General features: G+C 42.3%; 4 protein-coding genes, 3 long non-coding RNA genes and 1 pseudogene across 19 annotated transcripts in view; 4 read left to right on the forward strand and 4 right to left on the reverse strand.

Moving 5' to 3' along the window:
* Positions 1-13,028: 13,028 nt before the first annotated feature.
* LOC122474471 lies at positions 13,029-16,147 on the reverse strand. Its single transcript, XR_006294908.1, has 2 exons — positions 15,619-16,147; positions 13,029-14,104 (listed from the first exon to the last, which is right to left on the reverse strand). It is a non-coding gene; the product is annotated as an uncharacterized LOC122474471 (long non-coding RNA).
* Positions 16,148-53,697: 37,550 nt separating this feature from the next.
* Positions 53,698-120,405, forward strand: FAM189A2 (family with sequence similarity 189 member A2). Its single transcript, XM_043567239.1, has 11 exons — positions 53,698-54,165; positions 64,107-64,163; positions 94,263-94,373; positions 103,212-103,340; positions 105,181-105,288; positions 105,377-105,510; positions 111,608-111,737; positions 111,907-111,985; positions 113,611-113,769; positions 116,239-116,531; positions 119,569-120,405. The coding sequence occupies exons 1-11, from the start codon at positions 53,746-53,748 to the stop codon at positions 119,770-119,772; spliced, it is 1,824 nt and encodes a 607-aa protein (XP_043423174.1). The 5' UTR covers positions 53,698-53,745; the 3' UTR covers positions 119,773-120,405.
* On the reverse strand, positions 64,358-67,942 carry LOC122475345 (annotated as a pseudogene).
* Positions 120,406-137,695: 17,290 nt separating the features above from the next.
* LOC122475022 lies at positions 137,696-140,634 on the forward strand. Its single transcript, XR_006295076.1, has 3 exons — positions 137,696-138,344; positions 139,800-139,885; positions 140,246-140,634. It is a non-coding gene; the product is annotated as an uncharacterized LOC122475022 (long non-coding RNA).
* APBA1 (amyloid beta precursor protein binding family A member 1) lies at positions 138,626-344,861 on the reverse strand. 6 transcript variants are annotated; one of them, XM_043566565.1, is made up of 13 exons: positions 344,757-344,861; positions 206,706-207,967; positions 177,699-177,794; positions 173,085-173,124; positions 169,564-169,709; positions 162,157-162,192; positions 161,071-161,157; positions 160,254-160,439; positions 156,208-156,387; positions 153,265-153,477; positions 146,039-146,158; positions 143,061-143,201; positions 138,626-142,277 (listed from the first exon to the last, which is right to left on the reverse strand). In XM_043566565.1, exons 2-13 carry the CDS (start codon positions 207,885-207,887, stop codon positions 142,206-142,208), a joined length of 2,499 nt encoding a protein of 832 aa, XP_043422500.1. In that variant the 5' UTR covers positions 207,888-207,967; positions 344,757-344,861; the 3' UTR covers positions 138,626-142,205. The 6 variants fall into 6 exon arrangements, with proteins under 6 accessions (XP_043422500.1, XP_043422501.1, XP_043422499.1 ...); XM_043566566.1 differs by having other exon boundaries at positions 162,157-162,189; positions 344,656-344,861; XM_043566564.1 differs by having other exon boundaries at positions 344,656-344,861.
* Positions 344,862-345,098: 237 nt separating this feature from the next.
* On the forward strand, positions 345,099-348,520 carry LOC122474756. Its single transcript, XR_006295006.1, has 3 exons — positions 345,099-345,637; positions 346,207-346,279; positions 348,095-348,520. It is a non-coding gene; the product is annotated as an uncharacterized LOC122474756 (long non-coding RNA).
* A 25,492-nt stretch (positions 348,521-374,012) lies between these two features.
* On the reverse strand, positions 374,013-423,868 carry PTAR1 (protein prenyltransferase alpha subunit repeat containing 1). The gene is made up of 7 exons (XM_043565846.1): positions 423,602-423,868; positions 414,664-414,833; positions 404,307-404,373; positions 395,578-395,682; positions 393,310-393,523; positions 385,052-385,356; positions 374,013-383,115 (listed from the first exon to the last, which is right to left on the reverse strand). Exons 1-7 carry the CDS (start codon positions 423,685-423,687, stop codon positions 382,773-382,775), a joined length of 1,290 nt encoding a protein of 429 aa, XP_043421781.1. The 5' UTR covers positions 423,688-423,868; the 3' UTR covers positions 374,013-382,772.
* Positions 423,869-423,871: 3 nt separating this feature from the next.
* The window catches only part of CFAP95 (cilia and flagella associated protein 95), a 229,014-nt gene continuing 76,169 nt past the window's right edge, over positions 423,872-576,716 (forward strand). Inside the window, exons 1-8 of one of the 8 annotated variants that reach the window (XM_043565854.1) lie at positions 423,872-423,985; positions 428,685-428,801; positions 499,751-499,859; positions 501,992-502,067; positions 513,046-513,164; positions 515,736-515,804; positions 536,281-536,338; positions 553,256-553,530. In XM_043565854.1, coding sequence (XP_043421789.1) covers positions 513,073-513,164; positions 515,736-515,804; positions 536,281-536,338; positions 553,256-553,444 — 408 coding nt within the window. In that variant the 5' untranslated portion in view covers positions 423,872-423,985; positions 428,685-428,801; positions 499,751-499,859; positions 501,992-502,067; positions 513,046-513,072 and the 3' untranslated portion in view covers positions 553,445-553,530. Of the gene's footprint in view, positions 423,986-428,684; positions 428,802-468,197; positions 468,395-476,043; positions 476,297-499,750; positions 499,860-501,991; positions 502,068-506,537; positions 507,835-513,030; positions 513,165-515,735; positions 515,805-536,280; positions 536,339-553,255; positions 553,531-576,716 lie in introns of those variants that run through there. The other 7 variants (XM_043565853.1, XM_043565850.1, XM_043565852.1 and 4 more) reach the window with 7 other exon arrangements.

The following is a 576,716-nucleotide window of genomic DNA, read 5'->3' on the forward strand; positions in this document are numbered from 1 at the left end:
TTTTACTTTTTCTGTATAACATTCTATCACGAACCTTTCTCTCAGGGAGTTAAAACTCAGGTATACATCATTGCTAGTAACTGCAGAACAGCATAACCTGTGACTTCATAACTAGACAATTCTGCTATCTGGTAGTTTGTTTCCAGTTTTTGGCCTCTTTTATATGAAATGTACCTCTGTATGTAATCCATTTCTTTATATCAATGATCCGCATTTTCATCCTTTTCTGCCGGTAGTTTCTCAGAAGTGGAATTACTGAGCAAAAGCATAAGGACCATTTTTAAGGCCCTTAATACTTGTTGCCAAATTGCTTCCTAGGAGAGTTGCATCAATTTATACTCCCACATTCACTCTTTAAAGGCTGAATTATGTTTAGAATTTAAACAAGACAGCCTAGGAATTGGGGCTTGTATGAATCCAAAAGTACACTGAAGTCAGGAAAAGCGAAGAGTCCTGATTCCATTAGAGTCTTTTACAATATGAATTGCCATAAAGATGTTTAGCTTTGAGTTAGAAATTTAGCTTACTCAAAAAAGGAGTTGTATTAGAAATACGTCATGGTTATGTCTCTATCAGTCTGGGTGCTGTAATTCATAAACTATTTAGTGCAGTTCCTTGAATTTTTTAGCAATCCTGAAGACAGTGACTCAAATCTCTGTATTTTGTCAATAAAGTCACCTTTTGCGGACAGAAAAAGATACACTGGTTATATGATGATTTAGTTTGCTTGTGTCCTTTTATCTACCCGAACAAGCTTTTTTTACAAAGCCAGGGAGGGGAGAGGAGGCATTTCAGCAGGAGCTGGGCTGCCATCTGGCTTTAGCACTTTTTTTTGTGGTACAATTACTGATGCAGACAAGCAGGACCTCTGTTCCCCATAATGTCCCATAGTATGCCCCATGGACCACAGAGCCTGCCCCACCCCTTTTGCATTTTCATTAACACTCTTTGTTCTGGGAAGGATTTAAGGCTGCCTACAACACATGTGGATTATGATTTAGAAAAGAAATGCGTGCTAGGCAAATGAGGAAAGAAGACAGGAGAATATCAGAATAGAAAAGACAAAGCCATTAGTGAGAGTAGTGTTCACTATACACACTGGGCTCCTCTGCTTTCCAGAGGCCAGTGTGGGGCACGAGACGACTGGTACCTGACTTGACTCAAAGTGTCCATAAGGAGGTGGAGAAACTTCTAGAAGTCAACCCCCTACTCCCATTCTTTTTATTCTGCGTTGTTTTACCTTGTGTCCCACAGCCATGGCCACTTGCAAGGATGACTTTGGAGTTCTGTACCCCCCCCCCCCCACTTTTTAAAAGATTCTATTTTTTTTTTTTTAACGTTTATTTATTTTTGAGACAGAGGGAGACAGAGCATGAACGGGGGAGGGTCAGAGAGAGGGAGACACAGAATCTGAAACAGACTCCAGGCTCTGAGCCATCAGCCCAGAGCCCGACGCGGGGCTCGAACTCACGGACCGCGAGATCGTGACCTGAGCCGAAGTCGGACGCTTAACCGACTGAGCCACCCAGACGCCCCTAAAAAATTCTGTTTTTAAGAAACTTCTCCACCCAACGTGGGGCCGGAACTCACAACCCCGGGATCAAGACTCACACGCCCCATCCACAGCCCCGGAGGTCTGTTTCTTACCGTGTTCTTTCATGTAAGCCAGCAGCACAATTCCAAGGGCCGTTCAGTAAACATTCTGGAGAAGGGCACCCGAAAACTGCAGTATCGAAACCCTACCCCGGAGCGTGAACTAATCCAGACATCCATTCTAGAGGATCTAGGGCCAACGCCTCCCAACTAGCCATACGACAGGCATAAAGCCCCCTCCCCCATACATCGCCTTCTGGAAAATCCATTTTACTCAAAGACTGGGGGGAGCGGGGTGTTCGAACACAGGGGTAGATTCACGTAGCAGAACGCAAACGTCACGCGAAGGCGTAGAAGAAAACCTGGCACTTACCCCAACCACAGCATCCTCAGCAGGTGCCCGGCCTCCGGCCTTGACACCTCACCCAAGACCTCCGGCATCCTCGGCGTGGTCCTGCCCCACAAGCAGCGGGCTCAGTCTCTGCCAGCCAGAAAAGGGCTTCGTAACTCCGCATCCGCCCCCGCGCTTCCTGGTGCTGTCAACCACGACTTGGCTTCACGGGCGGCAGAAGTGGCGGGAAAGGAGGCTGAAGAGAGGTCTTAATTCGGGTAGCCGCTTCGGCACCAGGGGAGGACACAAAGTGCCCGCAGAGTCCGAGGTAATTCCGTGATGGGAGACCCGCGCTTAATCCCGCCAAGAAACGCCGATGAATGGCGTAAAACACTTGCCTCAGAGTTTTCCCACTCCAGGCGGGAGGGAGCTGCGCTACTTGCTCACCAGCGGGTCTCGGATTCTTCAGGGCTGCTCCCCATGCGCCCATGCGCCCGCCCATATGCGCATGCGTGAGTGCGTGTGCGTGTGCGTGCGTCTGCTCTGCGCAGCCTCACTCCTCACCCTCAAGCAAAGGCTTGAGGAGACGCTGCCGAAGAGGGTGAAGCGCCCAGTGGAGCGAGGCACGAGGGCGGAAGAAACCTGACCGCGTGTTTCAGGATGGTGAGTGGGCCGTGAATCTCCTGAGCCTTCCAAGATGGGAGATGTTTTCTGTATGATGTTTTAGGATGGGCTGGGGGAGACAGTAGAAGAATGAGAGCATCGTCTGTAGGGGGAGTGGGGAGGGGAGAGCCTACGTACCTGTATTAGGGTTCCCTAGAGACCCTAGAGAAAGAGGACCAACAGGATGTGTGTGTATATCGGGATTTATTTTAAGGAATTGGCTTATAAAATTAGTACCTCCACAATCTGCGCAGCGTCTGTAGAGGCAGGTGGTGATCTCCTGCGGAGGCAGCTCTTAGAGGTGATAAGCTTAGGTTCTGGAATCAAAGCAGTCTTCCATCAGTCACCAGTTTTGTTCAGTTATTAGCATATAACCTTGAGCAGTTTACCCAACTGGTTAAGCCTCATTCTTTTCATGTATGAAATTAGGATAGAAAACGGTAACACCGTGTCACAGTTTTTTTACTGTGGCTCTTAAATGGGATGGTGTGCATAAAATGTTTGCAGTAGTTGGCACAAAGTAAGTGCTCAATAAAAGTAGCTAGTAGTATTGTGGTCATTTGGTTTCACCATACCAATTTAGAAACATGAGTGTTGTTTTTTATTTTCTTGCTCTTCCTCCAAATGATGACCTACTTTGTTCTACTTAGCTATTTTTTAATTTGTCCCTCTGTTGTCCCTTTTCCCACAGCCACTACCCTAGTTCAGATGGTTGTAAACTCTCTAATCCTCCATCTAGCTAAACAGGCAGAATCATCTTTCTAACATAGATCTGAGAATGTCACCTGCTACTTAAAACACGCGATGACTTCCCCTTGCCTACAGCAAAGTTTAATTCTTTTAATAATAAATTCTTTTAATCTATTGAGCTATAATTGACATATCACGTGTAAGTTTAAGGTATGCAACGTGTTGATTTGATACATTTATGTGTTGCATTGTGATTACCACCTGGGTGTTAGCTAACACCTCTATCATGTTACATAATTTCTTTTCTTGTGGTGAGAACAAGTAAGAGCTAGTCCCTTGGCAACAAATATCATAGCATTCAAGCTTTTCTACTATCTGTACCTATGGTAGACTGCATCATTCGTTCTGATTCTTCATGCCCTTCCTCAGTTTACAGTTCCTTCCACTGAAGGCTTGGAATATATTTTCCCACCTCTTGGCTTTGGATTGACCATGTGTCTTTCTCCCTTGCACCTCTGAGAGGAAGCTCCTCAGGCTAGCTACTGTTCTCTCTCAGGAGGGTGAGAGAGAGCTGTGGAGCAGAGACATTGTACCTGAGCCCAGCCTATATCGGCAGATATATGAGAAATAATAAACAGGTGTTGTTGTTTTTTAATATTTTAAAAAAATATTTATTTTTGAGAGGGAGAGAGAGAGGGAGACACAGAGTTGGAAGCAGGCTCCAGGCTCCGAGCTCTCAGCACAGAGCCCAACGTAGGGCTCAAACTCAATGAACCTGGAGATCATGACCTGAGCCAAAGTCTGACGCTTAACCGACTGAGCCACCCAGGCACCCGGAAACGGGTGTTGTTTTAAACCATTGAATTTTGGAGTACTTTGTTATGCAAATATTTTTTCAGGTAACTTTGTCCTCCAAAGCCCATATATGTTCCAGTTTCAAAGAAGGGCTTGTTCCTGACTGTGATACTGTGATCTGTAAGAAATATATATTTGGTCGTTTAGATAACCAGAATATATTTCTAATGTTTATCTTTGCCCACAGTTCCTGGCTCACAGCTCCCCAAACCCTTGGAATTTCCGAAGTGTTAAGAGTGATAAAGGCATTTTTTGTTGTATTAACGAAGGTGACTTTTGGTCTCCACCCATGGATGGGGGGCAGGTTGCCAGGAAAACCAACCATGTGATTACAGGGTTGGAACCATCAGTGTCCACCCCCTCACCCCTGAAGTTGAACCAGCCAGTGGGCAATGACTTAGTCAATCATGACTATGCACTGAAACCTCCATAAAAACCCAAGAGGACTGGGTTCAAAGAGCTTCCCAATTGGTGAACACACGGAGATGCAGGGAGAATGGCACCCAGGAGAGGGCATGGAAGCTCCACAAACTTACCGCATCCCTGCCCTACGTATCGGACTGTTGATTTGCATCCTTGATCATATCCTTTAATAAGCTGGTAACATCAGTAAGTGTTACTCTGAGTTCTGTGATGAGGAAGTGGTTGGAACCTCTAATCGGTAGCCAGTCAGAAACACAGGCAACAACCTGGAGCTTGTGCCTGGCATCAGAATTGGGTGGAGGGCAGTCTTGTAGCACTGAGTCCTTAACCTGTGGAATCTGATGCTATCGCTGGGTAGGCAGCGTCAGAACTGAATTGAATTCTCTGACACCCAAATGGTGTTTGCGAATTGCTTGGTGTTGTGTGGGGGGAACTTCTCCCCACCCCCACCCCACACCCATTGGAATTGGGTCAGAGGAGCCTAAAGGAGTTGATGTCAGTTGACCAATACGTTTCTTGAATTCTCTGTTGTTCCTTGAGCTAAGAATACCCTTCTCTTTTCTTTACCATCTTTCAAAATCATACTCATTCTTCTAGGTTCAGCTAATATGTCACATTCTCTGTCAGGCTTTCTCTGATGTCTCCAATCGAATTTAACACCAATTCCTTCAGTAATCTCCCATAGCCCTTTAACCGTCTTCTCTGATATTCTAAGTGTCAATGTACGTATATGCTTCCCACTCACCTCTAATCTTCAAAGGGAGTTTGTGTATGACCTACTCATCTTCGTATCCTCTTCAGTGCCCTGCGTATATTCTAGAAATGTTTGTCGGGGAGAAAAAAATGAATGAATGAGGGGGAGATAAATTGAAATGTAATGTCATTCTTCCACAAGAACGTATCGATGACCTGATGGTTTGCTGATGTTAGGCCCAATTTAAACTCCCAACTCATACCACTGATGTAAACTGGAGAACATTAGTAAAACAAGTCAAGAAAAACTGCTAAGGATTTAGTTTGGCTAGGAAAACACACACTGAAGTATAATTTTTAAAAGGATGAAATTATGATTCTCTTACAAATATAAAATGAATACATGTTGAAGACTTGATTCAATCCATTCCCTAATGAAGGTACCAGTAAGGTGTTCATGCTAGTTTAAAGAGCACTTGAGGAACTAGATAGGTATGAGCAATTAATTAAGGAATATTACAGTAAGAATTCTGAATTAAATACAAACCTGGTTAATAGCCTACAGAATAGTAAATAACTTTTGTAGATATCTTTTCCACCAAGTAGAAATTATTGGCCCCTTTAGTAGACAGAAATTTACACATTAACATGTAATTTCTTTAAGTCTGGGAACTTTGATAAATAGTTTTAGTACTAATTAGTCACTATACCAATTATGCTTAATAGCCACACCAACTATTTTGTAGATCGTTAAAAAGGTTAGTTCCCTGAATTTGGATTATAGCAGGAATTTGGGCAAGCTAAGTCAATTATAAATATTTATTGTGTCTGTGTGCAGATACATAGGCACTTATATACTGAATATGATCCGTTTTCTGCTTTCAGAAAGTTTACTGTAAATTATTTGTGTAAGAATTTCCTGAATTGATAGATTTGTTCTTTGCAACAGCCCTCCATAGTGAGAATGGCTGGTATGGCTATGCCAATTTTATACGTAATCCATAACTTAATTATATAACTTGCATGGACTCCTTCAGCTATCAAATCACATATAGAGTTTGGATTCAAAACAAAGTTTTCTGGTTCTGAGTCCAGTCTTCCTGTTTGTCCATCTAAAGGCCCCTTCTATAGGATGTCTTGAAATAGTTTGTTGATCATGCTGTATGGTTTTCAATTTTACACTTAAAAAAACAAAACGAAACAAAAAACACTTTCGATCTGGCCTGAAGATTGGCAGAATCCTCAGAACTCAGGTAGTTCACAAACTTGTTTGGCCTACACAGGGCAATAAAATTTTCTTAAATTTAAAAGTCAGCGGATTTTACACACAAGTCCAGATTGGGGGCTTTTCTTTACAGAATGGTACATCTGTAGATTTGGCAGTATTGGGTTCCCATCTCTGCATGACAGCTGCAGGCTGGAGCTGGGCGTCTGTTGTCCCGTACGGACCACACCCGCCCAGCCTCACTTACTAACATAGCCTTGGTCGTGGCTGAGTGCAGTTTGCCACCCTCGATCGCCTCTTCCCTGCCTCCCTTCCCCCTGCCTGCCCCCAAGCAGTGTGCAGCACCCATGCAGCTGCAAAGGAAGCCAGTGTTCTGAACAAAAAGAAGGAACTCTGCAGCTCCTTGGGATCATTTGCAACTCTCTTGACAAGATTGGGCCAGAAATTTCACCTGGCTATAAAGGGAACTAATGAGTGTATCTATTCAAATCTTGTTCTCTGTGGCTACTACAGCTGAAGTGAGTTGGAACAAGAAAAAGCAATTTGGGGAAGGGTGGCAGATGTATTTGTATGGCTTAGAAAATTAGCTTGGAGTTCTGCCGAATAAGGACCCGATGGGATTTCTGAGGGATGGCTGTCTACCTTTGCTAGCAAGGTGACTGCAGAGGTCATATTTGTGGACCTGGTCGGGGGAAATGCAATCTGGAAAATTCTCTACCGGAGTGGAATGTTATCGAGTGCATAACAGGAATAGTTTTAGGCCCAGCTGGTAGACTTGTCCCTCTGCCTGTATTCCTCTGCAGGCCTAGATTAATTAATATTTCATAAATTAGTCAGTACTTAGAGATATGCATGTGACAGAGGAAAAGGAAGCCAATTCTGCAGTCTTCTGCTTTTGGGCTAACTGGGCTGAAAGGGCGTCTCCTTGAAGGACAGTAGTGCTTGTTCTGTGGGATGGGAAGGGGAGGTGGCACCTTCTCCCTACCTGTCACTTTGTTATTTGCTGCACAGATGACTGAGCTAAGAGAGGAAAAGGGTCCCGGGAGAGGGAGCCTGAGAGCCTGGGGGAGAGCCAGTTCAGATCCCTCAGTTCAGAGATCTGGCTCAGTTACTCACTGGTCCTGTGACTCAGGGTAAGTTAGTTGCCTGAGCCTCAGTCTCCTCATCTACAAAGTGGGATGGGACAGTGATTGTGAGAAATGAAGAATCTATGCAAGTGATTGGCCCACAGTAGGTACTGCAAAAATGTTAGCCAAACCTCCCACCAGTGTACGTTGGCTTCCTTTCCTCTTTGAAAAAGCTTAGGGAGGAGAGTTCCTCTGAAGGCAGTGAATTAACAAAGCACCGTGACCGAGAATGTTGGTCCCTGAGCACACTACTTGTGTGTGAATCCCTCTCTGAAAACTGCTTAATGCCCCTGGGCTAATTGTATAACCTCCGTGTTACAGCATCAGTTTCCTCATCTCTAAGTATAAAAATTGCACCTATCTCAGGGTGCCTGAGTGGCTCAGTTGTTAAACCTCTGACTTCGGCTCAGTTCATGATCTCAAGGTTCATGAGCTTGAGTCCCACATCAGGTGAGCTTGAGCCCCGCTTTGGTTGATCTCTAACCCCGTCCCCGTATCGGGTGAGCCCTGGTTCTCTCTCTCTCTCTCTCTCTCTCTCTCTCTCTCTCTCTCTCGGTCCCTCTGCCCCTCCTAGGATTCTCCCTTTGCCCCTCGCTCACTTGTGTCCTTTCTGTCTCAAAAAAAATTGCACCTATCTCGAAACGATGGTGGTGAAGATTACATACTATAATACAGGTAATTACTTAACTATGTGCCAACATAGTATGTGCTTAACAAATGTAAGCCTTAGAAGAACCAAGATGAATAAGTTCATCTTTATTTTTTATTTGAAATGATCTTCCTTTAAATTCACATGGAAAATTAAGAATACTTCCAATTCAAAGTTCTAAGCACAAAATCCAGGTATGTCATGTCCTGGATTTGCTTGTTTAATTGCAGATGAGTTCGACAGCCAGTGGTTGTAACTTTGTGGGTAGGGGCCCCAGCCCAGTGCTATCAGTGTGCACTGGCTCCGGAACCCCACATATTCCTTCCTTCCTTCCTTCTTCCTTCCTTCCTTCCTTCCTTCCTTCCTTCCTTCCTTCCTTCCTTCCTTCCCTCCCTTCCTCCCTCCCTCCCTCCCTCCCTCCCTCCCTCCCTTCCTTCTCTCTCTTCCTTCATTTCTTTCTTTCAGTTTATTTTTTGAGAGAAAGAGGAAAGTGCAGAGAGAGAGGAAGACGTAGAATCTGAAGCAGGCTCCAAGCTCTGAGCTGTCAGCACAGAGCCTGATGCAGGGCTCAAATTCACAAACCCTTAGATCATGACCTGAGCCAAAGTCGGATGCTCAACAGACTGAACCACCCAGGTGACCCTATTTCTTTAATGTGAAATTCACATAATATGAAATTATCCATTAATCATCTTAAAATGTACAATTCGGTGGCATTACTACATTCGCACTGTTGGGCCAACATCACCTCTATGTGGTTTCACGACATTTTCATCACCCCACAAGGAAACCCTGTTTCCATTAAGCAGTTACTCCCCATGCACCCCTCCCCTGGCCCCTGGCCACCACTGGTCTGCTTTCTCTATAGAGTTTGTCTAATCTGGATGTTTCCTATAAATGGAATCCTATAATATGTGACCTTTTGTGTTTGGCTTCTTTCACTTAGTCTAGTATTTTGGAGGCTCAAACACCATTTTAATTATCACTACCCTTTGAACTGCTGTGGCTAACGTTCCAGAGTTATTAGAATCCTTTTTGAGAGTGATGATAAGATAAAAACCAAAAACATATAATGGTTAAAATGCCTTCTAGGACAAATAGAGCTTCCTTCTCTGCATGTTTGGGTGTCAGATGTTTTGGGGTGGGTGAGAGACAAAGCTGCAGGTCACTGCAGCCCCACAGTGATAGAAGAGTCAGGGCTGAATGTGCCTCCCTGGCTGGTGGGTCATCCCTCACCTGTACCTATTGCTGATGATGCTGGAGAGCAGACAGCCATGTTTAAGAACGAGAATGCTGAGAAGCAGCCTCACGGACTGTGTCCAAACAGACTTCACATTCCCGGGCCTCAGGCAGGTACCGAACATCGAGTTAATAGGCAGAGGGTCAACAGACAGTGCATCAACCCTGGAGAAGAGGAGAGAACCAGGAAGGGCAGCCCAAAGCCCTTGCCCACGGGGAAGGTCTGTTTAAGAGTATCATAAGCAACCAGACAAACCAGTCATGGTTCCTTTTCTGCAACATGCATTTATTGAATGTCTGATCGCCAGGGCCTCAAAAACGAACAAAATGAGGTAGGTTCCTAGGGATCTCTGTGTCGTAAGAAACCAGTGACTAAACCTGTATAAAGGACTTAGACCAGTATTTGATACATAGTACTCTGTAGGAGGTAACTTATTATTGTTATAATGCCTTGTGGGGTTGATATTTTCTGATTATTAGTTATAGTTAGTAGTAGCAGTAGTGGGTAGATGGATAAATAGGTAGGTAGAGCTACAGTCCTTTGGGAATTCTGTCAGTTACTGTATGGATTGAATCCAATTATACATTCTTGAAATGAGGAAATTACTACTGGTGAGTTCAGGGACCCACCAGGGCCACCATGAGATGGACCTGAATCCCATTGATTATCTAACCTCCATGAGTCCTGTCTGACCGGTGGGTAACAGTGGTATTTTGGGTCACAAGAAAGTAGAATCAATTCAAATCAGTAATTCAATTTTAACAGATGATCAGCAATCCCCCAAAAGTCTGATTATTTCTTCATTTTCTAGTCCATAGTCATCTGATAAATAGTCTCAGGTCCCTTGGAGGAAGGAAGGCTGGGAGGCTTAACTTTCTGGTGGTGTAGCGAGTTCTTTCCTCAGTGAGCCCAGCTCCCCCTTCCTTCAAGGGGTATGTGAACTGCTCACAACTAAAAACTGACTGAGGGGCTGTGCCTCTCCCATTAGGATGATTCATGTCTCTTTAGTAAACCTAAAGCTTTTGGCTTATACAAATCAAATAAAATTTCTTTTTTGTTTCTTTTTAAGTTTGTTTATTTTGAGAGAGAGTGAGCACATTCACACATGCAAAATCCAGTGGGGCTGGATCTCTCGCATCACGAGATCATGACCTGAGCTGAAATCAAGAGTCTGATGCTTAACTGACTGAGCCACCCAGGCGCCCCTGAATAAGATTTCTGAAGGTTAGCCATCTATATCACTTCTGGGGACACTAAGATCAACTAGCCCATGCCAAAGACTTCTGCAGGCCAGACTGGTGATTACTGATCCTCTCCGCTGCCCTTTACTGTAGCCACGCCTACCCTGTCTTTGATAATCAAGTGCAGCCACTTGGCCTCCACTACCCTGGGATGCCATCATTTCCCTCTCAGAGAAGCCCAAGGAAAGAACCAGAAATTGCAGCTGGACTTTCTAACTTCTGTGAATGTTTGCAGGTTGCAGGCTCCGATCTAGTTGCCTGCATACGGATATGATACAAATGTGTCGGTTAATCTAGTCTTTTAAAAAAAATTCCTTTATATCAGCAAGGAAAGCTGAAAGCCCAATAGAAAAATGGGCAAAGGATAAAATTTCTTTAAAAAGCAATGCACCTAACTAATGACTATATGGAAAAATATTTAGCTTCACTAATAATGACATGAACATAAGACAACAAAGAGATACTGGTTTTCATCTGTGGGGGGATGTGGAGCCTTAAGAGCCTTACGTTTTGTAGTTGGAGTAAAAACTGGTCCAGGTTTTCTGTAAGACAACATAGCAATATACATCAGAACCCTTGGGTTTGGGTCCACAGTTCCATTTCAATAATTTATATTAAGGAAATAAAGTATGAAGATGTCACAGAGCCGTTTTTATGTGTGAAGTCTTGGAAACAACCTAAATATCCAAAAACAGGAACTTGCTTTACATAAATTATGGTTTACACATGAAACATTCAGACATTCAGTCATTCATTAATAAGCACTTATCAAGCACCTGCTTTGTGAGAATTCTGTTGTAAAATCTGGGGATGCAGATCTCTCTTTTTTTCTTTATGGAGCTTTTAGGACTTGGTGACATAGAGTATATAGAAAAATACATTTTTACTTTTTATTTTTCTATGTTTTATTTAGTTTTGAGAGATAGAGACAGAGCACAAGTGGGGGAGGGGCAAAGAGAGATGGAGACACAGAATCCAAAGCAGGCTCCAGGCTCTGAGCTGTCAGCACAGAGCCTGACGCAGGGCTTGAACCCACGGACTGCGAGGTCATGACCCGAGCCTAAGTCAGATGCTTAACCGACTTAGTCACCCAAGCACCCCCCTTTTTTAAATTTATTTTTATTTTATTATTATTTTTTAAGCTATGATGCAAATTAAAAGGGTCATGTGATAAAGAGTAGGGAGGAGGCTACTTTAGATTAAGTAAGTTAGGAAAAGCCTGACTGAGATGACATTTAAGTAGAGATGTAAATGGCAAGAAGGACACTAGAAATCATTGTTATGTAGGTCTGTATTTTTTGACATGAAAAGATATTACAAGCCCTAGTTTTTCATAAAACTGTATTGGGGGGGTTGTGGGGGGATGTAGTCCAGAAGGAAGCCTGAAGGAACTGATACTGATGAGAACACGTCCCCAGCTGCTGGTAACTGCAGAGATGGCTCAAAGCTGATTGAGCAATAAAGTAAGTGATTGATTCCTGTACCTGAAAAGGCAGGATTTTCAGGGGCTCAGTAATGTCCCAGAGGACCTGGTTGCTCTCTCTCTGTCTCTCTCTCGTACATTCCATGGAGTTGTTTCTTCTCTCAAGATCCCAAGAGAGCTGCCAACAATTCCTGGGTTACATGTTTCCTCATTAAGGTCCGGTAGGACCTAGACAGCATCTTTGCTTCAACGTCCCAGAAAAAGATACGAACTTCACTCTGGTTGAACTGGCTTGGGTCACATGACCACTCTTGAATCAAATATCTCGGCCAGGGGCATGGGCTATAATGGTTAGCTGAAATATTAAAGACCCAGCCATGGTGCCGCAGTGTGTAAATCTCTAAATCATCAGGCTGAGAACTAGCAGGGAGCATATGTCTCAAAAGAAGTTTGGGGAAACTTTTCCTAGAGGAAGGAGAAAAATTTCTGGGTGGCAAATACCAGTTGCATACTGAAAAACACCAAAAAATGAATGTATATCACTAAGCTTTAGATAATGAAATTACCAGTGGTTTTTTACTTTCTTTTTTATATTTTACATCTGAGTTTTTTACAGTGAGACTATATTAATTTTATAGTTACAAGACAACAAAATGATTTCTATTTTTTATAATTTTTTTGTTTATTTTGAGAGAGAGAGAGAATGAGTGTACATGTGCAGGGGAGGGGGAGGGACAGAGAGAGAAGACAGAGAGGGAGAGAGACAGAGAATCCCAAGCAGGGTCTGCACTAGCAACACAGGGCCAGACGGGGGGCTCGAACTCACAAACCATGAGATCATGACCTGAGCTGAAATCAAGAATGGGACACGTAACCAACTGAGCCAACCTGGTGCCTCTCCATTTTTTTTTTTTTTTAATCTGGCAAAATGAATACAAGGCAATAAATGGACAAAGACTCTTTTTCTGGCTTCTGTGTAAGAGCTCTTGCCTTTGAATTTGCTTCTCCTTCCCTAAAGCATTGTTTTTGCCACAAGCCGGCTATTCCAACCTTTTCCCTAGGTAAAAAGCAGGGTCCTGTTATAGGCAGGCTCTTGGACCCACAGAGTCTCCCTCCTACCCGCCCTGTTCCACTTAACAATTTAGCAAGGCCTGCTGGCTTGCATTGCTCAGCTTCGTATGTGCTATTCTGGGCCCCTGTAATTCTTCAGCCAGTTGAGAGTTCTCTTTGGTCACAGCTGAGATACTGCAGACTAAGAATAGGCGCCTGACTGATGAAGGAAGGTGACAGCGATGGGGCCGCGAGGAAATGTGCTCCCTGCCAGGGCTTCTTTAACAGTCCCAAAGCTCAGTTTTGTTCTTTGCTCCTGGGTGTGCCGCTGGTCTGTGGTTCTGTTTTCCATATGTTTCTTGTAATCTTGCCAGCTGCGTAATCACACAAGTAACTTGGGCTGGAGAGGCTTATTAAGGGTCCCAGAGAATGCTCCTTCTCAGCCGGGCTTCCTACTGGAAGTCCTGGATCCGCGTTTGCCACACAATTCTCTATTGTGCACTTGGGGACTTTTTCCTCAGAGGCTTTTGATTGGAGGCCAAAAGGATATTTTTGCATTTTCTGAGAACTGCTGGGAGAAACCAGTGAAATTCTCAGCCTTCTCAGCACAGTGCCTGCTCTTGTAAAGTGGCAAAGGGTTTTACCGTTACAGGGTGAGCTCCTGCCCTGCCCAGGTCGGTAGCCTCGGGGAGTTTACGTGTTTTAAGCCTGTAACCCATGTTTGGGGCCTCAGCTGGAGGTCGTCAGGGCTGGGGGCTGGACTCATCTGAGAGCTCATTCACACACATGTCTAGCAGGTGGATGCTGGCTGTCAGCAGGAGTTTCCACTTTTCCATGTGGTTTCTCTGCAAGTTGGGTTGGACTTCCTCAGAGCACGATGGCTGTGTTCCCCATGCAAGCGCTTCAAAAGAGGGAGCAGGGAAGAAATTCTATCTCCTCTGACCTCGCCTCACAAGTTATAAGTCATTATTTCTACCACATTCTGTCCACGGAAGCAGTCATCAGTCCCACTCAGGTTCAGAGGGAGACTAACTAGAATCTGCTTTTTGATGAAGAGAGACAGGTTCTGGAAGAGGGTGAGACTGGAAATTTTACTGGGGTGACTTTGGGAAAATATAACCTGCCACATTTGCACACAGGTCACTAAGCAAGTTCACCGAGGTGCTTCCAAGACTCAATAATTATACTTTGAGATGGAGAAAGGTGATGATGTCGGGAAGGAGCATGGCTGGCTCCACTGTGATAAACTAGGATAGACGTTTGTTCCAGTTTCCCGGAGCAATTGCTGAGAGAAAGTCCAAGAAAAAGGAAGGCCATAGGAAGGAGCCTAGTTCAAAAATGTTTACTGGTTGGCTGAAACACCCTGGCCTGCTATAGAGACCTTAAGTGTACTATTTACTTAAAAAATTTTTTTAAATTTATTTATATATTTGAGACAGAGACAGTGTGAGTGAGGGGGCAGGTGGGGGGGGGGAGAGAGACAGAGACAGAGAGACAGAGAGAGAGAGAGAGAGAGAGAGAGAGAGAGAGAGAGAGAGAATCCCAAGCAGGCTCCACACTGTCAGCACAGAGCCCGACGTGGGGCTCGAACCTGCAAAACCGTGAGGTCATGACCAAAACCAAGAGTCAGATGGTCAGCCAGCTGAGCCATCCAGGTGCCGCAAGACCTTAAGTTTAAATAGTTGAATCCTCTGGACACCTGGTTGGCTCATTTGCTTGAGCGTCCAACTTCAGCTCAGGTCATGATCTCGAGGTTCGTGAGTTTGAGCCTGCTTTGGATTCTGTGTCTCTGTCTCTCTCTGCCCCTCTCCACTCATGCTGTGTCTCTGTCTCTGTCTCTCTCTCCCTCAAAAATAAATAAAACATTTTAAAAAAAGTTGAATTTTCTTACAAACTTGAAGGACAGAGCTCTACGAAGGCAGAGACCAAGTCTGCCCCATTCTGACGTGTGTTCAACGTGCCTCACGTATACAGCTCCAGTGACACGTGTGGAAAGGGGACCATGGAGAGGGCTGGGCTATTGGCCAAGATCTGAGACTAAAGATGGGTCTCAAGCTTGACCAGTAGGTGACATTCTGTGTGTCCTAGGTGTGTGCTGTGCTGTCAGAGCACTGGCATCCAGAGGGAGCACAAGGGTTGCAAACCTCCAAGGCGCTCTGTGAACAGGAGCCTCGAGCCTTTACACACTTTCTGACCCATTTCTGTTTTCATGCCCATTTGCAAAGGTAGGGGCCCACAGGTTGCAGGCTATGCCATTAGAAATTCAGTCTCCTGTCTGCAAGTGTGTTAATTCACATAGTCCGAGTGGATTTATTGAGTGGTTAGTAGGCACCAGATGTTGAAAACGGGTGAGATGGTGTCTTAGTGACTCCATAGCCTGAGCCGTGGTCTGGAGTGTGGCCGGGAAATGCTCACCCAAGGATGGAGGGACAAAAGGGTCCGGGAGACGTGGTCCGAAGAAGAGAGGAGAGGAGGCTGAGGCGGAAGCTTCTGCTCCCTTTTACTGAGACTTCTGGGCTGCGCCTCAGCCAAGAGTTCACACAGAAGTACCCCCTGGATTCCCCACACGGCGACTCTCAGGTAGCCTTCTGCTGGCACCAGCCCCAGCCTCATAGTAGAGGAGAGTGGATGGCCTGGGCCTGGGTACGTTATCGACTCTTCCTTCAACAAGCATAGCCTCCTCTCGATTCCTGATCAAGCCTTGGGTGCTGGATGTAGAAAATTGCATGGCCAGGGAATAGAGTCTCAGATTGTCAGGGCTGTTGGCGCGTTCTGCGGTTTTCCTCGGGCTTCTTCCAGGTGTTCTCGGTCAGGCCTCTTGCCTCCATCCATCATTCCAATGCCTTCCTCCTCACACCCCCTCTCTCATGCCCAGACCCAGGCTGAGATGTGCACCACACGCACATCTGCAGGCAATGAGGGAATCCTGGACTCTGGGAGTTCCGGAAGCCAAAACTAGAAAGGGGTAGGGAAGCTTCAGGTTTAGAGCATTCTAGGAAGTAGTGTGGAGACGACCAATGCTATACTTGTGGAAATTTCCTCTGTAAAACATTTGTCAAGTAAAAAGTTCTTTTCATCGCCTTCTCGTCAGCAGAAGAGCAACTTCTCCAGTGTTCTAGACTTCTCTGTGTCTCTATCTCTGGCTCTTTCTGTCTTCCCTCAGTTTTCCTTCTTAAACTAAAGGGCTCCTGGTAGCCCCCAGATTTCCACTTCCTCTTTCTTTTACATTAAAAATAATTTTTTTAACATTGTATTTTGTTAGAGACAGAGACAGAGTGTGAGCAGGGGAGGGGCAGAGAGAGAGGGAGACACAATCTGAAGCAGGTTCCAGGCTCTGAGCTGTCAGCACAGAGCCCCATGTGGGACTCGAACCCATGAACTGTGAGATCATGACCTGAGCTGAGGTTAGACGCTCAACTGACTGAGCCACCTAGGCCCCTCCACTTTCTCTTTCAATATAATCAGTCCTCCTCAGGAGCTCAACCACTTTGACTAGTGCTGTTCTTTTTTGCTTTAGGTATTATCTTAAATGTTGCCTCCTCCAGGAATCCTTCCTAGGGCTGGGTTAGGGGCCCTGCTGTGGGTTCCCACAGCAGTTTACCTTTCCCACTAGCAAATCATTTGTCACATTGTAAAAAAATGTTGATTATTGCCTTCTGAATGGTATTTCTCCTCCTCTAGGCTCTAAGCTCTTTGAAAGAAGGTGTGGTTTCTTTTTCTTCCATTTAAGCTCCTGTGGTGAGCATAAGGAGGGATTCAATAAATGTGTGTCGTAACAGGAAAATATACATTACTTCATTTTCTTCCTAGATTTTCCAGGGGCAAAAGAGGATGAGGAGAAAATGTGGAGAACTTGCATAAGGAATAGCACCCCCTGATATAGTTTCTTCCTAATACTTGCACCAATATTGGGACCATTGTGTTGTGGTGAGATGTAGTTAAATCCAAGCCATCTTCAAGGTTTGAGACATCAAGTTTCTGGGAACAGGGAGTGGGTCACCCTTAAATGGTAAATAGCCATTCTGTGTCCTTATGTTAGAGAATAGCCAGGTGCACAGCAAGAACAAAAACAAGAACAAAAGAGGACTGGTGTGGTATTGTGATTTATAATAAGAAATATGTATTTGGTCTTTATCCACTGTTCCTGGCACAGAGCTCCTAAAAGCCTTGGAATTTCCTAAGTAACAAGAGTGATCGATCGATAAAGGTCTTTTGTTAATAAATTGATCACCGATGGGTAATGATTCAATCAAACATGCCTACGTAAGGAATAAAACAGTGACAGCAACCCCCACCCCTCCGAAAATAAAACGAAAACGAAAACAAAAACAGGAAAGGAGGGTTGCAGAGACCTTGCGGGCTGGTGTACCCCTAGAGGTGCTGGGGCGGGGGGCATGCTCAGAGAGAGCCTGGCTGCTCCGTGCCTGTTCTCCCCGCTTTGCCTGGTGCATCTCTTCCATCCGACTGTTTCTGAATTATATCCTTTTATAATAAACCGTCATCTGGTGAGCAAAATGTTTCTCTGAGTTCTCTGAGCTACTCTAGCAGATTAATCCAACCCAACAGTGGAGGTCCATCTACAGCCAGTGGGTCAGAAGCACAGATGACACCTGGGCTTGAGACTGGCCCCTGAGGTGAGCAGGGAGGGGGCTGTCTCTCTGGAGGACTGAGCCTTTAACCTGTGGATGTGATGCCGTCTCCAGGCAGACAGCATCAGAATTGAGTTAGATTGTGGGGCACTCAATTGGTGCCTGAGAATTGCCTGGTGGTGTGGGAACTCCCCCCACCCCCAAACATTAGAATTGGGTGTGGAATCTTAGTTGGTGATCAGAGGTGGGATCAGAGTTAGAATTTTTAGCTGCTGTTAAGTTGGTGAGAGAAAAGGCTCAGAGTTTCTGCCCTAGATGTTGAGCGCTGAGATTCCAAGAACTGCATTCTTAGAGAAATTGTTGTGTGCTGGATTTGCCATTTTTTTTTTAAAGAAGTGAGTTTTGATTGTTATCAAAGTAATACATGCATATAATTTTAAAAAATAAAATATTTTGTTAAAAACCTATAACAAGAGAAAATAGCCCCTGCCTCACCTGCCTCATTCCCCAGTTCTGCTCTCTGAGGCAATGGCTTTCAAACACGTTGAGCTATAGATAGTGTGGTTATGTTGTTATTTCTCAATTTATCTGTTTTTGACAGTATCTGTCTGATGACTTGTTATTGATATTGAGGGTGTGCCTCTCTTAACCACATCCCTACATACATGCCCTCCTGCCATCGTCTCAGTAGAGTTATTAGTAAAGATGAGGTTCAGTTGTATATAACAGAAAATTTGAAATAACTGGGACTTAAACAGAATTTTCTTCCCTCTAGAGTAAAAGAAACTGGGAAGCAGCGCTTCTGGAGATGGTGTAGTGGTTTTACAGGCACCTGGAAGGAGGCGTCACCATCCTTCCTAGCGCTGGCTTCCATTTTCAAGGTCACCGTTGGAGATCCAGCTATTTATGTGCCCGAGTTCTCCAGGGAGGAAGATGGAAGAAGGGGCTGTCTCCATGGATGTGCATATTCTGGACATTTAGAATCATACAATATGTGGTCCTTTGTATCTGGCTGCTTTTACTTAGGATGATGTTTCCAAAGGTCATTCGTGTAGCATGTATCAGTAGTTCATTCCTTTCTGTTACTAAATAACATTCCATTGTACAGATACACTACATTTTATTTCTCTCTTAATCAGCTGATGGGCATTTGGACTGTTTTCACTCTTTGGCGATTATGAACAATGCTGCTATTAGCATTTGCATACAAGTTTTTGCGTGGACGTAGTTTTAATTTCTCTTGGGCATATACCTAGAGGTGGAATTGCTGGGTGCTGTGGTAACGCTATGTTACACATTTTGAAGGACTGTCGGATTTTTTGGAAAGCAGCTGCACCATTTTACACTCCATCAGCAGTGTGTGAGGGTTCCAGTTTCTCTGTATTCTTTCCAACACTTGTTTTTGTCTATCTTTTTAATTCTAGCCATCCTAGTGGATGTGATGTGGGATCTCATTGTAGTTTTGATTTGTGTTTCTCTAACGAGTAATGATACTGAGCGTTTTTATTTTTAATGTGTTTTTAATGTTTATTTTGTAATTATTATTCTATTTTAATTCCAGTATAGTTAACACACAGTGTTGTGTTAGTTTCAGGTGTACAATATAGTGATCCAACAGTTCTTTACATCACCAGTGGATATTGAGCATTTTTGTTTATTTGGCCATTTGTACATCCTCTTTGGAGAAATGTCTATTTTAATCTTTTTCTCATTAAAAAAATTTTTTTTAATGTTTATTTATTTATGAGAGAGACAGAGATAGAGTGTGAGCAGGGTAGGGGCAGAGAGAAAGGGAGACAGAATCTGGAGCAGCCTCCAGGCTCTGAGCTGTCAGCACAGAGCCTGACACAGGGCCCGAACCCACCAACCGTGAGATCGTGACCTGAGCCGAAGTCGGACACCCAACCAACTGAGCCACCCAGGTGCCCCAGTCTTTTTCTCATTTTTAAATTGGGTTATCTTTTTATTGTGGAGTTGTAAAAGTTCTTCTTATATTCTATGTACAAGTCTCTAATCAAATACACAATTTGCACACGTTTCTCCCATTCAGTGGTTATCTTTTTACTTTCTTACTGGTATCTTTTGAAGCACGTTTTTCATTTTTATAATGTCTAGCTGATCTATTTTTTTCCTTCACTATTTGTGTTTTTGGTGCCCTGTGTTGATTTGCCACAGTTTTGAGTGTTGAGATTTTGTTTTCGGTGGTTGCTCTAGGAATTATGATATCCATCTTTAACTTTTAGCCATCTGCTTCCAATTGATTCTGACTTAATTCTGCTAAAATATAGCAACTCTGCTTGAACATAGCCCCACCTCTCCCCTTTGTGCTGTCATTGTCATATATGCTACGTACTTGTATGTCATAAACCCAAGAGCACAGCTGTTTTTTTTGGTTAGATGAAATGGCAAATTTAAGTTCAGGTCAACAGTAACATGAAGGGGTGGGAGATGGGCGAAGAGTTATGTGCAAATTGTGGTGAGGTTTTTTTCCCAAGTCCAGGAGTAGCATAGAAATATCAAGTAACTTTCAATATTTATGGGGAAAAAATTGGGTGGCGTTGACAGTAATGTTAAAAGTATGGGAAGGCAAGTAGAGTGTACAGGCCAGCAGAGGGATACAGAAAGGGAAAATATAGAAAACCTTGTCAATTCATCAGTCTGGAATAGAGGAAAAAGTAGAGAAAGGATACTAAAGAGAAAATATGTAATATAGCAGTAGAAGCAAGTAAAAATGAATCAACAAGTACAGTAAATTTAAATGTATTAAAATTGTCTCATTAAAGATACATAATGAGTTGGGTCTTCAAAGTGTAACTATACTTAAAACAGATACATCTACAACACTACCACTAGAAAAGCTGAAAATAGAAGAATGGAGAAAGATATAGCAAGCAAATACTAACTAAAAGAAAGCTTATAAAGTCAGAAAAAAATTCAAAAATAGAAGCCTTACTGGTAATAAAGAAGAATACTCAATTAAGTACAAAATGTGAAACTGATAGAATCATAAGACATGACCAAATACACAAACTAATGTTCTTTGCGACTAGGAAGAAATGGCTTCCTAGGATTGGCTCTATGACTGTGTTCTGTGCAATGAAATAGAATGAATATTGTGTGGCAGCTTTTAAGAAACTCTCCAGAAAGTCATTTGCACCTGTCCTTTGCTCCCTCTTCATTTCTTCCTCCAATCAGCTAGCTGGAATATGGATGTAATGCCCAGATCTGAAGCAGCTAAATTATACTGTGAGGCAGGAGGCATGTGCAAAAGAGAGCAGAACAGCAAAATAAAACAAAACCATATCCCTGATAACTTTGTGTTACTATCTACCAATCCTGTACAGTCTGTCTCTGGAATTCTTTTATATCTCAGAGAAACTGATTTATAGCTTGTTGAGCCAATCGGATTTTGGATTTTCTGTCAGCTGTCAGGAGCATTGAACATGTAGTCCTTCTTTAAAGGAGTGCTCAACTATTGGTTATACGACTTTTTTGGTCAAGCTTCTGATACCCCTTCTTAGTATGTGATTGGCAGTGGTTTTGCATGCATTTCAGTTAGAAAGTATAACACGGTGTCACCTAGCTTTTTCTCAGGTCTCATAAAAGCACAGCTCTGCAAAGAAATATGTATCTAATCGAGGTCAGTTCTTCAACAATGAAAATTTGTTTCACTGATACCAATTTTATACCCAACTGAACCGTTTCTGCACCTTTCAAGATACACAATAGGTACACAATAACTTCTCATTTTCATGCTGAAATGTAGTATAATCTTCTTGAAGATCACTTAACACATGCATACCACAGTGCACACTATTTAGCTGAAGTGATGTTAAGGTGAATAACCAAATGACCAAGGTCAGTTTTGTAAAGGCAGCAATAAATATGTCCTGACTAATGCCTGGTGAAGAGTAATTACACAGTGCTATAGATTATTAGGTCTGTGCAGCCTAGTTTCAAGGATAATAAAATGTGTCTTAGAATCAATGATATATACTAAGTTTTGATATCCAATAAGGAAAATCCTTCCACCCTGATGGTTGTTGTTTTAAGCCACTAAATTTTGGGGGTTATTTATCCTGCAACGAAAGTTTAGTGATACACTCATTTGTGAAAATAATTGGGAAATGCATCTGTTTCTAAAGTTACACAAATTCCTCATTGAATAAAATGTTAGACACCCTATACAGGATCGGTTCTTGACCACACATATTCTGTGCTTATGATAAAGGGAGAAATAACATCTTAGCCATTGCTTTTATTTAAATGTCAACTTGTTCTTTCTGTAAGTAACCATGTACGTTGGGAAAGCTGAGAGTCACCTAGATTTAGGCCCAGGGGAAGACAAGTAAGCTCAGAAAAACCACAAATCATATTGTGGCTGAGAACTCAGACTGATATTTATGAGCAATTACAGCAAAGATTCAGTCATTTTAAAGTATGTGCTTTTAGGGGTGAGTAATAAACCTTTCCAGAATTGAAAGGACTCTTCTGCTGTCAGTTCTTTTCCAGTCCTTGTTCTCTTCTCCCCAGGAATAAAGTGTCAGAATAGCATCTGTACAATCTAATGCCCACATTTTTAACAGGAGTACCATTTTGCTATCGATAATCATTGAAGGTGGGTGATAGGCACATAGGAGTTCATTGTTCAATTTTCTCTAGTTTGTAGTATGTTTGAAAGATTTTATGATAGGGGCACCTGGGTGGCTCAGTTGGTTAAGCCTCCAACTCTTGATTTTGGCTCAGGTCATGATATCGGGGTCGTGAGATTGAGCCCTGCGTCAGGCTCTGTGCTGACAGCGCAGAGCCCGCTTGGGATTCTCTCTCTCCCCCTCTCCCTCTGCCCCTCCCCAGATCTCTCTCTCTCTCTCTCTCTCTCTCAAAATAAATAAATAGACTTAAAAAAAAAGAAAGTTTTTATGATCAAATTTTTTAAAATTTGTTAACGTTTATTTATTTTTGAGACAGAGACAGAGCATGAACAGGGGAGGGTCGGAGAGAGAGGGAGACACAGAGTCCAAAACAGGCTCCAGGCTCTGAGCTGTCAGCACAGAGCCTGACGTGGGGCTCGAACTCATGGACCACGAGATCATGACCCGAGCCGAAGTCGGACGCTTAACCGACTGAGCCACCCAGGCGCCCCTATGATCAAATATTTATTTAAAAGGCTGCTTCTTTGAGCAGTTCCAAACAATGATTGATATTCAGTGTTTATTTATCCATATTGGTATAATTTAATATTTAATAATTAGGCACTCAGGGGGTGCCTACATGGCTCTGTCAGTTAAGTGTCCGACCTCGGCTCAGGTCATGATCTCATGGTCTGTGAGTTCGAGCCCCGCATCTGGCTCTGTGCTGACAGCTCAGAGTCCGGAGCCTGCTTCAGATTCTGTCTTCCTCTCTCTTTGCCCCTCCCCTGCTCACAGTCTGTCTCTCTCGAAAATAAATAAACATTAAAAAAATTTTTTTTAATTTTTTTTAACGTTTTTATTTATTTTTGGGACAGAGAGAGACAGAGCATGAACGGGGGAGGGGCAGAGAGAGAGGGAGACACAGAATCGGAAGCAGGCTCCAGGCTCTGAGCCGTCATCCCAGAGCCTGACGCGGGGCTCGAACTCCCGGACCGCGAGATCGTGACCTGGCTGAAGTCGGACGCTCAACCGACTGTGCCACCCAGGCGCCCCTAAAAATTTTTTTAAAATAATAATAATTAGGCACACACAATGTACATTTCTTCCTAAGAAATATCTAGATCATTTCTGCTATAAATAGTCTCTAAAACATTTATGAATGTAATGCTATCATGTCTGAGATTTGCTTTAAATTATGCCAGTGGTGAAGGGCGTAGAGAGGATGAATGCAACAAGACTGGCCACAGGTCACTAATGGTTGAAGCCGGGTGAAAGGTGCCTGGGGCTACTTACGCTCTCCTCTCTACTTCTGTGCATATTAGAAATTTTCTGCAATAAAAAAAAAAGATGTATCTGTTGTCCAGCAATTCCGCTTCTAGGTATAGACTCTCAAAGAATTGAAAGCAGAGACTTCAACAAACATTTGGCCACCCGTGTTCACAGCAGCATTATTCTCAAGAACTAAAAGAGGAAGCAACCCAAATATCCACCGATGGAAGGATGGAGAAACAGAATGTATCAGATATGAATACAACAAAGTATTTTTCAGACTTAAAAAGGAAGGAAATTCTGACACATGTTACAACATGGATGAACCTTGAAGACATGATGCTGAGTGAAACAAACCATTTGGAAAAGGACCGACCGTATGATTCTACTTATATGAGGTACCTAGAATAAGCCAAATTCGTACAAGTGGAAAGTACAGTCGTGGTTGCCAGGGCCTGGGGTGGGGGGTGGGGGGCGGGGAAGGAGACTGGAGAGTTGGTGTCTAATGGGTAGAGTTTCAGTTTGGGAAGATGAAAAAAGCTGTGGAGACAGATGGTGGTGATGGTGAATGTACGTGGTGCCACTGAACTGTACATTTACAAAGGGTTAAAATGGCAAACGTTACATATATTTTTTGACCACAGTAAAAGACATTTTAAAGAGATACGTCTGGTTTTTAAAAAATGATACTGGGGAGAGAGACGTAGAGAGAGAAAAACTAAAAGACGTGGACGTGATGAGCACTGCTTGGATCTCTAAAAACTCTGATAATCCTTCTGTCCTCACACATACCCATCAGTTCCTTGTACAGATTCTCTGGTTTACCCCACACACAGCCCCCTCCCTGCCCCACGTGGACTCTGTTCCTCCAATGTCCCCATGCTTCCTAGTCAGCCCTGAAGTGCCACTTAGAGCCGTCAGAGACAAACTTGAGAAGAGGCGTGCTTCTCCGCCATGCCTCTTGGATGTCTGCCTTTGACAGCCTCTCCGGACTTCCCTGTCTCAAAGCCTGCCCTCCCAGATGGTTCTGGGCTCTTCCTTTCCAGATGTCCTCTTAACCGGGTCTAACCGCCTGGCAACACTCCTGACTTCTCTGAGGAGAAACCTGGCGAATGTGCCCTGCTCCCACTTTCTGCACTTCGCACATACTTCCCACTTCTGGGTTCTCCCACTTAGCTGTGTTGCTTTTTGCCGCCGTTCGTGTTTGTTGGTGCCCCCTAAAACTACCTAGGAGTCTGTGTGTCTTGGAAAACACGTCCAGAACGCTCTTGCAGAGCTCATTAGAAACTCTTTATGGCATTGGAAGAAGTCCAATAGTGGGAATAAATCACATCAGAAGTTAAAGATCAGTCGTTTAAAAACATTCTACACTAAGGAAAATGGTGGTTTGTAAACATAGCCACTTAAGGACAGACACAGTAAGATTACAAAAAAAAGTGGAGTAAATGTGTTTTAAGACAAATGACTTCTGTCAATTACCTGTCTGATTTATTTTCACTTGTTTATACCTTATCTCTCCCCCACAGTGTTTATTTTATTTCATTAAAAAATGTTTTTTAATGTTTATTTTTGAGAGAGCGAGAGACAGAGACAGAGTATGAGCAGGGGAGGGGCAGAGAGAGAGGGAGACACAGAATCCGAAGCAGGCTCCAGGCTCCGAGCTGTCCGCACAGAGCCCCACACAGGGCTCGAACCCATGAACCGTGAGATCATGACTTGAGCTGAAGTCAGGCGCTTAACTGGCTGAGCCACCCAGGCGCCCCTCCCCCACAGTGTTTAAAGTGGCTTGCAGAGATGTGTAGAATTAAGCAGGATGAAAAATAGTAACAAAAGGCGATGCCATCATAAATGGCTGTGTAAGAAAAGCAGTTTGTTCCAGGGATGAGCCAGGTGGATACAACTTGTGTGTTCCTTGCTGGTGGCACAACACCAGATGGACTCTGAGCGACTCAGTAGCCAAAACCAAGTGGGAAGTGCTGTGGGTGACAAGAATCATGGCAGTGGTTAAAAAAAACCCTTGGAAGTCCCCAAGTCAAGTTAATGGCGGCTGATGAGTCCTCTCTGGGCCCAGCTATTTCAGATCCAGTGTCAGGATCTGATACTGGATCTCTTGGGAAGATGCTCCACCCACACTATGCCTGGCACCCAGAGAGCATCCTGCTTCTAGAGCCTTCTGGTGACAGACGGCATCTGGCCATTCTCCCTTCCCACCCCCCACCACTCGGAGCCTACATGGGAGGCCCAAGACCAGGCAAGTGTGCAGCACAGAACAAAGTGTTCGAGTCTGGTCCCACATTGAGCTTTTGTTAACGACTACTGATCTATGAAACGCTGATTAAACCAAATTTGAAAACAGTCTATTGTTTTTGTTCTGGATTTTACATGTAAACATCTTTGTTTAAATTGAAGACGGTAGGGGAAAAAGTTGCTACAGTTTTTCACTCACATAGATACATCTACTCCAGTCCCAAAGCAGAATGCTTTTCTTTTATCACTTCCACTGCTGGAGAGATAGCAAAGCAATTTAGAGCCTAGTAGAGGAAGTTGATTTGACCTTGGCACAAAACTTATTGTCACATCAAGAGATACAGAGGCTGAACATTCTCTGGGCAGTGTCTGACTATCTAGTTAACAGAAGATCAAAGCAATACATGAGCTGTCAGCCCCAGGACAGCAGCAGGGACAAGATTTTGGGTTCCAGAAGGTTTACCCCACAGGGTGTGGGTGGGCCTGGGTCAGTACAGTGTGTAAGAAAGAGAATCAGGTCACAAAAGCTGACCTTAAAGCTTTCCATGCCCAGGGGAAGGGTCCAGACAGAGAGCAGATAGCAGTTTCATAGACAAGTTCCTGAGGCAGTCAGATATGTCTCTCTGTTGTCCAGTTTTTGTCAAGAGTGTTGCTATGAGAAATGACAGTCATGGACTGTCACACTACCTGCAATTTACCTGATAGTCTGAAACATTGTCTTTCAGCTATAATTGTCTGGTCATCTGAGAGCCACACACCTGGACGGTACTTTTCCGACCACCTTTGAAGATTCCTTAATGACTTCCGGGTTCCACTTTTCTCAGAGTGAATGACACATTCAGAAGGAGCCCCATCGAAACCGCCTACTGCTTTGTCATTAGGGTGATTATGAGAATACTGTCTCTTACAACACACACAACTCCTGCGAGTTGTAATGAAGGAAATTCCAGAAAAACTTCTGCTTCTCCTGAATAGCTGGTTTATTTTTGTTTTAACCATTTATGATTCTTGTCATCCACAGCATTTCCCACTTTGTTGTTGTTTTATTTCTTTTTGGTGGTGAGAACACTTAAGATCTATCCTCTTAGCAAATCTCAGGTACACCATACGGTATTACTAAGGTCACATTGTGGTACATTAGATCTCTAGAACGTAGTTATCTTGTGTAACTGACACTTTGTACCCCTAGATCAACATTTCCTCACTTTCTCCTCCCACTAGCCCCTGGAAATCACCGTGTTATGCTTGGCCTCTGTGAGTTTGACTATTTTGGATTCCACATATAAGTGATATCATGCAGTATTTTTCTTTTTGTATCTGGCTTATTTCACTTAGCCTCCAGATTCATTCATGCTTAATGTCTTCCAAGTTTACCCGTGTTGTGACAAATAACAGGATTTCCTTCTCTTTTAAGGCTGGAAAATATTCTGTTGTGTTTCTATATAATGCCCATATTATGAATCATAATGCCTGTTGTGTAGATAGATAGATATAATGTATATAAATAATATGCATTCAGTGTTTGTCCATTCATCTGTCAATGGACATTTAGGGTTGTGTCCTGTCTTGGCTATTGTGAATAAAAGGTTCCAATGAATATGGGTGTTCAGATACATGATATCATTTCTCTCAGATACATTCTCAGAAGTGAGACTGCTGGACCATAAGGTAGCTCTATTTTAACACTTTGAGGAACCTCCACACTGATTGCTGTACCAGTTTGCATTCCCACCAGCAGTGCACCAGGGTTCCTTTTTCTCCACATCTTTGTCTATACTTGTTATTTTTGAACTGCTGTCAATTCTCCCTTCAGATGTGCCAATATTTGCTTTATCCATTTTGGTGCTCTAATGTCAGACGCATACGTATTTATAATGGTTGTATCTTCCTATTCATTGGCCCTTTTAAAATTATATAACAACCCTCTTTGTCTCTACAGATAGTTTTTGATTTAAAGTCTATTTTGTGTGATGCAAGTGTAGCCATCTCTGCTTTTTTTTTTTTATTGCCATTAGCATTGAATATATTTTTCCATCTCTTCACTTTCAGCCTACGTGTGTCCTTAGATCTCAAATGTCTTATAGATAGCATATCACTGGATCTCTTAAAAATCCATTCATCCATTCTATGCCTTTTGATTGGGGAGTATAGTCTCTTTACATTTAGAGTAATTATTAATAGAGGAGAACTTACTGTTGTTATTTTGTTAGTTATTTTCCATCTGTTTACAGTTGTTTTGTCCCCTCTTTTGCTGTCTTCCTTTGTTATTTGATGATATTTTATTTTGGTAGTGATTTGCTTTGACTATTTTCTTTTTTTTTAATTTTTTAATGTTTCTTTATTTTTGAGAGAGAGAGAGAGTGAGGGAGGGACAGAGAGAGGGAGACACAGAATCTGAAGCAGGCTTCAGGCCCTGAGCTGTCAGCACAGAGTCCGACGCAGGGGTTGAACTTGTGAACTACGAGATCGTGACCCGAACCGAAGGTTGGATGCTCAAGTGACTGACCCATGTAGGTGCCACAATTCTTTTCGTTTTATTTGTTTATTTTATGTGTATCTATTATTGTTTTTTTTTTCCTTTGTGGTTATCCCGAGACTTGTATAAAATATCTTGTAGTTAAAGCCATCTATTTTAAGTTGATAACAGCTAAGCTTCAATCACATTTAAAATAAAACTTTAAATCATTGTATTTTTCTGGGGGAATGAGGGCTTGGATGGACCTCCTAGTCTGTCACCTTGTTAATGTTACCGTTTTGATGTGTGACATTTATTTCCTAAGATGGCTTAACACTTTCTGTCCAACCTGTCCATTCCTCTGCTGAAAAACATCTTATTGTGGTCATTTTGTCTATTCCTCTCCCTACTGCTTTCCATCCCATTCCTTGAGCCTGGAACTCCTTAAGGTTAAAAAATAGGAAGGAGCTTCCCTGCCTTGGAGCCCATGTGCATTGGATTGCATTGCCTGAACCTGAATTAAATATCTGATACAACATTTTTTGAGGTTGTATGTATGTGTTCTTGCCTGGCTGAGAGATGGGCCACTTTTTCTCTCTCGAATCAGCAGTGGATGCCTGGAGTGCTCTAGAGTGGAAGATAGGGAGGCAGAGAACTGAATGGGGCCAGCTGTCCAGCTTGTGAATTGCCCTTCCTTCCGGTGCAGAGTGATGCTGTTCAGGATGCCAGAGCCAGGGGAGCTGAATGAGGAAATGGAGCTTGGAAAATCTGAATAAGTAAGAACAGAACCACCCATCTAAGGAAGGTGAGGCAGCCTCAGCCCCTGGGCTCTGTGTAAAGTGACATTTCTTACCCTTTCCGAGTGGTTTTCCCGTTTCCTTTTCTCATGGATAGGAAAAAAGTTACCAACTGGTAGTCCTGGTCTCAAGCAAGTAATCTGTAAATGAAATCTAGGGACACCCAGACAGGGTAACTCCCTGCTCCGTTTCATGGGGTGAAGATGGTTCTGGACATTTCTTCCCCTGTTGTTTTCATCCAGTGAGGTCAGTTTTACCTCATAGATTCATGCCTTCCCTTTTCATTAATCTAGGTGTTTCCTTAACCCTAATCCTATGCGTATCAGCCATCATTCGCATAAGCATAAGCAGCCATCATACTCATAAGCTTGCCAAAGCTTTATCTTTTGAGATAATTGAATTCATGTGGAGTTATAAGAAATAGAACAGGGCTGCCTGGGTGTCTCAGTCAGTTAAGCATCCAACTTCAGCTCAGGTCACGATCTTATGGTTCATGGGTTTGAGCCCCACATCGGGCTCTGTGTTGACAGCTCGGAGCCTGGAGCCTGCTTCAGATTCTGTGTTAGCTCTTTCTCTGTCCCTTCCCCACTCAGGCTCGCTTGGTCTCTCTCAAAAATAAATAAACATTAAAAATTTTAAAGAAATAATAAAGAGATCCCATACACCCTTCTGTCAGGTTCTCCCTTTGGTGATATCTTGCATAACTATAGTACAATTTCACAACCAGGGAACTGAAGGGTTACAATTGGTCCACCTTATTGAGATTTCACCAGTTTTGCATGAACTTGTGTGTGTGTGTGTGTGTGTGTGTGTGTGTGTGTGTGTTCTATTCTATGTAGTTTGATCACATGTGTAGATTCTTGACCACTACCCCATTACTACAATGGAATGTTTTTTTAATGTTTCTTTATATTAGACAGAGACAGAGCATGAGCAGAGGAGGGGCAGAGAGAGAGGGAGACAGAGAATCTGATGCAGGCTACAGGCTCTGAGCTGTCAGCACAGGGCCCGATGCGGGGCTTGAACTCACAAACTGCAAGGTCATGACCTGAGCCGAAGTCGGACGCTCAACCGACTGAGCCACCCAGGCGCCCCACAAGGCTCTCTTGCTGCCCTTTTGTGGCTGCATCTACTCCCTTCCCCATCCCTAAACCCTGGCAACCATTAATCTTCCCTCCATCTGTATCATTTCACCATTTCAAGAATGCTACATAAACAGAATCACCCAGTATGCCTTTTCTGAGATTGGCTTGTTCCACGCAGCATCGTTTCCCTGGAGAGTCATCCAACATGTTGCCTGTATCAATAGCTCGTTCCTTTCACTGCTGAGGACTATGCTGTGATATCGATATACCACAGTTTAACTCGAAGGAAATTTGTATTGTTTCTAGTTCGGGCATACACATGAAGCTGTGACAAACATTCACGTCTAGGTTTTTGTGTGAAGATAGGTGTTCCTTTCTGCGGGAAGAAGAACACCATCACCAGGTCGCTTGCTAGTTGTATGTGTGGTTTTTCTACCAACTCCCAAACTATTTTCCAGAGTGGCTGTGCCCTGTTACATTCCCGCCAGTAATGTGTGAGTGATCCAGTTCACCTCATCCTTGCTAGGTTTTGGTGTTGTCCCTCTTTTTTTGTGGTCGTCCTGACAGTTGTGTCATGGGTTTAGTTCACATTTTGCTGATGGCTAATGATGCTGGACTTCCTCTCATGTGTTTGTTGGTCATGTTCATATCCTTTTCAGTGAAATGCCACTCTGCGTCTTTTGCTCATTTCTAATCGGGTTGTTTGTGTTTGTACCGCTGAGTTCCTTATATATTCTAGATACTATCCTCTGTCAGATAAATGGTTTGCAATTTTTTTTCTCAGTCTGAGGCTTGTCTTCTTAACAGATCTTTTGCAGAACAAAGGTTTTTTATTTTGATGAGATCCAGTTTTCAAATTTTTCTTTTAAAGATTGTGTGATTGGTGTCAAAACTCTTTGCCTAGCCCTAGATCCTAACTTACAATTTTCTCCTATTTTTCTAAAGTAGTTAATATTTTTTTTTAATTTTTTTTTTCAACGTTTATTTATTTTTGGGACAGAGAGAGACAGAGCATGAACGGGCGAGGGGCAGAGAGAGAGGGAGACACAGAATCGGAAACAGGCTCCAGGCTCTGAGCCATCAGCCCAGAGCCCGACGCGGGGCTCGAACTCACAGACCACGAGATCGTGACCTGGCTGAAGTCGGACGCTTAACCGACTGCGCCACCCAGGCGCCCCATAAAGTAGTTAATATTTTTAAAATATTTACTTTGAGAGAGAGAAAGAGTAGGGGAGAGACAGAGAGAGAGAATCTCAAGCAGGCTCCATGCTGCAGTGCAGAGCCCTAGTGGAACTCAAACTCACCAACTGTGAGATCATGACCTGAGCCAATATTAAGAGTCAGACACTTGAGGTGCCTGTGGCTCAGTCAGTTAAGTGTCCGGCTTCAGCTCAGGACATGATCTCACAGCTCGTGGGTTCAAGCCCCACGTTGGGCTCTGTGCTGACAGCTCAGAGCCTGGAGCCTGCTTCAGATTCTGTATCTCCCTCTCTCTCTGCCCCCTCCCTACTCACACACTCTCTCTCTGTCTCTCTCTCTCTCTCTCAAAAATAAATAAACATTAAGAAAAATTTTTTTTCAATTTTTTTTCAACGTTTTTATTTATTTTTGGGACAGAGAGAGACAGAGCATGAACGGGGGAGGGGCAGAGAGAGAGGGAGACACAGAATCGGAAACAGGCTCCAGGCTCTGAGCCATCAGCCCAGAGCCCGACGCAGGGCTCGAACTCATGGACCGCAAGATCGTGACCTGGCTGAAGTCGGACGCTTAACCGACTGCGCCACCCAGGCGCCCCAAGAAAATTTTTAAAAAGATACTTAACCGGGGCACCTGGGTGGCTCAGTCGGTTGAGCGTCCGACTTCGGCTCAGGTCATGATCTCACAGCTTGTGAGTTTGAGCCCCGCGTCGGGCTCTGTGCTGACAGCTCAGAGCCTGGAGCCTGCTTCTGCTTCTGTGTCTCCCTCTCTCTCTACCTCTAACACACTCACATTCTGTCTCTGTCTCTCTCAAAAATAAATAAACATTAAAAAAAAAAAGATGCTTAACCAACTGAGCCACACAGGTATCCCTAAAATGTGTAGAATTTTAATATTACATTTAAGTCTCTGATCTATTTTGAATTAATTTTTGTGGAAGGTGTGATGTTTAGGTCAAAGCACTTTTTTGTTGTTGGTTTTTGTTGTTGTTGGTTTTTGTTGTTGTTGTTGTTTTTGCCCATGGATATCTGATTGCTCTAGCACCGTTTGTTGAGTGGGTACTTACTTTTATTTATTTTTCATTTGTAAATGGGAGACAGATAAATTTTAATGACATAATTGGGCTTAAGCTGTGGCAGATGTAGGAACAGTGGGGAAAAATATGGTATTAGGTGAGAGGGAAGGATTGCCCAAGGAGGACTTAACTGAGTCATGTGCTGTTAGAAAGTATAGAAAATAGAGGGGCACGCTCTGGTTATGGGGGGAGAAAGTCCATGGTAGGAAGATGCATGGTGGACGATATGGACCCCCATCTTTGCCGTGAGGTGAGGTGGCACCCTCTCTGCAGTGAGAAGGGTGAGAAGGATGCAGTGAGCATCCAGGTGGGTGTTTGAGGAGGTCGTACGCAGCTGATAGGAATCCAGGGAAGACACCCTTTCCCTCCAGGTAGACTCACAGAAGACACAGGTGGCCACACCACTTGCCGGGCACCCTAACTTCTCGAGGCCGTGAACAAACTTGGTTATCCCCCAGGGGAGGAATGCCAGGCTGTCTCTAACACTCTCCCTGCTGCATTGCCCCCTTCAGCCTCCTTGTGATGTTGGAATGTAACTACTTAAGGACTCAAGAGCCTTCCACAAAAGACAGGAAGGCTTTGCATTCCTATTCTTCGTTCTCTGCCATGTGACTGTCTGCAAAAGTTTTTGTTATTTCTGGAATGGAAAAACCAAACTTGGTATGGTTTCTTTGGAAAAGCAAGGGGATTGCTCTTCGGCTTGTCTTCAGAAAAGAGACTCTGGACGCTTCTCTTCACAGGCACTTAAAATTCAGCAAGAACGAGGCTGCAGGGAAAGAATAATTTTGACACAGTTCTTTCTGTGTATGCGCTTTGTTAGTGGTGGCAGTGGAGTTTGGAGCAGAATATAATCAAACGTTTTGGCATTTATGCGGAAGGGGCATACAGTAGGATGGCTGGTATAATCCACTTTGAAGTTTGTGTGTGTGTGTGTGTGTGTGTGTGTGTGTGTGTGTGTGTTTAAGGGAAGTACCACCTGGCTAACAGATTAGCTCTGGGAATGTTCCAGGGCAAGCTATTAACATAAAAGAGAGGAGGATGGGACTATCTGGATGGTGATGGTTTATTTTCTGTCTTCTTTAAATGCCATACCAGGCGGCACCTGTAACATACAGTCAATCTATGTGCTTCTTAGTGATCCTCACATATACTATAGTGGATTGAATGGTGGCTCCCCCAAAATACATGTGCATTTCGTAACCCCCAGAATCTGAGAATGTGACCTTATTTGGAAAGGGGATTTGCAGATGTAATTAGGTTAAGGACGTTGAGATGAGATCATCTTGGATTTTCTGGGTGGACCATAAATTCAATGACAGCTATCCTTGTAAGACAGAGAAGAACAAAACAGGGGCAGAGATTGAGTGATGCAACCACAACCAAGGACTACCTGGAGCCACCAGAAGCTGGAAGAACCTTCCAGATCTCTACCAACACTTCCAAGATGTTAGTAGTGAATTTAAGTCCAGACTTTACTTTTGGACTGAGGAAGAAAGTCTGTTGCTAACGGAGGGTCTCGAATATACTTGTTGGGAGATGGTTTTTCTCAACATGTTTCTCAAATTATTTCTCACTCATGTGCTCATTCTAATTACTTTCAACCTTTCAGAGGAAAGAACAGTATTTGTTTTCCTGAAATCTTAAGATCCTGGTGTTGGAGAAGATTTACTTTAGAACCTGTGATGCCTGTGGGTATTTAACATAAACTCTAAGGAGAATCACTGTTTCCTTTCTTTTAGAACAGCTTTATTGGGATATGATGTACATTCCATAAAGTTTACCCATTTTAAGTATAGAATTCAGTGGTTTTGGTATATTCACAGAGTTGTGCAACCATGACCAAATATATAATTTCAGAACATTTCCAGTATTCCAAAGAGAAACTTCATATCCATTAGCCACCATATCCCGATCTTAGCCCTCACTACATCCCTACTTCTCCAGCGCCTGACAACAAGATTTGTTTACTCTGAAAATTTTGTATGAATGGAATCATACGATATGTGGTCCTTTGTGACTGGCTTCTTTCAACCCACTTGTTTTTCAGGTTCATCAATATTATAATACGTAACAATACTTCACTCCTTTTTATGGCTGAATAATATTCCATTATATGGATATAACAAATTTTTGTTTAGCTATTTATCCACTAATGAACATTTGGGTTGATTCCCTTTTTAGGATTTTGTGAGTAATGTGTCTTTGAGTATTAGTGTACAAGTTTTTGTTTGGGCATAGGTTTTTATTTCTTGTATATATAATTAGGGTTGAAATTGACGGGTCATATGGTAACTGTATGTTTAACATTTTGAGGAACTGTCTAACTGTTTTCCAATTTGGCCACACCATTTTATTTTGTTTTGTTTTATTTTATTTTATTTTATTTTATTATACTTTTAATTTATTTTTTCCTAGCGTTATTGAGGGATGATTGCCAAATAAAGATTATCTGTATTTAGGTTGTACAACATGATTTTTTAAAGATATAAAACCTGATGGTTTTTAATGTGTGCATACATTCTGAAATGATTACCACAATCAAGTTAATTAATAGATCTATCACCTCACATAACTACCATTTGTGTGTGTGTGTGTGTGTGTGTGTGTGTGTGTGTGTGTGTGTGTGTGGTAAGGATACTTAAGATCTACTGTCTTAACAAATTTCAAGTATATAATATATTATTATTAATTATAATCACCATGCTGTTTATTGGATCTCCAGAATTATTTATTTTGTAACTGAAAGTTTATATACTTTGACCAATATTTTCCCTATACCCACCCCTACCTCCTGGCAACCAACTTCTACTCTCTGGTTCTGTGAGTTTGACATTTTTAGATTCCTCATGTAGGTGAGATCATGTAGTATTTATCTTTCTGTATCTAGCTTATTCCACATGTCCTCTGGACTCATCCATGTTATTGCAAATGGCAGGATTTCCTTTTTATGGTCAAATAATATTCTATCTATCTATCTATCTTATATCTATCTTTCAAGTGAGGGAGAGAGATGGCAATTTCTTTATCCATTCATCTGTCAACAGATAGTTGTTTCCCCCTTTTGGCTATTGTGAATAATGCTTCAATGAGTATTGGAGTGCAAGTATCTCTTTGAGTTATTGACTTCATTTCCTTTGGACATACATCCAGAAGTGGGATTGCTGAATCATACGCTAGTTCTATTTTCTGTTTTCCATAATAGTTTTACCAATTTATGTTCTCACCAGCAATGTTCAAGGATTCCTTTTTCTCTACACCCTTGACAACGCTTATCTTTTGTCTTTTTGGTAACAGCCATTCTAAAAGGCTTTGATTTGTATTTCTCTGGTGATTAGTGATGATGAGCACATTTCATATACCTTTTAGTTATTTGCATGTCTTCATCTTAAAAGTATTCAAGTCCTTTGCCTATTTTAAAATCAGATTGTTTATTTTGCTATTGAGTTGTATGAGTTTCTTACATATTTTGGATATTAATTCCTTATCAAATATTTTTTGCAAATATTTCTCCCATGTAATTGGTTGCCTTTCATTCTGTTTTGTTTCCTTTGCTGCGCAGAACTTTTTAGTTTGATGTAATCTCATTTGTCTGTTTTTGCTTTTGGTGTCATATCCAAAAAAATCATTGCTTAGACCGTAGTCAAAGAGATTTCCCTTAGCAGTTTTATGGTTTCAGGTTTTATATGTAAGTCATTCTACCATTTTGCGTTAATTTTTGTGTATGGTATATCAGGATACAATTTCATTTTTTTGCATATGGATATCCAATTTCAATTTTCATTTGTCTCCTGATGCTTTGTGATCTCCCTTTTGATTTATTCTTTCATCATCAGGAATGTGTTATTTAATTTTGACATACTTGTGAATTTTTCTACTGTTACTGATTTCCAGTTTCATATTGTGGTTAGAATTGATACTTGATATGGTTGATTTCAGGCTTCTTAAACTCGTTAAGATTTGTTTTGTGGCTCAACAAATGATCTCTCCTGGAGAATGTTCCATGGGCTGCTCCATTTTATACTCCTACCACCCATGAGCAAGGGTTCTAATTTCTTCACATTCTCTCCAACACTTGTTATTATCTGTGTGTGTGTGTGTGTGTGTGTGTGTGTGTGTGTGTGTTGTGAGAGAGCACAAGTAGGGGAGGGGGCAGAGGGAGAGAGAGAGAATCTTAAGCAGGCTCCACGCTCAGCACAGAGCCCCACATGGGGCTTGATCCCATGACACTGAGATCCTGACCTGAGCTGAAATCAAGAGTAGGACATTCAACAGACTGAGCCACCCAGGCGCCCCATTTGTCTTTTTTATTCTAGCCATCCTGGTGGGTGTGAAGTGGTATCTCATTATGTTTTTTTTCCCCCTAATGACTAATAATGTTGAGCATCTTTTCTTGTGCTTATTGGCCATTTATATATCCTCTTTGGAGAAATGTCTATTCTAGTTCTTTGCCTGTTTTTAAATTGGGTTAGTTGTATTTTTATTATTGAGTTGCAAGAGTTCTTTAGCATATAAATCCTTTATCAGACATATTATTTGCAATAACTTTCTCTCATTCTGTGAATTGCATTTTCATTTTCTTCATGGTGTCGTTTGAAGCACAAAAGTTTCCAATTCATCTTTTTTTCTTTCATTGCATTTGCTTTTGGTGTCATATCTAAAAAACCATTGCCTAACCCAAGGTCACAAAGATTTACTCCTGTGTTTTCTTCTAGGGATTTTATGGTTTTTGCTCTTACATTTATGCTTCTGAGCTAACGTTTGTGTATTGCAGGCATACCATTCCATAAATGACAAGCAGCTTACATATAAGCTTTTTATGGCAGAATTTCCGTACGTAGTTTATTATTAACAACTTGGTGATATTAACTATGACCCAAGTCTTCCTGTGTGAGCTGGGGTATTCCTGATATATAGCTCTTACCTGAATTTATCAAAGTTCAGTGGAAATATGGAAATGTTTGTGTTGCCAGAGGCAGAAATGCAAATCCAAGTAGTCAGAAAACGAGATTTTGCAGGAAAGATAATGAGGTTATCTCATGTAATTGAAGGAAATGTTGAATAGCCCCAGGGCAGGAAGTGTGAAGTGAAGCTGGACCTGGGAACAGCTGGGACCTGGACTGAAACTTGAGTGCCACCAGGGTACCTTCTCTCTCTCTCTTTCTTTAGGTCTTATTTCTCAATCTCTTTGCCCATAGCTTTCTTTCTCCAAACAGGCTGGGTTCCTCCACATTGCCCAACGCAAGACTACGGGAGTCTCACAAGACCCTGGACTCCAAATCTACACCCCCACGAAGACCCTTGTTTCCAGCTCCAGTTTGAAAAAAAAATTCTAGGGAAGATGTCTGATTGGCCAATTAGGGTCATGTGCCTCTTTGGACAGTTCATGAAGCTTCTAGTTACATTGAGGATAGTTTTTATTTGTAGAAAATAGTCTTTACAAGTTTACTTTTGGTGGAAACAAGTTGCTTTCAGTTTGTGATGGCTCTAGCTTTTACAACACTTTTAATTCTATTTATAAATCTAGCAGTTGTTAACAATAACTTTTCAAGGGATATTTAAATATTACTTTATTATTAAATTAAATTAAATTAATAATTATCATTACTATCTGTTTAAAAAGTCAGTTCATTAAACTGCTTCAAAATTTCAAACATCTTTTATCCACTTAATATTTTATTTTCTTCATAAGTATTTTAATTGCTTAGCCCAACAAACAAATCTTCCTGAAGACTTAAATAACTCCTATAAATGCAATAAATTAATGTTATAAGTAAAGGAAACCTACCTAAACTTCTCTTAGATGTCTCAGTGCTGTACACGAACTTGGTGGGATTTCAATAGAACATCTTGTCTTAGTTACTCAATTGCACATATATATATATATATATATATATATATCCAATTGTTATATATATATATATGTGCAATTGTTTTTTTTTTTTTTAAGAGAGGGAGTATGAGCTGGGGAGAGGGGCAGAGGGAGAGAAAGAGAGAGAATCCCAAGCAGGCTCCACACTCAGCACTGTGGGGCTTGACCCTGTGACCATGGGATCATGACCTGAGCCAAAATCAAGAGTTGGATGCTCAATGAACTGAGCGACCCAGAGGCCCTTAATTGTACATTTTAAACTGGTGTTATGAGGCTGTCACTCTTAGAGATCAAATTCTTTTCAATATTACAAATATACAAGATATCATATATGAATAGAGTTTCTCTAAACATCAAAATACAAATACCATGGTTTTGATCCCCTTAACATTTTTAATGCTTAAATTTTAAACCTTTCCAGACCTGGCACTGACTAAGGAATACTAATAGAATTCCAGAGAGCTCTGAATATGTAATTATAAAATTTCCCAGGGTGAAAGATGTGCACTCACTAAAAAAATTTCATCTAATTAAGATATACTTTTTTTTTTCCCTTCCCATTTTAACATTTCTGAAATTGGGTCTTATAGTCAATGGCACCTTATTTGGCAACAGTTAGTCTTTCTGAGTGATATGTAAAATGATGGTATCTTAAGTCAGATGAGACTTGGTACCATCTCAGTTAATTGAGATTACTTAAAACTAGAAATTGAGACCAGCGTCAGACCTGCTGGTGCAGACACCCAGTACATTTCATCTTGTCGACACCACTGCCATGTTGAGGTTGCCTGTGACATGACCTTAAAACTTAAAAAAAAAAAGAAGCGTGGCTTGTGTAGACCACTAGCTAATTCATTTTATCCAAACACTTGAGTGTCTGCCTGCTCACAAAATTTGCAAGTACCCTACTTGGTCACTTGACCGGATTTGCATCTGTCTGATTTTAGTATAAAGAGTATCTTCCCCCCCGCCCCGCCCTGCCCCCCATCCAACTTTGAAACTGATGGGAGGCTTTGCTATTTAAATACTTTTTAATTGAACTTGAAAGATATTTGCATTTGATGTATTTTTTTAATTCTTTCATGTTCCAGATATTTAGGGTTACCCTGCTTTTTTTCAGGTATAAGTCATTTATTTAAATTATAATTATTATCCTTTCAAACATTTGTCATTCCTTAGCTAGGAAGCTTAGAACAGCCTTTCAAGTGGAGAACACAGACATTCTTTTTTATTTTTAAGTTTATTTTTTTAGAGTGTTATTTTATTTTATTTTATTTTATTTTATTTTATTTTATTTTTTCAATATATGAAGTTTATTGTCAAATTGGTTTCCATACAACACCCAGTGCTCATCCCAAAAGGTGCCCTCCTCAATACCCATCACCCCCCCTCCCCTCACTCCCACCCCCCATCAACCCTCAGTTTGTTCTCAGTTTTTAAGAGTTTCTTATGCTTTGACTCTCTCCCACTCTAACCTCCTTTTTTATTTCTTTTCCTTCCCCTCCCCCATGGGTATCTGTTAAGTTTCTCAGGATCCACCTAAGAGTGAAAACATATGGTATCTGTCTTTCTCTGTATGGCTTATTTAATTTAGCATAACACTCTCCAGTTCCATCCATGTTGCTACAAAGGGCCATATTTCATTCTTTCTCATTGCCACGTAGTACAACTGATGAATGGATAAATAAATTGTGGTTTATATTTTTAAGTTTATTTATTTTCAGAGAGAGGCATCGAGCAAGCAGGGGAGGGACAGAGAGAGAGAGAGAGAGAGAGAGAGAGAGAATCCCAAGCAGGCTCCACACTGCCAGTGAACAGCCAGATGTGGGGCTCAACCTCACAAACTATGAGATCATGACCTGCGCCAAAATCAAGAGTTGGATGCTTAATCACCTGAGCCACTCAGTCACCCTGAGAATGCAGACATTCTTCTTCTTCTTCTTCTTCTTCTTCTTCTTCTTCTTCTTCTTTTGCTTTGGCTGTTGTTGATAGTGCTGCTATAAACATTGGGATACATGAGAACACAGGCATTCTTAACTTGTTTCTCAATTTAATGAAACTTATATGTTCTTGGTGATGACTTGGGATAGATACAATGTTAAGAAATTATGCCATTTATTTTATTAAGAGATTTAAAAAATCAGGAATGGCTTTTTCTAACAGCTTCATTGAGATATAGTTTACATACTGTGTAATTTACCCATTTAATAAAAGTGTATCATTCAGTAGTTTTAGTGTATTCACAGATATGTGAACCATCACCACCAATTTATCATCTCAAAAAGAAACCTCATACCTTTTACCTATGCTCCCATTCCCCCCAGCCCTAAGGAACTACTAGTCTACTTTCTGTCTCTATCAGTTTTCTTTTTCTGAGCATTTCATACAAATGTAATCATAGAATATGTGATTTCTTGTGACTGGCTTCTTTCTCTTAGATGCTGAAGTTGGTTAAACCTCTTTTTAAGGAAATATTACAAAGAATATCCTATTTCTTTTTTTAATGTTTATTTATTTATTTTGTGAGAGAACGAGAGACAGAGACAAAGAGAGCAGGGGAGAGGCAGAGAGAGAGGGCAGGAGAGAATCGCAACAGCGCATGGGACTCAATCCCATGAACCATGAGATCATGACCTGAGCCGAACTCTTAGCCCACTGAGTCACCCAGGCATCCTGATATCCTACTTTTTTATTTGCACAATTCTTATGGATTTGTCTGCTCTGCAGTTACAATGAGGGAATCATTTTATCGAAATGTACCAATGGATTGTTGACCAAAGGGAAAGAGCTAGAGGGACCCACCCATGTCAGGTACCTGTTCTAGACCCAGTCTCCAGGTGAGGGATGGCGTCAGGCAATAATATGGCAGCCCTGTCTGGGACCGTGTGGTTGGAATAGGACAAAGGGTAGTCCTTAGAAATGGGGACAGGCAGGCAGAATTGAAAATGTTGAAGGGAAGGAAAAATTCTTTCTCTACTATTTAAGTTCTTACAGCTGGACCAGGAATTAAATTTTACATGAAACGGATTAACAGGAGAAAAGAAAAAGCTTGGCTGCATGTGCAGTGAGGCCCGATAATGAAATTGAAACCTAAAGAAATGTTCAAGGCAGGTGAGTTTTATATTTTTCAGACAAAGAGACAATAAATCTGTGAAGAATTGACAGGACAAAGAAAGCTTTGGGAGCTTCTATTAGTAAGAAATTATTTTTTTTAATGTTTATTTATCTTTGAGAGAGAGAGAGAGAGAGAGAGAGAGAGAGAGAGAGAGAACAACCAGGGGAGGGGGAGAAAGAGAGAGGAAGACAGAATCTGAAACAGGCTCCAGGCTCTGAGCTATCAGCACAGAGCCTGACACGGGGCTGGAACTCAAGAGCTGTGAGATCATGACCTGAGCCGAAGTCGGATGCCTAACTGACTGAGCCACCCAGGTGCCTCCAATGAGTAAGAAATTCTAAGCAGAGTTTGGGCTGGGATAGTAAATTAGTAAGTAACAAGGGTTATTTGTACAACCCTCTTGGTTCTAAATTTCCTATCTCTTGTGATAAGGAGGTCTCTTTACCTCCTGGTACAGGGAGGGTAACTTCCATGTGGAAGATTTATTTCTTGTTTTCAGAGGAACAGAGGAAGGTCTGAGTGTGCTTCTTGCATAGACTATCTCTTAAATTAATTTCTTTTTAAAATAATCAGTATGCCAGAGTGGCCTGCCCTTGGCCCCTACAATGTCTTGTTTACTTCAGCCATTTGAGGGCCTTCTCCCACACTTTCCTGAATCACGAGTAAAGTTGTGCACAGAATACTGCTGTGGTATACGGGGAAGAAACTGGATCAGAAGTCGGAAGCCCTAGGTCTTTGCTTTGGCTTTGTGGTTTGACTCTAAGGAAGTCACTCTCTGTCTCTGAGCCTCAAGATTTTCATGTCTGAGTAAAACTTAACTGTCTGGCATGGTTTGTTGGTGTGTTATATGAGATGATGTGAGTAGAAGATTTACACAAACGGGAGACATCTGTCTTCTCGTTCTCTCTGACTCTTCGTATGCTGCACCGTGGCTCCACAGCACACTGCTTTCTGGAGCCGTTTCAGATTCACCTCTGGTTAAGTGTACTCAGCATTTCTCCGTGTCCACCCCTCCACTTAATGTTGCCAGTAGGGTCTCCGTTTATAAGGTCCGTAGCTGGTGGCCTCCAAGGTCCTCGAAGGTTTTCGCCAGACCGCATCCATCCACACTTTCAAGAACATTGGAAACCATGAACCACTGTTCCCCACTCCCTGCCCCTGCCCCCACCCCCATTGACCCACCCAATCCCAGCAAAGGTGGTTTGGTTGGTTGTTAGATACGTCAGTCTCCTCAGAGGTCTGTCATAGCCAAGTGCACCCTAGTCATCCCCTCCGGCAAAGAGGGGCACACCTCCTGCTCTCTGGGGCTAACTTCTGAGGCTGACAGATCACATAGCCACATTGAGTGGGACACCTGATATTCAAGTGGCAGGTAGCCTGACACCAGGCCTTCAGGGCCCTGGGTTCTCTTTCAGCTTCATTTATTTACACACACACACACACACACACACACACACACACGCACACGTGTTTCTTTGTACTTTCCCACTGAGGTGATTCATAATCGGATATCACTATTCCAAAGAGATGAACGCTCCTTAAGAAGACAGCATTTAGAATTACATGTTAGAACTGGAGAGAACCATGCATATAATCTGGTCTAAACCCTCCCTTGCCCACCCCTCCCCAACCTCTGTTAATGGAGAAGACTGAAGCCCATTGAGGTGATGTGACTTGTTCAAGATCACACAGTAAGTGAGGGAAAAAGCAAAGACCTTTCATTCATCCATTCATTCATTCATTCATTTAATAAAAGTTTATTGATTCCTCTTTACCAGGCATGTTCTAGGAGATGAAAATATAAACTTATTCAACAAAAAGTTCCCACCCTTGTGTTGCTTATATTTGTCATATGGTCATGGATATGAACAACAACGTAATGTCAGATGGTGCTAAGTGTCAGGAAGAAATCCAGACCACGGGGATAGGGAATGAAGGAGGAGAGGAAGTATTACATTTGATAAGGTGGTGTGGGCTTGTTTCTCTAAGAAGTAAATGAAATGAGGACTCAAGGTATATCTGAGGGAAGAGCATTCCAAATAGAGGGAACAGCAGGTGCAAAGGCCCTGGTGCAGTAAGGAGGCCAATATGATCAGGATGTCTAGATTTGCCATCCACAGCCCCTTCATCAAACTACACTACCTCTAAGTCATCAGGGGTGTCTCAGGGGTCTTTATGTCATATACAGTGTCCAGGTTTGAGAGTGACTCTAAGAACCTAGAAGTCACCATGCTGCTCGGGTTGGAACAGAATTTGTTACCTTCACAGGTACAACAGATGCAGAACCTCAATGTAGCAAAACACAGACAGCTCTGACTGGGAGATCAGGAGACCTGAGGGACAATCTTTGTTCTCCTACTGAATGTGCAATAGTGGTCAAACCCTCTTGGAAGATCAGATTGTTGTTTTTAAATTTTAATTAGAATTTAATTTTTATTAAAAATTTTTTTAAAAAATGTTTATTTACTTTTTGAGCGAAACAGAGCATGAGTGGGGGAGGGGTAGAGAGAGAGAGAGAGAGGGAGGCACAGAATTGGAAGCAGGCTCCAGGCTCCAAGCTGTCAGCACAGAGCCAGACGTGGGACTCGAACTCACGAACCACGAGATCATGACCTGAGCCAAAGTCAGACCCTTAACTGACTGAGCCACCCAGGCGCCCATTAAAAAAATGTTTTTAATGTTGATTTATTTTTTGAGAGCTAGAGAGACAGAGTGTGAGTAGCAGAAGGGCAGAGAGAGAGGGACACAGAATTTGAAGCAGGCTCCAGGCTCTGAGCTGTCAGCACAGAGCCTGACGCAGCGCTCGAACTCAGGCTGGGAGATTGTGACCTGAGCTGAAGTCTGATGCTTAACTGACTGAGCCACCTAGGCGCCCCTAGAGTCTAATTTTTAGTTTTAAATGGGTGAGTTCCCAATTTTTTCATGTATCTTGACTTTTTTGTTGTGGTTATTATAGCTTAGTACAGAAATGTACACAAATCTTACATGCATTGCTTGATAAATTTTTTATGTATGCATGTGAGACTTCATCATCTACATCAGGATATAAAACATTCCAGTGTCTCTGAAGCCTTTTTAAATGATGTGTCTCTCCCTGGGCCAATGCACTGCTCTCAACCTCTGCCAGACAACTATCTGACTTCTACCAGCATCCATTAGGGTTGTCTGTTCCTAAATTCATACAGAAGGAATCACACAGGATGAACTTTTTAATGCCCATCTTCTTTTACTCAAAGTTATGTTTTTGAGGTTATCCACATTGTTGAGAGTCGCAAGAGTTAATTGTTTTTCATCGCAGGGTAGTGTTCCATCACACAAATATCACACTTTATTTCTCTGTTCTCCTCTTGATGGCCATTTGAGTTCTTTCCAGTTTGGAGTTCTTATAGACAAGCTGCTACGATCATTCTTGTGCAGGTCTTTTGTTGGACATAAACACTCACGTTTCTTGGGTTTGTACTCAAGAATTGAATTGTCTGAGCTTCTTTTCAAGTTCAAATATTTCTGACCATTACATGACAGCAGGTGTATTTTAGTTGCTGTTAATTTTAGATAAAGTTAGTAAGGCTTTTAAATGCTTCTTTATCAACTGTGAACATACCTGTGTGCATTTGGAAAAATATCCATATGAGATATTATTTATTTGGTCTTCACCTAGGACATGGTGTCCAAATGGTTCTTGACCTATAGCTGGGGAATCACTGCCTTAGAGAATGACTACAGTGTCCTTGAGGTGTAATCCTCTATGATTCTAGAAGGTAGTGCTCCAAAAGGCATGCGTGTCCCTTGTTTCTTAACGGAACTTTCACCTCTTGAGCTGTCTTTTTTCACTCAGATGATGATGTTCAGATATGGAGCTCTCTTCTGAAACTGTGTGCTGTCTGGCTCACGATGTTATTATAGTATTGAGTGATGGATGTAAGTAGTATCAAATATCTTCCTTTCATCTGGGACCCGCCCTTCTCCAAACTAAAGTCCAGAGTGCCGTGAAATGGTCCAATGAATACAGTATACTAGTTTATTCTTGGGGGTCAGGAGGTACTGGGGGCTCCTGTGACCAGGGGGATGACTCTCAAGGGGGCGGCGTGAAGGTTCTGTTGCAGGCAGGACTGATGGCAAACCAAAGTGACAGACAGATGGGATGCGCCAAGGCGTGGTAGGCAGTGTAGAAGCTCTTTGGTTTTGTTTGTCTAGCATATTCCACTCTCCTTTATTTATTTTCAGTGAAGACTGTACTTCTTAAACACAGAGTAGGACTTCTGAGCCAGCATAGCCAGTTAAAATACTCATTTGCCCTGGCTTCCGGCATTGGTTGAAGAATGAACAAACCAGCCATGCTGCACTAATCACGATCCTTCTAATTTTTTTCAATGTTTATTTTTGAGAGACAGAGAGACAAAGAGTAAGCAGGGGTAGGGCAGAGAGAGAGGGAAACACAGAATCTGAAGCTGGCTCCAGGGTCCCAGCTGTCAGCACAGAGTCCTATGCAGGGCTTGAACTCACGAACCGTGAGATCATGACCTGAGCCGAAGCTGGACGCTCAACCGATTGAGCCAGGAGCCCCTAATCATGATCCTTCTAAGGATCATTGTCGTTGGAGAGATGGAAGGATTCTCCTTTTCTTGGCTGCACGTTGTAAAGATGAGATGCCGGAGTATCTACAGTCCAGTCTGCCATCATGGGGACAAGCCTGGCAGAATGTCATGAGATAGAGAGAAAAGTCCTGGCAGGTTACATCACTGTTTCTTATCTCTGGTGGGCAATATATACCTCTTTCCATTCATTTTTTAATTTAATAATTAAACTAATAATAATAATCATGTGATGTACATATAACTTAATACATTTGTTATTTAAGATAAAGCCAATGCAACAAAAAAAATATAAAAGAGCATATTAAAAACATACTTAAAGTCAGAAATCCTGGCAGGTATAGATACTTAAAAAAAACAATTTTTTAGAGACTGATGTGTCTATGGGGGTAGATCCAAGAATCCTTTTTATTTTTAATGTTCTAAATGTTTTATTTTCTTCTAAAAAATTAAAAAATTTTTTTGCTTAAATCTAAGTGAGTTAACATATAGTGTAATAGTGATTTCAGGAGTAGAATTTAGTGATTCATCACATACATATAACACCCAGTGCTCATCTCTTCCATTCAAACTGACATATATTGGGCTCTTGAGCTTTGGGGGAAAGGGTCTGAACAAACAAACAGCCAACTCCTTCATAACCAAACCTTGCTCTTCAGAGATGGTCTGGACAGACTTAGCTTTTGAGAGGTGGCAAGGAGGACTCATGGCTGCACTTCATTTGGTAGAATGAATTACATGCTCTTATCAGCAGTTGCTGGTAGGGCTGAACAGGAACAGGAACTTCTAGTGTTTCAAAAAAGATCTTGTCTTGACCACGCTCAACAATATGGGTGTGTCCAACATGCAGAGTCTAGACAGGAATCTAGACAAGAAATCAGGCAATCACAATATGGTGTGGGGAAAACTATGAAGGGAAGCAGAAGGTGATACAAAGCACAAAGCAGACTCACCTCCTGTGGTCTCTGGGGTGGCCCATGGGGATGCTGAGGATAATCTCGTGGACAAAGGAGCTCCAACTTGTAGTCTGGGGATGGGCAGAAGTGTCCCAGGAGACGTGTATGATTTTTACTTGGGTACTAAGGGGGGGGGCATGGAACAGTGTTCTTTGTAGAGGGAACAGCACATTTGAAACTCCAAAAGTAGAAATGAGTTTGGCACAAAAGACTGACATTATGTCAGGATGCCAATTTGTTAAATCAGAACTAGGTGTGCTGGTAAGTATGCATAGAACTTTCAAACGCACAGAACTTTCAAATGCACAGACCAACAGAAAGGCAGCTGTTTACTGGCTCAGAAGAGCTAGGAGAGTGATTTAATATCATAACCCTTCATGCAGAGAAACTATTTTTCGGCAATCCTTATGGACTGTTGAAAGGCAAATAGGGACTATGAGTGCAGGAGGCACAAAGATGAATAATGACCCTTCCCTTTCTTCTTCTTTCTGGCCCAGTGAAGCCAAGGATCGACCTGACCTATTCTACGAGGGTTAGAAATAATGTGCGCAAAGCTGGGTCATGGCGGACAGTCAAGCAAAGTGGTGTTCCTCTTCCTGGACCTAAGCTCCACATTTTCTCAGGTCTCGTTTCCTGTCCCGGGAAGGCCCTCCCGCTGGATGGCAGACAGTAGTTGTGCCTTCTCCTTCTGGGGATACCCCACCTCTTGCCCCCGGGGTGACTGTGTGGTCTTCAGTAGGTCAATGGCTAAGACATAGCAGATCCAGTGACTTTGTACATTTTCCAGTTAGGGTGTGTCAGTCTGGAAAAACCCAGTACGTGGGGGCATGTCCAGCTCAGTCTACATGAACCCAGGCCAAGTCCCTTTTATTGTCTCTTCTGCAGCTTGTTGGGCAGTAATGCCCATCCTCTGACTCAATCTTTGGGGGGCCTGAGATTCTCTCTTCCATGAATGGTTGCTGGAAAGAAGAAAGCACACCCACTTATACAGTCACAGAGGTATATTTGAGGGCATCTACAAACTCTGGGGAGCTTTTTACTTAGTATATCTGCATGGGCATTACCCCAGTGCAGAGCTCACAAATAAATATCTCTGCAACTGGGGGCTTACAAATTATGTGTGTGAATTATATGTGTGTGTATACACACACACACATATGTATGTGTATATGTATATGTATATTAATTTTTTAAATGTTTATTTCTGAGAGAGAGAGACAGTGTGAGCAGGGAAGGAGCAGAGAGAGACAGGGAGACACAGAATCCGAAGCAGGCTTCAGGCTCTGAGCTGTCAGCATGGAGCCCCTTGAGGGACTCAAATTCAGAAACCATGAGATCATGACCTGAGCCAAGATCATGACCTAAGTCAGACGCTTAACCGCCTGAGCCACCCAGGCACCCCGAAATTGTATATATTCTCAAAGTTCCCCTGGTGAGTCTGAGAAGCACCCAGACCAAGAGCCCCTTTGTGGAGGAGGCTATGTACCACTGCTCACACTGGCCAGAGGCAGCCTCTCATGCGTGTTATTACATGGCTCTTTCCTAAACATCTTTGTTTCCAAATGGTCTAGGCTTCACATTTGCATCACTGAAAGGCCTGTTGAAGAGATTTCCCCAGAACAGAAGGAATAGTCTCTGCTCAAAGATGAATTGTAGTTTTGACTTCTACTGAAATGTGAATCTTCAGGAACCTTGGCTATTACGAGGTTTCTCTCTCTCTCTCTCTCTCTCTCTCTCTCACACACACACACACACACAAGCACACACACACTCTCACACACTCAGACCCTCACACATGCTCACATACCCACACATTCACACACACACACTCACACACACACTCTATTATGAGACACACTTTATTACATCTCTCTGTGTAGCTTATCTACCCTAGAAATTTATAAGCCATAAATTGTAGGGCAGTGGACTTGAATTGTCTTTTGTGGGATTTGCATCATAGGAAGTTTTCAGTGTTTGCTTCAACAATGCGAACAGTACGGCTGCAGCCCTTTGGCTTAACAAATAAGTCTGTCTCGAGGCCAGTGGCATTAGAAATCTGCTCCATTATTTCAGAAAAATGGGGGGCCCAGCCTGCCAGCACTGCTCAGGGTTGCTTGCTTTCTTCTATTCTTGCTCTCTTAATTAAAAAAAAAAAACCGTTCTGCAGCCCTTTCTCTGTGAAGGGAAACAGTTATCATTGAAGTTGCCTCTCCGTTTCCTTGACACAATTCTCATGCAATCCTGTACCTCATGGAAAAAATATGAGAACATGGAATGCAAGGCCTTAAAGTTCAGGATGAATCTCCGGTTTGGTCCTGGGTATTTTGGGTCTGCAGGTTTAGCCATTCCACACCCCAGTTCATCTGCTTTTCTTGGTCCCGGCTGTCTTGATGGTCAGCTGAGAAATTGGGGAGATAAGAATGGCTGAACTTCAAAAGTGCAAGTCTCAGGGACTCCAGCTGATTGCATGGCCCCGCCTCAGGCTGATGGAGCATCGCAAACTTGCACTTGACAGATGAAGTAACTGAGAGCTAGAGAAGCTTGGAACTGGCTCCAGATCAGAGTGGAGGAGGGCCTGGAGCTCAGGAAGTCTGGCTTCTAATGTGGTACCCTTCCCCTTAGAACACGGTGGTCTCCTTCCTCCCTGTGCATACAAGTCACCTGGGCAGCAGTGTGTGGCTGGGGACCTGCAGAGCCCCTCCCTCCAGCATATTTCCATCTCAGGTTGTTTTCGAGCCAAACCCTCTACCTTCCCTTCCAACTAATTTGCTACCCAAAGTCCCCTCTCCTACAAAAATTCCCATGTAAATATTCTGGAGTCTGAATAGTACCATCCACCAATGTTGTTTTGAATTTGTTAAAATGCAGGTTCCCAGGCCTCTCATCCAGACTGTTGGATTCCATGGGTGTTAGGGAAGCCCACAGACTTGCATATTGACATGGCCCCCCAAATGGTTCTGGGGTCCAAGGACCACACTCTGTGAAGCTGCCCAAGTCAGATGCTTAACTGAGTCATCCAGGTGCCCCTACGTGTATCTTTATTGAGAAACAATTTACCCATTTAAAGCACAATTCAGTGGTTTTTAGTCTCTTCACAGCAGAGTACAATCCTCACCACAATCGATTTGAGAACATTTTATCACCTCAAAAAGTAACCCCAGACCTTTATCTCTCACCCTTCCCCCCATTCAGTCTCTCCCCACACCCCCTGCCACGGATGCAACTGTTAATCTACTTTCTGTCTGTATGGATTCATGTGTTCTGGGAATTTCATACAAATGGAATCATATAATATGTGGTCTGTTGTTAACTGGCTTCTTTTACTTAGCATAATGCTTTCAAGGTTCTTCATGTTGTAGTATTCCTTTTTATGGCCAAAAATATTCCATTTTCATGGATTGACGCATTTTGTTTATCCATGCATCCACAACTCGGTTGTTTCTAACATTCGGTGCAGGTGAATAACACTATTTGTGTACAAGCTTTTATTTTCATTTCTCTTGGGTGTATACTCTATGTTTAACTTTTAGAAGAATTGCCACACTGTGTTTCTAAAGTCTTCACTTTATTATTTTTTTAAGTCCACTTGAAGCCAATGACTCTGAATCACCTTCTATGGTCTCACTTATATACAGCTCAGCTTGGTCAGGTGTCACTAAGGACTTACTGTAAGCGAGTGTTGGAGGAAGCCGAGAATCAAGCTTGGGTTACAACATCCAAAGTCCAAACACTGAAGAGTGTATTTGGTGTAACTTTAAAGGTTGGGGCAATGTCACTTGGATTCACGTTTATGATAAGCAGAAAAAGAAACCCATAGCTTATGAATGTGGCCGAAAAACAAAAAAAGAAAACTACAGGACAAAAACTCGTAATCAGCAGCTTTGGAAAAGGTTTAGTGGCTTGAAACTATGGGTTTTCATGACCCATGCTAGCATCTATTTCCGTATAGTAGTCCCCCCTTTATGTGCAGGAAATATGGTCCAGGCACCCCTAGTGAGCACTGGAAACCATAGACAGTGCCAAACTATAGACAGATAGAGATATAGATGATACAGATAGATAGTACACACACACACACACACACACACACACACACACACACACACACACATATATATATATATATATATATTCCTCTACATATATATCTATGATAAAGTTTTACTTATAAATTCGGCACAGTAAGAGAGCAACAATAGCTAAAAATAAAATAGGACAATTATAACGATATACTGTAGTAAAAGCAAAGCTGTGTGAATGTGGTCTCTCCGTCTTTCAAAATGTCTTAATGTACTATACTCACCCTTCTTGTGATGATGTGAGAAGATAAAATGCCTACAGGATGAGAAGAAGTGAGGTGAGTGACGTCGGCATTGTGACCTGGTGCTAGGCTCCTAGTGACCTTCTGATGCTCTGTCAGGAGGATCATCTGCTTTGGACAGCAGTTGACTGCGGGTAACTGAAACCACAGAAACCGAAACTGTGGATAAGGGAGGACTCCTGTAGAGGGAAATTCACTTTAAAAATTTAAGGGGAAAGTACTTAGAAATACTTTAAAGTATTTAAGTGTAAAATGCAGAGAAGTATGCAAAGTGTGACTACATGAATTTTCTCAAAATGAATCTCACCCTTGTAACCAGCACCCACAGCAAGAAACAGATGGTTATCAGCTTCCCTGGAACTCTTCTCTTTCTAGTCATTAACCATCCGCAGAGAAGGAGGATATCCAAGTTCTAGCACCAACATTCCCAGACCCAAACAATACATTTTTAATAGTACATTTCAGGTGTCAAGGATTGACCATCGGAGTAGACTCATTAAGCTGACAGTTTCTCAAGACTCATTCAGACTTTTTTTTTTTTTATATTGCACGGTGTAATAGAATCTTAAAAATTAAATACCTTCAGGCTTGCATGTAAAATAAAAGGTATAAACTAAACACACAAACTTTTAGCATTACCTGCAATTTAAGAACATGTACTGTAAGATGTTTTTTAAAGTGCATGTAACAACATACTTTCAACATTTATTTTGAAATACAGTTCCTGGGGTGCCTGGGTGGCTCAGTTGGTTGAGTGTGGGACTCTTGGTTTTGGCTCAGGTCATGATCCTAGGGTCCTGGGACCAAGCCCAGAGGCAGGCTCCCCACTGAGCATGAAGCATGCTTAAGAGTCTCTCCCTCTCTCTCTGTTTCTCCCTCTGCCCCTCCCCCGCTCTCTCTCGAAAATAGAATACAATTGAATATAGCTCCCCATTTCTCCAGAAAATGGAGTTTGAAGTTTACTTCCAAGGAGACTTTGTAAAAGAAGTCCTAGGGACTATTAACCACAGATGCTTGAATAATTCAAAAAGTATATATGTAAACACACATGCCCATTGGCAATGCATCACATTGTGGGTTGAAGTAAGTAAGACCAAAATAAATACAGCTTTTGCAAGCAGCGCATAAAAACGGATACACATTTCTCGTGGTTTATTGGGCAGGAGGATAAATACCTTCACTCTGCTTACAAAATGAACTGCTAAATACAGAGACTGACTTGCAGCAAAGCGACACTGCCCTGTTCTTAACCTGGGAAAAAAATCCATTATGATGGTATTATGCATAAGAACACTTTCAATACATATTGGAAAGAAGGGCATGTATTCTTAGAGAAAATCCTTTTGCAAAGGCTAATCATTTTTTTTAAGCTCTAAATATGCCTTATAAATGACCAAAAAACAGATTAGGATTTTATTAGGATATTTCTTCGGGAAGTTTGGCATTCTATGTTCCACCAGATGCTGCCTAATAGAGCGCACAAGTCAAGGAGAGGCGGACACCCTGGAACCTTTGCCCCGCGCGCCAGACCGCCCCCGGTTCGTTCTTTCTGGATGTTGGACACCTCCAAGGTAACCGCACGCTGACGCTGGCTCTTACCCCGGTGCCAGGAACGCACCCCTCCTCGCCCGCCCCTCCCCCCTCCTTCCACGCGCAGTGTCAGCGCCCGGAAGCCTCACGCGAGTGGTGACTTCGCTCTGCCTCGTCCTTCCCCGAAGCCCTGAGGCTTAGACTTTTCCCACCAAGTCACCCACAACCCCTCCTCCTGCCTCCCCCCTCCCCCCCCCCTCAGGAGGGGGAAAAAGTTTAAAGCCGGGCTCCCTTTGCGTTACGCTGGCCAGGGGGTCTCTCTTGGCTGGACTGGAAGGGGCCGAGGGTCCGCGGCGCTTCTTCCGCGCCTCTGCCCAGCCCCAGCTCGGCGCGTGGGGGACAGCGTGTTAGATCGTCCGCCACCGGCTCCTACGCGCCCAGACTGCGAGGTCCCTCCTAGCCCGAGCGACTCCCTTAAAAACTTGGGGCCGGGCGCCTTTCCCGGACGCCGGGGAGCGGGGCGTTCGGCGGTGCCCCGGAGCGGACAGCAGCCGCGCGGCGCGGGCGTGTGTGGGTGAGAGCGAGGGCGCGCCCGCGGCCGGCGGGAGGCGGACGCCCGGGTGGCAGGTGGGTGCGGCCGGCGGGAGCCGGGGCAGCGGCGGCGGCGGCCGCAGCAAGTGGTTGGGCCGTGCTCATTTCCTACCCTCCCCCTCGGCCTCGGGGTCCGCCCGCGGTGCCCAGTGCGCGGCGCCCGCGGCTCCGCGCCGCGTCCCCCCTCGCCGCCGCCGCCGGCCGCTCCCTTCCCCGCCGGTCCATGTCCCTGCCCGTGGTGCTCCCGGGCTCCTGCTGCCCTGTGGCCGGGCTCTCGGGCGGGCCGCAGGCCGGGGGCCCGGGCGCCGGGGCCGCCGCCGCGCAGGAGCCGCCGCTGCCCCCGCTGCGGCCGCGCTGGCCCCGGGCGGCGCTGCAGCCCCCCGCGCGGCCTCGCTGCGCGGGCGCCGCCGCCGCCGCCGGGGTGCTGGCGGCTCCGCCCGCGCTCTCCTCCCGCCGGGCCGCCGCCGCCGCCGCCGCCGCCGCCGCCCCGGGCTCGGCGCTGCTGCCCGCTCGCCCGCTCCTGTCGCTCGGGCTGCTGCAGCTGATCCTGGGCTGTTGCATGGTGGCACTGAGCTTCGGGGCGCTGTCGCTGAGCAGCTCCCCGCAGGTGAAGAACTCGTGTCCGTTCTGGGCCGGCTCCTCGGTGAGTGCTGCGCGTGCCCCGCTCGCCTGGACAGGGCCCACCGGGGGCGGCGGGGGGGGAGGGGGAGCAGGGACCTCCGGCCTGTCCCCTCCGCTGCCCCAGGACTGGCTCCCCACCCCCGAGGGCTGTGGTTGGGGAATACGGTCCTTTGGGCCAATTGAAGTTTTTGGAGGCGTTGAGGCTGGGGGAAAAACAAAGGCTCAAACGGAGAGCAGCTCAAGGGTGACTTGGGATGCACTTGGACAGTGTTCCGTACCTCACAGCTGAAGGATTGTGTTGTTCCTGGCAAGTTACTAGAATACAATAGACTTCCAGCTCCGGGAGAGTGGAAGAATGGGGGTGGAAGATAGGAAAGTAGGAGAAAATGATTCAACTTTGGGCCATTGAGTATTTACTTCACTGACCGTGTCTGCGCAGGGAGGCCAGGCATTTGATCTCTTTTCTCCATTGAGGCATCAACAGTGCCTGGCACATAGTAGGTGTACTTGTGGGGTGATTGAAGTGACAGCTTGACTTGGGGCACGTCATTTATTTTATTCCACTTTAAGACACATGTGAATGTGAAATGTATCTGGTGTAGTATGGCTCCACTCTATTTGGGGACAAGCTCAGGAGGTAATGACAGGGTGTGTGCAAACATACTTGTACCTGGTCATTAAAGGAGGCCCCTACTTGATTTTTGGAGCCAGGCAGGCTGCTGCACAGAATTTAGTTCTCAAGAACCCAAATGGTCATTATGCATGACCAAAGCCCCAGGAGCAGGGGTCATTATGCTCCCCAAAGCCCCAGGAGCAGGGGGCAGCTCACTGGAGATACCTGACCCCCTTCAGTGACCTGGCCCTGTTTCCTCCAATGGGGAAGGCTGATGTAGAGAAAAAGGTGCCCAGCCCCTGGAGAAGGTGCTGCCTCCACTGTGTTTGGACTCCAGGAGGCTCCTCACCCCTGCCTCCTAAAATGTCACAGCTTCTAAGGCGTACGTCCTCCTGAGGCTTGCTGGGGGTTGAGAGACTTGCAAATAGGTCTTTGTGGAATGATTGTAGAAGATGGGTACTTGAAAGTAAACGACCTTTTTTATGGAGCAAGTCAGTCTAAGTCTGGGAGTGCCAATAGTTTGATTAAGATCTGCAAGGAGTGTATGTGCTGATAAAATCGTCCTTCTGCAGTCCCCACACACCCAGATTCAAGGCCAAATTTTAAGACTATAGGGAGAACTAATTGAACCCAAAGTAATTGTTTGAATGAGAACATTAAGAATATTAAGTACCCTGAGCCCTGCCTGACATTTTATACTTAAACCGATGCCAATTTGCTCTCCTTTGGAAATACTTTGACGCTGGATGGTCTTATGTTGGATCAGCCCATGCTGTGGTAGCCAGAGTTCATGCTCTGTGCCTCATGTGAGAAGAATCCCACCCTCCTGGACCTGCTATTGGGCTCTCCCTGTGGCCTTCCTGAGTCTTTTTTAAAACAACAGGGTAGGGATTAGATTCATTATGCTCCCTAGTCCATTCACCAGACTAAAGTCAGCCAAATGGTGGATGCATTTCATTTCTCTAAATACCATGGGCCAGAAGTGAATGTTGCATACATTTTTAGGGATTTCATCTTTATAAAATCATAATCTCTTGTCCTCTCAAAGATAGCTAGTTTGTGCTTAAAAAAAATTTTTTTTAATGTTTATTTTGTTTTTTGAGAGAGAGAGAGAGAGACAGAGCACAAGCAGGACAGAGGCAAAGAGAGAGAGAGGGAGACACAGAATCCGAAGCAGGCTCCAGGCTCCCAGCTGTCCGCACAGAGCCCGATGCAGAGCTCGAACTCACAAACTGCAAGATCATGACCTGGGCTGAAGTCAGATGCTTAACTGACTGAGCCACCCAGGCAGCCCCAGTTTAGGATTATTTAAAGCTATTTTTTCCCTTTGGAAATCAAAACCTCAAATCAGTGTACTATTGTGAATTATTTCAGAGGTGAATGCCTTTAGATGTCAGTCAAGCCACAGTTGGGTTTGATGAAGTATTAAAAAAAAAAAAAAGGCCTTTAGCCAGAAAATGAAAGTCGTTAACCAGGACCTGCTGACTTGCTGACTGGGAGCATAGTAGGTGTACTTGAACCTGGCAAAACAGAGCAGGGAAAGAATTACTAACTTGGAACTAAATTCTCTTCTATAGGGTTGCTTTCCACACCCCACCCCACCCCAGCTCTATATGCAACCCTGCAGTTGTTCATTATTCTTTTTGTGTGTGTGTGGCCTATTTCTGAGGTTGACCACAGAATTCACAAAGTAACAATAGAACCAACAAAAACTGTATGTTCAGAATGACTGGATAGGATTGGAGGATGACATTAGGCACCATGACCATGGTATTATAGGAAGAAGTTTTACCAGTAGCACGTACCTTCTGAATTTATGTACATGAGAGAGGCTTTGTTCTTATTTTTTAATTCTGCATTATGGGAAAATTTAAATTTATTCAAACACTGCCCAGCAAACCCTCCTATCCCTCTTACCCAGCGCCAACAGTTGTTTTGTCTCTGCCTCCTCCTGGCTTTGCGGCTGGCTCTGTGTGTTCTGATAATATCAGAAGGATGAGTGTTTGAGGCAGGGTAGGAACGAGCTCCATCATGCTCCCTGGGCTCTTTGTCAGATTAACTTCCCACATTATTTTGAAGCAAATCTCAGCCATCACATCATTTCATCTGTAAATGGTTCCATGTGTGTATTGTTTTTGAAAGAAAATCTAAACAGAAAATATAAACAGAATAGAGAGACAGCATAGAAGTGACCGGGCAGTCTTAAGACCCCCCTTCCATTTTTAACATTTTACTAGGAAAATTTTAAATCTCTGCAAAAAATGTACAAAGAATACTATAAGGAACCCCTATTTATTTATCATCAAGCTTCAGTAGTGATCAACACATGGCCGTTTTCCGCCCACACCCACTTTGCCTATTGGATTATTTAAAGGCAACTCTCTGGTATCATAATTTTAGCCATTCAGTATTTCAGTATGGATTTCTTAAAAAAGGGGGGTTACTAGATAAAGAGAGGGACTTAATAGCATATAGTAATGTGCTGATTATAAAGATAGCTAAACTAAGATTTTTATGAAAAAAGCTTAAAAATTATGACTCGAGGGCTGCAGGTTTTTTTTTTTTTAAGTAACAGCTTTATTGAGATCTGATTCACACTCCATACATGTCACTTATTTAAGGTGTGCAATTCAGTGGTTTTTAGTGAATTCACGGAGGTACACAACCATCACCACAATCAATCTCAGAAAATTTTCATCATCCCGTAAAGAAACTCTGTTCCCATTAGCGGTCACTCCCCATTTCCCCCGACCCCTTTATCCCTAGGCAACCACTGATTAACCGCCTTTCAGTGTCTGTGGATTATTCTGGACATTTCGTATAGATGGAATCATACAACATGTGGTCCTTTGCAGCTGGCTCCTTTCACTTAGCACAGTGTCCGCAAAGTTCATTCATAATTACGGCATGTCACTACTTCCTTCCTGTTTGTTGCCGAATGAGATTCCACTGTATGGATATGCCACGTTTTATTTTTCACTCGGAAGTTTTGTTGGCATATGGAACTAGGTAGTTGAGAGGCAGTGCCAGTCTGTCGCAGGTTGCTTTGAACCCCCGTAGGAACACAGAAGATAGAAGGAGATCCTCATATTCCAAGCTTTGAATGACCATTATGTGCCTTAGTCTGCTCTAGCCATTAAATTGGCAGATCTTTCTTCAGCTTCAGTAAAAATTCTGCTTCTGTATTTGACACAAAATTAAATTCAAGGTACAGATATATTCATTGAAAGGACTATTAACACAGTATAATTCAAGAATATTTTTCCATATGTACTTCTGTAAGGGCTCTCACCTTGAGCTTGAGATTTGGAAGCTCCCTTCGTTTGTCTGGACCTTGAAGGTATTTTATCTATTTTAATATATGTTTAAGAATTAACAAGTTCTATAAAGGATCTTTTCCCATGCTTTACATGTTTTTAACATATTCATTGTTTTTGAGCATTCTCTGATCATTTTTCTTCCTGGTCTCTTCGGTTAATGACTCAATCTGTTATTATTCCTGAAGGGCATGAAGCTAAGAGATTAGCCACTTTTAAAAGCATCCTCAAGTTTGACTCCAGGTAGGTGACAGATGGAGGGTCTCCCAGACCGTGTTCAAGACATGCTGTCCTGGCTCTTGATTTGGGGGCATATTTAGTTACTACCATACTACACTGGATTAATGATAGAGAGGATTGCATTGGTTTGCATCTCCTCCTTCAGAAAACAAAATATCTGGGGTGCCTGGGTGGCCCAGTAGGTTAAGCGTCTGACTTTGACTCAGGTCATGATTTCGCTGTTTGTGGGTTCAAGCCCCATGTCGGGCTCACAGCTCGGAGCCTGTAACCTGCTTTGGATTCTGTGTTTCCCTCTTTTTTTGACCTTCTCCCTGCTCACACTCTGTCTCTCTCTCAAAAATAAATAAACATTAAAAAAAATAAAAAAGAAAACAAAATACCTTACTCTGATGACATATACGATCCTTGGAAGATATCTGAGGCAAATGGTAGAGAATTGGCTATTATTATTATTATTTTTTGCTCTTCTCTGGGAGCCCTAATACCCTTAATGTTCTGCTTTGAGTCACTGACCTAAACTCATGGTTACCCCTCCCTTGAGTCTGTAATTCTTGGACAAGATTCCAGTTCCTTATAAAGAGACAGACAAGAGCGAATGTTAAGGTAAACCATTTTTTAAAAATTGCAGTGATGAAACAAACTTAAAAAAGAATGAATAGTTCAAAGGAGAAACTAGCTCAAAAATTCTGAAGTCTCTACTAGTTAAACAAACAATAAATACATTTTTTTCTACCGTAGCATCAAATACTTAATATTAATAGGCCATTTAAAATATAATTTTTTGTGATGAATTTTATTGATTTTCTTTGGTCATTTATTTTCCACAGCAGCAGAGTGACATTGATAAATTCTTGAATGAGTCATTGAGCCTCCCAACCTCAGTTACTAATCTGTAAAATGGGTGCAATGATTCTTGCCTCAGAACTGATTTTGTGAGGGTGTAGTTAGAGGACAAACTCTATCAGTGTTTTTTATTAAAGATTTTCTTTTTTTTTAATTTTTTTTATTTTTAATTGTTTTTTTTTTCCAACGTTTATTTATTTTTGGGACAGAGAGAGACAGAGCATGAACGGGGGAGGGGCAGAGAGAGAGGGAGACACAGAATCGGAAACAGGCTCCAGGCTCTGAGCCATCAGCCCAGAGCCCGACGCGGGGCTTGAACTCATGGACCGCGAGATCGTGACCTGGCTGAAGTCGGACGCTTAACCGACTGCGCCACCCAGGCGCCCCTATCAGTGTTTTTTAAACATCAAGGTCATATTTAATCCAAATAAGGTAAAAAGGCCAGTTTTCTGTGGGACATTCTAGTAACCACCATGTATACATTAGAAATATTCAGTTGCCTACTTCCTCAGTTTTTTAATGAATCATGCTGGACATATAAGGAAGAATAATATACGTGAACACATACACACGTGCACACACACACATTTTTTCAAGTTTCCAGTATAAAAGCTATAGGGCAAAGTAAATTTTTGAGAGCTTTGATTATTGTGTGTTTAATTTATAAGGCAAACATGGGACATTTACAGCTTGGCTCTTTTTATCTCTGTGTTTAGATATAGCAACTTTTGGCAAACAATCCAGAACATTTCTGCCCTGAGGCATGTTAATGGATAGCAAAGAAAAATAATAAGGGCAGTAAAATAATAAGCTTTTGATCTTAATGATTTGATTTTCAAGGTGGGAAATTAAGGCACATTAACCATATGTGGTGAGTAACAATGATTCTTGCATGGAGTATCTCAGAATCCTTCTTTGCAATATCAGAAAAAAGAAAGGCCTCTGCTTTTTCCTAAAAGCTACAAGGAATGGGTTACAAGTAAGTGAAGCCAAAATTATAATAAACCTCATTATAATAATATAGAGATAATTTAATGTTAGAAGATAGGTTTTTGCTTGTTCATTCAGGGCAAGCTATATCTTGCACTTGGTGGAAAGAATGCTATGAAGTTGCTTTTTAGTGTTGAGTTTAATTGAGCTTGAAGAATGGGAGAAATTGAGTAGAAGTAGGTATATGCCTTTGTTGCTGCGTTCAGGACTGGATGTAACCACAATTCTCACCTGCCATTGGAGTATAATTTCTTAAAACATCCCTGTAAAGAAGGGTGGTTTACAAAAATCCTGTTGTGATTTAGTGTGAGTGTGTGTTGAGTCTATAAATAATTCAAATGGAAATTTGTTACCTTTAAATATTTTGCCTTACAATCCATGAACATAGTATGTGTCTTCATTTATTTGGGTCTTCATTTAATATTGCTTACTAAGGTTTATATTTCTTCCTACTAGGTCTTAAGTATCTTTGAAGTTATATGTATTTTGAGATTTCTGATATTTATTATTTGTCAAACGCATTTTTTAAAAAGTTTTATTTATTAATTTTTGAGAGAGAGAGAGAGAGAGAGAGAGAGAGAGAGAGAGAGAGAGCAGGAAAATCCTGAGCAGGCTCTGCTGACAACATGGAGCCTGATACAAGGCTCGAACCCATACACTGTGAGATCATGACCTGAGCCAAACCAAGAGTCAGATGCTCAATGATTGAGCCACCCAAGCATCCCTGTACCTATTTTTAAAATTATGTCTGGAGTTTAGTTTGTTGCTTATATATGTAAAATACCCCTCAAAAAATAATAAAGATAGCTTAGTTCCTTAATTCCAGAGACCTTTGATTTTAAATGACAATTGTATCTGCCATGATCTACTGAATATATCTATATTCACCTTGGCTACACTATTCCTGGGACTTTATCCAACAGAAATAAAAAACAATTGTTTTTAAGCATTATATGGCCATGGATATTTACCATAGCATTGATTGTGAGGGCAAAAAGCTGGAAATAGAGTGAATACTAATGAATATGGAAATAATCGAATACAGGAGGTAAGCCATACAAAGAAATATTATGTAGCCATTAAACAGAAATGAATGAGAGCTATTCCAGTGGACATGAAGAGATTTCCTTGAAGTATTTACTGAGAAAGAAAAAGGAGGAAAAGTATCTTTTATGACCCATTTTTAATAAAATATATATGCACATATACATGTTTGTCTAGTAATAAGAATTTAAAGAAAAATATGTCCGTGTGTAATATATGTAAACGTACCAAATTGTTAATGTGGGGAGGGTTGGGTGATGTGGCTGGTGGGGGAGGTGGAAAGCATAGCTGAGGTCTCTTGCTACTTTTATGGGTGTTTATGGTCTGGACTGGACACCTCATTTTAATGATAATGTTGTTTTACTGAAAAACATGTGTTCCAAAAAGCTGAATCACAGAGTTCTCTATTAATGGAGACGGTCTAAATATCAAACACTAACTGATAATTTGCATTATACTTAGATTTTAGTGAAGTGGGCAGGTTGTGTTTCCCTCAAGGGCAGTCAAAATTTTCAGTTTTGTTTTTACAAAAATAGTTGCAATTCTGGGGCGCCTGGGTGGCTCAGTCGGTTAAGCGTCTGCCTTCGGCTCAGGTCATAATCTCACAGTTCATGGGTTTGAGCCCTGTGTCTGGCTCTCTGTTGTCCACACAGAGCCTACTACGGATCCTCTGTCCCCCTTTCTCTCTGCCCCTCCCTGACTCATGCTCTCTCTCTCTCTCTCTCTCTCTCTCATAAATAAATAAATAAAACCTTAAAAAAAATAGTTGTATTACCTCAGCTAAGTCCAGTAAGCCGCTGGTCGGGTGGGCAGGGAACACGTGCCCATGTGGGTGCACACGCACGCACACACGTATACACACACACAGACATAACATGCGCATGTCCACACACAGCCTGCAGGTGGAGCCAGCACTGGATTGCAGGGGATCCTGAGGACTTTCTATCATCACAGCAGGGCAAATTTTTGAGTTAGAAGGGACCCGCAGATGGAGTTTCCTTCACTTAAACCACATTTCTAAGGAAACAAGAGTGAGGACCAGAAAAGCGATAAGACTTGGCCAAGTTCGTATAGTTATTTAAAAGCCAGGTGGGGAACCCACACCCCAAGGTCTCCTGGATTTCAAGTCACAATTTGTAAAGTAGATGCAACCGCATGTAGACACACGCCCTGTGTGTCTCCAGGCAGAAATCATTCAGAACAAAGAAATAGCCTATTGACTTTAAGATGATTGCAAGAATACAGTGCCTGGTGGGCAGGCAGCTGACAGTATGTTTAAACATAAATGGGATATAAGGATCTGTTGCCTGTCTGCCCATACATGGTCTTTAAGTCCTTGATATAAGTGGGTAGACTTGTCCTCTGCTCATTTGACAATGATTTACTCTCAGCCAGTAAATGGAGAATGGAGAGTCTTTAGAAGCAACACTGTAAAATCCCTTCAGACTTGTCGTTGAGAAACCATCATTGTGAACTGGTACATTGGAGGGATTTTGGTAAAAAGCGCACATAAAGGAAAACCCTCATAACCGCATTCTGCGGATGCGTGCACCCTGTTATACAAAGGTAAATGTGCCCCAGTGACATCGGAATGTCCCTGAGCTGAATAATTACTTTGATTGTTCTTTCCCAACTGCTTAGTGAACCGTGTTATCCAAAGGGCTGACATTGATTTCCAGTTTTCATTTTGGCAAAATGCTGATTCTTCTTTACCAAGGGGTTTAATTAGTTGTTTATTGAAGTGTCATTTTACAATATGAGACTTCTCTCACTGTAGTCCCTTCTCCCTTTTGTGGAATAAATGCTCAGGAACAGTTATCAGTTGCCCGTCACGTGACAGGTGCCAGGCTGGGAGCTGAGGATTTGGGAGACAAGAGATCATGGTCAGTGGGCAAGGCAGAGATGCACCTCTCAAGTTATAATGACAGAGAGCGTTTGGGGGGAAAATTGTGTAGAGGGCTTCCAGGAGTGTGGGGTGGTGGGATCAGCGAAGGCTTCTTGGAGGAGGTGAGTGTTAGCCAGGATCTTGCAGGATGTGTAGGAGTTCTCAGATAGCTATGAGGGGAGCTGAGAGGAGAAGATACTGCAACCAAAGAAGTGCAGAGCCCCTCAGTGTTAAAGCCTGGCCAGTCTGGGGTGCCTGGGTAGCTCATTCGGTTAAGCGTCTGACTCTTGGGTTTCAGCTCAGGTCATAATCTCATGGTTTCGTGAATTCGAGCCCCAAATTGGGCTCCATGCTGACAGTGTGGAGCCTACTTGGATTCTCTCTCTCTCTCTCTCTCTCTCTCTCTCTCTCTCTCTGCCCCTCCCCAACTCATGCTGTCTCTGTCTCTCTCAAAATAAATAAGTAAACTTAAAAAAAAAAAGAGCCTGGCCAATCTGATGGGGGACAGGTGTGCCTGGGTGGAAGATGGGCAGGGGGCAGTGGTGCATAGAAACCAGGCTTGAGAAGTGGGCAGAGGAAGGTCCTGAGAAACCTTGTGTACCATTTCAGAGCATTTACTTGGCCCATAAAGGGCGGGTACCCACCTAACGAATGGAGGGTTGTAGCCACACACATGTCTTACGAGGCTGACAATGGTAACAGGTTGGGTGCTCTGGGGCAGGAGCTCGGGTCAGCAATACTGACTCCTTCACTAACTGTAAGGATAGCCTACTCTCTCTATGTTCATAATTGACCTTAAGAAAAAACATACACAGTCAATAAAAAAGCTTTGGGGGCTTTGTAGGAAGGAGAGTCCAAAGTGGTCTACCAGGGCTCAGATAATCAGCAGGAATACCAAATGTTTGAGTTAGGAGACTTTGAAATTTCAGGGTTTTTTTTTTTTTTTTGAAAAAAAGTATACTTTAGAGACTAGGATTAGTTTGTTGGAATTGGTCCCTTTTCTAGATTTATGATACTGTTTATCCTTGTAGGTGATCCTCTCTGGAATCATAGGATTAACAACTTGGAAACGGCCTATGATACTGCTGGTATGTACTGTTCTCATAAATTGTTACCCTTTGTAAAATGTGCTGTGTACGAAGGCTGTGAAATCAGTCACTGAAGAAAAACGCCCAAGCTTTCTTGTTCATGAAAAAAAAGAAGCTAACAACGGACAATGTTAGAAGTCAGATGTTCTCCTAATGACAAAGTGAGATGATAATTTTGCTAGTTTTCCTGTACCACATTGACACAATGCATAACCTTCTAGAAGGGGTGGATGAGCACAACCAAGTTATTTTTCATCAATCAGGAAAAGGCTTCCTTAATTGATATTATCCAAACCCTTTGACACATAGTAACGATTAACTCCAGAGACAAGCCTATCTCTTTGCATCAAACTCCACTGAAAAGGTTAACAGGCAGCCCTTTTTCCCTCGCCTCCCATTACTGCACCTGTGGATGTATGCAGTGGCTATGCTAGGGATGATCAAGCACATGACCATGATGCCGATCCCGGGCAGAATCTCGAACCACATTGCACCGAGGTTGCCAGGACTGAACCCTTCCTTCCTGTCCTCCTAGAGGAAACCCGGCCTCAGTTTTGTCAATTTTCTGATTTATTTTAAGCTTCTTAATGTACCCAGTGCTGTCTATGTGTTTTTAGTTCCAGAATTAGACCTGTTGTAAAGATATAATTTAAAAATGGTTTACTATGGACATTTTTAAACATATACTAAAGCGAAGGGATTAATATAATGAACTCCCTGTACCAATCACCCAGCTTCAACAACTACCAACTCAGCCAATCTTGTTCAACTAGACCTTTACCCATTCCTCGGCTCCCCATATTTTCCCCTGCATGTTCTTTTGAAGTAAATCTCAGGCATGAAATCACGATACATAATTTTTTATTGTTATAATGCTTTGGTTGGACCACCTTACAGTTTCATTGCTTAGACTTTCTATATTCTCTATCACATATATATTTTCATGGTACTATAGGCATATATTGGTAACTTTATCCCTTTTTTTAGTTAAGGTAAAATTCACATAATATAAAGTTAACCATTTTAAAGTTTTCAATTCAGTGGCATTTAGTACATTCCCAATGTTCATTTTTTTGTTTGTTTGTTTTTATTTGCTATGTCCTTTGGATTCAGGGAATACTATATAAAACCAATGATTGCCAACGGAGTTACCAACTTTCAAGATGAAGTAGAGGATCTAAGAAATTTGATTTGAAGTATATATAATGAAAACAAATTTTTTTTCTATAGAGCATTTCTTTTGACTTTTCCCCCGTTCATTTTAATGTAGGGTTAAATAGTTTTCGAAATTCATTTTGTATATACACTTAACAGTTCATCTTAAGCAGGCCACTGTTTGCTGGGCAGCGGGTGATAAATACAAAAGTAGCTAAATTCGTACATGCAAAGAGAAGAAACACACTGCAGAAGACAGAGTAATGGGTCCCAGAACTGTGTTGATGGTTTTGAACAGCTTGAAAGTTTTCAGGCCCACTAGACAATTTAGGCAGCATTTTGGAAGCCCATCAATTATTACATTTCGTGAAACTCTGTAAATATTTCTGGAAGGAGTAAATTATTGGTGCAGCATTTTAATCTCTGAGATAGCAGGGTAGGAGAAAAATGAGGCTTCAGATGAGTTTTTATGGCATGTGTTAGGAGTGGGTGATGTTTATTTTGCAACAATTCTCTAGAAAAATGTTGGATGGTGTTCAATGTTTATACTAATATTTGGCTTTAAGAGTCATTTTTTGCCGTGATTTTTCCATTGGGCCACTATTGAAATGTCAAGTAATACAGCCCTCAGGTGTTTAAATTAAAATCAGAAAATCTCTAATGCTATTTGTATCTTTAAGATTCTAAGTGGGGAGGAGAATATGAGCCTGTGTTCTGGGTAGATATTAAGAAAGCTGACCTTTTAAGACATTTATTTCTCTAACATTGTTTTCTTTTAGAAAGGTGCCTCATAGATTTATTTAGTGAGCTCAAGGTACTGTAAAAGAAAGTGACCTTCATAGAAATGTATCTTTATTTTATGCCTTTAAATTTATTTCTCATCGTTGTTGATAAGTATATGTACAACTTTGTCAAAGTTATAACCAATTTGTACATTCCATGTTGTGCTCTGCTTTTTCTGTTTAATATTGCATTAATTAAGTTCATATCAGTAAATATGATGTTTCCATGTACAAGGGGTCCAAACCTGCCTGAATGGCCTGCTGTCATATTTCTGTATTACCATCAGTTATAAACCTGTTGGACCCATAGGCTTCTATATTTCAATTTGTATGAATTATGTATTTAGAAGATCATGTAGAGATTGTTTCCAAGTGTTAATTAACATCAATTTATAAAGAAGATAGATTAATTGATAGGAATTGTATAAGGACAAACTTTCTGGGTACATCAAGGGATCATTTGAGCCTTGGTCAATATCGTAAGTGAAAAATCCTCAGTTCACATGAATCTTAATATTCTATTATAACTTCTGCCAGATGCTTTTGTTATGTTAAAAAATGGAAATAATCATGGGATGTAATGAAAGGAAATGGATATACCAGTCAGACACTCCTAGTCTGTGTCCTAGCTCATCCCCTGGAGAGCTGTGTAATGTACAAGCCACTTAACTTTTCTGAGTCTAGTTTCTTTTTTGCATGCAGGGGATAATCTAGTGACACCAAGGGGTACCTCTGCCCACCCTCCCCCCACCCGACTTAGTGGATGCTTCAGCTTTTCTTTGGCTTCCTGAATTGAAGGACTGTGCCCCTGGATGATTTTGGGCAGGAGGTCACGTTCCATCAGAGAGCTAGTAGGGCCCTGTAGGTCTCTGTTCCCACAGAGCAGAGTGGACTTCGCTGGTCAGTTCTAGCCCTTCTCCCCTTCACGTCTTATACTCTACCCACAGCTTGTACCTTCTGATTCCGACACAGCCAAACTGTCTTATTCCAACTTGGGACCTTCTTCCCCAACTGTTTGCTTGGCTGGCTCCTTTTCTTCTGGGTCTCAGCTCAGCAGTCCCTTCCTGAGACAGACCTTCCCTGACCACCCTGCTAACAGTGGCCCTGCGTCCCTGCCTCTCGTCATGTCCCAGCACTGACTTTGGGCTTCACGGTCCATAATTCACCTTGTGCTGTTGGCGTACCACTTGCTGTCTGTCTCCCCACCATAGATGGTTGTATGAAGACAGGGGTCCTGTCTGTCCTCTTCACCCTGTTTCCCCAGGGCCAGTGTGCTCCCTACACCTCTGTTGTTGACCGTGAAGTTAATTTGGCAGCCAAAAGGAAATTTAGGTCCCAGGTTCTCGACATTTCTTTTTTACTTTTGTCTTAAATTTCTCGCACTTGTTTTTGTTCTGTAGAATGTTGTATTCTTCCCCTTTTTACTTCAGGGTGGTTAGTATGATGGTGGTGGAGGCTGGAGGGGGCAGGTTGGTCTTTCCAGGGCCCTTTGAGAGGCCAGCTGGCCTCATTTTGAGTTGTTGGGCACACACTAATCTAGAACACTTGGATATTTCCTTTTGAAAACCATTTCTATTTGTGCTCCTTCTTTTGTGATTGTCTCAGCGATTACATTAGGTTTTATACTGGTGTGAACAAAGAAGGCTCAGTCTGACCCAATTCTTTCACACTCAAGTTTTCATGGAAACTCAGAGTTGGAAGCTTTCATTTACTGCATCTTCTTCCTTATGCTGAGAAAATACTCATGTGTCCAGAACAAAAATAATAATGTTGGAACATAGTTTGTAAATACTTATAGTTATTTTTTTAAAGAAATATTTCCTATTTAAAAAAAAGTTTAGAGTAAGAGAGAACAGGGGAGATGGGCAGAGGGGGAGAGAGTGAGAGAGAGAGAGAGAGAGAGAGAGAGAGAGAGAGAGAGAATATCCCTTGGGACTCAATCCCATGACCCTGGGATCACAATCTGAACCAAAATCAAGAGTCAGGCACTCGACCACTGAGCCACCCAGGTGCCCCATATTTATAGCTGTTTTTGACTATGAATAGAATGAAGCCAGGGTGTGTGTGCATGTGCATGCATTTGTATGTGCACATCATTCCAGGTTGTGTATTTTCTATCAAGAAGAAACATTTCCTTTATGTATGTATGTATGTATGTATGTATTTATGTTTATTTATTTTTGAGAAAGAGAGAGAGACAGAGACAGAGTGTGAGTGGGGAAGGGCAGGGAGAAAGGAAGACACAGAATCCCAAGCAGGCTCCAGCCTCTGAGCTGTCAGCACAGAACCCAATGGGGGGCTCAAACTTACGAACTCTGAGATCACTATCTGAGCTGAAGTCAGATGCTTAACCCCAGGCACCCCCAAACATTTCCATTAAAAAAATTTTTTTTAATGTTTATTTATTTTTTGAGAGAGAGAGAGAGACAGAGTGCAAGCAGAGGAAGGGCAGATAGAGAGGGAGACACAGAATCCGAAATAGGCTCCAGGCTCTGAGCTGTCAGCACAGAGCCGATGTGGGGCTCGAACTCACGAACTGTGAGATCATGACCTGAGCTGAAGTCAGATGCTTAACCAACTGAGCCACCCAGGCGCCCCAAACATTTCCATTTTTAAAGAATGTTCTTATTTCTTCTAGGTATCTCCTTTTTCATTCAAATAAAATGTTTTATAAATTTTTAGAAATTATAAACTCACAGCTGGAAATGACCTAAAAGATAGTCTTGTCTCGGCACCTCAGTTAAAAAATGGAATTGCCCTACTAAGATGTTTTTCTTTGGTGGTGCATTGGGTAAGAATTGCTACTGTGAAACTCCAGCCAGAGTTTTGGCCTGTAATTTTGGTTGCTTATGAATTTCGATTTGAACTATTGTTATTTATTTATTTTTTTTAATTAAAAAATTGTTTTATGTTTATTTTTGAGAGAGAGAGACAGAGAGTAAGTGGGATAGGGGCAGAGAGGCAGGGAGACATAGCATCTGAAGCAAGCTCCAGGCTCTGAGCTGTCAGCACAGAGCTCGATGCGGGCCTCGAACCCACAAGACCGCAAGATCATGATTTGAGCTGAAGTCGGATGCTTAACCGAATCAGCCATCCAGGCACTCCATATTGTTTTTTTTTTTCCCATGCAGTTTGGAAGAGATGGGGTGAATATGACCTTAAAGCTGATAAAAAGACAGCTTTATTCTTTAGCATCAAGAATGAAAGTACTTCCCTGGTAATGTTCTTCGGTCACATATGTGGTTTATTCCCAGCTATGAGTCATGTGGATTTGCACCCTAGATGGACAATAGAAGAGGTTAATGAGCTGGCTATTTTAAAAAATGATCCGTCAGTTTCCCTTCTAACTTCAATATTATGGAATTTAGGGTAAAACTTCATTACCCGAAAAGAGACTCAAAACTGGTTTCAGTAAGATATACAGACATTCTGCCCCTCTCATCTAGTGATCCAAATAGGCTCTGCTGGCAAAGTGGTTCTGTTCCACAAAGCCATTTGGGGATCCAGGTTCTTTCCATTTTATTGTGCCTTGAAGGGAGAGTCATGGATCACACAGATCCTTGGTCAAGAGATTGAGAAATTAGCCCACCGGATAGTTAGAAATACTTGTAGGTAGGGGTGCCTGGGTGACTCCATCAGTTAAGCATTTGACTCTTGATTTCAGCTCATCTTGATCTCAGGGTCATGAGTTTAAGCCCCGTGTAGGGCTCTGCACTGGATGTGGGGCCTACATAAAAAAAAAAAAAAGAAAAGAAATACTTGTAGGTATGTTAGCTGCAAGATGGACGGTGGTCCTTTCATTCTGATGACATAGAGACCAGGAGGGGTCAGAATACCTGTGGACACTTTAGGAATCCGTACATTTACAAAATGAGCTCTGAATTTGTACATTCTGGTTCTTTCACATATATTTCCTAGCAGTCAAAAATTTGGAATAAGCCTTGGTTTGAGAGTTCAAGAAACCTGCATTTTAATGCTGACACGTTACCACTAATTATCCGTGACCTTGGGGAAATCTCATGGTTTCTGTGACTGAAAAATGAGGCACTTACATCAGAACGTTCTTTTTAAGAGTCTTTTAACTCTCATTTTGTAGATTTCCAGAATCCTCTTTAGTTACCCGGAGGGCGTTTTAACTTTAGATGGACATTTTCAGCAGGCCATTAGAAGCTCCCTGTGGATAAATGCTATGATTATTTCCCTCTTGTTTTTTTTTTTTTCTAAGGTATAAAATGGATGGCTGTTCTCCCTCTTCGGAATACTTAATAATACTCTGCTGCACATATATAATGCTTAAGAGTTTATATCTTTAGTCATGTGATTTGCATGGCAGGTAGTTTTCCTATTTGATAGATAAGGGACCCGTGGCTCAGGAGTTAACGGGCTTGTCCAGTTCACAAACACAGGAACTATTTTTAGAAAGAACCAGGGACGGTGACTCCTAGTCTAGTGCTCCTCTCATTATACCATTCCATCACCTCCTCCATTAGCACATTGCTGGGTACTTCTCTCTGGCAGAAGTGTGTGTGTGTGTGTGTGTGTGTGTAATTCAAATTAATTATTTTCTTATTTGTGACTGCCCAGTTCTTCTTTAAGTTCCACAGTGGCAGGAGGTTCAGCAAGTTTATCCTTGATTGAAAAGAGCCAGAGGCAGAACTGAACAAGGTAACAGGAGGTCGGCTTGGAGTCTTAGTCCTGCTACAGCCAACCAGTGAGTGGCCAAGGAAATGATCTGATCCATTTTCTCACATGTACAATGGGGATGCACCCACCTCTCAGGCTTGTAGACGGGGATGCATGTTGAATCTGTAACATGTAAAACAAGATCTAAGGCTAGGCAACCACCTTATAAATCATTTTCAGCAGCCACTGAGAAAATCTTCGAGAGGAGATTTGGTCTGTTGGTTGGCTGTGTCGTTAGGGAACCTATGGCGGCAAGGTATGGACTTAGGCATCATGAAAGCCCCCCGGGCTGGCTTTGGGCTTCTCTGTGACCACAGTGGGTTTAGTCTGCTGGCAACCGAGCTCTCATTTTTCTGCTCTGATTGGCTGCTCCCCCAAACTGTGAATTGGGTGAGAACCTGGCATCCTCAAAAACTGGAAGCACTTTGGGTGGCCTGTCTCTGGGCAGAATCAAGGCCCGGGTGACTCCTTGCTTTGCAGAGTGGCCTCAGCCATATGGGTGTGCTCTCATTAGCTGGTTTGGTTTGGCAGAGACAGGTAATCACCAAAGCTTTGGGGGACCTTCCTGCCAAGTCAATTATTACAATGAAAGTGAGCCTCAGGCCAAATTCTGCTGTACACGCAAACACCTTATTAGCCAACAGACAAAACAAGTGTTCACGCACTCTGTTCTGTGAGTGTAAAGGGTAGAGGGCTAAGATTTTTATTGAGCTTACAGAGCAGTGTGAACAATTTTTTACCTCTAATTTTGGTTGCACCCATTCATCTTGAAAACCATTGCTGATTCCCTGAAATCCTGTGGAGCAAGCAGAGCTCAGTTGATTGGATCTGCTGCAGTAAGGGAGGTGTTCTCAGAAGGGGTGAATCAAGAGAGCATGTTTGTAGGGTTGAGGACCCCTGCTGGGGGATTGTAAGGTGAGTTTTTTGAGATAGGGAATTGATAGGGTTTGAGCAGAGCTTATCACATAATAGCTTTGGATTGGTGGGTGAATGGAGGGGAGGGCCTGGAAGCAAGATGTGATGAATAACCTGTTAGTTTTGCTCAACTCTTTTAGTTGGTTCCCAGTCTTACATTTGAGGAACAAGTATATCCTGGGGCAAGTAGCTAAGTTATCTTGCTTGTTTTCAGTGTTGTTTAATATAGAGTCAGAAAAGTATGGCCAATCCCAGAATTGATTAACGTTGGGACAGGAAATATGTTGGTTTTAGATCTCACCACGAATTTCATGGAGAACCCATTTTTATCATCCATTGTGCTAATTAAACAAGCCAACGGTTCCATCCACTGAACAAAACTCATTTCCACAATCACTCTGCTAATTTAACAAAGTCGCTCAGATGCTGTTGAGAGATGAAGGCAAAGGAAGCTTCTGGAGTGCGGCCTTTCTCATAAATGCTAGCTGACTGTCCTGGAATTTGAATTCCTGACTGTCCTTAGGGTGTCGCTTGTTCCAACCGATATGTACATAGTATCCCACTGTCTGTGACGAAGTATTTCGAAGTGCATTGCAGACACACTGTGGTGGTAGCTGAGTGTCTGGGTTACAGACTAACAGACTAGAGGGATCTATTTCTGATATGACTACAAGAGAACTGCAGGAACAAAGAGTGATTTGGGGCAAGAGGGGAGATCGTTTTGAGTTGGCGAGCATCTTAAAACAGATACATTGTCATGGGGAAAGTTATGATGTGTGGAGTGCCACTGTGTGTGTGTGTGTGTGTGTGTGTGTGTGTGTGTGTGTGTTTTTAAGCCTGGGGGATCTATACATATGTGTTTGTTGTCACTTGGGAAATTTTTGAAATGATATGCAAGAAAGCATTTACAGAAGGCACTTCTGTTGAGTGCAGTGGGAAGGGGAATGGGGGAGCCTGACTTTCCACTTTATATTTGGAGAGGACATGCATTATATTGTGCAACCAAGAGGCTGTTTTGGTTTCCTTGTTTTGTTTGGGTTTGGTGGCCAGTACCTCTCTATCAGAGCTCTCTTTTTGGGTTTTGTTTATTTGCCTTTGTATGAATCTCAGTGGGAGGCAGGGCCATGCTTCAAGTGATGGAAGCTTCCGCGGCCAGATGCTAACACTTCTGGACGCCGGCAGCCAGGATGTGAGCTCCTTGACCTCCACTCAGGAAGCTCCTGCCCAGGACTCTGAAGCTAGAGCTGTTGATGCGGAACAGCTCAGGCAGTGTCCAAGGCTGGCAACCGAGGCTCTGGTTTTCCTGGGGCACGACCTTGGTAGAGGTCCCAGTTCCCAGCTTCCCTTGGCTCCTTCCCAGGTTTCTGAGCCTGGTTCCTGGGGATTCTGTGAGCTACCTGATAGCCCTGCAAGAAATTCCTCTTCTGCTTAAATAGCCTGAGTTGGTTTCCATTATTCACAATATAATTAAGAAATCTGCTGTAGGACCGTGATTTTTTTTCTTCTATGAATGTTACTTTTATAACAATTTAAAAAACTAATCAAAAAATAAATTAAAGGGATTCACTTTAAATGTTTGGCCATTTATGGTACTTCCACTGAAGAATAAGGAATGCAGTGGGTAATCAAATTAGATTCATTAATGGTGAGTGCTTGATGTTGGATGTCAGGGCTGGGGTGGTGGCACAACTGGGTCTTACTAAATGTAATTTCTTTTTTTTTTTTAAGATTATTTATTTATTTTGAGAGAGACAGAACACAAGTGGGGGAGGGGCAGAGAGAGAGGAGGGCAGAAGATCCAAAGCAGGTTCCGTGGTGACAGCACAGAGCCCGATGCGGGGCTCCAACTCACGAACCATGAGATCATGACCTGAGGCAAAGTCAGCTGCTTAACCTACTGAGCTGCCCAGGTGCCCCTCTAGCTCCAATTTCTTATTGAGGATAGTAGAGGGTTGCCTTGGGAAGTTCTTACTTATTTATTTAAAAAGATTTTTAAGATTATTTATTTATTTTGAGAGAGAGAGCATGAGCAGGGTAGGGGGAAAAAGAGGTGGGAGAGACAGAGAATCCCAAGCAGGTTCTGCACTGTCAGCACAGGTCCCTGTGGGGGGTTTGATCTCACAAATGGTGAGATCATGACCTGAGCCAAAATCACGAGTTGGACAGTTAACCAACTGAGCCACCGAGGCACCCTGTGAAGTTCTTTAATGAAGAAAACAGAATAATTTATAAACAGGCATTGTCTTTTAGCAAGTATTCTGTAAGTTTTTTTTTTAATGTTTATTTTATTTTTGAGACAGAGAGAAACAGAGCATGAGTGGGAGAGGGGCAGAAAGAGAGGGAGACACAGAATCCGAAGCAGGCTCCAGGCTCTGAGCTGTCAGCGCAGAGCCCGATGTGGGGCTCGGACCCACCAACTGTGAGATCATGACCTGAGCCAAAGTCAGACGCTTAACCAACTGAGCCACCCAGGCGCCCCATTCTGTAAGTTGATGGAGACAAAAGAGTATAGATTTGAGTCAGACCTGGACCTGATTGGGGTCCCCTAATTAGCTGCATAATTTAGGGCATAGTAAATAAATCACCTCTTTCAGACTGTCTCATATTTATTTTATGTCTATATCTACAAAATATATTTATTTATATTTATAAAGTTATAAATTTAAATACATGTAAAATATAAATTTAAATATATGTAAATATATTTATAAATTTATAAATTATATATCTATTAGCCAAACATATATGGCTAAGATAAACACACTGTATATTTATCAAACATATATATGGCATATACAGGCACTACATATATATCAAACACACTACTGTGACATCGTGACATTTGCTACTTTACTAAATGCCTTTTAAGAGGAAGAAAATCTTAAAAAACATCTTTTTAAAAATTTTATCTTAGAGAGAGAGAGTGGGGGAGAGGGGAAGAGGGAGGGAGAGAGAGAGAGAAAGAACCTTAAGCAGGCTCCACACTCAGCACAGAGCCCAGTACAGAGCTCCACCCACGCTCAACTGACTGAGCCACCCAGGCACCCCTAGAGAAGAAAATCTTAATTAATAAATTAATTATTTCATCTCCAATTTTAACTTTACTTAATTTTTTAAAATTTACATTTAAGTTAATTAGCATATAGTGCAACAATGATTTCAGGAGTAGATTCCTTACTGCCCCTTACCCATTGAGCCCATCCCCCCTCCCACAACCCCTCCAGTAACCCTCTGTTTGTTCTCCGTACTTAAGAGTCTCTTATGTTTTGTCCCCCTCCCTGTTTTTCTATCATTTTTGCTTCCCTTCCGTTATGGTCATCTGTTTTGTATCTTAAAGTCTTCATATGAGTGAAGTCATAGGATATTTGTCTTTCTCTGACTAATTTCGCTTAGCATAATACCCTCCAGTTCCATCCATGTAGTTGCAAATGGCAAGATTTCATTCTTTTTGATTGCTGAGTAATACTCCATTGTATATATATACCACACCTTCTTCTTCTTTTTTTTTTTAAATATGAAATTTATTGTCAAATTGGTTTCCATACAACACCCAGTGCTCATCCCAACAGGTGCCCTCCTCAGTACCCATCACCCACCCTCACCTCCCTCCCACCCCCCCATCAACCCTCAGTTTATTCTCAGTTTTTAAGAGTCTCTTATGTTTTGGCTCCCTCCCTCTCTAACCTCTTTTTTTTTTTTCCTTCCCCTCCCCCATGGTCTTCTGTTAAGTTTCTCAGGATCCACATAAGAGAGAAAACAGGGGTGCCTGGGTGGCGCAGTCAGTTAAGCATCCGACTTCAGCCAGGTCACGATCTCGCGGTCCAGGAGTTCGAGCCCCGCGTCGGGCTCTGGGCTGATGGCTCAGAGCCTGGAGCCTGTTTCCGATTCTGTGTCTCCCTCTCTCTCTGCCCCTCCCCCGTTCATGCCCTGTCTCTCTCTGTCCCAAAAATAAATAAACGTTGAAAAAAAAATTAAAAAAAAAAAAAGAGAGAAAACATATGATATCTGTCTTTCTCTGCCTGACTTATTTCACTTAGCATAACACTCTCCAGTTCCATCCACGTTGCTACAAAAGGCCATATTTCATTCTTTCTCATTGCTACGTATTATTCCATTGTGTATATAAACCACAATTTCTTTATCCATTCATCAGGCTCTTTCCATAATTTGGCTATTGTTGAAAGTGCTGCTATAAACATTGGGGTACAAGTGCCCCTATGCATCAGCACTCCTGTATCCCTTGGTTAAATTCCTAGCAGTGCTATTGCTGGGTCATAGGGTAGATGTATTTTTAATTTTTTGAGGAACCTCCACACTGTTTTCCAGAGTGGCTACACCAGTTTGCATTTCCACCTACAGTGCAAGAGGGTTCCCGTTTCTCCACATCCTCTCCAGCATCTATAGTCTCCTGATTTGTTCATTTTGGCCACTCTGACTGGCATGAGGTGTATACCACATCTTCTTTATCCATTCATCCATCGATGGACATTTGGGCCCTTTCCATACTTTGGCTATTGTTGATAGTGCTGCTGTAAACATTGGGGTACATGTGTCCCTTCAAAATAGCACTCCTGTATCCCTTGGATATATATTTATTTATATATAAATACCTAGTAGTACAATTGTTGTGTTGTAGGGTAGTTCTATTTTTACCTTTTTGAGGAACCTCCATACTTTTTCCAGAGTGGCTGCACCAGTTTGCATTCCCACCAGCAGTGCAAAAGAGATCCTCTTTCTCCGCATCCTTGTCAACATCTGTTGTTGCCTGAGTTGTTAACATTAACATTCTGATAGGTATGAGGTGGTATCTCATTGTGGTTTTGATTTGTATTTCCCTGATGATGAGCAATGTTAAGCATTTTTTCATGTGTTGGTTGGCCATCTGGATGTCTTCTTTGAGAAGTGCCTATTCATGTCTTTTGCCCATTTCTTCACTGGACTATTTGTTTTTTGGGTGTTGAGTTTGGTAAGTTCTTCATGGATTGTGGATACTAACCCTTTATCTGATATGTCGTTTGCACATATCTTCTCCAATTCCATCAGTTGCCTTTTAGTTTTGCTGATCATTTCCTTTGCTGTGCAGAAGCTTTTTATTTTGATGAGGTCCCAATAGTTCATTTTTGCTTTTGTTTCCCTTGCCTCCGGAGACGTGTTGAGTAAGAAGTTGCTGCAACCAAGATCAAAGAGGTTTTTGCCTGCTTTCTCTTTGAGGATTTTGTTGGCTTCCTGTCTTACATTTAAGTCTTTCATCCATTTTGAGTTTATTTTTGTGTATGGTGTAAGAAAGTGGTCCAGGTACATCCTTTGGCATGTTGCTGTCCATTTTTCCCAGTACCACTAGCTGAAGAGAGTCTTTATTCCATTGGATATTCTTTCCTGCTTTGTCAAAGATTAGTTGGCCCTAAGTTTGTGGGTCCATTTCTGGGTTCTCTATTCTGTTCCATTGATCTGAGTGTTTTTGTGCCAGAATCTTTTTTATTTATAAAAGGGGGAACTCATGAGCCTTCCTACACTTATTAAAAATAGTCAGTAGACCTCTGTGCATTTCTCTAAGCCCCCAAACGTGATCACACTCCCCAAATTACCCATTATAAATTTTCTGATTTTAGTGCAAACCTGATTACACTCCCCAAATTAGCCATTATAAACTCTTTCTGATTTTAGTGCCCTGGTGGTTTTCTCCATCCTAAAGGTGAGGGATTCATAACATGCTCTCCCATTTATCCTCTCCTATTTTTTTTGAAATTTACTACTCCTCTCAATGACTTTACAATTTTAAATAATATTATAAACTTCTTAATTCATCAACTTTGAATAGTATCTTTTGACTCTTTTTTATAAGATGAAGAAATTAGCCCTTCAATCTAGTTCTATTCTCCTTATGATAGTAAAACCATTACTGTTATATTCTTAGTGTTTTAACATTTATATTTCGCTCTATATTATACAATTCAAATTTTGTCTATAAATTGTTTCTAAAATAGTGAAAACCAACGATAGCATTTGGAGTATTTTCATTATGTGAATGTGATTGTAATAGGTTGTCAGAATTGGATTCTTTTTTTTCAGATTCACCTGGGGCTGCATTACAGCCAACATCTCCCACATTCCAGCGTTAGACTATCTAAGCAGGACTTGTAAAGCTTCTGGGTGAAAACCAGTTTTGCAACCCTTAGCTGATCTTCATCCCCCAGCCTATAAAAAGATTAGGGATTAAAGAGACAAATGTTTTGGAGAATGTGACCGAATTGCTGTGGTATTTTGAGTCCACCTCCGCAGGGGGGAGGGAATGAGTGCTTAAAGATAAGCACTTGGAGAACCTGATATGGGTCCTTTGGTCGACTGGACCGGTGTCAGGCACTTGCCTGGGGAATTTTAAAGGGTTGGTTGGAGTGCCTTGTGGCCTCAGAGTTAAAGACTGCTGGGAAATTCTTGTACTTTCCTATACCAAGCCCAAGCGGGGAGAGGCCTGGCCTGCACCGCTGGGTGCTCGAGTGGAGGGAACAGCAGGCTCAACAATCCGTGTCTCAGAGGAACCAAGAACACCATTTGGGAGAATGTCCTCTGTAAACACTGGCCGAATGTAGACACGAAGAGTCAAGTGAACTTTTGCTGCCCTTATCCTCTTTCCCAACAGGGCCCAGTCTCCACCTTACTCTCTCCTCTTCAAAATGACAGAGCTGTGCCTGGCAGACCTCAGAAGTGGCCACAAGATTTCAGTCACTCCCTGCGATGATCAGCCTGATAAGAGCGAGAGAAGCTTAAATTTAAACATGAATTTCCAAGTTTTGACTGGGACATTTTATGGAAATGAGCAGGGGAGGGACAGAGGCGGGGTGGGGGTGGGGAGGGAGAGAGAGAGAATCTCAAGCAGGTTCCATGCTTAGCACGGAGCCCAATACGGGGCTTGATCGATGACCCTGGCATCATGACCTGAGCCAAAACCAGAGTCGGAGGCTTAACTGACTGCACCGCCAGGGGCGCCCCAGGAAAAGAGACTGTTTGTAACTTAAAGTGAATGGAGAACTTTTTGCACCTGATATTGACCAGAGAAGTCATGGCCCTGACCCCAGATTTCATCTAAGGGGTCTGGACAAACTAGCCCTACAAAGTGGGCTTGAACAACATTGAGGAAGAGACCAAAGTGGTTTTCTATTGGCCCCCATGAACCTTGCTTGCTCGAGGGATGGGTGACATTATTTTTAGTAGCACCACCATGAATGATTGGGTGTAGGGAGACGAAATGTAACCCCATGTCCCTAAAAGGAGGACAGTTTTGGGAAGCCACATCAAATCTATTATTCTTTCTTATTCTCTGTCATTTGCTTAGTATCATGCCACATTTCAGTTTGCTTCAGCTTTAGGCCATGACTTTGGTAGATAGGTTTATATTATTTCTGGAGTTTATTTTTTTTTAAATATTTTTAATGTTTATTTTTGAGAGAAAGAGAGAGAGAGATAGAGCATGAGCCGAGGTGGGGCAGAGAAGAGGGAGACAGAGAGTCCGAAGCAGGCTCCAGGCTCTGAGCTGTCAACACAGAGTGCGATGCAGGGCTTGAACCCACGAACCGCGAGATCATGACCTGAGCCTAACTCGGATGCTCAACCGACTGAGCCACCCAGGCACCCCTATTTCTGGAGTTTCTAAATGCCCTTTTTCTTTTTATTCTGACAAAGAAAGCCCCTAATATTGGAGATGATATAGCTGCTCTTTCTCCTCTTCTTCCTCCTCCTCCTCCTCCTTCTTTTTCTTCTTTATTGAAATATATTTGCCATACTATAAAATTTACCCAGGTAAATTGTACAAATAGTTGTTAGCATGTTCACAGATAGGCACAAACATCTTCAGCAACACTTCTAGAACATTTTCATCATCCCAGAAAAAAATCTAGGACCCATTAGGAGTCCCTCCCATTTCTTTCCAATACCCCCAGCCCTCAGAAACCACTAATGAACTGTCCCCATATATTTGCCTATTCTGGTTATTTCAAATAAATGGAATCATATAAGGGGCGCCTGGGTGGCTTAGTCGGTTAAGTGTCCAATTCTTGATTTTGGCTCAGGTCATGATTTCACAGTTTCCTGAGTTCGAGGTCCACGTTGTCAGTTCAGAGCCTGCTTGGGATTCTTCCTTTTCTCTCTACCCCTCTCCCACTTGTGCTATCTCTGTCTCTGTCAAATAAATAAACTTTAAAAAATGGAATCATATAACATGTGATCCTTTGTAACTGGCTTCTTTCACTTAGCATATTTTTTAGCAGAGTATTTTTAAGGGTCATCCATGTTATAACACGTATTAGCATGTTTTCCCACTTTTATTGTTGGATACTATTCCAGTGATGGATGTTAGTTATTACATTTTATTTGTCTATTCATCACTTGGTGAACATGCCCACTTTCTGGCTATCATGAATAATGCTGCTGTGAACATTAGCTTGCAAGTTTTTTTGTGGCCATGTTTTCATTTCTCTTGCCTATTTGCCTAGGATCGAATGGCTGAGTCATATGGTAACTCTGTGTTTAATATTTTGAGGAACTGTTTTCCAAAGCAGCTGTGTCATTTTACATTCCCATCAGTGGAGTGTCTGGGTTCCAGTTTCTTCGCATGTTTGTCCGCACTTTTACTGCCTTTTTGATTAGAGCCATTTTTATGTGATTAGAGCCACATTTTATGTGATGTGGTTCTCAGAGTGTTTTTGATTTGATGTTGAGAATCTTCCCATGTGCTTATTGACCACTTGAATGTCTTCTTTGGAGAAATGTCTATTTAAAAAATTTTAATTTTTAATGTTTATTTTTGAGACACACACACACACACACACACACACACACACACACCAAGTGAGTGGGGGAGGGGCAGAGTAATGGTGACACAGAATCCAAAGCAGGCTTTAGCTTCTGAGCTGTCAGCACAGAACCTGAGGTGGGGCTTGAACTCACAAACTGTGAGATCATGACCTGAACCGAAGTCGGACACTTAACTGACAGAGCCACCCAGACACCCTGAGAAATGTCTTACTTAGATTCTTTGCCCATTTTTGGATTAGGTTATTTGTCTTTTTATTGCAAGTCCCTTATCAGATATATGATTAGCAGTTTACTTTTTTGATGGTGTCCTTTGAAGCACAAAAATGTTTTCATTGTGATGATGTTCAGTTTACTTTGTCTTTAGTTGCAAAACAGTCGTATTTAAGAAGGCTGATCTAACCCAAGGTCATAAAGATTTACTTCTATATTTTCTTTAATTAATTAATTAATTAATTAATTAAATTTGTGAGACAGAGCACAAGCAGGGGAGTGGCAGAGAGAAGGAGAGACAGAATCCCAAGCAGGTGCCACACTGTCAGCTCAGAGCCGACGTGGGGCTCGAACTCATGAACTGTGAAATCATGACCTGAGCTGAGATCAAGAGTCAGATGCTTAACCGACTGAACCACCCATGGGCCCCACTTGTATATTTTCTTGTAAGAGTTTTATTGTTCTAGCTCATGCTTGGGTCTGTGGTCCATTTTGAATTAATTTTTGCATATGGTGTGAGGCAGCGGTCCAACCAAGTTCATTCTTGTGCATGCGGGTGTCTAGTTGTCCTAACATCATTTATTGAAAAGACTGTTCTTTCCTCACTGAATTGTTTTGGAGCACTTGTTGAAAATCAGCTGAGTCTGACCGTGAGATTTCTTCATCTGGCTTCTTAATCACACTCCCCATTAGTTATGCCCCATTAGTTACTTTTTCCTTTGGACATTTCTAAGACTCCTGACTTCTTGTTCCAGTTTGGACCTAATTGTTTTCTAGGCTTGCTACACAGATGTCATCTGAATATTTCTTTTCTTTGTATTCTTGGATGACAGCCACTGTTGCTGAGACCTCGTGCCTCATGCACTCCCCCCCCTTGAATCCCTTTTTCATTTTACCAGAGAACATGATCAACTAAAACTTTTCAGAAATGATGTGAGGGAAGAGGGGAGCTCTCTTAGGGTTTAAATGTCTTGATGTGTCTTTGTTTTGCCCTCCCACTTGAATGATGGTTTGGCTGGAGAGAGAATTCTAGGGTCAAAAAGTTTTCTATCCAGAATTTCAAGGTATTGCTTAATGAGACCTCTGTCACTGATGAGAAGCTTGATGCTGACTGATTCTTGTTCCTTAGTAAGCAGCCTCTTTTTTTTTTCCTTCTGTCTGGAAGCTTTTAGAATCTTTTTTTTTTTTTTTTTACCTTGGTATTGATAAAACTTAATTTTCAGGAAGATAAAATCACAACTCCTGGGAAATCGTACAGTGTACATGTGTCATTAATGAGGGAAAACCGTTTCAGGGAACATTTGAGAAGTGTTTATAGATGATGCTAGGAGCTGACTGCCAGGATGGACAGGAAACTGGTGGATGTCCAGCAGGGCCCTATACGGCAACTTTAGAGGTTTTGTGTTCCATTGGACAGAATTCATCTCTACTGAAAAAAAAAATCTGCAACGTCAACTGTGCCTTTACAGAATTGTAAAGTAGTCAAACAGGCAGATAACTAAATGGAATACTTAGTAATCTCCTTTGCTTTTTTCCAAGTTTCAGATAATTAAAAAATTTTTTTAAATTTTTTTTAAATTTTTGAGAGAGAGAGAGAGAGAGAGAGAGCACAGGAGGGGCAGAGAGAGAAGGAGACACAGAATCCGAAGCAGGCTCCAGCCTCCAAGCTGGGAGCACAGAGCTTGACATGGGGCTCAAACCCAGAAACCGCAAGATCGTGATCTGAGCTGAAGTCAGATGCTCAACCAACTGAGCCACCCAGGCGGCTCTCAGATAATTTTTTTGACGGTCTTCTGAAATTACATGAGGATGTGTCTAGCTGTGGGTCTCCTCTCCCTTCATCCTTTTTTGAGTACATTTACTCCCTGAGGCTTTGAGGTCTTTTACTGAGAAGACATGTACCTTTCTCCAACACTGAGAAATTTTCTTTATTGTTTCTTTGATTATTTTCTTCCCTCCATTTGCTCTTTCTTCCTAGAATATCTAATAGGCAGATGTTGGACCTCTGGAATTTTTGCTTTTTTGTTTCTTAATTTTTTAAAGCCTTAGATTTCTGGTACTTCACTCCTATGTATGTTATGAGGCATCTCCTAAAAATAAGGCATTCTTCTACCATCCAGTAATAACATTATCACAACTAAGAAAGTTATTGGGAATTTCTTAATGTGATGTGGTATTCAGCCCATTTTAACATTTCCCCCATTACTCCAAAATTTTGTGTAACTTTTTCGGAATCAAAGCTTAACTGAAGTGTGGTGGTGTGTGTATATTTCCGTATGTGTAAGTAAACAGTTTGGTGTGCTATCAAAAAGTAAGCCTGTGTAGACTAGCTCTTCTTTTTAGTTGTTGTAAAATCCAGTACCCAATCAAGGTTCAGTCATTTCATTTGATTATTCTGTCTCTTTAGTCTTTCATGTTCTAGAACACCCTTCCTGCTCCTTTACCCCCCTTTGTCCCCAGGAATCGACTTTGTGAAGACATGAGTCCATTGGTTTATTTCTTCCTTTTCTCTTCCTCCTTTATCTTGCCCCTTCCCCATTTCCTTCATTCTTCTTTTGATATGGGAAATTTCAAATATGCTCCTAATCTGAGAGAAAAACAACAGCTCCCCTAGCACCTACAGCCCAGCTATCATAATCATTGGCTCATGTTCAGACTTGCCTCATCTATACCCCTTACCACTTCTCTTCTCTTTCTCTTGCCATTGGATTGTGTTGAAATCAATAACAGCCTTCAGAACATTTCGTCCTCAAATGTTTCAGTATGTATTTATAAATGATACAGGTAGTAGCTCAGCAAGGACTGTTGGCTAGAGCGTAGACGTGTGGCCTTCCCACATAACAGCTACCCAGCATGGTGCCTGGGTTCTGAGAGGGACTGTCTCAGGTGGGTGTTCCAAGGGCCCAGGGGTTGGGGTGGGGTGCCCAGGCTTCCTAGGATCCAACCTTGGATGTCTGCTACATTCTGTTGGCACACAAGATCCTAAGGCCAGCTTAGAATCAAGAGAAGGGAAATTGGGGGTTGCACTCTACCTCTTTTCCTCTTTTCCTTTTTTCTTTTGCTTCCTCTTTAAGACTGGATAATATTCCTCAGAGTGTATTAAACTCCACTTCTTGTGAGGAACAGCCTGTGGGTAAAGAGGAAGGACTTGATGGCGGCCGTCTGTGGAGACTGTTGATTCTGCAGAGCTTCTCGAGAGCTGAGATCTTCCCTGCTGGGGAGTCAAAAGGTCTGACTCTCCAACTTGCTGAACCTTGAGATGACAGCAGTGGAGAAGCAACTAGAAGCAGGGAAAGACCAAAATCAGAGAAGCACGGTGGAAAGCAGGAAAGAATAATGGAGTAAGGAAGGTGGTGTCTCAAGAATCACAGATCTGCAAGTTCGTTTAAACCTCTCTGTGGCTTCTTGTATCTTCAGATCCAAATTTACTTCTGCCACCTAATTCCCAAGGCCCACAGCAAACCACATTCCTGCTCCTTTCACCTTGTTCAAATAGCCAATGTCATGTGTCATGTCATTTCTCCTGAGACTCTCAGGATATTTTCCTCCTGGTCCTTACCACATTCCCAGTGGGTACATGCTAATTTAGGTTGGTATCTCTAAGTTTTATTGGGGAATAATGGAGCTAAACACACTAAAGGCACCCCCTTCTCTGCTATGCCTGATTTCTAGGGTCATGAGGAAAGAGACTTTTCCGGGCAATGAGGGGTGATGTGTTGAAAAGGAGGCCTAGGAGACTGGGGGGCCAGTGTCTGCCGGGAACAGGGGAAAGGACCCCATGGTAAGGCAGAATTTCTTTTTCACAAGCAAAGAACCTCAAAAGTGCCCCTGAGATTTGTACATTTTCACTAGGAATTAACAGCTCTCAGTTACAAGTGCTTTTAGCTCACCTCGAAGCTGTATCCCGAACTGATGACAATTTGTCTGACTGTGGTGCAGATAGGAGGAAGCCTTTCACTGCTATTGGAAAAGGAATTGGAAATAAATGTTCCTGTATTTTAAACACTTTTTGAAAAGAAAATCTGGGGACAGCCATAACATGAATAAATCTGATACTTAAACATCCTTGAGAGAAAAGGGAGATGGCTGGTTCCATTCACAGCAACAGGCCTGTGTTTGGTTTGTTGGCAAAGAGAACCAGTCTGGATGTTGGTAATATATCTGCCAAGCTTCTGGAAGAAGTTTAAAGAGTGTCAAGGAAGTGAAGGCCTGGAGTAGGTTCTTTGGGGATCTAAAGATTAAAGGCACACACAGGCAAACCAAGTCAGTGCATGTGTGAGCTCCTGAAATAGGTTTAAAGCAAGAGTCTGGGCTTTGTGAGTGGCTGTGATTTGTTATGTTTTCTTGGTTGTCATGGTGCTGGGTGGTCAGTCTTAACATTCATTTTGCTTAAATGGTTCAGAAATGTTTTAGTTTGGTGTCTTCAGTTTTTTTTTTTTTTTCTCCCAGTGCCTGTGTGTTGTGTTCAGATAATTTTGCTCATGATTCCACATCTTTGTATTAAAATCCTTCTCCAGGGGCACCTGGGTGGCTCAGTCAGGTAAACATCTGACATTGGCTCAGATCATGATCTCGCAGTTCATGGGTTTGAGCCTTGTGTCGGACTGTGTGCTGACAGCTCAGAGCCTAGAGCCTGCTTCAGATTCTTTGTCTTCAGCCTCTCTCCCTGTCCCTCCCCTGCTTGTGCTCTGTCTCTGTCTCTCTCAAAAATTAAAAAAAAATGCTCTCCAAACTGAATTAAAATGTTAAATATTAAGAGTTAACTAGTTAACCAACTCCTATGACATTTGTCTTATTAACCAGTGACTAATCCGTGGCTTGGAGCTTGGACTCCCTGTCTCTGAGGACATAAATGTCAAAATGTTGGTTCGATTCCTAGCTAAATCACACAATGTTCTTGTTTCAATTGGAAAATATAACTTAATTCTAAGGACTGGGTTCTTTGTTCTTCTACACACTCACTCACCACCCATATTCCTTCTTTCTTTGAAATAATGGGACAGGAGTCCCAGCTTCTTTCCCCAGAAAGTGATTGTTCCCACCAGGAGCAATGGAGGTAGCCATTTTCACACAAGCAGTGGTAGTAAATCCAGTGTTTGTCTTTCAGAGCCTGTTCTGTATATGTTCCAGAATATTCATAAGAATGCATGATGCCTCCACGTAATATTTATCATAATGAATTGACTTTCTTTCCTTTGTTTATTAATTGATTGATGGATTCCTGCGTCCACTCATTCAGGGTAATTTCAGACCACCTATGTTTTTGTGTCTTTGGTTCAGATTTGGTGCCCCACTGGAGAAAAGTGTATTTTGGTCTTCATTTATCTTGAGCAGTATCAAAAGGCTATATGGGGGGAGCAGGGTGGAAGAAAGTGATTAAACAACTACAAGTGATAGTTTCTTGGGAAATGGAAAGATGAATAAAAGTGTGAATGGAAAGAATTCTGAGGTGATACTAGTATTTTTTAAATTGAAGTTTTTCGAGAACTTTCTCTTCATGAGGAAAGAATTTGGTGAGCTTTTGACATTTAAATAGAAGCATACGTACACCAGTTCACTAATCCCATTCATGAAGCTCCACCATCATGACCTCATCACCTCCCAGAAGCACCACCTCCTGACACCGAACACCTCAGAGTTAGGACAGTTAGCCTGTGTTTTTGGGGGACACAGACATTTAGACACAGCACTTGAGTTTTATTCCATTTGTGAGCTTCCTCTAATTCATTCCTCCATTCTCCTATTCTTGGACATTTGGGTTGTTTCCAGGTTTGGGCTGTTATGAACCAGTGCTGTGGCATTCCTGTACATGTCTTTTGGTGGACATATGCATTAATTTGTCTTGAGCACACACCTCAAAGTGAATTGCTGAGTCGTAGGGCAGTAGATGTTGAATTTTGTTAGAGGTAGTAAATGCCAGTCGTTTCTCATAGTGGTTGTTCCAATGTCTAACTGCTTCGTAGACTCTCGGTCAGTCCTGTTTTCAGCCTCACTTCCTTTCATTGCTGCTGCCTATTTCTTTTTTTTTTTTTTCAACGTTTATTTATTTTTGGGACAGAGAGAGACAGAGCATGAACGGGGGAGGGGCAGAGAGAGAGGGAGACACAGAATTGGAAACAGGCTCCAGGCTCCGAGCCATCAGCCCAGAGCCTGACGCGGGGCTCGAACTCACGGACCGCGAGATCGTGACCTGGCTGAAGTCGGACGCTTAACCGACTGCGCCACCCAGGCGCCCCTCTGCTGCCTATTTCTGAGTACTTGGAGAGTCTAAGGAGTGAATCTTCTGGTTTTGGCTCTCGCTGCTGTCGTAGGATTTCGTTTTCTCAGGACCACTGAGTCCAGTTTGCAGTGGCCCATTGGCTGGCCAGCTTTTAACATTTTCATGCTATTTTCCTGTTCTTTCTGTCCTTATGGATTTCTGCATTTAAGGTTTTTCTTTTACTGCTGTTTTATTGGGTTTATCAGGAATTAGTAGAACTAAATGCTTATGTTCACTCCGCCATATTAAACCTATTCATTTTTAAACTATGCTACCTTCACATGATCACTGGAACTATTTATTTAAACACACGTAGATGGGTTTCAGTTGCATCTTGAGTTTGGAGCAGTAGGAAAGAAGCAGCAAAATGCAAGTCCTTGGACAGTAGGGAAAGGTCAGCCTATTTAGGGAATGAAATCTTCTACCAAAAAAGAGTACTCAATAATACCAAGCTGTGATAGGCATAATTATTTAATGATACTATGTTATGGGGATTATGAGAACTTTTTAGTAGGTAGGAACAGGCAAGTTGAAGGTGATGTTTCTTCTTGGTAGCCTTAGCATTCTTTTATTGGGTCACTTTTTAAAATGTTTATTTTTTAGAGAGAGAGGGGATGGAAGATACAAAGTGGGCTCTGTGCTGACAGCAGAGAGCCTAATGCAGGACTTGAACCCACAAACGGGGAGATCAAGACCTGAGCAGAAGTCAGATGCTCAACTTACTGAGCCATCTAGGTGTGCCTGTTGGGTCATTTAAGTGATACCTGGAATGAGCCGGGGGCACAATTGCAAGAGATCAGAGTGGAGGTGAATTCCAAATACTGAAATGAAAAACATAATGCCTTTGCATCAAACTACTGGTATATAAGTACCATAAAATACTCCTGGTTCAAGTTAGTTCAATAAAACCAAAAGTATAAAAAGTGTCACTCACATGGTCAGTCCCTATGAGAGGACCAGCTTTTTTGGGTCTCGGATTTTGCATCTTACCCTTAAAAGCCACAGGGTGCCCGTCACAGAGGGCAAGTCCACCACTTTTTGGGTCCCACTGTCTTTCATGTCTAAAATACAAATTCTAAAAAGACATGTCTGCATTGACTCTGGGCTTTCCTGTTTTCTTGATGGTACATCCCAATGACGCACTGGTGTCAGTAGAAATTCAGGAACTGTAACCCATGGTGCGCACTTCACTGGGGAGGTGGCAATGAATTTGAGTCGAGAACAATAGGAGCTAAGCTTAAAGATCAGGAAAAAAATGAGGTCAAATGTAAGGAGAGATTTTATAGACACATTGTGTCAGCCAAGGTCCTGGCAGGGCACAGATAACGCAATAAAATTATAACTTGAGAAGAGATTAATGAAGGGCTGTTCACAAAGGAAAGCACAAGGTGGAGGGAACAGTGAAGCCAGGGCTGTCCCTACACCTGACCAGAAAAGAGGTGGCTGGACTCTGGAATCTGGGATCATGTACAGAGAACCCCTTAAAAGAACCCATGGCTTTCCATTAAGGGTCACAGCCAGCCTGAGGTGACAGAGAAGGAACCTGTAGAGTACCCCAACCTCACTCTCTTCCCTCCCTCACATCTTCTGCGAGGGTGCCCCATTGGCTGAACTTAACTAGAGGCAAGGGGGCAAAGGAGCCCCATTGATACCCCATTGATACCCATTGATACTTTGTAGCTCAGCCTCCTTGGGAAGATCACAGGGTAGTGAAAAGTGGAGAAAGGATCTGGAAGGGCAAATAGGAGATACCTGGCACACGTGTCAACGGTCAGCATGGGTGAGTTCTCTTAGGAACTATCTGCAGGCTGCTGGAAGAATTCTTCTTAGAGAAGTTTTGGAAACAGTGTACCTGCAGATTACTCTTTCTCTCTCTCTCTTAATGTTTATTCATTTATTTTGAGAGAGTGTGCAAGTAAGTGAGAGGCAGAGAGAGACTCCCAAGCAGGCTGTAGGCTGTTGGTGCAGAGCCTGACACAGGGCTTGATCTTACGAGCCTGGGATCATGACCTGAGTGAAAACGAGAGTTGGATGTTTAACTGACTGAGCCACCCAGGCGCCCCTACCTGCAGATCTTTCTTACAATTAGAGTACTTCTTCCAGCTGCCATTAATTCAGGTATGTCATAAGTGTTAAGAACAAAGTACAGGTATCAGACCTAGTGAAATTCATTTTGTAATAACAGGCTTCTCCCCTGAAGAGGAAATGCCCATTATTATTAACAATAAAACTGATTGCACAACATTTTGCAGCATACAGGGACTTTTACGTACATCATTTTGTGTGAGTCTGTATTTAATTTTGTGAGGTGGCTAGGAATATGGACCTGGGGATGTGTGGGTGGCGCAGTCAGTTGAGCCTCTGACTCTTGGTTTTAGCTTGGGTCATGATCTCATGGTTCATGAGTTCAAGCTCTGTGTCGGGCTCTGTGCTGCCAGTGTGAAGCCTGCTTGGGATTCTCTCTCTCCTTCTCTCTCTGCCCCTCCCCTGCTTTGCGTGTGCTCTCTCTCTCTCAAAATAAATAAACTTAAAAAAAAAAAAGAATATAGATCTGTTTCACAGATGAGAAAAATGAGTCTCACAGAGGTTGCCTAAAATAAGTGAAAGCCTGATTTTGAATCAGGTGTCCTGATTTCCAAATTCAGGTGCTTTCCACAAAGAGAAACTCAAATCACCTGCAACATTTTTTTTTTAAGCAAGAATGATGACAATATAAGGAATGTAAGAAGTTCTTCCCCTTTCTAGATATAGCTGAGTGGATTTTGTGACTATGATATTCCTCCTTTGCAGCTAATGTTTTCCTGCCTTCTATATGGGAGACACCCTCTGGTGATGATAAAAGGGACCCTCCTAAGTGGGGTCCCTTATAACTCCAGTATTGTGTACCCTTGAACCTGAGCCAACCTCTGAAAGAGATATGCTTGCTATCCTAATAGCCCCCATGTCTGATTATGCTGCAGTGGTCTACACTAGAGTAATTCAGATGACTGAATAGTCAACAAGTTTGGCCAGAGTTTTAATGATCATAATGAAAAAGCCATATGCAGGAATATATTTGGGGAAGAGTGCATGGTGATTTTGTCGACAGCCTATGTGCCTTGGCCCACGTCCTCATTCTGGGGTTTGCAGGGGTGACATTCTGGTAATTTGACTTTGACTTCTCATTGGCAGCCCATCCAGTGCAGGAGAGAAGCTAAGTCTACCAGGCAGTGAATCCCTGGAGCATTCTCTCCTCTTGTTTGTTATTCTGACATTTGAGAAGTAGCCTCATTCATGGTATGATCTCACACTCCTCGCTTGGCAAGTGGATTCAGAATCGTCTTTCTGACTGTCTTTTTAATATAGTAAATATAATTTATATAAATCCCTGATCGTAAGTGTTCGGTTAGCTAAGTTTTGGGAGTTCGATACACCTATGTAGCCAGTATCCAAACCAAGGTATGAGACATTTTTATCATTCCCGAAAATCTTCTTCTCTCTTCCGAGTCTGTCCCTTCATTTCACACCTCCCCTGAAAACAGGCACCACTCTTCTGACTTCTAATAGCCCTAAATCTTCTAAGATTATTTTCTAAATGATCATCAGCATGATTATTTTGTCTATTCTTGAACTTTCATGTCAGTGGAATCATACAGTATCTGGCTTATTTCACTCAACCTAATGCCTTTGAATTTGTTTGTGTTGTTGTGTATCAGTAATGTGTTCCTTTTTATTGCTGGAAGTTTACCACGGTTTGAAAATACCACAATTTGTTTGCTTATTCTCCTGCTGTTGGATATTCGAGTTATTTTCATTTTTGGCCTGATATACATAAAGCTTCTATAAACATTCTTCTATAAGTCTTTCTGTGGGCATCTGCACTTGTTTCTGTGGTCTATTCCTAAGGGTGGAATTGCAGGTCATAGGTAGGTGTATATTCAGATTTTCTTGCAGTTTTCGTATTTTTTTTTAATATCTATTTATTCTTGAGAGCGCACGTGCGAGAGAGAGGCGAGAGAGCAGGCAGAGAGAGAGAGGGAGACACAGAATCTGAAGCAGGCTCCAGGCTCCGAGCTGTCAGTGCAGAGTGCAATGCGGGGCTCGAACCCACGAGATGTGGGATCGTGACCTGAGCTGAAGTCAGACGCTTAACGGACTGAGCCATCCCGGCACGCCTGCAACTTTTAAATACACATTTTGTTGTAGAATAATTTTAGATTTACAGAAGTATTTCGAAGATAATACAGAGAGGTCCTATATATGCCATACCCAGTTTCCCCATTGTTGACATGTTACATTAATATGGTACATTTGTCACAATTAACGAATATATATTGATACATTATTATCAACTAAAATTCATACTCTTCAGATTTCCTTAGTTTCTATCTACTTTTTGTTTCTGTCCATGATCCCATCCTAGACACTACATTACATTTGCTTGTCGTGTCTCCTTAGGCTCCGCTTGTCTGTGGCATTTTCTCAGACTTCCCCTGTTTTTGATGACCTTGACTGTTTTGAGGAGGACCTGTCAGGTATCTGGTAGTGTGGACCTCAGTTGGGATTGGCTGATGTTTTTCTTCTGCATAGACTGGAATTACCATCGGTTTGGCAGAGGAAGAACACAGAGGTAAAATGCCGTTTTCATCACATCATATCAAGGGTACATGCCATGCACATGACTTTTCAGTGATGGTAACCTTGGTTACCTGCTTGAAGTCGTGTTCGTGAGGTTTCTCCCCTGGAAGACTGCCCTCGCTCCCCTTTCTATACTGTGTTCACCGTGTACAAGCCACGCTTAAGGAGTAAGGAGTCGAGGATGGAGGATCTCCATAAATTACAGTTGACCTTTGCACAATGGGGGTTTGAACTGCACGGGTCCCCTTAGATACAAGGTTTTGTTTCCTTGATAAATACAGTCCAGTACTGTAAATGTATTTTATCTTCCTCATGATTTTCTTAGTAACATTTTCTTTCCTTAGCTTCCTTTATCGTAAGAGTACGGTATGTAATACTATAAGATACAACACACGCATTCATTGACTGTTTATGTTATTGGCAAGGCTTCCGTTCAATAGTAGGCTATTAATAGTTAAGTTTACGGGCAGTCAGAAGTCCTACTCGGATTTGGCACTGCATGCAGGGGCTGGGGGTTGGCACCCCTAAACCCTTCATTGTTCAGGGGTCAACTGTATGGAATCGTATTGAATTCTTTGGCATGGGAGATTTATGTTTAGTTTTTAAGAAGTGGCAGTACCTTTTTATCCTTGGACAAGTAATGCCCGAGAGTCTGTGTGTTTCTCATCCTCACCAACACTTGCTGTTGTCATTCTGACTTTGACCGTTCTAGTTGATGTGAAGGGGTGTCTCACTGTGGTTTCAACCTGCATTCGTGATGACTAATGATGTTGAGTAACTTTTCACGTACTTATTGCCCATTCCCGTATCTTCCTTTGTGAAATAACTCTCTGAGTCTTTTGCCCAATTTTTTGTTTGTGTTGTCTGTCTTTTTATTATTGAGTCGAGGAGTTATTTGTATATTCTGGGTAAAGTTTCTTTGTTTCACAAATGCATGACATATTTTCTCCCAGTCTGTGGTTTACCTTTTGGTTTTCTTAATGGTGTCGTTTGATGAGCTGGATTTAAGATTTTAATGAAGAGATTTGGGAACCAGCGTTGGAAGTAATGAGCCTTCACTCATTCTATATCTGATGCTGCGAATTTTTAGTTACAAAGATGTATATGCTGATAGGCATAAGGATTGTAACCATGCTTTCTTTTCAAGGCATCTGATAGGGCATGAAGAGAAAATTAGCAGAGGAAAGTTAGACTTCCCCGTAGTAACAGCAGTTGTATTGCGGAGCGTGAAGATTCCAGATGTATTAGGTCTCTTGAGTAGCAAATGCCAGCGCATAGAAGAAGCCCATGTAAGAAGGTGGCGTTCTGTCCTTGGCCAACTTTGCATTCTTATTTTCTAAAGCATTGGCATCATAGTGGATGACACAGTGCACGAGAGGGCTGTGCTATGTGCTGCTCAAGTTAAGCCCTTGCAGACACTTGAGGAATCATGAGAAACAGTAACACAGCAGCTGCTGCCAGCTTTTCCCCAAGATTTGATGACCGACTGCACAGATTAACAAAACAAGGAGAGAAGCAAGCTCCAGACTCCTCCTCGAGAGGCAGAAAGAATTCCTCTTAGGAGAAGGGGCATCATGTGATATTAAATATTGACTCATTACATGGTTCTGGGGAGATGCTTTCAAGCTTCTTGGAATACCAGCAACAGAGAACAAGCTTTCTGAATTAGCGTTCATGTGCGAACTCACTGACCAGCCAATGCTGACATTAGCTACCTGAAATGATGCTTGGTTCTAATGCTGATCATTGTTAGCTCCTATCTTTTATTATTTGTGATAAGGTTTGATTTTGATAATAATCATAGTTCTCAAGTTGAAAAGCCTTAGTAGTCTCTAATTTACGCTAAGTAAATTCTGGCTTCTTGGTTGGTTTCTGTCAATTCTGAATTATTTAGCATACCGTTTGTAATATTTAACTTTGGAGAAAAGTATGTAGAAGATCATTATAGACTTATTCTTTGATACCTACCCTGTTTGGAACTGAAACAAGACTTATCTTTATTTTTGTTTGTATATTGTGACTTTTGGCTAATAAGGGCTCGAATACCTTCAGTTTTCTTGGGTTCCACCTGTATTCTAGAATTCTCCATTTGTATACTTACCATTGATCCTGCAAAACTCAGAAAAAATAACAACGGCTCACAGAGGAAGTGGCCATGGCTTAATGTAATGAACAGATAAAAGCTGAAGGGGTCAGAACACCCTTAAATGCAAAGAAATAAAAAATTAGGGACTTGACATTATTTAGAAGACTTAAAAATCATGGCATTCCTCAACACAATTTAAAAATTCTAAAATATGAATAAAAAGTTTATACATTAAAAACATTGTTCTGACTTTTTAAATTAAAAAATTTGTTAATTAATTAATTTATTTATTTGAGAGAGGGAGAGTGTGCACAAGAGGGGGAGAGAGACAGAGGGAGAGTGAGAGAGGCTCCACACTCTGCCCAAAGCCTGACGTGGAGCTCGATTCCTTGAGCCTGGCATCATGACCTGAGCTGAAATCAAGAGTCAGATGCTCAACTGATTGAGTCGCTTAGACGCCTTGGTTCTTCTTTTTTTTTAATGTATTCTTTAGGAAGAGAATATGATTTTTTTTCTCTCAGACAAAACTATCTCTGAATTTAGCCATCATCTTGTTCTAACTGCCTCTTTCCTTGCTACTTCAGGTGAACCTCTTTGTGCTGCTGTCTGTGGTGTGTGTCCTCTTAAATCTAGCTGGATTTATTCTCGGCTGCCAAGGGGCCCAGTTTGTGTCCAGCGTGCCCCGGTGTGATCTGGTAAGTAATCCTAGAGCATGGCTGTGCACCTGCATGGACCCTGGCCTGTCTGGCTTTCCAGGGGTGCCAGTGTGTGCCCAGCAGCATCCTAAAGTGAAATCTGAAGTCAGGCAGAGAAAGTGGGAAAACAAAACAAAGAACTGGCCTGCTAGTTATTTTACTCACATTGTCAACTGTTTTTTTCCAAAGCGGGGACCATCTAGCAGAACCCCAGCACCACAGTAATATGCCGCATCGTTAGTTAGTGGATGGATGGATAGGTCAGGTCTCCACAAGCAATAACTGTCTGCTCTCGTCTCAAGAGGGAAAATGGAGATTATCAGAATACAGTTCAGCAGTCCTTTATCTGAAACCTTTGGAGGCCAGGTGTGTTTCAGCATTCAGAATTTTCCAAAGATCAACATGGTGCATACATGATTTCCTCTGTAATGCACTGTGGGACTCTGGGACAGCAGGCTTTAATCAAAACTTTTGGTTTGCAGGGCTTTTTGGATTTCAGAACTGTGGATAAGAGGTTGTGGTCCTGCACAATCTCTGAATTTTTTCCTTTAATTTTTAATGGTGGTAAAATGCATGTAGCAAAAAAATGTACCATCTTAACCATTTTTAAGAGTTAAGTTCAGGGGCGCCTGGGTGGCGCAGTCGGTTAAGCGTCCGACTTCAGCCAGGTCACGATCTCGCGGTCCGTGAGTTGAAGCCCTGCGTCGGGCTCTGGGCTGATGGCTCAGAGCCTGGAGCCTGTTTCCAATTCTGTGTCTCCCTCTCTCTCTGCCCCTCCCCCGTTCATGCTCTGTCTCTCTCTGTCCCAAAAATAAATAAACATTGAAAAAAAAAATTTAAAAAAAAAAAAAAAAGAAAAAAAAAAAAGAGTTAAGTTCAGTAGTTGAAGTTCATTCATATTGTTGTGCAACCAATCTCCAGGACATTTTCTTGTTGCAAAACTGAAATTCTGTATGTATTAAACAATTCCCCTACCTTCTTGGCCCTCCCCCCACTCCACCGCACCCCCCCCCCGACCCTGCTTCCAGCAGCCACTCTTCTGCTTTCTGACTCTATGAATTTAACTGATCTAGGTACCTGATATAAGTGGAACCATACAGCGTGTGTCTTTTTGTGACTGGCTTACTTCACTTATTTCACTTAGCCTAATGTCTTCAACACGCCCACATGTAGCATGTGTCAGATGTCCTTTAAGGCTTGAGTAATATTCCATCGCGTATGTATACCATATATAATTTTTTAACCACAAAAATGCTTAAGTGTCATAAAAATCGGCTTGCAAATATCTCTCTGAGAGCGTGCTTTCAATTCTTGTGGGTCTATACCCAATTGCCGGCCATCTTTGAACTTTTTTTTTTTTAAGTTTTAAAATTTCTTAGAGAGAGAGAATGTGCATGCATGCAAGCAGGGAAGAGGGGCAGAGAGGGAGAGAAAGAGAATCTCAAGCGGGCTCCATGCCTGGCATGGAGCCTGATGCAGGGCTCGTCCCCACGACCCTGGGATCATGATCTGAGCCAAAAGCAAGAGTTGGCTGCTCAATGGACTGAGCCACCCAGGCACCCCCATCTTTGGACTTTTTTTTTTAAGTTTTTATTTATTTTTGAGACAGGGAGAGACAGAGCATGAGCAGGGGAGGGGCAGAGAGAGAGGGAGACACAGAATCTGAAGCAGGCTCTAGGCTCTGAGCTGTCAGCACAGAGCCCGACACAGGGCTCGAACCCATGAACCATGAGATAATCACCTGAGCCAAAGTTGGACGCTTAACTGATGGAGCCACCCAAGTGCCCCCATCTTTGGACTTTTTAAAAGGACTTCTCAGTGACAAATACCTCTGTGTGGCACAAAGCAAAAGAAACAGACTCTTGAGAAGCCGTAGTCAGTGTCACCTAATTTGGAACTTGGTTCCCAGGCAGTGTCGTCCCTTAGAAACCAGGAGGATGTAAGTGGAAGAGTGGCCGCGTGTCTCACAATGGATGTGACGGTAGAAGTCCTGGCCTTACCCAGCAGGAGAGCTCCTCAGGGACTCACCCCAAACCTGTTGCCCTTTCTTAACACCCCTTTACGAGTTTTCTGATTTGTCATTGCATTGTGTAATAACCCTAAGTTACGGGACCCCAGGCTCACAGCCGTTTCTGGTTTTCAAGGTCCCCTGCGATTCGCCATCGCCCTGCCTGCTCCCTAAGGCAGCTCACGCTCCTGGTAACACTGCAAAGCCTGCCCGGCATTGCCCTGCTTTCTGACCTCTAACAACGCTGTCTCCCCACCCCTCAAATTCCTTATCCCTCACTTCCCTGTTCCTTCAAATGGTATCGCTCGTTTAAAGCCCCAAAGATTATTTTGTTCAAGAAACAGTCCCTGAAGCCCCAGGGAAGATCATCTTCCAGAATGTCCTATATGTACATCTCGTAGATATTTATCCTTCTCATTTTTGGGGTCGGAGACATTTTATATACCTGCCTTCTCTGTTCCTCCAAGCTGGGATCAGCCCGAGGGCAGCGCCTGGTTCTCTCTTATTTTGGGCCCAATGGCCCCCTTCACTGCCTTCTATTCCTTCATGTACAGAGTTTCCGGAAAAAAAAAATGTTGAACAAAACTTGGTTTTCCAATTACTAATCACACAGCAAATTAGAAGAGGCTAAGAGACCAGACACAGGCTGGAAGTGAAAAGTCGTAGTATACTGAAAGACAGTTTGGCAAAATTATAGCATCTCTTAGGTGCAAGAGACTGTGTTAGAGGCTGCTGAGAGTAGGAGGGAAAAGTCAGACCTCCTTTCTGACCTGGAAGTTTATCACGTAGCAGGAGGAATGGGATAAGCCTGGCAAACGCTGGATTAGTGTTTGGGCAGGACATGAATATGTGCCCAACTGCAAGCGGCTAGAGCGGGGCTGCCCGTCAGACTGACACACGGTGCTCAGGGCAAGCAGAGAAAGAAGGGCTTGTATCCGGGGGCAGATAGGGAAGGGCTACCTGGAGTCTAGGTGTCTGAGTTGGACCTTGGAGTATGGATAAATAAGGAGAGTGTGTAGAACCCAAGAGAAGACAGGACTCAGAGGACAGTGGGGAGATCAGCCCTGGTGGTGCTGGAAAATTGCAAGGGGTTAAGGGTATATTTAATGGACTTTTCTGAGAAATTCTGTGGTTCAGGGGCACCTGGGTGTCTTGGTTAAGCATCTGACTTCCGCTCAGGTCACGATCTCACAGTTTGTGAAGTATGAGCCCCGCAAAGGGCTCTGTGCTGACGGCTCAGAGCCTGGAGCCTGCTTCGGATTCTGTGTCTCCCTCTCTCTCTGCCCCTCCCCTGCTCACGCTCTGTCTCTCTCTGTCTCTCAAAAATAAATAAATGTTAAAAAATATTAAAAAAAAAAGGAATTCTGTGGTTCTCTACCCTGAGTGCCCATTAGAGTCACCTGAGGGAACTTTTTAAAGAAAAAAAAAAAAGAGATTCTATACTCAGTGATTCTCAGTCGGCCTGGAGTGGGGGCCTTGGCATCAGTATCTTCTTATGTTTTTTTTTGTATTATTCAAAAATAAATAACTGAGAGAGAGAGAATGAAAGGGGGAGGAGCAGAGAGAGAGGGGATAGAGGTTCTGAAGTGGATTCTGTGCTGACAGCAGAGACCCCGATGTGGGGCTTGAGCTTATGAACCACAAGATCATGACCTGAGCAAAAGTCAGATGCCTAACCGACTGAACCACTCAGGTGCCCTGTGTGTCTTCTTATGTTTTTCAGTGTATTTTTAATTAAAGGTTTTTTTTCCCCCACCACAAAACCAACTCTGTGATTGTTTCTGATTATAAAACTAAAAATTTGGACAAGCCCTAAAAGTATAGGACAGAACTTAAAAATCATTTGAAATCACACCCTTCTGGGTTAGCACTGTTAACCACTGATGGATTTTGGGGGCACCTCTTTATGCATAAAAACACACATAATTTTCCATCAGTGGGAACATATAATTGTTGTTTTTCTTCAGGGAGGCTGTTTGACAAATGAAATCTTTTTGGGGATGGGGACACTTTCTGTCCTTCCCTCTCCACCATGTCACCCCAAATCCCTGGTAACAAACTGGGGAGTCTCCATTTGTGTTTCCATGTTATGTTATCCTACATAAATATGTAGGAAGTGGGGGCATTAATGATTTATCTTCCCAAAATGGGACATAGTGTGTCTACTTCCCTACATACTGTTTTTCTCACTTAAAGGTATATTAGATACTCCCCTCTTTTTTATTCTTTTTTTAAAGGTTAGCCCTCTATTTCCTTGTTGTCTATGATGGCTTGGGGTTTGGCCCATAAAAACAATGTTGCCACACATACCATTCTCTCCCTGGGGGCTTTTCGCTCCATGGAGGAAGCTCCCAGGTCAGAGATTGTTGCTGGTGGGGAAGGCGTATTTTTTCTTCTGTTTGTCTCATTTTTTTTTACAAAAATTACACAATCAGGGGCGCCTGGGTGGCTCAGCCGGTTAAGTGTCCAACTTCAGTTCAGGTCATGATCTCATGGTTGGTGAGTTTGAGTCCCGCATCAGGCTCTATATTCCTAGCTCAGAGCCTGGAGCTTGCTTGCTTCAGATTCTGTGTCTCCCTCTCTCTCTTCCCCTCCCCCCTCAAAAATAAATAAACACTAAAAAAATTACACATTCAACCATTTGGTGACCCTGTTTTTTAAAATTGAGGTAAAACTTAAAATGAAATATACAGATCTTAAGGATGCAGTTCATTGAGTTTTGACCAGTGGATACATGCATCTTGGTGAATGTATGCACTGGTGAATACACACCACACGAGATTTAAAACATTAGTTTTGCCCGTTGTTGGACTTCACCTGAATGGGGTCAGGTATGTACCTTTCTGTGTCTGACTTATTTTGCTCAGCGTAACACTTTTGAGATTCATCCGTGATTTTGTGTTGTATCAGTCCCTTCTTTCTTTTGCACATCAGTATTTCATTATATGAAAACATCACAAGTTGTTTAATCCGTTCTCCTGTTGATGGACATTTGTGTTGTTTCCAGCTTGGGGATATTATGAACAGAGCTATTATAAACATTTTTGCATAGCTGTGGTTTTTCTTGTGACCGTTTTCTTTTCTCTCAAGTAAATAAGTGATACGGTATTGCTCGAGGCATGTGGCAAAAGTGTGTGTCACTTTATAAGAAGCTGCTAGACGGTTTCCCAAGGTGGTTGGGGAAGAAGTATTGTTTTCAGTTTAAAAAAAAAAATTTAATGTTTATTTATTGGAGACAGAGACAGAGCACGCGTGGGGGGGGGGCAGAGAGAGAGAGAGAGAGAGAGAGAGAGAGAGAGAAAGACAGAATCTGATGCAGGCTCCTGAGCTATCAGCGCAGACATGGGGCTCGAACTCATAAACCACAAGATCATGACCTGAGCTGAAGTCAGATGCTTAACTGACTGAACCACCCAGGTGCCCCATTTTTAATTTTTAAAAAATGTGTTTATCTATTTTGAGAGAGAGAGAGAGAGGCAGAGCTTGTGTGGGGGAGGGGCAGAGAGAGAGGAGAGAGAATCCCAAGTAGGCTCCCCGCTGTCAGTGCAGAGCCCAAGTTGTGTGTCTATCCTGTGAGATCATGACCTGAGCTGAAATCAAGAGTCGGACGCTTAACTGATTGAGCCATCCAGGTGCCCCAGGAGAATAAGTATTTTTAATTTAAAATACATGGCCGGTTTCTTCATTAAAGGGCCTCAACTTACATTTCTACTGGTGCCCCTCCGTCAGCCAACAAGTGTTTTTCTCCAAAATTTGTCAGTCTGAGGGGGCTGGTGTGGGAACTCATGGGTTATAGTGGCTTGCAGTCCCCTCATTGCTCGAGATGGGGTCCTCATTTTTCAAAAGCTTCCCGGAAGATTCTAACAAGCAGCTGGGGTTGAGAACCACAACACTGGTGATAATGAAAAGGAGGGGAGAATCTCTCTGGTGGCATCAGGTAACACTATCAAGGTTGAAGGGTGAATATTGTTCATGTAGAGGCTTGAACAGGGTTGTTTGTGGATGGTTAAAGAGATCAAGGAGAAGTTGGAATATAGCTGCAGAAATATTGGGGGCACAGCTGGGATTGAGAAGGGAGGGGGAGGATCAGGACAGAAAGAGCAAGAAATACAAAATACACAGTTGTCTGGCATCATTTTATACAGAGCCTCAGGGTTGCTTGTGTCTGCTGGGCACAGCGATTGATATTCATTATTATTTGGATAATGATTAAACTTTCCAAAAGTCTTGTGTAAAGGGATTAACATTCACCGATCTGGAAAGCTGTTCCATCCAGACCAGCTCACCCAGGAAGTTCCAGAGAGCTCAAGTTTCCATATACACAGAAGCCTGGTTATGTGTAAATAATGCAGCCACGTGTGTGTGTGTGTGTGTGTGTGTGTGCCCACGCACATGTGTGCAGCCCACACAGGCCTGTTTTCTCTCTTAACTTGAATGCCTTGTATCAAGAATGGACTCGAGGGGGAGGGGAGTTCTTTGCAAGATGACACCTAGTATTACCTGAGGGAGGCAGAATCCTTAGGTAGGATTTTGAGGCTTACATAAGTATAAGAAATAGAAACCACACTGCATGGTGCTGAAAAAGTGAACTTGGTTGAGCTTGGTTGGTGTTTGGGAAGAAGAGAGCCTCGTGTACATAAGCAGAATGTAGCAACTCTAATAGCTGCTTATTTGTAACTACTAAAAAGTACTGTTAGTAGTAAATCAGGGAGTTCTCAGTTGGAGACTTTGAGGGAAGCAACTCCCTGGGAGTAATACTTCCCAGCTGAATTTAGCCCAGTGTAAGGACTCTTGCTAATTATGAAGAGGGGCTAAGAGAAAGCCATTCATCCCTCAGAGGAAATAATATCCCCCCACCCAGACTCTGCCTAGAGAACTCCTGTCTGAACGGCCACAGTAGTTTTCCCTTGGAAGGCAAAAATTGAGTGCAGATATTAGCAGCAGGATGTACCTTCAGACATGTGAGACAGTGGAAGAAAAATTCAAACACAGACAGCCTTTTGCTTCTATGTGCGTCTGCAGGGTATGTTGTGGATCTAGGTGTGGGGGCATTGTTAAGACAAGAGTCTCTGTGGACAAACCAGGAAAGGACAGAAACCAAGTGGAAATGAATGGATAGCGTCCATCGAGGTAACTCTAGTTACTGTAATTTTTTGTATCTGAGGCAGAATTTATATCACAATCTGGGCATCAGTGTTTGATATAATAATGCATCCCTTTCACTGTGGTTTAAGGACAGAGAATAAAAAATGTTACAGAATCCATGGAGTTTTGGAAGAAGCAAAACTAATCTATGTGGAAAAAAATCAAAACAGTGTTTGTCTGTAGGAGGATGGGGGCAGGGATTGATGGGGAAGGGCATGATAAAACTTCCTCTGGTGATGCTGTGTTCTCTATGTTGATAAGGATTTGGGATGCACAGGGGTTATGCGCTACTTAAAATTCTGCAAATGGCGTGCTTAAGATTTGTATGTACATTTTTTGTGTGTGCATGTAAATTTCACATCCAAGAAAGAGAAAACCAAACCCCAAAATAATGTGTCTATTAACGTGTGTAATCATCAGTGGACATTTTTCCCTTTGCTTCATAGTCAACATGTATTAAAAGGAACTATGTTTTCTCCTAATTTGGAAAAGTACCATGAATTTGTTACAGGAGGGTAGCTACAGGGTGAGTTTGGTTAGAAGGTAAAAATCTTAATTCAGTAAGAAAGAAGACTCATATTTCCTCTTAAGTAACTAAAACACTGTAGATGTTCAGTTATTAAAGATTACTAAAGAATTTTGCAGCTAGTGATGTTGAAGCTACCTAAATAATCTAACAAGTATGAAAAAGGTATGTCTCTTCCTTTTAACCAAAATTTAACAAACAACTCTAACAGCTCAAGAGGCAGAGCAAGTTAAGTATGAATTTTGGCTCCTAAATTATGGGTCTTAATTAGCCAACATCAGGTTTTGCATATTTTTATAACTTGATTCAAGGGGAACTTAGAAATATGGCCAAAAGTTTGCCAAACATTTCACTATAAATATGAGATACTCATCTCTGATGTTATCACTTCAAATAAAGAAAGCTAGAACCTGTGACCACATTGAAGATGTCAGCTGAGCGATCTCGTTAAGTCTATGTGGTTTGGGGATACCGTTCACCAAATATACCCTGTGTTTCATATAGGCACATGATAGCTCAAATTTCCCTACCCACTTGGAGTTAGGTAGAGCCATAAGATTTGTTTTGGCAATGAAATGTGAGCTAAAGCAAGGAGTGTCATTTCCAAGAGGAAGATTTAGGCTAGAGTTATGACGACTTAGCAAGTTAAAAACACAGGGCACCCAATTAAATTTAAATGTCAAATAAACAGCTGATACATTTTTGTTTTTTGTTTTTGTCTTTTACTATAAACATTTCTCATGCAATATTTTAGGACATAATTATACTAAGCAATGATGTTGTTTATCTGGATTTGAATTTTAACTGTGTATCCGATATTTTTCCTGGCAACCCTATTTTAAGTGCCAGTGTGCATTTTATCATGTGCTCTCCACCTCTGGCATAGTGATCATTAATCTCGAGATGGTGGGTGCTCCATCAACCAAGGTCCCTAATGGAATATGATGACCAGAGCCCTCCGCTGACCTGCAGTGGGCATGTAGAATATTCAAGAAATAACCTTGTTGTTACAACAGCATACCCTAGCCTACCCTGACTGATATAGGTACTGCCTGGCATGGGACCTCACCATATCTCATTCTGCAGGATTGGTGCTCCAGGGTAGCCTGTGTATTCATTCTCAATAATCAGATTGTCGTTCTGCCTTTTCCCCTTTAAGGTGGACTTAGGCGAAGGCAAGATTTGCTTCTGTTGTGAAGAATTTCAACCAGCCAAATGCACAGACAAAGAAAATGCCTTGAAACTCTTTCCGGTTCAGCCTTGTAATGCTGTTCACCTGCTACTCAAGGTACTCAAATGGATTCGGCCCTCATCAGTAAATGGTCTATAGAGCCCCCAAGAAGGCAAAGTTACTTGAAATATTCCTACCCTGTTACCTCCCTCTAATAATTGGGCTGCTGAACGCAGATAGGAGCCAACCCTCATCAGTGACCCAGGGACAGAACTGAGTTCAGGAAAAAGCGCAGATTACTGTGTGTCTCTTAAATTATGAATGGATGGCTTTCTTTGTGTTCAAGAATTATAAGATAGCGAAAAATGTAAAGAAGCCTAAATATATACATATGTATGTATATATATTTATGTACATATATATCCATACCACACACGATGCAACTACACATATATGATGTAGCTTTTAGCAAAGCCTTTATTTTATATTTTTTAACCTTTTTTTAATGTTTATTTTTTGAGAGGGAGAGAGACAGAGTGTGAGCAGGGGAGGGGCAGAGAGAGAGGGAGATAAAGAATCCAAAACAGGCTCCAGGCTCTGTGCTCTCAGCACAGAGCCCGATGAGGGGCTTGAACTCATGAACTGTGAGATCATGACCTGAGTTGAAGTCAGATGCTTAACTGACTGAGCCACCCTGGTGCCCCGGCTTTTATTTTATATTTCAAGTAGGCCCCCACACATGTGGGGTTTGAACTCACAAACCTGAGATCAAGAGTTGCATGCTGTATGAACTGAGCCCACCAGGTGCCCCGGCCTTGAGCAAAACGTTTAAACTGCATGCCCGTTTGTCCTTGTACTGATGCTCCTTTGTTGGCTTCATCGAGTCCTGCGGGCTGTTGGGTGATGTTCAGCCAGGACACATAGGCTTGGGAGAGATATCCGTTAGTAAATGCAAGAGAAATTCAAGCACCTTACCTCTTGTTTAATAGGCTGCAACTATAGTAACTGAGAGATTAAAAATAAATGATTCCAGTTGCAGAGAGGAGTTCAGAATTTCCCTTTCTTAGGGAATTGGATGAAAGTTTTGTCCTGACTTAAGCAAGGCCACTAGTCCCGTGAGTGACAAGATCAGTTGGTGAACCCTGAGGTATTAGCTTTTGGATAATCCCTCACTGACAGACAGGCTTTCTTCAGATCTTTCTTTTGGGTTTATTTTTTGTTCAAAGGAGGGATCTCTCAGCTGCCAGCTCTCTGAATTGTGTAGAGTGTGAAAATGGCCTTCTTTCTTTGGCTTCTTGGTTTTCTGGTAGCTGAGTCGCCCCCAAACTTTCCGAGCCACAACCCCTCTTGGGGAAAGCCTCGCTAAGGAGCCAGGACTGTGGCAACAGAAACTTCTGGAATTGCCTTTCCTGCTATTTTGAGACGTGTTTAGAGAAGAGACGCCCTATTTACACTCTGGCTGGCCTGCCCCCCTGCGTTGTCATAGTTAGGTGCCCAGGGCAGCCCAGCCGGTCGCTCCTGAAATAGAATCCGTGGCCACAGATTAAACAGCACGCTTTCTTGCTGGGAGGCTGCAGGAGGGGGAGGCTGGGAACTGCTATCATTGAGGACCCCACCTTCAGAACCGACACTCAGCTGCTCTCCTGGAAGGAACGTTTCCAGACCACATTCTGATGCTTGCAAAAAGAAAAATCGTAATCCTAGGGCTTTTGGGGACAGCAAGCTTCCGAGATCAGTTTTTAAAATTAACAAGTATACATTACTGCCTGAGAGTCCTAATAATAACCAGCATTTATCTGGCACTTACCATACGCCAAACGTCAAAGTCCTTTGCGTGGTTTTTTTCATGAGAATCGCCTTGTTGGGACATTACTATTATTATTTTTAAAAGTTTTGATATTGCCTTCTGGTCATGAGCTTTGAAGTACTCGGTGGTGTTATTATTTCCCTGTTCTAGAAAGTTCTTTTCGCCCTGTGTGCCTTGAACGCCCTGACCACCACCGTCTGCTTGGTGGCAGCTGCCCTTCGCTACCTCCAGATATTTGCAGCCCGAAGATCCTGCATCGTAAGTCCAGACACGGGGACACCAGGACTGTGTTGCACTGAGCCTTTGTAGCAAAGGTCGTTGACTAACCAAGGTGCTGTTTCATTAGGATGAGTCCCAGATTTCTGTCGAAGAGGTGGAAGAACATGGACGGATCCCAGACCCCGATGATTTCGTGCCGCCAGTGCCCCCGCCTTCCTACTTCGCCACATTTTACTCGTGCACACCCCGGATGAACCGCAGGTAGCCTGGGTGCCCCCACCCCAGCTCTCTGTGAGGACTCATGGAGGATTGTGTTATTTTCCAGGATTTTCTATCCCCCCCACCCTGCCCTTTTGTCTGATAAACCACGCCAAACCAAAGAAAAGTCACACCTTGACCTAAGGGTACGCTTTTTCCAGTTCAATTAGCTTCCCAGGAAAACTGACACCCAGTGAGATGGCTGATATAATGTGACAAGATTGAGAGCTGCTGTTGCCCTGGAAACACGCACAGGCCAAATCGATGTTCATTATAACACCATCAGCAGGTTCCCAAATCATGACATTCTTCCCAGCCATTAAAAAAAGATTAATTATTCATGACATCTCCCTAGTCTAGAAAAAATAGACACCATGCTTATTTTCTTTTTCAAATTCTAGCTCAAAATTTGTCGTTTGTTTCTTAAATCTCAGGAATAACTATTTGCAGAAAGAAATGCTGCATGTGTTTTTCTGGTTGGTAGCGACTTCTAGAATTATACCTCTTTAAAGATTGACTTCATTTATTCGTTCAACAAACATTTAATCAGTCCTCGGCTGCTTCCTAGTCACCATGCTGGGTTATTGGCATTCCGAATGAGTTAGATCCACCTTCTTCCCCTCTCCATAGCTCAGAGTCTGGGTCATTATGGAGGAGTGTTGCAAGGATCATAGTAGATCTCAAGAGAGAGATTTGGGTGCACAGAGGAGGCCCACATAACCCATGATCGTGAATGGGCTGCAGAGAGCTTGAAGGCAGAGTCAGCCAGCCAGAGTTGGCTTTCTGGATGAAGTGATCTTAAGCTGAATTTAAAGGATAAGCAAACTATATTTAAGCTTCCAAAAGAAAAATCTCTGAATTCTCTAAGACTGGCGTCTTTAGCTCAATATTCAGAGGGCCAGGAATTTCTACTTTTAATCCCCAAGGTACACAAAGGAGAGTTGTCAAATTTGGTGCCAGGCTTGAGGTTTTTGGAAATCCATTTTCTAATGCTCAGGGCAGCCACATGTGGCTTTGAAATAGGTCACCAGTGGGAGCCCCTACACAGATGCCATTAATGTTCTTTTCAGTGGGTTGTCTTCCTGCCGTGTCGCTCAGAATTGTACCTAAACCCCATCTCCATGCCTTCCTCTGCTCACCCACCTGGGGGCAGGTAGGGATGGCCGCAAAGCTGGAGGGGACAGCTTCTGGGTGCACGGAGGACAGCTCTGCCTCCCTGTTGTTCAAGGGGTGGTGTGCTGGAATGTCAAAGCTTCGGGGGCTAGGATGACTTCCCTAGTCTTTTAGGAAATGAGCCAAGAATTACAGGGGCCAGAGAGACAGAGCAATAGAACACATATTCCTTGTGCACGTAGAACACATTTGCTCATACTGTAGCCCAGTTTCAGGCTGTGTGCAGTGGACATATTGGAAGGCCGTAGAAAATGCCTGTTATTTCATGGTTGGGAAGAGAAATGCCCTCTTCAGGAAGAAGAATTAATTGGCTTTCTGATATTGTGGGTGAGCCCTTGGTTGACCTACGAGGAGGCAGCAGACAGATTTAATTTCCTGCGGTGGCAGAAAGGGAAAGTGACTCATGCGGGTGTTGGAGTCCTGCTGTCCAGCAGTGCCCCTCCCCACTTCCCTTCCCCTCTCTTCCATTTCTCTTATCAGTTCCTCCATAGTAATGCTTATCAATGTGGGTATATCCACCTTTGGGTGCATCCCTGGATTTGCCCCTCTGAGTCCTGAGACTGTCCTCTCCAAATCCAGACAAGCATCTCCTCAAGAGCTTTGCCTTTCAGAACTTGCCAGAAGGAACATGGAGGGGAGTGTTAAAGTAACCCATCCCTGTGAGAAAGAAGACACTGCTGGGCCTGAAGTATATACCTGGAGGCCGAGATCATATCTCCAATGGGCAAACACCCTTATTTTCTGCAATTCTCCCAATATCAGAGGGCAGTCCACTTTCCTTACTAAAATGGCTAAATGTATTCACCTTTGCATACATATTGTATCAAAAGCATTCTTAAATTTGGCCGACTTTGCTAGATTTTTAGCTATCTACCTTATAGACACTAGCTGTTCAACTTTAACTGGTAATTTTCTTTCTTGTAAGCAGGCAGGCAAGAAGATTGATGAATGTTTTCTTTAGTATTTCCACAACCGGTTAAGAGTTTTCACACAATGGAAGCTCCCACTTCCTGTAAGATATCATGACCTCTCAGAGAAGTTTATTTATTTAACTTCTATAAATACAACCACTTCGTGCATTGGTACCTCCCTGAGAAAGGGCTTCTCAAATTACCGTCATAAACAGAAACCTGATTGCAGTGAAGGTTTCTGTGCAAAGATGGGTTTCTGTCTCGTGACTTGATTTGTAAGGGCAGCAGGGGCTGCGTCTTCTTCTTCCGTCACCCCGGGGAGCCCCCCATCCTCGGCTGGAGTCAGGAGTCAAGAAGCAGAGCTTCTGACCTATTCCGTGACTGTGGACCTAGTTGAACCATGGTGATGTAATGTGTTACGGAAAACTTAAGATTATAGAAAGCAGAACACGGACAATTTGTTTCTTGGTGGTAAACATAACAAGCTCATTTCCTTTCCTAATGAAGTTCAAAACCCAAACTCAAGTGGAGCCAGGCTGTGCTGGTGGGTGACTCGGTGCTCAATGCACCCTTGCCTGGCATCCACATCACTGTTCCAGGACATAGGGGAGGACCACTCTTTGGTCGTATGAGTTGCTGTATGACCCTTGCCTGAGTTCTCAAGGCCTAGTGGTCAACGTAAAACAGAATGCATTTGGCATGTTCTGTTGGGGTTTTCTGTCTACCTTCAGTAGTGAAGGCTTCCTGGAGAGTTTGGGATGAACTTGAAAGAGCCCAAACTCTGGAGTCTGTTACCAGGCTGCCCTTGGGGGATCTCTTACCACTTCTGAGCCCCAGATTCCTTCTTCAGTTGTGGTGTCACATGGCTGCTTAGCTGATTTTTAAGAGACAAAAATCTCTTTATCTGTATGGGCCCCACCACAGGCAATTAGAGCAGACTTTCTAGAGGTGAGGCCTGGGCCTTCCATAGTTTGCAAACCTCCCCGGGTGATTCTACTCCCTAGCTGGGGTCAGGAGCCACGAGGGATCAGGAGAAAACCTGCCAGGTCATAGCAGACCTGCTTCCCTCCCCAGATCCCTGTGTACCCAAAAGAGGTGAAATAGAGAAAACTATTTAATAGGTAAGGAACTTTCCTTTTCTCCTCTAGAAGCATCTTCTATCAAACAGAGGCTTTCTTGGTCATTATAGTAACCACCATAAGAAGCCATTCATTTGCAGTCAATTTAGAGAAAATGTGCCCCCTTTTCCCCTAGTTTTCCTTCTTGAAGAGTTTAAGATTTAAAATGGAGGTCGGTTTGACCTCTTGGCCCCAAGCAAGACCTCTCTTCTCTGTGAACATACAGGTAGCCACTGGGTGGGGAATATCAAACAAAAGACCACCAGAGCTAACAAACAAATTGGCAAAGCTGGGGGGAGTCACCTTCCTGGGGAGGACGCTGCAGTGAAGAAACACAAGGGGAGGCAGGCGCCTGAGTGGCTCAGTCGGTTAAGCGTCTCACTCTTGGTTTTGGCTCAGGTCATGATCTCGAGGTTTCATGGGTTCAAGCCCTACATCGAGCTGTATGCTGGCAACATGGAGCCTGCTTGGGATTCTCTCTCTCTCTCTCTCTCTCTCTCTGTCTCCCCTCCCCGCTCCCCCCCCCCAACCGTTTGCCCCTCCCCACCCATGCTGTGTCTGTCTCTCTCAAAAATAAATAAACTTGGGGCGCCTGGGTGGTGCAGTCGGTTAAGCGTCCGACTTCAGCCAGGTCACAATCTCGCGGTCCGGGAGTTCGAGCCCCGCGTCAGGCTCTGGGCTGATGGCTCGGAGCCTGGAGCCTGTTTCCGATTCTGTGTCTCCCTCTCTCTCTGCCCCTCCCCCGTTCATGCTCTGTCTCTCTCTGTCCCAAAAATAAATAAACATTGAAAAAAAAATTTAATAAAAAAAAATAAAATAAACTTAAAAAAAAAAAAAAGAAACACAGGGGGAGCTGGCTGAGGGATTTGGGAGTACAGGAAAGATTGTTCTGGAGAGGACAGAAGGAGTCCCTAGGGCTCGCTGAGTGAAATGAGCCTCCTTGTTCACTGGTTGTATCGTTAGGAAAAAAGAACATCACATGTTTTTCAACTTTTTTCCTCCACCAGAGTGGGCACAGGAATAAAATGAAACAACCGTAACCCCCCAGAGCACCTTTCTGAGAAAAGCAGGCCCTGCACGCAGCTGGCCCAGAATCTGTCACCAGTCTCTTCAGGTTACGTCCCATTTTCACATTTCAAGAACAGACGTTCAACTATTGCTCCTGTCTCTTATTTTCATTCTCTAATACTCCACAGCCTGAGTACAGACGTTTTGGTCTTCCTTGTGTCTTTTAAAGAATGAGATATAATTGACCTAGAACATTCTATTAGCTTCAGGTGTACAGCATAATGATTCAATATTTGTGCATATTGTGGAGTGATCACCGTGGTAAATCACCACACATAGTAACAGGATTGTTTTTCTTGGGTTGAGAACTTTTAGGGTTTACTCTCTTAGCAACGTTCAAATATGCAATACAATAGTATTAACGGCAGTCACCCTGCTGTGTATTATATCCGTAGGACTTATTTATTTTATAACTTGAAGTTTGGTCAACAGGTACAAGAGTCTGTGTATTTTAAGCTACCATTTTACAATTTAGGTTCTTTACAACCTTCTTGCGCGCACGTGTGTGTGTGTGTGTGTGTGTGTGTGTGTAGTTTTTTACGAACACAGGCAGAAAATCTTGAGATTTGTTTCTTAATTTAAATTTTTTTTAATATTTATTTATTTTTGACACAGAGAGAGACAGAGCATGAGTGGACGAGGGGCAGAGAGAGAGGGAGATACAGAATCCCTGGAGGCTCCAGGCTCTGAGCTGTCAGCACAGAGCCTGACGCAGAGCTCGAACTTGTCAACTGCAATATCATGACCTGAGCCGAAGTCGGACTCTCAACTGACTGAGCCACCCAGGCGCCCCTGTTTCTTCATTTATTTGCTTTGGAGGGTCCCTCACTCACAGGACAAAAGCCACAGTGCCTGGCATGAAGCAAGTGCTCAGTCAGTGTTTGTTGACTGACTGCATTTAAGATGGGTTACTCTGTGACTCCTGAAGTACACTGCTTTGTCTTTGAGCTGTGATGTCGCTCGCTTTTCTGGAAAAATTAATTCATCCCTTCAACTATTTAACAAACAGTGAGTTTCCATGAGTGAGTTTCCATGAATCAGACATTAGGGAAGCCCAGGCAAGAAATCTTGTCGTATCCTAATGTAAGAAATAATTGAGCTTCCCTGAGACCCTAGTTTTGTTTTTGTCTTTCATTGAGGTGACATTCTCATAACATGAGTAGAACCATTGGAAAGCGTACCATTGAGTGGCATTTGGTACAGTCACCATGTTGTGCAACCTCCACCCCCATCTGGTTCTGCAGCGATCTCATCACCTCCAGGGAGGCTGGTACCCACTGAGCAGTTATGCCCCAATCTCCTCCCCAGCCCCTGGCAGCCATTAACCTGCTTTCTGTCTTTGGGATTATCGCTTGCTTTGGATTTAAAAGGAATGATGGCAGGGGCACCTGGGTGGCTTAGTCGGTTGAGCACGTGGCTTCGGCTCAGGTCATGATCTCATGGTTCGTTAAGTTCAAGCCCCACCTCAGGCTGTGTGCTGTCAGCTCTGTGCTGGAACCTGCTTCAGATTCTGTGTCTCTCTCTGTCTCCCACCCCTCCCTGACTTGCTGTGTCTCTTTCTTTCTCAAAAATAAGTAAAAACATTGAAAATCATAAAAGGAATGATGGCATTGCACTTGCCTAAGAAACTCTGGGCTTTCCATCAGAGAGCAGTTTAGACTGTCCCCTGCTCCAGGGCCGGGAGATGGTCATGGAGGGGTGAGGGGTCATCCACGCTGTCAGTGGATAACCCCCCACGGGCAAAGGCCACCATGCAGTTAGTTGCAGCTGCCGTCAGATGCGCAGAATTCCCGTAGAATCTGCTTCCTGATGCCAAGATGCTTTTTCTAGGATGGTCGGTCCTGATGTTATTCCACTCCCACATATCTACGGAGCGCGAATCAAAGGTGTGGAAGTGTTCTGTCCTTTGGACCCCCCGCCTCCCTATGAGGCTGTGGTGAGCCAGACGGACCAGGAGCAGGTACAGTCTATAGTTTCTCCTTGGTACCTTGACTGCTTGTAGGAGGTGCAGCATGGGGCACAGAGAACAGTGGGAGACTGGGCCCTGCACTTGCTTTGAAGTTCAGTGGAGTCCAGATGGGGGTGGGGTTGAGTATCACCAGATAACCCTCTTTTCTCCTGTGACATAGGGATCTTCATTCCACATGCCAGAAGGATCAGAAGGTGCCATGAGCCCCTTGGAGCCAATCTGCATGCCAGTGACTCAAGGTAATAAACATTATCACTGCTCAAACTCAGGGTTCAGCAGCGTAAGATACAAAATGGTGACCTATATGATACTTTGTTGGGGGTCAGATACCTTGGAGCCAATGGTCCACACTGTATCCTTTGTCCAGGTGTAAAAGTACTGTCAACGATTAGGGTTGGCAAGTGGGAGATACTATGTAAACAGAAATAAAGATATCCTTAGAATTTTTTTAGGAGTGGGGTGCCTGGCTGGCTCAGTCGGTTAAATGTCCAACTTCGGCCCAGGTCACAATCTCACAGTTCATGGGTTCAAGCCCTGCGTCGGGCTCTGTGCTGACAGCTCAGAGCCTGGAGCCTGCTTGGGATTCTGTGTCTCCCTCTCTCTCTGCCCCTCCCCTGCTCGCACGCTATGTCTGGCTCCCTCTCTGTGTCTGGCTCCCTCTCTTAAAAATAAATAAACATGACAAAAAAAAACTATAAGAAGAATCTTTGAGGGGTAACAAGGCTCTTCGCCCTGTGAAATGGATTATAGATTATAATTTGGCAGTCCCATGTTTTCCCATCTCAGATTTTCTTTCTCCTGTTAAAATAAGCTGGGCTCTTTTTAAAGGGAAAAAGGAGTTTTGTTGATTTCAGGATGATTTTCTGTGAGATTGCGCTGTCATTTTTAACCTAGGGTCTATGTCACGGTGCCTTCACACAGAGTGAATGCTGATTTTCAGTCCTGCCTCAAAACGCTAGAGTCAGTTTACAGCTATCCTTGTCCTTTAAGGGAACACTGTTACAGCTTTCTTTCTTTCTTTGGAGAGGTTTTAAGTGGCCCAGAAAACTGTCCACCAGCACAAAATGGCAGTGGTGATAAATAATGGATCAAGTGTAGCTATTTTCGACGGAGGTGAATTTTCAGTGGCGCCGTTTGGAACAGGTCTCTGTTCTGCTCACCTTCCATCTTCGAATAATGCAGCTGCGTTCTCCCTCCTAAGCATGTTTGGGATTCTTCCACTTCTTAAAAAAAGTTGCCCAGACCACACTCAGGCTCACAAATGACGTGATTTGGTCATCCTGAGCAGAAGTCACCCGTTTCTTGAGTGGTTTTACCTATCTGCTCAGCGGCCCTGGCTCTTTCCCTTGGCCTTCAGGAGTTCCCGAGCGTGGCCTCCACTCTGGGCCGTGCAAATGCCTCGTCTTTCTGCCTTTGGTCTGCAGCCCTCACAGTCACCTTACCCGGGCAGGCATGTACTTCCACCCACGCAAGCTCACCCTGAATTCTCAGAAACGGGGAAAGCGGCCAGGAGCTTTCCCTGGAGAAGATTCTAACACTCTTAGGAAAACAAACACGCACACACACACACACACACACACCCTGACATTTTGGAATGGCTTCTTTATTTTGCTCTGCTCTTCGACTTAAAGTTTTTTGTTTGCTTGTTTTAGGTGTGGAGGGATGGTTTGGAGAGGCGGCGGTTCCCACAGTGCTGGGAAGTAAAAACTCACTGGGCCGGGAGCCGAAGCAAATGTGGTTCACTGTATTTTCCTGCCCCTACAGGTTGGGGCTCACAGGTGTTTCCTGTCCAACATTTTGAAGGCGGCAGCTGGTGAAATAATGTGCGTTTCTCTTTTTTTTTTTTTTTTTTTTTTTTTTAAAGAATCAGGTGGGGACAGTCCTAACATACCTGGAGAAGAAAGTGGATCTGTGTCAGCGCCCGATGCAAACCAGCTGCGTCCTGCGGGAAGCCGGAGAGCCCCGCCGCAGCTGAGGGCGAGATCCAGGAGCGACCCTGTGCTCCATCATTCTGCGGAGAGAGGTGATGGCACTCCCCAAGCTACCTGCAGGGCCCCGTGCACATGTTTGCCCAAAGGTGCCTGGTGAAAGCTGGGGGTGGGGTGGGGGCAGTTTAAGAGATGTCTAGAAAGAGGTTAAGAGGTCTTGGGAAAATAAGGTATTCTGCATGCACATTAGGAAGATATATCTGCCCCATCTTTTAAGACTGGTATTGAGTTTTTCAAGTCATTGTTAGCAAAAGCATTTGGTTCCACATGACCGTGGAGTGCTACTATGTGAAGAAAACAATGCAAATCTGACTCTGATTTCTGGGTGCTCACAGTCCTGTGGAAATAAACCTTCTCTCTGAAGGAAAAAGTTAAAGGGCTGTATTTTTTTACCCTCTCTCTTTTGATTTATCTTTTTTTTTTTTAACTGTGTATGAGTACTTGAGTTATTTAAATCTGGCTTGTTTTGAGAACTTTAGACAGAGTGAGACTCACTCCAGTTTTCTCCCTCTCCATTTTGAGTTTGTGTATAGATGTTATTTGAATAATTTTAAATCAAAAAAAATTTTTTAATTAAAAATTTTTAAGTAAAGTTTTTTTTTAATGTTTATTTATTTTTGAGAGAGTGCATGCAAATGTGTGCACGTGGGCAGAGGAGGAGCAGAGAGAGGGAGGCAGAGAGTCTAAAGTGGGCTCCACACTGACCGCAGAGGGCCCGATGTGGGGCTCAAACCCATGAACTGAGAGATCATGACCTGAGCCGAGGTCAGATGCTCAACCAACTGAGCCACCCAGGCACCCCCCAAATTTAAAAATTTTTAAAATTTAAAGAACATTGAGTCCCTTTTCTGGATATGTGAATACCTGAATACGTGAATACCAAATAGCTCTTCATTGTGGAAAATCGTAAAAAATAAAGGAAATAAAGGAAGACAATGAAACTGTAAGGCCACCAGTACAGCCTTCTTTCGGTGACCTGTTCTAACAAGTAGCCTCCGCTCTCCTGAAGCTCGATGCAAATACGACTTTGCAAACGCTCTCCCCCTGCTCTCTCTGGGGCCCCGTGTTGTCCTCCCCCCACTTGTAGTGTTGGTTCTGTCCCTCTGACAGCCTGTGTTGTTTGCCACAGCTCTGGACTGACCTTGTGGGCGCCAGAGGGAACATTCCTCTTGTCTTCTGCGCTGGAGGAGTCCCACCGCCTGGGACTGAGCACCTCTGCAAGCCCACAGGCCAGCAGCCTGGCCCCTCAGCTCCCCAAGCCCATTTCACAGAGGGTCTCCACCCTACCTGGCAAGTTGAGGACTCGAGCTGGCCACCTGCCTGCTTCCACGGGAACTTGGCTGTCTGAACAGCTTAGTGAGATCCTTCCAGAGCCCCTCCCCCATTCTGCAGTGCTGCGGGGGCAAGGATGACACATGTTTACCTGTTGGAGCCCTCAATTGTAGAAGGGACCAGATTGCCCTCCAGTGACAGTATGCAGTCCCTGACCATCCTCACACATGAGTGTCTGTAGGGAGCATTTCTGAAAACCTCCCCATGCACATGGCAGCCTGGAGGATGCCACTAATCCCTGTTTAGAGCTCCTCATGTCTACTTTTCTCCAGAGGAAAAGGAGTGCTCCCCTTCCTCCTCCTGTTCTCCCACCCTCCGCCTCCTTTCTTCCTCGAATATCAAATTTCCGCTTGTCAGGCCTTCACAGACTCAATTCTCCAGTGTCGTGTATGCTGAGGGCTGCTGGCTGGCTGACGAAAACGTGGAGACCAGGTCTGAGTTTCACTTCACCCACTTGATGGTGCAGTAATGTTCTGCTGGTCCTGAAACCCTTCTGATGTAGGTAGCTGTGGAAATTAGGGCCTGTGGTGGATTTCCCAGGCCACGTGTTGACTTCGAGAATGACATGTGATTTTTCTGCACCTAGATTTTTCTCTTCTTAATAGTCAGCCATAGAGCTACCTCCCAGCCATGGTGTGAGCATCCATAAGTCAGCACCATGCCCTGAGGATGTTTAGGGCAAAGGTACAGTCACAGGGAGCAGAGCACTCCATTCATCCCACAGTCTTGTCTCTCCTCAGTCTAAGTGCCACCTTCACCTTCCCCCCCGCCCCTTGGAACATTCTTTCATCAGGCCGGCCATCTCTTTTCCTGTTTCCTGCTCGCCACCCGTCCCCACTTACCGGTCATTACTCCATGGAACCGTTGCTCTGTTGCAGTTTGCATTCTGGATGCTCTTCTCTATCATCTGTCTTCAGCTTGGTGGTTGTGTTTTATGTGGCACAATAAAATGCTTCGGGGACATGTCCTTTTGGAACTTCAGGGAGTAAGTTTGTGTCGTCGTCGTTGTTGTTTTCCTTTTCCCTCTGCAAGACGAAAAGCAAGACGTGCATGGTCATTGGCATTTGCAACATGCTTTCCACACCAAGTTTAGCGGCCCCCACTGTCTCCGTCCAGGCGTGCGTTCACGGGGGCATGGCCAACGGGCACGTATTGTCTGTCTCTGCCCACAGCTGCCCCGGTGCTCAGCTGTGAAGCTGCCACGCAGACAGAGGGAAGACCGCAGCTGGCCACGGTGACCTTGAGGAGAGGTCTGAGATGCAGAGCCTCGCGATGCCGGCCTCGGTCCCTGATAGATTACAAGTCCTACATGGACACCAAGCTGCTGGTGGCCAGGTTCCTGGAGCAGTCCTCCTGCAGTATGACCCCGGACATCCATGAGCTCGTCGAGAACATTAAATCTGTTCTGAAGTCTGACGAGGAGCACATGGAGGAGGCCATCACGAGTGCCAGCTTCCTCGAACAGGTAGTTTTATTACTCATCTCGGGCGCGAGTCGGAGAACTTGTGTCCATGGCAGCTGAGGCAGCTTCTCTGATTTCCAGTCCAAGGCACATAAGTTCCTGGTCACGTATCAAGGGAATTGGGATTCTTAGGGGGTCTGGGGAGGGAGAGAGAAGAAGCTGAAGCACTTTCTTTTCAGGTATGATGACTTTTCCACAGGCTCCTTGGCCCAGGGAGAGAAAGTGATTTTCCTAGGACGTGGAAGGACTCCTGGGAAAAGAAAGGGGTGCGGCTCAGGCAGAAAAGCAAGGAGTCTGGGCATTGATTGATAGGGCATGGTTTCTCAGCCCTGTGACAATGATGGACATCCCTGAATTTTAAAATTGACAGCGTTCTGGGAGCTGTTGATATTCCCACGAAGTATTGGCAAGATATCTAAACCAATAGGACTTAAAGGAATAAATGCCTTTTCGTCTGCATAGATTAAAAACCACAAGGCAGTTCCCTAATCTGAAGTCACCCAGTGGAAAGATAACATTGGGCACGTAATATAATCCATTTGGGGTGCCCGTTTTCTCATTTTTACCTATTTTATTTGATTATTTAATGTGTATTTATTTATTTTGAGAGAGAGAGAGAGACAGAATCTCAAGCAGGCTCTGCACTATCAGCACAGAGCTCGATGTGGGGCTCAGACTCATGAACCGTGAGATCATGACGTGAGCCAAAATCAGGAGTCGGACACTTAACTGACTGAGCCACCCAGGTGCCCCAGTTTTCTCATTTTTTAAAAAAGTGAAGCCTTGGACTGGGTGGTCCCCACCCCTGTGCCTCTGAACGAAGAGGGTTTGCTCCTGATGAGAACTGTGGACGGGTCACAGCTTTAATTACCCACCTCTTTTAAAAGCCGTTATGTTTTAGGCACTTACTTTGTTGCCCCTTGGATGAGGGGCGGCCATGGTAGATCTCAGAGCACAGTGGCTCACGGGTGATGCCTGCCGGTGTCTGTGTGCATTAAGTGCCCAACGCATACACTGGGCTGCTGGGCCCAAGGGAAGTTGCCACAGGGTCCTCGGTGAGTTGTTAAGACGGACAAAGTCCCTGTTCATCTTCCTTTCCGTTTCCCCTTTCTACCTGCTGGCCTCTTTTGACAGAAGCCAGTTTCTCTCCTGGCCCCTCAGGGGACCCAGGGGAGTAGAAGAGACATCTGATTACTCACATGAGCAGGTACGTGAACCGGAGACCCTCTTGTTGGCTGTTTTCTAAACCAGTGGTCAGCCTGTGGTCTTGGGTCAGGCTCTCGTTAGTGTCTGTGTAGGGGAGACATTTACATCCTCATATCCCGGGCCCACGCCGGAAGTCATTCCCTACATCCTCCTCTCTGTCCAGCCCCGACAGCCTGAGAAACAGCAAGCATTTGGAGCCACTTGTGCAAGGCTGCCAAGCCCTAGGGAGGTGAGAGCTGGCGTATCTGCCAAGCCATTGGCGTGGACCTTCTGCACGGGTTCCTCTGGAAAACAGCTTTGGGGAAAAAGAACAAGCACTTCCAGTTCGACAGATGCTGTGACCGCGAATGTCTGCCGGGTCTTTGTGCTGAGTCTGGATAAAAGTTCAGGCACTGGGATTGCTGCAGTGGACTCCGGGTCATCTGCTGGCTCCTTCCAGGAGTGGCCCCCATCGGTGATGTGTTGTAATGTCACGTCTCTCCCCAGACAGAAGGAAGTAGGGACAAGCAGAAGGAGAGCTTTTATTTCTGACTCCACTCAGCTTTGCACATTTTTACTTTTCCTGGTATTACTGGAATGCGTTTTTAGAGCCATTTTAATTTTTATCTGTGTCAAAACCACTTGTCCTAATTTACACGTAATGACAATTGACGTCTATGATTGCTGGAGTTTTCTTTTTAACCAGAAGGACAAATATAATAACAGTATGGTAGCAAAATTTAATGTCCCATCTCTTGGAGGGATTTTCTTCCCATGACCTTAAAATCTCAGAATGGTACAGGGGTGCCCTGGTGGATCAGTCGGTTAAGCGTCCGGGTTCAGCTCAGGTCATGATCTTACTGTTCCTGGGTTCGAGCCCCGTGTCGGGCTCTGTGCTGACAGCTCGGAGCCTGGATCCTGCTTCAGATTCTGTGTCTCCCTCTCTTTCAGCCCCTCCCCCACTCACGCTCTCCCTCTCTCTCTGTCAAACATTAAAAAAAAATTTTTTTTTTAACTCTCAGAATGGTATAAATGAGACAAAAAGTCATCCCAGTGATTGTTTTGTGATAGAACAATCACAGGTAGTAATGAAGCACCTGGGTTTTTCTCAAGTCACTAACAGTATTACAGGTCATATAGTCATGACTGTGCCGCTTCTGGAAACTTCCATGTACCTACCCGACAATTCTCCCCTCGTCAGTCCCAATTGGATGAGGAATTCCCTGTATTTTTGCCATTTTACAAAGTAAGTGCTATTCTGACATGTTTAAAGTCACATATGTGCTCCACTGCAAAACAGATCGAGCAGTAGAACCATTCTGAAACATTTTTACAAATTGAGTGGCTTAGTTTTTATGTTGTTTATTGTGTTTTTTATCCAAGGGTTGTCAGGTTGATTGGAAGCGTCGCTGGTTTTGGTTGACATTTTCTAACCTCATTAGCTGGACTCCATGCCAGACTGGTAGTTACTCACTTTTCAAGCACATTGCTGTCACCTGGGCTCCTGTTAGAACTACTGATGCTCCAGCCCCACGTCACAATTGCTGTCGGGGAGCTGGGAATCCACGTCACCAGCTCCTGTCCCCTCCAGAAATGTGGAGACCCGGGAGGTAAAGTGAGGCAGGTGGGCAGCCGACACCATAGAAAATTGGGGGAATTTCATAGGAACGTTAGAAAAGAGGCAGTCTGTTGAAAGCATCTGTGAATTCCAGTTGTGTTCCACATGGGGAAAACAGCCTATTTTCTTTTCCAAAGCAACTGAGCTACAGAGTGCATGGATGGATAGAGGAGGCCGGTTGCAGGGACCTCATGTGGTGAAGCTTAACGTGTCCCTCACCCTCTTCTTCTCCCCAAGATCATGGCCCCGTTGCAGCCCAGCACTTCCAGGGCCCACGTGCCACCCTCCCGGAGACAGCCTGGACTCTTGCACCTGCAGAGCTGCGGGGACCTCAGCACCTTCGTCCCGGCGGGGAGGCCGAGAGCCCAGAGGAGGCCCCGGCGAGCGGAGGCCGAGCGGCCCCACAGCCTCATCGGCGTCATCCGGGAGACTGTCCTGTGAACCTGTGAGGCCAGGCCCCTGGGGGGGCAGGAAGGAAGATGGACCCGGAAGGAGGAATGATCCCCAACCACGGGGTCCCCTGGCTGGGAGTTGCTGCGCCCTCCGGGAACTCCTTAAGAGGGGGGAGCATGCTGGAGGACATTTGTCCCCCCTCTCTGGCACCTCGTTCTGCTGACTGAGCGCATTCAGGGGTGGACAGGCAGGTTCCTCTGGGCACTTTTGGCTTTTGGATGCACAGATCTGGAGGCCTCTGCCAGGTCACCTGGGCAGAAAGTGGGCTAGTGATTCTTTGCCCACCTCACGCCCCGTGACTCTCTTCCTCGCCGCGTGCCTCCCACAGCGGAAGGACAGATCTGCTGGGCCGCTGTTGATAGCTCCCGCAGCCTTTCGCTGCTCCCTGGGAGAGCAGTGGGCACAGAGGCAGGACGATTAACCCCCATGTTTTCTGCACTTGTCAAGCTTCATTTTAGGTCGCCCTCAAATCACAGTCTCTTTAGGAAAAACGGGGAACTCGTTCAGTGACAAATCGTAACGAAAGACGTTTGGGAGAGGGTCTTGTTGATTCCATTTACTCGTGCTTGCGAAACTAGAGATGGCTAAGGCCTGGTGGAGAATAAAAATGAGTACTTTGGACCTCTGGGCTCGGTGTATACCATTTGCACGTGTCTAGGTGACCTAGGCCTTTCCTTAGGAAGGGCTGAACACTTGAAGCAGAGGTGGGCAGCTGCTCAGGTCCAGGCAGACCACCAAACCGGCTTCATCTCCAAAGCACCATCCCCCTGGGGATCACAACGCGACCTTCGTTCATTCAGCCAGCGCTTGGCTGAGTGGCTTCAGGGAACGGCTTCCTTCTAGCTGGGCTGTGAGCAGCAGATTAGTCATTACAGACTGGGGATTCGTGCGAAGAAGGGAGAGAAGGTTTCTTTGAAGAGCTGATGTTTGAGCAGGGCTCGACGTTGAGAGTCAGGCAAGGCTGCTGCAGGAGGAACAAATGGCCAATGCAACCCTCAGCGCTAGAGGCCAATGGGAGCAGAGAGAGGGCAGAGGTGGGAGGAGCCTCAGGCTGGATTTCCCTGCTAACCGTGAGCTACCCCGGAAGAGTTTTCAACTGGAGTAACAGATTCCATTTACATTTCAAGAGATCAGGTGCAGCTGGAGAATAGTTTAGTTTGGGCGCTGAGGCTATAAAAGGAGAGACTGTCTTCCATGCAGAGCCCTGCCTGTGCTCCGGGGACTGTGGTAGGGGGACTTCCAAGCTCTCGGTTCACCTCCCGACGGCCAAAGAGGTGGGTGCTCTTCCTGGTCCCATTTTACAGATGAGGAAGATGAGGTTCCGTAACTTGCTCAAGGTCCCTCAGCCCTTCAGTGGTAGAGATGTCGTGCCCACCCGAGCAGCCCCTCCAGAAGCCACGGTCTCTCTCCACCTCCCGAACAGGGGCAGTCTGACATTTCCCGTTTCTTTCACGCAGTGCTTGCTGAGGCCTCTAGCTAGGCTGACGGAAGCACAGACTCTCCTGGCTGCAAGCCGCCAGGCCAGGCCAGAGTGGGAATTGCAGCGGGGGCCCCTGGAGGTGCTGAGTAAGGAAGAGGGGGGAAGGCCGTTTGGAGGCCCTGGTTGGGGTGGGTGGGGAGCACTGGCTGTGGAAGCAGAGCCGGACGCGAGGGAGAGCTGGGGGGCTGGCAGGCTGCTCTGGGGCGGGCGGCCTGTGTTTGTGGAGGAGGTTGACGGCGGCTTCCCCACCTGCAGTTTCTCTGTTCTCCTCCCCCACCCCCAGGCACTGGACTCTCTGTGGCAGCAAGCAATCTCTTCATTTTTCTAGAAGCCCTCGCCGTCAGCCTCGCAGCTGCCCACTGGGTGTTGGTCCGCTTCCCTGGGGTGGGGGTGGGGGGGACGGGGAGGGCCTGGCCTTTCTCACATCTCTAGGTTTATGATCTCTCCCATTCTGGGAGGGCATTGTCTTTAGCAGCATCCGTCTTCTTCCCCTCCTGTACCATTACCTCCAACTGCCACTGTACCATTACCTTCCTCACCCGGAAGGCTCAGAGAAGGGGGGTGGGCACGTCACGTGCAGACAGCGTCCACCTCTCTAGCCTTGGAGGACCACAGAGGTGGTGACAAAGCATCTCAAATGTAGTTATCAGAATGACCCCAGAGGGTTGACTGATTGGCGTGAGGGGTTTTTAAAATACATTTTCACTGGCGAGGTACAAGACGTGTGGCTGGGCAGGAGACTCGCGTGGCTACCGTTGCCTCTGCTCCCATGGGGAGTAAGAATCGGGTCCCCACTTCGTGAGACTGTCCTGGGATGGATCAGGACACGGGCTGCTCCTTCATAATGTTGGCATCTGTACCTCACCCTTTCACACAAGCTGTGTGTCCGAGTGTCTGAAGACCGAGTGGGACTTTCCCAAGGTTCCAAACTGTTCTGCACAGACATGTCAGTGTGGGTTTGTGTCTGGCTGGCGGAATTTCTTTGAAGACCTGCTTTCTTTGGAACAGCCTACCCAACGGTGAGATTAGGGAGAGGGGTCCGTGGCTGGAACGGCACAAGGCTGCCCATATTTGCCAAAAGAACCAGGCATTTGCTGAACAGCTGCACTGGGCAGGTCCAATCCATCTACAACCCCAGTTTGCACTTGAGGAAACTGAGTCTCAGAGCAGAAGGAGACCAGTAATTCTGGCTCCAGGACCAGGGCTATGGGTGCAGGTCAGAGCTTCTCAGACTATTGGGGATGAAGGACTAATTTTTTCCCCCCTCCAATCTGTCATGGACCAAAAGCTTTTGTGAATTATAGACTGAGTGAAAACCGTGTTAGTTGACTAGGCCTGTTACAACAGCCTACCAAAGACTGGGTGCCTGTAGACATAGAAGCTTTATTTCTCACAGTTCTGGAGCCCGTGAAGTCCAAGGTCAAGGTGCTAGCAGATTCGGTGTCGGGTGAGAACACCCCCCTTCCTGGCTTGCAGATGGTGGGCTTCTTGCTGTGTCCTCCTGTAGTGGAAAGGGAGGGAGGGGAAGAGAGGGCAGGCGGGAAGGAAGAAAGAAGTCTGTTCCTCTTTTTCTTCTTCTAAGGGCACTAATCCCATTGTGGGGGCACCACCCTCATAACCTCACCTAAACCCAATTATTTGCCAAAGGCTTTGCCTCCAGATACCATCACTCTTGGCATTAAGGCTTCAATAGATGGACTTTGAGGGACGTGAACATTCAGTCCACAGTACTGATTGACCAGGAAAATGAAATCATAGTAAGGAAAAAAACACAGAAAGATGTAACCTCCCAGCCTTTACTTTTTTAGAGCAGTTTGAGGTTTAGAGCAAATTGAACACCAAGTACAGAGATCTCTCCTACAGCTCCCGCCCCTAGGCATGTACCATCCCCCCCCCCCCCCATCAGCATCTTACACCCCAGCGCTGCATTTCCAGAACTTGCTCTTGTCAGGGGCCAGGAACAAAGCGTTCTTGGCCTGGGTCAGTGGCCTGCACTCTGAGCGGAGCATGTTGGGATTCCTCCCCTAGCCCCAGTTTCAGCCCTGAGTCTGTTTTGTGTGCGGGGCCCTGGGGACACGGATGAGGAAGCCTGGGAGTGGGAAGATGGGCAGACACCCTTCCCTCCACACCCACGTGTCTCTGAGGCTGCAGTCACAGAGAAGAGCTTTGGCAAGCCCCTCAGGATTCGGGAGAGCTGGCAGAGGAGAGAAGTAGCTCCTGTCTCCACCCGGCATTTGGGGAAACAGAACAAAGTAGCACATCTCCACCCTCGCCACCCCTCCACTCCCCCCACCAAAGGAGGGTGCAAAAGAGAACAGTAAAGGGGGTGAGGGAGGGACCCGGACAAGGGCATCTTTGTTTACGTGGTTTTCCTCCCTGCCGCTGCTGCAAGGGAAGCCAAGTCTGGGGCCACAAGGCACCACATTGCTTCCGTTTCTCTCTCCCTGAAGGCGCCATCACCCTCCCACTCACTCAGCAGGTGTTTATTGAGCTCCAGAGTCCAGGCAGCCGGCCAGGTGCTGGGGAAAGACTGCTCAGAGGAGAGAGGGGGCAAATAAAGTATACAAATAATAAATGCAAGTTACATGTCTCTGGGCTGCTGCTGAACGGCTCCCTGACCCCAAGGGACGGTCTTTTGGTCACCTGGGAAGACTGAAGGTCCTGGGCCTGATTTATCAGGATGGTTTGAAGGATCCTTCATCCTTGACTGTGAAACAGGTCCTGGCAGACAAGGTCAGAGCCGCAGGGCAGAGCTCTGCCCACCTGGGCTTGTGGCAGCAGGTGGTTACCATCTTGGAAATCCTTTAAAGAAAAGTTATTCGTGACACCTGTTGAAGATGGGCAGGAAGACTTATTTCAGGAGAAATTGCAGTGGCGTTTTGCAGTAGGGGAGACAGATCAGGCTCAACTCTGACTACAAGGACAAGTGCCAGGGAGCAGGGTGGGGTCAGTGGATGGAAAATGACAAGAGGAGACATCAGGGCTGTGGGATGTTTGCTAGACCAACTCACTAGAACTCTTTGGAAGGCAGGCCATGGTGATCAGATACCAAGGGTTGGGAGAGGGAGTAGGGTTTTTTGCTATACTGCCCCAGCAGGATCCTTGTTAAAACCAAGGACAGAGCTCAAGGTTGGAGCCTGGTCAGAAAGAGGATTCAGAGGAGCCAATTCAAGTTTGGCCAAGGAGAGAGTCTTTGTCCTGACGAGCACCTTTTCTTCTGAAAGAGCACCTCTTGCCACACTGTGTCCTTGGCCTCAGGCATGTCATTGTCTCAGCAGGAAGCTTCTTTTCATGCCCACAGCTGGCAGGATCCTTTGTGTTTTGCCCTAACAAAGGAGCTAGGGCCAAAATTCGGGATGAATCCTAGTTCCTCTCTTTTGAAAAGTGGCTGTAGGACCCAGGTGGATGGAGACTTCTTCCAGTGTCTGCAGATACTGAGCATGAATGCAAAAGGATCCATTTCATGGTGGGAGGGGGGACACCTATCAGACAGGAAGGGCTCCATGCAAGGAGAGTTGCTGGAATTACTTTGCTTTTGGTAGGAGCAGTTTCTCCCACTGCTTCCGTATCTGTTTGGTGGAGGCAAGTGGGTTTTCAACAAGAAATCATAAACCACAGTATCAGAGGTGTCAGGGTCAGAGGCCTACCTCTTGGTTTTATAGATGAGGAGCCCAACATCCAGAGAGATTAATTCATTTGCTGAGGATCACCTAAGCTACAAATGTCAGAATTCAAGAACTTCACCTATGTCTTCCGCCTTCTGTCATCACAGACAGCGCGTTCTTCTCCAGACTGCCCTAGCATGGAGCTACAAGAAGGTAAAGGAAACACCTGCAGGCACTCTTAAGCAATTGTAACATTAACACCAATGTCGCAATTAAAAATATTAATAATGTCTAACATTTATTGGGAGTCCTTCCAGAGTATTAACTTAGTTCTGGTAATCATCACAATAACTGTCCCAATTCACTAAATTCACTAGTTCTTAGGGCTTTACTTGATTTCTCTTGTCTAATTGCATTGGCTGATATCTCCAGTACAAACAGTAGTGGAGATGAGCGGACATCCTTGATTTTTTTTCTTAGAGGAAATGCCTCTGATGCTTCCCATAAAGATGTTATCTTTAGGACAAAATCATATATTTTCCATCATATTAAGGAAGTATACAACAATCTTGAAGTTTTTGAGGTTTTTCCTTCCTCCTCTTCCTCCCTTTTTTCTTGGAAGAGCTATTGAGTTTTTCTCAGCATTTATGAAGATAATCATGATTTTTTTTGCCTTAGATTTATTAACATGGGCTATGGTTTTAATGGATTTGTAATAGTGAACCAACACTGCATTCTTGAACAAATCCCACTTATTCACGATGAATTATTTTCTTAGTGTTAGATGTTAGATTCACTGTTTGCTTATATTTTATTTAGAAATTTTGCAGTGATATTTATGAATGGTACTGGTCTATATATTTCTCTATACTGCTTCTGGTTTAGCTATCAGTGTTATATTTGTTTCATAAAACATATTAGAAAGTTTTCCTTCCTTTTCAGTGCTGTGGAACATTTTAATAACACTGGATTATCTTGTCTGTAAAAGTGTGGTAGAATTTCTTGTGGAAACATTTCCGAGTCTGGTGCTTTTGTGTAGGCTAGTTCCTTAATATCTCCATTTATTCAATGGAGTTGGTCCCTTTAAACTTTCTTTTTATAATTCTTTAAAATATTTACTTATTTTTGAGAGAGACAGAGCACATGTGGGGAAGGGGAAGAGAGAGAGAGAGACACAGAACCAGAAGCAGGCTCCAGGCTCTGAGCCATCAGCACAGAGCCCTTTGCAGGGCTGGAACCCATGAACCATGAGATTGTGACCTGAGTCAAAGTCAGACGCTTGACAGACTGAGCCACCCAGGCACCCCTAAACTTTCTCATTCTAATGGTGGTCAATTGGAGTAATTTTAATTTTCCTGGGAAATCGTCCATTTCATATAGTTTTCCAGATTTATTTGCATAGAAGTCTTGTGAAGTAGTCATAAGTAAAAGTAAACTTCTGTTCCAAAGGTTATTTCCCCCTTGACGTTCTTCATTTTGTGTTCTTGCCTATTTGTCATGACCAACCTGCTAATGATTTGTTTAGTTTATTAATTAAAACAAAATTTTTTAAAAAATGTTTTTATTTATTTTTGAGACAGAGAGAGACAACATGAGCAGGGGAGGGGCAGAGAGAGAGAGGGAGACACAGAATCTGAAGCAGGCTGCAGGCTCTGAGCTGTCAGCACAGAGCCTGACGTGGGGCTCGAACTCAAAGACTGTGAGATCATGACCTGAGATGAGGTTGGAAGCTTAACCTACTGAGCCACCCAGGCGCCCCAAGTTTATCAATTTTTTAACAGAATTTTATTCGTCAATTACATCTACTGTTTCTCTACTCATTAATTTCTGCTTTTATCTTTATTATTTTTTATGCTTTCTTCTGGTTTACTCTGTTGTTCTTTTTCAACTGTTTTGACCTGGAAGTTGAACTCCTTTTATTTTTATTGATAAATGTATGTAGCGTGATGATTTTTCTTACTTATTGCTTTAATTGCATTCTATAGAGTGTGGTATGTTTTCATTGTGATTAGGGACCCCTCTTGAGGAAAAAGTATACAAAATTATGAATATAAAATTAGGTACCTGGCTTTGAAAGGGGTGCATGTAATTGAGGGGCCATCATACTTGACATTTTACTAGCTTCACAGTAAGTCCACCTCTGTTTAAACACAAGGCCTGGGATTTACACATGATAGTTGTCGTTGGCATTTTGAGATGACTTAGTCGTCAGGGAAGACCTTGACACATGAGTAGCAAGAAAACAGAATTGCAAAGAGAATGAACTGTAATGGTGTGTGCATCGCTTGTGCTTAGCACTTGGCAGAATTTACCTCCGTACTATACCGCATGCCTGATTGTTTTACTATCACCGTTTTATAAACAATAAGGAGTTTCTGAAACGTTAAAATACTTGCTTCAGATCACACAGCTGGTGAGATTAAACCCAGCCAAGTCCAACCTGGAAGCCCCTGTCCTTGTCACTACACACACGGCATTGTTGGTACCCAGAAGGGACTGGCCATGTGCTCCTCCCCCGAGCAGCCGGTTCAGGAGCTTGTATTTCAGAAAGCCACCTGGAAAGCCAAGTACTGGTGGTGCACGGTTACTTTTTGTGCGTGTTGGACAAAGCATGCTGACTGTATCAGTCACCGATGGCTGTGTAACAAATCATCCTCAGACAATACATACTCACTGCCTCACAGGCTCTGAGAGTCAGTAACCTGGGAGCAGCTTGATTGGATGGGTCTGATTAGGGACGGTCATGAGGTTGCTGTCACGCAGTCAGAGCAGCAGCCGGCTGAAGGCTCACCTGGGACTCAGGGCTGGCTTCCAGGCTCACTCCTGTGGTGTGGACAGGCTTCAGTTTATCACTGGCTACTGACTGGAGACTTGAGTTCCTTACTGTATAGACCTGTCTGTGGGGATGCTTACAACAAGGCAACCAGCTTCCCCCAGAATGTGTGATCTGAGAGACAGAGGAAAACTGGAGAGGCTGCTGAGAGGGAAGCTGCAGGCTTCTTAAATTGTACCTTGGAAGTGACAAGCCACCATTTCTGTTTGTTAGAAGCAAGCCATGAAGTCCAGCCCACAATCTGGGGAGGGGAATTCAGCTGTACCCTTTGAAGGTGTATCCAAATACGTGTGCATGTATTTTTAAAACCACCACAGTGCCAAAGGGAGACTTCAGCATTTATCTCTGCCACGGGACTTAGAACAGGGATTCTGCCTAGACTGAGGTCATCCTCCGGAACCCACTCCTTGCTCTGCCTGGAGATCTAAGCCCCTCCTCATCCTGTGGGATAGGGAGAGGTGGTTGCCCTCATTCCCGCATTCATTCACTCACTCCCTTGGCAAATATTTATCAAGTGACAACTAGATGGTGGGTGCGGTTCCAGGAACTGGGGACGAGGCAGAGAACAAAACACATTCCACCCCGTCCTTGGGCTCAGAGAGCTTTGATTTGAGTGAGAGGGGCCAGATAATAAAGAAATAAATGATTAAAACAACAGCAATAGTGATAAGGACTATGAAGAAAAATAAAGCACGATGAAAGGATAGGAGGTGACAGGGGCCGCTGCCCCCAGACAGAGAAAACAGATGAGGTCTTGCTGCATTGTATCAGAGGACCTGCTCAGAGAAATCCTCTTTGCTCAGGTGACGTTTCAGCTGAGACCTGAGATGAGAGTGAGCCACAGGGCTCCTGGGAGGGAGCACAGCAAGGACAAAGGTCCTGGGGCAGGAATGTTCTTGGTGTGTGTTGATGAAGTGTTCTGGTTGGGATGGAGAGAGCACGGGAACGATGGATGGGAAAACGGGTCAGAGAGGAGGCCAGGGTTCTTGGTTTTTAAGTCTATGTGGGATGGAGCCCATTTAAAGGGATTTGAGCAGGGGCTTAACATGATTTTGCCATGCTTAACATGATTTTGCCATGCTAATGGGTTCACTCTGGCTGCTGCTCAGACGGGGAGGAGGAGAGAAGGAGACAGGGGGCTGCTGCAGTTACCCAGGGAGTGGTGACCGTGGTGGCTGGTTGTTTGTTCTAAGGAGGACGCAGCAGACGTCATGAGACACGGTCAGATTCAGATGTGGCTCCTGCCACAGCCGCTTACGTGGGGGCGGTGGGGTCGCTGGCCTCAGACAGTGAGGTTCCTGCCACTTTTGTAAGCTTCTAGCCGAGTGGTGACCGTTGCTTGAATACACCATGTTCTGAGTACCATGTTCCAGGCACTGTGCTAGGTCTAATGGGGAAAGAAATGAGCGAGACCACACGGCCCTCCCGGAATAGCAGGGCAGAGAGGCAGCTGAGCCGTGCACCACGGCGTGCTGTGCGACAGGCTGTGAAAAGTACCCGAGGCGTCACAAGGCAGCGAGCCTTCTGCTCTGGGCGGGGACACAGAGGGCCGCAGGGGATTTCCACTGGCAGGAATGGGGTGGCTGGTGTTCCAGGCAGAGGAAGAAGAGTCCTGGTGGTGGGAGAAGCTGTGTTTGGAGGACAGGTTGTTCCAGAAGCAGGGAACAGTTGCAGGAGATGATGCAGGACGAGGGTTAGGATCCATTTACAGAGACCCTGGAATCCCAGGCTGAGGCAGTTGGGTTGGAGGGGAGCCCTGGAAAGAGCTCCCAGGTCCCAGGCGGCATAGGTTGGAGCGGAGGAAACCGAAAACACGGACCCCTGTGGAGCTGTTATTGCTAACACTATCAGGACAGGATTTAAGAACAAAGATAATGATCACAGTACAGTTGAAAAATAGCAGGACAGGGGCGCCTGGGTGGCTCAGTCGGTTGAGTGTTTAACTTTGGCTCAGGCCGTGATCTCACGGTCGGTGAGTTCAAGCCCCACATCGGGCTCTGTGCTGAGAGCTCAGTGCCTGAAGCCTGCTTTGGATTCTGTGTCTCCCTCTCTCTCTCTGTTCCTCCCCTGCTCATGCTCACTCGCTGTCTCTCTCTCTCTCTCAAAAATATTAAAAAAAGTTTTTTAATACAACAAAAAAATAGCAGGAGAAAATTGAAATAAGCCTAATTAAGCAGCCTAGTTAAAACTCCTTGCATTAAAACCTTTTAAATTGGCAAATGTGATAGAATAATGTGTGTCCATTAAAAAGTGTTTTCAAAGAAATTCTTAATGACATGGGGAAGAGTTTGCAATATAATGTAAGTAAAAGGATTTAGGAAATACAGCACAGTGCACAGTATATAGTCTGAACAGAAAGGTGGCAACATGTTTACAGTCATTTTCTCTAGGTGCTGAGATTACATGTGATTGCCATTTTCTTTTTTTAAAAATTTTAAAATTTTTTGAGAGAGAGAGAGAATGAGCACAGGAGGGGAAGACAGAGAGAGGGAGACACAGAATCCCAAGCAGGCTCCAGGCTCTGAGCTGTCAGCACAGAGCCCAACGAGGGGCTCGAACCCATGAACGTGAGATCATGACCTGAGCCCAAGTTGGATGCTTAACTGAGCCACCCAGGCGTCCCTTTTTCTACTTGTCTAAATTTTTCCAACATTTCACAGGAATTTGCATTACTTTTGGAATCAGAAAAATCGCTTGTATATAAAGATTACACATTGATTCTATTTAAAAATTTTTTTAATGTTTATTTGTAAGAGAGAGACAGACTGTGAGCTGGGGAGGGGCAGACAGAGAGGCAGACACAGAATCTGCAGCCCGTTCCAGGCTCTGAACTGTCAGCACAGAGCCCCGCACAGGGCTCCAACTCACAAACAGTGAGATCATATCCTGAGTTGAAGTCAGACACTGAACTGACTGAGCCACCCAGGGGCCCCAAGACTAAACATTGATTTTAAATAAGGACTGGCTAACATGATTCAGAAGGATGGTCTTGAAAACCTGATTGGGAGGACTAAATACTTCGGAGGCAGAAGTGACAAACATTTGGGCTAACTGGATATGGGAGAAAGAAGGAGGCAAGAGTCAAAGATCTGTATTCTTCCTCACTCCCTTCTTGGCCGCAGGTGGAGCAATCCTATTAAAATAAAATCCAGATCAATTTCCTCCTCTGCTCTAAACCCTCCAGTGGCTCCCACCTGACTCAGAATAAAAGCCAGAATCCGTAGCCACTTACAGGGACCCACATACCGAACTTAGGGTTATCCCTGACATGGTGGTCTTACCCTCTCCTTCCTTCTGCCCTCTGCTGCGACTGCCTCACTGTGCTGAACATGCCCCAGGACCTTTGTACCTACCATCTCCTTGCCTGCAGTGCTTTGTGAAATCTCTGTGTTTTGCTGCCCTCACCTATTCCCTTCTCACCGAGGCCTTTTCCTGGGCACCCTCTCCAAAACTGCAGTCCCCTGGCACTCCCATCCTTTTGTTGCTTAATATTTATCCCTAGCACACATCATAACTATATATTTTACTTGCTTGGTTTTTGTCTCTTCCATTAGCATATAAATTGCAGGAGGGCAGGGGTTTTGTTTTGTTCACAGCTCCTGGCACGGTATTAATACTGAGTAAATGCTTGTTGAATCTAAATAAAGAACTCAAGTGTTCCATTTACCTCCAGGGAACATCAGATCTGCCATCATTTAGTAAAAGGCATTTGGTGGCTTGACTCTTTTCAATCGTAAATTCTCTTGGTCCATTTAAAGTTAGAGTCCATTTTTAAGGATTCCATTTCCACGTGATTTGTTGGTTTGTTTTCAGGAACTACATCACTCTGTTCGTGGCTTCCGGGCTGATGTCCCCACCTCACCAGGGTAAGCTGCACTTGGGGCTCACTGGTGTCCCAAGCTGTGGAGTGCCAGCCTAGGAAACATACTACCTCCTGGCCAGATTGGCTGGGACCCCTGGAACCCTGGCCAGCGAGAGCTACTGCATGGGATGGAAGGTTCTGGAGTCGGTGGAGACCCTCTCTCATCTCCAGGCCGTAGCCCGGTGTCTTCTCTGCACCTAACGGGTTTTTTAATGAAAACAACTTGAGCCAAGCAGTAAAATGGGAAGGGTTTATCCCCGCCCCCCTGCCCCCAATCTCACCCACTATAGATAAACCAAGGGAACACCAAATGACTGTTCTCTTTTTTGCCAGAGAGAAATTTGGAAAACGCAGGCCCTGGACAATCTATGGGGAGTGAATCTACACATGCATTTTGCTCTGGGAGCAGAGTCCAGAGTTTATTGAGTGAATTGCTCTGTTCCCATATGGCCCACCAGGTGGCTGTAGAAAATCACGGATGGGCCCAGCAAGCTGGCCTGGGCTGAAGAAGGCCAGGACAGCCGGCCAGGACAGCCAGGTGCTGCACAGAGACCCCTGGCCCACCTTCAGGCAGGGCTGTTCTGTGTTTTCCTACAGGGATGCCGGACGAGGATGTCGGCCCCTGAGACTTTCCTAGGAGAAGCATGGCTAACACCGTGGAGTGCTTCCACGGCCAGGAGCTAGCTAGCTGCTCTGTGTATCTCATCTGCTTTCTCTCTTACTCTCGAGAGCCAGCCTCTGAAGGAAGCACGGTCATTGTCTCCATTTCTCAGGTGAGGCCACCAAAGCACACCGAGCTTAGGTAACTTACTAGATGCCTCGGTGCTATTGGGGATCCAGGGTGAAAGGGAACCAGATCCCATGCATTGGCCCAGTCTCTGGCCACACGGCAGCTGGCAGGTCCCTGCCGTGCACCCCCAGGGCACGGGACTAGCTCCCACCCTCTGTGTCTCACTCCAGCACGGTGACTGGCCCCAAGCCGTGCTCCCAGCTGGAGGAGTGCGCTGAGGGAGCGGGCAGGGTAGAAGGTAAGCTGGTGTTTACTTGTGCGAGCCCCTTCCCCTGGAACTCTTCTTGAGTGAAAAGTGAAATAGGTGAAATAAAAGGCAATCGGAAACAGACTTGCTCCTGTCTGGACGGCACGGGCCCGCAAACCTAACGCTCGCCAACCTTTCCTGCCAAACGGTGGGCTGACTATTCTCCGTGGCCCCTGGCATCCTGTTCCTGGCCCCCTTGTCCCAGGTAGCTGCCCATCCACCCCCAGGCTCCCTGTAGGTGACATCTTACACGAGCAGCATCCTGCTTGGTATTTCAGGTGCCTGGGTGCCCGCGGGCCACACCGGTGACCACATGGCCCCGCAGAAAACAGGGGAAGGCACTGCACAGCCAGCCACTGGCAAGATAGGGTTGAGGGGAAATCACTGCTTCTGGTCCTTCGGGCAAATTACCTACCACATCTGAGGTCAGTTTCTTTATCAGTGAAACGAAGGTAACATCTGCTTACCTGCTAGTGGGTGCTAGTGGGACCGGCTGGAATTCATGAAACCCCGGTGAGTGCTAAGTGTTTTGTTGGTAAGTTACTAGGAGCGATGGAGTATTAGAGGGTTTCCAGTGAGGATGTGCGGGGAGGGTGATGGATAAAGAGATCAGTTTGCACTGTTGACATTGAACCACGTCAGTGATGCAGTTGCAGCCTTCAGAGTCGGAAGCCGAGCGGGAGCCTGCTCTGAGCCCCCGAGGCCAGCGCACCGAAGGGACCCTCAGATGTTCCCCAGAATGTGTCCCTCTCCTCACCGAGCCAGAGCCTGTCCCCTGCTGTGACAGATACCTAACAAGACTCATTGACACTTTAACTGTTTGCTCCCAAACGGCCCATAAGAACATTATTTATTTTTTAAATAAAGATCTGCAGACCAGCTCTCCACAAAGTAAGCTTGGGGACGGCCCAAGTCGACTGAAGAGCTGGCCTGGAGCAGGTGTGCTGGGAAGGGGTTAACGGCCGGCTCTCTGGGGGCAGAGTGCTTCCCGGGCCACACACACTATAGAGTAACTCGCATAAAGGATGTATATAGAGCACACAAAGTACAACAACTTTATCCCCTATTCCAATCAGTAGAGATGTCACTGACGTCACCGAAAAATGAGTGCCACTCTGATAGGAATGTTAGCCGAGGTTTGTAAAATTTTTAATTTAATATTTTTTCTTTTAGAGAGCGCTTATGTGTGCACACAAGCAGGGAAGGGGCAGAGAGAGAGAGAGAGTCTTTTTTTTTTTTTTTTAAATGCTTTGGCTTTTGAGAGAGAGGGTGAGCGGGCGAAGGGCAGAGATCGAGGGAGACCGAGGATCTCAAGCAGGCTCTGCACTGACAACAGGGAGGGCAATGTGGGGCTTGAACTCACAAACCGTGAGATTATGACCTGAGCTGAAGTTGGACGCTCAACCAACTGAGCCCCCGAGGCGCCCGAGAGAAAGAACCTTAAGCACACTCCACGCTCAGTGTGGAGCCTGACGTGGGGCTTGGTCCCATGACCCTGGGATCATGACCTGCGTGGAAATCAGGAGTTGACGCCCAACGCTCGGCACACCGAGCCCCCCGGGCGCCCCATGCCGCTGGTTTCATTTATGTTAATGAGTAAGACAGATCCTAAACGAAGGAGGTTTGTGTCAGAAGGTCCCTGCCCGTGCATGCCACAAGTGACTTCTTTGCCAAATTGGCTCATGGTGGGTCGGGTGTCAAAGACTTCTAACCTCATGTTTCTGTGCTAGTCACCACGTCGTGGCTGCAGGCACGAAACTTTTAGTTTGTATTCTTCATGTCTTCTCCACCACTTTCTTAATTCTAGACAATCAAGAAAACAATAGATCAAGTTTGCTCATATCTGGGAGCACATACCTCCCCCCCCCCCCCCACGGCCGCTTGTGAGCTCTCAGTGTGACGTTGCTGAGGTCAGTCATGAAGACAGGTGCTTCTTCCCGGTAGCTGGTGTTGCCATCGTTCAGACGGCGGGGAAAAACGGAAGAGTGTGGATTAACAGTGAAGCACGGTAGTAATGACTGAGTTTTGATGACTGATTACCTTTGTTTTTACCTAAGCTCATTAATTTTAGTAATGATTGTATTTAACAGCAAAATTCTGAAAATGCGGCAGTGGGTTCTCGCAGATGTGATGCCAAGCTGGCGGCAGCAGGTGTGGCCACAGGGGCCCTACACCGAGGGCAGCTCTGCCCCCCAGGATGTCCGGAGGAGAGCCAGTTGCCTGGTGTCCTCTGAGGCCCTGTGGGGTCAGGTGGTTGTTAGGGCCCTTGAAAGCCATGAATGGCCTATCCTTCCTCATCCTCCACATTCCCGCCTGGCGAGGAAGCCCGTCAGGAAACCGTCCTGACTGGCAGGCTGGAGACCAGGTGTGAATTTGGGGACATGAGGGAGAATGTCACTCTGTTGCCCCACCCTCGCACACAAGGGCACCCTACTATCCTCCTAGTTTCCTCTTAGGACATGGCTGGGACTGGAGTCCCAGACCGGGGACACCCATTACTGTTTTGGGGGTGTGTGTCTTTGGGCCAAGTATTCTCCTGAGTCTCTGAGCCTCAGTTTCCTCAGAGCACAGTGGGGATGCTCTGGCCAATGGCTGTGAGGAGAGGGATGGACAGGAGGCAGCTCACAGCTGCATCCTCCACAGACCCCAGGGGCTGGGGTAGTTTCTCCCCGCACGAGTTCTTCATGAGAGCTCCAGGGAACTGGAAACGTCCTCACATCTCCAGATCCCATGACAAAGAGGAAGGACTTCCGTCTTCCACAATTCAGGGGTGGGCGCAGCACCCAGGAGCTGTGCATTCTCAGCCAGAAGGACTTGCAGGGGAACAAAGTTGACGGTGTTGAGCAGGCCTTCCAGAGTGTTCTGTGATCAGCCCCAGACTGAGCTTCTTCACTCTTTTTCCGTCTCTGTTTCACTCTTTTCCCCCTGTTTGGGTTTGGTCACTCTGAGCGGTATGCAGGAGGCATTAACTGTGGGGAATCGGGCCACATGCGGTTGTGGGAGCTGGTGAAGAAGTCCAGGGAAGGCTGTGCCTCTGGGTGGGCAGGGCTGGCTGTTGTAGAGAGAAGCAGATGTGAATGGGGGCAAGGAGAGGCTGGAAACCACGGGCACAGAGTGGCCCTGAGTCTAACACCTCCCACCTCTGTGACGTGGTGACCTGTTGGAGCTGGCTGCACACATACCTAGTCCGGGGCTCGGAACCCATCGATGAAACAGAGGCGCCACTGGACGGTTTCTGTCCGAGCCAGCAGTGGGCACCGGCCACCCAATGACACTGTGGGAGCCACGAAAGCACCCAGCTTAGCCAAGTTGATGTGGTGAAAAGCCACCACTGCACTATGCTTCTGGGGGACCAAGTGCTTTTGGACCTTCTCATCATTCTTCCAGGTTCCTACGCCTCTGCATGGAGTGTTTGCTCCAGCCATGGCACCTGGAAAACTCCTACAGCAGCTTCAAAACCCTGCAGAGACATCACCTCCTCTGAGAAGAATTCCCTGACACCTGCCCTCCAGGACTAGTCCTGTACTTCACACATGGTGACTGCCTCTGTTGTACCTGAGGCAGTACAAGCTGTGCCTGTTTGACAGCTCAGGTTGGTTCATCCACGTGCCCAGGATTGCACAGGGAGAATGGAGTTAGTGTCATACAGAGCTATAATTTGAACCCCTGTCAGTGACTCTTCTGATTCTAAGCCACCATGACTAGAAAGCTGAGAAAGATTTGGCCCTTGCCCTTCGGAAACTATTCAGTGGAGGGGAAAGAGAGCTGCAGTGTAGTTAGTTAGGCAGCTGGCGAAATTACCAACAGAGACTCCAGGGGTGGCCCCAAGGCTGAAGTCACAGCACTGTGCTCCCCAGAGGGTCTCCAGGCTGCTCTAGGCATGGCCAGTAGGAAGGTGAGGACCCCCTCCCTCCAGCAGCAGCTGTCAGGGAGCGTGGTTCCAGCTGACTCCTCACCGTGTGGCTTCGGGCAAGTCCTACTCCTTGTTTGGAAGAGACGGGCCTGGGACGGGTGGCTAAGATTCCTCATTCACTCACCACCATCTGGCATTGCAGGTGGTTGTCTGGATTGGGCATTTCTTATGTTATTCCACCAGAGGGCGCCAAATCCCAGCTCCTGCCAAGTTGGTTCTCTCAAAAAGGGGTGGTTTTGGGATGTGAGCTCAGAGGAGGTGATGAGTGAGAGCTGTGTGTGTGGGTTTGTGTGGAAACAATTAGGGGTGCGTGTGTGCATGTGTTTGCATGCAGCACCAGAGTTTTTTCCCAACTGTCTACATCTATTACCATCACCCCTACCCTGCCGAGTTCATCTCCAGCTTTTGCTGCCTCCCTTGCTCAGCTCTAGCCACACAGGCCCGCTAGCACTGCCTCCAACACTCCCTGCAAGATCTGGCCTCAGGGCCTTTGTGCTGTCCCTTCAGCCTGGAACACTGACCACCTAGACATCTCCAGGAACCTCCCACATTCCCTCTCAGTGAGGCCTTTCCTAGCCCTCCCATAAAAAAAGTACCTCCGAACCCCTTCCATGCTTTACTCTTCTTTAGAAAAACTACACAACACAATCTACACAACAAAATGTCACCTATTTAACCATGTTTCCAGTTTTGCAGTATAAAGTCCCTTCTCGTGGTGGTGCAACCATGTCCGCCATCCATCTCCAGACTTTTTTCCATCTTCCCAAACTGAAACCCTACGTCCACTGAACAATAACCCCCTACTCTGCCCTCCCCCACCCCCTGGCAATGGCTGTTCTTTTTGTCTCTATGAATCTGCTCCGGCTGTCTCGTAAAAGCCATAGAGTATTTGTCATTTTGGGTCTGGCTTATGTCACTCAGCATAAGGTCTTCAAGCGTCATCCATGTTGTAGCATGTGTCAGAATTTGCTTTTTTAAGGCTGTATGATATTCCATTACATGTATATTTATATATTATTCATTTGTCTGTTGGTAGATGTGTGGGTTGCCCCACTCTTGGGAAGAGTGATGGTATGCATGTGCTCTTTTCCATGCTTTCTCTTTCTGCACAGCACTGAACCCCATCCAGGCACCCTCCCTTTGCCCCCAACTAGACATACAAATGATGGCATACAAAAGACACAGGCCAGCTAACCTAGCATTTTTAATCTAACATCGCTTTTTAAATCTCTAAAAATGCTCGGGACCTCGAAATGCTCTTTGGACCAGCTTTATCATTTCACTCGTGTCCTCATCAACGAGTTGATAAATCTTTGACCTGTTCATCCTGTATTTGTAGGACAGTCCTATTTTTAACTTTTAAGAAGTTATACCCTGACGTTCCAGAGGTGTCTTTTTCTTTTTTAACCAGGAATTTAAACATGCCTTTGTGGGATGAAATCGAATACATCAGTTCATGATGCTCTGCCAGCCAAGCTCGGGCTTCCGGTGTCCTGGGGCCACGTGAACGGAGCAGAGACACCGCCAGCGCCTATGTTCTCCGGGACCTTCTTGAGCTGTGGCTGCTGCTCCAAAGTCCCAGGCAGCTGATGCGGACCCGTGTCTGCGGCGCCCACGAAAGACGGTGCTTTCATGAGAGCGGCCTGCCCTTTCTGAGCCCTTCTGCGAGCCGTGGGATTCCAAATGCTCTGAATGCATTAGCTGACGCTCACACGGTCCCCATGAGATAGACGCCCTGCGGCAGATGAGGAAGCCAGCCTGGAGGATCACAGTGCAAGGGGAAGTTCTAGAGCAAAGACGAGAAGGAGGGATCTGTGTGTGGCGGGAGAGGTGAGTGGAATTTTTTTCTCGAGTTCTGCAACTTGTGGCGGAGATCATGCCCAGGGGGAAAGTGTCGGGTGCCAGACCCCACTCCCAGGGGACAGTCATCCCCCAGGGGACAGCACCCTTGCAGGGGGCTTGCTGACGGGGGCCAGAGCAGGCCCAGCCGCTGTGGCGTCCACCTGGTGCTGGCCTGACGGGCGGGCCAGGAGGGGGCCTGCAGGGAACAAGATGCCATCTTTCCCCCGCCTGGCGTCCTGTCCCTCCCCCGAAACAACACGACCCTGGGCCAAGAGGCGAAGTTCTTGTTTATTGTTGCAGCGACTCTTACAGACATTAGCGTTCAGTGAAATCAAGGAAGAGAACACATTAAATACATCACAACCCCCAAAACGGTACAGAGGAGGGGAGGGCGGGCCGGGCCGGTGACCAGACTGTCGGAGCAAGTACATTCAGTGGGTGTGTGGTGCCATCATTCCGGGCTCACGTGTATATATATTTTATTTATATAATTTATATTTATATATAGAGATCATTGAGTTTTGTGTATACAAAGAACAATATTGTTACAAATACAATACTCTACTTGTCCCAAGCTTTACAATAAGCTCTATTTCACCCTCTTTACAGAACAATAGTACAAGTTCAGACTCTAGGGGCTGTGCTGAATATGTACAAGAAATTTCCTTCCCACGTGGTCCTCACGCCCTGCTGTGATGGAGGGGGCCAAGAATCGGGTCGTGTGCTCCAGAGGGCCCAAGCCAGGGAAGGCGCAGACAGACACGAAGCTCAAACCAGCAAGCGGCCTTGGAAGAGGGAGAGTAAACAGGTCTAAAAGGAGGTGGCCCTTGGTTGTAAACATTGGTAACAGCCACACCACTGGGTCGAGGGACCCAAGAAGGGCGTGTGGATGGGTTTCCTCAGCGTGCAGATGGGGACGTTGGGTGCGAATGGGGGGGGAGGCCTCAGGGGCGGCAGAAGTGATGGGGGAGGTAGTCGTTTAGTCTGGGACTGAGGCCGCTGTTCCATGGTGGGCTCCAGGCCCCGAGGAGCCTGCTCTGGGGAGGGCGTGCACTCCAGGCCTTGGTCTCTGGGGGTCTCCTCCTCTTGTGAACCCAAGGCTGACGGCGGCTCCCTGAAATGCTCCCGTGTGAGAAGGCAGAGACAGGATGCGTTCTGGTGCACCCTGGCTGGACCAGGACGGGTAGACGAAGCTGCGAACCTGTCCCCGAAGCTGAGTCACCAGCATGTCCCAGCCAAGCAGCAAGAGTGGCTTTTTGCCTGGGCCCTGTTGGGGAAGGCTGCTCTGTACATAGTGTTCCCCGTGACGGGGTGGGGGTGGGGGTATTCAGATATTTACATATATAACTATATATACTGGGATGCCAGAAGAGACCACCACGTCCTATGGATTTTCAAACACCGAGTTACTAACGCTTAACTCCCTCCATCCGACGCGAGCAGGGCCAAGCATACACTCCAGGTGAACCTGTACCGAGCTCCGGGAACGAGAGTATCTGGGTATGCAGAGCCACTTTCAGTAACAGAAGGTAGGTGGTGGACAAGTAACCTCACTCTTCTGCTAGAAGATGCTGGTCTTCCAGCAGCTCTTACCAAATGGGCTTTTGCGGCACTCGTCAAACGTTCTGAGACTTTTGTGCCATAGCGGCAGAATCTGTGTTCTCTGTCCCCTCTCCTTTGGGTGAAGATGCCTAATTGTGATATTGGCAGGCTGCGTAGGGACTGCTGGCCCATCGCGGATCGGCCTCTGTCCCGGTGCTGGGGCAAGTGGCCCGAGTGGTCACCCTGAGACCAGACCGGCATGAACCCCTCCCATGACCTTCCAAGGCTCGAGGCCTCACACCCCACCACTAATGCTTTGTTCCTGTTCTACTCTCTCTTTTTGGCAGAGGGAAGAGCGACACAAGACTCTTGAGTCCTTGACTATATTGTCAGACACACTACAGTTGGGTAAACTGAGAACTTGGGGCCATGGTTCTGGCTGATTCGGGCTGCGTGGGGCTGAGCCTCCTCTGAAGTCCAGGGGTCCTGGACTGTCCAGGCTGGCTCCCCTGCAGAGGGGGCAGCCCCTACTTTATTAAGGTTTATACTACAAACTGAGGGTCGACCACTGATGCCTTTGGAACATTCGGCTTTCCTGACTCACAGAAACCCTGAGGTACAGAAATCCCAGGGGAACACACTGCACAGTCATCTGGGGCTAGTCTCTTGTTCCGATTTTTTTTATGTGTCTCCCTCCCCGAAGTCCCTCCAACAAATAAATACATGAGCCAGTCCACATATGCTCACCGAATTCCTGTTTCCACAGATACAACATAAATATCCCATGTGCAGAGAGCAGGGACTCTTAATATTACAAAATATATTAGTTTCTCTTCCCCTGTCTCTGCTGAGGTCAGGAACGAAATGGAACAAAAAAAAGCAAACCAACCCACACCCACCTACGTGAAAACAAAATGCTCTTTGGACCAAGAGTGATTGGAAACTGGCTCAGGATAATATCACTACAACATCTGCATGAACTGAGACAGAATCCACAACATGAGGCACCTGGTGAGAACACGCAGCATCTCACCCAAGTGCAAGAGCTCTCAGACCCACCAGGCAGCAAGCTGATGTTTCTAGAACACATCTGGGGATGCTTAGGCATCGTGTGAGGTCATCCTTGTCTCCTTAGTTTTGTCGTTTATTACTATTCTGGCCTCTCGAATCCCATCCTGCTACGTGGCCCTGAGCAGAGAGGAAAGCTGGTCTTACCTTGGGCCAGGAAGCCTAACACGACTGCATCTGCGTTCTCTTCCTCCACGGGAGCAGTCCGTCCTTCCGAGACCCCCAGGGTGAGTGTGGAGTGGGGGCACCAAGGGAGTCCACTAGGACCCTGAGCCAAGGCGGCGCTGGTGGGGCCAGGCCTCGGGGCGGGGGGGTGGGGGTGGGGGGAGTCTCGCCCTGGACAAGGCTGAGCAGCCCCTGCAGGCCTCACCTGCCAGGGAAAGGGACCTCGTGGAGAGGCGAGGTGGGCTTTCCAAGGGCTCTGTGTGCCTCACTGGTGAGGGAAGGAGGCGAGGGCGATACATACACAAGAGAGGCTGTATACGTATGTGTGTGGCAGAGAGGGAGGAAGGAAGTACCTGCCCATGTCTATCGGCTGGTTGGTGACCTTAGCACAGCCGGAGGCGGCTGGGCTGCCCCAGGACCTGCCGAGCTCTCTGCACCAAGATGGCACCCTGGTCCCAGGCCATCTCCCTCCTACCCTTGGGGGAGAAGGCTCACCTTTAAGAACGCAATTATGTCGAAACTAAAAGTAGTTACACAAGAGGCATAAGGTTGGCTCAGAAATTCTGGGCGGAGGGGTGTGGAGCCCCAAGTCCAGTGTGGTGGGCAGGGCAAACCCTGAAAGACACAGCTGGTCTCTGCTGATACACCGTGTTCCCATACACTGAGCCAATCAGAGCCAAGACCAGCGGCTGGACTGTAGGCACTGCTGACTCAGCTCCTTCACTGTCCCCCCAGGAGCACCTCTTGGGGGAAGGGAGGAGTCCCCTGGAGCCGTGAGGGTCCTCCTGGGACCCCCCGGGGGCCCTTCAGGATGGTCTGGGCAGACACCCGGTGGGTACTGGCTGCTCTCTACCCTCAAGGGCGTGTGTACAAAACTTTCTGGGTGTTAAAAAAAAAAAAAAAAAAGCAAACTGGAGAGAGAGTAAAGAGGTCTGCAGATTCTTCGCTTCCTGTGTAGAACCGGTGCTGGGCGTGAGAGGGAAATGTCTCAGTGGGCACACAGATGCAGCACGAGAAACACACCACGAGTGAGGACAGTCCTCCATGCAAGCCGCCAGGCGGGGGGGCACGGCCTCAGATGTAAACGGGTTGCTCCTGGGCCGTCAGCAGTCGGTACATGGCAGCCGGCATCGTCTTCATGTGAATCTGAGGGCAGAAACGTGCATCAGCAGGCCTGAGGCTGCGGGGTGGGGTGGGGTGTGGCTGTGTGGCTATGGCCCCCCGTTGCCCCGGGGGGGGGGGGCAGCACCTCTAACCACGGCGGGGTGGGGGGGGGGAGCTCTGAAGATCGCCCCTCACCAGCCACAGGGACCTGACTGAGGCCTCCAGGAAGAGAGGGATCCACAGGCTTTCTAAAACGTGTGGGGTGGCACAGAGTGCGCAGTGAAAACCGGGGAAGCTTTGTTTCGCAGCCAAGGCAAAAGGAGAAAATCCCTTAAAAGCAAGGGAGAGTGGCAGTAGGTAGTGGCGGTGGGTCGGGACCCCTCCCCCAGGGGGTCAGGTGGCTCAGGAGGCGGGCCCTGGAACAGCCATCGCCACCTGGAGGAGGCTGGAGCCCGGAGCTGCCCCTGGAGGCCTAGTCCATCTATCAGACGTCAATCTGAGACTTCCATGGCCCAGCAGGTGTGGTGACATTAACTGGAAGAATGGACAGAACTCGGGCGGCCCCCGGGGGGAAGCCACAATAATGAGGCTGAGAGTTGAGAAGAAAAGGTGAGCAAACAACGCAGGAGAGAGTGAATCCTGTTTCTAGGAGCCGCTCTCGGTCGCCGCTAGGCAGTGGGTGACCTCTGGCCTGAGTCTGATGGTTCTGCCTGTCGAGCAGGGTTTTGAACCACAAAAGACGCTGCCTGGAAGGCCTGTGTGGGGCCGCGCAAGTGCGAGGCCGGGGTCCCCCAGGCACACCCCCACCTCAGCCCCCGCTCCTACCTCCCCCACCGCATTGGAGAGGATGTGGACGATCTTCTCGTGAGGTGTGGCCACCACGCTCTGCCCGTTGATCTCGATGATCCGATGTCCCACGCGGACGCCGCCTCTCTCGGCTATGCCCCCTCGCATGAGGCTGCAGATCTGTCAGAGCCAAAGGCCACACCGTTAACCCTCACGGCAGGATCGCATGTCGGAGACCTGGGCGGAGACAGGACTGGCTTTCCTGCACCCCTGCCCTCCGTTCTCCACGGTTACTTTGGGGCATTCCAATCTCTCGGTTTCCTTTCGCAAGCGACAGGGCTCCGTGGGCGCACAGGGCCACCCGGCCGCTCCACCCCGCCCGGGGGATGTAGTACATCGCAGGAGGTCACGGCACACTGAGTTCCGACTGCCTGTCATCCCAGCTGGGTCCTGGGGAAAAGAGCTTTTTGGACCTGTCACCGAGTCACCAACGGTTTCAAACTCTCAGCCTGTGTAACGCAGGCGAATACTATTTCCCACATTCACCGCTAGGACTCAGACATCCAACTGTATAATCTGCAGCCTGCTTTTCAGGGTCACGGTTACATGAGCCAAACCCCCCTTTGGGTTTCCAAAGTGTGGCCAGCTGGCCAGGACTTGCTCCTTTTGACCTTCTCGACTTAGCAGCCCGTGTTCAAACTCACTTCCCCCCGGAAAGGACAACGGGGCTGGGTTTTGTTTCTGTGTAGCTGCACATCATGGTGTGCAGAAGCTGTGGGCCGGTGGAAATGAGCTCCCCAGGGCTTGGAGTTGGAGGGCTCGGGGCTCAGCCCTGCAGGGGAAGGCCACCCCCACTTCAAACAGAACATCAGACTTTCTCCAAAAGAGTGTGTTTTTAGTTTACAAAGTTGACATTTCACACCAGATCGTGCGTTTTTAAAATTTTTTTTTTTAACGTTTGTGTATTTTTGAGACAGAGACAGAGCATGAACGGGGGAGGGGTAGAGAGAGAGGGAGACACAGAATCCGAAGCAGGCTCCAGGCTCAGAGCCGTCAGCCCAGAACCCGACGTGGGGCTCGAACCCACAGACCGTGAGATCGTGACCTGAGCTGAAGCCGGACGCTTAACCGACTGAGTCACCCAGGCGCCCCAGATCGTGCGCCTTTTAAGCCCACGTAGACAAGACCGTGGCATCGTGCGACAATGCTCTGTGACCGAGTGTGTGGACCCCGCAGAGCCCCCCACCCGGTACTCTGGGGTCAGAATGCTGCTTAGGTGCTTCCCACACTTGAGACAAAACCAAGGGACCTGCTGTTGCTATACAACAACTCTTTGTTCATAGCTGAACTTTTAAAATTATTTGCATATGAACAAAGCAAACAAGGAAATATCGGCAGATAAAAACAGGTGTCTGCCCAAAAGCGTAAGGCGTAAGTAACCCCGGCTCCCTTCCTAAGAGGAAAGTGAGGCCGCTGAGGTCCAAGGAACAGATGAAGGGGAACTTCAAAGCTACTTCAAGGGTATTTCTAAACCTTGAAACAGACTTGGAATAAAATTTTAAAAACCTACCACTCTTAATTGAGATTTTTAAGGGGGAAAAGAATAGCGTTCTTCAATGTGGAAAGATGAAGGGAAAGAGAAGGAGAGCACATCCAAAATCTAAAAAATCAAGGTCGCAGACAGAGAACAGGATGGTCATCAGAGCCCACAATTACTGTGATTGCAGAATAAGGCAAACCAGCACAAAAAGGGAGTGATGCTGAGTATGGAGTTCCCGTGTGGAATGAAGAAAAAGTTCTAGAAAGAGACGGTCGTGACGGTTATACCACTCTGTGAATGTACTTTAATGCCACTGAACTGTATGCTTAAAGATGCTTTAGACTGAGGGGCACCCGAGTGGCTTAGTCAGTCAAGCGTCCGACTTCAGCTCAGGTCATGATCCCACAGTTTGTGGGTTCGAGCCCCGCATCGGGCTCTGTGCTGACAGCTCGGAGCCTGGAGCCTGCTTCGGATTCTGTGTCTCCCTCTCTCTCTGCCCCTCCCCCACTCATGCTCTGTCTCTCTCTGTCTCAAAAATAAATAAATATTAAATTAAAAAAGAAAAGTATTGTTTCCGGACAGATATCCACGTGATGAAAATACTCTTCATCCCTAAAGTGCTATTCAGGTTAAAAGGGCAAGGCAGAAAACATGCACGCATCACAGCCATGGGGGCCGGGGCTCTCCCCCTGCACGGTGCCCTGGAATCACTGGGGAGCCCGCCCAGTGCTGCACAGCCCTGGTGGGGGGCTGGGCAGCTCTGTAGGGGCTAACAGGTGTACCCAGGTGGTGACACAATGGCATCCCCTGGCCGGAGGGGAAGGACGCACTTGGTGACACATCCCAGACTATGTCAAGTTGGCAGCTGGGAGGCTGACCCTTGCACCATCACAGAGAGATTCAGGGCCAGGGCTCTGGGAACCACCCTTCCCTTCTCATGTGCAAGGGCACAGGATTCTCTGCCCACAGGGGCACACAGGGCCTGCCCTCACTCACTCCTCCCTCTCCTTGCTGGGTTCTCTCAGGGAACTGCCTGGCTTTAAAAAATAAAAATCTGGGGCCTCTGGCTGGCTCAGTCAGTTAAGTGTTCAATAAATATATATGCAGATGAATGAATGAAAAATTTTCTCGATCTATAAAATGAGTTTTGACTAGATTTTGAACCGTGTACTTAAATAATCGTCAAGAGGCGCCTGAGTGGCTCAGTCAGTTGAGCGTCCCACTTCAGCTCAGGTCATGATTTCATGGTTGGTGGGTTCAAGCCCCACATTGGGCTCTGTGCTGACAGCTCAGAGCCTGGAGCCTGAGTCTGACAGATTCTGTGTCTCTCTCTCTCTCTCTCCGTCCCTCCCTTGCTCATGCTCTATCTCTCTCTCAAAAACAAACATTAAAAATAAATTAAAAATAAAAGTTAAAAAACAAACACTGTGCCACAGTTTTGTCAGATCTTTGGAAGAAAGTGTGGAGCCCTACTTACGATTCCATTCTGGACGCTGAAACCCAGCTGGTAGCGGAGGTCCGGTCTCCTGATCAACACGGTTGTCACTGGAGGACACCTCACGATGTTCAGCTTGACCCGGGGCTGATTCTTCAAACCCTGAAATGTGAATGGAGCACAGTGGAGAGGGTGACCGGTGAGGCGGGCAGGAGAGATCCAAGCAGACAGCACCAAAGGCAAATGGAGTCCTAAGGAGTCCCAAGGGATCTTCCATTATTTCTGGGACTCACAAAGCAGACCCGCATACAGGCCGACCGTGCCCAAGCAGGGACAATCCACTGCTAGCCTGTACCAACTCAGGGCCCAAAGAGCTCATTGACCCCTCACACCTGTGGCCAGTGTGCTCTGTGAGCGCACAAGGCTTGTGGGAGACTTGGGGAGGCTGCTTAAGAATCAGCCCCTCTGTGTTGGCACCACGTGTGGGCACCCTACCCTCACGGTCCGTCAAAACCCGTGCAGCCGATGAAACCAGCCCGTCACTGAGCGTGGGCTCCTGCCGCCCACAGGAGCTGTCTCCTTCAGTCTCCTTGACAAACTGCAGCTCTAACTATGTCCATTCTACAGAAGAAGACACCGAGGCTCAGAGATCCTAAGCAACTCACCCCGCTTCGCCCGCAGCGGGATCCAACCGGACATCTGTTCTGTTTTCAAAACCAAGCATTTCGCCTACACCATGATCCCCTCTAAAGACAACGGGACAGCGTGTATCATTCACGAGTAAGGCTTGCTCGACCAAGCAGCCAGGGAGAGCAATAAAAGAATGAATTCGTGCCACCAAAGCTTCTATTCTGGCCTTGCACCGGGCCCTGTCATCAGCTTACTTTCCTACCCGGCTCGAGTCCAGGGCTCCTAACATCTGACTTCCCCACTGCCTTTGATGGATTGCAGTTGGTCCTTTCAACATGTGAGTTTTGACGGTGCTCAATTTAACTTCCCACCTCCAGCATCTCTGCCCGTCTCCTGGGCATTCTGAATCGCTCTGTTTTCTGCCGGGTCGGAGCCTCCCAGGGGCTGCAATTTGGGTAATGCTCGGTGCTCACACGCAGGCAGCCCTCGCCAGCCACTCTCTGTGGTTTCTGGAAGATCTCTGGGAAGCTTCTCTGGTTCACAAAGTGATGATGTCCAAGTGTAGCAGCAGCAGACGAGCTGAGAGCAGTTCTCCCCGGGCAAAGTCCGCCAGGGACTGGCCTTCTGCACGACACAGGCCTGCTGTCCACGGGCACAGGGCTCCACAGGGTTCCGATGCATCAAGCTGTGTTTCCGCCTCTGCAGCCGGGCGTCCTCAACACTCCACCCCTCCCTTCCTCCACCTCTGTCTCCACATCACCCAGATAAGTGGTGGGTGACACCCGGAGGTTCCCTCCAGCTCTAGTTCTGAGTTCACCCTTTCCACGCATTCCTTCCCTCAGCGTATTTGCCAACAACACCACGTCTCGACCATTATGCTTAAAAACACCCGTTTCTGCTCAGATCATGATCTCACAGTTGGTGAGATCGAGCCCCGCCTCGGGCTCTACGCTGACAGTGTGGATCCAGTTGGGATTCTCTCTCTCTCCTGCTCTCTACCCCTCTCCCACTCACATTCTTTCTCTCTCAAAATAAACAAACATTAAAAAATATTAATGAAAAACCAATTTCTAAAATTAAAAATGGGCATCTTTCAGGAAGGTGGTGCTCAGATATTAATGCGCATACAGTTGACCTTTGAACAATGCAGGGGTCAGAGGCGCTGACCCCCCCCCCCCCCCCCACCGACCAAACTGTGCGGTTGAAAATTCACATATAACTTTCGAGTCTCCTGAAACTTAACTACTAACAGCCTACGGTGACCAGAAGGCTTACCAATAACATTAACAACACATATCTTGTAGATGGATTATACACTGTGTTATTATAATAAAGTAGGCTAGAGAGAAAGCAAAGGTTGTTAGGAAAATCACAAGTTAGAAAATACATTTCCAGGACTGTGCTGTATTTATTGAAAAACACCTGTGATAAATGGGCCTGTGTAATTCGAGCCCGTGTTGCTCAAGTGCGTGTCTCTCTCCCTCCGGTGCCTCGTCTTTCTCACCCACTTGACTAGTCAATATTTACTGATCACTCCCCGCGTGCCAAGGCTGGTGTTAGGCAGCAGGGAGGGCTGCAGGCACACGCAGGGCAACCAGAGGGGCTGGCCCCCCTTCCCGCCCTCCACAATCACACAGCAGGAGACCAGGAATTTGTTGGAACCAGAGGGAAGTATGCCCCCAAAACGAGCACACAGAATTCCAGCTTCAGACAGTGCCACCAGCTTTGAGTGCTTACACCTGTGCACCTCTGGGGTGACGCAGGTGTGCATGTGACGCTCAGAGAGCACACCCTGAAAAGCCAGAGGAGGACTCTATTTTCTCAATTACCCCAAAAAAGCTCACATCGCTCCGGCGGGTTCCTTTTTCGTGTGCGTGAATTGACTGAAGAGGCCTGATTTGTCCTTCAGTGAACGAAGTTCTAGACTGAGGAAATGTGCTGCCAGATGAGGCTTAAAGAGGCGGCAATTTGGAGAAGAGACGGCAATTTGGAGTAGCCGGAGAACGCCACTGCTCCGCCGTTCCCCATCAGTGCTCCAAGTTGGGTCCCATTAACTTGGATTTCTGAGCTGCCATTTGAGAGGAGATGCCAATTAAATAAGTGGTCATTGTGTCCCCATGACAGCAGTGGAATGCTATAGCAAATTAAGAAATACTGTGGGAGAGGAAGGGGAAGGGAGAGGGGAGAGGGGAAGGGAGGAGACAGAAGCCAGAATCGTCTCTATAGTAACAGGAAAGCAGGACCATGATCCTGTGGAAGGGAGAGGAAAGCAGTGCTCTAGTTTAAAAAAGAAAAAATAATCAGGAGGGCAGGACCACAGAGGCAAGGAACTGCCTAAGGAACTGGCAGGAACAAGGCAAGGAACTGACTGCTAACAAGCTTTGCCTACCAACACTTACGCCTTAGGAATTAGGACAGGCGAAACAGGTGCTAGGGAAGAAAGCAATGAAAAGGATTCATTACCTCTAACTCTTTTCTAGAAATGTTTCTATTTTCCTATAACTGGGGGTGGCGGTGGGGGAAGTCAACATGCGTTAAAGTGGAAAGATACAGAATACATGGTGTAGACCCTTGTTTCTCAAAGGGCTTTGGGAGACTGGTGACGTTATCACCTGCCAGCTTGCTGAGGGAGAATCCCACCGCAGACACGTGCAATCTGCATTTCAACAACAGCCCCACGGCTTTCAATTCAAAGTTTTCTAAGCCGTGAACTATCCATCTATGGATCCGTCGGGATGAGAGCTGCTAACTTCACTGCAAGGTGCACTGGCACAACAGTGAAATGAGCTACCGACCAGAAGCCCTGAAGAAGCCCAGAATATTCCCCTGAGCTGGCCCCACAGGTGGGGTGGGGCAGTGTGATCATGTGCTTAGGTGGAGGCAAAAGAGGTATGCCGTCTAAGGACTTTTTTAAAATTTAAAAAAGATTTCATTTTTTGAGAGAGAGGGTGCCAGTGAGCAAAGAGCAAAGAGAGAGGGAGAATCCCACGAGGGAGGGAGGGAGGGAGGGAGGGAGAGAGAGAGAGAGAGAGAGAGAGGGAGAGAGAGAGAAGCAGGGCTTCCCCAAAGCAGGGCTCGAACTCACAAACCCTGTGATCATGACCTGAGCCAAAGTCAGATGCTTAACTGACTGAGCCACCCAGGCGCCCCTGTCTAGGGAATTTTAAAACAATATGACAACGCACAGAAAGTCTGCATTTGGTGCTGGCAATCCTAGCTGAAGTCAGTGGTAAAGTTCTCGTCCCAGGCAGGATGGACCACTCGCATCTCTCTGCTTGACAAAGCAGCACATCTCAGGGCACCAAGGACGGTAGGCTGTGTCCTGGCTGGACCTGCCGGCTACGTCCTCGTCTGCTGAAGGTGGCCCTGGAGGCACTGGTTTTCTTGCTCTGCCTCTTCAGCAGTGATATCGTGTGGCCTTTGAATTCTGATTCCACAGAGACTCCATTTACAGACATCAAAGATCAGCTCCCGGTGCAAACAAACCTTCTCCCCGTAAGAAATTGCTTCCAGGGTGCTCTGATTGCTCGCGGAGCAAGCTTTGTGTCTACCTTGATGAGAGAGAGAAGATGAGTCCTTGTGGGGCCCCTGCGCCTGGCACTGGCCTTGGGGTCTCAGCCTCCCTCATCTGGTCTGCCTTCTTACATCTGGATGCAGCTGTCTGCAGGAGAAACCTGGGCAGGTCATCTGCACCCTGGGGGTCTCTGATGGCTTGTCTGTGAACCAGGTGCCCATGAGGGAGGGGCGCTGGCTGTCACGAGGAGGGAGGGAGGGAATAAAGGTGGGCGCCGCCTGGCACGGGCAGGAAGCCTCAGGAAGCTCCTCCTCCGTATTCTCTCCCTCTTCTGGCTCCTCCTCCCCAAACGTTTCCAGGCCCAGATCCACTCCCCATGCTCCCTCACCCACCTCCCTCTCGCTGAATGGATCCCCTCCCCCACCTCTGAACCCCTGCACTCCCAAGACAGGCTTTCTCCGCCTTTGCACTTGGGCTCATTCTCCGCATGGGGCTGGGTGTCTGGCACCATCCTGCACCTCTACCCACGAGATGCTACAGCATCTCCTTCTCCCAGTTCTCTCAACCTAAACTGTCTCCGGACCCTGCCAAGCTTCTCCTGAGGAAGGAGGTGTGTGTCAAGATCCTCGGCCGAGAACCACTGCCTCAGGGGCTGAGTGATATCAAGGGGGCTGAGTGACCTGGACCCACCACTGATGAGTGATTACATGACTTTTCTGTGCCTCAGTTTCCTTACTTGCACAACGGGCATGACAATAGTACCTGCCCTACAGAAGGCTGCCATGAGGGTTCCGCGAGCAAACGCGCACATTCTCATAATGGTGCCAGGGACACAGCGCTCAGCTGCCTTTAGCTACCCATTCTTTCCTTCACATCTCTCCAGCAAGATCAAGTTCCTGGGTGCAGACTGTATATCTTGTGTGTCTGGTTCCCATGGCCCCTCAGGGGTTTTCATGCACGCACAGTGTTAAACAAGTCATTTGCTCACTAGTATGAAAGGGTATCCGTGAACCTTGACACGTGTGAGTTGCCAAACGTGGGTGGGTCCTGTGTCCCCGCTCCAAGCCCCCAGACCCCTGGTCTCTCCACGGTACCACACCACTACATCAGCCTTCCCTGGCTGTGCTCAGGCTTGTCTCCACCGGCTGCAAAGCCAGCCCAGTGCCCATCAAGTCAAGCAGCAACTCCAGAAGGCCGTTTCCCTTTATGTTATCCACCCGCCTAGATCTTACCCCTCCCTTCCAAGCCCACCTTAAAAATCAGAAAGAATTCTCCTCCCTCTGCGTGTGTGCAGCATTTCTCCTCTCTGTTGCCATTAGGCCCACCGAACCCTTTCAGTGATAAATTAGCCTCCACAGAAGTGCTGATATTCTGCTTCTCCAAAGTTCAGCTCTGCCTAACGGAGGCCCAATTAAACATTCATGAGTGAATATGCACGTTCAAGGTAGGGTCTTTTTTATATATATATATAAAATATATATAGACATAATATATATATATAATATAGACATAATATATATAATATATAATATATAATATATAATATATAATATATAATATATATACTATATAATATATATACTATATATACAATATATATACTATATATACTATATATACTATATATGTACTATATATATACTATATATATACTATATATTATAAATACATATAAACATATAAACATATATATAAACATAAACATATATATAAATACATACATATATAAATATATATGTGTATGTGTATATATACATACACATATATACACATATATATATTAAAGGTAGGGTCTTTTTATATATATATATATATATATATATATATATATATTTTTTTTTTTTTTTTTTTTTTTTTTTTTTTAAAGTAAGCTCTAACCCAGCATGGGGCTTGAAATCAAGATTCTGAGACTGAGAGTCCCATGCTCTACTGACTGAGCCAGCCAGGCGCCCCAAGGTTCTTTAATCTTTAATGTATGTTAAGAAGGGGTAGAGAATTTATTCAAGTCTAAGATGTAACAAAAAGAAATTAAATGAGGTCAAAGAGAACTATTTTTTCTCTGCGAATGATAATCTGTGGAGAAATCAGAATATATCTGTTTCACTAAAAACGAAGAGGCACCCCTCTCTGTGTCCTAGACACTTAATTTGACTTCCCACCCTCTGACTGCCCAGCCATGGATGTTGGCTTTTGTGATTTTATTTCGAATAACCATTATGTGAATTCATTCACTCTCTCAGCCCACATACATGCACACACACACACACACACACACACAGCTATGTTCTAGGTCACAGGCCTTCAGGAAACCTCGAGGGATGAAACAAAGTCCTAGAACCCAGTCTGCCTGTGGTGTCACAGTGCTTGGCTTGGAGCTGGGGTCTCTAGATACTGAGGTGAAGGAGAAATGTTCCTACTGGCCATGCAATCAGCAAGTTCCAATGTGCTCGAGAAACTACATACGGATGGTTCACTTCTTACAAGAAAATCTAATTTCTTCCTCTCACATATTCCTATTAAAGTTTCATGTGAGTAGCTCTTCTCAGCCTTGAGCAAGAGTGTCTGTTCAGGTTGAACGAGAAGGAATGACATTCACATGTAAGAAGGAACACACGGCCCGTACCAGGAGGTCCCCCGCTTCTCACAGCACCTGGCACGTGTGGATCATGTTACATAAGCTCTGGGGGTGGGGGGGCACGCTCACTTGGATCCCAGCCACGGCCACTGTGAAGGAAACCGTGCTCTCAGACCTGAAGCATTTCCATGATTTGTAACAGGGATGGCCAATCACCTCAAGTATATCTAGCGGATTATCAGTGATTATCTGGATTACTGGGCTGTGGAACTTTGGTGGAGGCTGGGTGCAGGCTTAGGGGAATAGAGTGCTGTGACTGATTAGTGATGCCTGCGACGGCACAGACAAGAGAGTGGTGTTATGCGAGTCAAATAGACCGTCTTTGATCAAAAAATGATTTCAGGGAGGAGCCTGTTAAGAGCCTGAGGGCAAGCCCATGCCTTTTGTGTTTGCGTCCTCCTCTGTGCCAGACCCTCAGTTTATGTTCATAGTGCTAATGGCTGAAATACAGTCATACTTCATCCTCTGGGTTTTCCCATTTCCAGGTACCTTAATAATGCTCTGGCAGGTGGACAGAGGTAAGCCCACCAGGCTGGTGCCATTTATGGACATGATCTGGTCCCCGATATTCAGCTTCCCCGATTTCTCGGCGGGGCCTCCATGCATCATGTTGGCGATGATCACCGTTGGCAAGATGGACCCCCAGCCAGACTCCACAATCACTACACCCAGGATTTCTCCTTTCTGCTTCTCTATGAAGACCTGAAAGGGAAGGAAAAAACAAAACAAAACGACAACACTTAGAAAGCCTGAATCAGTAACCCCAGGGTAGTGACACAAATCAAAACTTTTCCCCACTTCCTATCTGGACTCAAGAAAGACATTTCCCTCGGGTGCCTGGGTGGCTTAGCCGGTTAAGCATCTGACTTCGGCTCAGGTCGTGATCTCACAGTTTGTGAATTTGAGCTCTGAATCCGGGTCTGTGCTGGTATCTCAGAGCCTGGAGCCTGCTTCAGAATCTGTCCCTCTCTCTGCCCCTCCCCCGCTCATGCTGTCTCTCTCTCTCAAAAATAAAAAACATTACAAAAAAAAAAAAGGAAGACATTTCCCTGAGGTTCCAACCCAAATGAGCCCTGTCTTCTCTTGAATCCATGGCATTTGGTAAGAAACACAGGTCCATATGATTTCTTATAATTCTCATGCCACATAAGCAATCTTGTCTTTGGCAATATAAACACAAAGAGCACCGGGTGCTTTTTTCTGTAGTCCCCAGGGAGGGGGAAAGAGGCTGTGTAGGTGGGGACTTCGGTGGCGCCTTATGGTTTCCGGAAATAGCTTTTGGGTCCTATACACCGGCTGCCCTAATCCCCAGCGTTTCACAAGTTCTCTCCAACACTGAAGATTCTTGTGTTAAAAATAAATAAATAGACATTATAGACATTCTCTCTTTGCAAGGAGAAAACTGAGGATGAAGGGGAAAAAAAAATGATGCTAAGCTCATCTCCACCGAAAGGTTGGTCGAGGAAGTGGGAAAGTCGTATTTTAGATGGGCATAATTGCTTCCTAGGCAGGGCAGAGAAGACAGGAGTCAGTGTTGGTTATCTGCAGTCTCGTAAGACTTGTGGACACACTACCAAGGGGCAAGTCACGTTCTGGAAGTATCTGACAAAGAGAATGTGTATTTATTTATTCAGATTCGCAGATACACACACACACACACACACACACACACACACACACACACAGTGGTGGCGGCTGCTGGGCCCTGACAAAGGCTCCTCACAGGCTCACGTCCCTTCTCCTGGCTGCCGAAGCCCACAGCTGGCCGCTTCTCTGGAGAGCTGCCCAGCGGGACACATTCCCTATGACGGGCTGTTCAGTTGTGTCCTCCTTGAAATTCATATTCTCCAGTATCACAGTATGACCTTATCTGGGGGCGCCTGGGTGGCTCAGTCAGTTAAGCATCTAACTTCAGCTCAGGTCATGATCTCACAGTTTGGTATGTGAGTTCAAGCCCCGTGTCCGGCTCTGTGCTGACAGCTCTGAGCCTGGAGCCTGCTTCGGATTCTGTGTGTGTGTGCCTCTCTCTCTCTGCCCCTCCTCCACTCACGTTCTGTCTCTGTCTCAAAAATAAATGAACGTTAAAAATAATAAATAAATTTAAAAGAATACGACCTTATTTGGATACAGAATCTTTGCAGAGGCAATCAAGTTAAAATGAGGTCATTAGGGTGGGCCCTAATTCAGTATGACTGGTGTCCTTACAGGAGGGGAAAGTTTGGACACAGACACACACGCACATAGGGGAAGATGATGTACAGACACAGGGATAAGACAGTCATTTCCAAGCCAAGGTGAGGGGTCTGGGACCCACCCTTCCCCCACAGCTCTCAGGAGGAACCGACCCTACGGACAACTTGATTTTGGACCGCTAGCCTCCAGAACTTTGACGTTTTTTTGTTGAAGAAACCCAGTCTGAAGTACTCTGTTAAGGCAGCCCGAATACACGGATCCACCCTCCTCCAATCTTGGTCAGTCAACGACTGACCAACACAGGGTACAAATGTCTGCCAAATCCTTTGGCCCAAGGTGGGACAAGTCTTCCCTGTGACCCAGAGCTTCCTCTGGATCAGAATGAAGCTCATCTCCAGCAAGGCCACATTTCTCTAAGCTTAGCGTCCCTACCACCCTGCTGCCCACACTCACTTTTTCCTGAGTGCCCTCTCTCCCCAAATCCCTTGAACAAGAATCCCTGCCTCAGGCTCTGCTTCTAGGGAACAGAGGACACCAAACCTACATCGGTCGATAAAAAGAGCACTTTCAAATACAGTACTTTGTATCTCCTTGGGGAAGCCGAGCCCCTGGACTAGACTTTGAAGACACCCAGTTCCGACCTGAGCCCTGGGGGGGCCTCTTCCACACAGACCCCATGCTCCAGCCATGCTCTCTCATTCATGGCCTCCCAGACAGCTTCAGGCTTCTGTACTTTGGCCCAGCTCTCTGCAGTCTTTTACACTTTCCAAAGAATACCCAGACCTCCAGCCCAGCTCCAATGGCTGCATTTTCCTCCAGACACTCCTGCAAAGCTCTGTCTGAAGCAACAGGCCGCCCCTGGAGGAGCACAGAGTCTGTCACCTGAGACCCGACATCTGCTCCATTCTCACAGTGGTCTCTGACCAGTGCTTGTACTCAGTACCATCACGAAACTTTTCTGTGCCATTTCTGAGATGGTGGGCTTGGGAAGGCGGGGAACGGGTCCTGTTCACCTCTGGAACCCACCCCAACCCTCGCTCAGGACTGCCCGGAGCAGAGGACGGTCCACCTTGGTGACAGGCCCTCACGAGAGGGGAGCAGGAGTCGGGCCTGAGTCCCCGGCAACGTCCCGCCGATGACACGCTCCTCCCTCAACCGTCCCACCTTCCCTCCCCGGCAGGGCTGCCCCCACACTCCTGGGGCTCCTGCCCCTCCGGCCGAGCTCGGAGAAATACCTACATCTTTGCAGTTTTCCGACTTGGAGAAGTGGATGAGGTCGTCGTTGTACATGTCCTGGGTGTTGAGCAGGTCACTGTACTCCTTCTGGCTGAGGTCTTCAGGGTTAATCCCGTTGGCCCTGAGGAATTCCTGGTATGCCACGCTGAAGGCCTGCCCGATGGACTGTGCGATCAGCTGGGCCTGGACGGTAGCCGGAGAGGGAAGACAGAGGTCAACGAGCAAGCCCTGCTGGCGAAAGTGCCCGGGTCCCTGCAGGACCGGGAGCCCCAGGCATCAGCCGGGCCGGTGGGTCGACACGCGGCACCAACCCCCGCAAGGGGCCGTTCCCAGAATGACTAGGGACGTGTCTTACTATGATAGTGATCACAAGGGAGCCGCCAGCATCCAGTGGACAGGAGTCAGGGCTGCCGGACCCACTGCCACGAAGAGGACAGTCCTGCCCAAAGATGAGCCACTCTACACCCTGAACAACCCCCGAGCCCACCGGACGCTCGTACCCATGGACCACCCGGATCAAACCATCTGAGTCCAGGGTGGCACTTCAACTTATGTAGAACACAAAGGCATTAACTGCACGGTTCTAGTTCACGTGGAAGGTTCCGAGCACACAGCTGCTATGTTAAGTGAGAGAAGAGGATGACTGCTTCGTCCGGCATCTTCCCCAAGACGTAAGCTTCAAGATTTTGGAACATCATTAGCAGCAACGCTATCGGTGGTTATCTGGGTGGCCAGCAAATCACATCACCAGCAGCCTGTGTATTTGCTGCACACTGAGGGGATTCTGCATGAGGGTGGGGCCCGTCTACACGTCCATGTTCCTACTGAGCTCTCAATTCAAAATGTCAAATAAGAAGGGTTTCCAATATTCAGTGAAACGCTATGTCGGCATAAGCATGGGACGGCTCTGCTATTCCTTCTGGAATGGCCGGGCCTGAGCGTTGACATGCTGTAGTAAGTACAATTTTATTTGGGCTTGCTTTCCTTTAATTTTCCTTTGTATTACATTTATGGCCACGCTTTAGTCTGTGGACACATTTTCAAAAGGGGAGGTTCTATTACCTATGAATGTTATTTCAGGACGGTAACGGGGCACCACAAAACATCTGTTGTAGGAAGGGGGTTCTGGGTCCCGCGGAGTTGTAAACCCTGATCGAGCCCAACCCATAGTGTCCAGGTGAGGAGACTGAGGCCCAGAGACGTGAAGGAACTTGCTCAAGGTCACACAGCTCACGGGGCAGGAACTGTGCTTCTGTAGGTTCTTTCTCGGCAGCCTCTCCCTGCATTAATTCACCCACGCTATGAATTCAGCTCGCTGGCCGCCACCAGCATTTCTCACACGCCTGTGCTTCATTCGGCACTAGCCAAGGACCGTGACAGCAGTCCTCGCCTCTAGCCTGTGACTGACGGGAGCATGATAGTGCCACGGGCCCTCATCCTGAGCTCTCGAGACCACGTTTCAGAATTTAGCAAATTTTGGATTTTAGAAAGGCAACAGGGTGCATGTATCACACACGGTCTAAAAACCCCATCGGGGGCGCCTGGGTGGCGCAGTCGGTTAAGCGTCCGACTTCAGCCAGGTCACAATCTCGCGGTCCGTGAGTTCGAGCCCCGCGTCAGGCTCTGGGCTGATGGCTCAGAGCCTGGAGCCTGTTTCCGATTCCGTGTCTCCCTCTCTCTCTGCCCCTCCCCCGTTCATGCTCTGTCTCTCTCTGTCCCGAAAATAAATAAACGTGAAAAAAAAATTAAAAAAAAAAAAAAAAAAAAAAAAAAAAAAAAAAAAGAAAAAACCCCATCGGAACCCGGGGAATTGCCCTGTAGCCAACAGTAATAGTCCTGCAGCAAAATGGCGAAGATTCATGGTAAGCTGGAAAAATCCTAGACATGGTCTCATGGCAGTCCCGGATAGGCTTATCAGCCAATGGACTACAAAAACCCCTTTTGCTTTTCGAAGCCCTTTAGACTTGGGAACTATGGGTCTGTTTCATCGCCCCCGTTGGACAGGCAGGGAACAGAGGCTGAGAGGTGAAGGTAGCAGTTTAGCTAAAAGCAGCTGATGAACACTGAAATCGGAACCTCCTATGGTGGCTGGCTGTAGGCAAAGAAATGCTTCACTTTTCTCACTCTGTGAATCTGGTGACTTCACACGCACGAGTCATGAACAACGAGGACCGCCACCCCGTGTCCTGAGTAAAACCGGGAGCGAGGCATCACTACAGGCACGAGAGGCACATGTGGACGGATGACCTGAAAAACGGCAGCACGCGTGCCGTTACTGACGGAGGCCCCTGGCAGACGCACAGGCTGCTGTGTGCGCGCTGTCTCCCGGGGCCGCACGGCAGCCCGTGGGGGAGATGCTGTCGTTTTGCACAAGCTCGGGGGCCTCACAGCCTGTAGGCGGAGGCAGGATCCAGACCCAGCTTTCTTGGCTCTGGAGTCAATGCTCTTCTGTCCTTTGCTTCAGAAGCAAAGGGGGTAAAAGTAAGATTGCCGGGTCCGCTCTTATCACACCTCTTGCTTCCTCATTCCTTTCATCATCTTCCCAGATGGGAGCCTGCACAAAAAGGGACCCCCTCCTTAGGAGCTCAGAGCCAGCTGGGGGCAGCAGAGCATCACGTGGGCATCCACATGCCTGGGCGGAGGGGGGGGGGGGTGCAGAGCTAACTCCACCTTTCCAGCCTGCCTGCAGGACACGCAAGTCTTAAGCTTCCAAGTATCACTTCCAAAACTTTGAGAAACTTCCAGAACTCATTTTCTCCCCATCTGCATGCTTTGCCCCCAGCTTTCAAGGAATACCAGGGAGGATGGCTGCCTTCTCAGCCATCTCGTCCCAGGGGGCTGTATTCTAGGGAACCAGACCAGCGGATGAGGGTGCAGAGAGCGTGAGCGTCTCCACTCCCTGTGGCTGAAGCCCCGGGGAAGAACAGCTGGCCTTGGACTCCTAACTTCTTGCAGGAAGGCAATTTACTGCAGCTAGATGAATACCCTCCTGGAGAAAAATGGCCTCATTTAAGGAGCCAAGGCTCCCACAGGCAATTTTCTTTAGCTACGGGCTCTCTGCTCAACATGAGTAACAGTGTTTATGCCGCTGTGGCGGGAGGAAAATCAGCACAATGACGCGGACACGGCCCCACTGTGTGTGTGTGGGGGGCTCTATGGTTCCAGACCTTCATCACGGGGCCATGGCCCCTGGCCCTGAAGGGAGCTTCTAAGACCTGCCAAGCTTGAGGAGAAGCCAGATGCCTACGAAGCTTGAAGCCCAGAGGCCTCCCCAGCAGTTCCAGGGATGCCTGGGGGAAGAAGGCCCAAGGGAGGAAGGGGCCCTGCCTCTGCGGTGAATGAATTTTCTCCGTTGACTGTGATGCCTGGGAAGATGGGGGTTAGGACTCACTGGCTTGGTGACAGGAGGAGCTGCTGGTTTTCGTGAGGATGGAGAGCTGGCAGGCGGTGCTCCAGCCGCTGGCGGGGGCGGGGAGGTAGGAGCAGGAATCCTAACTGTCCTGTGGTCTAGAGGGCGATGCTACACAACCGAGAATGATCCTCCCCAAATGCCCTCATGCCCAGGAGACATGCGCTTGGGGCCCTCATGGGTCTGACTGCTTTCCTTCTCCTCTTTCCCCTCATTCTAAGCCATCCTCAAACTATACCAGCGGGCCCCTACCTCAGGGCCTTTGCACTTGCTCTTTTCTTAGTCTCAGTTGATGCAGGTCTCTCTTCAAATGTCACCTCCTCAGAGAAGGCTCCGTTGATTATCCTACCTGAAATAGCTCCTGTCCCGGCTTTATTTTTCCTTACAGAACTTCTGGCTATCTAGCTTAAGTACATTTATCTATTTATTTTCTATCTCCCTATGAGCATCATACTGAATACCTTGTCTGTTTATTCAGCCTTGTATCCCTAAAACAGTGCTTGACACATAGTAGGCGCTCAACAAATATGTGCTTCATGTATGATTGAGACCGACTCAGGCTCTGAGAAAGAGAGAGAATCTGGCCCACCCAAAGGCAGCCCAGGTCACCCAGCGGGGAGATCCGGGGAGGCATCCTTACATCCTCAGACTCAAAGACGTGGCATATCATCTTGTACTGCCTTTTTCCATCCTGGGATGGGTGGGAGGCTTCCACATTCTCCTGGGAGTTGGAGCGGGGCATCCGCCTGCGGGCCATCAGTACGACGATGTTCCCGATGTCCGCTATATAGGAAATGGTCCTCAGAGGGTGGTCCATCATCGTCTCCTGGAGGGCATAAGGGAGAGGATGCTGAGTCCAGAGCAGCATCTAATGGCCCATGAGAGAGTCTGTCACCCCACAGCCCGGCCAAGTGCAGTCCCCGTGTGGCAGGTGGGGGGTGGGGGCTGGGTTCAAAGGCTGCTCCCAGATTTACATGCACCCACTCAGGCCTGGGGGCAGTTCCCTGGACTAACAGTGACCCAGAGCAAGAGGGGGTCTGTGGTACGTGAAATAAACGTTCAGTCGTTTTACAACCAGTAGAGTCTCTGGTGGAGACGTTAAAAGAATAAAATACCCACATGTGACGGTTGCATTGTGCGTGTGTGCGTGTGTGTGTACGTGTGATTTTAAACAAAATTTCGTAAAAGGCGAATCTGTTCAAGGTCACGAATCTTCTCGTGAAAACTTATGAGAAGGATTTGCAAACAGCATCCACGGCTTATTTTTTCCTTAGATCTTCAAGGAAACGGTCCCAGAGCACCACGGCCCCCTCCCCCGCAGCGGGCGCCGCAGACACAGCCTTCTAGCTTGTTTGGAAGCCAGCAGCTGAGGACAGGGGACCTACGGACACGGGCACAGGCTGGGAGCGGCCACGCTGGGAACTTCACCCCGGGAAAGGTGGCCGGCCAGCTAATACCTGTGTGTCGGCATTCAGTACTTTGATTCTCTGGGTAGAAATGAAGAGATCCACCTCGGTCATCGGCTGAGATTCCCCTTCGGGAGCCTGAGAAGAAAGATGCACCAAGGGAAAGCTTAACGCCTCACCCCGACTCGAGGGCACGGGAGCAAGGTTAGCTCACACACAGAGGCACTGAGACACAGTCACCAGAACGGCAGGGCTGACTCCCGATTGCGACCGCCAAAGCAGAAGGGACCACAGAGGACGGACTCACGGACGAGGGTGAGCGTTGCCGGTTAAGGGGGAAGACGCCCAGTCCCCTCTGCTTCTCCCCCTACAGAAGAAGGGTGTGACTCTGGGAACAATGGTCGTGAACTGCCCTTTCTACAAGGCTTTTGGAGCCCAACAGATTGGAGAGTAAGGGCAAGTGACCCACACCCCGAGACCTTGGAGCAGTCAGAGTGGCTGCCCCTGTTCAAGTGATGGGGGACAATGTTTAGAGCAGGAGCAAAGTCATTTGGATGCAGTTCTGGTAAAAGGGTCTTCACATTCGCACACCATCACAGCGACACAGAAGCCGTACCCACTCCTGAAGCCACCCCATTAAGAAGGAGCCCCAGATGCCTCAACACCCCATAGGTAGCCCACAAGCACCTAGAAGCTCGATAACCAAACAAGCACATCCGTCTCGTTCACTTAGGGTTTAAGTCCGCACAGTGTGGTTATTAGCGAGTTTTCTTTTTTGCATCCAGCAATCTGACAAATCCACAAGTCAAACGTGACTGTAATTGAACAGACCCAAGTCCCTGCCACATTAATGCTCCTGAAGGGTGGGAACTTTCACACTCCTGTAGGATTCATTTAGCATCTCCAATCCGCTGCCTGTTGTCTCTCTGATGTGAAATGGCTCATGAGCAACAGAAAACAGCCACTTTGGGCAACTCAGTTTTGAGAAACGTTGGCTAATGGGGCGGTTCAAAAAGAAATCTGAACGAAAACTTGCTGGATGCAGAAAACAAAAACACAAAATAATAAAAAGGCAAAACGTAAATAAATGAAAAGAACAGGCATAACACCAAGCTGATGACGTTATTTGTACTGCACCTTCTTTCTGCTTTTGGCTAATTTCTGGGCCATCTGCTTAGCATGGAAACAGAGACAGGAGAACAGTTAGAAAAGAATTTGCAGAGACTCAAAGCCAAAAAGGGAATTGACAAACTAGTATCAATAGTGCATAAAGCATTTCTGTGTCAGGAGAACTGACTTTAAAAAAATCCTGGTCTACAGACAATCAATTTCCTAACTCACGATTTCGTAGGTGGCAGGGGCCGTAGGAGGAAGGAAATGGATTGAGGTGCTTTTTCTATGTAACTGTAATCGATGCTTTCAAAGAACCAACTTGGTTCTGTTGATTTTCTTTATAGTACGCCTGTTGGCTACTTCCTTGATTTCAACCTACATCTGAATTTCCTTTTACTTTCTTTGGATTACATTTGATTTCTTTTTTTTCTAGCTTCCTGAGATGAAAATTTAAAGGACAGATCTTTAAACTTGTTTTTGCCCCAATACATTCATTTAAAGCTGTGAATCTCCCTCCAAGCACTGCATTAGCTGTATCCACAAATTTGTCATATTCCAATCTAATTATCCCTTCAAAATGTTTTCTAATTTCCACCGTGAGTTTTCCCTTGAACTTTGGATTATTTGGAGTGGTGTTATTAATTTTAATACATTTGGGGATTTTCTAGTTTTCTTTTTGTTACTTATTTCTGAATTAATTCCACTGTGGTCAGAGAACATACTGAATTGTGCTGGGTTCTTAGCCCTATGATCCAGAACATGACTGACTGTGGTGAATGTCAGGTGACTTCAAAAGATGCATTCTTCAGTTGTTGGGAATAGTGTTCTACCAATATCAATGAGGTCAATTAGGTTGGTTAAGGGTACAGTTTAAATCTTCTGTGTGCTGCCTGATATTTTTGTTTGTTCTAAAGTTTACTGAGAGAGGTGTGTTAAAATCTCCAGCTGTTACTATGGATTTGTCCCTCTCTCCTTTTGGTTCTGCTAATATTTGCTTTATCTGTTTTATATCTGTGTTATAAGGTACATACAGATTTAAGGTACTTGCGTCTTTCTGTTGGATTCATCTTTTTATTGTTCATCTCTAGTAATAATTCTTGCCTTAAATTTGTGTACTATTAATGCAGCCTATTCCTAACTAGAAATAGATTAACATTCGTCCCCCCACCTTTTCTCATAAGTAAAAGAGAACACAGTTGATTAAAAAAGAGAGACAGACTGCAGCCAGGTTGTCTAAAGCTGAATCCCCGCGCTGCGGCCTACTAGCTGCGTGACTTGGAGCGAGCCGCTTCGTGTCTCTGTGCCTCAGTTTCCTCATCTGTGAAATGAGGATAAAAACAGTATCTACCACATCGGGCTGTTGTGAGGATAACATAAATGTGTGCAAAGCTCTTAGAACAGTGTCTGGTGCGTTACGAGCGCTACATTTGTGTTGGATGTTACAGGATTACAATTTACCTACGTCAGAATGTAATTTCTTGGCTCTTGGTAAGGCTTGCTGGATATACACAGATCCTGTACAAATAATGGTGAGTCAATGGCCAAACCACGCACGCTGTTGTGGTGATGGGGGTGGGTGGAGGACTGTCTGCTCTCTCATACTCCTTCGTACTCACCTGGGGAAAAGCCCTTTTGTTCCCAGCAGCACGTCTCTAGTTCATTAATGAGTCAAACGGGGGTGTCTGTTCGATCTCACTGGAGAGAAACCAGATGAGTCGGCCATCCAAACACCAAGTACCTCATCTCTGGTGCAGCCAGGAAACTAGGGCAGCCCTCCTCACCCCCCTCCCCCCCACAGCTCCTCCTGGTGGCCATGAATTCATGGTGAACAGTCTGCTCTGGCAAAGTCAGAAGGCAGCAAGCGCAAGGGGGTATCGTAACCGCTGCGTGCGATGGTGGACGTGTGTCCGCGTCTGAGGAGTGGCCCTGTGCTGATGCTCCGCCAGACCGTGCAGATTTCTAGGTGGGATCCGACAGTCCCATGGGGGGGGGGGGTGTTCTCATCTGCATCGGCTGCCATCCTCATGATAAATGACCACTGTGAGATCCTCACGTGCATGTGTTTGTTCTACCACTTTCCCTGAAATTATCTGGCCGGCATATAAGAATTGGTGATATTCTCGATACCAAAACCTAACAGCTGTGGGACGGGTCAACGTTCTTCGCTGTAAGGAGCAGGGATCTGAAAGGGTCCTCCTCTCAGAGGAAACTAAGTCTGCTGCCAATGGAACAACCACATTTTTTTTTTTTTTAACTGGGATGGTTGATGAAGAAAGAGAATCCAAATGGCCAACCAAGTTTCATGAAAGGCATCCTGAGATAATTTCTATGAAGCGAAGGAGATTTTATGCACCTAAAGCAATACCAGGTGCTCAACCACATGTGGTGCTCAGGTGTCCGGAAACCAATTCTAATCTGAAGTTTACACACGACACGCGGGAGACGGTCGGATCCGGAATGAGAAATGGCAGTAGCAGAGAAGCCCGAGAGGACTAGAAGGCCCGCGTGTGTCGTAAAGCAGTGAGTGACAGCATCCCTTGCAATCCTCGTGATTCACGGGACCGACTGCGGCTTGCCCCTCAGTAAGCTGTGGCACCAGGGACATAAACCGTGGAACTGTCACTCACCCTCTCACTCTGCGAGGCGTGTTTACTGTCGTTAAGACTCTCGAGGTTAGTCATGCTGGGGATCCTCCGGACTATTCTAGCTTTTCTTTCCCCAGCTGACATCTACGGGGCACTCGCTAGGTGCCACGTCCTTCTGAGCAGCTCACGTGTGTCGCAGTGCGAAAGCTTCGGGCAACCCTGTGAGGTGCCTACCGTACTCTCCTCTTGCAGAAGCGGCAACTGAGGCACAGAGAGGCTAATTAACATGCTCAAGGGCGCTCAGCTGTTAAGAGGCAGAACAGAGATCCCAGCCCCTGAAATCTCACTCTACTCTCCAAATCACTAGTTGTGTACCTCGGGCAAGCGTCTCAGCGGTAAACCTCTCAGTGTGTCAGTGAAGGGGGCTAATCATACCCACCTCACAGGATTTCCCACCCCCTCCATTTTGAGGAGTAAGTGAGATCAATGTATGTGAAGGACGTGCTCCAAGTGCTCATATACCCTTTTCATGTTAATCACAGGCTTCTTTGAGTCACGCGGGAAATCACGTGGCTTGCACAAAGCCTCACTGGTAGAGATTTTCATTCCACAATGAAGTCCTGATTGTTGACGGTTAAAGAAAACCTTTCCAGGAAAGAACAGAAAAATCTCATCTTTTTGGGACAAGCCAGGGAAGACAAACATGAGAATGGGTGATAATGAGAGCTCCTGAAAAAAAGCGCAGCAAAAAACATCCAACGCCATTTGTGAGTCAAGGACACGAACGTCACAAATGTGGGAAGGATGGAGACACGTGTGCCAGTTCCCGCGTGGACGTGAAGCGGTTTCCGGGGCTCAGGGAAGGGCCCGGCAGGCCAGCCCGTCTTCTGGCCGAAGGGCAGCGATCAAGAGGGTGGAGTGAGGCATGGATGCAGTGGAGAGAAAGGAAGACGGGGTTCCAGCCACGATGGCTTCAAGGCTGGGTCTCTAGGCAGGGTCAAGGCAGGGCTCCCACACTGTGGGACGAATGGGGCGTCTCTATCTACGGTGCTAGAGACACTGACAGCACGTAGGGCAGAAGTTGCTCCCAAAACGTGTTCCAGAGAATCTCAGCGGCACAACTTTCAACAGGCACCCCACAGCGATCGTGTATTCTGTGTTCAGATAACGACGGGAGTTTCTGGTTAAACAAGGTGAATGAGATCTCCTTAGTACAGGAGTTCTCAAAATCTTTGATAGGAGAACGTATGTGGCAAATTCAAAAAAAGGGATCTATTTTGCGGCGTTTCTTGAGCTAATGTGCCAACAGAACCTCATCGGCGGGAGGCACGCAGCGTATTTGGGATGCCCCAGAGCGCAGAGAAAAGATGCTCCACGAGTACCCCAGTGTTGGACAGTCGTCCCCAAATTAGTGTACCTCAGAATCTCCTTGAGGGCTAATGAAAACACAGATTCCTGGGCCCTACCTGCCCCCCACCATGAATTTCGGACTGGGGTGACTGAGAATCTGCATTTCTAACAAGTTCCCGGTGGTCCTGATGCTGCTGGTTAAGGAATCCCATTTTGAGAACTACCTCTTTAATGCATTCCTTAGTCATATGGGGGCTTCCTAAAAGGATATTTCTTCTCAGAAATGACGAACAACAAAGGCAGAAAAGATACATTAGGGAGGGTCCAAAGATGGAAAAAAAAAAAAAACGTAAGAAAAATGGCAGATGTCTTCTAATTCTGATGTTGCATTTAGATCCACCTTATTCATTACATTTTGATAGATGGAAAGGCTTTTAATTTCAGATTCCTCAACCTGCCTTGAATTACTGTTACTTAACCAACCGTCTTGGTTCCCTTATTAGACTGCAAGTTTCTCAAGGTCAAGGATTGGGTCTTGGTTAGTTTTTATCTCCTGAGATGCCTCTCACAAGGGTCTGTAGAGGAACAGTTTGCTTTCTGAGCCAAATTCCTGTTTTCCTCTCACGTTAACTAGACAATTTCGGGCCAAACCACAACTCCAAATTCTCTCCCCATTTGGCAAATAAATTTATAAATTCTTTAAGAAAATATTAATTCTGCAAACTCCAAGTGCGAGTCAGTGAGCACCACAACAGACCCCCAGGAGGGAAGTTAAAGACAGTTCTGAAAGCCCAGGTTCAGGTTCGGTGTTTGCTCAGAGTTAAAGTAGCACAGACACCAGGGCCACCCAAGACTCATGGTGAGGAAGGTCTCACCCACACCCACTGGTCAAACTCTGCAGGCAGAGGAAGGAAAGAGGGGTAAGATGGGGGTCCCCATGGGGAAGAAGGGAAGGAAAAGGAATCAGAAACAGGAGGAGGAAACCCCTCTTGGTTCAGATGACACATCAAGGTGGAAATCACTTATCAGTTTGTCCTGAGGATACTGCTAAGTGGATTTCCAAATAAATCCACACATTTTCCTCTTTCTTTCCTTCCTTTCCTGGACACTGTCAAATCTGTAGCTACCTTCCTCTCTGCATCTTTATAGAGGTGGCCTAGAATGACTCATTCCTGAAAGGTCAGCCTCTCTTTAGGAAACAGGGTGGCACCACATCCCTTACAGAAAGGGGTCTCCTACGCGCATGTGCGGGCCCACAGTGCAGGCGCCCGCGAGACCATCCCCACTGATCCAGAGAAATGCTCTAGGTGCCCTGGTTCCCTCTATGAAATCTCAGGGCACATCCTGACACAGTAGCTTTCTAGAGGAGTGCAGAAATAAACCATGGGTCTGTGCACCTAGCATTTGAAAAAGCATCAGGCTGGGGGTCAAGTCAAACAACTTGACGGGCATTTAAATTGAGGTAAAAGGAACAGGAGGCAGAATATATTTAATGACAGGCAACAGCCCCTTCAGATGCACAGAAGCACATCGCAAAGATGATACTTACAAATGAAATGTAACCATTTAACTTTACCACTCGATAATGAATTCCTTACACTACAATAATTTGCTGTAAAAAATAAATATATGTGTACCAGATGTCTGCTCTGCTCTAGGCAGGTCTAAAATGGATTTATAATCAGACAGTCTCATCTTGCTTGTTATGATCAACAAAACCATCTAATTTTTTTGATTCACATCAACCGTGGAACTTCTGGATACCGATCCTTTGAAGCCTCAAAGCGAACCTTCTGGTTTCTTATCAGGGAGGCTGGACTTTAAGAAGGGAAAACCGCGCTCTAGGACCTCACTGCGGAAATTGGAAGCTGTAATTCACAGCATGCTGGCTCGTGGCCGGGCTCTGGCTCGGGGGGCCACAGCACACGCTGAGCACGCCTTTACGTTCTGGGGATGTGCCTGCTCCCTTCCTCCAGGTCACATGTCACAGGGCAGTGGAAAGAGATAAACTATCTGTGGGACTCAATGGCTGCCACTCAGGAGACCGATAACCAAGGTGCCTAGTATGATACCCTAACCTGAACGTGTGTGAAACCTGGATGGACAGAAGCCGGGAGAACGCATGTCAAAACAGCACAGTTTTCTGCCCTGGGGACCTTCAGGGCTCCTCTGGGGGCGGGCTGCTGCTCTGTTCTGAAGGACTCACGTGAATGGGCTGTGGTGGTGCTCCCTGACGGGGCTGAGGGGTGCTCTGGCGTTCTGTGGGAGTTACATCTCTATGCTGTCCGCCTGCATCCAACACCTGCCCTCCTGCTCAGGTACACCCTGCACCCTTACTGGCTCGATTCACTTCTCACTGGTGCTGCGGAGCCTGAGGGCAAGGCTCTCCCTCTACACACTGCTGTTTTCTCTTCCTTCCGGAGACCTTGCCCAGCCTTGCACACACAAGTGCTCAAGAAGTCGTTTCTCCTGGATTAAGGACCCTAAGTGACTGGCCTACACTTGTTCTTCTTCCTCTTTCCACACTGCCTCCGCGACACCAGGAGGTAACCGGGGCACGTGTGCACACGACCACACAGGAAAGGGAAGGGTTCCTTGAGGACGAATGGGATTTTGACCGGCTGAAGCTGGACAGAACCAAATCCGGGGAGTCCTAACCTGTTCCAACTTGCTGGAAATACCTGGTTCTGGGTTTCGGTGGTGCTGGTATCCCCGGAGCTCCAGGTGGACTGGCCCTGTGGCCCCAGCATGGCTGCCCAGTGGTTCTAGGTGCTGGTGGTGCTTACTGGCACCAGAAGTGTCCCTGGAGCCCTAGGTCTGTCCGCGATTCCAGGTGGCGCTGGCATCATGGTGGAGATTCTAGAGCTCGGCATTTCCATTGGGATCAAACCAGTTCTAGCTGGCTCAAAGTGGTTGTGAATGGTTTCAACCAGATGAAAGTCGTTCTTGCTGGATCAAAACAGGCTTGCTCCTTTTAAATCTTGATAAGGCAGATGCCAATCGGTCATGACTGGCTCAAGCCTGTTTAAACACTGGGCTAGCTACCTCGTTATGGTTAGATTTGATCCAACGGCTCCCTGCGCCTGGAGCAAACCAGTTCAATCTAGCCTGAGCAGGGTCAGCTGGCTCAAAAGCAGGAGGCTGAGTCTGAACCACGCCTGTAACACCAAGTGTTCAAGTCACTGACTGCGACGTGCGTGAAAATCCAGGGATAAAGCTCTCGTGCTGGAGAGGTGATGCTCAAAATGACATCGTTCCTCATGCTACCAGCTTTCCAAAGTTTATGATCATATGTGCTTTTTCTTAAGACTGGCCATTGAGAACACCCCAAGTATACAGCATTTATCCAAAAGGACTCAGGCACACCTTTTTTCTGTTGGCAGGTACACCATCCCAATCCGCTCTCCCCTACACTTGGGACTAGATATGCATGAGGTACGGGGGAGACCACCGTGGACGGCTCAGGCTGCCGCACCCACCCCCGGCACGCCCTTACCTTGATCCTGCTCACGGCTTCCTGGGCCTGCATCATGCGCACGTTTTTGGAGGGAGTTTTGTCTGAGAGCAGCTGGGTGGAGCCAAGGTAATTGGCAGCAAAAATGATCCCATCGATCAAGTCTTCGGGGTCACAAGGTCCGGGAACTGGAACACACAGAGCCGCAGGGGTGAGTGAAGCCACCCTGGGGTGGGCCCCACAAATCGCTGACCGCACAAGCACCCTCCCCGACCGCTCAGTGCCAGCACAGGTGGCCCCCGCGGTGGAGACCCTGAGCAGGTGCATCACCCTGCCAGTCCAAGGCACCTCTCCGGGTCTGCCTTCACTCACACCTTGTTTTCAGAGGGAAGAAAGAATTTCTTCTTCATCCACTTTGCCCAGGCCATTTACTGGGAGAAATGATGTGTTTATTTAAATATGAAACACACAACTCAGTGACAAAGGATGTTGTTTTTCCTGTTAGACTGGGAGCCCTTTGGGGACAAAAGACCATGTCATGTTCGTCTTTGGCTCGCATGTCTAATCAGTGCCTGTCACCCAGGAGGCATCAAATAAATGTTTGCCAGACAAATGGTTAGGTGAGCAGGAGGCTGCTTTATTAGAAAACCTCATTTTAAAGCGCCACGTTCGCATCTCTCCCTTCCACTTTATGCATAATGGGGAAAACAAATCTTACCAATCGGAAAAATGGGCATTTGTTTGAGAAGGTCTGGATCCCTAGAATGGCCTCTGACCCCAGCTCTGTGAGGCAGAGGACATTACCCTGAGTCCCCTGATGTCAACCTTGCTGACTTACAGGCTGTGGTGTCCCCGGCTTGCAGCCACACACGGATCAATTCCGAGGAAAAGCAGAATTTTCTGTTCTCACTGACCAGCCTTTTAAATTAAACCTTACTTTTAACATATTTAAAATGGGGGCATCTGATTCTAACCATCATCACCTGCAAACCCTACTTGAGATTCAAACATGTCTGGGACTAATAAATGACTTGAGAACAGATGCACAAAGAAAGGCGTTTTAATTCTGCAGTGAAAAACATATGTATTTTCTTTGGCTTGAATGCCATATTTGGGGAGATTAAAATATACATTTTTAACCCACTGTTAAAACCCCAGGCTCTTAAATTAGATAACTGGCAAAGGAAACAATTTGCTTTTTCCTTTTGGAAAGCTAATCTGAAATGATTTTTATTTTTATCCCTCAATATCGAGCTCATCTTGAGCTTAACCAGCTGCTTCCCATGGATAAGCTACTTATCAGAGTTCAGTCTTAAAACAATCTTATCGTTTTCCTAAAGCCAAGGTGGTGGCTGACACAAAGAAATTAACAGCATTTTAGGAAAGGCCTTCACCAAGCATCTGCGTAGTCAATAAATAAGGAAACGTGTTGTCTGCCATATTCTCGATCTTTCCAAGAAAGGCTTCTGGCGAGTGATACTCAGCCAAACCGGCCTCAACTATCGTGCCAGTGGTTCACCTTCTTCTCCAAGGTCACAGACGTCCCGTGCTGAAACTTTCATAGAGGTGAGAAGGATTCAGGGTATTGGCCACATACAGTTTTAGTTGTCCAGCCGGGAAGCACTACTCTAACTAAAATAACACATGGACGGGTTTGGAACCTACATTACACTTTGTAAAAAAGTAAAAGATTATCAGTCTCCTATCATAAATTCCCGTGCGGGGTTTACAGTGTTAAACATAATCATGTTTGCCCAAACAGGCATGGAGCAAAAAGATCTCATCTGGGATAGTAACTTTTAAAAACCTTCCATTTATTTTGTGAAAATAATGAATGTTAAAAGAAAGATAAAGAATTAACCACGTACTTCTCTACGGGCCTTCCAGGATTCTATGTTCATCTCTGAGTTAGCGCTATTCCCCGAAGAGGGTCTCTCGTCAACCATGGTGACTGTGGATATGCGGGTAGGTTTAAAAGCAATCCAAACAATACTTAAATGACTACATAAATGCCGACCAGTCAAGAGACAGTTACACTGGACCTAAGTAAATTATGCATTTGAGATATGATCTAAGGCCACTGATCCTCCAGGGATTTTGAGGATAATCAAATGTCACTGTTGCTAGATCATACCCTGGGAAAAAAGCCGTTATGTTCGTAATTTCATTTTAGAATTTTTTTTTTTAAGTTAAAAAAAATTCACATTATACTGGTCCTAAGTCAAAGAACTGCAGGTTTCGTTTCGGCCTTCTGGAACGTGTTTGTCCTTTCAGGGAGGGCTCCGTGTTGCTCACACGTTATGTCCTCACGCCTTCGTGAATGCTGAGTCTGGGGGAGCGTCGCTGAAGAAAAATGGAATTTCCAAACTTCCAAAAACTCCCCGAGGAATACTCATGGAATTCTTGGGCCTCACAAAAATGGCACGAATAATTCACAGGTTACTCAAGAAAGAAACCTGAGTGAAACAAACCTATGAGCTTGACCGAGGCTGCAGGACTGCAGGGTCATAAAGGTCTAAGAATCCTGGTAATTCATTCTCACACTGACTATTCATTCATGGGATCCAAGGGCCAGACAGAGCTTCACGGTGGTGTTCTGGGTGGTTTCTAGTCCCCAGAAAATCCTTTTTCAAGAAAATGTCAAACTACCCTACCTGAAAAACTAACCTCCATCCTCTCTGGTAGAGGGTCGTGGCACCTCTAGCTAATGAGCACCTTTGTGTGGATGAGGAATAGGCACTCCGTTTGTGGGGCCTGACCTCAAGCTGAGCTGTCCCGCGTGGGCCAAGTTCTGACCCCACTAGGCCTCCTGAACGGGTGCCCTTGAGCAGTGAATCACCTGCACAACCATACGTGGCCACCCTACACAGAATACCATTTACCTGGAGAGCTGTGGAATCAGACTGCCAGCTCACAGCCTGGCTCTGAAACTTGCTAACTGTGTGATTTTGGGAAAGGCACTCACCTCGGCTTGAGTAAAAATGCCTCAGTTCTCTCCTGTGTAACATGGGGGTGTGAAGTCCACTTCACAAGATAGATATGAGGATTCAATAAGTTATTACATGAAGACCGTGTATCACAGAGTACAAGCTTGATAAATGTTACTACACTTAACTCATCCAAGCAAGAGATGAGAATTATTGGGAAGGTCTTTTTTTTCCCCCTTCCCTAAATTTAGAGGACCAAAAGTCTCCTTTAAACTTCATACCCAGTTGAGTGGTTCTTGATGGATGTAAGAGGTGTCCTGGACTAGAGGAGAGGAGATTTGGATTCAGATGGAATATGACCATTTCTAAGCTGGAAACAGCCCTCAGCCTCCGTGCACCCTCTCTTGGGTTCTCAGGGACAGAATCAGCAAAGGTGAGGAGGGAGGTGAGGAATCTTTGACAGGCTCGCGGCTGTTTTCTTTTAGTTTAAAATTCTCTGATCATTAAGACTGTGAATAAGTGGTTCTGTGGCCTTTCTTCCCCACTATGGTCTTACCGCCCAGTGCTTCAAATACCCAAAATGCTAGAAGATTCATGCACGACTCAGTACTCAATTGCTTCCTTTTCAGCTCTTACCTTCAACGTAGGTTGGGAATGAGGCCAAGCTTTTTCTTGACTGTAATCAAGACAAAGAGGTTTCAGAAAGGGCAAAGCGTGATGAAAAATGCATTAACACAACTTTATCCATGCAACATGAAAAATAAATAGATCACCAATGACAGATATTAATCAGGTGTCGACCGTTCTTGGTTATTACGGAGAGAAAGGTGTGAACAGACACACACACTTCTTATTAGAGGTTACCCAAAGCCCAGAACATCCATTCATATTTTAGGTAACCTGAAAATCTCACATTCCACAATTAGATGTCCATCCGCTTAAAAAGTTTCTAAGTGAAAAACTGTTAGATGAGTAAAAGCACCAACAATGTGATTATATGTTGAAATCAAGATTTCTCTTGGAGAATTTTATTTCCCTTCAGGTCTTTGCTTCAGTCATCTCTCACTGTGCTAAAAATGTTTGCCAGAGTTTTCCTCTCCTTTTGTCCCTTGTTGGTTTAAAAATTCCATCACGTAAGTGATTAGTATATGTTACCTTAACATAAGAACATAAACAAAGGAGTGAATTGAAAACTGTGGAATTTCTTATACTAAGTAACACCTCACAGCAAGGGTCTTCCAGCAGCATCGTTGGGCTGTGGGCATGATTGGCTAGAAACCTTCTAGAACCTGACTGGACGGCAGTTTCAATGCTAGGTTGCAGAGGAACAATACTTACCATTTGGTTCCTCCCGTAACTGAGTGGCACAGAGAACTCTGAGTGGCCTAAGAGTAGGAAGTTCATTCCCGCTCTCGCCACAGAATTTGTACCTGATGTGTTGGAGGCAGGGTGATGTGAGCATTGCAGGAGAGTGGAGAGCCACTGTCAAAAACAAGACTCCTTCAAACGAGCAAAAAGGAGGGTCTGCAAGGCCCAGGGCTGTCCTCAGAAAGCCTAAAGATTTTCATGGCTAAGAGTCTGGTGGGTATGTCATTTCAATCTGTATGTTTTAGAAAAAGGGTATCTTATACAGCATAGCTGCTCAATGGGTTGATCTGGGTTGATGGTAAACTCTGGGGTGCCTGGCGGCTGGGAGAGGTAGGGCCTAAAAGAGGGGGGACACCAGGGGAAGAGCTCTGTCTTGTAGCACCTTTGTAGCAAAGGGATGACTAGTTAATAAATACCTGCACAACACTCTAAAAATAGTAGTGTTAGCTGTTCTATATAAAAAAAAAAGGGAGAGGCAAACACACCCAGGCTTAAGACTCTGTTTCAATTCAAGACAATGACGAGAATTCAACACGAATCACACAACATAGCACACAAGGCAACCTGTCAGTAAACCTTCCGGAATGTACACGCGGGGATGAAATGGTTCGTCACACCGAAGACGGTGGGTTTCTTATTTCAGAAGGGATAACCTTTAAGGAAACTACAAATACAAGTCCACTGGGAATGAAAGGTCATTGGCTCCTTTTGTCCCTTGCTGGTTTAAAAATTCCATCATGTAAGTGATTAGTATATGTTACCTTAACATAAGAACATAAACAAAGGAGTGAATTGAAAACTGTGGAATTTCTTACACTAAGTAACACGTCACAGCAAGGGTCTTCCGGCAGCATTGTTGGGCTATGGGCGTGATTGGCTAGAAACCTTATAGAACCTGATCGGATGGCAGTTTAAATGCTAGATTGCAGAGGAACCTCTGCATTTATGGAAACCTGCTAAGCTAAGATAGGTGGACAGGAAGAAAGAACTACAATTTCAACTTCACTGGTGCTTGACGTTGGTTTTACTTTTTCGTTGATCCAAGGGAAAAGAAAGGGTCAGCTGAGGGGCAACAGCCAGCTCTAATTCTGGCTAAAAACAACAAAAACTGTGTAACTTCACGGTATGTAGATGGGAGCCAGTCTTCACAAAGACTAAAGATCTTAAAATTAGTATTTCCCAACCACCTTCCTCGTCCTTGCCCTCAACAGCAAGGGGCCTGGGGTAGAGAGGGTTTACTTTGTTTAATCAAAATGGGTTGGCCTCCAGGTACACCCAAGAAGCCAACTCAGACTTTCTTGGCCTATTAGGATACTTTTCTGAATGCTCACTTCAAGGACAGTCCCCAGATTTTAGCAGAAGCTACGAAAGGATTACTTGAGTCTATAGTTCTAAAAGCTGCCGTTTTTATTTAGAGCCACAACGGAGGGCATTTGGTACATTTACTTATTCTCTATTCATAAGCTCATGACTGGCTTTCTTTAGTCTCTGGGGTAGTAAGTTTTTTACGAAAAGAGTTTTGAGAAATGAAAGAATCTCTAATTATTGCACACAAAGAGGATTTTCATCATTATTTCTAAGGATATGCAGAAACATGTGCCAAGTCCTGTAGGAACCGAGAAATAACACATTTGCCTTGCTTATTATATCTGATGAATAATCAAATGCTGAATATTCAGATGTCTGATTAGCCCTTTGTTTCCTCACATGTGGACAGAGATGAACATGAGTTGATCCTTCACATTCAAGAATTAATAAAGCCACAGTCAAGAAGATGAAAGGCCAAAGTCCTTGGGATTTTGCAGGAGACACTAAACCACGGGCAGAGCCAGGAGACCCGACGACTGGAGTCATGACATACAAGTTACCTTGTCCACGCAGCGTGTGGCCTGCGGGCACTTTTTGCCCCAAGGGCAGAAGACCCTGGCATTCAGACCCTGGGCCCACAGGAGCTTTGGATTCACAGCCTGCCCTGACCCCTTGTGGGCCCTAGACCTTGGGTAAGTCACTGAGCTTCTATGCTGCCTCAACCACAGTGTGAGGACAGTGAGTCCTACACCTCACAGAATTACTGTAAGGATTAAATGAGATACTATCTATGATTTGCTTGGCCCGATGCCTGACCGCTGTAAATGCTCGAGAAACGGCCGCTTTTTGTTAGTTATGATCACTGTGGCCTTGATTCTTTTCTTCTTGTTTCTTGTTCTCACCCATCCATGTACTATGAACAAAGGATAAGGCAGAGCTGTGGGATCTAGGGTCCGGAGAAACAGTGACCTAGTTACCCTCCGTTCCCATGAGGTAGGGTCTGAGGACAAGACCAGAGGAGGACAAAGCGTATTTCGCATTTAAATTTTAATGTTGGTGTGATTTCAGAGAAGGTCTCCTTATGTTCGTTTGGGTTAACATACACAGGTTATTTAAAAATCTACGTCTCCCTGTGTGAAGAGTTAATGGCAAATGTGTGTGTACTCAGTGATGCTTCAAGGGTAAATTTTAATGAAGACTCCCTTTAGAAGCGATCTGCCACTCGCTGTGAAATGGAAACCGCTTCCTTTTGTCGCATGTAACGTAATATGCTTAACAAAAGGGAGGAAAAGGAGACAGTCATTGACTATATGCTTTACCTCTTTCGTGCACAGCCTCGGCACTGGCTGGGCTGGAGTGAGCTGAACCCACCTGGAGACCACATAAGGCACAGGCCCACAGATACCCGAGGCCACTTCATAAATAGCTGGGGTGGCACTTGGCTGCGGGTCAAAGGACAACAGTGTGGGAAAAGGCAGCGCCCCCCCCCCTCCAGGAGGAACACCTGCCTTTTTACTACCTTGCTTGGAAGCAAGCATCATTTAGTAGCGCGACCACGTGACTTGCTGTCGGAGAGGGACACTTCCGGGCTGTGCTCTCTAGGAGTCCTTAGCCACACACGACTATTTAATTAAATTGGAATAAAATGCAAAATTCGGTTCCTCAGTCCCAACAGCCACATTTCAAGCGCTTCCTAGGTGCATGTGGCTAGGGACCACCATATAGGATAGCACAGAACTGAGTATTTCCACCAATGCAGAAAGTTCTCTTGGATAGGGAAGAGTGGAGGGGCGCCTGGGTGGCTCAGTCGGTTAAGCGTCTGACTTGAGCTCAGGTCATGATCTCAGGGCCTGTGAGTTCGAGCCCCATGTTGGGCTCTGTGCTGACGGCTCAGAGCCTGGAGCCTGCTTTGGATTCCGTGTCTCTCTCTCTCTGCCCCTCCTCCGTTCACACCCTCTCTCCCTCTCAAAAATAAACATTAAATTTTTTTTAAAAAAAAGAAAGGGAGAGGGGTGCTCACTAGCTGCACTGCTCGCACAACAGGTGTGGACTGGAAGCCACCCTAGGTAAACCAGGACCAGTGGTCATCCTGATGCCATGAGAGATATTTCACTTGGGCCTGAAATAAACGGGTACTTAAGAAACCAGTCCATTTCCCAAACCGAGGTTTGTAATACCCCGAGGAAGGATGCTGCTACACAGAGTTCTTCCCCTCCAGTTTCTGGCACTGTCCTGGAGAACTTTCTGGAATGATGGAAATTCTGTGTCATCTCCCCTGTGCGATGCAATAGCCACAAGTGACATGCGGCTACTGAGCACTTGACCTGTGGCTAGCGTGCCTGAGAAGGTGCACTTCTGTGTCGTTTATTAATCAAAATAGACACCTGTGGCCGGTAGCTACCAGGCTGGACGGTGCGCCTTCAATCACCGAACTCCAGGCTGGAGAGGAGAAATCCGCATTTCTCTCCCGTGAGGGGAATTTGGGGGATTTGGGCAGGAAGCTGAAGAAAGCTCACACCAGAAGAGTAAGACAACACACGGGCCGGTGGCTTCTGGAACAAAACGGCACCCTACCTCTTTATTCGAGGAGGCCTCCGCGGGGTCGCTGGGGTGAAGGGGTATGCTCGAAGACTCTGCCCCCAGGGGAGGGGAACTGCCAGGAGACGGGGACTGGAACACAGCAAGGGAAGGACACAGTGAGAATTGGGGGGGTAAGGGAACACCCGGCCGGGGCGGGGGTCAGAGGACAAGGCCCCACAGAACCGAACAAACGCTTCCTCAGTGACCAAACTTTCTTGCAGAGAAGCTACCAACAGTACATAAAAGGCCTGCATTTTTTGAGCTCTTTTATTTCTATTCATGTTTTTCATTTTAGAGGTGGGGAGGGGCAGAGGGAGAGACAGAATCTTACACAGACGCCACGCTCAGTGCAGAGCCTGACGCAGGGCTGGATCCCAAGACCCTGGGATCATGACCTGAGCCAAAATCAAAAGTCAGACACGCGACCGCCTGAGGCACCCAGGCGCCCCTTGAGCTCTTTTAGATTCCCACCATATTTTCTTGTTTCGTTTCTGTTTATTTTTGAGAGAGACAGACAGAGAGACAGAGCATGAGCAGGGAGGGGCAGAGAGAGAGGAGACACAGAATCCGAAGCAGGCTCCAGGTTCTGAGCGGCCAGCACAGAGCCCGACGCGGGGCTCGAACTCACAGACTGCGAGATCATGACCTGAGCCGAAGTCCGAAGCTTAACTGACTGAGCCACCCAGGCACCCCTCCCACCATGTTTTAAAGAAAACTTTTATAGCTTTGCCATTTTGTTCCTCCTTGGGCCAAGTGTTTAAACATAGCAAAAGGTGAATAGAGTCCTAAACGAATAAAGCTAACAGGGATACACATGAGTCTGTGGTTTTTAAAATTCTGACAAAGACTTTGGATACTAATGGTCTTACAAAACCACCTGCCCAAGATTACCTGAATGGAAAAGGAAAAATGAAAGCAGGTATTTTTTAATTCAACATTTTAAAATGTTTATTTTTGAGATGGGGGAGGAGCAAAGACACACAATTTGAAGCAGGCTCCAGGCTCTGAGCTGTCAGCACAGAGCCTAATACAGGGCTGGAGCCCATGAACCGTGAGATCATGACCTGAGCTGAAGTCAGAAGTTTACCCAACTGAGCTGCCCAGGTGCCCCCAAACAGGTATTTTTACTTATTTTTCATTTTTTTTTTTTTTTTTACTTGAGAGTGAGAGAGCATGTGTGAACGAGCAAGGGGCAGAGAGAGAGAGAGAAAGAATCCCAGGAGGGGGAGAGGGGGAGGGGGAGGGGGAGAGAAGCAGGACTCACCCAAACCAGGGCTCGTATTTTACCCAAAGCAGGCCTCGTGTTCACCCGAAGTGGGGTTCAAACTCACCCATTGTGGGACTCGAACTCATGGACCGTGAGATCACGACCTGAGCCAAAGTCAGATGTTAACGAATGAGCCACCCAGGCACCCTGAACGTGGCAGCTGGGACTGATGACCAGAAACCACACTACCTGTATTTCTCTAGTCCAGATTTCAAGTATTTTTTTTGGATTTAATCCACAGGCCATTGAAAATTCAGAGAAATTTCAGCATCCAAACAATATGACCTTGGCTGCTCTTGAAACAGTTCAAATATCTTTTATTAAATGATAGGTTTGAAAATAAGGGGTAGAAACATAGCTTCGGGGCATATGGTCCCCATCAGATGTGTTACTGCCTCTGGTGGTGGCACAGGTAGGTCTTGCTGGACGGGGAACAGGAAGCCCCAGGTGAGGGCCCAACACAGCATGTGCTCCGTAAACACCTTCCCAATGAACAGCCAAAAAATCAAGCCAGCAGGCCGGAGGGTGGGACTAGTACGGGCGCTGGAAACCCTCCCCAGCCAGTACCCAGACATCTCTGCATGTGCTCCTGAAATCCTGACAGATGAAGGGCATCTTCAGGCAAGCCACAGGGATGCTGAAGAATACAGCAGCCAAGGTCCTCTGACGGCAAGGATATACCCCGCTTCACCATTTGTTGAAGTCTGATAGAAAGCCTAAAACGGAACCCACGTGACCATCTGTTCTCTGAAGAAGCGTGGCCGTGTGAGGGGAGGTACGTCCCAGACAACGGAAGCTGGGTCAACCAGTGACAGCTGAATCTGTTTCTGATCTCTTGCAACTGGCCCCCTTGGGAAAACCGAGATAGAAACAGTGGCACAGGACCTCTGCATGGAAAAGGAGAATGTTCCACAAGATTGGTTGTGCTGAGTAGGGGAGGGGGTACATTAATACACAGTCCGTTAAGCGTCCGACTTCGGCTCAGGTCATGATCTCGCGGTCCGTGGGTTCGAGCCCCGCGTCGGGCTCTGTGCTGACAGCCCGGAGCCTAGGCCCTGCTTTGGATTCTGTGTTTTCCTCTCTCTGCACCTCCCCTGCTCACTCACTCTCTCTCTCTCAAGAGTAAACATTAAAATAAATAAGTAAATAAATAAATAAATAATGGGACTTCAAGGAGCATTATGTGAAATCATAAAAAAAAAAAAAAATACATCTTTTCCAGAAAGTCTGGATTACAGGAAAACACAGGGGGCACCAAATGACCTGGACGATGATGTGGTGAAATGCAGTTTTATTCACGCTGAGGCTATTCCTGTGAGGCCTGGATTTGATTTCCATGCCCACAGACCTGATTCTGGGCAGGGAAATGAAGACCAAGGAGCTTCTTAATCATTCACAGGCAGAAATCAGCCACTGCCCAGTGAAGCCAAGAGTGTGGGCGCAGGGTAAGAGCAGACGTAAAGGACCCCCTAACTCCACAGCCCCTGGACGCAAGAACCGAGTCCTACATGCCTTAAGAAAATCCCACGCAGAAGTTTTTATTTGGTGCCCAAGAGAGCTGAGGGGTACTGGCTGAGGTTAGCTTAGTGTGGACCACTCAAAATTAATGTAGGAAAGTCCTCACGAGATTACAGGGTCTTTAAAGTTTCCCACTTTTTCAGATTTGAAGAGCTTCCTTAGATATTTACATCTAGGTTTTCCCCCAACTAATTTCCTCTGTTGCAAAGATTTTAAGGGTCTGGTCCCTGGGAAGCTAGTACAGCTGGTTTTTCTTTAATTGCTTGGTTTGAGGGCTGTGTTACACCTTCACTTAAAAAAGAAAGAAAAGAAAAAAGAAAAAAAATCTTCAAAAGAGCCCCTCAGTTCTTATTTCCTCATCTAACCATCTTCTCTGGAAAATCTTCTAAAAATGGATTCATTGCAACACTGGGAACATGGGATCCTCTCAGGATGATGTGAGAATGCAGGTTATCCAGACAGCAGGCTGGAATGTGGAAGAGGCAGGGCAGACCCCACAGTGAGGTGAAGTGACCAGCGCCCGGAGCCTGCTGGGGCACACGGGAGAGGAGGGACCCACACTGCCCTCATCAGGGACCACTTCCCCCCAGGGCACCACACTCTAGCCTTCTGCATGCAACTAAGCTCACTCACTTTTCCTTCCATTTGCATGTGCAGTTAATGACCTCCATCTAGAGAGTTCTCCCACGTTCTTTCCCACCGTCGATGCTGAATTTGAAAGTACCTATCTTGCTGAAGTTTTCTCAGACTCCACTCACGGTATACGGTTCTCCCCTGATGGCTTGGGTCAAGTTCTGTAATTATGTGTGTGTCTGCCCTCTCCCAAGAACTCTGGCAGGGATCTTATCTTAATCATCTTTGGAATCCAAGGGCCTGGCCGTGGGGCTCATCAACAGTAGGCATTCAGTGAACATTTGCTGAATAAATGCCTTCAGTGTCGTTTCCAGCTTTACCATATTCTCCAACCTGCAGAAAGCAGGTCAACCACTGATCTCCTTCATTATTGTTTCCTGGCCGATGGGACGCCCCCTCCTTTTTTTAATGTTTATTTTTGAGAGAGAGAGAGAGAGACAGACAGACAGACAGACAGACACACACACACAAAGTGCTAGGGGGGAGGGGCAGAGATGAGACACACACAGAATCTGAAGCAGGCTCCAGACTCCATGCTGTCAGCACAGAGCCCGGACCCATGAACCACAAGATCTTGACCTGAGTTAAAGTTGGACACCCAACCAACTGAGCCACCTAGGTGCCCTGAAGCCCTTTTCTGATAGCACTCCTATGATCTTACGTGTGGAATGTTAAACTTGCATTTTGAATTAGAACTCTGACCTGAGCTCCAGCAAAGCTCTTCTGAAGCTACAAGCTGTCTGCAAACGAAAGGCCCCCCCCACCTGGTGGGAACCTACCACTCCCCACACCACTGCTGACAAAGTCAAGGTGGACAAGCGCCTTCAGGGCTGGCACAGCCCCCATGGAACCTAAAAAAAAAGGTGTTTAGTATTGACTTATCTCAAATGTCTGCTTTACAAGCCCTTTGCCCCCTCACTGCCAGCTTCCGCCTTGCTGTACTCTCAAAAGTAGAGAGGGGTGCCTGGGCGCCTTGGTTGAGTGTCCGACTTCAGCTCAGGTCATGATCTCGTGGTTTGTGAGTTCGAGCCCTGTGTCAGGCTCTGTGCTGACAGCTCGGAGCCTGGAGTCTGCTTCGGATTCTGTCTCCCTCTCTCTCTGCCCCTCCCCTGCTCAAGCTCTGACTCTTTCAATAATAAATTAATGTTAAAAAAAATTTTTTTTTTAAAGTAGAGAGAAAACCAGAAACTAGATAACACTTTTTACTTTCAAAGAATGTACTGGAGGCAAAGTGTAACCAATAAAATATGATACAAAAAGTGAGTTATTATTATGTATTTCTCTGTCCGAAGTCTCATGCCTTCTGGGTCACTGACTCGACATTCCATTTTAAGTCAACGAGACCAAGGATGGGAAGCAAAGGTGGGCGTGGAAATTCACAAAGTGCCACACAGGGCGTCTGTAAGGAGGCGTCTGTGATGTCCAAAGATGACTCAGTAACTCCGTTCTGGTTCATTGCAGGAGGTCATAAGCTGCTTGTCTTCTACAGGTGGTGTTCTAGCAGATTCTCCACAACCACGGTCCGAATTTTACTACCACAGCTCTGGGGCTCCACAGAGCAGAGCTCTCAGCTCGAAGAGTCTGGTTCCTCAGGCCAGGGCAAGAGATGGATAGTCCCTTTGTTAGGCTGGAGACGGCCTCAGGATACAGAAGCATCCAGAGGGAAAGCCAATCACTCATTTCATTTCCAATCGAACATCTCCCGGGGGCACACGCTGTACCTGCTGGCGGGAGAGGTGATATGTGCAGGGAAGCAAAGCGGGCAGAGAACTTATTCATTTATTCCTTCAACAGGCATTTCTGTGCCCACCTCTGTTTTTGATACTGGCTTGCTAAACAAAGAGGAAAGAGATCCTGTGGTCCTGTCCTATATCCCTTTCCAGATGAGGGGGGGGAGGCAGACGTGTGGAGGCAGGGCTGTGGCAGGGATATTCACCTGTACATGGGACGCGGGGCCGGGAGGGCGCAATTCTGTAGGAGGGGAGGGGTATACGTGCAATGCTTTATGGGGAAGGGGAGACTTCAGCTGAATCCTGAAAAGTGTGCAGTCTTCATGGGGCAGGATGGGATGGAGAGTGGAGGGAATGTTCTGGAAACAGGCAGGGAGGTCGAGCAGCTCTGCAGGAAAGTGGGAAATGAGCTGGTGGTCAAGGACAAGTCACTGGAGCCTCGCTGATGACAAGTAGCCAGCACCTCCTCTCTGCCCAGAGGGTGGGGTTTTCTTTGTGAGCCGCTGGCCCGTTGTCTTCAGCAGAGAAGGTCCATCTAGGCCCTTAGGAACTGTTTCCTCAGTTGGACGGCAAACGCAAAGAACTGAGGGACCAAGTTAACACTTTCTGCTGTTCCCTTCCCTTAATCCTTTCTCCCTTGACATATGCATGAAGAGAAGACTACGGCCTAGAAAAGCTGACTGGATGGTAATGAGAACACCCCCCAAACCAAAGGGTCCGCTGGCTCTTTCCAAGTAGACGGTGTTCTTCTCAGAAAAGCCCGAGGACGGAGCACAAAGCAGCGATCTAGAGACATACAGAGATCTGAAGAGACTTCTGGAGAGACTCCACTCACGAGATACACCGAGGGGAGTTCCACCGGGACCGTTCATTCATTTGTTGAACATGGAAATTCTGACGGCGTCTGAGGAGGCCCTGACCCCTGGCCTGCACCCAGGGAGCCCCTTGCTCAGCAGGGGAGACAGACGGACACACAAACGCAGGGTGTCCTCTGAAAGCAGTGGCCACTGGGTCCTCGAGGAGAACAAAAGTCACAGTAACACAAAAGCAGCCGCCACTCAGCTGACCACCCACGACGTCACTGTCCACCTCGACCCCTCTCTCCGGCCCACGTCTCTGGCGGCTGGTCTCTGTTGGGGCTCTTGGGACCATGTGGTGCTACAAGGCCACAAAGAAAACCAAACGGAAAGCCGGAAGCCTACAGGCGCGCTGCAGAGCAGAAGAGCGAGTACTTCTACGGTAAATAAAAAGCAGGAGTTTAGAACGAAGCAACGGGCCCCGTTGGAGGACTGCTCCAACCAGCCACGGATAACTGGGAGAGTTGGTGGAGTAACACCAGCTCACGAGGCGGACGCTAACCTAGCAAGAAGGATGGGACCAGGGGTGCTTTGAGAAAGCATGACTGGAATATCAAATCCATTAGGGGAGGCCCTTGAGAAACCTGGAGCAGCCCTCCCATGTCTTTGCTGACACCGTCCTCTTTACGACTAGACGGATCCCTTCGGATCACGCTGCAGACGTCACCATGTGAACTGAAGAAGGGTTCTGCTGCATACATTCGATGGCTTTTTTTGTTTTTAAGTTACGACTCCTCAAATCAATACTTCTCCTTTGTTTTAAGAATTCACAGGTAGGTGAGGGGCGCCTGGGCGGTTCAGTTGGTTGAGCATCCGACTTCGGCTCAGGTCATGATCTCCAGGTTGATGAGTTTGAGCCTCGCCTCAGGCTCTGTGCTCACAGCTCGGAGCCTGGAGCCGGCTTCGGATTCTGTGTCTCCCTCTCTCTCTGCCCCTCCCCCGCTCATGCTCTGTCTCTGTCTCAAAAATAAATATAAAACATTAAAAATTTTTTTTTAAAGAATTCACAGGTAGGTGAAATTATAACCTACATGTTATTCGTCAAAAGATAAAACTACTAAACTTCTGTTTATAATTTTGCGTATTGTTTCTCAAGATCAGGTTCTAACTAAATCCCTTCTTGCCTCCCCCCATACTTGGAAATTTTGGTGCTCCTTTTTGTTTTATGTTTATTTATTTACTTTGAGAGGGAGTCAGAATGCACGAGTAGAGGAGGGAGGCCTGTTGGTTGGTGGAAATAAAAAATTCCTAAGACACAGGATCTGGTCTTCATGTCCAACACCATCTGGCTTTCCAATATTAGGGGGTCTGTTTCCAAAAGCACAATGTGAGTCTAGGGAACATAAGGTCCATTTGTCCTTGGAAAGAGGCTGGGATAAAGAAGAAGAAGGCTGGCATGTTTTAATTTTATCATGTGGCAGAACAAGTAAAGCTCTCGAGGTTTCAAGATAGCAGAAGGCTCCAGCCGCAGGAGCGGGCAGACCAGCATCTGAATCCCGCTCTCCCACTCACTGCTCTGACTCGGCGCCGTTACTCAGCCTTCTCTGATCCTCCTGAGAATTGAGGAAACCGGTTACTACCCACCTCCTGGGGCGGACATGAGGATTCATCGGCGACCACGTACACAGGGCACCAGCTCAGGGCCTGTGTATGCACAAGGCACACAACCAACGTCTGACGAGTCTTTTAAGATTCCAGCAGCAACGACAATCACTTCCCCCCATGGGGAAGTGCTCACCAGGATAACACGTACCCGTGGAGATGCTTTCCTCGTCTCCCTCTTCTTGTTTCCTTCCTTATTAAACTTTTACACACGGCTAAAGTTAAAAAGCACGTAGAAGGCTCTCTAAAATCATACTACAATAGACTCTAAATTAATTTATAGGCCCCCAGACTCTTACTGGTATCTTGGTGAGAACCGCACATTCCCGACTACGGCTGGGGGTATATACAACAACCGTGTGTGATTTCTGGCATGCCCGCTGTCTCCCAGTCCAGACAGCATCTTGCAGCGCGAGGGCTGAGGGTGATGCTATCATGGCGAGGGAGTTACAAAAAAAAGAATCAGGTGCATATGCAGGCGTTAATTTACAACAAAGCCACCCCGAGACCTACCGAGATACCCTTCCGTGAGGACCTTGGTGAAAGACTCCAGCTGGCTCTAGCCAACCTTGAGCAGTCCCAGTACACGTTGGTCATTTCTTCCAAGGAAACTCAGTGACAAAAATTCCACGTTGACAAAAGGTAGGAGAAAATAATCCTTTAAAAGTGACACAGTTTTGCCAAATGTGTGACTGGGTTATTTAGTAATTTCACCTGTGTAGAGCGAGACGCAGCACCCGAGAATACATTTTTTTTTATTTTATTTTAATTTTTTTTTAACATTTATTCTTTTTGAGAGAGAGACACGAGTATGAGCGGGGGAGGGGCAGAGAGCGAGGGAGACACAGAATCCCAAGCAGGCCCCAGGCTCCGAGCTGTCAGCATAGAGCCCGACGCAGGGCTCAAACCCATGTGAGATCATGACCTGAGCTGAAGTCGGACGCTCCACTGACTGAGCCACCCAGGCACCCCTAGTTTTTTTTTTTTTTAAAGTCACCAAGCAACCCACATACCCCATGAGGCCCAAGCACCAAGTGCTCATGGACCTTCTTCACTAGTGCTATGAACTGTGTCCCCCTCAAATTCATACGTTGAGACCCTAGCACCCAGTGGGGTAGTATGAGGAGACAGGGCCTTTGTGAGGTAATTAGGTCACAGGGATGGAGCTCTCGTAATGGGATTAGTGCCCGTACAAGAAGAGACACAAAAGAGCCTCCTTCCTGTCTCTGCTCTCCACGGTGCGAGAACACAGCAAGAATGTGGCCGTCTGCAAATAAGGAAGGGGGTCTAAACCAGTAGCTGACCATGCAAGCACCCTGATCTCAGACTTCCCAGGTTCTAGAACTGTGAGAAGTAAATACATTTTTTAATATGTTTATTTTGAGAGAGAGAGAGAGAGAGAGAGAAAGAGAGAGAGAGAGAGAGAACGTGTGCATGAGGCAGGGGAGGGGCAGAGAGAGAGAGGGAGAGAGGGAATCCCAAGCAGGCTCTGTGCCACACAGAGCCCAATGTGGGGCTTGGTATCACGAGAACCGGGAGATCATGACCTGAGCTGAAATCAAGAGTTGGATACCTAACCGACTGAGCCACCCAGGCGCCCCAATTTCTGTTGTTGAAGTCACCCAGTCTGCGGTGTCTTTCTTACACAGCAGCCCAGACTGACTAAGACAACCAGACACCTTTCACTAAGTACCTGTTGACTCCCATTTTAAAATACAACTTTAGGGGCGCCTGGGTGGCTCAGTCGGTTAAGCGTCCAACTTGGGCTCAGGTCATGATCTCACAGCTCGTGAGTTCGAGCCCCGCGTCAGGCTCTGGGCTGATGGCTCGGAGCCTGGAGCCTGTTTCAGATTCTGTGTGTGTCCTTCTCTCCCTGCCCCTCCCCCACTCGTGTTTTGTCTTTCTCTCAGAAACAAATAAACAATAAACATTTTTTTAAAATACAATTTTAATAAGCTCTGAGCAATCACGCCTCAATTTAAAAACTTCCGTGGTTCCTGCTTGTGTAGACAATAAATCCCAGACTCCACCCCGGCACTTCAGGCACTCCAAGGTTTGGCCTTAGTTTCTTCACCACTTTTCCCCCTTCCGGTTATTATTCTCTACCATCAAGCCAAACTGAGCTATTTCCTGCTTCCTGTATATAACCTGAGGGTTTTTGTGCACTGTCCTTGTCCATGTTCTTGTCTCAACTGCACATGTCCATGAGCCTCCAAAGCCTCATTTCCAGTGTCACTTCTTTAGTGAAATCTTTCCTATTCTCTTTGGTGAGTGGGAGCCCTCTCCCATGAGAATTGCTGATGTTTCACTAGTGCTGTTCTTTTTTTTTTTTTTTTTTTAACGTTTATTTATTTTTGAAACAGAGAGAGACACAGCACGAACAGGGGAGGGTCAGAGAGAGAGGGAGACACAGAATCTGAAACAGGCTCCAGGCTCTGAGCTGTCAGCACAGAGCCCGACGCGGGGCTCGAACTCACGGACCACGAGATCATGACCTGAGCCGAAGTCGGACACGTAACCGACTGAGCCACCCAGGCACCCCTCACTAGTGCTGTTCTTATATGCGTCACTTTTTCCTTTATGCTTTATTGAAATACTATAGGATAGTTTAATTACAATGCTTTAATAAGCACTATGAGGGCAGGATGTGATTATTTATTTTGAGGGAGAGAGAGAGAATGACCATGTACGTGACGTGAGCAGGGGAGGAGCATACAGAAAGGAAGAGAGAATCTTAAGCAGACTTCACGCCAGCACAGAGCCTGACTCAGAGTTCAATCTCACAACCGTGAGCCGAGATCACGAGCTCGGAAGCTTAACCAGCTAAGGAACCCAGCATGTGATTATTTAAGGTTTACGAGGTTCTCCATAAAATATACAACAGGAGCCTGATAAATATGTCGAACACAGGGAAGCACGCACAGACATTGATCCTTTTGTACCGGAGGACAAAGAAGACACAAAATATGTTGATGCACAGAGTTGGTCCTGAACCCACGTAGCACTGCACTTATGTGCTCACACAGTATCAGTACCCAAGTGCAGATCAGGGTTCTGTTCACTGATCCTTGATCACGGTCTCTTTGCTTGTCCGACACTGCTTGCAAATCACACGTCCTCATGTGACGAGTATTGTGGATACGACAAGAACTCTCAAAGGTAGCATTTCAAACAGACCATAATCAAGCACTTGGTCATTCAATTCCTCACCAGGCTGACCACTCCGGTTCTATATGGGATTTCAAAGGCGTGGTTGCCTGTGGCAGGTGATGGGACGTAACCTTCTGCTCCAGGGACTGTGTGGGGCTTCGCGAGTTCCAGCATCCCCGGATAGCTTTTTTGCTGCGCATCTTGGTTGACCCAGCTTTATCCCTTTTCTCAAATAAACACACATTGTTTTCCTCACTGATTTAAGTTGTTTTAAATTCGCCCTGCTCCATGTTAGAGTTATAAAAAAAGAAACAAATATATGATTAGGTTTCTCTTGCTCCAAGACATGTTTGTGCTTTTGAAAATTGAAACCGGTTAAGAAATCCGTAATTACTCACTCTCAATTCAAACTATATTATCAATGCACATTTCTGTTTCCTTAATGTGGTGAAGTAGGAAAGTTAGCACAGGCATTGTAGGGGCATAATTATGTCATTAAAATGATAATAGCCTGGGCCTAATGAAGTGTTTTATATACACATTTATAATGGATTCAATTAATACCAACGGAACATTTTGAGATAACTGTCGGTTAAAATATTCTAACCATTTTTATTCTCTCTTTTCCTATGGGGGGGTGGGGGGGGGAGCGGCAGGGCGGGTGCTCCCAAGCCCTGGACCACCTTGGACGTCAGAGACAGCCTTGCAATGCAGGCGTCTCCTCAAAGAGAGGCATTCTCACTGTCAGCAAGCAATTCATTTTATTACCATTAAAAGGGCCTTAAGCTTCTGAAGCCACCGTCTCAAAGGCCACCCCCCCCCAAAAAAAAGGCCGAATTAACTATTAACCAGTGTCATTATTTTAAGTTGAAGTAACTTACCAGCTGATAAAGCCCATCCGGAAATGCAGGTTATCTTTTACCCTTTGAAAGGGCCTCACTCTGGGTGTTTGAAATGCATTACAATTTGTGATGGACAAGTGAGGGGGCCAACCTCTTATTTCCCCATCAGGGACCTGCACTTTCCTTCCCAGACCTCCAGACCTGAGTTCCGTAAGAGGAAAAACCGAAGTCACTTGTAGTTTACGTTAAGCGATGCAGCCAAGAGCACGTTATCTGCTGTAATAACACATCACCTACCAAGGACAGCCGCCATTTCTGGAAGGCTTACTATGTGCCGGGCCCTGTTCAGGGTACGTTAGGCCCATCACCTTGTCTAGCAAAGCAGTTCCTAATGCGTAAGACACCAAGCTCACTCATCGTCGTTAGCATCGTGAAAGCAAAAGACAACACAGAGAACAGAAGGGGAGGCCACGGGACCCACAGTCACTCTTTCATTAGAACACAATGCTGCCGGGGAGGAAGCAAAGAGCCCAGCATCTACGTGATCAAACGGCCTCCTCTCTCTACAGGTCGTCCTGACCTTCCAAGCAACAGGCGGACCTGGCTGCATTTCCCACCCACCCTGGGGAATGCCCACTCTCCTGCTCTGTTCCTATACCCCGAGCACGGAGGGAAGCGCAGAGAATTTACAATCTCACAGTACGAGGGTTAGAACGCCGAGGGCGACGAGGCAAACATCATTCTGAAGCCCTGGGATCCACCTACCTCTTCATCGTGACACTCGAACTGGTACATCCAAAAATTCTCCATCTCTCCAGGTGCTATCTGGGCAGCAGGGCGAGCTCTGGTGCCTCTACTTGTGAGCTGAGGCTAACTCCTGACCTCAGTGCCCGTCTGGTGGACTGTTTCCAGGGTGTTAGATGCCCAAGTCGATAATGCAACTTGTAACAGGAGATGTGACCATCTCCCGGGGTGTCCGGCTCATCGGCATTAACCCCTGGGCGCCCGAAAGGCCCCCGGCAGTCGTATGTCACTGGTCGCGCGACATCACCTGATGTCTGTGAGAAGGGGCCGGCCTACCCCTCTGGCAGTGACGCCTACTATTTCTGGGGAAAATAAACTCGGATCTGAGGTGCAACCAGAAACTTTCACACACTCTAAACTCTGCTACGTTTATAGAACCTGTGAAAAAGCACGCAGCTCGTGTAAAGGAGGGGTGGAAGGTGGGAAACGGGGGCCCTCTCGGTGCCTGCATCAGAATGCACCTGGGCACACGGTGCCACGCAGGGCCCATGCCTCTGCAGGCCAGGACGCTGAATGTAGACACGCCACCCCATACATTTGCTGCGTGCCCCCAATATCCTTGCACTGCACCCCGAGTAAGGGGGATGTGGCAGGTGAGCCCTACAAACACACCAAAGAAAGCTGTACCCAGGGCCAGCATGGTTTGACCCAAATCAACAGGTAATCTCAAGTCAGGCTCAAGAGCTGGGCCTTGTCCACTGGCCCTCGGCAGAGGAGAGGAAGGTCAAGACAAATGCAGGTGGAAAAACGAACTGGAGGAAGCTCGTGGAAACAGGTGGCCAGGCAGGTTCCGAGGGCTGAAGATGGGACACAGACCTCCCAGCGCCAATCTACCTCGTAACAAGCCATGGCAACGGGGAAGGACACGGGTGCAAGAGAGAAGGAGGGCCCGGAGCAGCCGCGAGACTCAGCCTTAATGCTGGCTTCAGCCTTTCTTCTCACCAAGCCCTTTATCACACATGCTGACAGGTCTTTCTCTGCGTCTACTTGGTTAGTGAGCTATGATAGGGTCAAAAGGTAGAAAAAAGAGAAGCCAAGGACCTGAACAGTTCACAGCTGCAAAATCCACCCATGCTGTGGCTTCCTGTGCTGTGGCCAACTCTGCAGGCCAGAGTTGGAAACAGGGTGTCCTTCTCTCTCCCTCTTGCCATGTTTCTGGCCATGCCTGCTGGCAGTCGGACTGCACCTACTATAATCCAGATCAGTGTGATGCAATTCCTATAGCTGTCGGTCCCCATTCAAGAAAGCCCCTTTCAAAATGGCGAGCAGTGCGGAGCCCATTTACAGCACTGGGCATCTCTCAAATGCTTTCTTCTTTCCATTAACTATTTAAAAGACAGAAAATCTCTGGGTGTTGATTCTCAAGTGTCCAGATTGAACACTCCCCACCTGTGGACTCTCCCGAACTCATGGGAGAAGCCATTTCCCCCACTATCATTCTTCAACATTGCTTTGGTTTGGATTCGTGAACCACTGAGGGCAGGCTGAAGCCATTACAATCTCCACTGCTGCTATGGAAAGCTTATAATATGTTCAGTTATTAACCAGAGAACCACCATAATCAGACAAACTATGAAGAAAACCACTAGGCCTTCGGCAAAGTTACAGAAAATGTCCTGTTGGCACACAGAATTCAGAATTCTTTCCCTGGCTCTCTTATTTTCATTCTTTCCTTCCTTTAATGTTCAATCAGCACCTGAAACCTACTTAATTATTCACCACTGCCTTCTCCATACTTCATCAATAATAGATAAAACCTGTGATGGAAAACGACCCGCAGCAAGGGGCTGGTTGAGACGGGAGCATAAAGAATCAATCCACACTCCACACCTGAGGGACAAGTCCGGGCAACAAGAAGAGAGCCGGCCTCAAGGGCTGTTCCCTCCTGCATGGATCTCTTAGTCCAACGAGACCTTCGACTCTGTGCCTCTCAGCCTCTTCTGCATCAAGGTATACGGAAGTCATAAATTCATACAATACACTGGGTCCAGAGCCTGGATGATGCTTCCAGGGTGGAATGCAACATGCCCAATGGGCCAGGTCACCCCCAACCCCAAAGTTCAGCGGGGATCATGAGGACACTGATCAAAAAGCTCTGCCCTGGAGCGCCTGGGTGGCTCAGTCAGTTGAGCATCTGACTTGCGCTCAGGTCATGATCTCACGGTTCGTGGGTTCGAGCCCCATGTCAGGCTCTGTGCTGACAGCTTGGAGCCTGCTTTGGATTCTGGGCCTCCCTCTCTCTCTGCCCGTCCCCTGTTCATGCACTAAGATAAACACTGGAAAAAAATATTAAAAAAAACCACTCCAACTTATGAAGGAGTCTTTATAGCAAATTCCTTTGACACTGGCAGACCCTTGAGAATAAAGATAAAATCCTCTCCTCGTGAAGAATCCTTCAGGACAATCCCTCCTGTGCCCCACGCCCATAGGCTGTCCTGAGTCCCAGCTCTTCCGACGTGGCTGCCCCGCTCCCGTCTGTGCTGGCCCACGCACCCAGGCTGCTTCACACCTTGTTGGCCACTTCCGGATCAGCAGATCTGCCTCTTCTCAGCCAGACAACGAAACAGATACAGCCTCAGAGGTGGGAGAGGCCAACAAGGTCAGCTGGGGGTGGACAAGCCATGCTGTGTCCTCGGGTTTTAAGTCCACCATTCCTTTGGTGGCATGTGACAGACACGAGATGTGGTAGGCAGACTTCGCAAATGGCCCCGTGAGCCCCGTCCCTGGGTGTCCAGACACTGTGTGATCCCCTCCTTAGGGAGGGAGCGTGGGCTGGTGACTTAGCCTAAGCAATAAAATACAGCATAGGTGATGGGCTGTCACTCTGTGAGTGCATTACGACAGGCTGTGACATCTACCTTGCTATCAGCCTCTATGGCCTTCTCATCTTGCTTGCTTTATCAAGTAAGTTGCCCTACAGGAGAGTGCCCGTGGGGCACCGAGGATGCCTCTGGCTGGCAGTCAGGTGGGAACTGAGGCCTGGAGTCCAATAGCCCCTTGAGGAGCTGAATCCCGCCAAGAAGCAAATGACCTTGGGAATAGGTCTCTCCCCAGTAGAGCCTGAAGGCTACCGCAGGCCAGGGACACTTGACTGCAGCCTCTGAGAGACCCTAAAGGAGAGGACCAGCCAAGCCAGGCCAGATTCCTGACCACAGACGCTGTGAGATGACCACTGTGGTTTGTTTTAGGTCAGTGTTCTGGGATAATTTGTTACTGAGCAGGAGATAGCTGAGACACTACATAAGGCTTCAGATGAAAGCATCATGAACAGAGGAGGCCTGGAGGGGTCTGGCTGAGGGCGCACGGAAGGACTAGCCTAGAGTGGCTCGTAAACTCTGCACAGGCAGGGTCTGTGTCTATTCCAGGGTCTATTCCAGGCAGAGCCTGTGTCTCAGTTGCTGCTATATCCCCGGTGTCTTGCACAGTGCCTGGCCCATAGGAGCAACTTGAAGATATTTACTGAACGAGCTGATGAGAAATTGTGAGACAGGCTTTGATCTGTGACCTGGGCCAGTAACCAAAACTCATTCTGGTTCACCAACAAAATGAAGCAGAAGAGCGTAGCTGTGCGGCTGGGCCCTGTTTCTTATTCATAGACGATTTCCTGTGTGTAGCTGGTGCTTAATGAAACCCGAAAGTGTTAGCAGGGGAACAAGTGTAACAACTCAACCCAATCACTGTATGGTACTTGGCACAGCAGAGGTTTAGGAACATTTGTTCCTTTCACATCACTCACTTCAGGAAAGCTTCCTGTCGGGGAGGTCTGCTTGGTGAAATACACTGGGGCCCATCTTTGCTCTCCAGGTAGATCCTTTGTTCTAAGGTTATTCCTCTAGATAATCTTCTGGGATGTTGGCCTAGAGGGTCTGCCAAGCATCCCCCCCCCCACTTTTTGTGAACAAAGTTGGCTTTAATGGTCCATGCTGGGATGTACACTCTTCCACGGCAGGCCAGGAGGACACTCTTGAGATGAGGACGCTTACAGTCTAGTCCTTTCCAGAACACAAACGGGAACAGAATAGAGCTAACTATTCCAGTGCAATGTTCCCCTCCCCCTCTCCCCATCGCCACTCCCTCCCTCACATGCCAAGAATACACTTCTTCCAGCCAGGGATTGATCCACTTGGGGGAAACCAAGGCCCTCAGTGAACATCTATCCATCCTAAAGCCTGTCTACTTGACTTCAGATCCTATCTCAACTCCATCCCTTGCTATTCAGATCCTGGAAAAACTACGACTGGCTGGAACTCCCTGAGGAGGTGTGGACTGGCGAGGGGCAACCTCTCAGTTCAAAATACCTTAACAGGAACCCTTCACAAAAACAGACTCCTTCAGCAGCGGAACAATTGTTTCCTTTGCCCTTGTATGCTTGAGAATACAACTGGAAGGTCAACAGGAGAAGATGCTGCTAACAAGTCTTAATGAATTAGCATGTGCACTTGACCTTGGTCAATAGTTTCCTAGCAACAGTCAAAAAAAAAAATCCACCAAGGCTGATGCTGAGTTCAAGGCAGGGGGAGAAGAAGAGAGGACAAGGAGGAGGTGACTCAAGGCATCCAAGGCTGAGAGGAAGCCAGGGCACCTCTCCACCCTCATTCGTTGTCTTTCTCAAAACTAAAGAAAAAAAAAAAGTGGGCGCAAAAGCGCACATGATCAGGGCAGGTGTTAACATCGAGCCCTCACTTTCCAGAATTTGGGCATTATTCCCTTCTTGGCTGGCTTCTAAGAAGTGTTAGTGTTCAAATGTCCTCCTGCCTCAACAGACTTTCTCCAACCAGCCTCTTGAATGGAGGACGCCCATAAAAGGCAGATGTTACCTGAACAGGGTGGTCTATGTTGCCATTAGCACTAATTAGCAGCCCAGTGTGACTTAATCGGACAGCCCTGGAAGACAAGGCTGACCGTACGGTGCTGCTGCAGGCGGAAAGGGGGACCTCGGGTCACTGCGGTGCCTCACCAGGGTGGGCAGCACAGCAAGGGCTCACGCGGGCTCCGAGCGCTGCGGGGAAGCAAAGGGAAACACCAGCACAGAGAAGGTGAAGAAGGGGTGCTATGGGCGACTCCCTCTAATTCACAATTTGCCAATGGTCCACCCTAAATGTTTCGTGAGCTCCGACCTACGAAGGCAACGAACGCACTACACTTGTGCTTCTCAAGTCACATTTCCACAGGGGACTTCGTGTCTGGGAAATCCCCTTCTCTCACGGGTCACCCTGGGGAATAAATCCAACTCATTTTACTGACGAGGAAACTAGCTGGAGGAAGAGAGCAGCTGAACGTAACCGCAGCAGATCCACTGCAGGGCCAAGATATACACATAACGAATACTTAGTGGGCGTCCACTTTGGGTGACGTGCTCTGATACAAGACGAGGAAAGGACGCTGTGCCTTCAGCTGACTGACAGTGAATCAAAGAGGCAACAGGCTCATGCTTTACGAGACAGGAGAAAATAAGGTCATAAAGGATTAGTCCACAGTTTAAGTTGGTGGTTACCAATTCTGAGCGGGCCTGAGAAATACTGATCCCAACACCCAACATCCTGATCTAATCAGGAAGCTTGGAATCTTGGGAATCATCTATTTAGAGAGTGGGGCCTTGGTGCCACTGAATGGGACTGTGGTGTGGACAGAAGTGAGAGCCTGTGTGTAAGATGTGCGGCATGGGAGCAAGTTTGGGTAAACAGAAGTAAATTTGGAATTCATAAGTACAAAGCCAACGAGTGAGGTGAGTCTAGGTGCTGGGGGATGGGAATCCTTACACACCGAAGGAGCCATGTGGTCTCGATCCAGTGGGGTCTGTCTAGTCATGCCTGGAATTTACACTAAGAAATTAGTTCCTGGGGGAATCTCTTTGTCTTTGCCCAAGACAAAGGGAATCAGATATCCAGGGTTATTTGCCCTCTAAAGCTCTGTGAAATGTGTCAAAGATATTGACTGGTAGGCTGAGGCCCCTGGGTCACATAACCCAGATATATTCAGCTACTGTGTCTAGAAAACTGAGGCCAAAATGTCCAGCCCAGCTCTGAATTTTCTTCGATCCATTACTCTTCTTTAAAAAAAAAAAATTTTTTTTTAACATTTATTTTTGAGAAACGGAGACAGACCACGAGTGGGGGAGGGGCAGAGAGAGAGGGAGACAGAATCCGAAGCAGGCTCCAGGCTCTGAGCTGTCAGCACAGAGCCCAACATGGGTCTCGAACCTGCAAACCATGAGATCACGACCTGAGCCGAAGTCGGACGCTTAACCAACTCAGCCACCCAGGCACCCCCCACCCCCCAATTCATTACTATTCTTATTAAGTTTTTGGTGTCCCGCTGGCAGGGCCTGACCCACTGAAGAAATCAGTTAGGCACACCAAGCACACAGTTGAGTGCCTGTTACCCCAACACCCTCTCTATGGCTATTCTCAAGAAAGTGGCCACTGAAAACTGCCTCAAAGCTAGCGGGTTGAGAGACTGCATTCTGTATTGAGAACATGCTGCCCGTTAGCCTTGTAATGGGAGTGGGTCTCATTTGGAAGATGATCATGTCTATAGATAAATCATATTTCATGATTCCCCAAGACTACAAGGCCCAGGTTTCATTGGGTTACCACTGAATTCAATTACCCATGATATATCTGTTCCTCTCCCTGCACCCTCCCTTCCTCCCCTCTGTAGCCCCGATCCGCTTATCAGAAAATATTGAGAGTGCACAGTCGGGGGAGCTAACAATTTTTCTAAAGACCCTTGTGAAGTTTCCTGAGCTCCAACTGATTAAGCGATCAGGTCAGACATACAAACTGTGGCCCTGTGTGCTGAATTTCTCTCTGGAAAGTGATGACAGATTTCTCTCTGGCTAAATCATCCCTTTGCTTCCTGGGGGCTCTCCCCATATTCCACACCACAGTGTCACACAGGCACTGGCTAGTGAGACGATCCATTAAGAAGCTGAGAAAGATTCCTCCTGGGAACGGGGTCGAGAGAAGAGGAAAGATTAGAGTCTGGGAGTTAAAAAAAAAAATCAATCTTCCCATCACTTAATTTCATTCCACACAGCACAAAGTCCAATTGGAGACCTTGCCTTCTGCTGTGCAGATCGGGCAAGAGGTTTGCCCCAGTGATTCCAACGCGGCAATGGTCTGAGGTCAGTGGGGAGACACCTGTTCAGCCCTGTAAACAGGGCCTCTCTGGGGCAGGTGGAATTCTAAAGGTGAGTTTAATAATCAGAGACGATGCTTCAAATCCAGGGGGAGAGAGCAAAAGCACAGACTCTCCCACTCCCCCCCCCCTTTTTTTTCATGACTGAAATTAATTATTTGCACTCTGAAAGGGATTTCAAGGTCAAGCCTTTTCATTTTGAAGTTTGTAACAGTAAGATCTTCACCTCTCTCAAAAAAATGACCCCGGTCAGTTCAGGTCCTCACAGTTCATGGAAAAATGACTCCCTTTTTTGTTACTGACAACTAAGTTCTGTTACTTCGAACATTACTCCCCACTGGCAGGGATATGACAATCTGCTGCTGGTCCTAAGTTGCAGAATGGGCCGCAAATGTACCCTGGTAAAGGAAGGTATCTCGAACACATTTCATTTTCAAGGTAAAAAGCATTAACCTAGGGGCGCCTGGGTGGCTCAGTCGGTTAAGCGCCTGACTCTTGATTTTGGCTCAGGTCATGATCTCATGGTTCCTGGGATTGAGCCCCACATTGGGCTCTGTGCTGGCAATGCGGAGCCTTCTTGGGATTCTCTCTCTCTCTCTCTCTCTCTGCCCCTCCTCTACTTGTGCTCTCTCTCAAAATAAAAAAAAAACATGAACCTAAATAAGGATACAAATCTGAGGAATCAGCACATCCACATCTGACCTCAGCCGGCGCTGTTCCCACTGTGGTGAATAGTATCCCTGCTTCACGTCCTCCCGTACATGCTCAGTGGTTTCCAGACTCAATGCCCGTTATCCAGCCCACAGCTCCTGAACTCTTCAAACTTTTCACTGTCAAGGTGCAAATCCACTTCCCAATTAGTGTTCTTCAACCCTCCGCCTTGACCTACTTTTCCTTCTCTACTCTTCTGTGTGTGGAGGTGAGCCAAATGGAAGTGTGCATGCTTCCCACACACACAAAACCTTACATGTGTCTCACCATATGACACAGTGACCATACGACGCATTTTCTATAAATCGTGCACATAATAGAGATGTTGGCTCTTCTCTCTTTTGTCAAGAAAACGGACAGTATCATTGAGACGATGCTGTATGTGAATGATCTCTGAGGGATTCTACTCTTTTATATTAAAAAAAATTTTTTTTAATGTTTATTTTTGAGAGAGAGACAGAGCATGAGTGGGGGAGGAGCAGAGACAGAGGGAGACACAGAATCCAAAGCAGGTTCCAGGCTCCGAGCTGTCAGCACAGAGCCCGACGCGGGGCTCGAACTCACGAACCCTGAGATCATGACCTGAGCTGAAGTCGGACGCTTACCAACTGAGCCACCCAGGCACCCCTACTCTTTTATATTTTTCATTTAAGGCAAAGACATGAGTGAATATAGTTTGAAAAGTCAGGCTTTTGGCAAACACCATCGTCCCTTTCCCCATTTTTCCTCCCTCCATGGCCTCATTGCCCAGTCTTTCAACATTCCTTCTGGGATCTTCCACACTCGTGCTGCCTCACCTTAACTTTTCAATTTTAGCCATTATTTCTTGGCATCTACAAAAGACCAGGATTTACCTCTTTTACACTATACCTTCCCGCATCCTCGTCATGTCACGATTTCCGGCGAATCAATGTTCAGTGTTTATACTCTGAAGACTATGCTTATGCTCCTCCCTGCTGAGACACATGCGGTATATTATTGCATTTCTTGCCTGTATAACAATTGTTTTTCGCGCAAATGACTGCGCTTTTTCCGTTTGCTTCGTTTTCCGTGTACTCATCAATAATTTATGCCAAACTCTGCTAAAACAATCGAAGATTCCTCTCGGTACAAATATATCAGGAAATCTCTCACTTCCAGACTTTCTGGAAACCCTCCAGGTTCTGGCCCACACTGCACTGGCTTATGCCCTGTCCCTCTACATAGCTGTCATCTGGGATCTCCTTCTCCATCACCCAGGGGAGTCCCTCTGTTTCTTTCCTGTGTGGGACCTCATTCCCCCAAGCTCTTTTTTTTTTTAAGTTTATTTGTTTTGAGAGAGAGAGGGACAAAGTGAGTGCAAGTGGGGGAGGGGCAGAGACAGGGAGACAGAGAGAGACAGAATCCTAAGCAGGCTCCGCACTGTTAGTACAGAGTCCGACGTGGGGCTCGAACTCACGAGTGGTGAGATCATGACCTGAGCCAAAGTGGGATGCTTAACCTACTGAGCAACCCAGGCACCCCCATATTCTTTCTTGAATTATGCTCCCTTCTCGGGGAGCAATCCTCTAGTAGCCTCCTGAGCAAAGGTACATGGGATGTAAATTTCCTGGGACCCCGCGTATCTGAAAACATGTTGATTGCACCTTCACGCTCAACTGGAAATTAGGGGTGTGTAGGCCTGCCAGTTTCCAGCATTGCTTTTGAGAAGATCAATACCATTTTGAGGGTGATCAAATGACGGTGATTCCTGACCATTTGGGACCTGTTATAACTTCTTGGCAAGCCCGCAGGATCCTCTCTTCCTCCTGTCTGTTCTGAAATTTCTGTGCCCCCTGCCTCTTTTAATTTTTACATCACTGTTCTAGGTACCCAGGGCAATCTTTTTGCCAGGCAGTTCTCAACGTCTTTTGTTTCATGATTTCTCCATTTTATCTATGTTCTTACTTACTTTCCATTCCTTTTGCCTTCATTGTTCTACTTTCTGGATGATTCCCTCAACTTTGTCCTCTTCCTACTGAAAGATTTAAAAAATTTTTAATTTCTGCTATCATATTTGCTAGTCAAAAAATTGGGGGCAGGAATTTTTTTTAAAGATGGCATCCTATTCTTTTTTTTTTTTTTATGTTTATTTATTTTTGAGAGACAGAGAAAGAGAGAGTGTGTGAGCAGGGGAGGGGCAGAGACAGCAGGAGACACAGAATCCAAAGCAGGCTCAAGGCTCTGAGCTGTCAGCACAGAGCTTGACACGGGGCTTGAACCCACGGACTGAAAGATCATGACCTGAGCTGAAGTCAGATGCTTAATAACTGACCTGGGCCCCAGGCACCTGATGGTGTCCTACCGCCTTTTATTTAAAAATTTTTTTTAATGTTTATTTATTTTTGAGAGAGACAGAGACAGAATGCGAGTGGGTTAGCGGCAGAGAGAGAGGGAGACACAGAATCCGAAACAGGGTCCAGGCTCCGAGCTGTCAGCACAGAGCCCGACATGGGGCTCGAACTCACAAGTTGTGACATCATGACCTGAGCCGAAGTTGGACGCTCAACGGACCTAGCTGCCCAGGTGCCTTGATGGTGTCCTATTCTAATTCGATGGCTCCCTTATTTTCTCCTTTCTGAGGATACTAGTAAGTATCTTATGGTTTTCTCTCGCTCAGCACACTGCTTTTATTTCTTCAAGTACCTTTCTCCGTTTGCTTTTTTGTGTCTTTGTCTTTCTTGTTATAGATGTTCTTCAGATGTTTGGTGAGCCTTGGGTGTCCACTCATTTAACAACAGTGGGTCCCCAAAAAGCCCACTGGAAGATTCACGAGAGGCAGGAACCTTCACTGTGGTGAGATCAGGCAGTGACCCAGGTGTTCCGTCCGGAAAGCCCCAAACATGAGTATCTGTAGTTATTTGCTCTTGGGCCTGTCTCCTCCGGGGGTGGGGGGGGCGGAGGAGGGGAATACTCTAACCTCCTGCAAGGGGCCAGGGGCGGGTGGGTTCTAAGCCTGACAGCTAAGAATTCTAAGGCATTCTCAGCCTCTCTCACTACTTAGTAGGCCCTGTGTTCTCCAAGGTGCCTCATTCCCATTTTCAGCGGTGACTAGTGTCCCTAGGTCCAAGGCTTCTCTGAGTCACCCTTTCCTTTACAGTAAACCTCCCACCCTCTGTGGGGCCAGGGGGCAGGGGGTGGTAACCTGGCACCTGAGCTGGAGAAGGAATCTAATGTTTCCGGTGACAGACTTTCCAAACCATCTTTTTTTTTTTTTCCAGCCATATGCCAGCCACCTGAGGTATGCGGGGTCTCTAATTCCTGAGCCTTTCTGGGGGATTCATGGCACGAATCCTCACAGACATTTAGCAGAGTCAACAGAAACCTATCAGTGTATTAGTCGGTATTGATCAGGCCAGGCTGTGTAACAACCACTCCACATCCCCAAGGCTTAGAACAACACAAGTGTATTCCTGTCTCATGCTACATGTCCCCAGGGTCATCAGGGAGCCCTGCTCGTCACGGTCCCTCGGGACCCGTGCTGAGAGAGGTTCTGCCATGTTATGCCCCATCGTTTTTTTTTTTAAATATTTTTATTTATATTTGAGAGACAGAGACAGAGACAGCACGAGTGGGGGAGGGGCAGAGAGAGAGGGAGACACAGACTCAGAAGGAGGTTCCAAGCTGGAAGCACAGAGCCCGATGCGGGGCTAGAACTCGTGAACTGCGAGATCGCGACCTGAGCCGAAGTCGGACGCCCAACCGACCGAGCCACCCAGGCGCCCCTGACCCCATCATCTTAACACGAGGCTTCAGGGCTCCTGCTCAGAAGGAGCATCGCACATCACCACTCCCACGTTAGAGGCCACGCCCGACTTCCAGGGGGTGGGCGAGAGCGGCACCTGCCTCCCTGTGCCGAAGGAAGAGGACAACTGGAAGCCCCGGGGAGCACCAATGTCTCCTGCAGCCAGCCCCACTTCGGGGTCCTGGCAGTGTGTTCTTTTCTGCTGCTGTCTCCTGGTGGCTTTACATCTTTTTCTTATTTTACCGTCCTTTTAGTGCAGCTCTGTGAGTAGAGAGAAACACCATTTCCAGCTGCACAACACCCACTCAAAACAGCCACAACCCTCCAAATGACGCCGGATGCCTGTTACTCCCCATCTCTCTGATTCCACCATGCTCTGTTCTCTACTCAGAACGAGTTTTTAAATTTTAGTTTTGAGAGAGAGAGAGAGAGAGAGAGAGAGAGAGAGAGAGACTGAAGGGGAGGGGCAGAAAGAGAGAGGCAGAGAGAGAATACCAAGCAGGCTCGGAACTCTCAGCCTCTGTGCTGACACGGGGCTCGAACTCTGTCACCGCAGAGCCTGATGGGGGGTTCAAACTCATGAACCGTGAGTGAGATCATGACCTGGGCCGAAGTCAAGATTCAGACACTTAACCAACTGAGCCATCCAGGTGCCCCGCAGAACGATTTCTGTTGGCTAAAGAGAGACTGGTAGATTGTGAAATTTTTCAGAACTGGTCATTCCTTAACAATTTTTCCAGAAGGGGTTTGGGAGGTAGTTTTCAAACAGACGAGGAATAGAGAAATCTTTACTAGAAGCAAAGCACTTAAGTATTGGTACAATTTTCCAGAAACAAGTATTTTCTTTTAAAAAAATTTTTTCAACATTTATTTTTGAGAGAGACAACGCAAGCAGGGGAGGGGCAGAGAGAGAGGGAGACACAGAATCCGAAGCAGGCTCCAGGCTCCGAGCCGTCAGCACAGAGCCTGACGCAGGGCTGGAACCCATGAGCCATGAGATCATGACCTGAGCCGAAGTCAGACACTTAACTGACTGACTGAGCCACCCAGGTGCCCCTGAAAACAATTATTTTCGATCAGTGCTGGGCCTCTAGTATATGTTCAAGTTCTGGCTAATGAGCAATCCCATTTTCACATTCCATACGACTCGCTCACAAACAAATGCCACTTTGCTCCGGGAAAGAGCAAAACTCGGAAGCAGATGCAGCCCATCAGCGGTTCTCTCTGGCACGTTGGTAATGCAGGTGGTTTTTATTTCCTTCTATTTACTCACTGTAGTTTCTTATCATGCCATTTGACAATGCACTGCTCCTACAGCAAGAAATCCAAGGCCCCTTGTCCAGGTCTGCTGACCACGATCACAAGGGGACAGTCCCCTTTGCTAAAACCAGACCTGGGCTAATAAAAGATTTAGCAAAGTCTCAAAACCACAGATCTCGCATGGGCCGAATGTCCAGAGAATACATTCGTTTCCTGCGAATCAGTGGTTCTTAATCTTTTATATGTTTTAGAATCACAGGGAGAATTTACAAAACGAAATAAACCAAAGCAAACAAAACCACAACATATCCCTGGCCCCCACCCTAGGTATTCCAATTTGGAAAGGAAAGGCAGTAATTTGTATTTTTAACAAAAATACACTCTCCCGGCAGACTTTGGGCCACACTTTAACTGTGCTTTTTCATTTTCTACAATAGCATACAGAGCATTCAGTAACTATTTTTTGATGCTAAGATGGAAATCAACATAATGTATATACTTCTATTTTCCTCTCATGATGCCATCCAAGAGGTAAGAAATGAATATCTTTCCTTTTTTAAAAAAAAAACTTTTAATGTTTTATTTTTGAGAGAGAGAGAGAGAGAGAGACACGGAGGGAGGGAGGGGCAGAGAGCGAGGAGGACAGAAGATCCAAAGTGGGCTCTGTGCTGACAGCAGAGAGCCCAATGCAGGGCTTGAACTCATGAACCATGAGATCATGACCTGAGCCGAAGCGCAACGCTCAAACAACTGAACCACCCAGGTGCCCGTAAGGTCCTTCCTATGAATGTGGCAAGACAGATGGAATAAAACCCACAAATCCAAACAGCTTAAAAATGACAGGCAGAGTATTTTAACTAAAGCACAGGTTTTGGCTTTTGCTTTGCATTAACTCTTCATAACCTAGTAAGCCCTACTCACCAATCTCTGACCATCAAGCTGAATTTCTGACAGAATGAATTTCTAACGCATCATGCGATATCCTATCATAATTCTAGCTTTTGAATGAAACATCGTGTAAGAGGCTTAACTTGTTCTCCCAGTTCAAATGAATCAAAGCAAGCCCCAGCCCCAATGTGGGCCGTGTTGTGGGTTCGTCGTGAGGCTGCAGGGACCACAGGGTGAAGTCGGTTACGTCAAGGAGCTAGTGTATGTGAGAAAAAAGACAGCAACTGGACTTAATGTTCTTGCTACTTCTTTCCCGATGGCTTTCCGAGTTTCTAAAAGGATGTAGAACCCAGTCTCTTGCCACCTTCTTACTCTTTTTTTGAAAAATTTTTAATGTTTATTTTATTTTGAGAGAGACAAACAGACAGACAGACAGGGGTAAGTGGGGGAGTGGCAGAGAGAGAGAGAGGGAGATACAGAATCCAAAGCAGGCTCCAGGCTCTGAGCTGTCAGCACAGAGCCGGACGCGGGGCTCGAACCCACACACCACAGAGATCATGACCTGAGCCCAAGTCGGATGCTTAACCGACTGAGCCACCCAGGCGCCCCAACCATCTCCTTACTTTTGAAAATCCGCTCCACTTCCCCTACATTTGCAAAATGCCGCCGTATTTCCTTTCTTGCCAGAAGGAACCTGGCGGCAGCTGGAGGCCAAGGGGAAGACTACATGTGAGTGCACCTGTCTTTCACTGCTGGCATGTGACAACAGAAGGGAGACGCAGAGCATCGCTGAACTACCTGATTCAATGCTGCCCCCTGCTGGGGAGGACGCAGATCCATTCCCAACCAGTTTCCCACCTTTCCCGAAAGGTGCCAGCGATTTAATTAGCTACCAGCAAATGTTGACTGTTACTGAAAGAGGAGGTGAACGATACCCCTGACCTCTACAGCCCGTCACGCATAAGTCGGACGAACAAACAGCTTCCAATAATGGCTTCTCACTCCAAAACATGGGCTGAGAAATAACCTGGTGCAACCACAGGATGCAGAATTAAATGAAATTGAATTTAACCTCCTAAACCTTCTTTTAGTCCAAGCTCCCGTTTTAAATGAAAATGCCTAAAAATTATTCAAGAGAAGCTTTAGTGCCAGGCTGTGGAGGCAAAGGTTAGCCTTCTACGATTTATTTTGAATGGACTGTGACATCCAAGCTTACCAGGTTATCAAATTTCTTAGATATTTCAAAAATGGAAAATAAAACATTAGCAGGGGCAGCAAGAGTCTTCTGTACATTTTCCCAACGAAGCACAATTCGGTTTAAAACCCCAAACAGGACTTTTGTGGAGAAGGGTGCCCGGGCTCCCTTACTGCAAGCCACAACGTGAGGCACAGGGTGGGTGAAAAACTGCAGAAACTTCTGGCAGGAAAACTCTTAGAAGGATTCCCTTGATGCCCTCCAAAAGGTGCCACAATGGTGGTTCCAAACTGTTAAGGGATTACTTTAAGAAAGTGGCTCTCAAGTGGTGGTCCTGTGGCCAACAGCATCAGTACCACCTGGGACCCTGTTAGTTGACCCTCAACTTCACCTGAGCCCTGTGATTCTGGAAAACAGCAAAGGTAAGGAAACCTCCCCCCTACCCTTTTGTGTTCTGGAAATAGCTTACTGCAAAGACCACCCCCCCCCCCGCCATGACTCACCTAAGACTCACAGGAGTCCCCTTGATTACCTATGACAAGGTCAGACACAGGCCCTTCAAATTCACTTTTTTTGCCTGAAAAATGATTAGCTAACTGTCCATCAGTCAGAACAAAATGTCGGTTAATTAATCTTTGCCCGAACCTTTTTTGTTCCTCCAGGTCCTTGAACTTTTGGCCAGCCTACAACCCTTCCTCAAGGGCCCCTCTGGGTGGGAACAGGCTGGCCTCCAGTTAAAACACACTCTTGTCTGCAAGGCATTCAAGCCACGCTTTCACCCCTGTTCCCCATGCCTCCTTCTTTCCAGCCCACTTTGCTCCTCCCTATAAAAGAGACCCTCTTTTTGTCCAGCCACAGAGAACCTTGCAGATTCTACAGCCAGAGAATTTAGGTTATGAAGAGTTAATACAAAGCAAAAGCCAAAACCTGTGCTTTATTTAAAATATTCTGCCTGTCATGGCATGTGACCGCTATATGCCCGCCCATCCCCTGTTACAAAAGAACCTTTCTCCCCTTTGCAAAAAAGCATTTCCAACCGAGTCTCTCCTTGCTTGACCCACATGTGGTTTTTACTTGACGTGAAAATTACAAATTCTCGGGGCGCCTGGGTGGCTCTGTTAAACCTCTGATTTCGGCTCAGGTCATGATCTCGCGGTTCCTGTGGGTTTGAGGCCCGCATTGGGCTCTGTGCTGACAGCTCAGAGCTGGAGCCTGCTTAGAATTCTGTCTGCCCCCCCCCCCCACCTCCTCTGCTCGTGCTTTGTCTCTCTCCAAAATAAATGTTAAAAATTTTTTAAAAATAAAATTCTCGTGTCCCACCCCTGGGGCTTCTAAGTGAGAAGTGAGGGGTGTGAAGAGTGTGATGTCTAGAAATCAATTTCCGAACACACGTTCCAGGCACCATTTGAGAACCACCGATTTACAGCCATCCCTCTAAAGGTCTGGTAAGTGCCTTCAACACTTAAACGCCGATCCACCTGTGTTTCACTCAGGGGTGCTTAAACACAAGCTGCTTCCGAGGCTCCACGTGGGCGCGATTTTAGCGAATCCCCACCCCAGGACCCCTTTTCTCGTGAAGTCATTTCCAGATGGCAAGCAAGGCCACGCGCGCAGCTGGAGCCCAAACCCGCGCGTACTTACATCTCCATCCACCGGCCTCTGGTCGTCACAATCCCTGGTGGGGCTAATGTCCTGGCGCATGACCCAGATGGGCTCTTTGGGCTCGTCGGGGGTGTAAGGCGAACGGATGGTCCTGGTTTTCACCTCCTCGATGGCCTCTTTGATGTCCTTGATGGCCAGCGAGATGGCATCCCTTTTCTCCTTGCTGTACCGCTGCCCCGCCTCGCCGCCCGCGGTGCCCGCCGCCCGCTGCTGCCCCGCCAGCGCCTGCAGCTCGGGGCTGTCAGGGCGGCCCCCGCCCGGGGTAGGGGCGCGCTCCAGGTCCTGCTCGGCCTCTGGCATGTCCTCGGCCGCCTTGTCGAGGCTCTGCGAGCTCATGCTCTGTTTGACCTCGGCCACAATCTGATCGATGTCCTCCTCCTGCTCGTAGCTGTCCATACGCGGGTAGGGCGCGAACTCCGCCTCCTTCTCGGGGCTGTCGGACTCGCCGTCGGAGCGCTCGTCGTAGTGGTGCAGCCGCGCGCCCAGGGCCTCCTGGCGATACGCGGCGGCCTCGTCGCGCTCCTGCTCGTACAGCCGCAGCCCGTCGCGCGCCTCCAGCTCGGGCGCGTCCCCGATCTCCTCGTACACGTGCTCCTGGAGGCCCCCGTAGTCGGCATAGGGCTCGGCGTAGGGCTCGTCCTCGCCGCGGTGGAACAGCCGGTGCGTGTACACGTAGCCCGAGTAGGCCGCGTTCATCGCCTCCTCGTGCTCCAGCGAGTGGAAGTGCAGGTGGTTGGGCAGCGCGCGGCGGTGCGTGGCCTCGGCGTGCTCGGCCTCCGCCTGCTCCGTGTACTCCTCGGCCTCGGGCCGGTACTGCACGGCGTAGGCGCTCTCGTCCTCGGGGTCCTGCGCGCGCTCCGCGTCGTAGCCGTCGCGGGCCGCGGCGATCACGTCGCCCTCGGCCGTGTCCGTGTGGTTGTGGAAGCCACTCTCCGTGCTGGCCGAGCGCGCCAGGCACTCCCCGCGCTCCTCCTCCTCCTGCTGCCCCGGCGGGGCGCGAGGGTCCTCGACGGCGCGCCCGCGCCCGGGGCGGCCCGCATAGCGCTGCTGCTGCTCCTCCACCTCGGGGTGCTCCAGGTCAGCCTCCACCGACTCGTTCACCTCCCCGCCTGCCGCCTCGTCGGTCACCTCCACCTCCGCGGAGCCCTCCAAGTGGTTCATGGTGGGCGTCGGGCCGGCTGGGAGAGAGGCTGGGCCAGAGGCTGGGCCGGCTCACTGCGTGCTCATTTTGCTCCACCCGGCTGGGAAGACAAGAAGGGGAGGGGCTGTTAACGAGCTTCACACTGTTCTGGGCTGAGCACCCAGAGAAACCCTAAAAACAGCTGCTATCGACCCCTTCTGAATCCGGGTCAATTAAAAAAAAAAGATTGCAAATTTAAACTCAGCCCGACAGCACACAGTTCATTTTCTGCATTGCATGTATCGTAATTTGTAATTACATATCTACTTGTCTAATTGCTTGCTGGCTTTCTCCTTTCCCCACCCCTCAGACTGAGAGCCTCGCGAGCGGTTTGTTTTCCCTCCACCAAGCTTACTATTCAGGTTCCATTTCTGATGCATATGAATAAAGAGTACTACTAAATTGAATGAGCCAATTGACACATTTTCCATCTGCTAAGGGATAAATCTCTCCAAATTAAACTAGGATCCTGGATACTTTAGAAACGGTTCTTTAAATAAATTTCAAGGGGAAAAAAATCATCTCGAAATGTTTTGAGCTATTGCTGTCAATACAAATATACAGCCATTCGGAGGCAGGCTACCTACCCTCAGAGGGTTCTTGTCCTGTCTGTCATTACCGGCTCTGTTACCTGGGACCGGTGGCTTAATTTTCTGAGCCTCCACTGTGAGAACCCACTCATTTCCTACAGCTGTTCCACGGGGCAAAGACTCTGTGGTCAAGTAAGTTTGGGAAATGCTGACTTACAGTTGACTTTTCATTGTGAAGAATCTAGGAGTAAGACACAAGATGTGGGGGTTCCCAAATTTGTGTGACTAGGAACCCACCCCACACTTTTTTCCCCTAGAGGCCAATGTTCTGACAAATACACGTAAAGAAACACTAACTAGTGTACTTCCCATATACCCTGGACCTAAAAATTCTTTGACTCTATGAATTACCATGATAGCCGGTACTGGGTATGTGAAAATTATGGCTAATTTCTTAAAAATATGGGTATGTCTCCGGCGCCTGGGTGGCTCAGTCAGTTAAGTGCCCAGCTCTTGACTTCCTTGGCTCAGGTCATGATCTCATGGTCGTGGGATCGAGCCCTACATCGGGCTCCACGCTGAGCATGGAGGCTGCTTGGTCTCTTTCCCTCTCTCTCTGCCGCCTCCCCTCCCACCCCCCAAATAAGCAAACATTCAAAAAAATATAGGTATGTCTCTACCTATTTCCAGAGAAACCTGTAGAGACAGATTTGGTTTCAACTTCTCTCACTTATTCTTATCACATATTATTATGCTTATTTATGGCATAATGTGTCCAGTGTATTGAAATAAATATAAAGGATGTACAGAATAACAAAAACAGGTAGGATCCGTATGATTTCAAGACACCTGCAATATATGGGTTCAATAATAAGTAGGCTTTTCTTATAGTGTTCTTTTGGAGAACCCACGTTACAATTGGACAAAATGGATGGGCATGAACTCTTTTTTAAAATTATTTTTTAATGTTATTCATTTTTGAGAGAGAGTGAGTGAGCACAAGCAGGGGATGGGCAGAGAAAGAGGGAGACGGGAGAATCTGAAGCAGGCTCCAGGCTCTAAGCTGACAGCACAGCTGTCGAACTCATGAACCGTGAGATCATGACCTGAGCCGAAGTGGGACGCTTAACCGAATGAGCCACCCAGGCGCCCTGGGATGTGAACTCGTTAATGGAGCTAGCAGAAAGCTCCAGGAGGCATTTGATTGACTGCCTAATATTGCAATGGAATACATTCTACTCAGCTCCCCACCACAACCATGGGAATTTCCTTCCAGCACTATGACAATCTCAGCAGTAAAGGAGAGCATTTGGAGCTACCAAGTTCACCTTTAAGCAGAAATATCCTCTTCCCCCATTTTTTCATGGATCCACCCCCTTCCCTCCCCTTGGCTGACTGACACGCCAGAAGAAAACAATGATGGTTTACTAGAGATGGTCAATCCTTCTTGCTTGCTTTCCTTGACAGGAGTCCCACTTCATACAAATGAGACCCAGTCTCCTCATGAAAATTGTGGCCTCTCCTCACTAATGCCTGAGAAGAGGAACTAGGCCTAGGCATGAGAAAGTTTTCCAAAAGCAAGTACGAGGCTCTGTTCAGACTTTGATGGATGGTTAATGCTTTGAACAGAAGAGGCAGGTATTGGTGCTGAGGCCCCTGGTTCAGTGGCCTCGCAGGGATCATGGAAAATACAAAACAAATATCCAGTTGAGTACAACACATAGACAAGAACAGTGTACCCACATTTCCTTTATGAAGACTCTCTGGATAAGACAACAAATTAAAAACTAATGTACAAATCTCAGTCTCACAGACACAAAGCAAGCGTTCACAGAGAGGGATCCTGAACATACCAAACACTTCCCTGGGTACCATTATCCTGAGATATGTCAGCCGTGTGTGGTTAGTGCTGAAAATACAATAAAAAGCAGACAACGCATGTGAATGGCCAATGCAACAATTCATGATAACCACATGTTATCATGTGATTATGATAACACTGTCTCCAGTGAAAATAGATTTTACTGATGAACATCTATTGATATATGTATTAAAAAGAAGTTTTAGTTTATTCTGGGTAAAAATGGCAAACGGTGCCCTCTCCTAGAGCACTTACTGATTCAGTGGAGATGGGGTTTCTATGCACGTATGTACACAAAATCATGGCCAAGAAATTTACAAGAAGCCCACCCTCTGGGGGGAAATACCGTTAAAATAATGTTGTAGCATACCATGGAGATTTCTAAGTGCATTGTCCTCATACCCCCATCCCCCAGCCTCAGGGGAGTATTTATTCATGGAGTATTTATATTTCATTCAGTGTCACAGTTTCAAGAATATAGTTTGGGTTGTGATCTTGGCAAGGTGAATTAAAATCTTTAAAAGGTAACATACCTTCACCTCAGCAGTACTACTTAGAGAAATCTAAAGGGAAAAACTCAAATGTGGACAAAGACCTTTTTCACGGTATGTGCTTAAAAAGCAAAGAATCTCGTCCCCTCACCTCCTTCCCCAAACTGATGACCAAGTCCATTGTTTTCCTACCTCCTGCATCACCCTCACTGCCACTGTCTTGCCTTGGTCTGTCTCACCTACACAATTATTTCCTTGGCTAATGTCTCAGCCCCCTCCAGACCATTTTCCCCAGGGCTAGCTGGATGATCTTTCCAAAATACAAATCTGAAGCCCATAACCCTATTTCTCAGACTCTTTAATGGTTCCCCTCTGGTGCACGGTACAAATGCTTAGCCAACTCTACCAGGCACTCAAGGCATTTTTACCCCATGACTTATTTAATCCTCACTCTAGCCTATGAAGAGAGTCCTCTTCTACCCTCTTTCTAGGGAGAATTATCAGCTATTTTAAAACTGTGGAAATGGGGGTCCCTGGGTGGCTCTGTCAGTTAAGCATCTGGCTCTTCATCTTGGCTCAGGTCATGATCTCACGGTACATGAGTTGGAGCCCCGCGTTGGGCTCTGTGCTGATGGCACAGAGCCTGCTTGGGATTTTGTCTCTCCTTCTTTCTGCCCTTCACCTACTTGTTCTCTCTCTCTCTCTCTCTCTCTCTCTCTCTGTCAAAATAAATACAAAAACTAAAACTGAGGAAATGGAGGCACCATGGGGGTAGGTGATTGCCCCGGGACACATAAGCCATGGAGATGCTGGAAATGGCACCTACCCTCACTGTCCAGCTTTAGCTCTTCATTCTTGAGTCCTACTCCCTGCAAACAAAGCCCAAGAGCCACATCACTCCTCCAGCATCATGCCACACTTCACCAGCACCCCATATTCTAACACCCCTAGTGCTGACCCTAACTGCCTTCCCTACTCTCAGCATATTTTTCACCTAGATTTGGTAAATCTTTCTCATTTTCGGTGAATCTTTCTTGTCTTCCCCAGAGCAAGCTCACACCTGAGGACTGTCTATTATATGCCAGCCTCCATGCAATGTTCTAGGCACTGGGGCAGAGTGGTGACCAAGGTAGACAGGCTTCTCTGATTCTTGAAGCCTCCACTTTATGCATGGGGTGGGGGGAAAGGGGAGGGAGATGAAGAGAAAAGAGAGGGGAACAGACAGTGATTATGTAAGTACATAAACAGGATAGGTCCGAATAGTGAAATGTCTTACGAAGAAAATGAAACAGTGAAGGCATAGCAGGTCACCAAGAAGAGGGAGTTATGTAGATAGTGGCCAGAGGAGGTGATGTTTGAGCTGGGGCCCGAATGATAAGGAAGGGGGCGGCTGTGTAAAAATCTGAGGGCAGGGCCATGAGCAAGAAGGCACTTGCTATGTTCAAGGGCAGAAGCAATGTTTGTGAGTGCAAAAGGGGTGGTGTGGATGGAAATGAGGATGGGGAGATGGAAAGCGCTGGCAAGGCTGGTACATCATGGTAAAGAGTTGGGATTTTATCTCAAGTGTATTGGTATGCCATTGACTGGTTTCAATCAGCTGAGTAATAAGGTTTAATTAACCCCTCACTTTGTCCCCACTTTACTTTGTCTATAATATACACACACACACACACACACACACACACACAAGATATGTGTATACGTGTGTGTATATATATATGTATATATATATATGTATATATATATGCCAGGCATATATATCACATATATACGTGAGATATATATATATATATATATATATATATATATATATATACAGCACCTGTCACACTAAGCAACAATTCTTTATAAATAAGAAGTCCTTAGGAAAAGACGGCTTGTCACTTATCTTTGATTCCCCACTGATAAGCACAGAGGGTGCACAGTTGGTAGTCAATGATGTTTTAGTGATTAAAAGGAAAAAATCTGTTTGCCCCCAGTATTTGGGGCCCTCTGGCCATTGGCATGCTTAGCCTCTGGAGAACTCATTTCTTCTTTCTCTCATGAATCTTTGCTGCCCTCATTCACCCACGCACCTCCTCCACTTTCCTTTTCCCTTTTTTTAAGTAAACAAAATTATTTTTATTTGAGAGAGAGAAAAAAAGAGAGTAGGCCTGGGAGAGGAGCAGAAACAGAGAGAGAAAATCCCAAGTAAGCTTCATGCTCAGCGTGGAGCCCAACACAGGGCTCAATCCCACGACCCTGAGATCATGACCTGAGCTGATACTAAGAGTCGGACGCTCAACCAACTGAGCCACCAGGTGCCCCTCCTCTACCTTCTTCTGATTCTGTAAGTTCCCAAAGAACTCTAGCAATCCAGTGTTTTCCTACATTTGAACGTATTGATCCAGTTGGCATTTATTAGATATGTATCAGGTAGCACGCAAAGGCAAAAAGCCTAGAAGAGTTTCTAATGCATGGTTCCAGGCTTTAAGGGCAGATGGCTCTAATAATTATAATACCTGCTGATAATGATAATACTTGTACAAAATAGAAATAGGTTCAAGCCACCAAAGGAGCCTACAGTTAGAACAACAACCACATCTGCATCCCCTTAGTGAGTCATATGAGTGCTGCAGTTCTTACAGGGTCTGATGTCATGAGCTCTTAAGCATCTGAGAACTGAGGCCTGGGAGAAGAGTGCCTTCATCCAATCAATGGCCTTGACTAGGACCCTTGTGCCTCTGGAGGCTAGGGCAAAGGGAGGAGAAGCAGCTGGATGAAGAAAATCAGTCCCCCTCTACAAAAATGTTGTGTGATCTGGAAGACAGAGGCAAGACAGTCCTCCTGCAGGAGCTCCAACACAACATGAAGAGGGGTTTCTGTGCTGTCCTCGCTCTAGGACTGAGGGAATCCAGGCTGCCTGTGGTGAAGTACGGGTGCCTTTCTAGCCCTTAGTACTGGAATGTTCTACAGCCAGCTAGAAAAGGTTAACAAAAGAAAGGAACTCCGCTGCAGTGCACCATTTATAAATAGAACATTTCACAATTCAGCAGCTGAATCCAGGTATCTCAGACTGTTAGCTGAGACTCATGTTGGTTTGGGATTAATGGAAGGGAAGGCTGTAAATGACTTTGGTTGATCTGTCCTTAAGGAGTCATTGATAAGAATTTAAAATAGACTGTCCCTTTTAACATTTTCAGAAGTAGTTTTAGAAAATAGGTCTGACTGAAGACAAAATGCACTGTGAAAAATAACAAAAGAAGTCCTATCAGGTGGTTAGCATGGAGGTCTGGGAGACAGTGATACAGGTGGAAGGAAAACATGTGGCGGTGGGGGGCAGAGACACAGGAAAAGAATAGGACTGATGGTACTTCTTCCCCCCATCCTCTCCCCTGGGGGGAAGAAAGCTAGAAAGAACAGTATGATTCCGTGTATTTGTTTTTATATTTTTGTGTACATTTAAGAAGTACAAATAGCTCCTGTAGACTTAAGGAATGTTGCTCATTGTCTCATGCCAGGGTTGGAAGGAGAGTCCTATTTCTTTGGACTGTAACCTGTCCTAATCCACCTGCATCCATGTCCATCCACATACATTTCCTGTCAACACGATGTCTGCCACCAAGCCACTGCAGGGGCTGCTGATGCCCCTGAGGCCGTGGTAATATATTAATCTCCAAAATAACAATCAGTTCTGGTTGCCGAACAGGATTGTGCCCTCAATGCTGTATGCGTACATGCACACACACACACACCCCATCCACACAGGCTGGGAGATTAATGGTTCTCATTAAAAAAAAAAAAAAGGTGACAGAATAAGAATACCCAGGTATTCTTACCCATCATCCCTACTCTATAAATATGTTTTCCTTCTAGAAGTTAGATCAACTGCGAATCCAAAGGACAACGAGAACCCCATGGAAATCAACTTTCTAAACTCAATGCATCTATTTACACGGGTGACAGATAGAAGACAGAAATTTAAAAAATAGAGTTCATTAAAGCTTAATCTCCTTTGATTCATTTGGAAATTAAATGTAATGATACTGGGAGCTAAGATGGATAGAGAACACACATTTCTCCATCCTAAAATCATTTCCAGTTTAAATAGATTCACATGGTCAGGAAAGCCTCCTTACACAGCACATCTTACCCAAGTGAAATATTATTTTGTTTCCCTGGATATTCCTGTGCCTGAAATTGGGAAGCTTGGCTTGATAGATAGTACTGGTAATGATTTCAGAGTGAGGTGAGCACTTGCACCCAAGGAGTATTGCTGAATGGCCAGATGTCAACCAGGGTGAGGTCTCTGTGGTTGGAACGCAGGGCTGTGTCCTTGACCCTGTTCTGCTTTGCAGAGAACATGTGGGCTGGACATCCTCAGTTTCCCTTGCAGGTGGCCCACTCCAAATGGCTTTACATGATGGCTCCCTTCCATTTTCTTCAGGCTTATGGGTGGTAGGGGTGGTGGGGATCTCTCTATTCAACTATCTGCCTATCTGCATATTATCTAATTTGAGTTCCCCATCTATTACCTGCTGGGACCCTGATACCAAATGTGTGATGCCCATGTTGTCAGATGACAAAAAAATCACTTAAAGACAGATGTAAAACAATAAATACTAGAGCTATAGTAAACATCACGGAGGTGGCACCCTAATGGGAAATAGTATACCAGGCTCTGCTGTGTCTTCTCAGCCCCACTGTACTCCTTCTCCAGAGACTACATGGGATCAGGGAATTGACATGGAAAACCCACACAGGAAACATTATGGGCATAAAAGACTGTCTGCCTGTCTGTCTGTCTTGTCTGGGCCTCCACCTCTACATTTCTCCTCTTCCAAGGACAGAAGCCACTTGACATCGTATTGCCAGAGTCTGTCAACTGCAGGCATAGCCTGTTCTCAGTCTCTATTCAGTCCTAATTTGAGACCTAGCTTTCCCCCTCACTCCAGAATTAGGATCTGGCCTCTGATCTTCCATCCAGTGATTCAATTTATTCCCCTGGGCACAGACTGCCCCAAAGTTGGCTGCTTCAACACCATGGATACCCCATTTTCTGGGTCAAGAACGCTAATGGCTTTTTTGGATGGCCACTCATTGATGGTCCCCATAGCCTTTAGAGATGGTGGAATGCCTACTGAATTAAACTTTCATCCACACATGCAGCTGAACTTGTCTTTCAGCACCTGCCCAACAATAGGTGGGTGGTTTCTTGTCCTGTTTCAAGGCCATTGCCTTTGCTCAGAATGCTTTGGCTACTCCTTTATTGCAAACAGCTTTCAAAGTCAATTTCTGGGATATGAAGTTAACAGCAAATTGTTCCCAGTATTCTATTCTAATATAAAGTCTGTTGATTTTTGCCATCAAAGGATTATCCCTCCCCTCATTTACAAGAGTTGGCTAGGAATGGCGCTTGATATTCTTCAAATATCAAAGTTATGTCTAAAGGATGTCATCATCCATACACTTAATGAGATATCGTAGTGGTTAAGGGGACAGGTGTGGGTGGCAGACTGCCTCCACCGCAACATGGTTTCATCACTTGTGATGCATCACCACTTTCTTTGACTTTGGATAACTTATAGCAAATGATCGAATTTTATCATTTCTAAAATGGGGATAGTACTTGCATCACAGGGTTATTGGATGATACGACTTATATATATAACACACAACAGTGCCTGATACATTGTAAGTGCTACCTGAGATTCATTAGCGTATTTTCTGCACACATCATAATTAGTATTTCGCAGATCAATACATAGTTTTTAGAAAGCAAAAAAAAATATTAAAACCAATGACGCTAATATAAATGCATTGAGCACATGGTACCCTTATTATTACTCTTTCCCAAAGAAGTCTATGTTGGGATGGAAAATAAGTATTTAAGCTACTTCTAATCATCTTGAAGTAAGGCTGGGCATAAACAAATCCACCAAATAATAATCACAAACCCGACTATGCGTGTAGACCAATACACGTGGTGCTCTCCATACTGTGTTTCTTACCCTCACTACAGTCCCAGGGGGAATTACTGTCCCCAACTGCTAATTTTGTTTTTGTTTTTGTTTGTTTTGTTTTTTCATTGGGGCTTTAACCCCAATGAAATTTTGTTTTATTTATTTTTGTTTTATTTTGTCAATTTTGTTTTATTTATTTTTTTAATTTGTTATATAATTTATTGTCAAATTGGTTTCCATACAACACCCAGTGCTCATCCCAACAGGTGTCCTCCTTAATGCCCATCACCCACTTTCCCCTCTCCCCCACCCCCATCAACCCTCAGTTTGTTCTCAGTATTTAAGAGTCTCTTATGGTTTGCCCCCTTCCCTCTCTGTAACTTTTTTTTCTCCCCTTCCCCTCCCCCCGAGTCTTCTGTTAAGTTTCTCAGGATCCACATATGAATGAAAACATATGGTATCTGTCTTTTTCTGCCTGACTTATTTCACTTAGCATAATACCCTCCAGTTCCATCCACGTTGCTACAAATGGCCAGATTTCATTCTTTCTCACTGCCAAGTAGTATTCCATTGTATATATAAACCACATCTTCTTTATCCATTTGTCAGTTGATGGACATTTAGTCTCTTTCCATAATTTGGCTGTTCCCAACTGCTAATTTTGAAACAGAAGCTCAGATGGCTTAAATAACTTGTCCAAGGTCACTCAGTGCTCAAAGGGTTGGCTGTAGATTCGTCTGGATCTCACTGTTCATGTTTTTCTTATTACATTTTACTGAGCATATAAAGTGATGTGATTGATTTTTTTTAAACAAACATCAAAATTGGGGTAATCCCGTTTAGAATAGTCACCTTGGCAGATTCTATACTCACATGTTCCAAGGGCACTCACTGCCTTTGCTCAAAACACTTTGGCCACTCCTCTATTGGAATTGATTTCAAAGTTAATTTAAAGGTTTTGAAGCTACCAGCAAATCGTTTTCAATATTCTATACTCATACTTAGTTATATTTAATTTCTGACCTCAAAGGGTATCATCCAGATTTATTATCCACCTAATTTACAAGATTGGGCTGTGAATGCTGTTTGATGTTCTCCGAATATCAAATCTATCCCTAAAGGATGAAGGTGTGCACCAGCCAAGATTATTAAAAAGACTTCAAGCTCTGAAGTCAATTCCAAAAGATGGCTTAAAAATTGTTTGGCCAATGGCCACATCTTTACCATAAGCTTTTATCTTTGCAGGTAACCAGAGGGCCAGAGGTCGTCCGAATGAATGCATTCTTGTGTAATTACCGCAAAATCAGGTTCATTACTTTCACCCGCCTTGAAATCTGTACAATTGCCAACACTAACTGGGCAGGGAAATTAATTCATCTTCTTGGAATAATTCAGTCGTGCCAATCCAAGAGCCCTGATCACAACCCAGCCTTTGATTAAAGAGAAAAATCTGAATTTCTGCAGACTTCCTTATTGTCTGGCTCTTCATCTAGCATTTTAACAATTGAATCATTCATTCATCATTCTTATTTCATTAAAACACAGGAAATAAGCTTAAGGCAGTCACAGAAACTCAGAGGGGAAATCTTGCAAATTTTCTAGAAAATTCAAGGAATGTTTTCTGCAAATCAAAGCCGATTAAAAGTCTATCTGAATTTTTGTGAAAGGCACCCGGTATAAAATCACACATATCTGCATAATCCATATGTATTGAGGGTTTAATAGACTTAGCATTCTTTTTTCTGTTACAATCTCCTTTTTCACGCCCCTATTCAACTTCTTTTCCTTACCCCCCACTACATTTACTATCTCTGTTGCTACATTACACTGAGTTCAGGAGTATTAAATCACCAGTTGTAAGCAATCTGGCTCATTGTCCCAATATTTCTGTTATTACACAGAAAGCCATGCACACTCAGCACTATAGTGTTAAAGATAGTAAATCTCTAAAATCAGTTCAGCTACGTTAGTTTTCAGAGGCTCATTACTTCACACTGCAAAAGTACATGGAAACAGGGGAATATCAGGCTGAGGATGAACTGAACAGTAATTCATTAAAATGGAGTCTTTCCTTTGAGATCACATCACCTCAAATTTACTGCTACTGTTACTTTGACAAATTATTTGGCTCATTAGAGTGTCAGGTAACTTGCTTCTCTCAATCCCCTCAAGTTTTCTGTAGCTTCCTCTAGCATTTTCCTTCTCCAGATTCACACCAGAATAGCAGCCACGATCCCAGTTATAAAGCTTTGGGTAAAATTCTTGTTTCCAAGGTTCTTTTTTTTTTGCAGATCAAGAAAGCAGCCTGGGGTCTGCTGGCCGTCATCCTCAAACATTTTTTTCAGCTATACCTCAAATCTGATATGCAAGGACTAAACGAGATGATAAAAAAGAGTAAATTCAGAAAGGTTTCCTCTTGACACGTCAGCTTCCCAAAGAACAAAACTCCCAAAGAACAAGACCCATTAAGCCACAATTAAGTAGCAATATTGGTAGTGACTTGAATTTGAATTTGACGAGCCAGAAATTCCATACTGATTCAAAGCCTCCTATGACAATCAGCTCTCTTAATCAGTCGTGTTAGCAAAAAGTTAATAGGGAAAGAAACATAATGTGGGGGAAGAAGAAAATGACTTTCTCTTCAAAATGATTCATGGATCATCTGGAAACTCTTCAGAGTTCATTGGACATGTTGACAAGAACGTGAAGAGATAGGATGTCTTCACTTCATACTGGTGTTTATATGGTTCTAGTTAGCTAACTGCATGTAGGCCCCAAATCCAGACATTGAAAGCATGGTTTTCTACCACCCAGAGCCTTCCAGTCACCTAAACGTGAGAGACTCCTAAGGAAATTATTTTAAATTTGCTTAATGAAAAAATGGTGTTGATTTTAGTGAAGGTGTCACAGAGAAGGCAGAGGTTAAGAGATTATATCGCATATCACTACCCCCCAAAACTCATTGGTTAATTTTCACCCATCTTCTTTTTCAGTCATCAGCTTTAGGGAGTCCCTCTCACGAACGTTCCTCTATAGTCCCGAGTCTTTATGATTCTTGTCCCTTTCTTCTGGATCATCACAGCCCAAGAGGAACATAATGTGAATCACGCATGTAATTTGAAAATATCTACAATCACGTTGAAAAAGGTAAAGGAAGTAAAATTAACTTTAATATTTTAGCTACCTCCCGTATCCAAAATATTATCATTAAACATATGATCAGTATAAACAACTAGTACTGAGACAACCTACATTCTTTTTTTTCCTACTAAGTCATCAAAATCCAATTTTGCACTTACGGCATATCTCAGTTAGGACTAGCCACATCTCAAGCGCTCAATAACCCTATGTGGCTGGTGGCTACTTATTGGATCACACAGTTCTACATCTTCCTTCTGGGCTTCCCGAACTCTCCCTTTTTCTTTTGCAGAACAATTTGCTTGTGTTCAAGCTCTCCCCAAAGTGTATGCCGTCACCCTCCTCCATCACCCTGTTCAACAAACAAAAGACTCTCCAGTTATCAGAATTTTCCCTCCAAATAAAAGGAGATTATCTATAACAAATAAACGAATGAGTGAAAAGTTTGCTTGTTGCTGTGGCCCAGGACCAAGTCCTATACTGCCTGGTCATCATCATCAGTCTCCCAAGGGGACTGGTCCCATATTCCTCTCCCCCAATCTTCACCACTGTCCTTTAAGCTGAGCTCTCTTTGGTGCCCAGTGCAGGGCCGCTTATACTTGCTCCTCTCCCCTCTCCATCACTCCCTTTCCCCTTTGTCCCCCCAAAAGATAACCTTCAGGCTCACAGCCATACTAACCCACAGCTCCTGCCCTTCAGCACCTGGGGTCTCTACTCACAGGGAACAGCAGTTGTTCAAAGATTTCTCAAACAGGCAATGAGGCTCTGGAGAAGCCAGGCAGAGTAAGAACACAGAGAACCCTTTCCTCTCACCTGGAGAAGGGGTGGCAGAACAAGGCGAAAGAGAATCCCGGGGATTAGGGAATCGAGTCATAGGCAGCCGAACATACTGGTTAAGAATATAACATGGAGGTTCAAATATTCAAGTTCAATTCCAGCGCTCACTGGCCAGGTGACCTTGGGCAAGTCACTTAACCTTACTGTGCCTCAGTTTCCTCTTCTCTAAATGGAGGTAATGGTAGCACCTACCTCTTGGGGTTATTGGAGAATTAAACGAGTTAATGTAGCAGGAGGAACAGAATAAAATATGCTTGTCAACTCACAGAATGTACACCACCAAGAATGAACCTATTATGGACTATGGACTTCGGGTGACAATGGTGTTTTGATGTAGGTTCATCAGCTGTAATAAATGAACCCTCTGGAATGGAGTATTGATAGTTGAGAAGACTATGTATGTATGGGACAGGGGCTATGAGGGAAATGTCTGTACTTGCCACTAAATTTTGCTGTGAACCCCAAAATGCTCTAAAATATACATGAAAAAATTCCATTATTTACAAATATATATATATATACTTTATTCTATGTGTTATAGTAATATATATCATATAAGTAAAAAATATAGATATATAGGGGTGCCAGGGTGGCTCAGTTGGTTAAGCATTTGACATTGACTTAGGTCATGATCTCGAGGTTCATGGGTTCGAGCCCTGTGTCGGGCTCTGTGCTGACAGCTGGGAGCCTGGAGCCTGCTTCAGATTCTGTGTCTCCTTCACTCACTGCCCCTCCCCCACTCATGCTTGCGCTCTCTCTTAAAAAAAAGTATAGATATATAAACATATAAATATAATATAAATATATATTATATAAAATATTTAAATACATAACATAAATAAGTGTAACTAATCCACATTATATTTGAAGATATAAATATAAATATATATATATATATTTCATGGCTTAAAATATGCAAGCAGCACTGTTCCACCTTAAAACTAGCTCCTTACCCCTTGCTGAAGCTTAAGGGACATGTGGGATGGCCACATCTCTGCCACTGTCCCGATTCTAAGGCGTGATGAGCCCCAGATATGGGTGGCAGGAACCTGACTGGCACAAGGTGTCACCTCCTGGCCACCCGGCTCAAAGGCCACCCTGCGTTGTGTGCGTACGGGTTATTTCTGGAGCTTCCAAGCGGGAGGGTGCTGCACGCTGGGCCGCTGGCTCGCAGCGTGGCCGCTCACACGTCAGAGCCCTGGGCTCACACCTGCCACGGTGACTTCCCAGGGCACTGCAACTAAGCCCCACGCTTTGGGCCTGCGCTCCAGCGAGCAGTTGAGTCGGTCTGCTGGGCCGCCTCGCAGCATCCCGCCTCATTACAGCACGAAATCTCTCTGACCTTGCGCTCCGCCCAGCCGTCCGGCTCAACTCAGGGCGAGCACAACCGCAGGCAGGCAAGCTGCTTGCAGCCCTCGATTTGCAGTCATCAATCCTTACCCCCTTGCCTCATCTATGAAGTGGGTCCACGAAGGGCAATTCGGAACAGCACGAACGAAGACTCGCCCGCTGACGAATTTACATACTGCATTCACACACAAGCGTGTGAAATGACTTGCGTACGACTCCATTTAAATCGCGAAAACTTAGTTTGTGTTCACGGAAGACCAGAAACAACTAAAATGTCCACCGTTAGAAAGTCGGGGAAAGAGGTTATACACAGAATTCTAGACAACATGAAGAGGGCGATCTTTACATACAGATACTAGAAAGAACTCCCTGATATATTAAATTTTAAAGCAAGGTCACAACCGTGGATGAGGAATATTGTGCTATATGAGAGGAGGAAGGAAAAGAATGCATATGGATAAAAATCTCTGAAATGACAGAGGGGGCAGGGGTAAGGAAGGAGAACTGGGCGGATGGGGACTAGGAGGGAATATGGCAGCTTCTCATCATACGCCTCTTTGTCCTTTTTCATGTAAACGCCCTGAACGTATTTTGAAAAGATGCTACATGTGTAACGAAATTAACCTGTTCTGCCTGGCTTCTGGGGAGGGTGTCTACTTGGCCACCTGCAAGGACCTGGGAAAACTGATCAGCCTTCTTCGTTGGGGAGGGCGTTGCGATAGGGTTCACGAGCTGAGTCCCTGTAAAACCTTTCTCTTCTGTTACTGATGGACATTTCTTGCCACGTGTCAGGTCCCTCGCTGCCATGCTGGCACTCAACCTCTATCTTTCTTTGAGCCTCACTATTGGCGAGTGATGTCTCTGCCGGCGGCTTGCAGGGTGGGAGTGGTAACGAGCATTTTCAGAGGCGCTGTGCTTACATGGAAACTACTGGTGCTGGTCACCGAAGTCTGCATTGCAGACACCCCACCTTATCATTTCACTGATGAACACAATTACAAAGGAGCAACAATTTAGAACTGAAAGACGTGGCAATGTCCAAGTCCCTTATTTTACAGATCGGGACACCAAGGGTTAGAGAGGTTATATGGCTCCTTCAAAGTCACCCGGGTTAAGCTAGCACTCGAGAGAAGCGCATTGTTACCTGGTTTCTCTTCACATGCTATCCAGTTACAAGAGACACATCTACGAAATGAAAGAAAATAATCACAAAAAGATGCTTGGCTAAATGGTACCAGAGCAAGGGGAAAGACTTAAAGATATTCCAGCAACCCAAAGCAAATCTGCTCGCCATGCCATTCTTTCTGCCTCCAGGACACTTGACTTTCCAGTGTCCAGAATCCACAGGTCCTTGCTGAGAGAGCAAGGGGTACATGCCATTTTTACGTGGCTATTTGAATACAAAGCATGTCAGAAATGGTTTCTTGCCCACCAAAAATTCAAGCTCACTCTCCATCATGTAGAAATGTCACCAAGAACTACACTGACAGGCCATCTGGACATCTAGATGGGGCCGTGATTAATTCTCCCCAAGGGAAGAAAGACCTTTCTGGGCCAGATCATTGAAGGAGAGAGATTGCCTTTTTCATGCTGTCCTTCTTCATCCGCTGGTTAAATGCAGAAGAGTTCGAGACCCGCAGGATAGCAGAATCACGGGAAGGAGGTGGCCTGGATCCCTGAATGGAGCACTTGGAAGGAAACTGTCCACTGCCCAGAAACAGTCTGCACTGGATGGCCACTGTTAGTAAATTAACTTTCGATGTGTGACTACAATAACATTTTGGAGCTTGCTTATGTTATTCTAATCGATCAGTGCACGGGGATGTTTCAGCAGGGCCTCAAAACAAATCACTAACTCTCAACTTCACAAAAGAATCACTGAGTAATGGGAGAAAAAAAAACTCCTGTTTCTGTTTTCAGTTCTATGGATTACCCCCAAAGCTCTAAATAATATATCACAATTCACTGACTTCATTTTTTTATTATATATATATATTTTTAAATTTTTTTAATGTTTATTTATTTTTGAGACAGAGAGAGACAGAGCATGAACGGGGGAGGGTCAGAGAGAGAGGGAGACACAGAATCTGAAACAGGCTCCAGGCTCTGAGCGGGTCAGCACAGAGCCCAATGCGGGGCTCGAACCCACGGACCGCGAGATCATGACCCGAGCCGAAGTCGGCCGCCCAACCGACTGAGCCACCCAGGCACCCCGATTTTTTTTTTAATTTTTTTTAACGTGTATTTATTTTTGAGACAGAGAGAGACAGAGCATGAACAGGGGAGGGGCAGAGAGAGAGGGAGACACAGAATCTGAAACAGGCTCCAGGCTCTGAATTATCAGCACAGAGCCCGACGCGGGGCTCAAACTCATGGACCACGAGATCATGACCTGAGCTGAAGTCGGATGCGTAACCGACCAAGCCACCCAGGCGCCCCTATATATTTTTTAATGTTTGTTTATTTTTGAGAGAGAAACAGAAAGTGAGTGGGGGAAGGGCAGAGAGAGAGAGAGGGAGACACAGAATCTGAAACAGGCTCGATGTGAGGCTCCAACTCAGGAACAGTGAGATCATGAACCAGGCCAAAGTTGGATGCTTAACCGACTGAGCCACGCAGGCGACCCTTCACTGACTTAATTTAGGCTAAATCTATTAGCATCCTGCCAAGGAAGATAACGAAAGGTGAGAATTTAGCTCACTTAATCTTTTTCCTTCTATTTCCCAATGTTTAATAATTACGTTTTTATTTTATATTTGTGATTTTATTAAAAAAATTTTTTTTAAGTATGCTCTATGCTCAGCATGGAGCCCAACACGGGGCTTGAACTCACAACCCTGGGATCAAGACCTGAGCTGAGATCAAGAGTTGGATGCTTAACTGCCTGAGGCACCCAGGCACCCCTATATCTGTAATTTAAATATTAGCCTCCTAAGATAAGATTTTCTAAGAGTAGTTTTATCTCTACAATAAAATTGAGAAGGAGGTCCTGAGATTTCCCCCAAACCCCCCTGCCTACGCACATGCATGGACTCCCTCATTATCCACATCACTCACCAAAATGGTAAAATTTTTTGTATTTTGTATTTTGCCTTGAAGCACGTTCATTCCGCTCTTACACTCAACTGATCATTGGGCATAGAATTTTAAGCTCATAAAAAATTTTTTCTCATATCTAGAAATCATCACCCTTTGTATTCTAGTCTGTTCACTTGCGTACGTATTACCTGGGATCTTGTTAAAATGCAGATTCTGATGCATGGGTCTCGGTGGGGTCCCAGATTCTGCATTTCTGATAAGCCCTCAGACGATGATCCTGCTGATGCCGGTCTGCAGACCTCGCTGGAGGAGTGAGTTTCCAGAATTCAATGGTGCTGACGAGCAGTCGGTTAGCCTAGTTGACACCCTTCTGTAGTTTTTCCTCAATCTTTCAACATACTGTTCCTATTCTTAGAGTTTGGAAATTTCAGGAGAATGAGGCTTTAGGGTTTTGTTTTGTTTTGTTTTGTTTTGTTTAATCACTGTCCTCTGCACTTAATAGACCATTTTAACCTGAAGATCTGTGCCTTTCTTAAGCTTTGGGGAATGTTCTATTATTTCCTTGATAATTTCGCCCTTCCCCCCTGCCATTTTCTCTGGTTTTACTTTCTGAGACTCCTATTTGTCAGATGTTGGAGTTTGTTTGTTTGTTTGTTTTTCCGGCTTTGAGATATAATTGACATGTAACAATGTGCAAGCTTAAGGTACAGAATGTATTGATTTGTTACATATTACAAAATGATTCTGACTATAGTATTAGGTAATGCCTCCGTCACATATAATTACCATTTCTTTTTTGTGGTGAGAACATTTAAGATCTACTCCTTTGATGACTTCCAAGTATATAATATAGTATTATTCATATAATCACTGTGCTATACATTAGCTTCTCAGAACTTATTCATCTTATAACTGGAAGTTTTCTCTCTTTGAACAACTTCTCCCCATTCCCTCCACTTCGTAGCATCTGGTAATAACCTTTCTACTCTGTTTCTAGGACTTCTGTTTATGTACTTATTTTTTTAGATTCTATATATAAGTAAGATCATACAGCATTTGCCTTTTTCCTGACTTATTTCACTTAGCATCACGTCCTCAAGGTCCAGCCATGTTGTCACAAAGATTTCCTTCTTTCTCACGGCTGAATCATACTCCACCATGTGTGGGTATCACGATCCACTCATCCACTGATCCATTCCATTCATCCATTTCCCGATCCATTCGTTGTCCAATGATAGACACGTAGGTTGTTGCCGTGTCTTGCCTGGTATGGATAATGCTGCCATGAACATGAAGGTTCAGGTACGTCTCTGAGAGCCTGTTTTCATTTTCTTTGGATAAATACCCAGAAGTGGAATTTTGGGATCGTATGGTATTTCTATTTTTACTTTTTTGAGGAACCTCCACACTGGTTTCTCGAGTGGCTCTGTCAGAGTTTTGGGGCTGGCCCTCCGCTTCTCGTCTTTCCTCTACTCTATCATCTCTTTCTCTTTGCTCTGTCCTTTTAATCATCCTTATCTTATTTTTCCCCAAGCCCTTCTACTGCACTTGTGGACAGCCCGTCTTTAATCTCTAAGGGCTCTTTGTATATTAGATGATTTCATATAATTTAAAAATGAATATCATGAGCTCTTGGGTCTCTCTGAACATACTACTGAGAGTTGTTATGTGTTTGTTTGAAGCTTCTTGGATTGTCTTTGCTTCTTCTGTCCTCGGTTTTTCTGGTTTTTTTGGCCTTCTTTTCTTTCATGCTGCTACTCCCTCCCTCCCCCCACGCAACTTTTGGTGATTCCTATCTGTTCATATGTAAAAATAAAGGATGAGGGAGATGGTGTGAGTTTTCCTTGATGTTGTGTAAGATTGTTTCTTGTAATTTACTCCGTTTAAATAATGTCAACATTATTTCATCAGGAGGTGAAAGGATTTATTTGCTCCTATCCCAATCCATGGAATTTAAGGATAAGAAAGGTGCTTATTTTCTTATTAATGATTAGGTTATTTCCATATTTTTTCCTATACAGTTTTTTTTTTTAATTTAACTTAGAGTCAGAGTGAACGAGCACGAGCAGGGAAGAGGGGCAGAGGGAGAGAGAAACTTAAGCTGTCGGATCACAACCTGAGCCAAACTCAAGAGTCAGATGTCCAACCTACTGAGCCACCTAGGTGCCCCTCCTGTATAGTGTTTTAATAAACATCCTCATAAACATATATCCCTAGGGGCTGATACAGCTATTTCTACGGAATAAATTCCTACAAGTGAGATTCCTGGTTGAAAGTAATACACATTATAAAACAATTTTTCACTATGGAAAGTTTTAAACACGGAAAGCTAGAGAAAATAGTATTATTCTCTTAATTTGAAAGGATGCAAAAACTTGCAGGCATGACAAAGGCCAGTCTTGATGTATCCGTATCCCTTACCCACTTGCGCCTTCTTGGATTATGTGGAAGTAAATGCCAGACACCGAATCATCCAAACTGATACATGTTCAAATCTTAATAGATACTGCTGGGTATCTCCTCCCCAAAGTTTAGTAATTCCCTTTCAACTCCAAAGAATGTCTGTTTTTCTACATGCAGCCATGGGTATGTTTTCCTTTCTCTCTTTTTGAGGGGATGAGGGCAGGCAGGAAATGATCAACATTCCTCTCTTCCCTTCCCAAATTCTGAACCAAGAGAGATACATACAGAAGCCACACAAATGGAGATTCTTTAAATATCATATGGAGCACTGGATTGGATGATCTGCCTTTACATTTTTAGCCGAACTGTCTCACTAATGCTTTGCCTCTGCATTGGCTGTAGGGACCCCACCTAGTCACTAGCACACTGGTAAACCGCAGGTGTCCCTCACAGGTGACAAGCTGACCTGGGGAAAGTCTAGCAGATGGCTAGGAGCACACCCGAATGCATCCTCCCTGCAGGCAGATAGATCTGGAAAAGAAGACTAAGCTGGCAGCAATGCAGAACACAGAGGCTGTCTCCCGAATTCATGCAAGAGAGAGGAGAAGAGGGAATGAGGGGCAAGGAGACGGTCCACAGGTGTTATTTTGTAATGAACCAGGACACAGGGAAATGGAGGTCCCCCAACAGATGTCACTAAATCTATTCCATTTTTGCCAATCTCATAGGCGACGTGTTCATGGGAGTTTTCCTGACAACTAATAAGGTGGCCTCTTTTTCACAAGCTTCTTGGCCACTGGGTTTCCTTCTCGGTGAACCGCCTGTCTTTTCGTTAAGTCTTTTTCTTAGAGGTAGGACGTTTTTGAAATATTAATATTTTGACTGTCACACTGTTGAAAATGTTTTCTCCCTATGTATCATTTGTCTTTTGATTGGATTATGGTTGCTCTTTCCATAGAGAAACTTCGAATTTTTCTTTAGGAGTGCCACCTAGCACACATGAGGACCGCTTTGCTGTAATGAAATACAACAGAATCCTGGGCATTCTTGGTCTGCTGGAAAGACTGTAAAAGCCCATTGAGAAGGGATTAAGCCTTTTATTTTTATTATTAATGCAGTAAAAAGGCATAGTTTTTGCCTTTTTCCCTTGGCTGACAAGGGTAATTTCATTAAAATCTACTAGTAGTTCCCCAGCTATGTGTATGTCATCTGGTCACTTACATGGGCAGAAAATTGAAAAATCAATTTAAACAGTTGGGGAAGTGAATGAGGTCACTTCAAAATGATTTTAATCTACCGTACTAATTGCACCTGAAGTGCCTGCACATGTTTTCTCCCAATTTAAAATTCTAATTAGGGGTTGACATCTTTAAAATACCTTGGTGATATACCCCGGAGGAGGTGGGAAATCTGTGCTGATTTTCCCTTTCTCGTCAGTAGATGAAAGGATTTGCTCATACCCCAATCCATGGAATTTAAGGATAAGAAAGGTGCTTAGAGCTTTCCTGATCAACCTCCCCAATCCTTTAAGAGAGGAGACAAACCAAAATGGCTGCTCCAACGCTCTGTGGAGGCTGCCCCTAACTTCCTGTCCCACCTGCTAGTCTGGGTCAGGGGTCTGTTATTCAACTCCGGAGTCCCTACTGCCAGCACGGTGCCTGCCACCTAGTAGGACCTCAAAGATGTGTGTTCAATGATGAGTTTCTCAAGGTGACATAGCTGGTAAGTGTCCTAATTCAGGGCTCCTTCCCCTGCTGTGTCCTGTCTAGACTTCAGAGTAGGAAAGCTCTGAGTTAGAACCCTGGCTCCCCTAGTCACAAGACGAGTTCCCACGAGCAAGGTGGTTAACCCTTCGAAGCCCGCCCTTGGCTTCTCCCTTCTCTTCCTCTGTCTTGAGCCCATTCCAGTTGGGCTGTCATCCCCGGCACGCCACTCAGTCAGCTTTTGTCTGGGGCACCAACAAAATTCGGCAGTCACTTGGTGCAGCTCATCAAGTGATGAGCTTTTTTTTTTTAATAAAGTTTATTTTGAGAGAGAGAGACAGCCCATGTGCATGAGTGGGGGAGGGGCAGAGAGAGAGGGGGAAGGAGAGAATCCCAAGCAGGCTCCATGCTGTCAGCACAGAGTCCGACGCGGGGCTCGAACCCACGAAATGCGAGATCATGACCTGAGCCCAAGTCAGATGGTTAACAGACTGAGCCACACAGGCGCCCCTGAAAACATATTTCTGATTCCTCCTAAACTTGTTCCTTCCGGTCTTCCTCACTGCCTTTCTTTCAGCCGCTCAGGCAAAGCCTTGGGGTCATCCTTCTCTCGTATCTGATATGAAATGTGTCAGCAGCCCTTGCTTCTCCTCTCTAACCTTCAAAACACATCAGGAACCAACCAAGCACTTCTTTCTCCCTTTCCTCCATTTGGTTCTTGAACATAGGAATATATACTGAAGGTTCCCCCATAGCTTTGCAAGGCTGAATAGCTCGCTATTTATTTATTTATTTATTTATTTATTTATTTATTTAGTGCTGAATCATAGTCCCTTGTCTGGAGGTACCAGTTTATTTATTCACTCACGTCTTGAAGGATGTTTTGATAGCTTCCAAGCTTTGTCAGTTATGAATAAAGCTGCTGTAAACATCCACGCTCACGCTTTTGTGTGGACCTCGGCTCTTAGCGCCTTTCGGTAAATACTGCAAAACCACGATGGTTGGATCATATGGTAAGAATATGTTTAGTTCTGTTAAGAAACTGCTAACCTGCCTTCCAAGAAAATTTACATGATTTTAATGATACTCAGTGCCTCCTCTTATTCTCAGAAGTGTCAACGTTTGGGTGACAAAATGAATGGCCACTCCACTTCAGACATAATCTCTCCCGAATTACAGAAAAACAGGGTTGCACTCCGGCATTTCTGTGGTTGCGTTTCTTTGAGCCAAATCTGAAGGAATCACAAAACGCAATTAATCTTCTGAGGACTATGGGGAAGGAGAGACAGAGCGAGGGAAGCGGCTTTCATTTCCCTCACTGGGGGAAACCAGCCCAACGAGGGGATGAGACTTGGGCAGGCCCAGCCAGCCAGCTGCAGAGCGGGGCGTGTGGTAAAAATCTCTGCCAGTCCCATTAAATGCGCCGTCCTCTCCAGACCATACTCTTATTGTCCAATTGGTTAAGGGTCCTTGGCTGCTAAGAATGGCACTTGGTGGACTTAAAATGGAAGTGTGTCAGTCCTGGGAGGGGCAGGGGCCGCTAACTGGAGGGAGGCCCCCCTCAGTTCTCCAGCCTGCACTGTGGGTGGTGCTGGGATTTCCCTACCTGGCCAGTACTCCATCCGGCATTGTGCCTGGGGTCCTGACCGCTGTGTTGGTTCCCCACTCACGGGCAGGCCAAAGAGGTCTGGAAACCATAAGAAAGTGGAAAGTTATGGGGCTGAGGAAGCACTTGACGTTGGGCCCTGCTGTCTTTCCAGATCACCCCACTGATTTAGCAACAGCCCTCACCTGTGCTACAGACACAGGCTCGGATCAAAAGCACTTGGCTGGCATTTCCTATGTCCCAGGGACTCTCCTATGCACGTCACTATGATTTAATCCTCATGCCAACTCTATAAAATAGTTGTTATTCAGCTTCACTTTAAGGAGGTGGAAACCGGGGCGCTTTGGGGGCTCAGTCGGTTGAGTGTCCAACTTCTGCTCAGGTCATGATCTCATGGTCCGTGAGTTCAAGCCCCACGTCGGGCTCTGTGCAGACAGCTCGGAGCCTGGAGCCTGCTTCGGATTCTGTGTCTCCCTCTCTCTCTGCCCCTCCCCGACTCACACTCAGTCTCTCTCTCTCTCTCTCAAAAATAAATAAACATTTAAAAATAAATAAATAAAGAGGTGGACACCAAAGAAGACTTGGGTCACAAAACAGGTGAGTGGGAGGGCTGGGATTTAAATGCACAGCATCTGGTTTTTTCCAGGATCTGCTCTTAATCACGAAGCTATGGCATCGCCACAATCTGCCAACATGTTCTAAATTTCCCTCAGTTAACCTAATGGGTTAATTGAATCTCTCTGTCATCATTTCTTCCATTCAAGGCAGTATTTTACAAACAGTAAAAACACATTAATTTGGATCCAAATAATTTGACATAAATTGCAGGCCTCTCAAACTGAATTTCCTTCTCTACAAAACAAGGGTAGATACAATATGGTATTTGTTGCAAGAATAATACCAACAGATGTTTATTAAGTGTAGAGTCCCTGTATTAAGAAGCTGCCACAGTAATGCTAGCTTCTACTACTATTATTTTATTGTTACTGTTATTTTAAGGCTGAAATGGAACTTTCCCTTTCCAGTATCTACAAGGAGAATTTGTAAAATGGTGCAAACAGCAGTTTGAGTACCTTTAAGGGATATTTTAAAACACTGTAAAAGCATTTGCTCACATGTCAACAATCACCATGCAAATTGCAAATCATGCTTAAATATTCCTTATGGCACATTTACAGAGGATCTTTTTCCTATCAACCCTTTGTCGGCCAAGTTCCTGTTACTACACAGAATTGAAAGCAATACAAAGTCAGTTAAATATTCTCTGTCAGAAAAGGCTTTTTACCAATTTATTATATTTATTCATATAGCATACATCCATGCAGTAAGGTGTCTAGAGACAAATTTAAAAAAGAAAGAGGAGACTAGTAAAATTAAATTCATGTGTAGAACTTCCTGTTGAACATAGCAGCCAACACTCGCAGCCTCCGCTATAATTAGGGACCCTCCCAACACCTTTCGTAACGTACACCTGTAGGGAGTTCTCTGTAAATTTGCATTCATGATGATGCCTTTTCAATGTCTCCAACCTTACCATTTTGACTCAAATGTGAAATTATTTTCAATGCTAAGAGAAACAGAATTTGAAAACAAGATGTTTAAGTCAATTAATTTACCAATAAATGACCTTTGATATAGGGGCTTTTAAATGTCATAGAAGATCCAGGTCAAAGTCATGACCTCTTCAAGGAAAAGGAAGGTATTGAGAAAGCTACCTGGAGCAGCTGGGCGACTCACTCGGTTAAGCGTCTGAGTCTTGATTTAGGGTCAGGTTGTGATCTCACAGTTTGTGGGTTTGAGCCTTCACATAGGGCTCTGCACTCACAGCACGGAGCCTGCTTGGGGTTCTGTCTCTTTCCCCCCCCCCGCCCCCCTCTGCCCCTTGGCCTCTCTCTGTCTCAAAATAAATAAAAAACATTTTTAAAAAACCTTTAAAGAAAAAGAAAAGCTACCTCTGCCCTGGCCAGGGGGAACCTGTTCCTTATTTCCTCTTCGGTGAAGGACATTTCTAAAGCATTATAATCTTGGAAATTATACAAGAAAAGTTTACTCCTGAAAGTTCACAATTTGGACTGAGAATTGTTCAGCCCTTGAGATGGAGGAAAATGCAAAGGTACATTTGTGTTTGGAGCTCTCATTTATACTTATGGCCTAGATTCCATGCATTATCATAAACATCAGCATTCTGCCTTTCAGGTTAACTCCTGAGACTTCGGAAATCTAAACTCCCCCTGACAGAGAATTCACGACAGCAGTAGAGCGAGTTCTTCTTGCTCAGGGGTCATTCGACTTCAGTGCTGTGAAATAACTACCAAAGACAGGTGGTGCATGGCCTTTCCTGTCAACAATTCTGTTTCTCCAGGAATTGTTCCCACCCAGGGACTCTGCTGGAGGGACGGCCCAGGCTGCCATGGTTCAATGAGGCGAGACCAGGAGGGACGGCGTCAGTCAGGAACCCAGAGGCTGATGCTCCGTAGAGACTTCCAGTCACAAATCCATTCCCAGGGCCTGGCTGTCCTCATTCTGAGAGGCCGTTTGGGGGGTATGACCAGCTCCTTAATTAGAGCTAGCTTGGGTGGGTTGCCCATGCCTGGGGTGGGGAGGGAAGACTTTCGATGGATAATCTTATAGTTTTCCATGTTAAATACCCAACATAGGCAAAGAAAAAAAAACTGTACTATTTTCACATCATAAGTCGGTGGTTCTTTTAAAATATGATATTAAGGAATAAGCCTTAAGGAGCAGGAAGAGCAAATGGTGTCAAGTCAAAAAAATAGAAATCAGGACTTAGGACCTGTAAGGAGGCTGCTAAAGCTCTCTGTGCCTTGGTTTCCTGAACTGCAAGTGAAAGCAATCCAATGTCCGACCCACATGCCTCAGAGCATTATTCTGATAATAGAGTGAGATAATGTGTGCGAGAAAGTGATTGCGATTTAAAAGTTTTAGACATACATTTAGAGTCACTTCTGTTTTGAATTCATTTGGTAGTTCAATTTATTATTGGACCGAAGTTATTTTTCCCAGCTCATTTCCCACTGCTAGAAGACACTTTGGAATCTTGTGATAATCTTTAGGGTAAGAATCAACTGTTGGAGCGCAGAAACCAGGGAGGAATTAAATTTAGCTGCTTAGGAGCAGAGCACCCCTGCTTTCTCCCTCTCTCCAGCCCCAGCATTGGAATATTTTTCTCTCATATAAAAGAAATCCTCCAGTGGGCAGTCCAGGGCCAGTATGGGGGTTCTACAATATCTACATTGTTGGGGTCTCAGCTCTTTCCAGTTTCTCTGTCATCCTCAGGCCTTGATTCTCACCCTCATACTTTCAAGATGGCGGCCAGAGTGCCTGTCACCATATGTGTAATTCAGGCAGGCAGATGGGGCAGGGCACAGGGCAAGGAGGGGTATGTATCAGCTGAGTCAGCTCCTTTTAAAGTGTTTTCCTGAAATGCCTATCCAGTAATTTCCATTTATAGCTCCCCAACCAAAAATGCCTCACAATTACCACCTCTAGCTGCAAGAAAGGCTCAGAACCATAGATTTTGTTGCTGTTGCTTGTTTTGTTGTTGTTGTTTATTTGTTTTTGTTTTTGTTTTTGTTTTGGATGGATACCAAGTAAAACATGGGTTCTTTTAGTAATTAAGAAGGGAAGATGGGGTGCCTGGGTGGCTCAGTCAGTTGTGTCCGACTCTTGATTTCGGCTCAGGTCAGGATCTCACGGTTTGTGAGTTTGAGCCCTGAATCAGGTTTTATGCTGACAGGATGGAGCCTGCTTGGGATTCTCTCTCTCTTTCTCTCTGTCTCTCCCTCTCTCTCTCAAATTTTAAAAAATTAAAAAAAAAAGGAGGGAAGAATATTGAATAGGTTTCTGTTATACCAGGAATTGAAAATGTGAACACTAGAATGTCAATTTATTGTATTCATTTTCCATTTCTAAGATAAGTTTAAGCTGGACATCTTAGCAATATCCTAAAAGAAACAAAGCTCCATAACCTTGGCCAGGGTCATGACTGCAGGGCTGGAGTGAGATCCAAACCTTTCCCCTTCCTGGTTAAGCGCTTTACTCAGCAGGCTGCCCCCCAGAGTGGTTTTCAAATGAAACCACCACGTGAGGTTCCTACCCACCCAGGAGCTGGGATCAGTGGTGTATTTGGCAGAATGATGTCCTCCAAAGGTGTCCATGCCATAATCCCCAGAACTTACAGATGCTACCTTACGTGATAAAGGGACTTTGCAGATGTGAGGAAGAGGATGGAAACTGTGACAGGAGATTATCTGGGACTATTTAGGTGGGCTCAGCCCAATCACATGAGTCCTTAAAAGCAGAGAATCTTTCCCAGCTGTATCACAGAGATGAGCTAGAAGAAGAGATTTGGAGCAGGAGAGTGACTTGACCCTCCTCCTTGTTGCTGACTTGAAGTGGTGGTGGTGGTGGTGGGGGGCAGGTAATGAGCCAAGGAATGCAAGTGGCCCCAAGAAGCCAGAAGGGCCAGCATGGAAGTAGGGACCTCAGTCTGACAACCCCGATAACTAAATTCTGCCACAACCTGGATAAGCAAAGAAACGGATCTCCCTCTAGAGCCTCCAGAAGAGAGCAGAACCCTGTAGACACCCTGATTTCAGCCTCTGATTTGTGCAACCCTAAGATAATGAGTCCTATTGTTTTAAGTTACTAAATTTGTGATAACGTGAAAGACACGACAGGAGACGAATACAAGCGGGTTGACAAGAGGCTACAAGAGGCTACAAGCTCTTTTATGCTGTTTTCCATATATTTTTTTAAACTTATTTATTTATTTATTTTGAGAAAAAGCTAGAGAGCGAGTAAGGGAGAGGCAGAGAGAGAGGGAGAGAGAGAATTCCCAGCAGACACCGGCAATGCAGAGCCCCATGTGGGGCTCGATCTCAGGAACCGTGAGATCATGACCTGAGCTGAAATCAAGAGTCGGACACTCAACCGACTGAACCACCCAGGTTCCCCCATTTTCCATAATTTTAAGCAAGCTCAAAAATGCAGCGTCTCCTTACCTGTGCGGGAACGCCGTGTGGCAAGTTAACAGGTAGAAGCTCTTAAAAGGGGGAAGGTGGTCAGGACGCCTGAGATCCCACGCATTGGAAAAGCCACGTCTTAACAACAATATGGACAGAACATGCATTCTTTCCTTTGCACAAACTCTGGAGTACCTGAGTGGGATCTGGGCTGGGGCCTGGCGGGCAAACTGAATGAATAAAGCTGCAGGTGTGTGACTGAGGGATGGGGACCGTGGCATGAACTGGACGATGCCTACCATTCCACAGATGTTCAAATACAGTTGGAGTTAAAAACACAGCACCGGGTGAACGATACCCACTTCAGGGCTTCATTCAGCCCCTGCGTCACCATCAGATTCTGCTAAGGCCGCCAGAAGGCACGGAAAGCAGTCAGAACACATGGGAAGAAAGGGGTAACATGAGTAAGTCGGTGAACTGAGGTCAGAAATAGGGAGAAGGAAAGGATGGGGGGTGGAGAGGGGCGGAGAAATGAAACCCTGAAGAGAAAGGACAAGGACATATGCTGTCGGAGGCTGCCTGGGGCCACCAGCCTTCGGCCATCCGTGCCCTCAGAGCCAGCCATGCTCAAGGCGCTCCAGGTAGAACACCTTCCCCTCCTCCCCAAAAAGCCCTGTGGCTCCTCTCTTTGAGGCAAACAAGGTCATCTGCCTTCAGATCTCATCCAGAGAAGTAGCTGACGTCTCCTTTTTCACAGCAGCTGCTGAAGCAGCAAGACAGCTGAGGCCCTGAAGCGCCCAGGGCGCTGGTAACCAGACCTCTCGCCAGAGGAGCACAGAAGTGGACAGGGCCTGTCTGCGCACCGGGCAAGGTGGAAGAGCGGCTAGAGAAACCACAGGGACAAAACCCACACGTCTACAGAAGCCAGCCGGGTGGACGCAAAGGCAAACGGTAACAGTTCCAGAGCAGAGCGTGGGCCAACCCCAAACAGTGCTGGCGGCCCCCGGGGCCACCGCAGGTTTGCAACCTCGTCTCTAAAGCAAAGCGCAGATAAGATTCGTGGGAACAGGCTGCCAGTCACCCCACTAGGCAGCGGGTCTGGGGGGAGAGAGGCCCACGTCTTTGCTGTGTTTGTCCAAACACCCAGCGCGGTGCCGGGGACGCGGTAGGTGCTTAGAATAGTGTTTGCTTAAGGAAATAATAATGTCAAGGGTGATTGGATCCCTTAATGGGTCTGCATGTTGTGTTCCTGTATTCTTCCACTCTCTCCTCTCCGGGTGTCTAAAACCCACAACGACTTTACTTTCTGCCACCTTGATCCAATGAGTCATCAACTGCACACCCTGTCCGCGGTCGTGACATAGTCCACAAATTTTAATTCCTGAGTTCTTTTACGACTTCAGCGCTCTGGGACTCACTGGCCTGCAAGTGACCTCTTGTGGTTAAAGAGGGTAACTGCAGAGCTAAGTCCCTTTTACATGCAAGCAATCCCATTCACACCAATTCAATCCATAAAGTGGGGAAGGAGAGTGAGAGTAGAGAACTCTAGACATAAGTTTGTAATAATAATAAAAAGAGAATATGTGGAAGTATTCCAGATGTCAACACATAAAGGAGGACGTACAAGATATAATTTTCTAATTTATTTTTTTTTATAACTTGCTTCCCAGGATTGCTGCAAAAATTGGAACTAAATTTTTCCATCACATATTAGAATCTAAAGATTCTAAATATCTGGCATCAGATCTGGAATCTGCTATGTGTAAGGTGTACGAACTTAAGGGATATCATTTAAATTCTCTGCGACTCGGTCTCCACATCTGAAAGGTGGGGATAATAATACACCTGTCGTATTGATTTGGTTGTTATGAGGTCCTAATTAGGGGAGGCATATATAGTGTTTGCCCTATGAGTGCATGAGATGCTCTCATCATTAATCCTCATGTGGCTTGCTTTTATTTAGCCACTTATTATTTTGAAATGTTCATAAGCTGTACCTGATAAAGTGCTACACAGGTATTAATTTCTCAGGGATTAGGGAATAAAAATAATAAACTCTGGAGATGCCTGAAAAACTTGTTCTCCTGAGCGTCCCTCTCTTGATTTCAGCTCAGGTCATGATCCAAGAGTTGTGGGATGGAGTCCTGTCTTAGGCTCCCCTCTGAGTGTCGAGCCTGCTGAAGATCGTCTCTCTCTCTCCCTCTGCCCTTCTCCTGTGCTCACACACACACACTCTCTCTCAAAATTAATAATAATAATAATAATAATAATAATAATAATAATAAACTCCATGACAAATGATGACTCTTTTGTCCACCAGCCAGCCATCTGTCAATACTGTTAAATGAGTCAGATTGATTTCTTCTCTTTCCTTTCGAGAACTCTGAAATTCTTCTCCTCCTCTTTCTCAACTCAATGTGGGCTATTCATTTGTTTTATTTTATTTTTACCTTTCTGTAGTCAGTTTGTTCCCATATTGTTTTATAAGTAGCCTTTAATTCATGACTGTAGGTTCTCCTTAGGAATTCATATGCACAGTAGAGGGTTGGTCATATGACCTTGAAGTCATTTGTTGTGCAAATTATCCTGTCATATGTGTGGTGTTGTGCTAAGCACTAGGAATAGAAAAATGAATAAAACAGACAAGATCCTCGCCCTTGTAGATCTCATACTGGGGAGTTTACAAGTAACCAAATGTATGCTGTGAGTTCTGAGAAGGGTTGTAAAAGAAACAAACAAGGGTGAAGATACATGGATGGGGTAGTGAGAATGCAGTTAGTTACCTGAGGGAAAAGCATGCCAGAGTGAGCAGCATGTTCAAAGGTCCTGAGGCAGGAGCAAGGAAGTGCATCATACTGTCCTTCACCATGTATAAATAATTTATTGGCCATCTCACAGATATGTAGGTATCCTCTATCAATGTATATACATATACGTGCATAAACATACATAACAGATATTACATATGTAAATATATAATACATGTATGAATATTTTAACACTTCATTAAAAGTAATGTTAAATCCTTAGCCATGAGAAAAACTAGTGTTGACACATTCTATCTTCAGATAATGTTCATTAACCATTGTGTTTTTGTGAAAAGAGAAATGTTTGGAAAAATAACTCAAAAGCTATCTTATGGATCTGTAACCAGCTATTAGGCCTTGGTGACAGATTTCAGTGGATGAGGTCTCAGCTCCTCATAAGGCTGACACACACTGTGACTCTCAGCAGGTTGTAGGCTTTTAAACTTGACATTAATATTTTTTCCCCTGCAACTATTATACTATTTTGCTACACGAGGGTCTAGGTGAGTTTTTTTTTAATCCCTGGAACAAATATCTTAATACTCTGTATTATGAGGTTTTGAAGGCAGGAAGAAACCTTTTGAAAGGTTCCATGAAATCTTTATTAGTGCAAAACCTGTGTACCATGAAATGGAAAATCATTTCTTTCTTTCAATCTTTGCTGTTCAGACAGATGCAGCCTTGCTCTTTTCCCACTGCCCTTCATTCCGTAAACTTTCCATGTCTACTCTGTGTGAGGCATGGTGTTTGTGGTTAACGCAGAGAGAGATGGGCAGGCACATGGCAGGGGAGACATGACTTGTGCAGAGAGGCTGAAAAGGAATCGTTCACGGAGTTTTTAAGGAATCACATCATTCACTGCAGATACAAAGCTGGGGGGGGGGTGGGGGTTCCGGCAGAAAACTGGTGGAGCATGTCTAGAAAGATTAAGGAAAAAAATACCTCGAAAGGCTTTGAATACTGTAACAGAAGAGGTTGTTTACAAATTTTTCAACCATCGTGATGATTTTGAAGGAAAAAAGTGAACGGGTAGAGTCTGTATGTGCCTTCCAGTTGATCTTCATAAGTTAGGTGTTGGTTATAGTAAGGCTCTGCCTACATATGTTCCCCCACTTGCTTGATTTATTGTGTTTTTCTCTTCAAGTCTTAGGAAAAAGCATACCACAGAGCAAATGAACAGTAATCAACTAATGGCTCATTCTTTATGCACAAAATGAAGATGTCCTGCATGAAAATCAATTTACATTGACTTGAAACACACACTCACATTTCACTCGGAGTAAATTATCCTCCTGATGCTCCCACAGAGGAGTTTAACCAACTCGAGATGGTAGATGAATTTACAACGTAACACATATTCTTTTCTCTGGACTGAAATATTGATGCATCCAAAGAGGCAGTTATGTTATTCTGCTTCAGAGCTAAAACTTTCTTTAAAAAAGTTGGGATCCAATTTATTTGTCTACTGGGAGCTATCCTGACAAGCTTTATTTAGTTTAAAAACCAGAGTTGAATGGTAAATTCATTTTTATAGGAACAGAACTTATAAAAATGTAAATTAAACCTTAGAAAGATTGATATTTTAAGAGTTAATCTCTTTATACTCTTACCTTACTTTCCCCAAACAAAATGGTGCCATGTCTTGGGCACTTTTTTTTTTTTTTTTATGGAGGTGTAACTTACCACTGTACATGCACATTATCTTAAGGGTACAGCTTGATGAATGTGTGTGTGTGTGTGTGTGTGTGTGTGTGTGTGTGTGTGTGTGTATACCTTGTATCTACAGGATACAGGACATTCCTATCACCCTAGAAAATTCCTTTTTGCCCCTCCCCAGTCAATATGCCCAGGGATAACTGCTACTTTGACTTCCATTCATCATAGATTAGATTTGCCTCTTCTTGAACTTCTCCAAAATGAAATCTTACAGTAAACGCTCTTTGGTGTCTCACTTCTATGGCTCAACATAAAGTTTTTGAAATTAACCTGTGTTGTTGCATCTGTCAATAACTCTGAGTTTTTTGCTGCTGATTAGTATTCCAACATAAGAACACACTACACTTTGTTTATCTCTTCCTTACTGATGGCTATTTGGGTGGTTACCGATATTTGGATATTTGGACACTGTTTTTGACAGATCTCCACTGGGGCTTTTAAGGCTGGGCTGAAGAAGTACAAGAAAGGAACTGAGACTTCTAAGTTATGAATGCAGAGTTTTTTTTAAAGATTGTTCTGGATACTTTACAAGTTCCTGGCAGAAACAGAACCTATCTTTCTCACACCCTGTAAGGTGTCTGAATCAGAATTATTAAGCATCCAGTTAAATTTATTTGGTTCAGCATGGTGCTAATGACTACACAAGTGTGGACTGAATCTTCTATGAGCTTATTGCTTTTTCTGGCGACAAGAGCCCCATTCCCAGGTCAGAAAAGTGCTCACCAGTATGCGCTATGGGGCTCAATGTTAGTGGAAAGGGTCTGCATGCATCATCTGGAAAAACTCCTCATCCCAACAAGGAATGTAACCCAAAGTACACTGTGGTCAATTGGAGTCGATCATAAAGTCATTTGAAAAGCAACTGACTTAAATACCTACGTATATAATGTTAATAAGATGCTAAGGAAGTATTGATGGAAATTAAGATATGTTAATTCTTATATATTTCATCTGTTATATTCAATTTTCACAACTCTACCAAGGGAGTGTTGTTATTCCCACATTTTGAGCAAGGAAACAAATGCAGGGGCATTAAATAAATTAGGGTCATGTGGTTGGTATGTAGCAGAGCCAGAACTTTACCCCACGGTGTCCCATTCCAAAGCCATCCTCTTTACATTAAAACATTTTTATAAAATTGGTTGGCACCATCAATTTCATACTTAACCAAGTTAGATACAGATACAGCTGGCTCACTTGTGATCTGTCCATGGTTTTGATGAGGGATAATTTAAATCTCTAATACTTTTGTGCCAAAAGAATTGGTCCCCCAGGGTGCCTGGCTGGCTTAGTGGGTAAAGCATGCCACTCTTGACCTTGGGATTGTGAGTTTGAGCCCCACGTTGGATGTAGAGATTACTTTAAAAAATTAAATCTTAAAAAAAGAGAGTTGTTTTCCAAAGCTTCCACCAGTATCCAGCTCTTGTCAGGGAGCTTAAATATTATATGACAAAGGCTTGTATCTGATGTGCTTATAAAAACAGCTTTCACCCATGCTTCAGCACCGCCCCAGTCAAAACACTTCATCATTTCTAATATTTTTCTACCTTAAAAATAAAATTATTTTGATTGTGAAATTTTGCTACTGCCTCTCAAATAAGGCACACCCATTGAAAAACAGCAAAGAATGGCAGATATTTTTAGGTTAAAACACACACACACACACACACACACACACACACACACACACACACGGAGATATCTCATATTCCAAAGATAAGTGTTCCCATGAGGGCTTTCTCTATTCATTTTGATTCAATCACAAGGACACCTGCAGAAAGATGGACTCTCTTTGCAAGACAGTTTCTTAAGAATCCGCCACAGATAATAAGATAGAGAACAAGCTAAGAGGGCTGGGAACAATGGCTGATTCTGCCATCTGCATGTGTCTTGAGGAGACAACATCCCCGTAATGTAATGTAAGCATGCAAAAAACCAAGTGAGATGAGGCACCGCAGACAAGAAAATTTCAACATCAGAAGCTTATTTTGCTTGGAGGCAATCCAGGTTTCTTCAAAACACTAGTTGACGATTTAACCACAGAAACAAGTTTTGATATTTGCACAACCATTTCCTAACGCGCGGGAGGAAAGGAGCTATACTGTAGGGTGTTGCATCTGGATTTTAGACTCTCCTTTGGCTGTATGAAGTGGGATCAAGGGAATGGAGAACCACTCTGGTGATGGGCAGGTGCTGGCTACTGCACAGCCTTCCTCCGCCCTTAGACCCTCTGACTATGTAGAGTGTGAAGGCGGGGGCTGCCCCAAATGTCCTTTGACCTTTGTATAAGCAGCTCTTCCTTGTTATACAAAATCTTCAAAAATATACATTTAATATAGGTAAGAGTTATATCATAGAGTCATGCAGTAATTTTTTCACTCAGCAGCATTTTAAAAATGGATCATCTCAACATACTCAAGAGCTCAAAGGGATAGGAATCTCCTGTATACACTCACTTACTTGGGAGCATGGTTGGCTCAGCAACTTAGCCAACACCTGGGGCATAAATGTCAAAATTCATCAATTCGACAAGATAACGGCAAAGTTTTCAATGCCTTTTTATAAGAAAAATGTTTAGAAATAACTTGAGTAACTTACTCAAGTTGAATCTCAAAGATGAGAAAAGAGGCCCCATGGGTGTTTTGACATTTCTATGATTACTAGTGAGTCGAACAGTTTTTAAATGCCTACTGGCCATCTGGGTTTTTTCTTCAGCAAATTGTTCGTATCCTCTACTAACTTATCTTATTGTGGCCTTAGTATTATTCATAAAAATTGCATAAACTATGTAATGAGGATACTGTCCATTTAACTATCAAATTTTATGATGCAGGTGCCTGTTTGTTTTGATCTAATCCTAAAGGAGCAACCCAAAATAAGCAGTTAAGTAGAAAAGCAAAAAAAAGAAAAGAAAAAAGCAAAAAACTCACACCAAACTGCTTTCATATTTATAGCTTAACATGAATTGCTACTTGAGCCTAAATCAGAAAAGCAATTAGATAATTCTCCAAGTAGAAACTCAGATGCAGTGAATGAAATCTTTCATAAGAACTTTTAAAGCACAGCAACGACACAGATATAATTCAGAGAAATTTGTCGCTATCGCATTGACACGTCCCCCCCCCACTTGATACTGAGTAGAAAATACTGAGTCATTTTAAATACATCCGGATCTGCACAAAACCAGGTTTCCTTTGTTCAGTAAGAACAAGCCAAAGAATTTTCCGTCTTTGTTCAGTCCACACACTAAAGACTGAAATCTTTGGGGTAGATATGGGAAACCAGAGATGTGCTGGATGCAGACTCCGACCCTGGATATTTGTGGGCACAACTGTGCCAGGCAGCCTGTCAGATTTTACACAGATGCAGCCAATGGCATCTTCCACTGTGGTAAGAATTCTGGTGCCCAGAATGAGTGTGTGACCAAGGACAGCTGTGGTTTATTACTCTCGGCAAAGGGACCAAGTGTTAGCGCTTTCAGACAAATACAAATCTAAGCAATATTTATTCCTTAGAGATAGGAGGGATACCCACCCTCCATCATTGCCTTAGCTCTTCAATTACCCTGTAAAATTAACCATGATGGGTAGTTTTGTTCCTCTTTATCAACCCCAAACACCCATGGGATATATAACTTAGTGATCAATTCCTTAACTTAAACAAGTTAAGAAAGACTTTGGGAGAAAGACTGATATCCAGTGTGCAAAGGCAGAGCAGAGAAGGAAATTAGCAAACATTCAGCTAAAATGTTCTCAAGGGCAGGGATTCATGGTAATAAATGGAATCATTTCAAGCTTAAAGGAGGTTTCCTGTGGGACACTGAACAGATAGCTTCAGGGATCACTGCATTTCATCAGCCTAAAAATGGAGCTGCCTGTAGAATTTCCAGGTCAGCAAAAGATATAGAAGAGATACTAAAATCTAACAAAATGAGAGGTTGCCACAAATCATTTACAAAGGGTTAAGAATGCTATGGATGAACAAATTAGGAGGACGCACACCAAATCTTGAATATTATCACCATGATGCTGAAAAGTGTTATTTGTAAACCTTGGAAAAAGAAGGTGAAACAACTAGATGTTTCAGTGAGATCCTATAGTGTTCCTGGTAAATCCTGTGTTTGCCAAATTCACAAAGAGAATCTATGTCCAAGTATTCTCAGGTTGACATAGTTCTTTCCACCATGAAAAAGGAAAGGCATTTATTGAATGTGTTCAATACATAAAGCCTTAACTGTATCCAGGAACAAAGAATTTGACAAATTCTTCAACACCTTCAGAGAAAGACTTCATAGAAACTCCCCTTGAGGTGAAAGTCTGAGGACCAGAGATGACAAATAACCCCAAATTCATCATGGGATGCTTCAACCTATTTTAAGACAGTGGCTTTCTTCTCCTCCGTTTCCTGATGCCCCGTTGCCTTATATCAGAAGTGTTTACAACTCCAAAGGTAACTGATGGGAGGCAGTCCTATCCACTGATAACATCTTCCCCTCTTTGAATAGAGCTGAGTTGTTCCAAGATCAGAGAGCAAGCAACAAGACAGAAAGGCAACAGTGGATGTTGGATGGGCTTGGATAATTTCACAACAGTGCAATCTCTTAGAAATTTCACACTGGAGGCTATAGGCTGCAGAGTATTTTTGTTTTGTTCTATTTTATTGGCTTTGCCATTAGAAGGCACATTCTCTCCTGTCTGCTGCAAGTCTAGATGCTCCCAGTTGCCTTTGACTTTCGTTTACTCTTTGCTGATACTTCTTTTGTGGTCTGATACATGTTAAATGTTGTAATGATGTATGCTGTGCTTGAATGTATATTGCCTAACCGTTGGGGCAGGGGTCTTTCTATATTCTAAGGCTCAAGTTCGTTATTAATGTTCAACTCTTCCACATCGTTGATCATTTTTTGCCTGCTTAAGGTACCATTTTCTGAGGAATGTGTGTTAGCAACGCCCCCCCCCACCATTGTAAGTATGAATTTGTCTATTTCTCCTTGTCATTCTATCAAATTTTGTTTTATTTACTTTGAGGGTTTGGGGTCAGGATTTTTATATCTTATTGATTAATTATTGAAAAAAAATGTTTTTGCTTTAAGGTCTGTTTTGCATGACATTTATGTAGTTATATTGGCTCTTATTTAAAAATTTTTAAAATGTTTTATTTTTGAGAGAGAGAGAGAGAGAGAGAGAGAGACCGAGTATGGGTGGGGGAGGGGCAGAGAGCGAGGGAGACAGAATCCATGAAGAAGACTCCAGGCTCTGAGCTGTCAGCACAGAGCCCAAAGTGGGGCTTGAACCCATGAACCACGAGATCATGACCTGAGCTGAAATTGGACGCTTAACTGACTGAGCCGCCCAGGCGCCCCTCAGTTTTTATTTTTAAAAACATCTTTCTGGTTTATCATTTTCTATCCCTTTGGTTTTATGTCATTTGGTTTGGGAGTCATTCACATAAATAGTATGGTAGGATCTCTGTCTTCTAACATATTAAAAGTTACATCTGTTAATAAATTATATTTATACTATAATTGCTAATTAGTTCCATTACTATTACTTCCATATTGTAATTACTATTGCTTTCTTTTTTTTCTATTTACCAAGCCTTGTTCTTTGCTTCTGTTTTTCTCCTTTCCTGCTTACTATTAGAGTGAATAACTTCTTAATTCTTATTTAATGACCAATTAATATGACAGATATCCTGTGCCTACTGTTTTTGTGACTACCTTACATTTTTAACATTGTTTCAAAGTTAATCAACATTTCTACCCTCCTCCAGAAAAAAAAAGAAAGGGTCTTAGAACCCTTTCATTCCAGTTACCACCTACCACATACGCTGCTTGTTATCTAGTGTTTTAATTCCATCTTGGGTTTAACCCCCACACCCCAAAGGCCTTATTCTTGTTGTTAGTCAACGTCTGTTTAAATGAAACCTCTTATTTACCACTTTCTTTTCTCGCTGTTCATTATTACAGCCCACTCTGACCCTGTGGGTTCTATCTCATTCTTACAGAGATAAATCTTTCCTTCCTTTTTTCCTTCGTTCGTTCGTTCGTTCGTTCGTTCGTTCCTTCCTTCCTTCCTTCCGAGAGAGCAAGAGAGAGAGAACATGCAAGCAGGGGAGGGGCAGAGGGGGAGAGAGACAGAGAGAGCAAGCGAGCATCCCAGGCAGGACCTGAGGCTCAATCCCAGGACCATGAGATTATGCCCCGATCCTAAATCAAGAATCGGACACTTCACCAACTGAACCAACCAGGTGCCCCCAGAAATAAATCTTTAGCAGTTCTTTAGTGAGAATTTATAGAAAGCAAACTTAAAAAGTCTTTACTATGCCTTCCCACTTGTTGATGGGGGAGTGGGAGAGAGGGGAAAATGGGTGATGGGCACTAAGGAGGGCACTTGTTGGGATGAGCACTGGGTGTTGTATCTAAGTGATGAATCATGGGAATCTACCCCCAAAACCAAGAGCACACAGTATACCCTGTATGTTAGCCAACTTGACAGTAAACTATACTAAAAAAATTTTTTTAAAACAATAAATAAAATTATTTTTTTTTTGGTGGGGGTGTGTGTGAAAATACACATGGTGAGGTATATGATGTGCATTCACATAACTTAGGTCAATGAAATTTTGCATATACACCAAAGCCAAAACTACCCCGATCAAGATTTAGGGTATTTTCATCACACCAGAGGTCTCTCTCTACCCCTTCTCTGTCAATACTCATCCCTGCCATTCAGATATTTCTCCTAACTGGTTAATTTAGTCTATTTCTTGAATTTCATATAAATGGAATCATCTAGTATGTAATACTCTTTCGTGTCTGGCTTCTTTCCCTCAATATAATATTTGTGGGATTATTGTGTTTATCATTAGTTTAACTTATCATTATGCATTGCATGTTATCACGACTTTTAAATGATGGTTTACAGGTAGAGAATTCCCGGTTGACAGTCATTTTTTCCAGGCTTTTTGAAGATGTTATATCAATGGTTTGTCTTTATTGTTGCCCAAAAGAAGTATGTCGCCAGTTGAATTGTTTTTCCTTTAATGGCAGTTTCTGCTTTCTCTGGGTTATTTGCCTTTCCCCCTTCTGGTTATGTTTAAAATTCTCCTTTTGGGGCACCCGGGTGGCTTAGTCAGTTAAACGCCTGACTTTGGCTCAGGTCATGATCTCATGGTTCATGGATTCGAGCCCCGCGTTGGGCTCTGTGCTGACAGCTCAGAGCCTGGAGCCTGCTTCTGATTCTCTGTGTGTGTGTGTGTGTGTGTGTGTGTGTGTGTGTGTCTGTGCCTCTCCCACTCATGATCTCTCTGTCTCTAAAATAAATAAACATTAAAAACAATAAAATGCTCCTTTCATCTTTGGTGTTCTAAAATGCCCATATGTTGCATCAAGAGAAGGATGTGTTTTGGGTAATGCTGAAAGAATGGACAGAAGTCAAAGTGCTTCCTCCAGCTGAGGGCTTATGATTCTCAGACACAGACAATCTCTCCAGACTTCTGCATCTCTGGAGTAGAACTGGACCCCACACCAGGACATGGAATGAGTTGAAAAAAGGGCAACTCTTGAGCTGAGCCTTGTGTGGGGTGTAAGTTTTAGCTTCTGCATGCACACGATTGGTCACATCTGCTGTCCCTGCATGCATGGGAGTTAAGGCTGGGTCTATTTCCAGACCCACACCCCAGGGCCATAACTGCAACTTTCTTATCTGGCTCCTTTGAGCTTCTGCTTCCTTTTTTACACCTGGTGAGTCCCCTTCTTTCTTTCTTTTGATCTCAATTCCTATGACACGTCAAACAAGTGTATTTTAACAAACTTTTCTACTTATTTGTGGTTAAAGGAGACGACATGAACTCTGGCCACCATGTTGCCAGCATCTGTTATCTGGCTGGTCCTCGGGGGCTTGTGAGTGGCTAAGAGCAAGGGCCCTGAAGCAAAGCCAACCTAATTTTTTTTTTTTGACATTTTAAATAGACTTTATTTTTTAGACCAGTTTCAGGTAACCAGAAAAAAACAGAAAAGAATCTACAGAATGTTCCCATGTGTCCCCTGACACACATGAACCTTCCCCCGTGAACCTCTTGCACAAGAGGAGTGTATTTGTTATGATCCGTGAATCTACATTGACACATCATAAAGTCCATAGTTTATATGAAGGTCCATTCTTCTTGGTGTTTTACATTCTATGCATCTTGACAAGTGTATAATGATGCATTTCCACCATTATGGTATCATACGGAGTAGTTTTACTGCCCTGAACCTTTTCTGTGCTCCACCTATCATCCCTTTCCCTTTCCCTTTCCAACCCCTGGCAACCTCTGATCCTTTCACCGTCTCCTTTTTGCCTTTCCCAGAATGTCATATAGTTTAAACCATACAGCAAATATCCTTTTCAGATGGGCTTCTTTCACTAGTAATATGCATTTAAGTTTCATCCATGTCTTTTCATGGCTTCATAACTCATTTCTTTTTTAGTGCTGAGTAATACTCCATTGACTCTATGGGACACAGTCTATTCATTCACCTACTGAAGGACATCTTGGTTGTTTCCAGGTTTTGGCAATTGAATAAAGTGGATAAAAGTGAATAAGGTTGCCATAAAACCTGAGTGCAAGTTATTGTGTAGACAAAAGTTTTCAACTCGTTTGGGTAAATGTCAAGGAATGTGATTTCTGGATCATAAAAGTAAGCTTAGTTTTGTAGAAAACTGCCAAACTGTCATCCAAAGTGGCTGTATTCAACCACCGGCAATGAGTGAAGAGTTCCTGGTATTCCATATCTATGCAAGCATTTGGTGTTGTCAGTGTTCTGGATCTCAACCATTTTAATAGGTGTTTAGTAGTATCTCCTTGTTGTTTATTTTATTTTTATTAATTTATTTTTTTTTAATTTAAGTCCAAGTTAGTTAACACATAGTGTAATAATGATTTCAGGAATAGAATTCAGTGAATCATCACTTAAATATAACTCATCCCAACAAGTGCCCTCCTTAATGCCCATCACCCCTTTAGCCCATCCCCCCACCCAACACCCTGCCAGCAACCCTCAGTTTGTTCTCTGTGTTTTTATATTATTTTTGCTACCCTTCCCTTATGTTCATGTGTTTTGTATCTTAAATTCCACATATGAGTGATATTTGTCTTTCTCTGACTGACTTATTTTGCTTAGCATAATACACTCTAGTTCCATCCACGTTGTTGTAAATGGCAATATTTCATACTTTTTGATCACCAAGTAATGTGCCATTGTGTGCATGTATGTGTGTGTGTGTGTGTGTATCTATGTGTGTATATATATATACACATATCACATCTTCTTTATCCATTCACCATCAGTGGACATTTGGGCTCTTTCCATACTTTGGCTATTGTCAATAGCACTGCTATAAACATAGGTGTGCATGTGCCCCTTCGAAACAGCACACCTGTATCCTTTGGATAAATATCTAATAGAGCAATTGCTGGGTTGTAGGGTAGTTCTATTTTAATTTTTTGAAGAACCTCCATACTGTTTTCCAGAGTGGCTGCACCAGTTTTCATTCCCACCAGCACTGTAAAAGGGTTCCTCTTTCTCCACATCCTCACCAAAATCAGTTGTTGCCTGAGTTGTTCATTTTAGCCATTCTGACAGGTATGAGGTGGTATCTCATTGTGGTTTAGATTTGTATTTCCCTGATGGTGAGTGATGTTGAGCTTTTTTTCATATGTCTATTTATGCATCTGGATGTCTTCTTTGGAAAAGTATCTATTCATGTAATTTGCCTATTTCTTCACTGGATTATTTTTTTGGGTGTTGAGTTTGATAAGTTCTTTATAGATTTTGGATATTAACCCTTTATCTAATATGTCATTTGCAAATATCTTCTCTCATTCTGTAAGTTGCCTTTTAGTTTTGCGGATTGTTTCCTTTGCTATACAGAAGCCTTTTATCTTGATGAGGTCCCAATAGTTCATTTTTGCTTTTGCTTCCCTCACCTCCAGAGACATGTCAAGTAAGAAGTTGCTGCAGCCAAGGTCAAAGAGGTTGTTGCCTGTTTTCTCCTCTAGGATTTTGATGGCTTCCTGTCTTACATTTAGGTCTTTCATCCATTTTGAGTTTATTTTTTGTGTATGGTGTAAGAAAGTGGTCCAGGTTCATTCTTCTGTATGTCGCTGTCCAGTTTTCCCAGCACCACTGCTGAAGAGACTGTCTTTATTCCATTGAATATTCCTTCCTGCTTTGTCAAAGATTAGTTGGCCATATAGTTGTGGGTCCATTTCTGGATTCTCTATTCTGTTCCATTGACCTATGTGTCTGTTCTTGTGCCAACACCATACTGTCTTGATGATTACAGCTTTGTAATTCAGCTTGAAGTCCAGAATTATGAGGCCTGCCAGTTTGTTTTTCTTTTTCATGATTGCTTTTGTTATTTGGAGTCTTTTCTGGTTCCATACAAATTTTAGGATTGTTTGTTCTAGCTCTGTGAAGAATTCTGGGGTTATTTTGATAGGGATTGCACTGAATATGTAGATTACTTTGGGTAGTATTGACATTTTAACAATATTTGTTCTTCCAATCCATGATCATGGAACATAAGGGAAGGGAAACAAAAATAATATAAAAACAAGGAGGGGGACAAAACAGAAGAGACTCATAAATATGGAGAACAAACTGAGGGGTACTGGCAGGGTTGTGGGAGGGGGGATGGGCTAAGTGGGTAAGGGGCATTAAGGAATCTACTCCTGAAATCACTGTTTCACTATATGCTAACTAATTTGGATGTAAATTTTAAAAAATAAAAAATAAAATAAAAAAAAGGGAATGTTTTTCAAATTCTTTGTCTTCCTCATTTTTTTTCATAAGCTTTCTATAGTTTTCAGTGTATAGATATTTCACCTCTTTGGTTAGGTTTATTTCTACATATTTTATGGTTTTGGGTACAACTATAAATGTGTTCGATTCCTTGATTTCTCTTTCTGCTGCTTCATTATTGGTGTATAAAAATGCAACTGATTCTGTACATTGATTTTATATCCTTCGACTTTCCTAGATTCATGTATCAGTTCTAGCAGTTTTTTTGGTGGAGTCTTTTGGATTTTTCACATAGAGTATCATGTTGTCTGTAAAGAGTGAAAGTTTGACTTCCTCCTTGCTGATTTGGATGCCTTTAATTTCCTTGTGTTGTCTGATTGCTGAGGTTAGGAAAGCCAATCTAATTTTCAATCACCACTGATGAGCTGTTTGGTATTAGGTAGATTATTAACCTCTCTAAGCCTCAGTTTCCTCAACCCAAAAAGAAGATGATAAAAATTCTGACCACAAAGGGTTGTAGGGAGGATAAAATATGCTAATATAGATAAGGCACTTGGCACAGTACCTTAGTAAGCACTCATCAGTAACTATTCATATCATGAAATACTGCATAATGATATTGTTAATTAATTTGCCTACCTACGAATCAAGGTCACGTACAAGTTTATGCAATGTAGAAACAGAAAAGTATCTTTCATGAAAAAGAAGTAAACTGAATAACTATGATACTATAAGCTCTGTATATGTAGGATACATCATGTTGCTCTTTATAAATTGTGCCCTACAAAAATCCTATGTTCTCATATTTTATACATTCTGAGCTGAACTTTCCAAAGTGTAGAGAAAATCCTTCGTAGTCAGAAAGAGAACATTAAGAGAGAGAACACTGGCACTTTGCTTCCCCTAGAATGTAAATCAATGCACTTGCCTTCTTCATTGAGGAAGGTGTCGTGATCAACGGATGAACTGAACAATGTGCTTAACGATGTAGTTGGTTTATACGGTGGTGCCAACTCCCTCAACTCACTGCAGACCAGTAATAAAGAGTTCATTGACTGGGTCTGAGGATCACACTTTGAACAGTGTGGCTCTGGGGATATCTTGACACAATTGTAGAAGTGATGTTACTGTTATACAGGAAGGAGAGTGCTTTTTCCTCAGAAAAGGATGCTCAGGGCTTGAGTAAGCAATAAGCTCAGGTAGAGAACTAATTCTGCTACGTAGTTGAGGAAAGGTCATTACCAGTTTATAATGAATGAATCAGCATCTGTTACAGCTGGTTTGGGGATCCAGTTGGATCTGCCAGTCCTATGACTTACCATTTGTGGGTCCAGGGGTTCTTGTAAAGTGATTATGCTTAGTACAAAATTCATTTCTATTAATTTCCCTTCTAACAGGTGTTTTTTTTTTTCTTTTGGTAGGAGGGGATAATTTTCCTCAATTAGTGTTTTCATTATTTTCTAAAAGGAAAAAAAAAGCGCAGCTGGACTGGTTTGTGCTTCCAAAGTAGATCTAGTAATATTTTCCATGTGCATTCAGAAGGAATCAGATTGCCACTGTAAGGTCAAATCAAACATTAAATTCAACTCAGAAGCAATTTTAAAGCCTTGTAGTGGGACAGCAAGAAAATTAAACCTTATAGTGTAAATATTACTGACACTCTCAAAATATCCCAGATTTTGTTGATTCTCTTCTGAATTTTTGCCAACTAAAAGTTAGCCAAAACTTTTAAAGATTGAGTTAAGGACTACAAAAAACAAACCAAAAGAAAACAAAACAGAAAACCCAAAGGAAACATTGAGTGTGCTTGGTCTCTTGCAAAGAGAATGTACTAGACCTGCCTAAACAGAACATTTTAATTCTGGGCTTAAAAATATGATGATCTTTTTTAAAACACTGAATTAAAAATAGTGAAGTTAAAAACAAACTGATAAAATAGTACTGGTAGACGTGAGCACCACACTAAACAATTACTGTAAAATTCACTATTGATGTCAACTCCAAAATGTGTGGTTTACAAAACTTACATGGTTATTTGGGAAATGACAGTTTTCTAAATCTTGCACACACTATAAAGTCACCTCACTATCCTTAAAAGCCTCTGGTGTATCTTTGCTCTGGGTGTCAGCAGGACCCCAAAGTCTGGGCCATTCCATTTGTAAACAACACTTTCTATACACAAGTCTCAAGTCTGTCTTATTCTACATATATAGTCACCTGACTTTGGCAAAGAATTATATAACCATTTGTGGTTACACAGCATTCTTAATAAATTCATCCAACTTGTCATTTTTCAGTTAAAAATGACTTGTTTTGGGGGCACCTGGGTGGTTCAGTCAGTTAAGCGTCCGACTTCGGCTCAGGCCATGATCTCATAGTTTGTGAGTTCAAGCCCCACGTCAGGCTCTGTGCTGACAGCTCACAGCCTGGAGCCTGCTTTGGATTCTGTATCTCCCTCTGTCTTTGCTCTTCCCCTGCTCACGTGCTGTTAAAAATTAAAAACAATTTTTTTAAATGACTTGTTTTCCCCATCCACTCAAAATGGACTTTGAAATTAAAATGATTTTATTATTAAATTTCTCCTCTGCTATCACCAGCAAAGGAGATACCATCAAAACACATCTTCTAAAGTGATTACAAGTGAAAAGCTGTTGCAGCATTAACAGGATTTTCATTAAGATCCAATTTAAGGTCTACACTCTATTTTCTGAAATAAAAAACATTCTTAAAATCAAAATTAGAAAAGGTTACCTGAGTTATAGGAATTGTGTGGCTACCAAATGACTCAAACAGCTCATTTTATCAACTCATATAAATAGAGAACATATTAGCTCATATCATTCCAAGTTTACTGATTACTTGGTTTTGATTAAAAAAAAATCATTAGACTCATCTGTCTATCCATCCATCAAGATGGAGATCACTGTGAGGAACCCAAATCCTTCTAGATGAACTGCTTGGGATCCTGTGGTTTCTGACACTCATATGAATAGCTTTCTCCCAGGTGTCTAAGAGAACATCCTAGATGAACCGCTTGGGCTCCCGTGGTTCCTGACACTCATATGGACAGCTTTCTCCCAGATGTCTAAGAGAACACGAAGTCCTGAGCTTTGCCAAAGACTGATCCTTTCCATAGGATCCCCTGACTTTTATTAATGTAAAAGTCACTGGGATAAAATGTCAAGAAATACAAAGTACTCACTTAGAAAGCAAACAGCATAGCCTCTCCTCAGTGCCGATTCTCAATAAAGTATGTAGGGTAGCATTCATTTGACAGCAAGAGGCTGTTTTCTGGTGGTGGTGTTCTATTCCCAGTAACACTACCGTCATAAAGTGCACATACAATGCAATTTCCCAAACTCCAAATTCCAGACGCTCTTTTCAAGCATTCTCTCTGTACAGACTTCTGTACCTCTTTTTTTTTTTTAATTTATTTTTGAGAGAGAGAGAGAGAGAGAGAATGAATCCCAAGCAGGCTCTGAACTGTCAGCACAAAGCCCGACATGGGGCTCGAACTCACAAGCTGTGAGATCATGACATGAGCTGAAATCATGAGTCAAACGCTTACATGAGTGAGCCACCCAGGTGCCCCTCGACCTCTGTACTTCTAATCACCACCTCTTGGTTTCGAAACATAGGTCTGCAAACGAACAGTAGAACTCACACCCGAATACAGTTTATATGAAAAGCGGTGGAAACACTCGGGCAATTTCATCTCCGTGGCAACACTTCGAAGCCCAGTGACAACCATAATGGCTTTAATACCTAATGACAATCTCCTTTCAAGAGCTTAATGAATATTAATACCTTGATCAAAGAGCAATATTTAAAAACAAAGAGTATGTCTTCACTTCCGACCACAACATCTCTGAGTTGTAAAAGGCCCATCATTTTTACAGGTTCTGGATGTGCATATCAATAAGGTAAGCTTGACATTGCTTCTGCTGCTGGGGGAGGAGGCCACAAAATGTTTTTATAATTTTCATGCTCTTCTTCAGCTGACAAAAATGAAACTCGTGATTTCAAACTGTCAGTGTTTAAAGAAATACAAGTAGGTAACGACCATGTGCTCAGCACAGGGCTGGAATTCTTAGAAGTAAAGAAGTAGAAGACATCATTCTTGTCTTTAAGGAGCTAACACTCCAACTGGGAAAAGATGACTACTATAATCAACCAATTAGAAATCAATATAAAAGACTTTATTTCTACCCCGTGTCAAGGACTCTGCTAGTCCTGAGGATATAAAATTTTTTTTTATGTTTTTATTTTATTTTATTTGTGAGAGAGAGACAGGGCATGAGCACGGAAAGGGCAGAGAGAGAGGGAGACACAGAATCTGAAGCAGGCTCCAGGTTCTAAACTGTCAGCACAGAGCCCGATGTAGGGCTCCAACTCAGGGACTGTGAGATCACGACCTGAGCTGAAATCAGATGCTTAACAGACTGAGCCACCCAAGGCACCCCTCTGCTAGTCCCAAGGATATGAAAAGACCAAGATCCTTGCCTTAGTCCCTGTGTGGGGGCAGTGCACAAGCATGTAAGAACAGTCAAGTAATAGTAACAAAACAACAACAACAATAATGGTGAGTAAGATTCCATGAAGACTTACTACACGGTAGGGTGTCTGGTGTTGCATGGGCTACCATGTAAGTCCATACAGACTTCAGCGGGGCTAGAAAGGACCACTGATGTCAATTCTCATTCTGAGCAATCCAAATAAATGATATTACTATAATCAGGTGTTACCAAAAATGATGGATTCTGCCTTTGCCAAGTATGATTCACCAGATGTTTGTTCTTTTATGGCCACGCCTCTGGTTCAAGGAAATCTCAACTCTCTATAACATCTAGCAACCATTTTGAAGCTGTATGAGATATTTTCTTTCCCCCCAGCTTTACTGAGTTATAACTGACATAAAATATTGTATAAGTTTAAGATGATTTAATATATGTATTTTTTGTGAAATGATTACCACCGTAAGGTTAGTTAACACATCCATCACCTTAGCAAGTTATAATTTCTGTATATATGTGTGTGGGGGGGGGGTATGTGTGAGAACCTTTAAGATCTACTGTCTTAGAAACTTTCAAATATACAATATTGATAGCTATCATCACCATGCTATACATTACATCTCCAGAACTTATTCATCTTGTAACTAGAAGTTTGTACCCTTTGACCACCTCCCCTCCCCGCAACCCTGGGGATTCCTCTCATGGCCCCTCCCCGCTGAAATACTGCTGGTAGGATTTAATGGAAAGGCTGCAGCTCAAGTCTGTAAGGAAAAAAAAAAAGCACATCTTCCTTTGTTGCACCTCATACAGTATGGGCATAAAGCCAAGAGAAGAAAACATTCTAAAATACTCCTTCTAATCCTGAAGGAAGAAACAGAAAACAAGACTGATTATTCACCCACAAAAGCCTCCCAACAACTGAAATGTGAAGGTGATTGAAGCCCTTGTCAGGTAGAGACCTATGCTCATTTATCATCCAGGGGCCCCATTACAAGGATCCCCCGTTAACAGGGGTGCCTCAGAATGCACACTGACACACCGCGTCCCCAGTGCCCACAGCTGATGCCGCTGTAAGAGGGCGAAGGGTCTGAGGTTTAAATACACATCTGACGAGAGTCCTCATGTGGTCTTAAATGTGGGTGCTTCTCAGTTACCTCTCTCTGCACCCTGTCCCTGAGCAACGCATCCAATCTCGTGACCTTCATTGTCCGCACCCTGACTCTCCCAAGGATGGATCCCTTGTTCACACAACATCCATTCTCATCTAGGTGACAGCTTAGCTCCTTGCTGACCTTGCTTCCTTCCAGAACATTCTCCATCACACGGCCAGACTTTCCTAAAATGCAACTCTAATCATGTCCTTTCTTCAAAATGCTTTTATTTTTCCACTCTGGGTTATGACCAGACTGGAACGCAGTCTAATAATCCTTTCCGCAAAGGTTCTTCCCTTACCTCTCCCAGACTGGGGTCTGTCTTCCTGGTACCTGTCCCCATAGCAACATAAAGTCCTGCTGTCACAGCGCAGATGAGGAGGCTCATTAACAATGTCTTCATCTGGAAAAATCTCCTCCTCTGCCCTGGTCCCGCGTTCCGCAGCCCTCCACCCTGCCGACCATGACGTTAACCCACGGTGCTGTCATTGTCCAAGGGCAGAGTGGTTTCCCTACCACACTGCATGCTTCTTTAAGGCATGTACACTGTCTCTTATCTGCCACTGCTCAAGATCCGGGAAGTGCCTAGCACCCAGTGGTGATTAACGCCTGTTGAATGAAGGGTGAGAAAAATGCTCTGAAAGTGACTCTTCCGTACAGAAGTCTGATCCTGTCACTTTGCTGCTCTATGGCTTTCCCTCTCACTCAGAATAAGATTCAAAGTCCTTTTTACCACCAATCAAGTTTTGCATGATTTTGCCCCTGCCCAACCTATCTGACCTCATGTTCTCAACTGTCCCTTGCTCATTCTCACATCAGGGCCTTTGCACCTGCTGTTCCCTCACCTGGAGCCATCTTCCCCGACATCCCTGTCCCTGCCTCCCCAGCTTCTTTCAGGCCTCTGCTCAGCTGTCCGCCTGCTCAGATGTCTGCTCAAATAGCAGCAGGCTCACCTCAACCATTGGCTTGCAGCCCTCCTGCCCTGCTTTATATTTCTTCACAGTGCATTATCCTCTGATGTTAGGTATTTGCTGTTTGTTTACTGTCTGCCTTGCCCTGTGTGAGTGCCAGGTTTGAGAAGGCTGCAACTTTGTCCGTGTTATCTGACCTGTATTCCCAGCGGTAGGATCAATGCCTGGCACTCAGTAGGAATATTTGCTGAATGAATGATGAATGAATAAATGCTCAAAACTAAATGGCTTATGCACTTCAGTACTGTCTCAATTGTTTTACTGAGATTATTTATAATAATAAAGAAAAGCATAGACTCTAGTGTGGAGTTATCCATTCATGCCACAAGTATTTACTGGATCCTGCATATGGCAGGGGAGCCCAGTGGGGTGTCAACCATTCCACATGGAAGAAACTATACTGCAGTGGGCTCTTGGAAGATGAGCAGACATCTGCCAGATACAGGAGGGTGTTCCCCACAGGGAAAAACTGCACCTGCAAAGCAGAAGGCCAGGGATATGAAAGCTTCTGCCAACACTAAGGAAATTCCCACCAGCCCCGTGGACACCCAATACATAGTCATTCACATGATTCGAACTGTTAATCTTTGGGTTTTCAACATTCCTCATGAACTTTGGACCTTGGGTTTGGACCGCATCTTCTTGTGTCAGTTGACTGATGCCGAGATTCCTGATAGGTGGGCCTATCAGAATGAGCTGTGGGGCTTCTTCAAATGACACCAGGGTCCCGGGCATCCTGTGGTGGTGGGGGACTCCCCCACCGCTGACCTTCCACCTTCAACTTCTCTGTCCCATGAACCTGTGTCCTGGAGGAAGTGCTGCCTCCCTCAGCAGGAAGGAGGCAGGAGAATTAATGGAGACCCTTGGACTTGTGCAGAGGATCCTGGGAAGAGCTGGCCTGTCCTGGCTGTGCTTCCCTCTCCTTTCCAGACTCCCTCTTTGTGAGAAACCCATCATCCTCCCCCAGAAAGATTTATACCTTTTGCCAAAATGGCTTACCCACCACACTAAGAGGATGACACATTCTAGGGCCACTCTACACACCCCCTGGGGACGGAGGAGGTGATCAAGCTGTCCAGGTGGGAGATGAAGGGGAAATGTTTTCTACTTACAGAAGAGCTGGGGCGGGGGTCACTGGGATTCCCCAAGAATGTCTCACATTCCCCCAAGAAATTTCTCAAATTTCTCTCATTTGAGAAATGAAGTTCTCATTTCTCAAAGCTCCTAAGCAGAGTCAACCTGTGATAACACTTCAACGAAGGGGGGAAAAACTCATGGAAGATGCTAGGATTCAGGTGGATCAGCTCTCTCATTTGAAAATGTAAATTTGGGGAGAAAAATAATCCAGCCAGTCTTCATTTTAGAGCTTCAATGTGTTATTTGAAATAGAAATAAACCAATTACATCTTCCACTTAATATAAAAACATGGCCAGAATGCATGCGTTATATTGCATGTAGCCATCAGAGAAAGGAGCAGTCTTCCCCAGCCATGTTTCTGATCACCTCTACTAGAATTTTAAGTAAATTCTCCTTTCCTCCAGCCCCCCTCATTTTTAACCCACAGTGGAGGAGATCATATAAAAAATGTGATCCTACATTAGAAATAACGTGGTACAGGTTCAGGATAGAGTCTGGTATGCAGTCAGTGATGCAAAAACAGTACTACCTCTGTTACTTCTAGCTAAGCAAGTTAGAAGTGTATGTGCCTAAGAACCTGACTTTCCAGGAAGGTTCTATCTCCAATCTGACAGGTCTCCAAAATCTAGCTATGGAAAAGGATGCTGAAAGCCCAAAAGAGCAGAAACAGAAAAGGGCAAATATTTACTATATTTATTATGTATTATATTTACTATATTAGTATATTTACTATAAGTAGCACTTAGCTATGGAACCTCCTGTAGTGTTTCTGTTTCACTTCCTGTGGTATCTCCCCCAGAAAAGGGAAGTTAACTTGGTCACCTTTCCTTGCAGCCTAGGTTTGTCATTCAGATGTGGCTTAACACCCACATACACCACTACCAACACCACCACACCACACCACACCACACCCCTAAACTGGAGAAGTATCTCTAAAAGAAGTGATTTTCATATAAGAAATAAAAGCCAAGCAGAATATGGCAAGTGTCAAGGCCATATGAGAGAGAGTATAAGAAAGTGTTATATGTATTTCTATACATCGTTGTGGGTGTGTGTGTGTGCACACACACGCATGTATATCTGTGGCTCTCAACTGGGAATGATTTTGTCTCACTCCCCTCCCCATTATACATGCCATTTTTTTTTGAGAGACATGGTGCGAGTGAGTGAGGGCAGAGAGAGAATCCCATGAAGGACAGAGAGAGAGAGAGAAAGAAGCAGGGCTCACCTGAATGGGGTTCATGCTCACCCAATGGAGGACTCAAACCCACAAACCATGGGATCAGGAACGGAAGTCAGATGCTTGACTGACTGAGCCACGCAGACGCCCTAACTGGAGACACTTTAGATGATCACACGTGTGTGCGTTGGGGTGTTTCTGGCATCTGGTGGATAGAGTTAGGGGATGTTACTAAATATCCCACAATGCACAGGACAGCTTCCACACAAAGACTTATCCGGCCCCAAATGCCAATAGTGATGAGGCTGAGAAGCCCTGGAAAAAACATATATATTTGTATATATTTCTACTACTATTGAGGGTGACAAACACACGATTATAAATTTCTACTAAGATGAAGAAACAGAAAGCTTTCTCAGTAAGACTTCACATTCTTCTTGTGCAGTAAAACTCTGCCATAGAGGTGGATGCCAGGATTCAGGTGGAAGTAAACGACAATTATTCTGTTTTCTTCTGGGATAACACTGTTTCAAAAGTGGCCAAGAACCCTCCTAGAGCCTTTTCTCTCTTCCTAGGCAGATAAGAACAGCCTGAATCAAGCTCCCGAAATAATTAAATCAAATTGCGAGGCACGCAATCTTCTTGTGGGTGAGGAACATTGCAAAGTCCTGTTCCCTTCCTTGCTGGGGAGGTCAGAACTGAGGGAGAGGTTTCAAAGCATTCTAAGATGGAGAATATTAATCAGCATTTCTGAGAGGCCTGGGAAGGCCCTTACCTCATCATTGCCTCTCCTTCTAGCAAGAAGGGGGTGGTGCAGGTGTCAATCAGAGCAGTGGGATCCTACCCAGGTTTTAGGACCCTAAGGCTCCTCAGAACACTTTAATAGGAGCCCCTTGTGTTAGGAAATGGAAACACTTACTTTAACAGAAATGTATTGAGTGCCTACTATGTGCCAGGTAGGGAAACAGGGAGACCCAGCTCCCAAACGTCGGTGGTTCGTGAGAGAGAGATGCACAGCAAATGAATGACAGGGTCATGCCACAAGGGCAACAGTTCAATGTTCAAACAAAAATCCGAGAGAAACAGAAGAAGCATCATTCTCTAGGGTGGTTAAAGGAAGGTGTCCTGGGAAAGGGGATCTGCTCTTGGGTTTTGAAGGAGGAATAATGTTTTCCAGATGTATTTGGTGGGGTGGAAGGAATGGTGTGGCCATGCAGGTATCAGGGAGCCTGGGTGGCCCAGTTCGGTGAGTCCGACTTCGGCTCAGGTCATGATCTCAGTTGGTGAGTTTGAGCCCCCCTCTATGCTGACAGCTCGGAGCCTGGAGCCTGCTTCTGATTCTGTGTCTCCCTCTCTCTCTGCCCCTCCCTGTGCTCCTCCCCTCTCAAAAATACATAAACATTAAAAAATTTAAAAAAAAAGACACTGAGGTATCCAATGTCACTGCATGTTCAGGGGGCTCAACACACTGGGTTTCTGCAGCTGAGAGCACAGCTGTGAGGGGATAAGACAGGCTGGGGGGATGCTGCTGGGAATATGGGTTGGGGCCCAGCTTATGAATACGGTTTTGATGGTATAAAGTTAAGTTTCCTCACTGTCATATAGGATCTTTTAAAAGTGTTTATGTATTTATGTATTTATTTAGAGTGCACACATGCATGCACGGGCTGGGGGAGGGCCAGAGAGGAGAGAGAGAATCCCAAGCAGGCTCTGTGCTGTCAGCCCAGCGCCTGACTCAGGGCTTGAACTCACGAACCTCCAGATCATGGTCTGAGCTGAAATCAGGAGTCAGAGGCTTAACTGACTGAGCCACCCAGGCTCCCCCACATAGGATTACTTTTAAGACAGTGTATCATATTATAATCTCTCCTTTATCTTAGATTCAAAGTGACTTCCCAAAGATATTTCAGTTTCCTTTAAGCATCTCTGTTTGACCTCTAGAGCTTTACAAACAGATATATAACAGAATGGTTCTCTCAAAGGGGGGCAAGTAAATTCTTTTGTAGTAGAAAAAAAAAAACTACTTTCCAACCAGTTTTGTAGCTCTTTCAAGGAATTTTTGGATCGGCTTTGATAGAACAGTCCCCCTCACCTTTCTCCATCACCTCTCACCCAACTAACAAATTACATCCTCACTGGCACAGGCTAGCGTCTGTGTTTCTCTCCCTACATCATGTTGTAGGTGCTACGTACAGACATGAGCAGACTGTAAATTAAATGACATCCCACTCTCAGAGCCGTGAATCATCAAAGCCTCTGATTAGAATCTCAATTTTCCCTCTTGGCTTGTTTGTGACCATGTTCTAAAGAAAAAAACACTAGACTTAATAAATCAACATGAAACAATATCAGCCTAATAAAACAAGTCCCTCCTGGTTTTCATTACTTTTCACAATGACAAAGCAATTCCCCAGCTCTTGGGTGGGAGTGTGATGGTAGGTGCTATGAGGCGATCTGCAGGCATCACAGATTGTTGGATTTCCCTCCCTCTTGGTCCCTGTGCATTTTCTCCAAACCCAAACCCAGCACTGGATGTCACACAGAGCACAATGTTATTATTCGCTGGTAATTTTGTCAGTTGTAAAATGATTAAAATATTTTCATTGTTGAAAGAACTAATGCCAAGGGTTGAAATTTTTTTTAAAAAAACTAAGTCAGGAGAGTAACCACACTAAGAGAAGACTTGCCCATAACCCTAGCATTTACTGGTCTGTTTCTTATGTCAGTTTTACAGAGCGGGAAGCACAAAGTCCATACAATTTTGTATTCTTATCTTTTATTCATTTAAATAATTATTTGTCTATAAGATGGATTATACTGGCATTAAAATGTATATTTTCTGAGAATACTTAATGGCATGAAACAGAAAATGCTTTTAGTATAATGTTAATTAATAAATAAAAGATACAAAACTATATAATATACAACCCTAGTTTTTGTTTGCACACACACACACACACACACACACACACACACACACAGAAACACACACACACACACACACACAGAAAGGAGTATACCAAAATATTAATGGTGGTTATTTCAGATGGTAGAATTACCTTTTAAAATCATTTTCATGAATTTTTCAAAGTTTCTACAATGAACATTTATCATTTGACATTAGAAAAACGTTCTAAATATTACTTTAAGAATTTCCCACATGGGGTGCCTGGGTGGCTCAGTCGGTTGAGCATCCAACTGGTGTTGATTTCAGCTCAGGTCATGATCTCACAGTTCCTGGGGTCGAGCCCTGCATCGGGCAGAGCCCCGCATCATCTGTGCAGAGCCTGCTTGGGATTCTGTCTCTCCCTCTCTCTCTACCCCTCCCCTGCTCATGCTCTCTCTCTCTCTCTCTCAAATAAATATTAAAAAAAAAGAAAAGATTCTCTCTCTCTCTACCTCTCCCTCTGCTCCCACCATCTCTAAAATGAATGAATGAATGAATGAATGAATGAAAATTTCCTATGCTTCTAGCGTCAACAACTATCATTTTCTTAAAAAATTTTTTTTCAACGTTTTATTTATTTTTGGGACAGAGAGAGACAGAGCATGAACGGGGGAGGGGCAGAGAGAGAGGGAGACACAGAATCGGAAACAGGCTCCAGGCTCTGAGCCATCAGCCCAGAGCCTGACGCGGGGCTCGAACTCCCGGACCGCGAGATCGTGACCTGGCTGAAGTCGGACGCTTAACCGACTGCGCCACCCAGGCGCCCCTACAACTATCATTTTTTTTAAAAAACCATTTATTTATTTTGAGAGACAGAGACAGAGCATGAGCAGGTGCGGGGTGAAGAGAGAGAGAGACATACAGAATCTGAAGCAGGCTCCAGGCTCTGAGCACACAGCCTGACGAGGGGCTTGAACCCACAGACTGTGAAACCATGACCTGAGCTGAAGTCGGATGTTTACCCAACTGAGTCACCCAGGGGCCCCTCAATAACTATCATTTTAATACTTGCACAATATGCCGCTGAATGGACCTAACTTTTTTTACTTAATTCTCTTTTGTGAGGAAATGGAGGCCTTTTCTCACTCACTTTTGGCTCTCATAACTCATGCTCTAAACTTCTGCCTGCCTCCACATCTGAACTGCTTAATGTGGAAAACGAGGTCTTGATGACCGGATCTCTGCCCACTGGCCCAGCCTCAGGACAGAGCTCAGAGCACAGGTGTTGCCACTGGCCGTTTCCAGTCGGAAGCCTGTCCTGCTGCTGCCTGATGGTCAAGGAATGACACAAGATGGGACAATGGGTACAGAACTCCTGGCACATTGGACACGGGAGAAGGGTGCTGCTGTTATTATCTCTCCCTGACCCCCACCCCTTCTCCAGCCACCTGTAGCTCCAGCTAGAATGAATCCTTCCAAGTTGCCTGAATACCACCCCCCCCCGCCCCCGCCCCCGCCCCGGGATCCACTGCCTTTCTGTGTATTGCTCATTCTAGAAAGACCCTTCACTGCGTCTTCACTGGGGCCAACTTCTGCCCACCCGGGTCAAGTGTCTATGCTCCTGGGATCCCTCTGGGACCCCTTGTTTGGGTTAGTTGCCCCTCTTTTGGGAAGGAGGCCCAGAGCCCCTAGTAAGTACCTCATTCTGAGCATTCGCCACATTATATTTGCCGGTTTATTTCTCTCTTTCTGAAACGCCCGCCGGGTCAGAGCTGTTATTTCCGTCCTAAGCATTCAGTGCAGGGTTTGACACACAGTAAACACTCAAGGTAGGGGTTGCCTGAATGTTTTTTTGCCATGTCATTTGTCTTCAGAAATGTGATGTTAGCGGTTACGTAGTATCTTATTGTGTTATAGGCTCTATAATCTATGTATTCTCCATTGCAGTCCCCTTTTGGTTGGGGAGTGGGGGAGGTGTTATAAATAATTAACAGGGAACATCCTAGTACATCAATCTTATTTTTAAAAAAAGAATAAAGTTTAAGGTGTAGAATTGTTGACTTGGAACATCTGAAGACTTTGTCAAAGTGGAGGCCTTCACATCTTTACAGCCCACGCTCGGTCCTACATGCTGATGGCTGCTGTCTATGAGCATCAACTCAATTGCTCAGATTAACTTTTGCCCTATAACATGCGTCCTTGCTGAAGAACCTCAGCATTCCTGATGATTCCCACGATGCTGAGCTGGGGCTCTGATGACACACACATTACACCTGGTGCGGCCACCTTGGCCATGAGGTCGGTGGAAAGGGAAGAAATCCTAGGTGTTCTTTAGCGTTTGGCCCATAGACACCAGTCAGCTGACTATGAATCTGGAGTGCCTGCAACTCAGCGCAACAACTCGGAAACGACGCTGCATTGCGTTTGAGTTCAGTGAGATTTCCTCTCCCCTGACCCCAGTTATGATGCTTTCCTTAGAACTTTATTAGGTATTGTGAAGTTGGTGACATTCAAACTTTTTTCCTACAAAAAAATAGCAATTTTTATATATGTGTATATACATAGATACATATTTATGGATCTCCACATAAATGTATTATTGATAAAACAAAAATCTTCCCCCACCAAATATCTTTTTTTAAATTTATTTATTTTGAGAGAGAGAGCACATGCTTGTGAATGGGGGAGGGGAAGAGAGAGACAGGGGGAGAGAGAGAGAGAATCTCAAGCAGGCTTTGCACTCTCAGAAGCCAGACGCAGGACTGGAAACTGCGAACCATGAGATCATGATCTGAGCTGAAACCAAAAGTGAGACGCTTAACCGACTGAGCCACCCAGGCGCCCCACAAATATCTTAAAAATAGTACTTTTACATGCAGGTAGAGAACTTCAAAGTGTGGGTCATTCTCTGGACCTGGTTAATGGTCATCTGGGGCCATAGCTACTTATTGAATGGGCACAGAAATCTGTATTTTAAAAGCTCCCAGAAAAATTCCCTCCAGCCAGCTTTACTGAGGTATAATTGACATAGAACTTTAAGATTAAGGTGTACAATGGGATGAATTGATACATGACCATATTGGGAAATGTTTACTACTATAAGGTTAGTTAGCACATCCATCACCTCATATAGTTATAGTTTTTTGTTGTTATTATGGGAAGAACATCAGAACTCTATTCTCATAGGAACTTTCAAGTATACAACACAGCATTGTTAACTCCAGTCCCCATGCTACACATTGGATCCCTGGAACTTACTCATAACTGAAGTTTGTACCCTTTGATCAGTATCTCCCCATTTGCCCCACTCCTCAGCCCCTGGAAACCACCATTCTACTCTCTGTCTATATCGGTTCAGCTTTTTTTATGATCTCACAAAGAAGTGATATTACACAGTATTTGTCTTTCTTTGTCTGACTTAGTTCACCTTAGCATAATGTCTTCAAGGTCCATCCATGTTGTCACCTATGGTAGGATTTCCTTTTGTTTTATTGCTGAATAATATTCCTGTGTGTGTGTGTGTGTAAATTATACATATATATATCATATATATACATATAGTTTTTTGATCCATTCACCCATCAATGAACACTTAGGTTGTTTCCATGTCTTGCTTATTGTGAATAATTCTGGAATGAACATGGGGATGCAGTTATCTCTCCAAGATAGTGATGTCATTTCCTTCAGATATATACCCAGAAGTGACACTGCTGGATAATACAGTAGTCCTACTTTTAATTTTTTGAGGAACATCCATATTGTTTTCCATAGTGGCTTTACCAATTTACATTCCCACCAACAGTGCACAAAGGCGCCTTTTTATCCACATCCTTGCCAACACTTGTCTCTTCTTTCTCTTGCCATTCTAACAAGTGTGGGTGAAATCTCATTGGGATTTGGATTTGCATTTCCCTGATGACCAGTGGTGTTGAGCACCTTTTCATGTACCTGTTGGCCAATCTGTATGTCTTCTTTGAAAAATGTCTATTCAAGGCCTTGGCCCATTTTTTAATTGTATTGTTTGTTTTCTGCTACTGAGTTATAGAAAAGTTCTGAGCTTGCTAATGTTTGTAAACCATTGCAAACCTGCAATATAGTGATTGCCTTTCCAACCTAAAATTTTTCCTTTCTTTCAATTTTGGTCAAGAGAATAGACCCAGATTAAGAAACAGAAACTTTTGAAGCCTCTAGGTCTATAGATAGCCTGCCACAAAGCAAATGAATCTACTGATGTCTTACTGAAAGTCTGGTAAAAGATCCTATGACGTCCCAGGGAACTAGTTTAAACGGTATAAAAAGGGTCATGATAATTCTTTCTATTTGATGTGCTCATTTTACTCCTGTTTTAGGTAAAGGTGAAAAGTATTTGTAAGAGCTTCACAAACAATTTTGAGTGAAAAATAAACCCAGTCAAACCATTATTAGCAGGTTGTGGCACATGGACAAGACAACAGCTATGGAGGTAGCATGGCTGGGAAGCCCTGGGCCGGACCAACTCCAAATTAAAACACCCAAATGGTTTTCCAGTGAGGGTAGCACACCCCACACCCAACGTGAGGACTTTCCCTCAAGACCAGCACCGAACGAAAGACCAAGAGAACAGGCTTTGGAAAGGAGATTGTGGGGTTTACAATTCAGGACCAGAGGAACAAGGCGACTAAGGAGTCATGCTCGGCTTGTGAGGGAAGAAACCACATGAGGAAAACGTCGCTCAAACAAAATTCAAGAAACAATTATTATTATGAAAACCTAGTATCACTCAACATAATTGGAACTGACCATGAAAATACATGACTAGCAAATAAAGAATGTTCATTCTTTAGCCACTGAAAATTATCTGGCTAACCACACCTGAGGAAACTTTCACTTAAGCTCTTCCCATTTCAGATGAGAAAAGTAAGGTCCAGAGGAGTTAAGTGAGCTGCCCCAGGTCACACAGCTGGAATCCACATCTCTGGACCTGTCCCACATGACGCCCCCAAGATGGCAGCGACCTAGGCGATCACCAAGAACTGGCCCAGCATGAGAAATCTTTTTGTCTCAAGTGACTCTGCAAGCGCTCTCTTCTGTACCTCTTAGCTGCTCTGAAAACTAAAGTGCCTCAGATTCGCTGTGCTGAAGGTAACTGTTAGAGGAGTCTGGAGGCACATTAGGAAACATTGATTGCACTTTCTCCCTCTAGAGTGAGAAATTAAATCACCCAAGCAAAATTAGAGCATCGCAGCTGCAGTGCCAGGGGAGCCCCTGGCAAGGCCCAACACAGCACGAGAAGCAAGAAGCTAGCCTTGCACGCTGGAGCACGGAATCCAACCGCTACAGCCTTTCCTAGGTCCTCCCAGAAGCCACAGCGTCAAGCCTGAGCGCACGTGGCCGTAGGTGGTTTTCTTTGTGAGCGTGTGCTTGCTGACCAGGTACGGGAGCCCAAAGCATCAAGGGTCAAGATTTTAATCATCTTTTGAAGCTTGGTTCACAGGGCATCCCCTGCCTGAGGTTCTCTGAGTCTTAATCACTTTTATTGATTTCCCCTTTCTTTAAATTTCATCCAGAATTTCTGGATAGAAGGGGCCATGAGGTGGTGATCCGGTTTGAGAGCAAGCACATTGATTTTACTTAGTTTATATGCTATAAACAGAAAAAACTGTGAAGTTTCTAAAAATGAAATAATTTTTTGTCATTCACACTTTACAGAGACTGAGAAATCAAGTGTCTCTAACCGACAATATTATTATGTGGACGGGAGGCCAAGGAAGATATGGTGGATTTCACAGAAGCAGGGAGACCTCTCTCCCGGCCACGACTGGAACCTCCTCTGTTCCTTCCCTGCCCAGGCGTTCAAAGTCCAGCTTAGCAATGCAGTCTGTCTAGTATCAGAGGCTATCTGTGTGTGAACACGTGCAATTTTATCAGAACGTCACAACATTTATACTGCTCCATGAGGACAGAGACTCTGTCTTTGTGCACTCAGCATCTAGGACCATGTTACCACATTGGGCACTGTTTGTTGAATAGATGGATGGATGGAAGGAAGGAGGAGGGATGGACGAAATGATGCATCACTGAATCGATGAGAACACTTGGGCTGTCAAAAACTGCTTTATAGAGAGCCATTCTTTCAATGGACAAAAGAGGATTAGGGAACAGAGTTCCAGAAATAACTGAGTTCTACTTCTTACAGAAATTTCAATGAGATTTTTATAGATAAGAAGGTACAACTAAAAAAGAAAAAAAAAACAAGCATCGCTAAGAAACTTCAGTGTTTGTTAACATGTAGCTTGATATTAAGGGTTTCTTCCACCTTCCATGCATCACACAGGGACCAGAGTCAGCAGAACATAACCTACAGTGTGGTGCTAACATACAAAGAAAGCCGCACGAAGAGTGCCACTGGGCTGCACTTGGAGCAGTATTTTTTCCAGGGATGGTACTAATTCCTAAGAAAGTCCAATCGTCACTGACAGAGGACTCGGGATGGACACTGTGTGCCCCAGATTATGAACTCTTATGTATCCGGTTTGCTTTATGGTGACTCTAACTGTAGGGGAATATCTGCATTTTTGTTTCATTTCCACTTTGCTACTATGATTCCTCAATTAGAGTATAAACAGGGGCTATATTTTATATTCATCTACCAAATCCTTTTGATCCTCATGATAAAGTGATGCTGGGATTAGCTTTCTGTGCTGCAATTTTAAGGTTTTGAGAAGTCAATTTGGCCAAGGTTATGCAGCTAGCAAGGAAAGACAGTGAGGGGCCAACCTACGCAGGCAGTCTGACTTTGAAACCAACGTTCTCAAGTGTCTCATCAAACCTATCACAGTGCTCACAGAAAAGTTATGGATCTCGATTAATGCGTGTTACCTGATTCCCATAAACACATCATCACCACAGTAAGATGGAAAGGGAGAGGTAAATGAGTGCATGCGGAAGGAGGAAGAAGAGGAAACAGAGGAAAGCCAATTGGGTAGTGGATCTAATTTGATTCTTGCTGGTCCTATCCCATTTCTCAAAAGCCAATTAGCTGCAGAGCAGTTCTTATAGTGGTGCATACCCGACTGTATCAGCCAGCCTCTGACCCAGAGCTGTGACTATCTGCAACCCCATATGGACGTTTCCTCCACTTCCTTAAAAAACCTAACCACATTGGCCTGTGGGTGCCATTCTCAAAACGCAAGCCCTAATTTAACAAAGGACCTTTACCGGGCAGTGAACACAGCTAAGCACAAGTGAGGAGATGGAGAGCCAGGGTCTCTGTCGTTAAGGAAATATTTTTAAATACCTGGATGGCACATGCATGTGGTCCAAACCCCACCGATTGACTAAGGCCGCCATGAACCCTATACTGAGGATTCTGAGCCTGAATCCAGGCCGGATGGGTAAATGGTGCTGTCAGTGATGTCTGCCAAGGGCATATACTGGGGAAGTTTCTAGCACAATGCCTAGTGCTGAGTGTATACTCAACAAATATTTCTTCCTTTGCTTTGACTTAAGCCCTGGAAACCTTCATCTTGATCACAGTACCAGAGAACAAACTTTTCCTCACCCAGCCTGACCTCAGGACAGAGAATACGTATTGAGACAGGGAGACAGACTTTGCACGAAGGGTAAAGGAGACCCAACTCAACCCTACTGGTCTGCGTTAACAAATCCTATGGGTAGTGATTAGTATCCTATTATTCTAGCAAAGCCCTGGGTTCCTCTTCACAGTGGGATGACATTATCTAATGGGATAGGACTCTTAGTGAAGTTTAACTATGGCTCAGTTATTTTTTGCCCTAGGAAACTTGCTGACAGGCCTCTTTTGAAAAACCAAGAGTGTGAAAAGCTTTTCACTACACCAAACATTGTTCTATGTGACCATACTGGTGGAGACCACAGTCCTGTGGACTATACAAAGTACGTGCAGGTCCCCACTACATAAATTTCACGGATCCTTCTCTGTGTCACCTTGGCAGCCTTAAGGGTTTGTACTCAAACAGTTCAATAAAATGAGGACCCATTAGGAGCTGAAGAGTTGTCCCTAAATTGAACAGCTGAATTGCTTTCCCAGATTCCTGATGGATATTCTGACCCGGATCCATCCTTGACATGCCGCTCGGAGCCTCTGATAGCTTATATAATTGATAGTCACTCATTTCCTGAGCGGCAGGTGACAGAGATCAAAGACGGCCCCAATCAGTGACGCCACTGACATGCCCTGCAAATGGCGTCATTTCCAGGCACCCTTTTTTGCCATTGTAATTTCCTGGTACATCTGACCTGAATCGAATTCAGGCTCACAATAGGCCACAGAAGTGGTATCAGTCAAAGGAAAAGTGTCAAAATGCGTTTCTCCCTCACCCTGCCCTGCAATTTCCTCACCTCAGGATTATACGTTAGCATGGCCACAGTTATTATTTCTGTTGCAAGTAAAAATAAAATCAGCCGGCAAGATTCACTGAGAAAACATCTCTGACATTTACCTTAGTGCGTCCAGAAGCTTAGCTCACCACGCTTCTCTCAGGGCAAGGGGGAAAAAAAAGGACAGTCCTGACTTCTTCAGAGAGGTTACATGATGCAAGGGGACATATTATTTTGTTAGACAAATATACTGTCTTCAGGGGTTGGTGGGGGAGGGGGGCGTGACTTCATGGAAATCTCACACTTCAGGGACTCTCATATTTTGCCTTTTGAAATCTGGCTTCAGGACAGGAAGGTAGAGACATGGGTAGCCTAGAACAGTTCCTACCATCCAGCAGGCACCTGATAAATATTTAATGAATGAAGGAAGACTTTTAAAAAAATGTTTGTTTATTTATTTTTGGGAGAGACAGTGTGAGCAGTGGGGGGTGGGGTGTGGGCAGAGAGAGAGGGACAGCACAGAATCTGAAGCAGGCTCCAGGCTCTGAGCTGTCAGCACAGAGCTCGACGCGGGGCTTGAACTCACGAACTACAAGATCATAACTTGAGCTGAAGTTGGACGCTTAACTGACTGAGCCGCCCAGAAGCGCCAAGACTTCTTTTATTTTTTAAATTAATTTATTTAAATTCAAGTTAGTTAACATATAGTCTAGTACTGGTTTCAGGAGTAGAACCCAGTGATTCGTCACTTACATACAGCACCCAGTATTCATCCGAACACATGCCCTCCTTAATGCCCATCCCCCATCTAGCCATGCCCCCATCCACCTCCCCTCCAGCAGCCCTCAGTTTGTTCTCTGTACTTAAGAGTCTCTTAGGGTTTGCCTCCCACTTCTTACTTCCCAGCTGTGTGAGCAGGTCCAGTCACCTCACCCACGAGCCCCAGTTCCCTTGAGGGTAATCTGAGGGTAAGCCACCCATAGTGGCTTTCTCTCTCAGAAACGTCATGAGGGCCTTGTTGTAAAGTTGGAGGCGATCTGTGAACTGGGGACTGTAGCCCAGTGTGGACTAGGTGGCTGATAACAGGGGTCCCGGCTTGAGGGCCAGTGCATTCAGTGTCTTCACGGGAATACAACAGCTTTTCACAAGCAGATAAAGTGTGCTGTCACTCTAGGTGACCCTTAGAAAAGGCCTGAGGCCCTCTCTTTCATGATGCTCAAGTTATTTACACAAGAGGAAGGAGAAGCTACATTTTTAGCCACAGATACACCCCTTCTAAGTGCCCATGGGCATCTAACATAGCACCCAACAGATGAAGGAGAGCACAATTTGTCTTCTGATTTAAAGGATCAGATACAAAGTAAGATAAGCAAGCCGCCCCTTTAGCTACTGCAGAGGTCCAAACAAAAAGGTGATGTCTTTTTATGGCTGCTGTTGCTGCTGTTAGTGGTGGTGAGAACATTTAACATGACATTTACCTTCTTAATAATGTTTAAGGGCACAACATAGAAGTGAAAACATGAACTTTCCAACCTGCTTCCAGGCCGTTCACAGAGCCCTCCCACTGTGGGGACCCGTTACTCTCCATGCCTGATAATCAGGCACTCGGACAGTGATGTGTCAGCCCATCGAAATGAACTGCAGACTCTGAGATAAAGGGATGGTAAAGTGGGTGCTTCTCTAGATTTTCGGCAAGCTGCCTGTTACTCTCCCCTCTGGCTTATCCCACTTCCCATCCCATCTCCCTAGGCTCCTCTACCAGCTTCCTGGCTGGTAAATGGGGAAATGCTACTGAGGTGCCCTCCTCTGTCCTTTGGAACCCTCTGCTTTTCTCCCATAGTGGCTTTTTCTTCCTATTCAGGCCGTTCTCATTTGGGGTCTCACTTCAGCAGCCTCTTGTTCTAACTGGGGACTTAGATTCCAGTCTCGAAATTTCCTGCTTTTGTTTGCACTCCTGGTCCCCCCCCAGCTACGGCGGTGAGTTGAGATTCATGCAAGCGGGAATCTGTCACGTTCACTTAGACCAGATCCTATGCACACTCATGATATATACACGCCGAATGAATGAAGGAATGAATGAAGCAAGTGAAATGAAGACACATACAACCGGGCTGCACAGAAATCCTAAGTGTTAATGGTTTTGACAACTGGGATTTATTTTAAATGTATTACTGCACTACAAAAATTACCCTTCATCAATCAGACACTGTTCTTAAGAATTCTATCTTAAGCTCCTGTATCTCAAGTAATTATACTAAAATGGTGTTATTAGAGTTAGCTCAAGAAAATTATCCAGCAAATGAATGAGATTTGAAAGAAAAAAACCATCTTAAAAGAGATTTCTAATTATATAGTTTTAAAAAATTACCAGGGTTTCCATCCCGACTATGCCCTGCATTTCATAAAAAGCTTTCGAAGGCTGCACACCCTCCTCTCACCCAGGGAATGCTGCAATGTGTGATACTGCACAGTCATTAAAAGCACTGGTTCTGTAGAGTGCACGCGCCAGCTGGGGGACCCGAGGCAAGTACTTGCCTCTCCAGGCTTCCGTGTCTTCATTTCCCAAAGGTGGATAATAGTTTGCTATTTAACATTTGCTATTTAAGTAAACTTCATTCAATGTCACCGGCCCTTCTCTCCCAACTTCTTCTGGTGAAAGAAAATAGTGGCCAACCCCAGATTAAAATGTAGATGTGGAGAACCATACATAGCCATGCTTGTCATCTTGCCACAATATCGTGAGCTCCTAGAAGGCGGTGGTGGATGAAAATGGCTCATGTTGGTTGAGTGCTTACCATGTGGCAGATACTGCTTTTATGTCTTAAGTACCTTACATGTATTAACTCATGTGATCCTCACAAGAAGCCTAGGAGGCAGTCAACATGTCTTATTTACCCTCCATTCACTTAATAAATGACTTGAGTGATATTTACCAATGTGCCTGCCCTTCAGGTACATTACAGACTCTACAGTCTCATGGTTAAGAATGCTCCCAGCTCCTCTACTGATCAGCAGTATGATTTCAGGGTAGTTACTTAACCTTTTGTACCCCCAACTTCTCCATATGTAAGATGGGAGTAGAATAATGATGAACGTGATCATGACCATCACAACACATGCAACTATGGGGCCCTTCATTTATTTATTTTGGGGTGGGCAGAGAGAGGGAGACAGAGGGCCCAGGGTGGGCTCTGTGCTGTGAGCTCAGAGCCTGACGTGGGGCTCAAACTCACGACCATGAGATGATGACCTGAGCTGAAACCAAGAGTTGGCCACTTAACCAACTGAGCCACCCAGGCACCCCACCATAGGTCCATTTTAAAGAGGAAATAATATCTTTTCTATGAAGTAAAATCCATTTCGTTGGTTATAAATACAAACAAGCAAAGCTCATTTTTTTTGGTCTCTTGTAGGAAAGCAAGAACAAAGGATCAAAGTTTCAACTGACATAAAAAGTTGAATTACTCTTGGAGTAGCCAGGAAAACAAAGGAATGGTCACTTATTGTCCAAGACATTAGTCATTGTTTGCCTTTGATATCCAGAGGAATCTTTTTTTTTCTTTTTAAATGTTTATTCATTTTTTGAGAGACAATATGAGGCAGGGAGGGGCAGATAGAGAGGGAGACAGGGGATCTGAAGCATACTCTGTGCTGACAGGAGACAGCCCGATGTGGGGCTCAACCTCACAAACAGCAAGATCATGACCTGAGCCCAAGTTGGGTGTTCAACAGACTAAACCACCCAGGTGCCCCTGAGAAGAATCGTTTGATATCTAGTCAAAATCTGTGGATTATCTTATTTGGGTATAGCATGTCTATAAACAGAATTGAGCTTTCCCAGCCTATTAGAACGGAATGTTCTCTTGTTTATTTATTCACATTTATTCACTCAACAAACATGTGGAGCATCTACTCTGTCACTAACACTGATCTAAACGCTGGGGATCCAGTAGTGGAGAAAACGAAGTCTCTGCCCTTGGGCACTTTTTTTATGGTGTCAGCAAACAGATAAGTACATAAGAACCTGTGAGATAGTAATAACACCATGTCTAAGCAGTAAGTTGGCATTTGCAAAATTACCTGCTCCTTAAAATACTAAAGGCAGAAGGGAAAGATATAAAGACTAAAATAGTTGCTGAACCATAATCATCTGGTAGGTCAGCTAACTCAGCTACGTGACCGTAAACCTCTGTGAGGATCCTCTGAATGAAAATAAAGGGGGTGAAGAGAAGAGCCTGGGAAGCAAGGGAAGGGGTGTATGCCCTTCCCCCATTCCTGCCAGGGCAGGGGGGTGCCCTAGGCTGAAGCACCCTGTAGAGAAGAGAACTTCAAAGAGAGATCCAGCCTTGGCTTTGGTTCCCAGGCTGATGCCACTTCCACGGGCCCTGGTGATGTCATCTGACCCCTGCTGCAGGCTCAGCCCAGCCAGGTCCCCATAACTCAGTTCTGACCCGCTGATGATATGATTTCTGGAGCACTGGTCTGACATTCAGGGCTCAGTATCCAGATCCCCTGGACTATTTCTGACCTGTACTCAATGCTTGGAAAAGTGGGCTTCCTCCCTACTCATGAGACTTGGTTCTTAACCAATGGTCCACTTCTGGTGACAGTATTCTCAGTTTAATCTCTGTACTGAGGCTCATTCTGGTCACCTGCTGAGCACTTCAATACTCCTTGGACTGGGGACTGCATGCCTTTCTCCCACTCATCTCATATAGTCCTATATAGCCCTGCAGTTGGCCATGCTACCTGCAGGCAACTTTTCCCAGCATTTTCAAGTTGGGCCTGTTTCTGGATTGCCCACCCACGTATATGCCTGTTTTGTTGCTTCATGATGGAGCCCTACCACAACGGCTGATTGTCTGGCTCATGAATTTTGTTCTGTTGCCATGGGGTTCTTGAACCCTCACTGTGGCTGCTCAATAGAATTTCTGCTGGGGCAAACAATTGGGGCCAACACTCAACACCCTATCCACATACCATAACCACTAAAAAGAGAGATGAGCATACTTCTAGGGCTTGGTCATTATAGTAGTTAACATCAAGCACTGAGTTGTTGTCTCCAGATACTCACCTAGAGTCTTCTTACCCCTTCCTCCATAGAATCATGCCAGAATCAGATTTCTCTGTATTATGGTCTGAATGTTTGCATATCTCTATTATCAGAGTTTCTACTTATATTCAGATATTTATCTGATTATTAAATATCTATCTCCTCTATTTGACTATCAATGCCATGAGGACAGGGATTGTGTCTGCTTTGCTCACACGGTATCTTCTGAACCACAGGGAGGGCCGGCACATCAACAGAAGGTGGCCTCTGGTTGACTAACACAAGGGTCTTCCTTGATTCAGCCCATACCTGCACTAATATCATGGTAAACTGGCTTCTGGGAAGACATCAACCTTTTTGCTGAACATTCTTCTCTACCTTCTTTATCTAGCCACAACCTGATGATCTCATGAGGGCACTGCTTCCCCTTTAAAGTTCTCAAATGGTGACTGGTCTTCTTTACTGCAACATTGTTTTTCTGGACCAGGAGGAGCCATTGGTGTCTTCCTTACTTTTTTTTAACACTTATTTATTATTGAGAGACAGAGCATGAGCATGGGAGGGTAAGAGAGAGGGGGAGACATGGAATCTGAAGCAGACTCCAGGCTTTGAGCTGACAGCAGAGAGCCCGACACGGGGCTCAAACTCACAAACTGCAAGATCATGACCTGAGCCGAAGTTGGATGCTCAACTGACTGAGCCACCCAGGCACCCTGTTTTTTTTTAAAGTTTGCTTATTTGCTTTGAGAGATAGAAAGAATGAGGGGGGGTGGGGCAGAGAGAAAGAGAGAAAGAATCCCAACCAGCCTCCTTGCTGTCAGCACAGAGTCCAACATGGGGCTCGAACTCACAAACCGTGAGATCATAACCTGAGCTGAAACCAAGAGTCGGATGCTTAACTAACTGAGCCATCCAGGCATCCCAGTGTCTTCCTTACTTGATGTTCCTACCACCATTCTCTCCTTGTTCCCTAAAACCCCCTCAGCTTTGAAGTTCACCTGATCACACTATAAATCACCCACTATTGTCTCCATCGTTCAACAATCTCTGAGTCCTTTAGTTTCATTCCTTGGGTTCTGGGTCCTTCCCTGGCATCATAATCTTGGATGATTTCAACGTACACAATTATATCCTAATAACAGCATGACTACAAGTTCCTCCCCTCCAACAGTCTTTTTCTTACCTTATTTCAGCTACTCAGTCTCACTTTCAAACTTATCACGAGCTCTAACTGCATTCTCTGTGAATTCAACAGAGATGGGATAATATAAGGGAAGTCCTGGATATTCATTACAACTCACATCTAAAAATACTTATTTCTTAACTGGAATGAAGCCACTTAGGTTTCTCCTTAACCAACAAAAAATGTAGGCTGAAGTAGGACAAATCAAAGAATCAAGAGTTTCCATGTACTTTCACAAATAGCTGTGGCTGTACAATATGCTTCTGGTGTAGTCCATTGCTGCGAGAGACAATTAAAGAAGAAAAATCTTTCTTAAAATGTGGTCCACTGATCCTCAGATTAACTGACTTGGGGAATATTGAGAATTGCACAGTGTTGGTCAATAAATCTTACCAGGCGTTGTAGGGGATATTTGGTATTTTTGCCATTGGCATCCATTTATCCTATATCCCATAAGAAGTCTTTTGGTATCTATCTCACACCCAATCTTGATTCACTATGGTTCAACTGCCCCTCTGCCCATGGCCCAAATCCAGGGATGGAGAACACACATTGCTCTCAGGTCCCATTCCCTTGGTCACAGCAACTGGTTATGTGATGGGAAGGTTAGCCAATGGGACTTCTGAGTCAATGAGACTTCTGGAGCTTCCAGGAAAGACTCTCACTATATACCACTGTTAAGTAGCAAGATGTGGAGCTTGTGCATTTATCTTGCTTCAGTCAAAGAGAGCCTATCTGAACATGTGGCCAAACTGAAAGGGAATCCAGAGATGGAAATGGAAAAAAGGACCATGGTGTCGTTGAGTATCTAGATACAACCGCACACTCGGATTCTCAGTTATGTGAGCTGTGGCAGTTAATGACATGTCCCCACATTGCTTCCTTTCCCTGGGCACATAAGAAAACTACACTTCTCAGCCTCCCCTTGCAGGTAGGTTGGTCTATTAGCCTAAACTCTGGCTAAAGGAATATGCACAGGAGTGATGTAAGCCACTTTCAAGCCCTTACCGAAAAACAGCCTATAAGATACTCCGGTAATTTTTTCCCTTCTGTAGCACCTATGAAATATTCCAGAAGGTACAAAACAGAGTAAGTGTGATACAAGAAACTGAGTGAAGAGTGAGGTGGGAGACAGTGTCAGAGAAGACTTCTTTGTGGGACTGACATTTGAGTAGAGACCTACTTGCATAAGCAAAGAAGCAATAAAGCTTTTAAGGAGAGGAGAGGAAGAAAGAACATCCCTAATAGATGAAATAGTTAGTGCACAAGCTCTGATGCCAAAAGAGGGTGTCGCATATTGGAGGAATAGAAAGGTCACAGTAAAAGGATGAAAGGGTCCAGCAGTCTAAGTGTGATAGGGAAGGGTCCATAGTTGAGGCAAGAGATGATGATGCCTTGGACCAGAGTGGTAGCAATGAAGATGGAAAGGAATTGGACAAACTCTTTGTATTTTTTTAGAAGTAGTACAGACAAAAGTTTCTAGGTGGTTGGAAATTAAGGAAGAAAAACAGGGAGGAAATCGATGTCTCCTAAGTCTTTGGTTTGAGTAACTGGTTAAATGGTGATGCCATTTAATCGGATGATGAGACAAGAAAAGTAACCATTTTTGGACATGTGAAGTTTGACATTCCTGTTAAAGATCTGTGCACAGATGTCAATGCAGACATAAGATCTTAGATGTCAGAACTTAGCTCCTCTACACCACGATGATGATGATGGCAGCTAATATTTACTAGCATGTATTATCTCTTGGGCCTCACAAGACATACTTCACATTGATAATCTCATGCAATCTCACCACATCCCTCCCTGTAAGCAAGCACCCCCATTTTACAGAGGAGGAAATGGAAAGTCAGATTTGGTAAGGCAACTTGCCAACAATGACATAACTATTAAACAAATAGTTCTGGTAGTAGAATTCTACCCTACATGGCATGAGACCTTGTCACAAAGTGTTGCTGTATCTCCTGAACTAAAATATATGGTGCTGGAGAGAACTGTATCTTTTTGTTGTTTACATCCTCAAAGCACTCAGCAAAATGCTTTGTACCTAGAAGATTCTCAGTCCACACGTGTTGCTTGATTTCATTGCTCATGGGATAAGACGAAATGGTGTGAGGTGAGACCCAAACAGAAAAGGCTTTCTTTTGCTCTTCTCTTTCACCTCTGAATTTCCTTAGTTCCATGTAACAAGGACCTGCTAACCCCCTGGCTCACCTTCTTCTTTCACCAGCATTTAGAACATTCTTCAGAAGGGTACGTACAGTATGTCATGACAAGAGTGGGAGCACAGGGTCACCAGAAACAAGGGGTGGGTGGGCTCAGCACACAGCTTTCCTTCAGTAGCTCATTCAGCCCATGCTTTCCAGTCAGGCCTTCCAGATTACTAGGATACCCGTTAGTCCATTAAATAGTAAACTCATTCTGTGGCCTCAAGTAACTTCCAAAAAACAAGCTGACATTAGGAGTAGAAAGATCTGAGATCCTGATGGAATCAGATTCAAGCAGTTCAAACTGGGGTTGGCTTTTCTATTTCTCTCTGGCCAAACATTTTAGGTCAATCTTCCACTAGATGAAATAGGAAAAGAATAACTCAAAACACCCACCACACCCTCCACCTGCAATTTGAAGAGACACGAGATTACTAGATTCAAGGAGACCACACTGCTTCTCAGAAGAGGGTCGAGAGAAAGCGGTTTGGCGGGAAGCACAGTGGCGAGGTTCACGTTGCTCTCTCTTCTGGACGAGCCTCTCAACTTTCTTTCTGGGAGTCACCCTTGTGGGTCCTTCAAGCCTCCACTCAAAGGGCACCTCTTCTAGCACTCTTGGGATGGTCCTGTGCTCTTGTTCTTTGTTTTTATGCCAGTGCTCATTTCTGCCTTAATTTTTTTTTTTTAAATGATGAGATGTGCAATCAATTTCTCTTTCCCTCCCAGACTATGAATTCCACGTCTTGCCTATCTTAGAAACCCTGGGGTTTAGCCCAGTTCAGTGATACACGGTGGGGTTCAATAAAGAGCTGCTGAGCTGAATGGCAGACCGAGTAGTGTTAGCTTGCCAGGGGAACAGAACCCTGTGACACAGGAGACGTTGGTGCCCGCCGTGGCTTCTGGCTGACTCGCTGTGAGCTGCAGAGTAAGCGTCTCACCCTCTCTGTGTCTGTTTGCTCGTCATCCAGAATAATGGGGCTGGTCCAGCTCAGGCCTCAAGGCTCTGGCACTGAGCGATCTGAGCACACAGATGGGAAAGCAACTGAGGATAATGCATTCACGCAGGCTGGCTCTACGAGGCCTTCATCATTAATCACAATTCTCCAGTCTGACAAAATCCCTCCCCAAACGATCTCAAAAGGATGCTACACACAATGAAGGAGAAATAATCACCCTCAATTTCCAGACAGAGAATCGTGTTCAAATGTCTATTAATTGTGTCAGTCTTTTTCCAGCCAAGTGCATGTGCTCTGCTTCCCCTGGCTTCTCCCGACCTTATCCCCAGGCCCCTGCCTCACCCCTCCAAGGTGGAGGTGGGCAGGGGACACACCTGGGTACCTGAAGAAAGCAGGGTCCTGCTCTCTGACATGCACTACAGACAACTCAACAGCAGAGAGACCATTCTGTGTATTTCAATCTCCACATCTGGTTCCAGACTCAACGTTAAGACCGAAGTCCTAAGAAAGCACTGGGAACTTTCAGCAGAAAGTTTTTTCGCCAAGAGCAAATCTGAACAGACCCATGAGGAAAATCTTCTCCCCTCATTGCCATGACTCTGAGAGGCCCTGGGGGTCTGTCCCAGACTATGAGAGGAGATAAACAATTGCATGAGAGGCTAAGGCAGGGCTCTAGAAGGACAAACACGCTGCCTCGTAGGCCCCATTTTTCTAAATGCTTTCAAAATAGAGCTTCTGATCTTAAGTCCTGATGCTTTCCAGTTAACTGCATTTCTCCCCTACCTGTACATGCTTTTCTTCTTTCCTTCTATGTAGTTCTATGTCTTTTTTTGTGTTATTCTCCTATGGATTCCTGAATCCACAGTTAATATAAAAATCTTCCAGTGGAATAACATTTTCTGCTTTCAGAAATAGATGTCTCACAAATACTCTTTTTTTTTTTTAATTTTTAAAGTTTATTTATTTATTTTGAGAGAGAGAGAGAGAGAGAAAGCAAGGTAGGGAGAGAGAGACAGAGACAGAGAGAGAGAGAGAGAGAGAGAGAGAGAGAGAGAATCCCAAGAAGACTCCTCACTGTCAGTGCAGGGCCCAATGCAGGGCCCAATGCAGGGCTTGAACTCACAAACTCTGAGATCATGACCTGAGCCAAAGCCAAGAGTCTGATGCTCAACCAACAAAGCCACCCATGGGTCCACTTCACAAATATTCTTAAATAACTTCATGTATAAGATGTCTAATCTCTTCAATTAAGTGCACCCTTCAAAACAGAGGACCACATCTGCTACTTCTTTTGAGTGCCCAACACGCAAGCCAACAACTAGATGTGGCTGTGTCAACAAGCCAGGTCCTCAACCCATGCTTATGTTTCCTAACTGATTTTGATGGGATAGGTGATTATTAATAATAGTGACCAGTCCTCACCTGACCTGATCAGTGCAGAAATCAATTTTACAAAATGCATTATGACTGGGTTTTATTTTCTCTCTCTCTCTTTCTTTCTTTCTTTGATACATTCATCATTTTCAACAATTAGCAATTTACCTATATTGCCTCTATTAGAATGTTGAACAGGAAACTAGAGTCTCTCCGCATCCTACAGTCACAGTATTTTATGAGGTCTTCCTTCATTCTCATGGACCCTCAAAGCTTATGATTTCTGTGCCAAAGAAAGTGGTTTCTTATATAAGCTTTTCTTCATACTGTTAAGACTAAAATAGTTGAACCTGAAAACCAAACTGTAAATATGAGTGCACTCCATTACTGGAGCCTGAGGCCTTTTATATACATACAAATGGTATGTCAGTTTACTATATTAAATGAGGTAAAATCATAAAAGCTTCAGCAACCAAGAAGTGTTATGAAATGCCACGCAAGAAATGTGGGCATTCCAAATACTGCAGAGTAATTGTCACCATCAGAAGACCCTAATCTTTGGCATAGCACTGTCCATTCCTCATAATATCATAGTATTTTCCAAAGATAATGCATTTAAAATACAAAGCCAAGAGTCTGCATTTCTATTATATTTAAAAACTTCTCCTCTGAAAGTCAAATAACAGACTGTATTTCTTTCCTCTTATTACAGTATTTGGAGGCTGATGTAAATATATTTGAGCTTATCTTGGTCTAGTCATTGATAATCTCTGGGAGGCATGACATTTTTTTTTCTTCTAGAATCAGTTTTGAAGTCAGCAACTGCACTATCATGCATATATGATACGGGGTTGCCTTGGAAGGAAAAAAAATGCAGTGTGTTATATCTCACTTGCTCAGATCCCATCCAATTATAACTGAAAAACTATTCACAGAATTATCACCGTATGAATTATCAAACAACCATCAACAAGGGGCCAAAAGGAGCATGAAGGAGACCCTGAGAGAGTGAGGAGCAAGGTTCATACGGAGCAGATACAGTTGTAATATGTGAATCAGGCAATTAAAGGAGGTTAACGTTGCAAGCACACGCCTAAAGCAAAAGCGTTATTTTTATGCACCAGTTTAGAAAACAATGGAGCAGAAAACAAAGGTTTGACCATTTGCTGAAGGGAAATTTCAAATGAGGTCAATTCTTTCACACTCCTCTTGGCTCCAATGAAAAAGTAGATAAGAGGGTTAGGATTTAAAACACACACACACACACACACACACACACACACACACACACAAATTATTAAGCAAATAAACAAAATACAAAATTACTTTCCAAAAAGGAAAGTCTGAGTCTTCTTCCTGTTGCCCCTGCCCATCCCTTCTCCTTGTCCACAGCCCCTGGGATTAACTCCGCCATATCATGGCTGCAGCTATGGACAAGAGTATTGCTTCTTGATCTTTAACATGCCTCAAATTATCTGGGCAGGGGTCAGGGGAGTCTTTAAAATGCCGAATCTGAGCCAGTAGGTTTGGGTGGGGTCCCAGAGTCTACATTTCTACTCAGCTCCGGGTCCTGCTGCTGATCCACATGCCTTGTTTGGAGCCCAAGGAGCTGGGTGTATCATCAGATTCTCAGGCCCGCATCTCCTCTGGTGAGCCAGAATGTCAAACTAGCCCTTGGACAATCGGTCCTCCTTATCCATCTGAATTACTATTTCCCATGAAATAGCAGACAAAGGGTAAACCAAGAATTGCATGAGGAATCAGAGAGAGAGAGAAGGGGAGAGGAATGACCAACAACTGTTTGGACAAGATCATAGAGGAGGGTGGTTATCGTGAATATAACACAATTGTGCATAATAATATGATTATATGATTATGATCTGATTGGGAATTATAGTAATATATAACAATAACATGTCTGGGGGATCCCCGGTGAACAAAAGAAACATTAAGGGCTTATCCCACTCATGGCCCGAAGAGTTCTGAAATGCTTTCTACCTACCGTTTTCAGCATTACCCAAAACAACTGTAGAATACCTTGTGGGAGGGAAACAGAGCTGGAGTCTGTTAAGAGGCCAGAAGCATGCTGTGCCGTTTACTAGGAAGGTAAGTTACCTCTTTGGACACAAATTTCCTCACCTATCAAGTTGAGATATTAACAACTACAATTTAATTGTAAGAAATTTTTTTAAGTTTATTTTATTTAGAGAGAGAGAGAGAGAAGGAGAGAGGGAGGGAGGGAGGGAGGGAGCAGGAGCAGGGTAGGGGCAGAGAGAGAGGAAGAGAGAGAGAATCCCAAGCAGGTCCTGTGCTATCAGCTCGGAGCCTGATGCAGGGCTCAAACTCACAGACAGGTCAGGTGAGATCATGACCTGAGCTGAAGCAAAGTGTCAGAGGCTTAACTGACTGTCGAGCCACCCAGGTGCTCCTAATTGTAAGAATTAATTGAGAGATGTGGTATGACACACTTAATACAAAGGCTGGCATGAAGTAAACACTCAGATCATGACAAGTATCAGAAGTATTATTTTTTTAATATGTATGTATGTATGTATGTATGCATTTTCCAGAGAGAGAGTGAGTAGGGAAGACGCAGAGAGGGAGGCACAGAATCCAAAGCAAACTCCAGGCTCTGAGCTGTCAGCACAGAGCCCGACGTGGGGCTCATACTCATAAAGCCATGAGATCATGACCTGAGCCAAAGTCAGACACTTAACCGACTGAGCCCCCCCAGGCGCCCCAATTATCAGAAGTCTTATTAATGGTAAAATATATGTTCTACAGCCTCATATTGTTACAGTTCACTCTTGAGGTGACCATCTGAACAATAAAGAGATGAAAAACTAGGGCTCAAACCAACTTTGTAGAAAAGCTGCCAGGGAGAGCCCCGGTCATGTCTGTAATGTTGCCTTTTGGCCTGAGGTCTCACACTAGACACCACGCAGGCTGTAAGTCAAAGGAATACTTACCTAATATTTAATATTTTTAATACCTGTTTAAAGAAATCTTTTCAAGAAGTCTTTAAATAATTAAATATTTACTCTTTTAAATCTCCTTTTTCTCTTCTACTTTGGTTTCCATGGGAATCTGTACTTATGGGGAACTTCAAAGAAAATCCACTGAGTTCCCAACTTCTGCCTCTCTGATTATTAATAGAATGGCAGTTTGTTATAGAATGGCAAAGACCTCTGATACTGCCTCGTTCAACCTGTTCTCTGGAGCTCAGGGCTATGTATGTCACTCTTTCAAGAAATATTTTAGTGGATCTCTGATTCAGACGCCATTTTGTGTCCATTGGCATCAGTCTGAGAGCAACCTTGTGTTTCCCATGCAATCAAGGGGTGTGATCTAGACAATAACGGTGTTCCTTCATATTCACAGGTAATTTTTGTTTGTTCATTGGTTCACAGATTATTTCCAGACTGATTGAAGTTTCTAAAAGTTCACCAGCCTCTGGCTAAATCTAGTCATATCTGCACTGCCATTAGATACTCTGGATCTACTGGGCTGCTGGTAGATGATGATGTAAGATTCCTAAGGAGACATCCTAACGTGAGCTCAACAATCAGAGTGATCTGAGGGGTGGCTCTGTTTGCCTCCCAGAATCTAAGTGTGGGAAAAGAATGTAAGGTCATGCACACCAGTTTTCAAACTGGGTTCTTTAGCAATTCATGATCAGAATTGCCTCAGAGCCCTGGGAGAAAGGAAGGAAAGCTGAACCAGTGGGACACTGGATACCTCCACCCAATCAAAACCAGTTCCTTTTTATCTATTTATATATTGGGGTTCTGCTCACAATTTTTTTAACCACTGATGTAGAACATACTTATTTTCCAGGAATCATCAAATTTACCTGTGTTTTAGTGACAGTGACGTTTAGCTAGAAGTAACTGAGACACAAACTAAGAAGGAATGAACAAGGTATAAGTTCATTGCTCCTTCACATAAAAATCCAGATCATGGCTGGCATGAAAGCACAAACTTCAAGCTAGAAGCTGGCTCATCTCACATCTTTCCCACCTTCCCAAACATGTTTTCTTTATCCTCATGGTTCAAGATGGAGCTCCAGCTACCACATCCATGTACCAAGCACACACGATTAGAAGAAAGAAGAAACTAATGATTATTTAGAAAGAGCACACACGATTCTTTAAGAACACCTCCCAGAAGATGCGTTCATAATTGACTAGCCCTTAGTCATGCTGGTTACACATAGGTCCGTGTGAGCTGGGAAACGTGGTCTTTCTATTCTCGTGGCCATGTGCCCAACCAGATAATCAGAATTCTAAGTAGCTAGAAGTAGAGAGAGATACTATATAATCTATCTTCAGCCCAGTGAGCTGGTTTTCAAAGCTTGGAATATGTGATTTTCTCCTCAGATATTCCTAGAACTAGCAGATTAAAAGGGGATCTGAAGGCACCTTGAAAACCGACAGCTGAAACAGCAAAGGCTGCTGCATTACATGCTGCAGCTCAGAGCCATGTAGTGGGAGAGCAAATCCATAGTGCAACACAGACCTAGGTTATGGAGGAAAGGTTAAATTATGTTTGTCACACTGTGCTTAAGGCATGGAAGGACTGATACTCTATGGAAAGAGTCCCATCACCATGGTTAAAGGTTTGAAAAGACATCTTAAAGTCATGAGTTTGGTCACCTGGGAAATCAACGTGACACAGTGTATCTTACTCTATAAGTCTCCAGGTCTCCAATGGAAGCTTTGGCATAAGAGGCAATGGAAAGGGTAAGGAGTCCGGCTCCCCTTGAACAGGACTTGGCACCTAGGGTGTGCTGAATTAATAAATGCATGCACGAGGCTGGGGCCCGAGACCCAGCTCTGCCTGGGGGTGGTCAAGATGACAGAGTGTTTGTAAGAACCAGGAGCAAGATTCACCTGGTGGGAGAGGAGAAGGAGTCTATCCATACATCCAGAGTGGCCTTGGGTCTACAGTTCACTAACAAATAGATTTCAAGTCATGGTGGTCCACAAAGGAGGACTCTTTAAAGCCCAAAGATCAAGCTTTTCCACACTTTTTTTTTTTCGAGTTATATTTTAGTTTATATCCCATTCATTGTTATGGGTGTTACTACTGCACGTTATAACTGTTTCACAATTTCTTCAAAAAATACTCTAAACCATTCACAAAAGAGCAAACGTTGTGTGATTCCACTTTTATGAGATACCTAGAACAGTCGAATTCACAGACACAGAACAGAGAATGGGGGTTGCCACGAGCTGGGGGACAGGGGGCAGGGAGAGTTGTTTCACGGGGACAGAGTTTTGGTTTGGCAAGATGAGGAAGTTCTGGAGACGGAATGTGGTGGTAGTTGCATAACAGTGTGAAACGTAGTTAACACCACTGGACCACACACTTAGGTTGGTTAAAATGGTAGACTTCATGCTATGGTTAAGGAACGATTAAAAAGTGAATCTAAGAAAATGAGTCTAAATATCACTTGTATGTATTAGATAACTGCACTTCTTTGCAACTGCCAATATCTTAAAAATCATTTTAGCCACAGCCTATAACAGCTGTGCCCATACTGTAAATGGTTTTGTGGTTAATTTTTTTTGATGTTGTTTATTTTTGAGAGAGAGAGACATAGAGTACAAGCGGGGAGGGGCAGAGAGAAAGAGGGAGACACAGAATCCCAAGCAGGCTCCAGGATCTGAGCTGTCAGCACAGAGCCCAACGCGGGGCTGGAACTCACGAACTGCGAGATCAGGACCTGAGCTGAAGTCCTGACTGAGCCACCCAGGCGTCCCTACTGTAAATGCTTTCTAAGTCATTTCTTATAACTCATGCACAATAGGCAGTGTCCCCTCTGTGTCCTCCAGGAGCCATTCCTAACTGACTCACCAAAGCAACCTCAGATCATACAGTGACTTACACCCTTACCTATTTCCTTCAATACTGAACTACTCACCAGTACTCACACCAGCTTGCCAGAGCTCAATAGTTCATCAATACCCACTATCTACTTGCTACCTACCTGAGGAGGGGGTATATAGCACTTCCACCAAATTCTCTAAGGTGGTGGTTCTCAAAGTGTGGGCCTTGGACCAGCAGCATCAGCATCACGGGGGCTATGAGAGAAATGCAATCCTCAGGCCCTGCCCAGACCTCGTGGAGACTCCGGGGGTGAGGCCCAGAGGTCTGTGTTTTCTCAAGTCCTTTAGGGGATCACAAGGCACAAGGAAGCTTGAAAAGTGCTTCCTTACAGGGTCTGTTCCTCCAAAATGTTAAGAACCAACGTTAAGAGTGAGTACAGTCAGAATACCAATGTACTTCTTTTCTGGGACTTCCTGAGTTTTTTTGACAAGAATAACCCAAGACAGGTCGAAAGTTCTGTGTGGCATTTCTGCACACACAGTAATCTGATTACAGCCTCCGTGTCCCCCCATGGGAAATGGGACCAAAGTGCCCCACACTGCCTTGCTGGTTTGTCTCAGGGAAGCAGCTGTGTCCCTTCCTATCCAATCTGATGACTCTCTGGTAAGGCCCAGGGAAAGGGAATATTTCACAGCTACCATAAAAATCAGGTTTTGGGGCACCTGGGTGGCTTAGTCAGTTGAGCATCTGACTCTTGATTTCAGCTCAGGTCATGGTCTCACGCTTTGTGGGATCGAGCCCCGCGTTGGGCTTTGCACTGGCCAAGTGGAGCCTGCTTGGGATTCTCTCTCTCCCTCTCTCTCTGCCCCTCCCCCACTCTCTTACACACACTGTCTCTTAAAATAAATAAATAAACATTAAAAAAAAAAGATCAGGTCTCCTGTCAACTCCGTTTCTCCACCTTCTTCTTGGAAGCTCAAAGGAGACCAGGAAAGGCACAGGCTGTGGTGACCTATGATTTCACTGACTACAGTTAAGGTGATTCTGTAGAGAGATCACCAGGTTTGGGGGGCAGAAGACCTCAGTTTGAGTCTGTTTCTGTCTCTCGCAAGCCGCGTGACCCTGAGCCTTGGCCTCCCCATCTGTAAAGTGGGGGTGGCAGGTGTTCCCGTGGGAGTCCTGAGGACACAGGAGTGAAAGCAGCCCTGGGTCATGTCTACATCCAGCTCGACTCTGTGTCAGCCACGCACAACATTAAAACCAGGATATCAACCCAACTTCCACGTCAGGGGGTTGTCGTGTGAATCAAATGAGAATAGCAGGGCGCCTGGGTGGCTCAGTCGGTTAAGCATCCAACTCTTGATTTCAGCTTAGGTCATGATCTTGTGGTTGGTGAGTTCAAGTCCCATGTCGGGCTCTGTGCTGATAGTGTGGAGCCTGCTTGGGATTCTCTCTCTCTCTCTCTCTCTCTCTCTCTGCCCATCCCCTACTCGCTTTCTCTCCCTCTCAAAATAAATCAATAAACTTTAGAAAAAAACAGATGAGACAATAGCAGTAAAGGACCTAGCCCACTTCCTAAACATGATAAAAAAATAAATGTTTAATACTAACAATAGTAGTAGTGAAGCTTAGAGCTATAGAAATCTTAGGTATCCTTAAATACCTTTAGAGCATGAAAAGAAAAGCTGATGACAATATGACAGTATCCATAGGAGTCACCTGTTTTAACAACAAAAAAGATGCATGCTATTGAGCTCATTAGTTTAACGTGAGCAAGAAAGATATTCACCTTTCAGAAAAAGCTTCAAACAGAGAAAGTTAATATATTCCAAACTCAAAGAGTCTTAAATCCCTCTTTTGATCAGGAGGTCATTTTCTTATTTCTCTAAACATAGTTCTTCAGACAGAATAAAGATGATACTACTTAATATTCAGATGACAGTAAACACTCTTTTCAACTAATTTCCTATCTACTACCTCAGAGAAAAGATAATACAAGAAAATGGCCTGAAGTATAGGAAGGTTATTATTATTTTTTTTTTAGAATTTGATACGACTTTGTGCTAAAGAGCATACAAAACTGTCCCCACCTCCATAACCTGCATGTGCTGACTTGAGTAACTATATATAACCACCTGCTGGCAACTAGTAAGTGGCTAAATTACACGAATTCTGATAAATCCTTCCGGATTGTCACCATACAGCCAAATGTTTTGGGTGAGGGCATTAATCTGTTTTGACAGATTTTGCTCTCTGAAGAGTAACAGATTCATAGGAACTTTAAACTGACTTAAAAAGAGCAGAAATAGAAGAGCTGGAAAGATTTGAACAGAAATTGCCTCTGATAGAGAGGTCTCTCTCCTCCAATATGAAAAAAAATATTCAAAAAGCATTGCCCTGCAGTGTTCTTTGGTAGTTCTGGAATCACACAGTCTCGGCGGACAGGCACTTACTCTCTGACTCACAAACAGACCCACTTTCCCAGAGATGCTACGCTACATTTACCAAAGAGGGTTCTCACCAGTCCCAGCTGAGGTTCAAGCATGGCAGTAAGCCCCAAACGTCCTCCCCTCAAATGTTTCCGACCAGATAACTGCCACGCTGCACAACTAATGACACACACACGCCATGCTTTGAGAGAGACACTGAGATTATCTTGGCAGGAGAAGAGCAATCATTCATTTGCCCAAAGAATTATGACTACGTGTAAGGCATATAATGTATTCACTCATTCGGATTTTTGTGCAATTTAAACGATTGCACCTCCTTAGCACCAGGCACTGTTTCATGCAGAGGGGGACAGACTGGTGAAGAACACAAGCTCTGAATCTCCCGATGGAGCTTTTCTTCTAGCGACTACATGTGTTTCACTGAATAACAAACAATATATATTCAGTGAGAAGAAAATACGAGCAAGAACACAGAAAATGTCGGGGTGCCTGAGTGGCTCAGTCGGTTAAGCATCCGACTTCGGCTCGGGTCATTATCTCAAGGTTCGTGAGTTCGAGCTCTGCATTGGGCTCTGTGCTGACAGCTCAGAGCCTGGAGCCTGCTTCGGGTTCTGTATCTCCCTCTCTCTGCCCCTCTGCCGCTTGTGCGCTGTCTCTCTGTCTCTCAAAACTGAATAAATGTTAAAAAAATGAACCAAAAAAAGGGAAGAAAACAGAAAATACTTGTTCTGACAAACAAAAAAGATACCTCATCCCCCTTCTCCACAGACATGTGCCATTTCACAGGTGCCATGAAAATAAGCAAAACAGACTCAATCACGTTTTTCATCGAATGACTTTTTCTAGAAAACTGGTATGTGGGAATTTTCCCTTCTTTCTTCTTCTGGGTCCTCTGTGAGGGTTGCAAGGCTCAAACCGAAAAGTTAAAGAACAAGAGGCAGGGGGGAAGCACAGCATGGGCCACAGTCAAATGAATAGTTAACTCCAGACTGACCGGCTCATTCATCATGTGCTCACTTTCGCCACAAACCACCATCTGAGCCCGATCGCTGCCTTAAAACCTCAGCTTTAGCCCCCAAATGATAAACTTCTGACAAAGGCAAGATTGTCATCCAAAATAGCAGGATCCAATCAAAACTTCTGAATCTTATCCAGGCAATGAGTCATTTGTTTTAGGCAGGACATAATGATTCATTTTTAATTTTTAAGGATTTTTTAAGTGTATTTATTTATTTTGAGAGAGACAGAGATAGCATCAGCAACGGAGGGGCACAGAGAGAGGGAGAGGGAGAGAGAGAAAGAGTCCTAAGCAGGCTCCACACTGACAGAGCAGAGCTCAATGTGGGGCTCGAACCCACAAAACCATGAGATCATGACCTGAGTCAAAACCAAGAGTCAGATGTTCAACTGACTGAGCCACCCAGGTACCCCCTCCGTTTTTAATTTTTGAAGGAAAACAGTGTTACGATCCTAACAGCTCACTGAAACAGAATTTAGCGGATTTGACCTGGATGTGAAATGTCCTGATCAGCTCACATTTCAAAAAGTTTTGCTGAAGCTCAATCTTCACTCCAAACTGACGGATCCCTGCCATTTCTATGATGAACTTGTTGTCACCCCTAAAAGAGACATTGCCAACGAGCTCGTGCATACCACCACATCTTTATTCATAAAATACTTCCCTGTTGTATAGACTCAAAGATAGATCTACGATTAAGAGCATGTGAAGAAAGGGAATTAGTGATTAAAATGAGGCTGTGAAGCAGCTTCTTTGTTTGGGTCTAGTAGGACCATACGGCCAAAGTGTTTTGTGTAACTAGAGTGACCTTATAATTTATACTCCAAATGAGGTACTTTTGGGATGAGCAGGGGCACCTCTAACAAGCTGAGACAGCAGACATAAGACTGGACAGTGGCTGACAGAGGGGGATAGATGTGTGGTCACCCTGTGTGTGGGTACCACACCCGGTCGCAACAGAGAACCGCCTCCCGGGTCCTGCCTTGGAGCTTAGAATCTGGAAGGGGAAATCAGATTCTCTGCATTACATAGCAGAAAATGGTAATTATTAAAAAGAGATCATTTCTTATGATTTCTCTTTAGTACTTTTCAGATAGGCTCAAGTTACCCTGAATACAAAAAGGTGTTTTGCAGCAAATGTGGCAACCCTGTACAAAGAAGTTTATAATGAGGTCAGGTCTGAAATAAATAAGTGGTGAGTATGATGTAGTCAGAAGAGGTTACAGGAAGTCAGTGTGTGTGTGTGTGTGTGTGTGTGTGTGTGTGTGTGCATGCGTGTGTGTGTGCATGTGTGTGTGTATGTACATGTGGAAAGGTGTGGCAAGGAAGAAAAGTTCGTATAATTTTTTTTAATCGATGAGAAATACTTAAAAGCATGAAAACTCAGTCATAACTAACATAAAAGCAATAGCTCACAACTGCAAAAAAAAAAAGAATACAGAATGATTTTGGGGTAAAAAACAAGAACAACAATCATTCCTCACAGCCCTTTTCTTATTTTTTCTGATAAATCAAAGATATAACTAGTTTTCCTAAACTGTTCATATTTCCAAAGGATTTTTACCTGTAGAGAAGCTTTCTTTGGAACAACATTTCTGCACTTAAGTAATGGTACTGACCTCCTTTATGATAAAAAAAAATTATCTCAGGCCTCCCTCGGGCTAAAACAAAATTATTATGAGGCTATAAATTCCTTATGTTTTAAGTTCTTACATAGCTATAAAATCAGAACAAATTTATAACTGATAATACAAACAAATTCACAGAGCCAATAAAATCCAAATGAATCACATTAATTAACCTGACATATAATATATTGTTGAAATTAGATTTCCACACTGTGGCCCGGTTCTTTTAAATTTGGCCTCTCTATTCTATTGTATGTTATATGATGACTCACCTCTCCATCTACTTTTTCTATTTTTTTAAGTTTATTTATTTATTTTGAGAGAGAGAGAAGGGGAGGGGCAGACAGAGAGGGAGGGAGAGAGAGTCCCAAGCAGGCTCTGCACTGTCAGCACAGAGCCCGATGTGGGGCTCGAACTCACAAACCACGAGATCATGACCTGACCAGAAACCAAGAGTTGGATGCTTAACTGACTGAGCCACCCACGCTTCCCTCCATCCACTTTTTCCTATTCAGGCTTCATATGCAGTTTTCACTGTCACAGACATTGCCCCATATTGTCATTTGGAGTTGGCTGGAAGGCATTATTTGTAATTATATGCATCTGGAGGGCACCTGTTGGGATGAGCACGGGGTGTTGTATGGAAACCAATTTGACAATAAATTTCATATTAAAAAAATAAATAAAATAAAAGGTTTAAAAGAGAAAAAAAAAAAGAAAAACCATCTGACTCCAGGATACTAATAACACACATGTCATGTGGGCACTGGGACCTTGCAGCTGTATTCAGTTTCAAGGTGGTCGCCCAGAGTCTAGAATGTGCTTACATTAAATCTGGTTTCAAAATGTCATTTAAATTATTCACTTAGTGAAAATGACTTTCACTAGAACTGGAAGCTCCATGAGGTCAGAGATTTTGAGTCCGCTTCGTTGACTGTGTTATTCATAGCACTTAGCAGGTACCTAGCATGTAGTAAGCACTCAACGTGTATATTTATTCAATGAATGACTGACTGAGTGGATGAATGGAAAATACTCAAAGAGAATTCTATAAGAAATACACCCATGGTCCCATGGGATGTGAAGGAAGAATACAGGCAGAGACTCTTGCCAACAGGCTCACCTGCTATAGATATGCCCAAAAAGAATCCACATGTGTACACTCTAGATTTTATATCCACCTCACTTTAAAAACAAAGCATTGGTATACAAGCAAACGGACTGGTATAGAATACCAGTGCAGCAAAGGACAGCCTCTTGTTTCTACCTGTTAGCAAAGAATTGCTTTGAATTAGCAAAACCCAGAAAATGGTGGTACAATGGAATAGGACAGAGGAAGAAGGCAAGGGGAAGGACCTAGAATTATATTAGCACCTATTTCTCGGTGATAGGAATTTGATATCTGTAGTTTAAACTTTACAAGATCTCTGTGGGGTGGGCTTTAACATATCACTTACTTCTTTACAGATAAAGACAATAATGACAGAGAAGTTAAACAAGGTTCACACAGCAAAGGAGTGGAAAGTCAGTTTTTGAACCCAAATCTGTCCAATTAAAGTCCTTCCTCTGTTCGTGGACCATGTTGCTTCCTTAAAGAAGTGACACGGGGTGATGAGGGGGGCAAGAAAACAAGGGGTAAAAAAACAGATGAAGATATGATTTCCTGTCCTGAAGGTCAATGGATAAATTAAAAAAGTAAAATGATATTGTCTCATTTATTTCTAAGAAAGAGAGTAGAGGCTCTTTAAAAGAAATCCCCACAGGGGCACCTGAGTGACTCAATTGGTTGAGGATCTGACTCTTGATTTTGGCAGAGGTCATGACTCTTGATTTCAGCTGAGGTCATGATCTGGTGGTCCTGAGATGGAGTGCAAAGCCTGCCTGGGATTCTCTCTCTTCCTCGCTCTCTGCCCCTCCCCTGCTCACACGTGCATATGCTCTCTCTCTTTCAAAATAAATAAAAAATAAACTGAAGAAAAAAGAAAATAAAGAAAAGAAACCCACACAGTCTCAGCCAGGATATTTTGGCTTAAAAAATGGGAAGGTCAGCCATTAGTTTATTGTGTCGTCATCACCTTTGGACTGAAAAAAAGAGAAACAGCAGCAGCATCCGTGGCTACTTCTAGAATTAGTGAATGGGCACATTTATAGTTTTCAGTTCAAGCTTCCTCCACCTTTAAAGCTAAGCTTTACCCTATCCATCTTGAAGAACACACCGTAGCACTCATCCCCAAATAAAACCACATATTTCCTTATATTTCCCCCAAATGTCCTGTGTTAATTTTTGATTTACTAAAGTAAAGCACCAATGGGACAAAGACTGGTCTGTATGTACCAACCAATGGCTCATGGAAGGCTGTACTAACCAGTGGTGAGAGCTATGCCTCCAGTGTCAGACTACTTGGGTTAGAAGCTCAGGGTTGTCTCTTGCCAACTGTTTGACCTTGGATACATTTCATAAATTGGTTAAGCCTCCATTTCTTTATCTGTAAAGTGGGGATGTTACTGGTTGCTCTCTCAGTTGGGTCTTTGTGAAGTCATACATGTAAAGCACTTAGCCCCGTGCCTGTTACATATAAAAGATAAATAAATGTTAGTTATTATATTAGATTATGCCTAGAAAATATTAGAGCTAACATGGTAATATAAGGTGGAAACAAGCCATACCTACTACTTTAGATGACTCTGAACACAGTAGATTATCACTTAATTCCAAATGCATCATACTATAAACTGCCCTGCAATTTACCCTTTTTATATGCAGTGCTATTCCCCTAAGAATATTTAGTACCATATTTGGAAGAGAAATCACAAAATCTTTTTTAATTACAATGGTGAGCACTGTTGGGTGCACACTCAGGCATAAAAAAACAGAAATGTTTACCAAGGTGGAAACAGCTACAGTGATGAATTAATGCACAAACACAAGATCAGATGTATCTTAATCCATCTGGTTTCCTCTTTTATTAAAAAAAATTTTTTTTCAACATTTATTTATTTTTTGGGACAGAGAGAGACAGAGCATGAACGGGGGAGGGGCAGAGAGAGAGGGAGACACAGAATCGGAAACAGGCTCCAGGCTCTGAGCCATCAGCCCAGAGCCCGACGCGGGGCTCGAACTCATGGACCGTGAGATCATGACCTGGCTGAAGTCGGACGCTTAACCGACTGCGCCACCCAGGCGCCCCCCTTTTTTATTTTTTAATTGAAAGGAATTTTTGAATCTATACCATCATCAAATTACTCAAAAGGAAAGGTGGGTAGGTGGATCAGACAGCAGAGCTATAACCAACACTCACAGCTAACTTCAAAGCATCACAAGGGCTAAAAGGGGCTTCTCTCTTCAGAGATGAACAGTGAGGACCTTGCTTGGACCAGTCTTATTTAAGGTGCTGGTCCCCATAAATACAGCATCTCCATCATGCGACTTCAACATACATGGGGAAAAGAAGGGACAAAGGGACATCTAAATTCAATTATCTGCAAGAAGCCCCCTTTGGGTCTTCTTCCTAGAAGCAGAGATAGAGACCCAGATGATAATTAGATGCAATTACCTACAGCAAACTGCATTAAAGAGCAGCCATGCTGAGAACGCAGGTTTGGCCATAGTCCCATCAAGTACAACTTTGGGGCCTTAATTATCCAATGTTTCCATCTCCTGCATCCCTTCTCCTTACACGTGGCTCCTTTCCACCCCTGTGCCACTGTGTTCACTTTAATATTTCCTAGACAAATTCTAATAATTTAGAAATATTAGAATAATAGTCAATTAGCTCTTCTTGTGCAAGTAGGAGATGCCTACTGTGGGATGGGATGTTTTTCAGCTAAAACATCAGGTTAGCCCATAAACATGTACTGTATGTGCGACAGACTAGGCGAGGCGCCGTAACAAAGAACAAAACAAATCAGACGTCAATTCTATTTCTTCATTCAACCATGTATCTTAATGCTTACATTTATTTCTTGCTGGGCATTGTCCTGGGGGGTGGGACAGAGAAAAGATGCTGAATAAAAGTAACAATGGTCCATGTCTCATAGGGTTCATATTCTAGGAGTTGACTTCTATTTTGTCTGTGGAGAGCCTCATGCCAGATGGAGAGGACCTAGGCACTACCAAGATGGCACAGGGTAGAAACTGACAGAGCAGTTGTATTTACACTGAATAACCAATAGTGGAATCTAATCTGGTGAGTCTGTACATATCCCACCTAGATTTGATCATTCCCATCACCGACAAATACTTATGGACTATTCCCTATACATACCTCCCCAGTTTAAGAGCTAGTAACAGGTACAAGATCATGATCCATATTTGCTGTAGGGCTGGGGAACTGTTGAGAACATGAGAACATGATGGAGAAGAAATTGGGATTTACCATTTTAACCATGTTGGGGTATACAATCCAGTGGCATTAAGTACATTCACACTACTGTGAAGCTACACTTCCTTTTAAATCCTGCTTTCTTGCTCATGAGATTAAGCCTGGGTGCTTACTGACATGCTTAAATCAGGGAATGCTAGAACTCTAGGCTCTCAATGTATTAATATCAAGCTCACACACACACACACACACACACACACACACACACACACACCCCTAGGTAGACCAACACAGGAGCAGCAAAGACATTTTCTTAAATGCCAACTTTAATTGCTGGGAGATGTCTGCTAGGATGCTGTGTGGGAGGAATAAGGGCAGCATGTATGATACATATTAATCATCCATGGACTAGTCACGTTAGTACATGTTCACAGAGATGGAACAGAGCTCAGGCTCTTTGGGAGGCACACAGCTGTGCACAACAGCTTTGTGCAGCAACCCCACTATTTCTCAAACTGTTTGCCGGCTGCTGATACAAGCAGCCGGGCTGGCATCACCCACTTCTCTAGGAACTAGGGAGATCCTTGTGAATTTAATCCACTCAATATTTAGTGTATTCTTGCTATGTGCAAGAGACACTGTTCCAGATGCCACAATGATTAAATAGGAGAAATTCCAACCCTCTATAGCTTACAGTGAAGAGGGCAAGGCAGGTGCCTGGATAACTCTTGTGTGAGGAAGGATATGATAGCTTCCCTGGAAAGACAAACGTGAAGTACGAAGGAAGTCAAGATCACCATTTATTTGAGTTAGGCTGGTCTGGGTTAAAAAAGATCAGAGGATTGTGACAGGCAGAATCAGGCAGGGTTGAGAGGCAAGGTGGGCCTGGGTAGAAGAAGTGTAATCCTTGGCTCAGGGCAGAAAAGGACCCAGGCTCAGGGCAGAGATACATGGATACAAAGACAGGCTAGGGCTCAAGATGTGTCTTAAGAGATTCTTAGTAAATATTTTCAGTCTTTTTTTTTTAAAGATGTATTATAGAGGAAGAGCTACAAAAATATTGAGGCCAGAAAGATCTGGGTTCAAATCCTAACCATGTCATCTATTAGCTGGGGACATTAGGTAAGTCTTTCAATTTCTCTGAATGTCGTAGGTACAAAATAGGGATGATAATGCTTATCGATGGGCTGCGTGAAAGTCAGCTGGGATGCAGTTTGTAGAGCAGCTTGCAAAGTGCTCAGCGCATGACAGGTACTTAATATATTTTGGTTCCCTTTTATCTAAGGGGATTGTGAGTCTTGTGATGGAATACAAACCGCATCAGTAGGCATTTATTGAAACAAGCACAGTATTTGTTGCTGGGAGACAATTGGAAAGAAATTTAAATCTTAGGTCCCACTCTCAAGGAATTCATCTAGTGGTGAAGAGAAGGAAATGTGTAATGGAGAGGGTTCTAAGAACATAAATTACATTCATAAAAAGGAACTCATAACATGAACATTACTGCAGAAACATACTCTCTGAGTGATTACACTATCTTCATTTGTGAAGGCTGGGAGGACCAGGGAAGCAACAGGAGAGGTCTCTATAAATCAGGAGAGAAAGTGTGAGACTCACAAATACTACAAACATATTTGCTATTTCAATCCTACTTCTTTACTGGCTGTGTGCCCTTACATAAATTGCTTAACCTCTCTGAATCTCTATTCCTTCATCTCACATGGCTGTCGTGAGACTCAAAAAAAATCACGTACATGCACAGGCCCTGCCAGCCATCAAGAGCCACACAAAGGCAAGGCATCATTATTACCATCATCTTAAAGAACACAAGAAAAACCTCTCAGTAAAACACGGGCCCCTTCCCTATCTCCCTGTGCTTAGGTTAGGACAAACAGAAGAGCCATGATGACATTTTTACCTGCCTACAAAATAAAATCTGCTTGGTGACAAAGTTTGAGCCTGTCACACATTTCCTGAATTCTAAGTTTTAATGGATGGGTTCTGACCTAATTATTCACATTGACAAAGGTACTTTGGATGCCTTTGTATGTGCAACACACACACACACATACACACACGCACACGCACACACACACACACACACACACACACACACACACACACTGTTCTGCTTAATGACATAAATAGCATTTTTTTCCATTCCTTGTTTGCACAGCCAGCAAAATGCGCTGACAAAACTAAAATTTCTTGTCCTGGGTTTCTATATAAAAAGTTGCCTGAAATCTTGAGAATATAAGGAAAACTAAAAAGATTCCCAACACTCAAAAACAAGCAACTGAATACTGAACGGAAAACAGTCTTTCCTTGACATCTTGGTCTCAAAGCCCTGTCTGTCTTCTGGAAAACTAGGCGCTGGTTACCAGCGTTGCTCTGTGTCTCTCCCTAAATTAGACCTGGCAGTTAGTACTGGTGGCTTGCAACTTTTCCTGGCGACGGTCTAGTGGGTTTTAAAGAAAAATTATTCTGTAAGTCAGGGCAAAACCTGGGAGAAATTCTAGCTCCCTTTCCCGCACAAATTGGTATTACCAGTCCTTGGGAAGGAAAAAAACAACAACGTGAGGCTGTAAGGTACACACTGAGCTTCGAAAATGGGTGGCCGAGAGGCTGTCTCCTGAGGCTATTTGTAAGTGACATAATATACCACGTCTTCCTTCTCTGGCTGGCCAGGACAAGTCCTAGGGGTCAGAAAGTGGCTGCGGGGCCCTGTCCTGGTCCTCTCCACCCACTCCATCTCCTTGTGGAAATGCCGGCTAGGAGGTAATGGGGCACAGGCTCAGGCTCGTCTGGCCACATCAAGGAGTGGCACAGGTGAACAACAGTGAGGTTCCGGAAGGGAAGAGGCTGAACCAGCAGCAGGGCACACGAGGCAGAATGAGGCAGGACCGGGGATTAACGCGCGAGCCAGGATTGAATCTGGGCCCTGTCTTGTCCTGACGGAAACGTAGGGCGAGTTATGTAACGTCTCAGCGTGTCAGTCTCCTGATCTATAAAATGGGGATGAATAGGACGATCGGTAACAATCAGTGCCCGGCACAGAGGAAGCATTCACCAAAGGCTGGTTATCATTACTGGCGAGAGGAGCTCAACTAAAGATACCGAATGCGGTAAGCTAGCCTTGATGCAAGTGGGGTTTTCTTCAAGTTCTAACTCCACAGGTATTACTTCCTGGAGGCTTACGTGAATGAATTAAATTAAATTAAATATAGCACATTAACACTGTTTCATGCGACATCACCTCATTGTCTGAGACTTCAACACCGCTGAAATTCCTTTCTGAAAGATCTCTGGTGAGGTCCTAGTTGCGTGATTTCTAGCATCTCTCTCTAATTTCCCACTTGTTTGGCATTGCACCGCTTAACACTGTATCTGTCTTTGAGAAAATACTTCTCTGCTCCTTTGCCCTTGGCTGAATCCTCGTCCATCTGGACCAGAAGGAAGGCAACTTCCATGGTTGCTGTTCTGTTTGGTTTTGCTGACGTTCTAGATTCTGCTTCTCACCTGTGTTGTCCATGTCCATTCTGGTATTTTCTCCACTCTGCTTTTCTAGCCCTGCCTCTTCTTCTGAGAGTGAGGCCCAACTTTTCCCAGCATCCATGATATCAACTCAAAGTTCACCAGCTCCGTCTTTCCCTGCCAAACCCGTGGCCCTCTGTTGCTACGCTATCATGAGCAGTGGCTGACCACTCGTCCAACTAACCATCACAGAACCAGAAATGCAGAATAAAAGCGGGACAAGCCAGTGACAGGGAGACTGCATAGCACGGTGGCCAAGTGCATTGCTCTTGAGTTCAGGCTGCTCAGGTTCAAGTCCTGGCCCTACTAACCTATTAGCTGTAGGACTGTGGGAAGTTATTTATCCTTTCTGTGGCTCAGTTTCCACAACTGTAAAGCAGTTATGATAGCAGCCCCACAGTGTAGAGGGGTGGTAAGGATCAGGTGAGTTGGTATACCTTAAGCATTGAGGAGAGTACTTGGGACACGGCACTAAATGAGGATCGGCCATCGCCACAACTATTCTTCATGAATATAACAGGAAAATGTGAGTGAGTCAGGCTCGGCAGGCTTTGTAGGCAAATGTTTTATAGTCTTTAATTTACTTTCTACTAGTGAATAAACCACGGTGCTTGGCAGAAATGAAGCAATTAATTGGAACCCAATGTTGGCTATGATTAGCAACAAACCATGCTCTGTTTTCCCAAATGGCAGCCTGATAAATGGGATAGACGATGCCTCCTGGTCCATCAGAGCCAGCAAGGTGTTAAAAGACCACCGATGCAGCGGCCACCCAACTGAGGAGCACCCAAATCATGTGGGAAGCTTTTAAAATGCAGACTCCCAGGGCTCAGATTCTGAGTTTGTGTTTCAGTAGGTCTGGGATGGGTCCCAGGAATCTGGAGATGTCATCATCCACATTTGGGATCCACTGATTCAATCCATTCCCTTCCTGTCAAAGATAATGAAATGAAGACCCAGCAGAATTAGCCCACCTCCCCGCCATCTCAGAGTGAATAAGAGGCAGAGCAAGGCTCACACATCACAGATGTCTCCTCCAGCAAAACCACCTCTAGAAAGTGAAACAGAAATGAGTCATACACTGAGGGCTTAATCTTGAAAGGTGATTTGATATGAGCATGTCAGCGTCTAGGTCATTATAAGAAAAGGTAGGTTCTGGCAAGGGTCCGTGGGTTCTTCCATTGGCAGAGAGAAGTGCCAGTGAGAGATGTTTCTGGCCTGTGAAGTCATTCAGTGACAATAGCGTTTAAGGCCAGTGCAAATGAAACCAAAGCCTGTTTTTATACCTTTTTGTACCAAGCAGCCTTTTTGAATCTTCTTGTGATGCATTCTTTTGTATGTCCCAGAACAACTTATCCAGAGCTCAGGAACTAAACTCCTGCCAAGCACAAGATTTCTCCCTGGAAGTTCCAGCAAGGATGAGAAATGTGATTTCTAAATTGCTCACAACAAACCCCTCTGACGTTTGGAAAGCAGCTCATGGTCAGCTGCGGTTTTGGCAATCACAGCCTAGAAACGGCACGTGTTGTCTTTGTGATTAGCACAGGCAGCAACAGAATCTGCGACGATGACCTCATGACTCAAGTGTCCACACTCTTGGCAGAGCCCAGGGTCCTCTCCAAAGACTCTCCAAGGGGTCTCACTAGAAAAAGAAGGCCAAGCTTTGTCACTAAGGGGCCAGTGTCTGACACGATCTTTGGTTCAAATAGCATAGTGCTTGAAAAGTCCAGAAAACAGCAAGTTCAGTAGAGAGAAGCTCATAGACACTCCACTCAAAAACCTACATGATCGGGGCACCTGGGTGGCTCAGTCGGTTGAACGTCCGACTTCAGCTCAGGTCATGATCTCATGCTCCGTGAGTTCAAGCCCCGTGTCAGGCTCTGTGCTGACAGCTCAGAGCCTGGAGCCCGCTTCAGATTCTGTGTCTCCCCCTCTCTCTGCCCCTCCCCTGCTCATGCTCTGTCTCTCTCTGTCTCAAAAAATAAAAAAACAAAAATTAAAAAAAAAAACCTACATGATCAATCCATAGTCACTTTGGAACGTGCATCCTGCATGTGAGAGCTGTACCCAGAACTGAGCAGAGACTGTGACAGAAAGAAGAGCTGACATGAGGGGGATTCTACTGGTCCAGAGAGGGTCTTGATTCCTACATGCTTCCTCTACTTCTCCAAGAGATCATCTTTTTTCTTTTTCTTTTCTTTTCTTTCTTTCCTTCTTCCTCTTTCTCTCTCTCCTCCTTTTCTCTCTCTCTCTCTCTCTCTCTCTCTCTCTCTCTCTCTCTCTCTCCCTCCCTCCCTCCCTCCCTCCGCCCTCCCTCCCTCCTCCCTACTGTTTCCTTCCCTTCCCTTCTCTTTTTCACTTAAGACTTGATCTGTTAAAAGACAGAAACCCTATGGAGGAGTGGTTAGCACATTCTCTTTTCAGAAGGTGTTTGATAAAAGAAAGCAGTGAGCGAGCTTGACATCTGGAAAGGAAGAACAAGATTGAGAGCAGGAGGTGAATGGGGCACAGCAAATCTTCCCAGGCGGCACCATTTGCCAGGGGCTGACCCTGAGATCTGCTGTTCCCCATGTTACTGCATCTAAAAATCAGCAGGGGAGGAGGGGTGCTTTGAAAATGCAGATCCCTAGATACCTCTCGGGCTGTTTCAGGTGGGGTGGGGCCCTGGAACCTGCATTCTCAAGGCTTCCTGGCCATCCCGGTGCACATGGTGCCTCTGACACTGGGAAACACGGCTGACTCCTCCATTGTCATGGGGAGCAAAACTGGTGGATGGCTGTGTTGTGTCTAGCTTTGTGACCTTGAGCAATTCACCTTAGCGCCTCTGATTCCTCATTTGTTGTTAATACTTCTCTCACGTGGATGTCTTGAGAATTACATAAGGTGGGTGTGAATGTATTTTTTAGAAATGTAAAGCAACATAAAATGTAAAACATAAATCATAATCCATTTTTTTCTTTCTCACTCATTTATAACCCATATTTAGAAATGCTGGCAAAGTGCTTCTGAGGGATTCCAGATATGAAAAAAAAAAATGTTCCTGGAGGCCCAAATTAGGATACTGTGTAGTCCGAGCCAGTTTTCAGTGAAAATCAAATGGTCTCTAAATTTAATAAAGAGCAGCACGAATTTCCAGTACAGTGAATTTTAAATGAGTAGCCACACTGCATAAGATCAGCCTAAGGAGGGATGGGGCTAGGCTTAAGATGAAATCATCCCACACACTTACGGAGCAAATAATGTTCATTCTTACTGTACCGAACAATTTGCTCAGACTGAGCCAAGATCCTAAATGAAAAACACATTCAATTTGGAAACAATTTTTATAGCTCCAATAACTTCTTTAATTCCCTTCTCTTATTAATTATTAAGGAAAGTATGTACAAACCAGCATTTTGTTTGAGAGTCAGGGGGTCCTTGTTCTGTCCTCATGAACACTGAATGAGCATGCCCCACCCCTACTCCCAAAGCCCAGGTGAGGTACCCCGCAAAAGATCTTACCATGCACACTCTGACCTTAACTAGACCAGCCTCAGAGGAAGGCTAAATATGTTCTGAATCCCAGAGAACAACCCACTGAAATCAAATTTCCAAGGAATTACATTGATCTTCACACACACAAAAAAACCCTTAAAAGGGTGTGACCAAAACTTTGTTCTTGAGCAAGGGTTTGGAAATGAAGCATAAGTTTTCCTAAGTGCAGAGAGACCCAGATGTGGACATCAAAATAAATTTAAACATGCTTCAAATTCTTTCTCCACTGTCAAACTGGGACATATATCTCCAGGTTTTTCTTCCCATCTTTTCAAAGGAAAAATAGGTCACAAGCAGCCTTTGTTACAGATACACAACTGCTAACAACCAAACCACAGCGATGGTCTCCCACCAGGCCTCTTGCCTGAATATTGTCTTCATGGAGTTTATGTTTCAGGAACCTTTGGGTCCTATCTGTGCTTAATCTAAATTCAAATTCCTTTCCCTGCCTTACAAAGCTCTGTACAATCTGGCCCCGACATTGGGCCGCTTTCCCCTTCCCCGGTATGCATCAGCCACAGAGGCCTTTTCCTTGGCCTTGACCACATCAGGCTTACACCAGCTGTCCCTTTTGCCTGCAATGCTTGCCCAGGACTGCTCCTTTTTGACATTGGGGTCTCCATTTAAAGTTTCAATTCCTCAGTGAGACCTTCCCCAACCACCCACATCTGAAGTAGTTAGTTGTCTGATCACTTTTGATCACAAGGTCCTATTTAATTCTCTGATACTTCAGCTGATACTACTCTTGAACATTTATAGTCTGGCTTACTGTCTTCTTTAAATGCAATGTAAGAACAGGCATGTTGTCCGTAATGACCACCATGGTATCCCCTGCGCCTAGAATGGCACACAGTAGGCCCATAGATACATACTGAGTTAGTGTGTATGAAAACAGGGAGGCTGCCTGATCTTAGGGCTCAAGCATTAATGGGCCTTTACAGAAGCGTCACTCATAGACCCAGGGAGTATGTATCGCTTTCCTCAGCTGGAGCTAATTTAATTAAAAAACTAACTCAAACTTTTCATTTATTCTTTGTAAAATTTAATGTTAACCATATTATTATTATTAATTAGAGAAGTTGTCCTAAAATCTGAAACACATCCCAACAACCACAAGAGAGTTTGACCCAACGCACAACCTTGAACTTGAGTATATGAGAGGACAACATATGTCACTGGGTTTGAGTTTCATCACAGCCTAAATTACTCTCTGGAAACAAATTCAGCAGATTAGTTCTTAAGCACATGATTGGGGCAGTATATCCAATGCTACCCTGATCATCTGGAAAGGTTTCATCTGAGTTATCTGGTAAGGGGATTAACTGGGATACTGGGGGAGACTCAAACGTTAACTACCATTTAAGTGTAATTCTAGATCTAGGAAAAAGCAATTTGTTAAGTACAGGTTATGTCAAATTTTTGTTCGAGCCTTTAAATGAGGTTACTATTTTTCTAGAACCAATTGGTGGAGTCTAAATATAGTTCACATGCTTATAAGGTCAGTGAAGGGCAGCAAGCATACCGGTGATGTATGCGGTTATGTTGATGACAAATTGAGCTTCAGCCGTGAGCATCTACCCAGAAGCGAAGGGCAGCTGTGTGGGCTCGGATTTTGGCCACCGAGGTCTTTCCGCTGCAGAGGGATAAACTGTTTTTTTGACAAATGTATGTTAGGAGCTGTTAGTACTTTTGACGAATGATATGAAAGCCAACAGTGGTGATCCAGTAAATAAAATTCAAATCAATTTTTGTCCATTTTAATATGTTATCCCCCTTCCCATTAAGGAAGAGGGGTCACAAATTTTGTAATAGCACATGAGACAGTGAGAAAAGGCTATAAGTTAAACTACACAAATCAGCATCTCCTCAAAAACAGGGAAGGGGAAAAATGAAACATGTTGGCCTCTTTATCTGTCAACTGACTCCTGAGAAACTCCTAGCACTTTGGGCCATTTATATGAATTTGCTCTTCAAGACTAGGCCAGACCTCCTTGAGAGAATGGAATGAGAATACAAGCTTTCGAAGTCCAAGAAAAGAAAGAAATATTATGATTTTCTGCTCATATCCTAAGGCATACCAATATCCATAAAAACCAATGGCATCTCTTCTCATATTTATTTGCCTACTAATGCCAGCCATTAAGTCCCCAACGTTTATAATCCTGAGGCCAGTGGGAGAAAAACAGCACTTATGGGGGAAAAAAAAACTTGGACAAATTCAGAATTACTATTTTAAATAATGCTTTTGCTTTTTCAGATTTCTACCTCAGTAATTCTGGCTGTCAGCCCTTAAAAGTGCCTTCTAGTCACTATTCAAAACCCTCCATACAATGCCGCACACAGCTGATCTGTTCTTTATTCAGAATAAAGCTAATGCACTCTGTGGGCATTCCTTAAAGCACTTCAAAAGCCAGTCATTAGTAAGAACGTAAACAGAAATATACCACATCATAATTACCAAAACTATGGGCACTCTCAATGTGAGAGAGAATTTTTTTTAATATCTCAAAATTACTATTTTTTTTAAACTGTGAAGGGTCCCTTTTTTGTTGTTGTTATCAAATAACACCATCTTTAGGCTCATTATAGTTCAATGCAGTTAGATTCACCCTAGGGTTTTTACTTTTCCTTCGCTCTCCGTCAGATTCTGAAAAACAGGTCTTCCGTTAACTAGCTCCCTGGGGGATCTACCCTTCCTTAACTGGCCTGCATGGGAGGGCAGACCTTCTAATTTTACAGCAAACGCAGAGTATTTGTGGGTGGGACGTGCTTGCTGAGTTCATCTGGACCGGCTCCCACCCTGACTGTAGAATTCCTCTGACAGTACGTGTGCCATCTGGGTGTCATTTTGCTGTTATAATCCAAACGAATTTCCTGGGTGACATAATGACAAGCCAAGTGGAAACTGTGTTAATGCCACATGGAATGCACATGACGGTTACCCCAAAACTCTAGAGCCAAATCTCTCCTTCCTCAAGAGCAAATCCTCTGTTTTCCTTATATTACCCTCAGGGATTCTTTACCACCCTCAAACCCAGAGCGATCCCACGATACAGAAAGAAGCTTGAGAAAGGAATACAAATTAGTCTCACGACTAGGAAAAAAAAGGCCCCAATTCTTCCATTTTATGTCACTACTCACTTTAGCAAAAGCTATGACATGATGGCTATGACCAGTGAGGGGGTGAGATACCCGAGCACAGCAGACAGCCCTCAAGGGGACCCCAATGACTCTGCCTTCTGCTGTTCAGGCCTTTGCATAATCCACCCCTGCTTTGAGTGTAGGCCTGGCCCGTGACTTGCTCCTAACCAAGAAAACATAGCAAAGTTGATAGGATGTCACTCCCAAGACTCTTACAGTGAAAGATTCTCCTCGCTGGCTTGGTGCAGTAAATATCGATGCTGAGAAGTCCACGTGGCAAAGAGCCGTGGGAGGACTGCAGGCAGCAATTAGCAAAAGTTGGGCCCTCAGCCACACAGCCGAAGGAAATACATTTCACCCCTAACGGAATGAGCACGAAAGCAGATTCTTCCCTGGTCAAGCCTCCAGGTGAGAACACAGCCCAGTGAACACCTTGACTGTAGTCTTGTGAGACCATGAACAGAGGATCGAGCAAAGCTGTACCCAGACTCCTGACCCACAGAAACCGTGAGATGAGAAATGTGCAGTTTTAAGCCACTAAATTTGTGGTAATCTGTTATGCAGAAATAGAAAACTAGTTCACTGGGAGAAGAAATGAGGGTCACAATTCCTTCTCTGCACACCCTGAAAAGGAACCAAGGTTACTCTAAGTCTGGCTAGAGAGTGCTTTGCTGGCCTCCTGCCTCTGCAGGTAATCATGGGAAGAAACGTTCAGATAGTGCTGGACAGAGCCAGTCCATTGAGCACATGTCAACCCCTCCAAAGGAGGCCTCTTAGGTTCGTAGATGTTCTGGATCCCACAATGGAAAGCTTATTAGCCAGAGAAACTTCTTAAGCTGGCAATGAAAAATAATGGGCATAGTGACATGTTCTAAAATCTTATTATACTATAAAGGGAACTTCTAAGTAGCTTTCCTTAAAATTCCTGGAAATGCAGAACAGTGAGACAATCAATCTGTCTTCATCTGCCTATAGCTCACGTTTTTGCAAATAAGTTTCCATCACATTTCTATACCTGTGAGTCCATACCATATTTCCAGAATATATGTGAATTAAAAAGAAAGAATGCCTAATGGGAACTTCCACTTTGAAGGGGTTTCTATAGAGCTACAAAACTTCATGTGTTAATCTCTCCCTATGTTAACTCTTAATTCTGTTTCTTAGGCTTTCAATAATCTCTTCATAGCTTTTTAACAGTTTTTTCAAGAACTTTAAAATTAACCACCTATGGCTGCTGATATCAAACTATGCAAAAGGTAACTTCAGAATACATAGCCCCTATCATACGTGAAGCATAAATACAGAAATTACAGCTGAAGACTGAATTGAAACCAATTATGACTCTTAAATATATGTCCAGGATTTCATCAAGGGTCCTCGCTTTCTCTTATTTAATGTCAGTGTGAAATATCTGGTGAATGGCAAGGTTATCTAACATTTGAAATATTTAGCTCTTAGTTGAAACTTTACTATGTATCATGATTAGGCAGCTGATTCTGATATTAACCCATTCCTGATACTAATCATGATACATGCTATACATTTGGATAACCTCTAAGGTTCCTTCTAGTGTTAATAGTTCATAATTAGTCTTACTTTTTGAGTACTATGAAGGATCTAGAGGTATTAAGTGAAAAAAGACATAATATCACCCATATAATGATGATAACAGTTACATAAAATGGAGTCTGGGGGCGCCTGGGTGGCGCAGTCGGTTAAGCGTCCGACTTCAGCCAGGTCACGATCTCGCGGTCCGTGAGTTCGAGCCCCGCGTCGGGCTCTGGGCTGATGGCTCAGAGCCTGGAGCCTGTTTCCGATCCTGTGTCTCCCTCTCTCTCTGCCCCTTCCCCGTTCATGCTCTGTCTCTCTCTGTCCCAAAAATAAATAAACGTTGAAAAAAAAAATGGAGTCTGAAGCCATATTTTGTGTTATTGCAGATGTTATACTTCCAGAAATTTCCAGAGGGACAAAGCCCGGCAAAGGTCTTGAAGCTGGCAGTCTAGGTTGAGAGTCTTGGATCAGCTACACTCAAGGCAAATCAAAAGTCTCAAGTCAGGGAGTTCAGTCAAGTTAGGGAATGTAACCAGCAATCACTCAGCAAATATTTGTTGAGCACTTGCTAGGTATTGGCACAGTCCCGGTGCAGGGTTTACAGCAGCAAATAAGACTGACAAGACCTCTGCTTTCAGGGGAGTAGGGGAGACAAATAACTAGCCAGCAAGCCAACGACTGTGAAGGTGACTTCTAATAGTGGAAAGTGCACATATTACTGAGGTCCTGTGCTTGCTAGTCTGTGTTGTGGCACGAGAGAGTCCTCACAAGTGAACGAAACAGACATAGATTCCCACCCTCACAGACATCGCATTCTAGCAGCAGAAAGAAATAATAACACAAGTTGTAATAAGTAGGTAATTGATATACTGGGGTTAGAAGGTGATAGGTGCTGTTTTATTTAAAAAAAAAAAGAGAGAGAGAGAGAGAGAATAGAGGTGATTAGAAGTGTGTGTGTAAAGGACAGTGAGTGGCCACAATTCTGAATGGGGCAGTCAGGGAGACACCAATAAGAAGGCGACTTTTGCGCAGGCTTGAAGGAAAAAAGTGTGCTCTGAAGGAAGAAAACAGGGGCAGAGGGGAGTGACTGGAGGGGGCTGCAGGGGACTCCTTCAGATGGAGTGGCCAGGAAAGTATTTTCTGAGAAGATGGCATTTTAGCTGAGACCTTCCATGTCAAGGAGGAGCCTGCCACACAAAGACCTGTGAGCAGAGGAAACTGAAAATGCACAGGTCCTAAGGCGGGATGCAGTTTAGCACAGAGGAACAGAAAAACAAGAGTGACTGGGCGTATGGAACAAGGAGATGGGGCCGGGGATGTGTGCAGGAGCCAAATCATACAGAGTTAAGTCAAAAAGGTCAACTTTCATCTTCATTGTTCCCCATCTCTGCTACACTGTCTGTGGATCCTGTTCACCAGTCACAAACACATTCTATCATCTCCTATCTTTAAAGAACCACCCCATCCTCCTAGCTGCCACTCAGTGTCTTTATCCCTCCCAGCCAAATTTCTCCAAGGAAGAGTCCAGACACGCGGCCTCCACATCCTGTCCCCGCCCCCCCCCCCCCCCACCCCACGTCTTACTCTTCAGTTCACTCTAACTGGATCCTTCCCCTAACACTGCTCTTGCAAAAGCCACCAAATGATTTCTGTGCATCCAAGTCCAAAGGCCACTGGTCCTTAATTTATCTGACTTGCTGCTCTTTGGCATAGGTAACCGAGGTAACCAACCACGCCCTCTTTCCAGAAACACTCCTCTCTCTCCGTGACACCATAACCATCCTCACTTTCTCCAGGGTCTCTGGCCTCTCCTCAGCCTCTCTTCTTGGGAATGACCCACAGAAAAATATAAGTGTTCAGGGGGGTGGGGGGGGGGAATACTTAGGGGCCTTGGTTAAGTAAAAGCACATTCATCAGCCTTGACTGCCTTGGCCCAGGGCAAGTCACAGTGTCCAAGAAACACTCTGGTGGAAAAGGTGGAACCAGAGAAAGTGAGACCTAGGCTTGCATTTACTAACTGACTTTGGGCAAGAAACTGTGTCTCCTGGACTCAGTCTTCTTGCCTGTGAAATAGGGATGTTAATAGCTGCCTGGCAGGGCTGTTAATGAAGATCGATTAATTTATCCTTCTCAAGTCCTCCAACTAGGGTCTGGCACTCGGTGGATGCTATTCTGGGGTTACTGTCCTTCTGAGGCTCAAAAAGAAAACCTTCTTCCTGAATAACAGAGGAAAGAAAAATAACATTAAAGAGAGAAAAACCACCAAATTGTTCTAGGTAGAGTCACTGCTAATGCCCCACAAACAAATGAACTTTGCCTTTTAAGCCTGAAATCCCCAGGTGTGGGACGAGACTTCTAACATACAAAATCCCTTTCCATTTGTCAACTGGAAGCAAATACTAGTCATGTCTCAACACTGCAACCCCCCACCGCAAATGTACTTGACGTGTCTGGACGTTACGGAGTCAGAGGCAGTATGGGGCACGAACCCAGCTCTGGAGCCTGGACCGCGGTCCTGCCACCCCACTTCCTAGATGTGGGACTGGGAACAGACACCTCGGGCTCCCTGTGCTTCTGCACGCTCAAGTGTCAGATGGGACTGATTACAGCAGATACCTCGTGGGATTGTTTTGAAGACAAAATGAGTTAATATAAAGTCTTCTGAACAGCACCTGGCACAGAGTAAGCTCCTACTGAATATTAAGATGAGAACAGTCACTACGATTTTCAGTCCCACTGTCACTGGCATGCTCTCTTCAAACCCACAGGGTGATCTGAAATCAGATATCTGAATCACTTGTCCACACCTGTCATTTTCCCGTATAAAACAACCCATTTTTCCGTGTGTATATAGGAAATAGATGTCGCTGGGTGTTTTCCATCTGCCTCCCTGGATCTACTCTCCCTCTGTCATGTTCCAGAAGGCTGGCCTCCTGCCTCAATGGGCTTCCTTATTATCCTCCGGCTTCTGGCTGGATTCAGCCCATGGGAGGCACCGGAGGGGACAGAAGAGAGGAAGGAAAGTGAGCTCAAGGTGTCGATTCCTCTAACTCCCTGTCTACTGGGTCACCACGGGCAACCTCTTCCAGAGGCCACAGCTCTGGCCAGGCTTCCCTCTCCCAAGCAACAGCCACTCTCCCCAGGGTTTGATAATTCCTCTTTCAAGTCTAGCGTGGGTGAAGATTCCTCTCTGTTACAAGCCCTAGGATGTTTCATCATCTCTTGCTGTTTTCCTTAACCTTGAACACGTGGTTTTAAATAGTCCCTTCATTGAGATCTCCTAAATTACCTGACTGTTTCCTGCTGGGATCTAGACTGACAGCACGCTTCGTGACATCCACATAGAACGTGCCGGAAGGGTGGCACCTTGAACACTGTATACAGGTGAAAAAAGAGCAGCTGAGCCAGAAGGTCGAGACTCTCCCCCAGATCACTCTGCTTCCGGCTCTTGTCATCCGAGCTGGTAACTTAGGCGGACGACAAAGTGAGGGATTCCTATCACTCTCAGCACTCGCTGTCCTCACTGACCTTCTATGCAGGTAAATGTTATTCCCTGGCAACTTGCAGGATAAGAGGACTTTCTACTGCTCCAGCTCTCAAACGATCAAAGTGTCCTGTCCATCCACATTCAATCCACCGTGCCCTTGAGAACAAGTTCAAACGCAACGCTCTACAGCACCACCTCACCTTTTCCAAGCTGGCCTGGTGGAACAGGAGTTGAAAGATACATCCTGGAGCTCTTCCTGTGAACAATCAAGCCAGCAGTCATACTGGATGCCCCAGGGCGGCAGCTCTTAATTGTAACCAGAAGCTTAATTTTAGAAGGTGACACCGACAGCAGCTTTCAGCTTCACAATATGAATTAATCATTAATTGCATCTGTAGGTCATAGTCTATATGAGAAAATTAAGAAATGTTTGTGGGCTGCTTCGGTCATGAACCACCGGCCCAAGTAAGTGAAATGGCAAAGCCTGTTTCCGGACCCAGGTTAAAGGCAGTTCTAAGGCAGACAAGTCCTGGTGCAGAGAAGCTGTGCTTGTCTTGTAGAAGACTTTCTGTCCGTTTGATGTGGACCCCAAACACGGAAGAGCAAGGTTGACATAAAACATCAAGATTTTCTTTTTTTTTTTTTAAAGTATTTTATTTTATTTTTTTACTTTTTTTTTTTTGAGACAGAGAGAGACAGAGCATGAACAGGGGAGGGGCAGAGAGAGAGGGAGACACAGAATCTGAAACAGGCTCCAGGCTCTGAGCCATCAGCCCAGAGCCCGACGCGGGGCTCGAACTCATGGACCGCGAGATCGTGACCTGAGCCGGAGTCGGACGCTTAACCGACCAAGCCACCCAGGCGCCCCAACATCAAGATTTTCAATACAGTCACGATATTTTGATTATCATGATAATTTTGATTATCAAAATCATGATTATCAATAATAATGCTGAAAGTTACATTTTCTTAGGAGGATGGAAAATGGGCCTAAAAATGGAGCCAGAAAAGAGTCATTCAACACAGAGGAAAGGGAGCCAGGACACACGAGACAGAGAAAGGAAGGAAATTCCGGAAGATCAGGCCTACCACATCGTTCAAGGGTGGCATGTAACTCACGAGTCATGACTTAAGCATGAACGCCTTCCTGCAAAACCCACATGTAAGCAACATTAGCAACCTCTGAAAATGGTGCTGTTTCTTCCAGAACACCACACGACTGATGAGTTGTAATTGTATTTACTCAGGAGATGCGCTGAAGAGCTATGTACCAATCAGATTTTTTTGTACAGAGAATCATATTTCAAGTGCGCTGAGGGAATCGAGCTTTATGGACAAAATCCTCATGTGAATAAAGCCCTTGCCCCAGGCCCTCTCTTCATTTATGTGCATGAGGTGAAGCAGTCAGCGTATGTATGCAGGCATGCCCAGTATGCGTGTATTTAGGTGGTCTAAAGAATCTCAGGTTTCTGGTCAGCAAAAGACTCTAAAGTGACTAAACGTCACATCAAATGTTTACTAAGAAAAGACAGTCTGGAGTCAGACTAAGCAGATACAAAAAAGCTTTTATTCAGATGCCTTGGTGACCATTCAGAAGTTAATGGATTAAAGGTTTAAAAAAAAAAAGGCTTAACCTTTAAGGAAGTCACAAGAGAATAAAGGTAGAGATGTAGCCTGAGACAGGCCTTCTCCAACAGGTGGCTACATGCCTTACCTCAGGGCCCCTAGAACCCTAGGAGAATTTATTGAGATTTTAATTTCTAAAATAATCCAATCTTATGCTCTCAACATTTGCACTAAATTATTTTATTAGTTATAAATGGGAAAAAAATCCTCTACAGGGACAGTTTGCAATTAAAAGACATTTTTTATAGTATTATTTTCATCTATCCTTAAAGAATTAAAAAAAAAAATTTTAATACTTATTTTTGAGACAAAATGTGAGCAGAGGTGAGGTGGAGAGAGAGAGACACACAGAATCCGGAACAGGCTCCAGGCTTCAAGCTGTCACAACAGAGCCTGATGTGGGGCTCAAACTTGTGATCAAGATCATGAGCTGACCTGAAGTTAGATGCTCAACTGACTGAGCCACCCAGGTGCCCTTTAAGGACTTTTTTTAAATTGAAGTATCAGATTATTCTCTTTTAAAGGGGAGTTGTAATCCTATGGTATTGAATTTGAATGGGAAGTATCAGCATTAAGTCATGACGTATTTTATTTAAAAAAAAATGTATCTCCCAATTCTGGCCATTAAATTGGCCTAGAAATAACAGCCACCCCAGTAGCAATGAGTAGTCCCAGGGGATCGGGGTCTTTCCCATTTCTCCCTAAAAGAAACAAGATTCTTAGGAGAAATGGTTGATTCCAGATCTGGGGCAGGAAATATGAAACATGAAACTGAAACATCGTATCACCAGAAACAGGAGAGTTGTCAAGGACTACAAGGATTCTGTCAAAAGGATTCAGGAGCCAGCTTTAATAGGCTCCTACTGGCCAAACTGTAATGGGCGAAAACACATCAAAGGTGTTTAAATTCATGGCACTAAAGTCAAAGGTCACAATAACACCTTCTCCTCACTGGTTAACCTCTAGGAGAATGTCAGCAAACCAACTCCTTATTTCAAAAAGTGGTAAAAACAAAGAAAAAGAATCAAGCAATTATCCTGCCTTGCCCGTGTGAACTGTAATTAATTAAAAGTACCAGATAGGTGATACAGGGACATTTCTCTTTATAGAAGACATCCACCTGATAAAGAGGAGGATGGTAAAATTAGAAAGTTATCATTTTGTAATCCCCAATAAATGAATGGATTTAGAAAAACCATTCATGAAACAGTTTTGCAAAAAACAACTGAAACTGCATCTGATAAAACCTCTAGATCTGGCTACCAATTTATATAAAAGGCAGAGAAGAGACAGCATGTTAAATGACATCACAGGGGACACCAAACAAAATATAGACTCTGGGACATCCTATAGGAAAACTGACCCCTTTTTTTCCTGCAAATAAATTATAAAGGAAAGAGAGAGATAACAGAAAATGTTAATGATGGCAAGCTATATTCAGATTTTATGCCAGTCCATTTTGTATGGTACATATAAGAACAGCTTCAAGAACGCTTACACACACACACACACACACACACACACACACACACACACACACTTACACACCCCCTGTATGCACCTATAAATATAATCATTGCTTTAAAAATTACTAGAAAACTGTAACAGTTTTAGAGTATAGTTTTAAAAAAAATTTTTTTAATGTTTATTTTTGAGAGAGAGACACAAAGCACGAGTGGGGGAGGGGTAGAGAGAGAGGGAGACAGAATCCAAAGCAGGCTCCAGGCTCTGAGCTGCCAGCACAGAGCCCAATGCAGGCCTCAAACCCATGAACCAGGAGATCATGACCTGAGCTGAAAACAGAAGCTTGATCGACTGAGCCACCCATACACCCCTAGAATATGGTATTTTTGATGGGGAAATCATAGAACAGCATGAGCTCTCACACTTGGAAATCAAGCAAATTTGGAAAACTTAGGACAGCAATCCTCATCTGAGGTACTACCACCCCTTGGGGGGAGTTTAGAACTGTTGGGATCTATGTAATTTGCAAAAGTTTTCAATGAGTCAACACTTGTTGATTCCTCACTTAGTATAAAGCTACAGTAATCAAGACAATGTGGTACTGACATATGGATAGACATATAGATCAGTGAGACAAAACAGAATCCAGACACAGACCCACTATATATAGGAAGATGATTTTTTACAAACGTCCTAAGATAATTTAATGGGGAAAAATAGTTTTTTTAAAAAATGGTACTGGAACAACTGAACATTCATATATAAAAGAAAAAGAACCTCGATCCTTACCTCTTACTGTACACAAAAATTAACTTGAAATGAGTCAGAGACCTAAAGGTAAGAGCTAGGGCTCTAAGACTTCTAGAAGAAAACACAGGAGAAAAATCTTTGTGATCTTGGGCTAAGAGAAGATTTCTTAAACAGGACACACCGAGAAACAGAAAGCGTAAGAGAAAAATTTGATAATTTGGGCTTCTTCACACCAAAAAACTTCTATCCCTTGACACACACCATTAACACAGTAAGACAAGTCATAGGTTAGGAGATAATACCTGCAAAGCATATATGTGCTAAAGGACTTATTACTGTGTTGTAAGAATTGTCTGTATCTTTTAGGTATAAGACAAATAATGCACTAAAAATAGAAGCAAAAGATTTGAACACTTGATTAAAGATGACATATGACTGGCCAATAAGCACATGAAAAGGTACTCAACCTCATTAGTCAGTCATTAAGGAAATGCAATGAGTTAGCTCTACAACCCCATTAAGATGACTAAAATTAAAAAGACTGGAAATTCCATGTGTCGACAAGGATGCAGAGTAACTGGAACTCTTATACATTGCTGGCAGAAAAATCAAAATGATCCAGTCCCTTTGGAAAACAGTTTGGCAGTATGATGGTTAATTTTATGTGTCGAACTGGCTAGGCCATGGTATTCAGATATCTGGGCAAACACTATTCTGGATGTTTCTGTGAAGGTGTTTTCCTGGTGAGATTAACATTTAAATCAGGGGACTTGGGGTAAAGCAGATTATCCTTCATAATGTAGGTTAACCTCATCCAACCATGTGAAGGTCTGAATAGAGCAAAAATGGACCTTCCCTGAACAAAAAGGCATTCTGCCAGTAGACTATCTTTCAACTTGAGTGGCAACTCTTCCCTGGGTCTCCAGCTTGTTGGATTCTAGACTTACCAAGACTCCACAATCACATGAGCCAAGTCCTTAAAATAAATCTCTTTTTCTCTATATATACATATCCTGTTGGTTCTATTTATCTGGACAACTTGAATATAGGCAGTTTCCTACCATTACATATATATCCCACTCCTAAGGATTTACTTCCTTAAAAATTAAAAAAAATGTCTACACAAAGACACAAAATAATGTGAATATTCTTAGTAGTTTTATTCATAATAGTAAAAAATGGAATAAGGCCAAAATGAGCTGGTAAACAAATTGTGTATGTCTATATAATGGGATAAAATATAAATAAATAAAAATATAATAAATAAATAAAAATAAATAAAAATAATAAAAATATAAAAAATAAAACAATAAAAAAGAAATACTGATCCATGCAACAATATGGATTAATCTCAAATGTATTATAGTAGGTAAAGAAGACATAAAATGTTATATACCGTATGATTCCATTTGTATGACATTCTTCAAAACAGCAAAACTAGGACAGAAGACAGATCTGTGGTTGTCAAGGGCTGAGGCTGAGGGGAGGGGATTGACTGCAAAGTGGTAGAAGGGAACTTTTTGGGGTGACATATCTGTATCTTGGTTTATGCTGAAGGATACAAAACTGCATACAGTTGTCAAAACTCATAAAACTGCACACATTACAAAGACAATATTTAAATTATTTGAGAGAGGGGTGGGGGAGAGGGGCAGAGAGAGAGAGAGAGAGGGACAGAGGATTCAAGGCAGGCTCTGCACTGTCAGCACAGAGCCTGATGCGGGGCTCGAACTCACAAACAGGGAGATCATGACCTAAGCCAAAGTCAGACACTTCAACTGACTGAGCCACCCAGGCTCCCTTGAATTTATTGTATGTACATTATACCTCAATTATTAAGAAAAAGGTAACAGTTGCTAAATAAGCATTATGAAAACTGGAAATACTTCCCTATGTGCCAACAGCTATTGAATTTTTTAGGCCGGTGACCTGCCCCATCCCAATGAATTTGCCTTCTTCAGTATCAACAGAACAGCCCTTCATCCATACCCCTCACGAGGCATAAAATGTCCAAGTCAGGGACTGTAGAGTTGGAAGAAATAGGAGCTTCCTCAAGCTGGCTTCGGTATACATGGATTTACTAACCAGGACATGGATATTTTATGAATTTTGAAAGCAGGGAGTATAGCTGGCCTCTGGAAGGTCTGAAACAAGAATTGACATATCTCCTCTCTTCCTCAAGATCCAACGGTCTCTCATATCCGTCTCTTTCCTGTCATATCTGCCTCATGTTTCTTCTCTTTTTTTGTTCTGGAAATAAGAGCCAAACAAGCTGGCCCAGACCCTTCTGGCTTCCTATCACTTTATAAAGTCTTACACCCAAATTCTCAGAATTTCAAGATTAACTCATCTTGAAGTCTATTTCACTATGGATTCTGAGCTCATATTACAAGGCTCAATGTCCAGTGAGCAAGAAGGGGATGGCTTATGAGACAATGCTCAGGGAGGTAGATATGGAGCTGGGGCCTATGAGGCCCAACCTGGACTGATAACGAGCTCATACTATTGGCCCTTAGCTTCTTGCAATTCCCAAGGAATCCAGCCATGCTAATGCCTTGGTGCCTTTGCATTTGATGTTTCTTTTGCCTAGAAGGTTCTTCCCATAGACATTCACAAGGCTGGCACCAGCACTTCATCAGGCCTTTGCTCAAATGGTCAGGACTTCCCTGACTGTCCTATCCAAACACCAACACCTCTGTCACATTCTTTGTCATTGCTTTATTTATCCTTGATGCACTGTAAAAACCTTATTCATCCTTGGAACACTGTAAAAAACCTGACATGATGATATACATCTACTTGTTAATTTATTTTTTTTCTCCACTAGAATGTAGAAACTAGAAGCTTCATGAGAGTAAGAACTGTTATGTCCCCTACTAAATCACCAAGACCCTCAGTATCACAGAGTAAATGTTCCATAAATATTTGTTCAACAAAGTATTAATTTTTACACACCTATTTTAATTCAGTGACTATTATCACAATCCATTTACCCCCAATGATAATATCCCATGGTGGGTATTCCCTACCATGTCTATGGTATTTTGAAGACTTTCAAGTTTGACACTAGGGTTTTTTTCCCCCCATCTCCTCAAATTCTGTTAGTTCTCAATAAAAGACTCAACTCAATTCCTCTTGACTATTTAATTACATTTTGTCAGTTTGAGCTTGGCTTTAGGGAAATCCATAAGATCCAAATGCTCTTACTAGGAAGTTCTATTTCCAGAGGCCCAGCAATGCTGTTGTTCTCTTTGCAACTTGGCCATGTCTCTTGCCAGCATGGCACCTTGAGTTTAAGCTGCTTTAAACACACCTATAGGACTTTTTGCACAGGGACTTGTAAACAAAAGATGCTTAACAAGTACTTGCAGATTGAGACTTAATGATTGATCATTTAGTAAATGGGAGTGAAAAATAAAAACCTTTGTTGCAGACAATTAAATAATAGTGAACATACGGTATTGTTGCATGTATTGGAGACTGGAGCCAGAAGAGATAAACAATACATAATCCTTAGACCTTGCTAAGGGATAGACTCTTCAGCGCAGGAATTAGAACATCCATATAGCTATTTATAATAGCCAAATTATGGAAGCATCCCAGTTGTACATAAATAGATGAATGGATAAAGAAGATGAGGTGTATAGAATACAATGGAATATTACTCAGCCATAAAAAAGAATGAAATCTTGCCATTTACAATGACATGGATGGAGCTACAGAGTATTATGTATGCTAAGTGAAATAAGTCAGAGAAAGACAAATACCATATGATTTCACTCATATGTGGAATTTTAGAAACAAAACAAATGAGCAAAGGGGAAAACAAAAAGAGAGGAAGAAAGACAAACCAAGAAACAGACTCTTAACTATAGAGAACAAACTGCTGGTTACCAGAGGGGAGGTGAAATGGGCAATGGGATTAAGGAGTGCACTTGTTGTAATGAGCACTGGGTGTTGTTTGGAACTGGTGAAGTGCTATATTGTATATCTGAAACTAATATTACACTGTATGTTAACTATACTGGCATTAAAATAAAAAAAAATTTATACAGCTGAAAAAAAACTTCTTACAAAATCCACACAGGTAACTAACAAGGCAGATTATAAGAGGGTACTAAGAGAAAAAAACTTTCAAAGTCAAGGAGGATAGAATACAACAGATTCTAGACATGTGATGAGACAGGTATTAGGAAGGAGGTAGCATATAAAAAAGGCCTTGAAAAACAGAGAGGAGAAATATCTAGAACTGAATTAGAATGTGAAAATTACATGTGAAAATATGTAGGTGTGGTTAAATCAGTATTTGGAGGAAAATTTTGGCTTTAAATACATTTATTAAGAAACAAGATTTAAAAATAAATGAGCTAAGCCTGCAAATTAAAAAGTTACTGGCTGGCTCAGTCAGTAGGGCACATGGCTTTTGATCTTGGGGTTGTAAGTTCAAGCCCCACACTGGTTGTAGAGAATACGTAAAAATAAAACCGTTTTTAAAGTTTAGGGGGAGAAAAGCAAGCCCAAATTAACAAAAAGAAGGAAATAATGTGGAAATCAATAAATTAGAAAACTACAAACCAAAATTAAAAAACTTAACAAAGCCAAAAGATGGTTCTTTGGAAAGGTTTCATAAGATAGGCAATCTGCCAAGACTGATGGGGGTGGGGGGGGGGGATTCAAACAAAACAGAATGAAAAAGGAGAAATTACTACAGACACAACAGAGGTTCCGAAATTTAAAAGCGTAGAGGATGTTTTGACAGATGGAGATGGCAGGAGGTGCCCCAGGAATAGGACACAATGAGAATAGAGCCAGGGGGTGGGTGTGTTTGGGAAACCGCAAGTAATCCGTCTAAGTAGAGGACATTGGGGGTGGGGAGGGGTGGGCTGTCTGTTGAAAACTGTGAAATAATGCTGGCTGGGAAGCCAGGGTCCTAACGGTGAAGGCTTTGGAAGCTAACTTTATTCTGTGAGTAGTGGAGAGGTAATTCTATTCTGTGAGTAGATGGGTTTTGAGCTGGGGTAGGTAATGAGAGCTGTGTTTTAAGAAGATGCCTAGTTACAATGATTCAAATGCCAGTGACTGCAATTATTTGGGATGGAAAATGACAAAGGTCTGAACAGGGCTCTGGAAATGGGGCCCCAGCAAACAAGAGGTGGGGAGTGAGGGAGGAATCGATACAAACTGGTGAGTGACCAGAAGTATATATGGGGAGGGAACTAGAGCAAGACGATCATCCTCAAGATAACAGCTTCACATGGAGGTTGGACTGCAAAGGAGAGATATAAAGAACTTGGTCGAGGGGTTGAAAAAGTATAGCTTCTATGTTTTTCCTTGTTTGCAAAGCATTTTTCATCTTATTTGAAAATGTGCCGGCCACATGAACCAACGGGACCACTGTCAATTTTTCTACCATGTTGGGGTAAGAGGTTGGTCCATTTATCTGGAAACATCAGTTAAAGGAAGGACTCATGACAAGGCACATGCAAAACACTTATCCTTCATTTGGCTCCCCGCTGCCTGAACTTTGTTCTGTGTTTGGTGAGTTCACCATTTCATGAGTCCCATTTGGCAAGGCAAGACTGCCTACCCCAACAGGGGAGAAAAATGGAGACACCGGCTTGCCCAGTTTCCCGGGGTAAGTTGGAGAAAAAGGCATGGGACCAGGGCTCTGCCCACCAGGCAAATGTGCACACAGAGGTGGACTCAGGAGCTTGTGGGGTGGAAGGAGAGGACGGGGAGCCCCCTCTCTCTGCAGTGGTGGCAGAAGAGGTGGTGGCTACATGGCTGAGTACCTGACACGGGGGTAGCATCAGGGACCGGATGGTGGGTCCTGACACAAAAGCTGCACCTCATTGTACCTCATGGAGAGCTCAGGAGACATGGCATTTTCTCGTCAGACCGGTTCTGAGGCTTGGCCTTGCACGCTGTTCCGGAAAGCTCAGCCTTTATCCCAGCTCCTGGTTCTCCCCGCAATTCTGAGAGTTGTATCCAGTAAGTTTTCTGCTTGGTCAGCCAGCGTCTAAGAACCCTGGCTGGTACACTGTCACTGTTCTACTTTGCTTTAAACCATCCATGTGTGTATTCCAGTAGCTAACCTTAAAACCAGTTGAAAGCAAGTCCTCTAACAGATAAGCAAGCTGAAAATAGGAAAAGTTTTATTTTGATTAGCTCCCAATTTATAAGCTTTCTAGATTTATTAAAACTTAGGATATTGCTAAGCGAAATGAGGAAGGATATAAAATAGCATGTAGGCTGTATTTTTCTGTTACACACACGGGAAAAGATTACACCACACTGTTAACAGTCATTATTTTGGGTTAGTAGGACAATGAACGACACTGATTTCCTTCATTTTGCTTATATGGTTTATAAGTTTTCTACTATAATTCTTGTGTGATAAAAAGTTATTTTAGAACATCTAGAAACTTGTCTGGTTTTTTGTGCAGGTATGCCAATCATTACCTTCCATCGCTGTTCCTGTTTCAGGAACAGCTTCCTTCCCTTGGTCTCACGTCCCATGAGGGAGGGATTCTTGGGGAGTAACCTCCTGGCCCTTCCGGCCCCGCCCCAACATTCACCCCTCCTCATGGGAGGGGGTGTGTCCCGAGTGACCCAAATGCGGGCGGAAGTCCAGAGCTGGCCCAGCTTCAGCCCTTCCCCTGCCTCACCTCTGCCTGCCCACTGTGGGCTGTACCGCAACCTGCTCTCTGCTCCCAGGTGGGCTTCTCAGGCTTGCACTGTCCCTGCCGAGCCAGGGCTGAGCGTGCGAGCCGGTCCCTGGCAGCTGCACACCCAAGGCACAGTTTCCAACTGGCTGTATCAGTAACAGAGCTCCATTTGTTTCTCATCCGGTTCCAGAGTTGGGAGGGGAATTGAGGGATGTGAGTTAGTAGCTCCAGACACACCCAGGCATCCAGGGACCTGCGATCAACGCTGTTTCTCCTGTTGGCGCCCTCCATGCCCAAGTCCCCAGACACAGGGAAACAGAGGGTGGTAGGCAGCCTGACTCCATTGCCCGTGACTGGGGAGAAGACATCCAGCCCCCAGCCCCACCCCCGATGAGCTGCCGGTGGGCCTGCAGCCTCTTACCCCGCTGCTTCCTCAAGAAACGCATCATTACTTAATATTCAGAACCCCTCGACAGGATTCTGTGCCGTGGTAACAGCAGTAAAAAACCTGTGTCATCAAATAAAATATCTGAAGCTGGGCCCTGAGGTTTCATAAGCAGCAAGACATTTTAATGGGATTATAGCTCTTTTTGTTCAGAAAGCAGGCACTGTTCAAGCCTAGAAAGTTTATCTGTTGATCTTAACCTTTTCCTTCACACAAAGTAAATGAAAAGAAAGCAAATCATGGAATCTCAAATCTGCAGTTGTTCCTCGGCTATTTTATTGTTCCTTGCCTCCCTCAGATAAAATATCTAAGATTCATAAACTGTTACTCTTAAAATAAAGCCATAAAAACACACCCGCCTTCCCAAGAGTTTATCAGCATTCTGCAAAGTAGCTGGATAGGGCGAGTGTGCTTAAAAACTACTATAAAATAGACGGCCGAATCCCAAATATTACACATAATCTCCATCTGACGGGTTTCAGGGTAGACAATAACCAAAGCCAATCACTTCTTTCTTGGGTTTCCTGAAAACAGTTTCATCAAATTTATTCTTTTTTTTTTTATTTATTTTTTATTTTTTTTATTTTTAATTTTTTTTTCAATGTTTATTTATTTTGGGGACAGAGAGAGACAGAGCATGAACGGGGGAGGGGCAGAGAGAGAGGGAGACACAGAATCCGAAGCAGGCTCCAGGCTCTGAGCCATCAGCCCAGAGCCCGACGCGGGGCTCGAACTCACGGACCACGAGATTGTGACCTGGCTGAAGTCGGACGCTTAACCGACTGCGCCACCCAGGCGCCCCTCAAATTTATTCTTAAGTTGTAACTCAAGGTCATGAAAGAAACCGTTTATGCATATCATTAAACAGAAAAGCAAACCTCAAACAAGCCTTAAAAGTTGGCTTCCTTCATGTACCAGAACGTGTGCTGTGAAAAAAACATAGAGACTTGAGCACACAAAAATACACAAAAACAGGATAATAATAGTGAGTGTCTACAAATCTTCAGATAAAATGTTTCCAACAGCACTGTTTTCTAGGAAATCAAGCCAGATGCACTGAATGACCAATGCAGTTCACCAGGAGTCCTTTGAATAGAACGGACAGGCTGCAGAGCAGGGTTTTGGTGCCTGCCTCTCTGGGAGTAGGTGCATGAGGGTGATAAAGAACGGGCTTGAAGGCCAGCACTGTGTGGCTGGTGAGCCTCAGGTGTCGCTGCCCAGGCTGGGGCCACACTGCTGGCCCTGCTGTGGGCCTGAATCTTGCAGCGCCCCTCTGTGCACTTGGCCGGAGCTGGAAGGTACCTCGATGCCCTTGTTTACGGGGGTCTGGACAGATGAAGGGCTAGCAGTCGCCTGCCAGGAAGTAAAGAGGATGGGGCCAAGCCCTTTCCACTGGTTACTCCCAGTCCAGCCACTACTTGGCCTCGCGATTTCTCACCATGGGAAGGGAGATGGGAACAAAATTAGGAACAAAGTTATCCCAGGGACTGGGTCAGCATTCGTGAATGCGTTTACCTTCACAAGGAAGTTACAAAGAACACTAGAAGAAGCTGCCCTTAGACACCCAGAGGTCAGGACATAAAAGTAACGTTTCCAATTATTCAGCAATTGTTACTATAAACCTTACTATTGGCCAAGTTTATATGGAAACAAGTTTATAAACATTTTATACAAAATGCGCACCTATTTTAAAGACAAATTGATCAAATACTTACCAATGGGGAAGTACCTGCTATCTGTTCAGCCATTTCTCTTTTCAACCTATCTGTCCATTTCACGGTAGCTAAAAATTGTTTCTAAAGCCATATATGGGCTCTCCACTTAAGAGCATGGACCACCCATGCTATCATAGAGGTCTACAGTTTTAGCACTCCAGATGTACTTTGGAGGTCTGAAGCTTAGAGAAAGGACAATTCGACAAGTCTAACTCCTGACTCTCTGCTCTATTCCTCATCCGCGCTGCCTTTGTAAAGCACTTGATCTACCAAAGTTCAAGGCATCCCTATGGATTAATGAATCTAATTTCTAAAGCCGTAACGCTTGATTAGCATATTCTTTAGTCCAGAGCTCTCCTTAAAGTTCTGGGCTTGTATATCGAAGCACCCACCTTACACCCCTCCAGTTAGGCCTCCCAGACACCTTAAGGTCAGTGCCTTCTTCACTCCCTGCCCACACTCCCAACTGAGTCATTTTCCATATTACAGCCCTTATTTATTTCAGTGCCCGAAAACCCCATCCCTCCTGGGAACGGCATCTGCCGTGATGCCTGCTATGTCCTCACCCTTCACACCCAGCACGTCCCCAAGCCCTGATGACTTCACCTGCTAAACACCTCTCCAATCCGAGCTCTTCTGCCAGCAGATTCCAAATCACCACCTTCCCCTTGGAGTTCGGGAATGTGCTCCAATGGGAATCACCTTCCATTGTGCAAAATGTTTACACATGTGCTCTCCCTCTTGGCCTCTTTCCAGTCTACTGTCATAGAGAAAGCACACATCTGATCGTGTCTTTTCTTTATCTGAAACATTAAAATGGCTTCTTACTGTCCTCAGAATAAAGAGAAGCCTGGAGCTCCGGCCTGACCCGGCCCTGGGGGTGCGTCCAGCCACCTGACATCCACTGTCCCCTCTGCACACCTCCTCCTGTCCCAGGGCCCTGGAGGTCCTTCCTCTCACCCCCTCAGCTACTTCCTCACACAGAGAAGTCCTTCTTGAGTGACCCCGACAGGACCAGTGTCCCTGTCACACACAAGTAACAACAGCAACGACATGCGTGTGGTTTGTGTGAATGCCTGTCTCCTGTGCTGGATTCTGAAGCGCCCTGGGGAGAGGCGCTGCATGGGCCCTGCTTGGGTCCTGCCCAGGCTCGGCACAGTGTGTGTGCACAGCAAATGGGGACCGAGCCTTCTGATCACAGTGGTTGAGGCCTGTGTCTCTCAGGATCATCCTCATGCCACACAAGTGTTGGTCTTCAGGGCCTCAGGGTATCCGTGGGAACTTCCCGTGTCCCCCAACAGATGCCCCAATATAACCTCAGGGCTTAAAAGGTGGGGGGAGGGAGGTATTCTTTTACTGTGATTTTTTTTAACGATAGTGACAGCAGGTTGCATCCTTTTGCATATGATTAATGGAAATCAAAGTGATAATCAAGATTTTTACTGCGACAGCTTCAGTCTAAACTGAGAAAAAGTCCAGAAATGGAGAAAGCGGGAATGCTCTTTCCCACAGTCTCTACTCCCAGGAATAAACAGAAAGATGAGCGTTCAAAGGCAGTATGAGATAGTGGTTATATGTGCATAGATTCTGGACCCTGGCTACCTACTGGCTGTGTGATCTTGGGTAAGTCTCTTGACCTCTCTGTGCCTCAGTAGCTTCCTCTGTAAATTGAGGATAATAATAGCGTGCTTTCGAGTGTTGTTACAAGGATTAAATGAGTTAATGTCTGTTAAATGCTTTCAACAGTATCTGATGTTACTTATAGTGAGCAATACATAAATATTTGCCATTTTATTATTATTAGGTGTTTTTTAAAGCTGCTTTACAGTATTCTAGCTAAAATTGCTATATTTTGGTCTGAATGGGTCTCAGCTAATGCTTACAACTAAGATGTTACAAACTGAAATATGCACTGGCTTGTTTTGCTGTACATAAAACTATTTCTAATGAAAAATATTCTGAATGCATAACCTTGTTGGTTCAGATAAAACAAACAAAATGCCTGTTAGTAGAAGCTTGTTGGCTTCTTAACAGAGTGTGACAAAAATATTCCTCAAATATGCATGAGTAACCTGTTCTGTATCTAGTGAATTCACAAGCATATACCTCGTTTACCTTTGATATATAAAGTAACAAAATCACATTCAGTGAACTGAAGTAGACAATGAAATTAATCAGAAAAAGTCAAATGAAACAAATTGCCACATAAAAGCACAATGTATACCTACATCTATCCTTGAGTTGTGAAGAGTTGATGTTAAAATTATAAAAAAGAAAGGTACTTTATTATAAAAACAGTCAATTAAAATATTTCCAGCTGGATATGCACCTATCCCTATGGCCAAAGAATTCCACTCTTAAGTATATATGTAAGAAATATAAATGAAGACAGAAAGACATATATAGGAATATTCATAGCAGCTTAGTTCGTAATAGCCAAAAGCTGTAAATAACCTTGATGTCTATCAATAGAATGGATACACAAATTGTTGTACATCAACAAGAAGAACATACTACCTATGCATATAATAACATGGATATATCTCACACATACTATGCCACTTCAAAGAATCTGAATTTAAAAATACATATGTGCTTTTTTAATCAAGTTCAAGAATCATCAAACCTGATAAATGATGATAGAAGCCCTAAGAGTGGTTCCCCCTGGGGAGGTAGTAACAAATAGGGACTGGGAAAGAGTAATATGAAATCTAAGGGGTGCTGGCTATCTTCTACATCCTGATTTGGGTGGTACTTTATACATATCTAAAATTCATCAAGTGATAAAAATGTGGGTGTTTTATGCTTTTTAATGCATGTGTTTTCCTTATATTATTAAAAAAATATCTTCCCAGCTATTACTTTAAATCATGACCAAATGTATTTTTTTAAAAAAATTTAATGTTTATTTATTTTTGTGTGTGTGAGAGAGAGTGAGTGAGTGGAGGAGGGGCAGGGAGAGAGGAAGACACAGAATCTGAAGCAGGCTCCAGGCTCCGCGCTGTGGCACAGAGCCCGATGCGGGGCCCTAACTCACCAATGCGAGATCATGACTTGAGCTGAAGTTGGCTGCTTAACCAACTGAGCCACCCAGGTGCCCCTGATTGTACTTTGATTTAACAAAATTGGCTGTGCCTTCAGTATTTCATGCTAGAGAACTGGCAGAGTGCTCTCCCTACATATACACTAAACCAAGAATAATAGACTGAAATGTAGCCCACTCCTCCCCACCGCCCCCCACCCCCAAACTCAAAGGCTGAAACCCTTAATCCTCAATGTAACTATATTTGGAGACAGGGTCTTTATAAGTAATTAAGGTTAAATGGAGTGGGGCTCTAATCCAGCATGGCTGATGTTCTTGTAAGAACAGGAAGAGACATCAAAATGTGCCCCCCCAAGATAAGACCATGTGAGGACACAGGCAGAAGTAGATGTCTGCAACTCTGCGAGAAGGGTCTCAGAAGAAAAACCAAACCTGCTGTGTGACACCTTGGTCTTAGACTTCCAGCCTCTAGAGCTGTGAGACAATCAATCTCTGTCGGTTAAGCCACTCAGTGTGTGTTATTTAGTTAAGGCAGCCCTAGGTGACTAATACACCAGGTGAAGCCTTCGAGAGAAACCCCAGGAGCTTGGCACAGGCCCTCCGGTGTCAGGGTCTGACTCCGGCTGTGAGCAATCTAAAGCTAGTCAGAGCTAGCAGGGCGAAGACAGAAGGGATTGTGTTTAGAGCAAAAGGCACTTCTGCAAGTAGAACAGGGCGTGTGTTTCCTGTGGTCATAACGTGGGCTCCGCAGAAACAGCCTGCTCGAGCTGGAGGACGTGAGGTTTAAAACTATGCATGTAACATGACTGCACACTTCCCGGAATAGCTAGAGCGCCAAACCGACGGGAGGATGCCAGTGCCGACAAGGATGAGGGACAACGATAACTTCCATGAACTGTGGTCAGGAGACGACATTATTAAGACCGCTGCGGAAAACTGACAACATCTCTAAAACCCAAAAATGCACCTACTCTGACTCAGCAATGCCACGCCTACAGAAATGAGTGCATTCGTGCAGCAAAATAAGTGTACAAGCATGTTCCCAGAGAAACCACCCAGCTGATCTCCAAGGCAAGAATGGATGTGTCAACTCTGTATATTCACACAATGTGTTACTTATGAGCAACGAAAAGGAATGAAACACCCATACATACAGCAACATGGTTAACTCTCTACTATTGAGCACAGAAGTCAGACACAAAAGGTTACATACTCAGTGATTTCTTCATGTGAAGTTAAAAAGGGGTAAAGTTGCTTTATGGTGCTAGAGGGCAGAGTAGTGGTTACCTTGGTTACCTTGGGGTGCTGGTTGATATTGACTGGGGAGGGGTGAGAGGCAGCCTGGGGGTGGGGCGGAAGGCAGGAAGGGCAGGAAATGTTCTGTGTCTTGATGGCTTTTCAAATATGTGAAAATCAAACATACTACACTTGAGACTGCTGTTCTTCACTTCTGTTCAAGTAATACTGCAACTTTTAAAAACCAAAAATCAGGTAGGAGTTTGGAATTTTAATTATTACACAGGACTGTATCGTGTGATTAATAGACTGGATTTAACTTTTCACCACTTAAGAGTAATTGGGAGATCTAAGGGACCTGCCTGAGATTTTCTTCCACTAAAGAAGAAATGACGGGTCTGCTAGGTGGAGAGGAAGGAGTCATGCAAGAAAAACTGGAGAGACGGTTGCTCTCTCTTCACGGTACTGAGCCCTGCCTGTCAGTAAACCTGTTAAACTCAGAGAGCAGTTGCTTTAATTCAAGATGCCCTGAACAAGCTGGTGTTTTTGGAGACTGCCAAAGTTATTTACTTAGGTTTCTGTTAACTACTGAATTGCCGAGATTAACTCTGATGTGATAACACAGGAAGCACGGTTGAGGCTGACATCAACAGTTTACTGACCTGTGTCTAGGTTACTTTCCAAAAAACATTGCAGAAGACAGACATCCCCAAGCTGAGCCCAAAGATATCAACAGTAACGACTGGGTCACATTATCGAGCTAATGGCTGTAACAGATTATAAGTATGGCTTTTAGCTAATATAGCACTTTGCTAGATAATACTTAGACTGGCTAATTCCTAACGATCAGCCTATTTCCAAGAAGTTGCAGTTCTGTAAATGTTGAAGTGTGGGTGTGCCCTTACTTCATTCAAAGATTCTACTTTAGCTTTTGTTTTGAGTGGCTTCTGCTTAAAGGTGGCAGTGTGACCACATATATTTTTATTCTTTTCCTCTCGGGACCCCACTTATATAAGTACAAAGGCATAGATGAGGTATAAATCCACAAAGAGAACGAAAGCAAGAAGATCCACGAACAAGAGGTTTCAACATATTTCTCTGGAATTGACTGGATTGTAGTATCCTAGCAAAAGATGGAGGTAGAGAAGACTCTGGAGACAGGAGATTCACTGTAACAGACAGTCAGATCCCAGACCTCTGCTACATGCCACACACACGTGACCAGAAGCCACCTGCTGGCATTCGGAGATTCCTTCTTCTCAGCGTCTGCTCAAGGGAGCCCAACCTAAGACCTCCACAAACCCTACCAATTGGTACAGACCTCTGACCAGCTTCAGTGTCACAGCCTGCACATGGATGGACAATCAATGATAACCAGACATTTGCTAGACACGTCCCGCCTGGGGGGGGGGGGGGCATCCACTTGTTCACAAGCCCGCTGTAATGGCCCAAGTGGAAGAAAGAAAGGAGGGCAGGTGGGTCAGACAGGGAGGAATCACACTTAGAAAGAAGAAAAGGTACGGTTCGCTGTGCAGATAACATAACGAACCAAACTATCATCCTCGGCCTTCATAAACAGTCTCTTGACTTCATCAAGGGGAGCCTCCTTCTACTCAAGAAACTGGAGACAGATGGGTAATTACCTCCCCACCACCTTGCTGCACCCCTCTGCCTCCACCCACTAAGGGTCATTTTGAAAAAGGTCTTCGCACTACCAGTAAGTAGTATGTTGTATCTCACCCGGAGCAGCTCGGACATAATAGGGAATGAAACCCTGAGCCCCTCAGCCTATCTGCTTCCCCAGACAAGCTTCAAATACTTCACGTGACTTCTAACACCAGCTTCACCTTCTGTCTTAGAGGCCAGACAGCATCTACCAGAGCTGTAATGGTCTGTGCCAGGCTGAAAGCATACATTATGATTTATTTCACACCAGCCGTGGATCTTTTCCCCAGGTTACAGAAAATTAATATATTTGGGCACACTAAAACAGTGCTTATTTGAAAGCTGACCTAACTGCTCCTTTCCTTAACAAATTTTACTAAAGGGCGCATTCTATTAATAATTTTGGTTCCAATTTTCTAGCTTCTTCCTTTCTTCTTACCCCTTAAACACACACACATAGAGTTTCCTCATGATAGAGCATGGAGCAACATATTCATCAAAGAATATCTGGAAAACTAGCGAACATGTTGTTCGTATAACATGCTGTTATAATTCCACCATCCAGTTTCTGTCCACCTCATTTGAGAGGAAAAAAAATTAAAAAAAAATTTTTTTTTTCAACGTTTATTTATTTTTGGGACAGAGAGAGACAGAGCATGAACGGGGGAGGGGCAGAGAGAGAGGGAGACACAGAATCGGAAGCAGGCTCCAGGCTCTGAGCCATCAGCCCAGAGCCCGACGCGGGGCTCGAACTCACGGACCGCGAGATCGTGACCTGGCTGAAGTCGGACACTTAACCGACTGCGCCACCCAGGCGCCCCTGAGAGGAAAAATTTTAATGTACACATTTCCTAATCATTCCACTCTCAGGCCTATACTTATCGAGAAATAAAACGGGAGGCACTTGGCTGGCTCAGTTGGTGAAGCGTCTGACTTCAGCTCAGGTCATGATCTCATGGTTCGTGGGTTCGAGCCCCATGGCAGGCTCTGTGCTGACAGCTCAGAGCCTGGAGTCTGCTTGGGATTCTGTGTCTCCCTCTCTCTCTGCCCCTCCCCCATTTGTACTTTCTCTCTCTCTCAAAAAATAAACATTTAAAAAAGAAAAAAAAATTGGGAGCTGTGTTCAAGGCTTTGCTGTTCAGAGATGTGCAGGATTCCTTGATACACAATAGGGCAACACAGATGAAAAAATAAAGTACATTCTACCAGGTTCTCTTTGTTCATAGACAAAGGCACAGAGTTCTGTCCCCCCCCCCCCAACCCCTGAGTTAAATTTTTGAGAACATGCAGCAAAAGGCAGGGCTTCTGACAGCTGAGGCACAGAAGCCTTCAGCCTCCAGAGCTCAGGGTAGTGATAGAAAGCCCCAGGGACTAAAGCTAAATGTTTGGCCATTCTGGTTATTCTCCAATAAGCCCTTTTGATGCTGAAAGGCTGATTTTGTATTGACTGTTTGTTTTCCCCTTCTTTCTTCCCTGACATTCTTTTCCTTTTATGGTTAATAACAGGGGCGGGGGTGGGGGGGGGTAGAGAAAACTCCTAGGCATGAAGTTTAAAGCCCTTAAATTTAATTACAGAAGTTGACTCAGTCATTCCCCAAAGTTTGCTAGAGAATAGGTGGGATTTCTTTAAAAAGATGGGAAAAATAAGATACACAGAAAAGCAACAGATTTTCTCATCCCCACTGATTCAACAAACATGTACTCCGCATATACTCTATATGTGTACGTATGTGCATGCTGTCCATATGCTATTATCCTTCCCAGTGCTAAAGGAGGTGAAAAAAAATGTAGGTGGGCGGATGTACATTTTGGAAAGACAGGAGAGAGAAGGAAGAAAGTGGGCACGCATTTCTGTGGTCCAGAGGGAACTGTGGTTGCTTGCTAACAAGCAGAACAACGTGTTGTAAGCATTTATGTCAGGAGTCAGGGAGCTAAGTTCCATGGGACAAGTCTGGCCCACTGCCTGTTTCTGTCCTGCCTGGGAGACGGGAGAAGCTTTTACATTTTTAGAAGGTTGAAAAAAAATGAAGAAAGGAATCAAAATTTTGTGACATGTGAAAGTGATACAAAATTCAGATTTCGGCAAACATGAATAAAGTTTTATTGGAATGCAGCCCTGCTCATTGGTTTACATATTGTCTATGGCTGCTTTTGCACTAAAACTGTGACAGAGACCCGTATGGCCCACGGGACCTATTTACTGTCTGGCCCTACACTGAAAATGTTTGCCAACCCCTTGGTTAGAGGAGGGAGATGTCACTTCTGCCCAAGGTCATTAAGAAGGAAGTGACATGTCTACCTTACTTTTCTATAGCCCTTTATCTCTTATTTGACCCTCCCAGCAGCTCTGTATAGGAAGAGGTAGGAAAGGCAGTTTCATCATCCTCCCTTCTACAGCTGGGGAAACTGAGGTTCGCTCGGCCCAATCTAGAGACTTGTTCAATATTGGCAACTGATTGATGGCAGCATCATATGATAGTGTCTGAACCTTTCCACCCCATGCTGCTGAGATTGGAAACACACACACACACACACACACACACACACACACACACACACACACATATACACACACATGTGGGACAAGGGCATCATAAAGAAGGGAGGCCAGCTGGGTGAGTGGGGTAAGGGGCAACCTCAGGGCCCAGGGCAAAGGAGACTGGCACCAGGAACTGTCTGGGCCCACGAGTCAGCAAACTAAGTTCCAGGGGATAAGCCCACTGCCTGTTTATGTCCTGCCTGGGTGTTGGGAATGATTTTACATTTTTGGATGGTTGGGGGGAAAAAAAATCAAGAAAGGAATCAAAATTTTGTGACATGTTAAAGAGATACGAAATTCAAATTTCAGTCTCCATAAATAAAGTTTTATTGGAATGCAGCCCTGCTCATTGGTTTACACACTGTTGTAGTGCAAAAGCAGCCTGAGACGGTACGTGTCCCTGGACCTGGGGTGAGTGCCCTCATCCGGTCTTGTAGTCCCTGAGAGAACATCCGGGAGCCTCAGAATCCTGTCTGCTGCATAAATCCTGTCCTGATGAAGTTGAAGAGTAAATGAGACTATTAGGAGAAGCAAATGAGTTAACCGTGTATACTACTCAGCACAACGCCTGGCACTTTGCAGTTGTGATGTTACCTTGTTGTTTCATTCACTGCTTGGGGAAGGTGCTGAGCATTTACTTATTTTTTTTAACGCTTTGTTTATATTTGAGAGAGACACAGAGCATGAGCGGGGAAGGGGCAGAGAGAGATGTAGACAGAATCGGAAGCAGGCTCCAGGCTCCGAGCCGTCAGCACAGAGCCCAATGTGGGGCTCGAACTCACAAAACGTGAGATCATGTCTTGAGCTGAAGTCGGATTCTTAACCGACTGAGCCACCCAGGTGCCCTTGGGTGCTGGGCACTTTACAACAGGGATTGACAGGGGTGCCTGGGTGGCTCAGTTGGTTAAACATCCGACTTCAGCTCAGGTCATGATCTCACGGCTCATGAGTTCGAGCCCCGCGACAGCTCTGGAGCCTGCCAGACTCTGTGTCTCCCTCTCTCTCTGCCCCTCTCCTGCTCTCTCTCTCCCAAAAATAAGCATTAAAAAACAAATAAATAAAGCAGTAATTAATATGTACTTATATTAGATAACTAGAGAGCCATAAAGGATGAATTCATACCTGAACATAAAAGATCAGGTTAGACGTTCATGCTCCCTAACACTATGGAAACATTCCATCTGTGGAACAATTTCTAGCTCCTTTAGGACAAAATTCCCCTGGGCATTAGCTCAGGGGGAAAATAATTCGTGTACTTTCAAGTTATTTGGAAGAGAATTGGGTGTAAAAACTATTTTCACATCAGGGAAGAAATATATTAGGTTGCAATTGAGAATTAAGTAATTGAACTCCCGGGGCTTGGTGGCCGCAGCTTGGGAAAGAGGCAGGAAGGCAGAAGGGGAGGAAAGAATTGTAAGGAGAGATTAGGCAGGCCAGTGAGTAATCAGTCCAACGGTGAGGTCAGGGCCCAGCGCCTAGGCGTGGTGTGCACAGCCCAGGAAAGCCACTAAGATTTGATTCTGCTTTCCATTTTCCACACTAATAATTTCTTCTTTCAGAAATAAGACATTGACTGAAAAATAAAGTTTCCTCTTAGGACTACTGTGACATTGTACGTGCACACCGCCCGATGTCTAGGTATGCTGATGATTTGAAAGAAATAAACCCTAAACTTCTGACACAGAATCATTTCACACCATAAGAAAAAGAAGCACTCTTTTTGATGGATGTAATACAACAGAACAGTGTTTTTTGAACTACATGTCAGAACCCATTAGTGCTGAAATCATTTTAATGGGTTGCCAACCATATGGACTAGAACAGAACAAAACAGAAAATATCAGAGTGTACCATACATAATAAAGGACAAGCACTGTTGAGTGAAACCTCTGTGTTTCAGTGATAAGTGTGTGCATGTGTGTGTGTGTACACGTGTGTTTACATTTAGTCATCTGTATTGCCAGGCTGTGGTGTAAATTGTATTCTCAGTAGGGATCATGGTCCAAAAAATTTTAAAGCCACCGAAGAAGAGTGTGATCACTTCAGGGAAGTCCGCTATAAGAATCCTAATTCACTGAACAGTCATGTTAAGGGCTAATTATTCCTGATGAGTGGGAATGTTTTCAATGTCAAACTCTTCCTCTGCATTTAAAACATACTACAATTGACAGGAGGAAAAAGTATGCATAACTTGTCAAGTATACCTGGTCTTTAAAATAAGGTGTATCTGACAATGAATACAGAATTGATCTCAAGATACAGGATGTATTAGAAATCAGAAACATGAATGATTACGTTATTTAGAATGATAACTAACCAACTCCTTTATGAAATAAATGGGGACTGTATGTTTTACACGAGTTGATTTACCAGGGAGCAGAAGAGAAAGGGGCTGGAGAGGAAACTTAGTGGACAGGGATGGTATTACTACCACCCAAAAATTAGATTTTGGAAAAAGATTTAGTTTGACTCCATAGAAAGCTCCACGTTATGAGGCATTCTCTCAATTACTTTCTTCTGAACACCCGAAAGCAAAGAGCCCATTATCTCCAAGATAACAAGAGCTGAAATCAAGCAATTCATTAATGCTGGTTGTGACGACAGATGATTTTAAAGGGAGAAACCATGTCAAAAACATTTTTCCCAGTAAGCCTGAAGATTTCATGAAAAGGAGGGGTAGGCAGATTACTTGAAAAAAATCTGGGGAAGAGAGTCTGAAATGATCACCATTGATATTACACAGGAATGTGTATGGAGGTCACATGATTGAAAAAGGATGGATAAATGAATGAATGAATACATGCATACATGCACGAAGGAGGCCACACTTTTAATACCAATTTAAGTAAATATTTCTTCACAGCTTCCTATATTGGATGTCCTTATCCAAATAATTCAGACGTGCTGGGTTGTGAGATTGTGAATATACACCTATAGGAACAACTGTTCTTATGTAAATGGGCACACAGGGCTTGGGATATAGTTTGTAGTGGCAGCATCATATAAGCATTTAGGAAGTACTGTAGTTTGGGGCTCTGGGGTGGCTTCGTCGGTTAAGTATCTGACTTTGGCTCAGGTCATGATCTCGTGGTTTGTGAGTCTGAGCCCCGTGGGGCTCTGTGCTGGTAGCTCGGAGCCTGGAACCTGCTTCAGATTCTATATCTCCCTCTCTCTCTGCCCCTACCTTGCTCACACTCTGTCTCTCTCTAAGATAAATAAACATTAAAATAAAAAAAAAGAACTACTATATTTCAAACAAGTTAGAAAGTAACACACCAAACGTGGCCTAATGACGAAAAAGCCTCTGAAGTCAAAGGAGCCGGTGAAACAGTGGAATAAACAATATCATACAGTGTGAGAATAGAAGGGTGTCATATTTTTGAAATTGCTGATTTTTACACAATACGATTTTAACTATAAGCAAGTAAGTTAAAAACTGAATACAAGTATACATTTCGCCCTTTATCTGTATCCCTAAAATGTGCTTTTTTCAAGTTGATGTAAAGCCTTTTTAAAAACCATCTCATGGGATAACTGGGGACCACCTTATCATCGAGGGTACCTTATACGTGGGCATATATGGTGACCTGCATCCCACATAACCGAGGCTCCTCGCGGTCCGCACGTGAGTGAACCAGATTGCAGGTAGCTATTGCAATGCATTAAAATTCCTAAATTAAAACACCAATAACTGCGATCAGACTGATTCTTATCTGTTACAAGATTCTTTACGCTCTGTCTGTTCCATGCCGAATGAAGCCCTGCTTCACGTCTCCTCAGCCCCCTTCTCAACTCTGCGGGACACTTCCCATGCACACTGACAAATCCCCACCTCCAGCCTGCTCTGCCTTCTGCTTATCCACCCCAGGGCTTTCTCTGGTGCCTCCCGGGCTTGCTCAGGCCATTACTGGCACCCCTAAAGTGCTGGGGATTCAGCATGTCTGGTATCACATGATGGATGAACATCCTGGTTTCCCCACCACTTGCTGGACAACGATAAAGTGCATTCTATGCTATCCCAGCGGAACCGAGCCTCCATTGCCCACAATGGTAATCTGCTCATCAGCCCACCTCTTACTGGCTTTCTTTTCTTCCCGGTCTCATTTTCTCCACTCTCTCACTCATGCTTCTTGGGATCACCTCCCCACTAAAACTACTTGCACCCAAGCCACTGTCTCAGGCCCCACATGCATAAGCTACTTCAGTGTCATGTGGCGATTTTGTGTCCTCTAAACCAGCTGTCTGCACAAGTCAAGGTGGATGAGCTTTACCCTCATTCTTTCCACCTGGATTACTTACATCTTTGGAAATGTCTCATCTATTCCTTTCCCTAAGTACTTGATGATCCCTCAATGATGCAGAGAGTATTTCTGGGGGCTGTAGGGTATGCCCAGATGGACAAAACATGGTTCCAGCCTCAAGGACTTGAGAATGGGACATGAAAGAGGAAGGAAGAAAAGCAAGCCTGTAACTGAAGAGGGACTCAGACTGTGGAAGAGCCATGTGGCAGTTCCAGGAGAGGGACAACCTGGAGCTGACTAGAGCTTCATCACTACCCAGACGGAGCCAGTTTTCAAGTTTTCCAGCTTCAATGTTAGCTCAAGGACACCCGTCTTTTTTTTTTTAATTTTTAAATGTTTATTTATTGTTGAGAGAGACAGAGACAGAATGCGAGTGGGTTAGGGGCAGAGAGAGAGGGAGACACAGAATCCGAAGCAAGCTTCAGGCTCCGAGCCATCAGCACAGAGCCCAATGCAGGGCTCGAACTCACGAGCTGTGAGATCATGACCTGAGCTGAAGTCGGACGCTCAACCGACTGAGCCATCCAGGTGCCCCAACCTGTCTTTTGATAAACCCAGCACTGACTCACACACAGGCTAGCCCACACATGGCACCTGCTGGTACAGCCTTATGGGAGACTGACTGAAAGGCAAAGCAACGCACTGCCTTACAAGTCCCTTAAGGATCCCCAAGCGACTGCTCCACCTATGAGGTACGATATGACACAGCCTGGTGAAGCAAGGAAACCCATGAGGCCTCCCTGCTATTCCTTGATCATGCCAGGCATGTCTGGCTTAGGCCTTTAGCTCCTGACATGCTCTCTGCTTACAAGGTCCTTCCCCCTAATAGCTGTATGGCTCATTCCTCTACTCATTAAACTCTCTGCTCAGGGCCTTCCCTTAACACTCTCTATAAAATAACAGCACCCTCTACATCGTCACGCTCTAGTGTCTTCCCTACTTTATTCTTTATGGCACTTACCATCCCCTGACATATTATATATATTAGCTTATTTATTTTTTAATCTCCCCCCACTAAAAGGTCAGCGATAGCAGCAACTTTTCCCCCTCACTGTACCTCTTGAATCTAGAATAGTTGTCTGGTCTAGAGGAGGGGTTCAAGGAATGTTTGTTGAAGAAATGAATAGATTCTTTCATCATTAGAACACCCCAATCATCACTCAACCACAGATGAAGTGCTATAAACTCATCCAGAATCACGACAGCCCCAAAACTCAAAAGCCTAAAGGATACACAATTATTTTGTGAAACAAAATTTTTTACAAAGCTTCAACATATATAGCAGGTATGAATAAATAAAACTTTAATTCTATCATAAACTTGTATGGGCCATGGAATGTAACTCATTCAATGTCTGCGGTGTAAATCAGAAAGAAATCCCAGTATTTTAGATCTTAGATACTATCCCTAGCTTACTAAAAAAATAAATTTATTCATGTATTCATGTGACAAATATTTATTGACTGCTTATGATGAGTATGGTGTTGAGTGAGGTGCTATATTTGATTTTTCTTTTGAAAAATCGACTTCACGCTCCCCGGTAAAGCCATATCCTGCTGTTACAGATAGAGAAAGCCCATCTTTTAGAAAACACTTGCGTTTTTCCCCCCATTCTTTTACTATATGTTTTACTGATTTAAGTCAGCAATCCCTCAGGGAGAATAGTCACAGGAAATACTTCGGGTGGAGTATTTTTTTTAATTAGCTAACTTTAAAGGTAACCATTTTTCGCTCTTCATTGAGTTTAAGGGAAACGGGATTTAACACTGTGTTTAACAACATTAAATGCCCACAATTACAAAAATCACACAAGTAGTTGTCCAACTCTGCTTACATAGGGCTAATTGGCTCCACTATAAATTCACACTCCCCCAGTGCAGTGGTCCGCATAGTTGGGGGGAAATCTTTTACTCGCCCCTAACTGACTCACTGCTACATTTCCACAAGGCATATTCCAAGTTGTCATTTTGCCCATGGTCTCAACCTGCCCACCTTTGACTTTATTTAGGAGACTGTGGCCAAATTATTCTCTTTCCACCTGAAAGCTCCCATGCTTCTGTCTCAAGAGTCCTTCCTCTGCCCTCCTTCAGGATCCCCCCACCTTCCTGAAGATTCCATTCCATTAGTTTGGAGTCTCTCTTGGATTTTCAATGTCTCTTCTTTCCTATGGATTCTTTTTTTCTCTGATGAGAAGGTAGGCCCATGCCTTCTTACGAGAAACACATTACTTTCTCTATAGTATGTCATTTCTCTGATGCATCAAACTCCCCTTCCCTCTCACCACCCAAGTTATTTGAAAGTAAGTCTGTCTTCACTGCTTTCCACATGCACCACACCCCTGACTCTAACCCCCACTTCCACCTGCCTCAGAGATAATTGAGGAAAGTGAAGAGTCAAATCCATTGGCTTTTCCTTTGTTGTGCCCTTGGCCCTATGGGGTGCGCTGTATGAATGATGTAGGAATGGTGATGGCTCCCTCACCTTTCCAGCTTCTGTGGCACCATGTGACTTCCACCATATTGCTCCAGCTGTCCCTTGTTTAATATTGCTCCCATTCTCTTCTTTCTCTTCCTCCCACCCCTCAACATACAGACATCCCCCAAGGATCCTACCCTTACCCTTTGTTTTGCTCCATTTTCTTCCCAGGCCATTGCTGAGACATCAAAATCACTCCTAAGTACAGGACTCACAAATCTCTCTTTGTAGCTTTGACTTCTCTCTGAGACACCTACAGCTGTATTCTAGTCCCTTCATTTGGACAAATCTGTCATGGCCAAAATGAAAGCTCTTTTTTCTCCTCTTCCTCACCCTCCTCTGAACCTCCTCTCTGACAACAGCCCCATCACTGTCTCGGCTGAGCTCAATGATGACTTTTGACTTCCCTTGTCAGTATTTAGATTATTCCCACACCCCACCTGGAGCCCTTCTCTTCTTCTTCTTCCCACTGCCTCATTTCCTCTTACCCTTAATTTGGCAAAGGACTCTATCTGGTCTCCCTCCAACCAGTCTTTTCTCATTGCATTATGTCCAACACATTGCTACAAGGTTGTTGCCCTAAAGCACAGTTCTGACCCTGTTGACCCTCTCTCTCAGAAGCCTCCCATGGCTCCCTGGTACTTACTGACTGAAATCCACACACGGGTTGCTCCACAACCTTGAAAGCCTCTCTTTCTCACCTTCTCTCTCATTACATCCCTTGGCATTCCCTGCACTTCGGCCAAAACACACGATTCTTTGGGCAAACACACACTTTTCTGTCACCAAGTCTCTGCTACTCACTCCTCCTCACACATGCCCTTCCTTCCCTGCCAGCCCAGACACCGCCTGTATAAATCGCAGCTCAAACGTGATCTCTTCCATGTAATGTTCACTAATTCTTCCACTGGAAGTCATTGTTATACCTTGCGAACACCCACAGCATGGGAGGAATGCGGCTTTCTGGGTAATGTAGCCATTTTGCCCATTTTTTTAAGTTAGTGTTTATTGATTTTGAGAGAGACAGAGATAGTGCAAGTGGCAGAGGGGCAGAGAGAGAGGGAGAGAAAGAGAATCCCAAGCAGGCTCTGTGCTGCCAGTGCAAAGCCTGAGACGAAACCAAAAGGCAGACACTTAACCGACTGGGCCACCCAGGTACCTCACTTTTGCCCCATTTTTATAGTAGTCAATTATGTGTATGCCCTGTCTCTCCTTCCAGGCCATGAATTTCTTCTGGGCAGGATCTAAGTCTCCCTATTCTTCACATCTGTGCCGCTCTGGACATCCCCCAAACTCTATTCAAAGGTACAAACAGCCTGAGATCAAGTAGGCAGTTAAGAAATATTTGTAAGTTAATGACTGTAACCCAAAGGGTTAACTTTGGCCTCTAGTCCTTGAAATTCTCTCCATTTTAGTAACAGTTACTTTTTCCTGGTAGGACACAAGCCCCATCTCCCCACGGTACCATAGTTTATTTCTTTTGGCCCCACAGGCCAATTTTCAAATGGCTTTTACTTCCAAGTTTTCTGAAAAACGAACTTCTTTAAGAGACCCAATAATGGAAAAGAAAAGCATTAATGGTACTTTAAGTGAAGAAAATGCATCCGTGCAGAACAAACAGCTTGCTGGGGGCTACAGCAAAAGGTAAGGCTGTTTACCAGACTGAATTATAGGATTCAAGCTATATCATTAACCTTACCAGTCCAGTCTTTGGAAAAGCCAGCCACTGTATTTTTTTTTAATTATCACATTTATATTAGAAAGGAAATCACTAATTCCTGCCTGAGTCATCAATTGTGTTGTTGTATAATTCTTCTTCTTCTGAACAGTGTATTTACCTTGTCAATTTCTAACATTCTTAAACTTTCTTGTAAGACCTTTACATCTCTGGATTTTACTTGAAAATATAAAGACAACTTACACACACACACACACACACACACACACACACACACACACACACAACCTCTTCGAATGCTTTTTAAATATAAGTACTTTTCTCAGAAAGACATTGGCAGAACTGACATGGAGTAAAGAACTAAGATTCAAAATTCATTTTTATAAATCTATCCTTAAATCTTGGAGGAGATCCAACAACCTCACATTAAAATTTTAGAAGGCTTGACTGAAGGACATGGGGAAATGTAATGTCCACAGCTTCAAGAGCACCTGGTCTATATATCATCGTTAATTAAGAGAAGATAAACAGGAAGAAAAACCGTATGAGCACAGCACGAGTTTTATTATTTTTGATGTAACAACAATATCATGCAACCTTTGCCAAAACAAAATTTTTTTAAAAAGGAAAAAAGAGAAAGAACCCTCTGATGCCAACGTGTTATATATTTACTTGGATAGCCATGCCTGCTAGAGGCTTTTCAAAGAGGACTGGGGCAGACAGTTTGGATTCTGACAGCAATGCAGTAGAATTTAAGGTGTTGTGATTTAAATATGTTCTCAGCAGGCTAATCTAGTCACACAACATTTTATAAAGAAGTCTCAAGATATTAAGTGTAGAGGTGCATTAATTCCCACAAATACCGCAGGAGAAATACAGGCACTGGGAGTCAAACTGCAGTGGACACACATATGAATATGCTATCTCCCTATCTCTACCCAAGCCCACATAAGCCTATCTTTATCACACAGAGACAATTAAACAGCTATACTCTCTGGATGCAATTCTGCATCCTGGCTCCCACTGGGTGACTTATTGCCAGCGTGACATTTTTCAAATTCTCTATTAGCAGGCTACCTTGGCTAGGAAAGCAGACCTCACCAACCCAGGACCCCATTATCATGGATCTCAGGAGATTTCAGTTCGTGAATGACATATGGCACCACCGAGCCATTGTGAAAGCTGGAAGAGTGGATGACACCAGCTGTAGAAATAAAGTGTCCCTTTTCCTTAGGAAAACGCCCTGCCTATGTGACGCTGACCAAGGGGGGTACCAAACATTTCTCAGTATGATCTTTTTCTTCTTTTCAAACACTCCCCTGACCCCATCTTTCTATTCACACCTCCAGAGTTCATTCTACAAGAACCAACATAAAGATCACCGGTTCTCCAGCCTTAAGGTTTCCAGTGCTGAAATGTGAAAGGAGAAGGTCTAGTTGACATTCAAAGTTGTGGGGACGGAGAGATGAATGTGGCCATTAAAGACCCTTCTCCTTCAGGTCAGACAAGAGATAAACAATAGAAACTGCAGAGTCAGGGCATCTGAGACCCTTACAGAACAGGGGCCAAGGAGAGAAGTATCACCGGATAGAAGCTCCCTTCCAAACCCCAGAAGGCTAGCAAGCCCAGAAGGGGTACCATTATCCTATTTCCCTGCCTGCCATGCGCCCTAAGCCCACATGCACACTTCCACATCCTCATGTCCAGAAGCCAGAGAAAGGGGAAGTGAGAATCCCTGCACGCCGCCCATCCACACACACGAGCAGAACACAGACTGTACTCAGAATTGCAGGGTCAAGATAACAAACACTGTCCCACAGTCAGCGGGTGACAGCGAGTCAGGGCACCGGCAGATCTCTGGGTTTGGAGCGCAGTTAGGGGAGCGCGGATGCAATCACACGAGTACACACACACACTCACACACATGGGATTTTACAAATCCGCACCTACCCCAGCGCCTCTCTCCACACTCACAGACCAAGTGCATCCTGCCTTCATCGTTGCCATCACCACACTCTCCGGGAGAGTCGCGGCCGAGGGATGAGGGATCCTAGCGGGGATTCCTGGAAATGTCATTCTCCAACACCGTCGGTCCGCCACCCCCATCCCCTTGGCTGTACCTTTTACACACACACACACACACACACACACACACTCTCTCTCTCTCTCTCTCTCTCTCTCTCTCTCTCTCTCTCTCTCTCCTGCCTTGACTGTCATCAGGCACGCCCGCTGCCCCCAAAACCCCGCATCTCAGCGCGCACCGGACACCAGGCGTCCCTGCCTTCGGCGCCCCCTTCCCCCGCCCCGTTGGCTCCATGGCTAAAGGCATTGCCCCCTGGATGTCGCCGGCTGTCCCCGCTCATCCGCACTATTGTTCCATGCAGCCCCTCTCGCGCCCGGGGGCACCCTTCGGCGAGGACCGGGGCTCCGTCGGGGGCAGCATCGGCGCCGGGCACCCCCCCCCCCCACTCACCCACCCCTCCCTGGCGGCGGTACCTTGCCTGACAGCTGGGTTCGCGGGCCCGCGGGAGCAGGCGGCGCTAATGACAGCGCCGGTGCCAAGCCCGGGAATAAAGCTCTGCTCCAGCCGCTCCTACCTCCAGCGCCACCATCTTCTCCCGCCGCCGCCGCCGGGACCGCAGCCGCCCTCGCCCAGCTCCGGCTAGGGCTCGGCAGCCGCCGCTCGGGCCCCTCCGGTCCGCGGCCCCACCCCCTTCTGCCCGCCCGCCCGCCCGCCCCTCGTGACGCGCTCCGGGGCCGAGCCGGGCCGGCCTGCGCGGGAGGGCGCCCGGGGGAGCGCGCGCGCGCACGCCGGCGCTAGTAGCGCCCCTGCCACCCACGCCCACCCGCGCGCACGCGCGCCGCGCGAGCCCGAGGCGGCGAGGCGGCGAGGCGGCGTCCCCCAGCGGCCGCCCGCCCCAGCGCGCCAGCCCCGGCGTGGGTGGGCGTGCGCGGCGCGCGTGCCTGCCGCCGCCGCCGCTAGCGCCCTGGCCCAGCCGGCGAGCCGCGGCGTGCGCGGGCCGGGCGCACGGAGCGGGAAATGCGGCTGCATCCCGGAGGTGCCGGCCGGGGACCTCCGCCCTCCCCGGCGGAAGCCCGAGGGGGTCTCGGTGTCCTCAAGCGGCAGCTGAGGCCAACCTCTGCGCGCAGGACCGCGAAGCCGGGCAGCCGCGTCGGCTCCTGCGGGGTGTTGTCTTTCGCTAGTTACTCCCGAGCTTTCCCGCTTCCCAGCCCCGTGAATACCGCCTGCACTTCTCAGAAGAGCAGCCTGACGGTGGCTCCGGCACGCGCTGCAGTCCTGCGTTTGCGCCGCTAGGGGGAGAGCCCCTCGGGTTTGGGCCCGAGCGAAGCTTGGCCGCGTTTGCAGCCCTCGAGGGAAACTGCCCAGTCCTGAGGGCCAGGCGAAAAGCCTCCAGCTTATGATGCCGGGAACGGACCGCCTGGGTTTCCACCCCCCTGCCCCCGCTTCTCAATTCTGGTTGGTCAGAACTTGAAATGTATTTGTGGCTGGCTTAGGGCTTCAGCCCCAGATGTGGCCGGGAGGGAGGGGACCTTTGCAGTAGGGAGCAGGTGGCAGGTGCTGTGTGTTAATGAAAAGCAGTGGGCAGGACAGGCCCCCGGAGACCTGGGTCCTGGCGTCAGCCTCACCTGTAATTGGCCGTGTAACACGTGCCAAGTCACTCCCCCTCTTCGGGACAGATTTCTCAGTAATAATAAGTTATATTTGCACGTGAGCCTTGGCTATCCAGATGCCTGGGGAAATGGATCTTTTACCACACCGTGTTTCCAATATTAAGCACAATGCCTTCAGAAGCGTGGGGGGGTGGGGGAAGGCAGAGGCTGAAGCATTCCTGGGATCTTGTTTTAGCTTTAAAATTTATATGAGTTTTGCATTTTACTCCATAAAGGATTTTTCAGATTTTTTCTTTAATAAAGAAAATAATAGATTCTCCCGTCCTGAAAAGATCTTGTAGTAAAATTGAAATACTTACCAGGGAGATGTGTCATGCTTGTCCTGTGACATTACATACCTTTTTTCTTTTTCAGTAAATATTTATTCTGCATGTGTTCCAGACCTGGCCGTCGTCCTCCCAGAACTCACAGCCCCTGGAGCAAACAGGTATCAAACAATCAGACTAACAAATGCAACTGGGATCAACTCTCAAATGCCAAGGGGCTGAGGGTTCACAGGGAAACCTAATCTAGACTCCAGGATTCGGTAAAGCTTCCCAAGGAAATGACCTTTGGGATTGCCCAGGAGAGGCGGCGGTGAAATACTTCCAAGGTAGAGAGATGATACTGTGCAACCGCAGTCTACGCAGGTAGGGTAGAAGTGAGAGGGGATGTGAGACCGGCCAGAGAGGCAGGCGGCAGAAGCCAGAACTTGCCGGACCTTGTGGGCCATTTTAAATAAGGATTTTATCTCATCAACCATGGAAGGTCTCTGAAAGGCTGTAAGGGTTGGGGGCGGGTGATCATGATCTCATGTCATTTCCTATGTGAACAACTGATTCATGGAGGGTCAGGGTCCAGGCGAGAGAAACTCTGACCCCTTGACACATTCTTGCCCATGCTACTCGGTGAGTGTTTTTAGGGTTTTCAGTTTCTACACCACACTGCTTTTGGGGGTCCTTTCAGAGTGCCTCTCTGTAACAGCCCCTGTTTTGTTAACTTTTAATCTGCTGTGGTTTTAGGAAGGAAGTTAGCTAATAGCTTATTAGAATTTCAGGTTAAGTAAGGGGATATAGGTTCTGAGTGAGGAGCTCTTTTCTATGCATACCCTTGGTGCTATTTGGTTTGTTATCTCAGAGATCTTTCTACTTATTTTCTCCTTTTCATTGTGTTCCCAGTGAGGCAAAGCTCCTTGATGCATGAGTGAGAGATACATTATTGCTTTAATAACACCATCCTCTCAAATCTTGCATCACAGATTTTTGTGCAAACTAAAGAAAGTGTGTAAATTACCCTGCAGAGCTTTAAGTGCTATATGAATGAAAGTAATAATGGTTATAATGGCAGCTTAGAGACCTTCATAACTAATTAGTTACCAAATATTAATATCTGGAAAACTCCTTCCTCCTGCCCCATCCTCCCATGAAAAACACAAATATGCCTATTCCTTATGGACAGTGCAAATCCTCATCTCAAGTGCTCATGTTACTCTTTGTGTCTTGGCTGGCAGACAGCTCAAAGCCAAGTTTGCGGGTCATTGCGGGAAATGAGCGGATCCACAGGGCAGTCATATCTATGTCTTAGCTCTTCCTTTGGTCTTGTTCTTCTATCTCAAGTTTTCCTGTATTCTCCTAATATATTACACATATTTTTAGAAGGCACTTAAGATATTTGTATCCACCTACTTTTAGTGAGGGTCAGAACTGCTATTCAGTGTTTCAGAAGGCAGTATATAAAACATTGGCAACCTGCCAGCCGTTGTAGCTGGTAACTATACTATAGCCAAGGGACTGGGGGTTTTAAATTTTTTAATGTTTATTTATTTATTATTATTATTTTTTTTTGAGAGAGAGAGAGAGAGAGCAAGGGATGGGCAGAGAGAGAGGGAGAAAGACTCTCAAGCAGGCTCTGTGCCATCAGACAGAGCCGTATGCGGGGCTCGAACCCATGAACTGTGAGATCATGACCTGCGTTGAAACCAAGAGGGATGCTTAATGGACTGAGCCACCCAGGCGCCCCAGACTGGGTTTTAAATTAAAACTTGCCCAGCACTGCATGTGGATCAGAAGTCTCTGTGTATACTAGCTTAGAGCCTTGTATTAGACAAATTTGTCTCCCACTGGCTCATAGATAATTTCCTTTAGTGTGATCTCCGAGCTCCCAAGCTCCATCAGCCTGCCCTGTACATAACAAGCACTATTTGTCACTTGAAAAGAGGGCAGGGATCCATGAACTTTTACTCACTTAGGTTTCTTTTTGTCAGCAGTGACCTGAAGATTCCAGGATTCACCAAATCCATTCAGACTTCACAACAGTGTGACCACGTCTTTCAGCCTTTGATGTGACTCTGGACAGCCAAAACTAGACATGTATCTTCTGGTAGCAGTAGATACTCTTCCTTGATTTCAAGTTCCTTACTGATTCCCTTCTTTCTCTCTCAGTCCCTGAGCTCCTCAGTCTGAGGACCGGAAGGGTATGTGTAGAACAGACATTCAACACCCTTCGGGTAAAGAGGGTTGTCGTTGATGATTTTAGTTCTGCTCACATTTGGTAATTCAGAAACCTTTCTAATCCACAGAATAGTGCTTTTGTCACAGAATTTTAAACGAATGAACTAAGTTATGAACTAAGTTACAATTATGAAACGTAGATGTCCTAAACTTTAATACATTTGCTTTTTGTATGCTGATTCTTATCTCACCAGCCTTTTCTCTGGACGTAAATTCTGTCATGGCTTCAGATAGGTCCCCTTCCTTTCCTTTCTGTTTGCCAAACAGGTCAGGCCCCCTCTTTATTTTCCTTGAATCACATTCACTGTGACCTTGAATGATTTGAATGAGAATTTTGTGCTATGGCTATGTTTATGTGGTACATTGGGAGACACTCTGGTGCCACAAATAGTAATTCTGCCTCGGAAGTTTCCGAATGATCTTTCTGAATGAAGAGTGTCATGGGAATGTATTTAGAAAAAATTTTTTTTGGTAAGTTTATTTATTTATTTATCTGACCAACAGTCAGACAGACACCCAACCAATGGAGCCACCCAGGCGCTCTAACATACTATCTTTTTTAAATGATTATATGCTTCTCCCTGAACCAACCTCCATGGCCAATAACGGCCGGGCTCCCACTCCTGAAGTTGGGTCAGTCCTCCTCAAACCACATGGCTGATGGAGGACAGAGCAAGACCTACGTACCACAAAGAGCAGGAAATGGACAGAGGCAAACAAAGACATCAACTACTCTGTTCATTTCAGGCTTATAATAGTGAAAGATGAAACACTTTAACCTAAATATACAGAATAAGGGAATAGTACATAAATTGATATATCTTTACAGTGTTAAATTATGCATCTGTTAAAGATACCACATCCACAGATTTATTTTATCTTATTTTTTTATTAAAATTTTTTTTCAACGTTTATTTATTTTTTTTGGGACAGAGAGAGACAGAGCATGAACGGGGGAGGGGCAGAGAGAGAGGGAGACACAGAATCGGAAACAGGCTCCAGGCTCCGAGCCATCAGCCCAGAGCCTGACGCGGGGCTCCAACTCACGGACCACGAGATCGTGACCTGGCTGAAGTCGGACGCTTAACCGACTGCGCCACCCAGGCGCCCCATATTAAAATTTTTTTAATGTTTTATTTATTTTTGAGAGAGAGAGAGAGAAATGAGTGCAAGCAGGAGAGGAGCAGAGAGAGAGAGAGAGAGACACAGAATCTGAAGCAGGCTCCAGGCTCTGAGCTGACAGCACAGAGTCTGATGTGCGGCTCGAACCCACGAACCATGAGATCATGACCTGAGCCAAAGTTGGTCTCTTAACTGACTGACTCACCCACGCACTCCAGACAGATTTTTTTTTTAATAATGTGAGAAAAAGTTTAAGTTTTCATCTTAACTGAAAAACTCTGGATACAAAATTATGTTGTCAGTTAATTACAACTGTTAAAAAGTGGCACAGAAAATCAAGTACATCAAAATGTTAGTACTAGTCCACTAGACTAGTATGGTTATTTTCCTCTTTTGATGCTTTAGTAGTCTAAAAAATTTCTATAATTTACAATGACAACAATGTGAATAATATTATTTAGAATGTGGCTGTAAAATTAACGTTACCACCAGATGCCATAAAAATAACTATTGCCTCTCTTTGCATTTCAAAAGCATCTTTTTCCAGATTTGATGTATCCTTCCAAGTTTATTTGAGATACCACATACTTCGGGAAAACATTTTCAGGCTATGTTGCTCTCATTGGTGTACCTTATTATCTGAAAATGTGTTTTTAGCATTAACAGCCTATAGCCTCTCTGCAATGTCAGGATATAAATAGACAAAAATTGATAAAATGGTTTGCTCGTTCTGTTTGACGTCTGTTTCCCAACTTATTTCAGTAGGAAAAAACCTGAATATTATGGTCATCAGATATGAGCACCATAAAATATTGATATATTTAATTCATCCCACAAACTGGGAACACTTTTACTAGAAGAAAATACGACTGTTCTATAAAAAATACAATATTACAACCAGGAGTATATTTCCTTAAAAATAAGAAACTATGAGATTAAGTCCTCGGCAATTTCGGAATTCTTTTTCTGTTCGTATGTGTTTGCTACAGATTTATATCTCTTTGCCATCTTATTAATAGCTACGTGGTAGTAACACCAAAGTTTAAGTAAGATGGATAGGATAAAAATACAAAATTGATATAATTCTAATAACCATTTTTTTCTCTTACCAATTCATAAACCAAGAAATAGGCTACCATTATTCATTTTTGGCAGGAGATACCTCACTTCTGTTTCTAGAATAGCACTGACCTGTGGAAACATGATTTAAAATCACTGCTCTGTTCCTATTTTCTTATTGGTGTTTTGTTCAGGTATGTTGTATTACCTCCCCAACTAGTTCACGAGCCTTTCAAGATTAGTGATTAGATGTAAACGTCAGTTCTGTTATTACCTTTGCGTCCCCTCCACCAAGCAAGTATATAGTAGGGTACCTATCATATTTGTTAGCTGATGAGGCATTTATTAACTGTCCTTCCAATTACTCCAGTTGGGTTGTTCAAGATTATCGAAGTGATTTGCCTTTAAAATAGTTTCTTTTTCCTTTGTTACTATTTTTGTAAGCATTCAATAGCTTCTGAAAAAAAAAGTTACAGATATCTCTATTGACTCAAAAATAATGAGCCCAGGTAGGGCTTTAATAGGAAATAAAATCAGTGTAAGCAATTTTATCAGACTTTGCCAGCCAAAGGAGATAATCTCTCTGCCTGTCACACACACACACACACACACAAATACACACCCTTCAGAGATGGGATCCTGTGAAATTCTATTTAGTTTAAGCCCTACGTCTTGGGAGCTTTCACTATATGGTTGCACAGTATCAGTTTTTAGGATGAACAGTAACAATATAACTAATAGTCACAGACATATTGACAATTTCCAGTTGGTGATACTATTGAAAAGCCACTCGCTATTTATTTATTTGTTTGTTCATAAATGTTTATTTTTGAGGTGGGGGGAGAGCATGGACAGGGGAAGGGCAGAGAGAGAGAATCCCAAGCAGGCTCTGAGCTCTCAGTGCAGAGCCCAACATGGGGCTCGATCCCACGAAGCCACCCAGGTGCCCCAGCCAGTTAATATTTACATCTTCATCCAATAAGCTTCATTAAGCTTCTAATATATATTAGCCACTGTGGTAGGCATTTGAAAGACAAAGCCACATATCACAAGCTCTCTATCCTTGAGGACTTTTCTACATTAAGAAAGACAGGCAGACCTATGGACAAATAATTTTAGCGAATTCTGGGCATGATAAAAGATGTACAAAGCAAGACATGGCCAAACTGTATTTTCACTTTTGTTGCCATCATTGTTTGTTTTGCTAAATACTGTGTATTCAGGAAACTAAGTTCTCTATCTTCTAGGATTCAGGTCTGTAGTTAAACGAGCAGTCTTCTTTCCTTAAAAGAAATTTTGTTTCCTAATTGTAAAAAATCTTATGGCCACCTAGATTTGATGGCTTCCATTTAACCAAAAGGCTTCAAGCATCTCCCGGTTGAGAAACATATGTACTTTATTTAAAGCACTAAGGGCAGACAAATGCATTTGCTTCCAGAAAAAATAATAGAGACCATCTCCCTAATGGATAAACCCTGGAAAACTGAAAAGAAAGGACATAGGGTCTTTGACTTTTTCTACCAAAAAGAAAACTGATTTTAAAAAGGGGACATCAGGGCACCTGGGTGGCTCAGTCGGTTAAGTGTCCAACTTCCACTCAGGTCATGATCTCATGGTTCATTAGTTTGAGCCCCGCGTCAGGCTCTGTGCTGACAGCTCAGAGCCTGGAGCCTGCTTCGGATTCTGTGTCTCCCTCTCTCTGCCCCTCCCTGTGCTCTGTCTCTCAAAAATAAATAAGCATTGGGGCACCTGGGTGGCTCAGTCGGTTAAGCGGCCGACTTCGGCTCAGGTCATGATCTCACGATCCGTGAGTTTGAGCCCCACGTCGGGCTCTGTGCTGACAGCTCAGAGCCTGGAGCCTGTTTCAGATTTTGTGTCTCCCTCTCTCTGGCCCTCCCGCATTCATGCTCTGTCTCTCTGTCTCAAAAATAAACGTTAAAAGGGGTGCCTGGGTGGCGCAGTCGGTTAAGCGTCCGACTTCAGCCAGGTCACGATCTCGCGGTCCGTGAGTTCGAGCCCCGTGTCAGACTCTGGGCTGATGGCTCAGAGCCTGGAGCCTGTTTCTGATTCTGTGTCTCCCTCTCTCTCTGCCCCTCCCCCATTCATGCTCTGTCTCTCTCCGTCCCAAAAATAAATAAACGTTGAAAAAAAAAATTAAAAAAAAAATAAATAAACGTTAAAAAAAATAAAAAAAAAATAAGCATTTAAATAATTTTTTAAAAAATTAAAAAATATATTAAAAAGAGACATTAGTTAGCAAAAACTTAAAAGACACTTTCTTCTTTTATTTTATACCCCAGACCCCCTTACCCTTCTTCTGCCTTCTACCTCAAACTCCTATCGTTTTATTAAATGTAACTTGGAGATGCTTGTAGGTGAGGTCAGTTTTGCTGTGGATTGAATTTTGAAAGCACATTGTAATTTTAGGCATTCGTGCAGCCAAGCACTGCCAAACTCGGTAGGCTGTGGGGTTGTGGGAACAGCCGGAACGCAGATGGAACCAAGAAATCTGTTCCTGGAGCAACCTTTTGAGAACCGAGAGATTTTAAGTCCCTCTTAGTAAGGTCTGACAGGTTAAGGAGTAACATGTTCTGGGATTCAGGACAGCAGCTTTTCACCCTTCCTTGCCATTTGGGAATTATTTTCATCCTCACGCTGCTGCAAACCTATCAAGAAAGCAGAATGGAAATGGGTCTCAGTGAGCGGTGTAGCACAAATCTGAAGCTTGGGCAACAAGAAGATTCTCCTGCCGAACGGAAAGGCGGGGCCGTGTTGGTGGGAGGCTGCTGAAACAGCATCAAGTTATCATTCTCGTTCTATTTGCATAAAGCAAGGAATAATCCTTTAGGCTTCTGGGCAGCAGTCTGCTTAAGAAAAAAAAAAAGATGGTTGAGAAATTTCAGCTCTAGACTCTCTGGATCAGTGTTGAATCCTAATGCGACAGAAAGCTAATTATTTCCTAAATTCTTCCATGGATTGCTCGGAGAAGATAGTAATTATTATGGAGAAGAAAAAAAAGTTCCAGGATCAAATAAGCCTTGAGAACCCTAGAGTAAAAACGAAGTTGTTTAATTTGTTCCTGTTGTTGTTGGGTTGGGTTGAGTTGTTTTCATTGCAGAGCTCCTGTGAGCCTTTAATTGTGAATTTCCAGGAAGAGAATAGAGATGTAAGACCTAAAATGTTTAATTGTCCCTTTCTAATTTTGAGGGACTGGCGAGGCTTTGTTATGGCTCTTGTGGTCCCCATCCTTCAAAGACAAATATTATAATAAGATTATAATTAAGGATGAATATGCTAATAATATAATGCTAATTATTATATGAAAAAACATTTTGCTTTTTTTTTTTTGCTTCTGATTCAAAAAGAAATTAAAACAGTTTTGTGGCCCCCTAGAAGTATTGAGGACCCTAGGCTTTGTGCCTACTCTAATAGGCAAGTTGACCCTACAGACAGGTGTTACATAGGAGGAGTGAGGTATTTTTTTTTGAAATATAATTTATTGTCAAATTGGCTTACATACGACATCCAGTGCTCATCCCAACAAGTGCCCTCTGCAATGCCCATCACCCATTTCCCCCTCTCCCCTGCCCACCCCCCTCAGTTTGTTCTCTATTTAAGATTCTCTTGTGGTTTGCCTCCCTCCCTCTCTGTTTGTGACTATTTTTTCCCCTTCCCTCCCCCCATGGTCTTCTGTTAAGTTTCTCAAGATCCACATATGAGTGAAAACATATGATAATCCGTCTTTCTCTGACTGACTTATTTCACTCAGCATAATACCTTCCAGTTCCATCCATGTTGCTGCAAAAGGCATGATTTCATTCTTTCTCATTGCCACGTAGTATTCCATTGTGTATATAAACCACATCTTCTTTATCCATTCATCATTTGATGGACACTTAGGCTCTTTCCATAATTTGGCTATTGTTGAAAGTGCTGCTATAAACATTGGGGGTACATGTGCCCCTGTGCATCAGCACTGCTGTATCCCTGGGGTAAATGGAGGACTGAGTTAATGTATAAAACCCACACAATGGAATCAAAAGGCACAATGTGGCATTCCATCAGAGGTCCTGAGATGGTGGGTTACAGGGTCATTCTTTTCCTTCATGCTGTGGTAAGGGGAGTCTTACACATGCACACATGCATGCACATACACGCACACGCACAAGCACACACACAGGCAAGAAAGCAGACTGGAATTCCCATTGTTGATTTTCTGTGAACTGTATCCATTCAGATATGTTCCCTTAAACTAAAATACCATGTCTGCTTTACATGTTCAATGTAAACCTACACAGGGTTAGATACACTAGCTGAAAAAAGAGATTCATAGTTACATCTACATATGAACCTAAACATCCATTCATACTCAGGGCCTCTTTCAGAGGAGAAGTTCCACTGCTTAGATTGATGCCAGAAACCTTTATTATATACAAGACTTTCAATTTGTGGTTATTTTGTCACTCTGAACACACTGGCCAGACATCGAGAGATGAACATTATTAATCCCTCCTTGACACGTAAAGTGGGGGTAAGGAATTGTGGGTAAAGCTCACAGTGACTTGGGCATGATGCCAAATTTGAATTTTTTAGTTATTTTAACCCTACTGCCAAAGATTCATCTTGAAAGATGAATTAGTAAAGAGGAATTTTCCATTTTGTCTAGGGATGTTGAACTCCACAGCAGTAGTATTTTGTTTTTCTGTTAAGAATGTATTTACTCAAAAGTAAATTGCCACATTCTGGTTCAGGGGCTAAGGTAAATAGATCCCAGAAATACACCAACTATATTTGATTAGTGCATCATAAATGTGGCATTTCAAATTAGTACAGAAAAGATGGATTATTTAATGAGTGGTATCAGGCCAACTGATTAGCCATTGGTGACAAGAAGAAACTGGGACTCCATCTCATACTTTACATTAAAATAAATGTTGGATGCTTCAAAAATACAAATGTAAAATAATGAAATCATAAAAATACTTGAATAAAGCATAAATATATGGAGAAGGACTTTCTAAGCATGACACAAACCCAGAATTAGAAAATACTGGTAAATATAACTACATTAAACTTAAAATAAAAAGTCAAAAGACAGCCTTAGGAATTTATGCAAATGACATAATAGAGGGCTATATTCCTTTATATAACAAGAACTTTGACAAATCAACAAGAAAAGACAAGCAAGTAGAAATACAGACATAGTCATTGAGGAGGGCACCTGTGGGGATGAGCACTGGGTGTTGTATGGAAACCAATGTGACAATAAATTTCATATATTAAAAAATAAATAAATAAAACACTTATGACTATTTTAAAAAATAAAATTAAAAAAGCAGGCAAAAATTTATTATTAAAAAATTTTAGTAGAATTGTATTATTTTTCTAAAAGATTCTTTTTCCTCTTCAGGCCCAACTAATCACTGGATATCATATGGCATTGAAGTGCCTCCCAATAGCATTTGTGGTCAGTCAGCCTTTGTCTATACACCCGGCCTCTGTGTGGCTGGTGGTGTGGATGCAACTGAAAGAACTGCCACCATTGGCTTAAAAGTTCATATAGAATTCTTTTATTAAAGACAGAAACCTGGAATCTATGAGGAGCATATACCATCAGATTCCCCCACTGTGCTGGACACAGCAGTGATTTGTTTCTGAGTCATATTATATATTATAAAAGTATGAACTAATACACTCTCCTTGAGGAAAGTGGGGCAAATATACAAGAGGTGTTAAAACAACTAACAGACCCTCCCCTCATAACAACTACTGTTAGCAGGTACTTTTAAAAATGCTTTTTTCCCTTTTCGTTTTTTAAAAATATGTGGCCATAGTATATAGACAATTGTATATCTTGCTTGCTTTATTTAGCACATTTTATCACATTATTTTTAAAAATCTTTTTTTGGGGCGCCTGGGTGGCGCAGTCGGTTAAGCGTCCGACTTCAGGTCACGATCTCGCGGTCCGTGAGTTCGAGCCCTGCATCAGGCTCTGGGCTGATGGCTCAGAGCCTGGAGCCTGTTTCCGATTCTGTGTCTCCCTCTCTCTGTGTCCCTCCCCCGTTCATGCTCTGTCTCTCTCTGTCCCAAAAATAAATAAACGTTGAAAAAAAATTTTTTTTAATCTTTTTTTTTTTTTTGAGAGAGAGCGAGAGAGCGAGCATGCATGTGTGAGTGGGGCAGGGGCAGAGGTAGAGAATCTTAAGCAGGCCCACAGAGCCCAACATGGGGCTCAATCATACAACTGTGAGATTATGACCTGAGCTGAAATCAAGAGTCAGATGCTTAACCGACTGAGCCACCCAGGCACCCCTAAAAAATTCCTTTTTAAACTACTAGAACTGATAAGTGAATTCAGTAAGTTCGCAGGATACAAAGTCAATATACAGAAATCTGTTGCCTTTCTATGCTCTAATAATGAAGTGGCAGAAAGAGAAATTAAAACAATCCCATTTGCAATTGCACCAAAAATAATAAAATACCTAGGAATGAACTTAACCAAGGAAGTGAGAGACCTCTACTCTGAAAACTGTAAAACACTGATGAAAGGAATTGACAATGACACAAACAGATGAAAAGGTATTCCATGCTTATGAATTGGGAGAACAAATATTGTTAAAATGTCCATACTACCCAAAGCAATCTACAGATTTAATGCAGTTCCTATCAAAACCAACAGAATTTTTCACAGAACTAGAACAAATAACCTTGAAGTTTGTATGGAACCACAAAAGAACCTGAATAGACAAAGCAGTCTTGAAAAAGAAGAACAAAACTAGAGGTATCACAACCCTAGATTTCAAGATCTACTACAAAGTAAGAGTAATCAAAACACTGTGGTTCTGGCACCAAAACAGACACATAGATCAATGGAACAGAATAGAGAGCCCAGAGATAAATCCACGATTATATGGTCAATTAATCTTCAACAAAGGAGGCAAGAATATGCAGTGGGAAAATGACAGTGTCTTCAACAAATGGTGTTGGGAAAATTGGACTGCTTTCTTATGCCACACACGAAAATAAACTCAAGATGGGTGAAGGACCTAAATGTGAGACCTGAAACTATAAAACTGCTAGAAGAGAGCCCAGGCATTAATTTCTCTGACATTGGCCATAGCATCATTTTTCTAGATATGTCTCCTGTGGCTAGGGAAACAAAAGCAAAAATAAACTGTTGGGACTATTCAAAATAAAAAGCTTCTGCACAGCAAAGGAAACAATCAACAAAACTAAGATAGCCTACTGAATGGGAGAAGATATTTGCAAATGACATATCTGATAAAGGGTTAGGATCCAAAATATATAAAGAGTTATACAACTCAACACCCAAAAACCAAGTAATCCAGTTAAAAAAATGGGCAGAAGACATGAACAGACATTTCTCCACAGAAGACAAACACATGGCCAACAGACACCTAAAAAGATGCTCAACATCACTACTCATCAGGAAAATATAAATCAAAACCATAATGAGATATCACTTCACACCAGTCAGAATGGCTAAAATCAGAAACACAAGAAACAAAAAGTGTTGACAGAGATGTGGAGAAATAGGAACCCTCTTGCAGTATTGATGGGAATACAAACTGGTGCAGCCACCGTGGAAAACAGTATGGAGGTTCCTTAAAAAATTAAAAACAGAATTACCATATGACCTAGTGATCCCACTACTGGGTATTTACCAAAAGAATACAAAAACACTAATTTGGAAAGATATGTGCACACCTTTGTTTATTATAGCATTGTTTACAATAGCCAGATTATAGAAGTGGCCCAAGTGTCCATTGAGAGATGAATAGATAAAGAAGAAGTGGTATGTATATGCAATGAAATATTATTCAGCCGTAAAAGAGAATGAAACTTTGCCATTTGCAACAACATAGATGGATCTAGAGAGTATAATGCTAAGTGAAATAAATCAGAGAAAGACATATCTCTCTTATGTGTTATTTGAGACAAAACAAACAAATAAAGAAAAAAGAGATAAACAAAACAGACTTTTTTTTTTTCAACGTTTTTTTATTTATTTTTGGGACAGAGAGAGACAGAGCATGAACGGGGGAGGGGCAGAGAGAGAGGGAGACACAGAATCGGAAACAGGCTCCAGGCTCTGAGCCATCAGCCCAGAGCCTGACGCGGGGCTCGAACTCACAAACCGCGAGATCGTGATCTGGCTGAAGTCGGACGCTTAACCGACTGCGCCACCCAGGCGCCCCCAAAACAGACTTTTAAATATAGTGAACAGTATAGGTTACCAGAGGAGGTGGGTGGGGGATGGGTGAAACAGGTGAAGGGGATTAAGAGTACACTTAATTGTGATGAGCACTGAGTAATGAATAAAATTATTGAATCACTGTATTGTACACCTGAAACTAATATAACATGCTATTTTAACTATATTGGAATAAAAAGTAAAATAAAAATATCTGGGTTAAAATTTCTTTGTAAACACCATTTTCATGTCTATATAATATTTCATAATTTATCCAGTAACCCCCAGAATAGCTTGACATGTAAGTTGTTTCCAAATTTTCATTAATATAAATGATGCTCAGTGAACTTCTTTATGCATAAAGCCTTTTTTTGTTTGTTTTTCAGGATTTTCCCTTTAGCATGATACCTGAAAGTGGGCATACTGTATTCAAGGATGTTAAGACTCTTGATACAAACAACTAAATCGCTTATTCTTATTTATAGGCCCACCAGTCATGAGAAAGAGTGCGTGTTTTAGGACACTCTTGCAAGCATTTGGTATTATTATGAAAGACAAAACCAAAAACATTTGCTAATTTGATAAGCATTAATTGAAGTCTTTTAAAAAAAATTTTTTTTAATGTTTATTTATTTTTGAGAGACAGAAAGAGAGAGAGTCAGAACGCGAGCAGGGGAGGGACAGAGAAAGAGGGAGACACAGAATCAGAAGCAGGATCCAGGCTCAAAGCTGTTAGCACAGAGCCTGACGCGAGGCTCAAACTCACAAGCCTTCAAGCTGTGAGATCATGACTCGAGCCGAAGTCAGCCGCTCAACTGACTGAGCCACCCGGGCGCCCCTGAAGTCTTATTTTAATTGGTATTTCTTTGCTATTAAGACTGACTATTTTTCTGCCATGTCTGTTAACCACCTTTTTTCCCTCCTTTTGTGAGTGTGTGTGTATGCTCGCGGGTGTCTGTACTGTGTTTATATCCTTGACCAACTTGTCACCTGGGTCTTAGTATTTTTCTTATCATGTTGCAAGAATTCTTCATATATCAAGGGTATTTATAACTATTTTTTATTTGAAATAAACAGAAAATTTGCACGTACAGTGTAAAGAACTGCAACATTCATTTTTAAAAAAAATCTGTGACATTCCTGCAAATGTTGCCTTCAATTCATAGTTTATGTTAGGATGTAGTTTTTTTTTTTTTAATTCCAGTATAGTTAACATACAGTGTTCTATTAGTTTAAGGTGTTAGAATTTAGTTTTAATTTTAGACTTAAATTTTGAGTCTACTGGGCATTTTTATCTGAATTATTTAATCCTTTCAAAGCTGGTTTTTCCCACTCAAGAAATTTGAGATTTACTTCTATTTTTGTCAAGATCTGTTGAAATGGTTTTACTTATTTAGCTTTTATCCTTTTAGCCTACCCCAAAAGTGTGATGAGTATCTGAATTGATTTTTCCGAAAATATTTAATGAGTATTTCGCAAAGAGTTTAAAAAATTTTTTTTTAATGTTTATTCATTTTTGAGAGAGAGACAGAGACAGAGAGCGAGAGAGCACAGTGTGAGTGGGGGAGGGGCAGGGAGAGAGGCAGACAGAATCAGAAGCAGGCTCCAGGCTCTGAGCTGTCAGCACAGAGCGTGACTTGGGGCTCGAACTCACTGACAGTGTGATCATGACCTGAGCCAAAGTCTGATGCTTAACCTACTGAGCCACCTAGGCGCCCCCCCACCCCCCGCAAGCAGTTTATTGAATAATACTTTCCTGTTGTGGGTTTGCAGTCCCCCATTGATCACATATTCATTCTTGAATGTAGTAAAGCCTGTTTTGTACATGTGTCTGTCTACCCTTATGCTTGTACTCTATATATGTCTTAAATTATTATAATTTTATGTAAGTCTGTTATAGTCACTTCGTTATTTTTCCAAACTTTGTAATCATTTTCTAAAGAAAACTGTGACTTTAATTGGCATTGAGTAACACATATAAAATATGATTCACAAATTTACAAAATTTGTTCTTTCCATCGAAGAACATGAAGTCTCTCTTTTGATATCTCTCAGCATTTTTGTGGTTTTCTTCATATAGGTCCTCTGCATTTCTTTGGAGATTAGAATACATTGTGAATAGAGTCTTTCCCCATTGAATTATATTATGTTTTGTAACTGATTACTGCTGCTGTATTAAGAACAAATTTATGCTGTCTTCTAATAACAAAGAACCAATTGCATATTTATGTCTAGCATCTTATTGAGCTTGAATCAATTCTAGAAATTTCATTTTATGTTCATGGCTTTTCTAGTATATAATATCATCCATAAGTAATGATAATTATGTTTCCTCTTTTCCAAAATGTAGATCTCATTTCTGTGCCATTTATTATTTGCATTGACCAGAGTTCTAACCCAATGTTAAATAATGTGAAAATTATATACCTGATTTTATTTCCAATTTTAATGAATATGTTTCTGTGAGGAATTATGTGGCTATTGGTTTCAGAGAGGTTTTTTTTTTTTTTTTTATTAAGGTATTGGCCTTTAGTCCTGGGTTATTAAGAACTTTTTAAAGCAATCAGGGATTTTGTTTGTTTGTTTGTTGTTGTTTTTGGTAATAACAAATAGTCACAACCATTATTTAGTTTTGCATAAACCAACACGACATACAAGTTCACTGAATTACTTTTCACTAGAAGTCATACTGTATACATATAGATTATATCTTGTTTTTCTCTAAAGCAAATGAATTCATGGCCATGAAAATATGAATTCGGAAAAGTGGCCCAGTAATCCTCAAATATTAAAGTAATGCCTGCCTGAAAAACAGAACTATAAAGAGCACATATGGAGTATACAGAATCTGAAAGATTGAGGGGGGCAAATATCCTCTAAATTTATCAGGTTTTAATAAGGTTCAGTTGCTTTTTATTTTTAAAAATTTTGTACTTAAATATAGTTGACATACGATGCTACATTAGTGTCAGATGTACAACATAGTGATTAAGTAGTTCCATATATTAAGTAACGTTCACCTCGATTAAACGTTATCACCACCTCTCACCATACAATGCCATTACGATGTTGACTGTATTCCCCACCTGCACTTTTCATCTCTGTGACTTATTTTATAAGTGGAAGTTTGTACTTTTTAATCTTTTTCACCTATTTTGCCCATCCTCTTAACCCCTTCCCCTCTGGCAACCAGTTGGTCCTCTGTATTTATGAGTCTGTTTCTGTTTGTTGTTGGATAGTCTTCACTTTATTTTATGCCTTTTCAGAATCAACTGAAATAATCTAGGCATTTTTTTCTTCCTTAGTTGGGCTACTGATATGGTATATTAATACAATGTAAAATATTAAACCATCTATAAGTACCTAAGGTACATTAGACTTCCTTTCTATATTATGTATTATCAATTATTTATCTGTTTGGTTTTCTGTAGAAATAACTGTTCCCACCCCCCCCACCCCCCACCCCCCACCCCCCCGCCCAGTTTATCTCAGTGAACTGAAGGCTGCTTATCAGGATACAAAGACTATGATAGGATAGGAAAAATGCAAAACAGGAAATGATACATTGGTTAGGACAGCAAGAGATTACATGGCTAGTAAGTGATAAAATCAAGTTCAGACTTCAGAGTATGTGCTCTTTCTCTACTCACTTCCTCTAGGAGTACCTGGTTTTCTGATTCTCTTCTAGCTTGATCCTAGGGTAAGAATGCATGGATCTTTGTATCCTTCGGAAATTCCCCATCACCACTGTGTTTCTCACCTGAGATTTTACAGTGAATTTGCATTCTGTAATGAGTACCCATGTTCTGGTTATTTTGTGTGGCCAGCCAAATAAACACATCTGCCTTACCAACAAGTTTAACTGGGGTCAGACCTATATTCTCTCATGGAAATGAGGGACCTACAGAAGATCTGGTGCCCTGAATAAAATGGCCCCTCTGACAGAAATGAGCAAGGGAGAGTTCTTGGAGGAAGATTCAATTTTTTTCTTTACAAAGAGCTTTGGATCCCCTTTAACAGAGATTAAAGGGTGAGCTTTGGTGCCAAGCGTTGTTGCTTATTATATCATGGCTATAGTATTTTTAGTTTGAATATTTTTAAGGCAATAAAACCAGATACTTGCTTTAGTCATGAAACAAACAAATCATTGCTCCTTTAAAAATTATGAAGAGAACACCTAGCTTTAAGCTATGTTATTCTGGATGCACTATTCAAGATGAAGCATATGTATAACGTACCTCTCGGTAACCGAATGAGTTCGCTTGTAAGGGTTTATTATTTTAAACGTGTTTAAGCTTTGGGAAAGAATTCTATAATTATTAACTTCGTTCCAGAATAATTCATCTCCAATACTTCTGTAGTGGCAGCAATTAGGGAGCAGGGTCAGTTGTTTTTAAAGTTATTGTTAGTTTGAGATAAGATCATAGTTGTGCTGTCTGCACATCAAAGAATGCTTGTCTTTCTTTTATCTCCTACATTCAGCTCATCCCAAAATGGGAGACTCATTCAAAACCAGTTAAAAAGCAACCGTGTTTTATCCTGTTGGAAGAATTTAACCATCTGTGAAGGGGCCATTTTTCTGAGTGAGACTCTTACAGTAATCTGCATGGGGTAGATTCTTCAATGGCGTGAGGCTGTGTGAGTGCAGCTTAGCTTAGAACCAATTCCCATCTGTGGAATTATAAGCCAACACATGGAATAAACAACTAATAGTCTAATATTGGCCCTAGAGATTGCTCCTCAAGGAATAAAGCATAAACAAAAGCTTAAGGTGAAACAGTTGTACCCAAAAGCCATCTGTGTTTACGGGGACCATCATGTACCACCTGTGAAAGCCATCTTTATCATTTTGAAGGGTGGCCAGTGGAAGAAAAAGTAAAACATTGATCTCTTCAAATATTTACTGAACTTAGAATCTGTGCCAAATGAAATGTAAGAAGCTCATTCCCTGGAAAAAAATTTAAGTATCAACTTTGATGAAAGAAGAGTATTAACTTTTTGGTCATTTTGTCATGTTACCAAATATGTTGGCAAATGGAATTTTTAGAATGTTAAAAACATTTTAATCAATTTTTCAAATTAAGTGTTCATTTTGCTGATTTTGTAAACTTTTATTACGGTTTTAAAAAATATTTGAAAACTTCTCTGATTGGTTTCCAAGTTTTCAAAATCCTACCTTTGAGATTCAACATTTTCTACTCTTTATGCTGATTATATGGACAAATTAGTGTGATGTAATGTTAAATTTTCTAAAAAGTAGGATCCAACATTTTGTTATTATTATTATATATAAAATGTATATTCAAACAATTATTAGGATTGTGGCAACTCAAGTAAATTTTTTTTCTGTTTTTCAAACTTAAATATTGCTTCTATAATTAGATAAATTTGACATTTACGTATTTTGCCATTGATTTAATTTAAAAAACAGAATTCTAGATTCAGTAACAATATTCTCACAATCTTCCAGTGTACTGCTGTGTTCAACATGGTTCAAATTAAAGCATTATGATTGAAATGAACAGATCCAGAAGCCACATTTAAAATATTTTTGGTTTTATTAATGTTTCCAGTTAAAACTTCCGTTCAGTAAAGATGACATATTCTTAAATTTGACATGATGTTAACAATTCCACTTTACAACGTAATCACACCTACCCATGTCTGTCCAATGTTTACTAAAATAATAAGCCAAATTATGTTGGCTTCCATTGTTAGCCTTTGAATGGTTTGCTTCCCAATGAAGTAATCATACTCTTGAACAGAGGTTACAAATTGGCAGCTGTAAGCTGTGTATATGAGGCCAGGGGGACAGTTTTATTAACTGTCCATGATGTTTTAAAAGACAGTGCAACCAAGTAAAAATACAAGGAGCTCGGCATGTAGTTTTACATCCAGCCACTTTTACGCATTTACTCTAACCACATACTGTCGTGGTCATTGGAGATTATGACATTGCTCAAGGTTAGGCCAGTAAACGAGCTGGAAAAGTGGTCTCAACACTTTTAGATTTTTTCCCTTCTGGTCCCTTCTTTCAGTTTTGATATATATTTACTTATACTCCTTAATCTACTTTGCTACAGACTCAAGCAACCCAATAAATCCCAAAGTGTATTTATTCCCATTTAGTTATAAATCCACTTTGTAATGTTTTTCCCTTGTTTGAGCCGAAGGTTCAACTTTCTCCCTGATGCCTAATTTGGATACATGATGGCCATCAGAATCTATTATTTGGACAAATAACCCAATGTGCTTTTTCAGGTGGCATATTGTATCAGTATGGTAAGAGGTATTTAACTACACATTCTTTAAAACCATTAACATCATAAGAAAGATAAAATAGAAAATGAAAGTCTCTCACAATTCCACATACTCGCTAACACTTTTTTTTTTTTTTTTTAGTTTATTTTTGACAGAGACAGAGTGCGAGCATGAGTGGGGATGGGGCAGAGAGAGAGGGAGACACAGAATCTGAAGCAGGCTCCAGGCTCTGAGCTGTCAGCACAGAGCCCCATGCGGGGCTTGAACTCACAGACTGCGAGGTCATGACCTGAGCCGAAGTTGGACACTCAACTGACTGAGCCACCCAGGTGCCCCTCACCAACACTTATTTTTATATTATTATTTTGATAGCCACCCATATGAATGTGAAGTTGTATCTCAGTGTGGCTCTGATACGCATTTCCTAATTTCCTAACATTTATTGGACATTTGTGTATCTTCTATGTAGAAAGATAGAAGGTAACTCCTTTGCCCACAAGTTAATGACTTGCCCACAAGTCATTTGCTTTTCATGGTTGGCTTCTAAGTGTTTTTAATATATTCTGGAGACTAATCTCTTAGAAGATATATGAGTTTTAAATATTTCCTCCTACTCTGTGGGTTTTCTTTTCACTTTCTCGACAGTGTCCTTTTAAGTACAAAAGTTTTTAATTTTTTTTTAATATTTTTTTTAACGTTTATTTATTTTTGAGACAGAGAGAGACAGAGCATGAACGGGGGAGGGTCAGAGAGAGGGAGACACAGAATCCGAAACAGGCTCGAGGCTCTGAGCTGTCAGCACAGAGCCCGACGTGGGGCTCGAACTCACGGACCGTGAGATCATGACCCGAGCCGAAGTCGGCCACCCAACAGACTGAGCCACCCAGGCGCCCCCAAAAGTTTTTAATTTAGAAGTCCAATTTATCTGTTTTTTCTTTTGTTACTTGTGCTTTTGATGTCATAACAACAAAAACATTGCCCAATAAAGGCCACAAAGATTCATACCTATGTTTTCTTCTGAGAGTTTTATAGTTTTAGCTCTACATGTATGTCTTTTAATCTTTTTTGAGTTAATTTTTATACGCGGTGTGAGGTAGAAATCCAAATTAATTGTTTTGGATGCATGTTGATATGTAGTTGTTTGAAAATCTTTTGTTAAAAAGAGTATTTTTAGGGTGTCTGGGTGGCATCTGACTCTTCATCTCGGCCCAGGTCATGATCTCACGGTTCATGAGTTGAAGCCCTGCATTGGGCTGTGCTGATTGTGTGAAGCTGCTTGGGATTCTGTCTCTCCTTCTCTCTGCCCCTCCCCTGCTTGTGGTCTCTAGGAAGGAAGGAAGGAAGGAAGGAAGGAAGGAAGGAAGGAAGGAAGGAAGGAAGGAAGGAAGGAAAGGAAGGAAGAAGGAGGGAGGGGGGACAGGGAGGGAGAGAAGAAAGGGAAGGAAGGAAGGAAGGAAGGAAGAAAAGGAGGAAGGAAAGGAAGGAAGAGGGGAGGGAGGGGGACAGGGAGGGAGGAAAGGAAGGAAGGAAGGAAGGAAGGAAGGAAGGAAGGAAGGAAGGAGGAAGGAAGGAAGGAAGAGAGGAAGGGAGGAAGGGAGAAAAGGAGGAAGGAAAGGAAGGAAGAGGGGAGGGAGGGGGGACAGGGAGGGAGAGAAGAAAGGGAAGGAAGGAAGGAAGGAAGGAAGGAAGGAAGGAAGGAAGAGAGGAAAGGAGGAAGGAAAGGAAGGAAGAGGGGAAGGAGGGGGGACAGGGAGGGAGAGAAGAAGGAAGGAAGGAAGGAAAGAAGAAAGGAAGGAAGGGAGGGAGGGAGGAAAGGAGAAAGGAAAGGAAGGAAGAGGGGAGGGAAGGGGGACAGGGAGGGAGAGAAGGAAGGAAGGAGGGAAGGAAAGAAGGAAGGGAGGAAGGAAGGGAGGAAAGGAGGAAGGAAAGGAAGGAAGAGGGGAGGGGGGATAGGGAGGGAGAGAAGGAAGGAAGGAAGGAAGGAAGGAAGGAAGGAAGGAAGGAAGAGAGGAAGGAAGAGAGGATGGGAGGAAGGGAGGAAGGTAGGGAGGGAGGGAGGAAGGAAAGAAGGAAAGAAAAAAAGGGTATTTTTCCCCACTGAGTGGTCTTGGCACCCTTGTCAGAAAACAACTGACCATATGTGCATGGTTGGGTTGGGTTGGGTTGGGGTGTGTGTGTGTGTGTGTGTGTGTGTGTGTGACTCTCAACACAATTCAGTTGACTTACATGACAATCTTCATGCCAGTACCACACTGTTTTGATTACTATAGAGCTTTGTAGTTGTTTTTGAAATGGAAACTGTAAGTCCTCCTGCTTTGAACTTCTTTTTTAAGGATTGTATTGGCTATTTTTGGTCCCTTACAATTCCATATAAATTTTCTTTATCAGCTTAATTTCTTAAAAGTCAGGTAGGATTCTGATAGGGATTATGTTGAATCTGTAGATGAGTTTGGAGAGTATTGCCATCTTAACAAAGTTCAGTTTTCCAATCCATGAACAATATATGATGCTTTTCCATTTATTTATATTTCTTTCAGCATTGTTTTATAGTTTTCAGAGTATGTATTTTGCACTTATTTTATTAAGTGTATTCCTGAGTATTTATTCTTAGGAACACATATAAACTATGGACTAGGTCTTTCTCTCTTTTTTTAATAATTTTAAAAAATTATTTATTTTGAGACAGACATGGGGAGAGAGACTGCTGGGGAGGGGCAGAGAGAGAGGAAGAGAGAATCTCAAGCAGACTCTGCATTGTTGGCATGGAGCCCAATGCAGGGCTCAAACCCATGAACCATGAGATTATGACCTGAGATGAAATCAAGAGTCAGGATGGGACACTCAACCTCCTGAGCCACCCAGGTGCCTCTATTTATTTTAATAGACTTCACTGTGGGGGTAGTTTTAGGTTCACAGCAAAACTGATTGGAAGACAAACCGATTTCTCATCTACTCCCTGCTTCCACACTTACATAGCCTTCTCCATTATCAACATCCCCCAACACAGTGGTACATTTGTTACAGTTGATGAACCTACCTTAACACGTCATTATTGTCCAAAGTCCGTGGTTTTTACTGGCTTCTTTTGCTTAGTAATGTGCATTTAAATTTCCTCCATACCTTTCCATGGCTTGATAGCTCATTCCTTTTTAGTGTTAATATTTCATTATCTGGACAGACCACAGTTTATTTAGCCAGTCTCTTACTGAAAGACATTTTGACAGCTTCTAAGTTTTGGCACTTATGCATAGGGCTGCTATAAAAATCTGTGTGCAGATTTTTGTGTGTATCATAAGATTTTTATTCCTTTGGGCAAATACCAAAGAGCTTAATTGCTGGATTGTATGGTAAGATTATGTTTAGTTTTATAAGAAATTGCCAAACTGTCTTTTCAAGTGGCTGTACCATTTTGCATTCCTGTGAACAACGCTGCACATCATTGCCGGCATTTGGTGGTGTGTTTTGGATTTTAGCCTTTTAAATAGGTATGTAGTCGTATCTCAGTGTTTTAATTTGCATTTCCCTAATGACACGTGGAGCGGAGCTTTGCCATATGCTTATTTTTTATTTGCGTATCTTCTTTGGTGAGGTATCTGCTAAGGTCTTCAGCCAAGTTTTAATCAGGTTGTTCATTTTCTTATTTTAGAGTTTTAAGAGTTCTTTGTATGTTTTGGATAACAGTTTTTTATTAGCTATATCTTTGGTAAATATTATCTCCCAGAATATGGCGTGTCTCCTCATTCTCCTGAAATCATGTTTTTATAATCCATTCTTCCAATTTCTGCCTATTACTTTGAGTTTAATCCATTTACTTTTCATATACTTACTGACAAGGTAGGATTTATGTCTGTCACTTGGTTTTCTCCATGTCTCTTATTTTGCTCCTTAGTTATTCCACAGTTGCCTTCTTTGTTATATATTTCTCAGTGCACCATTTTAATTCCCTTGCTTCTATTATGCATACTTTTGACTTATTTTCTTAGTGACCACCCCAGGAATAGGATTAGCATCTTAATTTAGATCAGTCTAGGTTGTACTGACGCCAGCTTAGTTTCAGTAGTATACAAAAACTGGTAAGCTGTATAGCTCTATTCTCCACCCTTTTTCTATTTCGTCATGGCCTATTTCTTAATACATTGTAGATCCAAGAAAATAAATTTATAATTATTGCAATACAGTTACCTTTTAAGTTAGAGGGGAAAAGAGTTACAAAGGGTATGTATGTAGTTACATACTATGTACATACATACTATGTAGTTACTTTCACTGGCACTTTTAATTTTTTCATGTGGAAAGTTGTAGTGTCTTTTCATTTCAGCCTGGAGGCCTCGCTTGCACATTTCTTCCTATGGCAGTTCTGCTAGTGATAAACTCTGTTTTTATCTGGGACTGTCTTAATTTCTTTTATTTTTGAAGGTTCATTTTACCAGATATAAGATTCTTGGTTGAGTTTTTCTCCTGAGCACTTTGAAGATACCCGCTAGTGCCCTCTAGAAGCTTCCATGGTTTCTGATGAGAAATCACATGTTGATCTTACTGAGGACCCTCTGTACATGATAAGTCTCCTCTCATGCTGCTTTCAAGATTTTCTGTTTGTCCACGGGCTTTTGACAGTTTGGTTATAATGTATCTTCAATGTGGGTCTTTTTGAATATGTTCCGCCTACAGTTCATTGACATTTTTGGATTTGTAGATTTGTGCTCTTCAAATATTTTCTTCTCCTTACTTTTTTCCCTTTGAGGACATCTACAATACATACATTGGTCACTTTGATGGTGCCTCACAGGTCCCTTAGGCTCTATGTACTTTTATTCTTTTTCTTTTTGTTTCTCAGACTGAATATGTTGTTAGTTGACATGTTTTCACTCATCCTTTCATCTTATTTGAATCTGTTGGTGACCCCTGTGGTTTTTTGGGTACAAAAACTACAATTAACTATTCAACTTTGCAGAATCTCTGTTTCATTCCACTTATGTATCTGTCTTCCCAGAGGTATGTCAGCTAGGTAGGGTCTATTTGGCTGAGTTTGAGCAATTTCATTCCCTTTAAAATACCCATCACTATTTGGTGAGGCATGGTTCTCATTTTGCTTTAGTTCTTTAAACATGGTTATTTTAGTTCTTTGAACATATTTAAAATGGCTTGTTTAAAGATTTAAGTCTAATGTCTTTTTTTTCTCAAGGGCAATTTCTATTGATTGCTTTTTTCCCTTGGGTATCAGCCGTAGTTTCTTTCTATGTATTATATTATTGTTACAAATCAGACACTTTGAATAATATAATGTGCCAGATCTGGGTATCAGATTCTCCTTCATCCTCATGGTTTATTGTCACTAATTGTTGTTGTTTAGTGACTTTTCTGAACTACTTTTGTAAAGCTCATATTCTTTAAAGCGTGTAGCCACTGAAGTCTCTACTCAGTCACCCAGTGGTCAGCTGATGATTGGACAGAGTCCCTTGAATCAAATCTCTAGTTCTTGCTGAAGGGTCCTGAGTGCATGTTGCAACAGGCAGTTTATAACTGTCTTAGCCTTCACTTCCTGCTTGTGGAGTGAGAGGTGAAAGCTATGGCCTTCTCAGGTCTTTCCTGAGCACACACACATTCCTATAAATTTGCATGGCCTTCTAGATTTAAAATTTCTACTGATCATGTCCTTATTATTAGGACTTTTTTGTGTCCTGTCCAATACAGTCAGTCTACCTCAAGGATGCAAAAATATTCTCCTGTTTTCTAGTGGTTTTATGTGTTCTTAGTTTTATGTTCTGTTCTGTGATCATTTTTAATTAATTTTTGTATATTTTTTGAGCTAAGGGTTGAGGCTTATTTTTTTCATATGGTTATTTTATTATTGCAGCACTATTTATTAGATTTCCCCATTGAAATGACCCTGATGGCCTCAGTCAAAAATTAATGGACTCTACGTGTGTAGGTCTGTTTCCAGGCTCTATTTTGTTCCAAAGATTTGTCTAGTCTTATGCCAAAACAATAGTCTTGATTACTATAGCTTGAGAGTAAGCCAGCTTTTCAAGATTGTTTTGGTTACTTTAAATCCTATTCATTTTCATATAAATTTTCAAGTGGTTTATCAATTTCACTGAAAAAACTAATTGAAAAGTTGATAGATTATGTTGAATTTACAGGTCAATTTGGTAGGAATATTTCATAGACTATGTATTCCACAAATAGTGTACTTTATTTAAAAATAACTTTGTCCTCTAAAAGGTATTTTTCTTTTATTGTGAATAGAACATGGAGAAAAGTACATAAAATATATAAGACATGTCCACATGGCCCAATTCAAGACACAGAATCCTGCCAGAAGTCCAGAAGTTCCCTATCTTGATCCCATCCTTGATCATGGTTCTGTTCTTTCCCAACATCCAGATGCAACTGGTTGAGCTTTATAATAATCATGACGTTTATAATCATAATTTTCTTGCTTTCTTTGTAGACTTGACTATTTTTAAAATTTTACATGAATGAAAATCATATATGTGCATATGATTTCAGTATATATGTTTCTTTTACCTTCATTCCTCCAAGAACATTTTCTGTATGCAGAATTCTATAATGGCAGTTACGTAATTCCAGCACATTAAATTTATCATTCCCATACCTTCTGACTCTAACAAGAAGTTAGCTATTGACTTAATGTCTTTGTCTTCAATTACTTGTAAGATATTATCTTTCTATTGGTGTTCTGCAGTTTCAGTATGATGTAGATTTCTTTATCCTGCTTTGAAAAAAATTTTTAGTATTTTTTCCAACATTTTAATTTGTGTTCAGTAGGAGTGTTTGTCCTGCCATTGTTGGAAATGGTAATTAACTTCAATGTTTAAAATAAAATCAGAATCTTAAACTTCTCTATAATTTCCTATTTTTTCTCTATAACATCCTTTTAAAAATTTATTATGACATTTTTTCATGTAATTTTATATTCTATTTTTGTGAGTGCATATACCACCACTGTAGGAAAATACCAATTTACTGAATCTCCTACTGTGTATTCAAGTTGTTTCTGATTTTTACTAACAAATGCCACACAAAATGCTTTAAACTTAAAAATTTCTTCACATGGAATAACTAATATTAAGACTCATGAGATCAATGTTACAAATTAGGTATGTCGCAACTTAGTTACAAACAAGAAAAAACTGGTGATTTTTGCTCTAGGGGACCTTAGACCGTAAGTGTCTACAAAATTTCCTTGAAAACAGAGGGGTGACTGATGCTGCACCAATACCAATTACTCACCAACCTTCCAATATTCTCTCAACATGTCTACAGAGATCACTAGCGATTTAAGAAATATGAGAACACAAAAATAATATGATGGAGGCCCAATTTCAGCCCACAGTTAGCTCCCCTACACAGAGAGCAGACCTTTCGTTAATCATACTGTAATTACCCTGAGAAGCAAATAAGGAATCTGATACAAGAGATTTGTGTATCTTTGGAGGATTCTGATAGTAAAAGTATAAATTCAGAAGTATTATGTCTGTTCTTCAGGTAATTATAAGGAGTGGTAAGGGAGTTCTTCCTGGTAGCCAGGGTTACTCTAAGAATCTTTCTGTGAAAGAAAAGTTAGTACAGTAATTATTGCTTCTGTTTTCAAATTCTGTAGCATAGGGCATATATAATAATACTGTACTTCTCATAAGAAAAGGGCATACTGTAACTTGCTATCTTAAATAAAGCTGATGCCCAATCTAGCCATTTTGGAGTAGAATGGGAAAGATAGGAATCCTGCCACTTTTTAAAAAAGCAGTAACAACAAAAAAACAAATCACTGCTTCTTCTCCTAAAACAAACAAAACAAAACCAAAAAACACCAAAAGCAAAAATTTGAGATTGCAACATGAGGAAAGTGCTAAATATATACAAATGATGAATGGCTTATCATATTTAAAAATTTTAATTAGCTAGTGTATCATCCTGCGTCTGTTTTTACTGTTAATCTTTCATTTCAAGAAGCATCCTATTAGGTAAAGCAATTTCCCAGGGACGCACTTTGCTAATATAAATTGTTGTCACACTTCTTATATAATCTGCCTACTAACTCAAACCAACACTGTCTTTAGCAAGCTAGTTCCCTTCCTTAGCATATCAAAGCGAAAACATTGTTTGTGGTACTTTGGCATGATGCAAATAAATTCTGTACCTTGTTTCCTATCAAAAATAGGCATAGGTAATAATAGTGCGTTATTTAAAATATAATCCTAAAGAGTCATGGGACAAGGCAGCAAAGGCTTTTCCCACAAAACAACTTTTTGAGTATTTAAAATCTGAGTAAAAAAAGTATCCACGTCATCAATACTTTTCAGAGTATACTTAGGTATTAAAGCCATTTAAATAACTGTAAATGCTGTGTCCAGCTTAAAATATATGGAAGTAAGGTTCCAGGGTAAGAAAACATGGGATAGAACCCCGAAATAATCAAGTAATTCTCTGCTCTATGCCTTCATTTAAAATGTATGAGAAAAAGCATATCTAGTTATAATGACTTTCATAAGTCAATTAGTCATTGTTAATGCACTCTAAAGACAAGTGTGACAGTTTCTCTAATTTGTTTTCGATATTTTTTTAATGTCCTAGACACAAATGACATTTTTAATTCCTTCTACAAGCGTAAGTAATCAAATCAGTTGGTTTCACTTAGACAACAGCTCACACATCCATCCCATTACCACCATCACAGCAATTAAACAGGACTGCTTGGCAGAATGGAGTGGAGTTTAAAACACCAAAACGAGTTGGGGCCCCTGAGTGGCTCAGTCGGTTAGGCGTCTGATGTTGGCTCAGGTCATGACCTTATGGTTTGTGAGTTCAAGCCCCTCATCGGGCTCTGTGCTGACAGCTCAGAGCCTGGAGCCTGCTTCAGATTCTGTGTCTCCCTCTCTCTCTGCCTCTCCCCTGCTCGCATTGTCTCTCTCTCAAAAATAAACATTAAAAATTAAAAAATATAAAACACCACCACCAAAACAAGCAAAAATAAACGCACACTTTCACTCATCTTAGGAGATGAAAAGTTTACTTAGAAATTGCAAACATTTAGCAAAGTTAAGACATAAACACTATTTTTCATATTCTACAGAAATACAATAATTTATAGCTGGCTTGGTACATGATCACATGATAAAAACAATCTAATGAAAAAAAAAAAAAACAAAAAACGATGGTTCATTCTACTTTTCTGCCACTTGTAACAACTTAGTAAGTGTACCAGTAAGTACTGGAAGACAGATGCATAGGAAGATTAGAATCCTAGGGCTGTTTGTTAATACACATTATTATAAGAATAATATAAAAACAAAACAAGTACAGATACACAATTAACATGCAATTTAAGCTATTATTTTGAAGAGACAGGACTGAATTTAGTGAACACATTGAAAAATGTGTTAATAATGTGTTGTTATAATGAGCATAGCATGGTATTTTACATGGCATGGAATTTCTTCCTCTTTAGATAATGCTTGGCAAATTGGAACAGATTGAGCTACTTCTACAGCAAATTTAAAATGTAGACAATGTGGGTAATTGTATTAGATACTTTTCTAAGTATACTAATTTTTAAAGTACCATAATTTCATGCCTACCTCACCATCTCCCCAATTTAAAATAAAGTCAAATTTTGTACCCTATGAACCTGCACCGTCCGATATAGCAGCCCTTAGCCACACATGGCTATTTGAGCACTTACAAAGTAGCCAGTCAGAACTGACAGGCACTGTGAGTGCAAAATACACAATGAATTTTTTAGAAACTTACAAGGGGGGGGGGGGGGTGGGAAGCAAAATATCTCCATAATTTTGTATACTGATTACATAGTGAAATATTTTTAATATATTGGGTTAATTAAAATAGTTAAGTTAATGTCATGGGTTTCTTTTTTTAATGTGCCTGCTAGAAAATTAAAAATTACATATGTGGCTCCCATTTCTTCCTACTGGACAATGCTCATACAGATAGTCTACAGTCACTTACAGCCTTAGAATTTAGCATCCTACTTTAAGTAATCTGGAGTACGATCTCCCAGGACTCTGTAAGCACACTCTGCACATACTTTACTGCAAAATTAATTTTTATCCCTCTGCAAGATACACATTTTAAATGTAAAAAGAATTCACAAAATATTTAATCCTTAAGAAATGTCAATTACTATGTATTGTGAGAGCTAAAGGAACTTCAATGCAGACTGGAACACAGAGGAAAATAGTTAAAAAAAAAAAAAAGTGCAATCAGAGGGAAACAATTAGTATCTTCAGTAAAATTAAGGTAGCCAAACTTATCTTTAATGCCCAGGATCTGACCTTGCACCACAGATCATATATGTAACTTGTCCACTGAACCACGACCTACAAGAAAATCTTTAAAAATCATTAAACTGCAACTTAAATACTCCATTTTTTGGAAAATCTGCAAGCAATGTAAAATTCACACACATCGTCAATTCTAACAGCAGACAGTATCTGAGAACTATCCCTTAAAGTCCCACAGTGTTAAATAAGGTTAGCAACTGCTTAGTGTCTAAGAGACTTGGACTTAAAAAAAAAAAAAAACTTTCTTAGAGGCTATTAAAAAATATCACTGACCTTTTGTCATTTTCTTCCCCTCCTCTTTTTAAAAAAAATTTCAGTAATAGTGTGTATAAATCCCTGGCATATTGATACTACATCATCTTTTATTGTGTCCATCTCAAATACAAATTAATCTAGCACACATTTCATTATTCTCCCAGGAACACCACCAAAATATAATACTGAGTGGTCACCACAGTCAGAGGCCAGCATCACAGTCATGCATCAAGAACCTCGCCAGGAGGCGATGCCTAATTACACTTGTATTACACACTCTGTTCCTCACAGCTCAGGCTGGAATGTTTGTTTTTCAACCGTTTAAATCTGTTCACACTGAGTAAGCTCTGTCAAAGATGCTCTGAAAGTCACAAATGAGCAGATTCTGAAACTACTGTATCTTTCATAAAAATTTCTCCCTCATATTAAAGATGTTTTGAGAAAACAAGGAGAAGTTATTTAATATAATTCTGTATTTTACCATTACCACTTTGAAGACACTGGAAAGCAACCAAGTTTTAAGAAGAAATAAATAGAACCTAAGCCAGGTAACACCAAGTACACCAACAGAGAAACCGACTGTAGGCGTCTACAGTAATTCTCTCTCTCTCTTGAGTTTGGCAGCCTATTAAGACATTTAATCACATTTATTAATGTGCCTTGCACAAAAAGATGCTGCTTAAACTTTCCCCATCTCCTATCTTCAGACCGTGTTCTACACAAACAGTACGTTTATTGCATGTTACTAACTCCAGCCTAAATAAGCCTAGTAATTGATGCCAAATGATGTAATTTTTTCAGTTTCAAACATATATTGCTTTAAAAATATGCTCCTCCGTGAAAAGGTAACAAGTTTCCTCTCCAAAAGCTGTTAATTTGCCATGAGATCAATAACTGACTAAATATTTATTGAGCACCTACTATGACTGCACTCAGTCTACACTCATTCTTTAACCACTAAGAAAAAGTACCTGCTTCAAATGCAAGATGACACTGGTGAGGGAAGATAATATTTGAGCACTTCTGACAAAATGCTTTATGAGTCACTATCTGAACGTGTGAAACTGTTCACCCCAGGACATGAAAAAAAATCTGAATATGTATTACTGATCACTTTATAAAGATAAATAAACATTTGAAGTAAGCTGCATAGTACTTTGAGGAAAGTGATGGCCATACATAAAATTAAGGCTGATTCCCTAAAGGTATGAAGAAAAGCCAGAATGTCATGGTGCATAAGCATCCAAAGACAAAAATAAACATTTTACACAAATATCTGGTTAATTCAGGCAAATGGCACTTGTGTTAGGTTTCCAACTTTGCTTGAGGGGGCTGGTTTAATAAAGAAAACTGCTTTTAAATAGGTGCACTTTAAGCAAATATGAAAATAAAAACCCTTTAAATAAAATTCTCTGTAAAATCACTATATAAATTCAAGTTCCAAATCTCGTTTAAACATATATACATACATATATGTGAACACACACATATATATGCCTTAAAAGTATCAAAATTTCACTTACAATGTGATGCAGCTGTGTATCTTGCCTTGCATGGTTTGAAGCTAATTATGTACCTTCCGCACAATACTGGATTTCTCCTGAAGCCACGCATGTGGGCAATGGTGCCGAGACAGAGGGAGGCTAGTTTTCACTTTCTAGCCTTTAACGATCGCGCCCCGTTGGATTCCTACAAGGCGTGAGGCATCATGCAATGTACTGAACACATACGGGGTCTGCACACAGAACACTCTTTCAGGGAAAGTGAGGTTTTAGGAGGCAAAACAGTTGTCAGTTTGAAAACGAACGGTAATCATTTCCTGAACAGGATTTCCAGAAACCAAATGATGTCAACTGAAACACCCCCACCTCTGCCCAACGTGGAAAACAATACATTACAGAAACTGTTTCCGCAGAAGACGTTAAGAGAACATTCATAATAGAGCCATAGGGACTGAAGCAGCGAGGTGAAGAGTGAGGCAGGCACAGAGCGTCTATGAGCTACTGCACTGGTAGGGGTTTATAAAAAATACTATCTATACTAAAGTTTTAAGAGCTAGTAATATATTTAGCATACTTTTGCCTTTTCTTTTTTGCCACTGAATATAAAATTTTGTCCTAAATTTACTAAATCTTCTACACCCTGAGGAATAACAGATTAATAAAAGAATGCCAGGGTCAGCCTTGTGGACCATATTATTGTCCAAAAAGCACAACCTATAAGAGCTAATATTCTTGGAAGCACAAAGGTTCATCAGCAGACTAAGCTACTCCTCTCTATTTTTTTTTTAGCACAGAGTTTGGTTTTACAGTCTTAACATAACCTAACGAGAATACAGATGTCCAGGTTGAGAGCCAGAGGTGCCTCCTGCAATGCAAGCTCGCGCGCGCGCACACGCGCACACACACACACACACACACACACACACACCCCTACAACTGACACAATGGTTTTCTGTCTCCACTATGAACTACGACATATTGCTGCCATTTAGGAATATATTATTCAATAGTCCTCTGAAAAGCACTTTGGAATCTTTAGCTGTATATTTTTATGAAATTACAATTAAAAGTTATCTGCAATCTTGAAATATGGACTCTCTATCCCTCCCCTCTCCTGTAACCAAATACATAAAATGCCATATTTTAAATTTCATCTATTTACTTCTTTTCCTCCAACACAGAATTTGAGAGGGAATTCTTAAAACCCTTAAAGTGAGGCAAAGGATTCATTTACGACAATCATACGGCCTTTCTTTTCAGGCACAGTGCCACTGTTTCCCTTGAACATGGGCTGCACAGGTTTCGGACTAACCTGTAATTATGCACACGCTGTCCTCTAAATACCTCCAATCCCCAAAAAGTTAGTTGTCACAGGGAAAGAACTAATTCTTCTTGGCAGGGCGTTTAAAAATGCTAACTAAGAAATACAAACCAAAGCATCCTACCTGCTCATATCAATATGTCATGAATGGATAAAAAAACTCCACAGGACCGTGTCTAGCAACTGGAATAAATAAAATGAGTTACAATCAACTGTTTGATAAAAATTCTGTCCTTTGTTTTCTCCCTAAACATTAATCTTGCTCCCTCCAGAAATAAGAAAGGCACTCAAATTAACAAGGTATATATAGCTATTGTTTCAAAGACACTGTGTGACAAGTAGGATTTTCAGGGCTGATTTTCTTTCCTGCTCGCTGCCTGCATGCCAGGGCACGTCTCCACCTTGCTGTGCCTCCAGACTTCTCCAGTACACAGGAGCACAGTAAGAGTGCATCTAGGCATGGGGAGGCAGCAGCATGCAAAGTGCCAGCCAGGGGCTGCACCGTTCTCCTGGAGAAGTTCACTCAGAAGTCAAAAGTTTTTAATGGTGCTGTTCGAATTCCGTAGCATATTTTAAATATCTGAAAGGTCTAAAATTTGATTTACTAGTAACAAAATAACTGTAAGCTTACAAAAGCTTTCTGCAAAGAATATGTGTTATTTCCTTTTATAACTAAACCTTTAGTATCTTCTGTAATTAAGAGGGACTAAGATACGGATTAGACTGTTGTATAGTAAGTGACAGCTGTACTCCTAAATTAATATTTAGCCCATGTCAAATACTATCTTGTGCTACAGAAAATTACTAATGGTAACTTGTTCTCAACAATATTAAAAGTTCTCTTTATATAACAAGCATAAATTCACATGACGACCTGAATTCATCTAAATCACACAGTCTACCACCATAAATGCTTTCCTACAAACTGCCACGTAAAAGTCAAGGAACTTTTGTTTTCATATCTTGTGTCACATAAGCCCTTATCTGAAGATTTAAATGGCTTTTAGTGACAACATGTATACATTTAATCCTATTAATAATGAAGCCTTTAATCAGAACCGTACCATAGGAATAAGGGATATGACTGAGAGTCTGGGCCCAGAGTTTCCAAAGACGTAACAAAAATGCTAAAACCTGGAAAAGAAAAAGGGGACATTAACAGGTATCTAATCCTTAAACCTAATAAGAGAAAAAGAAAATGACTCACACAGGTTTAAGAAATACCTAAAAGGTCTATAGTTCAAGCTGGGGAGGAGAAAAGGAGAAGCATAAAATGACTATCCTTGCACAAATACAAATCAACAAGTCTTTGAAATCAAAGAATTCCTTCAAATGCCCCAAAGAGTCTCTGGCTCTGTTGCCAAGATCTGTCCTCCAATACCATAAATGAACAGAAAGTGGTGTTCTTAATGCAAACGAGCTTTGTTCTATGAATTTTTAATATATATTAAAGTACAGTTAATTCATAATCATAGAGCTGCATTTCTTGGCTGGGATTTAACAGCTTAAACAAGGTCGTTAAATGAAGAAGAATCATCTAACTTATTCTATATGTAACAGCTCACCTGTAGTATCATGAGGCTAGAATGTATCATTCATTCACAATCCATTGCTCTAACTTATCAATTTCTCAATCATAACTCATTCTATCCATTACTCATGATCAATCTTTCCCTTTTTCAGTGAACCATTTATTAATTTGATAAACATTTGATAAGTCCTTGCCATGTGCAAGGCACACAGTAGAATCTGGGAACACCAAATTACCAAAACAGGTATACTTAAAAAAAGGTGGGGCTGGGGAGGAAGGTGGTGTGGAGGTATTTACAGATCTTATTGCTTTTGGCTTGTCAGTAGTATTCTTGATCCACAGGACAGTATGATGGCCGACTATTCTCCTAATGAAAGTTTGATGAAATGTGTCAATCAATCTAAACTATCTTTTTCTTTCAACAAGGATATTTATAGAAAAAAAGGTAAAGACTAACAAGTCCCTGAAAAGATACATCCTTTCCACAGCATGAACTTATTCACTCAAAGAGATACTACCATGCTACAGCTAATGAGTTTAGATGTCAACCATTTAGGAAAAAAACACAACCATATGGGGCAATGCTAGGTTTTTCTGTGAATCAGCACTTGAAAAATGCGAACGTTAGAAATAAAGTAGCACACGTAAGTCACAAACGCTAAGTATCCTTCGGATGTTTGTGTTTTTACTGCCTACTCAAAACTTTATTAGGAAGAAGAGACCGAGATATCATAAAGGACTGCATGGCTTCATAAGAGGGTGTATGAAGGGCCTTAAAACACATGAAGGCAGATAACATCAAAGGTGGGCAGGGCACCGTATGGAGGGTAAAAAAGGCGCAGAGCCGCTGGTTCACAGGGGACTGTCTATACTCCTGTCCTGACACTCTCACATCAAAGCAGAAGAAGCCCTATTACTTGGGATACTGAAAATGATGCGTGGAAGGGAATACTGAGTGAGGCCAGGATCTGGCAACATGTATCCAGTGGGATGGGCTGAATCTCTCCTGTCATCTCTGTGTAGTCTCCCCACTATCCCCTGCAGGTGGAGAAAATCATCAACTAATGGTTTTATCCACAGAGGTCTAGGTAGACCTTGAGGTATTTGTAGACAAAGGGCCATGGGATTATGTTCATAATGGCAATTATTTTCTTACCTAAATACTATGAAATTTTGCCCCAAGAGAGAAAAGCAGATTCTGTCTACAAGGGCCAGGCTGGACAGTTTTTCTGGTATTCTCAAGTCTCCCCTGACAGTTTGCTGCTCAACAAAATCATGATGCACAAATAAAGAACTTGCTCTTTTCCTAAGCTTAAGGCAGTGTGCCTCGCTCAAGTCCAAGGCTTCCATAATATATACTAGGAGAAGTCTGCCTTTACATCTGTCCCCTCACCCTAAAGGTGACCTAGCAAGTAAAAAAAACAAGCAAAGCACGGCGGTCACTTACTTCTGCAGTGTGGCATCCTACACACACACAGAGGACAACAGGTGGTTTCCATCATTAGGGGACCTTTGAAAGGGCAGTTCCTGTGAATATTGTGTGTGTCTGTGTGTTTAATGGGGTATGAGATTCGGTGGAAAGAGGATGGAGAATGTCTTCAGAACACATCCTTAAAATTAGACAAGTAAGGAAAAACATACGAAAGTGAAAGTGTCAAAAAATATGGAAGGGACTGGGAAAATGAAGAAGAGATAAGTGGAAGGGAAAGAACAAACACAGACCATTTACAAAGGGGGGAAACGTATTCAGAAAGTAAACATTAGTCGGCCCTTTTCCCACAGACCTGAAGAACCCAGCCCTTATTACTGAGAAATAAGATACAGCTGTTCGGTGGCTGCTTTGGTACCTCATCCCTGATAAGTTTAGTATCAAAGTCTTTAAGTTGTTTTATTTTCTAAAATAAAGATTGAAGACCTAACCTTCAAAATCTATTCTTTCCCCCTGGCTTTTGCCAGCAAATCTGTAATAACCACTTCATAAAAATTGTGTGGTTTAAGTGTATCCTCAAGAACTTAAATTTTTACAAAGGAAGATTGTTTATGGATACATTTCCAAGCATATTTCACTTTTCATGGTGAATTTAAAAGGAAAACAAGTAGTAATAACTGAAAATGGCATTCCAGGTTAAAAAAAAAAAAAAAGGTTTATATAAGGGCTAATGTGAGTGTTTTTGGCCCATACCAAATTTGAGGTAAAAAGAATCTATCAAAACTAGTAATAAAAATAATTCCCAGTACTGCAATTACATAAACTCTTAAAATTAGTTTTTCTTTTAAAATAACCACTTTAAAATGGATTACACATTGGAAGCATGTTTTTTATATAAATTCCAATACTTCTGACTTTGGTTACACTGGTCGATAACTTGAGTCGAGAAAGAGACATGATTTATATTTTTGCAAATCCCATCTATCTGGCCATTTGATTCTCAAAGCAGTAATTAGATGGAGTAATTTTGAGCTTGTACTATTCTAAGGCTGAACTACAACTTAAAATATTAATTGAAAAAAACTAGCCTATACAGCAAGCAACTGCACTGAGGTGGGTAGATGTGTCTGTGAACCGATTAGGAGAACCAAATGAGAAGCTTCACGTATAGAAATATAAAGGATGAGAAGAAGAAAAAAATTAAGACTCACTGTTTAGCAGGAAGAAACTACTCAGTTATTTTATCCCCAAAGGAATGCCAGTTCTTAACAAAATAAATAAAATTAAAGATTTACTATGGACTTTTAACCTAAAGATGAAGAACACATACCAGCAAACAATTCATGCGACTATGTAAGAAAGGAAAGCAATATTGCACTGAAAGGGGGAACCTTGCAGGACTAATCCACCTCTCTCACTGACTCAGCGTAACCAGCCACTTCCGGTAGGCACTGGCAAACCTGGCCTGCTCTACGTTCCGGCAGGTGGACAATACTTGATCGATGAACCTATGCTCCATCTCCAGGCCTCGAGAGTCTGGAGCTGGGGTCCGCTTCAGGCGTTTGGTTTCCTGGGAATAGCCTTGCTTGCTAGAGTCATTCAGCCCATCCACCTCCATGGCCTGAGACATGTGGGGGCCTCCTGGGATGAGGTGCAAGTCACTCGAAGTTCCCCCAGGGCTGTCTGCAGGTGACAATGGGGTCACACTGTGAGGAAACCTACCACGTAAGTGATGCTGAAGGTAGAAAATATGCCGCCTGTGAAAGAGGAGGGGGAGAGAATACAGAAAACTCATATCACAAAGTCAAGCTTTTTAGGAAAAAAAAAAAGCTGATAATTTTAAAACATACTACTGTACTCAGTTCATGGCTCCCGTGGTAACCCTGAGTTACCTGGAGGAAGGAGGCGGAGTAGTTACCCTGAAGTCTCTGCATATTTAGACCAGAGTCTTACAAGCCCAGATTACTGGACTGTGAGAAAGAATAATACGACCCCCAAAGGATTTTTAATATCACCGACTGAGATGATGGCAATCACCTGGCATTGTTACTCTTTGTAACTACTATCGGAAATTAGAAAATAGGTCGTAGCCCAATCTCTGTTATTAAAAAAAAGCAACAAGAACAAAAAACAGAACCAAAAATTAACTTTACTGATATCCTAAAACAGAAGTGAATTAACAAGGGGATTAAATAGCTCCGCTAGAGGCGTAGTCCATGGCCTCTATCCAGTATTTCCTTTAGTAAGAACAGGTCTTATTATCTAAAAACCAACTTAACTTTCCCTGAAATCTGTCACTATAACTATAGTCTCATTAAATATCCCTGCAGCAGGGATATCTCATTATTCATATTAGCAACTCTAAGCTCTGAAAAGTTAATTCTGTCCATTTCCCCAGCATATTCTGGAGTAGACAGGGAGCATATAATTTACCCATTTTATAGAGGATAAAACTCAAAGGACAGATAAGGCGCCTAAGGGCAATGGCTCAGTAGTAGAAAACTGGCCTGTATAACATCCAGGCCATCCCACCTGTCTCTTTTCCCCATGCCCCACCCCAAACTTCAAATAATTTTTATACAAAGCTTCTACTCTGTTAATCTAGCTATCTCTTCAACACAAATATAATTTAAAAATTTTCTCAACCTTGCTACTGATGTACCTAAATATAAAATAGCAACAAAAAAATCTGTAACACCCCAATGACATGGAGGTTAGTATCTATCTTGTCTCTAGAAAATGTGGAGTAAGAGTGTCTCTTCAGTACGAGAAAAAGAAATTTAGGAAGGTGCCAAAGAGGGTAGACGGTCTCCCATCTTCTAAATGTACTTAGCATGGAGGAGCAGCTGAACGTGTCTCCTCAAAAGGTGGCAAATCTCAACAAGTTTAAGAACATACAAATATGTAAAACGCCTATCTCCTGCTTGGCATAGCAAGTCCTTCGTCTACAAATAGAATCCTATAGCCTGAAGCAGAATCCGCATTTATAGAGACAGAGATGCTTCAAAAAAGAACCAATCAGGGGGTTCCCATACCTGGACTTCCTTCCAACATGAAAGTTACTTGGCTGTCAAATGTACTCAGAACTCAGGTTATGAGGTTGCTAATCCTCTTTCACTCCTTCCTAATAATTCTGCCCTGCTCCCAAAGTACACCTTACTTTAAAAAAAAAAAAAAACCAAAAAACAAAAACAAAAAAAACCCAACCAGTGTCAAGAGTTTATTACTTAAGGAACGTTAATTTGCAGACCTTCAATAAGCTTAACTATTCTCAAGGTCCAATCAACAGTCTGATCAATGGTCTACACCCGACTCTGCATCAGAATGTACCTGCTAAGTTTCTTTCCATTGTGTTTTTGAAGACTAGATGGCAGCCTTCCACCCCACACATGCTACAAGTATCAGGATCTCCAAGGAGGGAGTCTAGAAACTTTTGTTTTCAGTTTGGAAGTAACACAGCTGTTGCACAGTCAAGGTTGAATGCCACCATCTAAGCATTAGACAGAGATCTGCATGAGGAACTTATTGAAGATCATGAGGATGTGGTAACGAAAACTCCTCTGAACTCAGGCAAAGCTCCACAATCAGATTACCATATTTACTCCAGAAGGCAGGCCTACAATGTAGGACCTTCTACAGCTCTCAGGAAGACATGTGGTTTCATGCAGAAAGCGGATTTTTCCCTTCTCTTACCTGTGGCACCAAAGGGTTTCATGTCCTGGGTAGGAATCAATAAGATCAGTGCTGAATTCAACTTCTTCTTCGAGAAGATGGGGAAGATTTATCCTTGCTTCCTCTGTTGAAGCTGCTGCTGCTTCATCTTTTGCAAGAACCAGAGCTGGGTCACTTCTCAGAGGGTTTTGCTCCAATACAGAACCATCTATCACAGTTTGGCTAATCAAAGACTTTAACAAAAACTGGCGGTAGTGAAATCCACTGTGGTCTGAAACGTGCATGGATGCCCAGTGTTTAGTAGAAGACAGTTCATCAAGAAGAATCTTGTAGGAAGAAAAAAGGGAAGTGAGAAGTGGAATAGCCAAAGGCTTTTCTTCTCCATTAACGCCTTGGATTTCTTTGATTTGTTCCTTGTTTTTCTGGTAACAATTGTTTCTACCAATACTTTGTATACAATGTCCAACACAGTGCTGTCACTTAGTAGAAGCTCGGTAAAGGCTAGTTTCCCCTTTTCCCTGATAAATAAGAGATTTTTTTTATATACACCACAGAATTTAAAGACTTGTCATTCTTTCCCTGGACCTTGATCAATCACATTCTGATTGGCACACCCACAGAAAAGCCAAATTCTAGAATAATGATGAACATTAGGGTGATTATTTACAAGAATGCTGATGTTGAAGAGAAAATATAAATTCAGAGGTTACTTTGAGGTAAACTTTAACATTTAACCAACACTAGAATATTTAACTTATTATTTATTGAACAATCGACTCAAGGTAGTGATTTGTTCTTCACTATGTAAGTGCCATGAGGGCACAGAGCATGTCAGTTTTGTTCACTACCTAATTCTAAGGGCTTAGTGCAAAAAACATGATGCATGAAAAATAGGAATTTCCAAGAGCTCATAATTTTCACTGTTCATGTCAAACTCAATTCATATCAATGATAAATGATTGTGTTAAGTAGATGAAACAAAATTCAGCAGTGAATTGTGAAAGCCTGCGTATTATCAATCCTGCAAACTAAGCAATTTCGAATGGAATGATAAAAAGCCAGCAGTTATGAAAAAATAAATTATTTGGCACTGTCTTGTACAAGTAGCAAACGCAAGTGGATTTTGATCAGTGAAAGCCATATTGAGGGCGTGCCACATTCCATCAGAGGATTTTCAGATCAGCTAAAGAAAAAAGACAGACTTTTCAGCAGTGAATGGCAGCTACCGCACAAAGCCAAAGGGCTCCTCCTGCACCTGCTCGTCAAGGGCCCCAGGTAAACTCCTCCTGCACCAAGATCACCTCTCCATTTCTCACATGCCCTTTCTTCCCTAGAAGAAATTTCTCCCTCTTCTGAACCTCCACAGTTTCTCTGTGTTCTCCTATATATATTACAGAACTTACTGTACATCTTTTCATCCTCACTAAACTCTAAAAGTTGTTTGAAATATTTAGTCACTCCTAATTGCTGTTTCCATCATTCTATACCCAGTGGCCTCAGAGTGGACGTCTAAGTATTTTATAAGTGAACAATTTAATGAATTCAGTGACCAGTACAGAGGGGCAAGATTACTCCCAGCTAGGACAGTAGATTTATATCCGTGAAATGTTTTAAACATCTCCTTTAAGTTCTCAAGAGTTTATTTGAAGCCAAATAAGTTTGTTTCCAGAACTGGTAAATCTCTGAGAAATGGAAAACAAGATTGTTCATTTAATTAAAATAGTGCACAAAATAGCACCAGATAAACTTCTACCTTAGAAAAATACATACTAACCTTAAAGTTGTTACATTTTTGAAGAATTAACCTGCAGAACATTTAGGCTACAATACATCAGATTTCTAATTTTGGTAGGGCTTCTTAATATTGATTGAAGAGTACAAAACATGTTTAAAAGGAATTTACATAATGTGAAAAACCTTTAGATTATTTCTTACTGCATATTTCTTTTTTTTTTTTTTTTAACGTTTATTTATTTTTGCGACAGAGAGAGAGCATGAATGGGGGAGGGTCAGAGAGAGGGAGACACAGAATCTGAAACAGGCTCCAGGCTCTGAGCTGTCAGCACAGAGCCCGACGCGGGGCTCGAACTCACGGACTGTGAGATCATGACCTGAGCCGAAGTCGGACGCTTAACCGACTGAGCCACCCAGGCGCCCCTCTTACTGCATATTTCTATATACAAAAATTTTAATTTTTTTTTGTAATTTTGAGAAAAAGCACAGACATGAAAGATTTTCAACAGTATCAATTTAATTCCTTTAAAGATATTTCTCAGACTTTTTGGGGGGCCTGGGTGGCTCAGTCAGTTAAGCGTCTGACTTCGGCTCAAGTCGTAATCTCACGGTTCATGGGTTCGAGCCCCATGTCGGGCTCTGCGCTGATGGCCTGGAGCCTGCTTCAGATTTTTTGTCTTCCTCTCTCTCTGCCTCTCCCCCACTTGCATGTGTCTTCTCTCTCTCTCAAAACCAAAACATTAAAAAATTAAAAAAAAATTTTTTTAACAGACTTTTTAAGAGAAAAATTCACTGTGTTCTTTTCCCTTGATATATTTAAGAGGCATACTAAACTAGAAAAGAAACTTTAACAGGAATTTCAGGGCATTTTTTTTTTACTAGAATAAAAAGGTTGAGAGATATAAGCAATGACTTTTTAAAGCGACAGCCATTACTTTTAAAGTGATCTTGGGTGCCTGGGTGGCTCAGTCGGTTAAACGGCCGACTTTGGCTCAGGTCATGATCTTGCAGTCCATGAGTTTGAGCCCTGCATCGGGCTCTGTGCTGACAGCTTGGAGCCTAGAGCCTGCTTCGAATTCTGTGTCTCCCTCTCTCTCTGCCCCTTTCCCATTTGCACCCTGTCTCTGTCTTTCAGAAATGAATGTTAAAAAAAAAATGATCTTAAAGACACTGCATAGAGATATGGCTTAAATGTAAGGTACTGACAGAATCAATGACCTATAGATGATATAATTCACATATTACTATTCTTTTTCAGCACTCCTTATAAAAATGAATGAGTAAATAAATAGCTACAAGAAAACCACAGAAGCAGGGCTATGACCCAGAAGGATAACAGGTAACAATCCTAAAATTAAAATAAAAAATGTATATATATATATATATATATATATATATATATATATATATATATCTCCTATCTGCCCTATAAATTTTTAAAAATACATTTGGTTATTTTCTGATTATGAGTGATACAAAATGATCATTCTAGAACATTTCAAAAATACAGAATACAAAAAAAAGCAAAAAGAGTCATTCATCACCTTATTGGCCAGAGAAAACTACTCTTAACATTCTGGCCTATCACCAGTCTTTCAGCTTTTCTCTATGCATGCATGTGCGCAGTTTATCTTTAACACAGACCACAGACTTGGGATACTCTTTTATTCTGATTTCATTCCACTAAATTATATACATATACCCATGTCATTAAATATTACTCTGTAATTTTAAACTTTTGCATTATATTTCATCCTAAAGATTATCACAATTTAACCATTCGCTCATTTTGTTTCCACTCTTGTATAAGTAACACCCTTTTGAACACATATATATATAAAGTCTATGTGCACAACTTATTTACTTAGGAGAAATTTCTAGAAGTATATTTACTGGAACAGTGAGAAACATTTTTTAAAGTTCTTCATATATATTGTCAAAGTGCCCTCCAGAGGGGCTGTGTAATTTATATTTCTACTGGAAGAACATGTTAAATATTTCTTAAATTCCTTACTAGTACTTTAATATTCACTAATTTAATAAGTGGAAAATCATGTCATTTTAATTTGCATTTCCTTTTACCATTAAGGCTAGATATTTATTTTATTCTCTTCTTCTTCCTGTGTCTTCTTATGCAAACTGCCTATTTTGCCTAATTCTCTTTTTTTATAACTGCCTAATTTACTATTTGTGATAGTCCTTAATTTTTCTTACAAGTCTTTAAGAGATCTTTATAAAGGTATTAGGTCCCTATGTTATTAATATCTTTCTTTTTTTAAAAAATATCTTTCTTACTATATTACTGCAACTGATTTTTTTAATTCCATTTTTTTTTCTTCAGGTAAGTTTTTATTCCATTTAGAGTTCAGTTTGGTATATGATATTAAAACCTTACAAGTATTTGCTAAAAGGTCAATCTTAATCAGCATCACAGATTGAACAAAGAATCCTTTTTCCAGTTATGTGAAATTCCATATTTCAATGAAATTTGTACACATTATGTATTGGGATTTGCTTCTGGGCCTTGTATTTTCCATTAGTGTGTTAATTACTGAGTAGTACCAAGATTACTCTCTTTTTATAAACATTTAGATAGATACTAGTATACACTGTTCCTCATTTTCATTTTTTTCAACAATTTCTTAGCTATTCTTGAAGATTTATTCTTTCTAATGTACTTTAAGAATTTCTGAAGTTAAAAAATAAACTGGTGGTTTTTAGTATATATTGAGTTGTACAGTCATCACTGCTGTCTAATTTCAGAACATTTTCATCACTTTCATAACAACTTCCATTCCTATTAGGAGTCCCCTAAATCTCCATTCCCCCCAGTCTCTGGCACCCACTAATCTGCTCTGCCTATTCTGAATGTCATATAAATGGGATTATAGGGCATGTGGCCATCCTAATCTGGCTTCTTTCAGTCAGCAATGTTTTTAAGGTTCATCCATGTTATGGCATGTATCAGGACTTTGTTCCTTTTCTATGGCCGCATAATATTCCATTGTGTGGATGGATACACCACATTGCATTTATCTACTCGTCGGTTATTGAACATTTGAGTTGTTACCTTTTTGGGGCTACTATGAATAATGCTGTTATAAACGTTGCTGTAATAAGTTTTGGTATGAACATGTTTTTGATTCTTTGGGGTATATATATGTACCTAAGAGTGGAACTGCAGGGTCATATATGGTAATTCTAGGTTTAATTTTTTGAAGACATGCCAAACTGTTTCCCACAGTGGCTGCACCATTTAACATTCCTAGCAGCAATGTATAAGGGCTCCAATTTCTCCACATCCGTGCCAACACTTGTAACTGCTGTTTTTCATTTTAGCCATGCTAGTTGGTTTTCATTTGCTTTTCCCTCATGGCTAAGACACTGAACATCTTTTCATGTCTTTATTGGCCATCTGTGTATCTTTTTTGCAGAGATGACCCTATGTGCTTTCTCAAGTGACACAAGGTATCAACTTTCAATTAGCTAGGAGTAATAAACTGGCGAACCGTGATCTTTCCTCTCACCCCACAGTCCAAATGAGACTATTTTAAAATCTACTTAAATCCACTTAGAACACACAATCAGAATAGAAAATAGGAAATGAAATCTCATAATTCCACCCTAGCACTGTTCACAATTCTTTATTCTTTTTTTTTCTGAGCAGAAAATGTATACATGCTTGTAACAGAAAACACAAAGCAATATATCTGTAACATCATGTGTGAGGATATATATAAACGTTGAGCAGTTACAACATGCCAAGCAGTATTCCAAACACTTCAAAATCTCATTCAATGCTAATAATATGTTTAAAAATTATATTAGGGCCATCTCATATTTAGTTTAGATCCTTATCCCATAGTGAACATTTTTCTTTAAATTATCTTCCAAAATATAACTTTTAGTACCAACAAAATATTCCAATTTGTGATATAATTCAATGTAACTAATCTGTCATTATTGGAGGGTTAGACTGTTCTAGTTTTTCACTATGATAAACAGTATTTTTATATACCAAATGTTCATATTTTATATAATAGCCAGTGTTTACCCAACACTTAGTACGAGCCCTTGTGAGAGCCACTTTATGTGGATTCTCCCATTTAATTCACAACACTTGATGAGGTAGGGATTACCATCATGCCCATTTTACAGATGAGGAAACTGAAGGTTAGTGAGGCCAAGAAACTCCCCCAGGGCCACATGCCAACTTGGTGGCAGAGTCAGGATTCAAGTTAGGTCTGCGTGACCACCGAGTGGAGCCTTTGATCATGACACCACCGAACCTCGTCTCCCGTTACGTCTGTAGGCAGAAGTGCTAGATCAAAAGGAACATGCCTCTTTTTGGGTAAAGTCTGTAAACGCTGCCATGTTACCCTTCAGTAAGATCATACCTGTTTCTACAATGCTTGTTTTCACACCCTTATCAATGCTGGATACCAGCATTTTAAAAAATAGTATTTTCAATTGTCTATGTAAAAAGATGCCAGCTCACTGACAGGTACCAGTGATTCCTCTGTGGTTACTTCCTCTAATAGACAAAGCGTGGTAGGGCATGATCTCCTAGCAGGGCCCAGTGGTTTCTAAGTGCAGAAAGGGGATTTTGTAAATCTAGCCCCCAGAGAGCACTGTGGCAGCAGTGGTGACAGGAAGAGCACCGAGGTCAAGGGCAGGGCACAGCAGGTGGACAGCCCAGGTGAGCCTCGGACTGGACCCAGACAGCTGAGTCAACACACCGCTCATGAGTTCTCATCTTTAACATCTGAAAAGTGTCAAGAAACCAAGAATTTCCCCTTGGCCCCGTGTTCCTGACTTTATGGGAATGCCACTTTAAAAGGTCCACATCAAGGTAGGAAAGTTTCCAAAGACCTCTCGGCTCACCTGCACTCTGCCTTTTTCTTTATCTTCAATGCTCCCTGTGCCCCTCCCCACCCCCTACGCACCACCAAGCTGTGGAGCTGGGATGACCAGACTCCATAAGGACCCAGATCTCCCACACCCCACCAGACCCCTGACGGGGCCACAGCCTTAGCCGTTTCCAGCGAGCCCAGCCTGGATGAGAAGCCGTTTCTGGGCTCCCATCACACCCCGTGCATGTCGTAATTGCTGGTATCTGTCTCCTCAACTAGATTTTCAATTTGTTGAGAGCACTCCCTTTGTCATCATGCTACACCCAGCATATAGGCCGGCGTCTGGGAATGAAAGAGTTTCAGTACATTGCTAGAGTTCATCTAGCAAACTGGTAGCCAGTTTCACCTAAACTTTCTATCCGTGGGGAACAAAGAAAGGAACTAAAATTCAGTGAGCCTCTATTAGGTGCCCAGTACTTCACATGCACAAACTCCAGTAATTCTCACAATCCACTGAGGAAGGCAGTCGAGCTGGTATTTCACAGATAAAAGGTTAAAGCCTCACTTTCCACACAGGGCTAGCAGGGCCAAAATCTGAAGCCAGGTCAGTATGAATCTGTCTTTGTGCTCTTTCTACTCCAATAACATTAAGGGACGCCCCCTCCGAAACACAACGCCAATATAAACCGGAGGGGAGGGGTTCCTTTTCCAGAACTGTTGGTTTAAAATTCCCTTGGAATTTAAAAAAAATCCTGGAGGAATCTCTGGTTAGGATACAGAGAGGGGAGCAGGAACCTGAGAAGGGAGATGTAGAAGGGGGTGGTGAGCAAAATTAGAGAATGCTTCTCTATTAATCTCAAAGCACCACATGAGGTATTTTGACCCCTTTAAGGTGTCTCAAGCCTGGGAAGCTTTCAGAGGAGGACCGTGGATTCTTATGGCACTAAAACATAAGAAGCGAAGAAAAATAGCAGCTGTCATATGTATGATGGAGCAAAAGGATAGCTGGTCTCAGTCTGATGAATAATAAGTCATATAACCGTGGCCAAGCCTAAGTCATTAAAATTCTCTGGAAACTTCCATCTCCTCATTTCTAAACTGAAAAGTTTAGGCTATGACAGCTTCCAACCCGGCTCTGCATCCAGAAAGCTCCCTGAGCCCGTGAAAAATACTGATCTTAAATTCTGTCCTTTCCCCAATTTCGTAGGCCTGGGGTGAGACTCAGAAATCCTAAAGTGACTGACAGACTCAGCCAAGTTTGGGAACACCAGGTGAGATCTTCTTTTCCCTCCCCAGGAGAGAAGGTGAACAGGCAGCCAGCTGGTTCAGCACATCAAGTCGCAGAACGGAAGACCACCAAGAAAGAACCGGTCCAATTCTGTAAGGCTTAATAATCTCTTCCTGTTTCAGGGCAAAATGCATTATGCTCAGTCTTCTTTGCTGCTTAAACTTGTGTTAGTTCTACCAACGTACTAACCAGAAGAGTGCCCAAAACTGCACTGGTGAGGAATGTAAACTTTTTGAATTGCCACGGCTTCCCTGGAGGTATCAGCTGCTAGATCCTTCCCAGGCTGCTGGGCCATTAGTTCCTCTACTTTCTTCCTTAAAAGTTCCTCTGAGGAGGAATTGCTATCAGAAGATTTAAAGGGCAGACAGGGAATGTGTGTAGGGAGACTGGAGGAACAGCCTTACCTTGACGTCTAGCTTGGCCAGATGCTGCAGAACCCAGATGCGATGGGACCAGGCATTATAGTTGCTTGGGTATCTCCCTGCCGCTTCACCACAGACCTCCATCTCTTCTCGTATTAGTCTCTGTGTCCTTTCTGCAGGAATTGTTCCCAAGTTTCCTTTTGTCACAAAGGAAGGCAAGGAGGTTTCCTGAATTAGCTGTTGTAGCACCCATCGCCTGTTAAGGTACACGTGGGAATGAGAACGAGGAAAGAACATAAATCAGAGAGGAAAACAGCCAGTTTTCTTTGATCTTAATTTCCATTCGTGCCATGCCTATCTATGAGCCCAATTTTGCGGCAGTGGGATTACTTTGTTGTATTTGTTTTTAAAGATATATTGGGGTGCCTGGGTGGCTCAGTCAGTTGAGCATCTGACTTCAGCTCAGATCATGGTCTCGTGGTTCACGAGTTCAAGCCCCACATTGGGCTCTATGCTGACAGTTCAGAGCCTGGAGCCTGCTTCAGATCCGTGTCTCCCTCTCTCTCTGCCGCTCCCTTGCTCGTACTCTGTCTCTCTCTGTCTCAAAAATAAATAAAACAGTAACAAAATTTTTTAAAGATATAATTAGCTTCAGGACCATGGATAGAGAGGATGAGGAAGAAAGGTCAGAGAGAGAAACCTTTCTAAAGCATTAAAATGTGTCAAAAAGAGATTGCCTAGTTCCAATATAACTATATAAATATAATTATATAAAAAAGTCCAATTGGCCAGGAAATGCAAAGACAAGGGGTGTGTATGTGTGTGTGTGTGTGCGCGCGCGCGCGTGCACGCGCGTGTGTGTGTGTACCGGGTTGTGGTGGTGGTGGTCCTGGAAGGGATATTAATTAATGGCTGGTAAATCCTAGAAGAGGAGTCATGGTTCACATCTTTAATTATATGTACATGCCTCACCCTATGTGTATTTGTTTGCAAATAAGAAACTGCATTATGACTGCTTTCCTTAAGCAGAATTTCTTTATTATAGCAGAAAATGTGGAAAGACACAAATACAATATAATTAGTTAAACCATCAAGGAGATTTTAAAATGTCTTTATCCACAGATTTTCCCCTTGTCTATTTAAGATTTTCATTAGCATACATTTAAATGAAAAGCACTAAAAAAGCATGTCTAACCACCTAATGTCTTTAGTTTTTACAAATATTTTCTCAATAAGAAGCATTCTTATAGATGAAATTTTCCAACCCAAAGGTTACTAGAAATTGAGTATAAAAATTCATTTTGTCATTTTCAAACAGAAGTTTTTTACTTAACAACAAAAACCTGTTTTATAAAATATTAGATAAACCTATAAATTGGTACAATAATGCATTTCCCCTGCCATCACCCCTTTCCAAACCTCTATACACACACTCATATGCCTCTCTGAAGTGTCATCCCAATTCCTACTAAGAAAATACCATGGACTCCACAGTGGAAGCAGCTGATTTGCAATGCTAGCCAAAGGCAAGATCACAGCTAAGATACCTTGAACTAAGATCCTAAAAATGCTCAGGACTTAAGAAAAGCTCTAAGTGGCTTAGTAAACTGAGAATGGACTTCTTTATAAAGAATTTCCCCCCTGACCCCAGCCGGCAAGCCCACACCATCCCATTTTAGTCAAAATGGAGTCGTTTTGTGGAGTCCCAAGAGCAAGATGCTTCAGAGAGCCAGGATGTTGAAATGAGTTTTTACGTGCATTTTGGCTGCCTCGGGCCTTTAACCTAAAAATATCCTTTGCGATTATCATCTTAGCAACTTCAGCGTGGCCTATACACCATTCACCTCAGCTGCCCTTATTTTGTTAGTTTTGATAACCACAACCATCACTACGGCAATCTGTACCAGAAACACACCTGAATGGATTCTAAAACCCGAGTTGCTCATTATAGTTGAATATGTAAATGCCATCTCTATTATGACTGCTCAGAGAGTTAATAATAACAACTAAAATCTACTATTTAATATGTGCCAGGCACTGTGGCAGTGGTAACATACATTAGCTCATATAAAGCCAACCATTAACTCTGAAATAGGTGTAATTATTAGTCCTGTTTTACGAATGAGAAAACTGAGGCTTGAATTTCTGAAGATCACACAGAGAGCAGGTGATGGCATATAGATTTAAAAGTAGGTAACTTGGCTTAAGAATTCATACTCTGAACCAATATGTGACCCTGACTGACACTGTGTTTTTTGTCCAGCCATTCTGAATCCTAAGTAAGAATCCTATAGTGTAAAGTTACCGCACCTGTGAATCCATGTTTCTGGACTCTTTGGAAATTTAGTTAAGGCCAGTTTTCCCAGATGTAAGTCCTTAATTGGATTTAAAGTGCCAGAGAGGATCAGCTCTTTTCTGTAAAAGAAAAGTAAAAAGAACCGTTACTCTTATCTTTCCATCTAAACATACTGCATGGCTATTAATGGAACCTCACTATGAAGTGAATTTCCAAGAAAAAGAAAAAAAAAACAAAACATGAAACTCTCATAAATATCACACAAAGTAATCGAGAATATATTCTCATCATCTCAAAGTTAGCAGGATTAATAAATTGAAACAGAAGCTCTTAAATCAGTAGTGGAACTTGAATTACCAGGCTGGAGAGGGCAAAGAGCTTCTCTGGCTTGTCTCATTTCCAGAACTCACAAGGCCTGACATCAGTATCTGTAGGGCAGATCCAATACGAGTCAAGAATTGCTCTACTTGGAGTTAATCATACACACAGTATGATTAAGATGTAAGGGAAAAAATCATTCAACATTACCCTAACAAAATTACTATTTTTATTTTTCAATTTTCCCTTATGTCTTTCCCCATATGTATATATATTTAATTAACATATAATTTTATATTATGTTTTACAGCTTAAGAGTTACCTTACCCCACAGTTCTAAAGTGAACATTTAAAACAGTCAAATAGTTTCCACTGATTGGCTATGCTATCATTTAATGACCTTTTCTTCTTTGGTTAGACATCTGGGTTGCTTCCAAGTTTTCGCTATTCTGAAATATTTCTGAAACAGAACGTTATGTTTAAGACTTCTTTTGTTTCTACCATTACTTTTGGGATAAGTTCCCAGAAGATGTTATTACCGGGTGAAATACCTGCACGGCCCCTGATACTGTGACCGCTGCTCTCTGAAATACCAACAGGAGAGCTTCTGTGCAGTTGTAAGACTGTCATGCAGGAGCTCTCAACCTACTTCTCAGGTTCTGATAGTCCTGATTATATTCCCAATTAATTTGCAATGAATCTATTACAATACAATTAGGTCACTGACTAGAATTTACTAATCTGAAAAAGTCCTTCCTGTGGTAGGGTTGGTAATTCATTTATTTTAGAGAAATTTAATCCCATGAAGACCAGAGCCCAGATCATATACCTCACCTATTTAGATGAATTTAGTTCCTAATTACCACAATACATTTTCTTTCCAACAGCGATGTGCTCTTTCTACATTTTTGTTTGATAAGAGAAACAATTTCCCTTTTAATGAAAATACTGAACAGTGATAACAAATATTTATATTTTATAACCATTTAGGTCAGGCATTTCAGAATATAATTTGAAGTGACACTGAGGTTTATGGATGCTTTAAAAAATGGATTTGCTATTTTGCTTTCATTGGACAGGAAGTCTATGTACTTCTGTATTAGTACAGAATACTCCTGTATTAGTCACTGAAAGACTAATGCAACAGCAAATTACTTTTGCAGTCCTATGTCCTCTTTCTTCTGAAATCAGTAATGTTTCGTTCATACGGTAAGTCAGCATACCTATAGTGTAAAAGGAGGCAAAATATTTTCCTATATAATTTTAACTTCTTTGTAACACAGTGTTTCTCAATGTAAGGTCCTTAACTACAGCATCACCATCATCTGAAACTTATGAGAAATGCAGATTCTCAGATCTCATCGCAGACCCACTGATTCAAAAGCCAGTGACAAAGCACTGTGTTTAGACAAGCTAGGTGATGCACCAAACTCTATGGTATAGAATTTACTGTAGGCAGCCTCGTTTCCATTGACTAAATTTTAAAGCTCACCTTATTTACAACTGCCTACATAGACTGTCATATATGTCTGTGAGGAAATAATCAAAATTTTCTTCAGAAAAGAGCAGTCACTTTATATCTGAATCTTTAGGAAGTTTGTAAAATTAGGGGTGCTCCCTTAATTTATTTTGAACAACATATATGGCAAGCTATATCAGCCTGAAATAACCTCAATCAATAGTATATATGGATGCTTTAAAAGATCACCAGATAGGTGCGTCTGGGTGGCTCAGTCGGTTAACCGTCTGATTTGGGCTCATAATCTCATGGTTTGTGAGTTTGAGCCGGGCATTGTGCTCTGTGCTGACAGCTCAGAGCCTGGAGCCTGCTTCAGATTCTGTGTCTCCCCCTCTCTCTGCCCCTCTCCCGCTCACACTCTGTCTCTCTCTCTCTCTTGCTCTCTCAAAAATAAACATTAAAAAAATAAATAAAATATCACCAAATAGAATCATAAGAAAGCAAGCAAAATTTAAATAACAATTTAATAAACATTCCTGGGGACAGGACTGAACACTGTAGGCATTAAATACTGTCATAAAATTTTAAAGATCACTTGAAAAAGAAATACAGTAATTGATTAAGGTATAGCTATCACAGAACCAAGACATAATCATAAAAGAAAATCAACTGCTCGAATGCATTCAAGTAGGAATCTATCTTGAGAAAAATTTTAGTCACACATGGATTCATAAAGTGCTATATCTCAAACAAGCTAGATACATGTAAACTTGATGTGCTCTGGAAAACTGCTGAGTAAGTTGAAAAAATAACTCTCATGATGACAAAGTCACTGATGTCCATAAACCACATAAAACATTTGAATTAAATTGTTTGATGAAATGTAAGAATATGATGAATTAATAAGTTAAAATACTTTACATAACATGCTATTTTAAAGGTATGTGACTAAATTTAAAAATTATCAGAGTCTGACATTTGCTTATCTCATGCACATAGTTTAAGATTACATATTGATATTAGCCTAAAAAGTTTTTTTTAGATTTTCTTATTGAGGAAATGGAGTACTGCCTTAAATTTGAGGTGGCTGCGTATTGAATAAGCTGGGCTTTGAGATTCATCCTAAAAGCCTTAGGTGACACACTGCTAACAGAGGACGAAGGAAGAAAACAAAGGTCAAGTAAATGTGGGGAGAAGTACCTTGGAAAGGAAAAGGCCACCTGTATGGTTTTATTAAGAGCAGGGGGTGATGGGAACAGTGCTGTGCTACATGCACAACCTTACTGGGATGAAATTAAGCGAGGGCTTTTATATTTCTACAAAGTTTATCTCATTTAAGTTTTTCTGTCTTCTCTCCATCTCAAGTTATTAGTTATGTTTTCTCTCTACTGTCACTTGATTTAATTTGTAGGAAACCAGGGGCCATGTATCTTGTCCATGGCTAAGTCTTCACTGGTTAGCTCAGTGCATGGCACACAGTAATGAGTGAATAAACAAATGCCATCTTTTTTTTAATTGTATATCTTTATTCTGTCTGAAATAACCATAATGATGATAATAAAAATCATCCTCATAAAAACTACCATTTACTGTACACTTTCCCTGAATCAGGCACTGTGTTAAGTGACTTACATATATTATCTAATTTAATCCTCAAAACAATCCTACATTATGTAGAACCATATGAAATTGCCAATACTCAATTGTTTTGGGGTTTTTGGGGGGGTTTGTCTTTATTATTTTTTTTAAAAACATTTTTTAACTTTATTTATTTATTTTGAGAGAGAGAGAGAGAGAGAGAAAATCCCAAGCAGGCTCAGCACTGTTAGCACAGAGCCTGATGTGGGGCTCGAACTCACAAACTACGAGATCATGACCTGAGCCAAAATCAAGAGTTGGACGCTTAACCAACTGAGCCACCCAGGCAGTTTCTTTTTTTTAAGAATTTATTTCTTAATTTTATTTCTTTTTTTAAATAAACTTTTGGGATACCTGGCTGGGTGAAGCATGTGACTCTTGATTTCATGGTTGTAAGTTCAAGCCCCATGTTGGGTGTAGAGATCACTTAGAAAAAAAAGTCTTAAATAAACTTTCAATCTGACAATTGTTTTAAATTTACAGAAAAGTTCTAAGGATAGTACAGAGAATTCTTGTATACCCTGTACCCAGTTTCCTTTATTAATATATTATAGTACATTTGTCATAACTGATGAACCACCATCAGTAAATTACTATTGGAAGTCCATACTTTATTCAGAATTCCTTCATTTTTACCAAATGTCCTTTATCTAGTCCAGCACCCTGGCCAGAACATCACATTACGTTTGGCTATGTCTCCTTAGGCTCCTCGGACAAACCTTGGCAGTCTTTATAAGCCCTAATGAGGTATTTTATATGAAACTTTTCTTACGGTTAGACCAGGGTTTTGAGGAGGAAGAGACCACAAAGTACCACCTTTATCGCATCATTTCCCAGGGCACAGAATATCATGACTTGTCCCAGCCGATGCTGACCTTGATGACCTCGGTAAGATGGTACATGTCAGGTTTCTCCACTGTGCTTTTTGGAAAGAAATTCCACTTAAGGAGTAGGGGAGTTGTACTCCAGCTCCCTGAGGGGACCGCCTGGATAAAGTACTTGGAATCCTTCTATACGGGAGATCTGTCTACTTTTTGCTTGCTTAGTCAATTATTTATGTCACTGAGTCACTATGAACACCCATTTTACACTTCAGGGTACAATCCAGTGGTATGTTATTGCTCAGGTGTTCAAGCTTTGGCTATAGAAACCCCTGACATATTCCCATCATTTTCCTCTTTGAGCACTTCCTTACTTTCTGGCTCTTTGAGATATTCCACACTCATCTTATATATTTCCTGCCCTGCTCTTAGAATGAGACATTTCTTCAAGAAGCCTATTTCCTTTTATTAGAGAAGGGTGTTAGAAACCAGGATCTGGATGCTTAGGTTTAATCGTTTTTGATTTATAAAAACAATTCCATACGGCACAACCTACTATCATCTCAATTTTACAGAAGAGACAACTGAAGCTAGGGGAGAATCGGTAACTTAGACTCAAGGTCTTGGAACTCAGATTGGAAGCAAACATCTAATCTGCATAAAATAAAGTCCCCAGTTTAACTCAATAGGCTATGAGTAAAGGACACGATCACGGGAACTTGGTGTCAGCTATTTTGTTATTTATCTTTGCTCAAAGATGTTCTGCTTATTACTCTATGTAGGTTCACGGAATGATGGAAAAAACAGGACACTGTTATGAAGTCAAACTCCTTCATGAAGTACTTTGCTGAATTTCAAAGCAAAAAAAGTGCCATTCATTTTTTTTCTGCAACTGGCTGGATTTTTAAACTATATCCATCACTCACTGTAATCACAGGAAATCAGCTCAAAAACTTATTCTTGCGTCTATTTTTTCCCCTGAGGCCACAATACCTATAAAATGAAATGCTGATGTATTAATACCATGTTTTAGCGGTTTCTAACATACAGTCAAAATCACTCAATGCTTCCCAGAGTTACTGCACAAGAAATACACCAACAATTAAACAGAGTGTTAAGTATTTGATCTGCAAGAGACCTTACAAGGTTAGATCAATTTACTTTCCAAAGCTGGTTGTTTTTGCATAAAATGTACTCATGATCCTATGTCTTCATGTCAGCCTTACTGATACGAATTAAGACTTACTAGAACACACACCCACAAATGGACTTTTTTTTAAAGAATCAAGGTTTCCTTTTTATTCCTTTAGCACAAAACTTCACTGATCATCTTACTAGAATAACTTTCAAAAGTGATTGCTGTGAATATCATTGAAGTCACATTTATGGAGCAAATTTCCCAAAAACCAGACCATGCAAAAATCGAAAAGTTTGAAAAGAATCACAAAAAATTACCTAGCTCAAATCTTTTATTTCACAGACATAGAAACTAAAACTGTTGTGAAGTTAACAGTGTTTGCCTCTAAAGTCAACTGCTAGTTAATTAATGAAAAAGGACCAAGATCCATGTATGTTAAGACCAGGTTCTTTCTCCTGAACTGAACTTCCCTATAAAATATACAATAAATTATATATGTGTGTGTGTGTACATGTTTATGTATGTATGTTTGTACACCGTGCTAGTAACAATCTTTTCTGGTTGAAGGATTTTCGAGTCCTCTGTGATAATGACGAACTGAGAGCACGAGGGAAAACGGTACTCCCACTTCTCTATTACCTTCATTTCTTTTTCACTCAACTTAATTATTTTCAGTGCCAGGCTGATTACGTGCCAGGCACTAGAGGAGTCGATGGTAGGGAAAGAAAGGGGGGAAAAAAAAAGACGTGGTCCCTACCCATAAGAAAGCTCTCAGTTGTGAGTTTATAGCTCCTTCCTAAAAGTCTCCCTTACGGATTCCTCATCACGCAGTCTAGGACAGCAGTGCCCAACAGAAATATGTGAGTCACCAATGTGAGCCCTGTATGTAATTTCAGCTTTTATAACAGCTACCTTACAAACAAGTATAAAGCAATATATTTTATTTAACTCAATATGCCCCAAATATAATTTCAACATGTAATTCAATCTAAAAATTACTAACAAGATATTTTACTTTTGGGGGTACTGAGTCTTTGGAATCTGATACGTAGTTTACACTTACAGCACATGTCAAGTGAGATGAGTCGCCTTTCAAGGGCCACACGTGGCTTGTGGCCACTATACTGGATTGTGCAACACTAGAAACCTGTAGTGTCCCGGTGCTTTCTACGCCTGTTCTTTCCTCTATCCACACCCACTCCTTTGGGTGCCTCAAACAGTCTCAGGGCCTTAAATACCACCACCCATTTTCTAGTGACTCCCATATTTACATCTGGCTTCGAACTCCTGCCTGAACTTCAGATTCATACACAAGTACAAGGACACAAATCTAATGTGTCCCATGCTGAACTCCTCACTTCCACCCAGCACCCCCACCTGGATCTGCTCCTCCTCCAGGCAGCCCCATTTCGGTAAAGGGCAACTCCATCCTTTCCATTCCTCAAGCCAAAAACCAGACACAAGCTTGACCTTCTTCTCTTTCCCGCATCGAATTCATCATCTGTGTCTTTAAAATTTGTTTATTAAATACAAAGCTTATATGGTTCAATAAAATACAGTGAGAATCTCACCTTTTCCATTTCTAAATTCTACCTCCAATCACAGCATCTCTCACCTAACCGCATCTCATCTTTTATGCAACCACTGCCTAAGTTCCCAACCACCCCCCTGCACTCCTATAGTCTACTTTCCACAGGAGCTAGAGTTTCTAAAGTGAAATACTGTCCCTCTTCAGCTTCCAGGACTTTCTATCTCCCCCTGAGTAAGAGTCCAAGTTCCTACCACAGCTTAGGAAGATCTACAAAAGCCCTGTGAGATCGGCTCCCTTACACTCCGGCCTCTTCTATTACTCTCTCCCTCATTCCCGCTGTGCCAGCCGCGCGGGCTGCCTTGCTGTCTCAGTGCACCAAGGAGCACTTTGGGCACCACCGCCAGCTTTCCCACTTGCTGCTGTTCCCTCTTCTTGGAATGCTCGTACCCCAGAACTCACAGATTGATCCCCATCTTCATGGCAGTCTTTGCTGCCCCCTACTTAAAACTGCAATACTAGTATTCCCATCCTCCTCCCGGCCTTCCCCACTTTCCCGTCCCAGTTTCACCGCAGGATTTAACCACCATTTGATCTAATGTATATTTTATTTAGTAAATGTCTTTATTTCCTTTCTTCCCCTATTAGAATAAAAATTCCACAAGCACAGGGTTTCGTTTATTTTGTTCGTGGTTCTAGTCCCAGTGCCGAGAACTTAGCATACAGCGATCAATAAATACTTGATAAATGAACAAATGTTGTCGACTATTGTGTGGATTAAATGAGGTAACGAGTAAAGTTATAGTATGTCCCTATAATATAGTAGCCACTCATGAACAAACCATTGTGGTGCTTTCTAGAAAAGAAAATCAGAATTCTAAGATTATGTAAATTTTAAAGCCTGTATCTCATTCTATACTTTTCTTACTCCTTACTCTAAATATCTGAATACTAATTATTCAACAATTTAAAAAGACATATAATAGAAGTTACCTAAATTTTAAAAAATCAGTGGCACATACAAAACTAGGTATTATAGAACACTAACTCAGAATGTAACCCTGCTTACCCAGAAGATTAAATAAATTGTTTAAGTCATCTTTAAAGATAAAGAGCTATAATCTATGGTCTCTCCTATGGAAAAATTTAAAATGTATTCACAATGTTCAACAGGACTTCACTTTTATCTTTAACTTGTATCCTGCTTTCCTCTAAGAGAATTTGTATTAGTCAAAGAGACCACCATTTTTTAAAAACCATACATATTATATAACTGAAAAAATTTCAGTGAAAAAAAAAAAAAAAACAGGAACCTGGTCTGAACTTCAATATTTCCATAAAGTATTTTGTGTTTAAAGCTAAAATAACCTGATGAAAGAACTAAGATACTAATCAATGTATGTGATCCCTTCCCCAAATCCCAAGTGCCAGAGACTTGAAGTGATCTGCCCATAGAGGTCACAATATTAGTAACTTCCCACTGTACTTCACAAATACATAACCAATGCCTTACAAACCAACCAATTACACTGGTTGCATCTACTCTTCTAAAAAGGAAGGAAAATAAAAGCATGTATCCAATGGCATACTATAATTCAACATGATAATTTATATTTCAGACAGGAAAGTTTATGGAGCAAAGACAAAAACATACAAGGAGGAGCCAAGTTTAAGTCAGAACTGTCCATGGAGGTAATATAAAGAACAGGTAGAAGACATAAGCATAAAATGCAATAGATACATGGTTTATATTTCATTTTTCAAAAAGCTAACAACTCATGGGGCTTAGAGGTCTTCAGAAATTTGGACAAGTTCATTTGATCACTGGTGAGAAGACATACCTTACGTTCCATGCAGTGGTGAAGTCTGGGTTTAGAAGCAGCAGGGTGCATGTGACATCTATCAGTTCTAAAATAAAGAGAAGTCACATTAAAAAGAGTCCTACCCTTTGAGGCTTGGCTTCTCTTTCAAGGCCCTGTATATTTGTGTCTCCTGTTATCCTTATGTATATGCCATGTCATATAATTTGAATGGTAAACACCTTGCTCTAAGCTGCCGGAAGTATGAAGATATCCTCAAGATTTTTTTCTACTTTATGATAAATGTAACAATCTTTTAAAAGGTGACACTCAAACAACTTCACAATACAACGTACCTACAAAGAATATGCAAATTAATCTCCTCATTCTTATAGTAGTTTTTGGCACTAATGTAATACTGACCAAGGAAAAGAAATATGATTTCTATACCATTATTCTTTTAATTCCACAAATATTTCAGTAGTTGACTATGTGCAATTTTTCAAAAGGGGAAAAAAACCTACTCATGATCATTTAACACAATTCATTCACATTCCTTTGCAAAGATTATCTTTTGTCATACACATTTTTACATAGTCATAGCAATGACAAATGCACAATTTTGTTCTTTCTTCATTCAGTATTATTTCATATGCATTCTCCAATACTGCTACAGTATGCATTTTTAACAGCTACATAAGAAGCTCTTAGTGTAATATACTATCATTTATCTTTATCTTAGGTTGTTTCCTGTTTGCTTTTAATATTATAGTTAACATTACTATAAACACACTTTTTGTCTCCTAGCTTATTTTCTTAGGACATATTTCCAGGAGTTGAACTACTAGGTCAAACAATGTAAATACCAGTATGGCTCCTACTAAGCATTTCCGAACTGTCCTTCAAATGAATTGTATCTATTCACATTGCCAAGAATAACAAGTGTGTACTTATGTCCCTGTAACTCTAACCGAGGTAACTATATTTAAAAAATAAATGTAGCAGATACAAAATTATTCTGTTTCTGTTTTATCTTACAACTTTACTTTACAATTATTAATATAAACATTTTTTTCATTTTTGTTTGGTATTTTCTATTTTCGTTTTTTAACAGCCCATTCATATTCATTAGCTATTTAGTGATCATGATATTGACAGAACTCGCATATATTCAAATAAGCTCCAAAAGCTTGTTTAATAGAACAAAATCATTAATATATTTAGACGTATTGTCTTCCTTTTATTAAAACTGAAAAGAGAAGTTTAGGATTAAGATGATCAATGCAGAGACATGAAATTAAGATAACCTCTACCAAGCTCATATTAAACACTAAGTAAAGCAAAATAATAAAAATAATTATAATTTTTTAGCAATAGTGTATACCAGGCACCATAGTAAGTCTTTTATCTACATGATTTCATTGAGTTCTCAGGATTATGGTTCAAGATATTCTTATTCTGCTTCATAGATAGGGAAACTGATATAAGTTTAAATAACTTGCCTCTGGACACCCAGTCAGTATGTGGCAAAGTCAGCATCTGACTTGTCTTTAATAACTCAATTATACTGCAATTAAAATATGCGTCTATAATAAATAATTGGGACACATAAGAACATGTACAAATGTATTTCTATAGACATTCAAAAATATTCTAAATGAACAGGGGTGCCTGGGTGGCTCAGTCGGTTGAGTGTCCGAATTCAGCTCGGGTCATGATCTCGCGGTCCATGAGTTCAAGCCCTGAGTCGGGCTCTGTGCTGACGGCTCAGAGCCTGGAGCCTGCTTTGGATTCTGTGTCTCCCTCTCTCTGCTCCTCCCCCACTCATGCTCGCTCTCTCTCTCTCTCTCTCTCTCTCTCTCTGTCAAAAAAATAAATAAACTTAAAAAAAAATAATGGCATGACCTAGAAGTTATAAATAAATAAAAATATTCTATATGAACAAAAAAATTACTTCATTCTCAAGCATCTTAAGAAATTAACATTTTTTGTGAGACTGTGATTTCATTACTATGACATTCAGTAAATAAGAAACAAAAGGTAGCATTAGCATACATTTTTTGTCCTCTATCTTCATGACAAGTCATTATATGCATAAACACAATTATGTCTATAAAGAATACTATGTGGTGCCTGGGTGGCTCAGTCAGTTAAGCGTCCGACTCTTGATTTCAGCTTAGGTCATGATCTCACCGTTCATGGGTTCGAGTCCCGCATCAGGCTCCACACTGACACTGCCAGGCCTGCTTGGGAGTCTCTCTTTCCCTCTCTCTTTGCCCCTACCCTGCTCACGTGTGTGCTAAGTACATAAATAAACTTGAAAAAAAGAGAATAATCTCATTAATCTCTCTTCTTTTACCTTTAGAAGCTTTTGGCACTAATTTAATATTTACCAAGAAAAACAGCTGTAACTTTCTATACTATTATTTGATTAATTCCACAAATATTCCAAATATTGATAATGTGCATATATTAAAGTGGGCCCTCAGGACTAACAGAAGGGATATAATGATAAGTAAGACCTGATCTCGCCTTTTAGAAGGCTACCCTTTAGTTGGAGAGAACATACAATTATAGAAGACAAAAGGAAATAATTACGAAGCAGAAACACATACCATATTTTGGGGACCACCAAAGCAGTTGAAAATAATTCTTACTGGAGTACCCAGGGAAGGCTATAAGTGAATAAAGCGGTAAAGAGCACCGCAGACCAGAAAACCAGTATGAGTGAGGATAAAGAGGCGTGGTTGTTCACACAGGGTGCTCGCCAGGAGACTGCTGGGGAAATGTACCAGAAAGCTAGAACCAGGTCAGAAACAAGAACCCACAATCTCCTGGTCAGCCTGCCCTCTACTACGTGCCCTTCCTGTGTTACTCTCCACCTGAAGTAAACCCCTCCATTCTCTGAACACACCTCCTATCTGCCTACCCTCTCTGGACAATTCAGATTTACCAGCTTGCTCTTCTCTGCCAGAAATGTCCTCCTATATCTAAATATCAAAACAAAACAAAACAAAATTTTACTCATAAAGTCTCTCCTGACCTATTTACCTAGACACAATCTTCCTTTTTTTGGAAAAAAAAAAAGTTTATTTTTGAGAGTGGGGAAGGGGCACAGAGAAAGGGAGATAGAGAATCCCAATAATCTTTTATTTCTATGTTCTGTGTGCTATCTTACTTTGTTACCAATATTGTATAAATAATCTCTTCTTGATGAGACTGTAAATTTTCTTGGAGGAAGGTCCTGTCTAATAACACCTTCAGATTACTCCTTCACTCAACAAAGATGAGAAAAATATGGCCCCATCAAAAGAAGTTCCATGTCTACCCCCAGCACAGAGGAGTGGTAAGGCCTTACAGCCATACCGCCTGGGTTTGAATCCCAGCTTCTCCACTTAATTGCCAATATAACTTAGTATCTTCGACCTTCCGTCTCCTTATCTGTGAAATAAGGATGATGAGAACATCAATCTCTGTTGTGAGCCAATGAGATTCATTCCATTTCTCCATAGTTACTTGATACACAGTGAGTGTTCAACCAAACCAAATACTTGCTCAATGGAACATCATTACTACTTACCACCCAAGAAATGAATACTTTCAACATCAACTAATCAAAGAAATCAGAAATGAGTTCTTACAGTGAAACTACCTAAATTTCTAAACTTATAAAATAAGGAATTAAAAAAAATCCAATTGTTAAGTAGCTATATGGAAATGCTTGTGCATGATGGGACAAGCTTCCAGAATTTCAAGTCTACAATTTTTCAAAATCCATTATACTACCTAGGTAAACTGGTACTTAGTCTTTTGGCTTTCCCTTTTGGCATTAAAATGTGTGTGACCAACAGTAGTCACCATTTATTTGTACAGCTGACCCTTGAACACACAGGTTTATACCACACAGGTCTATTTATATGCCAATATTTTTTGATAAATACAGTACAGCACAGTAAATGTGTATGTTCTCTTCCTTATGATTTTGTTAACATTTTCTTTTCTCCAGCTTACTTTATTGGAAGAATATGGTATATTAAACACGTAACACACAAAATACATGTTGACTGTTTATGTTATCACTAAGGCTTCTGGTCAACAGTAGACTATTACTAGTTAAGTCTTTGGGGAGTCAAAAGTTATATGCAGATTTCTGAATGCACTAGGCGGGGTGACTCCACTGCCCGTAATCCCTGCACTGCTGAAGAGTCAACTACACTTTAACACAGCTCTCCTTCCACACTCATAATTGAAGACAAGTTCATCCTCGATTACAGAGATACTTCTATACAGCAGCACAAGGCAGAAGCCAGTAAACACAGAACATATGTAAGTTGCCACTTTTCATTTTGTGGCTGTGTGGAAAGGAGAGCTAATCAGAGTCAGGCTTCCTCTAGGAGAGGGGCTCGCCCTAGCAAGGCAACAGCAGCTACTGGACTCACAGCCCAGCCCTACCACTTACTGGGTCACTTAATCTGTCTGAGCCTCTGTGTCCTCCTCGTATGTAAAATGGAGCTCTTAACAGTACTACCTCATGGGGTGTTAAACGATTCACATTCACGAAGCGTTAGGACAGTACCTGACACACAGTAAGCACTCAATGATAATTCCAGTTTCAAAGCCTGCATCTCCTAGCCCAGTTCCACAAACTATAGTGGGACTGGATGCCACCAGAGGGAGGAAAACAATCTCCCAAGCTGTCTCAGCAGTGACTGCTCAACAGAAGGTGATTTCTCAACTTGTAAGAATCTCAGATCAACAGCATCAACCATCAGTGGTGCTTGGTGACACACAAGAGCCACAAGCCCTTTTCCCCTCCTCTGTGACACACTGCCAACTCCTCCAGACTCAAGACTCAAGTTCAGATAGGACCTCCGTCAGGAAGTATTCCAGTTAGATCCAAGAGGTTAAGAGTGAAGTAAAATGTCAGAAATGGGAAAGGGTCAAAGAAGGAGAAGTAACCAGCTTAGAAATACTGGACATAATTAAAGAATCATTCCTGAATTACATGTATATTTCCGTTCTTCTTCCCCTCTGGTTCTGCATAAACCAGAGAAAGGAAACTCATGTTTCTTGAGAGCCTACTACAGGCCAGGCACTGTGCTGGCTGCTTTATACACACTGGCTCAGGCAATCCTCTCAAGACCCTCTGACACCTTTTACAATTCCCTTTTATTGGTGAGGAAATAGGAAGAGGTTAAATAATCTGCCTAAAGTCACTGCCAAGTGACTTCAGCATGCTGACAAATGGAGTCTAAATACAGATGTTTTCCTGCAAAGCAGATGCTCTTTCTTAATCGAGCACACTGTCTACAATACTTTGTCCTCTTCAAGTCAGGACTGAACCAAGATCTAAAGATACACATATATAATCAATAGTTAACAGGAACTATTTTACTTCTACACTTCATCAACTATATACCGTATTCTTTTTTTTTTTTTTTAATTTTAAAGAGAGAGAGAAGGAGGAAAGAGGAGGAGGAGGAGATGGGCAGAAGGGGAGAGAATCTCAAGCAGGCTCCATGCTCAGCATGGAGCCCAATGTGGAGCTCGATCCCACGAACCTGGGATCATGACCTGAGCCAAAATCAATAGTCAGACATCCAACCAACTGGGCCACCCAGGTGCCCCATATACCATATTCTTTGTTACCCAGCAGATGTGAACTACTGATATCCCCATGGTCTCTTGAAATCACCCAAGATCTCTCTCCAAATACCAGGAACATTCATTTGTTCCTTTATTACACACACTCTGATACATGTCTAATTCAACATCACATCACAAGGAGAAAATGAATCGGGACATACTATACACAGAAAAATAGCTAAATTTCAACTGTGACAAGGAGAGGACAAAGGGATGCTACAGAAGTGTCAGAGAAAAATCAATATTCTTTCTGTCACAATGACATTCCAGAAATGGCCCCAAGCCAGGAGTCACCTGGTAATGGTCGCTGCAATGGACGACTGTCTCTGACAGAGATATGTTTTCATGCATCTAGAAATAAATCCAAGGCCAACTAGGTGGGCTAATCTCTTCCTCCAAAATACCTTCAGGTTACCACAAGAAGAGACACTTGAGATAAAACTATGTGGTAAACACCAGAAAGGCCCTGTTATTACAGAATACAATCGGCGAATCGATAGCCAGACTGAGCTAAAACCTCTCGCTTACCAAACTCGTTACTTATTTGACAAATGTCTGTTGAACACACAATGGTGCTGAGTATATAAAGACAGACAAGCCATAATCCCTCTTTCTTACAAACTCGCAATCTACCTGGGGAAAATGTTTTTAAATAATCAACGACAATGAAGTGTGATAACTGCTACTATGCAAGCAGTCTGAATAAAGACCCCCAGGGGAGTGCAGAGAAGGAATTACCACGTCCTGGAGCAGTCAAACAGCCTTCACAAGTGTGTGCTGTGTGTGGGTGTGTGTTCCCACCACAACAATGGTGACAACATAAGACATGAAGCTGGCCTCAGCAAAGGCATGGAAATAAGGCAGTGGTGCACAGCAAAGTCCGAGAATGGAACAGTGTCTGTTGTGGCTGGAAGGTATGGCAAATGGCTGCAAATTCTAATGCTTCTAGGGTTTGAGTGAATGTCAAAAAAAAGAGCAAAGCAAACCTGATGATAAGGAGCCGTCGACACTCTGCCTCCATGTCTGATGGACAGGAGGAGGCTGCAGCAAAGTGGAACAGGCTGAGTCAGTCACGAGAAAGCAGAGGCTATGAGCCCCGGCCAACTGTTGCTGTGCAGAAACTTATGTACCTGCGTTTTCAAGTGAAAACAAATCCAGATTTCCATCTTAACTTTAAAAGTTCATCTTGAATTTAAACGTTTATCCAACAGATGAAAAATAGTTGAAAAAAACATCCTACAGGCGGAAACAAAATCTATCTGCGGGCTGGCCTCAGCCTGGGGGCTGCAAACCTACACCCTCCGATGCTGGATGTAAAGCAGAGGAAAAAGGCTGGGGATGGAGGCTGGGGACAGATTGTGAATGCCCTTGAACACCACACCACGGAGTCTGAACTCCACCTTGACACCCATAGGTGTCATGAAAGAAGATGCACAGATCTGTACTTCAGACAAGCATCCCTCAAACTGTGTCTCTAAGAAGTGCTGCTGGGAAGTATCGTTTGAAACAACTGGCTAGTGGCGTCATGAACATGGATTATAGAAGAAGGGACTGAACACAGGGTAGACCAGCTATGAGATAATTACATCTGTCCGGACGAGAAGACAGACACGAAGAACAGAAGACGGCTGTTGAAGAGAGAGTGCGGCTCTGGGTAGAGGCCGTGAGAAAGAGGGAGCAGCACAGGAAAATGACGGATGGGCACCCTTGGACACACACTGCGGGACTGAGCTCTACTCGGTCACAACGCCGGGACTTCTCTCTTCCTTTTCGTTTCTGTCACAGATTTCTCAAAAATCAGAATTACAGTATTGTTCCTCTCCCAGACCAAATATGGCTACTACTGCAGCAGACTTTTAAAAACCGGCACTAACTAACAGGGAGGCTGTGATGGCTCATTCTGGTGTTAATGTTAAACCTGAGTGGCTACAGGGTGCCCACGTTAAATGCTCTTAAACATTATTTCTGAGCGTCTGTGAGGGTGTTTAGCATTTAAATCGGTAGGCTCCATCAAGTAGACTGCCCTTTCCAATGTGGGTGAGCATCATACAATCTGTTCAGAGGTATTTAGTGTCCTGTCTTTTCGCTTCCTGTCTGCTTGAGCTGGAACATCACCGAATCTCCTGTGGCCTTTGGACTGGCATTTAAAACCACTGGCTCCCCTGGATCTGAGGCCTTCTGACCCAAACTAAATTTTACCACTGGCTTTCCTGGGTGTCCGGCTTGAAGAAAGCAGACTGCGGGACTTCTCAGCCTCCATAATCCTATCAGCTAATTTGTCATAAGTAATCTCTCTCTATATATAACATATTCTGGTGGTTTCTTCAGAGAACTCTAACCAGTACAGGTGCTTTGCAAACATTTAAGGAATTCAGCACAAGAATGAGAGCATGAATTCAGTTTGGTTAAAAAGAAAAAATGTATCCCAAGAATAAAGGTCACCTCCAGCTGCAAAATACATTCCCCAGCGATGCCTAGGATCTGGGCTTGATCACTCACACAGATACTGACATTTCTGAAATTCTTTCAGCTTTCTTCACTTGGTGCTTTTTATGTATGTTTTCTACAAAAACAGTTTTAAAGGTACAGCATTTTCACAAAATAACTGATTTTTCCTAGCATTTTTTACTTTTTTTTTTTTTTTTTTTTTTTTTTTTTTTTTTTTTTTAGAAAGACTCACCTCTGTGTAGTAACTGCTTCAGTTGACAAGTTTGGTAGAATTCTCTGGTAGTCAGTATTACCAGGTATCTTTTCCTGTCCTATCAGAAATTCACTTCCATATTTTTATTCTTAACACAATATACAACCTGAGTACTGTGTGATACCACACTACACTATGCTGTCACCACCCACCAAAAAAGTGAAATTCAAAACTGTTTCCATGAGGATCTGGGTGAGGATAATGTCATGTTGGTTCTGTTCTCATGCACAGTTGCACCAGAATTCGAAGGTTAGACGCTAGCTATTCGTGTGATGAGCTTAACCATTTGATTCTGCCTGGGTCCTCTTGGACCTTTCCTCACTTCATGAGGAGATGTGGCAAAGCCTGTAGTACAATAGTATCTGGAGAGACAAGACACAGGGAGACGGAGAGAAGGACCTGGAAGGCTCCAGGGAGACGGCAGGCTGGGCCAGCACACATGAATCGGCAAAAACTAATGATCTGAAACAACATTAACAGAAGCCTTTGGCATTTCAAAATTCAGACTGCTTCTTCTCCACCACACAAGCATCATTCTGTCTCCCCTCTCCCCAAGCTAGCTATGTATTGGCTCGATTATACATTTTTGTTTGTCAGAACATACACAATACAGCTGTGTTGGCAAAAAATAACCGGATGGATTCACATGGTGTTATTCTGTACCTTAATGTTACTGAAAGCTACCACAGGTTTCATAACCCTGCTATCCATCTACTTAGGGTGATGGAAGGCAGAATGAAATAGGGCCCAACAACTGATAAATACCCTTACCTTTCAATTTATGCCTGAACTCAGACCATTACGCTTATGCCACAAACCTCAACTATGCCATAAACTTAGGCAGAGCCTTAACAGTAAGAAAAATGTATCAGAGGACTAATTGAGTCAACACAAGAAAACTCAAACTATTTCACATTAAATCTTCAAATCAGATTCCTCTTCTATTGGTCTAAACAGAGAAAAGGGCTATTGGGACAGTCCTTTAAGGATGAGGCTGAGAGGAATACAAGGAAATCAGTATGTCATACCTTTGGCAACATTCCACAAGGAGGCTGTTTTTCACCCGACTGTAAGCTTCTTGCATAAAGGGAACATGTATTACTCACCTCTTTATCCCCACAGTACTTAGAAGAGCCTCTGGTATGAGTAGGCTCATGGTAATGGCTACCAAGCTGGTAATTAAAATTCTCCAGGAAACAAAGTTCTTATTCAAAATTAGCCTCCAGGCATATTGAGCACTTCTGAAGGTACCGCTGTATTGGAAAGGGGAAGGTACCACTCTATACAGAAAGGGGCAGCTTCATAAAAACAGTCGAGAACACGGTCTTGGATGACTCTTTTTTTTTTTTAAACCTAAAAAGTAAAGGGGATTTGTGCACATGGAGGCTTAATGTCACATATGGGGGAAAGCTAGGAAAAGAGACCAGGCAGGATGAACAGAGAGTGTCCCATGCAGCAAAGAACTGTCTCAGAGGAGCAAAAGAAGTGAATTCTGGGACCGTTTTCTTTTGCTTCTATCAGCACAAGAACAGGATACAGAGGGCCGAAGCTCAAATGGGATTCAAAGCACAAGACCACCTCCATAAATCACTGAGCTGGTTCACAGTATAACTACCACCAACACACCTCCGTTATCTCATTTGGTCTGCCCCCAAAATGAGTTCTAGTGCTCACAGAGTTACTAAAGGATTACCACCCGAGAACCTGAGCTTGTACTAGTCTTCCTTAGTACTTTTCAAACTTCTTTACCACAGGATGTTTTCTTCAAATAAAATTTTACAAACAGCCCTGATGTATAAACAGGTAAAATCAGAACTCCTCTGATTTACTGCCCAGGTTGCAGTAGGTGGCCCAGAGTCCTGTAGCACTTTCGATGCAACATTTGAAAACTACTGATGGGTCCAAACTCCTCATTTGATAAGCTGCTGCCCAGGCAGTGAAGGAAAGAGCCAGAACCCAAATCTAGGAATGCCAACACCCAAAAAGGGTTCTTCGCCTGGTATTCCATGCTGTTTCTAAAAAACAAAAGAAGAGGACAGAGTTCATACTTACCATCTTTGTTTAGCCATTGCTTTCTTGTTCTGTACAAAAGGAGCTTGTTGTGGACATACGGTAGGAGGAACTTGACACACCAGCTTTCCACACCAAGTTTGTTTTCCACCAGGACTATGGGACTCCGGTTATACCTTGCTTCAGGACATGGGATCAGACCAATCTCATCTCTGAATATGTAAAACATAAAGAAGAATTAAAGAGAAGACTGCTAGCTTTTCAAATCCCCCAGAGTATTAAAAAGAAAAGCAACATATTTCCCTCTCTTAAAAATAGTATTTAGCTCACTTGCTGGATTAGTAGGCACTAAAAAAAAAAAGTTTTTAATACAGACTATAGTACAGGAAAATTAGTATGCTCACTCCCCATCGACAGAAATGAAAACTGGTCTAATCTTTGGATGGAAATATGAAAACATCTTTCAAAATTTTAAACTGCACGTACTCTTGACCCCCAGTGATTCCACTGCTCAGAAGTTATCCTAGGCCAAAGTATATCAATGGGATGTTTATTGCAACATTGCAACACAATTGCAAACAATCTAAATTGTGTCAGCATAAGACAGAAGAACGTGGCTTATCCATGTGGTAGAGATGTACAAAAATGAGGCAGACTGGCATACACTGGTTTGGAAAGGATGCCAAGATCTGTGAAACCAGAAGAAGAGCAAAATGCCCAACAGTGTATGGCACAAAGCCTTTTATATATATATCTTTTTAGAAGAAGAATCCCAAGAAATTTGGGGACAAAGAATTTTATTTTTATACAGTTTAAATTTCCTAATCATTTGAATGTATCATTTCTATTTTTTAAAAATGTCAACAAATGTACTTGTGGGTTGCCTAATAATGTATGAGCAGACACAAATTATCAAAAGACATTATCTTGTCAATAAGACTGTGGGCCTCTTCTTATGATCTTTTATACGTTATTAATAAAAAAAAAAATAAACACACTGATAAATGTTGCTGAAACAGAAAATACATTTTAGAATCTGATCATTTGCATTTAAGGTGGCATCTTCTTTCAAACCACTTCAACTTAGTTGAAAATTTACATTTGAGGTGGAGATTTAATAAACAGAATGTACAGCCGCTGACTTACATAGGAAATGAACCAGCAAGCATAAAAATGGTTTTGCAAAACCTGCACATGCCTTTCAACTATAAACAAGTTATGATAACTGGCTACATTAAAAAATAGAAAACTGGTTTTCATTTTAATTTAAAAATTAAACTAGAATTACAAATAGATATGTATGACATTATCTATTATGTCCCTGGGATTCCCCGACCAAGAACAGAGTAGTATGATAGATGCAAGAGGGGAAACATGTTCAATTACAGGTTATAAGAAAAGCCCTCTTTTTTTGTTAAACTGGCGGGAGGCTATGGAACTAAAATAAAATCCTTCCTGGAAACTCTAAACCAGAGAGCGGAGCACAGAGGTACGCTACTTTCTACTGATCGCTTCCTTAAGGACAGAGGGATACATCAAGAAACAAGGGTACTCTACGGGTTAAGTTACTAACCATTCTTTCAAGGTGATTTAACTTAAGGTAGATTTTGAGACCTAAGGCTTTTTTTGTCCTGACCACTGGCCCAGTTGATTCAGAAGTGTGCTGATATACGACGTCGGAACTATTTAAACATTTTCTGATACTGGGTACTGTGTTAGGTTCTGAAAATGCAAAAATGAATAAAACAAGGTGGACCCAGACTTCATAGGGCTGACAGTTTTGATGGAAGTGGTATCAATATCTATAATAAAATGTTACCACTGTGCCATTCCAGTGGTATAAAGAAAGTGCTGTGAGAAGAACTAAAGCAATGCCGAGAGCACACCTGAGCTCCTCACCCAGTATTCAAAAATGCTTTGCATTTGTGTTTGGTTAATGTAAAATCTACCTAATCCGCTATTAGGATAACTAGCCACATCCAGAGCTATCCCTAATACGTGGCTGAATCTCCGGCATTTTCTGGTTTTCAGGTTTTACTATATAAAGTAGAACATTTAAAAATTAAACTAGAATTACAGTAAAACAAAATAAACTCACCATCATTATTTTAAGGAAGTCTGATCTCTGAGATCTAATAACCACTTACAACACTTCAAAGAACTGCAGAAGTCAACAGTACAAATGCCAGAGTAACAGGAATAAAAGAATCCTATATTCTGAGTACATTTGGGGGGGGTGTTAAATTCGCCATGTAAAAACCTGCCTTGCTCATTATTTATACCAAAAGTAAAATGCCCAATTTATAATCCAGTACCTAAATGAAAGGACAGAGCCATTTGCACAAATAAAAAAACACACTTCTTTAGTTGGGTACCATTCTCCCAGGAAATAATTTTTAAAAACAAGAATGCCCTGATACTGCAGACGCACAGTAACTGCCGCCGAAAGGCTGGTTATTGTGAACTTGAGGAATAACATTCAAATCAATCGTTTTCAAAGAATATCACTTCTTGACTCTCCAAAAGAACATTATATCTGATTTCCTTCTTTTTTAAAAAAAATTTTTGACATTGATTTATTTTTGAGAGACAGAGAGAGGCAGAACATGAGCAGGGGAGGGGCCGAGAGATGGAGAGACCCAGAATCCGAAGCAGGCTCCAGGCTCTGAGCTGTCAGCACAGAGCCCGAAGACGCGGGGCTCGGACTCACAAACCCCGAGATCATGACCCGAGCCAAAGTCAGACACTCAACCGACTGAGCCACTCAGGTGTCCCTGATTTCCTTCCAATGCAGAGGGCCTAAGTCCTAGTTTTCATTTGGCCTCTAAGGACCTCACTTTTCCTCATTTGTAAAATGGTGGAATTGCATTACATCTCTAAGGGAAATGGACTGCTAGGTCTCATTCAGCTTTCACATTCTGACTGAGAAACCTGACAGTTATTCTCATGTAAGGAGAATGAAAATGGCTACATCGGGGGAGCGAACATTAAAAGAGAGGTCGCAAAAGCACTCAATCTTCCAAGGTCCAGGGTTCTCCCTACCCTCTGGTCTAAAAGTCCAATGTGAATGTGGCAAGTCACTGGTCATCAGTACCCTTATCTGCAATACAGGAATAACAACGCCTGCTAGGAAAAGCAAACACAAGGTAAAGTATGTGGTAAGCTATAAAGTGACAGGCAAAGATGAAGTGTAGTATCTTTAATTCAGTAGAGCCTGAGGCCAAAGAGAAAAGTTTCTCGATTAACAGATGGGAAGCTGAAGCAAAAAAGTTAAGCCTTTGTCATTATTTGACCCTAAAATACAGTGCTTTGCTGCTTTCTAAAAATATAACATGTACTTTAGAAAGATAGGTAGGTCAGTAAGCTTCCAAGTAACAGTGTGTTTGACTTCAGACTTCTTCTATGCTGAGTCCCTGAGGTCATAGTCCACTTTTTTTTTTTTCAGACAATTTGGAATAGGATTCCAGAATCATTTTAAAATTGGAAGGGACCTCATTCCCCCAGTATGTCATTTTTTCAGACAAGGAAACTGAGGTCCACTGAGGTTAAGATGATCACCCAAGGTCACGTTGCTAATGCTAAGTTAAAAATCTGGATCTCTTAATAGTTAGCCCAGAACCCATGATGCTAATGATAAAAACATCAGTGAAAGCAGGCAGAATTTAGATTAATTCCTTCCAGATTTCTGGGAAGATTTCTGGCTATTTAAATTCTAATTTCATACTCAAGAAAAGTTAGAAAACTCGGGGGCAAAAAATAAACTAAAAGTCTTTTGTCATCCCTCTACACTACTGTTTGGGAATGCATCCTTTTTTTCTAAATGTTTCACAGAAGTGGGATTATAGTGGGCATACTCTGCTATAATCCTCTTTAAAAACAACAGTTCACATTAAACATTTTCCTACATAATTAATTTTTATATATTAATATAAATGGTTGCAATGAATGTGCTATAAATATTAAATACAACTCCAGTTACTTCTTTGTGAAATAATGTTATAAGAGAAATCTCTGACTCTTTCACCACCACCAAATTCCAGTCTTTTTCAGGTTTCTGGCAATTTAGATTCCTGGTGTTTAACAAGCACACTCAACACCTGTGTAACCAACGTCATAGGATTTTTAAAGACAGGAAGGTTTGGAATGGTGAAAAAGTTCTAATACTAAAGAGATACCGCGAAGCTCACTTTTTAGGTTACCTTCGAAGGCTGCTCCAAAAAAAGAGCAAAATGGAATGTACCAACATATTTACTTGAAAAGATCATCCACAGCATGGTACAGCTTTCTAAGTGCTTCACTTCACAATGGGGATCCACTGGCTTCCAGATGAAGTTCAAGGTTCATATAACACGGACACTGACTTTGTTCCTGATGTTTGGACAGCTTCTCTTGTCTGCACTTTTTAGAAACACCCTCAATTAGAGCAGGCCCACATATTATTTTCAAAAGTAGTATCACCCAGTTTCCCTTTTATGTGGGAAGAACGGTCCCCAAATACTAAACTGATCCTGTAACATGGAGCGACCACACAGAAAACAAGCCCAAGGATTCTGGAAACGGTACAAATCTTCTTAATCTAATAGTCATTTTGTTATTTCTTTACCCTGGAAATCCTTCCTAAATGACGAAATAGGAGAGTTAGTGAAATAGCTAACCCTTTCATATAGACAATTAAAACTACCAGTGATTAAATCAAGATGTTTCAGAAACTTCATAGGCTTTCTCAATTCTAAAGAGTACTAATTTCACATATCACTTACTGGACTTATTTTTAAAACAGCTACATAAATTGTTATTGTTTATTGAGTGTTCATTATGTGTACTGCTCTGTGTTTGGTTTTACATAAACTATTTCATTTGTTTCATACAATAATCTCAAAAAGCGGAAATTTTAACCCTTCTTTATAAACAGTCTTGTCTAAGTCTACCCAGGTACTAACTGATAAGCCAAGATTCAAATTCAAACTTTTACAACTATACTATTATTTAAATAAACACATAAAAAATCAAGTGTAAAAAGACAATTAGGATTGTGGTTTCCTACTCTTCAGCTCAACTTACAGATTTGCCTTTCCTTACTACTCCATTACTCAAAAATTTCCACTGGGGCCTCTCCACTGCCGATGCAGTGTATTTTCCCTGACCCAGCTCTTATCTATCCCTCATGTCTCAATTTAATTGCTATTTCCTCAAAAGAACTATCTTGAGCTCCAAATATAAATTAGTCCCCTCTGTTATTATTCTTTCAAATATACTTCTTCTTTCAGGCTCTTCCTATAATCTGTGTGATTTGTTCCACTGGGCTAAGGACCATGTGTGATATGTTCACCAACCTTCACCCCACTCCTAGACCTGCACACCCAGGGGCTGGAATTCTATCTGTGAAATACAGGTGCTCTTTTGCTGAATGCATACATGGAATGCAAGAAATTAAGTCAAGGACTTCCATAATTTGACTCTACCGTATCTTTTCTATCACATCTTGCTGCTTCAGGTTAATTTCCAGTTCCATGTGGAGGTGGCTCCTTCTCTGAAACTATAAATCCTGCCAGCCTTCAAAGTTCAGCTCAAAGCCCACCTCCCCTAAGGCCCTTGGCCTAGACATACGAAGCCTTCCTTCTACGTCTAAAACACTCACACAGCACTTGCTCCCCATGCTGCTAGCCCAGCCTTTACCACTAACTGCTCTGCCGTAAATCCTAATTGACTATTCACGCAGGTGGGTCTTCATCTCTATCTAGAGCTACATTGTGCAATACAGTGGTTACTGAGCACATACGACCCATGGGTAAGTCAAACGGCATTAAACACCATTTAAAATTCAGTTCCTCATGCACATTAGCCACACTTGAAACATTTTATAGTTACACATGGCTAGTGACTACCACACTGGACAGCACAGAAACGGGGCAATTCCACCATCATAGATATTTCTGTGCCTTGAGTATGAGAACTTTATTTTATACTTCTTCCTATCTATACCATGAGGATACTACCTACAGCATCTCATAAACAGTGAGAGTTCAATAAATATTTTAAAGATTAATAAAAAAAAAATAACTCAGTAGATAAGAAACCTTTGACATGACCCTAATTACACCATAAACATCTGTCTTCCACGTTAGCAAAGGTCTATACATTAAACTATTGTTAATCCCTGGGTCAAGCCTTCAGCAGTTTTCCAGTGGTATTCTCTAAGAGTCAACCATACAAATAACATTTCTATGGTATTTTTCAGTTTATGAAGTACCTCACATTCATCATTCAGTTGGCCAGTACAGTTTTCTGAGGAATACGGAAATTCAGGTTAAATCTAGTATCTACCAAGTGGCAGATAAGGGCCAGACACAGCGTGAGGTGATTTTCCTGTGTTCTCATCAACCTCACCAAATCAAGAGGAAACTGAGGTTAACAGGGGGTAACCTATCCACATCCAACTGTAACAAAATCTACATCTTAACCAATGCATGTTCGACTCCTCCTGGGAAGCATTCTTACAGAAACAAAGTCAGTATGTTTAATGGAGTGGATGTTGTCGAATAAAATTACAAACTATCTTGTGTTTGAAGAAAAAAGAAAACAGAAAGTAAAGAGAAAAACTTTTCTTGGTAATACGGAAACATATAGTTAGGTACTAACTTTCAAGATAAACAATGCCTTCCCCCCCCCCCCCCCCCCTTAACCAGAAATACAGCCTGTTTATTTTGGAAGTAAGAGGGATAGATTACAGGAAGAAGTACAGGCAATTTTGAAAAATCCAAATCAAACATTCTGAAAGAATCTGCGCAGTAATACTACTGAAAATATCATTATTGTAGGAAACATATACTAAAAAATAGCTGAGGATTAATATTAAGCAATGAGTTATTTCAATTCTTCAGGCCTATAGTATGTATCATCATCTCAAATTATTTCAAATGCTCAACTTATTTCAAACTATTAAATCTTGAATGATCTAAGTGTTCATTGATAATATTAAATCTGGCACTGATAGAAACGTATTAATGAGATTTCACCATTAAAAATAAGATTGGGGGGCATAAAAGTCCTTAATGAGTTTCAGTAAATAGGACCCAGAAGAACGAGATGTGCTCCAAACTGCACTGTCTCAACCCACCAAGCCAGTGAACACTCAATCTCAGTTTCTTCAAATATAAAACACCGATGTGCTTTTTAAATCCACCGCAGAGAAGAGAAACTACTGTACTTGTTAGACTTCTTTCTAATATCTGCTATAATTTCTTCAAGAAAAACAACATCATTGATGAGAAAAGAGGCCCTTCACTTATCCAACTTTTTTTTTTTTTTTGAGGTTGTCTCTTATTTACACCCAAGCTCTCATTCACGAAAAGGGACTGAAAGACTGATATACAAGGCATCAAAGCATTCTTCAGAAGACCCAGGACCCACTATGGTGACTGCCAGGAGATCATTCCCAACACTCCCTCAAAAAAAGGCAGCAGTCACAAGGGGAAAGGAAGTGGACGCTGTCAGAGGCAGCAGGTGCGTTCTGAGGCCAGCAGCCTTTTGTTTTTAATGAGGCGCTGTTACGGTCTCCAATTGTGTGCCACAAGGGAGCAAGACATCTGAGGGCTTCTTAATTTCTAGAAGCATCATTTAGATGTAGGTCTGCTACCTTCTTTAGGCAGAAAAGCTTAAGGGTGTCGGGCTTAAAAGGCTTAAAAAGAGTAAGTATTCATGTGTTCCAGTTTAAAAAATAAATTATTAGGGGAGCCTGGGTGGCTCAGTGGGTTAAGCATCCAACTCTTGGTTTCAGCTCAGGTCACGATCTCATGGTTCATAGGTTCAAGTCCCGGACTAGCTTCTGCGCTGACAGTGTGGAGCCTGCTGTGGATTCTCTCTCTCTCACCCTCTCTCTCTGCCCCTCCCCAACTCATGCGTATGTGTGCTCTCTGTCTCTCTCAAAATAAATAAACTTAAAAGAAATAAAATATTAAAAGAAAAACCCCACAATTAGAAAAAGTGAAAATACAGTAATATACAACTGGATTCCATGACTCTTTCTTTTGGTAGGGGAGGGGGCAACGAGAGAAGGGTGGTAATTAAACACTCTTGCTTCTCCCGACTCTTCTGTATACTGTAGACATTTCTTTTATTAGCTTCCTTTTTCGCTCGTTACATGAAAGCAGAAGTGTCAGAAAGAATACAGTGTCTTCTAGTATCTTCCCAGAGTACTCCAAGTACCATGAAAAGGAAGGAGGGAACGATACATGTGTCAGCCCTGTGGTGTCCTACTTCAAGAGGGCAGCAGTGTCAGGATAAGAACAGAGTGACTATGTTCCCTGTAACTATGAATCAGCTAACGCTACAAAGTGTCAAGTTTTCATCCGCTTTACACCAGACCCATCCGACACCTACCCAAGCTACACTCCTGAAAATGCCCTGATCACCTTCAAAGCAGGATGTTTCATCCGAGTCCTTCCACAACCTTGGGACAAGTGAGGCGAAAGTCAAAAGCAGCCTCAAACTACCTTTGGCTAGGAAGCTGAGGGTTTTCTGGTCCCCTGAAAATAAGACGATCGGTGACACTGCCCCCCCCCCCTTACCATCGGTCCGGGACGAACCTCAAAGAGTTGTATTTACAAAGCATCTACAGAGCAACATTGTGTGTGCCCGTGTACCTTACGCGGATGCAGGATGTGGACACACGGGTGAAGTCCTTCGAGTTGCAAGAACTCCAAGGGAAGGGGTGGGAAGGAGGGCGAAAAAAGTCGCTCCGTTTTGATTTTCCGAGGTCACTTCTAGGGACTCGCCCGCGACCGCGTTCCGGTAGCGGCAAGCGGGCCCTGCGGCGGCCGCCAACACTCCGGCCCCGACCTCGCTCGGTCCCCTCCGGCGAGGGGCGCGCGGGCCGGGACCTGCCCCTTAGATATCAGCTCGCGGCTCGGCTCCGCCCCTGCCCGCCCCCGAAGACCCCCGGGGGCGACCGAGGCGGCGGCGCCGCCGGCGCCCGACTCACATGTGCGGATTCCTCCTGAAGGCGTTGGTGATGTCCTTCACTACCCGCTGCACCAGCACCGCCACCTCCTCGCTCGTCTCGGCCATGTTGGTGGCGGCCGCGGCGGCTCGGGCGCGCCTCCGGGAGAGCGCCGGACGGCCGGCGGGAGTTCCGCGGGGAGCGCGCGCGTGTGCGCCGGTTTGGCCGCGCTCCCGCCCCCGCCGCAGTCGCGGCCGCCGCCGCCGCCGCCGCCGCCGCCGCCGCCGAGCACTTCCGGGTCACGCCGCCGGAGGCCGGGGCGTGGCGCCAGCCGCCCACTGGGGCTGAGGCCGCCTGGTTGGTCCCCGACTTTTGCTGGTACCCGAGTTTCCAAGTGTCCCGGAAGATGCTGCAGAGTTACTTGAGGTCAATGTTTTACACGTTTTATGTTAATTTGTAGTCCACTCAGGGCCGAGGAGGGAGGAGTCTTGCTAAAGTCAACCTTCCGGAGCCAGAGTCGGTCTGAACCCCACCCCCGACGCCGCCCGGGCCACCCACTGTCAACTGCTCTGGGAACCAGTCCCCGGGAGCTTCTGGAGGAAAGTTTAACTGAGAGCGCAGGTCCTCTGGAGCTGTTAGTCCCCGAGTGTTTGAGAGCCTCTTCGCTTTATTTTCCCAACTGGAGGGACGAGGCGGTCCGCAGACGCTGGTGGCGGGGTGAGCCCCAATTGGACCGTGTTGGTGACCTTGTTTTGTACCCGCGTGCCAATTTCGCCCTCCGAGCAGCCATTTTCCAAAACTGAATTAAGAAAAATTTAACTAATCCATTAAAAGAGGAAAAGGGAAAGTTATTTGCCACCTGGATATAGGGTGTGGACATACAGAAATATGTTTTAGATTTTCTACTTTGCGTGTACTTCATTTTGTACATCATTTGGCGTGCTTTGAACGTTGCGTGTCAGTTTTGGAGTTAGAAAACCAAGATCCTGACGAAGTTTGCGCTTAATAGCCATTAGCCCTGCTACAAAATTTTTTTTAAGAAAACCTAGCTTTCTACTTCATTTAGATTTTGAAATGCCATCATTTTCACGGATCAGATTTCCCTTCACCCTTCTGTGGTAGAAAAATCTGGGTGCCTTTGGTTCGCTTATTTTTACTTAATCCTTGCTTGAGATCCGTATCTTTAAAAAAAAAAAAAACAACTTTTTAAAATCAAGCTCATAGCCTGTTTACTGTGAAACAACGTGGCACATTTGAAGTAGGATTGATGACTGTGAAAGCAGAAACCATACATTTGTTGCCAAATTCGTGAGTGAGAAATATAAACGAACTATGTCCCGCGGATGCTGTTCCCTGTGGGTATGTTTGTAAAGGTTAGTTAGACCTGCTGTCTGGACACGGGCCTTCTGGTTTTAAAAGAAATGAATTAGAAGGTTCATAAAATTGTATAAAAGCCAGGTGGGACATTTGAGTAACAGGAAACAATCCTTAACCTCTTGACAGGTTCCCAAATGAGCCAATGACGTGAGTGAATGTGTGTTTAGATTCCAAGGCCAAGGATTACTTCAGATATCCTAGTTACTCTTTAAGAATGTGATCCCAATCCTCAAATGGTTCGTGTTACAACTGGCAAGTCTTCTTCGTCTTCACTAAAAGCCTTGCATCCTTTCCTAACAAAAGATGGAAAATAAATCCTGACTTCCCAAAAATACGAACATTTTTTTTTTCAGAGACTTCCATTTTTATCTTAAAAACCAGTGGGATTTGGGGGCACTGGGTGGCTCAGTCGGTTAAGCCTCCAACTCTTGGTTTCGGGTCAGGTCATGATCTCATGATTGATGAGTTCAAACCCCACATCGGGCTCTGCCCTGACGGTGTCGAGGCTGCTTGGGGTTCTCTCTGTCCCATCTTTTTCTGCCTTCCCCGACCCCCACCCCCGCCCGCACAATCTCTGGGTCTCTCCAAAATAAAACATTAAAAAAAAAAAATGAGGGGCGCCTGGGTGGCGCAGTCGGTTAAGCGTCCGACTTCAACCAGGTCACGATCTCGCCGTCCGTGAGTTCGAGCCCCGCGTCAGGCTCTGGGCTGATGGCTCAGAGCCTGGAGCCTGTTTTGGATTCTGTGTCTCCCTCTCTCTCTGCCCCTCCCCCGTTCATGCTCTGTCTCTCTCTGTCCCAAAAGTAAATAAACGTTGAAAAAAAAAAAAAGAAATAGATTCAAAGAAGTTAAGAATGTAAATTCATGAGACTTTATAATGATATGTATATAAGGAGAGGATGTGATAAATTTAGCATGATTTGTTGAAAAGATTTGTTGAAATCTTTTGTCAAAGATTTACCTTCAGGGATCTGCAAAATATATTTACTGCTAATAATGAAATATTGTAAATACCTTAAATGCCCAACATTGCGAATTGAGTAAATTATAGTAAATCTATAAGATCAAATACTATTTGTCATTTAAAAGCACATTAAAACTAAAGGAGTATATACCAAACTCTTAGTGGGAGATATATTTATAGGAGAATTTTACTAAGTAACTCAAAGAACAAAGTATAATATTTATAATTTAAGAAGAATTTTAGAAGTTTATGTTAATAAAAATATTTGTAAGTCAACTATCTCGTATGCATATTAATTTTCTTAGAGATATTGATTTTTAAGTGACCTCTAGTTGTTCACATATCTGTGAATATATTTTGACAGTCCACCCCCCCTCAGAATCATGCTTTTCATTATTTTAGAAGACTATTGGCTAATGGGGAAAAGGTAGATAAATAATGACAAAAAGAAATACCAAAACAGCATACAAGACGATGCTAATTATGTATATGTAAAACAAATTGTATGTAATATCAATGTAATCACATATACATACATATAATAGACTGGAAGTTTATAAACTGAAATGTTAACAGTGGTTATCGCTATATGATGGGATTACTTGAGATAATTAAGACCTATGTACATTCTTTATGTTCTTCTGGATGTTCCAGATTTTCTACGATGAAAAACCTAATGTACATATTAAGGGCCTTGGAAGGAAAGAAAACAAGGTGATTTTAATGACGAGCCTAGTAATTTCTTTCGTGAAGTGTTGTAAAGAAACTTATAATCTCTTTCAATCTTCACTCTATTATTCTACTTCTAACACTATGATGTGTTGTTTATTTATTTATTTGGGTTGGACTCCATTTCCCACGGGTAACGTTACACAAGATAGAGTGTAAATAGTACTAAACATGTTCTTGCCATGCGCCATTATTACAAAAGCAAACTTCTTTCCACCATTAAGAAAAAGTAAATGTTCAATTTTAAATGATTCCTTATAATATTACCATTGTAAGTAACTATGTAATTACAGTGTGCCAAACCACAGCCGTATCAGTATCGTATTAACCTAAAATCCAAGAATTTACTGGCAAAGAAATAGAAGGGAAATAAGGATGCTAGTCAGAAAGCTTCAATATCAATGTCTTTTAATGAATTCTTAAAAGAGGCCAACAGGAGTGATAATCATTTTTGAAGTTTTTATTAAATACCACTTCAGGAAAAAGAAAAGAAATTAGTAAATGATTTTTTTCTTTTTTAGAGAGTGCACATATGAGCAGGGGAAGGGCAGAGGGAGGGAGAGATGGGGGGGGAGAGAGAGAGATAGAGAGAGAGAGAGGGAGGGAGAGAGAGAGAGAGAGAGAGAGAGAGGAAACCTTAAGCAGGCTCCATGCTCAGTGCAGACCCCAACACAATGCCTGATCTCATGACCCTGGGACCATGACCTGAGCCAAAATCAAGAGTTGGTCACTCACCTGACTGAGCCACCCAGGTGCCCCAATAAATGAATTTTAAATGGCACGTGCATTAAACTGAGGAGAGTTTTGGTATACCCTTTGCCTTGGGGTGTGGGTTTATTTTCCCCAAAGAAAATTTCATGGATAATGAAGTATGATTTTTTTTTTTAATATGTATTTTCAGAGCGAGAACATGCATGCACAGGAGAGGGGCAGAGAGAGGGAAAAAGAGAGAATCCCAAGCAGGCTCTGGACTGTCTGTGCAGAACCTCACAGTGGGGCTGGAACTCATGAACCTTGAGATCATGACCTGAGCCCAGATAAACAGTCGGGTGTTCAACTGACTGAGCCACTTAGACGCCCCTCTCAAGTACTATGTTTTTACACTTAGTTGATATTGTTAGCCCTTCATTAATTGTTGAGATAAAGATGAGAATGCATTTGATACCATCTTTAAACTTGGAAGCACTATATAAATGGTTACTTATTTCTGTGACTAAAGAAAGCCTTATTACAAGTAAATCAGTATTGGGGCACCTTGGTGGCTCAGTTGGTTGAGTGTCCAACTCTTGATTTCAGCTCAGGTCATGATCCCAAGGTCATGGGATGGAGCACCTCATTGGGCTCTGTGCTGAGCACAGAACCTACTTAAAATTCTCCCTCTCTCTCTCTCTCTCTCTCTCTCCCTCCCTCCCTCTCTCCCCCCCCTTCTCCCCAACTTGCATGCATGCTCTCTTTCTCTAAAATTAAAATCAATAAGTAAATCAGTATTAAAACACAACAGTAAACTAAGATAAGGCAAATATTAACCTTCAATATGAAACTCTGTTTAACATTATTAAAGAAAATTGGGGCGCCTGGGTGGCGCAGTCGGTTAAGCGTCCGACTTCAGCCAGGTCATGATCTCGCGGTCCGTGAGTTCGAGCCCCGCGTCAGGCTCTGGGCTGATGGCTCAGAGCCTGGAGCCTGTTTCCGATTCTGTGTCTCCCTCTCTCTCTGCCCCTCCCCCGTTCATGCTCTGTCTCTCTCTGTCCCAAAAATAAATAAACGTTGAAAAAAAAATTTTAAGAAAATTATACTGATTATAAGCCTCCTACTTAAAACATGAAGGTTTTTTAACCTGACAGAGTTGGTAAATGTTATCAAGATGCTAATCATGAAGATGATTTAAATAGGCAGTTAATGCTGATATTAGAATCCCTGAGGTTACAGAAGTGAGGATACTAGTTGCATAATAAGGTTTTTGTTGCTGACTAAGTGATGTTTTATTTTTCTTGACATTTGATAGTCTGAAAATATCATCCTTTTGCTTGGCCCTCTTCTTTCTTCCTGCCACAGAGGCCCAGGAGACCCATGATGTAATCTTCAGAAAAGAACAGAAGAAGCTGTGTGAGAGAAAACACAGAGAAAAAGAGGCGGTCCAGGACTTGTATGTGGAAATAGCTAGGGAGATAGGTATGTTTCCATAATGCAATGAATGTTTCATGTATACTGAAGATGTCAAATTGTTGTAGGAGTTTTCTTAGTAATATGCCTTCTATTGGATGGTTAAGTGAAACAAGTTCCCAATTGTGAGTACATTCTTAGGGGTTTTTTTCTGTTTGCTGTTCTGTTTGTTCCTTGGTATAAATATTATTATATTAAAACCTTAGAGTTAGGTTAAAAAATCATTTAGAAAGTTAGTAAAAGGTTCATTTGACTACAGCAGAGTTTCAGTCTGAGAATTCTTCAGTAATTGCCTAAAAGTAAGACAAGGCTGGGGCGCCTGGCTGGCTTAATTGGTGAAGCATCTGGCTTCGGCTCAGGTCATGATCTCACGGTCCATGGGTTCGAGCCCCATGTCGGGCTCTTTGCTGACAGCTCAGAGCCTGCAGCCTGATTTGGATTCTGTGTCTCTTTCTCTGTCTCTGACCCTTCCCCGCTTGTGCTCTCTCTCAAAAATAAATAAACATTAAAAAAAATTTTTTTTAAAAAGTAAGACAAGGCCGTACCTCCTCTTCTTTCATCTCCTTCTTAATTTACAACCCAGAATTTTGGTTACAAACATATACCATATTTCTCAGTTGCTTCTTGTTTTCCTATTTTAAGCCAGTGCTGACACTTGTCAAAATTAACGTTAGGCCAAAATTACCCATAGGAAATGATGAGCATTCTTTGTTAAACACTGAATTATGTTCTTACTTGAGTATAGCATTTATAGAGAAGTATAGTCCCATTGTCTAAGTTTTAGGAAGAAATGCCACAGAGTAACTCCCCAATTTTTGCCGACTTTAGGCACTTTAATTTCTCTGGTAAGTCTCCCAAATCACCATCGGTGCGCAAAAAGGCCAGTGCAAAATATGGGCTGTTTGGTTTATAGATGGAGAAGGGTGACTACCATTGCTGAAAGAATGAGAGTCCAAGCAGTTGCACTTATTTATTCCACAAATTTTAATGACTGTTGCTGTGCATAAGATGCTGTGTCAACGGTTGGGTATACAATGGTGAGAAAAACAGACATTATTCTTGCCTTGTTGTGGGACTTACAGTCTGATGGAAGACCTACACAATATTAAGTAAACAGACAAATGTATAACAACAAACTGTAATACAAGGCACAGAAGGGAAAGGCAGAGTACCATGATAGATGATAATAGTGTGGGGGTAAGGGCATGGCTTTAGAAAATGTGATCAGGGAAGTCTGTTCTGTGTGGTGATACTTAAGCTGAAACATGAAAGATGAGAAGGAACCAGCCCGCTGAAAAGCAGGGAAAGAGCCACACCACCAGTGGAAACAATATGTGTGAAGGCTCTAAGAAGAAAAGAGCTTACATAGCCTGTCTCAGTAACCGAAAGAAGACCAAACTAGTAACTTTTACTGGCCTGACAATGTTTGTAAAGTGATTTCAGATTCAGTATTGCTGTCACCTGAATGTCAACTATGAGCATTATTACCTAGCTCCAGTTTTTCTTCCTTTCTATATCCTTTTTGTTTTCTACATGCTACACTGGGCAGCTCACTATGGACAGCTCATGTTGCATGGTTATCTGGTATACCATGAATCAGGTATTTAGCCCGGGCAGCCCAGTAGCAAGCCTGGAACTATTTCTCAAATGGGTAATATTTATCTGTAGAAGATGAATAGGTGGCTTTTTCCCCAAACCTTAGGGAAAAAGCCTTTTTCCCTAACCTTAAGGTATTGCCATGATTTTTTCCTCCCTGCTATTGGGTCTTCTGGATCATATGGCCCAAGATCAGCTTTCCTGGAAGCTCTGGGGTCCATTCAAAACTATGAATTACTCAGCAAATTACTCAAACTAGAACATTCACATGGAGTATATCTTGCCTCCTGAATCCAAAGTGACCCATGTGTCTCTTTCTCAGTGGCAGAGTGTGCAAGATGAAGCAACTTGCCCTTCACCTTGGTAGAAATATTTTGACATGTCCCATATGACTGAACTCTTAGCAACTTCACTATGATTTCAGTCTCTTGAATGTTTTAAGGTTTATCTTCCGTCCCCTGTCATATAAATTCTTCCCAAGGAATATAGAGTATTTGCTACTTACTACACATGAAGTCAAATACCTCAGAGGAAAGGACTAAAACTATCATTGTATACTCATAGACTTGTATATTCTTGTCGCATATATCACATGTAACTAATAGTTGTCTTATTCATTCAGGATCGTTACCCTTGTATAGAAGATCAGCTCCACAAGAGCTAGAACCCTGTTTGTCCTGTGTGGTGTTGTATCCCTGTGCCTCGCCTTGCATGTAGTGGGCTCTCAATTAGTACTTAAATGAATGGATAGAGGGATGAAAGGAAAGGTTGGGGGGAAAATAGGAAAGGACAGAATAGCTAACACATAATATAGATGTAATAAAGAAGCAGTAGAGGAAGTCACCTAGGAATTTAGTCAGAGGCTTAATCATAGGAAACTCAAGGCCTTATTTCTACAGTTGAAATTTTTCTGGAAGGCATCAGGGAGCCATTAAAGGGGTTTATGTTTCTTGGCTGACATTCACTCATTCTTCAAAAGTGCTCTCATTACTTTATACTGTAGTTAGTTATCCATACATATGTAAATAAGCACACATATTTGTACATACACATTTCGAGTTTTATTTCATGACAAAGTGAGGGAATCCATTTCATTTTTAATTTTGTTTTCCTAGCACCTGGCATATTACCTGAGCATAATGAGCATTTCAACATTGGTTAAATGAATAAATAAAGACCCAATTAAAATACTACCTCTATTATGAAGACTTCTTTGATCACCCCAGGTGGTAATGCTCTCCTATATTCTTAAGTCCATTGTACTTTATGTAGCCTTTGCTTGGCACTTTTCATTTTGTTTTATGGAATCGTCAACTTCATTTTTGTAGCCCAACAACATAGTACAGTTTCTTATATGAAGCAGACATTAAGTATATATTTATTGAGTGGCAAAAAGACAGTATGTTTACTCTTTTATTGTTAATGTTATAGGTAGCAAATAACTATACAATGAAAATCATAATTCTTAAAATTTATTCCATTGTGATTCTCATAGATTTATCCTATAATGTTATTTTCACAAATTGAGTGGGTGTGGATGATACAGGAAAACTTTTGTTTTGGAAAAAGTTACAAATCATGTTAAATCTTTTTTAAAAACCCTTTTTAAATCGAGATAATCACATACCATAAAGTTCACACTTCTAACGTGTAAAATGTAGTTGTTTTTAGTATACTCACAAGGTTATAAAACCATCACCGCTATGTAATTCAGAACATTTTCATCACCCCTTACCAAATCTGGTTCTCGTGTTAGCTTTGTCACTTCAGATTCTAGGGTTTGTTTTCTTTCCATCTAGCATGGCTTCTAATCTTTTGTTGAAAACTGGATGTGATATCTGGGGCAATAGAAACTGAGGGAAATAGGCCTTTAGTAAGAGGTTTTATGTTTTTGTAGTTAGGAGCTGGACTGTGTTTCATGTCATAGCTGTAGCTACAGCTGTAGGGGCCACAGGACTCCATTTACTCAGGTGCATTTCCTTAGGTTTCCCTAAGAATTCCTTCTAACATAGAATTTGTGTCTGGACACTCTTTTAGTTATAATCCACTATGATTATACTGGAACCCTGTTGATGTGGCGCTAAGATGTTGTGGGAGAGGAATTGTTCTGTAATTTTATGAATGACTCTCAGTCTCTAGTGGGCTTGAGTTCTTGGGCTGTCACTTTCAGAAGTGCTCCTTAGCTTTTTGATCTTTTTCCTCTTAGATTAAATAGGATTTCAAGAGGGGCTGGAGTTGGCTAATTGCCCTTCCCTGGGTCATGTAAGGGTCTGGTAACATCATTTTACTTGGAGCATTGGCCTTTATTACAGAGAATGCTTTGGGTGCATTTCAAAATGGTAATTTAAATTTTTTTTTCAACATTTATTTATTTTTGGGACAGAGAGAGACAGAGCATGAACGGGGGAGGGGCAGAGAGAGAGGGAGACACAGAATCGGAAACAGGCTCCTGGCTCTGAGCCATCAGCCCAGAGCCTGACGCGGGGCTTGAACTCACGGGCCGTGAGATTGTGACCTGGCTGAAGTCGGACGCTTAACCGACCAAGCCACCCAGGCGCCCCTCAAAATGGTAATTTAAAGTGGGTGGGTATTTTGGGAGGTCATTACCATGAGAACCTGGTGGGGTTCCTTGAGGTAAAACTCATAAGAGTCTTTGGGTTCCCCTAAGATTGGGTCCCCAAGGAGCTTCTCAGTCTTGACCTGGTACACACTCAGTGTCCAGCGATTTGTGAAGATTATCACTTAAGTATTCATAGCAGTTTAAGACTCCACCATCTTTGCTCCACATAAGCTGATCTCAGCTGTGATTCTCTGTGTTTGGCTGTCTCTCAGATTTCTGGGTGATGGTTTGTCCTGTGATCTTAATTCTCTGATGGGTCTAAGAAAAGTCATTTATTTTCAGTTTGTTTACCTTTAGTCTCGTTTTAAAGATGTAGGTGAAGACTTCCAAGCTGTATACATTTTGTAGCTGAAACCAGAAGTTCCAAACTTTTTTTAAAGTGCTAAATAGAACATAGTTTAGACTTTGTGGGGTTGTATGGCCTCTATTCCAGTTACTCAACTCGAGTGCTGTTGTAGCATAAAAGCAACCATGGGCAATACATAAATGGATGGGAATTTATATATTGTTTTTCTTTTATAAATTTTTTAAAAGCTTATCTATTTATTTTGAGAGAGAAAGGGAGAAGGGGAGGGGCGGAGGGTGAGGGAGAGAGATAATCCCAAGCAGGCTCTGCACTGTCAGCTCAGAGCTGAATGTGGGGCTCAAACTCATGAGCCATGAGATCATGACCTGACCCAAAACTAAGAGTTGGATGCTTAACCGGCTGAGCCACCCATGTGCCCCTATTATTGTTAAGTTGTCATTTTGTCTTTCCATTCTGTCAGTTTTTGCCTCCTGTATTGGGGCTTTGTTGATGGGTGCATGTATGTTTAAAATTGTTATGTCTTCTTGGGGCACTTGGGTGGCTCAGTCGGTTGAGCGTCCAACTTTGGCTCAGGTCATGATCTCGTGGTCTGTGGGCTGGAGCCCCGCATTGGGCTCTGTGCTGATGGCTCAGAGCCTGGAACCTGTTTCAGATTCTGTGTCTCCCACTCTCTCTGCTCCTCCCCCACTCATGCTCACTCTCTCTCTCTCTCTCTTAAAAATGAATAAACATTTTTTAAAAATTAAAAAAATTGTTATGTCTTCTTGATAGATAAGTCCTTTTGTCATTATAAAATATCCTTCTTTGTCTCTAGTAACAAATTTTGTCTTAAAGTCTATTTTTTTTGTGGTATTAGTATAGCTACTCCAGTTCTCTTTTGTATACCATTTGTGTAGTGTATCATTTCCCATCCTTTTCTTTTCCTTCTTTTTTTTAATAATTTATTTGTTTTTTAATTTACATCCAAATTAGCATCTAGTGCAGTGATTTCGGGGGTAGATCCTTAATGCCCCTTACCCATTTAGCCCATCCCCCCTTCCACAACCCCTCCAGCAACCCTCTGTTTTTTCTCTGTATTTTTTTTTAACGTTTATTTATTTTTGAGACAGAGAGAGACAGAGCATGAACAGGGGAGGGGCAGAGAGAGAGGGAGACACAGAATCTGAAACAGGCTCCAGGCTCTGAGCTGTCAGCACAGAGCCCGACGTGGGGCTCGAACTCACGGACCGTGAGATCATGACCTGAGCCGATGTTGGACACTTAACCGACCAAGCCACCCAGGCACCCCCTGTTCTCTGTATTTAAGAGTCTCTTGTATTTTGTTCCCCTCCCTGTTTTTATATTATTTTTGCTTCCCTTCCCATATGTTTATCTGTTTTGTATCTTAAATTCCTCATATGAGTGAAGTCATATGATATTTGTCTTTCTCTAACTAATTTCACTTAGCATAATACCCTCTAGTTCCATCCACCTAGTTGCAAATGACAAGATTTCATTCTTTTTGATTGCTAAGTAATACTCCACTGTATGTATATATATATATATATATATATATATATATACACACACGTATATATATATATGTATATATATGTATATATGTATATATATGTATATATGTATATGTATGTATATGTGTATATATATATATATGCCACATCTTCTTTTTCCATTCATCTGTTGATGGACATTTGGGCTCTTTCCATACTTTGGTTATTGTTAATAGCACTGCTATAAACATTGGGGTGCATGTGCCCCCTTCAAAACAGCACACTTGTGTCCCTTGGATAAATACCTAGTAGTGTAGTTGCTGTGTCGTAGGGTAGTTCTATTTTTAATTTTTAAAAAAAATTTTTTTTTCAACGTTTTTTATTTATTTTTGGGACAGAGAGAGACAGAGCATGAACGGGGGAGGGGCAGAGAGAGAGGGAGACACAGAATCGGAAACAGGCTCCAGGCTCCGAGCCATCAGCCCAGAGCCTGACGCGGGGCTCGAACTCACGGACCGCGAGATCGTGACCTGGCTGAAGTCGGACGCTTAACCGACTGCGCCACCCAGGCACCCCTCTATTTTTAATTTTTTGAGGAACCTCCATACTGTTTTCCAGAGCAGCTGCACCAGTTTTCATTCCCACCAGCAGTGCAAAAGAGATCCTCTTTCTCTGCATCCTTGCCAACATCTGTTGTTGCCTGAGTTGTTAACATTAGCCATTCTGACAGGTGTGCGGTCGTATCTCATTGTGGTTTTGATTTGTATTTCCCTGATGATGAGTGATTTTGAGCCTTTTTTTTCATGTGTTGGTTGGCCATCTGGATGTCTTCTTTGGAGAAGTGTCTATTCATGTCTTTTGCCCATTTCTTCACTGGATTATTTGTTTTTTGGATGTTGAGTTTGATAAGTTCTTTATAGATTTTGGATACTAACCCTTTATCTGATATGTTGTTTGAAAATATCTTCTCCCATTCCATCAGTTGCCTTTTAGTTTTGCTGATTGTTTGCTTTGCTGTGCAGAAGTGTTTATTTGGCTGAGGTCCCAATAGTTCATTTTTGCTTTTGTTTCCCATGCCTCCAGAGATGTGTTGATTAAGAAGTTGCTGTGGCTGAAGTCAGAGAGGTTTTTGCCTGCTTTCTTCTCTACGATTTTGATGGATTTCTTTCTTACATTTAGGTCTTTCATCCATTTTGAGTTTATTTTTATGTATGGTGTAAGAAAGTAGTCCAGATGAGGAGCACCTGGGTGGCTCAGTCAGTGAAGCATCCGAATTCGGATCAGGTCATGATCTCACAGTTCATGGGTTTGAGCCTCACATCAGGCTCTGTGCTGACAGCTCAGAGCCTGGAGCCTGCTTCAGATTCTGTATCTCCTTTTCTCTCTGCCCCTCCCCTGTTTTCTCTCTCTCTCTTTCAAAAATAAACAATAAAAAAATTATTTTTTGAAAAGAAAGTGGTCCAGGTTCATTTTTCTGCATGTTCCTGTCCAGTTTTCCCAGCACCATTTGCTGAAGAGACTGTCTTTATACCCTTGAATATTCTTTCCTGCTTTGTCAAAGATTAGTTGGCCATACGTTTGTGGGTCCACTTCTGGGTTCTCTATTCTGTTCCATTGATCTGAGTGTCTTTCTTGTGCCAGTACCATACTTTCTTGATGATTATAGCTTTGTAATACTGCTTGAAGCCCAGGGATTGTGATGCCTCCAGCTTTGGTTTTCTTTTTCAAGATTACTTTGGCTATTCAGGGTATTTTCTGGTTCCATACAAATTTTAAGATTGTTTGTTCTAGCTTTGTGAAGACTGCTGGTGTTATTTTGAAAGGGATCACCTATCCTTTTCCTTTCAAGTTATTTATGTCTTTTTTTAAATGTTTTTATTTATTTTTGAGACAGAGAGAGACAGAGCATGAGCAGGGGAAGGGCAGAGAGAGAGGGAGGCACAGAATCTGAAGCAGGCTCCAGGCTCTGTGCTGTCAGCACAGAGCCCAACGCAGGGCCCGAACTCACAGACTGTGAGATCATGACCTGAGCTGAAGTCGGATGCTTAACTGACTGAGCCACCCAGATGCCTCCCCTCCGCCAAGTTCCTTATGTCTTCAAATCTATTCCTCTATTTCTCTATTATTATTTATTCCTCTATTATTTCCTTGATTTGTATTAAAATAGATACAGTGTACCATTTTAATGAGCTTTTTTTATTTGTTTTTTGAGTTACATTTTTATTGGGTTTCCTAGGGATTACAATTAAAATCTTGCTTTATAACAATATAGTTCATAGTAAAAACAACTTAATTTACAGTAGTGTACAAAATCTTGGCTCCTATATGTTTTCACTCCCTCCTTTCTCCTTTGTGCTGTTAGTGTTACATATATTACATCTTTATATATTGTATGCCCATCAGCACTGATTATAATCATTCCTTCATGCAGTTGTTTTAAAAATCAGATAGGAGACATAAAAAAGGAATTCCAAATTTAAAATACATTTATACTGTATTTTACCTATTTACCTATTTACCTATTCAGTTGTCTTTACTAGTGCTCTGTATTTCTTTATGTGGATTTGTGTTACTGTCTAGTGTCTTTTCATTTCAGACTAAAGGATTCCCCTTAATATTTCTTGTGTGGCAGATATGCTTGTGACCAATCCTGTTTTTATCTGGGAATGTCTTTTTTCCCCCCTTTAATTTTTGAAGGATGGTTTTGCTGGATGTAGGAGGCTTAGTTGATACTCTTTTTCTTTCAGTATTTGGATATATTATCCCACTATCTTCTTGCTTGTGTGTTTTTTTGATGAGAAATCAGGTGTTAATTCTATTGAAAAACCTTTTTCTTGCTGTCCTCAAGTTTTTCTTTTGTCTTTTGACATTTTGATTATGAAGTGCCTAGCTGTGACTTTCTTTGAATTTATCCCACTTGGAGTTTTGTTGAGTCTCTTTCATGTATTAATTAATAATTTTTGTCAAATTTGGGGTGTTTTTCAATCAACATTTCTTCAAATATTACCTATTCTTTCCTCTTTTCCTTCTAAATCACCATTTAGTAATGTTTAATATGTTTAGAATTCTAGATTTCATTATCACATTTTTTTATTTCTAGAAGCTGTTTTACAAATATGGTAGGTTTCTTTTTAGAGTTACCTGATCCTCTCAGATATTTTCAGGGTTATCTTTTTCTTTGTTTAAATAGAATAACTGTACTTATTTTATAACTATATGTAGTATTTCCAATATCTGAAGTCTTTACATATCTGTTTGAGTTATTATTTTAGTTACTTATGATACTGTTTCCATGTGGACTTATCATTCATGAGAAAATATTTTGAAGGGATTCTTTAAAGCCTGAGATAAAGATACCTTTTTCATAGAAGGATTTACTTTTGCTCAATTCAGGTGCCTGGTATACCACCAGTCTGACACCACCTTAAGCCAGATCACAGCTTAGGTTCCCCGAATATGAACCTTTTACAAAAAACCTGTCTTAAAGCAACCCTATGGTCTTAAGTTCTCAGGATATTTTTCTTTTACTCTCTCCCATGTTCCACAGAGTGCCATGAGTATGAGTGAGAGAGGTAAGGGTGTGTCTACATCTGGTTTATCCACACTCTAATCAGTCGTGTCCCTTTGAGATCCTGTTTGATTCTTCATCTTGGGTTGGCCCTTGGTCTTGACATCTATTCCCATTCCAGGTGAGACTGCCAAAACCAAAGGGCATGTACCTGGATCAGTAAGTGTCCTGAGGACAAGCATGGCTAAGGAGGTTAGGTGTTCCACTTAGCTATAGCTATTTGGGTTCCCCTTTCCCTTAGATTTTTGACCTATTGGTTTCTAGTCTCTTGACAGCTCTTTGGTGCATTGAGGAAATTTTTTTAAACTTTAGCATTGCAGTTATTTTCAGCTGGAAGATTAGATTGAACAATCTAGCCCACCACTTTAGAAATAGAAGTCTGCATTAGAGTATAAACCTATAACAATACTATCTGAAATCTCTTATTCTTTGCCTTAAGAGACAAAGATTGGAATGGAAAGTTAAAAAGACATTTTTAAAATACTTAGATTAATCACAGAAAGTCATTTATAAATATTTATAGAATCAGTCACTGTTTTTTAGGAGACTGGGTGCTACAAGTATACAAAGTTTTAAAGAACACGAACATTTTCATTAGGCAGCTTTTTATTCTGGTAGTTCTGAAATTGTAGTGTTCCTTTTAATTAAATTATCTTTTAGGATTAACTCATTTACAGGAAGAATTATGCTGTTAACCCCCTTAAAATCTCAGTGTGCTATAGGCCTACTCCTAGGGTAAAAAAATCTATGGCAAAGGATTGCATAGTTACACTTAATTGAAACAGGTTGTTTTACTTAAACTATAAGTTATTAAACAGAATTAATTATGAAGCAGTATTTTATTTAAACAGTAAACATAGTTACTGTTACTTTAAGATGGAAACAAAGCAAGTTTCAGGTTTAGTTTTGCATTATATGTAAAGAAAATATTAACTTTTTACATGTTTATAGGGGATTCTATGTTTTATAGACAGGATTAATATTTTGGGTTTTGGGGCGCCTGGGTGGCTCAGTCGGTTAAGCGTCCGACTTTGGCTCAGGTCGTGATCTCACGGTCCGTGAGTTCAAGCCCCGCGTTAGGCTCTGTGCTGACAGCTCAGAGCCTGGAGCCTGTTTCAGATTCTGTGTCTCCCTCTCTCTGTGACCCTCCCCCATTCATGCTCTGTCTCTCTCTGTCTCAAAAATAATAAACGTTAAAAAAAAAAAATTAAAAAAAATATTTTGGGTTTTTCCTTGTCTTTACTCTTATATGTTTGCCAAGGTTATCAAGTCTTACTGTCATTTGGCAAAATGGTTTATTTGAAATGTACATGAAAAAGAAACTTGGCATTAGGCCGTAAGTCACTAGTTTATGGATTTTTAACTTTAAAAAAGACAGTAAGGTATTTAGTTAGCTCTCAACATATGCCAGGTGAAAACAGCAGACATTTCTATCTGGAATTCATAACAACAGACCTTACTGAGGTGTTTTTGGATTCATTAGATATAGTTCACTAATTGTAAATTAAACACAAATTGATTTTTGTGAGTACATTATGACAGCATATTTTATTTGCAGAAAAGATGTTTTATGTTTTTCTTAATATTTATTTTGGAGAGAGAGAGAGAGAGAGTCTTGAGAGAGAGAGATCGCACACGTTCATGCAAGAGCTGGGAAGAGGCAGAGAGAGAGGGGGAGACAGAGAATCCCAAGCAGGGTCCGCTCTATTAGCACAGAGCGCCACACAGGGTTTGAACTCACAAACCCTGAGATCATGATCTGAGCTAAAGTCCAATGCTTAACCCACTGAGCCATCCATGTGTCCCACATGTTTCATTCTTAACAACAAATGGGATCATGCAAAAACCTTGGGCAAAAGTATAGAGGTAATGTCTCTTTACTATATAATTTAATAAAGAAAAGCAATGATTTAGCAACTGTGGATTTTTAACCCAAGTAACTCTAGTAGTTATTAATGAAGTATTATAAGAAGAATTGTTAATTGATTTATATTCGTAAAATGTGTTGAAATATTTCATTAAAGGTAAAATGAATAATTGTAAAGATAACTATAATTTAGAATTCTGAAATTCGTATTTCCTTATTCCGTTTGAGTCTGAGTGACAAAAAGTACCACCAGCACATGCATTGTGGCTCAGATATACCTAATTACATTCTGTCTTGCTAATTCACTTAAATTTGTTTACTTTATAGGAAACTAATCCAGAGGAAATTTATTGTGAGATAGACTTACAAGGACATTCTATCTTCTGTTTTATAGACAGAAAACTTCTCATAGAAATAGAATATTTGTGGATAATAGTTTGCTAGAAAAAAATACAGTTTTTATAGTTTAGTTATAATGAACAGAAATTACAAATATTGAATATAGTAAGACTTTTAAAAAAATTTTCCTGCCATTTCTTTTGCCTCTTGACAGCAAAGAATATTGAATTGAACACATAAGCCATTGTGTTCACATGTATCTTCCTTTTTTTTAATTAAGTACAGTTGACATAGAATGTTATATTAGTTTTAGGTGTACAACATAATTTTCTATATGACTCAGTGCTCAACATCATAAAGATAGTTACCATCTGTCACGGTAAAGTTATCACAATATTATTGACTGTATTTCCTAAGCTGAATTTTACATCCCCATGACTTGTTTTTTTTGTACTTCTTAATTCCCATTATATATTTCACCCATCCCCTCATGCCCCTCCCCTCTAGCAACCCCAATTTGTTGTCTGTATTTATGAGTCTGTTTCTGTTTTGTTTTTTAGATTCCACATATAAGTGAAATTAAGTGACATTTGTCTTTCTCTGTCTGACTTATCTCACTTTACATAAGCCTCTTTAGGTCCATTCATGTTGTTGCAAATGGCAAGATTTCATTCTTTTTTATATTTTTAATGTAAGGTGGGAAGCTGACCGATAGCCACTTTATTAATGCAAAGAAATAGCCTTAATTAATACTAACAATATTATACAGTCTCATGAATATTATTTGCTTGAAACTTCCTGTATTTCATACACTCCAGTTAAAATGACTTTATGTATTACTTGTGCAAATTTAATCCCATGCTAATGAATATGTTCTTTATACAAAAGTTCAAATAAAATGTAAAAATGTATTTCAGTTAAAATTCATTCATTTTGATATTTTCTCTCAAAATTTTTGGCAAGATTTAATTCTGACCAAGTGTTGTTCTGACCACATTGCACTTCAGGGCCCCCAAAAGTCCACATGCATTTCTGTCAGCATCAGAGTGAATTAGGTTTCTGGATACCATTGATGACAGACATTTGAGCAACAGATCATACCCCAGTAATAGAACCAACTAATGTAAGCCATCTTGTAATCATTTTCCTCATTGATAAAATCCTTAGGTTAAGTCCATGATATAGTGCCAACTCAATACCAATATCAGGAATGAAAGGGCTCTTTATTACTGGCTTCAAAAGAGCTAACAACTCTCTTCCATTTCAATAAGAAAGGTGTTATTTCATAAATATGTGTTTTTCTATCAAGAAAAATAAGTGAAAGCACCTTAAAAATTAATTTTATATTCTTCTTTAAAACTTAAAAAATTTAGTTTTCTTTAAAACATAAAAAATTTAGTTACTTAGGGAGAGTCAGTCTAACTCGTGGGAAACCTGCATTGTAGAACTAATTTTAATGTGATTTTGTATCTTTCAAGTACTCTATTCAACAGCTGGAACTGTTAAGGTAATATTTTTAACTTGATGCAATAAAAATATGGGGTTCATTTATGGTTAGCAGCATCCATTTTCACATAAACAATCCATTTGATCAAGTATTTCAAGTGAGCAAACATTGGTTGGGTATCTGCTATATGCATGCATATCAGTGGAGCTGACGACGATGACCAAAAGAGACCTGGCTCCCAGGAAACTTATTTTCTAAATCAGATTAATTTCACTTACCTACCATCTTATTTAGATTAAATCTAATTTGCATGTCAAGACTTCCTTTGGAAATTGAGAAAATAAAAAGTTTTATCTACCTATTAGAATGTTAAAAGCTTTCAATCAGTACCATACTAATAAAGGAGATATAATTTGTTTACACAAAATATATTTCAGACTCGTATTTCAGAAATTGTATTTGGAAAAATCTAAACTGCTCCCTGACATCATTTTGACCATGTAAATAAGACTTTTTCATTTTGAATTATAAACCAGAATTGGAACTCAGTGCCATGCAATTTAATTCCTTTATTTTTAAGGGGGAGTTAATTGTATATTATTAGCAGCCAAATGTAGATTTTAAAAATAAGATGGCTAAAAAAAAGTCTAGGATTGTCCTTTTATTTATTTTTTCTTTAAAAAAATTTTAATGTTTTTATTCATATTTTGAGAGACAGAGAAATAGAGCATGTGTGGGGGAGGGGCAGAGAGAGAGGGAGACAGAATCCAAAGCAGGCTCCAGGCTCCAAACTGTCAGCACAGAGCCTGATGGGGGGCTCCAGACCATGAACCACGAGATCATGACCTGAGCCTAAGTCAGCTGCTTAGCTGACTGAGCCACCCAGGTGCCCCTAGGCTTGTCCTTTTAAATTCTAGCACAGGGTTTAGAAGCAAGCTCTCAGTCCATTCTTATATATTGACGTGAAGATAAAAACTTAGCTCTCTAGAATACATAATTATATAGCCTAGGCTATTTCAAGCTTTCAAGAACTGATAAAAGAAGAAGTTCAAGGGCAATTTATGTTATTCTAGATAGCTCTTTGCTGGTAGATGTGGCTTTGGAAACATGAATTATCTGAGTGGGGAAAACTGGTTTTGAATTCTGAGCTTCTTTCCTTTTCTATCAGCATTTGGATTGACCCCACTGCAAAAAAAAAAAAAAAAAAAAAAAAAAAAAGATTAGAACATGCTCCATGTAGTATTTTGAGGCGTGGTGTGTGTGTGTGTGTGTGTGTGTGTGTGTGTGTGTGTGTGTATTTTAAGATCACTCATATAGAAGAAATTTCTGTTTCATACCACTTGCCTTCATTCTTCCACACTTGAATATAGAGAGAGAATAGAAAAGGAGATTCGAGTTGAAAGGGTTTCTTTCTACATCCTGTTTCTTTAATTTCTCTTTTTGCTTCTAAGGGTTTCATACAAAGCAGGCTATGGAAACACTAACTGAAGAAAACACAAAGTGAACGCACAGGAGCATTTAATGGGCTGTTTGGAAGAATAACACTTGCTTATTTTTTCATGTGAACGAATGATTGATTTTGTGGTGGTTGTTGGATAATGACATACATTAGGTTCCTGACTGTCTTTCAGATTTTCAAATTCATGTGTTAATGCAATGAATATTTGTGGAGCACCTACTGTTTTCCAGCCACCATTCTAAGCACTGGGCACACAGTTCCTATGGAGCACGTAGTCTTCTCAAGAGTTTCTCCATTTCTGGAGCACGTAGTCTTCTCAAGAGTTTCTCCATTTCTGGAGCACGTAGTCTTCTCAAGAGTTTCTCCATTTCTCTGTTAGCTATTATCTACCTTTTCCCCTTGTTTCAGTACCTTTGCATCCATTTTCCTCCATTAGGATCCAATGTAATTTTGTTGACAACATGTAGCCGGGTCTTGTCTTTTTATCCACTCTGACAGCCCCCATCTTTTTTGATATATTTAGACCATTGACCTTTCTAAAATTATTTTTGGACAGCCCCTCACAAAAATTAACCTCAAATGTAAGTGCCAAGGTTGAGAAACCTTGATTTAAATGAAAGCACTTAGCACAGTGCCTGGCACTTGTTAAATGCTTAGTAAACATCCATTCACCCTTCTGGGTTGATCTCCTGGTTTTCATAACAGTTCACATAATTGGCAGTCCCCTAAACTCACTATGTATACCAAAGTTTCATTATAAGACATGCTTAAAAAAATCACTGTTTTAGTTTTTTCAATTGGCACGAGATGTGATAATTTATATATTTTACCCCTAAGTGTCTGTTATCAAACTATGTGGGTGTCAGTTAATGACACCTTAAACTTCCAAAAAGGTAGTATACATTTCTAAGGTTCTAGGATTCTATTTCCTATATTAGATCAGGATTTCTTACAATAGTGCCTGTGGACATGAAAAAATAACCTATTCATATGTTAGCTGACTTATTATCAACAATCACATAATCATTAATTCACTTTTCTCTTTCTTTGTCTTTAAAGGCCCTATCTCCAAATATAGTCACATTCTGAAGTACTAAGCTTTAGAGTTTCAACACATGAATTTGGGGAAAGACATAATTCAGCCCATAACACATATCAATTATACTTCTTTTTAAACTTTTTTTGGTGGTTATTCTAGAGTTTGCAGTATACGTTTACTACTAATCCAAGTCTATTTTCAAATAACCTACTGCTTCAAGTACCTCATAACAGTGTATTCCCAGTTCCTTCCTCCTGTCCCCTATAATGTTGCTGTTATTCATTTCACTTATCTGTAAGTGATAATCACCTAATATACTGTTGCCATTATTATATTGAACAAACTGTTATCTGTTAGATCAAATAAGAATAAGAAAAAGATTTTATTTTACTCTTGTTACTTTTCTAAGGTTCCTACTTTACGTACATCTGAGTTTCTGACCTATATCATTTTTCTTCTCTACTTCTTCTACTTCTCCTTCACTTTTGAAAGATAATTTCTCTCACTACAGAATTTCTTTTTATTAAAAAAAAATTTTTTTAACATTTATGTATTATTGAGAGCCAGAGAGGGACAGAGCGTGAGCAGGGGAGCCGCAGAGAGAGAGAGAGACACAGAATCCAAAGCAGGTTCCAGGCTCTGAGCTGGCAGCACAGAGCCCAACGCAGGTCTTGAATTCACAAATTGCGAGATCATGACCTGAGCCGAAGTCAGATGCTTACCTGACTGAGCCACCCAGGCGCCCCTCTGACTACAGAATTCTATAGATTGGTGGGTTTTTTTCAGTACTCTAAATATTTCACTTTACTCTCATCTTTCTTGCATGGTTTCTGAAGAGTAGTACAATGTAATTCTTATCATTGCTCCTCTAAGTTAAGGTAGGCTTCTTTCAGGATTTTGTCATTGTCTTTGATTCCCTACAGTTTTTTTTTTTTTAATTTTTTTTTTCAACGTTTATTTATTTTTGGGACAGAGAGAGACAGAGCATGAACGGGGGAGGGTCAGAGAGAGAGGGAGACACAGAATCAGAAACAGGCTCCAGGCTCTGAGCCATCAGCCCAGAGCCTGACGCGGGGCTCAAACTCATGGACCACGAGATCGTGACCTGGCTGAAGTCGGACGCTTAACCAACTGCGCCACCCAGGTGCCCCTGATTCCCTACAGTTTGAATATGATATACCAAGATGTAAATTTTTTTTTATCCTGCATAGTGTTCTCTGAGCCTTCTGTATCTGTGGTTTGGTGTCTGTCATTAATTTTGAAAAATCCTCAGCCATTATTACTTCAAACCTATGTTCTGTTGTTCCTTTCACTCTTTCTTCCCTTTCTGACATTCCCATTATGTGTATATTATACCTTTTGTAATTGTCCCACTGATCCACTATAACATTGCAACATTTTGAAATGTCCAAAAAATACTTCTTCTCAAGAATAAAAAAAGTCAAAAGCTGGATTCAGGAACCACAGTTCCACTTCATGTATTTATCCATTCATCCATTCAGCATGCATTTTTAATTGATTGTCGACTTTGTGTCAGTTCTCTAAGTGCCTTTATTTAATAACATGACCTTGTATACATTATGTTCCCTTAAGTATCTCTCAGCAGCAACAACTTCATCACTTTGGGGATGAATGAGGAATTAATAATTCAGCTTTTTGTTCATTTCCAAGATTTAACAGAAACCAGTTGGAAGAAAAAAACCCATATAAAAGCCTGTAATGATATTTTCAGCTTTTCTATGGCAAGAAATACATGTACAATTGATGATATTATTATTTACTGTTATTGCATTTTGCTTTTGAAGGAGGAGTGACTGTGTGTGGTCATCAAAATCCATCAAAAAGTAAAAACTAAAAAGGAGTTTGTAACCAGTGCAGGTTACACACAGTTTTGTTTGTGGTGAAGAAATCCAGTGAAGGTGAAATATGTTCATATATTTTAATGATTTACCATTAAAAGGACCAATTTAAAGGAAGAATATGAACACCATCACAGATGGCTTAATTTTACCCCTTGAACATAGTTCTTTATGCCATATGGAGAATCGTGCTCATTCTTCAGTCTGTAATAATCCCAGCAAAAGGGAAGTCATAACAGGGACAATATGTATTAATAAAAAACACAGAGACAGAATTGCTAAATATTTTTGATTTACATACTTGGTTCCAAATTGCTACATTGGGAAAGCTTTTATCTATGAATATCCCTCCATGATGAGGGGTTAAGAAATAGTATGCCTAAGGATGGCTTTCCCTATGGTCAGGAAAAAGTAGACTACCTTTCTAGTTTTGAAATTTGAAAAAAAAAAAGCTATATAAATTCTGGGGTATCTTGCTTTATGTGATAGAATATCTCAGAAAGGTCAGGTTGCCTATAACTTAGCATATAACATATATGCATATAACATAATGAAAAACATTTAAAATATACTGTGGGAGAACTAAAAACAACCTGTAATGAGTCCTTTTGTACTATAGGGAATTACTGATCATTTCTGTCCCTGTGGGCTTTGTTTTTTAAACTTCTAAAAGAAAATACAGGAAAAAATCTCCTTGACATTGGTCTTGGCAATGATTTTCTAGCTATGACACCTAAAGCACAAGTAACAAAAGCAAAATAGACAAGTGGGACTAGAAAGGAAACAATCAAAATGAAAAGACAACTTAGAATGGGAGAAAATATTTGCAAACCACATATTGAATAAGTGATTAATATCCAAAAAACATAAGGAAATCATACAATTTAATAACAACAAAAAATCCATTTTAAAAATGGGCAAAGGACTGAATAGACATTTTTCCAAAAGGAGATATTCAACAGGTACATGGAAAGGTGCTCAACATCACTATTAGGGAAATGCAAATCACAACCACAAAGAGATATCATCCCTCACCTGTTAGAATGGCTGTTATTAAAAAGACAAGACAAGAGTGCCTGAGTGGTTCAGTCAGATTAGCATCCAACTTCGACTCAGGTCATGATCTCATGGTGTGTGGGTTACAGCCCCACATCAGACTCTGTGCTGACACCTCAGAACCTGGAACCTGCTTCACATTCTGTCTCTCTCTCTCTCTCTCTGCCCCTCCCCTGGTTTTGCGTGCTCTCTCTCTTTCTCTCTCTCTCTTTTAAAAATAAATAAGCACTAAACATAAAAAGACATGAGTACTAAAGAGAATGTGGAGAAAAGGCAGCTCTTGTACACTGTTGGGGGAATGCAAATTGGTACAGCTACTATGGAAAAGAGTATGGAGGTTCCTCAAAAAATTAAAAATAGAACTACCGTATGACCCACCAATTCCATTAATGGGTATATATACAAAGGAAATGAACTCACTGTCTCCAAGAGTCATCTGCACCTGTATGCTTACTGCAACATTATTTACAATAGCCAAGACGTGGAAATAACCTAAGTGTCCATTGGTGGATGAATGAACAAAATAGGGCATATATGTATATACAATGGAATATTATTCAGTCATAAAAAAGAAGGAAATCCTGCCATTAGTGACAACATGGATGCATCCCGAGGACATTATGCTAAATGGAATAAGTCAAAGACAGATACTGTATTATCTCATTTATATGTGGGTTCTAAAAAAAAAAAAACTAATGTCCTGGAAACAGAATAGATTGGTGGTTGCTAAGGGTGGGAGAAATGGCTGGTGGTGGTGGAAGGGTACAAACTTTAAGTTCTAAGATGCTTAAGTTCTAGAGTGGTAACAGGCAGTATACATGGTAACTATAGTTAAATTTGAAAGTAGCCAAGAGAGTAGGTTTTAAAAGTTCTCACTACACACACACACACACACAGATTGTAACTATATGAGGTACTAGACATGTTAACTAACTCTATTGTGGTAACCATTTTGTGTGTACACACACACACACACACACACACACACACGTTCACACTCACACACACATACATACATAACTTTTGACTGTGTCTTTTGTCACCCTTCCCCTAAGAATGCTTTCTTATATATATTACCTTCATCTCTGGTTCCTTCTGTTCCTGACATAGTTTAGTGTTGTTACTTCTTTTTATGTCAGGTTTCTCCTCCTCTCTTTCCTTCTCCCTCTCCACACATATAACACACACATTAAAAGTCTGAAAAGACTCATGTACCCCCAAAATGTTAATAGCATTTTTTTCTGGGTGATATAAGGTAGATAATCAGTTTTTTTCCTTTTGTTTCTCTGTGTTCTCTAATATTTCAAAAATGGTTAAGTATTATATAATTGAACATAATTAAATTACAATGTTAAGGATATTAATGGAAATGTTTGGGAGGTTATTTTTTTAAGTTTATTTATTTTGAGACAGAGAGAGAGTACATGCACCAGTAGGGGATGTGCACAGACGGAGAGAGAATCCGAAGCAGGCTCTGCTGTTAGCACAGAGCCCCAGGCAGGGCTTGATCCTATGAACTGTGAGATCATGACCTGAGCCAAAACCAAGAGTCGAATGCTTAACCAAATGAGCTACCCAGGGAGCCCTGAAAGGTTATTTTCAATACTTGCCTTCCGTATTAGGCAGAATTCTTAGCGTATTTCTCCCTTTCTTGATGATGTTGATTACACAGGTCATACCTCCAGTCCAAGCCCTCTGTTAACCTCTACACAACTTCCAAAGTGATTTTTATAATGCACAAAATATGACTGCCAATTATATGGTAAACAGCTTCCAAATTCTTGCTCATGACAGAAGGCTTCCATAGCCTGACCCAGCCTACTATATCTGGACTTAATCCCCATTGTTAGACTCCACCAGGATTGCATAGAGAAATGAGAAGTTGGATCTTACAACCTTGAAGAGTTAGTTCACTGATTGTGAACTTAGCTCAGTAGATTGTGAACTTAGCTCTGGTTAGTTCATAAAACAGGAGCTACCATGACATTTCAGAATCCTGAGTAAATATGTCCACTAAGCAAACCTAATTTGGTTAAAATAGGGAAACTTAGAATTGCCCTGGGAAGAGGAGATAGGCATCAGGAAAATTAGTCTTGGAAAATAGGAGAAGGCCTTGGGGATAGTAATACCATTCCTACATCTGCAGGTGGAATGATGATTATAACCCATATTGTATGGAGTTTTTGAGTCTACACAGGCTTTTTATGCATAAATACTATCTCTTACCCATCTATTTAGCCTTCAAAACAACTCACTGAAATCTTATTTGTATTTCAATTCACGGATAAGGAATGAGACTCAAAGAAATGAAATTGCTGATTCAAGATTACACAGCAAATTTGACTTAGACTTCCGTCTGCCTCCAAATTCTGTGATCACGGTGGATAGAACATCAGGGTTTACTCTTTGATCCAACATCAAGAAGGTGGATAAAAGAAGGATTCCAGGTTCTGGAACTGGCTCTTTTCCGGGCCACCATAAAGCAGCCTCTTTGAACTATCTTTGCTCCTTTATTGTGACAGAACCACAGCAAGGGGTCATTACTGTGTTTATCTTGTGCCCAGCACAGTGCAAAATGCTTTACATTATTAGTACTTTTAATCCTTGGCAACCCCATAAAGGGGCTGCCTTATTCTTCTCCATTATCTGAATGAGAACAGTGTGCCTCAGATAAGTGGCTTAGCCCAAAGCCACACAGTGAATTAGTGGCAGAGCTGGGACTTGAACCCAGGCCAACTTCTTGACAGAGCTCATGTTCTTCTGTTGAGCTTCACAATCCATTGCATGCCTTCCTCTGGTTGGATGGAATGGTTAGAAGTTGTTTTTGGTTTTGGTTTTTTAAATCGGGGATAGCTATTTTTAGAATTTGGGGTGTCACACATCAGCTTTTTACAGGGCCTCTCCTCTCTTTGCTCAAAGCCATACTGATTAAATGAAAGGGTATGATGACAACCTGTTCCTTCTCCCATTCTCCTCATTTCCCCAGTCTTACCTTCTTAGTGCTCAAATATTACCAATCAATAGAAATTGTTTTAAATCAAATATCATTTGGCTTTAGTATAAAATCCGAGAAAACAAGAATTCGATAGTAAAAGGAACAGTGGAGTAGAAACAATGCCAAAATTAGAATCTAAAAATCTGATTTCCAGCTCTTAATTCTGCCCCTTTCTAGCTTACATGTGTTTGATCAAGCCTTTTCAACTGGTTTGAGATATCTATTTTCTTAAACTTCAGTAGTCAGTGACAGTTTCCCCAGTGCCTCCCCTCACTGAACATAGGGAAGGTTAAACCAATCATCTTGGTCAATAATTCAGTAACAAGGAAAACAACCCTAAACACCAGTATCTTGAATTCTCTCACTTTTAAGTCATTTTCTAAGAAAACCCTCAGGGTAATGTATAAGAATATTTTAAGAATTTCATTAGTTTATCTCTGGAAAATTAAGTCCAACTGATCTAGTTTTGATTTTCAGGTTTTGATTTCTATTAGAGTATAGTTTTTCTTTAAATAGCAGCAGTGTACCAATCTCTTTATGTAAAAAGTGGGTATTTAAGACATGCTCAGAGGTAAGTGATTCTTGAGCCCCTTTCCCTTCCTTTCAGTCCATGAATTATAATTGTGACAGTTAAGTGGGTGTATACTCTTTACTGTTATGAGAGCCTTGGTTCCTGATTTCCCTGAAAATGCAAATTTTGAGAAAAAGCCATCCATATTTTCCTTGCTCAGTGTCCCCCACAGTTCTTTATTTCTGGTTCTAAATAGTGTCCGTGTTTCTTGCCATGGCAGATTATAGCTGGAATCAGTTTGACCTTGGCCAGAGCAAACAGAAGATGAATGAGCCAGAGCTGATCCCTGGCTTCTGAATGATACAGCCAGCACAACATAGACAACATTCACCTTCCTCCATCAGAGCTTTTGCCCTGGGTCTCAATTCTTTCCTCCTGACTCTGATTTTCTCCTACTTTGAATGGGCTGAGAGACTTCCTTTACATGTTGGTCTGGAATCTGGATGTGGTGGTTATTGGTATGGATGTAGTACCTGTGAGGGAGGATGGTGTTATCCAGGGAGAGGAGATAAATGTGAAAGAGAAGAACGCCACCAGAGGACTGTGTCCTGCATGAGAGACCTCATTTATCATGTCAACTGTAATGCACTGCCCCCAAATAATTTTCTTGTTGGTATTTGAAAGGTTTTCATTAGCTAAATACATAATTATACACATAAATGAAGTCTGACATTTACTATAAAATCAGAAGGCTTTGATCCTTGAAAAGAATGAGTGGACATACCTGATCTCGGATTGGGAAGTCTTTGTAAATGTGTCACCCAAAGCAGAAAATATAAAGACATAAGACTGATGGATTATATAAATACATATATATATCACATTAATCAAGTTTGAAAAATAAAAAAAGATACTTGGTAATCTGTGTGATATATAATCAATATTCTTAATACATAAATAGCCCATATATCAATAAGCAAATGTTGAACAATCCAATAGCTGTCCAATGAACATATTAGGTGTTATTGTTCAAAGAGAAATATTTTTTCAAAGAAGGAAAAGCATGATTTAGTTATTGTAATTAAAATGTATTTAATTCATAATTAAAATTGAAATATTGGAAGAAAACTAGTGAAGATAAGGAGGAGAGATTGCAGACTGACTGTTTCTTGTTGGAGTTCCAATTAATGGAGCTGATGGTCCAACTAGAATAAACTGTGTGGGGGTGCCTGGGTGGCTCAGTTGATTGAGCATCTGAATCTTGGTATCAGCTCAGGTCATGATCCCAGGTTGTGGGATCAAGCCCCACATTGGGCACTGGGCAGAGCATGGAGCCTGCTTAAGATTCTCTCTCACTCCCTCTGCCTCTGTCCTTCCCCACTCATGCTCTCTCTCAAAAAAAAAAAAAAAAAAGAATAAACTGTGTGAGTTCCACACTCAGTGGCATCAGTTATTCCTTAAGTTAGTGCTAGTATAATAGAAAACCCGTAAGAAAACAAGTCACACTTACTCTTTGGAGGTAAGCTATGTGTAATCCAACTTGTTCCACCTTAAAGGAAGGTCTGGGTACAGGTTTGGGAAAAGTGTGGAACACAGATTTTAATATGAAATTACAAGGGGGTGGTCTTGGGTTGTCGGTAAAATTTAAAAATCTTCTTGAAAATTCTTCTTGCAGCCCTATTGATTCTCCTGTTGATGTTGATGTGGTTAGTGCAAATAATGAATGTTTTGTGGATTTGTATTGTCTTCCCTGTTCTACTGAGTAGTCAGTGTGCTTGGATGAACCATATGGACTTGGAAATTATGGAGGGAATTCTCCTGAAGAAATGGGTCTTGTCAACTAATTTGAGATTCTAGTAATGATGTCAGTCTGTCAGCCTCCCTTTTTCTTCTTTTTTTATTTATTTTTTGCTGCCACCAAGAAGGGTTGAAATCTCCCAAAGGAGTTAACAAAGATAAAGAGTAGAACAGAGGAGAAAATGTTAATGTGAACTAACGTAGTCAAATAAATGCAATGTTAAGTAATAGCTCTTTGTCAAACAAATTGTCAAAGATTTTAAAAATCTGAATATTCAGTATTACCAGATACTATTTATTGATTGCCTGCCAAGATCCACCCCACCTCAACTTCTTCCTTACTGGTAGAATCCTCATGTTTACTCTAGGATAAAATCCAGACTGGTTTAAGACTTAGCTATTACTATTACTCTTCCTGGTAGTTCCATTCTCCTTATCAGTGACTTATTCAGGAGAGGGTATGTCACCAGTTTCTACCCAATGAGAACTGAAGTAAGTCTACTCTTGGTCTTCTGGGAAAGAGTTCCTCATTCTAGGAAGGAGACACCAGGAGATATACTCCATTTTTACATGTGGTTATGGTCTTGCTGGGATGTTTAACCTAGAACTGCTTCAGTTGTTTTATAATCCTGAGGGGAATCAACCTGAGGGCAAAGTAGAAGAATGACATTATTAAGCCATTTAATCAAGTGATCCTGAAAACTGCTCTACCATCGATCCTTTGTTAAATGAGATACGTTCCCAATCTAACTAGTTTCCATTTGGCTCTCTGTTCTTTTTGGCTGAATGCAGGCTGATACACCATATGCATATAAGAACTTTAGTTCACTGGGTGGCTCAGTCAGTTAAGTGGCCAACTTGGGCTCAGGTCATGATCTCGCAGTTTGTGCGTTCCAACCCTGAGTTGGGTTCTGTGCTGACAGCTTGGAGCCTGGAGCCTGCTTTGTATTCTTGTCTCCCTCTCTCTGCCCATCCCCTGCTCACACTCTGTCTCTGTCTCTCTCAAAATAAATAAACATTAAAAAATGAAAAGAATATAACTTTAGTTCACTGCTGATGGGAATCAATTGGTTTAATATTTTCAGAGGGAAATTTGATGGAAATATAGAAAGATTTTGACCAAGCAAAGCTACTTTAGTAAGAAATTTTAATAATTATATATTAGCTTCAAGTTTATATATGGTAATATGGCTTATAATAATGAAAACTTGCAAAAACTTTATTTCCAGTGACACAATGATTAAATAGTTTTTAGACTATTCAACAATGCCATGCTTCTTTTCGTCAAATTTAAAAATATTTAAAAATCAAATAACTCCTTGGTTATACTTATGATTGTATGTGCACATGAGAAAAGTCTTTTACCACGAAGAAAATACGATTTTATTTGACTATGCATATGCCTCCCATTAATTTACTTCCAAAAAATGTTTCTGAAACATTTTTGAGTGTCAACAATGTGCTAGGCATTCTACTAGGTTGCTAGAGATACAGTAGGTCAGTGCAAAATAAGTCATTGGACTCATAAAGATTACATTCTAGAGAAGACAATGACCAAGGAGACAAAGTTGTTTGGGTTTCCTAACAAAGGGGAAAAGTAGGATTGTGTGATGGAAAGTAAATGGGTTGGTGGTTGAAGCCAACATTAGTAGGGTAGTCAAGGAGGCTCTTTCTGAAGAGGGGCATGATGGATGAGAAGTACTGCTCATGCAAAAAAAAAAAAAAAAAAAGAGTAATCAGGGGGTGGGACAGCAAAAACAATAGTTCCAATGTGAGAAAGAACTCAGTGTGCTTTAGAAGCAGAAACCATGTCAGTGTGGTTGGTGCAGAATGATGGGAATTGGTGAGAATTAGTGTTTCGTAGTGTGGAGAGGTAGACAGGATCCCACTCATGAGTAAAGGCTTGTAGGCCACATAAGGAGTTGTGATTTTATTCTAAGAGTCATAGGAAGCCATTAAATTATTTTAATTTGGAAGATGACACAATGTGACTCTTCATTCCCTGGCTACTGTGTACCGAATAGATGATAGGAACATGGAAAACAATTAAGAATCCATCATCATTTGAGAAAAGGGGACCAAATCAAGGTATATTTTGCAGGCAGGATGAATAGGTTTTCCTAATGGAGTGTATGTTGATGGTAGTGATTATGAGAGAAATAGCAAGACAAGTGTAAATCTCAAAATAGGTCATTAATTACGTAAGTCTGAAGTTCAGGGATACAGTCCAGACTGGACAGTGTATCCAGAGGATGGTGCAAAACATAGATTTACTTTTCTCATTTAGTCACCTACAACTCTGCTTGGAGTCCTTCCTAGATGAACACACAAGGATCAATTTTCATTTTTCTCATTGTTCTTTTCACCTCCACTCCAGCCCCCAGGCTTTCTTCTGTTACTCTTCTCCCCCCCCCCCCCCTCCCCCGACAGGTGCCTGATCTATCCTGGAAGGGCTGGATTCTATCTATCTTCAGATTCTATCATTCTTCAGATTCTATCTATCACAGTTCTTGGGATGCATTGTGGTGAAATGTGGACAAGACAAATAAACCTTTCTTTTAGCAAAACCTTGGTATAGTGTTGCATTAACAGTTGGCAAGAGGAAGAAAGGGAAGAAAGGGCAAAGAGAGGAAAAATGACCTCCTTAAGTATGATATTCATACAAAGGCGATATGGGAAAATGAACGCATTCATGCACTGCTAGAGGGAGTATAAATTCTTACAACCTTTCTGGAGGGATTTTTGATTCAGAGATCAAGAGTCATATTGGGGCACCTGGGTGGCTTAGTTGGTTAAGCGTCCGACTTCAGCTCAAGTCATGATGTCACAGTTTGTGAGCTCCGCCCCAAGCTCAGAGCCTGGAACCTGCTTTGGATTCCGTGTCTCCCTCTCTCTCTTCCCCTCCCCCACTCGTGGCTCTGCCTCTCTCTCTCTAAAAAATAAACAAACATAGGAAAAAAGTTGTAAAGCTGTGCTTAGCTTTTTGATCCATAAAATTAATTTCTATGTTTAGTAATAGGATATTAATAGCAGTGTTCCTTATAATAACGTAAAATAGAAAACAATGAATTATTAACAGTAGGAGACATTGTGTGGACTACTCAAAACCTAAAAATGTTTTCCTGTCATTAACTTTTACATTGTAGAGTGTTTAATTATGTAGAAAAGTGTTAACATATTATTGAGTAGTTATGAAATGGTATATATGTTGTGATTACGTAACATCAACAAGACTGGAAATTTTTATATCAAAATAATAACAGTGGTGTTGGTATTAAGTGACCTCCCTTCTTTACTCCTTTCTTTCTTTTCTTCCTTCCTTATTTCTTTTTCTTTCTTATTTTCTGCAATATACATATAAGATAGGAAAATCTTAAGGTTAAAAAAAGAATCACTGATACTTGAATGGTGAATCACAAATTGACAGATTGGGAGCTCTATTATAGATGATGACGTGAATATTAGCAACCATGATTAATACCAAAAAGGGAATTGGCAATGCAAAGAGAGAATTAGACATTCATATTTAGCAAATAACTGTTTTATCTAATGTACCCTCTGAAATATTTGTTGACATATTTAGGTCTCAAATGATTGAAAATGGACATCTGGACTGTGTTAAGGTTCCACTTAGAGGCAAACGTGACTGTGGTCCGTGTGCAGTGGGAATGAAGGAGAACAGCATTCAGATGGAAATGTCTTGGAAGCCCAGAGGAGCCTGTGTCGATTTGCTTTTTCCCTTAGTTCAAGAGCACTCAGAACTTAATGGTCTTAAAAGGCTTCCCTCAGGGCAAAGGTGTTGGCTTCGGTTTTTCCTTCCACTAATCCCTCTGCTTGTAGAAGCTGCAAGTGCACATTGGAAGGTAGAGACAAACCATATGGCGTATTTTGGAGTCCCTTGAGATGCACAGCATTACTCTATATGTCCCCGCCTCCTCGCCTTTCTTATGCTGCTCTCTCTGCCTATATTGCCCTTTCACTTCTAAATGGTACCAGGTTAAGAAATACTACCACAAGCAGTCATTTATTTATAAATTCTAGGCTGGGACAGAAAACAAAAATCTTTATATTCAATTCCAAAATATATAACAGTTACCTACCCAGTCTGAGATGTGGGGTGTGCATGACCATTGTATTGACAGAGTCATTGTAAGTTCAGACTGACAGACCACCCACATGCTCTTTGGGCACATCAAGTAGGGTTTAATTCTCTAAAGGGTATGCAAGGAAGTCAGCACAGTCATGATAGACATCACAGAGGTCAGCAATATCATTCAGGCCAGATGGAGATTCTAGCTTCTGAAATCCTCACCACTGCGTACATAGTTACAGATGATAAGACCCAAGGGAGAATCTTATCAGTCCTTCTGGGGGAGTTAATAGTCTTTCTCTTTATATCTAAACTTAAATGCGTAACACTGGATCAGTTCTCTAAGCAGAGTAGCCTGGGGATGTGCTGGGGACCACTTCTTTGACACCAGAAGCACCTCATTAAGCTCAGCTTTGTACTGGAACTCAACAAAGACCAACCAAATGAGAAGAAGCAAAGGCTATTTATTTGGAGCTTGCTACAGCAAGGGAGCCAGCCACGTCACTTGCATTTTGGCAGATACTCAAAGGAAGGCAGAAGAGTCGGGGTGGGAAAGGCTTCAAGTATGCCCTGATTGGAAGCTGTGGGCATAAAGAAGCTGTAAGCAGGTTGGGGACAAATACAAGGAGAATTGTCCATTATTAATCAAATTGTCATTTGGGGACAATTGTTACTGGGGTTATTGTCTGGCTTCCTGGGCCATCACTAGAGAGAGATAGCTGTGTGACTTTACACAGGTGTAACTTATAGCAGGCTGACTTCCTGGGCTGGTTGATTCGATAGGCAGGTTGTTGCAGGTTGTAGGTCAGAGTTCTGTTTTTATATATGGTCTGGTCATTGTTCATGTATATAACACCGAATATAATCATAGGAGTCAGTACACCACAATACAGTAAACTTAAGCATGAATTGTCCCTATTCACCATATTTGTACATGCAACCTGCTGCTTCCTGATCCAAGTATACTCTTTTTTTTTTAACGTTTATGTATCTTCGAGAGAGAGAGAGAAAGAGAGAGAGAGAGCGCAAGTGGGGGAGGGGCAGAGAGACAGGGAGACACAGAATCCAAAGCAGGCTCTAGGCAATGAGCTGTCAGCACAGAGCCCTATGTGGGGCTCGAACTCACGAGTCATGAGATCTTGACCTGAGTTGGACGCTTAACCGACTGAGCCACCCAGGTACCCAATGATCCAAGTATATTCTTAAACTTAGTACCGCAGAGCCAGGAGAGAGATCACTTTCCCAGAAGCCTCTGGGAGTCATGCTAACAAATCCTTGGATCAGCTATAAAGGTTATCCTGCAGTTGGAAAAATAATATGGGCAGGAAATGGAAGGCAAATTAAAATGATGACTGATTTTTCTCACAAAATACCTTCATAGTCATCATGTTTTATCCACACCCCTTAATGCAACCACTGTGTGAACCTTTGAAACAGCTCTCTACTATTATTCTCTCTTGGATTTAAGTGATTAAGACTGTGTCATCCTGATAAAGCTATTCATGGAGCTATAGTGGTAAGTGGGCAACTTGCTAAAGGACTTGATGATGATATATCCTGACAATTAAATTGCCCTTGGACAGGATGCCACACGCAGGCATTCAGAGACTCTTTCTGGGAGTTGTGGAGGTACTGCTACACATGGGAGTTTAGATAAGGAAGCAAAAGACACTGAAAAGTAGACGAACCAGTCATTTCCCACTGGGTTTCATCTGAGCAGGCAGAGAGATTGACTGTCAATGACTGAACTGATTTTTATACATACATTTCAAAATGTAGCACTTCAGTGGCTCCCAACAATGAGTATTAAGTAATAATAACTAAGTGATAATAACAAAACTCTGGCAATGCTCTGTTACCATTCATTTAGAAACATTTTTGCTTTACCAGAGGTGGTATTGTTTAAATTTCTCCCCCGCCTCCAGCTGCCTGAGCCATTGTGTGAGTCTCATGTTTCAAGTAATTTCAAATAAGATTGAAAAATGAGAACTAATTTCAACTCAGTCTAATTAAATAAGTGTTCATGGCATACCTTGTTCTCAACATTGTCATCTCACATGATGTCAAAAGGTGACATTCCATTCCTGATCTTGAAAAACAGGGAAGCACAAGTTAAAGAATATGTTGAAAAAGCTTCATAAGAACCACTAGTAAAATTAAAAATACAATATATACTTTGGGGCACCTATGGGAAAAAATTGAATAAATACTTTTGAAGTCAATGGGGATAATAGTAAATAAAGCATGGTCCATAGACAGAGATAAAAAGAAAGCAAGAAAACATTGAAAAGAAAGAAAAAGATAATGTAACTTGACAAAAACTAAGTTATGGCAACCAAGGAAAATGGTTTAAACTTCCTTTTTGAAAAGCAAAGATCGACTATATTCTATTAGTGAACTCCCTCCTAAGTAATGCTATATGACTTAAGAATAAAAAGATAAGCCAAGATGTACCAGGAAAACACAAATAACCTAAGAGTATATGTTGCAGTATTAATATCAAACAAGTGTAACTCAAAGTCAAAAGAATTAAAAATGAAACAAAGGACATAGCTTTACATTGGAGAAAAGAGCAATCAAAATGTCCTATTAGCAAAGATTATAAGAACTAGGCTCACTGGACATTATAAACGAGGAACCTCTTTTCTGCTCACTTCTTATGTCATTCATAAGGGGGTAATCTGATGGCATTCACCTCACTTTCTTCCCAACCCATGTGCTGCTCACTAGAGACATTTTTTTGTACCTGCAGATCTCATTCATCATCTCTAGGGATTTTTTTTTTAATAGTTAACTTTCCGATAGAAGGAAAGATAAAGAGTTTCACAGACAAAAGACTAAAGGAGTTCATGACCACTAAACCAGCCCTGCAAGAAATATTAAAGGGGACTCTTTCAACAGAAAGTAAAGACCCAAATTGATAAAGATGAGAAAGGAAAAGAGAAAATCTCCAGAAATAACAACAAAACAAGTAATACAATGGCACTAAATACATATCTATCAATAATTACTCTGAATGTAAATAGACTGGTCCAATCAAAAGATATAAGGTGTCAGAATGAGTTAAAAAAATAAAAAAAAATAAAAAAACAACAACAAAACAAGAACCATCTATATATTGCCTACAAAAGACTCATTTTAGACCTAATGACACCTGAAGATTCAGTGAGGGAATGAAGAAACATTTATCATGCATCAAAGGAAAGCCGGAGTAGCAATCTTACTATCAGACAAACTAGATTTTAAACCGAAGACTGTGACAAGAAATCAAGAAGGTCAGTAATAAAGGGGACTATCCAACAAGAAGATCTAACAATTGTAGATATTTATGCACCCAACATGAGAGCACGCAAATATGTAAAACAATAACAAACATAGAAGAACTCATTGATAATAAGCAGAGGACTTTAACACCCTACTTATATCAATGGACAGATCATCTAAGTGCAAAATCAACAAGGAAACAATGGCTTTGAATGACACACTGGACCAGATGAACTTAACGTATATAGTCAGAACATTCCATCTTCAGCAGAGTACACATTATGTTCAAGTCACATGGGACATTCTCCACAGTAGATTACATACTAGGTCACAAATCAGGCCTCAACAAGTACAAAAAGACTGAGATCATACTATGCATATTTTATTACTACAACTCTATGATACTTGAAGTCAACCACAAGAAAAATTTGGAAAGACCACAAATACATGGATGTTAAACAACATGCTACTGAACAATGAATGGGTCAACCAGGAAATCAAAGAAGAAATTAAAAAATACATGAAAATGAATGAAAATGAAATCAAAACTGTCCAAAACCTTTGGGTTGCAGCAAAAGCAGTCATAAGAGGGAAGTGTATAACAATGCTGGTCTACCTCAGCATTCTGCAAGAAAAAAATCTCAAAAGAACAACCTAGCCTTACATCTAAAGGAGCTAGAAAAGAAACAACAAAAGAAGCCTGAAGTCAGCCGAAGAAGGGAAAGAGTAAAGGTTAGAGCAGAAATAAATGATATAAAAACTAAAAGAACAATAGAACAGATCAATGAAACCAGAAGCTGGTTCTTTGAAAAAAACTAATAAAATTGATAGACTCCTAGCCAGACTTTTTGATAAAAGAAAAGAGAAAGGACCCAAATAAATAAAATCACTTATGAGAGAGAAGAAATAACAATCAACACCACAAAAGTAAAATTATAAGACAATATTATGAAAAACTATATGTCAACAAATTGGACAACCTGGAAGAAATGGATAAATTCCTAGAGACATAAACTACTGAAACTCAAACAAGAAGAAATAGAAAACTTGAACAGACCGATAACCAGCAAAGAGATTGAATCAGTGATTGAAAATCTCCCAACAAACCAAAGTTCAGGGCCAGATGGCTTCACAGATGAATTCCACCAAACATTTGAATAAGAGTTAAAACCTGTCTTTCTGAAACTATTTAAAAAAAATAGAAATGGAAGGAAGACTTCCAAATTCATTCTATGAGGCCAGTACTGTCCCCATACCAAAACTAAATAAAGACTCCACTAAAAAAAGAACTACAGGCCAATATCCCTGATGAACACAGAATGCAAGAATTCTCAATAAAATACTAGCAAACCAACACTACATTATAAGAATCATTCACCACGATCAAGTGGGATTTATTCCTAGGCTGCAAGAGTGGTTCAATATTCACAAATCAATCAATGTGATATACCACATTATGAAAGAAAGGATAAGAATCATATGATTCTTTCAATAGATGCAGAAAAAAGCATTTGACAAAGTACAACATCCATTCATGATAAAAGCCCTCAACAAAGTAGGGTTAGAGGGAACATACCTCAACATAATGAAGGCCATAAAAAAAAAAAAAAAAAACACACACGTATATCATCCTCAATGGGGTAAAACTGAGAGCCATTCCCCTAAGGTCTGGAACAAGACAGAGTGTCCACTCTCATCACTTATTTAATATAGTACTGGATGCCCTAGCCTCAGCAATCAGACAACACAAAGAAATAAAAGGCATCCAAATAAGCAAGGAAGAAGTCAAACTTCCATTATTTGCAGATAACATGATACTGTATACACTTTATATAGAAAACCTGAAAGATTCCATCAAAAAAATTTGCTAGAACTGACACACGAATTCACTAAAGTCACAGGATATAAAATCAATGTGCAGAAATCTGTTGCATTTCTATACACTAATAATGAAGCAGGAGAAAGAGAAATCAAGGAATCAATCCCATTTATAATTGCACCAAAAACCTTAAGATACATAGGAATAAACCTAACCAAAGAGGTTAAAGATCTGTACTCTGAAAACTGAAACACTGATGAAAGAGATTGAAGATGACACAAAGAAATGGAAAGACATTCCATGCTCATGGATCAGAAGAACATATATTTTTAAAATGTCTATATTTCCCAAAGCAATCTGTACATTTAATGCAATTTCTATCAAAATACCAACAGCATTTTTTCATAGAACTAGAACACACAATTCTAAAATTCCTATGGAACCACAAAAGACCCCAAATAGCCAGAGCAATCTTGAAAAAGAAAAGCAAAGCTGGAGGCATCGCAATTCCAGATTTCAAGTTCTATTACAAAGCTGTAGCAATCAAGATTCTGATTCTGGCACAAAGATAGACACATGGATCAACAGAACAGAATGGAAGACCCAGAAACAAACCCACAACTATATGGTCAACTAATCTCTAACAAAGGAGGAAAGAATAGGCAATGGGGAAAAGACAGTCTCTTCAACAAATGTTGCTGGGAAAACTGGACAGCAACATGCAAAAGAATGTTGCTTTTGTAACATTACTTTCTTATGCCATACACAAAAATAAACTCAAAATGGAGTAAAGAGACCTTTAGGTCTTTACTCCAGGTCTTTACTCCATTTTGAGTTTATTTTTGTGTATGGCGTATGAGACCTGAAACCATAAAAATGCTAGAAAAGAGCACAGGCAGTAATTTCTGTGGCATTGGCTACTGCATCATTTTTCTAAATATGTTTCCTGAGGCAAGGGAAATAAAGGCAAAAATAAACTATTGGGACTTCATCAAAATAAAAAGCTTCTATGCAGCAAAGGAATCAATCAACAAAACTAAAAGACAACCTATGCAATTGGAGAAGATATTTGCAAATGACATATCTGATGAAGGGTTAGTATTGAAAATATATAAAGAACTTATCAAACTCAACACCCAAAAAACAAATAATCCAGTTAAAAAATGGGCAGAAGACATGGGGGGGCACCCGGGTGGCTCAGTAGGTTAAGTGTCTGACTTCAGCTCAGGTCATGATCTCACAGTCCATGAGTTTGAGCCCCATGTCAGGCTCTGTGCTGACAGCTCAGAGCCTGGAGCCAGATTTGGATTCTGTGTCTCCCTCTCTCTCTGCCCCTCCCCTACTCATGCTCTGTCTCTCAAAAATGAATAAATGTTAAAAAAATTTTTTTTAGGGGCGCCTGGGTGGCTCAGTCGGTTCAGCGTCTGACTTCGGCTCAGGTCATGATCTCGCGGTTCGTGAGTTCAAGCCCCGCGTCAGGCTCTGTGCTGATGGCTCAGAGCCTGGAGCCTGTTTCCGATTCTGTGTCTCCCTCTCTCTCTGCCCCTCCCCCGTTCATGCTCTGTCTCTCTCTGTCTCAAAAATAAAAAAAACGTTAAAAAAAATTTAAAAAAAAAAATTTTTTTTAAATGGGCAGAAGACATGAATAGATGTTTTTCCAAAGAAGAAATACAGATGGACAACAGTCACATGAAAAGATGCTCAACATCACTCATCAGAGAAAGAAATAAAAACTACAATGATATAACACCTCACACCTGTCAGAATAGTCAAAAGTAACCACACAGATAACAACACGTGTTGGCGAGGATGCGGAGAAAAGGGAACCCTCTTACACTGTTGGTGGGAATGCAAACTGGTCCAGCCACTCTGGAAAATACTATGGAAGTTCCTCAAAAAGTTAAAAGTAGAACTAACCTACAATGAAACAATTTCACTACTAGGTATTTACCCAAAGGATACAAAAATACTAATTTGAAGGGATACATGCACCCTGATGTTTATAGTAGCATTATCAACAGTAGCCAAATTATGGAAAGAGCCCAAATGTCCATCCACTGATGAATTGATGAAGTATATATATTTCTTATGTATATATAAGTGGAATATATATATATATATATACATATATATATATATATTCCACTGTGTACACACACACACACACACTGGAATATTGGCCATAAAAAAGAATGAAATCTTGCCATTTGCAACAATGTGGATGGAGCTAATGAGTATTACGCTAAGCTAAATAAGTCAGTGAGAGAAAAACAAATATATGATTTCACTCATATGAATTATCTGAAACAAAACAAATGAACATAGGGAGAGAGAGGAAAACCAAGATACAGACTCTTAACTATAGGGGACAAGCTGATGGTTACCAGAAGGGAATTGGGTAGAAGAATGGATATAATACATGATGGAGATTAAGGAGGGCACCTGGGTTGAGCACTAGGTATTGTATGTTAAGTATTGAATTCTACACCTGAAACTAATATTACACTGTATGTCAATTGGAATTTAAATAAAAACTTAAAAAAAAGTAGTACTTTCTGAAATATCACTTATTTTAGTTTTCTATAACTTTAGTTTTCATAACAAATGACCACAAATTTAACAGCTTAAAACATTAGCTCATAGTTCTATAGGCCAGAAGTGGGGCAGGCTTCACTGAGTTCTGTAATTAGGGTCTCACAAGGCTAAGATCAAGGTGTCAGCTGGGCTGGGCTCTTATCTGAAGTCTCTATGGAAGAAATCATTTGCAAGCTCATTCTGATTATTGGAAGAGTTCATCTCCCTACAATTATATGCCCGGGGTCTCCATTTTCCTACTAGCTGTCAGGGGCACACCACTCTTAGAGCTCCTTGAAGCCACTCTCATCCTTCACACAGCCCCTCCATCTTCAAAGCTAGCAACAGCACCTTGAACTCTTCTGGGTTTGTTTGTTGTTGTTGTTTTGTTTTTGGCTTTTTAAGTTTTTATTTTAATTCCAGTTAACATACGATGTTATAGTAGTTTCAGGTGTATGATATAGTAGACGCCTTCTGTTTTAGATCCACCATCAGACAGAAAACTGATGAAAGAGATTTCTCTTCTGCCATCAGACAGAAAACTCTCTGCTTTCAAAGGGCTCATGTGATTAAATTAGGCCCACCCAGATAATCTCCCTGTCAATTAACTCAAAATCAACTGACTAGTACTCTTAATTGCATCTGCAAAATCTCATTTGTCGTGTAATGTAAAATAATCACAGGTGTAATATTGCATTCATCATATTCATACTCCCTTAGATGAGGGCAGGACATGTTGGTGGGGGTTATGGATTTTAGGATTCTGCCTACCACGTTGCTCATAGGCTTCTCTCCACTTACTGCCACGTGAATCTTAAAGGCTCAGCAGCCTTTACAACTATTTTGGAGTCTCTTAATTTTACAAAAATTTGTATTTTGTTTTCCACATTTTTGTGGCTTTCAGATTTCTATGCTGAACAGGGGAAACTGCTGACCAATGCATCCATGATCATGTTAAAAGTTTCTCTGACCATTTTTGACAGTGATCTATCCCTTAATCAGGTTGTTTTATGATTCCAAGATTTTTTTCTTTGGAATTTCTGTTCAGAATCATCTCAGAGGCTGCATCTAATAATTCACATATTTGAGTTGGGGGGGGTGGCGATTGTAGTGGGGGATCTAAATCTGTTCTTTGTTGGTTTTGCTCATCCTAGTTAATTTCCTTCTATGTTTACCAATAACATCTGATGAGCTCACATTTGTTTCATTAGTCTGGGGGAACCTGAGAGTGTGATTTGAGGATATTTGCTTGGGAGAGGATTTGTATTTTCATAGTCCCCATCAGTCCCCATCAGCTGGCCCCTTCAAAGGCCCCAGACTTAATGCAGGAGGTTTGATATGAGCTTTCCAGCCTTGCCAGAGGTTCAAAGCTTAGTCACTAGATGATAGTTCTGATCCTAGTTTTAGCTTCAGGGAATACATATATTTTGAATTTATTTCTCCCCAATCTTGTTTCAATTCATCTGTTTTCTCTTTCTTCCTCCCTTCTTACCTCTCTTCCACCCTGTCTGGGACCCTTCCTTACTTCCTTTCTCCCATGCCTAGATTATGCTAATAAATGCAAAGGATCAAATGCATGGGACACAATAGTAGCCCTCACTGTACTTGGCACTGGTCAGTGTAAAACATTGTGCTCTTTTCTGAGAAGCAGTTTTTATCAAAGTGATACACATCCAGAGCCTCAACCAACATAAACATGAAAAATATGTAGGTTTGTTTATTTTGTTTACCTGGGAACAGAGAAGGCATGTTAGCTGTCTTCAGATATCTGAAAGGATCTTTCACAAGAGAGAAATAAAGCTTATCTTTTGTCTTCCAGAAGCAGGACCAATAGGTGCATCTATCAAGAAGGTTCATGTTAGTGCAACATAAGATGGAACTTATGATTATATTTCTACAGAATTGGGACAGGCTGCCTTTGTGAGGTGAGAGCTCTCTCCTCTAGGCTCGTGTAGAGGTCAGATAAGTCTCCTCAGTAGTATTTTAGAGGCCAGGAGTACACTTCTTCTTTGGCCAAAATGCTGTGCCCAATAACCTTCACTGTCCCAGGGAGCCAGATTCTAGGCTTCTTTATTCCATGACTTATAAATTTAGATACAAACTAAGGAATTAGAGCCATCTGGAAAAAAAACACACATTTATCTCACATTCCGACTACAATGGAAGGAAATTTTGTGTCACAGTATTGAAGAAACGTCCAATTGGTGAATCAGAGTAATCATTAATATTTTTTACTTCCAAAATAGTCCTCCTTGTAATGTGCCAAGAAAAAAAAGGCAATTAATTTTTACACAAAATATTCTTCTCATGCATATCTACACTGGGAGAAAATATGATGCATTTTTCAGTAATAATAAGGTTCAGTCAGAAATAGAAATTTAGTTCATTTTAAACTAAATAGAATAGACACTGGTAAATGAGAATAGATGACACAGTATGAGCTATATAATTACATTTAAAATACATTTCAGGGTAGTTTCCTTTAATATTAAAACTGTAATTCTTGACAGAAATGAATTTTTGAATATTTTTGTAAAGGATATTGAGATCTTGGTATTTTTGTTCTTAGAATTTTATATGAATATACAATCACACTTATTCTAAAATCATCACTTTAGGGAAAACAATACATTTAACCTTTCACTGTGGAATAAAAGCTGATGTTGAAATCTTTTAGAAATCCAGGTACCCTTTTTATTCTCTGGATTCTAGAGTGACAAGAGAGCTTTGAGGAAGAAAGACTCAAGTCCTATAGTCTTGTTCTGGACAATGGACACACCCCAAAGGGATGGGGTTATTCTGAGAAAGGAAAAATCAATCCAGACACAGAGAGGATGAGAGCAAAAGAAAGGTAAAATATGAGCCAGATGTTCTTCAGGACAAGAATGAAATTTGATCCCAAGTGACAGGCAAAGGGATGAAAGACCCAAACTATTTGACTTTATTTTATGAAAGCTTTAGGAGTATGGAATTGTATAATTTCAGAGGAAATTAATAAGGGAAGAATTTTGGAAACATACTGCTAAACCAACATACAAACAACTTAATGCCTTAAGTAGAAAAGTCATGATATATCCACAGGAGACAAAAATTACAGAGGTAAAGCCTAGCCAAGGACATAATCCTGTAATCCTACTAGAGACCAGGATCCTGCAAACAGAAGGAAAAAAAAAAATATATATATATATATATATATATATATATATATATATATATATAAAATATATATATATAGTGTCTGTAGAAGAATAATAATGAGAACCTTCCTTGGAGTCTAAAGAATATAAGACTGGCTTTGCCTCTAAATAGATGTGTAATTCAGTTTATTCATCTTAGAAATAGAAATGACAATATGCATCCCACATAATTTTTCAAGGGCCAGGTAAGAGAGTGTATGTAAAAATATTTAATAAAGTGATATATGGATGGGATCTCTTATTATTACTGTCTACAGTGGGTATCTGTTGTTTTTGCCTACCAGGCATGCTTTCCCATTAATTTGGGAATAGCGATCTGTTTTTCCCTTTAGTCCAATCCCGTACTTTCAGTGTAGATTAGTCAGAGAGGGCAGACCTCCCCCTGGAGGGGAGCCTATGACACAGATGAAACTGGGGAGTATATTACATCAACCCTGGGCCTTGCCCTGGTGATTTCAGAACAATCACATGAGTCAAGTCAAGCCAATAAGCATTTAGGACTTTTGTTAGAGCTGGAGGAAAGGGAAGCACTTTATGTTGTGAGAGAGTGGGGGAGCAATGTAAGTTGGTGGCCATTTGGGGAAAGCTTGAGCTAACCCAAGAGGGAAAACAGAACCAAGAAATAGTGAAATAACATTCCGAGATATCATCAACCCCTAGGATTCAGATGTGCTTGAAACCAGAATTGCCCCTGGAGTTTCCAGTTGCGTGAGTACATAAATTCCTCTTTCTGTCCTAACTAGTTTGATTTGGTTTTCTGTCATTTGTCATCAAAACTGTACTAGCTGAGTCCCTATAATTAGGGAAACTTTAACTAGAAATTATTAGTGTTACCTGGAAAAGCTCCACACCTAATTTATACTAAAGCAATTACAGTTGACCCTTAGACAATGAGGAGGGGGTTAGGGTTAGACCTCCTTGATTGCCTCTGTCATGAATCCTGTGAAGACATGAATAACATCTGGACAGTTTTCTCCAGCAGAAATTTATTGTTTAGGGCTTGATGTCTTCCATGGTGTTTTCTTGTAACAATAATGGCATTTTCAATGGTGTAGACTGTCCAGACTTTCTTGATGTTCTCGGGGTCCTGTTTCATAGCATTGACTTCTCTTCCTATAGAGTACTGTATGTAATGAGACTTAAAGGTCCTTTGGATACCCTGATCTAGAGTGAATTAGAGATGATGTGTTTGAGGGCAAGTAAACCACTTTGACACCTTCAGTGTTGAACTCCTGGGTTTCTGGGTCACCAAGGGCATTGTCTAATATCAAAAGAACTTTAAAAGGCAGTCCCTTACTGGTAAGGTACTTCCTGACTTCAGGGACAAAGCATCACAGTGGAACTTATTTAGAAAAAAAGGTTCTTGTTGTCCGGGCCTTCTTTTTGTACAACCAAAAGACTGGAAGCTGGTATTTATATTTTCTCTTCAAGGCTCAGGGGTTAGCAGCCTTATAGATTAGGACAGTCCTGATCATAAACCCGACTGCATTTACAGAAAACTGTAGAGTCAGCCTCTCCTGTCCAGCCTTAAATCCTGGTGCTAGCTTTTCTTCCTTAGTAGTACATTTGTACATTTTTCCCCCAGAATAGGGCACTTTCTTCTGCATTAGAAATCTGTTTAAGCAGATCTCCTTCCTCCTCAATGATTTTCTTTGTGGTGTCTGGGAACTTGTTTGCGGCCTCTTGGTTGGCAGAAGCTTCCTTTCCTGGTACCTTGCATTTCTTAAATCCAAACCTTTTATTTTAAAGATTTTATTTTTGAAGTAATCTCTATACCCAAGGTGGGACTTCAACTTAAAACCCCCTAATCAAGAGTCCCATGCTCCACCAACTGAGCTAGCCAGATGCCCCTAAAGCCAAACCTTTTTCTTTTTCTTTTTCTTTTTTATGAAATTTATTGACAAATTGGTTTCCATACAACACCCAGTGCTCATCCCAAAAGGTGCCCTCCTCAATACCCATCACCCACCCTCTCCTCCCTCCCACCCCCCATCAACCCTCAGTTTGTTCTCAGTTTTTATAAAGCCAAACCTTTTTAAAATTATCAAACCATCCTTTGCTGGTATTAAAATTTCCAGCTTTAGTTCCTTCACTTTCCTTTTGTTCTAACTTGTCATAGAATGACTTTGCTTTTTCATGAATCATATTAGAGTTGATAGGTGTGGCTTTCATATAGCAATCCTGCACCCATATAAAAGCTGCATTTTCGATATGACATAAAAAAGTATTTCAAAGAAAGTGCAAGGTTTTTGTGCCTGCTGGCATAGCTGCAATGGCAGCTTCAGAAATCTCCTTTTTTTTTTTTAAACAATTGCACCCTTATGCTGGGTTAATTTATCTTGAAATGGTGGGCAACCCCAGCTGCAGACCTCAATCTATAGACCTAGCAAGTAAATCATCTTTCTCATGTAACATCATGACTTCTTGGGAACATTTCCAGCATCACTAGTGGCATTTCCTATGGGTCCCCTGGTGTTATTCAAGGTTTATGATGTTGCACTAAACTCAATGAAAAATATTTGAGAACCGTGAGAGATTGCTTTTTACTGTGATGCAGTTTACTGGAGAGCCACACTGCTCAAACAGAGATGATTAGTGTCACGGGGCATTTCAGGAGGATGCTCCCAACACTTGAACTCACTGCAGTAGTAACGGGAGGTGGCTACCAAATTATTGCTATAGTGCAGTATGTAGTTTGTTTTCTGCAGTTATGACTCAATATAGCATTCTTACATTTGTTTACATTTCTTTCAACTGCAAATGGTGCCATGAATGCTCTGTGTGTCCACAAGCTTTGATATATTTCAACTTTTCTCTAGCATGTTCGTATATATTTTGTGGCAGTAAATGATAAAAGAGACTAGCATCTACCTATGTTTTATGCATTCAGACATACTACTGTTTTCTTCATTTGGCGGGGGGGATATTTCTAGGCTACACAGTTTGCGAGTTTTTTTCACATTGTCACAAATCTCCACAAACTTTTCCAATATATTAATTGAAAAAAATTCCTCACAGAAGTGGACGTGTGCAGTTCAAACCTGAGTTGTTTAAGTGTCAACTGTACTAATTGGTCATAAAATGGGTGCCAAAAGAGTAAATGCTCTTCTGGTCTTGAAAATCCTTACTCTCAGGGTGCCTGGGTGGCTCAGTCGGTTAAGGGTCCGACTTTAGCTCAGGTCATGATCTCACGGTCCGTGAGTTCGAACCCCACGTCGGGCTCTGTGCTGACAGCTCAGAGCCAGGAGCTTGTTTCCGATTCTGTGTCTCCCTCTCTCTGACCATCCCCCGTTCACGCTCTGTCTCTCTCTGTCTCAAAAATAAATAAACGTTAAAAAAAAATTAAAAAAAAAAGATAATCCTTACTCTCAGTCTACTTCCTTTATTATTATTTTTTAATGTTATTGCACTTGCTTTTAATTCCCTCCTGGCCCTTTAGAAAATGACCTTTGAGGTACCTGCGTGGCTCAGTCAGTTAAGTACCCAGTTCTTGATCGTGGCTGGGGTCATGATCTCACAGTTTGTGGGATCAAGCCTCACATCAGGCTCTGCACTGACAGCACAGAGCCCGCTTGGCATTCTCTCTCTTCCTTTCCCTGCCCCTCCCCCGCTTGTGTGCATGTTCTCTCTCTCTCTCTCTCTCGCTCTCTCTCAAAATAAATAAATAATCTTAAAAAAGAAAGAAATAGCCTCAGCCTCCCTAGTTTAAAGCAACCTAAACACGATGCTACAGAAAGAGATTTAGTTAACAGAGGAAATAGCACCACAAGTCTGACATATATGCCAGCTGAACACCAGAAACTCAAAATCGTGCAACACTCAGAACGTCCTTCAAGGTTCAGGCAGTTCTCCAGCTTCTTCCCTGAGCTCCCAACCTTTACCTCAGACTGTGACATCCTCAGCTGTGTGTTTGGTGTACTCCACAGCCAGAAACATCCTGAACATACCTGGTCCCCTGAGGGAAGACTTTCAGTAGGTTTCTCACCAGCCTGCTCACCATGCAGCTGGGCGTGGGTGTTGTGGGGACGTGGGAAAATGTCCACCACCACCAGGAGCAAAAGGAGCCCAAATCCAGTTTCTTTTCTCTAAGCCTCTTCTCTGGGAGAGGATGTTCCTTTATCCAGATTAAAGAGCATGAGGAACAAAGAAAGCCACAATGATATTGAACTTAATTTCAAGTACCACTCCTTTCACAAGAACGGTTAACTGGTAGCCAAATGGTCTCATTATTGTTGCCAATAAACAGTAAAGGTGCCAAGAAACCAAAGCAGCACAGGAGAGAAAAGGAAGAAAACCAAGGGTTTAGATAAGTTGTGAAAATGGATATTTGGTCTTTGAATAATTAAAGATATTCAATCTGTAGGATGTTAAAGAAATCCCTAATCTACATTTATGTTAGAGCATGTCGTTACTAATCCAGGACATGAAAATTTTATCATTATAGTTATGGACAATTCTGCCAAAGAATCTCACTTATTGGCTATCAAAATAAGAGAAATGCTGAATTATAGAATACTATACATTGAATATTTAATAAATTAATCCCCTGTGCTCATGGTAGGAGTTCTAGAAATAATGCCTGTTGCATGACAGCACTTAATCAATATACTAGTTAATAATAATCATTTGAGAGCAAGTCAATGTCTAATAGGTTTGCAACCCAAATTAGAAGCACAGAGAAATCATACTCAAAGTTAAATTCATTCTTAAAAAGATCATTGCTAGTTATGAATACTTAAAGGAAAGGAAAGAAGATTGAAGCTTTTGTTGTGGTTGATTCTTTTGAGAGTTCCTGGGTCATTAAACATGAGCTTATTCATATAAATTTTGGCCCTGGTATCTGTATCTTATTATTTTTATTTCATATTTTTTCACAGAACTGAGTTGTACCAGATTCTCTTGGTTGCTCAGCAATAGATTCTGACTCTGAAATCCATATTACTTCTCAAAGGAGGAAGAGAAGGAGGAAACAGGGAGAGGGAAGGAGGAGAGAGAGAAAGAAGGGGAGGGAAGAAGAAGAGAAGGAGTAGAGCATTGAACAGGAAGGGATAAAGGGAAGAGACATGGACAAAGGAAAAGGAGAAGGAGGAGGGAGGAGAGAAAGACGGACGAGGGAGCATGGAGGCAGTGGGGAGGACCAGACACCTCACTCATTTTGACATAGCAAGTGGACTCTAACTTTTTTATATCAAATATTATAAAGTGAACCTCAAGATGTGCACAGAGTGGGTGACGGGAGCTCCCTATTCCTAGAGAATTAAAAAAATACTATGCCATCAATCCTTGATTAGGACACAAATACTTAATCTTAAACTTCTGAGTGTTAAACAGTTTAAATGCAAGTTTTTAAAATAGATTCAAATGATTAAACATGGAGTTAGTAGAAGCTAATTTTCTTAGAGAATTGGTTTTTTTCCTCAGCTTAATTGCATGACATCTGGTAGAAGAAGGTTTAATGCTGGGGGGAGAACATGCTGAAAGCGACTTTGAAAGGTCCTGGGCAGGGGCTTGTCTGGAATCAATCAGATGATTGTTAAGACAGGAAGAGAAAGGAGATGAATAGGTTTGCCTCTGTGGCCATTTACATCTAGCTGATAAACATCTATTTTACGTTTGCTGTTCTGGTCAGATCTTCTTGGAAACTTCTTAAATGATCTGATAAGGCTGATAAATCTATTAGAGTAGGCTCACATGGTGGGATTCCCACTTCTCGAGTTGGTCTGGTCACACTTTCCTACAGAAAAGTCCTGTATCAGCCACCTGAGCTATAATTTTCTTACCCCAGGGATATTATGGCGCAAGAAATTGATATAAAGAGAAGACATTGCTTTAATCCCCACACTTCATTGGTTTGATGAAGTTTGAGGAAAACACAAATAACTCAAGTCTATTGAGGATCAGCAATTCACATTTAAAAAGCATAAAGCTTATTAATGGTCTTGAAGAGAAAAGATTCCATATGAATATAAAACCATCATTATCATTGGCAACATGTCCAAATATCTTGCCAACATTTTTCTGATTCAGACTGTTACATTTCACATTAAAATATAATAAAAAGATATTCATTAAAAAGACCTTATAAACAGACAAAGCTTGAAAAACAGAAAATATACTTAGGAAAATCCGCGCAAACAACAAGCACATTTTAGGGTACTTTTCCCAAGAGATAACGACAAAGTCCAGAGGTAGTAATAGCAGTAGTAGTTGAAATTTAATTGAGCACTGAGCATCCATTAGGCACTGTTCCACCTGCTTTCAATATATTATCTTCCGTAATAAAACCCCTCTGCAATAAATATCGTTCTATTCTTATTTCATCAATAAGGAATCAGGAAAGCAAAAATTCCACAGCATGTACTGGTGTATCCAAAGAGAAAGGAGTGAATCTGAACTTGAGGATATTAGAGAGTCAATCTCATGTATCCCCACACAAGGATGTTGGAAAGTGTTTACCAGTCACAGAAGACAGTAAAGCTGGTAAAGTTGTTGTAAAGGGGAAAGAACAGAACAAAAAAGCAACTAGCCTGTCAGCTTGGTTTAAGGACCTCTAAAATAATAAGCTCTATTTGTTTAGTTTTCTTAACACACTGCTACTCAGTGTACTGAAACACTTTTAAATCTGTGTAGTAACCATGTACCACAGAAAGGACTTGCCTCTGGACAGCTCTGTCTCTGACACAAATTGGCTACAGAGACCTGACATCTCGGTTGCAAATATATTATGTTGCCATCACTTTAAGCATAAGCAAAATAAATATACTTTAAGCATAGGTGAAGTAAAATTTAAAAAAAAACAGATGATAGTAATGATGGCGATATTTTTTGGACTGACAGCAATATGCTATGCTTTGGGCAGAATTGAGCTTAACATGGATCTTATTTACCCTTTTAAAGTTAAATTCTATTTTTCTTTTCATTCCTTCAAGAAGAAAAGTGCTAAAACAGCACTCAGTACTCTACTTGCACTCAGCTGGTGACAGTGGACTATTTATTTGGTTTTAAATAACGTGACTTAACTGTGGCTGTCAGTAGAATAGAGGCCTTAGCATACCACAGGCACCCACACAGGGTACCACAGGCCACAGAGAAGCACTTAGTAGTTGTGTGTAATCAAATTTGTGAAAACTGATCCAGAAGAGCACTTCACTATTTACAGGAGTGCTATAATAAATCTTTTTGCAAACTATAGAATCTATTTGTATTGTGAAATATCTCTTAATTTGTTTTTAAGTTTGAATTTTTGTGTACATGTGGTCTTCTTAAAGTGAGTCCCTTCTGAAATTAACCTGAAGCCCAGGTTAATCTAAAGGATTAACATAATAGTCGTTCATTTGTTCACTCAATACTCTGAAATGATGCTATGTACTAAGCATATGCCAGGTCCAAGGGATGGCGGTGATTAAGTCCACTAATGCCCTTATGGTGCTCACCTGAGTTGGGGAGGAGCCTTCTAATGCGTTAAACATTCCTCTCTTGGAAAGCCAAAGATGAAATAAGCACCTTCCTTCTGCAAGACAGCTATCCAGTCATTTCTTGAAGGCAATGCCATAGGTAATCATTTTGAATCCTTGTCGCATATAAACAACACAATAACGTGATGAATTTGTGTTGTCATAAAATATCAAATGTTAAAATGAGAACTGGCAGGTCTTGGGGAGCTGAATGCCCCAGAGTGCTAAGCTGTACCTAAAGGTTGGATTTTTCAGTGTTACAGCCTGGAGGGACCTCAGATTCTTGTGTCCACCCAACCCTCTCCTCGGTCCCATACCCTATTCCCGCCCCCCCCCCCGCCCCCCAGAAGAAGAAACTCCTGTTTTCTAGGTTGAGAGAGTAGCTGAAACTGGAATTAGTCAGGGCCTTTTCATCCTCACACTTTTTAGCTGATTTACTGAATGATTCCGCTCCTCCTTCTCAGAAAATCTGAATATAAATGGCATATTTTAGGGTTTGAGGGGTGGGTTCCCTTGCTCCCTTTTGGTTAAACTTTACATGCTTGTAAGTAGAAGGTGTGCTGGCAACAGATGATGGATGGTAAAAAAGAACTTCTGCACGTACAGCAGGAGCAGACCTGCTCTGGGCTCAAGTCCCCTTAGCCCCTAACTGACCCACGGGTCCCCCTTAACTCCACCGGCCACTCTGAGAAATAGGCTGGTAGGCGGGCGAAACTCCAGATCCCAGAATGCCGAGGACGTGCCTCCCAACCCCTCTGTAGCCGGTTCGCTCCTCATTGCATTCCGGGAAATGTAGTTTCTTTCTAATCAGTAACCCACACTCTTGGAAACCAGGGCTATTAGGTTTAAGGGATCCGCCCCTCCAATGGCCCCGCCCTCTCCATTGACCCCGCCCCAGGTTGCCCAGGAGATGAGAGACGCCGAATCTTGGTCGGTGCTGCTGGCGTGGGGAGTATGATAGGTGCAAAAAGAAATCCTCCGAGGTCTGAATGTGGAGGTCATCCATGGAGAGTTCTGACAGCTTCTGCCAGGACTATTGCAGCAGTAGGCAATACGGGTTTGAGCTCGGACCCACGGACTTGCTGGAGCGCAAGGGCTCCCTGACCCTCCGCTCCCATCACAAGAAGTACTCGAAGCCAGTGTTGGTGTATTCTTGGTGAGCGAGCTCTCTGCAGTCTCCGGTCGCTGGGAGAAGGGATGGGGAGGAGAGGAAAGGACAGCAATAGAGGGCAAGGGTGGAGAGGCTGGAATAAACAGAGAAGAGAATAAAAGGGGGAAAAAGAAGAGAAGAGAAAGGAAAAGATGAGACAGGTGAAAAAACTGGGAGAGGTGACAAGGGAGACCAAAGAAAGGGAAACAGATCTTCGAAGTGGGGGTGGGAGGGGGGCATTGGGAGTTGGGGCAGCAGGAGGAGATAGGAAAGCCTCCAAAAGCAGCTCCCCAGACACACTGAGACCTGCTGCAGCCAGCTCCTGTCTACCAGAGGTCGTAGATTGCCCACACGGAGGATGGAGGCGAGGCTGTTTGCAGAGGCCTGGAAATCACGTTTCTGAGATAACTACTTAAAAAAGGAAGGGTCCATTAGGACACCAGGGGACAGCAGGAGGGAGATGGCTGTCCAGAGGATGGCCTCCAGGGCTGCCATTTCTTGGGGGCAGTGAAGCATACAGGATGATTTGAAAGAGGTCCCTAAATATTCCCTAGGCCACTAAGACTCTACTGGCCAGAGATTACAAACTGGCATCTCCCAGTGGCTAAGGCCAATGGACATAGTTTTTTTTGTTTTTGTTTCTTTGTGGGTTTTTTTTTTTTTTGCATGCACTGTATTTATTTTTTTTAATTAACTGCCCACATTTAAAATTAAGAAATAGTACATAAACCTTCAAGTTTGTGTCTTCTCTTGAAAAGTTGAAGGGCCTGGCAGCAGAGGATTTATTCCTTCTTGCAGTTATTGGAACTGAGCACTGTCTACCCTATAAGATGGGAGTTCCTTCTCTGGGAATTTCACTCATAGAGGTTCTCGCCTGACTCCAGGAGGCATTTGATTTACTTCATCTGCTTTGGGTTTGGGAATTCAAATTCACCTAGAGATTCTCTTGCTTTATTAAATATTGCAGTGACTGATAGCAAAACCATAACAACTGGGAAAAAATTAGGCATTAGCGCATTTAGAACTTTGTCTTTTGGGTCATTTTCCTGTATTATTGACAATAATTACTTTCAGAGTATTTGGGATATTCTGAGGCAGAGGGTGGAGACAAGGGAAAAGATTGTCTCCTTTATACTTGCCTTTGAACAAAGATGACTGATTTGACTTGACTCTAGCCCTAAGGCTAAGCCCTCCTTGATCCCATTCATTCATGTAATGTATGTGAGCCCTGCAGTTTGTGTCGTGCAAACTTTCTACAGCCTACCCACTTTCCTATAAGTCCACTCCCCTAATTTGACTTTTTATCCCTAAAACTGACTCTCTGCCTATTTTGAACCAATGTTAGAAGCTGGATAGATTTGGAACCCAATGCTATATAGGGAGATAGAAAATCCTCTCTTAGCTTCATACTGGGCTTACCTCACAGACTTCAAGTAAAACACTTAGCTCTTGCGTGATTTTGTTACTCTGTGAAGATGAGGTCATAATATAAATCACTATTAGAAATGATTGTTAAAGAGAAAGAACTTTGTCAAAGACAAAGAAGAACTGCTTCTCTCTTATACACTACCATGACTTGTGGACATCATAGATATCAATAGCAGAACTACAGAAGAGCATAAATGAGAAGGAGATGAGGAATTTGGTGGGGGAGAAGTGTGGTGCGACATGGAAGTCATCTGGTCACTGCTGAAAACGTAGAGTTCTCATGCTGTTGGTTTTAGAAAGAACATTTGGGAGCAGAAGGAAATAAATTCAATTCAAGAAACATTCATGTGTCATGCACTTTGCTATGTGTTCGAGACACAGAGGTAAAGTAGATTCAATGAGTTAATTTGGCAAAAGCATTTAACACCATGCCTGGACATAGTAAGTGGTCAGTAATACATGGCAGCTAATACTAACTTTTTAAGATAATATAATAGTTAAACACTTGGACTCTAGGTTTCAATACCATTTCTGCAACATGTGATATGGCAAGTGACATGACTGCTCTGGGCCTCTGTTTCTAGCACTGTAAAATGGGGATGATAGGATTATTGTATGATTAAACACAATATTGTACACGAAGCACTTTTTAACATATGGCCTGGCACATCATAAGCACAGTAAAGCTTATATGCATGTATTAGGACATGGTCATGGACCTCAATGAATTTCATAGATCAGTTAAGAAGAATACCAATAAATTCAGTGTAATTGATTTGTGCTAGATAGAGATGAGTATAAGAGGCAAATGTAACAGGAAGCAGAGGTTTGTGTGTGTGTGTGGCGGGGGGGGGGGGGGGGGTGTTCCCGAGCAGGGTTTAGAGGGAAGAATAGGAGTTCCATAGGTGCACAAAAGAAAAAAGGTAAGTGCAATGGAATAGTCAGAAGCAACATCATAGGGAAATAGAAATAATTCTCTACAGTGGGTAAGTACAGTGGATTTGCAGATTCTGTATTTGTGAATCTGCCTGCTTGCTAAAATTTATTTATAACCCCAAATCAATACTAAAGGCATTTTCATGGTCATTTATGGACATGCACAGAGAGACAAAATTTTTGAGTCACTCTTCCTCCCCTCTCCCGCACTCCCTCAATGGTCCCAGGTGAGATCAGACAAAGTGGACATTCTGCGTTCTTATTTCAGCTATCAACTGTAAACAAGTGGGTTTTTTTTCCCCCACCACAGTCTATTGAGCATTTTTGTGCTTTTTATGGGTGATTTCATTGTTAATATGGCTCCCATATTACTGAAGTGCTGTCTAGTGTTCTTAAGTGCAAAAAGGCCGTGATGTGCAGGATGCAGAAAATATGTGTTAAATAAACTTCATTCAGTCATGAGTTATAGTGCAGTTGGCAGTGAGTTCAATGTTAATGAGTCAGAAAAATATATTAAATAAAATATATTTAAACAGAAACATACATAAAACCAGGTTATATATTGATTGGTTGATGAAAATGTGACCAGAGGCTCACAGGAACCTACTCCTTTATTTCCCCTAGGAGTAATGGTTCACTATTTGCTGATTATTTGTGACAACTTTATAAAACATAGCATCCTCAAATAATGAGAACTGATCATAAAATGTGAGAAACATTTACATTTCTTTGACTGGGCTGTGCCGCTGGCATCCTTATTTTCCTTCTGTAGCCAACTAGTCACCAAGATCTATCTTAAAAAAAAAAAAAACAACTGTGTGAAGTTCAAATTGTATCAACTTCCAAATGCATAATCTAATCAACCATTATCTTTTTATGCATTCCAGTCATAATTGTTTGATTTCTATTAACTTGTTATATATTAAAACTTTTATTAAATTTTAATCTTTTATGAATGACTTTAATTGATGAATACTTACTATCTATGATATACCATTTGGATGACCTCTCGACTGAGTATTTGATCAGTTAAGTTACTGTACCTCTAGGCTTCCAAAGTAGAATCTGTAACTGGGAAAAATTTTGCTTTACCTCTTATATAGCTTAAACATTTGCATGATTCCTGTGTTTCTGTTTTTGTCGCTTGTAATGCAAGTCTGTCTGAAAACCATCTGTATATAATAGACCTGGTGAAGTGATATACCCAGCATGGTTGTTAAAAGTATCTCCGGTCCGTTACTAGAATAAGACATTGCCTCGGCACCATATCCTCCTTGGAGCTGGAGTGATGGACACAGCATATCACCTGCATCACACTGATGCTTCTGTGTCACAGAGACCTTTCCTAGAAATTATTTTTCTCCATTCATGTAGCGTATGTGGAGCTGTATCATCAGATGGCTCCATGAGAATTCCGAGCTGAGGGGAAATCTTCTCTTGGGATATCTTCCCACTCATTGGAATGATGGAATACTAAGAGCCAGAACAGCTAGATTTGCCCTTAATGAAAATTCGCTGGTGTGAGGCTGCTTCTTATATTGTTATGTATGTATTTTAACCCATCTCTTCATTGCCCAAATCGACATCAGGTAATAAGTGATGATAATTTAAAGTCTAAAAAATCATTTGAGTCTCCATGGAGACAGTTCATGCTCTGGTCTCCATGGTGACACCTAGAGTTTTAAGACCTCAGGTTAATTTTATGTATATGTAATTTCAATTACTTTTCTCCCCTGCCTAAGCCCTCGGTAAAGAGCCTGTGCAGTTTACTCTTCCATTTCCTCACCTCCCTCCCCATAATAGGAAGAAAACAGAAAGAGAAAGGAAAAGAAGGATGAAAAATAAAATGCAGTGATAATTGTGGGGTAGGGAACTTCATAGTTTTACAGATTTCTTTGGAAAATCATTTGGATTGGGGAAAGAAAGAGCTTTCTGTGATGCTCTTCAGACTCACACTCTATTGTGTCGTCTGAACAGGGTACAGTTAAGGTACTCCACAAGCAGGGGAGAACCTAGTTTCAAGGCAGCTAGATATCATTAGTGTCCTTCTGAAGAAAATAGAGCTGTGTTTTCTAATTTGCTGTATCATTCCACCTGTACTTAACCAGTGACTTTCTCAGGGACTAACCTGGAAGTATTTGGAGTTCTTCACATGACTCAGGGCCATGCTAGAGTTACACAGACCTTCTCTAGCCAGCATCCCCCTCCTCCCTCCAGCATAGACTTTGGAGAGAAGAGAGAAGAGCCTTTAGAGAGGCTTTTTCGTTTGTTTGTTTTTTGGCCAATAATGAGAGGTGAGAAGAGCAAACCTCAGGACAAGGCGTAAAGACACCGCAGGTGCTCAGTTAACATTCATCAAAGAAATGAACAAATGAGCGGGCAGAATGAACACACACAGAAACCCAAAAGGCACTGGGATGGGACCCTCTATTTTATGCTGTAAAAATGCCTGGAGGTAAACAGTCTACAGGATAGCACAAACTCATAATAAAGCCAGAATCCATTTTCACAGCCACGATCCTGATGTAATAGGATGACGCTGAAGTATGTTTGGTCACCTCTATGTAAGTGAGCTTCGAGGGATACAATGTACTCCTCTTCTGATTTGAATGGTGAAGAATTTAAAATAGAGCTCAACTTGTACTCTTACTAGTTGCGGTGCTTAACTTATCAGGGACTGACAGGTACTAAGAAGAAATTGAGTTTATATAGAGACAAACGAATTTACACTTGAAAGAGATATTTTTATTTCTTAACTCCTGCTTAAAAAAAACAATTCTAAATTATATCATGTGACCATTTGAGATGGCATTATAGTGGACCAATGACATGAAATATATTCACCATCAAGTAGATAGCAGAACTAGAAATTTGCACACAACTCAGATGCATATATAAAATTTATTTTCTGAAATTGATCCTGATGGCTTTTCAATTGTTAGCTACTAGGAAAAAATTCAAACTTGCCAACTAAAGAGCATCTCGGTCTCTTCAAGTTTAAACAGCTTGTTTTAAGTTAAAATTGTCTCTTTCAGAAGAGTGCCCACCATTTCTGAGTCCTTCGTCCTCTCCTCTCCTTTCCCCAGTGGATCTGTGTGTGTGAGGGACTGAGATGGTGTGTTATTTTGGAGGTGGGGAGAGGGGCCCCCAGATCTATGTGTGGGTCCTTGTTGTTGCTCACGTCCTCCTTTGTTCAACTTCTGACCCTGCTCCTGGTGAGTTTGTGACCAATAGACTTCGTGGAGGACTGGATGTCTCTGCTTACAGTCTTAGTTCCACTTTTGTTCTTGCTGGCTCTACGGATCCCCCTGTCATGCTTCTCCTCCCCAAGCCCCTGACTTAGGCTGGTCACCCCATAGCCACTGTGCTAGGGGCATGTCATCCCTCAACATGGCTCCCCGCAGCTGGCGCTCTGACAGCTTCCGTCAAATGCCCCTTGGAGACGGTGTGTGCGTGCTGTGCTCTGCCCAGGAGAGTTTATTCCCATTGGCCTGAGAATTATTAAAAGTGTTTTTCTTCACTTTCTCAAGTGATCTCCTTTAAAACCTAAATTAGAAGGTCACCTTATCTGAGCCATGTTTGGGAGCTCCTGGGTCATGTTAATAGAAGCTTGAGACATGTAGACCTTTTATTTCTCCACAGTGACTGACTTTCAAGAAAAATAATACCTCACTTAGGACTCAAAAATTCCATTTGGTTATTCAGAAGTTAATCAGCATGCTTCATTTTCCTTCATATTCCTGTCAAAACAATCCTAAATCTTCCCAAGACAAATGTGGATGCCTTTAATTTATTAGAGCAAAGGTATTTTACAGAGGTAAACAAAGAAAAGTGAAAAGATGAATATTTGAAAATATAATCCCGCTATGAGTAAGTGAAAAAAAAAAAGGATGTAATGAATTCCTTTGTTAAAAGTGTAGGTCTATATGCTTTGAAAAGAGATTGAAAGAACATTCACCATAGAACACAAAATACTTATTACTGGATGGTAGGTACATTTATGGATTATTTGTCTTTTTCTTTTTTCCTCTTTGCCACTTCTTCATTTTCCACAATGAACATGTATTATCTGCATAATAAGAATAAAGTAAAATTACTTTTAAAATTTTGATGTCATTTGCCGCAGCTTTTCCCTGAAGCAGACATTCTCTAAATGATCAGAATGTAGACACAGTGTTTCATCTCTTTTAGAGTCTGAGTCACTCTTCATGGTTTATTATGAGTCTTTTTAAAATATCTTTTTAATTGCTAGTTTTATGTTGGGTAAAAAGGATGATGTTATTCACATTCATTCGGTTTAACCACCCTTTCATTCTTGTCTCTGTTCTATAATGGTAGCTCCTACGCCACAGTTATTTTTAATCTAGTCCTACATTCTTATTCCTCAACATACGCACATACCCACAAATGATCTTCAATGTAGTAGTTTTGGGGAGAAGCACCTTATTTTCTATTTTTAAGATGAAATCTAGGACACACTGTATCCTTTTGCCCTGACTGAATTTTTCTTTCAGTGCTGCTCTCTTTCATGAAATTCCAATCAAGTTCTCTTCCTGAAAACCGGTGGTTGTAGGATTGTTGTGCCTTGACCTTTATGTGAGGTTTTGCTTAACTTAATTGGCGGCCAAAGTAAAATGTCTTGCAAGTTTTGCTTGCAAGATGGATCCTTGTAAGGCAGAGTATGATGGAATGGGCATTTCCACATATGGGTGCACTTAGATTAGGAAAGATCATTGCTGTAGACAAGTCCCTCTGAACCAACCCTCTACTTACTCTCGGGACCATCTCCCACCTGGGCCACAGGAGCCACCAAAGGCCACTCTACATCATAATGCTGCTGAAGTCTTTCCTCTCACAGACAGTCACAAATACTTTTCCACTAAACTTTCTTTCTCTTACTGATGATCCCTTTCTAGGTAAGGGTGTAGGGAATGAGGGAGGAAGTAAGAAGAATTTGGGGTCCAGTAACATTTCGATAAGGTGAGATTCAGTCTATGGACACTGTGATACCCAGGCTCAGGGTTCAAGGTTTTTAACAGCACTAGAACTAGTATTATTAGATAAACTTCTCTGAGTTGGCCAGGGAAGTCACGTGTCGGTACTATTGTCTGTGTGTACTGCTCAGACTTCTTTTGGTTGCAAGTGACAAATACTCAGCTTGCACTAGCCTAAGGAAGCAAGAGAATGAATCGGCTGGTTACAGTCATGAAATGGTTGATTACCAGGTAAGGAGGACAAGGGTGCAGCTCCACCTTAAGAACAACCGTAATAAAAGATGCAAATGCAACCAGGTCTCATTTAGTTTCTCCTCTCTCCTCCTCTTTGTGTACTTGCTTCATCTTGTCATTGAAAACTATGGAAAACATGGCTGCCGCAGTTCTGGAATTTATATCTGATGTATCTTTATCTTTATCCTACAATAACAAGTTGATTTTAATGTGTTTTCAGTATTGAATACAAAAATTCCAGGTTAGATATCCTGTCTTGGACCACATATCTCTGTGGGGTCATCTGAATAGGCAAGGTTAGGTGGAAATATGGCAGCTCTCCAGTAACAATGGAACAAGATGAATATACTAGGAGAAAGGAGTGCTGAGGTGAAAATCCTATGAGTATCTACTATATCCCATTCTATCCTAAGATATCTACTGTATCTGCTATATCCTATAGAGAGGTACTGTAGTGGAGAATGAATTCCATGTTCCAAACACCCCATTTTATAGCAAAAGTTTAGAAAATATGCACTAATATATTAGGGATTTCCTACATTAGCTGTTACTTTGACTTTAAACTTTCCACCACCCCACTCAACCAGCACCTACACAATACGCTTTTAAAAACTTGATCTTAGATGTAATGTGAAAAGATGTAATGTAAAAAGAAATCTTGTGAAGACATTAGATAAATATATTTTTACAATGCTTTGAAAACTTTACTCTGAATAGATTTGAATATTATATTACTAGGTTTTTTTAGATACTAATATTTTCTACTGTTTTCTTTATTTAATTTTCAAATAAAATTACATTTTAATTATTAGTCACATATTACATTTCTTTATTTTGACTCAACTAAGTTTTGATGCATTAACAATTAATTGGCAGAAGAATTATAATATGTTTCTTTGGTAAGATGTTAGATCCCCAATCAGATTGTTCTAGGTTCAATCAAACGGAAGAATTAACATAATATCACTTACTTATTGCAAAGAATTTAGCTTTCTTTTATAGAAAGTGGTAGGAAGAAGATTTTGAAATTAAAATGTATGAATGACTTGTCAGAATTTTTTAAACATTTGGAAAAATACTGAGATGCTCAACCAGGAACCAGAAGCGTTAAATGAGCTTTTGGGAAAAAAAAATCACTTAAAAAATGTTTTTATTTCTAAATAGCTCTGTTTTTGTTTAAAATATCATTTGTTTTAAAAATATATTTATTAAACCACTGCTATGTTGCAGGCACTCTGCTGGGTCTGAGATTTGGCAGTTAGGTCAAGATTACTATGTGACAGGAGTGGGCAAGGCTGACCAGGCAAATACTATGCACTGTGTTATGTGCTAGGAGTAGGGTAAGCAGGGTGTTCTGGGAACATCCAAGAGGAACACTTAGGCCTTTTGGACCAGGTAGAGCTTTCTAGAGGAGGTCATCCTAACTCCTAGGGGCTCACATGGAAAACTAAAGGTGGCATGTTAGCTAGTTCTCAGTGGGGAGCATTACTACCCCTTCCACTAGAGTGTTAGGTAATAGGTGTGGACATTTTTTATTGTGTAATTATCAGTATCTAGTAATGTAAAGTGTGTGATTACAAGAATTGTGACTCTTAAATTTTTTTTTTAATGTTTATTTTTGAGACAGAGACAGAGAAAGACAGAGTGTGAGCAGGGGAGGGACAAAGAGAGAGGGAGACACAAAATCCGAAGCAGGCTCCAGTCTCTGAGCTGTCAGCACAGAGCCTGACGTGGGGCTCAAACTTGTGAACTGCGAGATCATGACCTGAGCCGAAGTTGGACACTCAACTGACAGAGCCACCCAGGTGCTCCAAGAATTGTGACTCTTAGTTTTAGGAATGGTCATAGCATCTTAATAACATTTAACCATCTATTTATGTGATGCCTAAGTTACATATCCATAATTATAGCCAGATGAGTGGGGACAACAGAGCTAATATATATCTAGGGCCAACACATTCAGGTCAGCTAATTTACATATGGCCATTCATAACAAGGGTGTGAACAGAAAAACTCCATGGTGTGTGACCATCACAGAAAAGGAATTCTCTACTCATTACTGTCTAAGAATCCTGAACTTTCAGAACTTAGTGGCACCTACTCTCAGTGTAGAGGTGCATGCCAGCAAAGCAACCAAAATTTCATGCAGGAAATCTAGAGATGAACATATTGTGGCCTTCTATCTAGACCTCAATAGAAGTATATGTATTGTGTGATTTATTAGAGAGATCTAATGTAATCTAACCTAATCTATTGCATGGGTTTTTTAAATTGTATTTGTGTGTGTTAAACCATCTTATAATAAGTATAAATAATTTGGAAAGGCTGCCTGTGGTTGTTTTACACTTATGTCAAAGTGAGTGTAGTGAATGTAAGTAGCATGATCCACTGTAGGTCCTATTGACCTTAATCCATACCTTTGTACCTCTGACACTTGAGGACATCAAGGCAAGTCAAACATTCTTCTAGACATTAAGATACAGATAAGAAATTTCCTTCTACAATAAAATCATCCAGGCCTGGTCCTGTTTGGCAGACAACTCTTTTTTTCTTTGACAGCATTCTCTATTCTTTATTTGAGAATTGTCTATTTAGACTTTCTGTCTCTACTGAGGACAATTTTGGTAAATTGCTTTTCTTAGAAAGTTACAAGTGCTATCTAGCTTTCCAAATATATTTGCATAGAGTTATGGAAAGTAGTCTTTAATGCTTTAAAATATTTTCTTCTATTTTGATGGCTATATCCTATTTTAACAACCTTATTAAGATATAACTCACACACTATACATATCAACCTTTTAAATTGTGTAATTCAGTGGCTTTTAGTATATTCACCTAGTTGAACATCTATCAAAGCAATTGACTTGAGAACATTTTGATTAACATCAAAAGAAATCTTGTTCCTTTTATCTGTTACTCCTGAATCCACTCCCCCTGCCCTCACCAATCCTCAAGCCCTAGAAACCACTAATCTACTTTCTGTCTGTGTAGATTTGCCAATTCTGAACCTTTCATATGAATGGAATAAAATAATATACTGTTCTATGTGACTGGCTTTTTTCTTTACTTGGCATAATGTTTTCAAGTTTCATCCATGTTGTAGCATGCATCAATACTCCATTTCCTTTTATTGCCTAATAATATTCCATAATGTGGATATTATATCACTCTATTTTGTTTATATCTCCCCTACCCTTTTTCTTGATTATTAGATGTTTGTCCATTTTGCTTACTTGTTTATTCTGTTTTCTAAAATATTTAATTCTGCTTTTATCTGCTTTTTTAATCTTGAATTATTGTACACTCTGGTTTCTTTTGGCTTGATCTATTTCTATGTTTTTGAATTAGATGTTTTACTTATATTCATTTCATTTTTCTTGATATAAGTACTTAAAGCTTAGAAATTTTTCTGTCTACTGGTATAGCTATATCCTATGGCTTCTTGTAAGTGATATTTCAATTTATTGGTATTTTTTAGAAATTCAGCAATTTAAGTTTGCATTGATCTTTGATTCAAGAGTAGTTTGATAAAGTGTTTAAATATTTTCGGATTGAAGAAGGATCTCTTTAAAAATGTGTTACTCAGGGTCTTTTGTAATTCCATGCAAATTTTAGGATTGTTTGTTCTAGCTTTGAGAATAGCCAAAGTAATTTTGAAAAAGAAAACCAAAGCGGGAGGCATCACAATCCCAGACTTTAGCCTCTACTACAAAACTGTAATCATCAAGACAGTATGGTATTGGCAGAAAAACAGACACATAGACCAGTGGGATAGAATGGAAAACCCAGAATTGGACACACAAATGTAGGGCCAACTAATCTTTGACAAAGCAGGAAAGAATATCCAATGGAAAAAAGACAGTCTCTTTAGCAAATGGTGCTGGGAGAATTGGACAGCAACATGCAGAAGAATGAAACTAGACCACCTTCTTACACCATGCCAAAAATAAACTCAAAATGGATGAAAGACCTAAATGTGAGACAGGAAACTGAGGAGAAAACAGGCAACAACCTCTTTGCCTCAGCCGAAGCAATTTCTTACTAAACACATCTCCAAAGTTAAGGGAATTAAAAGCAAAAATGAACTGTTGGGGCCTCACCAAGATAAAAAGTTTCTGCACTGCAAAGGAAACAATCAACAAAACTAAAAGGCAACCGATGGAATGGAAGAAGATACGTGCAAATGACATATCAGATAAAGTGTTAGTATCAAAAATCTGTAAAGGACTTATCAAACTCAACACCTGAAAAACAAATAATCCAGTGAAGAAACGGGCAGAGGACATGAATAGACCCTTTTCCAAAGAAGACACCCAGATGGCCAACAGACATACGAAAAGATGCTCAACATCACTCATCATCAGGGAAATACAAATCAAAACCACACTGAGATACCACCTCACACCAATCAGAGTGGCTAAAATTAACAACTCAGGAAACAACAGATGCTGGTGTGGATGTGGAGAAACGGGAATCCGCTTGCACTGTTCGTGGGAATGCAAACTGGTGCAGCCACTCTGGAAAACACTATGGAGGTTCCTTTTACAAATTAAAAATAGAAATACCCTATGACCCAGCAATAGCGCTACTAGGAATTTATCCAAAGGATACAGGAGTGCTGATTCATAGGGACACATGTACCCTAATGTTTATAGCAGCACTTTCAACAATAGCCAAATTGTGGAAAGAGCCTAAATGTCTATCAGCTGATGAATGGATAAAGAAGATGTGGTTTATATATACAATGGAATACTACTTGGCAATGAGAAAGAATGAAATCATGCCATTTGCAGCAACGTGGATGGGACTGGAGAGTGTTATGCTAAGTGATATAAGTCATGCGGAGAAAGAGAGATACCATATGTTTTCACTCATATGTGGATCTTGAGAAACTTAACAGAAGACCATGGGGGAGGGGAAGGAAAAAAAAAAGTTAGAGAGGGAGAGAGCCAAACCATAAGAGACTTTTAAAAACTGAGAATAAACTGAGGGTTGATGGGGGGTGGGAGGGAGGGGAGGGTGGGTGATGGGTATTGAGGAGGGCACCTGTTGGGATGAGCACTGGGTGTTGTATGTAAGCGATGAATCACGGGAATCTACCCCCAAAACCAAGAGCACACTGTACACACTGTGTGTTTTATTGCATTGTCATTTATATCTTTTAAACATAAAAATATTTGTTCTTAATTTTTGTAAAAGTTACATGTGTTGTGTTCAGGCAGGACACCAAAAATTGGCTTCACTCTTTCCATATACAGTATTCAGTCATTTATGCAAGGATAATGACCCAAACTCTACCCAGTCGCAGGTCAAAAGTTCAAGATCTCCACATGTTATGCTGTTGTCTCTCTATGAAATCTAGCTGTAGCTCTACTTGCTTCAAAAACCTGTAAAGCAAAAAGACAATTTTTTTTCTCCCAATACATAATGGCAGGACATGGATGGATAACTGGAATAAGCACTCTTGGTCAGAAAGAGGAAGGACAGAAGTGACAGAAATGTCATTTGTCCACAGTCATTCTTAAATCCTGTCAGGTATGCATTGTTTGAGAGCCCATTGGTGCCCGGAATGTTCTTTGTTAGATTCTGATTCTGTTAGATCCAATTCTGCTTTCTGAAAGCAGGCTCCCTTTCCCATTGTTCTCTGTGGTCTTTGGCTGTGCTCAGTGTGTGATCTTTTCTATTATTCTCCTTGACCACACCTGCAATGGATGTTGTAAACTATGCTCTCCTGAGCTGTTCGGCTTTCTCCGTTCATTTCCTATTTCCAAAAGTTTGGGAGCCTAAGGATATTTTAAAGGATTTTAAGTGCAGACTCCTGGCTTATTTGGAAGAACAATTTTTAAGAACTTCACCAGTATTTTTGTTTGAATCCAGATAGTTCCAACTGCTAATAACCTCACAATTCTTTCTAGTCAGAATTCTGCTATATTTCCTTATTTTTTCTCCTCATAATATCTCGATTATCACTTTGAGACTGCTGTAGTTACAGAAATTAGAAGCCGTGGGAATTTCTGCATGGCTATCTCCTTAGGCAGATGTTTGTTTAAATACAACTTAATTCATGGGGAGTGTCTAACAATGGGGTGAACATTGCTGTGAAGCTCAGCTTTGATAGAACTTTGTCTCGAAAAGATCTCAGTTTTCTCTCTTACTGTTTGAAATTTAAAGTTGCTGACTCTTCCAACTTTTCAGGTCCCAAATTTCGGGAATCTCTCATTTCCCTTATCTTCTTGTAAATCAGCCAACTTTCTGAATTTACCTCTCTCTCTTTTATAAATCCCTTGGCAAAAAGCAATCACAGTTCACACATAGAATTAACAAACTTTGTCCCAATCTCTTTCTCTGGCTGTTCTAGGTACATGAGTTGACTCTTTACCTACTGGAGCTTTGAATTGTTTTGCCTTTCCAGCCTGCAATATCAGTTACCTATTGTCTTTGCCTGCCTTTTCCAATGCCATATATTTTAGATTTTTGTTACAATAATACCCACCCACTTTTGGTACTGATTTCTGTGTTAGAATAGGCTAAACTTAATCCGTGATAACAGCCCTGCAAATCTCAGTAGCTTAAGCACATAAAGGTTTACTTCTTGCTCTCACAAAGTTGACTGTAGGTTGTTGGTGGGGAGTAGGCGCTCCTCCACATAGATACTCTGCAATTCAGGATGATTTAGGCTCTATCATCTAGGAAGTCATGGACTGCTCCGGCAGCGGAAGAAAGAGTTGAGAATTGTAAAAGAGCTTTCACTGTCAAAGAAATGACATCTGTTACTTCAGCTAAAATTTATTTTATTATCCAGTACTAATCAAATGGCGCCACTAACTGCAAGAGAGCTGAGAATTTTAACCTCTTGTGTTCCCAGGAAAGAAAGAGAAAGTATACTAGCAAGCACAATGTCTATCACATATGAAAGACTTTCTTATAAAACTCCCCTCCTAGGTGGGCTCTAGGGCCAGAGTTTTGTCCTTACAAACCTGAGATTGTTGCTCATGTGCAGTGTTGGCAAACACCTCAAGGGCATCAGCAGATTTAGTGTTTTGAAATTCTACTTAACCCTTTGGTTATAGGCTTTCATCCAAAAATTGGCCAGGAAATTCCCCCACTGGATTTTCAGCCCTTAAATCCATTTAATGTGTTGGAATTTAAAAAGTATGTATTTTATCTAGCATTTTCCATTGTTTCCATTGTGAATTTATTTGCATAACTATAGAAATATCATTTGGCTGTCACTCCAAGAGTTCCCACCTCTGGCCAATCTCATTACCGAGATTTCTCACTACAGTCTCTTGTCTCTACTTCTTCCACTTGTCTTTGACACATTCTTTGCTTCCACTTGTCTTTGACTGGATCTTGGCTGCTTATGAGAGTCCTTGCACACAATGTGATCTGGGGATTATAACTTCTGACTTTGCCAAAAATTTAGTTTGCTTTTAATTTTTCCACTTCCTTGGCTGCTTTTGAATGATTTCTGGGAAGACATGGGGAAAATGCTTATTTGTATAACTATGTTCATAATGGAAGAATAAACTTTAGATTCTATTTATGAAGAAAGGCTTATTCATTTGTTTCTCATGTAAATGAAATGAATTGCTTTGAAACCAAAGAACCTTGTAATACCAAGGCAATATGCCTTGCTCATGGGTTCACAGAAGTGTGCATTAAAATGGGCTGTAAGCTCACATAATATAAACTTTTGATGTTATTCTAGAACAGTTAACTCAAATTATTTAAACCAGCAATATTAAGACTGTAGGGAAGGAGCTTATACAGGTGATCAGGTGTTTGCTTTTTGTTTTGCAGGGAAGCAAACTGGTCTTCGTGCCATTCGTGTAAGATATATAGTCAAGGTTTTCTTTGGACTATTGTAATTACCAGTCTATAGTACACTTGAAAAACTCTGTCTCTCTTTAGTCTTACTCTTCCACCTTCCAGAGTGTCTTTATTCAGTCAATATAAGTTGATTCTGGAGGTCAGGATCAAAGAAACCCCGAAAAGCATCCTAGGATTTGAAGATCACTGAGATCTGATTGTCGAAACATGGAGTAATGGAATGTCCTGATCCTGGTTTGACTGGGAAAGACCTGGTTTCCACCCCTCCCTGTGGACTTAGTACCTCATTTCCCTCTGAAAGTGTTCCAGGTGGGATCATCAATTACAGTGTCACTCTGTCTACTACATGTCCTTACATCTGTTTTCAAAGTCATTGTTTGGCAGTCAGACTGACAACATTTATTTAACATTTAAACTGTTTAGACACAGGCTCCCACTACTAGACTCCTTTTTGTTTCCTCCCAATATTCTCCATAGGGCCTCCTTTTTCTGAAGATTTTATGAAAGAAAATTCATAATAATGAAGGGTCTTATTTACATGCCACTCAATATATGTCGAGTGAAGAAAATGACTTCACTTATCTGCCTTTGTCAAGTCATTGTCTTTTGAGTGCAGTTTAGGCTTCAAATTCTGTGGTTTCAGGTTATAGATGCACAAATCACATATGGCATGAGACACACTGAAAACCAGAATCCCTCTTCATAAGTTTTAAATGTCATCATTTCTCCCAAGGACACAAGATTTCCTTTATGACTCTGCAGATATATCTAAAAGTCTTCATTTGTCAGTTTGATGAGTGTGCTACCAAATAACACTACCTTGGCACGTAAATCATTTTCCCATGAAATCTTTAAAGAGCATTGTCAAATGTTTCTTTGTAGCCTTTGATTCTGCTGGTTTTATGCTTTTAAGGTGTCAGGAAATATAGCTGACTCTCTGGGGTAATTTTCTTTTAAAGTTCTAGATAGCAGATGTTTATAAAACCTAATAGAAAAGGTCTTTCTCTTCTCTTGTGGGTTAGATTTAAATCAGAAAATACAATAACTGACAGAGTAGTTGTGAACTACATTAATAATTCTAAAATTTAAAATTAATATATTCTTCCATCTGGAGTCTTAACTAAACATTTTTAACATCTTTGAAATTCACAAAGAAAATGTATCTCTTGTCAAGTAACGAGAAGCTAGAACAGCTAGGACTTTCATTGTTCTCAGGTCAGATATCGCTTAGATTCACACCCCCATTGCAATCAGAGTTATGCATATGTATGTTGAGAGCTTTCCCATTCAGCAAGCAGATTTATAATTCCTCTAGAGACAAGTTTTTGTTGCAAAGGCCTAGCATCTCTATATGCATAATCACTCCTTTCTGTGTGCTTTTGCAGAGTGAGCCAGGATGCTCTTTATTTTTATGGACACATTTGAAAGCCTCTGCTTTCAACATTTATATTAAGGTGACAGTAGCACAATGTAAGAACATTCAATCAATCAATCATGTAAGATTTAATGAGCATTTATAATGTATTAGACTATGCTAGGTACTGAGATTATGAAAATGAACAAAGAATAATCCCTGCCATTTAAAATACTCTTAGTGTAATGAGAAGGCAGATTCATTAATGAACAGTTATAAAGAAAAAATGTGAAAGGTGGAGCAGTGATAAAGGTTTTATTGCATACCCTACATAGACATGGGACCCCAGAAAGTGAGAGTAAACTTCAGTATAACTTGAATGTCATTTGGTCCACTAGAGTATGAGTTGGTTTCCTTTCCTGCATGGAGAATCCTATGGCCTAACCCCACCCTGTCCTCCACTGGGAGCTGAACCACTCTGGCTTGGAGCAGCCTGAGGAGAACTGCAGGTCCTTGCCTGAGTGTTCTCCGACTTGAGTCTTTTCTACAACTCACGGGAGGAGTTGTATGTGTTTACTCAGGGGACGCTAACAGATCTGATTTGATGTGGAATCATGCAACTTTTGTGGTAGGAAACCCAAGCTCCCAAAGGACCCCAGAAGCAGACCCGGAAAGTTCTTTTGACAAGGCATTACTTGGGACCACGTTAGGCCAGAGAAGATAGAAAGTTCAGGATCTAGAGGGCTCCAGTGATTGTAGGATTGGTGGTAGGAAGTTATGTACCAACTGGATATGTTGGGCATTTGTCCATAATAGGACCTGCTCGTGCTAGCTTTGACTTACTAGATTCCATTGACCTTAATCCCCTCTGAATCAGTTCTGGCATTTTTGACAACAGGGTCATGGTTCCAAGCTCCTTTTCATACAGTTGGCAACTCTGATCCTGTCCTGTCAGTTCTTTCTCCATTCCCAATTCTATTCATATTCATGCTCTCTCTACCACAACAAGGTAGAGAATGCAAGTTTCATCTCTTATTATTAAGGATATCTTACATAAAGATTACTCATGTGACGAAATAGCCATAGCACTCAGCTCTGGGCTTGACAGAGCAGGGTCCTAAGCAGAAGGAAGGCTGCTTGTCAAGGAAGATGTTGGCAGGGAGCCCTGTGGACCAGCAAGAATGTCAGCAGTATTTGCGTGCTTGGCATGGAAGACACAGCTCTTCCTTCAGTCAGCAGCATGGAGTATCTGTATTCAAGCAGCTTTGACCTTGAACTGACTGCTGACCAGCTGCTGTCAAATTCATGTCTGGACAAATTAATGTCTGGAGAAGCCAGTCAGTAGACTAGACCAGTGCTGGTCAACAATGACCTTATTACCAATCCAAGGTGATAATACAAACTGTAAAGACAATGTAGCAAGTTTTGTATATAGCTAACTGTATTTGGTTTAAAGGAATCTGAGATGGTTTTTACGTATCTTTAGTGTTAGGAGTCTTCCTATTAAAGGCAATAGATGGCTATTTTGTTTTATTTTATTTTTATTTTATTAAAAAACTTTTTTAAAACATTTATTTATTTTTGAGAGACAGAGAGGGGCAGAGAGAGAGGAAGACACAGAATCTGAAGCAGGCTCCAGGCTCCAAGCTGTCAGCACAGAGCCTGATGCGGGCTCGAACTCACAAACTGCGAAATCATGATCTGAGCTGAAATTGGATGCTTAACCGACTGAGCCACCCAGGTGCCCCAATGGCTATTTTATTTTCTGTCAAAATAATGTTTCTGTCAAAACAAAAGTTGGCAATTTTATGTTGGTTCTACAGATTTTAGGGGATTGTTTTGTTATTTCTTCCATGAAACATTCAGGTTTTGGGAACCACTGATATAAGAGTCTGGTATACAACTGTTCCCTAGAGCTTTCTTAACCTTGACACTTTTGGCGTTTTGAGCCAGGTAATTCCTTGTTGGACAGGGAGTTGTTCTGTGCAGGGTAGGATGTTTTCCAGCATCATGGCCTCTAGCCACTCAATGCCAGTAACAACCCTCCACATCTGGACATAGCAACTAAAAATGCTGTCAGGCATTAGGTGCGTTGGGGTGGGTTGAGTGGGGCTGTGCTCAAAAAGTTTGAAAGGTACTACTCCAGAGACATTGTAAATTTTATTGTTATTTGTTTATTTCATTATTTTCTCTTAAAGAATTTCTGTTGCAATAAACAACAGGTTATGGTCACTTGTATGGTGACCATTAATAAATGAAGGTAGCAAGGAGAACAAAGCTATTAAAATACAATAAAGTCTTCATTTGAGAGCACAGTTTGTTCTGGAAACATACTTGTAATCCAAAGCACTTGTATGTCAAAGCCAATTTCCCCATAAGAAATAATGGGAACTCAGATGATTCGTTCACAACCTAAAAATATGCGTATAAAAATGATTACAATATTGTAATATAATACAACATAATAAAGCAAATACAAAATATAAAGACAAATAAACAAATTAACCTGCACTTGCTTTTGAAAACCTTTGTGGCCAGTGTGAGGGAGACAAGAGAGAGGAGGGTTGTTATGTAGGACGACTTTCACTGTCACTAATGGAATCACTGCTATCTGTTGGCTCAATGGAGTCTTTTTCTTTTCATGCAACTTTAACAAGGAACCTATCCAATGACACTTTTTTTTGCCTCCTTTTGAGGATTTCACGGAAATGTGACATAGTGTTGTTGTTAAACAGATTCATCATTCACACTGCTACAGCCGTGTCCGGGTGGTGATTTTCTACAAAACTTTGTAGTGTTTCCCATATTTTACACATCTTCCTGATCTCATTTGAAGTGAGGGATTTCTCCACCTTTTTCTCCTCTTCCTCTGCAGACGAGCTCACCTCCATAATCTCTTGCTATTGCTTGAGATCCAACAGTTTGATGCAGTAGTCAGATGCCAGTTGTGGGCACCTTCCAATGTTCTGAAAAAATCACTGATTTCTGTCCAACACCACAGCCTGAGACCAAGCATCTGAGCATGGGAGATGATCACCCACAATTGTGCAGAGAGAGAGACAGTGAGAGAGAGAGAGAGAGAAGAACCATTGGTTCATTTGTGATTATGTGACATTCTACCTCATGTACTACTCATATTGCAAGACATTGCTCGTTTATCAAGTTGAAGTTTGTTAGAAATGTTTGCTCATCTTTTGGAACACTTGCAGAACAAGTTACTCACAATCCAGGATTTTAACGTGTGTGTATGTATGTGTGTGTGTGTGTGTGTGTGTATTCCTTTATTATCTATTATTATACCTTGATATATGTCTCATAAAGATGCTGTAAGGCTTAGTTGGCATTAACAAAGTATTGAAAACTCTCAACTAAAGCATAGTGTAGAAAGACAAAGTATTATTACATATAATAGTATTTTGCGTTGACATGTCACTTTTCACTTAAGACTCTCAATCTATTGGTTCAGTTGTTTCCTCAGTGTATGATTCTCAGTTCATGTCAGAGAAACTGAGGCACAAGCCAATATTCACCTGACAAAATAATCAGGGAATTAATTAAGTCTCTCATTTCCTTTATAATACCCTAATCACTTTTACTGTATATATTTTATAGTATGGTATAATACCATACTATATATACTATAGTAAATAGTATATAGTATATAGTATATATAGTATAGTATTATATATATTATATAATATAGTATGTACTAAATATATATTTTATATTTATATTCTATTCTATATACTTTATAATTTTTAAACACCCATATTTCTCTTCGCTCGGCTGGCAGCCTCTGAGAAGTAGGGGCAGGTCTTCTTTAGTTGTCTATCTCTCATAACTTACAGGGGGCTGTGGGCACCACATTCATGGGCAGCTGGCAGACCCTAGGAAATGCCAGTTGCATTAGCGCAGTCCTCCCCAGAAACATTTTCATTATAGATTCGTGTTTTCAGTGCTGGACTTTTAGTACTGAGATTGCTGTTAAGTAAACGTATCTGCATCTTTTGTAATAATCTAGTTATAATACAACTTAAAATATATGGTGGCATAATCAGGACCGCATTCTGATTTTCATGGACATTAACTATCTTTGCCTTCATGAGCTCCTTTCCTCCATTTAAAAAAAAAGTTAAAAATGATAGTTTATGATTACATTGGTAGAAAGATGGCTACAATCTAAGATGGATTATATTCTTATTTTATGATTAAAAAATTATTAAAACACTCTTGTGGGACCCTAAAGGTACCGTGTACCCTGGGCACTGTGCCTGTGGTAACCAGTAAAGAAGTGAGCACTGAGGGTCACACAATGAAATGTTAACTATCTTTTTCCCCTTCATTCTCATGCTCCCCGGGAGATAGTCTGGTTTTATTGCCTCAGAGAAGAAAGACATAGAAAGCAATAAAAACACCAACTTCTTGGCTTCTGGGTTCAAAAGCATGGGTTTTAAGATGGGTTTTAGGATGATGCCCTAGATTTGGAAGAGGAGATGAAGGGCCGGGGTGCCCCGTCCCTTGGGAGATGAAGAGTTCATGGACTGAAGATGGAGGGCACCAGAGAAGCCGAGAGCTTGTGGGTTTGTCTGGGACCCCCAAATTGGAATTAAGACCTTATAGAAATCCCTGAGCAGGTGGGCCCTGTCACTGTCTAGCCCTCTATTCCCGGGTAATGATTTTGGAGGTGTTGAACTGTGGGGCTTCTGTGTGCCTCCCAAGCCCAATGTGGTGGGACCATGAAACATTGATGGGCCAGGCAAACAGCTTAGGGATGGCATTTGGCTTCCAGGAACCCTGGGTGGAGAGGGACACAAGAAGGTTCTTGGTGGCCTAGAAAATGGCATGCTTGTGGCAGAGTGCCAGTCTACACAGAGTCCATGTGGCAGGACCAGGAGGGCAGAGCAGAGATCTGTGTGGATCCATACTAGAAGACCACAGGAGAATGAGGAGGTTTCCACGGATGTCAGCAGGGAGAGATGATGACAACAGAAATGGATTCTTGGCATTGCAGCATCACACAAGCTCTTGAGAGTTGGAAGGGATCCATAATTGACCAAGATTAAGGTTTTTCCATCTTGGCAATATGAGCATTTGGAAAAGAAATTAAGTACAATTATGGAAAAACTAAAGTTGCAATTCTTGTACACCAAAAACTTGGTGGATTAGTATTCACTATACATAGGTGTTTATGGTGCTTGACAGTAATAAAGGATCTTCTGCTTTTATTTTTTTCATTTTGCAAAAATCTCATGGTATTACGTCTGTCCTCATTTTACACTGTGGAAATGAAAGCACAGAAACATTAAGTGACTTGCCCAACATCACACAGCTAGGACCTGAGCAATGACTCAAACCCATGGCCCCACTCACTCTCTCAATCCTGGTTTTTGATGTTCAATATTCCCCCCTAAGGATTTAAGTGAGAGTTTCCTGTGAGGCTCCTAAAAATGCTGATATGGTACCAAAATGCTTTTAGTGTTTTGCAATTTAATGCTCAGATGTTAGGAGGGCAGAGAGTTCACATGCCTGAGCTCTGCTGCTCTACCCTGGGCTCTCTCTCTGCTGTGTTCTATGCAGTTCTCTGCTCTGCTCTCAGAGGTGGGGAAGCAAGGGTATAGTTTGAATGTAGTGTAGGGGCCCAGTCCCAAAACAGTGGGATGAGGTGGGCCTAGGGCCTCCTGACTTGGATTCTCGGTGGCCCATCCAGGTGAGTGGATGCTATTCTGCTTCCACAACCCTGTGCCCATTGTAGAATTTTCTTGTTTGCCTGTGTTTCTTGCTTGGCTGTGAGCAACTGAAGGCAAGGACTGCATTAGGGTTGTTTCCCATGGCATCCCCTCCTGGCATGTAGTAGGTACTTAAAATATTTCCTGAATGAATAGACAATTGAATGGATGGATGGGTGGATGGGTGGATGGATGGATGGATGAATTCTTGAGTACCTCAGTGTCCCTTACATAATCTTAGCCCTGTATTCCCTCAATAACAAGGCCTCTTCTGAGGGATGTTTGTGTTCAGCTTCCTTTATGTCACCTAAGAAAGCTTTGCAAAAATAGATACTTCTTCTGTAGGCCACTTCACTTCCTTTTTCCTTCCCTATTCCCCAATCCTTCCGTTATTATTATTTCTATCCACCCTTGTAGTCAAGATGTTTGGAATATTTTTCCCTCTTCCATCTACATGTTTTTTCAGCTTATGTTTGTCAGCCTTCTTTAAACTCTCTTTAAAAGCCAGAAGCACATGTTATGAATCCATTTAACAGATACTTTGCTCTTTCTCATTTTGAAAAAAAGAAATTGATGGTAGAAAAAATTTCTAATGTGACAAATTGCCTTTTTAATTTATTACTATGTCTTATTTTTGAATTTACTTTTGGTAAATAATCTACATTATTGAATAAGTTTCAGTTCATTGGAGTCACTGAGTAATTGCTGTGTTGGATAAGTATTGTGCTTGTGATATTATCAGTTTTATCGTATGTGCTAAGTTGTTTTTAGAAAATAACCTCAGCATTACTTGAAAAGAGGTGGAAAATACTTTATGTATCCCACATCCAGTGAATTTGTAATTAAAGCAATGTCATAAATATGGTAAATTTGCATTGGATCATTAAAAATTGTTTTAAAGCAATACATGATAAATAAGATTTATCTCTTAACAGATTCTAATTTATTTTCTCAGGCACCATGACAGAGAAGCCTATCCCAAAGATTATGATATAGAAGGTCCCGAGGAAATAAAAAAACTGTGTAATTCAACATATTGGCGACTTGGAACCAATGAACCCCCAGTAAGTAATTGCTACTGATTTATTCTATTTAAAAAAATTTTTTTAAATGTTTATTTATTTATTTTGAGAGAGAGAGAGAGCACGAGCAGGGGAGGGGCAGAGACAGAGGGAGAGAGAATCCCAAGTAGTCTTTGTGCTGCCAGCACAGAACCCAATGTGGGGCTCCAACTCACAAACTGTGAGATTATCACCTGAGTCTAAGTCAAGAGTCCGACGCTTAACCGACTGAGCCACCCAGGTGCCCCTGATTTCCTTTAAGTGGAATCTTCTTCCAGGTGAAACATGGAAAAGTAAAGGTGCAAGCACTTTGTGCCACCCTCCTAAGCTATGTTGGTTACTTAGGCAGGTGACTTAGTCACTGTGTGCTTCAGTGACCTTACCTGTAAATGTGCACAGTTCATAAAGTTATTATTGGGAAAATTTAATGAGATAAAGCAAATAAAGTGCTTATCTCAGTACCTAGCATATAGTGAGCACTCAAGAAATTATTAGTGCTCTTATGATGCTGTTGCTGTAGCCACAGCATTTTGTTCAATGTCTCCTTTAACCTTCACAATAACCCTGTGCAGTAGGTATTATTGTTTCTATTTTACGGATGGGGAGAAACTCCTAGAAGTTAAGTGACTTACTCAAAGTCAAACAGCTGGGAGTGGCAGAGTGAGAGTTTGAATCCAGTTCTTTGATTTCAAGTCTTTTGTATTTGTCTTAAGGTGGTGGAGTTGTGACTTATTAAAACATGCTGGTATTATTCTCCTAACGTTTGTATGATCCAATTCCTAAAGGAATATTCACTGCACAAGTACTTCCTATTTGAATTGCCGTGAGTGGCTTACTCCTTGGCTATTTTGGTGCCTGCCCAATCAGTTTAAGGCAGGAGCTCACCTCTCCAGAGACTCTCAAATTGTGTCCTACCATGTTAAGAGCTTTAGGACTGCCTAAAGACTCAATTCAGCCTTATAGGATGGCTTTGGGGCCTGAAGAGCTGGTAATTTGACTAGGACACATGTGAATGTGTTCAGAAGACTGGGTTTGCATCACATTCTGCCCCCAAAGTCAGGGCTAGCTTGAAATAAGGCAAGCCCAGTAAGATGAGTAATTCCATGTTGGAAATGGAGCTAGAAGATTCTCAGTTCTCCAGGGTTATGGGAACGAATTAGCCTATCAGGGTCCTTGCTTGTTACCTTCCTGCCTTTTATACTTGCAATGGATAGAGAATGATAAGGACAGCCTGAAAAATGGGGACTTACTACAAAGATGCAGGTATCTGGCTATGGAATCAAGGACAGTCACAGGAACAAAGACAGGTCTAAAGCAAGACATCCTCCCCCTCCCCTTTCACACACACACACACACACACACACACACACACACACACACACACTGTTTCATTGGCATCCTTATTTTGTTTTGCTGCTCATTGCCTTCTTGCCCCTATAGCTCCAATCTCAAGGGCATTCTGATAGTTTCCTCAGTTCCCACATTGCCCTTCTACCTTGCACCAAGCCGCCTTTTGGTCACTAGCCAGTACATGGAGGGGTTCCAAAGTCTGATGCTCAACTCTGTCAATAGCCACTCTGCCCTATTCCACCAAAGCCAGCTTTGCCTTGCTTTCTTGAGTGCGGGGCTGCATGGTCAGGACAAGAGCAAGTTGGGCAAAGCAGGCATTACCTGGCGTGCATTTAGCATCTTTGACTCTTTTTTGTTTTTTGAGAGGGTGGGGTGGGGCATGAGCAGAGGAGGGGCAGAGAGAGAGAGGGAGACACAGAATCCGAAGCAGGCTCCAGGCTCTGAGCTGTCAGCACAGAGCCCGACACAGGGCTCAAACTTGTGAACTGCAAGATCATGACCTGAGCCGAAGTCGGACGCTTAACCGACTGAGTCACCTAGGCGCCCCTAGCATCTTTGACTCTTAAAAACCATTTATTTTTGATTTCTCAATGAAAATGTTCTTGGCCTCTGGGTTGTGGGAGGATGTGAGATGAGGTGAACTATGAGATGTAGGAACCTCAAACATTCATTCTGTTCCATCTACACATCATAGCAATCAAGACTCAGGTTTAATAGAGGATGTATAAATTAGATAATATTTTATTTTGTTCATGGTCATTGAAACTGTGTGCTTCTTCTTCCAGGTTTATAGGTATATTGATAGGAATGAAAATAGATCAATGGGTCAACTATTTCTGATGCTATTCTCATATCTTAATAGTAAGTTACATTTTTGTGTATTTTTGTGTATAAAGCACTGGTTCATCCATCTTGTTTCTTGCTCTTCTCAACAAAGTTATAAAGTTGACAAGAAAGATATTATTATTCCAGTTCTAAACCTAGACTCACTGATATTCAGTGATTCCCCCCAAGGTCCCAGGTGTAAAAAGGAGAGGGATATAGGCACAGAACCTTCATATTTTCATATGTCGGGTGTGATGCTGGATATAGCAGGAGTATGGATGAGTTCTTCCTCTTGCCACAGAGTTTTGATAGAGGCCTAAACACTAGGATACTCTCAATAGTTGGTGAAAACCACACATCCTAAAGCAAGATCCTATACCATCGAGGCACCTGCTAAGATATTCTAAACCAGGTTAGGCCAGTATGAGTGATTATGTCCTTGAAGACTAGAGTCTAGAGTTCAGGAAGGATTTATTTATTTGTGGGTTGCATACCCCTTCTTCCTCAACTGAGAGGTTTTCCTTCCTCAGTTTTCAAGGGAATGAGACAGATTAATATTTGTGTCCTGGAATTTAGATGACTTGGGTTCCAGGTATATGACACATGTGAAACAGCAAGGCCCACCTGCTGCAGGATTCTACGTCTAAAGCACCCCCCAGTTGGAAAAGTGAGAAGTTTAAATCTAATACAGTTAGAAGTTTTGATTATGTCACTGGACTGGAAAATTTCATAACTAAAATGAGATCCTTCTTGAGATTGAGGGACCTAGAAGCGTTATGGAACTTGCTTAAAATTTCCATTAAGTGAAAGGAAAGAACTAGCCATCCATGGGGGCTGGAAGAGGCAGTATGATTAAAATGAAGTTGCTTCATGAATTGCATCCTACTGATGCAACAGGATCAATTCAATTCAACAGGATCAATTCAACAGGATCGATTCTAACTTTATCTCAGAGTCTGGACCAATCTTCAGGTTGGCCCTCTGAGTGGCCCACGTTGTATAAATGAGGAGACTGAGGTCAAGTGAAGCTAAATGACTTGTTCAAAGTCAAACAGCTATAAAGTTGTATTAAAATTTAAAATCTATTTTTCCCCTCCAATTATAGAATCTAAGATCTTAAATACTTCTCCAACTGCCTCTTGGAGCACTAAGTTGTTCCACCCCTAGCCCAGTGGTCTTTTTAACCCCCAACACTGCATCCTCCCTGCAGAAAATGAACCTGATTGGCTTTCGTCCTCTGACTTGGGCATTATGTACATCTCAGTGCATATGTGTTGGGGCATCGGTTTCTTACATCTTATCTATAACCTCTATCCTGTTTGCTGAATTACGTCTACACACATGCCAGCTAGCCCTATTCCCATATGTCTCTTTTCCTAAATGTCTTCTTAGCAGTTTTGGATTTTTGCAGTATTGCTGCTGAGTGGTTGCTTTTTATGTCCACCAGCATTTCTCTTCTGCTGCATGAAGTTCTCCTTGCCCATATATGCTGTAGCTGGGGCTATTGTGAGCATTGTTTGTTTGTACTGGGCTTTTATTTTTTTTTCAACGTTTTTTATTTATTTTTGGGACAGAGAGAAACAGAGCATGAACGGGGGAGGGGCAGAGAGAGAGGGAGACACAGCATCGGAAACAGGCTCCAGGCTCCGAGCCATCAGCCCAGAGCCTGACGCGGGGCTCGAACTCACGGACCGCGAGATCGTGACCTGGCTGAAGTCGGACGCTTAACCGACTGCGCCACCCAGGCGCCCCTGTACTGGGCTTTTAAATTAGCCTTTCTTTGTGTCTACATTTTGGCTGAAACTCCAAAAGGCCACAAACAAAAACATAGTCCCATGTGCCAAAGTGAAATATTAGGCCACTTGGGTGGGGCCCCCAAAGATGGTGCCCTTAGGCCAGCACTCACATGAAGGATACAAGAGGATTGAAATCCAAGAAGCCAAAAGTAGAGTTTGAGAGAAGAAACAGGGTTTTGGAAAAGGTGTACTGTGAGTCTCATCTGCCTGGTGAAGTTACAGATATGAGGTTCGGGTGATCTGTCTGAAACAGCAGAGCAGAAAGAGAGGAACTAGCTACCTGTACATTATTGGTGGGACAAAGATAAATGAGTACTCAGGCCCAGAGGTGGCTTTTGGGGATCAGATGCGGGCCATGTAGAAGAGAAAGATGACAGGGAGTCATCTCAGAACCTGCCCAAGAGCCCCTCATGTAGGGATTTAAGGGACATTGACTGGGTTCCCAGGGGCTGAGGAAGGACAGTTAAGTCCAGACAGTGGCAGCCTGTGTCATGGAACATAACCACTGAATATTTCCAGAAGGGATCTTAATATCCAACAGAATATCTCAAGGAGGTCTGTTTCGAACATCAATCAATGCTGGAGAGGGTCAGACTTCAGACATGCCCAGAGGAAACTGAAACAAGATGATACTTCCATTTTTCTTGCATTTACCACTCTCTTCCTCATATCCCCACTCACTCATCTTAAACCCTCCAGAAGCCAGAGGGAGTTGAGGAGTAGGAAAGAAGTTTAAGGGGGACAACTGAGAAGAAGCTAAATGTGCCCCCTTTTCCTACTGAGTTATGCCAAGCTAAAGCTGACCAAAGGTACAGGAATTTTAAATGAAACTTTCATTTTAAATGGAGTTTTGGCCAGTACTTGGGACTGGGTATTTTACTTACCTCAGTTAGATTCCTCCTGGGACAGAAGGAGCCAGAAGATGTTTATATTAGCTGAGAGTGACCATAAAGTGGTGGCAACTGTTCTATATTTCATCAAGGAGCATAAGAAAGAATCCACCTCTCCAAAGGACTATGGATGAGCAGTGGTGGAGGAAGAATAGATTTGTTTATTGATTGCACCTACTTACAAGTCCCACCTATTCAGTGAACTAGTTGTCCATTTGTGTATAAAAGAGCAGGCCACATCACCCCTCTCTATCCCCTTCCCTTCTTTTAGTTTTCTTCGTGGAATTTAAATTACTTGACTAGAACACATGCTCCATAAGAGAAAAGACTGGTCTGTTTTGTTCTCTGCTGTATCTCCAGTTCCTAGAATGGTGCCTGGTATAGAGTGGGTGCTTAATAAACATCTGTGGAAGGAAGGAATGAAGGAAGAAAAGAAGGAAAAAGGCAAAAGAGGAAGAAGAAGGAGGAGGAAGAGGAGGAGGAAGGCAAGAAGGAATGAAGGAAAGAAGAAAGGGAAGGAGGGAGGGAGGGAGGAATGAAGATATTCCACAAATATGTATTAAGGCCCTATTATTTTGCTAAGTGCTGGGGTAAGAAACATAATTTGGAACAAGGTCACTATACATCAGGAATTCACACTTGTGAGACGATGCAGGTTTACAACCACAGTGGCTAAGTGTACGACGGATGCTATGATAGGGAGAAGATCAGGATGCTGACAGGGACACCTGAACTGAAATGGGCTGAAGGGAGGATCATGGATGGCTTCCTAGTGGAGGAGGCCACAGTGAAGCTCTTTAACTGAATCTAAAGAACCCTTTGTTGGTGATATCTGGAAACATGCCAGTCAGGTTTCAGTGGTGGCATAATCAAATTCCTACCGTGGTGGTCCTTCAGGCTTGGGGAGACCCAGTGGGGCCATGGGGCTGCAGATTCACAGGGGAGCAGTCATTCGAGCCACTGGAGTTTCTCTGATTATTTTACTCATCTAAGAAATTATGGGAAATTGTATTTTAAACTGTAGTGTTTTGTCTTGGTATTTTATTTAAACTTTATTCAGGTGCTGCTTAGCTGTACCAGAGTGAGTCCCATGTAAACTAAAATGCTCAGGAATCCTTCTATCATTGCTTCTTCACTTGCAAAGCCCCTCACCTGAGGATTCTCACACCACTTCTAAAGGCTGTGTCACAATCAGTATGTAAGACTGCTTCTGAGGAAGTAAACTCAGAAGAATTAAGTACAACGTACATTTGATGCTGTGTCATAGAGCTGAGAACTTATCAGACATAAAAGAACAAGGAAAACCATGAGTGATTTTACTAAACAGATTTTCTTATACAGCTAATGGATCAATGCCAAGGCATTTTTGGAACTAAAAGGACAACATGGATGAGTATATTAGGCTAATATTACTATTAATAGCATTATAGTCATTTTGGACTTTAAAATGGAAAATAAGTGAATAGTACAAAAGTGTGCTATCATTCATTTTATGAAGTGATAGAGAACAGCCAAGTAGGTCTCAAATATGAACTGTTTTAGTGGATGGAAGTATGACATTTAAAAACTGATGACCTAGGGGCACCTGGGTGGCACAGTCGGTTGGGCGTCTGACTTTAGCCAGGTCACGATCTCGCGGTCCGTGAGTTCGAGCCCCGCGTCGGGCTCTGGGCTGATGGCTCAGAGCCTGGAGCCTGTTTCCGATTCTGTGTCTCCCTCTCTCTCTGCCCCTCCCCCATTCATGCTCTGTCTCTCTCTGTCCCCAAAATAAATAAACGTTGAAAAAAAAAAAGTTAAAAAAATAAATAAATAAAAACTGATGACCTAAAAGGGATATAAAGGCATATAATTCTACCAGATCTGAGAAAATCAATTATAATTTACTTAATTGGTTCAGATATTTTTTTTCTTGCTTGACATAGTAGAATAGTGTTTTGGCCTCTATAGTCTTACATATGTTTCTTGCACTCAGCTCTAAGCACCTGAAAGAGGCATATGGATCAAATTTTTGTAAATGGAATAATTTTAAATACCATTGGAGGAGAACCACTTAAACCAGGAAAAAGGAAGATGTTTGGGGATAGCGGGCTGTGGAGTGAGGGCGTCCTCCTACTTCATGTTTCCATAATCTTTGGGCTTAGAGCTGATGCCACCAGTTCCAGCGTCCTCTTGAGGGTCTACTCTGGAGTGTCTTTTCCAATATCAGCACATGATATTGTGGGCCTATTTATTCTAGCATATCTTCTCTGCCATTTCTAGGGATTTGGGACAAAATGAGCACAGGCATCTGCCATTTTGATCCATCACTCTCCTTCACAATTCTTTTTCGGTATCAACAATCATGGCTAATTTAACTTTTAGAGAAACTAGATTTTACTTTTTCAGTATATTAGTTTGCTTAAGCACATGCCACTGTTATGTTGAACAAATGGGACTCAAAAGATGCAATCACATGCCCCCCACACACATACACATATTCTTTGTCCCCACTGTCTAGTCACCCTACTTTGTGGAGTTACTTATTTCTGGTGTCCCTGGATAAAATGTTGTACATATTTTATAATTTTTGTGCTCACTCTCAGATAATAGAAAGTCTATTGGTCACATTTCACTAATTAAAGTATCTCATCAAAATGATAAATTTCATTGAAGGCAAAAGATTTTCTCCTCCTCCAGTTAGAGTGTGCTCCAGGCCAGGGAAGTCCATAGAGGGAAGTGTGTCCACATGGGGAGGTTTGGCTGATTTTCTATTTCTTCACTTGCTCTGTTTTTTCCTTCCCTCAGACAACAACTAAAATGCCCTCTTGTGATTATTCTACTAATATTAATTACTTAACTGAGACTGTTTTTGTTAAAAGAAACAGTTTTGTTATCTGACAGTGATCATAAGAAAAGATTGAACAAGTAGTGGAAAAAAAGAGTGAAATCATTTTTTCTGATTGTACCCCATGAGTCCCAGTTGTTCAAAATAATGATGGGAAGGGGGCCTCTGTGCTTCTCTCAAGATCCTTTAAATAATCTGTATGTGGAGCTGCTGAGTTCTCCTAGACATGAAAACAGAGCCAGAATTTACAAGAGCAAAACTACTGCTGAGAAATAAGAATCATCCTTTTTTTTTTAAGATAAAGACTTTTTAAAAGTTAATTTATTAATTTTCGAGAGAGGGAGAGTGCACACAAGTGGGGCAGAGAGAGAGGGAGACAGAGAATCCCAAGCATCCTCTTCTGAGCCACCCAGGTACCCGTAAAGATAAAGACTTTTAACAAAGTCTCAATATTACTTGTTGAAGATGATGATTTTTTGGCAATAGTACAAGAAAGCTACAGTTGACAGGGGAAGTACTGTTTTACAGGGTAAGACTAAACTCTTCAGTTATGACTGAAGATCTGTGATAATAGATGCCAACTTAAGTATTCCAGAGTGAGGTGCCAAATCTGTCACATAGAACATGCGAAGCATTTGGGGGCAGTGACTGGTTTTGAGCCTCTTGGTCCCTTATCCACCTTGAAGATTAAAAAAGGAAAGAAAGAAAAGGCTGAAATTAAAGAGACCTGGCTGAGAGTGTTTGGAATTTGGAGAGAATTTCTGTGCTGAGTTCGACCCCTCCTATCCCCATAGGATAAGCTACTTCATTCTGGGCAGGGAATTTGATTAAGTATTACCCTGAAGTTGGGAAACTTGGTTGCCTGAGGTCTGACTTATTCCCAAAGCAGCCTGTGGCATCAGAGAGGGAACTTGACTTGAAAAGTATCTGCAGGGGCACCTGGGTGTTTGTTGGTTAAGTGTCTGACTCTGGCTCAGGTCGTGATCTCACGGTTCATGAGTTCAAGACCTGCGTCAGGCTTTGTGCTGACAGCTCAGAGCCTGGAGCCTGCTTCTGATTCTGTGTCTCCTTCTTTCTCTGCCCCTCCCCTGATCATGCTCTGTCTCTCTCTCAAAAATAAATAAACATTTAAAAAATGTTTATAAAAAAGGAAAATATCTGCATTTCCTTCAGTATGAGTTCAGAGGAGTCTGCTTTCTGGGGACCCGATAAGCAACATAAGAAAGAAATGTCAATTAGTGATCATCTAAAATGAATCTTCCCAAGAGAGATTCTTCTGTAAGTAAGTCATCCACAGCAGAAAGAGTCTGTTTACCCTCAAATGTGGAACTTGAGGGGCAGTCATAAATGACTTTCTCTTTCCCTGTACCAGTTACCCAGGTTACATGTCTACTGGGATTTCTTAAATGCTGTACATACAGGAAGAGTTCATCTTGGAAGATTACAAGTTGGGACTTTAAGAAAAATTGATAGGAAAATGGGGAATAAGAATAAAGTTATGAAGCAAACTTCCTATACACACATTAGATATTTTTTAGATTATCATTTGACTCAAGCTAGATTTTATTATGCAAATTTAATGGAAATTTTAGTGATTATCCTGTGAGTTTGTGCTCTGTTAACTTAGCTATCTCACACACCAAATTGCCAATCTCCAGTTTGTGATATATATGTATATAGAGAGCCCAAAAGACTTTTAAACATATGGTAGTGCTTTTATAAATTATGCACCCTTATGTCAGGTTATGAACATTTCTAGGCCAAAGTGATTTTTCACATTAAAATGCTGTAGGATTAGGTTTGCCCACATGCAACAGAAACCACAGATCAACAGTGGCTGTTCACATAAGGTTTTATTCTTTCCCGTAAAGAGTCTGGAGGATAGCAGGTCAGGACTGGCATGGAAGTCGCGCAGATTGTCAGAGACCTATTCCTTCCAGCTTTCTACTCTGCCATCCTTTGTGCAGAGTCCAACATGGTGGCTAGAAGCCTGTCATTATGTTCACATTTCAGACAGCAGGAAGAGAAAAACAGAAGCAGGACCTTTCCTGGAGGTTGTATAAATTACTTCCACTTATGTCTCGTTGTTCACAACCAGTCACTAGTTCTATTTACGTATAAAGGAGACTAGAAGTTTACGTGTTACGTTGAGCACCAGGTGTCGTATGGATGTGTTAAATCACTGTATTGTACACCTGAAGCTAATATGACACTGTAAGTTAGCTAACTGGAATTTAAATTAAAACTTTAAAAACTTTTTTTTTAAATAAAGGACACTAGAAAATGTAGTTTGAAACACCATATTCCCACCTGAAATTTTGATGTTCTATTACTGATGAAATTGAGGGACAACATTTGCCCCTGATACAGGAAACAAAGGTTCGGACTGGGCTCTGGAAAAGATGGCTTCTCTTGGACCTTTGGCTCCACCACTTACTAGGTTGTAACTTTGATCAAGAGTCTAAAACTTTTTGTGTCTTTATTTTTTCCAGTGTAAAGTAGGGATATTAGAGTTTTCATGAACACTTAACGTGAAGACATTTAGAATAGCGTCTGACATGTGCTGTTGTTATTACCATTATCCCCAGGCTTTACTGCAACTCACTAAGCTACAGTCAGTTGAGACTCTGGAGTTAGTTTACTATTCTAGCCTGGAATTTCATAGATATGGATTGATCAATGAATGAGTCAGATTGCATGTTTTGAATTGTGTAACTTCTACCTTCTCACTGGTTTACCTAGGTGTTACTTAATCTGTTTCAGCCTCAGTTTTCCCTTCCCTAAAATGAAGAAAAACTATGCCAAGTGTTCTTCTTTTCTCCCTTCAGATCTACTTTCCACCCTTCTCAACCTTGCTCTGTGCCCAGAAGCTGACCTTTATGGATGGCTTTGATGAGCTTCCTTGTCCTCTGGCTTTCTGTTCAGATTAGCCTGTGGAAGGCACTCACAGATGATCAGAGGTGGTGGGCGAGTTAGCTTGGACATTTATTCTGTGATTTTCTCCCTGCAGGGCCATGGTTTGGCAGTGGCTGTGTGCTATAGACTGAATTTTTATGTGCCCCCAAAACTCAAATGTTGAAATCCTAACCCCCAGGGTGATGAAATTAGGAGGTAGGTCCTTGGGAAGTGATCAGGTCATGAGGATGGAATCAGAAATGGGATTAGTGCCCTAATAAAAGAGACCTCAGAGAGTTCCTTCCCTCCTTCTGCTGTGTGAGGGTACGATGAAAAGATGTCTGTCCATCAACCAGGAAGTAGGCTCTCACCAGCCACTGCTGGTGCCTTGATCTTGGAGTTCCCAGCCTCCAGAACTGTGAGAAATAAATTTCTGTTGTTTATAAGTCACTCAGTTTATGGCATTTATAAGGGCAATCCAAATGGACTAACATACCGTATGTCTGTTCTGAAACCCACAAGTACCAAGTGACCTTCTCTTTACAGCTATAGGCCTTACTAGTTTCCAGTAACTGCTCTACCCTATGGCTCTCCACAATTGCTACCCTCAGGGTGCTTCAACATTTTCTGAATGCTGGCCACACTTTTATAGACTGATCTTCCATTAAACTCTACTCAGTTACCCATTTGATTGTTCTTTTCTTTCTGTGACTATGATTGATACACAAGACTCATAGGATTGCTTTCAGTATTTAATGAAATCATGCCTATGAAGTGCTTAATACTCAGTCAATAAATTTAAATCCACTAATGCTATCATCTGTTTTTCTTTTAACTCCTCATTATTTCTGGTTTGCAAATATCTTCGTTTCATATAATTTTCAAAGGTGTTGATTGATTGAAAATGTTGAAATATTTTACTGCTGAATATGACCAGAGCATTATCTAAGGTTAATTTTTGGGTCAACCTTACTCATTAAAACAAAATTGTGCATAGTAATTTTTTTCCCAAAGTAAATGTCTTATTTTTTTGTTAAAGTATATAATATGAAGCTCAATAATACAGTGTCTTTTACCATGGACTTGTGAACCTGGGAATCTATGAGGAAGAGTAGTTGAGCAAAGGGTATAAGGAGTCAGAGCTGAGAAATTGGGCTGGGTGGCTGGTGATTCAGGAGGTTGAGGCCTTAGAGAACATTGGTCAGAGAAGCCAAGGATCTATAGAGCCATGGAGTAGACCAGGGAACCAGGACCAGAGACTATAAAACTGCTTTGAGTAGGGTAGGCTCCCAGTTACAGCAGAACCTTATTCTACTGACCCAAAATGGGCCATGGGTATTTGACTATAGCTAAGATACTCTTGCAGTTCAAGTCTCCAAATATCTAAACAGAGATTTTTCTCTCTCTTTAAAATATATATATATATGGGTGTGTGTATATATATGTGTATATATACATTATATATATGGTATTAGTGTGATCTAGGACTTCATTGGATGTCTTAGGGAGGTTAGTCTTCAGGTTTGGGGAAAGTAATGGGTTCTCTTGGTCGTGGTGAGTTCTTCTCTGCTGTGAACCTCCACATTCATGATCTTCTAGAGTTTGGAATGGAAAAAATATTGAATACTCAATGCCAATTTTTGTTCGTAAGATCCCCTAGATGTTACCCCTGATGCTTCTTCAATTGGTTTGAGGACACCTTGCAATTTGCAGGTTTTTCTCATAGGAGTAATTGCTTGATAGCTTGTTGAGTCATCCTTGATAGAGAATGGATGATGATGGTGCTGCTGCTGCTGGTGCTCATTGCTGGTGCTGGTATCTGAAGTCCCATGTGATTTACAAAGCAATTGCTACAAACATTTTCTTACTTAGAAAAATTAACATATATGATCCTTGAGAAGAAAGGAGAAAGCAGTATTTAGTTGAAGGCATTTCATAGAAACAACCAATTTGATTTTTTTATTTTCCAGTAACATAGTAAGGAATTGGCATTTTCACATATTTACAATGAAATCGTTGACTGCTAAGAGGTATTTTTTAAAGTTTATTTATTTTTAAGAGAGAGAGAGAGAGAGACAGAGTGTGCACAAGTGGGGAAGGGGTAGAGAGAGGGCAAGAGAGAATCCCAAGCAGGCTCCAGACTCTGAGCTGTCAGTGCAGAGCCTGGCGTGGGGCTCAAATCTACAAACTGTGAGATCATGACCTGAGCTGAAGCTGGACACTTAACCAACTAAGCCACCCAGGTGCCCAAAGATATTACTTATTTTTTAATGTCAACAGCGTCAACAATTACAATCAATATATACTTTGGGGCACCTGGGTGGCTCAGTCAGTTAAGCATCTGACTCTTCATTTCAACTCAGGTCATGATCCCAGAGTTGTTGGGTCAAGCCCCAAGTGGGGCTCCTCACTGAGTGTGGAGCCTGCTTGAGATTCTCTCTCTCCCCCTTTCCTTGTACCCCTCCTCCTGCTCACACACACGTGCACTCCCTTTCTCTCTCTCTCTCTCTTAAAAAAAATCAGTAATGTACTTCAACAAAAATATTTTAGTAACTGACCATTTTTGGCAATGTATTTACTTTTCTCATATGTAGCTTCTATTTTTCCAGATTTGGATATCAGAAACACATGAACAAATGGCACAAGTTTATTTAAACAGAGAATTGGCTACAATAAAGAGAAAGGCTTTACTGAATGAAGAAACAATGAGCTCTGGGATTATTGAAAGGTATTCTTAATACTTTCCTTCACTTACAGAACATATATGTGCAGGAAAGGGTCTGGATGAGCAGTGAGGAGGTGCAGTGGCCCTGGATACCCATTACAGGAACACATCAAGCACGGTGAACACATCTCAATCTCCTGTGCTTTCTGTTCATGCTGTTCCCCCTGTCTAGAATTCCCTTTCCTTCAAGTGTTTGCCAATCAGCATTACCCATTCTGGGTCCTCTTTACACATTTTTTTTTTTTCTGGTCAGTGTTCTGACTATTTAGGTTTGAACACCAGCTCCACCATTTACTTGTGAAAGTAAACAGTATCTATAATCTTCAGTTTTTCAACCTGTCAAATGGGAATTAAAATCAGTATCTACTTCATAAGGTTGTTGGGAAGTTTAGGTGTAAAGAAGTATGAAATGTTCATAGAAATATTGCCTGACAAGCAGTAAAAATTAGGTGAGCTGTCAATCAGGATTAATTGCTCTTATATTCTTGCCCTCTGAGCATTTTGTTAATGCTCTACATAACAGTTGGACTTACATTCTACTTATTTATATGTATGTGTGTTTCCCTTGAAATAGTTCCTTGAAAGTAGGAACTATTTCTTTTTTTAAAATTTTTTTAACGTTTATTTATTTTTGAGAGAGACAGAGTGTGAGCAGGGGAGGGGCAGAGAGAGAGGGAGAGAGAGGGAAAGAATCCCAAGCAGGGGTGCTGCCAGCACAGAGCCTGATGTGGGGCTCGAACTCACAAACTGTGAGATCATGACTTGAGCTGAAGTCAGGAGTTGGACACTTAACCAACTGGGCCACCCAGGCACCCCATAGAACTGTTTCTTATCTGTTCATATCTGTAGTCCTGAAACTTGGTATAGTGCCTTTCCATGGAAAACTCTATCCATAGACTTTGTCTTATCTTGTAACTATTGGAAAATGCAGTGAAAACAATGACAAAATGCTGAATTTTTAATTTACTTGTTGGGACATTTTATTTTGCAAAGTGCATGAAAGGTGCAGACATGAAAATCTTTTAAAAATCTATCATAAAAATTCCTCCCCAGCTATACCACCCATGCATTTGTAATAATTTTCTTCATGGTTATACAAATTATAATTGAAAGGAGGATTCAGAAACTGACCAATCCCATTAATGGTTATACAAGTTATAATTGAAAGGAGGATTCAGAAACTGACCAATCCCATTAATAACTGGAGCTCCTGATAGAGTATTTTCTCAGGTAAAAATTTTGTCTACTGCCCCCATCACTGTGTCCCTTGCTCACAAAATCTATAGTTGAAGCAGGTACTGGAGCACGTTGCACTGTGTGCCCACCTCCAGCCAGCTGGTAATCCTGTTCATCCAGGAGCTTCTGTTGACCTAACTATCCTTTCCCTACATTTAACAAGTATATCCCAAATTATAGGTTCTATCAATTTTATTACTATAATTAATACAAAACCACAAGCCTTATCTCAATACCAAGCACCATTATTTGCTTGATCAGTCCTACTTACAGCCATACTTTTACTACTATCACTCTCCATTTTTTTTAATTTCAATACGTTTTATTTAACCTAACACGTACCAAATATTATCATTTCAGCATGTAATCAATACACACACTATTTTTTTTAATATATGAAATTTATTGTCAAATTGGTTTCCATACAACACCCAGTGCTCATCCCAAAAGATGCCCTCTTCAATGCCCATCACCTACCCTTCCCTCCCTCCCTCTCCCCCATCAACCCTCAGTTTGTTCTCAGTTTTTTTTTTTTAATTTTTTTTTCAACGTTTATTTATTTTTGGGACAGAGAGAGACAGAGCATGAACGGGGGAGGGGCAGAGAGAGAGGGAGACACAGAATCGGAAACAGGCTCCAGGCTCCGAGCCATCAGCCCAGAGCCCGACGCGGGGCTCGAACTCACGGACCGCGAGATCGTGACCTGGCTGAAGTCGGACGCTTAACCGACTGCGCCACCCAGGCGCCCCTGTTCTCAGTTTTTAAGAGTCTCTTATGCTTTGGCTCTCTCCCACTCTAACCTCATTTTTTTTCCTTCCCCTCCCCCATGGGTTTCTGTTAAGTTTGTCAGGATCCACATAAGAGTGAAAAATATGGTATCTGTCTTTCTCTGTATGGCTTATTTCACTTAGCATCACACTCTCCAGTTCCATCCGTGTTGCTACAAAGGGCCATATTTCATTCTTTCTCATTGCCACGTAGTACTCCATTGTGTGTATAAACCACAATTTCTTTATCCATTCATCAGTTGATGGACATTTAGGCTTTTTCCACAATTTGGCTATTGTTGTATCACTCTCCATTTTAGCAGCTTGAATAACTAGATTATTAGCCAACTGCAATCAAAATACTGCTTTCTTTGTATGGAACTGTGGGATCACTATATTGACTCCTGACTCTAACGTGACACTGTATGTTAACTACACTAGAATTAAAATAAAAAATAAAAAGGATTTAAAAAATCCAGCCCCAAATAAGTTTTGTATAGCTCTGAAAGTTTATAAAAGTTTATAAATGTCAGTCTGACATATTCTCTAAAAAGTATTGTTTTGTTTCCAGGGACACTGGATTGCCTGCTACTGGCTTTGGAGCTCTCTTTACTAGACACCCACCAGATCATCGCAAAATGTTAGTAGTCCCTAAACCTGCTGCAGATTGCACAAAATACTTCTTAATTAATCAGGAGGTTTGTTTGCGGAGGTGAGGGGATGAGGAGTCTACACAGTCAACAAAATACCCTTTACGTAGCATTTCACAGACTCCTTTAACAAAAGTATTGTTTTCCCATCAATATGCAAGCACTAGTAATAATAATATAGTCAATCCTCATTATTTGCAGATTCTGTATTTGCAAATTCTCCTACTTGCTATAATTTATTCGTAACCCCCAAATCAATCAATGCTCAGGGTGCTGTTGCAGTCATTCACGGATCTGCACAGAAAGGCAAAAAAAAATTGAGCCAACCAGTGTGCACGTTCCCAGCTGATCTGGAGGAAAGTAGAACTGTATCTTCCCATTTTGGCTCTTGGACTGTACCCGAGTGTCCTTGTCACAGTCTTTTACTGCAATGACTTTTGCCTTTTTGCGTGTGCCTTTTGTTGGTGATTTTGCTATTTGAAATGGCTTGCAAGTGCAATGTTAAAGTGCTGTCTTGTGTTCCAAGCACAAGAGGACTGTGATGTGACTTATGGAGAAAACATGTGCATTAGGTAAGTTTCCTTCAGGCATGAGTTATGGTGCTGTTGGCCATGTTCAATGCTAATGAATTAACAGTGCATATTAAATAAAGTGACTTTAAATAGAAACGCAGATAAAACCAGGACATGTACTAATTGGCTGATGAAAATATTGTGGCCAGAGGCTCTCAGGAACCTAACCCTGTGTTTCCCCTAGAGCAACGGTTCAGGGTTTGCTAATTCAGTGTTTGCAGTGACTTTATAGAACATTACTATGAGTTATGAGCTTGGACTATAGAGCAAGAGACTGCTAATTTTTACTGATAAAAGAAATATATTTATTTTGGGGAGGCATGACTTGTTACTACAGAAAATGAATTAATCTTCCACTCATCTTTGTAAACAAGACAAACTTTCATAATTTCTGTAATGACGTGTAGATAAGTGATACGGAAATACAGGTACTTACAAGCTCTATAAAATTCTAAGTATTGAATTGTGCGCTGTGTGGACATGGGGACATGTCATCATTACCAGCAATTTAGATGTTTTTGCTTCCTGTGACAACTGTCTGGCATTAGAACTAAGCTCCTTTGCAGTCTGCCTGGGCTTGAGGTGGGAAACGTCCTAAATGACAATGCCCCACACCCCATTTCACAGTCAGTTGAAATTCTGGCCAGGTGTTCTACCATGCAGGTTCTAACCTTGATTTCTGCAGTGGGGCTGGCCTGGCCTGTGTCTCCCACAGGCTGCTGTAGCATATCTAAGTGGGCTGGAAGGCCAACAGGGAGTATTTCCAAATGATCCCTGAGGAGGGTGGACTTCTGGCTTCCATGAAGATGATGAGCTAAAAAAAAAATCCCACTGGCTCCCTTCCTTGCACTGAAATCTGGAAATTCTAGCAACAACATGGAAAGGCAGAATGAATCCAGAGGCAGACTTTGACAACTGTATCAAAATGTTGAGAAACTCTAAAGAAAATGATGGGTTAGAGGAAGAGAGGGCTGGGAGATGGAGTAGGGGAGGAGGAGAAGAGAGAAGGCAAAGACTGAAGTCTCTAGATGGAGTCTTGAGCCAGACCAGGATGCAAGCAGTGTTCTCGGTGGGCCAGGCTTATGCAGGAGCTCAAAGAGTCTTGTCTATTGTGTTTGCAAACCTGGAGTATAAGCTGAAAGCTGGATTTTTCTGCACTGGCTTTGTCTACTATTTTTAGTCCAGGACAGAAAAGGAGACACCAGGGCTCTACATACTAGATGATTTGATACCAACAATCTACCTCCCTGAAATCACTCTGATCTCAGCATTGAAATCTGTAATTCCAGCCACAGATGGCCAGTAGATCCCTGAGTTGTCTCCTCCAACTCCAATTCGAGAAAGCAATCTTGGATATGGAGGAACGAGGCAGTGCACGTAAAGGAGGAAGAAATGCCAGGGAGAAAAAGCACGATTAAGCCCAGAGAGCGGTAGCAGTGGTGCTCAACCCACATCACCCTCACTCACAGTGAAGACACGAGCTAGGCCTCCCTTTTCAATGGGCCACCTTTGTGGTCATCAAAGCAGAGGCATCTGGTAGTCTCAGGAATAATACAAAGTTCTAGTTAAAAAATATCATGACACATCTAAAGAATAAAAAGCATCATGAAGAATGACAAGACATAGGTGACTTATACCAGAGGAAGCAGACCTGGTGGAACAAATGGAACGAGAATTTAAAGCTTTATTACTTGGGGAAATAAACAGTTGCAAAATAATAAAAATCAATTTGATGTTAACTTTCCAACACTGGATGCGAACCCATAACATTGAAATGTTGAAGGAAAAGAATTTTGAACCTAGAACTATTTAAATGGGAGGGTCAGACAAAGATATCTTCAGACACAAGGACTGGTTGCAGACTTACCATCCTGCCACGAGTAACTATAGAACCGGGCAAAATATAGTAGGCAACTGTCATCAAGTGTTGGGTAGCAACTGTGTGTCTCTGTGCTCCTTGAGATGGGGGTGAGGGCGTCTCATTCTCCCTGACTTACTCTCTGAGGACATGTCTTCCAGCTGCGATGCAGGCAGGTGAGCCCCACTGCAGAGCAATATTCCTGTTGAGTTAGGAAGCAGGAATAGGATTTTAGAACTTCTGAATGTGACTCAAACTTGTAGGACCAGGGTGTCAGAGAGAAGGAAGTTGTGTGTGGAGGTGGGAACAGGAGTCCACATCAGGTTCCCTTGGGTTCTCAGTCAAGTATGCGGCCCTGCACGCACTATGGAAATAATAGACACCCCTGGTGTTAAAAAATCAAATAGAACTGTCTGTAGTGTATTCTGAAATTTTACAGTGATGCTCCATCCTACCTGGTAATCTCATGCAGTGGGTTCCACCGCTACATCACCTGCCTTCAAATCTTGGCCCTGCCCACTTACCAGCTGTGTGATCTTGGGCAAGTGGCTTAGCCATTTCAGTTTCTTCATTTGTAAAATAAGGATGATAATTATAAAGGTGTCCATGTTCTAGGGTTGCAGTGACGATTAAGCAAGTTCATATACATAAGATAATTAGAAAAGTAATTGATGTGTATGTGGTAAGTGCTGTGCAAGTCTGCTGGGCTAGACACTCAGCAACCTGAGTCTAGAAACTCTATCAATTCAGGGAAATGTTCTTAATTTATTTCATTGATGATTTGTACCTTCCATTTTCTCTGTTCTTTCTTTTTGGAAATCCTTTATTTGGGTGTTGAATTGCTTGGCCTGGTCCTCTACTTTTCTTGTCTTTCTGTTTTATTTTTTTCTTTACTATCTTCTCTCTGTTTCTTCGACCCTACTATTGAGTTGTTTTTTTTTTGTTTGTTTGTTTGTTTAAATCCTTCTGTTTTTATTGGATCCTTTTTTATTTCATGACTATAATATCTGTCTGGGGATGTTAATGATATAGTTTGTTTCTCTTAAATTTTTTTCTCCATGCATAGTCTCTATTTCATGTAAAATGCTTTTTTTGTTTCTGTTTGGGTTTTGTTTGTATGGTATCTATCTGTGCTGGAGGCTTTCTCGAGGGATCTGGTAATCCTTGCTTTTCTGCTCATGATTAAGAGCCTGTGAGTGAAACTTACTGTCGTGGAGTTTTACTGGAAGGATCTAGGTGGGTCTTCCCTCCCCTCCCACCCCCCAGAAGCCCTGGTGCCAGTATTTTAGTCTTTCCTCTTGGGCTGGTCAGATTCGCCAGAGAAATCTCCCTTATTTGACCCTCTGAAGGGTGAAGGGTTGGCACCTGTGTTCTTGGAGTGAGCAGAGCGTTTTGCTGGGACATCAATATTAATCCTTCATTATGGATGGTCACTGAACCATGTTGTTGATCAATGACTTTCTCTTTCACCCTTTAAAAATTTATTTTTTTAATCTTTATTCACCTTTGAGAGAGAGAGAGAGAGAGAGAGAGAGAGAGACAGACAGCACAATCAGGAGAGGGACAGAGAGAGAGGGAGACACAGAATCCGAAGCAGACTCCAGGTTCCGAGCTGTCAGCACAGAGTCCATCATGGGACTCGAACCCATGAACCGTGAGATCATGACCTGAGCCTGAAGTCAGGCGCTGAACTGACCGAGTCCCCCAGGCACCTCTCTTTTACCTTTTCTAGTGAATAAATTTCTAGTTCCTGCTGGAAGAGAGAAGGCGCAGTACCCAGCAGTGGAGAGTGACAGAGACCTGCGGCTCTAGCTGCTTCTCCAGCAACTCCAGCCCAATTGTCCTTTGCTGCTTCAGGACTTACTCAGCTTTCTGCTAAGTCACACACCACTTGTTTGTTCATCTTCTCCAAGCTTCCAAAACTTGTTTCTCATGTCCCTTTTCCTGTTCTTCATATCCTTGTGGGTTTATTTTTTTAAAGCCTCTTTCATATGATTTTAGTGGAGCTTTTTGGAGAAGCAAAATGCAATGTGTACAGTTAATCTTAACTCTGAAGTTGTAAAGTCTCATCTGAAATGTCACCTCCTCCAAAGGACCCTCCCTTCCTACTGTCACCCCAGCCCCCACGACTTGGTAGGTCCCTTGTGGGTGTCCATGGCACTGTGTGCTTCTTTTATCCTAACACGATACTCATCTTAGTTGCAATTACTTGCATCCCTGTTTGTCTTTCTTGCTAAACTTGCTCTAAAGGGCAAGACCATGACAGCTCCATCCCCCATGCCTACCAGAGAGCTTGACCTATAGCAGCTGCATAGTAATCATTTCTTGAATGAATAGATTATTTCTGGTGTTGAACAGAAAATTCTTACAGAGGAGAGGTATTGCTCTTTCCTATCTTATTTGATTTAGGGCTTCAAGACTTGTAGAACCAAAAGTTCTCAGTTCTATTTTGGTAAATGCATTGGAAGACATAGTCTTTTAGAAAAATCAGTCCTTCTTAGTTGTAATTGCCGAATTACTTGTTTGTCTTATTTGATTATCAGCAAGGAAATAAATACATGAGTACCTTCAACTGTCCTTCACTAATTCCATATATAATTCCTTCTTTCAGTTAATGTACGCTAATTATAGGATATTCCATACCATAGGACGCTGTGGTGTTTTAGAGTCTGCTTTCTTTAATATTAAATATTCTTTTGCTTCTTACCAACTGTACAGCTGTGGAAGTTAAATGTCAACTTTAAAAGGCAATGAATAAGAATGAGTTTGCTCAATGGACCAAAGTAATGTGCTTCAACTTATAAAAGAAAGGCTGTAATCATAATGTAAATTTAAACTTCCAGTTACCTCTTAACAAAAATCAGAATGTAGGTATAGTTTTGTTGTTAAGGGGACATTAGCTAGATGCATTTATTTTAATTTTTAGATAACATTCATTATATTTTGATGGCACTTGACAGCCCTTTCTTTTTTTAAAAAATGTTTATTTATTTATTTTGAGAGAGAGAGAGAGAAGGCATGAGCACGGGGCTGGGGGGTAGGGGCAGAGAGAGAGAGAGAGAGAGAGAGAGAGAGAGAGAGAATCTCAAGCAGGCTCCCCACTGTAGCAAAGAGCCTGATGTGGGGCTCAATCGCACGTATGGTGAGATCATGACCTGAGGGAGACCAAGAGTCAAACACTTAACTGACTGGGCCACCTGGGCACCCAACAGTCTGTTTCTTTTCTCACAACTCAACTGATAGCCAACCTACTTTATTTTGGACCAATATCAGGAAGACACAACACTTTTCCTCCTTAAACTGGCAGCAAACATCTCTGGAACATATTGGAAATCAGAAGGACTACAGTGTTGGGACAGCACTCATCACTCCTGGCCTTACCTAGAGAAAAGGACTCTGTGGATAACTCCTCCCACATACGTCACAGACTGAGATAAATTTTTAAAAATTATAATGTAGGGGGAAGTAAGGTTGAGACTAAAAGCACTATCAATGACTTAACTTTAAAAGTGAGGATTTATATACATTGAGGCTGGATTGAGCTTATCTAGAAGTAGAGTTATTGTTTCTCTTGAAAGCTGGTTACATTTCTATCAGTGAGTTTCCAAGGAATTCACCCTGACCAGTAACAGCAGGGGTGAGAATCAGGGAGGCCCAAAGACCACAGCCACCAACAGTGCTCTTCTGATCTCAGGTGGGCACAGTTGCGTGGCTAGGAGGTCTCCGACACATACTCCTTTTACTACATGGGTAGAGACATTAAAGGCATAGCAAAGTAATGAGAGACACATTTCCTTCAAGGCACATAGGAAAAGTGGATAAGAACCTGAATATAATTAGTAAATTAAGATATTCTTTGCCCTCCCATCTTGTTCTCACGAATTCAAGTTCTCGGGAACTTATACGTAATTTGGAAGCTCTTCATGAGGCATGGAAAGCTAATTCACTGATTATCAGAAGGCCCTTAGATATGTGATGATCTATACAAAATCATTTTACGATTTGTCCGTTGTAACAGATAGTTGTAGCTGACTCATTCTAAGAAGTAAGGTTTTCCATGTATAATATTTGGACGGCATCTGTGACCAGTAAGCAAGCAACCAACCAGAAACCAAAACAACAGAACAAATGAAACAAACAACAACAAAAGCTGTATCAAGCAGATTCAATTTTGCAAATGAGATTTAGTATAAATATAGTTTTAAGATCTTTTTCTCAGAAGCCCTTAACTTAAATATGCATATTAACCATGCATGGTCCTGGAATAATGGTTCACAGGAGGAGCTAATTTTTTTTGACAGTGAAAGCCAACTCTGGCATAGAATATGCACTGGGTGAGAAGCATACGCATGGGAGCCTGTGTCAGTTTGAGGGCAGCCCAGAAGTACTGACTATCTGCTGGAGGATGGAGAAGTATGAAAGGTAGACCTCTTACAAGGACAGCAGTTAACTACTGCATCCTGCCATTTTTACCAAATTTCATTGTATCCCGGTGCTAGTGATTAGTGTATATTGTCAAAATTTTATAATAAATGTGTCTTGTTTCCAGAAGTCATCCAAACACTATGTGATCCACATGACTGGAGAAGAAAGAAATTAATAGTGTTTTGGATCACTGGGTAGCTTTTTGGAGATAGTTGTTTTTCAGAAAAGGCATGGTATGGAGAGATAGGAGACATGGTTCTACTTCTGGGCCTGCACTAAACCTGCTATATGACCTTGTGCTGGCTAATAAGCCTCTCTGGGTTCCAGTTGTTTCCATCTATAAAATGAAGAGATTGAACCAAATGATCTGTAAAGTCCTTTCCTGCTCTAAAATTTTATGGTTCTAAGGAGAAAGGCATCTGTAGTCTCATAAATGGACAAGTTAAATGAGGCCAAAAAGTAGTTCAGGCAGTTAAGTGCTCATTGTTGGCATAGAGCACTTATCCATATGTGTGTGGAGCGATTACTTCCCAGTAACCATAGTGAGCTTAGGCCGCAGCTTAAACTCTTTCAATTTATTTCTCTCACTGGGGCATTTAGCATCTGTAAAACCTTTGGCACTCTTCAGAAGAAAGGGACTGAATATGAATAGTAAGAGGTGTTATTTTGTTTTTTCCTTTTCTCAAACTCCAGGGCAAGGCATTTGCTTTTTTTTCCTACTCAGGCATTTATGTGGTGGCTTGTCTCTTGGTAAAATGCCACCCAGTTGGTGAACATTTTTCCAGAAGGAAAAAAAGTTTTAAAAAATGCCCTGTGATGAAGGTGATGAAGGTAACAACAAAGGAAATGTGAAGAGGAGAATGATATTGTGGAATGAGCATACAATAGGAGTGAGACAGACCAGAATCCCATTCTTGATTCCTCATCTTACTCATTGGAGGACCTTTTGCTTCCCATGCAGTGTAATGTGGCCAGGCTGTGTGCTAATGGGGTGATTTTCCTCCCTGCTCCCGCCTCCCTCAAGCCCATGTGTTGGTCATATGACCCGTATGGCCAATCAGAAAGCATTCTAGGATTATAATTGAAGTTTTGGGCAAGATGCCCTAACATTTTCCAGGTAGCAAGTTACAGAGGGCATCTAGCTGTGGGGCGAGCCTCTCTCTGTAAATGAAGCTAAGCAGAGGTGTGGAAAAAGACTGTTCTGATGGTATTCTTTTTATATGTGCTGGTATTTTCCTTCTTTTTTTTTTTTTCTTGAGTTTGAGCTAGGTTTCTATAACTTACAACTTTAAGTAATACAACTGATAGCAAATACTTATATGGTATGTATTATGTGTCAGGCACCATTCTGATGTTGCTAACTCATTTACTTCCTACAAAACTCATATGACTTGGTTCCATCTACATTATCTGCATTCTATGGTGGGAAAAACAAAAGCACAGAGAAGTCAGGTAACATGTTCAAACTTTCAGAGCAATCAAGTATGAGTCAGGATTTGGACTGAGATTGTCTAAGGCCAAAGCTCATGGTCTTAGCCACTCTTCTCTTCTGCCTCTTTGAATGCTAGGCCAACTAAGAGAACTCTGAACATGGAGATGTTATTTGCTCCATTTAGGCAAGACCCAGGTCTTGAGCACCAAACCATTTAAAGGAAATACTGGTGAAAGGTTCTTTATCTCTTGAAATTTCTAGATTCAATTTTTTCATTTTTCAAATAATATGGCTACTGGTTCCTAAGACATACCTTGGATTTGGTTTGGAAGTTTTCCCCTGTGAAGCAGAAACTTGCCTGAGCTCATCTCACTCACCTGGGATGCCTGGAATGGGTGGCTTGGCTGGTGCTGAATGGTAATGGCTTTTATAGTTGGTCAAATTTGCTGAAATGATTTCAGAGTCAACCTAAATGCTATTGCTCTTTGTGCTACTCCTGCATATAGGGTATCTGCCATTACCTGACATACATTGAAACCAAACAGCTAAGTAGGTGGGACACTTCCCCATTTGTTAATATTTGGGGGTATGGCTCAGGTCCTGACTTGGCTTGTGTGCCTTGGCACAGGAGTGTTTTAATGGTGGATAGCAATGACCTACTTTATTGCTATCCTTTCAGGGTAATTCATAAAATTTGATAAGAAAATTTATGTGAAAGCACCCGGTATAGTGCTTGTTAGATCCAAAGTTTTGGCATCATAGTGGATTCATGGCTGACTCAGACCATACCTGTCTGTATTGTATCTAACTTCATTAGAATAGCCATTCACACTACACCTACCAAATTAAAGTTCAAGTTTATTTGCATACCCAGGTGTGCTCAGTGAGGCCCTCAAGATAAAATTATGAAGACAGCTTTATTCAATTTACTTATTTGGTCTCTAGTCCCCAGAAACAATCCCTTCCTTCTCTGTGCATGCATGCCACAGCTCCCATCAAGAGACAGAGGTCATTTTCCTGTCTTATGAATCTGGGCTGGCCTTGTGACTCATTTTGATCAATGGAATGTAGCAGAAGTGATGCTCTGGGACATCAGAGAGCAGACCTTACGAGACTGGTAGTTTCTACTTTCTGATTCTTGGCCTCTAGCCAACATGCTGTGAGAAGCCCAAGACACATGGAAGAGAACCAAGGCATCTGTTGACAGCTCCAACTAAGCTCCCAGACAACAGACAAAACCAACTGCCAGGCATGAGAATGAGCTATCTTGGATCTTTCCATCCATTCAAGTACCTGGATGACTGTAGGTCTCATTAACATCACATGGACCAAAACACTACACAGCTGAGCCCAGTCATCCCACAGAATAATCAGAGATAATAAAATAGTTGTTATTTTAAGCCACTAACTTATACGCCATAGTAGTAGAAAACTGAAATAAGCTTCATGTCTCTAACTACCATGATTATATGGCTGCTTCTACCTTTATTTGGCCTACAGGTGAATTTGTGTCATTGCTAATCCATTGGGAATACAAGCTGTTCAAATTTTGGGATTGATGAGGTCATGAAACAAATGAGTGGCAAAGATTTTCAAAATGTTAATATTATGGAATTTATATTTAATCCTGACATTTCCTTTTATTCCACATAATGGTGAGACTGCATTACTAGTATTTCTCTTTATAATATTGGAAATTTATGTGGTTTTCATAATGCTATAATTACTTGAAGTCTTCAGTGAGTCTCAGTGGATAGTACTATACTGTGCATCTTTGAGCCATAGAAGTGGTTTCATAGGAACAAGAATTTTACAGCATTATGGAAATCTTTGCTGCTATCTGTGTTTAATTTGATTCTATATTTAGCACTTTCATAGTTAAATTATTACCTTAATAGATAAGGCTTACATTGCCCTTCAAAATGGCTTGCAAAAATTATTAGTCCTGAGGAAATTATGTTTGTTCCACATATCTGAATTCATCCTTTCGACATAATGAGTGGCTACTATGAATTAGGAACAATTAGGTATTAGGAATATAGAGACAAAAGACACCCATTCCTGAAGTAGCTCACTGTCTAATACATGAGACAGAAAAATAACCAATCAGTACTCATGTATCAGTAAGGAATACCCTTGGCTGAAAGTAACAGAAAACCTCACTAGTAGTAACTTGAATAATTAAGGAATTTGGTCATGAAATATAAGGGAGTTAAGACTGGAATGTCACCGGGGCACCTGGGTGGCTCAGTCGGTTAAGCATGGTCTCACGGTTTGTGGGATTGAGCCCCACGGTGGGCTGAGCATGGAGCCTGCTTGGGATTTTCTCTCTGCCTCTCCCCCACATGCATGCTCTCTCTGTCCCTCCCTCTCTCTCGAAAATAAATTAACTTAAAAGAAAAGACTGGTATAGCAGCTACATGATGTCATCAATGATGCAGGGCATTTTTGTCTTTCTTCTCTACAAGTTTTGCAGGAAGCTTTCATCTTCATAGTGTCAGAAGGGTTGCTGTGCCTCCCAACATCATCAATCTGTTCTAGAAAGGAAGAAATGGGAAAGTGAAGAGGTAAAGGGAAACCCCCTCAGAACCATCATTCTTCATCTACTAGATGGCCACCCTTGGCTACAAGAGTCTTCTAAGTAGAGAAAGACACACAAGAAGGGAGGCTGGCATAGTTGTTGAATAAGCCAACCTACATGTTGCAACATGCTAGGGTGAACAGAGGATGCAAGAGGAGAACATAACTCAGATTTGGAAGGTTAGAAAAGGCTTCCAGGTAGATGTGAAACCTAAGCTGAGTCATGAAGTTTGAGCTAGAGTCAGCCAGATCAACAGGAGAGAAGGGCACCCTAGACAGGGATTTAGGGCAGGGGATAATGGTACCTGTGATGGGCATGTCTTGGTTCATAGAGTACAAGTTTTCAGTGATAGCATCCAAAGTTGGAGAAAGATGTTGGGGACAAAGCAGGTAGGGCCTGAAAGCTATGTTAAAGAATTTGAACTTTGGGACACCAGGGTGGCTCGGTCGGTTAAGCGTCGGACTTTGGCTCGGGTCATGATCTCACAGTCCGTGAGTTCGAGCCCCACGTCGGCTCTGTGCTGACAGCTCAGAGCCTGGAGCCTGTTTCAGTTCTGTGTCTCCCTCTCTCTCTGCCCCTCTCCTGTTCATGCTCTGTCTCTCTCTCTGTCTCAAAAATAAATAAACATTAAAAAAAATTAAAAAAAAAAGAATTTGAACTTTATCATGAAGGCAAGAGTGAAAGGTTTTCAAGTATGGGGTAGAAATGATCAGATTTGTGTTTAAAAAGCAGAAGGCAAATTGTAGGTGACTGGGACTGCAGTGAGAAGGCTATTGAACTAACCAAGCAAAAGATGATAAGGTCCTGACCTCTAGTAATAGTGGTGTGGAGGAAAAGATTTCATATTTTAGATATATTAAGAGAGAGGAATAGACATTTACTTGGTAACTGATTAGTTATAAGGGTAGAGAAGACTCAAGGTTGATTCCCAGGCCTCTGGCTTAGGCACCTGGGGGTTAATGGGGCCATTCATTGAGGCAGTGAAGGTAAGAGGAAGAGAAAATACCAGATAGCAGGTGGATAGTTGACACTGGAGCATGAGCGAGGTCAGTAACCCAGATTCAGTTGCAAATATAAGTGTCCTAACTAGTTCCTCTGCCTCCAGTCTTGTCCCTTTCAATCAATTCAGCAGCTTGAATATTTCAAATAAAGTGCAAAGAGAACCATGTTCTTCCACTCTCTAATTAGTATCCTTGCAGTATTGCTTTTTCTTCTTGTGTCAATGAGCATATACTGTGTGTCTGGCACTGAGCTAAGGGCTTTATATGCCTTATTTCATTTAATTCTCATTATTTGAGATAGACACTGCAGCTATCTCCATTAAAAAAGGGGCTCAGAGAGGTAAAATAACTTCCCAAAATTTCCTTAGCCTAGGAAGCACCAGAGCTGGGTTTTAAAACTCAGATCTGGTCTGACTGCAGAGTTTGTGTCCTTAACCACTATAGTACATTGCTTTTCATGCTCAATTGTGTAGAGTGCTCCATTTCCTTCAAAGTATTTCACATGCATTATCCACTCCTAACATTTATACAAGGTCATATGAGTCTGTATTTTCTTAATTGTATAAACAAGGAAATCAAAAGAATAATCAAAGATATTCAAAGAATAATAATCAAAGATAATCAAAGAATCCAATTTTCCATTAATTAATCTATCTGTCTAGTCTCTAAGTATTTATGGAAGAGATACTAATGGGGGTAAATAAGATGTAGAGGGTTTAAATGGCTTGCTCAAGACCCCAAGGCCACTTGATAGTCAAGAAGACACTAGAATCTCTGGGTTTATAAGTCTGTGTTCTTGACAGAAGGAGAGAACTGCTTCCAAACTGCTAGGAAACTTGGCAAGGGCTTGGCTTGGATCAGGAATAAAAGCAGATTCAAATTGTCTGCCATTTAATCTGTTCTTTCCACCTCTTGCCCTCTAGCTTCTTTGAGATTGATTTGTAGGATGGACCTAGAGAGTATAATGCTAAGTGAAGTAAGTCAGAGAAGGACAAATATGGTATGATTTCATTCATAGGTGGAATTTAAGAAACAAAACAAATGAATAAACAAAGAAAAAAGAGACTAACAAAAAAAACCCAGCTCTTAAATACAAAGAACTAATGAGTGGTTGCCATAGGGGAGGTGGGTGGGAGGATGAGTGAAATAGATAAACAGGATTAAGAGCACGCTTACCTTGATGAGCACTGAGTAATGTATGGAATCGTTGAATCATTATATTGGACACCTGAAACTAACATAACACTCTATGCTAATGATTTAAAAAAAGAGGGAGTAAACAAAGGTAGAAAAAGATAAGGGCCCCCTAAAATAGAAAATCCTTCAATGAGAACAGAGGCAGTTATCCCCAGGACTAAGGCTCGCCAATGAGCCAGCTGTGTCACAGGTTGGGCGAAGAATCTCCTGAGACCAGAGCAGAACAGAAGTCTCCAAGAGAAATTTTCGCAAGAAGTAAAATTAACTGAACATATTGAGATGAGAATTACACAGCTGGGGAAGTTAGAGAGTAAATAAGTGATAGATTAAAAAGGGGGAGGGCAGCATTCAGCAGATGTGGAAGAACTATCAGATTTGCTCTGTGTGGCTTCATTCCTTAGGTAGATCCGAGATTAAAAAAGAATGATGATTTCTGTTAAGAATGAGACAGAACTTCCCAGAGTGGTTGTAACCTCCCCTTCCATCCTACCACATGGAGTCAAGTAGAATCCATTGCCATGGGCCTCTCCTCATCCTAAATAACAGATGCTGCTTCTACTGCTGCCGGAAATGGGATTAATTCCAAATTAATTCTCTGCTTTTTTGAGTCACTTACTCAGATTCAGACTCTTAGGTGGGACTGTCTGATTTGCTGAGTAGATAGATGTCACATGCCCTTGTTCTGGTTGCTGGGAAGCTGGGTAAAATATCTGCTTGTCCTCCAGACAAAACAGAAAAGAAGTGGTTGACCTTTAAATTTCTTCCAGGTTTAAGAAATTGTGATTCCCTGGGTTTTGGTATTTCATCTTGTCAGATTTACACGTTACCATAGAGGTTGGTGTAGTTGTAGGCATTTTAACTAATATCATGGCTTTAATAAAAACTTCAATATCAGACTTCTTTTCCTTTTTCATCTTGCAGAACACCTTTAGCAGTTCTCTACCTTACAACCATTAAAGGTTGAAGAGGGCCTGTGTGGCAAACTGTGGGTAGTGCCGGGTGAAAGCCAGCTGTCCACTTTCCAAACGTTCTTACAGCATGGCATTATGTTGGTAAATTTATCAGCATCTGGTCTTCAGTTTTACATTTCCAGAAAGACAATTTTATCTGTGCTTCAGAATTTATCTGACTCATGAAGACTGACTTATGCTTATTAAACTCACAAGAAAAGCCATTATTCTAATTAGTTAATTTATAATGGGAAATAAAATGTTCAAGCATACCAGTCATGTCAGCCTTAACAAAAAGATTCTCTTGGAAAAAAAAAAAAAAAAAGGATAGGAAGGCAATGTATAATCAGAGTGTTGTTCAGAGTGTGTGAGTTAGTTATAAGATTACAATAATCGATGGCCTCAGATCCTGACTACCTGATTATAGTGGGACTCTTTCAGTTGTAAGTAAAAATTGCACAATTAAAATGACCTTGAGTCAAAAGGAGAGTTTATTATAGGAGTTTGAATTACCAGATGGAACTCTGGGAAAGTCCTTGGAAGAGTTGGGCTTCCAAGACTACTGGAATTAGAACCAGGATTCTCTCCCTGTTGGCTTCCTTATCTGCTTCTGAGGGGAGGTACTTTACATCCCATGGTTCTTATCACAGAAGAGGGACTGACTCTTTCCCATTCATCTCTAGTAAGAAATCCCATGGCAGAGCCCTGATGGAATCTGAACTAGGAGCTGATGTTTAGACCTATCAGCTGTGGGTAGTTATGGAGTGGTAGAGCAGGGACATGTGACACAAGGCTGGCTGGAGGTGATTCCAGACAATGAGCTAAAGTCACTGTTAGCTGTAATAATCAGATTGGAACACTGACATTGATGTATTGCAGCTCTGCTCCCAGAACCTTCCAGAGAGGTCTATTTATGAGCCAGGACACCTCTTCCTTGTGCCTAGAACACATGCCTCCCTTAGTTTCCTCATCTCTTGCTTTCTTGAGTTTCTCTGAAGACCATTTCTCTTCTAAGGGATTTATTCTTTCATTATATTATTTATTTGGCTATAGCCTTCAGCTGATACCGAAGAGGAAGATCTATGGTTTTATTTTCAAAAGACCATCTTGTTTCAAATTGGACAAAATATATCACTTCAAGATTGTTGCCCTGTTTTTCAGGTTGAAATGCTTGGGGGAGGTGAGTGATCACAAAGAGTTTATAGCTGACTGACTGAAATTCATCATTCACTATTATAAAAGTTTCCATTTTGTTGAGCCACATTGCATTTTCAAAAAGATAACTGAATATTTTAACCCTCCACCTTTATTTACTTTGAGTTTTGTAGTAAATCTCTATCTTTTTATATTCTAATTTTATTTTAATTGCTTTATTCATTTAATTCATATTTCTCAGTGCCTACCTTGTATCAGACTCTGTGCTGGGAGGTGATAATAAAGAAAGAGAGAAGGACCTGAGCTTGGTGGAATGGGTTTCTGCCCATTAAGTGCTTTAAGTGGGTTGAGAGATGCGCAAAGCTGCTTTGCGAGGTTGGCCTGCCCAAAGCATCACTCTATTTGACTGATTATTGTATCATTTGAGTTGTAACTTTGGATGAGGATGGGGTAGAGAAATAAGTTCACCATCATCTATTAACACTTAAACATTTTAAGATTATGTAATATTTCCATTTAAATACTGTTCAGACATCCATCTACTTATTTCCTAGTTATAATGTAAGTTGATATCTTTGCCATGTTTGCTTCTTATTTTTTTAAAAAAGACCATTTATCATGACTTATAGATTCACCATATATTCACAATATATTCACCATATTGATGGTGAAAATTCTTATTGTTTTAAAAAATACCATTTATCATGACTTATAGATTCACCATATATTCACAATATATTCACCATATTGATGGACATTAGCTTCCAGTTTTACACTGTTACAAATAAGGCTGCATTGAATATTATGTATGTCTTCTTGAGTATATGTGCAAGGATTTCTTAATACTTAGAAATATAATTGCTAGTTAAGATATATGCACCTTCATTTCTGTAAGATTGCCACTAGTAATGTATGAACATGCTCATACTTTCATATCCTTACAGTGTACAGATTTTTAATTTTTACCAAATGGATATTAAATGGTAACTTACTGTTTTACTTTGCATTTCACTGCTGAATTTAAGACTGAATATTAAGCCTGAACTTGTTTTCAAATATTAATAGCCATTTTGTTTTCTTCTACTGTGAAGAATTTATAGTCTTAGTCCATTTTTCTATAGGATACTGTCTTTTATTGATTGCTAAGATTTTTTTATTTATTCTGGATATTGATATTATTTGAGTTAATTTTTCAATAAATATCTTCTTGTCTATGAATTCTCTTGTAACACTGTTTATGGTGTCTTTTGAGTGATAGAAAATTCAAATCATAATTTAATCAAGAATTATATATAAAATGTCAGATTGTAAACCTTTTATAAATTATACATACACACATATGTATATGTAACATATATTGAATAGTCACCTATAAATAAAGGGGTTGTTTTATGTCCTGCAGCAGATTTAAAAATTTTTGTCATAAATGTCTTTTAAATCTGTTAGATGCATTCCTATAGGAAAATTAGAGATTTTATTGCAGTTATAAATGAGATATTTCGACTTTAATTATGCTTTCTAATTTCTTGTTGTTGGTGTATGGGTATGCTATTTTTGTATATTGATCTTGTATCCAACAACCTCCCTGAAACTTGCCTGTTGTTATGATTTGTAGATTCTCTTGGATTTTTAAAATGTAGATAATCTTATATGTGGAAAATAAGAATTTTGTTTCTTTTATTCCAGTTATTATACTCACACTTCTTTTCCTTGCTTTACTGCGTTTTCTAGAATCTCCAATTCATAGAATAGAATCCAGAATTTGTGCCTATTTGGGAATGTTTATAGAAAAGGTTTTCATCGGCTTAGTCTTTATTTTGATTTACTGTTTTCTTCTCATAGTGATGTTGCACTACTCTGTTTATCATATGTTGAATTTTCCTGGAAGAGCAGCAATCGGGTAATTCTAAGGAGGAGTGAGAAGTCTGGGCAGTTTTATTAATCTCTTAGTTCAAGAGTGCCCTCTACTGTTGGAATAGTGAAGTGATCTATATTTTATTGAAGCCATCTTTTTTGAAAGTGGTGATTCTAGGACCTTTCATTTCTGAGCTTGAATTCTTGTTTTTCTTTACCTTGCTAGTTGCTTCGCAATTTCCCAGAGGCAGGTCCTTCCCAAGACTGCCACTGTGGTCTTAAATACTTTCCAAGCCTCTTTCTTGGAAAGCCAATCTTCAGATCCTCTAGTCACAGACTTGTTCTCAGTATTTCCCATCAGTGAAAGATGCTTTCTTTTCTGGGGGTGATGTCTTCTGTGTTCCATCCCCATTAGGGGCTTGCCACTCTCTCCTCTCTTCCATGTAATACCCACCTGATTTTGCTCCAGTATGGGCTTTGGATATGGCTCTACTGATTTTGGATTTTTCTCCCACATACACATGCGCTGAAGTTTGTAGTTTTCTCTAGCCACTGTTATGCACTAGGCATGTGTGATTGTGTGATTTTATTTGCTTTTGCAGATCGGGGTTGGGACACACTTGTTTGTATTCCTAGCAGGTTTCCGGGTAATGCAAATACTACTACTCTGGAGACCACACCATGAAAGCCCTGAAGAAACTGGTGGTTATCACCAGATTTTGGAGGATATATGTAGATATTTGGGTTTAAGGAAACAAAGGATCTAGGAAAGTGTAACAATCTTGTCCTGACTGTGGATTGGTCATTTTATCTTTGTGATTCTGTCATTTTTTGACTTACACATTCTGTGTTGTTAGGTTTCTTGACCTAGGATCTTCCTGGTGTTTGTTCCTTTAATCAATACATAATGATCTTTATTACTAATAACTTTTGACTCAAAGTCGATTACATGTGATATTAATATAAGAATACTAACTTGCTTTTGGTTAATATTTTCTGGATATACCTTTTTATATCCTTTTATTTTCAAACTTCCTTTGAAAATAATTTATTCTAGGTATAGACGCATAGAGTTGTACTATATAATACAATATGATGTTCGGTTTAAGTCTAAGAAAATATTTTCACTGATGAGTTTAACCCTTTTACTTTCATTGTATTTGCAAAGGCATTTAATTTTATTTTTATGATTTTAATTTGTCTTATAAGCAAAAATGATTTTCATTTCTTCCTTTTATTCTTCTTATTAGTTTGGTCTTTAAAAAAATTACTTGCAACAGTATGGAGGTTCCTCAAAAAATTAAAAATTGAACTACCCTACAACCCAGCAATCGCACTACTAAGTATTTATCCAAAGGATGCAAAAATGCTGACTCAAAAGGGCACATGCACCCCAATGTTTATACCAGCACTATCAACAATAGCCAAAGTATGGAAAGAGCCCAAATGTCCATTGACTGATAAATGGATATAGAAGATGTGTTATTATACACAATGAATATTACTCAGTGATCAAAAAGAATGAAATCTTGACTTTTGCAACACCATGGATGGAACTAGAGTGTATTATGCTAAGTGAAATAAGTCAGTCAGAGAAAGATAAATAGCATATGATTTCACTCATATGTGGAATTTAAAAAACAAAACAGATGAACATAGGGGAAGGGAAGGAAAAATAAGATAAAAATAGAGAAAGAGGCAAACCATAAGAGACTCTTAAATACAGGGAACAAACTAAGGGTTGATGAAGGAGTGTTGGGTGGGAGGATGGGCAAAGTGGATAATAGTAAGGAGGGCACTTGTTGGGATGAGCACCGGGTGTTATATGTAAGTGATGAATCACTAAATTCTACTCCTGGAACCATTACTACACTATATGTTAACAAACTTAGATTTAAAAAAATAATAAAAATTTAAAAATTTACTTGCTAGTTTGAAAATTACATTTCTAGTATTTGTTCTTTTAACTGCCAGTATTCAAACTTGAGTGTGCGTCAACATCAGTTAGAGGGCTTGTTAACACAGGCCACAGGGCCCTACCCCCAGCTTTCTAACTCAGCAGATTGGGGTTGGGACCCACTTGTTTGTATTCCTAGCAGGTTTCCGGGTAATGCTAATACTACTACTCTGGAAACCACACCATGAAAGCCCTGAAGGAACTGGTGGTTATCACCAAGTAAAATATTAGCACCTGTACCCAATAACCATTCTGAGTTTGACTTCCTTGTTATTTTGGAATTCTTTTACTTACTGAATTCTCTTTCTCACCAGCATAGCCAAGCATTAAAATGTTTAAATTTCCTTGTGCCCAATATTTTTAGGTGTGCAATTCTCAGAAGAGTTTCTTTGACTGTCTAGTCCCATAATACTGCCAGAAACAGAAGTAGGGCTTTATTTATTTAATTTATTTTATTTTATTTTATTATATCTCATTGGAGAATAATTTTTGTCCCACGCTGAGTTCTAAACAGAGAAGCTTTCTTGCAAGTTTCCCTAAACTGGTGGCTGGAATTTCTTTGATTTCTTTTATTTGAGGTTACAGACTTTACAGACTCCTGGCTGTGAGTAGGACAGCCTTCTGTGCCTTCTGTGACCCCAAAGCCATGTCTCCGGCCCTTCATATGCAGCCCACACTCTACCTTCCAGTCTTGGCATATCATCTTACAGCTTGCCATTCTAGTGAGCATCGTCCTCATTTCGGGCACCTCAGGGTTTCCCCTTGGAGCTTGGCTGTGCTTGTAGACTTGGGGAAGGGAGGATATATTTATTCAGCATTGCTCTGTGTTTAATTGGGTGGAGGTTAGGGAAGCTATATAATCTCGGTCCACCTGGTTGTCTTCTATTATCTCCTTCAGCTGTCATCTAGCAGCGACCATGGGGCATAGAGTCAAAAGGGTTTGAGACGCAGAAAGCAAATGGTAAAGAGAATCCCAAAAGTCTGGAATGCACCTAAGCTCAGGGACTTGGGCTTGGTAGCATACCATTAGTACAGGAGAGTAGTAAGTGGTACTGAATTGGAAGTAATTGAAGGAAGGGCATCCTATAGTGGTAGATAATGCTATAAACAAGGTCTGGGATAGTTGTAGGGGTTTTTTTTTAATGTTTATTTTTGAGAGAGGGAGACAGAGAGAGAAAGAGCACAAGCGGAAGAGGGGCAGAGAGAGAGAGGGAGACAGAGACTCACAAGCAAGCTCCCTGCTGTCAGCACAAAGCCTGATGTGGGGCTGGAACCCACAAACCGCGAGTTCATGACCTGAGCCAAAGTCGGAAGCTCAACCGTCTGAGCCACCCAGGTGCTCCAGTTGTAGGTTTTAACATTTTTATTAGGACCAATCCTCCTTGAAATGTTTTTATTTCATGTAAAGCAGATATCACTAAACATCTTAAATATCATTCTTTTTGGGGTTGTTCTTTTCTCATATATTGACTTATCCCTCTTAGGTGTGCATTGACAACATATGCTGAAGACTATGCTCCACCATATGATTATCAGCCATTTGTGAGTATAAGATGGCTGAAAAGCCCTATTCTAATACTTATTTATTTATGTACTTAAAATGATTCTTTATTTCTAGTATAAATAGTCAAGCTTGGGAAGAAAGGACAAATTGCAGAAATTTATGATGTTTTATATTTATTTAGAGATATTAGCTATTTGTGGGAGTCAATGGAATGTTTTATGGCTATGATTTCTTTTTGGAAGTTTATAGATATCAGGAAGAAAATATTGCAGTGTCCAAAATATATTAGTTGTTTTCTTCCTCATCTTGTTTTATTGGCCCCTTCCCTGAATTCAATTTATGTGAAATAAAAACCTACCTTTCTATTCATTTGTATTGCATTGACACATAAAAATAAGTAGTTTAATTTAGCTCTGGGAGATGTGTATGTTGATAAAATATGTCCAGTTTATAACTTCAATATACTTGTACTTAAAAAATTATACAACAGAAACCAAACAAGGATGCCTCCTATTAGTCTTGTTATGAAAGTCTTGACTGGTACAATAGGTAGTCTTTATTGAAAAAGAGAAAAAAGTCATCTTTATTTTCAGAGAGTATGATTATCTTCTTAGGAGAACTAAAATATTAAACTGAAGAGTAATTAGAATAAATAAGACCATCTAGTAAGGCAATTGAATACAAAATAAGTATATCAAAAAACAAGATCTTTCCTTCATATCAGCCCTAACTGCTTAGTAAACTATGAGAAAAAAAATGTACAAATTACTATAGCAACACAAATTTCAAATACTTTTGTGAAGAAAATTCTAGACCAAATAAAGATCAATAAAGAAACTGTGGTTGGTAGTTTGTCTCCAAAGGTGGACTTTGCACAGGCCACTTCTCCAGGACAAGGTGAATGATACTCCACCTTCTAAATCTAAGCTGTCAGGTAACAGATTTGATCAATAGAACATGGCAAGTGACACTATGCCAGATCTGGACTAGACTGAAGAAGACTGCCTCCAACTCTTGGAGCTCGGTGTTACCATGTAAGAAATCGAGGTACTTTGCTGGAAGGAGGGGCCATGAGGAGGAACGCTGATGAGCTTGACTGATGAGTGAGGAAGCCATATTGGACATACAGCCCCATTGAGTCTGGACGGCAGCTCCAGATGCCATCTGACTGCAGCCCATGAAAGAGTCCAAGAAGATAATAATAAATTGTTGTTTGAAGCCATTAAGTTTATTTAAAAAAAATACATCCAAAGATAAGTGAGACAGAAATCTTGAATACAAGGGAATAAGAACCATTTTAGGAGAGTGGAAAGCTAAGTTGATTATGAATTAAATTCATACATTTAATTATATTGAAAATCCCAATGGATTTTGTTTTCTGTTAGAACTGTAAGATTGTAAGAATTTTTTGAAAGAATAAACAGATGAGAATAATCAAAAGTTTTTGAAACAGTGATATAGCCAATTTAGGGAAGTACAGGATTCATGATACTAACTTTATTATATGTCGTATTCTTATTTATTTTTTCTCATTAAAAAAGAGCATTCAAACCATAAAAAAAAATATGATATCTATGGATTAATGCCTAATACATAAAGAACTTATACATATTGGAAGGAAAAATGTTGAGAACCTAGAAGAATGACTAACGGACATATATAGACAATTTACAAAGCAGGAAATATAAGCAATTAGCTAATAAATGTAGCTATTTGTAAATATATTATTTGCAAATAATAAAAGATCTGAATTAAAAGAATAAAAATATTTGCTAATAAAATTGGCAATATTTTTAGAAATAATAATACTTAATGGGCTGAAGATGGGGTAAAATGGATACTTTTATCTGTTGCCAGGAAGTTGTTTTAATCTTACTGGAAAAGAATTTGGCAATATATATCAAGATACTATTTGATCTAATAATTTTCCTTCTAAGAAACTTCCTCAGATAAAAATAACTCAACTAGGGATAAAACTCATATCCAAGGATACTCATCACTGAATTATTTGTAATGACAAAACTTGGAAAGTACCTAATATTTTAGTATTAGGAGTATTACTAATTAAATATGTTATAATCATATGAGGAGATATTTTGCAGCCTATATAATGTCCATAGATGGTTCTTAGTGTCTTGGTAAAACTTGATTTAAGGTTAAGAGAAACATTAACATACAAAATTGTACACATATTACAGTTTATTAGATGGATATAGTGTATTCATATAAACACTATGTAAAAATATCGAGGAAAAAAAAACCCTGAAGGAACTGTCAAAATGCTAGTAAATTTGGACATTGGATGGTGAGATTCTAGGTGATTTCTTCATCTTTACACATTTTAGAATTTTCCAATGCAACAAGCATGGTGGCTTTTCTGATTAGAAAAACCACAAGGCAATAAATATATTATTTAAAAATGCAGTTCAGGTCCATTTCCTTATATACATGGGATCTGACTGCATCTCTAAACAAAAGGCAGTTGCAAGACACATAATTAAAAACTCACAAAATTCAAAGGACTAATTTCTCCATAGGCATAAATATTAAGAATGTGACCTGTATTCTTAGGGTGCATAAATCTTTAGCCATTGTGTTGTATGTTTGTGCTTTTAATATTTCAGCATTATTTCTAATGTTTCTCACGTTGCTTGTGTCCACATTAACAGTGTGCCATGGCAGTTCCATGGTTTTATTTAGAATTTTGTTCATTCACTTCTAAGTTCCATGCCAAAGTAATTGACGTGGAGGCATATTTTTAGCACTGCTCGCAGCGCCCCCATTTAATGAATGCTTACCTTGTTACATTGTTATAGGATACAAAAATTTTTTTTAATTGTAATGACAGCAAATGGTTAAATAACAGTAAAATAATGACTGAACTCTGACATAGAAGTTACTGTGCATATAAACAAGTGTATGATTCATAAAATACTGACAAAAGAAAGAATATTTTTTCTTGCTAGAGTCTAAACCATGTGGACCTAGCATAAACACAGTACACCATTCTCAGGCTATTGCCTTTGCAATTATGCAATTCCTGAAGAAATCTTAAAATATTTGGATTCATATTTCAAATTTTGTGCATGAATTGAGACTTAATTTTTATATTATCATTTTTTTATATTTGTTTAATTGATATTTGCATAAAGTGGGATGGCATTATAGGAGTTCTAAAGTGAAGCAAATTATCATCCTATAGCTCTAGGTATGAGTAAATTAACACAGAATATTAGGAAGCTATGAAATCATTTTTAAGGAAAAATGGAAGAGAATTAGAAGGTACTTCCTCAAAACTCCACCTTTTATGTTAGGTATTCATTATGGCTATTATGGCTCATCCCAATTTCAATGAAAGATACTTTCTCTTAAAAGCTTCCCCCTCCTTCTTCCAAAGATCCAAAATAGAGGAAAACTTACAGAGAAGGTACATTAGAGGATTGGTCCAAGACTGGCTGTTTGTGGGGTACATGAGCTTTTAGGATAAAGGGCAAGTGAGCCAAGTATAATGATGGAGAGTTTACTGAACACACTCAGAATGAGTAAGGAAAAGAATTAGTCCAGGCAGAGAGAAAACTCAGGAAGTTGAAGGGTCAAAGGAATGAGAATGTTGAGAACAAAAACCAATCATGGCAGTAGTGAAGAAGTGAAAGAGCTGGAAGAATTGGAGGTAATGAGCAAAGGGGGATATACTGGAATTTATTGGAATTTCACATTGTACTTTCACATTGTTATTAGATTTATCTTGAAAATGCTGATTTTAGGGGCGCCTGGGTGGCACAGTCGGTTGAGCGTCCGACTTCAGCCAGGTCACGATCTTGTGGTCCGCGAGTTCGAGCCCCGCGTCGGGCTCTGGGCTGATGGCTCAGAGCCTGGAGCCTGTTTCCGATTCTGTGTCTCCCTCTCTCTCTGCCCCTCCCCTGTTCATGCTCTGTCTCTCTCTGTCCCAAAAATAAATAAACGTTGAAAAAAAAAATTGAAAATGCTGATTTTAAAAGGAAAGGCAACATTTTTGTGAGCCTTCAAAAGATGTAGAACAATTCTCAGGAATGACAGAGCCCAGTATGTGGCCATGGGGCTGAGTTTCTATAATGGAATCCAAACCATTGACTTGAGAGGGTGAAAAAATGGTAAGCCAGAGTGTTGGCTAGATTCTAAATATGGGTGTTGGAAGTCAACCTACAGGACAGCAGGAAAGAAAGGTAGTGCCAATGACTAAGTCAAATGACCAAACCCTCAGTGGGAGCTCTTTGGAGGTTAACGGCTCCTCCCAGGCATGCAGCTGCCATTTGGGTGCATCTAGTTGGTCATTATCAAGTGTGAAGTACCATTTTGTTTTCCTAAATAGAGCTGCCTATTGAATTATCTTTCCAGGCATATGTGTATCTTGAACCCCCAAAATGTTGAATATCCCTGCCATGGTGCACAGTAGGTATAAAAAGAGACTGCATCTGTTTAGCATTATTCCCGACAACAGCAGGATTGACCTGTTCTACCACTGGGGCTTTATGCACTGGCACAGATATCTCATTGTTAAAATATTGACATTTCTGTGCTGATTAGAAATTTGCTGTCACCTTGAATTCCCCACAACCTTGCCCTGTGAGTAGCTCCAGCCCTTTCCCTAGACTCCCAGGACCCAGGACTGCGTTTCCTGGACCCTAAGGACTTTGGCTGTCATGGGTTCCTTCTTCCATTAAAAATTTTAAACAATATATATTGTATAACTGCATTGGTATAAAGACAAATATAATCCAAGTTGGATCATATTCACTTTTGGTGGGGGACAGGATTTAAAAGCTTATTAAAGAAATACATTTCTTACGCTGTATTTCTTATTGGCATTTTGTAAAGATTACGCATCTTTTCCCCCTTATACTGTCTTCATGCCTATTTATGACTATATTATTGTATTTTATGGCCATGTTATATGACCATGTTATTGTTAACCCTCTTGAAGTTATTACCAATGTACCAGTGGGTGTTATTACACAAAACTAAAGCGTACAATACTTTTTTTTTTCTGAGAAGTACTCTTGTACCCTATTTTAAACAAAACTTTGTGTATAATAGCTATCATCAGTTTCTACCCTAAAATGTTTATGAATATTAAATGGCCAGCAACATTTCCTGGCTTAGCTAAGAGTTTCTACCATTTAATACAGTTAGTTTTGCAAAATGGCATCTGCATTTTTTATTGTGGTAAAATATATGTAATATAAAATTTACTATATGACCCTTGTTTAACGTAGAGTTAGTGGCACTAAGTACCTTCACATTGTTACTAGATTCATCTTAAAAATTCTGATTTTAAAATAAATGACAACATTTTTGTGAGTCCCCAAAAGTACTGTGGGCTCTAGGTACTGGGCTTCCTGTGCTTCATGGTTGATTGGGCCCAGCCTGGACCTTCTGGAAGTTTAATACTTGTCTTACCAGGGGCCTCTAGGACATGCTCAGTCTGAGTGACTGTATAGATTGATAAATACTCTGAGTATCATCCCAGATTAAAATGTACCTTGGCTAGCAGTCAGAGGTGGACAGCATCATTTAGAGCCCTCTGTTGTTCAGTTGGGATTATTCACATGCAAGAAACTCCCCAAAGGCTAGACTTGCCTTTAGTTTTCTGCCTCTCAGGAAGGGATGCCTACCAGGGCCCTTAAAAAGAAGAGGAGGGAAAGAATGATCTGCAAAAAATACCAAAAGCTGAGACAGAAAATGAATCTAGAACAGCTTGGGAGTGCTATAGGAAGCATCTGAAGGAAATTAGCTTTGGTTCTCACTTTTTTTTTAAAAACCTCTCTTTGTATTTTTGTTCCATTCTGTACTCCCATGATCTTCCATAATTTCGTTTCAGCATATAGTCCTTTTCTTTTTCTGTTTCTCTTTTAAAAACATATAGTGTGCAAAGTTGTACCATTGAATTGGCCACATTGAAAAATCATGTATAAGCCTTATACTCCAGAATGAAGTGTAATTTTTAACTAGGTAATGTTCCAGGTTCCATGATGTGTTTTCATGACTTTTATTTTAGTACTACTTTTCTTTGCCTTGAATCTTAATATATCTACTATTTAATTTTCTCTTTTGTGTCCTGTTAATGTTCTAATTCAATATTTACTGACAAAAGAATAATGGGCATTTGCTGCATATCCTTGTTTTTCTCATTACATTGACTATTGACTAAAATGAAAAAGAGTTTTAGATTCATCTGCAAATGAGATAGGGTTGGAAGGTGAAATTGGAGAAGAGGGAAGGGGTCATGTGGTTGTACCTATTATCTTTTGATTGATGTCAGGGTGTTCCAAAATACTGCTGTTAGCTAACCACAGGAACGGCCCTCTATTACTTGGGTTCAGAAGGAAATGGTGGCCTTCCTCAGTCTAAAACAATGCCTGAAAGATCTCATTGTGTGTTACACGTTTGTGCTGAGATTATATGTATACACATATATGTATATGCATAGATATGTATACACATGATTTTGTACTTTGAGGCAAATGGTTCTAGTTCTGAGTCTCATGGGATTCTGCCAGCATTAAGGGACCACATTTCCTAGACCCCAGTTTCAACTTTAGCATCTGCTGGCATTTGTTCACATAGCTCCATTCCACAGCCTCCCCATTGGAATACAAAAAGATTTGACTTATTGGGGGGAATATATAGTTGCTAATAGGTGAGAAGGAGGAAGGAAGGAAGGAAGGAAGGAAGGAAGGAAGGAAGGAAGGAAGGAAGGAAGGAAGGAAAAAAGGAAGGAAGGAAGGAAGGAAGGAAGGAAGGAAGGAAGGATCTCTCATTATATATATACACAGCTGACCCTTAAATAATGTGGGAGTTAGGGGCACTGACACCGCCCCCAACCACAAATCATTTTTGACTGATGCACAAATCCACAAATAATTTTTGACTCACCAAAAACTTAACTGCTAATAGCCTACTGTTGACCAGAAGCCTTACTGGTAACATAAACAACATAAATAGTTGATTGATACACATTATGTATGTTATGTGTATTATATACTGTATTATTACAATAAAGTAAGCTAGAGAAAAAATATTAAGAAAATCATAAGGAAGAGAAAATGAATTTATAGTACTGCACTATATTTATTTTTAAAAATCTGTGTATAAATGGACCTGCACAGTTCAAACCCATATTGTTCAAGGGTCACCTGTTGTCCCATACATATAGAAATAGAAGAAATAGAAGATAGATATGGTGGATAGATAAGTAGACATTTTTCCTTTCTATGTATGTATGTATGTATGTATCTATCTATCTATCTATCTATCTATCTATCTTCTATTGTTTCTATTTCTCTGGAGGACTTTCACTAACGTATATAGCTCTTGGGCTCTCAAATTTTACTATTTATGTATTCGAGATGATATGATTCTCTCTCATTGATCCTGTCCCATCCTAATAGTATTTATTTATGACCAAGTAATCTTTTTGATGAGGACCTTGGCAAACATTTAATTCAAGTCTACTTAAAAATTAGGAAGTTAATATTTTAACTCATCCTCATCTCGTGTTTTACCAACAGTTGAGAAATTGTGGTCTTAATTTTCAGGAAACTCAGATTTTCAAGCAGTTTTTGTGTTGTCTCTTTTTAGAGGAAAGAACCCTGTGTTCTCTAAAACTACACCTTCACTTTATATTGCCTTTTGCAGTGAAGTAGCTATGATCTTCTTTTGTTTCTGGGTTAAGTCAGAAGAGTTTAGTTCTAATTTCTTTCTTTTAATTATGTTTAACTTCTACATTGAACATATTTGACTTTTGTAAAGGAAGAAAAAAAATTTTAATTGAAAACACTGGGCCTCAAATTTATAACTAACCATGCCATTATAAGTATAAAATAGTGGCAGGTGTGCTCACATAATACAGACTGAGGAATAAAAAAATGGTATTTATTTTTTCTATGATAGGACCAATCAAAGTTTGTGCATTAAATATGTATCAATAGCTAAGGTTTAATGTGGCATTGCTTAGTTTTTGATGCTAGACATTACTAAAGTTTATGATGTTGTTTAAAGTCAGCTTATTTTGTAAAGTGATTATTCATGCAGGTCTCCATATTTTTCTTCGTGATGATCAGACTCTTTAATGATATTAATATTTATATTTATATGATAGCCTAACCTTCCTTGTGCCTCCCATGACTATTTTCCTTTAGATGCATCCCTCTATTGGTTATAAGTGTTTTTCGTTTGTAAAATTTTATCAAATAAAAAGAGTAGTAAATGTTTCTCAAATATATAACAAAAATATATCCAATTAGTAACATGTTTGTTGTAGCTGTATTTGCCAATTACTCTTGTGTCTGTGATACAATCACTGGGAGAAGAAAATATCCAATAGCAATGAAGTCATTTTTAAAATAGTGAGGAAATGGATGAAGGAGTCTGTCTGGGATGCCTATCCTCCATCATCCCTAGGGTTGATAAAGTAGACTTGGCTGTGTGGAAATTGTTCTTTTGCTCTCACATCACTCCGCATGTGTATACAGAAGACAATCTTATTAGAGGACGACAGGTCTTCAGTCAAGTGCGTATAACAGCTAAAGAATTTTATACATTATGTATATTGAAAGTAATGAAACAAAATATCACGGTAATCTACCTGTATATTTACTTTCACTCCATCCACTGTGATATTCACATAAATAAGCTTGCTGCCTCAAATGCCTTTTTAAGAGTAAATGGAGTACCCCAAATGACCATACTTACAGGCATGCTAGGGAAGAATGGTCTTTGCTATATGAGTGCCAGGTGGCTAATAGCTATCTGTAATGGTGGACACAAGGTTAGTTCACAGTGACTGATCTGGCCAGGAAACATAACACATTATGCATTTTTATGGATGATCTGGATGAAGGAATTGAGACTAAGCTTTCAAATTATTGTATACTATTAAATTAGGCAGAGTTACTCATGTTCCAGAAGATAGTCTTCAAACTGAACATGACCTTGAAAGATTAAGCTATAAAAAATAAAAGATCCTAAAGAAAAAAGGTGAAGTCAAATAAGAGTAAGTACAGCCAGAACTTGGTCAAGACTGAGTACACAGCTGACCAAGAAATGGTAAGGTCATTTTATTCTAAAAAAGGTTCAGGAGATAATGGTGTTCAGAGTAAGAATATAGCACCCAAGGGTCAGTGGAGATGAGGGTGGTGAGGGGATGGGGATCTGAGCAGGATACCTGTCACTTAAAGATACTGATACATTTTATTGACATAGGTGGTAAAACTATATTGTTTCCTCCACAATGAGAGAATGTCAAGTGGGGGGCCCCCTCACCCAGAGGACCCTCCTGTAACGTCCTAACCTGTCTTTCCAAGACTTGTTTAAAAGGAGGAAGAGAACGAGAAGAAAAGGAAGAAAGCTTTCTTAACCTGAAGGCAGATTCTCCCCATTCTGATTCTGTTGCTGCATCTTTAGTGCTTCCTCTTTCTATGGCCTGTTTGTCCTGGCCATAGATGTATCTTTCTCTGGCACTCTTTCCTTTCCACCTTTCATCAGGAAGGCCACCATGCTCACCACTATACCACCAATGCCTGCTTCCACCTCTGATCAGGATGTTTCATTAGACTTCCTCTCTGTTTCTCTGGAACAGCACTATTGGTTATATTTTGTCGGGTCTTGCTCTGTATGATGTTTCTTTGGGAGTGAGCACCTGTTGGCTCCCACTGCATTCTTCCACCTCCCTCTACCTTCAGAGTTGATGACCCTGCAGCACTTCATACCTCTCCTCCTTTGTCCTTCATGGCTTCTTTATGGACCCAACCATGAGTGTCCATAAGACTTGGGATCCAGAACTCTGTGCTTCTCGTTTTATGCAATCTCAGAGAATTCATCCACACCCAAGGCTCTCCAACCATTAATTTTTTTGGGGGGGGGGTGAGATAATATATTTTATATAATTACAAACTTATAGGAAAGTTGCAAGAATGGCACAGGGAACTCCCATATAATCTTTACCCCAAGTGACCAATTGTTTACTATTTGAGAGTAGGCTGTGCCCCTTTACCTATAAATAGTTCCATGTGATTTTCCTAAGAACAAGGACACATATCTATGGTAATATTTTTAAACTTAGGAATAATTGATGCAGTGTAATTATGTAATTCATAGTCTGTATTCAAATATCATCCATGGTTCCAATACTGTTCTTTATTTTTCCCCAGCCAATATCTACTACTGTGCACAGGGCACTGACCTCTTTCCCAGCCATCTATCCCACAGCACCACATTTCAAATAAAGATTTTGTATTGATGTCATCTCACATTGAAAATGTCTTAAAATGTGACTCATCATTTATCTCCTAAAACAATTTCTCCCTCCATCTCCATGTCTTTCATATTCCTTTTACTGGTTTTAGAACTCTCCCACCATCCAGATTTGAAGCTATAGTTCATCTTTGATTCTTTAGCCCCATTGGCCTGGTGAGTCCTCTAAATTCTTGCCGTTAAATGTGTCTTCTAGTCTGGCTCTGCAAAAGCCATTGTGCGCCGATACCCATTCAGTCCACACTCCAGACAAATTTTACCAGAGATCTTCATCTACCTTAAGGGCCCAGTAAAAGCTTGTGCTGATTATCCTATCTTAAGTAAACGTTGTCAGAACTCAGGGTCGGTGTACCACTAGAACAGTAAACAGCCAACAATGTGTGGTGATTCGCACCTCTGTTTTTATATGCAATTTCTAAACATTTCTTCCCAGTCCCACTAAATAAATGTTGAACATGTACATATTTAAATATTATGTTAGGGTGTGGAAATATAACAACTGTTTACAACTCACATATGCAGAGGAAAAGTGTCTAATGGATAACTGGCCTTCTTCCTGAGCCCACCACCAGTGGGAAAACACTCACCCTTCAATCCATTTACAGCTTAGTCTGATTCTGTAATTTAAATAGTTCCTATAGGAAGTGTTTGATTTCCCTTTAAAAAAAACTCTCACTTTCTCGGAGATCTCCTCCCATCCTTTGTTTGCAGAAAAGAGCTAACAGCAGAACTGAGACTGTTCTTTCTTAAAAAGCCTGCTTGCAAGGTTGGCCCTCGTCTGGCATCTAGAAACGTGACTTTTGGGACTAGAACTCCCTAATGAGAGTGGTTCACTGCACCTAAACAGTTTGTGCAAACAATATGGTTCATGTTGAACACCTGCTTTCCTTCTGGGAGTCTGGAATTTTGCTAGGCAAAGAGCACGCCTGTGACCAGCCCCTGAGAAAAACCTTGGCTACTGAGGCTCTAATGAGCTTCCCCAGTAAACAGTATTTCACAATCCGTTGCTGAGGAAATTAAGTGCATCCTGTGTGACTCACTGGGAGAGGACTCTTGGAGGTTTGCACCTGGTTTCCTCTGGATTTCAGCCTGTGTGCCTTTTCGCTGATTTTGCTCTGTATCCATTTGCTGTAGTAAATCATAACCACAAATACAACTACATGTTGAGTCCTGTGGTTCCTCCTAGAAATCACTGAATCCAGGGATAGTCTTGAGAACCCCAACACATCCTACTTTTTCTCCATGTGGCAGATTGTCATTCTCCCCAAATGGTGTGATACATGTGGTCATCCCACATGCCCTTACAATGTGATTTGGATACTCCTTCCATTGAAAGGCAGAGTCCTTATCACCTCCCCTAGGACTGGGTGAACCGTGACTATGGTAGAAGTGATGCTATGTGACTTTGGAGGCCAGGTGATAAAAAGCAATGCAGTTTCCTCCTGGTTCTCTCAGTGCCACTGCCATTCTCAGAACCCAGGCACCATGTTGAAGCCCCAAGCAGGCATGCGGGGAGGACCTGTATCATTGTTTCAGTCAACAGCCCTAGCTGAGGTCCCAGCGGGCAGCCAGCATCAACCACCAACCGGAGTGAGGGATGTTTGTAACCCCAGCCCTCAAGTCACTCCCAGCTTTCAAGTCTTCTCTGTTGAGGCCTCAGATATTGTGGAGCAGAGAGATGCTGTCTTTGTTATGCCTTTTCCAAATTCCTAACCCAAAGATTCTGGAAATGGGTATTGTTTTGTACTGTTGTACATGGGTTGGCCTGTTTGTTACACAGTAATGGTAACTAGGACTCTCCCTAAGATGGTATCCAGGTATATGGAGAGGGGATGTGCCTTAGCATCCTGATGCCAGAGGGCAAGAGTAGGATTTTTGTGTGTGCTGTTGTCTGCCTGTTCTGGTCTCTGGGATGATGTCCCTAGTCCACCTGGCCGCTCTTTTCCTTGCTGGCATTGGTGGCTAAAGTCTGTGGACATTGAACCGTCCGTCTTTTTCTATTTCTCACTCTTTCTCTCTGGGCTAGCTTAGATCCCAGATGGCTTGCTTGGGATAACTCAGCCTCGTTTCCACTCCCATAAATACCGTGGACCCCACAGAAGACTTCTGTGATTCCCATTCAGCCCCAGCTCCAGTGTTCAGCTCTGCAGCTCCTGTTAGTAACCCCCTCTGCAGACTCCCCACAGGATGCCAAAAGTGACTCAGAGTCTCCCTCTGCATAAGTATGATGCCCCACCAGCGTGGGTGTGGTGGCCTCCAGGCAGATGAAAGGGCAGCCTGAGATGGTCAGTTTCAAGAGTTCTCATGAGGGATGGGGGCCCCTCTTATGCCTTTCCATCATTACTCTGATTTGTCTCATGTACTTCCCTCTGTCCGGGTCAGAGGGACTCTGCTGGCTTAAAGTTTGGGAAAGGGAAAATTGGGAAATACATTGGCTGTCTCTGCCATCCTGCTTTTCCCTTTTCTCTTGTTTTCTCATTCCTGTAATTCCCCAGACTCTTCCCTATCTTCCGACTATTCATTCCAACCTTTGGTTAAGCCTTAACGAAAGGATATTTTTTTCTATACATTTGGAGAACTCTATAATGTGAAGTCTTCCAGGCCTGGACATTGGTATTCTAAAGTCCTCACATGGGGCGCCTGGGTGGTGCAGTCGGTTAAGCGTCCGACTTCAGCCAGGTCATGATCTCGCGGTCCGTGAGTTCGAGCCCCGCATCGGGCTCTGGGCTGATGGCTCAGAGCCTGGAGCCTGTTTCCGATTCTGTGTCTCCCTCTCTCTCTGCCCCTCCCCCGTTCATGCTCTGTCTCTCTCTGTCTCAAAAATAAATAAACGTTAAAAAAAAAAACAACAAAAAAAACTAAAGTCCTCACAATTGTGAGTGGTTTGCAAGGCTATTATCTTGCTGAAAAATCCTATTTTGCATATTAGAAGCTGATACTACTTTGCCCGTTGGTTAGCATTTTATTCTGAAACAAATTTTGATCTCACCTTGGGCAAATGACTGGTTACACACAGAAAGGGCAAAACTACGCATTATTTTGAAATGATTACCCCCTGTATACTTGATTTGAGTGGCACACTAAATTACTTCTTGTTTAAGACTCCTACCATCTCAATTTGGCCTTGGGTCTAAGCTGCAGTCACTATTAAGGTCCTTTAAGGTGGCTCTTGGTACAGCTGTTTTATTCTAGTTTGTGCCTTTAGTATTAAACTTTGAAAAACCATTCTTGCTCTGCTTTCATATAATAGTTATACCTTCCTGGATCCCAGCAGTGTGTTCTTATTGTCCTGTTTTATTTACCTATTCCATATTCACATTCTTCTAATTCTTGATTATATATTTAGTCACAAATTTATTGTTTGCCTTTATTCCTACTATAAATACGTACTTGTCCTACTTCCTTGGTTTTGGCCATTTTTTTTTTTTTGCTCTGATTCTTAGTACTTCAGTGTTCCAGCATTACCTAATTATTCAGGTACACATTAGTTAGGATGTTTTTAGTAGGTTGTACAAAATCCAACTCAGGTCAGACAATAAAAGCAATTTATTGGTTTACGCTTTTTTTTTTGAAAAGTCATGTTTCAGTAAAGGATTGATACAGCACTGTCACCATGCTTCTTACTGACTCTCAAATATGCCTTTTATGGTGTTGGTTTCATGCTAAACTGATTGTAGGAGCAGTACCAATAGCAACCTGGGCTAGATGCTTCCTCATTTCCAGTAATGGAAAAAGAGTTTCTTTCCTCCAAACCACTGAACAAAAGTCTTGGGCTTTACTTTATTTGGACAAACTCAAAACACATGCCCAACACTGGATCAATCACTGAGATCACTGAGAGTGGACGTGAGATTATTATAATTGTCATAGGCCAGTTACATTCTGCCCCTAGAGCTTGCAGTAGGATTGATCTACCCAAATCGTGTGGCCGTCACACAATGAGGGGGGGGGGGGTGGGAGAAGTGGATTTAGGGTTAACTGGAGTCATTTCTTAAAGTTTTCATGAGCTAATTATACTCACGTCTTCCCAACCCAATATTTACTGACCTCACTTTGATAGCATGAAGTCAGCCATAGCGGGAGTATTTACAACACAGAATTTGGCAATTATCACAAATAAGTTGTGTGTTTTTTTTTTTCTGGTGAGGAACTCACTTACCAATATACCTCTGATGATAGAAGGGACTCAATTTCATGTGTGTACGAGTAGGCAGTAGTCTCTTAACTAGTTTTCCTAACTTTTGGATTGCTCACCCCTACTTATCCACTTTTAAAAAATAATAGCTTTGTTGAGATATAAGTCACATGCCATAAAATCCACCCTGTAAAAGTATGCAAGTCAGTAATTTTTGTATATACATAGGGTCATACAATCAGCAGTTTTGGAACATTTTCATCACCCCCAAAATAAATTCCATATGCATTTTATTAGTCACATTTCTCAACAGATAGATAACCACTAGGATAGACAGAAAGAGAGAGGAGAGGGAGACAGATTGATTTATTTTAAGGAATTGGCTAATGCAATATGGAGGATGAGAAGTCCCACAACGTGCTGGCTGCAAGTTGGAAACCTAGGGAAGCTGGTGGCTGTAATTCATTCCAAGTCTGAAGGCCCGAGAACCACATACCAAGAGCAGGATAAGATGAATGTCCCAGCTCAAGCTATCAGGCAAGAAGGGACTGAATTCTTTCTTCCACTGCCTTTTTCTTCTATTCAGGTCCTCAGTGGATTGGAAGATGCCCTCCTACATTAGGGAGAGCAAATTGCTTTACTGAGTGTGCAGATTCAAATGCTGATCTCGTCTAGAAACACCCTCACAGACACAACTCACAAATAATGCTTAGCAAATGCCTGGGTGCCCCGTGATCTATTGGCCACTGCATCCATTAACAGTCTCTCCTCATTCTCCCCCTCCCCCAGCTCCTCACAAAGTTAATTTCTATCTCTGTGGACATTCTTTAGAAGGAATCATACAATGTGTAGTTTTTTGGTTTAGTTTCCTTCACTTAGCATAATGTTTTCACAGTTCATCTATGCTACAGCATGTGTCAGTATTTTGTTCACTTTATTACCAAATAATGTTTTTTCACTGTATGAATAGATCACATTTTGTTTATCCATACATCAGTTAATGATATGTGAATTCTTATTGTCATTCTAATTCTAATTACTGTTGTGGAATCTGATCATTTCTACCTTCAGTCGTCAATACCTTCTTGCTGCCAGAATCCTTTTCTTAAAACATCACATTTAATCGTTTCACCTACCTGATCAAAATAAATCATCCTCTCTGCCTAGGGGATGCTAGAGAAACACGTTGACCCTGAATTTGAAGCTCCCTTTAGTTTGACAGAAGCTGGTGTAGGAATGAGCAGACCCTGCCTCCCTTTGAGCAGGCAGGTTTGGCCAGTAATGCTCAAATTTCGTTGGAAGGGCCTCTACCAGACCAAAACTAATATATGTGCCTCAGAGAAATTAGACACTGCCTCCGAAAAACAAAAGCCCAAACTATACAGAAAATAACATGGATATAATGTAGCTTTAGGATTTTGTGGTTTGTGTTTCTTTTCATCTCCTAATTATTAAGAATTTCATGAGGGTCCTGGAGGGATAATGAATGCATCTTACAGTCAGATAATTAGTTACAAGTCCTGGCTGAATTACTTAATATTGGCATTCCTTAAAATCTCTTTTTCTTGAGATTTTAAGCAATATCTTTTCCTATATGTAAAGTGGGAGTAATAATTCCTATGTCAGAGTCCTGGTATGGATTAAAAGACATAAACACTCAACTATTGTGCCCAACCCATGATAGGCACTCCGTAAATACATTGACCCCATACTTATTGTTATGGTTGAATAAATGGTTACATTTTCCAATTATTTTCAATAAAGCCAATCTAAGATTAGAACTATTTTGATGTTCTTTCATTGTTTTATAGTTCTGGTGATTTAATTTCAATATTGTGTTAGTGCTTTAAAATTAGCACCAATTTGAAGCAGAAATTAGATAGTGAGTTCAAGGGCTTTATGTCCCTTGTCTACCATTATCCTTGATGTAATCTGAGAGAATCAATATTCCCTTTTGGAAATGGTCAATGACAGTGTCTCATTTTATTACAGCGGAAGTTTCTATGAAGTGATTTAGGGATAAATACCTTAAACATTATACTGGGTTATCCTGAGGTAAATTTCTCAGAGGAATGAACCCTTGAGTTTGGCATTTACTGGCAAGTCACTTGATAGCGACTATGAAAGATACAACCCAAGATAATATTCTTTGGAATAATTATAACTTATATTCAGTTTAAAAAGATGTTGAATGATAGGTAAATTGTAATTGTTTTGGTCTTACGTAGATGATCATGAAATTTAAACTGTTCTTTGTGCCATATATTTATGGTTTAGAAAAATTTTACATGTATAACAATTCATCTTTTTAGCTTTATAAATAAAAGAACTAGATTCTTCTTTCAGAATTAAAGTATTTGTAAATGAAACAATAGCCATATTTTCATTGAAGCATTTTTAACTTGAGGTATTAAATTAATTGTGTGAAAATTAAACTTGGATCTTAATAAGATCAACTTTTAGAAATCACTCGTTTTTACGTATTTTGGTCATTCAATATTATTTCTCTTTCTCCCCCTCTCCCCCATAGGATTATCCTTGTCAAGATGATTATTCAATAGTCCACAGAAAATGCCGTTCTCAGTTCACAGATCTAGATGGTTCCAAAAGATTTGGCATCAACACTTGGCATGATGAAAGTGGGATTTATGCTAATTCATATATAAAACAAAAACTCTACCCATTAACTGGTGGTCCTATTGTCCCCTTTTTAAAATAATATATGGAATCAGATTCTCTAACTAATGAAAGAATAATGGATATAACAGTTGATTTGCTATCCTAATAAATGCAATGGAAATGGTGTTACTATAGTAGATTCCTTTAAAAACAATATCTTAAATATTCTAGGCCATCATGTATATATCCTTCTTCTCATAAAGCTACTCTGGTATTTCCCAAAGTTTAATGTGTATACCAGGGAAGGTGTACAACACAATTCTAGATGGTAATTGCTGGAATTTTCTTTTATTTATGGACTATGTATTTATTTTAAATTTTATTAGAAAAAATGTATAAAGCTAGCACAGTCAACCTTATGATTGCTTAGAATGGATAAATTTTTTAAAAAGTAACCCAACTTAAATTCCACTTTTAAGGGAAAATAACATACATGGTACTCAGATTTGACATGAAAGTCAAATGGCTGAAGTTTGGGCAACACGGGAGAGAGAGAAAGAGAGAGAGAGAGAGAGAGAGAGAGAGAGAGAGAGAGAGAGAGAGAGAGTTGCAGTGGAGGTGGGGTGTGTATCTATTTATAGACTTTGGTTTATCTATGCTGGCTAACTGCAGTGTGGATTGTTTATTCAGCATAGTGCTTTTCCTTATTTAAGACAATACTTTTTGAGCATATGGAATAGGAGAGATGTAGCCAGAATCTTAGTGAAACTTTAGGGTTTGATGGGAAAACTTTAGGGTTTGATGTCTGCATCTAATATTATATTTAGAAGAAATCTTAGCAGTTGTTTTGGCTTAACATCCCATTTTACAGATAAGCAAACAGAAGCTCACAGAGATTTAAACAGGTTGCCCAGAGGTACATAGATAGCAGATTCTAATTGATTTTTGAAGTACCTGTGACCTTTTCTTTCTTTGGAGGGTGAGTTTAACTATTTGGTCAGCCTAGGATTAATTTGCTGTCATTATTTTCTTTAAAATGTAAATTCATGAAATAGCACTTATGATAAATGCTAATTTAGCATTGCCTCCAACTCTTGATCAGCAAATTATGGTGGAGACCATAAGCCTTGTGAGTGGAGAAATGATAACTAATAAAGAAAAAGAAAATGTGGATATGCCTGGTAAGCATTCATCAGCAGAATTTGACTATAATTTCTTGCTGCTTTAAAGTATGTGTCTGGATGTACACACAATATACATATATATATTATACATAAATGTATATTATAAGCGTAATGTTAATTCTTTTTCTTATTTTTAATTGAAGTATAGTTGATATACACTATTATATTAATTTCAGGTGTACAACTTAGTGATCTGACAATTATATACATTACAATATGCTCACTATGGTAAGTGTAGTTGCCATCTGTCACCATAAAGAGTTACTATAATATTTTTGGCTATATTCCCTATGTTATACTTGTCATCCTCTTAGCTTATTTATTTTAGGACTAGAAGTTTTACCTCTTTTATTTTTGAGAGAGAGAAAGAGAGAGCGCATGCACAAGTTGGGGAGGGGTAGAGAGAGAGAGGGAGACAGAATCCAAAGCAGGCTGCAGGCTCCGAGCTGTCAGCTCAGAGCCTGACGTGGGGCTCGAACCCACAAACCCTGAGATCATGACCTGAGCCAGAGTCAGAAGCTTAGCCAACTGAGCCACCCACGCGCCCCTGGAAGCTTGTACCTTTTAATCTCCTTCACCTATTTCACCTATTCTTCACCACTACCCTTCCCTCTGGCAACTACCAGTTTGTTCTCTGTATTTATGAGTCTTTTTCTGTTTGTTCATTTGTTTGGTTTTAGTTTCCACATATAAGTAAAATCGTACAGTATTTGCCTTTCTCTGTCTGACTTATTTAACTTAACGTAATACCCTCTAGGTCCATCCATGCTGTTATGAATGGCAAGATCTCATTTTTTTTTTTCATCGCCAAGTAAAAAAAAGCCACTGAAAAAAAAAGGTGTACCACATCTTTATCTGTGCATCTATCAGTGGACGCTTAGATTGGCTATTATAAATGATGCTGCAATAAACACAGGGGTGCATATATCTTTTTGAATTGGTGCTTTCATTTTCTTTAGATAAATACCCAGAAGTACAATTTCTGGGTTAATAGTATTTCCAGTATTTGCATTTTTAATTTTTTGAGGAACCTGCATACTGTTTTCTATTGTAGCTGCACCAATTTACATTTCTACCAACAGTACAAAAGGGTTCCCTTTTCTCCATATCCTCACCAACACTTGTTATTTCTTATCTTTCTGATACTAGCCATTCTCAGAGGTATGAGGTAATATTTCATTGTGATTTTGCTTTGCATTTCCTTGAGAATTAGTGATATTGAACATCTTTTCCTCTTTCTGTTGGCCGTTTGTATGTCTTCTTCAGAAAAAGACATGCCCCTCTGCCCGTTTTTCAATCAGATTATGTGTTTTTTATGTTGAGTGGTAGAAGTTCTTTATATATTTTGGATACTAACCCCTTATTGGATATATCATTTGCAAATATCCTCTCTTATGCACTTGGTTGCTTTTTGTTTTGTTGATGGTTTCACTGTGCAAAAGTGAAACTTTTTTAGTTCCATGTAATCCCAAATGTTTATTTTTGCTTTTGTTTCCCTGACCTGAGGAGACAGATCCAGGAAAATATTACTAAGACTAATGTTTAAGAGTTTACATATGCCTATGTTTTCTCTTGGCAGTTTTTGTTTTCAGGTCTTACATGTAGGTCCTTAATCCATTTCGAGTTTATTTTTGTGTATGGTGTAAGAAAGTGACCCAGTTTCATTCTGTTGCATTAAAATGTTAATTCTTTATATATTGCCTATTGTAGTGGCTACCTGCCTAGGATTACCTTTCCTTCCACCAACTATAAATTCAAGTTTAATCACCCCTAACACTCAGTAACATATCTAGGGTAGACAGCTGTTTGAAGTATGCAAATATAAATGAATAGCTTCTCATCATTTGGTTTTCTTCCCTTTTTGTAAGGAAAAAGTCTTAATGGCCATATTATTATCTTTGAACAATGCCTGGTACCTAGAAAATAAGATTAATCTGCTTTAGCAGAAATTCTGTATTATCAGAATGACTAACATCACAGTTTCCATAATTGGCCTACGTGTACCATGAGGGATCCACGTAGAAATATGCTTTGGGAGGAGCCTGGGTGGCTCAGTCAGTTAAGCATCCAACGTCGGACTCAGGTCACAGTCTCGCCATTCATGAGTTCAAGCCCTGCATTGGGCTCTGTGCTGACAGCTCGGAGCCTGGAGCCTGCTTCAGATTCTGTGTCTTCCTCTCTCTCTGTCCCTTCAGCACTCGTGGTCTGCCTCTGTCTCTGTTTCTGTCAAAAATAAACATTAAAAAAAATCCACTTTGGTTTGGTCTAGAAGGAGAATAAGAGATTATATTTGAACTAGTGAAGTAAAATGGCACACTGAAATAAAGAATACAGCAGAGATTTGCTCCATTCCAAATATTCACTTGCCATCCATTAGTGAATGAGTGAATGTTGGACTGAATGAACTTTACAATATTACTCTGAAACCCAGGTCTTATAGGTGCAAGTATTTTGTATTGCTTTGAATTTCTTTAGATAACTGCTTCAGTGGTTTCTCTTGTTAGTATCAAAGACCATTTGAAACAAGAAAAATTGGAGCTTTGATTTGATCATTGGAAATGTCTTCTTTAGAAAGTAACCACACAGCCTATTTATTTCCACATGCATACTTTATAGGATTTCACCCAAGGCACCAAAATAACAACTATCTCTTGTGTGTTGTGTGTATTTATATTGTGTGTGTGTGTGTGTGTATGTGTGTGTATCTATCTATCTATCTACACACACACACACACACACACACACACACACAAATTTGTTCCATAGCTTCCTTTTGGCCCTTGTGTCTGTTCTGTCAGACCTGTTGGTGTGAGCCCACCATGGCAGATGCAGACTGCTGTGGGGAGTGTGGGAGATTGGTTGGGCAAATCCTAAGTAGATCTACTGCAGTGGTGGTTCTTTTTTTTTTTTAATTGTTAATTTACCTAACATACGGTGTAGTCTTGGCTTTAGGAGTAGATTGCCATGATTCATCACTTACATACAACAACCTTTGCTCATCCCAACAAGCGCCCTCCTCAATACCCATCACCCACCACCCCCATCAACCCTCAGTTTGTTAAAGAGTCTCTTATGGTTTGCCTCCCTCTCTGTAACTTATTTTTCTTTTCCTTCTGCTATGGCCTTCTGTTAAGTTTCTTAAATTCCCCATATGAATTAAATCATATGATATCTGTCTTTCTCTGACTGACTGACTTCATCTAGCATAATACTCTCCAGTTCCATCCACATTGCTGCAAATGGCAAGATTTCATTCTTTTTTATTTCTGAGTAGTATTCTAGTGTGTGTGTGTGTGTGTGTGTGTATACACACACACCACATCTTCTTTACCCATTCATCAGTTGATGGACATTTGGGCTCTTTCCATAAATTGGCTATTGTTGATAGTGCTGCTATAAACATTGGGGTACCTGTACCCCTTCGAATCACCATTCCTGTATCCTTTGGATAATTCCCATAATGGTGGTTCTTGAGTTAAATTTGGCTTACAGGTAAGTTTTGTATGGTCTTCATGATGTTTTTCTTCATTAATTAAAAGAAATCAAGGCAAATTAAATAAATTAGGAGATTTTACTTAAATGTCTGGATTTCCATGCCCTTGACAAATTGGCAGATCTGGCAGCAGAAGGCCTCATTTTAATACAGCAACAATCAGCAGGGGGGAAAGCATTCTTTTGATGGGGGCTAAGATCATCATTTTGCTGCAGTTCTTACCTGGTACACTTCACTCATTTATGGAGGCCTTGTGACCCTTTACCTAAGGAGGGGCAGGACAAACATGAAATAATTAAGTTGTGTAGCGGAGGGGAATGGATAGCAGAAAAATGGCAAAACTGGCAGCTTCTTGGTTACTAAGGTTAGGTTAGTAAAGGTAGAGACTGAATCCTAGTAGAAGGGACATAGCAAATCTGGTTGAGTTCGAATAGGAGTCAAGATCCCAGGGTATGTGATGAAGAAAATAGAGATGGGGAGTCAGCCAGGGGCTTCACTTTAGAAGTACAGAGGAACCTCAAATCCACTGGATTATACTAGAAATCCATTTGGCAGTGAGGGAGGAAGTAAGCATACTAGACCCAACCCCTGGGATGTGGAGATGGCAGATGAAGATAAGTAGGGCCTGGCCAGCTTACTGGTTTACTTAGAAAGGAAAGCCCTGGATAACAGTGTTCCAGAAGTATAGGGAAACTCCAGATTCATAAGACCCCAGGCAGGAATGGGAAGATACTTTCTCAAAGCTGTGTTGACCAGCAGCTGACTTTATTTCAGTGACAGTGGTGGACAATTTGCCAAGAACTGGAAGCCTACTCCCAAATAGCTGAGGTGGGACAAACATGAGGCAGCCATTATATGTCAAAGTGGAAAACCCCAAATCTCACACAGTAAATTAGTGTTCCCAATTAAGATCATAAGCTTTATAACATTTTCGTAAGCTTTTATTGAGATATGATTCTGAACCATCAACTTCACCCTTTTAAAGTGTATGATTCAATGCTTTTTGGTATTTTCACAGAGTTGTGCTCCCATCACCACAATCAATTTTAGAACATTTTCATCACGCCTAAAAGAAATTCCATATCCATTAGCTGTTATTCCCCATTCCCTCCCAAGCTCTCAGTCCTAAGCAACCATTAATCTACTTTCTTTCTCTATAGATTTGCCTATTCTGAATATTTTATATAAGTGAAATCATACACTGTGTGGTCTTTGTGACTAACTAGTTTCTTTCACTTAGCATAATGTTTTCAAGCTTCATCTATGTTGAATGAAGTTGTCAGTACTCATAAAGATATACTACAATGTATCCATTCATCAGTTGATAGACGTTGGGTTACTTCTACCTTTTAGCTGTTATGAATAATGGTGCTGTGAATATTCGTGTATGAGTTTTTGGGTGAATGTATGTTTCCATTTCTCTTGGGTATATACCCAGGAGGGGAACTGCTGTGTCATATGGGAACTCTGTTTAATCTTTTGAGGAACTGCCGAATTATTTCCTAATGTAGCTTTACCATTTTACATTTTCACTAGCAGTGCATAAGGGCTCCAATTTTTCCATATCCTTACCAACATCTGTTGTCTTCCATTGTTTTGATCATAGCCATTCTAGTTGGTGAGAAGTGGGGTCTCATTGCAGTTTTCCTTTGTATTCCCCTAATGGCCAATGCTGTTGAACATCTTGCCATGTGCTTATTGGCTATTTGTATATCTTCTTTGGAGAAATCTTAATTCATATCCATTTTCCATTTTTAACTGGGTTATTTATCTTTCAAGATCATAACATTTTGTAACATAATTTTTTAAAAAATGGTACACATAATCTAAAAAAAAAAAAAAAAGATTTTCGTACTGAACTTGAGAAGCAGCCTGGAAGATTTCATTTAGAATCAAATATTGGAATTTCTGTTACAAAGTGACAATATTTGAAAATGAAGAGAATCCTGGAAAATTTTGGAGGCAGGCACTGTCGTGTGAAGATTTAGAATGCACGGGTGTGTGTTTAACCAGTGTTTTTGATAATGTTGATACAGTAAGTCAAAGTAATACTGAGATTATTTGCGAAATGCTATGGAAATGTATTTTTTTTTATTAAACATTTTTTAAAATGTAATTTATTGTCAAGTTAGCTAGCATACAGCATATAAAGTGTGCTCTTGGCTTTGGGAGTAGATTCCCATGATTCATTGCTTACATACAACACACAGTGCTCATCCCAACAAGTGTCCCCCTCAATGCCCATTACCCATTTTCCCTGCTCTCCACCCTTTCCACCCTCAGTTTGTATTTAAGAGTCTTTTATGGTTTGGCTCCCTCTCTGTAACTATATATTTTTTTTCTTTCCCTTCTCCCATGGTCATCTGTTAAGTTTCTCAACTTCCACATATGAGTGAAAACATATGATATCTGTCTTTCTCTGACTGACTTACTTCACTTAGCCTAATACCCTCCAGTTCCATCCACATTGCTGCAAATGGCAGGATTCCATCCTTTCTCATTGCCAAGTAGTATTCCATTGTATATATAAACCAAATCTTCTTCATCCATTTATCAGTTGATGGACATTTGGGCTCTTTCCATAAGTTGGCTATTGTTGGTAGTGCTGCTATAAACATTGGGGCACACGTACCCCTATGAATCAGCACTCCTGTATCCTTGGGATAAATTCCTAATAGTTCTATTGCTAGGTCATAGGGTAATTCTATTTTTAGTCTTTTGAGAGACCTCAACACTGTTTTCCAGAGTGGCTGCACCAGTTTGCATTCCCACCAACAATTCTCTTTTTCCATGTTGTCGCCAACATCTGTTGTTTCCTGAGTTGTTAATTTTAGCTACTCTGATTGGTGTGAGGTGGTATGTTAATGTAGTCTTGATTTGTATTTTGTAGAAATGTATTCTTTAATTTTTTTATTACATATTTCTACTTTTCACCTATCAGGATAGTAACTTAGGCTTGCTGTCTAGGAATCAAACTCATCTCATTTTCCAACACTCTTCCCTCATACTAAAATCTCCCCTCTAAGCAGTGGATCTTAATCTGTTGTGTTCATGAGCACCTTTGACAGTCTAAAGAAATCCAGACCTTTTACCCTGTAAAAGTTACAAATATTCCTGTGAAGAGAACATTGGGAAACACTCTGACGTCATAAGTAATTAAGCTTTCCTCTGGAAGATGATGAAATAAATTGTGAATGTTTAGCAAGCTACTATTAAGGTCTGTGTGTGCATTTCTAGAAGACAAAGTATACATGTATGTACACACACACAGTGTACTTTTGTAGGGCAACCACAAAAGAGAATATGTAATTTTATCAACTAGCATTTGCTAACCATGTGGTCTCCTGGGTGGCCTCTCTAGTCTGGGTGGCAACAACTGGGGCTGGATGGTCTGGAATGGTCTCACTCACCTGACTGGCTCTTGGCTCAGAGTGAGCTGGAGGTCAGGGATGCCCTTGCTGGGGGTCATTCATCATGAAGTGGAGAGGCTGAGCAGCAGACTGGGCTTGTTCACATGGTGATGGCGAAGTCCCCAAGAGCAGCGTGTGGGGAAGCCTCTGTGCACAAGGCTTTTCAAACATCTGCCTGTGTCATATTTACTACAGCCCGACTGGAGCACGTCCTGGGGCCATCCCAGAGTCGTAGGTGGGTTCTCCCAAAGAGTGTGGATAAGAGGGGGTAGTTTGGTCCATTTGTACAGTCTACCAGAGTACTGTTGTACTCTTGTGAGAAGTCCTTTTCTGTACAGAAATTGTGCCTCTTCCCTTTAGTATTTCTTTTTTTTAAATTTTTAATGTTTATTTATTATTGAGAGAGAGAGAAAGACAGGGTGTGAGCACAGGGGAGGGGCAGAGAGAGAGGGAGACATAGAATCCAAAGCAAGATCCAGGCCCTGAGCTGTGAGCACAGAGCCCGACGCGGAGCTTGAACCCACAAACTCTGAGATCATGACCTGAGCTGAAGTCTGATACTTAACCAACTGAGCCACCTAGGCTATCTCCCCACTTGGTACTTCTATAAGAGAAACAGAGAGACCTTTTCCATTTGTCTTAAGTTGGTAACATAATTTGGTGGCTTTTTTTTGTTGGTTTTTATGTTTTTGTTTTTGTTTTTTTGTCACTTCAGACCCTTGCTCCTGTCATTGACAGTCCTCACAATGCTTATGGGTTGGGATAACTCTTCCAGGCCCACTCCTAAGACAAAGTGAACGCTCCAATCAGGGTTCACTGGATAGCTGAGATAGCTAGCTGAGAACTGTGAAGTTCCTTCTTTGGTAGACAGCTGGAAATAGCAAGTAGAGAATAAAGGAACACGAAAAATAACCTGTTGACTTCTATCTCCTACTGTCCTAGAACTATCTCATTGCAATGAAAGGATCAAAGCAGTTGGCACATTGTAGGATAGCGTCATCCACCCAAAATACTTCATACCTTTCCAGGAGCTTTATGGATACCCCGGAACCCAGTCATCCAGGGTTGGAAGTTGGAGAAGGCAACAGTTACATGGGAGAGGAACATGACCTGAGTTTTCTAGAGGTTAAGGTCAGGGGCCAGACGTAGTATAGAATTTCCAGGTCTAGAGTCAGCTAACAGGGTTGAGAACCAACATGTGCCAGTGCTTTTAGTATATTTACATAATTCCATCATCACAACAACTTAATGGATATGGTATACGTGTGTGTACATGAATGTGTGTGTGTGTGTGTGTGTGTGTGTGTGTGTATGAATGTGTGTGTGTATGATTATCATTACTTCTGTTTGGCATTTAAGCTTCCAATTGGTGAAGTGACTTTTGGAATTAGAACCAAGACCCCTAAAAATAAGCCCAGAACTTTCTTTAGATGCTCACTGTTAAGACAAATATGATTCAACTCTTAGTGATTAAGGAAATACTGTTCATTTAGCCTGTGACTTTTCAGTGGCCCATATTCTGGGCAGTTTGCCAAGTGGTCACACAATCCATGTCCCACCGATTCTCCCAACAGAAAATCAGCTCTGTACTTCCGTAGCCTGACCACTTTCTACCTGGTATTGTATGGATGTGCAGCCTTGTTTTCCCATATTATTCATTGGCCATTGTTTTTATGAATCAGAGTTAAAGTGTGAGAGAAGTAAGCATGCTATGGACTCAGAGAGGCTCAAAACATAAAATTGTGACTTTTTTTTTTTTTTTTTACTGTTTTGAAAAATATGCTTATCCCCAGTGAAATAGTCCCTAATTCTCTCCCCAAGTCCGGAATCGGTTGCTTCCTCCACCATTTGTGACTTTTGTATGAGTCTCTCATGGCACTCACCTGATTATCTTATGGCCATTTCACAGGGGTTCTTGAAGAGTAGGGATCATTTCTACTCATCTGGGAGCCACGTGTTTCTAAAGCACAGTGGGCACTCAGAAGTGCTGAAGGAATTCGCATAAAGACCCCTGTCATAATCCTATGCCGTTAGGAATGAGTGCATGGGTAACTGATAATTGCAATCCATGGAATCGGAACGGCTTTGGCTAGAAGGATTCAGATAATTAGCATGTTTGTATTACCAAGGGCTTCAGTGGTAGTCTTGGGAAATGGGAGGAGTTGGCAAAATTGGCCTAAGAAAGTTTCATGCACCGAGGGTAAAACAGTTTGCCAGAGCTTCCGTCATTCCGACTGCAATCATTCTTGCAGTAAAACACTGTTCGTCTGTAAGCCAGAGCACCAATCAGAACAAACACCGCTCCTGTGGCAGGTAAAAGTTGAATGCTATCATGTGATAGGCACGATACAGGCAGCTGCTGAGCCTGAGGGCTGAAAAGATGGTGTGGAAGAGGGGCTGAGAATAAAATTGTTTTAAGGAAATGCTGCACCAAAGAAAAAGCAGTGTGCACACTGCCTTTCTGTGGTCCACAACCACTGTTACATATTCAGTTATCTAAAGTGTAACTGCCCACAGAAGCTATAAACTTGGAGGACAGTGGTGCTGAATTGGATGTTTGAGACATAATGTTTAAAGTGGTATAATTTGCCTCTTTGTGTTTGCCTCAAGCCTCCTCACTTAAATTTCTTAGTACAGAAAATGAAATTGTTCTGTAAGTTCGCTAAAGGTTACTGGCGACAACTCATTATATCCCTGCTCATGGTGCCTTGTCTTTATTTTATGGGCTTGAAAAATATTTATGAATAAGTGACAGAGTTTTGTCATTTTTGTATTCCCCTGAACACAAACACCACGTGGTTCTTACAAGTCACTTTCCTATCACAGACTGGGAACGGACAGCAGCCATCTCGGAGAAGTAAAACAAGCTCTCTCCCCCCCAAGAAAGCTGCAATATATAATCAAAATGAGGTATGGGAATGACATTCAAGTTTGACTTCTTCACAGTGTACCTATTTACAGCACATGGATGACCAAGAATTAACCATGGAATAGGTATTCTATTGAGCTGCAATTCAAAGAAAAAAATTACACAGGGGGCGCCTGGGTGGCTCCGTGGGTTGAGCATCTGACCTCTGGCTCAGGTCATGATCTCATGGTTGGTGAGTTCGAGCCCCTGTGGAGTTTGCTGCTGTCAGCACAGAGCCTGCTTTGGATCCTCTGTCTCCCTCTCTCTGCCCCTCCCCTCCTCATGTACGGACTCTCACTCTCTCAAAAATAAATAAAACATTAAAAAAGAAAAAAAAATACTAATGATAGGTGCCAATTCCCATCTTCCAGGTAAAACTGTTATTTTAAAACTCATATTCTCTTTCTGAAAGCTTAATTTATATTACCAGTACCCAGATCTTAGAAAATATAGAAGCTGGCCAAATGGTGAAATTTGAAACACAAAAGGTATGCAGTCTGCAGTCTTGGTGTACAGCAATGAGATGTATTTGTAGAAAAAAAATGCTCTCCTACCCGGGAAACTTTTTCAGAATGCAATTAGGGTGATGTTATTATAGGCATACATTAGTTCACATACTTTTGCCTGCAAGAAACAAAATTATTAAACTGATTTAAACAATAAGCACATTTATGATCTCACCTAACAAGAAGTCCAAGGGTAGGGCAGGTCCCTAGTCTGCTAACATCCAGCCTCTGCACGTATCTTGCCTCTGCCTTCCTCACACTGGCTGCATTGTGGTTGAAGCTGTTGTAGCCATCATGTCCAGACATGAGGATGTCCAGAGGAAAAAGAATGATTGTCTCTCCTTGAGTGCATTTCTCAGGAGTTGGGAAAGCCTCCCCAGACGTCTCTATCATGCAATCTCAGTGGCCAGAATTGGGTTACATGTACATTCCTGAAACCCAGCAAGGGGAATGCCATGATTAGGTTAGACAAACCAGAATCTTCTCCTGAGCTTCATGCAAATGGGGATAGCTTCTTCTGGATTCCGTTGCTTGGTTACATCAGGCAAAGCAAGGTTCTGTCAGAAAGACAGAAGGAGGGAAACAGATGTTGGGCAGGTAGCCAACAGAGTCCGCCCAAGGGGTCACCTGGACCCTGGCTATCCCTTTTCTTTTCTTACAAATAGATGCTGTCATGGTACTCTGCCCAAGAAAAATGAGTTTCTCTTAAAAAGTCAAACTACCTTGAGCAAATTGTGTTTTGCTTATTTCTGTTATGGGGGCATGAGGATGCATTATATCATGCAGCATGTGACACTCTACTTGAAAATCTCCATTCAATGTCTCTGCCCTCACACCTCTTCCTCTCCCCCCTTCTCTTGTGTCATCCATTCACCCAAACTCTCACAAGTCTTCTCTCCCCCTTTCTATCTCAGGAATTGAACTCACCCTCACACGTGGGGAAGGTCTGCCTACTATTATTGATTTGAGGACCTGGAAGCCCAGCCTCCACCCTCATATTTATTAAAGTATTCATTTACTCACTAATTGCGGAGAAAATAAATTTTCTTCATAACATTACATACAGAAAAGTCTTTAATACTCTTTATTCTCTTTGGAAGTGTAAATCACTTGAAAACTTGGTATTTTAACTAATATTAGGCAAAGGTTACTTGTGACCTATCTCATGAGTGATTGTAATGGATCGGAGTGCTGAGACTGTATAGTGGAAGACTTTTGATCAATAATCATCAATAACTCCAGCCCTGACCTCTCTCCTGAGCTTGACTCTCACATACACTGCTCATCTGTACCAGAGAGTAATGGAACCTCACTATGTTCAAAATGAAATAATTTTCCATTGCAAACTTGTCCCTCCTGTTTCCTGCTGCTATTAACAGCACCATCCTCCTCCTCCCAACACTTGTCTGAAGTTTCTTCCTCCCTTGTTCTTCATATTAATCTAGCATTTCCCAAAACTGATCTGGGAGTATTGGCATTCCTTGAAAAAAGTGTTACAATCAACAGCAGCAACACGTTGAGAAGCAGGCTTATAAGTACAAAGAACAAACTGGTGATTGCTAAAGGGGAGGGAGGATGGGCGAAATGGGTGAAGGGGACTAAGAGGTGCAAAATGTCATTATGAAATAAATAAGTCACAAGGGTGGAAAGTACAACATAGGATATATAGTCAATAACATTGCAATCATGTATGGTGACAGATGGTGACTGTATACTTACCTTGGTGAGCACTGAGTAATGTATAGAATAGTCAAATTAGGGGCGCCTGGGTGGCTCAATCAGTTGAGCCTCCGACTCTTGATTTCAGCTCAGGTCATGATCTCATGATTTGTGAGTTTGAGCCCCGTGTTGGGCTCTGTGCTGACAGTGCAGAGCCTGCTTGGGGTTCTTGCTCTCTTTCTATTTCTCTTGCTCCCGCTCTCTCAACATAAATAAATAAACATTAAAAAAAAAGGAATTGTCAAATCATTATGTTGTATACCTGAAACTAATATAGCATTGTATGTCAACTATACTTCAATAATAAATAAATAAATAAATAAATAAATAAATTAAAAATAAATTAAAAAAAGAAATGTTCTGTACTCAAATGTCTGCGGGGAATGCCGTATACCATATCCCTATCTTAGAGCATTATGATGCACATTAAAGACCCTGAAAACTTCTGTAGAACAGAAGGCAATTAAACCCTGTTTCATCTGGCATTTCCCAGATTTACTTCATCACACAATCATTTTTTCAGGGAATATCTGTTCATAGCTCATAGGATCTTAGTATTTCATGGAAAACAGGAGGGAAAACATTGATCTAAGCAATTTTTAATCAAGATGAGGGACAAATTTAATATTTACTTAGTATTTAGTAAGTACCATATACTTTATAGGTGAAGTTGATCTTCTGTTAAATCTCAATGCTAGTAACAAGGGGGGAAGCCCAAGTACTTCTGTTAGTAGGCAGATATAGACAGAAATACAACTTCATGATGGCGACATAAAGTACAGATGTACCTTAAATGTTAAAGTAACTGGCATGTACGTGTTCTACACTTTCTCCCTTATTTTTCTAGACAAAGGGTGATGGATAACTCCTTTGTTGGTTCATAACCCTCCAGGAGCTTCCTTGGTGTAATCTAAAATGGGCCCCTCATAAGCAGAGGGCAAAGAGGGCAGGGTGAGACAGAAGAAAGAAGCAGGCCATCCAGGTTGGTAGGTGACAGTTTTAATAAGAGAAAAGGGAACCTACATACAGGCTTGTCTTTGGCAAGCAAGCCTAATGCATCCCCACGCCCACCCTCCAAATCTTAAAAGTTTATAGAGGCCCTAACTGGGCTCAGTCATGGATACCATGCAGGTGCTCTCCACACCACATCACCACCTTATGGCTGTGTCCCTGGAGCAGCCTCTGGGAGAGGGGAAAGGCAAGCAGAACCCACATTTCAAGGACAGGAGACCGGGTGAGAAGCCTCTGAGTGCCTGAGTCCAGTTTACAGGTCAATCTGCAGTCACGTCTTTCTGATGACTTTCCCCAAAGTCCTTCTGCTTTATAGTCTCAAAACTATGCCACATTTCACCTATTTCCATTAAACACCAATAGAACTTGTGGGTTTTGGTTTCAACAATCATTTTAATAAAGGTAAAATTGAGTATTTGTAGATAATAATTCTTATAGTCTATGTTGTACCACCAGACTAAGGACTTAAGGAGCCTTTTACCTTAACAATTCATATAAGTGCCTACTAAGTGTTCATTTATGAGAAGGTAAGATTCTATAGATTCTTAGCCTACCCTCAAAAACTATCAGAAACAAATCTGCATTTAATTAAATTTAAGACAATACAAATGAGTAAAATCCCCAAGTAGGAAAACAGATGAGTCTAATCTGAAACAAATTTGGCAGTGTTTGGGAAAGGAGAAATTCAAGTTATAAATTGGGAGAGAGAAAGAATGGATTAATGGTAGAGTATTTTTCAATATTGTATGTTTTAATGCATTTAATTCCCCCTTTTCATTAAAAATTTATACAAACTTCCAGTAGATTGAATTCAGGTAGTATACTGACTGATAAGATAGTTGATATGATACTGGCAAAGAGTTGATTGAGCTTTAAAAAAACAAACTGTACAGTCCATGTGGTGGCATTTTAAAAATTGAAGTACATCAAGCAAAGAAATATTTCTAAAATGCTCAAGCAAATACAGGAATCAGAAAATGCTTTTCTGTTCAAGCCAGCTGAAGAAAAGAACATAGGAAAATCGTAAAGTAAAGAGCATTTCTTTTCAGGATGCCTCTTTCTCATAAGTAGTTTAAAGTCCAGTGAAGTGTTCTAAAAGCTCTTTCACATAACACAAGAAAATAGAAAAAGAAGCCTTTGGCGTTTCTAATTTTATTGAATAACTGCAAAACAGTGGCTTTGAAAGAGAAGAAAAAAACTCAAGAAAATGGATAGTCGAGCGGCATGATAAGACAACAACAAAAAAAAGCAGATGAAATGAGTGTGGAGGCAAATGTAATGCCTCTCACTTCAGAGAAATCAGGCAGAGAAAATTATCTCAGGAGATTGCCAAACAGATGGCATGCTAAAGAATTTTGGATCTCTGTGAAGATAGTTGGCCTTAGTCGAAGTCCTGGTGTAGGGGAAGGAGGTTTTTTGAGGAGAGGATAAGTCTTAGCTCTCAAATGCTGCTAATGCAAAGGGGAGGTGGCGATTGTTCATGGAAAAGTATCAATGGTGAAATTTTTAAACATTTCTAGACTTTTAGGGCTGAATGGTAGAAAATGTACATTTGTTACTTAGCTTGAGGTGATGTTGGACTTAAAAGTGTGGCATGAGGACTCCTGGGAGTAATAGTTGATTTCTTAGATGCTGCAAGGAATATACCAAATAAGGCTGGAGCATTTTGAAGGTCTAGAAAAGTAAGAAAGTGTTAAGCACAGACACATGCACATGCACACACACATACCAACACACACAATGATAAAGATATGTCAAAGGGACACAAGAGTCAACTGAAAGAACTCCAAATGATCATAGATGGCACATCATTTAAGCAAAAAAAAATAAGTAAAACTGTATTGGATTATAACCTAAATAAATAAATAAATAAATAAATAAATAAATAAATAAGAATAGAGAATGCTCCCTCCCAGAAGAATACCAGACAACTTATGTAGATATTCCACCCTTCAAGTCATGAGCATAACCTCCAACTTGTTAAGTGTGGGCTGCACATAGTGACTTTCCACCACATTATACCACATGGAAATGGGGGAATATGAATAATTATAGTGGAGAATCATGATAAAACCACCTCGCCAGACCAATGTCAACATCAGCAGTGATAAGCGATGTTGATAGTATGTACCCTCAATTGATGTGGTGAAAATGGTACTTGACCTCTGTGATCTTCCTCTAAACCCCCATAACTCCAGTCTAATAGTGAGAAAAGCATCAGATAAATCACAAATGAAGGACATTCTACAAAATATCTAACCAGTAGCCATCAAAATTTTCATGGTCATCACAGTTAAGGAAGGCCTGAGAAACTGAGAACTAAGGACAGATGATTTACTAAATGTCGTGTGACATCCTGCATGGGATCCTGGAGCAGAACAAAAGAAGGACAATAGGTTGAAAACTAAAGAGATTTGAATAAAACATGGATGTTAGTTAACAAGAATGTATCCACATTGTTTCACTGTGACAAATATATTGTACTAATGCTAATAATAGGGGAACTGAGTCAGATTTATATAAGAACTCTGTACTATATTCACAACTTTTCTGTAACTCTAAAACTATTCTAAAATGAAATTTTTATTTAAGCATTTAAAAAAGTATTTGTGATGAATGCTGGCACCCGAAAATGTTGGCTAAGAAATTGTTATAGGATTGTGATTTTTGATATTTGATAGCCAAACCTTGTAATGTTAAAACTTGTTTTCTCCATAAGTTGATTTGCTTGGATGAATACCTTATTTTTTAAGTGGTTAAAACACTTCTATACCAAGTCAGCAAAACTAGTTCCAAAAAATTTGGTAGGCAAAAAAACAAAAATAAAAGGTAAAAAGTAAACAAAAGGTAATTGGATCCACCAATACAAAAATGCACTACATATTTTATTTATTAAAACTTCAGAATATATAATTAAGGGAAAGTTCTTCTTGAATGTTAAAAGTTGAAATGGTGACTGTCTTGGGGGGTATGACTAGAAGGGACATTAAGGCTACTTCAAGGAGCAAATGTTCCTTTTCTTGATCTAGGTAGTAGTTACTGCACAATATTTACATTGTGAAAGTTTTTGTATGTTTATTTTCAATAAGTATATTTCAACAAAAATGTTCTGAAGGAAAAACAGTTGAACTTGAGAAATTTACCAACCTGCTTTTTGACATCCATTTGCAAACAAACTGTAGGGGCGCCTGCGTGGCTCAGTCGGTTAAGTGTTCAACTCTTGATTTTGGCTCAGGTTTATGACCTCACGGTTTGTGAACTTGAGCCGCATCGGGCTCCACACAGACAGTACGGAGCCTTCTTGGGATTCTATCTCTCCCTCTTTCTCTGCCCCTTCCCGACTTGGGCTCATGCTCTCTCTCTCTCTCTCTCTCTCTCTCTCTCTCTCTCTCTCAAATAAAACTAAAAAAAAAAAAAAATCAAAAGAGAAACTGTGCTTTTCAAAGTGGAGGACCTAATAGTGCTGTGTTGTTGTTAGAAATGTCTGTTATCCACTTATTTATTCACTCAGTCCACACATATTTATTAAACACCAGAACTGTCTTGTCTCTAAAACCATAGATTATATGGAAAGTAGACCTATAAACAGAAAGTAATATGTTATGATAATTGCTATAATGGATATGTGTACAAAGGTAATGGGTTTCCAGAGATGTTCTTTGGTCCATCAAGGGAAGTCAGAGATGCTTCACAATAGGGAGGGGCATGTGAGTCGATACATGATGAAAGAGCACACATTTGTGTAAAAGGAAGTGGGTGTCATTACGTGGAACAAGATGAGATGAAGAGAGAATTCTAGATGGACATAATGCTAGGGAAAATTCACAGAGGCAAGATGAATCTTGGAAAATGTCTATAGTTTTGGGGAATGGCAGGAAGTGGCAGCAGCTGACTGTTATGGACTGAATGTGTGTATCCTCCTAAAATTTATAAGTTGAAGTCCTAACCCCCAATGTGGTGGTATTAGGAGGTGTGGCCTTTGGGAGGTGATTACATTTAGATGAGATCGTGAAGATGGGGTCCTTTTGATGCAGTTAGTGCCCTATTAAGAAGAGACCAAAGAGCTTGCCTTTTCCCTCCATCGTGTGAGGACAGTAAGAAGATGGCTGCCTGTAAGCCAGGAAGCACACTCTCACCAGACACCTAATCTATCTGCACCTTGATCCTGGATTTCCCAGCCTCCAGAACTATGAGAAATAAATGTTTATTGTTGAAGCCCCCCAGTCTGGGGTATTTTGTTATAGCAGCCAGAACTAAGACATTGAAGTAATGGAGGAAGATGGGAATCAGATCACAAAAAGCCATATATGTCACGCAGAAAAAAAGATTTTATTCAGGAAGTGATGAACTTTAAATGGTGAGTAATATGATAACAAATATTATTAGAAAGATAACTCACAGGCAGTGTTGAGGAATGCTTGGAGGACAATAGCTGGAAGCAGAAAGTTCAGTAAGGAAGTTTCCACAAGAGAGATGATGTCAGTGGGAACAGAGCAGTAGAGAGGGAAGTTGAAAATCTAGAGTTGGCAGGATGGGGAGGGGGACATGGTGTCCAAGATGACGTCAGCAGTGCCACTAACAAAGATAGAGAACAAAGCAAAAGTGAGAATGTGGAGAAAGAAAAGTTCTGTCTGAGATAGGTTCAACTTGGGACACACAGGTACAGACATCTAGCATGTGGTTGTATATAATGGGAATGGGGTGCAGAGGAATTATTTGGAGTTATGAGAATTTTCTGTAGTGGACATATAGTTGGTAATTGAAACTAAGGGAGGTCCGAGTTCATTTATGAAGAGTAAGTAAGTAAGCAAATCATCCCAGATGAGGGTGTGAAGGTAGGAGGTGAGCTGTTAGAGTCTGTGAATGCTCCACCAGGCATGGGTCTAAACTGCTTAAGAAGGAAAGTGTGGTCAGGTGTAGGTATATGGGATGGGCAGGAGACTAGAGATCTAAAGAGGTGGAATTGTTTGGGATTTACAGTAGTGAGGGGATGGATGAGAACATTAGGAGGGTGTGAACTCATGGTTAAGAGAGCACATTACCAGAGTTTAAAATTTTCAGGCTGGGATAGTTGTGAGGTGTAAGTAGAATGTCAGTTCCATGAGGACAGGAGCATTTCACTGTATCCCCAGTAGATGGGGCAGAATATGGCTTGCGATGGGTGCTCAATGATATGTTTTGAATAAATGAACAAATGAATGGAGCAATACTGAAGTGGACAGAATGGGAAGTTAATGAATGGAATGAAGTCAAGGACGTCTGTTGAAATCCTTAGGAAACTTGAATAGATGTCTTTGATTTTTGTTTAGGAGGGCATGTCTCATACCTTCCATTGTGGCAAGCAAATTAATAGACATAGTCAGAAGGTTTCTATTTCCTAGGATATGACCATATCCCCAGAAAAGATCCTTTATTACTCCCTGATTTAGAGAAAATGAATTTCTGTAATGTATAAATGTCTATATTATAGTCAAAGCAACACATTCTGCTTTGAGGATTTCATCAGGCTAGCATTTAAAAATGTTTGATATAAAATAGGTAATACCACCTATGATGTAATCTAGTTAAATCTTTAACTTAAATATATGAAACTTTTAGTTCTCTTTTAGTTTATAAGAAATTCAAAGACCAAAAGATAGGACACTGTAGGACTATTAGCCCAGTTTATTCATCAAGTTAGCGAGATTTAAGATTTTAAAAAAGAGGGGACTCTGTCAGATTGAAGAGGAAGCCTGGACTGGATTATTGTTTACACTGAGCAAGTTGTAAAATCATTTAGTGATAATTGAGGGTGTTAGACTATGGACAGGGCATGAGAAAAACAAAAGTTTACTGATGTGGAAACTTGTGGCTCATTAATGACTAAGGTGAAATATAAAGCATCATGTGCAGTATCATATAATTTAGGTGAAAATTTCATCAATGTTTATAAATGTATATAAAAATATCTGGAAGGATATATAACAAGCTCTTAGCAAGGGTAATGTCTGGTTTGTTGGAATGTGATATTTTAATTTTCTTGTTCTATTTATCTATATGTCTGTACTGAGTTTATATTTCTTTGCAATATTAAAAAGTTATGTTTTGTTTTAAAAGTTAAAATGAAAAGAAAACAGATAGTTTAGAAAGAATACTTTTATTCTAAACACTACAATAGAGTAACTTCCTGTATTAGTTTACTAAAACTGCTGTAACAAAGTACCACAAACAGAGAAGCTTAAACAACAAAAACTGTTCTCAAAGTCCGAGATCAAGATGCCAGCAGGATTGGTTCCTTTGGAGGGCTGTGAGGAAGAATCTATCCTGTTCCTCTCCTTTTAGCTTCTGATGGTTTATTGCTATCACCCCAATCTCCACCTTCAGTCCACATGGCGGTCTTCCTGTGTGTATCGCTGTGTCCAAATTTCCCTTTTTATAAGGATACTGGTGATATTGGATTAGGGGCCCAGCCTGCTTGGTATGACCTCATTTAACTAATTATATCTGCAGTGACCCTATTTCCAAATATAGCCATATTTTGAGGTACCAAGGATTGGAACTTCAACATATGAATTTTGGAGGGGCACAATAACCCATAACAATTCTCAGGAGAGGAGTCCTCATTATTTCAGAGTGGTTAAACTTCCCTACACAAGGGAATGAAGGTTGCGGTGTATAAGCTGTTTTCTCTTTCACAATCAAGCCAAAATACTATTCTTAATGATGACTTTTCAGCCAAGAATATATAATGGAGAAAGGATGGTCTCTTCAATGAATGGTGTTGGGAAAATCAGACAGCCAACGCAAAAGAATGAAACTGGACTATTTTATGCCATATACAAAAATCAAGTCAAAATGGATAAAAGACGGAAACATAAAACTTGAAACCATAATAATCTTAGAAGAAAATGTAGGGGGTAAGCTCTTTGACATTAGTCTTGGCAGTGATTGCTTGGATTTGACGCCAAGAGCAGAGGAAACAAGCAAAAGAAAGTAAGTGTGATGACATCAAACTAAAAACTTCTGCACAGTAGAAGAAACTATCCACAAAATTAAAAGGCAACTTACTAAAAGGGAGAGAATATTTGCAAATCATTTATCAGATAAGGGGCTAATGTCCAAAATATGTGAAGAACTCATATAATTCAACAGCAAAATAAATAAACAAATAAAAATAATCTGATTGGGGCACTTGGGTGGCTCACTCAGTTAGGTGCTGGACTCTTGATTTTGGCTCAGGTCATGATCTTGTGGTTTGTGAGATCAAGCCCCATGTGGGGCTCTGCACTGATGGCATGGATCCTGCCTGGGATTCTCCCTCTCTCTCCTTCTCTCTCTCTGCCCCTCCCCTGCTTGCACACACACACACACACACACACACTCTCTCAAAATAAATACATAAATGTTAAAAAGATAATCTGATTATAAAATTGGTAGAGGAACTAAATAGACATTTTCCCAAAGAAGACATACAGATGACCAACAGAAACATGACAAGATGCTCAATCAACATCACTGATCATCAGGGAAATGCCAATCAAAACCACAATGAGATGTTACCTCACACCTATTAGAATGGCTATGGTCAAAAAGGCAAATAACAATTGTTGAAGGTGTGGAGAATAGAGAACACTCGTGTACTGTTGGTGAGAATGTAAACTGGTGCATCCCCTGTGGAAAACAATATGGAGGTTCCTCAAAACATAAAAAAGGAGCCGCCATATTATCCAGCAATCCCACTTCTTGGTATTTATGCAAAGGAAATGAAATCACTATCTCGGAGATATCTGTACCCCCGTGTTAATTCCAGAATTATTCATAATAGCCAAGATGTGGAAACAACATAAGTGTCTGTTGATGCATGAATGCATCAGGAGAATATGGTATGTATATATACAAAGGAATATTCAGCCATACAAAAGGATATCCTACCATTTGTGACTACATGGGTAGACCTTAAGGACTTTATGCTAAGTGAAATAAGTCAGACAGAGAAAGGCAAATACTATATGATCTCGCATATAAGTGAGATCACAAAAAAAGCTGAACTTGTAGAAACAGAGTAGAATGGTGGTTGCCAGGAGCTGAGGGATGAGGGTATAAGGAGATATTGTCAAAGGATACAAATTTCTAGTTATAAGAGAAATAATTTCTGGGTTTCTAGTGTACAGCATAGGGACTCTAGTTAACAATTCTATTTTATATTTGAAAGTTGCTAAGAAAGTATATCTTGAAATTTCTCCTCGCAAGAAAAGAAATGTAAATGTGTGAGGTGATGGATTTAACTAAACTTGTTGTGGTAACAATTTTGCAATATATCTGATATCAAATCCTTTCTGTATACTTAAAATTAATGCAGTGTTATATTTCAATTATATTTCCATTAAAAAACTTTTCTCTTTACCTATAAACAAAAAAATCTCCACTTAAAGAAAATAACCAAACTGTAGTGACTCCTTCATAGGTAAGTTTTATTTGAACTTGAACTCAGATATCCATAGGCTAAATAAATGTTGTTAAAAATTCTACCACCCCTGATGAAATTGATAGAGAAGGGGTTTTTTTTTGTTTTTTTAAGAAGAAGCATGTATTATCGGGAAAAAATTTTGCCTTTTGGAAAACTGGTATTGGTCTCTGTTATACAGTTTTTAAAGTTAAATATAAGGCCCAGAAATGAAGATTTAGTATCAAAATACTTATTTCTTCTTTCTGTATCAGGCAAAAACAGTGCCTTGGAATGAATTGTGGTCTAACGCTTAAAATCTGGCTCCCTCTGCTGGAGGATATGATACCTTTCCTCCCTTCCTTTTAATCTGCATCCAAGCAAATAAAGGATAGGAGTTCACAGCTCAGAGTTTTTTGATTTTCATGCATATATGGAAATTGTCTCGTTGACCAACTTGTGGTTTGTAATGGAGAAAACTTGTAAATTTCCCTATTTGTGAATCAGCCACCAACTACTCCCACTCTGCTCTTTAAACAGCGCTACTATTTAATTTAGGCCCTAAAGCAAATTAGAAAATGGCCGTGACATTTCTGACATTTCAGTCTTCCCTTATTGGGTCCATTTAGGCTGCTGGTCTACTTTTAGGCCTTCAGAGCTGGAAGGAACCCAACAGACCCTCCAATCTAGCTATTCCTTTTCCTGATAGGAAAGCACAG

This window comes from Prionailurus bengalensis, chromosome D4 (genome assembly GCF_016509475.1).
Source record: "Prionailurus bengalensis isolate Pbe53 chromosome D4, Fcat_Pben_1.1_paternal_pri, whole genome shotgun sequence".
Classification (NCBI taxonomy): Eukaryota; Metazoa; Chordata; class Mammalia; order Carnivora; family Felidae; genus Prionailurus; species Prionailurus bengalensis.

Bases quoted from the DNA above. Each gene is read 5' to 3' on its own strand.
- FAM189A2 (XM_043567239.1), top strand. From the start codon at position 53,746: ATGTCCCTGCCCGTGGTGCTCCCGGGCTCCTGCTGCCCTGTGGCCGGG. The intron at 105,511-111,607 runs GTAGCCTGGGTG...TGCTTTTTCTAG, and splicing joins ACACCCCGGATGAACCGCAG to GATGGTCGGTCCTGATGTTA. The intron at 111,738-111,906 runs GTACAGTCTATA...CCTGTGACATAG, and splicing joins GCCAGACGGACCAGGAGCAG to GGATCTTCATTCCACATGCC.
- APBA1 (XM_043566565.1), bottom strand. From the start codon at position 207,887: ATGAACCACTTGGAGGGCTCCGCGGAGGTGGAGGTGACCGACGAGGCG. The intron at 169,710-173,084 runs GTAAGAGCTGAA...TGTGTGTTCCAG, and splicing joins ATTCCCAACCTACGTTGAAG to TTCCCGGACCTTGTGACCCC. The intron at 162,193-169,563 runs GTAAGGGCGTGC...TTCCATGCTAAG, and splicing joins AAGCCGTGAGCAGGATCAAG to CAGATGGCCCAGAAATTAGC.
- PTAR1 (XM_043565846.1), bottom strand. From the start codon at position 423,687: ATGGCCGAGACGAGCGAGGAGGTGGCGGTGCTGGTGCAGCGGGTAGTG. The intron at 404,374-414,663 runs GTAAGTATGAAC...TCTTTATTTTAG, and splicing joins GCAATGGCTAAACAAAGATG to AACTGATAGATGTCACATGC. The intron at 383,116-385,051 runs GTAAGAGAAGGG...CCTCTTTCACAG, and splicing joins GAAACCCTTTGGTGCCACAG to GCGGCATATTTTCTACCTTC.